This window comes from Tachyglossus aculeatus, chromosome 23 (genome assembly GCF_015852505.1).
Source record: "Tachyglossus aculeatus isolate mTacAcu1 chromosome 23, mTacAcu1.pri, whole genome shotgun sequence".
Lineage (NCBI taxonomy): Eukaryota > Metazoa > Chordata > Mammalia > Monotremata > Tachyglossidae > Tachyglossus > Tachyglossus aculeatus.
The window spans coordinates 12093077-12669792 of NC_052088.1; the positions used below are offsets into that span (position 1 = coordinate 12093077).

Sequence of the window (576716 nt, forward strand, 5' to 3'; positions counted from 1 at the left end):
ACTGATGTGTGTGTAAGTCATCATCAGATATCCTTTTGGAGTTTGCACCTGATGTCCAGGGACTACTACACTGTTGAATACTCTTTGAGATCTTTTACATTTCTCATGGGGTTGAACTTGTAACATCTGAAGGATTGACAAGTGTTCCTGCTCATAACTCATCCATTCATTCATTCATTCAATCGTATTTATTGAGTGCTTACTGTGTGCAGAGCACTGTACTAAGGGCTTGAAAAGTACAATTCTGTGTTTATCGTGGCCAAACTATGATGGTTGTCTGCCAGAGAGGCAATGTATAGCTATCCATGAAGAAGGAACAGAGGGAAGATAATGGAAAACTCAAAAAAATGAACCAGGCGCCTTTCCAGATTGAGGCTCAGAATGCAGAAAGGGAAATGTGTGGAACGTAGCAAGGGTCAGTCACACCAGGAGATCCAAATTAAGACGTGGGTTATCCAGCCCAACCTTCACTCGACTCTCTGGCTGTCAGCCCTGATTCAAGTACCAGGAAAACAAAATTCCATAGTACTGCTCCCCTGTTGTGTTGCCAGGTCATTCGGCGCCAGCTGATGATATTCAAACGTCACCTGATTGACATGTTTCCCACTAGAGACCAGCCGCAGGACCACGTTGTCACAGCCGATCTTCATTTGGACTGAATTGAGGAAAACAGTTTCAGAGGGTGGCAGAAAACAAAATGCCGCCTTCGCACCCCACCCTCTTCAGTGGGAATGAAAGGTTAGAGATGGTCTATCCCCTGCCCTAACAGACGCTTGGACCACTTCCTGAAATGTGCTTTAGTAGTAGTAGTAGTAGTAGTAACAGTAGTAGCACTAGTAGAAATAGCAGTAGTAGCCATAGTGGTCTTTATTGAGTGCTTACTATGTGCAGTGCGTTAGGTTTTGGTTTCCTGGGTTTTAAACTCAATTTGGATGAAGAAACTTTGAAGTCAATTCTCTCTTTTTAGCACAGGAGAAGGGCTACCTAGGCTGACAGTCAGCCTTGAGCAGTCAATTAATCCATCATCTCTACTCAGTGCCTGCTTCACTTTGCCACGTGGATCATTTTTCCTAAATGTCTTTCAGCATGTGTCTCTCTCTACTCAAAAATCCAAAATAGTTACGCATCCCTCTCTGCATGCAACGGGAATTCCACACCGTTGGCTCTAGAGAAGCAGTGTGGCCTATTGAGTGGAGAATGGTCCTGGGAGTCAAGGGACCTAGGTTCTAGTCTTTCCCCTCATACTGTGAGTCCCATGTGGGACAGGGACTGGGCCCAATATGATTATATTGAATCTCCCCCAGCACTTAGTAGAGTGCTTGGCACATAGTTAGAGGTTAAAAAATAACACAGCATATAACAATTAAAAAATGGCTTTATGGCAGTCCATTGGCACCACACCTCAGTTTGCACTTTTGGTTCCTCCAAGCTCCCCTTTTCACCTGTGCCTTGCCCTCTTCCTCGCCCACTGTTCCCCCAGGCTTTAATCCCCTTGCCCACCCCTCAGCTCTCCATCTTCAAGGCGCTTCCCAAGCCCCTCCTCCTTTAGGGGGTCTCCTCTAATTAATCTCCACCTTCCCAGATGAGTCTGGAGAATAGCGGCCCTCAGTGCTTCCATTCATCTACCCACCCACCTTGGCTATAACACCCTCCCTCAGCTCTGCCAGAACGTATGTTTTCACTGTGCACTTGGCCTTAAGCCTTGTCAGGGAATTAGAGAACATCCAAGAGCCAAATGTGTGTGGCACCTCAGGGTGTCCAAAGCAAACGCTTATATGCATGCAAGCTGTGCGGGACTATAGGGCAAGTTTTCCTTAACCCGGGGTTGTGCAAGAACTCGGCCCCCCACCATAGGGGAGCAGCCCCAGCCCCTGCCCTTACATGGACTCCTTGCCCTGGGCCTCAAGCTATGACCCTTCCTCTCCCAACCCCCTGCCCATTTCTCTGCAGGGAAACGTGTGTGGTGGGAGGGGGAGGAAAGAGGAGGCTTGCCTCAGAAGATCTCACCCTGTCTCCAACCCTCAGAGAATCGGGTGCATTAAGTATTCTATTAACTTGAGATGAGTCTGTGCACAGAATCCACCTGGGTGACTGCTTCCATCGCTGTCAGCCATTCCTTCCTTAGGCTCCAGAGGCCCGAGCCCAGCATTACCCCAGCAGGGCTGGAAGCAGCAGCGGCATGACTGACAGCAGCAGCTCTGGCTGCAACCTGACTTAGTTGAAGTTCCAGTCAGAACCAGGTGCTCCTCAATACAATGCTTATTTTGTTTTAGGGGTAAGGGTTGCCTCCCATTGAGCCAAAATAGTGTCAAGGAGGCCACTCCCAGACTCAGGGCAGGAGGCCTGGCATCACCAAGACTAAGACATCGAGTCACTTTAACGTGCTTCTAAAAGACGCACCAACACTGTCCTGACTGCTCTTTCTGATCTGCGGCTGTGGCGCATCAGCTCGACAGCAATGGAAACTATAATCATTTACCACAATGAATTACTACTAAACCATTTGCGTAATGATTTCCTCATTGGCGTAAATGAACTTGGCAAAATCATTTGGCTTCCATTAGAGAGACGCAGGGGTGTCTCTTCCCTGTGTCTCTCTCCCTCCCGCTTTCTGTCGCTTTAAAGGTTCTAAAATAATTTCATAAAGTCTAAATGCGTCACGAGGGCTTACAGTGAAACAAATCATATGCAATAATTTGCATGTGTGCTGCTGGGATCGTGTGATTCCCAGAGCCGTTTCCCTCCTGCTGTCCCCGCCGGACTCTAATCTGGCAATGTTTGGTACTCTCAGGCAGATTGGTGATGTTAGAGATGGATCCAGTCCGGGTGCCCTAGTTACAGAACTGGGCATTTCCTAGCATGCCAGTGCATGCTAGGCTGTGGGTACCCTGAGGACGGGTTCTACAGTACGCGCGGGCATCCCACTCACCCCAGGGAGAGGCACTTGGCCTCTCGCTCCTCCTTCCCATCTACCCTCTGGGTCAGAGATCATTTTAGCAAACACTGCGAAGAGTTGGTCTCACCTGGCCTTTGAAAGGGGTAGCACACGTCAGTTAAAAGCTTCATCTTTGAAGGGTCCAAGCTTGTCCCACCCAGCAGCTCCACGAAATCTCCAGCCCTCCCACATCCTGCTGAGGGTCCCTGAAAAGAGAGTGGAAGGGGAGAATAAGCATTTAACCAGCGACCAAACAGAGATTATGGGGCACCTTTCCTCCCCAGGCACCCACTGCGAGAAGGTTTTCAATCATGTGCACCCTCCCTCACTCCACCATTTTCTTACTCCCTCAAACTTGGCCCATCCAGTTGGTCATGTTAATAACTAGGTAGGATGAGGATAGGGGAAGGAATGGCTATGATCAATCCAAAAGTTGCAGCCACTTGCCCAGAACAGATTGGGGTGGAGCTCAGAAGGGCTCGCAAATCAATAGGGTGCTTTTCCCAGGCAGGGCAATTTTCTCCATTTCCTGCCCACAGGGCCAATCAATCCATCAATCAACCATATTTATTGAGCGCTTACTGTGTGCAGAGCACTGTACTAGGCGCTTGGGAAGTACAAGTTGGCAACATATAGAGACGGTCCCTACCCAATAGTGGGCTCACAGTCTAGGGCCACCAGGCAGCAGCATTAGCCATGGCATTCCCTGGGGTGATGGCCCCGCCTCTCCACCTCATGACCCCCGGCTCCACCACCTGTCTGCTGTGCGACCCTGGGAAAGTCACTTAACTTCTCTGTGCCTCATTTAGCTCATCTGTAAAATGAAGATTAAGACTGTGAACCCCATGTGGGAGAAGCACTGGGTTCAACCTAATTATCTTGTATCTACCCCAGTGCTTTGAACAATGCTTAGCACATAGTAAGCGCTTAAGAAATACCACAATTATTATTATTAGCCGGGGGATAAGCCAGGGAATTATAGGTCTAGGGAGCTGGGGTCGGGGGAAGGCCTCTGGCTGTAGTAGGTTTGGCAGAAGGAGGAGGGGGCAGTCTGTGCTGCAAGGAGAGCCAGGGTGGGCTCCCTTAATGAGCCCTGAGGGTGGTGGTCCCACCATTAAATCAGCCAGGAACTGCCTTTTCCCTCCTTCCAAGCTTGTCTGCTCTCAGCTGCCTGGGCTGCCCACAGTAGGGCCTCCTTCTCCCCGCTCCACGCCTGGCAGGAGGCACGAGAAGAGAGAGACTCAGCTCCTTCATGTGCCCCAGGGGCCTGATGGCCCTGCACAAGCAAGAAAAAACAACATGAACCCTGTCCTGAACAATCTTGGCCAGATGGCAGCACCACAGACAAATGCACAGGAGGGAAAAGGAGGAGAGGGTGAGACAGGGGGAAAAGGAGGGGAGAAGAGAGAAGAGGGGAGAGCACTAATTCAGTAAAGGGTGCAAAAAGTCAGAGCCAGGCTCGGGAATACATTTCTAGACAACTATTTTAATTATTTTCTCAGTCAGAGAAGTTCAGTGCTCCTGGATCTTATGGGGAGAAAGGAGGGGGCATCTGGTGGGAAAGGAGGGGAGAGAACAACAGTTGCATCTTGGCTGAGGAGAGGTGAAGAGCGAGAACCAGTAAGCCAGGCCATGTTAATACTGATGGAGAAGTGAATTATACCCAGCAGGCACTCCAACACTGTTGACAGGCACAAAGGGTGGGAGGTGTGGGAGGGGCTGGGGGACCCCTTGGCAAGGAGAGAAATCAAGGAGGGGGATTTTAAAAGGGAAGCAGCATGGGCTAGTGGAAAGAGCAAGGGCCCTTTAGTCAAGACTTGTATTCTAATACTGACTCTGCCACTTACTGTTCTTTGACTTTGGGCAAATCACTTAATTTCTCTGTACCTTAGTTCCCTCATCTGCAAAATGGAGATTAAATATCTGTCCTCCCTCCTACTTAGATTGTGAGCCCCATGTGGGACCTGATTTTCTTGTATCTACCACAGTGCTCAGTACAGGGTGTGGCATATAGTAAGTACTTAAATATTATTATAATTTTTTTTTAGATAGTGTCCATCTGCACCTCCATCAATGAGCCTTCCCATTCTGTCAGCCCCTGCAAGCCCGCTCAGGACCCCTCCCCATTCCTTGGGAAGCACTGCTGAAAACTTCCATAGATCATCTCCAACACAAGGTGCCTGACAGAGTTTGCCACCCACCTACTGATCTGGGTGGGAGTTTGCTTGTGTAGGGACAGTGCCTCTTGAAAGGTTTCATGACTGTCTATCCCAAGATCATCTGAGGTTTCTCAGTCCAGATTTCAATAAAGGTAGAAACTTGCTACCTTGAAACCAGAGCCCAGAGCTGCCTGGCAGCTTCTGAGATTGCTGGACTCTAGGCATGCTGGCTCAACACTTGTAGCTAAAATCCGTGTTTGCTAGAGGAGACCCAGAAAGTTCTGTGGGCTTTCATTTCTGGACTCGAAACACACTGAATGATTTAGCAGGGAAGATCCCGAGGGAGGGATTAAGTATGTCTTTGCATGCCTAGCCAATATCAAGTAGTAATGAGAAATTAAAGACAAGGCTAAGACCATTCCCCAAGCCACAAGCAGGACCAGAACTAGAATTCCGTTCTCCTAATCTTAGTTGTGCACCTGCCCTGAGGCTCAAAATTGGGTCTGAGACCCATCAGGACTTAGTAACTTGCTAAGCCCTCCCATTTCCTGTCCAGTTGGCTTCCTCCATAAGTGTGCCACAGACTAGATAGGGGCACGGACATGTGCAGCATTCAGGCACACACACATACACACACACACCCAGGAGGGGGCAAATTTTGTCTTGGGAGACCCCCTTGGGAGTTTCCACTGCCACAACCCCTCAGAACCTGGATCCTGGATCAAAGTCAGTAAAAGAGGGAGGCGGTGAGTAGTCCAGAGAGAAAAACAAGCACGGGAGTTCGGACGACCAGGATTCAACTCCCAGCTCTGCCACGGACCTGCTTTGTGACTTTGGGAATGACACTTAACCCAAGTCCTGTGCGGGGCAGGGCCTTTCTGACCTGATTAACTCACACCTACTCCAGAATTTAGAATAGTGCTTGGTATATAGGAAGCCCTCAACAAACTCCACATTATTGTTATCATTATTATTAACCTCTCCATGCTTCAGTTTCTGCATCTGTAAAATGGGGCTAATAATGGCTGCCTCCCAGAGATGTTGTGGGGATGAAATTAGATAGATATTTTAAAAACTCTTTGGAAAGACAAGAGAGAGTGCTCTAGAAACTCAAAGGGAATAAATACAATTGAATGAATGAATGAATTAGAACTTTAGCAAACAATCAGCCTGAAGCCAGGCACTCACCTTTAGCTGAAGGTGACTGAAACTGCCCAAGGTGAGATTGGTTATTTGCATAACCACAGGATAAATGATGGAGAAGCTGCAGTTTCGGTGCTGGTGAGGTATGACCATGGTGAACCCTCCACTGGGGGTTTGAGAGATGACATTGCAGGCTGTAAGAAAGGAGAAAGACATAACAACATCCCCATCAGTCACTTATGCTCTCCACAGCGGCAGATTTCCAAACCTGCCCCCACTACAGACATATCTGGGCCATGGGTTTTATCCCATTTTGTCCTACAGAGTTTTATGTCACTTGAAAAAAGTTTTCTTAACTTTTCAAGAGGTTCCAGTGATTCCCGTGCTCAGAGCTCTGCCTAAACACAATCAGGTGTACATGTTGGGGTCAATAGCACTGCTTCAACCCAGCAGGCTTTGTTGGCCGAAACTTAAGGAAACAGGGAATTATCAATAGTATTAACGATATTTATTGGTATCAATGGTATTTACTGAGCACTCACCAAGTGCTGAGCACTGTACTAAGCTCTTGGGAGAGTACAATGCGCTAGAGTTGGTAGACACATTCCCTGCCCATGAGGAGCCTACAGTCCTTGTGACATACATTAAATTACAGATATGTGCTTAAGTGTTATGGGGCTGAGGGTGGGGTGAATATCAACTGCTTAAAGGGTAAAGATCCAAGTTCATAGATGACACAGAAGGGAAAGGGAATAGGGAAAAGAACACTTAATCAGGGAACGTCTCTTGGAGAATGTGATTTTAATAAGGCTTTGCAGGTGGAGAGAGTGGTGGCCTGTTGGATTTGAAAGGGGAGGGAGTTTCAGACCAGAGGGAGGCTGTGGGCAAGGAATCAACAATGAGATGGACGAAATCAAGGTACAGTAAGTATGTTGGACTTAGAGGAGCAAAATGTGTGAACTGGGTGGTAGGAAATCAGGAAGGTAATGTAGGAGGAGGCAAGGTGATGGAGTGCTTTAAAGCTGATGGTAAGGAGTTTATTTGATGCCGGGGTGGATGGGCAACCACATGAGGGTCTTGAGGAGTGGGGAAACATTGACTGAACATTTTTTTTTGTGGGGGTTGGTTGTTAGAAAAATGATCCAGGCAGCAGAGTGAAATATAGACTGGAGTGGGGAGAGACAGGAGGCAGGGAGATCAGCAAGGAGGCTGATGAGGAAGTCATGGCAGAATATCATACTTAGATAAGTATGGTAGCAGTTTGGATAGAAAGGAAACAGGTGAATTTAGGAAGGTAGGAGCAACAGGATCTGATGACAGATTGAAAATGTGGGTTGAATGAGAGAGATGAGTTGAGGGTAATGCCAAAGTTATAGGATTATGAGATAGGGAGGATTGTGGTGGAGGATTGCAGTGAAGGGAAAGACAGGGGAGAGCAGGGTTTGGATGGGAAGATGAGGAGTTCTGTTTTGGACATGTTTAGTTTGAGGTGTTGGCAAGACATCCAAGTAGAGATGTCCTGAAGGCAAGGGAAAATATGAGGCTACAGAGAAGAATAGAGGTCAGGGCTGGAGATGTAGATTTGGGTATCATCTGCAAAGAATGGTAGTTGAAGCCATGGGAGTGAATGAGTTCTCCAAGGGAGTGGATGGAGATGGAGAATAAAAGGGGACCCAGAATTGAGCCCTGAGGGACTCCCACAGGTAGAGAGGCAGAGGTAGAACCTGCCAAAGATATAGAAGGATCAGTCAGAGCAATAGGAAGAAAACCAAAGGAGGACAGTGTCAGTGAAGCCCAAGTTGAATAATGTTTCAAGGAGAAGGGGGTGGTCCACAGTGTTGAAGCCAGCCGAGCGGTCGAGGATGACTAGGATGGAGTTGAGGCCCTTGGAATTGATAAGAGAAAGATCACTGATGACCTTAGAGAAGGCAGTTTCCTTGGACTGAAGGGGACAGAAGCCAGATCAGAGGGGTTTCAAGGAGAGAAAGTGGAGGCAGCAGGTACAGACAACCTTCTCAAGGAGTTTGGAAAAGAATGGTAGTAGGGAAATGGGTGATAACTGAAGGGAGCCATGAAGACAAGGGATTATTTTTTTAGGATAGAGGATGTATGAACATGGCTGAAAGTACCGAGGAAGAAACCATGGAAAAGTGAATTGTTGAAGACTGTGGTGAAGGAGAGAAGAAAATAGGGGAGAAGTGTTTTGATGGTGTGAAGGAACCAAGTCAGGAGCACAGTTGGAGGAGGTAGATTTTGAGAGGGGGTGGGAGTTCACCTCTTGAGATACTGCTGGGAAAAATGGGAGAGTCAAAGAGGGAACAGAAGGAAGGGAGGTAAATGTTGGAAATAACTGGCAAGGGCAATGGGCATGTGAGTCATTAAAGATGGACAAGTATTGCTGCAGGACAGATAACAGAGCAGAATTAAAGCAGGTAAGGATGAATTTGAGATGGATGAGGTCAGACTGGTGTCTAGAATTCCGCTAGCAACACCCTGCAGCTCAAGCATAGGAAGCGTGCTGTGGAAGTGATTCAGGGTTGTGGGTAAGTTCATTCATTCATTTATTCAATCGTATTTGATATGAGTGATATCATAAGTGATATGAGATCAGCAAAGAGGAGTGAGGGAATTGAGTTCAGTGGAGAGGGCAGTGTTGAGGATGTCGATTTGTATGTTAAGGGAATGTAGTTTGGGTATGGAGACAAAATGGGATAATGAAGACTTTGGAAAACTGGATGGGGTCAAAAGATTGGAGATCTCTGTTGGGGAACAGGATGGTTTAGCGGGAAGTAGGTGTGTGGGAGAGAAGGCAGGTGAAAAGGTTGAGGTTGGATAGAGGAATTTCAAAGTTGGTGAGGGTAGAGATTATACAGTGACTAGAGATAATGAGATTGAGCTAGAGTCTACACACACTAACACATCTGGCGATGGCAATGGACTTCTTGCTTCTGAGCGACCTCTGGAAGAGGAGGGGAGAGGACCAGGAATGGCCCGGGTTTTAGTAGTGACTCCAGGAAGGAGGAGCTCATGCCTGCAAAATCCCACCAATATGCTGGCACAAGGTTGCAAAAGCACTACGAAGGTAGCTAAGACAGTGGGGCTCAGACTCATTAGCTCCTAGGAACCTGTTTGGCCCACTCAGGCCCTGTCCCATTTGTTCCCTCTCTAAGTGTGGCACATGCAAGTTAGGGACGGGGACACACACATACACACACACTCAGTCCCTCACTCCAGAAGGAGCTCACCCATAAAACCCACAGCCAGACCTCTGGGACTGGTGCTGGGCCATCCTGAACTAACAATAATAATAGTTTTTGTTAACCCTTATTATGTGCCAAGCATTCTATCAAGGACTGGGGTAGATACAAGATAGGTCTGTCACAGTCTCTGTCCAACATGGGGCTTACAATCTAAAGTGGAGGGTTAAACAGGAATTTTCACCTCTCAGGGTTGCACCTAGAGAGTTTCCAGGACTCTACCAGTCTCGACTATGGGAGGGAGAGTCAAGCAGAGGCATATCCATTCCATTCCTAGCTTGGGCAGTAGCTAGCGAGGGGAAGGCAATCTGCTAGAAGTCAAAACTCACCTGTCCTTGGCAGCAGCAGCATGGGAGAGAGTCAAGGGTGGAAACTCAGGTTTACTGCTCAGAAGGAGGCCATGATAAACCACTTCTGCATTTTTACCAAGAAAACTCTATGGATACACTACCAGAACGATTGCAGATGGAGGTGGGGCATTCTGGGAGAGATGTGTCCATGGCGTTGCTATGGGTCGGACACAACTCGACAGCCTAAGTCAACAACAACAACAAACAGGAATTTAATCTCCATTTTACATGTGAGAAAGTTGAGACATAGAGAATTTAAGTGACTTCCCCGCAGTCACACAGACAAGTGGCAAAGCTAGGATTAAAACCCAGGTCCTCAAACCTGGGCTGTTTCCACTAGGCCTCACTACTTCTGAGCTAGGGTAATGCATGACCAGGATTGCCAGGCTCATCCTCAGAGGATGGAATGACCTAGAAACAATGGAGTCCGAGAGCTCCCAGTACACTCAGTTTTCCCAAAATGCATGTTTAGGGAAGCAGCATGGCCTAGTGAAAAGAACACAGGCTTGGGAGTCAGAGGACCTAGGTCCTAATCCCAGCTCCACCATTTGCCTGCTGTGTGACCATGAGCAAGTCACTTCACTTCTCTAGTCCTCAGTTCCCTCATCTGCAAAATAGGGATTCAGTAACTGCTCTTCCTCCTACTTTGACTGTGAGCCCCATGTAGGATCTTATTATCTTGTACTTACCCCGTGCTTAGTATAGTACTTGGCACATAGTAAGTATGCAACAAATACCTGTTTTATGATACGAGTTGTTTCTGACCTATAGCGATGCCATGGACCCAACTCTCCCAGAACGTTCCACCTCCAACTGCAATCATTTTGGTAGTGTATCCACAGTTTTCTTGGTAAAAATAAGCAAGTGGTTTACCATTGCCTCTTTCCACACAGTAAACTTTAGTCTCCACTCTCGACTCTTTCCCATACCGCTGATGCCCAGCACAGGTGAGTTTTGACTTGTAGCAGATTGCCTTCCAACAGTGTGCCTTTCAACAAATATTAATATTGTTATTATTATTATTTTCACTGAGGATTTAGCATACAATGCACTTGGTGATTTAAGGAACACTCTTCACACCACATGTGTCTGCCTGGCTAGAAAGTCAAGTGGTGGGGGAAGAAATAGTGGTTACACATACAGTTACCTCATCTGTAAAATGGGGATTAAGACTGTGAGCCCCAAATGGGACAATCCAATTACCTTGTACCTACCCTAGCGCTAAGAACAGTGCTTGGTACGTAGTAAGCGCTTAACAAATACCATCATCATCATCATGTAAATGGCATCAGCCAGGGCAAGTGCACACACACTACAATTAGAGAAGCAGTGTGGCTCAGTGGAAAGAGCACGGGCTTTGGAGTCAGAGGTCACGAGTTCAAATCCCGGCTCCGCCACTTGTCAGCTGTGTGACTTTGGGCAAGTCACTTCACTTCTCTGTGCCTCAGTTACCTCATCTGTAAAATGGGAATGAAGACTGTGAGCCCCACGCGGGACAACCTGATCACCTGTAACCTCTCCAACACTTAGAACAGTGCTTTACACATAGTAAGCACTTAATAAATGCCATTATTATTATTATTATTACAATTTGTGTTTTCCTTAATGCGGTTTCATCAGGAACATGAACCTCGTGCTCGAAGAGAACTGAGCATATTCATGCTAAGAATTAGACTCCTTAAAGAAGAGACACAAAGCCTGGACCTCAGTCATTGCCGTAGAAAATCATTTACACTTCTCTTAGGTCAGAAAGCCTTGTAGAAGCTCTCTGTGGGCAGGGAAGATGTCTGCCAATTTTGTTATATTGTACTCTCCCAAGTTCTTATTACAATGCGCTGTACACATTAGCAGTCAATGAATATGGCTGATTGATTGAAAACCATTCCAAGGATCAATAGGCATTTGTATTCATCAAAGTTGAGGTCCACATCTCCTCTGGAAAGCCCCACACCAACATCTTGTTCCAAGGAGATTCTGAAATAAACCCACAATCAACCATCAAGCAGGTTTCACAAGGGAGGCTCATATGAACAGGAAATGTGTCAGTTAATTCTCTTGTACTGTACTCTCCCAAGCACCTAGTACAGTGCTCTGCACATAGTAAGAGCTCAGTAAATATGACTAATTGATTGAATGAGGTGATTGACCCAATGTCTAAAGCCCCAGTCCTGGGAATTTCTGAGAGGGTGAATAGGTGGGGAGCCAACTTACGGAAGAGGCTCCAGATTTTCCTTATGGAGACAGTAAAGCCATTTCCTGGTTTGTGGATCCTGAAGAAAATCATCGCCACATTCTGGGAAGAGTTGATGCTCCTTCCTACGTTGTTTTCACAGAGATCAATGTAGCGCTCAGACATGGGGAGAGGGTGGTCCTCGGCACTAGGGAATTTCTCCCCTTTGAGAATCCAGCCATCAAACACCTTCAGGAAGTGAACGATCGGCACAGCAGTTATTATCCATTGCCATTCCAAGATATTATTAAGGAGGGCAAACATCAGAAGTTGGGCAGCCAGAAGAAAAAGCGGGAAGCGGAGCGGATCAGTATCCCCCTTACCTTTTCTGGTGCTGGATGGTCTACAGCACTAAAGTAATCACAAGTGTTTCAAAAAACCTCAGAGATGGCTGGATAATCATTATATTGGGTTTTTTTTCTCTCTCTCATGGGAGAAGAATTATGCCATTTAGCAGCAATCCATCACAGGCCCCTGGATTAATGAGCTCAGTTTTTGAGCTACATAATCAGGATCAGCCCGGCGTTAACCAGGAATTTCAGCAGCTTTTATTTTATTTGACACCCAACAAAGCATTTCCACAGTAATTGTTCCATGATTGGTTTAACTGGACAAAGGCAATGCTCAAGTACTTGGCATAGTTCTTGGCACTCAGCAATTGCTCAATAAATACCATGGATGGATAGCGGCATCCAAAAGCCACACTTAGCTCACCTTTCAGTATTCTGAGGACTACAATAAACTTTCATTTTTTAGTGACTCTTTGAGGCTCTTGGCCTTATGTTTGTTAAACTGAAGATTTATTATACTGAAGAAAGTCCAACTCATTTTAGCAGCAAATGTGCCTTTATAAAAAATGCTCTTTAAAATGAAGAGTTTTGCTATTTGTGAGTTTGTCCAAATGAGAGTTGATGAACTTCATTCAAGGACATTTGCTCTAGCTCCATAAGCATGTTGTGGGCAGGGAAAGAGTCTACCAACTCAGTTACACTGTACTCTCCCAAGTGCTTAGTGCAGTGCACTGCAAACAGTAAGTGCTTAATAAATACCATTGATTGATTGTCTGTCAATGGAACTTGTCCTTGAAATTACAGCTCTTGATTATACTTTAAGGCAGGGAGCTACTTTTTTTTTTTCTGGGGTTGCGGGGAGTGGGTGGTATTTGTTAAGTGCTTACTATGTGCCAGGCACTGTACTAAGTGCTGGTAGATACAAGCTAATTAGGTTGGACACAGTCCCTGTTCCCCCTGGGGCTCACAATCTGAGAAGCAGCGTGGTTCAGTGGAAAGAGCATGGCCTTTGGAGTCAGAGGTCATGGGTTCAAATTCCAGCTCCGCCACTTAGCTGTGTGACTTTGGGCAAGTCACTTAACTTCTCTGTGCCTCAGTTACCTCATCTGTAAAATGGGGATTAAGACTGTGAGTCCCACACGGGACAACCTTATCACCTTGTAACCTTCCCAGTGCTTAGAACAGTGCTTTGCACATAGTAAGCACTTAACAAATACCATTGTTATTAATCCCTATTTTACAGATAAGGGAACTGAGGCACAAAGAAGTTAAGTGACTTGTCCAAGGTCACACAGCAGGCAAGTGGTGGAGCCAGGATTAGAACCCAGGTTCTTTTTATTTCCAGGCCTATCCATTAGGCCAAGCTGCTACTGTGCCGAGGGCACCATAATAATAATAATAATAATAATGATAGCATTTATTAAGCACTTACTATGTGCAAAGCACTGTTCTAAGCGCTGGGGGGTTACAAGGTGATCAGGTTGTCCCACGGGGGGCTCACAGTCTTCATCCCCATTTTACAGATGAGGGAACTGAGGCCCAGAGAAGTGAAGTGACTTGCCCAAAGTCACACAGCTGACAGTTGGCGGAGCCGGGATTTGAACCCATGACCTCTGACTCCAAAGCCTGGGCTCTTTCCACTGAGTCACGCTGCTTCTCTGTGGAAGCCCCTTCTGAGGAGGCCCACAGCTCTACCAGGTGCACAGACCCAGTGGGGTTCATTGTTCAGTGTGACCCATTTCCTTGGGAAGGTGATGTTTCTGTGCCTCAAACACTTCTAAGCCATGTAATGCTTCCCGTAAGATGCCTAGGAGGCAGTTTTAGAACACAACACTTAGTTCTAGAACTAAATAGTCCAAAAATGCCTGAGGTGGAAGAACCGGTGGTGACAGTGGTAGCACAAGATCACATAACCTAAGAGAATATAAAATAAGAGAAGCAGTGTGGCTCAGAGGAAAGAGCACGGGCTTTGGAGTCAGAGGTCATGGGTTCAAATCCCAGCTCCACCAATTGTCAGTTGTGTGACTTTGGGCAAGTCACTTAACTTCTCTGTGCCTCAGTTCCCTCATCTGTAAAATGGGGATTAAGACTGTGAGCCCCCCGTAGGACAACCTGATCACCTTGTAACCTCCTCAGCGCTTAGAACAGTGCTTTGCAGATAGTAAGTGCTTTTTAAATGTCATTACCATCTTTGTACATATTTATTACTCTATTTATTTATTTATTTTACTTAAACATATCTATTCTATTTATTTTATTTTGTTAGTAAGTTTGGTTTTGTTCTCTGTCTCCCCCTTTTAGACTGTGAGCCCACTGTTGGGTAGGGACTGTCTCTATATATTGCCAACTTGTACTTCCCAAGCGCTTAGTACGGTGCTCTGCACACAGTAAGTGCTCAATAAATACGATATTATTATTATTATTATTATTATTATTATTATTATTATAACCTCAGCATGAAAGCTGGGTCCCAGAAGAGGCAGTGCCACGACAGAAAGGGAAGAAGATGGGGAGTGAATACTGGAGGCTTGGGAGCCAAGGCAGGCGCATTGTCCCAATGTGTTAAAAGACAGTTTTTAAGCAAGCATCCTGGGAAACAGCGTGGCCTAGTGAAAAGAGCACAGGCCTAGGAGTCAGAGGACATGGGTTCTAATCCCGGCTCTGTTCCCAGTCTGCAGTGTGACCTTGGGTGAATCATTTCATTTCTCTGTGCCTCACTTTCCTTATCCATAAAATGGGGATGAAGACTGTGAGCCCTGTGTGGGACCCGTCCAAGCTGGCTTGGGAGGAGCAGAACTCTTGTCCCTCTGTGGAGTGTGCTCCCAGCTGGAGAGGCGAAAGGAGGGAATCTGGGCCTAGCTCCACAGTAAGTATGGGTGAGGGCTGCACTAGCTTTCTAAGGGCTTTCACACCAGATGCCCAGGGTGTCTGAAAATAAATACAAGTGAAGGTTCTAGGGGACGGGATAGGGGAAGGGACTGAGAGGAGGAGGAGAAATTAGGGAAGGAAAGAGTTAGAATAAAGGGGGGTGGGGAAGAGGAGTAAGTAAAGAAGGAAAAGGGAAAAAAAAGGAGCAGGAGGAAGGGAGGGAGAGAGAAAGATTTAAAAAAGGAAGAGAATGGTGGGGAGGGGAAGGATGGAGGGGGCTGGGTGGGCCCCATGGCTCACCTTTAGGAAGTCCCCGGCCCGACAGTCGATGCTGACCAGGTCGAAGTGGATGGTGATGAGCTCTTGGGGCTCGGAGATGAAGAAGGCAGCGCAGTTCAGCTGGGGCTGCGCCGCGTTTAAGGTGAACCGGCCCTCGACGCTCAGCATGTCGATGCATCCTTGGGGGGTGGGGGGAAGGGGTCCTAGGTGGGGAGGGGGCTCTGAGGAGAGGGCGGCCCTTCCCACACCCGCCCAGCTAGGAAGAGGGGCCCATTCCCCCCAATTCCCTGCCTGGATTCTCCCCTCCTCTCCCACCCCACTCCCCACTGGCTTAATAGAGAAGCAGTGTGGCTTAATGGAAAGAGCATGGTCTTGGGAGTCAGAGGTCATGGGTTTTAATCCCAGCTCGGCCATTTATCAGCTGTGTGACTTTGGGCAGGTCACTTCACTTCTCTGGGCCTCAGTTACCTCATCCGTAAAATAGGGATTGAGACTGTGAACTCCACATGGGACAGGGGCTGTGTCTCACCTGATCTGTCTTTATCCACCCTAGTGCTTAGACCCGTGCCTGGCACATAGTAAACGCTTAAATACAATATTATGATTATTATTATTACACAGGCCTGTGCTCACACAAAGACTGTGAGCCCCACGTGGGACAACCTGATCACCTTGTATCTTCCCTAGTGCTTAGAACAGTGTTCAACACAGAGTAAGCATTTAACAAATACCATCATCATTATTATTATTAGTCTCCCCAACCTCTCACAGACATCCCTTCTCCCTCACGGGCCTCTCCCCTCCCCGCCCTCCAGGGACCCCCAAACCTCTCCCCAGAGTCTCCCTTCCTGTCCCTCTCAGTGACCCTCACCCTGACCCGTCCTCTCCCCTCCTCCCAGGCCCAGAGACCCCCCACTCTGTGCCAAGTCTCCCCTCTTGTCCCTCTCAGTGACCCTCACCCTGACCTGTCCTCTCCCCTCCTCCCCAGCCCAGGGACCCCACAGTCTCCCCTCCTGTCCCTCTCAGTGACCCTCACCATGATCCCTCCTCTCCCCTCCTCCCCAGCCCAGGGACCCCCAACCCTGTCCCCCAGAGTCTCCCCTCCTGTCCCTCTCAGTGACCCTCACCCTGATCCTTCCTTTCCCCTCCTCCCTTGCCCAGGGCCCCCCATCCTGTGCCCAGAGTCTCCCCTCCTGTCCCTCTCCCCCAGTGTCGGGTCCCTGGTGGGCAGTGCCAGCCTCGATGGGTCACTCACGCAGCGGGCGTTGGTAGGGCAGGCCCCCCGCCGACAGGTCCACGGCCGCATCCCGCAGCTGGAGGGGAGGAGCGGGGTTGTGTTGGGGGGTCCCCAGGGGTGCAGGTGCCTGCGGGACCCGCTCCACGACCGCCCCCAAAACCACCCCGCACAGACACGGGATGCCAGGCGTCGGTGGGGCATGGGGTGCAGGGCACAGTGTGCAGCGCAGATCCAGCGCTTAGAACAGTGCTTTGCACATAGTAAGCGCTAACAAATACCATCATTATTATTATTAGAAAGCGGGGCACTGGGTAGAGTGTGGGAAGCAGAAAGTGGGGCGCGGGGTGCAGGGCAGAGTGTGGAGTGCAGAACGCAGGGCGCGAGGTGCAGGGCAGAGTGTGGGGCGCAAGGTATGGGAAGCAGGGCGCAGGGTGCAGGGCAGAGCATGGGGCGCAGATCCCATGCTTAGAGCAGTGCTTTGCAAATAGTAAGCGCTTAACAAGCAGCGTGGCTCAGTGGAAAGAGCCCGGGCTTTGGAGTCAGAGATCGTGGGTTCAAATCCCAGCTCCGCCACTTGTCAGCTGTGTGACTTTGGGCAAGTCACTTCACTTCTCTGGGCCTCAGTTACCTCATCTGGAAAATGGGGATGAAGACTGTGAGCCCCACGTGGGACAACCTGATCACCTTGTAACCTCCCCAGCGCTTAGAACAGTGCTTTGCACAGAGTAAGCTCTTAATAAATGCGATCATTATTATTATTATTATTATCATCATTATTATTAGAACGCGAGGTGCAGAGTAGAGTGTGGGGCGCAGAACATAGGGTGCAGGGTAGAGTGTGGGGCGCAGATCCTAAACTTAGAACAGTACTTTGCACATAGTAAGCACTGAACAAATACCATCATTATTATTTGAAAGCGGGGCGCTGGTAATAATAGTAATGATGGCATTTATTAAGCGCTTACTATGTGCAAAGCACTGTTCTAAGCGCTGGGGAGGTTACAAGGTGATCAGGTTGTCCCACAGGGGGCTCACAGTCTTAATCCCCATTTTACAGATGAGGGAACTGAGGCACAGAGAAGTTAAGGGTGGAGTGTGGGGCGCAGAACGCAGGGCGTGGGGTGCAGGGCAGAGCGTGGGGCGCAAGGTGCGGGACGCGGGGCGCAGGGCAGAACGTGGGGCGCAGGGTGCAAGACACGGGGCGCAGGGTGCAGGGCAGAGCGTGGGGCACAAGGTGCGGGACGGGGCGCAGGGTGCGGGGCAGAGCGTGGGGAGCAGGGTGCAGGGCAGAGCGTGAGGTGCACGACGCGGGGCGCAGCGTGCAGGGCAGAGTGTGGGGCGCAGACCCGGCGCTTAGAGCAGTGCTTTGTACATAGTAGGCGCTTAACAAATACCATCATTATTATCAGAACGCGAGGCGCAGAGTAGAGTGCGGGGCGCAGGGTGCAGGGCGGAGTGTGGGGAGCAGATACAGCGCTTAGAGCAGTGCTTTGCACATAGTAGGCGCTTAACAAATATCATCATTATTAGAATGCGAGGCGCAGAGCAGAGTGTGGGGCAGAGTGTGGGGCGCAGATCCCGCGCTTAGAACAGTGCTTTGCACATAGTAAGCGCTTAACAAATATCATCATTATTATTAGAATGCGAGGCGCAGAGTAGAGTGTGGGGCAGAGTGTGGGGCGCAGATCCCGCGCTTAGAACAGTGCTTTGCACATAGTAAGCGCTTAACAAATACCATCATTATGATTAGAACGCGAGGCGCAGAGTAGAGTGTGGGGCAGAGTGTGGGGCGCAGATCCCGCGCTTAGAACAGTGCTTTGCACATAGTAGGCGCTTAACAAATACCATCATTATGATTAGAATGCGAGGCGCAGAGTAGAGTGTGGGGCAGAGTGTGGGGCGCAGATCCCGCGCTTAGAACAGTGCTTTGCACATAGTAAGCGCTTAACAAATACCATCATTATGATTAGAATGCGAGGCGCAGAGTAGAGTGTGGGGCAGAGTGTGGGGCGCAGATCCCGCGCTTAGAACAGTGCTTTGCACATAGTAAGCGCTTAACAAATACCATCATTATGATTAGAACGCGAGGCGCAGAGTAGAGTGTGGGGCAGAGTGTGGGGCGCAGATCCCGCGCTTAGAACAGTGCTTTGCACATAGTAGGCGCTTAACAAATACCATCATTATGATTAGAATGCGAGGCGCAGAGTAGAGTGTGGGGCAGAGTGTGGGGCGCAGATCCCGCGCTTAGAACAGTGCTTTGCACATAGTAAGCGCTTAACAAATACCATCATTATTATTAGAATGCGAGGCGCAGAGTAGAGTGTGGGGCAGAGTGTGGGGCGCAGATCCCGCGCTTAGAACAGTGCTTTGCACATAGTAAGCGCTTAACAAATACCATCATTATGATTAGAATGCGAGGCGCAGAGTAGAGTGTGGGGCAGAGTGTGGGGCGCAGATCCCGCGCTTAGAACAGTGCTTTGCACATAGTAGGCGCTTAACAAATATCATCATTAATATTAGAATGCGAGGCGCAGAGTAGAGTGTGGGGCAGAGTGTGGGGCGCAGATCCCGCGCTTAGAACAGTGCTTTGCACATAGTAGGCGCTTAACAAATACCATCATTATGATTAGAATGCGAGGCGCAGAGTAGAGTGCGGGGCAGAGTGTGGGGCGCAGATCCCGCGCTTAGAACAGTGCTTTGCACATAGTAGGCGCTTAACAAATATCATCATTATTATTAGAATGCGAGGCGCAGAGTAGAGTGTGGGGCAGAGTGTGGGGCGCAGATCCCGCGCTTAGAACAGTGCTTTGCACATAGTAGGCGCTTAACAAATATCATCATTATTATTAGAATGCGAGGCGCAGAGTAGAGTGCGGGGCAGAGTGTGGGGCGCAGATACAGCGCTTAGAACAGTGCTTTGCACATAGTAAGCGCTTAACAAATATCATTATGATTAGAATGCGAGGCGCAGAGTAGAGTGTGGGGCAGAGTGTGGGGCGCAGATCCCGCGCTTAGAACAGTGCTTTGCACATAGTAAGCGCTTAACAAATGCCATCATTATTATTAGAATGCGAGGCGCAGAGTAGAGTGTGGGGCAGAGTGTGGGGCGCAGATCCCGCGCTTAGAACAGTGCTTTGCACATAGTAAGCGCTTAACAAATACCATCATTATGATTAGAACGCGAGGCGCAGAGTAGAGTGTGGGGCAGAGTGTGGGGCGCAGATCCCGCGCTTAGAACAGTGCTTTGCACATAGTAAGCGCTTAACAAATACCATCATTATGATTAGAATGCGAGGCGCAGAGTAGAGTGTGGGGCAGAGTGTGGGGCGCAGATCCCGCGCTTAGAACAGTGCTTTGCACATAGTAAGCGCTTAACAAATACCATCATTATGATTAGAATGCGAGGCGCAGAGTAGAGTGTGGGGCAGAGTGTGGGGCGCAGATCCCGCGCTTAGAACAGTGCTTTGCACATAGTAGGCGCTTAACAAATATCATCATTATTATTAGAATGCGAGGCGCAGAGTAGAGTGTGGGGCAGAGTGTGGGGCGCAGATCCCGCGCTTAGAACAGTGCTTTGCACATAGTAGGCGCTTAACAAATATCATCATTATTATTAGAATGCGAGGCGCAGAGTAGAGTGCGGGGCAGAGTGTGGGGCGCAGATACAGCGCTTAGAACAGTGCTTTGCACATAGTAAGCGCTTAACAAATATCATTATTATTAGAATGCGAGGCGCAGAGTAGAGTGTGGGGCAGAGTGTGGGGCGCAGATCCCGCGCTTAGAACAGTGCTTTGCACATAGTAAGCGCTTAACAAATACCATCATTATTATTAGAATGCGAAGCGCAGAGTAGAGTGTGGGGCAGAGTGTGGGGCGCAGATCCCGCGCTTAGAACAGTGCTTTGCACATAGTAAGCGCTTAACAAATACCATCATTATGATTAGAATGCGAGGCGCAAAGTAGAGTGTGGGGCAGAGTGTGGGGCGCAGATCCCGCGCTTAGAACAGTGCTTTGCACATAGTAAGCGCTTAACAAATACCATCATTATGATTAGAATGCGAGGCGCAAAGTAGAGTGTGGGGCAGAGTGTGGGGCGCAGATCCCGCGCTTAGAACAGTGCTTTGCACATAGTAAGCGCTTAACAAATACCATCATTATGATTAGAAAGCGGGGCGCTGGGTAGAGTATGGGGCGCAGGATGTGGGGCACGGGGGGCAGGGCAGAGTGTGGGGCGCAAGGTGCGGGCCGCGGGGCGCAGGACGCGGGGCTGGTCTCACCTGCAGGGAGCGGCCCTCCCCGCTTAGCGCGGCCAGGAGCTGCAGCAGCAGCTGCAGCTGCAGCAGCAGGAAGGGGCATCCAAGTTGGCAAGGCGGCGGCATGCTGCCCAGCTGGCCCGGCTTGGCCCTGCCCTGGTTGGCCTCCTGCCCCCCGGGGGTGTGGGCTGGGCGGGCCGGGGGCCGTGTGCCCTCTTTTCTAGGGCAGGGGGCGGGGGCTGGGAGGGGCGGGGAGCGCACGATGCCAGGGTTACCCGCTCCCCCCCCCCCCCCCCACCCCGGGTGTTCGTTGGGCCCAGGGGCGACCCTTGACCCGCTGCCCGGGGGGCAGGGGGCGTACCTTGTTCTCACCTGTCCCCCTGGCCCGGAATGCCCTCCCTCCGCACATCCGCCAAGCTAGCTCTCTTCCTCCCTTCAAAGCCCTACTGAGAGCTCACCTCCTCCAGGAGGCCTTCCCACACTGAGCCCCCTCCTTCCTCTCCCCCTCCCCCCCTTCTCCATCCCCCCCGCCTTACCTCCTTCCCTTCCCCACAGCACCTGTATATATGCATATGTTTGTACGTATTATTACTCTATTTTACTTGTACATATTTATTCTATTTTATTGTGTTAATATGTTCTGTTTTGTTCTCTGTCTCCCCCTTCTAGACTGTGAGCCCACAGTTGGGTAGGGACCATCTCTATATGTTGCCAGTTTGTACTTCCAAAGCGCTTAGTACAGTGCTCTGCACACAGTAAACGCTCAATAAATGCGACTGAATGAATGAATGAATGAACAGACCACTGGGTCTGAACACTAGTTGGCCCCTCCCTGCCTGGTCTTTCCCTGTCATCTCCCTGCATTTCGGGTCCATTTACCCTTCTGAGTTGCAACTGCAATCCTTTACCTTCTCTTTTCTTTCTCCTTTTCCCTTCTTCATCCTTCATGCACATACAGTTCCTTCAACCATCATCTCTTCTCTTTTTCCTTCGCATATACTTCCTCTAGCCTTCATGACATTTCCTTCAACTGCAATTTCTCCACCCATCACACCCCCTTTATGGGGCATCTTCTTCACCTGAGCAAAGCACAAAAAGGGTTATGATAAACACTGACAATCTCCCTTGCGGGGCACACAGATCAAGGTAGGAGAAGGTTGGAAAAAGTCTAGGTGAGGTCCACTCGTCTGTATGGGTGTTCCATCATAAGCGCAGCAGCAGGATACTGTCACTGACCTCTGAGCCGACCGTGATGGCGGGTTTTACCTGGGAATGATGGACCCACGTCAACCGCTCGGCGACTTTTATGGCCGAGTGCGTGGCCAAAAACACTTGGTAAGGGCCTTCACAGTTTTGCTCCATAGGGCTGTGTTTTCCGGGCTCCGAATCCAGACAAAAGTTCCTGGGAGGTACGCGTGCAGGTAGCAATCAAGCGAAACTGGCTAGGTTTGGGCTGCAATCCCAACGAAGCTGAGGGAGCCAATTCTGGAGAGAGAGAATATACTGACACAGATTATCATCCCTCCCTAGCAGGGAGGTTCGTGTGGGGCACGGATCACTGCCCTGCACGGGGAGTTACCCGAACTGAGCGTCGTAAGAGGAAAAAGTGACATCCGTGCGTGGCCTGGTGCGAATCTGTAACGAGCCTAGAGATAAGCTGAGAAAAGAATGATCCTGCAGTTCCTTAACCCTCTCTCCTCGAGTACAACGATCTTGCCCATAGCCGACGCTTAAATACAACGCTGCTTCGAGGACTTCCCTATGGATACTGTAAGAAAGCAACCCTGTACCTCTGGGTCATGGGCTCTGGCAAATTCCTGGCCTTCCAGTGGCTGAGAAGGCAGTTCAGTGATGAGCACTTTGCTGGACCTGTCTGGAAGTCAGGCAATCCTAACCAGAGAATTGTGAGGCAGACAAGTACCAAGGAGCATCATATAGCCAGAGGCAATTGATAAAGATTGAAATAATAGCCTTTTCTAATAATATTTAAGAATTTATTCTTAATTCATTCTTAAAACTATTTATAACAATTTAACAATCTTTCCAATTTTTATCCTTCCATTGCTTTCCAAATCCTGGGGATATGATGACTAAGCCTTCCCAGTACCTTAAAGGAAAATCATAAAGACAAAGTAGACATCCCGATCTGTACATATGTATAATATCGAGTAACATACATCTGCCTTTAGCCCCCTTAGGTAGGCAGAGACATCACACAGAACTTGCATTGCATTGTTAACCCTTAAGATAATGGAAATTTATATTAAAGACCACTTGAGCCAACTTAACAAGCAAGGTTGAACAGATAAACCCCATTTAAATACATTCAATTTGTAATATTCAGCAATTAAGTCTGTATTTTGTGTGCAGTTGTCCCCTTATTAGACTCCTTAAGATCAATGGCTGACAAAGTTTCTCAGCCCAACTCTATTTCAGTTAACTTCTTAAAATCCATTTGAGTGGACAATTCCAGATTCAATTATCATTCCAAGTTTTTCCTTCCAATCTTTACTACCTTTACCCAACAATATCCTTTTATACCAAATTTTGATATTCCAGTTTATCAGAATTATACAAAGGACCACATTTCTTCTGTACATTTTCTTTTCACCACAAATTTGGTTAATTCCGTATAGAACATGTTGAGGCAAACTTCCTTGTTCAAATCATCACACTTATACCAGCCAGATATAGATGTATTCCAAATATATCAAGATGACCTTTCTGTATTTGATTTGCTTATATACCTCTTTTACCAATTTAGCAAACTATAATGCAGTAAAATTTCAGAAATAATGACAAAATCATTACTCCTACAGTTATTCTTGGGCTGGGAGAACAAGGGCAAATTCACTCCCAATTACTGCCATAGTAGTTTCTAGGGGGAGGTGCCTTAGGTTTAGGAGGGCAACTCTTTGCTAAAGGGAGGTGCCTTCTCTCAAAGGAATTTCCTTTGATCTTTCAAACTGATAGCTCTGGCCTTGAAGACAAATTGGTTGTTTCCTGCTCCCATGCCTTAACTGCAAATTCCTTGCAAACAACTGAGTGATTTAATGGATAGCTGAGAGAAGGGAGAAGAGTTAAAAGATCTCAGGCCAATAAGATGACTCTCAGTCTGTGGAGCTACCCAAATTCAGCTAGGAATTTCTCTGCAATGAACAATACACACTTTACAATACTGGCCAATTCATTCAATCAGAACTCGTCCTAAGCACACTTCACACCGACACAGGGGAAAAGCCAATTATCTGGGTGTTCACTTAGTTCAGGCTTTCCGGACAACGCTATGTTTTCATCTCCTAGTCATAACGTAGGTGGAGGATTTGTGGGGGGCCTGGACCAGCTCCTGTTCCTTTGAGAACAGTCCTTTCCAAGGACGGCCAGTGCTGTTCCGTGATGGACAGTCCCTCCGATTGCATCCATATTGTTGACACAAAAAGCACCTGACTGTAGTCAGATCTCTGTGCCTTCAGTTAGTCCTTTTTCTCAAGAGGACGGGGAAGAGTGCCTGGGCTCCCTTTTTCTTCCTTTGCTGGTCAAACACGACTCGCTATTGCCCGTAATTTGGTAATGGTCTTCTCAGGCTGTGTCTGACAAATGCAGCTGCAATTGCTTGCATGTCCCTCTCATTCTCTAGGTCTACCTGGGCAAACATTTGGGCCCCTTCAATCAAACGCAAATAAAACAAGTCCCGATCTTCATCGCTCTTCTGGGTGATTGAGTGGAATGTATACCAGTTTATCGGTTTCCTGCCCGTGATCTCCATAGCTCGGAATAATGTCTCTTGAGCCATTTCGAGTTTTCCTAAATCTTCCTCACTACTGTAATCCCACCCTGGGTCGGTAGCTGGCCATGCCAGTGCATTCGCAGCATTTTCTTCCTCTCACTTGGCCGTTTGGGTGATTACCACGGCCCTTTCCTCAGTGGTAAGGAGAGCTTCAAGCAGCTCCATAATGTCCTCCCAGGAAGGATTATGCATTCTCACAGTAGTTTGAAACTGCTTCTGCACTGTAAAAGGATACTCACGAAAACTCAGGGTTTGCTGCCATAATATAATGTCTCGGGGGGAGAAAGGTGTGTGGACTCAAATGGTACATAATTCTCCCCTGCCAGCCTGACCTCATGGCACATAACACAGCTGATCAGGCTAAATTTTTCCTAGAATTTCTTTTAAGCTTTGGAGAACTTGTGGATCAAAAGTTCCCCCTTCAGGCCAGAATGTTTGTTCTGAGGCATCCTTTAATTCTAACCTGGATTTATGACACCATTTAAGTTGTTTCTTTGACATACCCTTTTTGTAGGAAGGTGACCCTTATCCCAGGACTGAAAAACTTCAGACAAACAGGTGTCGTCCTTAGACTGGCACGACCCCCTGTTTTCCCTTGCCTAGTTCATAAGGCAAGATTTCCCCTTTCCTGTTCCCTGAAAGATCCCTTTCCTATTCCTGGAAAGACCCCCTAGTACGTCTCCTAAGGCCCCTCAGGACGTCTCCTGAAGTGATCCCCTTCTCTTTTACCCAGAGACGTTCCCTGGGCAGATAGCAAACTGCCCAGACCCACTAACCCAAATTCACCTCCGGGTGCTCCAAATGACCCAACAAGAGGGGAGGGAAAAGTGTGAGCCAGACCCTAAAGGCAGATCCAATTGACTTACGGTTCAGCGCACACACAAGGGTCAGCGTTTTCCATTCCTCTCAAGCAGTCTCGATTCAGTCCAGATCACAACGGTCCCTTCGTGGTTGCCAAAAACCGTTATGGGAAAAACTCACGTCCCACCAAGGGGAAGAGTTAGTTTTCTCTTTAGTTGAGGGTGTCGTACCCAAGGTGCAGGAATGAATGAGACTCACAAGAGAGAGGTCAGATGGAGCAGGAAAGGTAGGAAAGTGGCTGCCCACCTGTTCACCCCGGAGGGGTACGACATGAATAGCTGCAATCCCAGCCGCTTCTTCCTTTTTCATTGGGTTCCCCACCCGTGCTACACAAAGGATTCCAGCACGTGCGAAACCTTGGCATTCCTAGATCATGAGTTACCCCCCTTTGTCCATCATGGTCTGGTTAGTGTCAGAATCCCCGTTGTCAGGATGTTATCAAGAGATAACGGGCCACCCAGGTTGGAGATGTCCCAGACAGAGTGGAGCCTCTTTGATTAATGTAGGCCTTGCACACACTGGAGTGCTCTCGGTCTGCACAAAATGGAGGGTTACTGTTGGTATGCACAAGATGGAGTCAGTCCTGTCAAGTTCACTGACAGTCAACACCTGCAAACATTCCCAATTTCACAGGCTCTGCTATCTTGGGTACCGCTTGAATTTTATGATCGCCCTGCATGGAGACCTGAATTCACGAACCACACGTAGCAGGGCCAGGCTAGCAGGATTATGACACAACTCTTAGAAGTGAATTTAATACATCCATTCAGTTTGTATTAACACACTGCTGGTGCTCTCTGGGCATTTATCTATAAATGCTATTGAATAATTCTGTAGTGACAAAGAAGATATAATGAAAGATCATGAACCTGGCTTCTAATTCTGTCCCAGCCCACTTGTCTGCTGTGTGATCTTGGGTAAGTCATAATTTCTCTGGGCCCCAGTTAAATGGGGATATAATACCTATTCTCCCTCCTACTTAGACTGTGAGACCCTGGGACAGGATCTGCAGCTGACCTGATTATCTTATATCTACCCCAAGTGCTTAGTACAGTGCTTGGCACATAGTAAATGCATAATAAATACCACAATTATTATTATTATTATTATTTTAAGGGGCATAGAAGTGAGTTATTAGCTTAACAAATAACACAGAAACATTATTATTAATAATAGGAAGAAGAAGAAGGAGAAGAAGAAGAAGGAGAAGAAGAGGAAAAGTCTTTCTATATCGGATAGCAAGTAAGATAAATTGTTCCTCAACTACTTTTGCAATAATCCAACTCTACTTCCACTCTCCCTGCAAAATGAATAAGGCAAGGAAACTAGAAATTCTCAAAGTAAAAAGACCCTTCAATTGTTGTACTTGTGCCAGGTAGGAAAGACAGAATTGCTCCTTCTCCCCGTAAGGTTGCAATTAAAGATATCTTATCACAGACTCTTGCTTAAGGGAACAAACTCACTTTAAGTTTAGACAACTCTCTGGATGAATCTTACCTTTATTTAGTGTTCCCTCCTCCCTCCCCTCTGTCACCTTGTTCCCCCAGCTTGGAGCCCCCTCCCTCCCCAAATCCTACAGGCCACAGATTTCTCTCCTAATCAAAGCCCTCTTGAAAGTCCATCTCCTCTAATAAGTCTTCTCCAACTAATTGGATTTGCAATTATTTAAGCGCTTTATTCACCCCATCCTCAGCCCCACAGCACTTAGGTACATAGCCATAATTTATTTTAATATCTGTCTTCCCCTCTAGACTTTAAGCTCCTTGTGGGCAGGGAACGTGTCTACCAACTGTTACATTGTACTCTCCCAAACGCTAGTGCTGTGCTCTGCACATAGTAAGAGCTCAATAAATATCACTGACTGATTAACTTCACACAGAAAGATAACCTACCAATAGGCCATGAGCAAGCTCCTTCATTCCTACTTCCCTGCTCTAGAGTGGGAATGTTGTGAGGCTTCTGGGACAGAACCGTTTTGCCCAAATGAGTTTGATTTTGAGATGGGAGGGTGGGAAAGATGAAACAAAAGTGGCAACTCAGGAAGAAACCCCCACAGGTGAGCTCAGCAGGCAATGAAGCAGTGGGCACAGAGGGAACAAGTAAGAAAAGATAATCTTTGTCACCTCCCTAGATTCCATGCCTCTACTGGGTGCCCAGCAAGAAGTCATCTTCTTGTACTTCCCAAGAGCTTAGTACAGTGCTCTGCACACAGCAAGCGCTCAATAAATATGATTGAAAGAATGGTATGGTGACCAAATTCCCCTACCCACACATTATCTTCAATGGGTTAATCATTTTGATTAGTTGTAGGGCTCACAGTTTTAGTTTTCTGTTCAGATAGGCGTGAAGAGTGAGGAATCAAGGTGATTTTTTTGTTATTCAGAACTGCTTGGTTTAGGAAAAGGGGCCAAAATCAGAAGACAGTGTTGCTCTTGAGGAAGAAGAAAAATGTGAAATGAACACTCATAAATCCTAGACAGAGAGGAACACCTTCAAAGATAAAGACCCTTGAATAAGTAATGGATTAGCTGGATGAATGGAGTGATGACATTTGGAATTTGGAGAGCCCAACATTGCATAAAGAAATGTAAAAGAACTAGATGAAAATGGAGAATTTGAAGATTGGAAGTTAAATCAATCAACAGTGTTTACAGAGTGACTACTGAATGCAGAGCACTGTACTAAGCACTTAGGAGAATCTGATAGAAATAAGTAATAGAAACACAAGAAAATTAGGAATTGGTAATAATAAAGAAGAGGTTTTGCTTTTTTTAAAATGGTATTTAAGAGCTTACTATGTGCCAGGCAATGTACTAAGCACTGCGTAGATGCAAGATAATCAGGTTGGACACAGATCATGTTCCACGTGGGGCTCACAATCTTAATCCCCATTCTACAGATGAGGTAACTGAGGCACAGAGAAGTTAAGTGATTTGCACAAGATGACACGGTAAACAGGCAGTGGAGAGGAATTAGAACCCAGGTTCTCTGACTCCCAGGCTCTTGCTCTTTCTAATAGGCCACGTTGCTTCTCAAAATAAACCGTGATTATTGACAGATATGAGGGGAGGATTTTAACTCATGCAACTCTCACCTCTGCACTTCTGCACCAATTATGGCCTGATGTAGTCAAACCACTTCTGTACATATTGTCTTATATGTCCTATTACTTGAGTACTCACTCACCTATGGACCCATATATCCACATTTCCTCTTTCCTATTTGAAAATTATTTTAATGTCATCCTTCCTGCTTAGATCATAAGCTCCTTGATGGCAGATATAATAATAATAATGGTATTTGTTAGGTGCTTACTATGAGCCAGGCACCATCCAACTGCTCACAATAGCCCAAAGAACTGATTTGAGTCTCTGTTCTCCCTTCTCCTGCCCGTCCTCTGGTGAACGAGCCAAGGAGTAGCGAAATGCACCTCAAACCTGAGGGAGGAGAAAAGCAAAATCGTACGCGGAATGAAAAATTCATCTCTGGAGTCGGGGGGGCAAGACAGGGCACTTTGCCTTTTAGGAAAAAAATAAAGGTGGTGCTGCCTCTCTCTGTAGGATTTCTGAGTCCCCCACCAATCCAGAAAGGTCAAATGAATCTCAGTGACAAGTCCCATCCATAATCAGTTCTGTCTCCTCCTCCTTTTCCCCAAGTTTGATAAGCCATATGTTATAAATTAGTTTCGTGAATTATCTGAAATAAATTAAAACATCTGTTCCCCAAATCATCAGCTTTCAAGGTGAACGTTTTGAAGGTGAGAATCCAGGCGAGCTGCAAAATGCTTCAGGCACTGATTTATCAACATCCAGCTTCACCTTCTAGCCCAACTCCTCTCGCCCTATTCCCAGGGTTGCTATCAATGGGCAGAATTGTTTGATAAGTCAGTTTGTTGTTCATATATAATACGGGTTGACAAGCACCATAAAAAATGGGAATGAAAAATGTGGTAGGATAAAGATTTCTCTTTTCCTTTTCTTTGTTTGCTCTTAGCCAAATAGATGAGCCTGAAGCACGAGGGAGATGTGGAATCAGATAATCCTTCCTTCCTTCCACGCTGAACTTTATCAGAGGCATACCATCATTATCATTACTCCTGTTATCATAACTAATAATTAATTACTCAGTGCCTACAGTGTTCAAAGAAAAGGCTGAGGTAATTACCTGAGAATCAAATCAGAATCAAAGCAAATCAGCAAGCAGCATGGACTAGTGAAAAGGACATAGGCTTGAGAGTTAGAGGACCTGAGTTCGAATCCCAGATCTGCCACTAGCCTGCTGCATGAACTTCTCTGTGCCTCAGTTTCTTCATCTATAAAATGGATATTAAATACTGGTTCTCCCTTCTACTTAGGCTGTGAGCCCCAAGTAGGAGAGGGACTGTGACTGACCTGATGTTCTTAGAGCGTGACCTTGTGGGATGAGCACGGGACTGGGAGCCAGAAGGACCTGAGTTCTCATTCCAGCTCTGCCACTTGTCTGCTGTGTGACCTTGGTCAAGTCACTTAGCTTCACTGTGCCTCAGCTACCTCATCTTTAAAATGGTGATCAAGACCGTGTGCCCCATGTGGGACAGGAATTGTGTCCAACTTGATTTGCTTGTATCTATCTCAGCATTTAGTAGCATCTGGAACATAGATGTCACTTAACAAATACTATTATTGTTATTATTATTATCATCATCATCATCATCTTCCTGGGTGCTTAGTACAGTGCTTGACACATAGTAAACACTTAATAAATCCCACCGCTCATGAGTTTTATTCTTAGGCTATGGCCCACAGGGGCCCACAATCTAAGAGGAGAAGATAGCCAAATAAAATAATAAGAATCAAATCCAATTAACAAAGAGCATAAAGTAAGATGGGACAGTCAGGAATATCGAGAGTAAAATGGGTGAGTTAAATTGGCCAGGGAAGGGTAGAATGGTTTTAAGGCTTTTCACTCCTCTGAGCAAACAAACAAGCAAAGTCAGGGGGGCAAGGTGCACAGGTGTGTCTGCAGAGAGGACCCCACCCTCTCATCTACATGACTTCTAGTCTTTCTTCCATCAGAAAATTCTTCCAGGGTCTGTTTCTCCCATTAATAAAGAGCTCCTTGAGGGCAGGGATCATGTCTTCGAATTCTATGTGCTCTCCCAATTGCTTAATACAGTGCTCTGTCCAAAGTAGACATTCGTGATGATGATGAAAATGATCCTGTATCTATTTCAGTACTCAGCCAGTGCTTTACATGCTGAAAAAGAAACAATACCGTGACAAACTCTTTCCCTAACTCTATCGGGTTCATGTCTCCTCAGTCTCCTACCCACCAAATTTTCTACTCTATCCTGCTAAGACCCCAAGAGAGAAGGGCAGAGTTATTTTCTGAGCCAGGTGGGGCCCAGCAGTATTTCACAGAACAATCCTTGCTGTGGACTGGATTTATTATCTGGAGTGACACACTGCATGAGTAACTATGATGAAAACTTCTTTTCCATTGGTAATGATGCCCCGATCCTCTTGGGCTTTCTGCTCAAATGGCATTGAGAAGTGGAGGAGAAATTAAATTAGGTCGTTTTGGGACCGGAAGCAGGTGTCATGAATATGAAGTGGGATGTGGATGGACACAGATGGTTTGTGCTGCTAAAGGCCAATGAGGAGGGGGTGGCCGGGTGGGAGATGGGAGAGAAGGGGAAAGTGGGAGGGTCAGAGAAAAGAGTAGGTGGGAGGAAGGAGAGTGTGTGGAAGAAGGAGGGAAAACTCTCTCCTGCCATCATAGTCTGCAGATCTGTACTCTCAGAGACCTGGTGGAAAGAGCCCAGGCCTGAGAGGCAGACAATCTTAGTTCTAATCCTGGTTCCACTATTTGTCTGTTGTGTGACCTTGGTCAAGTCACTGAACTGCTCTGTGCCTCAGTTACCTCATCTAGAAAATGGGGATTAAATCCTCCCCCACATTTAGACTGTGAGCCCCATGTGGGACAGGGACTGTGTCCAACCTGATTATCTTGTATCTACTACCTCAGGGCTTACCAAGAACATGGGTTCTATTCCCGGCTCCACCACTTGTCTGACCACTTGATTGGGTCACTTATTTTCTCTGTGCCTAGTTACCTCATCTGCAAAATGGAGATTAGGACCGTGAACCCCATGTGGGATATGAACTGTGTCCAACTTAACTTGTTTGTCTCTACCCCAGTACTTAGTACAGTGCCTGACACATAGTAAGCACGTAAAAAGTACCATCTTTTTTTTAAAAAGTACTATTAAAAGAAAAAAAAAATCCTAGGGTGTAAAGGAGTGAGAGGGGAGGGTGAAATTCTGAAATCTTGCTTTTATTGAATGTTCCCAAGCTCCCAGGACAGGTTCTGCTTGCAGTAGGGGCTCTGTCAATGCTGAGGGTATGAATGTTGGAGGCTGGAAGTCAGAGCAGAGGAAAAGACAGAGCTAGAGACCTGGGGTAGAAGCAAGAGATAAGGCAGGAGCTTTTGCTACATAATATCAATCAATCAATGGTATTTATTGAGTTCTTATTGGGTGCAGAGCACTGTACTAAGCACTCAGAAGGGCACAATTCATAATAATAATAATAATAATAATGGCATTTATTAAGCGCTTACTATGCGCAAAGCACTGTTCTAAACACTGGGGAGGTTACCAGGTGATCAGATTGTCCCACGTGGGGCTCACAGTCTTAATCCCCATTTTACAGATGAGGTAACTGAGGCCCAGAGAAGTGAAGTGACTTGCCCAAAGTCACACAGCTGACAATCGGCAGAGCCGGGATTTGAACCCATGACCTCTGACTCGAAAGCCCGTGTTCTTTTCCACTGAGCCACGCTCAGAAGGGTAGACACAGGTGATCCCTGCTCCCAAGAAGCTGATAGACAAGTGAGGGCTTACTATGTGCCAAATACTCTACTAAGCACTGGGATAGATAGAAGAAAATTAGAACAGACACAGTCCCCGGCCCGCATGGGGCTCACAGTCTAAGGTGAAGGGAGAACAGGTATTGAATCCCCATTTTACAGATGAGGAAACTGAGGCCCAGAAAAGTCACGTGCTATGCCCAAGGTCACCCAGAAACCAGACTGTGGAGCCAAGAATAGAACACAGGTTCTCTGGCTCCCAGAACCATGCTCTTTCCACTAGGCCACGTGGCTTTTCCAAACACCTAGCATGCAGAACACCTTTCAGGGTTGCACCCGGGGAGTTTCCAGTACTCTGTCAATCTTGGCTATGGGAGGGAGAGTCAATCAGAGGCCTACCCATTCCATTCCAAGCTTGGGCAGTGGCTAGCGAATGGAAGACAATCTGCCTCAAGTCAAAACTCACCTGTCCTGGGCAGCAGCGGCATGGGAGGGAGTCAAGGGTGGAGACTCAAGTTGACTGCGCAGAAGGAGGCAATGGTAAACCATTTTGGTATTTTTACCAAGAAAACTCTATGGATCCACTACCAGAACAATTGCATATGGAGGTGGGGCATTCTGGGAGAGATGTGTCCATGGTGTCGCTATGGGTCGGTGATTACTTGACTGCATAAGACAAGACAAGCAAGGAGAAGTCTCCCCTGGGTTTGCCTTTGAATCTTAGACTCTATACAAGCACTGCCTTCTGGGCTGATTGCTAGCCTATTATTTTCCAGAAATGCCCTTCATTAAACTCTGGGACATCTCTCCCATATACTAAAAATAATAATAATAATAATAGTGTTTGTTAAGCATTTACTATGTGCCAAGCACTGTTCTAAGCACTGGGGTGGGAACAAGGTAAACAGATAGAACACAGTCCCTGTCCCATATGGGGCTTATAGTCTTAATCTCCACTTTAGATGAGGGAATTGAGGCATAGAGAAGTTAAGGGACTTGCCCAAGATGACACAGCAGACATGTGGTGGAGCCAGGGTTAGAACCCACATCCTCTGACTTACAGGCTTGTGCTCTTTCCACTAGGCCATGCTGCTTCTCCATCAAAAGAGATTTTAAAAGGCCAGCTCTGAGCCTGAAAATGGAAATAAATTAAGGAATGAGGAAAGAGAAAGGGGGAAAGTCAGGAAATCTCCCAGGCTTCAGTTTCCTCATCTGTAAAATGGGAGTAAGATACCTGTTCACCCTCCCTCTTAGATGATGAGCCCCATGTGGAGCAGGGACTGGTTATGATCTGATTATCTTGAATCTCCACCAGTGCTTATCATAGTGTTGGGCACAGAGTAAGTAATCTTACAGTGCAGACTCTACTGAATATGGGGTTTTATGAGAATGTCACCTGGAAGTCAGAAGGACCTGGGTTCTATTCCTGCCTCTGCCATTCGACTGCTGTGTGATCTTGGGCAAGTCACTTAACTTCTCTGCGACTCAGTCACCTCATCTGTAAAATAGGGATTAAGCCTGTGAGTCCCATGTGGGACATAGATTGTGTCTAACCTGGTTAGTCACTTAACTTCCCTGTGCCTCATCTGTAAAATGGGGATTAATCCTATTCCCTCCTCCATAGACTGTGAGTCCCACTCTCCTTCAAGCACACTGCCCTCCTGCTTTTGAGCCTGAACTCCATTCCTTGACCCTGCCAGGCTTACTTTTAGCCCCAAGACAGCCGTAGTGGCAGAGATAAGAGATGATGGGAAGGGACACAGTGTCCTCAGAATGACTGCAGTGGGGCCCCCCAGGGTAGTGGACCTACAGCAGAGGCCCCTTGGTGCCCATTTGATAAAGCATCCCTGGTTACAACACTCAGATTACAATTCAGGGTTTACACGTGGAGGGTTTCCCCCTTTTCTCCCTTCCCCTCCCCACAGCGGCTGATGAAGCGTTAGGGTATTTTGTTAAGCACTTACTATGTTCCAGGCACTGTACCATGCGCTGGGGAAGATATGAGCTAAACAAGTTGGACACAGTTCGTGTCCCACATGGGGCTCACAGTCTTAATCCCCATTTTTCAGATGAGGGAACTGAGGCATAGAGAAGTGACGAGAATTGCCCAAGGTCACACAGCAGACAATTGGCGGAGCTGGGATTAGAACCCAAATCCTTTAGACTCCCAGGCCACAAGGTCAGGGAGCAGTGGCAAGAGGGAAATGGAGGAAGAAGGCAATGCTTCCAGCACATAAGCAGCTGCTTTGAGGACTGATTGAATCCACTAGACTGTAAAGTACTTGACTGCAGAGATTGTGTCTACCAACTATATTGTATTGTACTCTCCCAAGCTCTTAGTACAGTGCTCTGCACACCAAAAGCACTCAATAAGTAACCCTGATTAATGGATCACTAAGAGGTTTATTTTTAAGAGACAAGAATCCAACAAAGAGAAATATAGGTAAGAGGTTTTTATTGTTGAGTTACAGAAATCTTATCCCCAATGGGCAGGTGAAATAGATCCAAATATCGTGTGTATCATTGGCAAAGTGGAAGAAAGATATTTCTTTGCTTCACTGCCTTATGATAACGTTTGTGAATTTGCTCCGTTTCTCAATTTCATAATAAATAAATCAAACACATTCCCAAACTTACACTGCTCTCCTAAAGCTTTCCACTCTCATTTCATTAAGCTGTTTTTCCTGACCCCAGGTACAAATACGGTCAAATTTGGCTGGCACACAAGGTGCATTCTCCCGGAAGATTAAGCCTTGCTTTCCACAGAAAATCTCTATCACAGCAAATACAATGGCTTGGAAAAGTGCTAGGGTCTAAAGCCCTTGAAACAAGTCCAATAGTGAAACAAAAAGAAAGCCCCTGTGGACATCCATCAGTCAATCTATGGTATTTATTGAGTACTTACTATCTGCAGAGTACTGTACTAAGCGCTGGGGGGGTACAATACAACAGAATAACAGACGCGTTACAGAGGATTGAGAGATAACTATTCAGGGTAAGGGTTCAATCAGTCAATCAACCCATAATATTTACTAACTGCCCACTGTAGGTAGAGCGCTGCACTAAAACGCGAGAGTACAATAGAATTAGACACAAGTTCCCTGCCATTAAAGAGCTTTCAATCTAATGAAGCAGGATTTGTACATAGCTGACTTTAAGATTCCAAACTTTATTAGTGGGGAAACACTAATAAATAATCATCATCATCATAATAATGATATTTATTAAGCCTTATAATGTGCCAAAATACCATATCAAGTGCTGGGGTAGTTACAAGAAAATCAGATCAGACCAAATCCGTTTCTCACAGGGCTCACAATCTATGAGAAAGGGACAGCAAGTATCTTATCCTCGTTTTATAGATGAGGAAACTGAGGCCAAGAGAGCCTTAAAGCACTCAATCACCTGGCCCCCTCCTACCTCACCTCTCTACTCTCCTACTACAACCCAACCCGCACACTTTGCTCCTCTAATACCAACCTATTCACTGTACCTCCATCCCATCTATCTCACCGCTGACCCCTCGCCCATATCCTTTCTCAGGCCTGGAATGCCCTCCCTTTCCATATCCAACAGACGAATACTGTCCCCACCTTCAAAGCCTTACTGAAGGCACATCTCCTCCAAGAGGTCTTCCCTGACTATGCCCTCATTTCCTCTTTTCCCACTCCCTTCTGCGTTGCCCTGACTTGCTTCCTTTATTCACCACCACTCCTTTCTGCCCCAGCCCCATAGCACTTATATATATATAAATATATATATATATATAATATATATATATATTTGTGTGTGTGTGTGTACATATATATACACATATATATGTAATTTATTTGCTTATGTTAATCTCTGTCTTCCCTCTAGAATGTAGGCTTGTTGTGAGCAGGGAATGTGTTCATTATATAGTTGTGTTGTACTCTGCCAAGCGCTTAGTACAGTGCCCTGCACACAGTAAGCACTTAATAAATATGATTGATTAATTGATGGATTGATTAAATGCCTTGTCCAAGTTCACACAGCATGCCAGTCACAGCAGGGACTGGAACCCAGGTCTCCTGACTCCCAAACCCAGGATCTCCCTAGAGAAACGCTAAGGGTTCTGGAGCACCTCGCCATACTCCCGCAAAGTGATGTTTCTGTCGCAGCCTCTAGACTGTAAGCTCATTGTGGGCAGGGAATGTGCTCTGCACACAATAAGTGCTCAATAAATACGATTTGAATGAATGAACGGCCACCATTTTGCAAAATACACTGATTTCTTTGTCCAGAAACCCTCTGGGCATATTACTCCCCTCGTCAAAAATCTCCAGTGGCTACCAATCAATCTGCGCATCAGGCAGAAACTCCTCACCCTGGGCTTCAAGGCTGTCCATCCCCTCGCCCCCTCCTACCTCATCTCCCTTCTCTCCTTCTCCAGCCCAGCCCGCACCCTCCGCTCCTCCGCTGCTAATCTCCTCACCGTACCTCGTTCTCACCTGTCCTGCCATCGACCCCCAGCCCACATCATCCCCCCGGCCTGGAATGCCCTCCCTCTGCCCATCCGCCAAGCTAGCTCTCTTCCTCCCTTCAAGGCCCTACTGAGAGCTCACCTCCTCCAGGAGGCCTTCCCAGACTGAGCCCCTTCCTTCCTCTCCCCCTCGTCCCCCTCTCCATCCCCCCATCTTACCTCCTTCCCTTCCCCACAGCACCTGTATATATGTATATATGTTTGTACATATTTATTACTCTATTTATTTATTTATTTATTTTACTTGTACATATCTATTCTATTTTATTTTGTTAGTATGTTTGGTTTTGTTCTCTGTCTCCCCCTTTTAGACTGTGAGCCCACTGTTGGGTAGGGACTGTCTCTATATGTTGCCAATTTGTACTTCCCAAGCGCTCAGTACAGTGCTCTGCACATAGGAAGCACTCAAAAATACGATTGATGATGATGATGATGATCTAGAATGGCATTTATTAATGGTAGTTATGGTGTTATGGTAGTCATCAAACACTTATGTGTCTTCTGTGCCAAGTAGAAGATACAAGATAATCAGCTAACACACAGTCCCTGTCCCACACTGGGCTCACCGTCTGACAGGGAGGAGGAGCAATTCTGATTCTCTCTCAGCTTCGCCAGATTTTACCCAGAGATGTGACATGGCACCCTCAAAATAACACCCCCCCCCGCCCCCCCCGCCAAACACCCCCAGCCCTTGAGAGACCCCTCTCACTAAGAGGCTTCTGTCAATCTACAGCCCCTCCCCTCCCCACCACAACCCCCCTCACACGTAATCACCAGTTGGTCATAATGATCAGAAATGAGTCAGCCCTGACAAATCAATGGAACTAAGCCACGGAGGACTATATGTTGTGATAATCCAAGATAAAGCTAAAGTGGCTGCTGACTAAACCTCCCTTTGACAATAGAATTCATCAGCTTAGGGTTAAGTGTTCTTTCTGGAACAGGTAAACTCCCTGTCCACACTCTCTGCCACCGGACTCTGGAGGAGAGGGGTTGACAAAATCACTTTTTCTCTGTGTGCAGAAATCTCCCTTCAGTCCCACACTATTGTCTGGGCTCACATTCTTTAATCAATCAATCAGTGGAATTTATTAAGTCATTAATGTGTGCAGAGCACTGTACTAGGCATTTGGGAGAGTACACTATGCAGAGTTGGAATCTGGGTAGATTAATTGTGGGTAAGATTTGTGGGGTTTTAATTTGTGTATTTGTGAACAAGAGATTTTGAGGGTGGAAATCTTATGTGAGGCTAGTAGAAAGAGGTATGGTGACTGGAGGTCAGGTCCTGATTGCTATGTGACCTTGATTAAGTCACTTAACTTCTCTGGGTTTCAGCTTCTCCACCTATACCAGTGTTAAGTTGGAATAACGTGATGCATTCTTTGATGTCCTTGGAAGAGAGGTACCATCTAAATACATCTAACTCTGCATGCGCCATGGTGTTGGTCAAGAGAAAAAATCTATAATTGAAGTCCACAGAGAATACCAAACCTTATTCTTTTCAGTAGTCTTCCCTAACACAAACATTTAAACAGAACTCCTAATAAGTAACCAATGGATTTGTTTTGTAAATTATTTTAGTCTTCATTCCCCTAAGAGTGCTCCTGAACAGGGAAATGAATAAAAAACAGAGAGAGCTATAAAGATAATGAGAAGAGAACCTAGGAAATCTTCTCTCTGGCTAAAATCAGGCCCTGAAAACTCCAGTTGACTGACTTCGGTATTATAGAGGAGAGTGAAAATACGATCCTGTCCCCTCAGCATCCTTGGCAGATGTGTTTCTCAGGAACGGAAAAAGTTGCACCCTTACTGAAGGCCTTCTCTTCACCACAAAGAGTAACTGAAAACAAGTCGCCCCAGGGGCAATTGACTCTGGCTTGGCATTGGAAATCCAGGGTTTTCTTGCAAGGCTGCAGATGTGAAAATGAACAGGAAGAGCTCTATTTGAGGGCAGGCAGGCCCACCCAATCTGGTGAGCAGCAGGGCACTCAGTGGGAGGCCAAATCCACCCCAGATCCAATAGTTTCTGGGAATTTGGTCCTGTTGGGGGAGGCTTAAGGGCAGAACAACTGAGAAGCAGCATGGCCTAGTAAGAAGGAGCATGGCCTAGTGGAGAGAGCACAGACCTGGGTTCTAGCCTTGGCTCTGCCACTTGTCTTCTGTGTAACCTGGGGCAAGTCACTTTATTTTCTAAGCCTCAGTTCCCTCATCTTTAGAATGTAGATTAAGACTTCTATGGCTTATATGGGACATGTACTGTGTACAACCTGATTAGCTTGTCCAACTATTATTACTAGCTGTGTCCAACCTGATCTACCTCGCTTCTTAGTACAGTACTTAGCACATAATAAGTGCTTAACAAATACCATAAAAAAACAACTGCACAGATGAGTTCATTTATAGCCATCCTCAGCACTTATTTGTACAGGTCTATTCAATTTTTCTAGTATTGATTTCCATTCTCCTACCTCTAAATATTTTCATGTCTCCTTCTTCATTGAAGTGTAAGGTCCTTGCGGGCAGGAAATGTTTCATTTTGTTATTTCATACTTCCTAAGTGCCTTAGTCCTCTCTCAGGGTCGCACCTGGAGAATTTCCAGTACTCCATCAGTCTCAACTACAGGAGGGAGAGTCAAGAAGAGGCCTGTCCATTCCATTCCTAGCTTGGCCAGTGGCTAGCGAATGGAAGGCAATCTGCTACAAGTCAAAACTCACTTGTGCTGGGCAGCAGTGGCATGGGGCAGAGTCGAGGGCGGAGACTCAAGTTGACAGCGCAGAAGGAGGTGATGGTAAACCACTTACAGATTTTTACCAAGAAAACTCTATGGATACACTACCAGGATGATTGCTGGTGGAGGTGGGGTGTTCTGGGTGAGATGTCTCCATAGTGTCGCTATGGATCGGAGGCGACTCGACGGCATAAGACAAGTGCCTTACTACAAGGCTCTGGGGGTGCTCAATGAAGACTATTACTATTACTATTTCCACTCTTTAACCAATACTCCCTTCCTCTTCCCTCCCCTCCCACTTCATTGACTGTCTTTTCCCCAACTCCCATTCTCCGCAGAGACAACCAGAAGTGACTCACAGGCATTTTAGCCCCAGTGCTCTCTATCCATGGGTGGTAACAATTAGCAGCCACCCCTCGGTCCTAGGTGATGTTCCCTAAGCATCCAATATATTCTTTGTACACATGCCAACTTCCTCCTTGCCCTCACTGTCCACTTCACCTTCAATGCTAACAATCCACTTCCCTCCTCCGAGATTATGGAGGCTCTGACTTCTTGTCCATGCCCTAGACGTGGCCACAAACAGTGGGATCCAGAGAGCTGGAGATGCTATCAGCATCTGAGTAGGTGGTTTGGTTTAGCCCAAGCAGGGAGTTGAAATTCCAACTTTTCTTTCTGAATCACCTCAGCAGCAGGAGACGCTCCTCAGTATTTTCTGGCTCCCTACCTGGCTGTATATTCCTTAAGCACTTCGATACTCACCCCAGCCCCTTGGCACTTATATGCATACATCCATACACCCTATTATTTCCCCTATCTGTCATTTATTTTAAGGTCTATCTTTCCCTGTAGATCGTAAGATCCTCATGGGCAGGGATCATGTCTACCAACTCTAATATATTGTACTTTCCCCAACACTTAGTACAGTGCTCTGCATACAGTCAGCCCTCAATAAATGCCACTGATTGACTGATTGATTAATTGATTAATTATTAAATGCACTGGGGGTCCCTGGTTCAGAAAGAGCTGGCAGTTTCTCTCTAGACTTCTTTTCCTATGTGGAAAGGTGTATCCATCTGATTTCCTCCAGCCCTTCATCAGTGACCCATCAGTCAATCAATCAATCATATTTATTGAGAGCTGTGTGTGTGTTTGTGTGTGTGTGTGTGTATGTGTGTGTGTGTGTGTGTGTGTAGAGCAATGTACTAAGTGCTTGGGAGAGTACAATAAAGCAGAGTTGAAAGATACATTCCCTGCTTACAACAAGTTTACAGTCTAGAGGGGAAAACAGACGTTAATATAAATAAATAAATTAGGGACATGTACATAAGTGCTGTTGGGCTGAGTGAGGAGTGAATAAAGGGTGCAAATCCAAGTGCAAGGGTGACACAGATGGGAGTGGGAGAAGAGGAGATGAGGACCTAGTTGAGAAGATTTATTAGAGGAGATGCGCCTTCAACAGTAGTCACTGAGTGTCTACTGTGTACAGAACCCTGTATTAAGCACTTGGAGGAATTCAAAAAAGGTAGAAGACATGATCCCTGCCCTCCTGTCAGTCAGTCAATCATAGTTATCGAGCGCTTACTGTGAGCAGAGCACTGTACTAGGCACTTGGGAGAATACAATGCAACAATAAACAGATGCACTCCCTGCCCACAACATCCTTACAGTCTAGAGGGGCAGACAATATAAATAAATAAATTACAGATATGTACTTAAGTGCTGTGGGGCTGAAGCTTACAATGTATTGGAGGAGACAAGCACCAACTCACTAAAATGCTCTTTTTATTTTCCTTTTTAATTGCCAATGAAGCAGCCTCTCCCTGGTGACCAAATGGCTTCCTGGGAACTGGGCCCTAGGCCCATTAAAGCTTCCATGGCTCAAGGGGACAGCTTAGAGCATTTCTGCTGAAATGGAGTGTCTAGGCTCAGCAGCATAGCTCAACAGAAAAAGCCCAGGCTTGGGAGTCAGAGGTCATGGGTTCTAATCCCAGCTCCACCACTTGTCAGCTGTGTGACTTGGGGCAAGTCACTTAACTTCTCTGTGCCTCAGTTCCTTCATCTGTAAAATGGGGATTAAGACTGTGAGCCCCCCATGGGACAACCTCATCACTTGTATCCGCCCACCCCCCCCCAGCGCTTGGCACAGTAAGCACTTAATAAATACCATCATTATTAAATAATCCTCTGATTGTCCACCCGAATTAGAGGACTGTGCTGGGAAGAGTGAGGAGGCTCTCCCCCTCTAGACTGTAACCTCACTGTGGGCAAGGAATTTGTCTGTTTATTGTTATATTGTACTCTCCCAAGTGCTTAGCACAGTGCTCTGCACACAGTAAGCGCTCAATAAATATGATTTACTGACTGACTCAGTGGGAAGAGCAGTTCACAGGGGAAATGGGTGGGCAAAGGTAAAGGGGTAGTGGGAGCAGTCACCTAGGGGGCTAGACGAGGGCTAAGGAATCGCCATGAAAACAGGATTGTGAGCAGGGCAACCCGGAAGACCCTGCTCTCCTGTTGTTTTCACAAAGGAAATTCCCTCCTGAGGGCTTGCTGGGTACATCATGAAGAAACAACAACTCTACCCTCGCGCTCTGCCTGTTTCCACTGGGATCTGCTCCTCGGCCTCTGATGGGCAGGCCACGGTCCTAAGTGACGTTCTGCATGCCACATCCCACCCCGATGGAGGGGCTGGCGTGGCGTTGGGCTCATTTAATAATAATAATAATAATAATAATAATGATAATAATAATAATAATGTATTTGATAAGTGCTTACTATATACCAGGCACTGTACTAAGTGCTGGGGGGCTATAAAGCAAATCAGGTTGGACAAAGTCATTGTCCCATGTTGGGCTCACAGTCTCAATCCCCATTTTGTAGATGAGGTAACTAAGGCACAGAGAAGTGAAGTAACTTGCCCAAGATCACATAGCAGGAGATAAGTACCATAGCTGGGATTAGAACCCATGATCTTCTGACTGTCAGGCCAATGCTCAATCCACCACACCATGCTGCTTCTCTAATTCGTTCATTCATTCAATCACATTTATTGAGCGCTTTGTGCAGAGCACGGTACTAAGTGCTTGGGAAGTACAAGTTGGCAACATATAGAGATGGTCCCTACCCAACAATGGGCTCAGAGTCCAAAAGGGGGAGACAGACAACAAAACAAAACAAAACATATGGTCAGGTGTCAGGTCATCAGAATAAATGGAAGTAAAGCTAGAAGCACATCATTGACAAAATAAATAGTAAATATTTACAATATGTATAATATGCCCAGCTGATAACCCCTCATCCCTTGTGCTCCACCACCTCCACACTTGTGTACTCATAACCTCCCATAGCACTTAATTTATATTATTAGATCGTTATATATTATAATGATATCATTATTAATTCTAATTGTGGTATTTGTAGTACAGTGCCAGGCACTGTACTAAGCGCTGGAGTAGATACAAGCAAATTGGATGGGCTGTGTCCACATAGGGCTCACAGTCTTAATCCCCGTTTTACGGATGAGGTAACAGTCACAGTTGACTTGCTCAAGGTCACACAGCAGACAAGTGGGGGAGCTGGGTTTAGAAACTGAGGGAATGGAATGGGGCGAGGGAGGGGAGTCCTTCGGCAGTCATGACTTCCACACAGCAAACACTCCCAGATCACATCGTGTCTCTCCCCACTTCAATCCATACTTCATGCCGCTGCCCGGATTGTCTTTGTCCAGAAACGCTCTGGGCATGTTACTCCCCTCCTCAGAAATCTCCAGTGGCTCCCAATCAATCTGCACATCAGGCAGAAACTCCTCACCCTGGGCTTCAAGGCTGTCCATCACCTCGCCCCCTCCTACCTCACCTCCCTTCTCTCCTTCTACAGCCCAGCCCACACCCTCCGCTCCTCTGCTGCTAATCTCCTCACCATACCTCGTTCTCGCCTGTCCCGCCATCGACCCCTGGCCCACGTCCTCCCCCGGGCCTGGAATGCCCTCCCTCTGCCCATCCGCCAAGCTAACTCTCTTCCTCCCTTCAAGGCCCTATTGAGAGCTCACCTCCTCCAGGAGGCCTTCCCAGACTGAGCCTCTTCCTTCCTCTCCCCCTCGCCCCCCTCTCCATCCCCCCATCTTACCTTCCCCCCTTCCCCCTTCCTCCCTTCCCCACAGCACCTGTATATATGTATATATGTTTGTACATATTTATTACTCTATTTATTTATTTATTTTACTTGTACATATCTATTCTATTTATTTTATTTTGTTAGTATGTTTGGTTTTGTCTCCCCCTTTTAGGCTGTGAGCCCACTGTTGAGTAGGGACTGTCTCTATATGTTGCCAATTTCTGCTTCCCCAGCGCTTAGTACAGTGCTCTGCACACAGTAAGCGCTCAATAAATACGATTGATGATGATGATGATGATCTCGGAGGGTCCAGGGGGTGGCAGACCTTGGTCAGTAATCCGTGGGAAACAGGAGAACTACCCTTACGCTTGGCCCCAGCCTCCTCTCAGGTCTCAGCCTTTGTTGAAAGGAACACTAAAGCTCTTCTGAAATAACAGTGGCCAAAAAAAGAACCGAGGCTTACTGGAGCCTGGCAATCTCAGGGTTGCATCATGTCCCCACCCACCTGACCTAAAAAAGCCTGCCTTTTGCCCCTATGGCTTGGAATGCCATTGGGTGACACGGATGCTGCTCATCATGGAGGAGCATGATGAGAAGTCCCCTGATGCCATTATGGCCCTGCAAATGGGAAGATTGTCTTCTGGGCATCACCCCCTCACCCCCAACACACACACACAGATCCACCCTGCTAAGGCTAGCGAAACAGGCAAGGCGAGAAGCGATGGGTCAAGGGGGAAAGGGAACACAACAGCTGATGTTGCCATTTTTCCCACAGGATGGGGATGGGTGGTCACAGATCTCCATTCCAAACAAGACCCAGGGCATTTTTTCCCCCTATGATATTTGTAAGCCCTTACTGTGTGTCAGGCACTGTACTAAGCACTGAGGTAGATGCAAGCTAATCAGGCTCACAGTCTTAATCCCCATTTTACAGATGATGTCACTGAGAAGTGAAGTGACTTGCCCAAGGTCACGCAGCAGACACGTGGTAGAGTCAGGATTGGAACTCAAGTCTGTCTGACTCCCAGGATTGTGCTTTATCCAGTAGGCCAAGGCCGCTTCTCTAGTCAGTAGGTCATTAGTAATGGCATCTATTAAGTGTGTTCTGTGTGCTGAGCGCTGGGGTATTTGCAAAGTAGGTAGATTAGTTACAGTCTCTGTTGTACTCAAAGCTGCTGCCCTGGTTCTTCAGGAGCTGTATCTGCTGGACAGCATTCTGCTCACCAGAGTGGCAGCATCCCCTTTTATTAAAAAGTGATATTTGTTCAGCACTTACTATGTGCCAGCCACTGTACCAAGCATTGGTGTAGATTCCAGGCAATCAGGTTGGACACAGTCCATGTCCCACGTAGGGTTCACCATCTTAATCCCCATTTTTCAGACAAGGAAACTGAGACACAGAGAAGTTAAGTAACTTGCCCAAAGTCACAGAGCAGACAAGAAGGGCAGAGTTGGGACTAGAACCCAAGTCGTTCTGACTCATAGGCCCATGCTCTATCCCCTAGGCCTCACTGCTTCTGGGCCAACCAAGTCAGGACTTAGAAGGACTGACATCTCTCCCTCCCCATTCCCCTTGGCCAGCCCTTCTCTCCTAGGGAACTGATTTCCATAGGAGGCCCCCCGACCCCAAACAACTACAGAATCTCCTTCCAGAAAAGAGCCACAAAATTGTGAAAGGAAAGAGAAAACCAATCTGATGAGGGAAAGTCAGGGTTGACCACTGGTCCTCCATGTCCACGGAGGACAAGCTAGAGAACAAAAGCTTAAAGGAAAGCAGGAGGGCACTCTGGTGAACACAAGGAATAATTTTGTGACTAACAGAAGGGTAAACACTGTATATACGTCCAAGGTACACTGTGTTATAAACCACTAAGGGACACCACTGACTCATGTATTTTCCATATAAGATGGTCCCTTACGTATTTTTTCCATTACAGTTTATACCCTACAAACATAGCCCACTGCTTCGCAGAGAGCTTGCAAGATGCAAAGAGGTGGGATTCCTCATATGATCGCGGAGACTCACAAGTGAGCCCACCTCAAGGGAGACGGAGTCACGTAAGGGAGAAAACTTTTTTGCCACTTTTAAACTGAGGGTCCGAAATATGATTTGTGCCTATGGGCAGCAATGATAAACCTGCCATTACTATAAAGGCTCTTGGGGCTGATAGTGCCACCTTGCTCTCTCTCATTGCGGCCCATCATAGTAATAAAAATAATTGTGGTATTTAAGCACTGGTCTAAGCACTGAGGTAAGCGCTTGTACTTCCCAAGCACTTAGTACAGTGCTCTGCACACAGTAAGCGCTCAATAAATACGGCTGATGATGATGATGATGATGATGATACAAATTTGTCAGGTTGGACACAGTTCCTGTTCCACATGGATTTCACAGTCTTAATCCCCATTTTACAGATGAGGCAACTGAGGCCCAGAGAAGTGAAGTGACTTATCCAAGGTCACACAGCAGGCAAGTGGCAGAGCCAGAATTAGAACCCAGGTCCTCTGACTCCCAGCTCTGTGCTCTGTTCACTAGGCCCACTGGGGCACAGACGCAGGGTGCAAAAGCAGCAGGGCCTAGTGGATGGGCCATGGGTCTGGGATTTAGAAGGAGCAGAGTTCTAATCCCAGCTCAGCCACTTGTCTGCTGTGTGACCTTGGATGAGTTTCTTCTTCTTCGTTTTTTAATGGTATTTGTTAAGTGCTTACCATGGGCCAGATGCTGAGACAGACAACAAGCTAATCAGGTTGGACACAGTTCATGTCTCATATGGGGCTCACAGTCTTAACCCCCATTTTACAGATGAGGTGACTGAGGCACAGAGAAGTAGAATGACTTGCTCAAGGTTACAGAGCCCAGGTCCTTCTGATTCCCAGGTCCATGGTCTATCCACTGGGCCACGCTTCTCTGGGCCTCAATTGCCTCTTCTGTAAAATGGAGATTAAGACTGTGAGCCCCATTTGGACATAGACGGTGTCCAACCTGATTAGCTTGTATGTACCCAGTATTTAGTACTGTGCCTGGCACATAGTAAGCGCCTAACAAGTACCATTACCAAGAGTGGGAGCAGGAGAGAATACGCTTGCATGACCCTAAAAACATTTTGAGTTTTCATTGAGGGGCAACTAAATCAAGGGGATACAAACAAGCACTAGGGCCGATTGAAAGGTACACAGTTTTAATAACTTTTCCAAGTGATAATACAAGTTGACATAAGATTTATAACCAAATGTTGTGACGATGCTAAGCAGGCTCGGTTTTGATCTGTGCCCTTTCTGAACTCATTTACCTCTACTTTTCACTTTTCCTTTGCTTCATCTGCTCTTCAAAGTAATCATTGCATGCCACCGTCAGTGCTGCAACCATAACCACAAATTCATTAAAATCCACTTCATTATCTCTGTTCGCATCAAGATCCTTCATAATCTTGTCAACCAGTTTGGGATCCTTCTGGCACTACAAGGTAAAGGAAAATTTGTTTTGAGTGCCCCGATTTTAAGAATTGAACGACAGACCTTTAAATCTGCTTTCCTCCCAGGACTGAATGCTCAGTATGACACTAAATAAGAACTTTTCAAAGGAGGGTTGAGTTGTGTTTCATTTTCCCCAAGAATTTCCCTAACCACATGCAACTATGAAATATTAATATTTGAAATTTGCATTCAACTCTTCAAAATTCAAGCAGCAAACTGAAGAAAAGACCTCATCTCTCCATTGTGAAAGCTGTTTGCTTCTATGGAGCCTTGGAGTTGAACTTTCCAAATGACTAGTCCTAAATGTCATGGGGCAGAGCCATCAGACAAAATACCGAAAGAATTATGAATTCCTTAAGTGCCATTAATCCTATAATAGGTCAAATGGAATCATTAAGCTTCTAAAGTCCACCTTAAGCCTTTAGCTGTAGAAAAGAGAAAAGGGAAATGTGTGTTTCAAGAACATCCATGTGAGCACAGCTTTCTGCCCTAAAACAGGCTCGTGGAAGAGAATGGCAGCTCAGCGGCCATCAATGACCCCAAGCACCTCTGCAAGCTGAGCCGAGGAATGAGCAGAACTCCTCTCCAGAGGGGCTTTGGGGCCTGCCACCAGAAGCAAGGTGCATGAATTTATTAAGCCCCATGCAGATTTGAGATGAGGGTCTGTTTTCTTCTCAACCAGAGTCTTGAAGGGAACAGCTAATTTGACGAATGTGGCCCAGAGGAGCGCCTCAAATCAGCTCGAGCTTGCCGCGTACTTCAAGACGTTTATATTTTAGACTGTGAGCCCACTGTTGGGTAGGGACTGTCTCTATATGTTGCCAACTTGTACTTCCCAAGCACTTAGTACAGTGCTCTGCACACAGTAAGCGCTCAATAAATACGATTGATTGATTATATGGCCTTTGGTCCTTCCCTGACTAGTAGTCAATATGCAAGCAGGCAGGAAGGCCTTAACCAGGCTGAACCTGATCCTAAATATTCCTGGGAATATTGGTTTGGTTCCCAAAGGCTGACCAGTCCTTGCCACCGTCCCTTCACACACACACACACACACACACACACACACACACACACACACAGCAGAAATGCACAAAAAAGGACTCTTGATGGTAAATCCCTGTACTTGGATCCTTAAATCCAAGACATATTTTGCTTTGCAGCTGACACCAGGGAAAACCAAGATGGGGGACAGTAGACAGCATCTCTGGCTCCGTGGCAGCAGCACAAATCGGCAGTGTGCATCATCATCCAGATGCTCCTTCCTGCCTCCCCCACAGTCCCCAATCCCCCGGTCCCTGCCCCAGCCCCCTCGGACTAAAAACGAGGGGCGGCCTCTCCTTACCGAGAGAAAGTCATGGAGTTCGCTGTTGAGGAGCTGTTTGAGTTCCCCTTTGTTCAGCTTGCACTTGTCCCCCTCCTTGCTGGAAAATTGGTGAAAGACTTTAATCAGGGTTTCCATGGCGGTTTCCAGCTTGGAAGGCATGTTGGACCGCAGCAGGGAAACTGAGGTGCTGATGGACAGAAAGAGGGCACGGATCAGGTCTCACAGACAGTGCTGTGCACACTGTAAGCACTCAATAAATACGACTGAATGAACCTCGAAGTTCAACAACAGAGAGCAGCCGCTTTTCTCAACAAGGGAAACCGAGTCCTGAATTAGCCCCAAGAGAGAACAAGCTTGATAAACAAACCTTATGATTCCTTTAAAACATCAGAATGCTTAACCTCATACCTGTCTTCCACCTCACTTCCCCAACGGCAATGGCAGGACCGGCTATGCCGTCCCCTTATATATGCTGGGGGTTCCACCCCGATCACCTGTCTGAGAGGATTTTCCTCTCCTTTCACAGAGGAAAATCACCAGAGGCAAGAGGAAGCTCTTCCTTGGCTGTTTGCTACCCCCACCCAGAATGAACAGGTGTGAGCCCCGGCCCCTGGAGGCCCACCTGATGGGCGGGCGGGGAAGCCTGGTGAGGAGGCAGAGGGAGGCGGAGGCGAGGAGAAGGTGGTGAGCCCTTCATTAGAGCACGAAGGGCGGAAATGCAATTAGTTGCTAGGAGGTGGGAGACTGGGAAGAGGCCTAAAGAGGTTTGGCGTGAACGTGGGCGGCCCAGCAGAGTCAAAAGAGAGTTCAAGGTTATGGGGGCCGGCGGAGAAATATCGCCCGCTGACCCAAGGAGAGACTGGTCTCAGGGTGCCCATCGTGGGAGGAGACTCGAAGAGGGAAACAGGACCTGGGTTCTAAATCCTGGCTCTGCCACTTGTCTGTTGTGTGACCTTGGGCAAGTCATTTAACATCTCTGAGCCTCAGTTACCTCATCTGTAAAATGAGAATTAAGATTGTGAGCCCCTTCATGAGACAGGGACCGTGTCCAACCTGATTATCTTGTGTCTACCCCAGTGCTTAATTAATGATGGCATTTATTAAGCGCTTACTATGTGCAAAGCACTGCTCTAAGCACTGGGGAGGTTGCAAGGTGATCAGGTTGTCCCACAGGGGGCTCACAGTCTTAATCCCCATTTTACAGATGAGGTAACTGAGGCCCAGAGAAGTTAAATGACTTGCCCAAGGTCACACAGCTGACAATTGGTGAAGCCGGAATTTGAGCCCATGACCTCTGACTCCAAAGCCCGTGCTCTTTCCACTGAGCCATGCTGCTTCTCATTTCTTTACCTCAACTCCACCAGCCCTGCATGCTTCCCCTCTAATTTTTCAGACCCAAGAAAATGCAATATATTGAGCTTCAGAAAAACAGAAACATTCCCGGCCCACAACGGGCTCACAGTCTAGAGGGACTGTCCTAAGTGCTGGGCTGGCTCCCCTCTAGCATGTAAGCTCTTTGTGGACAGGGATCGTGTCTACCAACTCTTCTGTAGTATAACTCCCAAGCAGATACAGTGCTCTGCACACAGTACATCTCAATAAATAAATAGGGAAGCAGCATGGCCTAGTGTAAAGTGCATGGCCCTGGGACCTGGTTTCTAACCCCAGCTCCACCACTTGCCTGCTGTGTGACCTTGGGGAAATCACTTAACTTCTCAGTGCCTCAATTACCTGATATGTAAAATGGGTATTAAGACTGTGAGCCCCACATGAAACATGGACTGTGTCCAAAATGATTATCTTTTATCTACCCCAGCACTTAGTACAGAAACTGATACATAATAAGCGCTTAACAAATGCCATTTTTTCAAAAATGCCATTGATTAATTGAACTGTGTTGGTGCCAGTGATCCCACGCTATATACATTGGTGTAAGTCTTGAAACAATTTGTTTACTTCCACCATCTTTTTTTATGGTATTTGGTAAGCATTTACTATGCACCAGGCACTGTACTAAGGGCTGGGTAGATATAAGGTTGGCAGTTTGGACATAGCCCCTGTCCCAAATGGGGCTCACAGTCATAATCCCCATTTTACAGACAGTGCAACTCAGGCACAGAGAAGTGAAGTGATTTACCCAAGGTCACACAGCAGACAAATGGTCCTGACTCCCAGGATCATGCTCTATCCATTAGGCCACACTGCTTCTCAGTTTTACACTTTACACTTTAAAGTGTTTATTATGATGTAAAGATCAGAAATGAACATCAGTGGTGTACCCACTAAATCACATATAAACTGTGAGCCCACTGTTGGGTAGGGACCATCTCTATATGTTGCCAACTTGTACTTCCCAAGCGCTTAGTACAGTGCTCTGCACACAGTAAGGGCTCAATAAATACGTTGAATGAATGAATATACTGACTTCCACAGCTTTACATTTCAGTCCTGTTCACGCTCAACTTAATAAATCCAGGCAAATTGTAATTATACCAGGGTAAATCTATATGTTCACTAATAATAGTTTTTCAGGCCTGGAGAATTTTTGAACCTCCCTGTACGGCATTCATCCTTTCCAATCATTTAAAATATGACAGTGCTCTGGGTCCTTCTCAATGCACAGAAAGGCCGTGTGGTCTAGTGGAAAGAGCATATGTTTCTTTCCTTCTATAGTCCAGCCCACAAACTTCACTCCTCTGCTGCTAACTTCCTCACTGTGCCTTGTTCTCATGTGTCCCACCATCAACCCCTGGTCCACGTCCTACCTCTAGCCTGAAATGCCCTTCCTCCTCACATCTGTATATATATATATGTGTTGTATATATGTGTATATATATATATGTTGTATATATGTATATATGTGTGTACATATTTATTACTCTATTTATTTACTTATTTTACTTGTACATATCTATTCTATTTATTTTATTTTGTTCGTATGTTTGGTTTTGTCTCCCCCTTTTAGACTGTGAGCCCACTGTTGGGTAGGGACTGTCTCAATATGTTGCCAATTTGTACTTCCCAAGCGCTTAGTACAGTGCTCTGCACACAGTAAGCGCTCAATAAATACAACTGATTGATTGATCTGCCAAACTAGCTCTCTTCCCCCCTTCAAAGCCCTACTGAAAACTCACCTCCTCCAGGAGGCCTTCCCAGACTGAGCCCCCCTTTTCTTCTGTTCCTCCCACCCCCCCCCCCCCGTCGCTCTGACTCCCTCCCTCTGCTCTACCGCCCCCCCGCCCCACAGCACTTATGGATACACATGCATATTTATTATTCTATTTATTTTATTAATGATGTGTATATATCTATAATTCTATTTATTTATATTGATGCTATTAATGCCTGCCTACCTGTTTCATTTTGTTTCCTGTCTCCCCCCTTCTAGACTGTAAGCCCATTGTTGGGTAGGTAGGGATTGTCGCTAATTGTTGCTGAATTCGATGCGTAGTAAGTGCTTACCAAATACCATAAAAAAAGATGGTGGAAGTACTTTCCAAGCACTTAATACAGTGCTTTGCCCACAGTAAGCACTCAATAAACACGACTGAATGAATGACAGGAGGAAGGAAGGAAGGAAGGAAGGTAGGAAGGAAGGAGACCTGGGTTCTAGTCCCAGTTCCACTTTTTGCCTGCTGTGCAACCTTGGACAAGTTACCTAAGGTCTCTGGGCCTCAGTTTGTTCATTTGTAAAATAGAGTTAAAATACCTTTTCTACCTCTCTTGATCTTTGAGCCCCATTTGGGACAGGAACAGTCTCCAATCTGATTGTTTTGTACCCATCCCATGGTTAGCACAGTCCTTGATACTTAATAAACACCATCACTGCAATCACACATTAAATTATCATCAATGATAGTTATTAATAATAATAATAATAATAATAATAATGGCATTTGTTAAGTGCTTACTATGTGTCAAGCACTGTTCTAAGCACTGGGGGAGGCACAAGGTAATCAGGTTGTCCCATGTGGGGCTCACATTCTTAATCCCCATTTTACAGATGAGGTAACTGAGGCACAAAGAAGTGAAATGACTTGCCCAAAGTCACACAGCTGACAAGTGCCGGAGCCACAATTAGAACCCATGATCTCTGACTCCCAAGTCTGTGCTCTTTCCACTGAGCCACACTGCTTCTCGACTCATTATGTGCAGAGCACTGGACTAAGTGCTTGGGAGAGTACAAGTTAGTTATGGTATTTATTAAGGACCACTACATCCCCGGGCTGGAGAAAAGACAAGATAAAGCAATCCCTGTTTGAAGTGAAGCTCATTATTTTTGTAGGGGAGAACAGACAAATTGAAGGTAAATAGGGACAGTGGGATTATTTAAAAATACAAGGGAAAAAATGTGAACTAAGATGAACAAGTCTAGAAGGGAACTTTACCGATGTGTCCCTGCTTTGGGAATATTTTCGAGCTCTGAGTATATATAAATCAAATCTCTCCACAGATATATGGAGATATATCTGTGGAGAGATTCATTCTGGTCATGGGCAGGGGACGTTTCTGCTAATTCTGTTGCATTGCACTCTTCCAAGCTTAGTACAGTGCTTCGCATATAGTAAGCGCTTAATAAATACCACTGATTGATGGTCTGATCACCCCTCGCATTTCCGAAGAACAAGACTACTTGAACTGAGGGTTTTCCAAGTGTTCTGCTTCACTGTCTTCTTTCCTTTGGTCTTTGTCTGCTCCCTACAGTCGGCCAGGGAAAACTGCTCATGGTGGTTTCCAAGGCCGCAAGGATTAAACTCACTGGACCAGTGGTTCTCAAAGACCATTTGGCCTAGGCATTCATTGTGGCCTCCAACACCCGCCAGCAGCTGCTGTGCTCGACTCCGTCCCAGGCCTGGCCGTTGGCACCACACAAACGCTGATCAAAACACACTTTTCCTGCTTTAGAAAATACTGGGTGGTGTGAGAGTGGCTGGCATGGGAGGAGTGTAGCCGTCTGTCCGGTTTTCAGCTAACCTGTCCCGTCTCCGGTACCACCAATGTGGCACCAGATGTTTTTCTGTCAGTTTTTAATTTCCCTCAGTGCCACGCCTTCCTCTGCTGCTACCCAGTTCCACAGCTCAGACTCGGAACCAGAGTTTGTATGGACCTGGGGGAAGAACTCAGAGGCTCTGGAGCAAGTGAGAGGGACGGAAGAGGAGCCGAGGTGGAGGGAGTTTTGGGTAGCTAAATCAATCAATCAATCATATTTATTGAGCGCTTACTGTGTGCAGAGCACTGTACTAAGTGCTTGGGAAGTACAAGTCGGCAACACATAGAGACAGTCCCTACCCAACAGCGGGCTCACAGTCTAGAAGGGGGAGACAGAGAACAAAACCAAACATACTAACTAAATAAAATAAATAGAATAGATATGTACAAGATAAATAAATAAATAAACAAATAGAGTAATAAATATGTACAAACATATATACATATATACAGGTGCTGTGGGGAAGGGAAGGAGGTAAGATGGGGGGATGGAGAGGGGGACGAGGGGGAGAGGAAGGAAGGGGCTCAGTGTGGGAAGGCCTCCTGGAGGAGGTGAGCTCTCAGTAGGGCCTTGAAGGGAGGAAGAGAGCTATCTCGGCGGATGGGCAGAAGGAGGCCATTCCAGGCCCGGGGGATGACGTGGGCCGGGGGTTGATGGCGGGACAGGTGAGAATGAGGCATGGTGAGGAGATTAGCGGTGGAGGAGCAGAGGGTGCGGGCTGGGCTGTAGAAGGAGAGAAGAGAGGTGAGGTAGGAGGGGGAGCTAAAAGAAAAACACCGGCTCTATAAAGGCATCCCCTGCTGAAGCCATCCTAGAAAAGGGACAGGTCCATTGAAGACCAAACTGCCCAGTATAAAACTGGACAACTAGCCAAGGGGTCCTTTGGGGTGAGAAGCCCAAGTATCAGTCAGTGATATTGTGGACAATTGAGGATCTCCTTGTTTCCCCACATACTTGGAAAAAAATACTAGAGGGACAAGAGGCAAGAACTGCACTGCCCTCGGCTGTCAGGATTCCCATAATGCCAACCCAGCAAGGACTAAAGGCCGGGCACAAAACCAACTATGGTTACCGGAGCTGGCTCTCTGTTCCCCCAGCCTCAATCAGAGACAATGATCCGGGTTCATTAAAAGTCCTTCCTCCTGAGACTAACAGGGTATCATTCACGGAGTTACAGCATAACCCCATCTGGCTTCTACCAGAAATATGGAGTCGGATTAGCATCACCCTCCCTTGGACTGTATATTCAACCATACCTTCAATTATCAACTTCTTTAAAATAAAATAAGGTAAATCTGCCAAGAGAACAGACTTTAAATACATCCAATGTGTATGAGAGAGCTCTGAACCGTCGGTGAAAAGATGCTATAAGAATTCTAAGTCTCAGTAGCAATGCATAATAATAATAATAATGGCATTTATTAAGCGCTTACTACGTGCAAAGCACTGTTCTAAGTGCTGGGGATGTTACAAAGTGATCCAGTTGTCCCACAGGGGGCTCACAGTCTTCATCCACATTTTACAGCTGAGGTAACTGAGGCCCAGAGAAGTGAAGTGACTTGTCCAAAGTCACGCAGCTGACAAGTGTCGGAGCTGGGATTTGCACCCATGACCTCTGACTCCAAAGCCCGGGCTCTTTCCACTGAGCCACGCTGTTTCACGCTGCTTCTGAATTCATAAATTCAGCCATTAGACTGGGTGGTGCTCAGGGGTGGGGGAGACCAGCACCCACCTGGAGACTCTGAAGGACGGTTCAAACTTGCACAGAGACCAACAGGATCTCACCCAAAGGTTGCAAGACTCCTGGGAAAACCTTCAAAATTGTCATCACTGTATTAGCTGTGGAACTTACTGAGCACTTATAATGTATGGTGCTCTGTGCTAAGGACTGGGGTATTGTTGACAAGATAATCAGATCACTCAGTCTTCACCCTCTGTCCCGGATGGGGCTTACCATCTAAGAAGTAGGGAGAGGCAGATATCTTAGCTCATCTTCCAGTTGGGAAAGTTGAGGAAGAGAGAAGTTAAATTTAAGATAAGAGGAGGCCAGGTGGCCTGGTAGAAAGATCATGGGACTAAGAATCAGGAGACCCAGGTTCTAGTTAGAGAAGCAGGTTAGAGAAGCAGCGTGGCTCAGTGGAAAGAGCACGGGCTATGGAGTCAGAGGTCATGGGTTCAAATCCCAGTTCCGCCACTTGTCAACTGTGTGACTTTGGGCAAGTCACTTCACTCCTCTGTGCCTCAGTTCCCTCATCTGCAAAATTGGGATTAAGACTGTGAGCCCCACGTGGGACAACCTGATCACCTTGTAACCTCCCCAGCACTTAGAACAGTGCTTTGCACATAGTAAGCGCTTAATAAATGCCATTATTATTATTATAATTAGTCCCAGCTCTGCCACTGGCCTGCTTGTGTGATCTTGGACAAATAACTTAACCTCTTTGGGCTTCTGTTTCTTCACCTGTAAACTGAGAATAAGATAGACTGTGAGCCCTGTATGGGACAGGGATTGCTTCTAATCTCTTAACCTTGTATCTACCAAAGTGCTTAGCACATGATAACATTATTGTTATTATTATTATATTAAATGACTCACCCAAGGTCACATAGTAGGCCAATGGAAGAACTTAAATTAAAACCCAGGCCTTTATTCCTTGGTGAAAGGTAGGGATCGTGTCTACCAACTCTATTGGATTGTTCACAGCCAAGCACTTAGTTCAGTGTTCTGTACTTAATAAGCACTCAATAAATATGATGATTGATTGATTATTTTATGCCTAAAACTACCTAGTTACTGGAGGGTTGATTGATTAATCCAGATGCACATACACCAGATCTATAACCAGATCCATGCAGCTATATCTGATATATTAACCTGATCAAAATTGTGTTTAAAAAGAATGCTTGAAAGGGAAATCTAGGCATTCCAGTACTAGTCAACCAAACAACATATTGAATTAGGAAGTGATGATGGAGAATGTGACAGGAACAGTGACAGGAGCATATGCTGTATGCTAGTCAGTGGGAATTAGGAGAGTGATATTTTGCTGGATTCTAGACTGTGAGCGTGTTATTGGGTAGGGACCGTCTCTATATGTTGCCAATTTCTACTTCCCAAGTGCTTAGTACAGTGCTCTGCACACAGTGAGCGCTCAATAAATACGATTGAATGAAAGAATGAATGCTTACTATGTATTAAGCACTGGGGTAGGTATAAAATAATCAGACTGGACACAGTCCACGTCTGACGTGGGGATCATAGTCTTAATCGCCATTTTATGGATGAGGTAACAGAGGCCCAGAGCAATGAAGTGACTTGCCCAAGGTCACACAGCAGGCATATATGTGGCAGAGCCATAATTAGAACCCAGGTTCTCTGACTCCCAAGACCATGTTCTTTCCATTAGGCCACACTGCTTCTCACAGTATAGTGCTTGGCCCTTAGTAGGCACTTATTAAATATCCTTAAAAAGAGACTTCTAAAATAGGAAGGTGTTTAAAATTAAGAGAGTGGGGAAGTCTGAAAGTTCATTGGGCATTTGAGCTCTGTGGGAATTAAACAAGACATCACGAGGGAGGTTGTGAAGAGGTGTGGAACTTAAAAGTGGTTCAGAGGGATGGGTGGGGAAGAAAACAGAACTATATCATGTATCTATTATGAATGCATTAGCTGGGCTCGTTCTTCTCTAGCAGTAGACACAATATAGGAATTTGTATTGAAAAATTTCCATCATTGGGTTACCTTTGAAACACCCACCTCTTAGCCCATTCATAATGGGCAGTTGTGCCCATTTCCTCCTACTCGGTCCTCAGCCTCCAGCTGATCACTCCCCACTTTGGAGTCCCTCCCTGTTCCCCTTCTCCTGCTACCCCCATCCACTGTCCACATCGCCTCTGGCTGGATTTTCCAAAGGGATTTTTGAAGTGGGCTCCTTTAACATTTCTTTTACAGTGTTTTGGCCCTCCGGTGACAAGGTATTTTTAGACATAAAATAAGTAATAATGCCTCAGCTTATTATGAGCAGGGAACTTGTCTGTTAATTGTTGCATTGTACTCTTCCTAGCACTTAGTACAATTTTCTGCACTCAACAAGCGGGATGCAGCATGACGTAGTGGATAGAGCACGGGCCTGGGAGTGAGAAGGCCATGGTTTCTAATCCCGGCCCTGCCACTTGTCTGCTGTGTGACCTTGGGCAAGTCACTTCACTTCTCTGTGCCTCGGTTACCTCTTCTGTAAAATGGGGAATAAGACTGTGAGCCTTATGTGGGACAGGGACTATGTTCAACCCGATTTGCTTGTATCTACCCCAGTGCTCAATACAGTGCTTGGCACATAGAAAGCGCTTAACGAATACCATCATTATTATAATTAAAAATAATAATAATGATGGTATTCATTAAGCGCTTACTATGTGTGAAGCACAGTTCTAAATGCTGGGGGGATACAAGGTGGTCAGGTTGTCCAACATGGGACTCACAGTCTTAATCTCCATTTTACAGATGAGGTAACGGAGGCACAGAGAAGTTAAATACAATGCTTTGCACATAGTAAGCGCCTAATAAATGCCATTAAATAAAAAGTGGCTTGTCCAAGGTCACACAGCTGACAAGTGGCAGAGCCGGGATTTCAAACCCATGGCCTCTGACTCCCCAGCCCGTGCTCTTTCCACTGAGCCATGCTGCTTCTCTAATAATGATGGTATTTGTTAAGTGCTTACTATGTGCCAAGCACTGTTGTAAGCACTTGGTGGGTTACAAGGCAATCAGGTTGTCCCACATGGGGCTCACAGTCTTCATACCCATTTTACAGATGAGATAACAGGCACAGAGAAGTGATGTGACTTGCCTAAAATCACACAGCTGACAAGTGGCAGAGCTGGGATTAGAACCCATGACCTCTGACTCCCAAGCCTGTGCTCTTTCCATTGAGCCACGTCCTTCCCTGACAGCCAATTACTAACAAGTACTACTGATTGACTGACGCTGTGAGCCGTTGTTGGGTAGGGATTGCCTCTGTCGCCGAACTGTACTTTCCAAGCGCTCAGTCCAGTGCTCTGCACACAGTAAGCGCTCAGTAAATACGATTGAATGAATTGAATGAATGAACGCTCTGGGCATGTTACTCCCCTCCTCAAAAATCTCCAGTGGCTACCAATCAACCTACGCATCAGGCAGAAACTCCTCACCCTGGGCCTCAAGGCTGTCCATCCCCTCGCCCCCTCCTACCTCACCTCCCTTCTCTCCTTCTCCAGCCCAGCCCGCACCCTCCGCTCCTCTGCCGCTGATCTCCTCACCGGGCCTCGTTCTCGCCTGTCCCGCCGTCGACCCCCGGCCCACGTCCTCCCCCGGGCCTGGAATGCCCTCCTTCCCTCTGCCCATCCACCAAGCTAGCTCTCCTCCTCCCTTCAAGGCCCTACTGAGAGCTCACCTCCTCCAGGAGGCCTTCCCAGACTGAGCCCCCTCCTTCCTCTCCATCCCCCCATCTTACCTCCTTCCCTTCCCCACAGCACCTGTCTATATGTATATATGTTTGTACATATTTATTACTCTATTTATTTTACTTGTACATATCTATTCTATTTATTTTATTTTGTTAATGTTTTCTTTTGTTCTCTGTCTCGCCCTTCTAGACTCGCCCACTGTTGGGTAGGGACCGTCTCTATATGTTGCCACCTTGGACTTCCCAAGCGCTTCGTACAGTGCTCTGCGCACAGTAAGCGCTCAATAAATGAGATTGATTGATTGATGGATTGACCCACCGCCGCTTCGGGCGCCTAAAGGCAACGGCGCCGGTCTTGCAATAATCGGTCTGAGCAGAAGAGGGCGCTCGATCCTCGGGCTCCAGGAGCCGCCGGCGGCTTGGCGTTCGTTCATTCATTCATTCAATCGTATTTATTGAGCGCTTACTGTGTGCACAGCACTGTACTAAGCGCTTGGGAGGTGCAAGATGGCAACATATAGAGACGGTCCCTACCCAACAGCGGGCGTTGAGCTCTAGGTTTTCGGGCCAAGGCCGCGGCGGCCTCCTAGGTGGTCGGGTAAATCTGGGCTGGGCCTTCGCAGCCCATCATATTTGCATTGTTTTCTTCCACAGGCCGTGGTATTATTCTATTTATTTTATTAATTGATGTGCATATATCTATAATTCCATTTATCTATTTCGATGGTATTGACACCTGTCTTCTTGTTTTGTTTTGTTGTCCGTCACCCCTTTCTAGGCTGTGAGCCCGTTGTTGGGTAGGGAATGTCTCTGTTGTCAAATTGTGCTTTCCAAGGGCTTTGTGCAATGCTCTGCACACAGTAAGTGCTCAATAAATACGACTGAATGAATATCATCATTATCAATCGTATTTATTGAGCGCCTACTGTGTGCAGAGCACTGTACTAAGCGCTTGGGAAGTACAAGTTGGTAACATATAGAGACAGTCCCTACCCAGCAGTGGGCTCACAGTCTAAAAGGGGGAGACAGAGAACAAAACCAAACATACTAACAAAATAAAATAGAATAGATATGTACAAGTAAAATAAATAGAGTAACAAATATGTCTCTGTTGTCGAATTGTACTTTCCAAGCGCTTTATACAGTGCTCTGCACCCAGTAAGCGCTCAATAAATACGACTGAATGAGTAAATGAATGAATGAATATGTTACCTGGGGTTTCCAGTCCTGTGAGAAACTTCTCTTTTGGTGTCCACGGGTTTTGGGGCTGGACACCCAGTCCTCCTCCATCCACTGGGCTGCAACAAGTCCCAAGAGCTTCTGAGCAGGGCTGAAAAGACCCTTCATCGGACGGTTCTGACCCATTAGCTCAGAGAAGCAGCGTGGCTCAGTGGAAAGAGCCTGGGCTTTGGAGTCAGAGGTCACGGGTTCAAATCTCGGCTCCGCCACTTGTCAGCTGTGTGACTTTGGGCGAGTCACTTCACTTCTCTGGGCCTCAGTTCCCTCATCTGGAAAATGGGGATGAAAACTGTGAGCCCCCCGTGGGACAACCTGATCACCTTGTATCCTCCCCAGCGCTTAGAACAGTGCTTTGCACATAGTAAGCGCTTAATAAATGCCATCATTATTATTAGCTCTTCTCAGTCCATCTGGGACCTTCCTTCCCAAGTCCTACCATAAACCACCCCCACAGACTAGGGAAGCAGCATGGCATAGTGGATGCAGCAGCATGGCACGGCATAGAATGGCACAGACTCGGGCCTGGGGGTCAGATGGCTGTGGGTTCTAATCCCAGCTCTGCCACTTGCCTGCTGTGTGACCTTGGGCAAGTTACTTCACTATGCCTCAGTTATCTCATCTGTAAAATGGGGATTGCGGCTGGGAGCCCCACATGAGACTGTGACTGTGTCTAATCTGATTTACCGGTATCCACCCCAGTAATCAGTACAGTGCTTGGCACTAAGTAAAGCACTTAAATACTACAATTATTACTATTATTATTCCCCCTCATCAACCCACCATGTTAAGTAGCTGGGGAGTTGGGGAGGTCCCTTCACTTGCTTCTTCTGATTCAGTTTCTCCATCCTGCTCAGAGAAGAAGCGTGACTTAGTAGAAAGAGCCCGGGCTTGGGAGTCAGGGGTCGCGGGTTCTAATCCCAGCTCCACCACTTGTCAGCTGTGTGACTTTGGGCAAATCACTTGGCTTCTCTGTGCCTCAGTTACCTCATCTGTAAAGTGGGCATTAAGACTGTGAGCCCCACATGGGACAACCTGATAACCTTGTATCTACCCCGGGGCTTAGAACAATGCATGGCACATAGTAAGCGCTTAATAAATGCCATCATCATTATTATTATTATTTAGGGGTCCTTAACCTCTTTTCCCTCACCCCTACTGGGTAAGGCATGGTGCCTCTGTCCCACAGGTGCCAGCATTGATACTACAGATTGGCTGCGACATCTTCCACTTTCCTTTTCTTTGCCTTCATTGCAGGCAACCAACAAATCAATCAATCAATTGTTTTTAGTGAGTGCTTACTATCTGGAGGGCACTGCACTAAGAGCTTGAGAGATACAACAGAGATGTTCCCTACCCACAAGGAGCTTACAGGCTAAAGGAGGAAACAGACATTAAAATAAATAGAATAAATTATGGATATATCATACTCTCCCAAGTGCTTAGTAAAGTGATCTTCACACAGTAAGAGCTCAATAAATATGACTGATCGTTTGATATGTACCTAAGAGCTGTGCAGCTGAGGGTGGGATGATCTTCCAGAGATCTGAAGGGTCAATTGATCTTTCCCACAGCTTTAAATTACAGCAATCAAGCAATTTCCATCTTTGGAAGGATTCCTAGGGTGAGAGAATCCCACCCCTATAGTAATCCTCAAGAGTCGGGAAGATTTTCCTTATCCTCACCCTCATCACCTGGAATGTGGCTCATTTCCTCCTCTGTTCTCTGCTACTAGCTAGGGCTAGCATTGTGATGGACCTCAGCCTCTTCTTTTGCCCATTTTTTTTCCTCTCTAAACTCAAACTTAACCTTCCCATCTCCCCAAATATTGGAATCCCTTACCACAAAGCAAATCACCACTTTAAGCACATTTAAGCCCTAATCATACAAACCAACCTTTTATTTTGAGGGTCACTGTGAAAAGGAGGCAGGGCTTGTACAGGAGGGGTGCAAGATGTTTTGGGGCTTCAAAAAATTTGGGATATTTTCAGTCCCATTTGAAGACTCTTAGCAATTCTCCTCAATCAATAATATTTATTGAATGCTTACTGTGTGCTCGATAAATGCCACTGATTGGGAGAGTGTAATACAACAGAGTCAGTAGACATGTTCCCTGCCCACAAGTATCTTACAGTATAGAGAGGGAGATGGACATTAAATGTAAATAAATAAATTATGGCTATGTACGTAAGTGCTGTGGGGCTGGGAGTGAGGTGAATATCAAGTGGGCAAAGAACACAGATCCAAGTGCATAGATGACAGTCTCTAGACTGTAAGCTAGTTGTGGGCAGAGAATATGTCTGTTTATTATTATATTGTATTCTCCCAAGCACTCAGTACAGTGCTTTGTACACAGTAAGTGCTCAATAAATACGACTGACTGACTAAGACAGATTAACTAAGCAGGGGATTGTTGAGGGCAGGGGAATCCTAGAAGCAGGCATGAGGCAGCCATCCTTTTGGGAGACAAACAGCCGGGATTTAGAAGGAGCCCAGGGAAAGACGGTATGATTTGATAGAGGGAGAGGTCCTGGTAATAAGCAGTCAGGTGAGGCGCGTGGGTGAGGAGACACATAACAGGTTCACCAGGGTCGTTTGTGCAAAGGCAAGGTAGAAGACACCCAGTAGATGGAAGCAGCTTGGGAAAGCTTATGTTAGGTGGTCCATGGGTACAGGAGGGCTGGCTTCAAGGTATTTGCTGCCGGAGGCAGAGATAAATTGCCACCCCCACCTACCCCATGTCATCACTTTACCCTGTGCCTGCCTGCAGCTGTCTGTGTGCAGTGCAACTTGACATCTTACACAAGCCAGACACCTAGGGTGTCTCCCCCAGGGCCACCTCTGATCTGCTCCGCCCCCGCCTCCCACGGCCCCAAAGTCCAACTTTCATTGAGTATTTCTAATTTCTAGCTGTGGCCACTGCCACCCACCCATTCTAATGCTGTCCTTGTGCAACTGTGCCTGCCATTAATCAATCAATGGTATTTACTGAGCAATTACTGTGTGCAGAGCACTGTACTAAGCACCTGGGAGACTACAATAAAAACAGAATTGGTAGATGTGTAATCTGCTCACAAGGAATTTACAGTCTAGAGAGGGGAGGAGGAGGAGGAAGAATAATGAAAGCTGCTTCCATTGAATAATGGTGCTAACACTGTGCTATCCACACCAACCTGCCACACTTCTATCTTTCCTCCTTTTGATCTTACCTTTCCCACCTTTGCACTTCCCCTGCCTCTCCGCCCTTTCATCTCCCAATTTCCTCTTCTAGAAGGTGTCTTAACAGGCATCAGACTCGCTAACTGACATCAAAGACCATTTGGTCTGCAAGTAAAGGTGAGGAGGCCATTGAAGGGGATTGCTGAATCGCTCTCCAGTAAAGTTGGAGCCTGGCAGAATTTAAGAGGCAAATGGAAAGAGACAAACTGGATCAGTTTCCTCCCAGGTAGTGCCTTTAGGGGATAAGACAGGCTGGAAAGTGGTACCAAGCACCAAACAGGGAGCTTATTTGAAAGGCAGGAGGAGGCCCTTTGATCCCCACTGCTTGACTGGACCTGTGGGCTAAAATATTCTCCTTTGTAAAAAGGGAGAGCAGATTTATTCACTTGGCCAGGATGGCACAAGACTCCAGATTGCAACAGGGATCGGCTCAGAGGTGGGGTGGGTGGCTGTGATTGTCCTGTCTCTATCCCCGTATTTAGCACAGTGCTTGGCAGAGTACATGCTTAGCAAATACCACAACTAATGCGGGTCAGAGGGCTGGACCCCTATGGACAGAGCAGCCTCTAAGGGCAGCCAGGAACAACGCAGAACACCCCAGATAGTAAAGGGTTACTTCAACCCTGCTCAGAGGAGGGAGAAGGAAGAAGCTCTTTATGGGGCTGAAGTGAAGCCATTTGCCCTCTGCCATCAGAAACTTGGAGGCAAGGCTGAAAGGGGCCTGAGGAGATGACTCCTGCAGAAGGTAGAGGTGGATCTTGGATCCTGGGAGTAACCCAGGACACCCCTGGGTTCCCCTCACCCACCAGCTCCCAGCCTCAGTTTCCCCTGGCTGTGCCTACTGGCACCAAGGGAAAAGATTTCTTCTCACAGAGGCGGCGGAGAAGAAAAGGAGAAACAAGAGAGGGGAGGAATGCTGAGTTACAGGAGAAAAGACAAAATGAAGGACCTCACCCTTTCCTTCCAAACCCCTCCACCTTTCCAGCAGTCCTCAAAGGGAGTAATAAAAATGTTATTATATTTATTGCGTGCTTATTGCGTGCAGAGCACTGTACTAAGCACAGGAAGTCCACGTGGAGTAATAAAAAGAAGTGGACTGAAGCAGATGGTCCGTATAGTATTTCAGTCAGGAAAACAATGAAGCGGGACAACTTATCCTCCAGGCACACACTTAATTCTTCAAAGGTAGTTTCAGATCAATCAATGGTATTTATTGAGTGCTTACTGTGTGCAGAGCACTGTATTAGGCATTTGGAAGAGTACGGTAATAATCAAGCTGGGAGCGTGATCTAGGAGAAAGCATATGGGGCTTGAAGTCAGGAGAATGGAAGTTTCTATTCCCACATCCACCCCTGCAGGGCTAGGTGGCCTCAGACGAGTCACTTAAACTTAGCCTCAGTTTCCTCATCTGTATAACGGGGATAGCAATACTTACCTCAAAGGGATGTTGGGAGATAAGCACAGAAGAATGATTCAAGGCAACCCAGAGGTCCCACCTCAATCACGGCTTAGACAGCAAGGAGGCTCAGACTGCAAAGAGAGTGGGAGGGCAGGCCAGCTCCTTCTTGGAGCAGTATTTACTGAGCACCTACTGAATACAATTCACTGTCCTAAGTACCTGAGAGGTACATCATCAGCAGAAGACCTGTTCCCTGCCCATAAAGAACTTACACTCTAATGGGAAAGACAGGACATGGAACTATTCAGAAGCATATGAGGGTGTGCTAACTATATATAATTGTTCATGAATCAATGATATTTAATGAGCACTTGATGTATGAGAGCAGTATAATCTGCACCTGGGAGAGTACCTATCCACACGGAGCTTACAGTCTAAAGGGGGAGACACATTAAAATACATTACAACTATGTACTTTAAGTGCTTAGGAGCTGAGGGTGGGGGGAATAAATACTTTAAAAGGTCCAAGTTCAGAAGGGAAAGGGAGTAGGAGAAATGACGGTTTAGTCGGGGAAGGCCTCTTAGAGGAGATGGGATTTTGGTAAGATTTTGAAAGTGGGGAGAGTGGTGGCCTGTCATATGATGGGGGAGGGACTTCTAGGCCAGAGGGCAAAGGGTCAGTGGAGAGACAGAAGAGACTGAGGTACAGTGAGTAGAGTTAGTCAATTAGAGGAGTGAATTGTGCAGGCTGGGAAATACTTGACTGCATCATTAATCGCGAAATTTGACTATGGGTGCGCGTGCAACTGAATAGGGCACAGAGAGACAAGTCTCAGCTGCACTGTGCACCACGAAAAGATGTTCCTTGTGTTGTCCTGTTTGCAGCATCTGGTACTGTGGTTTTGGATTTTGCCTCCAAGTCCCTTGATACTCACACAGATACTTGATATTCACACCTTCTACTCACACAGAGCTGTTCCTTTCTCAATATCAGTGGCCTGTCTGCAACCCAGTGGCAGTCAACTTCCCATTTTCAGCTAGGTGCACCACTGAGGCATTATTTTACTGTAACCTTAGAAAATTTTCTCTTATCTTCTTGTTTTCCACTTCAGAGCCCCATGAAGCAGTTACAGTATCCTGCCATCATTCATTTTCCTCATGTGTAGCTGTGTTGAGGTGAGCAAATCTTCAGTTCCCTGGAAATAGTGGAATCAGCAGTAAACAAAGGAATAAATAATAATAATAATAATAAAGGAAAGAAGTTGATGGCATAGGAATGGGTACATGCAAATTAGTCCTGGGAAGCATTTTCCCAGGATCAAAGGGAAAATCTGAGGTTGGAAGCAGGAAGAGTGAGGAGAGCAGAAAAAGCCTTGTAGGAACCTCAGTGCTGTGGGAATGAGGCCTGAAAGAACATTAATCCAGGAAGGAGAGCAAGCCAAGGGCATGGGGTTGCCACTGTCTTGGTCTCACCAAGGCTCTTTCCAGCCCTGAACAGTGTGGGAAAGAAAAAGGCACAAGGAGGAGAGGGAGGGATCAGGAGAAAAGATGAAGCCCCCTCGATCCATAACCACCTTCAGTGAAGGCCAAGGAACAGTAATAGCAAGATCTTGGATTCCTACCAGTTTTTCAATCCATCATATTTATTGCACTCAGATCGCTGTCCTAAGCGCTTGGGAGAGTACAATATATGGCAGACATGTTCCCTACCCACAAATTTACAATCTAGAGGGAGGAGCTTATAGTCTAAACTTCCAAACGTGCTACAAAAAGAGTAAAAATTCCTACTGATGGAGATGTGATCCCTGAGTTATGTTGGGTAAAATTACATTGGGTAAAACAAATTAGCTCCCAGAATCCCAAGGGATAGGTTTTCGGTATGAGTTAAGTCTGCTTACTAAGAAAGTGGTACATTCCAAACGTGTCCACAGACACCACCACAACCCAAATGTGGGCTCAGCATGCACGCTGAAAAGACTGAAACCCTTTCAACGTTGTATACTTTTCATCACAAAGAACTGTACTGGGTGGAGGTCTATTTGCCAGGGATCTTGTGAAAGGAAGTTATCCATTCTGCTGGGTGGCTGAGTTTCTCAATCAAAAGGTAAAACAAAAGCAGGATCTGTGATTCCCTCCCCTCCCCAACCCTGCAGAGAAAAAAAAATTCCAACTCAGAAACAAATTATAAAATGTCTGGCCTTATTTACAAGAGATCATGCTATAAAATATAGTTACAACCTTCCCCTCCAACCCCGCAAAACAGTCTCTGCAAAAAACAAACCAACAGAAAAGAAAAAAAAATCAGTCAGGGACCACATGCCAGCCCGCTGGTAGCTTCCCATCAGCAAACACCATAGTGCGGGTCACAACAGCTGGTCTTCCAGCTCCCCACACTCTAATCTCATCAGGCAATTCTAACTTCATTCCTGGCAAGAATGACCATTTGGTTAATAGCCAGTATAAAAATTAAATATTTTAATAGGGAGGCAAGTGGTAAATAGGATTCTTAATTATACAAAAACTAAAGACTAGGATTTTTGTCTCAAGAATTCATCATCATCATTGGAAGTGGGGCGCACAGTTCTGATGCCTCAAAAATGGTCATTTCCTCAGGTACTGGCCCCAGGGGCACAGTGAATTTCTTTCAATTATCAAAAAAAAATCGTTTAAATAATAAATACATTTAAGCGCGAGGTTCTGTGTCCAGTAATAGAAGGCACATAACTGTCACTTGGTTCCTCCAAACATCCTGTCGCCTCTGCTGAAGACAGAATCCTTTTCCCCCTGGATGGACCATGGTTCTGAGCCAACAATGTGCCACGCACGGTCCCCAGAACCGAAGCCATCCAGCCTGAACAAGCACATTCATCACTGGGCCACCCAGTGGGTCAGACACCATCTGAAATTCCAGATCCCTCTGTTCTGCTTTTTTCTGAACACCTCTGAAGTTGTCATTAGGTCAGTGGAGTCTATTAAGAATGGCACAAGACAGATGTTAATTATCCACTTGGTTGGGAGGGCCTCGCCTCCAATTCTCGTGGAATCTTCCAACCCCTCAGGAGCCAGGGCTTCTGGTACAGGTGACCACCATTCTGTAAATAGAGCAAAAGGAGAGGCAGAATGACAAATGATCAGCTGGGTCAAACACCAAGACGCTGCCTCCAAAGTCCAATGCCTCAGGAAGAGGCCTTAACGCTGGTTGAGCTGGAGGAGTAGGAGGAAGTGTAGGTGCTGGACTTCTTGGAGTACTTCTTTGACATGAGAGACACTTGAAGTCTCTTCACCGTCCTGACGCTCCGGCCTCGGAGGGTGTTCTTCACGTGATCCCGAAAATCTTGGGAGATGAAATAGTAGATGAAAGGATCGATGCAGCTGTTGAGAGTGGACAGGCACAAGGCTACGATGTACCCAGCGTAGATGTAGCTTTGGCCCTGGGTGCGAATTAAGAAGTAGTGCACCACGAGCAGGATGTTACTGGGGGTGAAGCAGATCAGGTGTGTGGTCATCACGGTGATGATGAGCTTGACAGCCCTTTTCAGCTTCTTCCCGCTGGTTTCATCCACGTGGGAAGAATTGAGAACCTTGATCATCAGCACATAGACGGAGGTGGTGAGGGAGACTGGGAGCAGGAAGGCCCCAATGGCCAGGGAGAGAAAATAGTTAAACATGTCCCCAGCCAGGACTGCCTTGGGTAAGACATCGTGGCACGTCGTGAGGTTGAGGGCCGGGATGTGGACGGTTTGATTCATGGCGTACAAGGGGATGGTGGCCAGCATGATCAGTAGCCATATGACAGAGGAAACCCCCAGGGCCACATTTGACTTCCTCCAGAAGTGGGCAATGGGGTTCACCACGGCCCAGTACCTCTGAACGCTGAGGCAAGTCATGAAGAGGATGGAGCAGTACATGTTGCCGTAGAAAAAGGCAATCATGATTCTGCACATGGCTTCGCCGTAAATCCAGTTGTTGCCATTGATGTGGTAGGCGATCTTTAGGGGGAACCAGATGACAGAGAGGAGGTCCGCCAAAGCCAGGTTGGCCATATAGATGACGGATGGATGCTGCTTTGGGGTCCGGAAGAGGAAGACCCATAGGGCCAGGCCATTGCTTGGGATGCCAATGACAAATACGATGGTGTAGACTATGGGAAGAAAGACCGTGGTCAGTCTGCTGTTGAGGACATGCTTAGAGAACTCATCCACACGGATTCCATTCTCAGTCTCGTGGCCGATCAGACTTCGCCCTTTGGTGTAATTGACTCCTAAACGGGGGAGAGGAATAGAGGCAGAGGTCAGGAAAAATCCAAAAGCAAGCTGAAATGTTTCGGCGGGTTTGAGAGGAAGAGGTTTCCCAGCCCAAAAAGACTATGTTAAACATTTTCCTTCAAAAGTGAGTCACTTAAACAGCATAAACATCCTGGAAGTATTCGAATTAGCCAACGAGCAGAACTGGTTCCCTCCCCTAGTCCCCTGGTCCATAGCCATGATGCTGTCCAACAGAGCGGCCCATCTCCGGGACGCTTTTCCCACCCAGTGCCCAGGAAGGAGTCCAACCTCCCTGGACAGGGATCTTCCCAGTGAGCCTCTTCTCTGTCTCTCCAATCTTCCCAGGGAAGTGATGGGTTGTGGCCCGGACCCACATTTCCACACATTGCAGGCTTCATCTGCCCCTGTTCTGGATTTGTTAAGATGAATAGCGTGGGAATAAAAGTACACAGAAAAATTGGCTTTGAGATCTTCAGTAAAAGTAATCACCACTTCAAACCAAGCCTTTTTCCTCTTCTCCACTGTTTTCCACCCAGCAGGACTTTCATCGCCCACAGACTAAGCTGTAACTTTTGGCCTTAGTGGTAGTAAAGGTATCCACTGAACTACTGCTGAACACAGTGGACTGTACTAATCAATCAATGGTTTTTATTCAGTGCTTACTGTGTGCAGAGCTCTGTACTAAGCGCTTGGGAGAGTAAGACAGAAGAGAGTTGGAAGACATGTACCCTGCTCACAATGAGCTGAGAGCCTAGACATTAATATAAATAATTGATATGTACGTTAAGTGCTGTGGGGTGAATATCAAGTGCTCAAAGTATATGGGTCCCAGTGCATAGATGACACAGAAGGGAGAGGGAGTCAGGGAAAAGAGGGCTTAAATCGGGAAGGCCACTTGGAGGAGATATGACCTTAGTAAGGCTCTGAAGGTGGGGAGAGTGGTAGTCTGGCATATGTGAAGGGAGAGAAAGTTCCAGGCTAGGGGGAGGATATGGGAAAGGAGTCAGAGGCAAGATGATGGGATCGGGGCACAGTGAGGAAGGTGGCTCTAGAGCAGGGAAGTGTAGGAACTAGACTGTAGTAGGAGACCAGTGAGGTAAGGTAGAAAGCAAGCTGATTATGTGCTTTAAAACCAGAGGTAAGGAGTTTCTGTTTTAAGTAGAGGTGGATGGGCAACCTCTTGAGGAATGGAGAAATATGGACTGAACTTTTTTTTAGAAAAATGAACCCGGCAGCAGAATGAAGCATGGACTGTAATGGGGAGAGACCAGGAGGCAAGGAGATCAGCAAGGAGGCAGATGCAGTAGTCAAGGCAGGATAGGATAAGTGTTTGGATCCATGTACTACCATTTTGGATGGAGAGGAAACGTTGGCTTTTAGAAATGTGAAGGTGAAAACCAAAAGATTTGGTGACAGACTGAATATATGTTTTGAAAGAGAGATAAGTTGAGAATAATGGAAAGGTTATGGGCTTGTGAGACAAGGAGGATGGTAATTCTGTCTACAGTGATGGGAGAGTCATGGTCAGAACAGGGTTTGGATGGGAAGATTAGGAGGGGTTTTTTTGGACGTTTTAAGTTTGAAGTGTCAGCAAGATATCCAAATAGAGATGTCCTGAAGGCAGGAGGAAATGTGCGGCTAAAGAGAAGAACAGAGGTCAGAGCTGGAGATGTAGATTTGGGGACCAAACACATAGAGATGGTAGTTGAAGCCATGGGAATGAATGAGTTCTCCAAGGGAGTGGGGATAGATGAAGAATAGAAGGGGACCCAGAACTGAGCCTGAGGGACTCCCATAGTTGGAGAGTGGGAAGGAGAGGAAGAGCCTGTGAAAGACTGAGAATGAGCAGCCAGAGAGATAGGAAAACCAGAAAGGGAAAGGGGTGAGCTTTCTGCACAAGGGGGCACTGCTGTGTGGTCTTCAGTAACAACATGCCTGCGTCAAACACTTCTAGAAATGCAGCTGAGTATTTGCAGTCCCACTAAGGTCATGGCACATTCTGGGGAAACAGCTCACAGGATGCATGACTTTCACATCTTCCCAAAACAAAAGTAATTTGAGACAGCCAATCTGCCTTGCACTGCTTAACTGCACTTGGTTTAACCATTACCCAAACCACCTTCTCTGTAAAGAACACCCCAGCCTCTTACTATTTCCCTTACCTTTTCCTGCTAGAGCTCAGAGCAAGCCCAATCAATCAATGGTGTTTACTGAACACCTACTGAACGGCACAGCTCCGGATTAAGCGCTTAGGAGAGTACAACAGAAACACAACTCACATTCCCTGCTCACAAAGAACTTACAATAGAATGGGGGAAGACAGGTAGCCAGCCTATTTGCAGACAGTGGGAGTTGGAAGAACAAGGACATAACAGGTAGTCGTATATTAGAGGTTGGAATAGCAGAAAAAGAAGTAATTGAGGGCATCGTGGGATATGCAGATGCACAGAAGTGCTGAGGATGGGTGAATCTTCCTAAGTGCTTAGGAGGACTGACAGAACTTGGGGTGCTGGGAATGAATCAGGCAGAGGAATGGAAGGCTGGGATAGAGTCGGGCCCTGCCTGGCCCCTCCAAGTCATTTTAGATAGAGTCGGGAGCAGTAGAGCAAGGACACTAAGACTTGGGCTCTTGGTGGGCAAAATGGTGCTGAGTTTTAGGTATAGCTGGGGAGCATGGGAAAGATGTTCTAGACCTTCAAACATGAAGGGTTACTACCTCAAAAATCTAGTCTATCTGTAATTTATTTTAATGTCTGTCTCCCCAACAAGACTATAAGCTCCTGGAGGACAGGAATTGTGTCTACCAACGCTTATATTGTTCTCTCCCAAATACTTAGAACAGTGCTCTGCATGTGGTGAACACAACTGATTGATTACCCCAGCACTCTATCCCCAAATGTGACAACAGGATGTTGAGAGAAACTATTTGATGGCAATTATCCTTGACATAGTAATCAGATCAGACACATTCTTAGTCCCACGAAGGGTTCCCAAACTGAGCAGTAGGGAGAGTAAATGTAATTAATTATGGAATTTGTTAAGCATTAACTTTGTGTCAGGCTCTGTAGTAAGCATGGGGTAGGTTCAATATAAGCACCCCGTCCCACACGGGGCTCACCATCTAAGATGGAGAATAGGTATCATCCCCATTTTTACAGATGCAGAAACAGAGGCATGGAGAAGTTATGACAATCCCAAGTTAACACGGCAGTCAAGTGGTAGAGCCAGGATGAACACCTGTGTTTTTTCCACTAGGCTCTGCTCCCTCCTCATTTTAGAGATGAGGAAACAGGTTCCCAACACGCTGAATGACTGGCTCAAGGTCACACAGCAGGCTAGAAGTAGAGCTGGGACTTGAATCCAAGTCTCCTTCCTCCCAGATGCATGCTCTTTCCACTAGCCACCCTGTCTCCTTATCCTATTTTTTAGGAGTGCACCATCCACCATTCCTAAGTTTTCACCACTTTATCCTTAGCTTTTCCTCCTAGTATATCTGTCCATGAATTCATTCCAAACCCTCTTGTACTTGCTGATATTTCCTGCCTGGACAACTTCTTGTGCAAACAAATTTCTCATGAATACCATCTTACAGTTGAAGAGTTACACTGTTATTTTTCTGAGAGGTTTGTTTTAAAACTGTAACATTAGTTGTATTTATTGGTGTCTGATACTTGAAGCATCCCTTGAAACAGCCCAAAGTAAACTAGATAAACCACGTTTGAAAATAGTCATAAGTATTAATCCACAGCTACCTTTGTCCTCTGCATACGAAGTGCAATGGTTTTTATTGAGTGCTTACTGTCAGTCAATCATATTTATTAAGTGCTTATTGTGTGCAGAGCACTGTACTAAGTGCCTTACAGAATATAATACAACATAATTGGTAGACACAAAGAGCTTAAAATGTCAAAGCTACAAATGAGTCAAACATGACATAAAAAAAGGGGGCAAATGTTTGACTAATAGGCTTTCTTTCCACGGAGAAGTTACTTTAATTGGTCTGTGGAACACCAGATCTTGGGCCGGGAGGTCCTCACAGAACCCCAGTTCAATCTATCAATCATATTTACTGAGCACTTACTATGTGCAGAACACTGTATTAAGCACTTGGAAGAGTACAGTATAGCAGAGTTGGTAGACATGTTTCCTACAAACAACGAGTTTGCAGATCTCTTCCTGAGAAAAGAATCAGAGCACAATCAAAACCTTAGCATTAAGGAGGTGGCAAAACTGCCTGACTGAAGAGGAATCTTGCTCCACAGACACATCTCTCCATCTGCATTTAGAGACTTAGAGAATGACGGAAGTGTATAAAATGTGAAGATAACAGGTGTTGGACCCAAAGAGATAGTCAGGGCAAACAATTCTTGGAAAGGAGGAAATCTGGTAGTTGTAACTCTTAATAAGACTATAAGGCAATGTGGAGAGCTTGTTTCCCCACTCCACAGTCAGAGATAGCCACACTTCAATCCTGGGTATTGGTGGATAGATGGATGGGGAGAGAGATTAGAGAGAGGGGGTGACATCCTTTGAGTAAAGACGCCAAACAGATAGCTCTCACTTCCTGCAAGGTACGTAAGGGTTTGGCCCTGAGAAGGTGGTCTTTCAAGCATTACCAGCTCTCAGCCCCCTGCCAGAGGTTTATCTGGTGCTAGGGCTGTGGAGTGGAGAAGGGAGTATATACACTCTCTCTAGTCCACAGGTTCCAAAGGAAGAAATAATTTCCTTTAAACTGCCAGAGCAAACAAACTGGAGTCACCTATTTTTGATGTGATTTCACTGCCGTTCGCTAACATTAGGAAGCATACCTTTCTGAAAAGGTTGTCTTTGTTTTTGTTTTTTTTTTTTAAAAGAAAGGGTGGAGCACACAGAGGTATTTATGATCCTTGAACAACTGCCAGTTTTGGGGAGGAAGGGTGGTGGAATCAAGGTCATCTTTAAGAGTTAGATAGTGTTCCCTCACCAGGACGTGCACTACCATAGATTTTCTTTTAACAAATGAAAAATGAGGCAATATTAAATAGCTTTAGTTAATTAGTAACTTGGTTCTTCTCAACTCATTTCACTTCATCTATAGGACACCTACTGGCCCATTCCATCAAAATCCCCAAAAGCTTTTAATACAGGAAAAAAATGAGCTGGGAAGCTTATAAATCAGCACTTTCTGATTTATCAAAATCATGGAAACTAAAACACTTAATCTTCAGAATTTGAAGTCAGATTACCTGTTTCTCACAATCTCCGAGCTCCAGCTAATTCAAAACTGCCCAGATATGCTAAATATGCCAAATGACAAAAAATATTTTTTCACCACCTCCAGAAATGTGCAGTTTGCAAAGCCCATGAGTTTCACTGTAGGAATGAAGCTACTGTCACAATGGGTTATTAATTTTGTACAGGTGGGCAAGTATTGAAGTTCTTGAATTATCAAATTACTTCAGGCTTCTAGAGATTTCATTTTTGACTCCTTTTTTGGTAGCAGTAGGGAAAGGGACGCTAGAAACTCATGCCTACTTTTCGGTTTGAAATTGCACACTGTGGTTACTGGGCTAATGCTGTTTCCTTTCGTTTACCCAGAACAATTGTGTATTCCCCTCCCACACTCTCCTCATCGGTTCTGGAAAAGGATATCAATCAATCGTACTTATTGAGCGCTTACTGGGAGCAGAGCACTGTACTAAGCGCTTGGGAGAGTACAATCCCCTTGGAAATCGACTGTTTCAGCCATATACACATTCCCACATTTCTTTCCTTATATGGAAATCTGTCCTTATCTCAAATCTGTCCTTCCTTATTGAAGATGATGCAGCTTCAAGGACGAAGGGTGTGTGGCTGAAACCCAGGCCGCTGCACTCCTAACTCTACTTCCCAACGGTTACTCAGAGATCATCCGTCGTGTGGGTTGTGGTTTGCGCCTGGTCTAGCCTTCCGTTTACTTTCCCTTCAAAGAACAGTTACTGGAAATGGCAGAGTGATGGCCTCATACTACATAGCAGTAATTTATTAAGCGCCTTTTAAATGCAGGGCACTTTATTAAGTGCTTGGGAAGCAAAAGAAGCAGACTTCTCCTGCCCACAAGTGTAAGCTCTAGCTGGGAGACAGAATTCTAGAAAGTTATGGACCCCGGCACCCACTAGGCCTGGACCTTTTTGGGGGACGGAGGGGGTCGATCGGGGTCCTGCCCCCAGTGACAAACAGCAGCTTGGACTGTAGACTGTAAGCACTAGACTATAAACTCATTGTGGGTAAGGAATGTGTCTGTTTATTGTTATATTGCATTTTCCCAAAGGCTTAGTATTGTGTTCTGCACACAGTAAGCGCTCAATAAATATGATTCACTGTCTTGGATTTCTGCCCAAACATGGGAAACCACCACTTAGCTTTTACCAACAAGACTTAAACCGGGGCTTGGACACAGAGGTGCCACCAAGGATTTCCATCCTCCAGATCTTTAGGCCCGGACTCCGGCCTTGTCCACCCAGGGCCTCCAAATCAATTCTTGCCGATTGAAGACTCTCCGCAATAATAATAATGCCGATGATGATATTTGTTAAATGCTTTCTATGTGGAGAATCAATCGTATTTATTGAGCGCTTACTGTGTGCAGAGCACTGTACTAAGTGCTTACTGGAGAAGCAGGGTGGCTTAGTGGAAAGAGCACGGGGCTTGGGAGTCAGAGGTCGTGGGTTCTTATCCTGGCTCTGCCACTTGTCAGCTGTGTGACTTTGGGCAAGTCACTTCAATTCTCTGTGCCTCAGTTACCTCATCTGTAAAATGGGGATTAAGACTGTGAGCCCCACGTGGGACAACCTGATTACCTTGTGTCTACCCCACTGCTTAGAACAGTGCTTGGCACATAGTAAGCACTTAACAAATACCATCATCATTATGTGCTTAGTACAGTGCTCTGTACACAGTAAGCACTCAATAAATACGATTGAATGAATGAATGAATGATTATTATGTGCTAAGCACTATTCTAAGTACAGGGCAGCTTGTCTCCTGCTCCTTCCAAACTTCTCTCCCCTCCAATAACCCCGGGCCCCTCAATCAATCAATCGTATTTATTGAGCATTTACTGTGTGCAGAGCACTGTACTAAGTGCTTGGGAAGTACAAGTTGGCAACATATACAGTCCCTACCCAACAGTGGGCTCACAGTCTAAAAGGGGGAGACAGAGAACAAAACAAAACATACCAACAAAATAAAATAGAATAGATATGTACAAGTAAAATAAATAGAGTAATAAATATGTACAAACATATATACATATATACAGGTGCTGTGGGGAAGGGAAGGAGGTAAGATGGGGGGATGGAGAGGGGGACGAGGGGAATGAATGATTATTATGTGCTAAGCACTGTTCTAAGTCCTGGGCAGCTTGTCTGCTGCTCCTTCCAAACTTCTCTCCCCTCCAATAACCCCGGGCCCCTCGACCCGGGAGCCCCTATTGGCTTCCCCAAAAAGGGGTCGATTTGCTGCAAACGCAGATGGGCTAATGTGGCTGGGGGGAGCGAAGAGTCTAAGGGCCCTGGGCTCGGGGTGGCCCTGTCTGGACTCCTGGGTCCTTTCTCTTCTAGACACTTCTCACCCTGCCCGGAGGCTGTAGAGAACAGAAGTCAGGTCCGGAAAGCCTCAGACGGGGAATTTGTTAAGTGCTGTCTATGTGCCAAGCACTGTTCTGAGCACTGGGGGGTTTACAAGGTAATCTGGCTGTCCCAAGTGGGGCTCACAGTCTTAATCCCCATTTTATGGATGAAGGAATTGAGGCACAGAGAAGTGAAGTGGCTTGCCCAAGGTCACACACACAGCTGACAGGTGGTGGGGCATACAGGATCATCCTAATTTTGGCACTGAGAAGGAGCATGGCCTAGTGGAAAGAGCCCGGGCCTGGGAGTCAAGGGTCCTGGGGTCTAATCCTGATTGCACCACTTGTCTGCTCTGTGACTTTGGGCAAGTCACTTCACTTCCCTGGGCCTCATTCATTCATTCAATGCCATCATTATTATTCAGTGCTTAGAACAGTGCTTTGCACATAGTAAACATAATAAATGCCATCATCATTATTATTATTATTTACTGCACACTTACTGTGTGCAGAACACTGGACTAAGCGCTTGGGAGAGTACCCTCCCTCCCCATATCCGCCAAGCTAGCTCTCTTCCTCCCTTCAAGGCCCTACTGAGAGCTCACCTCCTCCAGGAGGTCTTCCCAGACTGAGCCCCCTCCTTCCTCTCTCCCTCATTCCCCTCTCCATCCCCCCGCCTTACCTCCTTCCCTTCCCCACAGCACCTGTATATATGTATATATGTTTGTACATATTTATTACTCTATTTATTTTACTTGTACATATCTATTCTATTTATTTTATTTTGTTAATATGTTTGGTTTTGTTCTCTGCCTCCTCCTTCTAGACTGTGAGCCCACTGTTGGGTAGAGACCATCTCTATATGTTGCCAACTTGTACTTCCCAAGCGCTTAGAACAGTGCTCTGCACACAGTAAGCGCTCAATAAATACAATTGATTGATTGATTGATTGATTAGAACCCATGACCTCTGACTCCCAAGCCCGGGCTCTTTCCATGGGGCCACGCCTTAGCCGACACCCGAACCCTGAAAGGGGGAGAGGGAGAGCGGATGAGCGGGCTGGGAGCTTTGCGGGGAGAGGACCGGCCCTTGCTGACCAGGGCTCCAAGCCGTTCATCATTCATTCAATCGTATTTATTGGGCGCTTACTAAGCGCTTGGAAAGTACAATTCGGCAACAGACAGAGACAATCCCTACCCAACATACTTGTACATATTTATTACTTGATTTTACTTGTACGTACTTACTACTCGATGCGCATATGGCTATAATTCTATTTATTCTGACGGTTTTGACACCTGTCTCCATGTTTTGTTTTGTTGTCTGTCTCCCTCGTCTAGACTGTGAGCCCGTTGTTGGGTAGGGACCGTCTCTGTTGCCGACTTGTACTTCCCAAGCGCTTAGTTCAGTGCTCTGCACACAGTCAGCACGACTGAATGAATGGAGGGGGTGACAGACAACAAAACAAAACAATGGCATCAATACCAAAGTCGATAAATAGAACTATAGCTATATACACATCATTAATAAAACAGTAATAAATAGGTACAAATATACACAAGTGCTGTGGGGAGGGGAAGGGGGTAGAGCGGATGGTGTCAATTCCATCAAAATAAATAGAATTATAGCTATATACACACCATTAATAAAATGGAGTAATAAATACGTACAAATATACACAAGTGGTGTGGGGAGGGGGAGGGGGTAGAGCGGATGGTGTCAATTTCATCAAAATAGATAAATAGAATTATAGATATACACACATCATTAATAAAATACAGTAATAAATACGTCCAAACATACACAAGTGGTGTGGGAAGGGGAAGAGGGAAGGGCACAGGGTGGGGGCGATGAGGAGGGGAGGAGGAGCAGAGGAAACGGGGGGGGGGGGGGGGGGGGGGGGGGCTCAGCCCGGGAAGGCCTTCTGGAGGAGGCGAGCTCTCAGTAGGGCTTTGAAGGGGGGAAATCCCGGCTCTGCCAACTGTCAGCTGTGTGACTTTGGGCAAGTCACTTAACTTCTCTGTGCCTGTTACCTCATCTGTAAAATGGGAATTAAAACTGTGAGCCCCCCGTGGGACAACCTGATCACCTTGTAACCTCCCCAGTGCTTAGAACAGTGCTTGGCCCGCTGTTGATAGGGACCGTCTCTATATGTTGCCAACTTGTACTTCCCAAGTGCTTAGTACAGTGCTCTGCACACAGTAAGCGCTCAATAAATACGATTGAATGAATGATTAAATGCCATCATTATTATTATGGGAGGAGGGAGGGCACTTCAGGCCATTCACTCATTCAATTGTATTTATTGAGCGCTTATTGTGTGCAGAGCACTGTACTATTCATTCATTCATTCAATCGTATTTACTGAGCGCTTACTGTGTGCAGAGCACTGTACCAAGCGCTTGGGAAGTCCAAGTTGGCAACATATACGGACGGTCAATCAATCAATCAATCGTATTTATTGAGTGCTTACTGTGTGCACAGCACTGTACCAAGCGCTTGGGAAGTACAAGTTGGCAACATATACAGTCCCTACCCAACAGTGGGCTCACATTCTAAAAGGGGGAGACAGAGAACAAAACCAAACATACTAACAAAATAAAATAAATAGAATAGATATGTACAAGTAAAATGAATAAATAGAGTAATATGTACAAACATATATACAGGTGCTGTGGGGAAAAGAAGGAGGTAAGATGGGGGGATGGAGAGGGGGGCGAGGAGGAGAGGAAGGAAGGGGCTCAGTCTGGGAAGGCCTCCTGGAGGAGGTGAGCTCTCAGTAGGGCCTTGAAGGGAGGAAGAGAACTAGCTTGGCGGATGGGCAGAGGGAGGGCATTCCAGGCCCGGGGGTCGACGGCGGGACAGGTGAGAACGAGGCCCGGTGAGGAGATTAGCGGCAGAGGAGCGGAGGGTGCGGGCTGGGCTGGAGAAGGACAGAAGGGAGGTGAGGTAGGAGGGGGCGAGGGGATGGACAGCCTGGAAGCCCAGGGTGAGGAGTTTCTGCCTGATGCGCAGATTGATTGGTAGCCACTGGAGATTTCTGAGGAGGGGAGTAACATGCCCAGGGCGTTTCTGGACAAAGATAATCCGGGCAGCAGCATGAAGTATGGATTGAAGTGGGGAGAGACAAGAGACATAGAGACACATAGCGACAGTCATCATCATCATCATCAATCGTATTTATTGAGCGCTTACTGTGTGCAGAGCACTGTACTAAGCGCTTGGGAAGTCCAAATTGGCAACATATAGAGACAGTCCCTACCCAACAGCGGGCTCACAGTCTAGAAGCCGAGGTAGGGCTTTGAAGGGGACATCCCCGGGCCGGGGGAGGCCCGGTTCCGGGTTCGAATTGGGCCCAGAGGGAATTGTCCGGTCGGGAGGCGCGCCCCCGGCCCCACGTTCTCACCTGGGGATGAAGGCCAGTAGGAGGAGGAGGAGGCGGCGGCGACGGCCAGGAGGACGGTTGGGCCCAGCAGCCCTGCAGGGCCGCCGCCCCCGGCCCGCATGGGCTCTCAGCTCCGGCAGCCCACCAGCCGAGGACCCCCGTCTCCCCCAGCCCCCGCTCCCAATTCACCAGCCGCACCAACACGACGCCTACTGCTTGACCCCGCCCCCACCGTCCTATTTGAGCCGGGATGGCCCCGCCCCACCCCCCCCCAACAACCTTAGCCCGGGTGATCATGCTATTTGTTAAGCGCTCACTATGTGCCAAGCTCTGGTCGTTCATGATCATCATCATCAATCGTATTTATTGAGCGCTTACTGTGTGCAGAGCACTGGACTAAGCGCTTGGGAAGTACAAATTGGCAACACACAGAGACAGTCCCTACCCAACAGTGGGCTCACAGTCTAAAAGGGGGAGGCAGAGAACAAAACCAAACATACTAACAAAATAAAACAAATAGAATAGATATGTACAAATAAAATAAATAGAGTAATAAATATGTACAAACATATATACATATATACAGGTGCTGTGGGGAAGGGAAGGAGGTAAGATGGAGAGGGGGGCGAGGGGGAGAGGAAGGAAGGGGCTCAGTCTGGGAAGGCCTCCTGGAGGAGGTGAGCTCTCAGCAGGGCCTTGAAGGGAGGAAGAGAGCTAGCTTGGCGGATGGGCAGAGGGAGGGCATTCCAGGCCCGGGGGATGACGTGGGCCGGGGGTCGAGCTCGGGGGGTCGCGTAACTACCTTGTATCACCTTGTAAGCTCCCCAGTGCTTAGAACAGTGCTTTGCACATAATAAACGCTTAACAAATACCATCATCATCAATCATCAATCGTATCTATTGAGCGCTTACTGTGTGCAGAGCACTGGACTAAGCGCTTGAGAAGTACAAGTTGGCAACATATAGAGACAGTCCCTACCATCATTATCAGTGCTTAGAACAGAGTGCTTTGCACATAGTAAGGGCTTAACAAATACCATCATTATTATCAGCGCTTTGCACACAGTAAGCGCTCAATAAATTCGATTGAATGAATTTTAGTTTAGAGCCTTGGAACTAGCTGTAATTCTATTTATTCTGATGATTTTGACACCTGTCTACATGTTTTGTTGTCTGTCTCCCCCTCCTAGACTGTGAGCCCGTCGGTGGGTAGGGACCGTCTCTATGTGTTGCCGACTTGTACTTCCCAAGCGCTTAGTACAGTGCTCTGCACACAGTAAGCGCTCAATAAATTCGATTGAATGAATTGAATGAATGAATTTATTGAGCGCTTACTGTGTGCGGAGCACTGTGCTAAGCGCTTGGGAAGTACAGGTTGGCAACATACAGAGACGGTCCCTACCCAACAGTGGGCCCACAGTCTGGAAGGGGGAGACAGACAACAAAACAAAACATATTAACAAAATAAAATAAATAGAATATGTACAAGTAAAATAAATAAATGAGTCAATCAATCAATCAAGCATATTTATTGAGCGCTTACTGTGTGCAGAGCACTGTACTAAGCGCTTGGGAAGTACAAGTTGGCAACATATAGAGACAGTCCCTACCCAACAGCCTGAAGTGCCGCTGGGCTGTGACCACTTCGGGACGGGAGGATGAGGTCCTCCCTCAGTGTGGTTAAGTGGATAGAGCGGGGGTGTTCTAATCCCGACTTCACCAGACGTCTGCTGTGTGACCTTGGGCAAGCCATTTCACTTCTCCAGGCCTCTGTTGCCTCATCTGTAAAATGGGGATTGAGACTGGGAGCCTTATGTAGGACAGGGACTTTGTCCAACCAGATTAACTTGTATCTAGCCCAGTGCTTCGAACAGGGCTTGGCATGTAGTAAGTGCTTAACAAATATTATAATAATATTATTATGAGGTCCTCGGCCTGGGCAGCGAGTGCTGCCCAGACCTCCGAGCGTTTGCCCCTTCCCTGCAGCCGGTGAATAATAATAATAATAATAGCATTTGTTAAGCACTTACTATGTGCCAGGCACTGTTCTAAGCGCTGGGGTAGATACAAGGTAATCAGGTTGTCCTACGTGGGGCTCACAGGCTTCATCCCCATTTTACAGATGAGGGAACTGAGGCCCAGAGAAGTGACTTGCCCACAGTCACACAGCTGACAAGTGGCAGAGGCGGGATTAGAACCCACAACCCACAACCTCTGACTCCCAAGCCCATGCTCTTGCCACTAAGCCACACTGCTTCTCAGCCCCTGAGCCAGGAATCGCTCCCAATGAAGTGGGACTGTCCCCACCTGGTTTCTTTCCTCCCCTTTGGAGGACCCGCTCCAAAACCTGCAGCGGAAAGAGCAGCTTCTGTGGAGGCTCGCATGGGTGAGAGCTCCCCTTTCCAATCTGCTGGAGTATTTCCCCATCCCCATCCCAGCACCCGTTGTCAGCGGACACAGCAAAATCCAGAAGGGGAAACCAGGACAAGCAGCCGGATTTTAGTGGGTTAAAATGTACCCATTCTAAATTCTCTTCTTCCGCTGCTTCACCCCCCTCCCAGAAGTTCCTACTGCTTGGGTGCCGTGCAGCAGGTTGGGTGGAAGTTGCCATGGATGAGAGTCATTGACTCTGACGGCTCCATCATTGTTCGAACAACTATAAACAGTTTGAAGAAAGAGGAGGGAGTCCAGGTGTAGTGGCCCGGCACAGATTACAGATTCTTCCTGTTGTCCCCCTGCACCTCACATTGTGATTTCTCTCTAACCCCCGCAGTTAGCCCTATTTTCACCCAACACATATAATTGTGTCATTCACTTGAGAAACACTCAGCCCCCGGACTGGCTCTTTCCATATTCATTTTCCCCTCTAGCCTCTTTGACCCAAAGAAACCGGAAAGGCTCTGCAAACACACAATGCCCCCACATTAACTTGTAGTGGAAACAATACATTGTTGTGTGTATTGAAAACATTGAGGGTTTGGGTTTTTTTTGTGTGCAGTTATCGGTAGCAAACACATTTACTCAAGCCAGAAGACCATTCAAAGTCAGATTCAGTCAAATCAACGAGCAATTTGCTTATTTCCATAAGCAATCTCTGCTCTCTTAGGTGGCAAAATATGTGGTTAGCCTTGTGACATGAATACAATTCAACTGGCCAGAGCAGGTTAAAAGGTCCTTTCTGCCTTTTAAAATGTTTGTGTTATTTGACTGAAAATGAATTTTAAAATTTATTACTTCCTGTGTGCCAACTATTGTACTGTCTTGCCACTCCCTGTCTACCTGGGGCTCACCACATAAGAGGAAGGGAGAGTTAGTATCGTACCCCATTTTACTGATATGGAAACTGAAGCTCCACAAGATAAACAACTTGCCCAAGGCCACCCAGGAAGGCAGATCTGGGATTCTAAGCAGGGGGTCTTGTGCTATGGGTTTCCTGACTCCTCTTCCAACTCGTGCTCTTTGCATTAAGCATGTATGTGTGTAATTGGGTGGAGGGATGAGGCAGGCAGGAGAGAGATGCAGGGTCCAGGAAAAATTGTTGGAGCAGGGCAGCATCCCAAACCAAATAGTGGAAGGTTGGGGCTGGTTACGATGATGTATAAGCGGGGCCTTTCTTGGGTAAATCAGGGCCTGATCTTCAGATCTCTAGATCACGTCCAAAACTAAACTTATCTTTCCTTCCAAATACTCTTTCATTTTCATTTTCCCAACACAGTTGACAACACCACCATCCTTCCAGTCTCGACACCCTGGCATTATCTTTGTCTTCTCCTTCGCTTTCAGTCCCCATATTCAGTCTCACTAAATCTTATCCTCCAAACATCTCCAGAACCTCTGCAAACACCCTCCCTGCCTCCGCTCACTCCCTTCTACAGTCTTCACTCTAAGCAGGATCATTTTTCAAACACATCATTCTGTCCATGCCTATCCACTTCTCAAAAATCAATACCAGTTACCCATTCCTCTTCTAATCAGGAAGAAATTCCTAACCATTGGCTTCAAGTAACTCAGTGAGCTCTCTCCCCGGTACTTATTGTCATTCCTCTCCTACGACACCTCAACTCATACTATTTGCTCCTCTCAAGCCAACTGACTCATTCAATCAATTACTCATATTTATTGAGTGCTTACTGTGTCAGTCCATCAACTGTATTTATTGAACAGTTACTGTGTGCAGAGCACTGTACTAAGTGCTTAGGAGGATACAATATAATAACAGACACATTCCTTGCCCACATGAGCTTACAATCTAGACATTACTATAAATTACAGATGTATACATACATGCATTTTCTCACCACCCGCTTCTTGTTCACGCCCTTCCTTCAGGCTGGAATGCCCTCTTTCACCTCCAGCAGATCCCTGCTCTCCCAGTCTTCAAGACCCTTCAATCAATCAGTGGTATTTATTGAACACCTACTGTGTGCAGAGTAGTGTACTAAGCCCTTCTAAAATCCTTTCAGCAGGCTGCTGACTTTATTTTCTTATGGTATTTGCTAGGTGCTTACTCAATGCCAGGCATTGTACTAAGTGCTGGGGTCTACACAAACTCATCAGGTTGGACACAGTCCATGACCCACATGGGGCTCAGTTTTACAGATAAGGTAACTCAGGCACAGAGAAGTGAAGTGACTTGCTCAAGGTCATACAGCAGACAAGTGGCGGAGCCAGGAATAGACCCCAGGTCCTTCTGACTCACAGGCTCCTGCTGTATCCAACTAGGCCATGCTGCTTCTCAGCAGGACTGTGTTCCTAGAGGGTGAGGAAAGGGATCATAATTACTAATTCTATTGTACCTTCCCAACTGTAAGCAGCATGACCTAGCAGAGAGAGCACAGGCCTGGGCGTCAGAAGACCTGGGATCTAATCAAGTTGTCTGCTGTTTGACCTTAGGCAAGTCACTTCATTCATTCATTCATTCAATCGTATTTATTGAGCACTTACTGTTTGCAGAGCACTGTACTAAGCACTTGGGAAGTACAAGTTGGCAACATATAGAGGTGGTCCCTACCAACAACGGGCTAACAGTCTAGAAGGGGGAGACAGACAACAAAACAAAACATGTGGACAGGTGTCAAGTCATCAGAATAAATAGAAGTAAAGCTAGATGCACATCATTAACAAAATAAATAGAATAGTCAATATGTACAAGTAAAATAAATAGAGTAATAAATTTGTACAAACATATATACAGGTGCTGTGGGGAGGGGAAGGAGGTGGGGGGAGGAGGGGGAGAGGAAGGAGGGGGCTCAGTCTGGGAAGGCCTCCTGGGGGAGGTGAGCTCTCAGTAGGGCTTTGAAGGGAGGAAGAGAGCTAGCTTGGTGGATGTGCATCTGAATATTCCCAAACACCTAATTCACCCATCCATCACCTAATAGTGATAATAATAATCATCATCATCATCATCATAATACTTGTTAGGTGCTTACTATGTGCTAGCTTGGCGGATGAATATCTGAATATTCCCAAACACCTAATTCACCCATCCATCACCTAATAGTGATAATAATAATACTCGTCATCATCATCATAATAACAATACTTGTTAGGTGCTTACTATGTGCCAAGCACTGTTCTAAGCACTGGGATAGATACAAGTTAATCAGACTGGACACAGTCCCTGTCCCAATCGGGCAAAGTTTCCACCTGGGAGATGCCTGTTGCTTCCTTCAAAGTCGCTCCTCATTCTACACATCAGATGGCTTCCCCCAGTGCAGACCAAGCAGCTTCAGGAAGGGAGGGGCGACGGAAACCCCACTCTGTCTTTCTACAGCTGGGCTGTCTGCTTGTAAATCATGGGTCCACCGGGGGGGGGGGGGGGGGAAGAAGGGCTAGTCAGTTTGGGGTTAGTGGCCTCCCAGCTCCCAGAGAGAACAATGGCTCCTTTGTTGTCCATCCCGTCCCTAGGCTCCTCTAGGAATTCCAATATTCACTCCTACCACCTGGGGCTCGGGTTCTACTCTGTTGCCCCCGGAGTCCGGGGGGAAGGGAGGGGGCAGAGGGAGAGAAGGGGGAGTTTTTCATTAGCATCTGTGACTCGATCATTAGCATTAGAAGGATTGTCCTGCATAACACCCTAAGGGTTGTTAAATCAATCTGAGTGGGTGTTGGGGGAGGGTACTAATTCAATCTGGATTTTCCCCAGCTGGACTTCCTCAGCCCAGGCCTAGGAGCCAGTCTGATTCCCCAAACTAGTGCTGGCCAGCAGACAATCGGACTCCTGCCCTCCCCCTTCCGACCCCCAATTTAGGCCTAAGAGACAGTCTAACTTCCCCCAACCCAGAACAGGCCTGCAGACAATTTGATTCGCCCCGACCATGGCAGGCCTAGGAAACAGTCTGACATTCCCCCAATCAATCAATCAATTGTATTTATTGAGCGCTTACTGTGTGCAGGGCACTGTACTAAGCGCTTGGGAAGTACAAGTTGGCAACATATAGAGACATTCCCTACCCAGCAGTGGGCTCACAGTCTAAGCCAGCAGACAACCTGACTTCTTCAGAGGACAGGCAGGCCTTCAGCGCAAATCTAGTGGATAGTCTGACTCCCCCAACACAGAGTCTGACTCCCCAAAGTGTAGGTCTAGCAGACAGTCTGACTCCCTCCACCACAAGCCTGGTGGACAGTCTGACTTCCCCTCGGCACAGGCCGCCCCCAAGAAGCCCCCATTTCCAAAAGCAAACATCAGCTTCAGCATCATCCTGAGTTCCTGCCCTTTACCTGCTGTTCTATTCTAACTGTAATTGTGTCGTGTTATATTGTTAAGCCAGTCCACTTGCTTTGTTCTGTTTTGTCGTCTGTCTCCCCCTCCTAGACTGTGAGCCCGTTGGGTAGGGATTGTCTCTATCTGTTGCCGAATTGTACTTCCCAAGCGCTTAGTACAGTGCTCTGCACACAGTAAGCGCTCAATAAATACGATTGAATGAATGAATGAATCACTGCTGGTGAAATGAATTGTTGGTAGAGGCTACTAAGAATACAGCTTCTCCTGAGTCTGGCCCAATTTACAGACTCCTCTTCCTGGACACAAAAGAAGAAAACTGTGTGAACTTTCTCCTAGCCAACAGCCCAGCACCCTGATGCAAAGGTTAGGGCTGTGTCTAGTAATTCAGGAGAGGAGTGTCTACTCTTCGCCCCAACAGTTTCCTCTTGCATTTATGCATATATCCCCATCCTCGGCTCTTGTGAATATAAGCATATTTGATTGAATTACAGATGAGGTCACTGAGGCACAGAGAAGTGAAGTGACTTGCCCAAAGTCACACAGCTGACAATTGGTGGAGCTGGGATTTGAACCCATGATCTCTGACTCCAAAGCCCGGGCTCTTTTCACTGAGCCACAATGCTTCACTGCCTGTGTGCAGAGCAAAGGGAGCGAGTCGGGGTGGCACGGAGGGGAGGGGGAGCAGAGGAAAAGGAGGGTTTAGTCTGGGAAGGAGGTGTGCCTTCAGTAGGGCTTTGAAGGGGGGGACGTTTGATTGTTTGGGGGATTTGAAGTGGGAGGGCATTCCAGGCCAAAGGCAGGACGTGGGCCAGGGGTCGACGGCTGGACAGGAGAGAATGAGGCACAGCGAGGAGATTGGCACCCGAGGGGCAGAGTGTGTGGTAGATAAAAGATAATCAGGTTGGACAAAGTCCCTGTCCCACATAGGGCTCACAGTCTTAATCTCCATTTTACAGATGAGGTAATTGAGACAGAGAAGTTAAGCAATTTGACTAAGGTCACACAGTGGACAAGTGGTGGAGCTGGAATTAGAACACAGATGCCAGATGCCAGGCCCGTGCTCCTTCCACTAGGCCACACTGCTTTCCAAGAGCAGACAGAAGGCAGGTGAGGAAGGTTGGACTAGAACCTGACCCTGCTCTCTCTTACAAAGCTGTGCTGCTTCTTTGGAGATTAGAGAAGAGTTGGGATTTTTGGCAAATCGCCCATTAGCTCTGGAGAAGAGTCACACTTCTCTGAAGATTTTGAATGGAGTAGGTCTCATTATCATGGATAATGTTTTCATTATCATCCTCATCAGTGGAAATCACTTGTAGCATTCTCTATGGGGGGGGGCGGTGGAAAGGAAGCAGGGGGGTCAGTGTTTCCTCAGTGTTATCAATTAAACCCTGCATGGTGCCATTATATTTATATTAATGCCTGCTTCCCCTCAAGACTGTAAGCTCGGTGTGGGCAGGGAATGTGTCATTCATTCAGTCGTATTTCCTGAGAGCTTACTGTGTGCAGAGCACTGTACTAAGCGCTTGGGAAGTACAAGTCGGCAACATATAGGGACGGTCTTTACCCAATAATGGGCTCACAGACTAGTTTATTGTGTATATTACTATGTCATAGTGTACTCTCCCAAGTGCTTAGTACATAGTAAGTGGTCAATAAATATGATTGGCTGAAAATATAATTGACTGACTGCCATGGACAAGCCTGATGCCTATCAAACAGGATAGGGTTGGGGACTTGGAGGACTGGTTAATCCCAAACCCAAGGCAGAATGATGGGAAATTGGGGCAGATCACAGAGGTACGGTTCTGTCAATCTCTGCCCCTCTTTCATTGCTTCAGGGCTGCCCCCAGAAAGGAAGTGAATGAATACGGAGGTAGGAAGGAGAAAAATGGCTCATTCTTTATAGCTTCTGCCGCTGCTCCAGACCAAGGCTATGTCCACCACTGTCTCCCCACATCTTCCTGGGACTGGAGGTACACAGGGTTGGGGGAGAAAGTTTAATGTGCACACAAGCCACCTGTGACTCTTTCTATCCTGAGAAGCAGCATGGCCTAGTTGAAAGAGCATGGGTCTTGGAGTCAGGGGACCTGGGTTCTAATCCCTGCTCCGCCACCTGCCTGCTGGGTGACCATGGGCAAATCACTTAGCTACTCTGTGCCTCAGTTTCCTCAACTGTAAATTAGGAATGAAATACCTGTTCTCCCTCTTATTTGGACTGGGAGTCCCACATGGGACTCGGACGGTCTGATCTTGTATACTGCACCTAGTACGTGTCTGGCACAAATGCTTGAGAAATACCATATGATTATTATTATTCCTCCGTCTGAATGATATTGGTCCTGCCCTTGTCTCCCGATGGGTATCTGACACCCGGGGCCTGAAGGGGCCCATGCTGACACAAGGGACTCTGCAGAGTAGCCACCGTGCAGGTTAGTGGGCCTGGAGTCTTTTAGACTGTGAGCCCACTGTTGGGTAGGGACTGTCTCTATATGATGCCAATTTGTACTTCCCAAGCGCTTAGTACAGTGCTCTGCACACAGTAAGCGCTCAATAAATATGATTGATGATGGAGTGGGTAGGAGCGAGGGGGTTGCTGGGAACTATGGCAACTCAGCCTACTGCCAGGGCAGATACCCCACGATAAGGGTTGGCTCTTCCTTCACCCTGCCTGGTGGCCTATACTCCAAAAGGCCCCCCATTCCACAGATTCCTCCCCTCCCCTCCCCCACCAGCACATTCCATGGTGAACCCTGACTCTGCCATGCCTCAGTCGTCCCCACCAGATGCAATCTCCACCCTCACCCAGACAGCACTGGTTTTATTCATTCAATTGCATTCAATCATCTTTATTGAGTGCTTGCTGTGTGCAGAGCAACGTACTAATAAGCACTAGGGAGAGTACAATATAACAATAAGCAGACACATTCCCTGTCCACATTGAGCTTACGGTCTAGAGGCCTCTAGACTGTAAACTAGTTGTGGGCAGGGACCATATCTGCCAACTCTGTTGTTCTCTCCCAAGTGCTTAGTACAGAGCTCTGCAGAGAGTAAGCGCTCAGTAAATACCATTGAAGGCAATGATGATGAGGCCATGAGAGATTTGGTGGTAATGCAGAAAACAAAAGGCAGAGAAAGAGTAAGAGGCTACTGGTTCTGGGAAGGTAAGTGGGAGGGGCAGGTTTGATCAGTGAGGTTTTCTGAGTTTCGTCCTGATTCCTTGTTCAGAAAAAGGAAGCTGTCTAAGGCCACAGACCACTTCCCAATTCTGAGCAGACTTCAACCCCTCCTCCAGAACCCACTTCCATTTATCTTACTGCTTTTGAACAAGTAGATTTAGTCTTCCTGAGGCTGCTGCCTCTGAGACCCTCAGAGGATGGGAATGTAACTACCAACTCTATTTTACTGCACTCTCCCAAGCGCTTAGTACAGTGCCCCGTGTGTCCTAATGGATAAAGCATGGGCCTGGGAATCAGAAGGCCCTGGGTTCTAGTACCGACTCTGCCACTTGTATGCTGTGTGACCTTGGGCAAGCCACCTCACTTCTCTGTGCCTCAGTTACCTCACTTGTAAAATGAGATTTTAAGAATTTGAACCCCTTGTGGGAGATTGACTGTGTCCAACCTTGTATCTACCCCAGCGCTTAGTACAGTGCCTAGCACATAGTAAGTGCTTAATAAATGCCAAATAAAAAAAACATTAAGCACTCAATAAATACCTTTGATTGATTGACTCTTCTGGAGAGCTCAGAAGGCAGGCCGGCTACAATGGTGTGTGTTCCTCCAGCAAAAAGAACCCTCTCAGATTTTGCAGGAGCACAGAGGTCGTTTTCTTCAATGTCCGCATGAGAAGCATTGTAGCCTAATGGAAAGTGCATGGCCCTGTGAGTCAGAAGGACCTGGGTTCTAATTCCCACTCTGCCACTTGTCTGCAGTATGACTCTGAACAAGCCACTTCATTTCTCTGTACCTCAGTTTCTTCAGCTGTAAAATGGGGATTAAATTCCTGATTTCCCCCCTCCTACTTAGATTATGAGCCCCACATGGGACTGTGTCTGACATGATTATCTTTTATCTACCCCAGTGTTTAGGACAGTGCTTGTCAGAGAATAAATGCTTAAAAACATACCACATGATTATTATTTATTATAATTAGCACATCACCTAAAAATTATTTATTATTAAGACACTGGGAAGCAGCATGGCCTAGTGGAAAGAGCATGGGCCTGGGAATCAGAGGACCTGGGTTCTAATCCCAGCTCTGCCACTTGTACTTCCCAAGCGCTTAGTACAGTGCTCTGCACACAGTAAGCGCTCAATAAATACGATTGATTGATTGATGTGTGACCTTGGGCAAGTAACTTCACTTCTCTATGCCTCAGATCTGCAAAATGGTGATTCAGTACCTGTTCTCCCTCCTGATTAGACGGGTTCAAGTGGGACCTGATTATCTTGTATCTACCCCAGCACTTAGTACAGTGCTTGGCACATAGTAAGCACTTGACAATCACAATTAATACATTGCCATCAAAAAGCATCCAAAGCTCATTAACACATAACACTGGCCTGGGCAGTCCAAAAGCAAGCTGGCATTGATGAAGGCTAAATGGCCTAGTAGATCCCGGCTCTGCCACTTGTCTGCTGCATGACCTTGGGCAAGTCTCTTCACTTCTCTGGACCTCAGTTACCTCATCTGGAAAATGGGATTAAGACTGTGAACCCCTTGTGGGATAATGGGACTCTACTCTTTCTACTCAGCTCGACTCACTCGCTCCCCTTTCCCTTCGCCGCTCTCGTACCACTAACCCACAACCCTGGATCACTGCCACTGTCCGCCTCCTTCGCTCTTATGCTCGAGCTGCTGAACACTGCTGGTGAAAGTCTAAACACCAAGCCAACCTCGTTCACTTCAAGTTTATCCTTTCCTGCCGTAACTCTGCCCACTCCTCTGCCAGACAAAACTATTTCTCCTCCTTTATTGACACCCATGCCCATCATCCCCGTCAGCTCTTCCGTACATTTAACTCCCTTCTCAGGCTCCCTGTTCCTCCCCCCCCTCCTCCTTCCCTCACCCCCAACGATCTGGCCTCTTACTTCATTAATAAAATTAACTCCATCAGGTCTGAGCTCCCCAAAGTCACTCCTCCCCCTTCTCCAACTCCCCGGCTCTCAACCCTCTCCGCTACTCTCCCATCCTTCCCAGCAGTATCTTCAGATGAGATCTCCCCCCTCCTCTCAAGTGCTACTCCGGCCACCTTTGCTTCTGTCCCCATTCCCTCTCATCTTATGAAATCTCTTGCCCCGTCCCTCCTCCCCTCCTTAACTTCCATCTTCAATCGCTCACTCTCCACTGGTTCCTTCCCCTCTGCCTTCAAACATGCCCACGTCTTCCCCATCCTAAAAAAACCCTCTCTTGACCCCACCTCCCCTTCTAGCTATCACCCTATCTCACTCCTACTTTTCCTTTCCAAACTCCTTGAACGAGTTATCTACACCCACTGCCTCGAATTCCTCAACGCCAACTCTCTCCTCGACCCCCTCCAATCTGGATTCCGTCCCCTACATTTCACCGAAACTGCCCTCACAAAGGTCACCAATGACCTCCTGCTTGCCAAATCCAACGGCTCCTACTCTATCCTAATCGTTCTCGACCTCTCAGTTGCCTTCGACACTGTGGACCACCCCCTTCTCCTCAACACACTATCCAACCTTGGCTTCAGAGACTCTGTCCTCTCCTGGTTCTCCTCATCTCTCTGGCTGTTCATTCTCAGTCTCTTTTGCGTGCTCCTCCTCCCCGTCCCATCCCCTTACTGTAGGGGTTCCTCATGGGTCAGTTCTTGGTCCCCTTCTGTTCTCTATCTACACTCACTCCCTTGGAGAACTCATTCGCTCCCACGGCTTCAACTATCATCTCTACGCTGATGACCCCTAAATCTACATCTCTGCCCCTGCTCTCTCTCCCTCCCTTCAGGCTCGTGTCTACTCCTGCCTTCAAGACATCTCCATCTGGATATCTGCCCACCATCTAAAACTCAATATGTCCAAGACTGAACTCCTTATCTCCCCTCCCAAACCCTGCCCTCTCCCTGACTTTCCCATCACTGTTGACGGCACTACATCCTTCCCGTCTCACAAGCCCGCAACCTTGGTGTCATCCTCGACTCTGCTCTCTCATTCACCCCTCACATCCAATCTGTCACCAAAAACTGCCGGTCTCACCTCCGCAACATAGCCAAGATCCGCCCTTTCCTCTCCATCCAAACCACTACCCTCCTGGTTCAATCTCTCATCCTATCCCGATTGGATTACTGCATCAGCCTCCTCTCTGATCTCCCATCCTCCTGTCTCTCCCCACTTCAATCTATACTTCACACTGCTGCCTGGATCATCTCTGTGCAGAAACGCTCTGGGCATGTTACTCCCCTCATCAAAAATCTCCAGTGGCTACCAGTCAACCTACGCATCAGGCAAAAACTCCTCACTCTCAGCTTCAAGGCTGTCCATCACCTCATCCCCTCCTCCCTCACCTCCCTTCTTTCCTTCTCCAGCCCAGCCCGCACCCTCCGCTCCTCTGCCGCTAACCTCCTCACTGTGCCTCGTTCTCGCCTGTCCCTCCGTCTATCCCTGGCCCATGTCCTTCCCATGGCCTGGAATGCCCTCCCTCCTCACATCCGCCAAGCTAGCTCTCTTCCTCCCTTCAAAGCCCTACTGAGAGTTCACCTCCTCCAGGAGGCCTTCCCAGACTGAGCCCCCTCCTTCCTCTCTCCCTCCCCATCCCCCCGCCCTACCTCCTTCCCCTCCCCACAGCACCTGTATATATGTTTGTACAGATTTATTACTGTATTTTACTTGTTCATATTTACTATTCTATTTATTTTATTTTGTTAATATATTTTGTCTTGTTGTCTCCCCCTTCAAGATTGTGAGCCCGTTGTTGGGTAGGGACCGTCTCTATATGTTTCCAACTTGTACTTCCCAAGTGCTTAGTACAGTGCCCTGCACACAGTAAGCGCTCAATAAATACGATTGAATGAATGAACCTGACTACCCTGTACCTACCCCAGTGCTTAGAACGGTTCTTGGCACATAGAAAGCATTTAACAAATACCATAATTATTACTATTAAAGAGCATAGTATTGGGAATCAGGAGACCACGTTTTATTGTCACTGATCCACTATGTGACCTCGGGCCAGTCACTTAACCTCTCTGGGCCTCAACTGCCTAGGTGGCAGAGCTGGGATATCAATCAATCAATCAATCAATCGTATTGATATGATCGGATATGATCACTGCTCTCCCTCGCTCTTAGACCCAGAGCCTCCTGTGGGACAGGATCTGCTTACGAGCTGATTATCCTGATCGCACCCCTGAGGTGAACACAGTGCTTGGGACAGAGTAGCCACTTAATGGACACTAAAAAAAAACACAAGCACGGGAGAGAACTCCCAGCTGTTCCCAGCAGGATGTTTCAGTATCACTCCCTGTATCTCTGCTCAGTGCAGTGATGGCTCATCCTTAATTACCTCAGTTTGGGAGAGAATGTTCAGCATGGCCCATTGTGGCTGCAGGAAAAGTCCTTTTGTTCCAGTGTATTTACTCTCCCTCAATCTTGGCCCAGGGGAATGACTAATGGCCTCATCATCGCTATTTTCTTTCGGAAATAATTAGCTGAGTTGATAATCACAGTCTGAGTCACAAGGATTCCCAGCCAAACCCCAATCCTCATTGGAACCAAGGAGAAACCCAAGACTCAGCACCCCAGAAAACACCTTTCAATAGTCAATGTTTCAGGAGATTAAGCAGCTGGCTTGGGCTAGGTTTTTATTCTTTCTCTACTGCATTACTTGGCCAGACCTTATCACATAGCTCATTCTGGATCTGTTTACGAGGCACCAGTGGTTTTCCTGGTTATGGGATTATATTTTCACTACATGGGGTGTCTGGTTGCTCCCTTCATTCATTCCTTCCATCCCAGCCCCACAGCACTTATCTACGTATCTGTCATTTATTCGTTTATATGAATGATAAGAATAATAATAATGATATTTGTTAAGCGCTCACTATGTGCCAAGCACTGTTCTAAGCACTGGGGTAGATACAAAGGTAATCAAGTTGTACCATGTGGGGCTCACAGTCTTAATCCCCATTTTACAGATGAGGGAACTGAGGCACAGAGAAGTTAAGTGGCTTGCCCAAAGTCACACAGCAGACAAGTGGTGGAGCTGGGATTAGAACCCATGACTTCTGACTCCCAAACACGCGCTCTTTCCAGCATGCCACGTTGCTTCTCTATATTAATGTCTGTTTCCCCCTAGACCGTCAACTCGTTGTGGGCAGGGAATGTGTCTATTTATTGTTGAATTGTACTCTCCCAAGTGCTTAGTACAGTGCTCTGCACACAGTAAGCACTCAATAAATACAACTGAATGAATGAATGGTGGATTCTAATGCATTCTCTTCCCAGGCTGGGGCAGGTGTGTTGCTTCTGTACTATCGGTATTTTTCAGAGGGAGAAGGTTGAAGCAACCTTCAAGACCATGGGCCTGGGAGTTAGAAGGACCTGCGTTCTAATCCCAGCTCTGCCATTTGTCTGCTGTTTTCCATTTTCACAAGTGAAAATCTACCAACTCTATTATATTGAACTCTCCCAAACTTTGGGTAGAGTGCTCTGCACACAGTAAGCCCTCAATAAATACCATTGGTTGATTGATGTTTTTATGGCCATAAATTAAATTCAGCAGGGTGTCTTCTGCAGCTGCTGGTGTGGCCATGAATGGCTCCCAAGAATAAGTCCTTTCACAAATTTTCACAAATGCTGTGTGCCATTTTCACAATATAGTAAAATCTTCCCTTTCCATCCAAACTGCTACAGCGTATCTTATCCCACCTGGATTGCTGGGTCAGCTTCCTTGCTGGCCTCCCTGCCTCCTGTCTCTCTCCATTCCTGTCCATACTTCACTCTGCTGCCCGGATCATTTTTCTACAAAAACGTTCAAGCCATGTTTCCTCGCTCCTCAAGAACTCCCCGTGGTTACTCATCCACCTCCACATCTAACAGAAACTCCTCACCATTGGCCTTGGTGACCTTGGGTATGTCACTTCACTTCTCTGTGCTTCAGTTACCTCATCTGTAAAATGAGCATTAAGACTGTCAGCCCCATGCTGGACAAGGACTATGTCCAACCTGATTAGCTTGTATTTACCTGAACATTAGTACAGTGCTCAACTCATAGCAAACGTTTACAAATACCATTAAAAAAAAATATACGCCCCATGAGGGACATGCAGTGTGTCCAACCTGATTAGCTCGTATCTACCCCAGCGCTTAGCATATAGTGAGCACTCAACAAATGCTATTAAAAAACAAAAACACGAAACGAATGGTCATATCCTGAGGAGAAGGAGAGGGAGAAGGATGGGGAGAAGATCCAGAGTAGTAGTAATACTATTTTGTTAAGCATTTACTGTGCACAGAGCACTATACTAAGCACTGGGAAGGAGTACATAGGTGGGACTTATACACTGACCCTGTACCTTGAGAGACTTACAGTCTATGAAAGAAAGCAGCTTTTTCCCAAGTGCTTAGTACAGTGCTGTGCAAACAATAAGTACTCAGTAAATACAACTGAATGAATGAATGAGTGAATGGATTACAGTCTTCTCCCATCTGGCTGTTCCTTTGGGTGATACACTTGAAGGCTCAAATATAGATTGATCCAGCTGCCAGTCGGGAAAGGCTTATTAACTGATGTTATGTACATATCTGTAATTTATTTTATATGCCTGTCTCCCCATCCTGACTGTAAGCTTGTGTCGGCAGGGAATGTGTCTACCAACTCTAGTGTATTGAACTCTCCCAAACTTTTGGTAGAGTGCTCTGCACACAGTAAGCCCTCAATAAATACCATTGGTTGACTGATGTTTTTATGGCCATAAATTAAATTCAGCAGGGTGTCTTCTGCAGCTGCTGGTGTGGCCAAGAATGGCTCCCAAGAATAAGTCCGCTTCTGTTGACCTGTGTCCCCCGGCCCCTTCCCGATGCCAGAAATAATCTGTTTTTCAGCTGGTCTCTGCCCGGTCTGGTGCGGATGCAGGACCGGATGCCTTTATATCTGCTATTTTTATTTTTGTGCCCAACCTCTTTCCACCTTGACTGGGAAGCAGCGCCTGTGTTTACAGAACCTGAGAGGGGAAAGCAAGGGTGTTGGGACAAGTGTGGGGGCGGGTCAGGAATTCCCCCCAGGGGAAACGGACTTCACAACACACTGGGTTCTAATCCCAGCTCCACCACTTGTCTGCTTGTGTGACCCTGGGCAAGTCACTTCACTTCTCTGGGCTTCCGTTACCTCATCTGTATAATGGGGATGAAGACTGTGAGCCCCATGTGGGACAAAGACTGTCCAACCTGATTAGCTTGTATCTACTACGGCACTTAGTGCGTGACATATAATAAGCACTGTACAAATACCATTTAAAAAAAAAAAAAGCTCTGCTGCGTGCCTGTAACATGTCCCTGCAATCAGAGAGGGCTGTCAGTGTCCTTCCTTGCCTCAGACATGGACCAGCTGAAAGTCAGACCATCATCATCATCATCATCATCAATCGTATTTATTGAGCGCTTACTGTGTGCAGAGCACTGTACTAAGCGCTTGGGAAGTACAAATTGGCAACATATAGAGACAGTCCCTACCCAACAGTGGGCTCACAGTCTAAAAGACCAGGGGCTCCCATCTGCTGTTCGTACACTCCTAACCATGTTGGACCAGAAATGGCATGTCATGACTCTCCCAAGTGCTTAGTACTGTGCTCCTCACACAGTAAGCGCTCAATAAATACAACTGACTGACTTTGCTGTGGTGTAATGGTTAGCACTCTGGACTCTGAATCCAGCTGGCCAAGTTCAAATCTTGGGGGGACCTTAAAATAAACAGCAGCGTGGCCTGCTGAATAAAGCAAGGGCTTGAGGGTCAGAAGGGCCCGAGTCACTTACCTTCTCTGGGCCTCTTCTGTGAAGTGGGGATTATGACTGTGATTGCTTTGTATCTACCCCAGCGTTTAGAACAGTGCTTGAGACATAGTAAGCACGGAACAAACACCATTAAAAATGGTAGATGCTCAATAAATACCACTTATTAACTGATTGTTTGATTGACTGATGAGTGTGGGTCAATAACTGGCCAAGCAAGCCAGAAAACTGCTCCTTGGAAAGTTGTACCGAGCTCCTGGCCCCAGTCCTCCAGCCCAGACACCATCCCCCAGGCCGGCCCACCCACCGACACCCCACTCCTGGGCAGGTCCCCTGCCTGCCTTCAGGAGTCACGGGAGATGATGGGAAAAGCAGGGAAGAGGACTGAATGCTTTCCACAGCCTCTCTGCTGCATCAAGCTCAATACCTGGAAAAATACAGCCTCATGAAGGAAGCATTCACCATCCTCTCTCCAGGTGTGTAAGTACACAAACACACACACAAACACCCACACCCAAAATAACAGACAGGAAGCCTGCTGTTTTATTGACACGGCTTAGTCCTGATAGCATCTCCCTAGGAATTCTATTCCCAATTCTTCCCCCATCTGAGTGGGCCCCGCCCTAGGCCTCAGTTTCCCCTTCTCCCCAGTCTGCTCGGGAAGTCTGGCCAGGAGTCTATCTTACCAGAATAACAGCAAATTGCACAGTTTGATTAATGGTTAGTGGAGCTAGGGTCATGAAGTTGAACTGTCCTGACATCTTGGTTTTCTCACAAGCCCTTCTGATTCAGTGGCCCTGCCTATTTAAGCAAAGGGTGGGGAAAGAGTGTTTGGGTACAAGCAGCGCTTAAGTAGCATGGCCTAGTGGAAAGAGCACTGGTCTTGAAGTCAGAGGACCTCGGTTCTCATTCCAGCTCTGCCACTGGCTTGCTGTGCGATCTTCAGCAAGGCACTTAACCTCTCTGAGCTTCAGTTTCCTCATCTGCAAATTAGAGATCCAATACCTGTCCTCTCTCCCTCTTACACTCCTACCCTGATGTGGAATAGGGACAATGCCCAACCTGATTATCTTGTATCTACCCCAGTGTTCAGTACAGGGCTTGACACATAGTAAAAAAGTGCTTAACAAATGCCCCTATCATTATTATTTTTCTCCAACAACAAGCAGCTTGGCGTAGTGGATAGAGCACTGGCCTGGGCATCAGAATGTCGTGGGTTCTTGAACAATATCAATCGTATTCAATAAATATGATTGATGATGAAAAAATAAATAAATAAAATAAAATAAAATAATCCCAGCTCTGGCACTTGTCTGCTATGTGACCTTGTGCAGGTCACATCACTTCTCTGGGCCTCGGTTACCTCATCTGTAAAATGGGGATTGAGCCTGTGAGCTCCACATGGGACAGGGACTGTGTCCAACTCGATCTGCTTGTATCTATCCCAGTGCTTAGTAAAGTGCCTGGCACATAATAAGTCCTTAACAAACACCATTATTATTATCATTATTATTCTCTGTGCCTCAGTTCCCTCAACTGTAAAATGGGGATTGAGACTGTGAGCCCCACATGGGACAGGGACTGTGACCAACCCAATTTGCTTGCATCCACCCCAGTGTTTAGTACTATGCCTGGCACATTGTAAATGCTTAACAAAAATCATAATTATTATAGTTAGTACAGCATCACAACCAAGCTGCCCCTTCTCTGAGTGTCACACCCAGCCACCCTGTGTTCCACCCCTATTTCCACCAGTCAGTGACCGAGATCTCTAGGGCCTGGCCCCCTGGAGACTGGAAAATCCCTGGGGCCGAGGTGAGTCACATTGGCTTCATCCAGCTGAGTGCCTCAGGAAATCCCTTTACTCTTGCTGCCCTGTCTAACCGGCTGAGCCAGGTGGAAGGCCAGCAACTGGGAAGGAAAGGATCTGAGTGGCTGGCCCAGAAGGTCCCCGAAGAAGTCCTTGCTCTGGGACACCAACACCCCTAATCTGGCCTAGCTGCAGACACTGCTGAAAACCTGCCACCTCCTCCTTTCCCACTAATCCCCTGCAGCCTGCCCTGTCACTCCATGCATTAGAGCAACACATAATAATTATGGCATTTGTAAGCACTTAATATGAGCCAAATACTACACTAAGTACCGGGGTAGATATAATCAGGTCAGACACAGCCCCTATCCCTCACCTCACAGTCTTAGGAGGAGGGAGTAGGATTGAATTCCCATTATATAGATGAGAAAAATCAAGACACAGCAAAGTTAAGTGACTTGCCCACAGTCTCAGGGTAGGCTAGTGGCAGAGTCAGGATTAGAATTTGAATCCTCTGATTTCTAAGCCTGTGCTATCTCTACTAGGCCAGGCTGCTTCTCCAATGCACCCAGGCCCATCCCACCATTGATATCTATGCAGACTTGCAATATTTTGTGTTGCATAGGCATTTCACCCTCCCCACTTGGACGGTAAGCTCCCACAGGGCAGAGTCTGCATCTCACTTCTCTTCCAGTTCCCCTCCATGCAGGGCAAGGTGCATGGCACAAAAGAGGGCACTAAGTAAATAGGACAACTACTGCTCCACATAGGCCAATGCCATGGGCGAAGGGGGCAGTCGTCCCTACCTCACGGTGCTTTTTTTTTTTAATGGTATTTGTTAAGCACGTACTATGTGCCAGGCTCTGTAAAAAGTGCTGGGGAAGATACAAGCTAGTCAGTTTGGATAGTCCCTACCCTACATGGGGCTCTCAGTCTCAATCCCCATTTTACATATGAGGGAACTGAGCATGAGAAGTGAAGTGACTGGTCCAAGGTCATGCAGCAGATAAGTGGTGGGGCAGAATTAGAACCCAGGTTCTTCTGACTCTAAGGCCCATACTCCATCCACTAGGCCAGGCTGCTTCTTGTGGAAGCTTCACACTTCGAGCTGGACTTCTAGCCCAGCTCTCTACTGAGGCCTGAGAGTTTTTAATCAGGGCTGAAAGGACCCCCTCCTACCCTCACCCCCACTCCAGTGGTGGCTTTGAGGATTATGATGACATATGTCAAGCACTGTTTTAAGTACCTTAGGTGGCTCACCATTTAAGTAGGACGGAGAACAGGTACTGAATCCCCATTTTACAGATGAGGAAACCGAGGCCCAGAGAAGTGAGGCGACTTGACCAAGGTCACACAACAGCCAAGTTGCAGGGCTGGGATTAGAACCCAGGTCCTCTGACTCTCAGGCCCAAGATCTTTCTACTAGGCCATGCTGCTTTCTGGCCTGTGAATGATTTGAAGGCTGTCCTAGGCACCGCCTCCTTTCAAAGCCTGTCCGGCTATAATAATAATAATAATGATAATAATGATAATAATAATAATAATAATGATAATGGCATTTGTTAAGTACTTACTATGTGGCAGGCACTGTACTAAGCACTGGGGTAGATATAAGCAAATTGCATTGGACACAGTCCCTGTCCCACATGGGGCTCAAGTCTCAATCCCCATTTTACAGATGAGGAAACTGAGGCCCAGAGAAGTAAAGTGACTTGCCCAAGGTTATACAGCAGACAAGTGGCAGACAGATTAGAACCCATAACCTTCTGTCTCCCAGGCCTGTGCTCTATCCACTATGCCATACTGCATTCATTCATTCAATCATATTTATTGAGCGCTTACTGTGTGCAGAGCACTCTACCAAGCGCTTGGGAGGTACAAGTTGGCAACATATAGAGGCGGTCCCTACCCAACAACGGGCTCACAGTCTAGAAGGGGGAGACAGACAACAAAAAAAAACATGTGGTCAGGTGTCAAGTCATCAGAATAAATAGAAGTAAAGCTAGATGCACATCACTGACAAAATAAATAGAGTAGTAAATATGTACAAGTAAAATAAATAGAGTAATAAATCTGTATGCTACTGCAGCCTGTAACTCCCAATCACAGCTTGGCTCAGGGGAAAGAGCCCGGGCTTTGGAGTCAGAGGTCATGGGTTCAAATCCCGGCTCCGCCACTTGTCAGCTGTGTGACTTTGGGCAAGTCACTTCACTTCTCTGGGCCTCAGTTACCTCATCTGGAAAATGGGGATTAAGCTGTGAGCCCCACATGGGACAACCTGATCACCTTGTAAACTCCCCAGCGCTTAGAACAGTGCTTTGCACATAGTAAGCGCTTAATAAATGCCGTCATTATTATTATTATTACACTCCCTGGATCTGTTGTCTCTAACATCACTATGGGCTTCACGTTCAGAGTCCGAGGTAAAATTCTTCAGAGTTCTGCCTGAGCTTGGGCCTTGTTGCTCCTTTGTCCCTGTAACCCCAATTCCCCTTCCTGTCTCCCCTCATCTTCCACCATCTCCCCCTGAGGGCTCAGCACAGAGAGCCCTTTCTTGAACCCAGTACCGGAAGCCAGTAATTTTGTTTTCATCCAATAATCCATCTTTCTTTGCTCAGAAAAGGATTTGGGGTGGTGGCTGGGTTTTGTGGTGAACAGGAAGTCCACTCCTTTTATGGATTTCCCTGGGGCCAGGGCTGAGAAACTCCAAACATTCCACACGTATTTGCTCACACCAAAAAAAAAACGCTCCAGGGTGTTGGCAAGCATAGAGATGAAAGGTAATCAGCCTGGTCTATAGAGCTCAACTGAATTTCCAGAGCGATTCCCTGGTCCCTCTCCCCGGATTTGATTAAATTGGTAATTAATGGTGGTGGTGTGGTGGGGGAGAGACTTTGGTTACTGAAAAGACCAAAGACAGACCTTCGAGAACAGGCTGTGGGTTTAGCGCGTTTATTCTGTAGCAAGCAGCTGGTTTTTCTGGTTTGTCAAGAATCCTAACCTTTCCACGATATGGTGGAAGTAATACTAGAGGTGTTTGATTTTCTGACATTTTGGCTGTCTGAGAGGGAGAGTATGTGTCTGTGTCATTCCTAATTCCACTCTCTAATCCCCCACGGTGACCTAATCAGTTAACTGCTGGTATTATTTGAGTGCTATGTGCAGAACACTGTACTAGGACTTGGGGGAGTGCAATAAAGTAGATTCAGTTCTGGCCCTCAAGGAGCTCATAATCTAGTGGGACCCTGTCCCCGTCTCTATGTTACTAATTCTTTCTCTGTCCCAATCTCGCTGTCTTTGTCTCTGTTCACTTTTGTCTCTCTGTGTATGTGTCTGGGTCATAGCTGATCCCATTCTCCCATCCACCTTGACCAATCTTGTGTTTGGGTTACTCCTGCTGCCACTCTCCTGCACCCTTTGACCTTTGGCCACCCGAACCTATCATTAGTGGGAATGGAACCATGGACCAAGAAGACAAAATTCCCTTCAGGTCGCACCAGTCCTATCTCCAAACCTGCCCAGGAATCCCTGCTTGACAGGGGATGCTTCAGCCAAATCCATCCCCAAGCCTGACCCTTCTCCTTCTTGCTGCCTCAACGGGCTCTCAACAGATTCCAGAGTCCAACCAGATCAGCTTCAGGGATTCAGAAAGGATTCATTCATTCATTCAATCGTATTCATTGAGTGCTTACTGTGTGCCCCGCACTGTACTAAGTTTTAGGGAGACTATAATACAACAATAAACAGTCACATTCCCTGCCCACAACAAGCTTACCGTCCAGAGGTGGCAAGACAAACATCAATATAATAAAATAAAATTACAGATATGTACATAGGTTTTGTGGGGCTGGGTTGGGGGGCAGTGGGAGCTAAGGGAGCAAGTCAGGGTGACACAGAAGGGAGTGGGAGATGAGAAGAAGTGGGGCTTAGTCTGGGAAGTCCTCTTGGAGGAGAAGTGCCTTCACTAAGGCTTTGAAGGTGGGGGAGAGTAATTGTCTGTCGGATTTGCAGACTGCGGAGGGAGGGCATTCCAGGCCAGAGGCAGGACAGGGGAAAGGAGCCAGCAGTGAGACAGAAGAGATCAAGGCACAATGAGAAGGTTAGCCTAGAGGAGCAAAGTGTGTGGGCTGGGTTGTAGAAGGAGAAAAGCAAGGTGAGGTAGGAACCCAAGTCCCCTGACTCCCAATCCCATGTTCTTTCCAACAGTCCATGCTGCCTACTGTCTCCATTTTATCAAGTGCTTACTACAGTGCTCTGGGCATAGTCAGCACTCAATAAATACCACTGATTAACTGATGAGGAAACCGAGGCACAGAGAGGTTAAATAACTTGCCCAAGTTCATTGAGCAGAACACTGAGAAGCAGCGAGGCCTAGTGGGAAAAGCCTGGGTCTGGGGGGTCAAAGGACCTGGGTTCTAATCCCAGCTCTGCTGCCTGCTTGCTGTTTGACTTTGGGCAAGTCACTTAACTTCTCTGTGCCTCAGTTTCCTCAATTCTAAAATGGGGATACAGTCCCTCTTGCCCCTCTTACGTAGACCGTAAGCCCCATGTGGGACAGAGACCATGTCCAACTTGATTAACTTGTATCTACCTCAGGGCTTAGAACAGTGCTTGACATATAGTGAGCATTTAACAAAAACTATGAAAAAAAAGAGCTGGGGTTAAAACCCAGGCCACTGCTGCCTCCTCATCAATAGCATTCTACACTCTATTAAGAACTCATAGGATACAAAATAGAAGAAATGATCCCCGGTCATGCCTGGAATTCTCAGGGGACATAGAGAATTTCATAAATGATCAAAAAGGGGAGTAATAGGGAATATAAGCTATGTACATAATAATGAGAATAATAACAATAATGGCATTTGTTAAGTGCTTACTACGTGCAAAGCACTGTTCTAAGAGCTGGAGAAGATACATTCATTCATTCATTCATTCAATCGTATTTAGTGAGCGCTATCTGCACAGCACCGTACTAAGTGCTTGGGAAGTACAAGTTGGCAACATATAGAGATGGTCCCTACCCAACAATGGGCTCACAGTCTAGAAGGGGGAGACAGACAACAAAACAAAACACGTGGACAGGTGTCAAGTCATCAGAATAAATAGAAATAAAGCTAGATGCACATCATTAACAAAATAAATAGAATAGGATAGAATAGATAGGATAGATAGATATAGGATAGAATAGAATAGGATACAATCATATTTATTGAGCACTTACTGTGTGCAGAGCACTGTACTAAGCGTAGGATACATAGGATACATCTCCCATCCTCGTGTCTCTCCCCACTTCAATCCATACTTCATGCTGCTGCCCGGATTACCTTTGTCCAGAAACGCTCTGGGCATATTACTCCCCTCCTCAAAACTCTCCAGTGGCTCCCAATCAATCTGCGCATCAGGCAGAAACTCCTCACCCTGGGCTTCAAGGCTGTCCATCACCTTGCCTCCTCCTACCTCACCTCCCTTCTCTCCTTCTATAGCCCAGCCCGCACGCTCCGCTCCTCCGCCGCTAATCTCCTCACCGTACCTCGTTCTCGCCTGTCCCGCCATCGACCCCCGGCCCACGTCATCCCCCGGGCCTGGAATGCCCTCCCTCTGCCCATCCGCCAAGCTAGCTCTCTTCCCCCCTTCAAGGCCCTACTGAGAGCTCACCTCCTCCAGGAGGCCTTCCCAGACTGAGCCTCTTCCCTCCTCTCCCCCTTGTCCCCCTCTCCGTCCCCCATCTTACCTCCTTCCCTTCCCCACAGCACCTGTATATATGTATATATGTTTGTACATATTTATTACTCTATTTATTAATTTATTTATTTTACTTGTGCATATCTATTCTATTTATTTTATTTTGTTAGTATGTTTGGTTTTGTTCTCTGTCTCCCCCTTTTAGACTGTGAGCCCACTGTTGGGCAGGGACTGTCTCTATATGTTGCCAATTTGTACTTCCCAAGCGCTTAGTACAGTGCTCTGCACACAGTAAGTGCTCAATAAATATGATTGATGATGATGATACATGGTGATTAGGTTGTCACACGTGGGGCTCACAGTCAATCCCCATTTTGCAGATGAGAGAACTGAGGCACAAAGAAGTGAAGTGACTTGCCCAAAGTCACACAGCAGACAAGCGGTGGAGCCGGAATTAGAACCCACGACCTCTGACTTCCAAGCCCGGGCTCTCTCCACTGAGCTACACTGCTTTTCTAGCGCCATGGGGACTGAGGTAACAAGTGCTCAGGTGGTTCTGAAGGGCTGCTATGTGACCTTATGCAAGTCACTTAACTTCTCTGTACCTCAATTATCTCCCTTGTAAAATTTTACAGGTGATCAAGACTAAGAGCCCATGTGGGACAGGGACAGAGTCCAACCATTACCATGAATCTACCCCAGCGCTTAGTACTGTGAATGGCCCAGCTGCTGGGCTTCAGGGCTGACAGTGTGATTGCATGACCCTAGGGGGTTTGTGGGGGCCCCCCTCCGCCCCCCAAACCAAAGGGTGAACTGTGACAATCCTCGGCCCCCACCCTCCCAAGCAGGGGAGGGCAGGTCTACAGAGATGGAGACTGATTCCTGCCTCTCCCCTCGCTCTGCCGGGTTGCCCCGCTAACGCCAAAGGCCGAGTTGCACTGCTAAAGCCAACGTGGGTTTCCTCCAGACCTCACCCACTCTCCAGGATGGGGAACGAGCCACCCAGGCAACCATGGGTCAGTAGATCATTCCGCCTCATCACCAGGGATCACAGGACTCCCTCAGCTCATCCCTCCCTCCCTGGGGCTGGGAAGTGTAGACAGAAAAAGCTTGTAAGGTGTGACCAATTCCCTGGGAAAGGGCCATGTGTCATTACCTCGTGGTGGTGTTTTGGCAGCTGCTAAACCTCTTGAATGCAAACACTGCGGTGACTCCCGGGATTAGTGATCATTTCTAGTCTCACTTTGTGGGTTGGGACTGACTGCCTCTCTCAGAGATCTGTAGGCCTGGGGAAGGGGTGGGTGTGAGGAGTTCCTTCCTAGCCCTACAGCTATCTTTCCCACCACAGCCTTCTGTTCCTCCTCTTGCCAATTGTGATTTGTCTTGTCTTTCCCTGGAGTCTGTACTCAGGGTGACAAAAAACCCTGTATCTGGAGGAGACAGCTTTGCACTGTGAGTGTTCTATCAGTCACTTATTGAGCTTTCCTGGTGTGCTGAGCACTGTACTAAATGTTTGGGAGAGTATAATAGAGTTGGTAGAGATGATCTCTGCCATCACAGAGCTTAAAATCTAGTGGGGAAGATAGACATTAAAATAAATTACAGATAGAGGAAGCACTAGAGTATCAGGATATGTAAAGAAGTGCTAGGGGGTGGGAGTGGTATAAGTATCAAAGTGCTTAGAGGGTTTGGGGTCAAAGAGGAGCAGGGATTTTGGGAGGAATGGGGCAGGCTTCAAAGCCCTAGGGTCCAGAAGGACACCATTTGGGGTTTCTTCAACCCCAGTGGGAAACTCTTAGGTTCTGTCAGCAATCTGGGATGAGGGATGTTGCTGGGGGGCGGGGGGAGAAAGAGGTGGGGAGTGTCCAGCTCTAAAAGCTGTGGGGTGTTCAATGGGACCTTATTTCTGGTCCTCTGAGAAGGTCCCAGGTATTACCTCCGCTCCTTCCCTAACCCATCTCGATCAAAGCACATCTAATCAATCAATCAATCAATCATATTTATTGAGCGGTTACTGTGTGCAGAGCACTGTACTAAGCGCTTGGGAAGTACAAGTTGGCAACACACAGAGACAGTCCCTACCCAACAGTGGGCTCACAGTCTAAAAGGGGGAGATAGAGAACAAAACCAAACATACTAACAAAATAAAATAAATAGAATAGATATGTACAGATAAAATAGAGTAATAAATATGTACAAACATATATACATAGATACAGGTGCTGTGGGGAAGGGAAGGAGGTAAGATGGGGGGATGGAGAGGGGGACAAGGGGGAGAGGGGGAGAGGAAGGAAGGGGCTCAGTCTGGGAAGGCCTCCTGGAGGAGGTGAGCTCTCAGTAGGGCCTTGAAGGGAGGAAGAGAGCTAGCTTGGCGGATGGGCAGAGGGAGGGCATTCCAGGCCCGGGGGATGACATGGGCCGGGGGTCGATGGCGGGACAGGCGAGAATGAGGTATGGTGAGGAGATTAGCGGCAGAGGAGCGGAGGGTGTGGGGTGGGCTGGAGAAGGAGAGAAGGGAGGTGAGGTAGGAGGGGGCGAGGGGATGGACAGCCTTGAAGCCCAGGGTGAGGAGTTTCTGTCTGATGCGCAGATTGATTGGTAGCCACCGGAGATTTTTGAGGAGGGGAGTAACATGCCCAGATCGTTTCTGGACATCTAATGCCGAGACAAACTCAGGCAAACCCTTACAGCCCAACTGAGAGAGAGAAAAGAGCATACTCAGGAGTGGGCTCCGGCTGGCTGACCAGAGAGCCGGGAATGTCCGGCCAAGAACTCCCTGTTCCTAGACCTTCCGGGGTTCATCTCTGGGACTGTGAGCTGTGGCATGCTGTGTGGGGGGATGGGGCAGGATGTAGCAGCAGACCCACCCAGAGTGTACCCTGTGTAGGACTTTAGACAGCCACACTGATATCTACCTTTCACTCCCAGGCAGGCAGGCACGCAATCTGGCACACAGGGCAAAGGTTGCAGGAGCCCACAACAAGTGAAGCTGACTCACCTAGCAGCAGAAAAAATAATCTCTACAATAAAACGATAAACCGTGGCTGGGGGCAGACAATTCCTTCCCCAGGTAGGTCACATCTCCCCTTTGGGGATGCACCCAGCCTCATTTAATACCTCCCTGCTAAAGAGTCACACGGAACTACTCTAATCACACGGAACTACTCTAATTGGGACACCGGCTCATTCACTTGGGGGACTACATGGAGGCAGCACAGTGAAAGAAGCCCTGAAAACTTGGAATCAGAAGACCTGAGTTTTAATTCCAGCTCTGTCACTGGCCTGCTGTGTGGCTGAGGGCCATTCATTTTACCTTTATGGGTTTCAGTTTCCTCATCTGTCATATGGGAATGGTCCCTGTTCTCCCTGCCCCTTAAATTGTGGCAGGGGCTGTGTCTGATTGGATTATCTTGTTTCTACTCTACAGTTTACCACAGTGCATGGTACAGCCTAAATGCTTAATAAATACCAACAAAATTACAAACTCGTTGCTTAACGAAACTCCTCACGACAAGGCAGGAATTACCCTGGCCAGAGAGGTGATTTTGACCATCGGCTTGGTCTGGTTACCTTTAAGGCTAACCTAGCCTTCAGGAACCAATCAGGAAATAATTTAGATCTAGTCCATCTTGTTGATGTCAGTGCTTAGCATAGGGCCTAGTGCTCAGTACAGTGCTCAGTATAGTGCCTGGCACATAGTAAGGGCTTCACAAATACCACAATTATTATTATTATGCCGCAGCACCTGGGGAATTTGAGATGTTGTTTCCTTTGGTATTACCAGGAGAGCATTTCCAGCTTTATCTGGGTAAGCAGGGAAGGGGTATCAGGCATATCCCGGCTAAAGAATACCAAGGACGCTAGATAGCCACACCAGATACTTGCTAGGTACTGAAAAGAGCATATTGTGGGTCAATCTACTCACTACGCCTCAATCTCATGTCTCTCACCACCTCCTGCCCGCCTTAGTCACATAATAACAACAATAATGATGGCATTTGTTAAGCGCTTACTATGTGCAAAGCACTGTTCTAAGCGCTGGGGAGGTTACAAGGTGATGAGGTTGTCCCACAGGGGGCTCACAGTTTTAACCCCCATTTTACAGATGAGGTAACTGAGGCACAGAGAAGTTAAGTGACTTGCCCAAAGTCACACAGCTGACAGTTGGCAGAGCCGGGGTTTGAACCCATGACCTCTGACTCCAAAGCCCGGGCTCTTTCCAATGGGCCACGCTGTCATATCTCCCTATCCTGCCTAAAACTTCCTGCTCTCCCCCTCTTCAAGGCCCTATTGAAATCACACAGCCTCCTGGTGGCCTTCTGTGATTAATCAATTAATCACTCATCTCCCCAACAGGCTCCCTCCTACTATCACTTAAGCATTACCTAATGGCCAACTAAGCACTTGAGTACTCCCACACCCTGCTGTACTTAAGCACATATCTTTATAATCTATTGCTTCCCTCTCTGTGTAATTTATTTTACTGTTTGTCCCTAGCTACACTGTAAACTCCAAGAGGGCAGGGATCATTCATTCATTCATTCAGTCATATTTATTGAGCACTTACTGTGTGCAGGGCACTGTACTCAGTGCTTGGAAAGTACAATTCGGCAATCAAGAGAGAAAATCCCTGCCCACAACGGGCTTACAGTCTAGAAGGGGGAAACAGACATCAAAACAAGGAAACAGACATCAATATAAATAAATAGAACTGTAGATATGTGAGCCCGTTGTTGGGTAGGGGCTGTCTCTATATGTTACCAAATTGTACTTTCCAAGCGCACAGTACAGTGCTTTGCACACAGTAAGCGCTCAATAAATGCGACTGAATGAATGAATATGTACTTAAGTGCTGAGGGGAGAGGGGGAGGAGCAAAGGGAGCAAGTCGAGGTGATGTGGAAGGGAGGGGGAGCTGAGGTAAAGGGGGCTTAGTTTGGGAAGGCCCCTTGGAGGAGGTGTGTCTTTAGTAGGGCTTTGAAGGGGGGGAAGAGTGATTGTTTGGAGGATTTGAGGAGGGAGGGCATTACAGTCCAGAGGCAGGACATGGGCCAGGGATCAGAGGTGAGATAGGAAAGATCAAGGTACAGTGAGAAGGTGGGTAACAGAGGAGAGGAGTGTTCAGGCTTGGATGTAGAATGAGAGAAGGGAGGTGAAGTAGGAAGGGGCAAGGTGATGGAGAGCTTTGGAGCCATTAGTGAGGAGTTTTTGTTTGATACTGAGGTTGACAGGCAACCACTGGAGATTTTTGAGGAGGGGGGTTACATGCCCTGAATGTTTCTGTAGAAAAATAATCTGGGCAGCAGAGTGGAGTATGGACTGAAGTGGGGAGAGGCAGAAGGTTGGGAGATCAGAAAGGAGGCTGATGCAGTAATTTAGTAAGGATAGGATTAGTGATGGTACTAACGTGATAGCAGTTTGGATGGAGAGGAAAGGGTGGATCCTGGCGATGCTGTGAAGCTAAGACTGGAAGGATTTGCTGAGGGACCGGATATGTGGGGTGAATGAGAGCATGGAGTCAAGGATGACACCAAGGTTGTGGGCTTATGAGATGGGAAGGATGGTTGTGCCGTCCACAGTGAAGGGAAAGTTCGGGAGAGGACAGGGTTTGGGAGGGAAGATAAGGAGCTCTGTCTTGGACATGTTGAGTTTTAGGTGGTGGGCGGACATCCAAGTAGAGATGTCCTGAAGTCCGGAGGAGATGTGAGCCTGGAGGGAGGGAGACAGGGATGGAGATACAGATTTGGGTGTCATCCACATAGAGATGATAGTTGAAGCCTTGGGAGTGAATGAGTTCTCCAAGGGAGTGAGTGTAGATGGAGAATAGAAGGGGATCAAGAATTGAACCTTGAGGGACCCCAATAGTTAGGGGGTGGGAGCGGGAGGAGGAGCCCATAAAGAAGACTGAGAATGAATGGCCAGAGAGATGAGGAGAATCAGGAGAGGATGGATACAGTGAAGCCAACGTTGGAAAACGTATTGAGGAGAAGGGGATGGTCCGCAGTGTCAAAGGCAGCTGAGAGGTCGAGGAGGATTAGGATGGAGTAGGAGCTGCTGGATTTGGCAAGAAGGAGGTCACTGGTGACCTTTGAGAGGGTGGTTTCAGTGCAGTGAAGGGGGCAGAAGCCTGACTGGAGGGGGTCCAGGGGAGAGTTAGAGGAGAAGAATTTGAGGTAGCGAATGTAGATGACTCACTCAAAGAGTTTGGAGAGGAAGGGTAGGAGGGAGAGGGGCCGATAATTGGAGGGGGCTATGGGGTCAAGGGAGGGGTTTTTTTGGATGGGGGAGATATGGGCATGTTTGAAGGCAGTGGGGAAGAAGCCACTGGAGAGTGAGTGGTCTACTGAACGTTAACCGTTAGTGGATCATGTCTACTAACTCTATTGTACCTTCCCAAGTGCTTAGTACAGTGCTCTGCAGAGTAAGCACTCAATACACATGATTGATCCTGGTTTCTGTGCTCCTGTCTTCCACTTTCATCCCCTTACTCGTACAGCAAACCCAAGCCTGGAACTCCCTCTCCCCTCCAAACAATCATTGGTATTTACTGAGCACTTACTGTGTGCAGAGCACTGTATTAAGTGCTCCACCACTTGTCTGCTACGTGGCCTCGGGCAAGCCACTTCACTTCTCCGTGCCTCAGTTACCTCATCTATAAAATGGGGATGAAGACTGTGAGCCATGTGCGGAACAGGGACTGTTTCCAACCCAATTTGTTTGTATCCACCCCAGTGCTTAATACAGTGCCTAGCACAAAACAAGTACTTTACAAATACCATAACAGTAATAAGGGTTTGTTGATATGTTCCCAGACCATGAGATTACAGTCTAGAAATGAGCTTAAAGTCCAGAGAATCACAAGCTAGTTATTTCTACATTAGAAGCCCTCCAAAAAAAAAATCCCACCTCCTCCAGCAAGCCTTCCCCAACTAACTCCCAGTAACCCAAGCCATATCAACGCATTAGCCATCTCAAGCCCTTTTATGTGAGCTCACTGTGGGCAGGGAATGTGCATGTTTGTTGTTGTATTTTACTCTCCAAGCGCTTAGTACAGTGCACACAGTAGGTGCTCAAAAAATATGATATAAAAAATTTGGACAGGGACTGTGTCCAACCCAATTACTTTGTATCTACCCAAGTTACTACAGTGCCGAGCACATAGTATGGAGACAGACAAGGGGGAGACAGACAACAAAACAAAACATATAAACCAAATGGAATGAATGGAATAGATATGTACAGGTAAAATAAAGAGTAATAAATGTGTGCAAACATATATACATATCTACAGGTATCTACCTATCCTAGCCTACCTACCCCCTACAGCGCCTGGCATGTAGTAAATACCCCTCAAAATCATCATCATCAGATGATGATGATGGCATGTCATATTTATTGAGTGCCTACTGTGCGTAGAGCACTGTACTAAGCGCTTGGGAATAGGATAGTATATAGTATATTACACTACAGTGTAGTACAGTATAGAGAAGCAGTGTGGTTCAGTGGCAAGAGCCCGGGCATTTGAGTCAGACGTCAGGGGTTCGAATCGCCCTCCACCACTTGTCACCTGTGTGACCTTGAGCAAGTCACTTCACTTCTCTGGGCCCCAGTTACCTCCTCTGTAAAATGGGGATTAAGACCGTGAGCCCCACGTGGGACAACCAGATCACCTTGTAAATTCCCCAGCGCTTAGTACAGTGCTTTGCACATAGTAAGCGCTTAATAAATGCCATTATTATCATTATAGTATGAGCTTACCAAATACCACACCTTGCACTACCCAGCAAGTGCCCGGAGGGGGTTCCTGCTGAGTGGCCTCTGACCTGGTGGTGATTCTGCACACGAGCTATCCAACGGCAATAGCAGGTGGGCATTAGGGCTGTCTGGCTGGTGAACTGGCACTCACTTGCTATTTATTGGGCCACAGGATGGGGTGAGGCGCGTATGAGTCAAGTGCCACAAGCCATCACCCTTACCGACAGGACAACTGGGAATTTCATATTCTAGTGGGAGCTCCTCTTCTACACCATAAGCTCCGTGTGGGCAGCGAACAGGTGTACCAACTCTGTTGTATTGTGCTCTCCAAGGGCTGAATACAGTGCTCTGCACACAGTAAATACCCCTGATTGAACAATTCAGATGGCAGGCTGCAGCTGACCTCCGAAGCCTTTAGGAGGTGCCAGAACATAAGACCATAAATGATGCCAAGCCGGCTCAGACCAGTTTTCTTCAACAGTGTATTTGGTGGAATGGTGTTGCCCTCCTAGAAATCTGCATGACTAAAACACAATATTTAAATCCCTAACTTTTCCTCTCAATAATAATAATAATAATGGCATTTGTTAAGCGCTTACTATGTGCAAAGCACTGTTCTAAGCGCTGGAGAGGATACAAGGTGATTAAGTTGTCCCACGTGGGGCTCACAATCAATCCCCATTTTACAGATGAGGTAACTGAGGCTCAGAGAAGTTAAGTGACTTGCCCAAGGTCACACAGCAGACATTTGGCGGAGCCGGGATTCGAACCCCTGACCTCTGACTCCAAAGCCCGTGCTCTTTCCACTGAGCCACGCTGCTTCTCTATAATAATCCAGGCTGTGAACTCCCCTGAGAGCTTGCTGCCGGCAATGAACCATATCTACCAACTCCCCAAGCACTTAGTACAATGCTCTGCACACAATCAATTCGATTAATTATCATTGAGAACCTTTCCTCCAACCTCCACTTTAGTGCCGATGATGCCCTTTAGGCACTCACATTCACAAACACCCATCGACTTCCATACCCTATGTAAGCCCTCCCTCATGTACGTATTCTTGTTTCCTTCCTCCATCCTGTATATTATTTTAAGGTACATCTCCTTTAGACTGCTAGCTCCTTACTCTCCCATGTAGTTAGTTTAGTAATAATAATAATAATAATGGCATTTTATTAAGCGCTTACTATGTGCAAAGCACTTTTCTAAGCGCTGGGGAGGTTACAAGGTGATCAGGTTGTCCCACGGGGGGGCTCACAGTCTTAATCCCCATTTTACAGATGAGGGAACTGAGGCCCAGAGAAGTTAAGCGACTTGCCCAAAGTCACGCAGCTGACAATTGGCGGAGCCAGAATTTGAACCCATGACCTCTGACTCCAAAGCCCGCGCTCTTTCCACTGAGCCACGCTGCTTCCAAATAATATCAAATCAATAGGACTGCCAGACTCTATTTAGTCCCTTAAGCCTTCTAACATTTCCCAGCTAGAATTCACAACAGGCCTCAAGGTACAAGTAACAACATGCCACGACAGGCTGCTCTACAGGCTGCAATGAGAAACCAACTTTGAGAAGCAGTGGGGCCTGGTGGAAAGAGTACTTACTACTTAATACACTCCAAGAAGGAGCAACAATCTTGATCTCGCAGAACTCTGTTGTATTGTTCTCTCCCAAGCACTTAGTACAATGCTCTGCACACAATCAATTCGATTAATTATCATTGAGAACCTTTCCTCCAACTTCCACTTTAGTGCCAATGATGCTCTTTAGGCACTCCCATTCACAACCACCCATCGACTTCCATACCCTATGTAAGCCCTCCCTCCCATTTCCTTCCTCCATCCTGTATATTATTTTAAGGTACATCTCTTTTAGACTGCTAGCTCCTTACTCTCCCATGTAATTAGTTTAGTAGGCATTCAGTCAATAATATCAAATCAATAGGACTACCAGACTCTATTTGGTCCCTTAAGCCTTATAACATTTCCCATCTGGAATTCACAACAGGCCTCAAGGTACAAGTAACAACATGCCACGACAGGCTGCTCTACAGGCTGCAATGAGAAACCAACTTTGAGAAGCAGTGGGGCCTAGTGGAAAGAGTACTTACTACTTAATACACTCCAAGAAAGAGCAACAATCTTGATCTCGCAGAACTCTGTTGTATTGTTCTCTCCCAAGCACTTAGTACAATGCTCTGCACACAATCAATTTGATTAATTATCATTGAGAACCTTTCCTCCAACTTCCACTTTAGTGCCAATGATGCCCTTTAGGCACTCACATTCACAACCACCCATCGACTTCCATACCCTATGTAAGCCCTCCCTCCCGTTTCCTTCCTCCACCCTGTATATTATTTTAAGGTACATCTCTTTTAGACTGCTAGCTCCTTACTCTCCCATGTAATTAGTTTAGTAGGCATTCAGTCAATACTATCAAATCAATAGGACTGCCAGACTCTATTTAGTCCCTTAAGCCTTCTAACATTTCCCATCTAGAATTCACAACAGGCCTCAAGGTACAAGTAACAAAATGCCACGATAGGCTGCTCTTAAAGGCTGCAATGAGAAACCAACTTTGAGAAGCAGTGGGGCCTAGTGGAAAGAGTACTTACTACGTAATACACTCCAAGAAAGAGCAACAATCTTGATTTCGCAGAAGCCGCGGGACAGCATGCAGCCAGGAGCCCGTGTGACATTAAGATCGCCGGTCAGAATGGAGTAGGGAGGATCAAAGGCGGTCTTGCTTGAAACGGTGAAAAGCCTGAGACTCAGTCCACCTCCACCCCCCGCACCCAGCCATAATGCACTGCCCCTGACATTTTTGTCTCATTTTTTGGACTGACCCTCTTATTAATAACAATAATGATAATGGTACTTGTTAGGAACTTACTATAGGCCAAGCTCTGCACTAAGTACTGGAGTAGATACAAGTTAATCACATTGGACACAGTCCCTGTCCCTCACTCTTAATCCCCATTTTACAGATGAGGTAACTAAGGCCCAGAGAAGTGAAGTAACTTGCTCAAGGTCACACGGCAGACATGTGGCACAGCTGGGATTAGAACTCAAGGCCGTCTGACTCCCAGGCTGTGCTGTATCCATCTTTTTCCTTGGTGTCAGGTTCCCCCCCACCCCGGCCCCCTTGCTTCAGTGCTTAGAACAGTGCTTTGCACACAGTAAGTGCTTAATAAATGCCATCATTATTATTATTAAAGTGGGAGCCAGGGGCTGGATCTGAATCCATATTCTTGCATCTATTTCCAGGGTTCAGTACGGGGCCCAGAAGAAGCACTTGACCAATGTCACAGTGCTCCTCATTCTGCCTTCATTTTGGCTAATGATTGTTTAAATTGGAACAGGTGTGACCACGTCACCCTCCCCCCGGCCCCGATCTTGCCTTCGTGGCTCCTGATCTTTCAAGCTCCCCACGGGGGCCACGGCTTTTCACGTAGGCCTGTATTATCCGCGAAACTTGCACAGGGAGATGGGAAGCACCAAGGCCTAGTGGATAAAGCAGGGGACCAGGAATCAGAAGGTTATGGGTTCTAATCCCACTGTGCCACTTGCCTGCACTGACCATTCATTCATTCAATCATACTTATTGAGCGCTTACTAAGCGCTTGAGAAGTACAAGTTGGCAACATATAGAGACGGTCCCTACCCAACAACGGGCTCACAGTCTAGAAGGCACTTCACTTCTCTGTGCCTCAGTTACCAAATCTGAAAAATGGGGATTAAGACTGTGAGCTCCATATGAGCCCGTTGTTGGGTCGGAACCGTCTCTATATGTTACCGACTTGTACTTCCCAAGTGCTTAGTATAGGGCTCTGCACACAGTAAGCGCTCAATAAATACGATTGAATGAATGAATAAATGTGGGACATTTATTATGTGGGAATACATATCTATTCTATTTATTTTATTTTGTTAGTATGTTTGGTTTTGTTCTCTGTCTCCCCCTTTTAGACTGTGAGCCCACTATTGGGTGGGGACTGTCTCTATATGTTGCCAACTTGTACTTCCCAAGCGCTTAGTACAGTGCTCTGCACACAGTAAGCGCTCAATAAATACGATTGATGATTGATGATGACATGAACTGTGTCCAATTTGTTTAGCTTGTATCCGCCTCAGTGCTTAACAGTGTAAACGCTTAACAAATACTATTATTATAATTATCATTGTTATTATTATTATGTGGCCCACTAACCGTGAGGCAGTACCGTTTAGCGGAAAGAGCCCGGGCTTGGGAGTCAGAGGTCGTGAATTCTAATCCTGACTCCGCCACTTGTCGGCTGTGTGACTTTGGCAAGTCATTTCACTTCTCTGGGCCTCAGTTCCCTCAACTGTAAAATGGGGATGAAGACGGTGAGCCCCCCCGTGGGACAACCCGATCACCTTGTATCTATCCCGCTGTATCTTGTACACTGCTTGTATCTGAGAAGCAGCGTGGCTCAGCGGAAAGAGCCCGGGCTTTGGAGTCAGAGGTCACGGGTTCAAATCCTGTCCCCAACAACTGTCAACTGTGTGACTTTGGGCACGTTACTTCACTTCTCTGTGCTTCAGTTACCTCATCTGTACAATGGGGATTAAAGCTGTGAGCCCCCCGTGGGACAATCTGATCACCTTGTACCCTCCCCAGTGCTTAGAACAGTGCTTGGCACATAATAAGCACTTAATACCATCATTATTACCTCCTTCCCTTCCCCACAGCACCTGTATATATGTATATATGTTTGTACATATTTATTACTCTATTTATTTATTCATTTTACTTGTACATATCTATTCTATTTTATTCTGTTACTAGGTTTGGTTTTGTTCTCTGTCTCCCCCTTTTAGACTGTGAGCTCACTGTTGGGTAGGGACTGTCTCTATATGTTTCCAACTTGTACTTCCCAAGCGCTTAGTACAGTGCTCTGCACACGGTAAGTGCTCAATAAATACGATTGATTGATTGATTGATTACTTACCACATCTAGGTGGCCGCAAGGCACTGGCCGGGCCGTTGCCCCATTGAGGGCCCAGGGTGGGGAAGCACGAGGACGCGCACGAGGACGCGCACGAGGACGCGCACGAGGACGCGCGTTCCGCTGTCGGGAGCCGCGGGGGGGCGCACGGGAGCGACCCGACGTCGGGTCCGCGTTGGACGCCCGGGCTCCCGCCCGCCGCCAGGGGGCGTAGGCGGCTTCTACCTCAGCCCCACCCCCAGGGGGCGTCCCCGCCACTGCCTCGTCCCCGAGGGTGTCGCGGGGTCAAAGGGCGCTCATAATAATAACGATGGCATTTATTAAGCGCTTACTATGTGCAAAGCACTGTTCTAAGCGCTGGGGAGGTTACAAGGTGATCAGGTTGTCCCACGGGGGGCTCACAGACTTCATCCCCATTTTACAGCTGAGGGAACTGAGGCCCAGAGAAGTGAAGTGAAGTCTTTTAGACTGTGAGCCCACTGTTGGTTAGGGACTGTCTCTATATGTCGCCAACTTGTACTTCCCAAGCGCTTAGTACAGTGCTCTGCACACAGTAAGCGCTCAATAAATACGATTGATGATGATGATGATGAAGTGACTTGCCCAGAGTCACACAGCTGACAATTGGCAGAGCCGGGATTTGAACCCATGACCTCTGACTCGAAAGCCCGGGCTCTTTCCCACTGAGCCACGCTGCTTCTCAATCTCCTCACCGGGCCTCGTTCTCGCCTGTCCCGCCATCAACCCCCGGCCCACGTCCTCCCCCGGGCCTGGAATGCCCTCCCTCTGCCCATCCGCCAAGCTAGCTCTCTTCCTCCCTTCAAGGCCCTACTGAGAGCTCACCTCCTCCAGGAGGCCATCCCAGACTGAGCCCCTTCCTTCCTCTCCCCGTCGTCCCCCTCTCCATCCCCCCATCTCACCTCCTTCCCTTCCCCACAGCACCTGTATATATGTCTGTATGCTTGTACATATTTATTACTCTATTTATTTATTTATTTATTTTACTTGTACATAACTATTCTATTTATTTTATTTTCTTAGTATGTTTGGTTTTGTTCTCTGTCTCCCCCTTCTAGACTGTGAGCCCACTGCTGGGTAGGGACTGTCTCTATGTGTTGCCGACTTGTACTTCCCAAGCGCTTAGTCCAGTGCTCTGCACACAGTAAGCGCTCAATAAATACGATTGATGATGATGATGTCTATATGTTTGTACATATTTATTACTCTATTTATTTATATCTTACATGTACATATCTACTCTATTTATTTAATTTCGTTAGTATGTTTGGTTTTGTTCTCTGTCTCCCCCTTCTAGACTGTGAGCCCACTGTTGGGTAGGGACTGTCTCTATATGTTGCCAACTTGCACTTCCCAAGCGCTTAGTCCAGTGCTCTGCACACAGTAAGCGCTCAATAAATACGATTGATGATGTCTATATGTTTGTACATATTTATTACTCTATTTATTTATTTATCTTACATGTACCTATCTATTCTATTTATTTAATTTTGTTGGTATGTTTGGTTTTGTTCTCTGTCTCCCCCTTCAATAAATACGATTGATGATGTCTATATGTTTGTACATATTTATTACTCTATTTATTTATTTATTTATCTTACATGTACCTATCTATTCTATTTATTTAATTTTGTTGGTATGTTTGGTTTTGTTCTCTGTCTCCCCCTTCTAGACTGTGAGCCCACTGCTGGGTAGGGACCATCTCTATGTGTTGCCGACTTGTACTTCCCAAGCGCTTAGTCCAGTGCTCTGCACACAGTAAGTGCTCAATAAATGCGATTGATTGATTGATTGACCTAGCCCCGGGGGGGAGGGGTCCACGTGATCAAGGGGGGCGAGCCCCTCCCGCCACAACCTCGCCCCCCCTCCCCGGGGTGGGTCCACGTGATCAAGGGGCGCGAGCCAATCCCGCACGTGTCCCGGGGGCGCGAGCCGCTCCCGCCACAGCCCCGCCCCTGGGGCGCCCGCGTGGCCAATGAGCGCGGGCCGCTCCCGCCGCAGCCCCGCCCCTGGGCGCCCGCGTGGCCAATGAGCGCGAGCCCCTCCCGCCACACCCTCCCCCCCCCCGCGGGTCCACGTGACCACAGGGCGCGAGCCGCTCCCGCCTCAGCCTCGTGCCCGCACGTGGCCCGGGGGGGCGCGAGCCGCTCCCGCCACAGCCCCGCCCCTGGGGCATCCGCGTGGCCAATGAGCGCTAGCCATTCCCGCCGCAGCCCCGCCCCTGGGCCTCCGCGTGGCCAATGAGCGCGAGCCCCTCCTTGTCTCCCCCCCCCCGCGGGTCCACGTGACCAAAGGGCACGAGCCGCTCCCGCCTCAGCCTCCTCCACGTGGCCCAGGGGCTCGAGCTGCTCCCAATCAGTCAATCAATCAATCAATCCTATCAATCAATCTCAGTGCAGAGCACTGCACTAAGCGCCTGGAAAGTACAGTTCGGCAGCAGATGCAACAACGGGCTCACCTTCTAGAAGGGGAGAGGACAGTCAACCAAACAAGTAGGTGTCAGCACCATTAAAAGAGATAAATACAATTATAGATATATTGCAAGTCAATCAGGTTGGAAAGCCGACAGGATATATGTATATATGTTTGTACATATTTATTACTCTATTTATTTATCTTATACATATCTATTCTATTTATTTTATTTTGTCAGTAGGTTTGGTTTTGTTCCCTGTCTCCCCCTTCTAGACTGTGAGCCCGCTGTTGGGTAGGGACTGTATGTGTTGCCGACTTGTACTTCCCAAGAGCTTAGTACGGTGCTCTGCACACAGTAAGCGCTCAATAAATACGATTGATTGATTGATTGACAGGAGCGGAGAAACTGCCTGGGCTCCACCCCAGAGAGGAAGCCGTCTACACTGCTGCTGCCCCCCCGAACAAGACGGAATAAAATGACCCACATGGGGCCCCCAAACACAGGAGTTTCCTAAAATATAGTGAATGAACTTAAAGAGAAGAAAACTGACGTGCAAGAGGAGCAGCGTCTACAACACCATTGGCTTTTAAGTCCTCTCAGAGGAACACCACGAGGATCATCGTGTTGGGTGACAGAGTTGCGACAAAGCCTGCGGTCTACACTGCAGGAATCAAGAGCCTCAGCCAACAGCTGCTCAGGTATTCATTAATTCAATCATATTTAGTAAGCGCTTACTGTGTGCAGAGCACTGTACTAAGCGCTTGGAAAGTACAATTCGGTAACACATTGAGACGGTTTCTACCCAACAACGGGCTCACAGTCTGGAAGGGGGAGACAGACAACAAAACAGACAAGTGTCAATACCATCAAAATAGTTAAATAGAATTATAGCTATATGCACATCATTAATAAAATAGAGTAATAAATATGTACGAATATGCCCAAGTGCTGTGGGTAGGGCAGAGGGAGGGAGTGGGGCGATGGGAAGTGGAGGAGGAACAGAGGAAAATGGGTGGTCAGTCTGGGAAGGCCTCCTGGAGGTGGTGACCTCTCGGTAGGGCTTTGAAGGGAGGAAGAGAGCTAGTTTGGTGGATGTGTGATAAATTGTGTCGGCTTCAGATTTGGGCCCCAGCGGTGGTGTTTCCCGGGAGGGAGGGCTGGCTTCATTGTGAAACTGCAGTTCCGTGATTCCTCTAAGTCCCGCGGGGCCAATTAGTCAATTGTAGCCTTAAACCATAAGCGCAATTAATGGTTACCCGCTTTATTCCTCGGCCCAGGCCTGCACTCTCAGGGGAGTTTAAAAGGAAGCACGAGGGGGATCTGTGTCCTTCGGAGACATAAACATATCAGTGACTCACAGCTCAACAGAGAGCTGGGCCAGGGATGGTGGGGTGATTGCAGTGAAAAGAGCCAGCTGGGGATAGTCTGGGAATGTCTCCTCCTTCGTGGAGAACATGAGTGTGGAGTCTCGTTTGGAAGGAGGGAAGGGCTTAGTTGGTCAGAAGTGGACGAAGGCATTCTAGGATTTCTTTTTTTGGAGGGGGAGATGATGAATATAAGAGAGGGAGAGTGGGAAGATTGTGCATAAGATAATAGTAATGATGGTATTTGTTAAGTGTACACGGTAATAAGTGCTGGGGTGGGTACAAGCAAATCAGGTTGGACACAGCACCTGGCCCATGTGGGCTCACAGTCTCAATTCCCATTTTACAGATGAGGTAATTGAGGCACTGAGAAGTTAAGTGACTTGCCCAAGGTCACACAGCAGACAAGTGGCAGAGGCGGGGTTAGAACCCACGACCTCTGATTCCGAAGCCCGTGCTCTTGCCACTAGGCCATGCTGCTTCTCTAAACATTAGTAACATCAAAAACCCATCTAAAATATCTAAATACCATCTAAACCCCACCTAAAACATAAATAAATGCTATTGTAGAGTGCTTACTGTGTGCAGAGCACCATACTGAACACTTGGGAAAGTACAATCCAGATGAATTGGTAGGTGTGATTCCTGCCCACAAGGTGCTTGAAGTCTACAGTGGGAGACAGACAATAAAATAGATTACAGATAGGGGAAAAAAGTATTTGTCTCTAAAGGTTGTGGGGCTGAGGTGAGTATTACACAACCACGTGCACAGGCAGTGCAGAGGGGACGGTGGGTGCGAAATGAGAGCTTAGGCAGGGAAGGCCTCTAGGAGGTGTGATTTTTTTAGGAGGTTTTTGAAGGTGGGGAGAGTGGTAGATCAGTGGGAGGACGTGGGTGAAGAGTTGGCGGAGGGGTAGACGAAATGGAGATTCAGAGAGTAGAGAGTAGTTTGGCATTTGAGGAGTGAAGTGTGCAGGTTGGGTTGTAGTAGGAGATCAGCGAGGCGAGGTGGCTTATGACCTACCCCGCTAGAGCCATCCTGGGGAAGACAGCCCAGATGAGCTAGTCCACGTTACACCCAAGTGAAACGGCAAACAAGGAGCCGGACCATCCATCTGCCACAAGTGGTCCGGAAACGTGACAGCGGGTTGCAGGATGGAACAGAGCTCCTGTTATCTATCTGGTCTGAGCAGTGGTGGGAGCCCCAAACACCGAGTACCCATGCAGACACCTTAGGAATCACAACCATTCCGACAAGAGAAAACTGAGGCAAAAAAAGAGAGCCTGGAAAAGATACAGCACACAAGGAAAGCATTTGTGTGCAGTTGGAAGTTCTGAACTGGATGTTCCACTAGGTGTTGATGACAAATTTGGTCATTTGGTCACATGTTTACCCTTCAGACATTCTCAGAGGCCAGATGCCGCGTGTGATAGCACAGATGTCTTTTCAGATCTCCATTTCCTGAGGGAACATGAGAAATCCAGGGATGTCCCCAGCAAGGCTCAGTCTGGCTTGTCCATCAGTGGGGGATTTGTGCGGTCAGTCCCTTCCTCATACCAGCCCCCTTGATTGGCCTGACCCCTGTTTGACCTCCCAGGCTCCACTTTCCCCCCCCAACCCCCATTGCTGACCCCCCTCCTCCCCAGGAGCATCTCCCCTAGGGCTCTTCATCAGCCTTTGTGCTTGGCCACTGGAACCCTCTCTACCCTCACCCCCGGGTCCCCAGGACTGCTCTCCCCTAGGGCTCCTCGCCAGCCTACCTGCTTGCCTGTCAGAATTGCCCGTCAGAATTCAGAAGCAGTGTGGCTTAGTGGATAGAGCACTGCGCTGGGAGTCAGAAGGACTTGGGTTCTAATCCTGGCTCTGCCACTTGTTTGCTGTGTCACCTTGGGCAACTTCACTTCTCTGTGCCTCAGTTCTCTCATCTGTAAAATGGAGATGAAGACTTTGAGCCCTATGTGGGACAGGGACTGTGTCCAGCCTGATTAGCTTGTATCTACGCCAGGGCTTAGACCAGTGCCTGCCACATAGGAAGTGTTTAACAAATACCATAAAAAAAATCCCTTCCCTGACTACTGGGTTCCCAGGACCACGTTTCCCTAGGGCACCTTGCTAGCTTTTTTGGTCTGCTGGGACGTTTTCCAGCTCTGGGGTCCGGAAAGGGACACTTGCCTGTCTGTTAACAGCCCAGGCCAGGCAGCTCTCTGCCACACTCACTATCTACCCCAAAGTGTAAGCTGAGGGGATTGGTTACTCCAACTCTTGGCCTCTTGTGAAATGGTTTTATCTGAGGGATTAGGGATGGTTTCTGCTCTCTTCTGTCCTAGAAAACAAACCTGAAAGGAAAAAAGCAGTCCCAAGAAACACAGGGGAAATGCATTTACTTGTAAATCATGAAAAGGGGAGCTTGCTTGTTCTGGGACTAGGCTCTCCAAACAATCAAGGGTACTTAATTGAGTGCTTCACTTCGTGCAGAGCACTCTATTGAGGAAAGTACGATAGAGTTATTAGTCACGATCCCTGCCCTCAAGGAGCTTATAATCTAGGGCTGAGGGGAACAGACACCAAAATAAATTATAAATAGGAGGAAGCAATAAAGTGTAAATCTATATACAAAAGTTCCTATTTTATGCTATTTGTTAAATGCTTACTATATGCCAGGTACTGTTCTAAGCGCTGGGATAGATATAAGGTAATCAGGTTGGACACAGTCCCCGTCCCACGTGAGGCTCACAGTCTTTGTCCCCATTTTACAGATGAGGCAGCTGAGGCTCAGAGAAGTTAAGTAACTTGCCTAAGGTCACACAGGAGACAAGTGGCAGAGCCGGGAGTAGAACCCAGGTCCTTATGACTTCTGGGTCCGTGCTGTATCCTCTAAGCCATACCTTTGGTGAAAGGTGTCAGTACTCAATTGCTCAGGTGATGCTAAAATGACAATAGTGGCAGAAAGGGTGTGGAGATGAGCAGTTAATCATGGAAGGCTTCTAGGAGGAGATGTGATTTCAGAAGTGTCTTGAAGATAGAGCAGTGGTTTGCTAGATGTGAAAGAGAAGGGAGGGCCTGAGCAAGGGGTAGTCATAGAGAGGTACAAGAACAGTTCTCAGTGAATTAGTTGGCATTAGAAGACCAAAGCCACGGGCTGGGGTGTAGTTGGACAGAAGTGGAGATAGGTAGGAGGGGAAGCTGAATGCATCTCTTAAAGCCAAGTGTCTGCTTGATGTGGAGAGGAATGGGCAACCATTGGGGAATTTTGAGGAGCTGGGAGAAAATAGGCAGGGTGATGTTTTAGGAAAGTGATCCAGGCAGCGAGTGACGTATGGACAGGAGAGGGCAGAGAAGTCTGTGAAAAGGCTAATGCAATTATCGACTCTAGGTATGGCAGATGGCTGTCCAGTGTGGTGGCTGTTTGCCCACGGTTGCCTTGGCAAATCTGATTTTCCAGGAGGGAGTTGTGAGCAGGCTTCCTGAGCCCGAGGTCCCTGTTTTCCCCCGGCAGGATTCTGAGTCTCACCAGCCACTGTCAGGAGAGAGAGGTTGTGGGGGAGAGAGGAGGTGACAGTCCCACGCTCTAAAGCCAGAGCCTCCTCAGGAAGGGCCAGTCTTGCGCTTTGGAAGAGGTGGATGTTGTGGTTAAGATTAGAGACCTGGAGGGACAAGATGACCTCAGTCATACTTGTTGAATCCCTGCTGCGTGTAGAGCACTGTGCTAAGCACTACGGAGAGTGCCAGAGAATCAGTATCCATGATCCCCGGCTTTAAGTAGCTTACAGTGTAGCAGGAAAGACAGCACCGAAGTGATTCCTACTGCTGGTGCTGTAATGGACTCTGGGAACAGACCTTTCCCCCTAACCTCCGGTTCCCCAAGACTCAAAAGAAGGAAACCAAAATGGAAAATATCAAGTCTCCATTACACTGCAAGTTCCATATGGGGAAGAAGGGAAAAAATACGGTCAGCTTCCTCCTTCCTCCCCTCCTCCCTCCACCCCCATCCTGCTGCATTATCCAAAGTCTGTGCTCCCAGGGGGGCCTCTTCCTGTAGTGCTGCAAGGGGGGTGCAGGGTACTGTACTAAGCAGGCCTTTGGCCTGGAGGTCTGGATGTGCCCTGTGCCTGCAGGGTTGTGAGGGGCTCAGGTTACTGCAACCAGCAGCCTGTACACACATGAAAACAGTGGAAAAGCTGTGGGTGTGGCTGGACTCTGGATGATCGGGCCCGCAGCACTGGTCCTGGTGGACTCTGAGCTTTGTCTTTTATGTTGTTTTTGTGTTTCTCTTGTTTTTGTCCTTTCCTCATGTGTCTGCCGCCACACCCCTCCCCTTATTCTTAGGTTGGGGGTCCCCCAGTAGGCTAGGGACCTTGTCTAGGACCTTGTCTAATAGTCTCCAGGAGGTTTTTTTTCTCGAGTGCTTTGCACACAATAAACATACACACCGTTATTATTACCCTAAAATATAAATAGGAAAAGGGGGTATACATATGTTAGTGCTTAAGTAATAGGGTATTTAAGAGATGGGGGAAAAAGTGCTTCTGGGGATTGGGAGTGCTTAAGTGGTGCAGAAGTTATGAGGGCATATAGACAGGGGAAGATGTAAAGAGCAAATGAAATGCAGTAAGAGCAAGCATCCACCACCTCTATTTGAGTAACTGCAGATTTATTGTCTGTTCATCTGATGGTTCAGGAACGGATTAGATTCGAAGATACAGTTCCCTCTAATTTTAACTGCTCGTTTCTACTGGGTTTGTCTGCTGTGGGTCTGATAGAGCATCCTCTTTCTTATCCCAACCCCTGTGAGGTGCTGCTGTGGACAGATGCCAAGAGTGGTTTGAAACTCATTGTCTCAGGACAAGGGTGAAATCTGCCCTTGTGAAATTTCTCACTTTCACCAAGCTTCGCAGTATATGAAGCCTCTTGGATGCTTTTAAAACTGTAGCGAGCCATCATCAGAGACTGGGGTAGCTGAGACATTTGGGAGCTGTACTGACAGCTGTTGTAGCCAACCCTATCATCATCAATCGTATTTATTGAGCACTTACTGTGTGCAGAGCACTGTACTAAGCGCTTGGGAAGTACAAATTGGCAACATATAGAGACAGTCCCTACCCAACAGTGGGCTCACAGTCTAAAAGGGGGAGCCTGTTTCAGACAAAGGCCTGACAGCACTTAGGTTAGTAATAGTGGTTCTTATTAAGTACTTACTCTGTGCCCAGCACTATTCCAAGCACTGGGGTCAATACAAGGTAATCAGGTTGGGCACAGTCCCGGTCCCATGGGGGGCTCAGTCTTAATACCCATTTTACAGATAAGGTAACTGAGGCCCAGAGAAGTGAAGTGACTTGCCCAAGATCACACAGCAGACAAGTGACCGAGCCTGGATTAGAACCCAGGTCCTTCTGACTCTCAGGCCCATGCCCTTTCCACTAGGCCACAACATCCTCCTAGCCGAGTACCGCCCCGCACCGCCCCAGGGAGCAGGCAGCTGCATCCGTGCCTTCTGCCTAGTGGACCTGCCCTGTAAGTGGCTTGGTCCCGGCTTGGCTCAGGGGAGAGTCAAGCCTCGAGAGGAGCCTGCACAGACCCAGCAGACAGGGTGTAACTATGGGATCTCCTCAGTCTCTCCTCCCCAGGGCCATTGAAAATCTGTTGGGGGACAGTGGGGTGGTCTTGGAAGGGTGAAGAATGAGAGCAGAGCCCCACCTTCCAGCAGGGTTGTGTGGATTTCAAGTTGTAAAGCATCATCCAACGTCCCCTCTCCTTCACTGACATTCTAGCACACACAGGGACACCAGTGAATTTGTAATGAGACCATTAAAGCCCATGACCACCCCCCTTCAACCTTGTGAGCTTCTTTAGCAGCCTTTTTGCCCAGAGAGAAAAGTGGGGCGTAGGAATAGGGAAGACCTCCTCTGAACTCCCTTGGTTTTCCCTTTCACCCTTGGAACACTGCCCAATGCCTTTCTGCTGTCTAATACTGGATCTCACAAGAGATTAAGGCGGAATTCAAACTAGTGTCAGATGGTACAAGTAGCAAATATTGAAAAAATTTGTCTGGCACTTAAATCAGTTGTGCTGAAGGGTCTGGACTCCACTGAACATCAGATGAACATGTGCAAAACTTGTGAAGACGGCACTTATGTTTTACTTACGTTCTGTTACATACGCATGTTTTTACATCTAAGCATTCAAATTCATATTTCATTCTTGGTCCATATTTGCAATTTGATTATGTAAGTTGGAGTCAACTGTGCTCATTATGTTTGTATTCTTTCTAAAAATGATTTGGTCAATTTTTGGATCATGGGAAAATGTTGATGTGCTTTACAAGATTTTCTTCGGGAAACTATTATTTCTTTAGTGAAAGGGCACTTGTGGAGGAAGCCTTCTCATTTGGTGATATAAGAAAAGGGTAGGGGCCAACTGGGCAAGGCTGTGCCTGAAATAGAAGTTGCTAATAGGGTCTCCCCCTTTTAGAGTCTCTCCCCCTTTTAGACTGTGAGCCCACTGTTGGGTAGGGACTGTCTCTATATGTTGCCAATTTGTACTTCCCAAGCGCTTAGTACAGTGCTGTGCACATAGTAAGCGCTCAATAAATACGATTGATGATGATGATAATAGGGGAAAATTAAAAACAGCACCTTGCCCTCAGAGAGTATCCCGAGCACAGGACCAGATAAGAATGGGTGTGGCAATTATCAGTTGGGATGGAGATTATTCAAATAACTGATGTGCAATTGTAGAAACAAAAACACATGTACTTAGGTGGCTGTAAACAAGTGCCAGAGGTGGTTGGTTGGCTTGTATAATATGGGGTGTTGGGGTTAATCAGAGAAGGCTTGTGAAGGAGGTGGCGTTTCAGGAGGCTTTGAAATTGTGGTGGGCTGTTGCTTGACGGATTGGCAAGGGAAGGAGCTCCCAGCCAGGGGACCAGTGTGAGTGAAGGGGTGGAGACAGTAGTTCGGAGTGAGGATAGTTTGGAGAGAAAAAAAATGGAGCTGAGTAGTGAGGAAAGAGAGAGGACCAGACCTGTGAGCTTCCAGTCAGAGCTGCACAGAACCAAAATGGCAGCTTTATGACCTGTCCACACTTGGGAGCCTGCCTCTAATCTGTCCTCATCTCCACTCCCTCTAAAATTCCTGCCTCCATCCCAAACTCAAACTCAAAAGGCAGCATTGGCACTTTGACATGGGACTTTGAGAAGACATTCTGTATCTTTTCACCAGTATAGATTCCTACCCCCATTCGCTGTCATTGATTTCATTCTGTTCCTCACCATCCAGACTTGAGGTGTCCAAAGAAACGACATGGAAACCTGTGATTTGGGTTTCAGTATTTTCCAAATGGGTCCAAAGCAAGGTTTCCAAGTTTATTAGTTAAGGTAAATAGAGGCAGATTCAGTAATAGGTTACTTTTCAAGCATGTCATATACAGCTCTGATGCTGTCAATACAGAAATGCATTGTAACATTTAAGACTAATCAGTTGATTGCCACAAATACTTTCATATGCTTAGTCTATAACAGGATACAAAATTGTTGTTTCACAAAGTAGCTACATTTTCTACCGTGGGAGGAAAGCCTTCATTTGTGTATTTACAATGAATGGATAATTTGGAAAAACTCATCAGGATTGTAAAAGCCCCAAAATCCCATTTCCATTTCATACATCGATTTGTCCATTTCAAAGGTGACAAAGGTGACATACATTTCAGAATGTATGTTAGGCCAGTTACCTGAACAAAATATTCATGAATTAAATCTCTGATTGACACAGGCCAAAGGAGTTATTTTAGAAAGCTCACTTCCTGCACCCCATTTTAAGATCACAGGAAGCAGGCAGCTTCTCTCCCCTTCCAAGTATTCTATGGAAACATTCTGTTCTCAACCTGCCAAATCAGGGGTCTTTCAGTCAGTAATTACACTGAAGAAGAGTGCAACAGACTGCGCCAAATTTTGTCAAAATGAAGTGCTGGAAATTTTCTTCCTAAGGGCTCCTGCTGTATCATCTCCTTTTTATGCTTTCCCTCTAAAATCACTTGCATGCATGCTTGTAGGGATGGATGGAGCAGAGTCTTACAACCATCCCCATGAAATACCTCTCCTAGGGTGAACCCTAACCCATTCAACATGTTGCTGGAGGGTTACTCTCCCCAACTTCAAAGCCGTATTGAGGATGCTTCTCCCCAAAGAGGCCTTCCCATACTAAGCCCCTCCTTTCCTCTACTCCCACTCCCTTCTGCATCATCCTGACTTGCTCCCTTTGTTCTCCATCCCCCAGCTGTAATATCTGTCGTTATCTGTAATTTATTTACAGATTTTAATTACAGATAATTACATATCTGTAATTTATTTATTTCTATTGATGTCTCTCCTCCCCTTCCTCCCCCCACCATGACTGTAAGCTTGTTGTGGATGGGGAATGTGTCTGTTTATTGTTGTACTGTACTCTCCCAAATGCTTAATACAGTGCTCTGCACACAGTGTTCAATAAATATGATTAAATGAAAGTAGGGAGGAAGGAAAGCTGCTGGGCTTTCTTGTCTTTTGGGTTCACTGTCCAAAGGCCCAGAGAGCCCCCTTGCAGGCCTTGACTTCTCCACCCAATCATCTTGACCAGCTTCCTTCCTCTTCAGTCATCTGCTGCAGGGAGCTTTGTAGGTAACAAAGCTTTGCAAGTGGTCCCAGCCCGCAAATGGAGCGATCGGGTCAAAATAGATCAAGGATAAGGTCAAAGTTGGATGCACAGTAGCGCTCGTTACTATCCCACTCCCAAACTGTGATTGTAGTGGTGAACTACTGGCCTATCAGTGGGGGCTTGGTATGTTTTGATGCTAACTATTGTACTCTCCCAAGCACTTAAAATACTGCTCTGCACACAATAGATACTCAATAAATACTACTGATTGCCTCTGCGGTTTTCTTGCTGTACAGATCAGTTTTCAATTTGTTATCCATAGTCGGAAAACTTCCTTTAGCTCTGCAAAGCTATTCATCTGGTTGATGGATTTAGATTCATGCAGTAGTACACCCAATTCTGCCACAAAGTGTATTATCATAATGTATTTTGTCAAGAATGCCATTAGAACATTATGGAATGTCCATCCAACAACAGGCGTCCATCTGGGTGTGATGAGGTGGAATGTCAGAAGAAAGGATTTGTGCATGTGCACAGTGTTTGGACACTGTGCTTACTACAGCATGAGTTTCTCTCGGGTGGGTTTGGTGAGAATGGAACCACTCCACTATGGGAGGAGTCGATGCAATGGGTTGAGGGCAGATTTTAGGACTAGGCACAGTGCGGAAGTCATAAGGGAGAAAACATGTCACAGTCTTTGATCTCTAGTAGCTTAATGGCTGGGTGGGGAAATGGACTTCAACTTCTTATCACTGTAGAGTTTACATTCTGCCAGCAGATGGTTTCCAAAGTCCCCAATGCCTCCGAATCCCTTTCATTTGTGATACAATAACAATAATGGTATTAAGTGTTTCTCCGTGCCAGTATACTGGAACAGGTACAGGTTAATCATATTGGACACGGTCCCCCTCTCGCAAGAGCGTCACAGCCTAAGAGGTAGGGAAAGCATGTATCTTATCCCTATTTTCGCAGATAAGGAAATAGGCACTGAGAAGTGAAGTGACACACCCAAGGTCCCACAGCAGGCCAGTGGTAGAGCTGGGATGAGAGTTTCCCAGTTCTAGGCCTGCCTACCTCTCTAAGGCAGAGGTCTGAGACCCAAAGCCTTCCACAGATGAATTTTTACACATTTCGAGTTCCGGCTTCAAGACCCTCTAGGGTCAAGCAGATGGCTGTTTTTTAAATAACAGAAGCCCCGGGACAGTTCCTAACTTTAAACAAAAACTCATCAGGACTAACTTCTATTTTGCATTTTCAGTCAGAGAAGTTGTTTCTGTTTTAACTCAAAAACAGAAAACAGGGTTTGAAGTGCCCATTCCCTGAGCCGAATGTACCTGAAAACAGCATTCAACTTTTCAACGGCAGAGGCAAATGCTCTTCTCTCCAACAGCCTGGCCTTTCGTTCCTCTGCTCTGTATGCCCACTTTTCCAAAGTCCTATTAACAAACCCTGTGACTCGGGGGAAATTGCACACAAATCATGGACTGGTTGTCGCAGCTGTTGAAAGAGGTGTTTTGTCAGGGGCTAAAGGGAGTCTGAAGGCTGCAGGCTGAATCCTGATTCAAAACCCTTCTAAGTTAAGAGCTTTTTGTATATGCTGTTATTCACGCTACTGGAGCAAGTGTCCATTTTACTAGCCTTGGCCACCAACTGGCCACTGCTGCTGAAGCTGCCGGCCTCAGCACCGTCCTTGCAGTGCAGGAGTTGATAGAGATATCTCTGGTACTCTGAAGAGGCGTAATAATAAACCAGCGGGTCAATGCAACAACTCACACTGCTGACACAGACACAGAGGAGATAAGCAAAGTAGGCAGCCTCGGCTCTGGCGCTATTAAGAAATGACAAATAATGAGTTATCAGAAGGACGTTGGTGGGTCCGAAGCAAAGGATGAAGATACAGAAGACGGCCGCAGACAGGAACAGAGCCCGAGTCTTCTTGCTCTGGTTAGAGACCGAAGAAGCGCCGAGGCATCGAATGATAGACACGTAGCAGACTGAGGAGATGATTAAAGGCACGAAAAAGAAGACCAAAGAGAAAACGGGGAAGTAGTAAGCGTAGAAGTCGCGAAACTTTCCCGCCTCTAACACGTCGTGGCAGGTGGTTATGTTTAAGCCGGGGATGTCCACAGTCTGCTCCTTGAGCAGCAGCGGGGTGACGCCTGCTATTGCGACCAGCCAGATGACCAGGCAGGCAAAGGCGGCCCTGCCCAGGGTGCGCCAGGACAGAGACTGCATGGGGTAGACCACGGCCAGGAAACGGTCCACGCTGATGGCCGTCATGAGCAAGATGGAGCAGTACATGTTGCAGTAGAATGCGGCCGTGACAAAGCGGCACATCCCAGACCCGAAGGCCCAGTCGTTTCCCGAAAAATAGTTGACGATCTTAAAGGGAAGGACGCTGACGAACAAGACGTCGGCCGTGGCCAGGTGCAACATGTAGACCACGGCCGGTTTTTTGACCTTCATCTTCCAGAGGAACACCACGATGGCCATCGCGTTGAGCGGCAGGCTCACGACGAACACCACGGTGTAGAGCACGGGGACGAAGCGCGTCAGCCACCGGCTGGTCAGGTAGCTCGCGGCGTCCTCCGAGATGGGGCTCACTTGCTGTTTCCGGGAATCGAAGGTTTTATTGGAGAGGTTGGATGTGTGTTCCTCCTCAGCGCCGAGCTCAGGGATGGGATCATATTCGTTTCCGCCCTTGTTGAAGAGAAAGCCCCGGGGGCCCACTGTAGCCACATTCCCCGATCCTAAATCTGGAGCGGAAGGAGAGGAAGAAAGATGATGTGGTGAAACAATTCTGCTCGCTGAGATGGTCCCGGAGACAGCCCTATCATCCAGCAATTCAGGAGTAGCAGCAGTATGTACCAAGTGCCTACTGTTTGTGAAGCACCATACGAAGCATTTGTTAGAATACAACCAAAGCAAAACACACCTCGCCTGCCCACAAGGAGCTTACAGTCTAGTCAACAGAATTGTCATCAACATCATCACCAAGGGTATTTGTTGATTGCCTACTTAATGGGAAGCACTGAATTTGGCAAAGTACAAAAGAAATAAGAGCCACGTTTCCTGCCATTATGGGGAGTACAATCCTATGGGGTCAACAGGCAGACAGACCAAGATGATTTTCAAAGTGTGGGAGCAGGAAAACAAGGATCATTGGCTTTAAAGCACTCAATCACTTTCCCCCCTCCTACCTTACCTCTCTGATTTCCTACTACAACCTAGCCCCACATTTTCTTCCTCTAATGCCAACCTACTCACTGTTCTCCTATCTTATCTATCTCACTGCTGACCCCTTGCCCACGTCCTTCCCTGCTCCTTCATAACTGACAGATCTTTGCTCTCTCCACTTAAAAGCCTGATTAAAAGGCCATCTCCACAGGAGGCTTTGCCCCACTAAGCCCTTGTTTCCTCTTCTCCCACTCCTTTCTGCGTCACCCGTCTGCATTGGCTTTACAGTCTTCATTCACTCCCTCCTCATCCCCACAGCACTTGTGTAAATAATAATAATAATAATAATAATAATAATGGTATTTGTTAAGTGCTTACTATATGCAAAGCGCTGTTCTAAGTGCTGGGGGGATACAGGCTGATCAGGTTGTCCCCCGTGGGCCCCAGAGTTTTACAGGTGAGGTTACTAAGGCACAGAGAAGTGAAGTGACTTGCCCAAAGTCACACAGCTGACGAGTGGCAGAGCTGGGATTAGAACCCATGACTTCTGACTCCCAAGCCCGGGCTCTTTCCACTGAGCCACGCTGCTTCTCTATATTTGATTTATATTGATGTCTGTCTTCCATTCTAGACAGTAAGCTCCGAGGGGGCAGGAAACGTGTCTACCAACTCTGTTGTGTTGTATTTTCCCAAGCGCTTAATACAGTGCTCTTCACAGAGTAAGTGCTCAATAAATATGATTGATTGATTAGATAGGTAGAATAGTCTTAGTAGTAGCATGTATTGAGCACCCACCTGGGGCCGGGCCCTGTATTAGGTGTTTAGGAAGTACAGAATGAAGAAGTGACACCATCCCTTCCTATAAGGAGTTCACACTTTCATGGGGGAAACAATGTGAAAATATTTACAAATATTTATTTACAACTGTTTACAAAATAATATACAATTATTTACAAAATAATTTACAATTATTTACAAAATAAACTGAATACACCTTATAAATCAGTACTAAGGAGGGTGAAAGTTCATGACTGCTAGAGTTGACTGAAGAGAAGATACGGCTCAAGGTACTGGAAAACCAACTGGGGAAAGCTAGTGAAGAAGGTGAAATTTTAGGAGGGCCTTGAATCTGGGGCCCATCTGATACGGGGAGGGTGGGAGTTCCAAGTCAGGGGAACAGCGTGAAGCAAAGGGAAGGAGCAAATACATCCGAGTGAAATGGTTTCTTTGCAGAGAAGTAAAAATGGAAATAAAAATACAGTGGGTGGAGGGGGGACTCCAGTTGTGTGTCCTTTAGTGTGTCTAGTGGAGATGGAGCACAGTTAGGAGACCTGGGTTCTAGTACCACCTCTGCCACTAGCCCGCTGTGTGACCTTGGACAAGTCTCTTAACCTCTTTGGGCTTCGTTTTCCTCATCTCTAAGTTGTAAGCTCGTTGTGGACAGGGGGAACATATCTATCAACTCTGCTGTACTGTATTCTTCCAAACACTTAGTACAGTGCACTGCTTAATAAGTGTTTAATACCATTGATTGGTTGATCTGTAAAATGAAGATTTGACCCCAGTTCTCCCTCCCTCTTGGACTGTGAGCCCCAAGGGGAATGGGGGTTAAGTCTGATCTGATCACCCTGGCTCTAACCCAGCGCTTGGCACAGTGTAAGCATGAAATAAATAACTTACTTGTCGGTCTCAGAAAGGTGGCAGAGGGGTCAGTGTGATGACTCTTTGGATCAGGACTGGGACAGCATAGAAGTTCAGAGGAATGACAGAAGGGCAAAGGTCCTGGAAGGAACCCTCCTACTCCCTAGATTGTAGCCTCGGTACCCAAAGGGCAATCCTGGCCTGAGCCCAGGCAAATTAAAGCTCAAAGACTGGGTCTGGCTTCGGACACTCAGCGGGGTCTGGAGGGGTGGCGTTGAGGGTGCCACATGCCCAGACATATGGTGGATAAGCGAAGTGAGGGCAAGACCCGAAGGGGGAACTCTGAGGAGGTGAAAGTCAAAACCAGATCCCTTAGCTCAAGTGCTGGCAGGTGGTGAATGGGCTGATTGGAGTTTCATTTCCTGTCCCTGCTCCGGCCAGCCCTTGTGGGGTGGCTGATCCGGGCTGACTGGGAGCCAGAAACTTGGGAGCCTGAGAGGGGAGGGGCAGGGCTGCCAGCTGAGTCACCAAGAGCAGCGCAGTGAGCGGAAATTCAATCTATACCATAGGTGGGCTGGGGGTAAGAAGCAGTGGTTGGGAATGGAGGTGTACAGGGGAGGGTTATGGGGTCAATCAATCAATCAATCGTATTTATTGAGCGCTTACTGTGTGCAGAGCACTGTACTAAGCGCTTGGGAAGTACAAGTTGGCAACACATAGAGACAGTCCCTACCCAACAGTGGGCTCACAGTCTAGAAGGGGGAGACAGAGAACAAAACCAAACATATGAACAAAATAAAATAAATAGAATAGATATGGACAAGTAAAATAAACAGAGTAATAACTATGTACAAACATATATACAGGTGCTGTGGGGAAGGGAAGGAGGTAAGACGGGGGATGGAGAGGGAGACGAGGGGGAGAGGGAGATGAGGGGGAGAGGGAGACGAGGGGGAGAGGGAGACGAGGGGGAGAGGAAGGAGGGGGCTCAGTCTGGGAATTGTGATGCCAATTTGTACTTCCCAAGCGCTTAGTACAGTGCTCTGCACATAGTAAGCGCTCAATAAATACGATTGATTGATTGATTGATTGATTGGGAAGGCCTCCTGGAGGAGGTGAGCTCTCAGTAGGGTCATGGTGGGGGCGGGCAGTGGGGAGGGATGTCCTACGTCTCCCAGGAGAGACTCAAACTGGATCCAGAATGGGAACAGTAGAAGTCAACTAAGATTATTAGCTTCATTCAGAAGAACTTCTTGAGGACATTTGCTCTTTACATATAGTAATAATGATGGCATTTATTAAGCGCTTACTCTGTGCAAAGCAGTGTTCTAAGGCTGTGGAGATTACAGGGTGATCAGGTTGTCCCACAGGGGGCTCACAGTCTTAATCCCCATTTTACAGATGAGGTAACTGAGGCACAGAAGTTAAGTGACTTGCCGAAAGTCACACAGCTGACGTTTGGCCGAGCCGGGATTTGAACCCATGACCTCTGACTCCAGAGCCCGTGCTCTTTCCACTAAGCCACACTGCTTCTCTGCATATCTACTCTGGGAAGGCAGGAGGGATGCTGGGTTGGGGTGGGACATTCTGGTACACGCACCAGGAATCTCTGACCAGTTAAAATCCACCCTGCGGCTCCCTTTCTAGCTTCCTCATGAGTGGTCTCTCTCCACCTGCTCTAGCCATAGCTGTGCCTGCTTTCCCCTTAGCTCCCTCCCCAACCCTGCCACATAAGGCCTTCCCTGCACTGGGTGGGGCCCCCCAGCTAACTCCAATTAAACCTTCATGCTTATTAACATTCAGTCTGTGAACTTTGACCAGTATGAAACTTGTAAATTAGCTTTCAGCCAGCTAGGAGCAAAGTCAATGTCCGACTTTCTTGGAAATTGGGGATTTTTGCTTCACTGTGTCACTCAACGTGGTGGTGCCGTCTTTGCTCCCGTCCACAGTCTCATCAGAGCCTGGCACCCTGACCTGCCAGCTTGAGGCCAGGGGCGGGAGGTGGGGTAAGGGAGAACTCAGGCCTGGACTCGTTTATGTGGGAGCAAAGGAGCCACAGAGTGCACGAGGGTCTCTGATGATGTCATGAGAAAAGAACGCTCTTGAAGTGAACTCTAACGTGACACACAAAGCTCCCCTCCCCATCAAGGGCTGGGAGCCAAGCCAAGCTGAGGGATGAGGAGTGGTAGGAGGAGGCCTACTCTCGTTCCGCTCCCCACTTCCTTCACAGAAAATGGACTCACACAGTCATCAGCCTGCACACCCAGACTCCAAGACCCTCTGCATCAGAACAAGACCATCTGAAAAGAGCCACAACTCAGCCACTTTCATCAGAACTTGGAAAAAGTAAAAATGTGAATTTCTAAAGGAGTTTTCCTCAGGAAAACGTTTTCTATCCTGGACTGTTTGTAAGAAGACTACTGTACCATGGACAGGACCAGCTTAGTCTCTGAGCCATGCTCTAGTTTCCAGGAAGAGTGTACCTAATCCTTTGATTAAATATTGTTTCGAAAGGTGTCCCTTTCCACTCTCGGCTTCAAGGCTCTCCATCACCTCGCCCCCTCCTACCTCACTTCCCTTCTTTCCTTCTCCAGCCCAGCCCGCACCCTCCACTCCTCTGCCACTAACCTCCTCACCGGCCCTCGTTCTCGCCTGTCCCACTGTTGACCCCCGGCCCACGTCCTCCCCCTGGCCTGGAACGCCCTCCCTCCGCACATCCGCCAAGCTAGCTTTCTTCCTCCCTTCAAAGCCCTACTGAGAGCTCACCTCCTCCAGGAGGCCTTCCCAGACTGAGCCCCCTCCTTCCTCTCCCTCTCCCCCTCCCCCCCCCGCCCTACCTCTTTCCCCTCCCCACAGCACCTGTATATATGTTAGTACAGTTTTATTACTCTATTTTACTTGAACATATTTACTATTCTACTTATTTTGTTAATGATGTGCATCTAGCTTTACTTCTATTTATTCTGATGACTTGACACCAGTCCACATGTTTTGTTGTCTGTCTCCCCCTTCTAGACTGTGAGCCCGCTGTTGGGTAGGGACTGTCTCTATATGTTGCCAACTTTTACTTCCCAAGTGCTTATTTCAGTGCTCTGCACACAGCAAGCGCTCAATAAATACGATTGAATGAATGAATGAATGAATGTTTCCCCTGAGGTTGGCACCCGGGAGTGTGGAAGATAAATCAGCAGATGTGCTTTCAGAAGTAAATACTGGCTGCAGCATGGGTAGGGGGAGTCAGCACTTGGAACTTGCTCAAGGCCTTCTGTCTGAAAACTGGGTTTCATCTTGCTCTCCCTCAACTAATAATGAAGCTGTTGTAAATTAACTTAAAAGGTCAAATATGAGTAGTGTGCTATTAAGTTGCCAGACACTCTTGGATAACTCAGCTCATCTTGGTTAGGAGAAGTTCTGAGACAAAGCTTCCCTAGTTCCCAAAATTTTGGCTAATGCCCGGGGAGCAATAGGGTTCCGATTGGCTATCCGCCAGCTATCCCCTCCATCCGATCCTCTCTTCACCCACTTCTCCCCAACCCACGTCTTAACGGTACCTGGTGCCCTTTCCCCTATCTGGAACTCCCTCCCTTATCAAATCCACCAGCTCACATCTTTAAAGCCCTCCTGAAAACCCACCTCTTTCAGAAAGCCTTCCCCCATTCTAAGTCACGTCAGCACAAACAGCCACGTTGACCTTTAAGAATACATCATCATCCTCAGCTTTTCTGTATATACCTATGCATCAATCTATGTACATCCTCAGCTTTTCTGTATATATCTATGTATCAATCTATGTACACTATTAGCTCATGTATTCACCAGTTTCACCTTGCCATAATCTTGCTGTAACCAGGCAGAGCCTTCTTCTTCCTCTTGCTCCCATGATTTGTAAGTAATTGGTGCTTGCCCATTCCCTCCTTGTCCCATTGCAGTATAGGCTCCCTGAGGGTAGGGACCATGCCTTTTGTATCTGTTAGATTCTCCTCCGTGCTTAGTCCGGTGAATATTCAGCAGTATTACTCGAGGGCCCCTTGTGGGCAGAGCTCTGTATGAGGAATACAGTAAAACCCAAAGTCATGGATCCTGCCTTCAAGGAACTTGTTTAAAGCCTTTCCTTGAAATGGTGTGTTGGCATTATATGGTGTGCTTCTCTTCCTCCACTCCCACCCTCCTTGGTAATAAAGACAGGTCTGGCCTCCCTTTGCTGAACAAGTTATCCCCCCTTTTTGTTTTAATGGTATTTGTTAAAGCGCTTACTATGTGCCAAGCACATAGGTGCTAAGCGCTGGGGTAAATGCAGCTTGGCTCAGTGGAAAGAGCCCAGGCTTGGGAGTCAGAGGTCATGGGTTCTAATGTCGGCTCCGCCGCTTGTCAGATGTGGGAATTTGGGCAAGTCACTTCACTTCTCTGGGCCTCAGTTCCCTCATCTGATTAAGATTGTGAGCCCCAAGTGGGACAACCTGATCACCTTGTATCCTCCCCAGCGCCTTAAACAGTGCCTTGTGCATCGTAAGCGCTTAACAAATGCCACCATGATTATTATTATTATTACAGTTGAACAGAATCAGCAGCTATGGTCCCTGCCCATAAAGAGCTGGGTCAGACGGCCCAGGCAGGCAGCCTTCCCCATCCTCCGGCCGGTCCCAGCCTCCCTCCCTGGCACCTAGGTTGGCAAGCTCTCAGTTCTAGCAACGGAGCCTCGCACTCGTGACCTGGGCCACCCCCGACCCCGTGGACCCAAAAGAATAAAATTGTTTGCAGTTCGGTATATCACCTTCCTCTGTTTTAAAAGACAGCACTCAACATTTACTAACAGCTAACATAGTAAGTGCTTAATAAATGCCATTATTATTATTAATAATACCTAGGGGACTCCTATTCTAACACTATTTCTGACATTCACTTCTCACAAAGAAAGTGTGTAAACCCTCTTGATTGTCAGCTCATTGTAGGCAGGGAGTGGGCCTGCCAGCTCTGTTATATCATATGCTCCCAAGGACTTAGTACAGTGCCCTGCACATGGAAAGCACTCAATGAATATGATTGAATGAACCCTGGGAACCCAGGGTCATAAAACTGATCCAGGCTTTTCTTCTCTCGAGAGCATGAGGAGGAGTTGAGTTTAAAAGAGTTAAAATCCTTCTTCCTCCACCCCTGTCAGCTCAAACGAGGGACCCAAGGGCTGCAAGAGGGCAAAGGGTCCTCTACCCATCAGAGCCAAAAAGAATATGCCCTTATTTCTCCTTGTACCCCTTAAGCACTTTGTCAGCACAGCTGCACAGCACTAAAGTCCATATTCTTGTACTCTGCTTCCCACATAGAGAAGCAGCATGGCTCAGTGGAAAGAGCGCGGGCTTTGGAATCAGAGGTCATGGATTCAAATCCCGGCTCCACCAATTGTCAGCTGTGTGACTTTGGGCAAGTCACTTGACTTCTCTGGGTCTCAGTTACCTCATCTGTACAATGGGGATTAAGACTGTGAGCCCCCGTGGAACAACCTGATCACTTTGTAACCTCCCCCGCGCTTAGAACACTGCTTTGCACATAGTAAGCGCTTAATAAATGCCATTATTATTATTATTATTATACAAGCTAATCAGGTTGGGCACAGTCCATGTCCCACATAGGTCTCAAACTCTTAATCCCCATTTTACAGTTTAAGGAACTGAGGCACAGATAAATTAAGTAATTTCCCCGAGATCACACAGCAGATTAGAACTCAGGTCCTCCTGATTCCCAGGCCCATGCTCTATCCATGAAGCCACACTTTCCCATGTGAGAAGGCTAGCAACTATTTAAGCACATGAGTTATGGGTGATTCTGTGTATTTACACAACACATTTGGTTAGCTTGAATGCATCAGCAGAATTGGAGAATGTACTTTCTCCATCATGAGCCTAAACAGATATAGCTTGGCGTGGGGTCGGGAGGAACTATTTGTGCTCCTGCATGTGACGCCTGATGGGGACCTAGGCATGGGGGAATCTCTGTGCCTTGTTTCCTGGGCTCTGATGTGCTGAACTAAAGTAGATATTCATTCTATCGTATTTATTGAGCGCTTATTGGGTGCAGAGCACTGTACTAAGCGCCTGGAAAGTACAGTTCAGCAACAAAGGAGACAATCCCTGCCCACAATGGGCTCACAGTCTAGAAGGGGGGAGACAGACATCAAAACAAGTCAACAGGCATCAGTAGCATTAATATAAATAGACAGAATTAGAGATATATATTCACATCAGAACAAGTAAAACAGGTATTAATATAAATAAATAGAATTATAGATATGTACATATATACACAAGTGCTGTGGGGCTGGGAGGGGGTAGAGCAAAGGGAGCGAGTCAGGGCGATGGGAGGGCTGAGGAGAAAGGGAGCTCAGTCTGGGAAGGCATCCTGGAGGAGGTGAGCCTTCAGTAGGGCTTTGAAGGGGGGGAAGTGAGCTAGTTTGGCAGATTTGAGGAGGGAGGGTATTCCAGGCCAGAGGTAGGATGTGGGACAGGGGTCGATGGCGGGAGAGGCGAGAACGAGGCACAGTGACGAGGTTAGCGGCAGAGAAGCAGAGTGTCCGGGCTGGGCTGTAGAAGGAGAGAAGGGAGGTGAGGTAGGAGGGGGCAAGGTGAAGTGGCAGTGGTTATCACTTGAAGTGTTGTTGTGATCATTATCATTGTTATGATGATTATTGTGTATGTATCTGTAATTTTATTTATAATAATAATGATGATGATATTTGTTAAGTGCGTACTGTGTGCTAGGCGCTGTCCTAAACGCTAGGGTAGATTCAAACAAATCGAGTTGGACAAAGTCCCTGTCTCATGTGGGGCTCACAGTCTCAATCCCCATTTTACAGATGAGGTAACTGAGGCACAGAGAAGTACAGCGACTTGCCCAAGACCACACAGCATCCCTTTGCTCTTTCCCGGCTCCCAGCCCCAAAGCTGAAATTGTGTACATATCTGTAATTTTATTTACTTATATTGATGTCTGTCTCCCCAACTCTAGACTGTGAGCTCGTTGTGGGCAAGGAATGGCACTGTTCATTGTCGTACTCTACTTTCCCAAGCAGTTAGTACAGTGCTCTGCACACAGTAAGCACTCAATAAATATGAATGAATGAATGAGTGCATGCATGCTGTTGTTGCTGCTATTATTATGTTCTGCGCCGGTATGCCCCGCTCTCCTCTTCCTTCAGGAGCCCCTCCCTCGTCCCGCATCCCCCACCAAGCCTCCCTGTAAGGGGACCCTGCCTGCTCCCCGGGGGGGCGGGGTGGGTGGCGGAGGAGTGGGAAACGGGGGCCTGCGGACACATGTCTGTCCGGCTATCCAAGGACACGCAGAGTCCGTGCAGCCCATCACTGCCCAAGCTCAGATGGACGGTCAGGCTGATGGATGGAAAGACAGACAGATGGATGGACAGACGGACAGACTGGCAGATGCATGGGTGGACAGATAGACAGACGGGCAGTCTAAGCGCTGGGGTAGGTACGAGTTATTTAGGTCAGACACAATCCCTGTCCCACATGGGACTCTCAGTCTCTGCTGTTGTGTAACTACAGGAATATTCCTAAAAACAACTAATCAAGGCACTGGTCTGAACACTAAAAACCGAATCAAAGTATTACAAGCCCGCTCCATCTGCAACAGTAACTGTTGATACAGAAAACAAGTTTTCCGTGTTCTAAAGCCAGTGTGCCTGTGCTTTCCAGCCCTATTATTATCATGGCATTAGTTAAACACTTACTTTGTGTCAAGCATTGGGGTAGGGTCAGAGTTAATCAGGGCGGACACAGTCTTCCCTGAGCCCATGCGGGGTTCTACTGCAGGCCCTCCTGGAGCAGAATAAAATTTGAAAGAAGAGGTGGCAGGGACGATTACAGGCGTTAAGTCCTTGGGAGTGATGGGGCTTTCTGGCTTGGTAACCACAGCTGTTGTTTCACCCCCACTGCTTTTGGTTCTGGATTCTTAGCTTTCTGCTGCCTATCACCTCAGTAAACAGAATGCAGATAGACACAGATATTCACCCAAAGAGTAATGGGGTGACAAGAACAGAAAGGTGTATGTAGGGGGTGGAGGTTAACTGCTGATTGTATCTTGCAGGTAGGGACTTTTTAGGAAGACTCTAAATGTGGGCAGGGATGTGGCTTGTTGAATTCGAAGGGGAGGAATGTTCATATAGGGACGTGGGCAAGGACAGTGGGTCAGAGGAGAAGGTTTGCATAGGACAGCAGACAGAACAAGCTGGGGTGTAGCTAGAGAACAGAGGGAAGAGGGAGATAGCAGAGCGAGGTGGCTTGAAGTCAGTTTTTGTTTCATGCAAGATGAAATGGAGAGCCATGGGAAGCTCTGGGGAAATGGAGTGATGTGTTCCAAATGATTATCTCTGCAGCTGTATTCAGGAAAGGAGAAAAAGGGGAGAGTCAGGGAGGTGAGGAAGGAGACTGATGCAGTGATATAGCCCGGAGGTGACAAGGGCTTTCTTGTTTTGTCTTATGCCATCGAGTTGTGTCCGACCCATAGCAACACCATAGACACATCTCTCCCAGAACGCCCCACATCCATCTGCAATTTTATTCTGGTAGTGGAGCCATAGAGTTTTCTTGGTAAAAATATGGAAGTGGTTTACCACTGCCTCCTTCCATACAGTAAACTTGAGTATCTGCCTTCAACTCTCTCCCACGCCACTGCTGCTCAGCACAGGGGAGTTTTGACTTGTATCAGATTGCCTTCCACTCGCTAGCCACTGCCCAAGCTCAGAATGGAATGGGTAGGCCTCTGTTTGATTCTCCCTCCCATAGTCGAGACTGGTAGAGTACTGGAAACTCTCCAGGTGCGACGCTGAGAGGGGATACCTACTTTAGTTAGATATATCTACTTTGGTATCTGTCCATCCGTCCGTCTGTCTGTCTTCCCCTTTACACTGCTAGCTCGTTGTGGGCAGAGAATGTTTCTGTTTATTGTCATAGTGTCCTCTCCCACGCGCTTAATACAGTGCTCTGCACACAGTAAGCACTCAATAAATATGATTGATTGACTGAGACAGTAGACGTGTTTCTTGCCCACAGGGAATTCACATTTTAGAGGGAGGGATAGAAATTAATATCAATAAATAAATTATAGATATGAGCCTAAGCGCTGTGGGGCTGAGAGTGGGGTGAACAGCAAGAGCTTAGGTGATACAGAAGGGAGTAGGTGAAAAGATGGCTTAATCAGAGAAGGCCTCATGGAAGAGATGTGACTTTAATAAGGCTCTGAAGGTGGGGAGAGCATATATGGTGTTTCTGTTGTATTTGAAGGGGGAAGGAGTTCCAGGCCAAAGGGAGGACATGGGCAAGTGGTTAGTGACAAGATAGGTGAGATTGAGGTACGGTGAGTAAGTTGGCTTTAAGAGAAACGTAGTGTGCGGAGTAGGCTTAGTGGGAAGGCAGTGAGGTAAGGAAAGAGGGGGTAAGACGCTTGAGTGTTTTAGAGCCAATGATAAGGGGTTTCTGTTTGGTGCAGTGGTGGGCAGGCAACCACTGGAGGTTCTTGAAGAGTGGTGAAACATGGACTGAATGTTTTTTTAGGAAAATGATCCGAGAAGCAGAGTGAAGTACGGGCGGGAGAGGGGAGAGACAGGAAGTAAAGAGGTCAGAAAGGAGTTTGCAGTCGTCAAGATGGGATACAAGTGCTTGAATCAGCACGTATTGATCAACTGATTGATTGATTAGTAGCAGTTTGGTTAGAGAGGAAAGGGCAGATTTTAAAGCTGTTGTGAAGGTAGAACCTATAAGATTTGGTGACACTGAGAGTGCACATGCTAAGTCTTTAAATACCATGATGATAAAAATCATGTGAGATGCTCTCGGTGGTTCTTTGCTCAGAAACCTATGCCACTGGTGACAAAGCTCCACCAAGAGTCCCACCCGGCTCTGACCCTGCCACTTATGAACAAAGAACCCAGGGGCTGAAGGAAGTGTACTCTGAAAGATAAACCCCCCAGGAGAGGATAGAGGGGAAAAAAGAGGCCGGCTTAAAAGTCATCCGATCTGGAGCACAATCCATTTGATGGGGTTGAATCACTGCGAACTCCCCAAAATAGTGTTTGTGCTGTGAGCCCAGAAGGAGCCTCTGGCAACTTTGCTGAAACTTTCTATCCCCTCAAGTGCCCAAACTGCTTCTGGTGTAGGAGTCTGTGGTTACTAATCCCCAAAGCCTGAGGGGCCCCTGGAATCTGTAGTCTTTTAGTAGTGTTAGTATTCACTGAGCACCTATTGGGTGCAATGCACAATAATAACTGCTTGGGAAATACAAACCAGAGACACATTCTCTGTCCACAAAGAGCTTTCTCTGGAGTGTAGTGTAATCCTCCCCTCGTCCCGCCCTGCTGATGTTGGCTTGGGATGTTTTCCCCATTGAATTCTGCGGTCCAGCAGAACCGGACTGGGGAACATTTATTTCCCAGCCAGGAATGTTCTCCTTCCTCCCCTTGGCTGAACCACGTGTCTTAGTGTTAGCTTCTTTCGGGCAGGGAACACATCTTGTGCTTCTGTTGTATTTCCCCAAGGGCTTCATCCAGTGCATGGCACCCACTCAATAAATGCCATTTCCCAACCATCCCTTCTTTGAAATTCTGTCAAGACCTGCCTCTTCCATGACACCGTCACGGGTTAATGTACTTGACTTTGGGCTGAAGGTGTCACATCGTCTCTACTTTAGCAAATTATAAATACACACCCCTTCTCCACCGCCAGTGTCGGCATTTAAAAATTGCCCTGTTCTTTGCATCTGGCCCTGGTATTTTGTATCTATTGGTGTATTTTCTATTCAGGTGAATAGACTGCAAACTCTCTTTGGGCAGGAATTGTGTCTACCAACTCTGTTGTATTGTTCTCTTTCAAGTGCTGGACACAGTAAGCGCTCAATAAATACCATTGATTAATTGATTGAAGTGATAGATTTGAGGTGAATCATGCCTCCCCTATTTCACTGTAAAGTTTTCGGGCGGAGTTTTGTAATTCCCCACAGGATCCAGGGCAAAATTCTGTACACAGGGGACTTGTAGTAAAAAATCTGGTACACATTAGTGAATTAAGTAAGCTGTATTTCCTTAAAGTTCTCCTTCTCTGCTATGCCCAGGGAGGATGCATGCAAGATAACCAGTTCAGGCACAGTCCCTGTCCCACATAGGGCTCACAATCTAAGGGTGGGGGCATGGGGGCCAGGGCTTTCTCCTTGTTTCACAGATGGGGAAAAAGCTTCTCTGTGAGCCTTAAAGTACCCAGAGTTACATAGCTGGCAAGTGGTGGAGCTGGGATTCTTCTGCTTGTTGTGGGCAGAAAATGTGTCTTACCAACATGTTGTACTCACCCAAGCGCTTAGTACAGTGCTTTGCACACAGTGAGCACTCAATAAATACCATTGACTGATTGATTCTGGCTTCTGGTCCTATGCTCTTTCCACGAGGCTGGGCTAGTTACCAGTCTTGGGGGGTTTCTGAAAAACGACAAGAATGCGTTTTTATTGACCCGGTTTTTCCAGCACCCAGAATGGCACCAGGTTTAGGCAGCATTTGCTCACGCCATGCCACTGCAGCTAGGAGCTCCCAGAGGGGCTGTACAAATTGCCCCTAGTCTGAGCCGAGTGTTGGGCGGGATGGGTCATGAACAGCAGAGAAACCACCTACAGGATCCTTTGTGCCAAGAGCAGCAGTTGGTGGTATCCTCCCTAAACCAGTGGGGGCCTTCTGAAAAAAAGGGGAGGGCGATCGAGGAGCTGGCCTAAGCCCGTCCCTGCCTGCCCAGGATGCCACTTAGAGGGGAAGCTGCTTGTGGGCAGGGACTCTGCCTTGTGCTTCTGTTGTGTTTCCCAAATGCTCAGTATAAAACATGACATTAGGTAGGCACTCTGAAAAAACACGACCACCAATGGCCGAGAGTGAGTATACCTTTAAGAGGGACAGTTCCAATGACAGGACGTGGTCTGAGAGGTAGCAGCGGGGAGGTCTGAGGGAAGCCCACCTCTGTAACTTCCAGACAGACTAGCGGTTGCTAAGAAAGAAAATACCCAGGACCTGGAGTGATCGGATGTGAAGATACCCAACGTATCTGACCAGAGCTCGAGGTTACTCCAGCTCGGACACAAAGGGCGATCGAGATATGTGTTTAAAAAGGAGTGTTGTCCACAGTGGACAGTGTGGCTAGTTAGTGTAACTATTTTGGATATTCACACCAAAATAAAATTAGGTTGACCAAAAGTACCAATTTTTCACTTCCGTGCAAAGGTGAGGAAGCTCTCATTCCTCCCCTCAAACCTCATAATGATCAGTGTCTCACAAGGGCTCAGTTGGGATCTTCTGTGCTTCTCAATCAATCAGTTGTATTTTCTGAGTGTCTCCTGTGTACTAAATCCTTGGGAGGTGTACCTCAGAAGGAAAAGATCTGGTTTGCCTTTAGGGAGCTCATGGGTAGGGGAAGACAGACACAAAATACTCTTACAGAAAGGAGGAAGAAGAGAAAGAAGATCCTGTGTATAAGCAGGTGGTTACCAAGAGGCATATACATACCACTCTGGGTGGCTACGAGTGCTTAAGTGGGACTTAGGAGGAAGTAATCTTTTTGCTGTACACCTACTTATCTGTTAATGTAGTTTTGCTACCACTTTCTGGGCAGATGACGCCCAGACAGACTCTGACCTTTTACTAGCTCTGAGATCTCTTAATTCCCGCTTCTGCAGACACCTCCACCTGGATGACCCATCTTTAAATTCATATCACAACTGAACAAAAAGCAGAAACAACAACCAAGCCAGAAAGCCCCATCACTCCCAAGGACTTAACACCTGTAATCTTCCCTGCCACCTCTTCTTTCCAACTTTATTCTGCCCCAGCAGGGCTTGCAGTAGAACCCCGCATGGGCTCAGGGAAGACTGTGTCCACCCTGATTAACTCAGACCCTACCCCAATGCTTGACATAAAGTAAATGTTTAACAAATCCCGTAATAATAATAGTGCTGGAAAGCATAGGCACACTGACTTTAGAACAAGGAAAACTTGTTTTCTGTATCAACAGTTACTGTTGCAGATGGAGTGTCTTGTGATATTTTGATTCAGTTTTTAGCGTTCGGACCAGTGTCTTGTTGAGTTGTTTTTAGGAATTTTCCTGTAGTCACACAATAGCAGAGCCTTCCTATACTTAGACTGTGAGCCCCACGAGGGACAGGGACTGTGTCTGACTTAAATAACTCGTACCTACCCCAGTGCTTAGACCAGTGTTTGATGCATAGTAAGGATTTAACAAATACCATAAAAAACCTAGATTATGTAAACATTCCATGCGGTTATATGATTCAAATCACCAAACAGCCTCGCTGTTTAGATCCCATTTCTTCTGCAGCCTCTAGACCCTTCATCAGAATTTCTTGGGAAAACATAAATGATGGACGATGATTCTTGGTTTGTAAAGTGACCAGCCTACTGGTGATAGGAAAACTACAGAACCCAGTAAAACAGAAACGGGACTTGCTCCCACGCAGTATCTGGTGTCTCTCCTCTGGGAGACACCAATTTCGATGGCATCCATCCTATTTGGGTGGCTCCACAGTTAGTTATAAAACCAGGCATCATTCCTAGGTCAGGTCTTAATTTCCCGCCAACCAACCGAACTGTTCATGCCTCAGTTTCCTCATCCAGGAAATGGGCATCTAAAATTGCCAGCAGTCTACCAACGGCCACAGAAAGACTCATGCCTGGCCCCTCACGATGCAATGCAAAATGGATACTTCAGATAAAATTCTCTGCCCAGGTTAGATAATAATAATAATAATGGTAGTCTAGGGACTGGCTCTATATGTTGCCAACTTGTAGTTCCCAAGCGCTTAGTACAGTGCTCTGCACACAGTAAGCGCTCAATAAATATGATTGATTGGTATTAAGTGCTTACTATGTGCAAAGCACTGTTCTAAGCACTGTGGAGGTTACAAGATCATTAGGTTGTCCCACGGGGGGTTCACAGTCTTAATCCCCATTTTACAGATGAGGGAACTAAGGCCCAGAGAAGTTAAGTGACTTGCCCAAAGTCATACAGCTGACAATTGGTGGAACTTGGATGAAGCGATGAAGTGAAATCAAGGACTCTTCTCTTCCAGTCACCCCGTTCCCTCTGTCCTTCCGAATTTATGGTAGAGTCCTCTTCTTGTCAGCGGACTCCTCACCCTGGCTCTCCTCCTCTCTAGCCTGTCACTCTTCCCCCTCTTTTTGTCTCCCCCTCCCTGGTGTGGGCCTTTTCTCTCTTTCCTCCCTCTCCTCCTCATCTTCTCTCCTTTTTCTTTGACAATAATAATAATGGTGGCATTTGCTAAGCGCTTACTATGTGCAACGCACTGTTCTAAGCGCTGGGGGGGGGGATGCGAGGTGATCAGGTTGTCCCACGGTGGGGGCTCACAGTCTTCACCCCCATTTTCCAGATGAGGGAACCGAGGCCCAGAGAAGTGAAGCGACTTGCCCAAGGTCACCCAGCTGGCAACTGGCTGCCAACTGTGAGCCTGCAGCTGGGTAGGGACTGTCTCTATATAATCATAATGGCATTTATTAAGCGCTTACTATGTGCAGAGCACTGTTCTAAGCGCTGGGGAATTTACAAGGTGTGAGCCCACGTGGGGCTCACAGTCTTCATCCCCATTTTACAGATGAGGGAGCTGAGGCCCAGGGAAGTTAAGTGACTTGCCCAAAGTCACACAACGTTGCCAACCTGTACTTCCCAAGCGCGTAGTACAGTGCTCTGCACACAGTCAGCGCGCAATAAATACGATTGAATGAATGAACTGGCAGAGCCGGGATTTGAACCCATGACCTCTGGCTCCCAAGCTCAGGCTCTTTCCATTGAGCAACGCTGCTTCTCTGATCGCTCCTCTCTGTTTTCATTCCCCCCCCCCCCCCTTTCCTCTCATTTCTGTTTTTTTCCCCTTCTTCTTCTTTCTGCCCTCGCCCTCCGGCCCGGTCCCCCGGAGCCGGCAGGCCCAGTGGGCAGTGTGGAGGCCGCCCCCTCCCCATCCGGCAGACAGCCCGGCAGACAAAGGAAGGCGGGGGGCCCGGGCTGGGGCGACCCCCAAGCTCCCTGTCTCTCCCTTCCAGACTGGGAGCCCACTGTTGGGTAGGGACCGTTTCTATATGTTGCCAACTTGGACTTCCCAAGCGCTTAGTCCAGTGCTGTGCACACAGTAAGCGCTCAATAAATGCGATTGAATGAATGAATGGGCCGGGGGAGGGGAAAGGTTGGCTCCTACCTTGGTCGGTGGGAGAGGCCGGGGTGTGGAGCCCCGAGCCCAGGACGCTGAGGCCGGAGGAGACGAGCAGGAGGAGCCGCATGGTCCCGCCGGGCCGGGGGTCCTGCTCCTTGGCCGCCCCCCGGACGGGCCTTCTGGGCAGCTGTGCCCGGCTGGGCTTTGTGTGGATGTGTGTGTGAGCTGTGTGCGGTGTGGGTGTGTGTGTCTGCTGTGTGCGCGCAGGGAGGGCTGCAACGTGTGCAGGGGGGCGGGGGCGGCCTCCTCCTGCCGGCCTCCGGCGGGGGGGGGCTTCTTCTCCCGCCGGACCGAGCAGGGGGGCTAATCAATCAATCAATCAATCAATCAATCAATCGTATTTATTGAGCGCTTACTGTGTGCAGAGCACTGGACTAAGCGCTGGGACTAGGGACCCGGCCCCTCCCCAGCAGGCCCCAAGCACCCGGACAGAACGGCCAGAGCGGGGGAACGGGAGTCACAACATCATGGGGTTTGGAGTCAGTGGGCATCATCATCATCATCAATCGTATTTATTGAGCGCTTACTATGTGCAGAGCACTGTACTAAGCTCTTGGGAAGTACAAATTGGCAACATATAGAGACAGTCCCTACCCAACAGTGGGCTCACAGTCTAAAAGTCATGGGTTCAAATCCTGGCTCTACCAATTGTCAGCTGGGTGACTTTGGGCGAGGCACTTGGCTTCTCTGGGCCTCAGTTCCCTCATCTGTAAAATAGGGATGAAGACTGTGAGCCCCACGTGGGACAACTTGATTACCTTGTATCTACCCCAGCGCTTAGAACAGTGCTTTGCACATAGTAAGCTTTTAACAAATACCAACATCATTATTATTATTATTATTATTATTATTATTATTATTATTATTATTATTATTCTCTGGGCCTCATTTACCTCATCTGGAAAATGGGGATTGACTGTGGGACAACCTGATCACCGTGTAACCTCTCCAGCGCTCAGAACAGTGCTTTGCACATAGTAAATGCATAATAAATGTCATTATTATTATTATAATTAATCACCCCGCCTCCTGCTGGTCTGCTGTGTGACCTTGGGAAAGTCACTTCTGTGGGCTTCAGTCGCCTCATCCGTAAAGTGGAGATTGAGACTGTGAGCCCCATGACCGTGTCCAACCCGATTTGTTCATTTCCACCCCAGTGCTTAGTACAGTGCGCATGGTAATAATAATAATAACGGTGGTATTTGTTGAGCGCTTATTATGTGCCAAGCACTGTTCTAAGCGCTGGGGTAGCTACCAGGTAATCAGATTGTCCCACGTGGGGCTCACAGTCTCAATCCCCATTTTACAGATACTGAGGCACAGAGAAGTTAAGTGACTTGCCCAAAGTCACACAGCAGACAAGTTGCAAAAATGGGGTTAGAACCCACGACCTCTGGCTCCCAAGCCCGTGCTCTTGCCACTAGGCCGTACTGCTCCTCTTAACAACGACCATAATTATTTAATGGCCCCCTCGAAGGGAAGAGGAGGCTTTTGCAACCGTGCCCAGTCTGGGGTGGTCGAAGTGTTTTCAGTGTGGGGGCTGAAGTGGGGGGAGGGAGCTGATCAAAGCCCCAAAGCTGATGGTGAGGAGTTTCTGCTTGATGTGGAGGGCAACCGTTGGACATACTGGAAGAGGGGGAAGACAAGTACATAACTGTATTTTAGATAAATGTTTTAGTCAGCAGAGTGAAGTATGGGTTGGAGAGGATAGAGGCCGGGGACTGGGAGGTCAGTAAGGAGGCTGATGCTCTAGGTGAGGCAGGGTATGGCAAGTATTTGGATCAGTGTTGAGGCAGTTTTGATGGACAGAACAGGGCAGTTCCTGGAGATAATAAAAATGGCATTTATTAAGCCCTTACTATATGTCAAACACTGTTCTAAGTGCTGCAGTAGATGCCAGTTAATTAGGTTGGACACAGACCTTGTTCCACAAGGGCTCACAGTCTGAGTAGGAGGGAAAACAGATAATGAAACCTTGTGGGACAACCTGATTACCTTGTACCTACCCCAGCGCTTAGAACAGTGCTTTGCACATGGTAAGCGCTTAACAAATACCAACATTATTATTATTATTATTATTTTACAGATGAGGAAACTGAGGCACAGAGAAGTTAAGGTACTTACCTGAATTTGCACAGCAAGCAGCTGGCAGAGCCAGGATTAGACTCTAACTCCTGGGCCCGTGCTCTTTCCAGTAGACAACGCTGCTTTCTGTCCTAAAGATAGAACTGGTGGTATTTGGTGATTGACCGAATGTGTGGATTGAAAGAGAGAGATGTCAAGGACGATGGCAGGGTTGCAGGCTTGTGAGTGATGGGAAAATTGGAAGTAAGAGAGATTTGGGGAAGTTCAGTTGTGGATGTGTTGAATTTGAGGTGATAGGGGGGTGTCCAAGTAGAGATGTCCTGACGGCAGGAGGAAATGCAAGACTGTGTGAGAGGGAGCGAATAAGGCTGGAGAGGCAGTAGATATGGGAGGTGGTACTTGAAGCTGAGAGAGTGAATGAGTTCTCTAAGGGAGTGGGTGTAAATGGAGAATATAAGGGGGCGCAGTATTGAGCCTTGAGGGACCCTCCCCATTAGGGTGTGGCAGGTGAAAGAGGAGGCAATGAAAGACACCGAGAGGGAACGGACAGTGAGGGAAGAGGAGAACCGGGAGAGGACAGTGTCAGAGAAACCAAGGTTTGAATGTTTTGAGGAGAGTAGGTGGTCCATAGAAACGAAGGCTGCTGGGTGGAGGAGAGTTCGTTAGATTTGGCAAGGAGTCATTAGTGATGTGGAAGAAATCAATTTCAATACAGTGGAAGGGGCTGAAGCCAGATGTCTGGCATTTAGTAAGGTGTTAGAAGTGGAGGCCAGTGCAAGTAAACAACTTGTTCAAGGAATTTGGACTGGAATGGCCTGTAATTCAAGTCCCAAAGGTGGGAGATGGGGGCAATAACTGGGAGGGGGCAGGAGGGTCAACGGAGGATTTTGTTAGGATAGGAGATAGTTGGGCATGTTTGAAAATGGAAGGCCAGAATCCACTGGAGAATGAGTAAGGATGGCGGCCAAGAAGAGAAGAGGGAAGGGGTTAAGGGTTTTAATAAGTGCGCAGCAATGCGACCGGATGTGGAGGAGGTAGATTTAGAAAGGAGGTGGAAGGCGGGAGAAGCAGCATGGTTTAGTGGATAGAGAACAGGCCTGGGAGTCAGAAGGTCATGGGTTCTAATCCCAGCTCTGCTACCAGTCTGCTGTGGGACCTTGGGCAAGTCACTTCACTTCTCTGGGCCTCAGTTACCTTCTCTGTAAAATGGGGATTAACAGTGTGAGCCCTATGTGGGACAGGGAGTGTGTCCAACCTAACTGACTTGTAGCTACCCTAATGCTTAGAAGAGTGCTTGGCATATAGTGAACACTTAACAAGTACCATAATTATTATTACTATTATTATCTCTTGGGATTTGGAAAGGTTGGGAAGGATGAGAAAGGGGATGGGGAGGCTAGAGAGAGGTGAGGGAGATATTTTGGAGTGGTTAAGTCTGATGGAGATGGGAAAGGTAGAGGTATTGAGGATTTAAGTGGGAATTGGAAGTAAAAAATGATGTGAGTATCAGACGTGGGATTAAATAAAGGAGGAGAGACGATACTGCTGGGGAGAATTTTAGCAGATGAGGTTAAGTTTGAGACTGATTAGGTTAGTTTAATGTCTGCATTTTAATCAGCAGCACTCTGTGGCTTGAGCAAACGAGGAGAGGAAGTGGGTTGTGGAGGTGATCCAGGGCTGTAGGTTGGTGGTACAAGACTGACAAAGGGACAGGGGAGCAAAGAAATTGAGTTCAGTGGAGATGGCGGAGTTGAGAGTGTGGATTTTCAGTCAATCAATCGTATTTATTGAGTGCTTACTGTGTGCAGAGCAACATACTGAATGCTTGGGAGAGTACAATATAGCAATATATTCAATCGTATTTATTGAGCACTGTGCGCAGAGCCCTATATTAAGCTCTTCGGTGAATGCAATATAACAATATAACAGACACTTTCCATACCCACAACGAGCTTACAGTCTAGAGGGAGAGGCAGACATTAATATAAATAAAGAAATTACAGATGTGTACATAAGTGCTGTAGGGCTGCGAGGGGAGATGAGTAAAGGGAGAAAGGGTGATGCAAAAGGGTTTTGAAAAAAAGATAAAAGGGCTCAGTCAGGGAAGGCCTCTTGGAGGAAATGTGCCTTCAATAAGGCTTTGAAAGAGGGGAGAGTAATTTCCAAGCCAGAGGCAGGACATGGGTGAGAGGTCGATGATAAGATAGATGAGATGGAGGTACACTGAGAAGGTTAGCGTTAGTGGAACAAAGTTTGCGGGCTGGGTTGTAGTAGGAGAATAGTAAGTGCTTTAAAGCCAGTGGTGAGGAGTTTCTGTTTGATGCAGAGGTGAATGGGCAGCCATTGGAGGTTTTTGAGGAGTGGGGAAATGTGGACTGAACATTTTTTAGAAAAATGACCTGGGCAGCAAAGTATTGACTGGAGTGAGGAGAGAGACAGATGGCAAGGAAGTTGCAAGGTGGCTGATGCAGTAGTGAAGGCAGGATAAGATAAGTGTTTGGGTCAGTATAGTAGTACTTTGATTGGAGAGGAAAGGGCTGATTTTAGCGATGCTGTGAAGGTAAACTGACAGGATTTAGTGATGGATTGAATAAGTGGCTTGTGAGAGAGAGGCATCAAGAATAACACCAAGGTTATGGGATTGTGAGGCAGGAAGGATGGTGTTGCTGTCTACAGTGACAAGGAAATCAGGAGGAGGACAGGGTTTGAGTGACAAGATAAAGAGTTCTGAACTGGACATGTTAAGTTTGAGGTGATGGCAAGACGTCCAAGCAGTATGTCTTGAAGGCAGGAGGAAATGCGAGACTGTGGAGAGGGAGAGAGATCATCAGGGCTGGAGAGGTAGATATGGGGTGGTAGTTGAAGCCATGGGAGTGAATGAGTTCTCCAAGGGAGTGGGTGTAGATGGAGAATAGAAGTGGACCCAAAACTGAGCCTGGAGGGACATCCACAGTTGGAAGTGGGAGGCAGAGGGGGAGCCCAGGAAAGAGACTTAGAATGAGTTTCCAGAGAGATGAGGACAAACAGGAGAGGACAGTGTCATTGAAGCCGAGGTTGGATAATGTTTCCAGGAGAAGGGGATGGTTGACAGTGTTGAAGGCAGCTGAGAGGTTGAGGAGGATTAGGATGGAGTAGAGGCCTTTAGATTTGGCAAGAAGGAGATCACTTGTGACCTTGAGAGGGCAGTTTTTGTGGAGTGAAGGGGACGGAAGCCAGATTAGAGGAGTTCGAGGAGAGAATTGGAAGAATGGAACTTGAGAGAGTGGTGCAAAGTACTACTCATGGTGTTCAGAGAGGAATGGTTGGAGGAAGATTGGGTGATAACTGGAAGGAGCTGTGGGGTCAAGGGAGGGTTTTGAAGGATTTGTGGATTTTGAGGATTTATGCATCAAAAGAAGGTAGGTTGGATAGGGAGACCAGATGGGGTATGATAACCTGAGATTAGTTGTGGCGGGGGGTGTCAAGAGACCAGAGGTCTCTGTGTTGGGACAGGTTAGTTTTATGAGGATGGGGTATATGGGAGAGAAGGCAGGTGAGGAGGTTGTGGTTGGAGAGTGGATTTCAGTTGTGGTTAGAGAGTGGGATTTCAGAGTTGTTGAGGTTTGAGATTGTGTAGTGATTAGAGATGATGAGATCAAGTGTCTGTTCAAGTTGTTGCAGGGGTGAGGTGCAGTGGAGGAGGGAGAGAGAAGGGAAGCGTGTGGCTGGGAGGCCATCAAGAAGGCCCACATGAACGATGGATCAGTAGAGGGCGGATAAGGAGAGAGGAAATGTGAGAGAGGCCTCAAAATGGTTTGGAAAATTGGAGGTGAGCCCTGTGGGGGAGATGGGGGAGGGTAGATGATGGCAAGCAGTAACTGGAGAAGGTGGTTGAGACCAATGATATGGATTTCAAAGAAAGAGCAAGAAGGGGATGCAGGAGGAGGAATGGAGCTTAAGTAGCTTTGGGGAGGAAGAAGCAGGCAACTGCTCCAACTACAACCCAGCCATCACACTTCCCTTTGTAACCTATTCACTGCACCTTGTTCTCATCTCTCTTGCTGTCATTCATTCGATCGTATTTATTGAGCGCTTACTGTGTGCAGAGCACTGTACTAAGCACTTACGTCAACTCCTTGCTCACAACCTCCCTCCTACTAAAACTGTACTTCCTCCAGGAAGCCTTCCCTGACTGATCTCACATCTTCCCTCCATATTCTCCCTACTGCATCACCTATGTCCTTGGGTCTGTTCTTCCACGCTGAGAAGCAGCGTAACTTAGTGGAAAGAGCATGGGTTCGGGAGTCAGAGGTCGTGGGTTCTAATTCCGGCTCCACCGCTTGTCAGTTGTGTGACTTTAGGCAACTTCTCTGTGCCTCAGTTACCTTATCTGTAAAATGGGGATTAAGACTGTGAGCCCGACATGGGACAACCCGATTACCTTGTATCTACCCCACCGCTTAGAACAGTGCTTGGCACGTAGTAAATGCTTAACAAATGCCATAATTATTATTCTTCCAAATCACTTAGGTACTTTCTCCCTCCCTCCCCCACCAACCTCCAACACAGAACTTCTGTACATATCCTTATACTGTTACCTTCCATATCTGTAATTTATTTTAATGTGTCTCTCTCCCCCACTAGATTGTAAGCTCCTTAAGGGGAAGGCTTGTGTCTACTTACTCTATTATACTCACCCAAATATTTAGGACAGTGTTCTGCAAAGAGTAAGCACTCAATAGAAACCATCGATTGGAGAGAATTGCGGGGAGAATTGGGCTGGTCAATTCTTGTGGCAGAATGAGCACAGAGGGAGGAAGGTGAATATGTGCACCCTCCATTTAAAAGATAAAATTCCTTCTCATTTTGTTCCCCACCTCTCTTTTCCCTTTTCCCATTATTATTCAGTGATCTAGCCACCACTGTCCCTCTAGACTGTAAGCTCATTGTGGGCAGGGAACTTGTCTGTTATATTGTTATAGTTTACTCTCCTAAGCACTTAGTACAGTGCTCTGCACACAGTAAGCACACAATATGATTGACTGACTGATTCTGCCATTTTCCCTATCTGCAGATTGTAAGCCCTATATGGGCAGGAATCGTTCTTTTTTAATGGTGTTTGTTAAACACTTACCATGTGCCAGGGATAGAAGCTAATCAGGTTGTATACATTCCACATCCCACATGGGGTCCCCAGTTACTTCAGTTACAGATGAAATAACTGAGGAACAGAGAAGTGAAGTGACTTGCCCAAGATCCCACCCCAGACAAGTGGCAGACCACAAACTCTATTGTGTTGTACTTCCCCAAGTGCTCAGTAAAGTGTTATGCACACAGTAAATGCTTAATGCCATTAAATGAATGAGTCAAGGAATGAACGTAGAGACGTGTTGAGGGTTCATATAACTTCGGATGCTGGGAATTAGGAAGGCCTCCTGCCAGAGGTAGGCTGTTAGGATTTCAAATATGTGCAGAGCTGTGTGAGGCGTGGCAGATCTGGGGAGGGAGGAAGTTCCAAGTTGGAGGAAAAAATTGGGAAAGGGAACAGAGGTGGGAGACTTGAGAGAAAGATATAATTACAAAGTTAACTTGGGAAGAATGAAGATAGCAAGTTGGGGAGGACCAGGTGAAGAGAGCCAATATGTAAGGTAAAGTGAGTTGGTGGAGCCCACTTTAAGGAATTTTTGCTTAAGGTGGAGGGACCAAGGGAACCAGTGGAAGTTTTTATGGAGTGGAGAGTCGGTGGCCAAGCGTTGCTTCAGGAAGATGATCTGGGTAGCAACCTTTTTGGCTGTCAAGCCAGCCACCTTGGCATTATCCTTCAATTCCTCTGTCTCTGTTTCAGTCCACAAATTCTGTCAGTCACAAAGTCCTGTTCGTCTTCACAACACCTCCAGAATTTGCCTCTTCCTCTCCATGCAAACTGCCCTGTTGCTCACTGGCCCAGACACTTATCATGTTCCGAGTTAATTACTGTATCAGGTTTTTCACAAACCTCCCTTCTTTCAGGTTCTCCCCTCTCTAGTCTATAATTTACTCAGCTGCCCAGATCATTTACCTAAAGCATTGTGCTGCACCTTTCTCCCGACTTCTCAAAATCCTCCAACAGCTGCCCGTTGCTTTCTGCATCAAGCTGAAGCCCCTGATCATTGGTTAAGACATTCAGTCAGTTCTTTCCCTCCTACTTTTTTTAAATAGTATTTGTTAAGCACTTACTGTGTGTCATGGGGTAAATGCAGACTAATCAGGTTGGACATAGTCCATGTCAGTCCCACATGGGACAGGGACTGTGCCCAGCCTGATTTGCTTGTATCCACCTCAGCGCTTAGTACAATGCCCGTCACATAGTAAGCCCTTAACAAATACCACAATTATTATTATGAGGGAATTGAAGCACAGTGAAGTGACTGAGTGCTGTGTGCAGAGCACTGTACTAAGCACTTGGGAGAGTACTGTATAACAATAAACAGACACATTCCCTGCTCACAGTGAGCTTACAGTCTAGAGATGGGGAGACAGACATTAGTAGAAATAAAGAAATAAATTGCAGATATGGACATAAGTGCTGTGGGGCTGGGAGGAGGGATGAATAAAGAGAGCAAGTCAGGGCAATGCAGAAGGGAGTGGGAGAAGAGGAAAAGAGGACTTAGGGAAGGCCTCTTGGAGAAGACATGACTTCAATAAGTCAGGGTGAAATGTGAAGACAAGCATTTTTATATCAAGGGAGGAGGTAGGTGGGCACTCAGTCCAGAAGAGCTGCAATGGAACAGGTCCAGAGCATGGAGGTTGCAGAAGGAGGTAAGAATCAAAGTTCTCTGGGGAGAGGGCAAGGGCGAGGGGACGGTTAGAAAGTTGAGATCAGATAGTGGTGACTTGGAGTTGGTGAGGGTAGAGAAGGTGCCGCACTATTATATTAGAAAGACAGATCTAATGAGTGTTCTATGGATGAAGGATATCCTCTACTAGATGATCCTTTTCTAGGAAAAAAAAGTTCTGAGATTCCCAGCCTCCTACTTGCAATCTATCAATGGTATTTGCAGCACACCTACTATGTGCAGAGCACTGTACTAAACACACATAGGAAGAACACCAGAAGTAGTAGACATGGGCCCTTCCTTAGAAGGGCTTACAGTGTAAATGGGGAAACTAAGAGGACAAACTCTTAGAGGGAGCAGGAGGAAAAAGAACGAACAAGATAATAGTAATAATAGTGGTATTTGTTAAGCATTTACTCTGTGCCAGGCCCCGTACTAAGCACTGGGGTAGAGACAAGACAATCGGGTTGGACACAATCCCTGTCCCACAGTGGGGCTCACAGTCTTAATCCCCATTTTACAGATGGGGAATTGAGGCAACACAAATAATAATAATTATGGTACTTTTTAAGCCCTTACTTTTAAGCCCTTTAAGCCAAGCAATATTCTCCTCATTTCACAGATGAGGTAACTGAGAAATGACTTGCCCAAGGTCACACAGCAGACATGTGGTGGAGCCAGAATTATAACCCAGGTCCTCTGACTCCTAGGCTCAGGCTCTTTCCCCTATGCTGCTTCTCTAGAAGTGACTATGGCTCTTGTGAGTCAGTTGAGGAAGGCTTCCTGGAGGAGGTGAGTGTTTTTTGTGGGTTTTTTTTTACAAGGGATGTGACGATGTGGAGAGCTGGCATTCATTCAGTCGTACTTGAGAGCTTACTGTGTGCAGAACACTGTACTAAGCGCTTGGAAGTGTAAAGTATAACAACAGACACAATTCCTGCCCACAACAAGCTTACAGTATAGAGGTATCTGGCAGAATTAGGCATTCGATCCCCGCGGAAACAGAATGGTCTTCCGTGTCACCCTAGCTCACCTGCATAGCCCCCTTAGGGGCCCACCGTCCACACAGAGTTGGGGCTGGACCAGGATGGCATAAGCAGCGTTGTCGCTGGTGCCTGTGTGTGGCAGTCAGGCACCCCGTGGTTCCCGGGACTGAGGGAGGAGGGTCCTGCTTCGCTCTCGGATTTATTCAGGATTGGGGGGGGCTCATGGAGCTTCCCAGATGGAATGCAAACTGCGATACGCCACCCAAGTCCTTAGGGAAATAAAATTCCAAGTGAGAAGCTCCAAGTCACTCCTCTCCCTGCCCCTCCCCCAGGTGGCATGCGGGAAGGGGCCTGGCTGGCTGCCCAAGGATTTGGTGACGTGAAAGAAGGATCTTCCCAGGACCAGAAGTTTAACTGCTGTTATCTGGCTTGGAGCTATCGGCCCATCTGCTATTTAGCCAGCCCAGCTCCTTCACAGACTCCTACCGCTACTGCTTCACAGACATGGATTGGGTTTCCAAAGGAGAGCTGGGCGACAGTCTCTTTGAAGCAGACTTTGGGTTAATGACAGTTTATATAGCACTTGGTTAGTGTGTCACTTGAGACCTGCGGTGCGAGAAACAAGTTGCATTTTAACGGTTTTCAGATAAAGCCATTTCTCCTTCAAGCGTCACCTGTCCTAACCTTTCCTGATGGTCAGAAGGTTTTTTTTTTTTTCTTCTTTTTTTAACGGTATTGGTTAAGTGCCGGATATGCGTCAGGCACTGTTCTAAGTGCTGACATAGATCCAAAGTCATTGGAGACAGTCCATGTTCCGCATGGGGCTCAGAGTCTTAAACCCCATTTTAGAGATGAGGGAACTGAGGCACGGGGAAGTTAAGAAGGTTATCAAAATGATTCAGCAGTCCAATTAGTGTAATTAAGTCATATTTATTTTACATAGAACAATCTCCAAAGAATACATTTAAAAAACATCTAGATACTGATTTTATTGCATTACCAAAAAGATGGGGCCATTGGAGAGAGGCACAATTAAGTGTTCAAAGAACTCAGCGGAGAAACTACTGACCCCCTGTCCATATTACTCCTGGGACCCTGAAGGGCTGAGGAGTCTCTCCTGACCGTGAGGCAGTAGTGCATTTATTTAGTAGGAATAAATCACATAAAATATATATTTTTGTACACTGAATGTTATCATGTTGCCACAATTAAAAATTACCTATAAAAACTTCATTCTGAATTGCACTAGAGTTCACTTTACAATTGAACATCTCCCAGGAGATGGACTTCAGACCTAAATATCTGTCTAAATGCTCCCTTACAAATAATTAGCCTTTAATTCTTACACAGAATTTTTAAGGGGGTGGGGGGAGAATCTATGAAGAGCTAACTATATTATGCAAGTGGGCCATTTTAAAAAAATCTTGTAGGAAAATAGGTTTACACATTTGTGCTATTCGACTAAATTTATTCTCTTCTGCTTACCTTAAAAATAAGACACAGAGTCGTTGAGACTGTCACTTAATGGTATCATTTCGAATCAAAGTACCTAACCCCAGTACATCCTGGAAGTGATTAAAGGAATCTATCTCCTAGCCTCCTGACTGCAGTATCGAATGATGGCAAAGGCACGTGGGTACATTCCTCTGAGCAGTTTGGGTCTTTTAAAGATTGAGCCTTTCAGGTCGGTCTGGGTGCGGTGGCTTCAACGGTGTTTGGAAACAGGTTCTCAACAGATGCCTCTCTCATTCCCTTTGCTGAAGAGGCAGCAGGCACCCGACTGTCTATTTCCCGTAGAACTTCTTGTTTAGCAGGAAGATGAGCAGATTCACATTCACTTTTGCCTTATCGAACATCTTCATCACAGCGACGCCTTCATACTGCATCTGAAGGAGGTCCTGCAGTTGCGAGAGAAACCATTAGACCCCAGAGGTGATTTTCGGAGAGGCTGGAGGAAAAGCGATCTAGCCCTCAGCCCATCAGCAAGGCCACTGGGCTCCTTTATCAGTCACTCTGTGCTTTCAGTGGAAACCTGGAAACAAAGGGTCTTTGTCTTCAGAAAGGACTTCACTTGAGGGGTACGTCCCCCCACTCCCCTCACAACCCCCCCACCAACTCCACTCTCCGTGAGAACAGGTTTCTCTTTTCCTAGCCGATGTCTCTGATTACCTTGAACTTGTAGAGTGCGTCCATTTTACATCTTAATTAACTTTTTTTAGTGGTATTTGCAGCATGACAGTGGATAGAGCCTGGACCTGGGATTCAGGACGGCCAGGGTTCTAATCCCAGCTCTGCCATGTATCTGCTGTGTGACCTTGGTTAAGTCACTTCACTGGGCCTCAGTTACCTCATCTGTAAAATGGGGATAACAATGTGAGCCCCATTTGGACCAGGGACTGTGTCCAACCTGATTAACTGTACCTACCCCAGCTCTTCGAACAGGGCTTGGCGCATAGTAAGCACTTAACAAGTACCATTATTATTATTAAGTGCATACTATGTGCCAAACACTGTACAAAACACTGGGGTAGATACAAACTAATCAGGTTGGACACAGTCCATGTCCCACATGGGGCTCATAGTCTTAGTCCCCATTTTACAGATGAGGGAACTGAGGCACAGAGAAGTGTAGTGACTTGTCCATGGTTACACAGCAGACAAGGGGCAGAGCCACGATTAGAACCCAGGTCATTTTTACTTACAGGCCCATGCTCCATACAGAAAGCCATGCTGCTTGCTGCTTCTGTAGCCTGCTTACCTGAGTTTTGTCTTCACCACATCCCTGTGAGGGAGTTAGGGAACAGGTTTTACTGTGCCCCTTTTACAGACCAAGAAATGGAGGCATAGACAAATCAAGTGGTAACACAGCAGGCCAGTGGCAGAGTAGGGGGCAGAACCCGGATCCTCTGACTCCCAGACTTACAATAGATTCTGCTCCTTCCCCAGGCCGAGCATTCCAGCACTGACCCACCAACTTTTAGAAATACCCTTATAAAGCAGGCAGGAGGATTCAAGCCTTAGCATCTTACAATTATATTAAGTCTTTAATAATAACAATAATAATGGTATTAAGTGCTAATTATGTGCCAAGCACTGTATTAGGTTCTGAAGAAGAGAAAAGATAATCAGGTTGGACACAGTTCCTATCCCATATGGGGCTCACAGTCTAAGTGGGAGGGAGAACAAGTATTGAGTCCCCATTTTACAGTTGAGGAAACTGAGGCACCAAGATATTGTGAGTTACCCAGTTCACGCAGTAGGCAAGTGGCAGATCTGGGACTAGATTAGCCAGGCACTGTACTAAGCACTGGGGTAGATATTCATTCAGTCGTATTTATTGAGCGCTTACTGTGTGCAGAGCACTGTACTAAGCGCTTGGGAAGTGCAGGTTGGCAACATATAGAGACGGTCCCTACCCAACAGTGGGCTCACAGTCTAGAAGTGAGCTAACCAGGTTGGACACAGTCCATGTCCCACATAGGGCTCATAGTCTTAATCCCTATGTTACAGATGAGCTAATTGAGGCATAGAGAAGTTAAGTGACGTACCCAAGGTGTCACAGCAGACAAGTGGCAGAGCCAAGATTAGAAGCTAGTTCCTTCCGAATCCCAGGCCTGTACTCTATTCACTAAGTCCCACTGCTTCTCTTAGTCTTATGGCCTTGGGTAAGCTGTCCAAGACGCTGTTTTTAGCTAATGAAAAACTCTAGGCTTCTCTCTGATTCCTCTCTTCCCTTCCCCATCAACATCTTGCTGTTTGACACAAGTGACCTTAAGTGCCTGCCTCTTGCTGTCTGCCATCATCCTGCTCCCTGCCTGGGCCATGAGTTCTAAGCAGCTCTCTTTCATTTCCAGGAACAGACTTCTGAGAGTCCTGCCTTTGTAGTCTCCTTCCTTCTCTCAGTGGCTCGAAGGAAACAGTGGGCTGAATTCCCTCCTTTCCAGGCCTTAGCCTGGGAGCCAAGGTAAGTAGAATCCTGGGGAAAGGAGTTAAACCCATATGGCTTGGGGGCTGAAGGGGAAATGGAAACTGACATTCAGGATTTGGACTGAATGTCCCCCGTTGGCCTTGCACTGACGTTCTTGGATAACTTGCACTGGAAACCAACAGCTATACCCCATAAAAAGTTAAGGCTATTCAAATATTCACATTAGATGAATTATACATGATAATTGCTCTTGCATGTAAGTTAATTCAACATAATTTCCATCCTTAAATTAAATATGAGGGTTGCAGCCCAGAGAGTGCAGTGGGTCCTAGGCTTGATTCCTCATTACCCCCCCTATTTCTTGCTCTTTCCTTTTCTGAATTTGTCCCCTGATGGTTTGTTGTTGTTGTTTTTTTAAGATGCAGTCTGGCAAGAAAGGAAAGGCACAAAAGAACTTCTCTGCATTTACAAACTTCCCTGCTGTTATGACAGTCTCTCACAGTCACCTCTGCTAGTCAAATGGCAGCTTCTGGAGATGGGTGAGAGGTAAAGGTGGGCACCTCTATCTTAAAAGTTACAGATCCACCTGACCGTCAGGTTTGAGGGAGATGCCATCGACTGAGCCGTTAATCAGGGAGTGTGAGAGTTGATCAGTGAGCCTGGTGAGAGACAGACAGTTCCTCTCAGGTGAATCTCACAAAAATTTGTGAAATCCACGCACATCTCAATCAATGGTAATAGTTGAGCGCTTACTGTGGGCCAAACATTGTACTAAGCCCTTGGGAGAGTACAGTACAACGGAGTTGGTAGACACATTGCCTGCCCACAACATATGTACTAAGAATTCAGAAGCTATGCATTCAAGTCCTCTGTTGTTACCACTATGAGAAGCAGCGTGGCGTAGTGGATAGAACGTAGGCCTGAGAGTCACAAGGTCATGGGTCCTAATCACAGCTCCACCATTTGTCTGCTGTGTGACCTTGGGCAAGCCACTTCACTTTTCTGTGCCTCAGTTACCTCATTTGTAAAATGGGGACCAAGACTGTGAACCCCATGTGGGAAAGGGACTGTGTCCAGCCCATTTTGCTTGTATCCACCCCAGCACTTAGTACAGTGCCTGGCACATAGTAAGCACTTAACAAATACCATGATAATAATAATAATAATAATAACAACAAGGAATATGGCCAATTTGATTATTTTGTAACTGCCCCAATGCTTAGCACAGGGCTTGCCAAATGGTTTGTGCACTGGCAATTTGGACAAACTCTGGCAGGTAGAAAATCAAATTTTTTTTTTTTTAACCAAGACTACATGAGGGTCTTCCCAGGAAAGCCCAGCTAGGCCGCCCCCCCCCCCCCCCCCCCCCACCCAGGGCAGAGGTAGCAGACCTCCAAACGACTCCCCGATGGCTATTCCAGTGCACTGGAGGGACCAGACAGAGCCCAAGCCGGGGGGGGGGGGGGGGGAACCCATGACCCTCTCACCCCGACCCTGCGCATTCTCCCCCTGGTCCCTGCCACGCTCCACACTGCACACCCTCTTAGATTCCCAGCTTACCTGGAAGTTGAGCTGCACCTTTTCCATCTCTACACCCAGGAATTTGGCTTTGACTTCAAAGTCCCCCACTTCTTCACCAGGTGTAATGTCGAACATCACGTTTTTGAACCTGGGCCAGGGGGAGGAGGGAAGAGAGAAGCAGAGCCGCTCACGTGTTTGGCAGTAGGTCCCAGCCCCATGTACCCCAGCATCTGGGAACGGGTTCCAAGAAACCCCCCAAGGAGCTTGCAGGGTTTCTCAAGGGCACAAGCTTTTACCACCAATTTGTCTTTTATAGGGCCTAAGACCACAAGGCAGGGCCAAGCCAGGCCAGCCAGGGCGTGGTATTCATTCATTCACTCAATCGGATTTATTGAGCGCTTACTGTGTGCAGAGAGTGTACTAAGCATTTGGGAAGTACAAGTTGGCAACATATAGAGACGGTCCCTACCCAACAGCGGGCTCACAGTCTAGAAAGGGGAGACAGACAACAAAACAAAACATATTAACAAAATAAAATAAATAAATATGTACAAGTAAAATAAATAGAGTAATAAATATGTACATACATATATACAGGTGCTGTGGGGAGGGGAAGGAGGTAAGGTGGGGGGATGGGAAGGGGGAGGAAGGGGAGAGGAAGGATGGGGCTCAGTCTGGGAAGGCCTCCTGGAGGAGGTGAGCTCTCAGTAGGGCTTTGAAGGGAATGGCACGAAGAGAGTGGTGACGACACCTGATTTGAGCTGACAGGGCTGGATCTAATGCTTTGCTGGAAAGGTACCCTTGCCCTGCCCCTCCTCCCACAATTGCCGCATCCCTCTCTTCGCCTTCCCAGGATTGTCCTAACTTCTCCTTCTAACCTTGCGGGCTTGTGTCTCCCAAGTCTGGACTAGCCCCCAACTAGGAGGTGTTGGAATTTTGGACTAGATCTCGTGGGGGGCTCCTGGACAGATGCATATACTGTCAGTTTTCCCCGCTTCCCGGGAATGCAGCATTGACTGGCAGTACTCCCAGTGGCCCCTTCCTGCCCCACCGGTTGCCTCAGAGTGGGCGAGACATCTGAGGGTAGCCAACCAAGGGTTTTGTTTTGTCTCTTTTCGCCCCACGACCTTACAGTGGTGGCAGCAAGACGGGTGCAGGGACTTTTGGGGGCAGTGAGTAATAAGAAATGTGCAAGGCTTTAGAACCCAGCAGAGGCTCAGGAGGCTTTTTCAGGAGGGATTTAGGGCTGAAAACTCCCAGTAATGACATCCTGGGCAGAGTAAGGTCTCAATCATCCGACCACTAGTTTGAGCACCCACTGTGTACAGACACTGTACTAAGTGCTTGGGAGAGTAGGAGAGAGGTAAGAGGCAGAATTCCTGCCCTCAAGGAGTTAGTTTCGTTTCATTTCTTTTTTTTTTAATATGGTATTCTTTAAGCACTTATTATGGGTCAGGCACTTTACTAAGCACTGGGGTAGCTACCCCCTCTCAGCAAATACGAAGCACTTCCAGCAGTAAAAAGAGGAATGCATTTCTGCCAGGAATCAAGTGTCAGGAGAGGGAGAGAAAGGCTAATATGCACCCACTTGAAAGGTAATTAAAACACTGTAAGTCATTTAGTTGAGCCCCAAGTTAATAAGTGCCTATGTTCTTTCCACTAGTATGGGAAGAGTGGGCTATGTTTTTGAAACCTGCGGCAGCCTTTAAATAGCAAACCCAAAGCCCCATTAGTTTTATTGCGGTAACCCCAAAATGGAAAGGCCAGCAACAGTGGAGCTGTTTTGATGTTTGGAGCGGGTGCCCACCCCTCCCGCCGTCCCCCGGGACTCTCAGGAAGCCACACATACTGATTGGTTTGAAGGTCTTCAATTTCCAGGAGGACGCCCTTCTCGTGCAACCTTGCGGCCGTGTACTTTAGGGACGTCGGCTTCACTTTCCTGTTGCCTTTGTCTTCTTTGCCGTCTACCTTTATTGATCTCCGTGAATTTCTGAATTAAAAACCAAACGGGGACATTTGTCAGCAAGGTACAGATAAGCTGTCATTGTGGCGGTGGCTGCTAGGGTGTGGTTTGGAATGACAATGATGGACGAATGTTGGGGACACAGAGCCCGGACCCAACGGGGACTGGGTCTTAAAGCACTTGGGCTCTGCCAGGAATGCTCGGATTTGAAACAGCATCTGTGGCTGTGCGGTAATCTATCCTTCATTAGCTTTGGAAAAGGAACAAATTGCAATTATTTTAAACCACCATTTCCTAGAAATCAACTTTAAGCAGTTAAAATTGGTCCCCAGGAGGTGCTAATGGCCACCATTAACAGTAGCCCACTTCATGTTTTCCTTTCTGCTGCCTTCTTAAATTTCACCCAGTGAGATGGATGTCCTGGGGCTATTTCAGTTGTTTCAGCCAGCTACCCTCTAACCCCTTTATTTCCTATGGAAATGACTGTGGACAACACTATTTTTCACAACTCAGGTTTGCAGGAACTGACAATCCAACTGTAGGGGAATGCCTGTATTGGGCAAACCCAAACTTCACGTGCAATGTAATTCACAAGCCACCTGCTTTTATGTCAAAACTATTAATGTAGTTCCTCTGGATTTTTTTTTTCCTTAATGGTTTTTGTTAAGTGCTTACGATGTGTCAGGCACTGTACTAGGGCAGCGGGGTTGGGGGAGGTGTTGATTCAAGCTAATCAGGATGGATACAGTCTTGATTCCCATTTTACAGATGAGGTAACTGAAACTTCGAAGTTAAGTGACTTGCCCAGGGTCACAAAGCAGACAAGTGGCAGAGACGGGACTCTTCTAGGTCCTTTGGCTCCCGGGCCCATACTCTTTCCACCAGGCCACGCTGCTTCCCACTGACTGAAGTGGTTATCCTTAGTCAGCGAAAGAAATGGTGCCCATCACTTTTCCAGAACTTGCCCTTCAGGCCATTCTTTCTCTCTGGTCTAGGGAGAGGCAGCGTGGCCTAGTGGATAGAGCACGGGCCTGGGTGTCAGAAGGTCATGGGTTCTAATCCCAGCTCTGCCACTTGTTTTCTGAATGACTTTGGGCAACTCACCTCACTTCTCTGTGCCTCAGTTACCTGATCTGTGAAATAGAGATTGAGACTGACCCCCATATGGGACAGGGAGTGTGTCCAACTCACTTTGCTTACATTCTCTCGTATGAATCTGTGACTTATCATTGTAGGAGATTTTGAGTAGGCTGATCAAGCTTAGAGCTAGCTACCCATAATGGAAAAGTCTAAGCCAAAGCATCAAAGTCAGTTCACCTGTGCTGGGCAACAGCAGCATGGGAAAGGGTCAAAGGCGGATGACCAAGTGATCAAAACATTGATCAAAGACAGTGGCAGAGACTCAAGTTTTAACTGTGCAGAAGGCGGCAGTGGTAAATCACTTCCACATCTTTACCAGAAAACTCTATGGACACACATACCAGAATGACTCTGTGACAGAAGATGGGATGTTCTGAAGAGGATGTGTCCATGGAATTACTATGGGTTGGAAACGACTCGATGGCATTTGAAGAAGACCCCTGCACTTTAGTACAGTGCCTGGCACATGGTAAGTGCTTAATAAATACCATCATTATTATCAGTATTGTTGTTATTAGAGAAATTCCCATTCTAGTTTGGTAAGAATTCTAGGTTAATTCATTTCCCGCTGCCAAAAAGGCTAAATGACAGCTGCTTGCATCCTAAAATAATACCCAGTTTCCCACCAAATTGCTGGTGTCTACCAGAGTTACTCCATCTAGAACAGAAACTGTGGGGAGTACTGTATTCAAATCAATGAGTGGTATTTATTGAGTGGTTACTGTGTGCAGAGCACTGAACTAAGCGCTTGGGAGAGTACAATTCAACAGCTAAAAAAAGGGTGAAAATCACATACTCAGGTTTTAACTCACTTTCTTGTTAGGTTGTCCAAGCAAGCTTTTATGTAAGTGTCATAATAGTTAATCTGATCTTCGTAAAATGCCGTCTTGGAGTTCAGTGCATTCAGTGTCTGCTGGAGTTTCAGCAGTTCAGCTTTCCGAAGCTGTCGGTACCGTCTTTGATTGCGGATATCCTAGAGGGAAATATCAAGCTCCATGAGACTTATGCTGGGGATACTTATTTGGAACAGTTAACTCCAAATGAATGAAATGGTGATTGTTTTTCTGTCTTTATGGCTTTTTCAGTGTTAAATACTAGTGTTATTTACTATCACTTTTGCAAACCCAAGTGTTTAATATGTGTGCCATGCATTCTACAGAGCATCGGGGTAGATACTAACTAATCAGGTTGGACAGAGTCCCTGTTACACGTGAGGCTCACAGTCTAAGTAGGAGGGAGAACAGAAATTTTATCCCCACTTAACAGATGAAACTGAGGCTTAGCAGTTAAGTGACTTGCCCAAGGCTACAAAGCGGACAAGTGACAGAGCTGGGACTGGAACCCGGGTCCTCTACCTCCCATGCCTTTGCTCTTTCCTTGAGGCCACACTGCTTCCCTGCTAAACAATTAGTGGCTGTTGACACAACAGTCACAACTAATCGTTCTCTCTTCACCAGGAGAAGAAAATGTCCCCATAAGGGACTTGCTGAAGTCCATTATCATGCTGCCAGAGAGGCCCATGGAAAGCATTTAGGATAATTATATAAATTTGCCACTAAAGTAATGCATTCGAATGCAGTGGCTGAGAAGAGGCTTTGGCAGGCTGTGCTGCATAGTCTAGTGACTGCAGAGAGTTTTATTTTCTCCTTCAGCTTTCATTGCTTAACAAAACTACGGGCAGAAACATGCAGAGAATCTGTTGGGAACCTCGGCCTTGACCGGCTAACTTGCCCCCTCGCCCCATCTCAGCCAAGGCAGCAGTTTTGAGTCTTCCACGACTCTTGGGGGGCCCAGGGTCCCTCTGCTGCTTGGCCCCCACAAAAGACTTTGCTGTTCCTCCCTTGGCTCTCCTTGCAGGCCACTGGACCCAGCATGGGCAAAATGGGCCGGACCCAAGTTTACTAATGCTGATGGATGCCACTGGCAGGCAAGACAGGGGAGATGGAGAGGAGGAGACAGAGACACAGAGTGACACTGATACAGAGAAAGCCCGAGGGAGACAAGGAGAGAGATAGTGACAGAGAGAGAGGCAGTGAGAGCAGGAGCCAGACAGACACAGAGAGAGTGATAGAGATGGATAGGGAGACCATGCGAGAGACAAAGACATCATAGACACAGAAACGGTGACAGAATGTCACAAAAAGACAGACACACAGAGAGAGAGACCCAAAAAGACAGAGACAGCCAGTGAAAGAGCCCCAGAGAGTGAGAAACAGCAAGTGAAGGAGAAAGTGAGTGAGACCTAGAGACAGACCCACAGAGATAGGAGGGGTGAGACAGAAACAGGATAGGGACAGTGACAGCAAGAGATGAGAGCTAGAGAGACAAAAAGACAGTCCGAGACAGACACAAAGAGAGGCGGATGGATAGAGACAAAGAGCAAGAGATGGAAGAGAGCAAGAGAATCAGAGAGATGGACAAAGTGATGGAGATGGAACAGAGACAGAGAGATGCAGAGTGAGACAATGTGCAAGACACACAGAGATAGAGAGGCAGAAAGAGACCAATTCAGGTGGAAGGAGCCTGCCTCAATGTTTCCATGAACCTGGGGCCACTCCAGCCTATCTTACCCAAACCCCCACCCAGCCAATCCTTCCAGCCAATGGTAACCGGGTAGATGCAGGACTTGATCGTAAACCTAGAAGGGGAAAGATAAATTGGGCACGCTTGGGGCACCCTTCTGCTGTTCCGGCTCTAAAAACAGGGTGTGGTTAAAGGAGGAAGCAGCCTTGGGCTCCCTTATCGCTGACATACAGAAGAACACCCAGCCATTTCCTGCTTTCCCCTTCACTGCTGCACGTAACCAGAGAACTCCGCAAGGAAACAGGATGTGAGTAGCCAGCAGCATTGGTCCAAGGAGAATTGGAATTACAATTTAAAAAAAAAACCCAAAGATGACAACAAACGCATTTAACTCCTTTGCCATGGCCACCTAAAAGGATAAGAATGATAACCGTAAGAGTAATAAATGAAAAACTCTGTATAAGACTCTGAGATGAAGATCATCCAATTCCCCCTCAGCAGATTGCTTTGTGTCACTTGCTTACGTTCAGGTAATACAGGTGATGACTTTTCATTGTCACTGCAGAGAAAGAAAAGGGTTGTGCAGGGTTTGAGAGCCCACAGGCTGGCTTCAGAATGCTAACAGGCCAGAAGACTACCATTTTGGAGTCTTTCAGCCTTCCTGCTCTGCCACTTGGATGCTGTAAAATGGTGATTAAATGCCTGTTCTCTTGGCTTCTTAGATTGGGGGGCCAGTTGTGGAACAGGGACTACGTCTGACCCGATTAACGTGTATCTCTTCCAGCACTTAGTTCAGTGTTTGGCACAAATTAAGTGCTTAGTAAATACTAGCATATGCCAGAAGCAACGTGACCTAGTGGATAGAGCACGAGCCTGAGAGTCAAAAGGAACTGGGTTTTAATCCCAACTCTGCCACTTGTCTGCTGTGTGAACTTGGGCAAGTCACTTTACTTCTCTGTGCCTTAGTTCACTCATCTGTGAAATGAGGATTAAGATTGTGAGCCCTATGTGGGACATGGGCTGTGTCCAACCTGATTAACTTGTATTTACCCCAGGGCTTAGTATAGTGCCTGGCACTTAGTAAGTGCTTAACAAATACCATAAAAACAAAACAAACTTATTATTATTTATGTTCAGGTCTTATTAGAGAGCTGGGATGATTGCCCTGGTTGCCCTTTTGAAGCTGGTACTTTGCACCCATTAAGTGCTCAATAAATACGATTGAATGAATGGTATTCGATACAGTGCTCCGCATATACAGTAGGCCTTCAAAAAATATTGCTGATTACCTAAAACCCTAGGTATCAGTCAGTGACTTTCCTCACAGCTGGAGCTTTCTGGTTAATTTCTGACCCCTTTAATTGATGCTCTGTTACCAAAACATTTAATTCTCCTAAGAGGTGGAATAAGTGCTCTCTAAATCTAGTATTGAGAAGGAACAGAACAGCCCCAAACCTTGGCTATCTCCGTTAGGATTTCTTGGTACTTGTTTTCTGCCGTTACAAGTCCACCCTGTTCCAGTGTCCGAAGATTTCTCTGGATTTTCCTCTTCTTCTGTTCAAGGGGAAGCTGTCCATCTTCGAGCATAGACTGACTGCGCTTCATTTCCTCAGGAGTTTTGGAATCTAAGATGGCCCGGTTTTCCATGGCTTTGGAGTGCTCAGATTCCTGAAAACAACAACAATGTACATACACACTATTATCCCAAATCCTAAAGATGGAAAATAGCCCAGGGGACAGTTGAAGAGGACTGGCGGCTGCTTCCCTTTCAAAAAAGTGTCCTATTCTGTCCCTAAGAGACCAAGTGGGCAACAAGAAATGATAGGAGAAAACCAGTTCAGTCTCTCAGTTAGTGGGTCTGGCACATTGAACCCCAAACCAGAGAGTTTCTCGGGGAGGTGTGTCTGAATTCCAGTTTACGGGCAAAGCCGGCAAGTGGGCTAGTGTTGCAGCTGCCCTCTCCACCAAAGACCCCTAAATCCCTTGGAAACTGGGAGCCTGAAAAGCCAAAGGGGACTGATAGGAAAAGTAGGGTGCAGACTTTCCTGGAAATCCAGCAGCAGAACAGAGCACCAGAGCCTGAGTTTGGTTTATGTGTGTTTAGTTGGAGATTCAGAGGTTGAGAGGAAACAGAAATCCAGGGCCAATATTGTGAGGAGGTAAGGTTGGATAAGGCCATGAAGGGCCTCCAGAGACCATCAGAAGCCTGGGAGATGCCATGCCCACAGTCTAGGAAAGATGGAGGAGGTCTGTAAATCCAAGAATGAAGGTGAACCTATTCTCTCTGGTTTGGACAGGCTTTCAAAAATTAGCCATCAGGAAGAAACAATCCAGTCCTGTGCAGGCTTTCAAAAATTAGCTATCAGGAAGAAACAATCCAGTCCTGTGCTCTTTCTGTGGCCTGATACCCCCTACCCCCACCAAATGTGCGTGCACGCACACACACACACACCCATCCCCGGAACAGGGACAGCCCCCAACCCAACTCAGGATAAAACAGAGGCATTGATTACAAGGTCACTTCCCCTCAAAAGGAAACTCTCAACTCTGACCATCAAACAGCCTACCCTTCAACGAAAGGGGCTCCCTTTTTCCCCACTTTGAGCAAAATTTTTATAGGTAATTTCACTTAGGCATTTTTTAGAGTAAAATGAGATTCCCAGTGTTTTTTTGTTTTGTTTTTTACAAAGTATAAAACTAAATAACATTTTTAAAAGTTGCTATTTGCAAGCTGGAGTGAAGTGGAACACATTTGAGACATACAACCACTCAGGCCATCTTCCTCTGTGCATCTTCATTTTTTTTTTAACCATATTGATTCTAACAATGTGCACACTGTCCTGGAAATATCATGTTTGTTTGTTTTTTTTTTTAAAAAAACCACCTAATTTTTTGAAACAAATATTTAACCCAGTGAATGTGGTTTACAAGATATTGTGGGAAAGATTCGGTAATGTTTTGTATAATGAACCCATCAGATTGTGATCGATAGTTTGGGGCTGCAGGGGGAGGTACAGCGGGGCTAAACTTTGTGAGGAATTATTTTCTCTTCCCAAAGGCTCTGTTCTAAAATGAACTCTCTTACCCAGAAGGCAAGGGAGCAACCTGAATCCTGTCCTTATAATAGTTGCTTAAATGCCCCCTCCAACACTCTGATTTTAAAAATCATTTCCTCAAAAAGCGTGTGAAATATCTGAGTCAATATGGTAATGGGTGGACCTTCTCAGGCTAAATTGGCCTGTGAGACTTTGTACACACAGGATGTGGTTCATTTTCCAAAATTTCCAGAAACAAACAGCAGGGCTTCAAAACAGGGGTTTCTGTTTCTCAGAAGGCTTGGCCCAGTATTTCACTTTGAAGAATGTCCAAGGAAAATTGAGTTTAGCAGTGAACATAGCACCACCTACACAAATCTATTCTATCCCATTTTAACTGTTTCACTGGGAAGACTGCAGCATTTTCTATGGAAGAAATGCCTGTATGATCAAACTGATGACCCAAATGGTGAATTTCTGAATGAAAGCACTGTGACTAAAAAGTGAAAACATTGACATCATGGCCTTTAGTCTTTGATGAATAGCTACAAAACAGAGCTGAACTAGAGGGTAAATCCCTCAGGGCAGGGATTGTGTCTACCGAGTCTACTCTCCCAAGCACTTACTTTACAGCTCCCTGCATGCACTAAGCACTTGGTAAAAACCACTGATTAAAATGAAGCCACACTCATGCAGGACAAATAATTTGGACTCACTGATCCTGAAGAATCTCATATCCCTCAGGTTTTTTTTTCCTCCTTCCAAGGTTCCAAATACATAATTTGAAGTTTAAAATATTTTAGGGAGCCAGACAGGTCTTAGGCTTTTGTTGATGATGGGTATTTAAGTGCTTACTATGTGCCAAGCACTGTTCTAAGCACTGGGGGTTGTGGGGGAGAACAAGGTAATCAGGTTATCCCACGAGGGGCTCACAGTCGTCATCCCCATTTTATACATGAGGGAACTGAGGCACAGAGAAGTTGTGACTTGCCCAGAGTCACACAGCTCACAAGCTGTGACCTCTGACTCTGAAGCCCGAGCTCTTTCCACTCAGCCACACTGCTTCTCTAGCCTCGCTGTATTCCCCCACGTACCTACCACAGTGCACTGCAATCAATGGTATTGAACGTTTACTGTGCAAAACACTGTACCAGGTGCTTGGGATCGTACAGCAGAGTTGGTAGACTCGTTCCCTGCCCACAACAAGCTCGCGGTCTAAGTCATTGGTTTTAATCCCAGCTCCGGCATTCACCTGCTGTGTGACCTTGAGCAAGTCTCTTTACTTTTCTGCGCATCAGTTCCCTCATCTGTAAAATGGGGATTGAGACTGTGAACCCCAGATGGGACAGGGACTGTGTCCAACCCTATTTGCTTGTATTCACCATAGCACTTGGTACAGTGCCTGGCACACAGATAGCACTTAAGTACTATTATTATTATTATTAGCTGGGGAGACAGTAATTTAAATAAATGCATAAATAAGCCTAAATGGGTGGGGTGAATATCAAGTGCTTAAAAGGTACAGATGCAAGGGCATTGACGATGCAGAAGGGATAGCCCGCTGTTGGGTACAAACCGTCTCTATATGTTGCCAACTTGTACTTCCTAAGCGCTTAGTACAGTGCTCTGCACACAGTAAGCGCTCAATAAATACGATTGAATGAATGAGAGAGTTGCAGAAAAGAGGGCTTAATCTGGGAAGGTTTATTGGGGATGATGTGGCTTTACCTACACTCAGTGAATGCTCAGGAAATACCTTTACTCCTACCACCATCACCTCCATTTCCCTATCTGGTCAATAACCAGCTCATAGCCTTTGGGATTTGAAACCATTTACCTGCAGGGCAGTTGCAGGTGTCTCCAAGATTTCTCCCAGGGTGTCCCCAGACTGGGCTCGGATCACATCGATGATCAGCTTTTTTGTCCTTGGTACAGGAGAAGAAGAGATTTCAGTGTTAGACATTTAGCTAGAAAATCATTCAGCTGCACAGAGTGTTTCATTTGTGGCATTCTCTTAAAACACCCCAAAACAAGACGTCAAGGGTAATCTTCTGTGGAAGCTGACTTTCTACTTGCTGATTTCCTATTTTGAGGCTCCCTTGAGGGTGAGTCAATAATAACAATAATAGAAATAACAATAATAATAATGTATTTACTAAGTGCTTACTATGTGTCAAGCGCCTTATTAAGTGTCGGGGTAGAAGCTCAGTCATATTGGACAGTGTCCCTGTCCCACATGGGGCTCAGAGGCTAAGGTTGGGTGGGAGGGCTGGGGGGAGAACGAAAGAGAACAGGTTTTTAATCCCCATTTTGCAGGTGAGGAAGCGGAGGCACAGTGAATCTAAGTGACTTGTCTGAGGTCACCCAGCAGGCTAGTGAGAGACCTGGGATTAGAACTCAGGTTCTCTAAAGCCTGGGTTCTTTCCACTAGGTCACACTGCTTCCCAGGTAGTCTTTTAATGACAGAAGGTGTCAGAGCTGACAAGGGGGTCCCATTATCGCGGAGGAGGAGAGTTAAGGAGATCTAAGGTTTTGCTGGGATTAGGGGGTGCTAGGTTGGGGTGGGATATCCGGCCTTTGGCACTCGCCCAGTGGTCCATCTTACCTCCTTCCCTTCCCCACAGCACCTGTATATATGTATATATGTTTGTACATATTTATTACTCTATTTATTTTACTTGTACATATCTATTCTATTTATTTTATTCTGTTAATATGTTTGGTTTTGTTCTCTGTCTCCCCCTTCTAGACTGTGAGCCCACTGTTGGGTAGGGACTGTCTCTATATGTTGCCAACTTGTACTTCCCAAGCGCTTAGTACAGTGCTCTGCACACAGTAAGCGCTCAATAAATACGATTGATTGACTGATTGGTCCGGCCACCACATTCATTCGTTCATTCATTCAATCGTATTTACTGAGCGCTTACTGTGTGCAGAGCACTGTACTAAGTGCTTGGAAAGTACAGTTGAGTAACAAATAGACAATCCCTGCCCAACAACAGGCTCACAGTCTAGAGGTGCTTGGGCACAAGGGAAGAAGAGCAGGGCAAGAGCTAGGGTCCGCCTTCACAGAGTTTACAGTCCAAAGTGGAGGCGGAACGGAAGCCCCACCATCTGCCTGCCTGAGGTCTGTAAGGGACCTCGATTTACATCCCATGAAGACTGGGAAATGCTTTTAACAGAAATGTTAAGATTTTAGCCTAAATAAAGCCCCAGCAGCTGGGTAGGAAATCCACCTATTGTCCGGGGTCCGTCTTTAAAAGATGTGGGAAACTCGCCCACTGAAAGCCACTTGCCGTAAAAATACAAACACGAATCAAGGAAATGGAAATTTCCTTCTATCTCAGCCAGTTAGGCACTCACAGCAACCTATAGCTGGGAAATTCGCCCACTGAAAGCCACTTCCCTTAAATATCCCAAATATAAATATCCTAACACAAATCAAGGAAATGGAAGTTTCCTTCTATCTCAACCAGTTAGTAATAATTATAATAATTATGGTATTTGTTAAGCGCTTACTATGCTGTAGCTGTTATGCACATGTCTATTTGGTCACTCTACTGTTTAAACAGTTATTTACCTATCATTCTTTTTCCTCATCTCAATAATTTTACATCTTTCTCTCCCATTAGATTATAAATGCATTGAGGGCAGGCCTTCTGTGGTATTCTCCCAAGCATTTAGTACAATGCTCTGTACTCAGTAGGTGTTCAATAAATGCTATTGATTGCAAACAACTTTGAGCAGTGCTTAAAACACTCCATTACCCACTAGAAATATATGTGATGCCAGAAAAAGTCCAAACAAGTTCCGATGAAAGTTCTTTCCAGACAGCCTGCCACGTGCTCCCACTCCCTCCAACCTGGAATATGTTTTAAGTGTCAATCGAAATCCCCAAAGTAACAAACATTGCCAAACTACTATATTTTGAGAGAGTTTCCTGGCAGTTGTTTTTCAGATTAAAAGGGTATATTTGAGCACTTACTGTGTGCAGAGGATCAATCAGTCAGACTTATTGAGCAGTTACTGTGGGCAGAACATTGTACTAAGCCCTTGGGGAAATATAGTACAACAGAATTTGTTCACATGTTCCTGGCCCACAACAAGCTTACCGTCTAGAGGGTTGTTCTTAGAGCTTGGGAGAGTACACTAGAAGCAAAGAGAGATTCCTGCCCTTAGGGGATTTACAATCCAATGGGAGAAACAGGCAGATATATATTCTATGCAAATAGAAGAAATAGGCATAATAGTAGTCCTCCTACCACCCAGCACTCTCATTTCACTCTTCTAGCATCAACCTACTGTGTGTTCCTCAGTCTTGTCTACCTGACCACTGACCCTTTGACCACATCCTGCCTCTGGCCTTGAACTCCCCCCACACCACCACCACACTTACATCCAACAGACCATCACTCTCCCCACCTTCAAAGCCTTATTAAGATTACATCTCCTCCAAGAGGCCTTGCCCGATTCAAGCCCCATCATTTCCCCTAATCATTTTCCTTTCTGCATCACAAGGGCGACACAGAATTTGTACAGTTGGATCTGTACCCTTTATTCACCCCACCCCCCAGCACTTATGTACATATCTATACAAATCTATGCCCTCTCCCTGACTTTCCCCATCACTGTAGACGGTACTACCATCCTTCCCGTCTCCAAGGCCTGCAACCTTGGTGTCATCCTCGACTCTGCTCTCTCATTCACCCCTCACATCCAATCCATCACCAAAAACTGCGGGTCTCACCTCCGCAACATCGCCAAGATCCGCCCTTTCTTCTCCATCCAAACCGCTACCCTCCTGGCTCAGTCTCTCATCCTATCCCGATTGGATTACTGCATCAGCCTCCTCTCTGATCTCCCATCCTCCTGTCTTTCCCCACTTCAATCTATACTTCAGGCTGCTGCCCGGATCATCTTTGTGCAGAAACGTTCTGGGCATGTTACTCCCCTCCTCAAAAATCTCCAGTGGCTGCCAGTCAACCTATGCGTCAAGCAAAAGCTCCTCACTCTCAGCTTCAAGGCTCTCCATCACCTCGCCCCCTCCTACCTCACCTCCCTTCTCTCTTTCTACAGCCCAGCCCACACCCTCTGCTCCTCTGCCTCTAACCTCCTCACCATGCCTCATTTTTGCCTGTCCCACCTTCAACCCCCCTCCCACGTCCTCTCCCTGGCCTGGAATGCCCTCCCTCCGCCCATCCGCCAAGCTAGCTCTCTTCCTCCCTTCAAAGCCCTACTGAGAGCTCACCTCCTCCAGGAGGCCTTCCCTGACTGAGCCCCCTTTTTCCTTGCCTCCTCCCCATCCCCCCTGCCCTACCTCCTTCCCCTCCCCACAGCACCTGTATATATGTTTGTACAGTTTTATTACTCTATTTTACTTGTACATATTTACTATTCTATTTATTTTGCTAACGATGTGCATCTAGCTTTACTTCTATTTATTCTGATGACGACACCTGTCCACATGTTTTGTTTTGTTGTCTGTCTCCCCCTTCTAGACTGTGAGCCCGTTGTTGGGTAGGGACCATCTCTATGTGTTGCCAACTTGTTCTTCCCAAGCGCTCAGTACAGTGCTGTGCACACAGTAAGCGCTCAATATAACTGAATGAGTGAATGAATCTATAATTTATTTTAATGCCTGTCTCCCCCATCTAGACTGTAAGCTTCTTCTGGACAGGGACTACATCTACCAGTGTTTTATTGTACTCTTCCACACACTTAATACAGTGCTGTGAACACAGTATGTGCTCAAGAAATCTGACTGATCGGTAATTATGGTATTTGTTAAGCGCTCACTATGTATCAACCTTTATTCTAAGTGCTGGGCTAGATACTTGTTAATCAGATTGAACACAGTCCCTGTCCCACATGGGTTTCAGTTTAAATAGGAGGGAGACTGGGTATTTAATCCTCATTTTACAGATGAGGAAACTGAGTGAGGCCCAGAGAAGTTAAGTGACTTGCCCAAGGTCACAGCAAGAAATCAGCAGAGCCGAGATTAGCACCCTGGTCCTCTAACTCCTAGGCCCGTGCTCTTTCCATCAGGCTACATTGTTTCTAGCTATAGGGACACAGTGAGAAGCAGCATGGCTCACTGGAAAGAGCACGGGCTTTGGAGTCAGAGGTCATGGGTTCAAATCCCGGCTCCACCAATTGTCAGCTCTGTGACTTTGGGCAAGTCACTTAACTTCTCTGTGCCTCAGTTACCTCATCTGTAAAATGGGGATTAAGACTGTGAGCCCCCCGTGGGACACCCTGATTACCTTGTAACCTCCCCAGCGCTGAGAACAGTGCTTTGCACATAGTAAGCGCTTAATAAATGCCATTTAAAAAAAATAGGTAGAAGCAAAAGTGTCAGGATGGAAAGAATAAGTGATGGGCTGTACAACTGATATACAAACATAGGTAAGGGCCAAGGATGGGTGTAAGTTTATAAACACTAAGGGAGGCCATTGGGTGGACCAACTATCTCTGCTTTGCAATTGTAGCAAAGTAGTAGTTGGGTTCTTTAGATACTTGCGCATTCTAAAGATCTCATGAGAGTCAGCCCACAGTCATGCAACCAGAGGAAGACCAGTCCACGATGCAACTCCGTGTCAGTGGGCCCCAAGCTATCAGCCTCCACTCAGGAAACAGACCTTGGAGACACTGTCGGCTGTTTCCTCAAATAATTAGCGACAGCCAGAAGTATGGCCCGATGCTGAGCACAAGCTCTGAGGAAGGGCAGAGAAGACAAAAATTGCTTTGTCCCCACCGGGGATGGATAGTGTAAGGACAAAATGAGATCCATAAATGTGAAAGCACTTGGAGAAAATGAAAGGACTCTATTCAGATCATCCCAGGATTTAGGGCACTTGGTGCATTTCTGGTTGGCACTCCTTAAGAAGGACAGAGTAGAAAACCCCAGGACAGCCAAAGCCTCAGGGAGGGCTGCAGAGTCAGTTGTCACACAGACAGACGGAGAGACGGCATGGGACTGAGCAATCAAGAAAGAGGAGGATCGGCTCTTCTCAAGCAGAAGCTTCATGAGGATCCACAGACACAGAGGCAAAAGTGAAAAAGCCTGGTCATGTGTTACAAACAGCAAACGTGACGGCAGACCAACAAAGGATTGCCTCTCTGTGCACACCGTTTGGCTGGGACCGTGGGTCCTGCACTGGCCTTTTCAGCCACATATGTGCCCATGGGTGGATTTCCCCATCACTAGTGTCACTGGCACGCACGCAGGACAATGGACACTATACAGCACTTTCCATAGCAGGGTAGCCCAAAACGGCAGGACTCTTCAGTTTCCAGTGAGGGTGGTTCAGAGCAGGGAATGGTGTCAGTTTACAAACTGTGAAGGGTGTGGACAAGGCAAGCATTGAATTGCTCCTCACCATTCCCACCAGGATGAGGGGGCAGCCATTGAAGCTTGAAAGGGGAAGGTCCAAAATCAATCAATCAATCGTGTTTACTGAGCACTAATATGTGCCGAGCATTGTACTTCACACTTGGGAGAGGACAATATACAGAGGTGGCAGACAAGTTCCCTGCTTACAAAGAACATACTGTCTAGGGGGGAGACAATCGGAAAAGCTTCTAAACACAATGGAGTCGTTACCACCATATGTTGTGGAGGCAAAAAAACATGTGTTAAGAAGGGATTAGTGGAATTCTTGGAAGAGCTGGGTTTTGATGACCAAGCAGACAGGCAGAGAGGGGAGGGACTGAGATATGGGGGAGTCCTTGGGGATGATCGTGCAGGACTCCAGAGATGACCCAGTGCCCCAGAGGAGGGCTTTGGGCAGGGGGTGATGCTCTGGACTAGTAGCAACGTCACTGGTTGCTTTACATTCATTTTCCTCCCCTGCTCTGAATTTTCCACCCTCTGCTCCCAATTGGGTTACCCGGTTGCACCCATCATTGCAGCAGGCACCCACTCGACAACCAGATCTGGGGTACTTGATAATCTGCATGGTTAACCACACCCTTTATTTGGCCGGAAACACAACTTTGAAAAAACTCACAAGGTAGTCTCTGCCACACCAGAAGTACAGAATTCTAGTTCCTTCTGGTCTCCGAGGAGCAATGAGGACTTCCGACCTCGGAGCGCTTGTTCAACTGGAAGCAGAGCTGCCCCAAAACTTCATTTCCTGCCTACCAAAATTGCTTCCACAGTGTTAAGCCTTGCCAGCACCGGGAATCCAATCAAACAGTAGTATCTAGAACACTTACTGTGTGCAAAGCACTGGACTAAACTCTTGGGAGGGTACAGTACAACAGAGTTGGTAGACATGTCCCCTGCCCACAACGAGCTTACCGTCTTGTGGGGATAGAATGCTAGTGATTTTTGTCCTGCACAGAGGCAAATGGAAATCGATCAGTGATGGAGGAGGCTTGATCATTTGACACAAGAAAATCAGAGAATTCAGACCTCACAGAGGGATTTTCTTTCATCCAAATGACCCAATCTGGCCACCAGCACTGATCAAGTCAACTGGATCATGAATCATCATTTACTCACTGATCCTCTCCTCTTACTAAGAGCTGAGAAATTAGAGAACTGATATACAGTCACGGTCCTGCTGAGGAAAAGAGAAAAATGGAAAAACAGAAGTGTGGAGGAGTTGACGGTCAGTAACTTAAGGAGGAGAACCTATGCCAAGGTGCCTGGTACCCTGATCCCCTGCCCCTCTCCCTCTCATTGAGTTTTTGACTTCTTTAGGCTCATCTAACCCAGCCATTTTTCAATACAGGGGCAACAGAGGAGATTTATTTCCTTGGGCTCCAACAGAGAGAGCAGTGGAGAGACCAAAAGGATTTTTGTTTCATCAATGAGCAGTATCTGGACCTTTTAGGGAATGCTTGTCTTTGATGCCAGATCTTAAAAATTACAAAGAGATGAAGTTCATTGTACAGTACCCAGGAGTTATTTAACATCTGGAAAACATCAATTCAATGCAAGATGACCCCTGGCAGAAACTAGCTTTCTTTCAGAGGCATGTCAACGACAAGGTGGAGAGATCATTCTACACATAAGGACAGTGATCCCCGACAGAAGATGGAGAACTTTGAAGCAGGGTGAAACAGAAGGAAAAACAGGCTACAGTCAAGAGCGAGGAGCTGATAAGCTCAGGAAGGGTCATGGTTGCCAGTGTGGAAAGTTTTGAACAAACATTCCAAGCCTCCCCTTTGCCTCTTCCAATGATAATTCATTGTGAATTTAATCATGTCCTCTTCCTATTCAGTTTATTTTTTTTCCCCCACTTTGAAGCTGAAGTCATTTGTTTCAATATTGAATTTTCTCTTAGTCGCTTGAGGGGAGGAGGCGGGAGCAGAAATCTGCCTAATGGCTCCCCTGCTCTGGCTGGTCTGACAGAAAATGAGTTACCAGAGAGGAAAAACCATGTGAGAGGAAGCTGGCACTATTATCATCAGACTAAAACATTCAGTCCTCTAGGATCTGCAGTGTTTCTGTGGGACCCTGGTGCACAAATAAAGAAGTTACAGTCAGCGTGGGTGGGTTTTCAAAAAGTAATCTGACATTCAACCACCACTTAGAATTGCTTCTTCAATTAGAAGCACATGTGTGAGGAAAAACATAGACCTGCAGAGCAAAACTTACTTTATCATGAGGCCTTTCACGTCTGCGTCTTCCCCTTCCCGTAGATCGTACTTGCTGTTCAGGGAAAGTGAGATTTCGGTCTTGGCGAGCTGATTCAGGGTATTCTCCTTGTTTGGGTCACTGGGATCGACAGCTCCTTCCCCTATAGGAAACAATTGAGATTAACTTTGCTCATTCACGGACTTGTGAGCAGTGCTGGGTCTGAAGATACATACTAATTCATATACATAAATCCCCTTTTCCTTCTTTTTCCTGTCCATAATTTATTTCAGTGTCTGTCTCCCCACCTAGATTGCAAGCTTCTTGAGGATAGGATTCTTGTCTACTGACTCTAGTGTACTCTCTCAAGCGCTTAGTACAGTACTCTGCACACAGTAGGAACTCAATAAATACCACTGATCGGAAAAGTGTTCATCAAGATGCAGGAAAAAGACCTCTCCTGTCTAGTTCCTAAGTATTTGCAGGGGCAAACTGTTCCCCAGTATTTGAAAATTGCTTTCAATCTAATTCTTTATCCTGCTTTCTGAATTCTAAGTGATTAGAATTAGATTAAAGTAGAGAGGACAATTCCTGTGAAGTATCAACTTTTCACCAAATATGATTTTGCTTTGATGATGTTCTCATTTTTCCGAGGGAAGGCCAAATAAAAACACGGTGTAAAGTTCATTGCTTCCATTTCCATATAGCTCAAACTGCATAATTAAAAAAGAAAATAATGGTAGGAGGGTTTATTGTATCCCCAAATACAGGATGAGATAGTGGGGTGATGGAGGGGAGGGAGTAAGGGAGTTGGAGGTCACCGGTATGATGGTGAACAACCTGCTCCCATGCCGAGTAGAGCAAAGCCAGGAAGATCACCTTACCAAGGAACGTTTCCACGTCCGGGACACTCCCCAGTCCCTCCAGCAATTCATTCAACAGGTCACTGTTTTCTGGAGAAATTGCATCCTGATGTTCCAAGAGCAGCTGTGAACAACACAAAATAATAATAATAATAATAATGATAGCATTTATTAAGCACTTACTATGTGCAAAGCACTGTTCTAAGTGCTGGGGAGGTTACAAGGTGATCAGGTTGTCCCACGGCGGGCTCACAGTCTTAATCCCCATTTTACAGATGAGGTAACTGAGGCCCAGAGAAGTTAAGTGACTTGCCCAAAGTCACACAGCTGGCTATTGGCAGAGCCGGGATTTGAACCCACGATCTCTGACTCCAAAGCCCGGGCTTTTGCCACTGAGCCACGCTGCCCCTGCACCGATGTTACATACGGACCAAGCGTAGAAAGCTTCCAGGATGGAAGAATCTTTTCTGAGTTTGAGGGTTCCCAATCGCCCCTACACAGGCGAATCAGAATGATTCGGGGAGGGCAGGGAGGGGAAGAGGGGAGAGGTAGCCGCTTTTCAGCCTAAGACTCACACTGCCACAGCCCTCCTCCTAATTTGTATTTTTAATAAGGGCCATGATACTGTGCTAAGCACTAGGGTAGACACAAGACAGTCAGACCACAGTCCCTGAAGCACACAGAGTAAACCCCTAAGGGTGTGAAGATGGGTTGGGGGCGGGGAGGGGGGCAGAGCAAGGGATTTATCCCCATTTTACAGATGAGGAAACTGGCAAGAGAAGTTAAGTGACTTGCCCAAAGTCACACAGCAGGGCAGAGCCAGCTGAATTGGGGCTAGAACCTGGGTGCCCTGACTGCCAAGCCTGTGTTCTTTCACTCCTGGGTCACGCTGCTTCCACGCTGATGAGAGCCCTAGCAGCATTGACTGACCACTTACTGGGAGCTGAATGTCGGTTTCGGTGCTTGGGGACATAAAACAGAAGTATGAGACATCATCCTGGCCCTGGAGGTGCTTTCAATCAAATAAAATCCCCATCTCCACACCCCCCAACACTGTATCCCCACCTAGTTGAATAGCACTCACGAAAAAAAAAACAACTAAAAATAGAGGAATTAATTGGTAGACCTTCCACTCTTCAAGACATTTCCCATTATCTCCCAGAGGGGCCCCATAGGGTAGTGACTATTACACAGGAAAGGAGAGTGGAAGGTTCAGAGACATCAGGGCGCCCCTGCAGTTCTCAGTAGATGGGATCTGGCAAAATCCCCTTACAACCCAGTAGTTCTGGTCCCACAGATCCCCATGTTACCCCAAACTGCGATGCATCAGCAATTGTTTCAATGAAAACTAAGGGGTTGGGAAGGGTGGCTCAAAAACAATTGAGAAGCATATGGCTTTGGTCACCTTGGGTGACGGCCACGTCCATAATATAGACACACACTATAACAGAAACGATTGCACGGGACTGTATTCTAACATTGCTACCCTGTCCTTTTGGATCCAGTTGCAATGGGTATGGGCACACAGTAAGTACTCAGCAAATACCATTGATTTGTTGATTGATGGTGGATCTGTGCATTGTTTTTTCCAATCAATAGTATTGATTGAGCACCTACTGTACTAAGCACTATGGAGAGCACAGCTGACTTATTAAATGTGATTCCAGCCCTCAAAAACCTTTCAGTCTAGTGGAGGAGACAGGCAAAATGGAGGAAATAACAGAGTATAAAAATAACTACCTAATGGCCACTGTTGGGGGGGATGGGAGAGGGGAGAGTGTCATGAGTATGACAGAACTGCCAAAGTGGCGGTTGGAGGTATACGGTAGGTGGACTAAAAATCAAATTGGGGAAGAACTTGGAGGTGATGTGATTTCATAAGGTCTTGGAAATGAGGAGAGCAAAGATCTGTTAGCAATGAACTGGGGGGAATCCAGGTAGTGGGGAGGCTATGAGAAGAGGTCGACAGTTGGAGAGACGAGAATGAGGCACAGTGAATAGGTTAGCTTGAGGGGAGCAAAAAATGTGAGCTGGTGAGTAGTGGGAGAAGAAAGTGGATAAGTAGGAGGTAGAGAACACAGGTAGAGAGCCTTAACGTCAGGAATTTCTGCTTAATGCAGAGAAATAAGCAACAATTAGGTTTTTGATGACGGGAGGCATGTGTGCAGAACAACATATTAGAAAAACTATTTGGGCAAAATACTTAAGTATGGATCGAAGGAATAATAATAATGATGATGATGTTGGTATTGGTATTTGTTAAGCACTTACTACGTGTCAAGAACTGTTCCAAGTGCTGGGGTAACTACAAGATATTCAGGTTGTCCCACGTGGGAATCTCAGTCTTAATCCCCATTTTATAGGTGAGGTAACTGAGGCACAGAGAAGTTAAGTGACTTGCCCAAAGTCACACAGCTGATAAATGGCAGAGGCTGGATTAGAATCCACAACTCCCAAGCTTGTGCTCTTTCCACTAGGCCACACTGCTTCTCAGTTCGAGAGAAGCAGGAAAGGGGTGATACTTGAGGCTGGGAGATAGGTGAGGAGCTTGATGCAGTAGTCAAGCCCAAATGTGACAAGTGACTGGAACAGCATGGGAGCTGTTCGATGGAGAGGAAGGGACAGACTCTGGAAACATGGAGGAAGAGTGATAGGATTTGGTTGCAGACTGAATCTGGGGGTTGAAAGAGAGGGAGAAGTCAAGATTAATGTTGCCAAGGTATGGGCTTGAGAGAGGGGAAGGGTGGTAAGTGTCGTCAACTGGGAAAGTTGGGTGGAGGAAATGATCTGGGAGGGAAAGTGAGTGTAGTTTTGGACATACTGAGCTTAAAGCGGCAGCAGGACGCCCAGGTTGAGCTGTCCTGGAGGCAGGAGGAGATGTGAGTTTGCACTGGAGAAAGGTCGGGGTTAATGATGTAGATTTGGGAATCATCTGAATAAAAGCAGTAATTGAAACTGGGATGAGCTCAGCAAGCATATGAGTGTAAGTTGAGAACAAGAGTGGACCCAGAACGGAGCCTTAAGGGACACCCACAGCTAGGGAGTGGGAGGCAGAAGGAGAACCAAGAGAAGACCGCATCAAAGAAACAAGGTTAGGTGTGGTTTCCAGGAGCAGAGGGTAGTGCACGGTGTTGGAGGCAGCTGAGATATCTAGAAGCATAAGCAGAGACTAGAGTCCATTAGAATGGATGAGAAATGTCAGTGGTGACCTCGAAGAGAGCAGGCTCAGTGGAGGAAGGGGGGCAGGGGACCTCCGGACCTGTAGACAGTCAAGGAGGGAGCTGGAGGAGAGGAAGGGGCGGCAGTATGTGTACACAGCCCATTTGAGGAATTTGGACAGGAACAGGAGGGGGCAGGTGAGGTCAGAGGAGGCTAGGAAAGATGTGGATGTGTTTGAAGGCAGAGGGAAAGAGAAAAAATCAGAGGGAAAAAGAGTAGTTATTTTTGGAAGATGAAAAGAGAGGGGGCTGGGAGATTTCTGGCTGAGGGAACAGACGTTGGGGGGGGTGAAGGAGAGACCCTGGGGATCTCCCACACTTCCTTGAGCAGGAAAAGATTCTGAGGGCTCAAGGAAGAGATGTTCCATGGATAGTGTAGTGCTGGAGAAGGATGGTCCTTTGAGCAGCTGCTTGGATATTGCTGCAAATCATCAACATTGGCAACGTTGTTCATCGTCTCAGCCAGAAACTACGGTTGAGGGGAATTTCTTGTTGTTTCCTGGTGGGCCAGGCAGAGTCAGAGGAAGGGAGGGGAGTCTGGTGCTGTGGGGTGACTGACACCGTGACCACAGTGAGATCAGATGCTGAGAAAAGCAAATGCCCAAGGAGGACGACTGCTGCGGTCCTCGACTCTGATAAAGTGGTGTGGTGGAGGTGGATGGGAGGAGATATATAGAGCTAGCTCGTCAGCTGCAACAGAGCACACAGGCACCATCTTCAAACACACAGCTCAGGTACCACCCCCACTTCCTTCCTTTCTCTCACACTCTGACCTGGGAATTCCAGTTTCGACCAGTCTAGTACCTTTACCACTCATGAGCTCACAACTGCTGCAGTTTTTGCGGGGAGGCAGTATGACACAGTGGAAAGATTATAGGGCTGGGAGCCAGTAGACCCAGGTTCTAGCCCCAGCTCTGCCCCTGGCCAGCTCTATAGGCAAGTCTCAATTCCCTGGACCTTAGTTTCTTTATACAATGGGGTCAAGCTTCTTGCTCTCTCTGCTTCTTTGATTGTGTGAGCGCCCGGGGAGGGAAAGGGATGGTGTCTGATCAGGGTACCCACAGCCTCTAGAAAACTGATGGCCAGTGAGTGGTCCCAGCAGCAGGGTTCCCTTGACACCTAATCGTCATCATTATCATCATCACCACCGTATTCACAACAAAGTTCTCATCACTAAAACCCACCCTTTCCTCTCCATTCAAACTGCTGCCACACTGATCCAAGCACTTAACATATCCTGATTTAACTACTACATCTACCTCCTTACTGACCTCCCTGCCTCCGATCCCTCCCCACCCCAGTCTATTCTAGGCTGTGAGCCTCTGGGAAAGGGATTGTCTCTATTTGTTGCCGAATTGTACTTTCCAAGCACTTAGGCCAGTGCTCTGCACACGGTAAGCGCTCAAAAATACGACAATGAATTGAATGAATGAATATCATGGATCATTTTTCTACAGAACTGTTCTGTTCATGTTTTTCTTCACCTCAAGAACCTCCAGTAGTTGCCCATCCACCTCCACATCAAACAGGAACTCCTTACCATCAGCTTTGAAGCACTCAATCAGCTCACCCCTATCTTACCTTACTGATTTCATTCTGCAACCCAGTCTGCATACTTCACTTTCCCAAGCACTTAGTTCAGTGCTTTGCACACAGGAAGTGCTCAATACCATTGATTAAGTACTTCCTATGTGCCAAGCACTGTGCTAAGTAGCCATTTAGGAGTTGGATGGCCGAGTAAAGGGAAATGTCAAACAGATGCGCGTGGGCCTGGTGAATCACCAGAGGAGGGTCCTGTCTGCATTCTTCCGCCTCCTCACGTAAGACAGATGGTCTCCAGGCGCGCTCTCCCTGAAAACCCTGCTTCCTAACCCATCTCGTGGCAGGGGTCTCTGGCACAATCCACAGAGGAATTCACATCAGACACAGAGTGAGCGGTACAGGGTCGCTTGCTGTGGGCATGTCACGCAAATGGAGAAATGTGAAATAGCAAAGGGGGAACAGCATCCCAAAGATGGACACGTCCACCACCCCTTGAGGCACTCCCCACCTCCTTCCCCTGGCCCAGCATGATGCTTCTGGAAGAACTGGTCCCCAGGGCAGAGCCCCTGGCTTTGGGTCCCATCCTGCTTCCTTGGCCAGGGAGGGGTGGTGTGAGCAGACCTCTCCTCCTGCCTGCTGCCCCCTCCACAGTGACCGAACCATGAACGGACATTGCATCAGCAAAGGAGACTCGGGGAGGGACTGCTATGCTTCCATGAGCTCCTCAGTGGCTGTGCATCACCTTGGCGGCTGAGGTGTGTGGGGAGGGCAGTCACCTGCCGTGGGCTGGGTCCTGGGTCCCTAAATACCTCGGACTCCATGGCAGGCAGCTAAATGCACCAGCAAGGATGGGCATGAAAGAGAGAAATCACATATCTCAGGGAGTGGGGAAAGCAGAAAAGATGGATACTGCCACTGCCATGACCCTCATGCTAGTCTGTAGGGGAATTGGGGAGGGGTTCCCCCACTATCCGCTGAGATTTCAAGCTCTGTCCCAGCACCAAACTCCTCAAGGAAGCGCTCCCAACGCTTCTTAGATGAAGCTTTAAGAGCCATTTCCGAAAACAGATGACAGAGTCCCCACCCCAAGACTCCAAATCCGATGGCCCGACCTCCTTCTCCGCACTCACCGAGTGGGTGTTGATGATCTCTTCTATGGAGATGTAGATAACCGGCTTGCTGAGGGTCACTATATCGGTGTATTCATCAATGTTGAATTTCTCTTCCGGCTCAAGGACGTCACAGGCTGTCTGGAAAAAGTTCCTAGAGAACGGAGAGAGAGAGAGAGAGAGAAAGTGGAAAAAAGGCAAGTGAAATAGTTTCCCAAGTCAGGGTGCAGACCCTGCCCAGCATCCATCCCTTGGTGACTGTGGGAAAATTGGGGGCTTCAAGCCCTGCTGCCACTCCTGCTGCAGCCAGCACCCACTCCAGCCGGGATTCCAGTAGAAAGATACCTGGGATCCTTGGGGAGCCAAATTCTCTTTAAGCGGCTGCCTCGTTAGTGCTAGAAACACATCTTGCCAATGGTCAGCAGAGCCTCTCTGCCAGTGATGAGGGCCATCACTGGAGCAACGGACTGCAGCCAGGACACACAAGGTCACATTTGCTTAGCAACTCTTAGACTGGGGCAGCATCTGGCTATGATTAATTCCCGCCCTGCCTCGGGTTTTTCCTGGGGCAGAGCGGGAGGGGGACTCTCCCAGGAAATGTGGTTTGGAGCCTGGTGGCAGCCTTGTAAAACAAGGCCACACGGCAGAGAGGAGAGCTCTCCTCCAGCCTGGCAGTGAACCCATGGCAGGCGAACCGACAGCACAGAGCGGATAGTGATCCAGACTGCCCACGTCCATTCTGAGGCCCACCAACGGTATGGGAAAGAGGCTGAAGTTGGGGAAGGGGACAAGCACAAATGGCATTCATCTCCTGGTGGCTTTTCAGGAAATATTTGGGGTTACCAACCCTCTAAGGAAGAGTTCTCTAAGAGATGTTAAAAAAACCTTCTAATCATGGCTCATCAGGGCCCCTCTAGGCACATCACCATGCTTGAGGGTCCCTGGAAGAAAACAAATCATGTTGGAAGGACCAGAGGTTTCAGTTTCGGGCTGTGGGGGGGCGGGAGGGGGGCAGAATAAAGGAAAAGCGGCTACCCTCAGACTGCTCCCACTAGACCACAGGACCAGGCTCCAGGGACATAATTCCTACTACCTTCCCCATTACAGGAGGAGCTCTTTGTAGGCAGGTAACATGTCACTTCTTTGTTCTGCTCTTCCTGAGTGCTTTGTACAGTGGATTGTGCCCAGTGGGTATTCAGTAAATGTGATTACTCCACTACAAGTGATTCCTGCCCCATTCCCAGCTCCTAACAGTGACTTTCCCTAACCCCAGAGAAGACACACCACAGTGGCTCTGAGCAAAGCCTCAGTCTGGTCCCAGTTTTGGAGGTAATAATAATAATGATGGCATTTATTAAGCGCTTACTATCCAAGCACTGTTCTAAGCACTGGGGAGGTTACAAGGTGATCAGGTTGTCCCATGGGGGGGCTCAGTCTTCATCCCCATTTTACAGATGAGGGAACTGAGGCCCAGAGAAGTTAAGTGACTTGCCCAAAGTCACACAGCTGACAAATGGCGGAGCCGGAATTTGAACCCATGACCTCTGACTCCAAAGCCCGGGCTCTTTCCACTGAGCCACGCCAGGTAGTCTGGCGGGAGATGGGGGAGGAGAAATAAAAATCAGGAGACTATTTCCCTCCCCATCTCCAATTTTTGGGAAGCAATTAACATGTGATTAATAAACTGGCTTCCTTGAAATTGAAACCCAGGTGGCCAACACCATCAGAATCCTTTTCCAAGAGCATCTGAGAAGTGGTCGGGGTGTCGCCCGGGAGGAAATCCAGAGCTGGGGGCTTCACCTTCTACAGCCCGACCCGTAGCATCCTGGGGGAAGCACGACAGGACTGCCCGTCAATGCCTATAACTGGGTTTTCCCCATCTTTCAACAGAAAGACAGTAAAGTTTCCTCCAATTGTTCCCTCCTGAAGAGACAATGTTTTTTTTGTTTTTTTTTTCCTGGCGTTTTCTTTCCCAAGCCCATTTACCAGACAGGTTCATTCACTTAACGGGTCAAAAGTCAGCTGCTGGGGATACCCGTGTGAGCCAACCTCACTTGTGGTTTTTCTGGGATTGTTAGTGTAGGAGTAATGCTAGCACTTTCCTGCACAGACAAGTCATGTAAATGTTATAAAGTCCTCAAATGGGGGTCCTGTGGGTTGGAGTGTCAGGGAGAGGGACAAACTGCAGAAGGGATGATGATGATGACAAGGACAATGGTATTTGATAAGCTCTTGCAATGCACCAAGCACTATACTAACTGTTTGGGTGGACACAAGATAATCAGGTCCGACACAGTCCCTGTCCCACATGGAGCTCTCTGTCTAAAGGGGAGGGTTGAACTCCCTAATGAGGTACAGAGAAGTTAAGTTACTTCCTCTAGGTCACACAGCAGGCAAGTGGCAGAGTTTGGATTAGAACCCAGGTCCTCTGACTCCCAAACCTGGGCTCTTTTCCCTAAGCCACACTGCTTCTAGAGTGTGGGGACGGGGAGCAAGACGACTCAGACTCCCATCGCCACACTTCCGTGGCTTGGTTTGCCACTGGCTATGCTAGGACGTGGCCTAGCGACCGACCTGTCATTGTGAGTGTGGGGGTAGCAAAAGGGGCCAGGAATTTTAGGGCAGGAGGCGACAGGGAGGAGTCAGGCTTCAAAGATTTAATGGCCCAGAGAGCCACCATTGTTGTTTTTTGCAGCCCAGCCTGAAAACACTTAGGTCTCATCAGAAGCCGGGGATGAGCAAGCCCGGAACCCAGTTCAAAAGGCTGCGGGGCGACAGCCCCTCCGGCCTTAATGAGTGGGTGCTGGTGTGAGGAGGGAGAATTAAGCCTCAGGCTCTGGAAGAAGACCACCAAATCCTGCCTGAGGCCCCAAACAAGGCACACAGAGCATCCACCCGTACGGGCACCAGGGGTAAGTGTGTCAGCACCACAGTGTGACCATCACTCAGAGGACTCAGAGAAGCAGCGTGGCTCAGTGGAAAGGGCACAGGCTTTGGAGTCAGAGGTCATGGGTTCAAATCCCAGCTCTGCCAAATTGTCAGCTGTGTGACTTTGGGCAAGTCACTTAACTTCTCTGGGCCTCAGTTACCTCATCTGTAATATGAGGATTAAGACTATGAGCCCCCCGTGGGACAACCTGATCACCTTGTACCCTCCCCATAACTTAGAACAGTGCTTTGCGCATAGGAAGTGCTTAATAAATGCCATCATCATTATTATAATCCTAAAAACTCACAGGCGTGTCCTGCCCCTACTCAGCCCGCTATTGTCAACACTCGCCCTGTCTGAGCACCGTGGGGTCTCCCACCTGAACTTCTCGTAGGTCTCCGATAAGTAGGCGTTCATTGAGGAGAGATGTGCATTTTCTCCTTCGAACAACTTGTTGGAGGCAGCATGCTGCAGGACTTTGGCCACCGAGCCCAAATTCCTCCTTTGGTCAGAGTGGATCTGACCACCCGCCGTCATGTCTATGATGTCAAAGCCATCAGGGGCCACAATGGCCGGGTTCATGTACCGGTAGTATAAGAGGTTCCCGACGATCTGCGATGGTGGAAGGAGGGAATGGGAAGAACAGGCTGATGTTTATTCAGGGGACAACCCAGGATGCCTTTCTCTTCATTTTCCAAGATGGCAGAATCCCCAGCAAATGTCACCTGGTCCTTGCATGCTACTATGTCCCAATATAGGCTATACTTCCAGCTTTACAACGGCTCAAAGGCAATCTCAGATTAATTCCCAGGATGTTACCACAAATATAAAAAGCATCTTTTTTTTTAAAAAAAAAAGGGGTCAATAAATTCACACTAGTCCTGAAGTTTGGGTGGGAAGGTCCTGCCTTGATGAGTTGAAGGTGGTTTGGCCTCCAGCCCAAGTCAAATACTTGCAGGGGAGTAAATTGGTGCTTTTACCACTTTACCTTCCAATTTCCTCTCCTAACAGATTCAGCCCAGTTAAGCTGCTTTTGTTTAAACAAATTCTCCCATTTAACCTCAGCATTCAAATTCCCAGAGATTAAACATCTCAAAAAAGAAAAATCAATAAAGGGAAAAATTGAGGCAATTCACAGAAAGATGCATTTAGAATGTTTTTTTAAATGAAACTACTATTACTTTTGATTTTGTCTTTGCCCCCGCCCCTTCAAAAGCCAGGGCTATATTGAGGTGATCCTTTAAAAACCCTCCCCAAACCTACCTTTAATAGCTCATCTTCTGTGGCATCAGGGAATTTCTCGTGGATTGTATTCTTCAGAACTTTGGCTATATACCTCATCCCATAACTACAAAGAAAATATTATAATGGAAAATATGATCATGGATAAAGACTAGGTTATGACCCAGACAATAACCATTCCATCAAATAGCAATAAATCAGCTTCCTAAAATTTAAACTGAAACCCCAAATGAGGTGGCAATGAAACAAGGGACTCGTAGTGACCCAAATTTCTACTGGCCTGAGGCACCGAAAAATTGTTCCCTGTAGTGGGGCACAGCAGAGCTCAAAAGGAGGAAGACGACAGGCCTTGATGTAGAATACCAGATGGGTCAGGTACAAATCAGCTCTCACTCTGGGGATTGCAGAAATCCCCGTACGAAAGCAACGTCAAATGAAAGCGATCGGGTGAATGATTTGGCACTTACGGCATCATGTTGAGAGAGGAAAAAATGGAGACCAAGACCTTGTCGGTCACTACTCGCAGACTCTGGATGGAGGACTCCAGTTTATTCCGCACTTCTGCATGTGTTAAAGCTTGTTCGGTTGTTACGTCGTATGGCAGCTTGCTGCAGACAGAAAAGAGAGAGAGAGGTTTCAAAATAGACTGCAATCTTAATGGCTTGCTCAAAATGAAATCAAGTACTCAGCTTGCAGAAATGGACCAACTAGGCTAAAACCTGCCTATGAAAGGCATCACGTCCCTAAGATGATGGCAATTCACAACTCTTGGAAATTATGAAACAATTATGGCATGTGAGTGCTTACTACGTGCTAAATACTGCGCTTGATAGTTTGAGGAAATCTGATCTGATGGCTCTTGTACGGCATGGTGCTCATGATCTAAGAAATGGGAAGAGCAGGTGTCATTTGAGGCATAGAGCAGTTGAGCGATTTGCCCCAGGTCAGTGGCAGGGCTGGGATTTACTTCCAACCTACATTCCTGACTTCCACACCATGCTCTAACCACTAAGGCTATGTTGCCTTTCATTTTAAGGTTTAAAGCACTAAATGAGTGAGAAAACTTTCCCTTTGCAGTAATAAGAAATTTTATTAAGCTGTGAAAAATGAAATCAGCTATTTTGAAACAGTGAGCTAATCAGTCAACAGGTAATTATTGAGCACCGGCAGGATTCACAGCTTGTACTAGAGTCTTAGGGAACATGACAAAACATGAAATAGCCCCTGTCCTAAGAATGGGTTTCTAGAGGGTAAGGAACCACATTCCATTGGATTGTTTCAGAAATGGAACAGAGATGCAGACAAAAAAGTGTTCACTAAAGACTGAATATAAGTAGGGCATCAGCCCACCCCCTGTTTGAGGTGCCTGCCAATGACTGGACACCTATTGGAATAACACCAGGGTGTAGCATGGCCTAGTGGATAGAGCAGTAGGTCACGGGTTCTAATCCCGGCTCTGCCACTTGTCTGTTGGGTGACCTTGGGCAAGTCACTTCACTTCTCTGTGCCTCAGTTACCTCACCTATAAAATGGGATTCAGATTGTGCGCCCAATGTGGGACAACCTGATTTGCTTGTATTCCCTCCAGCACTTAGTACAGTGGCTGGCACATAGTTAGCACTTAAATACCATCATTATTATTATTATTAGTAGTAGTAGTAGTAGTAGTATGTGTTTTCATGGAGTGAAGAGTTTGCTATGGATCAACAGGGCTGCACAAGATAGAATTTTTCAACAAGTCTGAAGCAAAGGCACAATTCAATGGGGACAACAGGGAACAGTCACATGGCTAATTGTGGTGCTTTCTGGTCTGTAGCTCCCAAAGCCTGTCTCCCCCCGAAATCCCTGCCCACCTCTGAGCCCCATCCTCCCAATGATGAGTTTGGCACCTCATGATCTTAAATCTCTTCAATATGTGTCAAGAGAGGGGACATTTGAGTAGGATTGGGCCCTTCTGTGAAATAAAAAGATCGATTTAATAGCTTCAATAAATACAACTGTGTGCAAATTTTTGTTCACACAAATATGTGGCATGCACGGTTGTGGACAAGACACAGCCATGTCAGTCCCTGGGCAGGATTCTGAGTACTTGTTTGGCCTCATTACCTGGCCTCCCCTGTCTGCATTTCCAACTGGTTCACCCAAGCCTTGTAGACTTCTACTGGACTGGTGTTGATGATGAGAGATTTATCATCAATGATCTCCTTCACCACTGGGGCCAGAAGCTGGCGTAGAGTGTTCTGTCCCCGTGCCCCTCGGTTAAAGCTGACAACCATCTTAATAACAGTGGGGTTCCCAGTAACGATGTCTTGAATCTGGTCCACTTTGGAACTGGGAAAGAAAAGAAAAAAAAAATATTTACTACATGCCCGCTGAGTGTAAAACTCTGTATCAAGAGCTTAGGCAGCAGTGCAACATGTATTTTCTCCTAGCACTTGGTACAGTGCTCTATACACAGTAAGGTAATTACAATTACTACCCATTCCCCCTCCTCAAGGAGCTAAACACCTAATGAGGAAGACAGCCAAAAATCACTTAAAAACAGTGGGAAGAATCAATCAATGGTATTTACTGAGCGCTCACTGTATGCAGAGCACTGTACTAAGTGCTTGGGAGAGTATAAAGCAACAGAGTTGATAAGACACATTCCCTGCCACCAGGAGCTTACAGTCAAGTGGAGAACCAGGTTATTACAATTATGTTGGGGTGATACAGCTGAGTATGCTGCTCTCTAGACTGTAAGCTCCCTCTGGGCAAGGAATGTCTCTACCAACTCTGTTGTATTTTGCTCTCTCAAGAGCCTAGTACAAAGCTCTGTATGCAGTAAGAACTCCGTAAATACCACTGATTGATCAAACCTGAAACTAGGTGCCACTGATGCAAATAAAGTATATAGGTGCTAAGGGTGGTTGTTGAGTTGATGAGATCATGAGTACTGTAAAAGAAATGGGGAACTGTGAGATTTAAGGCATTTGAAGAGCCAGGAGGAGGAGTAGGGGTGCCAGACTGGGAGATCAGTGTGAGCTAGAGGTTGGAGGCAGGAGAGTAGCGTGTGAGTTCCAGTTAGAGGGTGAGCTTGAGAGAAGCTGGTGAAGGCAACCAAAATGTAGGATGAAGAAAGTCTACAGAGCTTTGAAGCCAATGGTAAGGAGTTCCTGCTTGAAAGACAGTACAGTGTGCTTGAATTTGTTTTAAAAGCCATAAAAACCATTTGCGTCCTAGCGATTGTTGCCTCTCGGTTGGGCCTGGGCATTTCTACCATTGTTTTCTGGGGAGAAATGCAGCCTGGTTTATGCTGAAGGGGCCGGGTTCACAGGCTGTTACTTGGCTGGAGACCCCTTGTCCAGTTTGGGAAGGGTACACTCTCCCGGCTCCGGGAGCCCGCCCCCCGGATGATTGAGCGCCTCTTCCGAGGTTGCTCCAACTCAGTCAGTCAACTGTATTTACTGAGCACATACTGAGTGCAGAGCACTGTACTAAGCACTTGGGAGAGTACAATACAGCAATATAACAGACACATTTCCTGCCCACAGTGAGCTTACAGTCTAGTCAAAGCAGGATCTTTCCTCATTAATCCTCAAGGAACTCTGAGCACAGGACTCTGGGGCTTCAACAACTAGTGCAGATTCAGCAGCCTGGGGGTGTGGAAACAGGATCCTTGCCCAGATAAGACAGAAAAGATGACTTTACAACAAGATGGAGTTATAAAACGCTGCAGCAAATGGTAGCCCCATTTTGCAGACCTTATCTTTTACCGTCTATCTCTTTGGGCCTCTGGAGATCACTTAAACTTAAGTCTGGTAAAAAAAAAAAAATTTTAGTGGGTCTCAATGGTAGGATAATTAGCTAACTAAATATCATTAGTTCTCCTTCCCCAAAAGTCAACAATCTCAAGATTCCAAATTTAGAACTATCAAATTTAGAAACACTCTTAATGGCCAGAAGAGAATCACACCTTTACAATTAGAGTTCCTTCTGCAGAATAGCCATTTTCCAAGACATTGAGAATGAAATCTAACCAAAAAATTTATCTGCAAAAATCTGTGAGGCAAAAGGATTGCATAATTCTTTGTGATACCCAAGCAGCTTCTACTGACACATGAGCTGTGTCCAATCTGGAATTCTTGGATATTTATACATACTTTACTTCCTCCTCCAGAGCAGTCTTAAAGAGCTTAAGGAGCAGATATTCTTCTCGCTGGTTGGAAGCATAGTTGTACAGAGTGAAAATGACGGTGTCCATGAACTTGGTTGACTTGTTCTGAGGCATCTGGAAAATCAGCTTAGCCAGATAGGTAGGATTAGTCTGAAAAGGAGGGAGGAAACAGAAAGACAAAAAAAATAAAAATAAAAGTGAGGGGAGACTAAAGTTAATGTTAAATCAGTAGCAGCTTCTATCATCTTGCTGTAAGGTGGTGCTGCTACCAAGTAAGAGTAACAAAAATAATGTGCAAATGAATGCAGAATAACAACAACAATTAGGGTACTTGTTAAGCACTTACTATGTGCCAAGCACTATTCTAAGCACTGAGGTAGATACAAGTTAATCAGGTTGGACACAGTCCTGGTCCTACACGGGGTTCACGCTCTTAATCCCCATTTTACAGATGAGGTAACTGAGGCCCAGGAGTTAAGTGACTTGCCCACGGTCACACAACAGACATGTGGCAAAGCTGGGATTAGAACCCAGGTCTTCCTGACTCGCAAGCCCATGCTCTATCAACTAAGCCATGCTGCTGACTTCCACTTTCTTCGTGTCTTTCCTACGGAGAGGTTACTCATTTTCTTATATGTGGAAGAGTAGCCACCCACCTATCGGGGCCTGAAGAAAAAACAAACTTACTCTAAGCTGCACACAGATATTGTGATCGGTCTAGAGGTTGTGTCGTAGGGAACTAAAAGGAAAGTAAATGGATGTTTCCTTTAGCATCATGGGGCTTTTTTTAATGGCATTTGTTAAGCACTTACTATGTGCCAGGCACTGTACTACGCACTGAGGTCAATACAAGCTAATCAGTTAGACACAGACCATGTCCCACATGGGGCTCAGTCTTAAGCCCCAGTTTACAGATGAGGTAACTAAGGCCCAGAAAAGTTAAGTGACTTGCCCAAGGTCACATAGCAGAATAGAGGCGGAACTGGGATTAGAACCCAGGTCCTTCTGACCCTCCAGGCCTCTGCTTTACCCACTAGGCACCATCCAGGCCTCTGCTTTACCCACTAGGCCAGGCTGCTTCCCTTCCAGCTGAGAGCCAGAGATTTTACAATCCCTGTTCACTGAAATTCTGCAAAGAAAATAAAGCCTGGGAGTCTGGTTCCCCCTTCAGAGTAAGTGTTCCCTAGTGTTTATTTTTCCACAGAAAGCATGATAGAAGTCACAGGAAAGGAAGGCAGACTACCCAAGACATACTAGGCGGGAAGGGTCAGAGAGGAGGGGAAGACAGGCTCTTGGCCTCTTCCTTCCTGAACACACAGTTAAAAATCTGATGGCCAGCTTGGAGAGAGGAAAGACAAGCCGAAACCCTCGGCTTTCCTAAATAAGCAATACATAATTTCTGCTCATTTCTGCTGACACCTCTATCTCTCTTTCTTTCTCTCTCTCTATCCCTCCAGTACAGGGGAACAAAAAGAGAAATCTTATTAGCAACCTATGTTAGTAATCACTGGACACAGGCCCCAGTAAAGAAGAGGAGGCAGCACCAAAAAGGAGGCTACTGCAATACATGTGGTTTTGGAGAAAAGTTGCAAAGTCTCCCAGCAGAGACTAGATTGTAAATGTTGGACCAGTCAGGCAAAACAACCCAAACCATAACCTAAAAGAAATTTGGCTGAGTCTAACTGAACATAGGCTTCAGCCAATTGACAATTTCAGAAGAAACTGAAAATATGATCCTTTGTACTGTGGACTTGGAAGATCATGTGTGCTCTTTGTGGGCCCTTTTGTTGCTTGAATGCAGCACAAATAGGATTTTTCTCACCCCTACGATTCCATTCATACTTCACCCCATCACTAACACTAGGTGAAGAATGCTGGCATGAAACATGAGTTTGTTTCAGGTGGGGAAATGAAATGCTTAAAATGTCAATGTTTTTTCCCTTTGCAGAGAAGCACCTGTGGCCTAGTGGAAAGAGCAGGGTTCTGGGAGTCAGAGGACCTGGGTTCTAAATCCCGACTCTGCCACTTCCCTCTTGTGTGACCTTGGGGAAGTGATTTGACTTCTCTGTGCCTCAGTTTCTTAAATGGTGAGGCTCACATGTGTCTGGGCCTTGTGTTCAACCTGATGATCATGCATCTACCTTAGTACAGTGCTTGGCACATAGTAAATAATAATAATAGTAAGGGATAATAGTGGTATTCATTTTACAAAGAATTGTTGGTAAAAATCCCAGAAGCACAGCACCAAACTTTGAACGGTTTGAAAGGGGACAAAGGAGAAGAAATCGAATTAGTTCCCTGCTAAGTCGGCTTCCTTAGGCTAAAATACAAGCGCTTAGTACAGTGCTCTGCACATAGTAAGCGCTCAATAAATACGATTGAATGAATGAATGAATAAAGGGGTTTCTTACACCGCAGAGCTGCACGTTCCTCCAGGACCAAGAGCTCCCCCACAAGGCTGCCACCTGGTGGCCATTACGGGGAGCTGCACCACTGGGCACAACGAGCCAGGCAGAGATTTTGATTGGAATAATAATGATGCTATTTGTTAAGCGCTCACTATGGGCCAAGCACTGTTCCAAGCGCTGGGGGAGATACAAGGTCATCAGGTTGTCCCACGTGGGGCTCACAGTCTTCATCCCCATTTTACAGATGGGGGAACTGCGGCACAGAGAAGTTAAGTAACGCCCAAAGTCACACAGCTGATACATGGCAGAGCTGGGATTAGAACCCATGACCCCTGACTCCCAAGCCCGTGATCTTTCCACTGACTGAGCCACGCTGCTTCTCTAATGGAATGGAAGCATCCTCGGCTCTTCCCACTGGGCCACAGTGAAGGTGGGAAAACTGAGATTCAGGACAGTCATAGTAATAATAATAATAATAATAATGGAATTTATTAAGCACTTACTATGTGCAAAGCACTGTTCTAAGCACTGGGGAGGCTACAAGGTGATCAGGTTGTCCCACGTGGGGCTCACAGTTTCAATCCCCTTTTTACAGATGAGGAAACTGAGGCCCAGAGAAGTTAAGTGACTTGCCCAAAGTCACACAGCTGACAATCGGCGGAGCCGGGGTTTGAACCCATGACCTCTGACTCCAAAGCCCGTGCTCTTCTCCACTGAGCCACGCTGCTTCTCTTAGGCGCCCAAGCAGCCTCAGGAGGCCATCAGCGGCACAAGGCCCTGGTTGATGCCCTTCACCACTGGACCGGACCCCTGCAGTCCAGGTCCCTCCCCCTCGGCCCCTGCTCCAGCCCAAAAAGCGTGAAGGCAGCAGCAGCGAACACCACCTCAGCCTTTAGGACATTGGGAGGGCTGTGGATGGGACTGTTGTGGATGTCAGACTGCCAGGAGCTGGAAACTCAGCCCCTTGAGCCACAGTGCTCTATTGCTCTTATTGTAATTATCACTGTCTTCGTTTTTGATGGTATTTGCATATTTTTATTGTTTCATCTCTCCTTATGTGTCTGCTGCCAGTTTCCTCTCATTCTTTATTCTTTGGTTATGAGGCTCTTGGAGGCCACTGACATTGTCTAATTTGTATCCATGTGTTGTTTCCTAGTGTTTAGGAGAGTGCTTTTCACACAGTAGGTACATAAATCAATGCTATTGTTGTGACTTTTTATGGGATTTGTTAAGTGCCTACAATAATAATAAGATTATTACAGAGAATTAGCGTGGCTCTGTGTAAAGAGCACGGGCTCTGGAGTCAGAGGTCATGGGTTCAAATCCCGGTTCCGCCACTTGTCAGCTGTGTGACTTTGGGCAAGTCACTTCACTTCTCTGTGTCTCAGTTACCTCATCTGTAAAATGGGGATTAAGACTGTGAGCCCCACGTGGGACAACCTGATCACCTTGTAACCTCCCCAGCGCTTAGAACACTGCTTTGCACATAGTAAGCGCTTAATAAATGCCATCATTATTATTAGTATGGTACTAGTTAAGTGTTCATTATGTGTCAAACACTGTTCTAAGTGCTGGGGTAGATACAAGTTCCTCAGGTTGGACACAGTTCATGTTCCACAGGGGACTCACACTCAATCCCCATTTTACAGATGAGGTAACAGGCACAGAGAAGTTGTGACCTACCAAGGTCACACAACAGACAAGTGATGGAGCAAGAATTAGAGAACCCTGCCGTGTGACCTTGGGTAGGTCACCTTCTGAATTCCAGGCCCGTGCTGTATCCACTAGGCCCTGCTGCTTCTCAAAGGTGACTTGTTCAAGACCTTGCTCTGCCACCAGAGCTGCTAGAAGACCCTTGATTTTCAGCAAATGCTGCTCCTGGCCCGTGTGAACATCAAGAAAATGTTAACCAGTATAGCCCATTATGCTGCATCACCCTACTAATTCCCACCACTTTTCTAAATGAGAAGAAAACCAGAGCAATTAGCCACGATTTGGGAATTCATAAAACAAAACATGAACCCTCACCCCATTGCCTCCGGACCCATCTGGCGTTCTCCCCAGCAGAGGTGGGAAGCCCAGCAGGGCATCTAGAGGGCACATAGGGTGATTATTCCTGGTCCAGATGGCCAGGCACCTTCACTTTGATATGATGGGAAGGCCAACTGGTTGAGGAATTAGCTCAATCATTCACTGGCCACAGAATCCTCCTCCTCCGCCATCCTAGGTAACAGATGGCAAGTGGCCAGAAGGCTGGCTTTTATCCATCCACATAGCCTTACCTGCAGAAGATAAAACAGATGCTGGTAGGCTTCCAGTTTTTTCCTCTTCTCCCTGCTCAAACTTTTGATTCCCTGCTTATCCCCACCGGTCAGCATCTCATTTACTTGACTTTTGCTTTTCTTGTTCAACTTCGTGCTGTGTGAAACGACATCCTGCAAAGAAAGTGAGGAGCAATAAGAACTGTGGCATCTATTAAGCACTGTGCTATACTCCACCAGTTTAACGGACCAGGTACCCGGTAAGTCACCTCCTCATTTCCCAGTAGTCCTACTTATATTCTGCTTTGCAGCTGCTGTTTCTGTCCTCACACCCCCTGGTTGCTGTGTTCCCAGATGGCTTCCATGCCTCTCCTGCTGAGCTTGACCCTCTTCCCTTCCCCAATAGACACTGGCAAGTCAGGAAGACCGACTGCTCCAAGACCAAGTGAAAAGTCACTTGGGAGCACAGTGGGCTTGTAGGGAAAGGGGGCAGGGGAGGGGAAGGTTGTCACAAACTCAGCTGAACCCTCCTGGGGTTGTTTGGATTATTCAGTGCCAGGGATAATAGGGTCAGCATGTAAAGAAACCAAAATTTATAAGTTAGAGGTGTGCTACTGAAATTTAGACCATTACAAAACCTTTGTGTTTTGTTCGAAAACCTCTCTAGGGCAGGAATGTGACTTTTACCTCATTGTACTTTCCCAACTGCTTAGTAGGGTGCTCTGCCCAATGTAGGCACTCAATAAATCAAGCATTTGAAGTTTATTAGAAAGATCTCAAATGTATATTCCCCCAAATTTGGCCAACTACCAAAGGCTGGATGGCCAGAGTTGCTAAAGCATTTCAACTATTTGCAGTTTTGCAACAGAGCATTTTTAAAATAGAGAGTCAACCCTTTCCTGTTTACATGTTTAGAAAAGCCCAATAAATCCTTGTTGTTAAAGCTCTGAAAGGTTCTTCCCAAATACCCCATTTCTTAATGTTATAAATCTCATAGTTAAAGAGACCAGTTTAGGCTGATCTCTAAATTGTTATTTAAGAGGCAGTTTAAAAGAAAAATTGAAACCTTACTGAACCAATTAAAATTGTGGAAAAACTAAGGAAAATGGGATGAACACTCTTCTTTTTCATTATTTATTTGGTGGGGTGAGGGAAAGAAGGAAAAAAAAAAATCACTAGTTTGTGGACTATCCACTCTTTTTTATCTCTTCCTATCCCTGGCCATTTCCCAGGTAATCAGCAACTCTGCTGTTAAGAAGGAGTTGGACCTCTGACTTCTAGGAAGATTTTTTTTTCTTCCCCAAAGCATTTTTGCGCAGCTTCTAAATTTATTCTCCCAACATGCTCTTGAGGTACGGAGAAGGAGGTGTTGTCATCCCCAGTGGTATTTACTGGGGAAATGGAAACCCAGAGAAGTTAAATGACTTTCCCGAGTTCTCACAGCAGGCCGATGACAGAGCTGGGAATAGACTCAAGTCTCCTGGCTCCTGGGCAATCACTCCTTCCACTAGGCCATGCTGCCTCCCCAGTGGTGAAATTCCAAAGTCAATATTGCTGCTTAACACTGGGCACATGCGGATGAAGGTTGAAGGCAGGGGCTGATGCCTGGGAATCCTGTCCCTAGTCCATGCTGAGCCTCTGTTGGTGCAAATCCCCAACAGGGGAATGGACACCCACTCTGCATTCACACCTCAATCTCCATTTTCAGAGAAAACTCAAGGTAACTGGCCTATGGCTTTGACATCTGGTTAGGGAAACCATAAATTCTAGTACCTCATGATCTAAACTCAGAAATACCAGTGAAATGGATCAATGTGGTCAGTAACAGTATATACTGAACACCCGCAGGCGGAGAATAGAAGTGGCACCCTGGGTGAGGTGGTCTGAGGAGAAAAGAGAAACAGTGTTCTCCCTTACTGGTTTTTCTCCTTTGATTCTGCAGTCCCTTCACCTGGAAGCCCCTCTGAATATTTCTGGATCTAAAAGGCATCACCTCTGCAACTTGAGTGTAGAGTTCTAGACCAGTCAAGATAACAAGCAACTTAATGCTGGAATAGATGGAAACTTCCTTTTATAAAGCTTTTCAAGAGGTGACTTTTTTCAGAACTGTTGGGGAGTTATTTACATCAGAGGAAAATAGTTGGAGAATTATTTATTTTGGAAACCAATACACACTGGCCCTTTGTGGGGCAGGGACAGTGTCCGATATTAGCACAGTGCCTGGCACACAGTAAGCACTTACGAAATGCCTTAATACACTAAGCAACGCCCTGGATTCAACAGAGTGTAACTAGACAAAGTCCACTTTGCTCTACTAAAAGAACTCCCGCCAAAACAGGGTTTCACTGACCTGCAGAGTGATCCTGTTTTTCACCAGCAGGCCAATCTTAATGTCCATCAAGTTCAGATCTTTCTCCAGCTGTTGGTTAGACCGGATTTTGGTGACCACTTCCTCCCGCAATCTGGTTACATCTAGTTCCTCCTGGAAATCTCGATCATTTTGGTCCAGCAGGTAAGCAAATTTGCGCAGAACAGGCAGAGGTGGATTTTCATCCCCAACTACAGGGAAGGGAGAGGATGGGAGACAATTCAGATTCTGTTTGTTTGAACTTCTGTGGCCAGGGAAGGGGAACCAGCTTTTCAAGTGAGGCTCAGAAATATGTACCCATCACAGAATTTGGCCAGCTGTTAAAAATATCTGGCCTTGGGCGATCTAAATTGGAATTCTATCTTACCATACAAAACAGAAAACCCACCTTATACTCGAATAATGTTTGCTGCTGGGGACAACCCATCCTCACAACAAGCGTGAGAAACATCTGAGATGGCTGTGAAATTGCCTGCCCCTGGCAAAATGAGGGACTTAAAGTCAAAGTGGGGAGAAATTTGCCTTGTGGGAGAGTCAGAAATAAAGCACTAGTCTCAGACCTTTTCCTTTGCACTCCAGTGGGCCTGCTGGACACCCTAAAGCACTAACTTGATCAGAAATAGCTGGAATGGTTTTGGCACAGCAAATGGTGTGACATTAGGTTTTGGTAGAATCCAGTGCCCCCAAGGCAGAACTACTCTTTCCCAGTGCTTAGTATAGAGTTCTGCATACAGTAAGTGCTTAATAAATACTACTACCACTACTACTGTTCCCTTTCCCTCACACCACAGAGAACAATCCTTCCTCTTTATGAGGTGTTTCCACTTGGCTGAAGGGCTTGGAACAGACCGGATGCATCTCACATAACTGGGAATTTGTCACATGTCACCCTATCCACAATTGCCTTGGGCTAACCCTAAGTTTCTCACACCCATCCCAGCCAGAAAGCTGAAAAGATACTGATGGGCAGAGACAGATCAACTAACTCCCAGTGGCTGAAAATTTGAGGGCACAGAACATATCTTGCGTCTATTTGGTTTCCATAAGTGCGGTGCAGTGGTTGGCACTCAGGAGAACCACTAATGGATCCTTCAATCTACAGTCGAGATTAAAGATGAAAGGGCCCCCACAGACCCATCCATCTCTCCACAGATTGAAAGAAGAATAAATTATTGCTCTGTCTTTGGCCACTTAGATTTTGGCTTACAGTCAACAACCCTATGTCATACACACACATGTTTCTTTGTATGTCAGAGTCAGAATCACAGCTCAGTTCTGGGAAGAGCGTGGATGCCAACCTGCTAAAGGGATCGGAAAGTTCTCAGAAATAAAAGTTCCTCAAACACACTCAACTGTGACGGTTAGCAACTTGCCCATGCCTGCGTCCGAAGGAATCTGTGCTTAGTCTGGGACTAATTCTACTTACCCAGAGTCTTGTAGTCGCCCCTAGCTTTGTTTGCTCGAAGAAAAGCTTGTATCTTCACAATGTCTTCATTCTGTGGGAGACGAGGAAAGAAGCTGACACTTTGTATGTATGTATATATGTGAGACTGTAAGCTTCTTGAGGGCAGGGACCTTGCCTTCTGTACACACCCGAGCATTAAGAATAGTGAAGTACAGTGCTCAGCACACAACAGATGCTCATTAATACAACTGATTGATAATAAGCAGAAAAAGTGAAAGAATACATGGAAGTCTGTTGTTTAAAACAGGGATCAGCAGTTTTTCCTTCCTTCTTTGAAAATCTGCAGTTAGGCTCAGCATCCAAACCTTTCTATGGAAACTTATTCAGCATCAATTCAGCATAATTTCTTTTGTCTGAAGGGGAAAAAACAAAAGAGGTGCTTCTTACGTGATCCTTGAAATACTGTAATCGTGATTTATAAGACTTCCGAGCTGAATTCATTCTGACCCAGGACTGAATCTAAAAACAGAATCAACAGAAGAGTGAAGCAGGTGAGTTGGAGGCACAGAAACCTCTCCATCTCTCCCTCCCCGCACCAGCTGTATGAGAAGTCACATTAGCGTGTCATGGGAGACCAGGAAAATTTGGTTTTGCGATTAGGATGCATCATCCACACTCTTTTCTCTGCCTCCCACTGGTGTTCAGGTGGGTGGGTTGGCATCAGGAGCCTATGCTCCTAGGCTTTGGAGAGGGAGTATGGGCAGGGGATGGTTCTTGAGTTTCAGGGATTCTTTCCCGAGTACTTAGTATAATGCATTGCACTCAGTGGATGCTCAGTAAGACCCACCACTGCTGACTCAAAAGGAAACAAAAGGTCTCCTGGCTTTGTTCAGTGCTCGTGTTCTTTCAGACTGGATAGCAGATGACCAGTCATCAACCAAATACCCCCCACACCTGCCCCCGCCCTTTCCAGGAAGAAAAGAGTCAAAACCATAAGATCCCTCCCTTATGGAGGGAGCCTGAAGCTCCCTCTTCCTTTATATCCAGCTGACCACTTCTCTCCCCATCTTCTAAGCCCTTTTGAAGTTACATTTCTTGCAAGAGACCTTCCTCGATTAATCTCTCACCTCCCCCCAGCGCCACTACTGGACTTCCACATCACCTAAGCAGTTGGGCATAATAATGATGGCATTTATTAAGTGCTTACTATGTGCAAAGCACTGTTCTAAGTGCTGGGGCGGTTACAAGGTGATCAGGTTGTCCCATGTGGGGCTTACAGTCTTAATCCCCATTTTACAGATGAGGTAACTGAAGCACATAGAAATTAAGTGACTTGCCCAAAGTCACACAGCTGACAAGTGGTGGAGCCAGGATTTGAACCCATGACCTCTGACTCCAAAGCCCCTGCTCTTTCCACGGAGCGACGCTGGCATGCACATCCCCCACCACAGTGCTCATGCTCTTTACACTCTGTTGCTTCCTCCTATATGTAATTTACTTTAGTACTGCCTACCCCACTAGATAGTAAGAACCTCGAGGCAGGGATCATGCCTGACTAACAAGTAGGTATTCAATAAATACCACTGATTTTTTATTCTTCTAATGTTATTTGTTAAGTACTTACTATGGGTCAAACACTGTTCTAAGTGCTGTGGTAGACAGAGGATAATGAAGTTGGACACAGTCCCTGTCCCACATGGGATTCACAGATTAAGTACAAGAAGAACAGGAGAAGTGAGGTTCAGAGAAGTTAAATAAGCAAGTAATTGGCAGGGCTGGGATTAGAACATAGGTCCTCTGAATCCCATGCTGCTCCCCTCTGATGTCAAAATCAAACTAAGCTTACCCTCAATTCTGCCAGAGCTTGGGTTTTCGCTACCCATTTTGGCTAGAATGGAGTGGCAGAATAAGAACACGTTCTTCCAACAACATGAGCCTGTCTGGATACAGCATGACGTGATGTACGAGGGAGCAGCTGTGCACTGCTATGCTGTCACCTTGGCAAAACCAACCAGCTCCATTGTTGTGGCCATGGATCTCAGCCTGCGAAATTTTAGGCTGGTTCCAAGAGCATAACCATGACTGTGGCTCCTGTGCTTCAACCCCCCACCTTTGGGGGGTTTAGAGAAGCAGTGTGGCTCAGTGGAAAGAGCACGCTCTTGGGAGCCAGAGGTCATAGGTTCTAATCCCTACTCTGCCACTTGTCAGCTGAGTGACTTTGGGCAAGTCACTTAACTTCTCTGTACCTCAGTTACCTCATCTGTAAAATGGGGATTAAGACTGTGGGACAACCTGATCACCTTGTATCCCCTCCAGCGCTTAGAACAGTGCTTCGCACATAGTAAGCACTTAACAAATGCCATCATCATCATCACCACTTGCATGAGGTGGGTGACCCAGCAGGTACTACAACCTGAGTTTTTCTGAGCTTGTGTTTCTATGACTAGTTTTATTTTCCTGGGCGAGTACAGTCACTCAACTGAATCTAAGGTGACATGGACCTCAGGACCATTCTGAGGAAAACATTTTTCTGTTGTCAGATTACAAGATGGTAGGCAAAGAGTCAATTGGAAAGCTTGCAGGCCTCCCATAACCCCATTTAACTGAGTGCCTACTTCCCCAGGAGCAAGAACTGGATTTGAGAAAAATCAATACTGAGCTTGAAAGAAAAGGACACTCACTTTCACAATGGATGGAAGATTATCTCGAAACATTTGCTGCCGGCCTGTGTAAATTTTCCGTTGTTTGTGGCCTCGCCAAGCCGCCTGGGTAAAGAGAAACAGTAAACAAGGAGTGTTAAAATTTATAATGGCTTTATGACAGTTCTCTACATTGTAAGCTTGTTGTGAGCAGGGAATGTGTCTACCAACTCTGTTGTATTGTACCAAGCACTTAGTACAGTGTGTTGCACATAGGAAATGCTCAATAAATATTGTTGATTGTTTGATCAGTTTTTACAGGGCCTCTCTGAAATTAAGACGACTAAAAAGCTTGGGCAACACTAGAGCTGGTGCCCCAAGGGCCTCTCCGCCAGCAGGCTGGGCAGATTATCAGGGCCAGCAGCCTTGGGCAGTGGGGAGGTTCAAGAGCTTCACGGGGCTGTTTCAGTTCGAGAAGTCAGTACAAAGCTCAGCATCTGTCAATCAATCAATATTTATGGTTGCAACTCTGTCCTCACTGAAAACCACAGGCTAGTTAGCCCAAGGCCCTGTTGAGGTTCAAGGAACAAAGGACTTTACTCCATTCCTTCTGTTAGGATGGTATCAGAGTGCTTACTGTGTGCAGAGCTTGGGAAAGTACAGGACAACACAATTGGTATACATGTTCCCTGTCCATGAGGAATTTATAGCCTAGAGGAGGAGACAGACATTAAAGAAACTAGGGATATGTACATGAATGCTGTGGGGCTGAGGGTGGGGTGAATGAAGGGGACAGATCCAAGTGCATACGTGACGCATAAGGGAGAGGGAGATGGGGAAGTGAGGGTTTGGTTGGAGAAGGCTTCTTGGAGGAGATGGGATTTTAATAAGACTTTGAAGGTGGGAAGAGTGGTGGTTTGTCACATATGAAGGAGGAGGGGGTTCCAGGCCAGGAGGAGGATATGGCCTAGGGGTCAATGAAGAGATAAACAAGTCTGAAGTACAAAGAGTAGCTCTGCATTAGGAATGGAGTGGGTTGGGGTCTTCACCCAGGTAACTGTGTGAGCCAGATGTCAGTGGGGCTCAATGATAAACTGATGTCCCAAAGGAGCTGTCATTAGGCAAATTTACAATCACAGGGTTGGTGAGTTCTCCCTAGTCCCCACACCCAATCTGAGCCCAATAAATAATCCTCAGCAGTAGAAGAGGCTGCCCTCATTAATTAGCAGTGGGCTTCCATTCTATATTCCCCACAAACCTCTGTACAAATGATAATGCTGGAAGCACATTTGGGATGGGAGTCACAGGCAGAGTTGAGAAATGGAGTCAGAGATTACACGGGGCTGCCAAGGGCCCGATATATATATATATATATATATATATATATATATATATATATATTCTTAAATATAAAAATCAGCTGATTCTTTAGGTCTGTTTGATCAGCAGGGAGCACAGCTTCCAAATCATATATCAAAACTCGCTAAGATGGAGGCAAAAGTTTCCCAAAGTGGAATTCCCAGTCCAATCATTGTTTTTGAGCAAAGGGGATGAGTGGAAGAATTGAGGAGCTCCAGAAGAGGAAATGAATCAGATAAGGCAAGTGCCTTTCAAATGAATCAGGTAAGGCAAGAAGGAAAGAGGGAGAGAGAGAGGGAGCAGGCTGGGGGAGATCACCCTACCTATATACACCCACACCCACCGCCTTCTCTCCTTCTCTGTTCCTAGAACCCTACACTGAGGGCCCCAGTGATCTTTTTGGGCAAGAGTATAGAGGGAGGATCCATTGGGGCCACTCCTTTCTCACTAATGAAGTCCATCACTTTTCTGAGCACCACTACATGACCATAAGAATAAGAGTCCATTCTCTGTAGTACATTCAACCCATTTGTCAAGACAGCCTAGCTGAAGGGGAAATAGTTTCAACTAGTTTCAATCCCAGCTCTCTGGGGCAAGAGTAACTGCAGAATATACAGTCTCTGGCACAATAATTCAAAGGAAGTAGGGAAAGCAACCAGAGGGTATTAGAATTATGGTATTAAGCACTTACTATTATCTGCCAAGCATTGGGGTAGATACACAACAGATTGGAAACAGTCCCCATTCCCCATGGCATGTACAACCTACGAGGGAGAGTCGGTCTTCACCCCATTTTACAGATGAGGATGCTGAGGCCCAGTGACTTGCCCAGAGCAATGGCAGGTCAGTGGCAAAGCCAGACTAGAACTCGGGTGTCCTGTCTCCAAGTTTCACACTCTATCCACTAAGCCATATGCTTTGGGAGCAACAGAGAAACACTTCAAGCTTACTATGGAGACAGTGAAAGGAACTCCAACGTGACAATAGCCCACTGGGAATATGCCCCCTCCAGAGTTCAAGGAAATCTCCCAAACAGTTTCAGGTTCCATTTGCCACAGTGACCGACACAGTGTCACTGCTCTCATTTCATCAGCTCTAGGCAAGAAAAGGTTGGTTTTTCCAGAGGGGAGTCTTCAAGATTCTCTTCTGATATGTTCCCTCTGAACTTAAAGCCAAGACTTTCCTAATCTCCATCCTTAAGAGCAAGAGAAGGCACCACCCTGCAGCACTTAGCACCCCTAAGGGGCCACATGGCATGCTCTGCCACTATCCTGCTGGGTGGCCTTGGGCTTCAGTTTACTGATCGGTAGGAAAGGGAGAAAATACTTGGTCTCCCTACCACTTAGAAGATGAGCCCCGTGTGGGACAGGGACTGTTCCACGGCTGATCATTTTGTATATTTTTTTTGGTGCACAGCAAGCACTTGATAGCATAACTAACAACAGAACACCCAGCAACAATTGGGCAGAAAGTAGGGGCGCTATATAAGCCCCCAGCAGTCTTCCTTGTCTACACTATGACGAAGACCGGATAGAGCACAGGCCTGGGAGTCAATAGGACCTGGGTTCTAATCCTGGCTCCCCAACTTGTCTGCTCTCACACTTTCCTCTACTGTAAGCCCCATGAAGGCCAGGGACTGTGTCTGATCTGATTGTATTGCGTTTACCCCAGTGCTTAGTGTAGTGCTTGGCACATAGTATTAACAAATATCATGATTATCATTATTATTATTATTATTGTGTGTCCTTATGTGTCCCCGCCTTACCTCCTTCCCCTCCCCACAGCACCTGTATATATATATTTATTTATTTTACTATTTATTTATTTTACTCGTACATATCTATTCTATTTATTTTATTTTGTTAATATGTTTTGTTTTGTTCTCTGTCTCCCCCTTTTAGACTGTGAGCCCACTGTTGGGTAGGGACCGTCTCTATATGTTGACAACTTGGACTTCCCAAGCGCTTAGTACAGTGCTCTGCACACAGTAAGCGCTCAATAAATATGATTGATTGATTGATTGCTGTGTGTGACCGTGGGCAAGTCATTTAACTTCTCTGGGCCTCAGTTACCTCATCTGTAAAATGGGGATCAAGACTGTGAGCCCCATGTAGGACATGGACTTTGTCCAACCTGATTAGCTTGTATCTCCCTCAGCGTTTAGTACAGTGCCTGGCACATAGTAAGTGCTTAACAGTTACCATGAATAAAACAACCAAAAAGAGACTGTGCACTAGTTCCCTAGTGGAAGCGCTCAGCTCCTCTACTGTTCACAGGGTGCGGTGCTGTCTCTGCTGTCAGCCCCAGCCCCCGGCCAGGTGAGTCAGCCCTGAGCAGGGCAGGTGAACTGACTACATTTCCACCTCTGGCATGGCCAACAGCCACAAGACCTCTTCTGTCGGTCTTTGCCTGTGGCAGGTTTCCAGTGAGGTGCGGTTCACCCCACAGATCCGCTGGCCAGAAAGGCTCTTGACACTGCCTCTGGGTTCCCAGATCTCCCACTGGCATCGTATGGGCGAGTGCCAAACCTCTGGACTACGGAGGACCTCGTCCCCTCCTGGGCAGGACACATGACACCGGGGTGGATCCAAACACAGGGGGGTGGGGTGGGGTGGGGGGGTCCAGACCCCACCCTGCTGCCCGGGAGATCTTTGGGATCTGGGTCAGATCTTCCAGGAGTTTGCTTCCCTCCTCATCCAGACCTGAACCACCAGGGTTGCTCTGGGTCCTCCTACTAGACTGCAAGCTCCTTGAGGACTGGGATCACATCTGTTACTTGGGTATGTTCCCCAAGGTTCTGGGCCAACCAAGTACAGGGCTCTGCACCAAGAGGTGCCCAGTCTCTACTGTTACAGATAAAAGAGGAATACAGAGCCAGCATAGCAACTGGGCAGGGGGAAGGGGAGGCTCAAGGTCCTTTTGGCAATAAAGTGACTGCTGGCTGGGGAGTGGGGATGGTTGCCCTCTCACGCCAGCACTCTCCAGGGTAGACGCAAAGGGCTTAATGATAATAATTATAACAATAATAGCGGTATTTGCTCAGTGCTCACATGAGGCTCCCAGGCCTTAATGCCCATTTAACAGATGAGGGAACAGAGATCCAGTGAAGTGACTTGCCCAAGGTCACACAGCAGACAAGTGGCGGAGCTGGGATTAGAACCCGAGTCCTTTGATGTCCAGTGTTGTATGCTACCCACTGGACCACACTGCTTAGCTGCCGGGCTTGCTGACTGGGGGTTTCCCTGTGACTAGGGCCAACAAAACCCATCTATCGCAGCTCTCCATCAATGGCTTCTCTGCTCCACTCCATAAGGTCTACAAACAAGTGACAGAGAAAGAAATTTCCCTCTTTTGCTGAAGAATGGAGAACACAAGGATCACACTGATGTCCTTGTTTGCCAAGGGAGTTGACATTTCAGTAACTACATCTCCAGATGAATCTCCTTCCCGGCACACTCCTGAAGAAGCTAGGAAACCCCCGGAGGAGTTTGTGAGATGACAGTCCTCATTAGGGACATTTCTCTCTTCCACCCAAAAAATGTAATCATTTGAATTTCCAATAGCCACAGCCATCCTTTAGGCCATAAGCTTCTTGCGGGCAGAGAACACGTCCACCAACTCTGTTGCATTGTGCTCTGCCAAGTGCTCAGTACAGTGATCTGCACATAGTAGGTGCTCAATAAATACTACTGAGTGTGTCTTTCCTTGAAATGGTTCCTGTCTACATGCAACAGATCACTGCCAGCATTCAAAGCAAAGGTTGGTTGCATCCTCAGCCCACCTACCTGGAGTTTGACAGCAGATGGCTCATGGCCCTGTAAGTACGCTTTCCTGTCCTCAAATCTTTGCCGGATGGGGTAACCTTGCCCTCTGGCTTCAAGCTTGAGCCTTGTCTCTTGGTTAGCAAACCACATCTGGTCAAGGAGGTAATCTGTTGTAATCTTCTCAATGATAGCCTGGAAGGAAAGAGAGAAAGAAAGAATGAAAGGCTTTATCTGGATAGTGAATAGAGAAATTAGACACAGATCTCAACAGATTCCTAGTTCTTTCCCAACATGCTCATCTACTACCGTGATATGCAGTCTTTCCTTCTGATTATTTTCTTTAAAGGTTTAAAGACAGGCCAAAGACAGGGGAATAGTCTATATGACCTCTGGCAGTCCCTGTCATACTGGATTTTATTCTTTCCTGCCGCCCGCTAGTTCTCAAGATCCCTGGAATTTCTCTCTCTCTCTTCCCACTTCTCTTATCCATCCAATGTCATTTCATCAGTCCATCTCTTGGCCCCTGTCCTGCCAAGGATAGCCGAGTGAACAGCTTTTAAGTTTTCCACCATCCATCTTGCATAGATGCAGAGGAATGAGAAAGGGATACAAGGAGGAGGTCATCTAGTTTTTACAGCTGACTGAAAGGGTGAGGCCAGGCCAGTGGGGAGGTCAGTCATTGGCTGGGGCTCTGTGAAGAGGGGAGCAGATGTGCATGGTGCAGGGAGCAACTCTGGCCACAGAATCCTGCTCCTGTCATGTTTTGCCCTCAGGGTCCCTGAACCCCCAGGAAGTATCATTGCTCAGAATCTCCTTTTCAGGAACTTGACCATCAGTGCAAATAGCCTGGAGTGTTGGGTGCGGAATGGCAATGGAAGAGGAGGTCCTCTGACTCCCAGTCTCATGCTCTTTCCACTAGGCCACACTACTTCCTTTCCACACTGAGAAAGCAGCAGAAACAGAAGAGAAGCAGTGAGGCTTAGTGGAAAGAGCACATGCTTGGGAATCAGAGGTTGTGGGTTCCGCCATTTGTCAGCTGTGTGCCTTTGGGCAAGTCACCTCACTTCTCTGTGCCTCAGAGCCCCAGGTGGGATGATCTGATTACCTTGTATGTACCCCAGGGCTTAGAACTGTGCTCGGCACATAGTAAGCGCTTAACAAATACCATCATCATCATACTGCTACGTTTTCATGGTGGCTTTAAAATAAAACCAGAGGCACTGTGACCCAGTGGAAATCGTAGGTTATCGATGGATTATACGGAACTCCCTAACTCTGGGATAATAAAGGTCTGAATCATCCTGGTTCACAAACTCAGAAACCCCCAAGAGCTGACATTTCTGCTTATACTTGATTAGGCTGTGGTCTCCTTGGGAAGTTCAAGAGGGGACGTCAGCAGGGCCCTGGAAATAAATCTCTCTGAGATCAGAAGGCCTGATTATCTAATTGAAACTGAGCCCATTATGAAAAGCATTTTCGAAGGATGGTGAACCATAGCCACAACACTCTGTGGCCTTCATTGAGGGGAGGAAAAAATGTTTTTCCAAAATACAAAAACCAAAAAACAACAACCTTACCCGATGTGGAAAGTCTTAATCCAAATCCCCAATAAAGCTTCCTTCCCATAAAAAGAAACAAAACCCAGCTCATTTACTCCTCCAAAGGTCATGCCTTCAAACCAAGAGCAGGTGGCAGCACTCTACCTCAATTTCCTGTCCCAGAAGCCAAGACTCTTTGAACACACATCCTTCAGGCCGGACCCAGGTGTCTTCTCTGGTTTCCACGTTGTAATAGTAATCATAGTTGTCCTGCAGCGTGAGCTTGATCCATGGGCCTTCGTTAGAAACTGCGGGAGGAAGGACACAGCTAACCCAGTGCAGGGGAGCCTCAAGCTAAATTTCAGATTGCCAATTTGACAGAAAAATCAAGGCTAGGAAGTTACAGAGCGCAGCAAATATTCCAATACCAACGGAGTAAAATAGGTGACCTGGAACGTAGACCAGCCAATGGATTTTTTCCTGGACCAGGCTCACCTCCATATCATCTGGTGGCCTGTGGGTTGGCTAAGGAAGGGAAGGCAACAGCAGTAGCTACTGGTCATGCTCCACTTCTGTCCTTCGATCCCATCACTGTTTTCTCTTACTGATCCCCTGCCACCATCAGGGACGGCATACAGGATGTCGCCCTGTCCTGGAGATTTGGGTCCTGGAAGTATGGGAATCTGCTTGCCTAATGAGTGGAGGTCAACGGGACCAATCTCCAGAATTCCTTGTTCTGGGAAGAGGGGAGCAGAGGGAAGAGGGAGGCAGTAGGATGGGCTGGGAGATTGGGGGAGAAAAAACTTGGCACACTGGGCTCTTCTCCTGGTGTACTTTTGGCCCCTTGAGGTGGAGGAAGGATAGGGAAGTTTAGAAGCCACATACCTGTCACTCTGCCACACTCTCAGGCAGGTGATTATTTTAAACCCTAAAACTACCAAGGTTTCAACCTTGGCAAAACAAGAAAGAAAAAAAAAAAATAGAGTGCCACTGGCTTCTCCATTTGGTCTGGGAAGACTGATGGCTCTCACCCTTTAGCATCTCTTCAGGAGAACCTACTCATCACCAACTCTCCAGTTTCACACCAGAACCTGCAGTCTTACCTCCTTTGGACTTTTGCTCTTTGGCTTCAGAGAGGGCCTTGGCATATTTCTCAGCCCTCTCAGGAAGCACTATGCTGGACCTGAAGAGGGGAGACTGTAGCACTGCCAGGATTCGATGTGTTTCGTCTTTTTCCAAGCACTGGTTAACCTCAGTTGTCTTCGCAGCCCCTAAGGGACGAAGAAACGATTGTTATTGCAAGAACTTCCCGTAGTGTACAAAGGCATCTGCTTCAGGGACACAACAGAATCCTTAAGTGGTGGACTTGGAGGAGTTGGCGACTAGATCACCATCTCCCAGGCGAAGCCCAAGGAATAAGGAAGTCATTTTCCAATTTGGGGGCATGTCTGACAACGTTAGATGTCAGCCACTCTGACACCGAGTTTGTGTGAACCACCGTTTCTGGAACCCTTTGACACTGCTCTGCTACCATTACCCCAGATCCCCCAGAACCCCCAGTGTCTCAGTTCACGACCCGCTCTTGGGGAAGCCGGAGACTGTGGCTCCCCTTTCCTGGGCTCACAAACTCTCTCTCAAGTAGGACTTGCACAAGAGCAAGCATAGTGATTATCTGACAGTTCTTCTATCCATTTTTTCTACAAAGAACACTTTTTTTCTTTATTAAACAAGAACTAAATTCCTTGCAGTTGAAAAACCAAAAAGATCCTAATCTGCAGTGGCAGGATAGGGACATGGATCTTTTCAAGTTCCACAACATTTCTCTTTTGTTACACTGAGAAACTGAGTTCAGGAAAGGCATTTAAAATAAACAAAAAGGACAAAAACACCAAGCTTTTTTGTAGGGAGGAAGGAGGGAGGGAGAAGTTCCTGCCATTCTGAGGGCCAGGTTAATCAACAATGGTATTTATTGAGCGCTTACTGTGTGCAGAATACTGTACTAAGAGCATGTTACCTGCTGAAGATGGATAAAGGAAAATATAAAAAAGAGCAGAGACATCCCAGAGTGCAACACTGTTATCCACATATCTTATCTATAAACACCATTAATTGTTCTGATCGGAAGATATTATCTGACACATTACCGATTAAGTACACAAATAGCCACATTTCTCCCCCAGAATCTTCTTTTGTAAAGTAATTCTTCATTTCTTAAGCACTTAGTACAGTGCTCTGCACATAGTAAGCGCTCAATAAATACGATTGATGATGATTTCTGATGGTTTCATGTTCCTGTCTCATTGGTTTCGCCCCTGAACTCTCCCCATCTTTCCCAACTGCTAGAGAGACATTAGAATTCTCCACAGTGGAAAAGTTCAGGTTGGAGAAATATACACATTTGTTCCAATCTAAGGCAATAAAAACCAGATGTATCTCAGAAGTGCTTGATATTTTGAAATTGGTTCCAAAATCTAAAGACACATTGGGGGAAGTAAGATGGGCCCTCTTAATTTTGTATTATGATTGCATTATTATATAGAGAAGCAGCATGGTTTAGTGGAGAAAGCGTGGGCCCAGGAGTCAGAAGGACCTGTGTTCTAATCATGGCTCTGCCAATGTCAGCTGTGTGACCTAGGGCAAGTGACTTAACTTCTCTGGGCCTCCATTACTTCATCTGCAAAATGGGGATTAAGACTGGGAGCCCCAGGTGGGATAGGGACTGTGCCCTACCTGACTGCAGTGCTTGGCACATAAGTACTTAACAAGAACTATAATAATTAGTATTATTTGGAACAATATCTTCTCAGTTTTTCGCAGGTGCCTCCTCTGTCGCCTGTTCTCAAACCATTGGAGTCCCTCAAGGCTCAGTGCTGGGTCCCTTTCTCTTCTCCATCTACACCCATTCCCTTGGAGAACTTAATACGGATAATTCCCAAACGCCAAATCCCAAATCCACTTCTCCAGCCCAGAACCCTCACCTTCCCTGCAGTTTCACATTTCCTTCTGCCTACTTAGATGTCCCACTTACACCCCAAACTTAACATAGTCTTCAAGAGGCCTTCCCCAACTAAGGTCTTAGATTTATTCCCTTTAAGCATTTGCTATTCACCCCACTCTCAGCCCCACAGCACTTGTATACATATCCATAATTTATTTTAATGTCTGTCTCCTCCTCTAGACTGTAAGTGCCTTGCGGGCAGGGAACAAGTCTACCAGTTCTGTTTTCTTGCACTCTCCCAGGAGATAAGTACAATGCTCTGCATACAGTAAACACTCAATAAATACAGTTGACATATTAATTGGGTTGTTGATGCTGATGATATTTGAATATACTTTTCTTGTATTCAAGAACATGAGATTATCAAAAGTTATTTCACAACAACCGGAGATTACTACACTACTTAGACTCAGGACAGGGGACCAAGCAAAGGAAGTCATACTAAACAGTGTTAAACAACTCAGAAAATCCTCTGCATTATGTATTGCGGTAAAACTATCTCCATAAATCCTCGACAGTAAAAACAGAAAGCATTTGCCATAGTTTGCCACGCTGGCATGACTCAAGCAGGCTTAGAATGATTGAAAAAAAAAGGCTCAAAAATTGAAAACATAGTAATCTTTTGCTGGAGAACACAAAATCATAATTCATTTAAAATATTTTGGTCATGTAGCAAAATTAATATCTGCAGTCCAGCGTGGAATTGAGACAAAATGAAGAGTACCCATCACGCCTTCCACAGCAAGTGATGGCAGTCGGAAAGTCACAAGCCCCCCAAACCAAAGAGGTGAAAGCTTACATCTGGAAGCATTCTCCACATTCTTGTTGGCATCACTGACTGCTTCCTGGATCTCATCCAGCCATAGAACTGCAGACTGATCATCAGTATCCTGCACAGAGGATTAGCAGAAAGAGAGAGAGGAAAAAAAAGCGAATGATTCACAGAACTGAATCAACCCATCTCTCAAGGGTCTGAGTTGCCGCACTTATAGCTCATATCATCAAGCACAAACCTTTGTTCAGTGTTAGTTATGGGATTTTCATCTTCAAAGTGAAGTGGATGGGTATTTAATCGATACAAGAAACAATCCTCTTCCCTGTCTCCCCAACTGCCCGCACTGCCATCTGTATTTACCATGGAACCTTTGCTACTGGACCAACAATTCTGAACTCATTGGAATTCCTGGAACCCAGAGAGGAAGATGGGGAGGGAACATCTCATTTTCTGGTGATGTGGCACTACATCTGGTTGAGTGCTAACCACACCCTTAACTACAAAGCAAATCATGGTAAATATAAGGGTGATACTTTGTGCCTCTTCTTCAACTTCTAATACTGTCCTTTAGCACGGAAGGAGCAAGGATCCAGGAGCCAGAGGATCTGGGTTCTAATCCCAGCTCTTCCAGGAGACTGCTGTATGACCTTGGGCAAATCACTTACCTTCTCTGTGCCTCAGTTCCCTAATCTATAAGATGGGGATTCAGTACCTGTTCTCCGTCCTATTTAGATTGTGAGTCCCATGGGGAAAAGGGACTGTGCCTAACCTGATCATCCTGCATCTTCCCCAGAGCTTGAAACAGGGCTTGACACACAGTAAGGGCTTAACAAATTCCACACAATCATTATTATTAGAACCCCAAATTCACAGGCAGGTTGAACACTGTGGGTGTACAGTTTGCAGAATCCTGTCCTGCTCCTTTAAAATTGTCTTTACTGAAGAGAGATGGGAAAGGATATGACGACTCAGCAGAAAACAGAGCCCCTTGAACTTACTCGGGTTGAACAGGGAGACGCAAAGAGGCTTTAAGGACAGAGGTACTGGTTTAATGAGTTGCCTGGGAGGAGATGGTTTGGGGGAAAATAAAATCTGGTACTGTTTGCAAAGCTGATCAATTTCATCATCATATGAGGCATAGTAACTAGCAGGTAAAGAGTTACCCTAGGTTCAACTGTCAACAAAACCCAATCATCAAGCTTTAAAAAAATCAAAACACCCACTGATGGATTCACAACTTAAATTCCAGAGGTTGTGCAACAATTGGACTACACTGATTGAGCATGTATTCCCCAAGTGTTTGGGAAAGTCGCACAGGACAGGTTTGCAGCCCATAACATTGTGTGTACACACAAATGCGTGCACACACATGGTCAACAGGAGGGGAAAAATAAGTACATTTGTTCATTCCATTAAATTTATTGAGCACATACTGTGTGCAAAGCACTGTACTATGCACATGAGTGTACAATGTAACAATAGACACATTCCCTGCCCACCAAGAGCTTACAATCTAGAGGACATTAGTGTTACAGGAAGCTGTCAGGTTGATAGGACTCAGCCGAGCTAAACATCAGATGGAGTTAATGCTACTACATATAGCAAAGTGCCAACAGCAGTTCCCTCATCTGTAAAATGGGGATTAAGACTGTGAGCCCCATGTGAGACAGGGACTGTGACCAACCTGATTTGCTTCTATCTACCCCAGTGTTTAGTACAGTGTCTGGCATGTAATATGCACTAAAATACCACAATTATTATTATTATTATTATAATTGGCTCTCGAACATCAGGTCAAATGAAGGGCAAAACTAGAAGTCGCAAAGAGACTACGGATGAGGAATTCACATCTCTCTGGATAGGGAATCTGTTTTGTATGGGCACCTTTCGTCCCAATATAAGACCCAGGTTTTAGCAGGTTTAGCATATGAGAAGGGGCATAGCTTAGTGGATACAGCATGAGCCTCGGAGTCAGAAAGATCTGGGTTCTAATCTTGGCTCCACAATATGTCCGCTGTGTGACCTTGGGAAAGTCACATCTTCTCTGGACCTCAGTTACCTCATCTGTAAAATGGGGATTAGTAATAATAATGGTATTTGTTAAGTGCTTACTATGTGCCAAGCACCATTCTAAGCACTGGGAAAGGTAAAAAGTAATCAGGTTGTCCCACGTGGGGCTCACAGTCTTAATCCCCATTTTACAGGTGAGATAACTCAGGCACAGAGAAGTTAAGTGGCTTGCCGAAAGTCACACAGCTGACAATTGGCGGAGCCAGGATTTGAACCCATGACTTCTGACTTCAAAGCCCGGGCTCTTTCCACTAAGCCATGCTGCTTCTCTTAAGAGAAGAGTGAGAGTCCCATGTGGGACAGGACTATATACAACCTGATTAACTTGTATCTATCCCAGGGATTCGGAAGATGGCAATGGTAAACCACTTCTGTATTTTTACCAAGAAAACTCTATGGATACACTACCAGAATGATGGCAGATGGAGGTGGGGCATTCTGAGAAAAATGTTTCCATGGAGTCACTATGAGTGGGAAACGATTCAACAGTATAAGACAAGACAAGCCATCCCAGCACTTAGAATGGGTGCTTGGCACATAGTGAGTGCTTAACAAGTACATTATTATTGTTACCATCATTATTATTATTTAGCCTGAGAAGCGGAGTAGTTCAGGAGCAGATTCATGTACAAGACTTGAGTTTTTGGTGACGAGTTTTGAATACTGAATCTTTTGAATGCAAAGACATTTGTGTTTGGGAATTTCACAGTTAATGCTCTTATCATTTGTCTGTGACAGTGAAACTGCTGGGATCTGGCGAATATTTCGTCACATAAAGGGAAATCTCAGTAGCGATTTCTCAATGCACTGGAAATCCTCAAAGAATCTGTGGATCTGTGTTTTCTAACTTCTTTAAATATTAAGCTTAGGTCAACCTGAATTGAAATCTTATTGCTGCTTATCAAGTCCATCATTGCCTTGTTTCCTCTCTTCCCTTCCTCAATTCATCATCATTATTATCAATGGTATTTGAACGCTACGTGCAGAGCACTCTATTTACTAAGTGTTTGGGAGAGTGCAATGCAACAGAGTTGGCAGACACATTCCCTGCCCACAATGAGCTTACAGTCTAGGGGGAGAGATTCACATCTATTTAGAGTTTACAAGGGATCTTGATACTTTTGAAGGCAGCATGAAAGAATGTTTACAATTAATTCAACCACAGCAGAAATAAAATTCCAACTAAAGAAACTTGCAGTCCCCCTAAGACAAATGAATCGGTTCTTAAAGATCTTCAAACCACTCAACTTTACATCTTAAAAATGGTCACTTTGAAAACTGAGAATTAAAAAGCACAAACAGAACTGGGCAGGTTGGAGGTGAAGGGTGGAGAGGGAGAAAGAAAGAAAAGTAACCACAATCCAACACAATGTGTTCCATTGTAGGGCTGAACCTAAACAATTTTGGAATCAGGAAGTGAACTTAGGGTGAATTTACAAGAACTTCAGGAGTAACGGGTGAATCTGGATTCAGCACTGCAGGTAAAAGTGAAACAGGCCAAATGAAAGACAAGCTGAAGTAAGCTAATCCAGCTAGTTATGGTATTTATTAAGCACTCACTATGTGCCAAGCACACTGCTAAACACTGGGGTAGATACAAGGTAATCAGATTAGATACACTTTAAGTAGCTGTCACTGCCAGTGCTTTCCTCTACTTCTTTTTGGTATTTTCATTTCAGCTCACTAAATAATAAAAAAGGGCTTATTCCCCAACCTTCCTCATGGTCAAAGAGAGTGAAGAGTTAAAACTATTTTTTTTTTCCAGAAAGCAACTTAATCTCTTCCTTGTTAGCCAGCAGCTAAAACTGAGTCATGCATATTTACAGATTCAGATGTGTCACACCCCACTGCCCTACAAGACAAAGAACTAGCCTTCAATCCAGAATGCACAGGCACACAGAACACACTTTAGATAATCAAAGCAGCCCTGGGACTTCTGCAAAAATGTGAGGTCAAAGACAGCTTGCCACATTCACAGAGAGGCAGAAGTCACTTCGAAGCTGGACTGGAGTCATCACAATGAAGACTCTAGTATTGGCAACAACTGGACTGTTTTTACTGTCCTCTGGCCTTGGTCAAAGAGGTACGTTGCTCCTTGAATTGCGATAACAGAAGAGAGGGAAAGGGGCTAGTTTAGACAAACTAGAACAGACATTTGAGTCGGGTATAAAGAAATCCTCTCTGGGCTGTTTCACTGAATTGCAAAGTCTTGGGACAGAGAAATAGTTCAGTCTGCCGTAAACTGTTAAGAGGAAAAAAAAAAAACCCCGAAAAAAGTTTTTTAGCCTGTTTCCTCAGATCCAAAAGCAATGGAAAAGTACATATGGTAAAGGGTTTAGGGGGGCAAAATGTACTGCATTGGAAGTAACTAAACCTAGACTGGAACTTACTAAGGGCATTTTCAGGTTTTAAAGACTTATCATTGTATTAATAATGTTTTTGTTTCTTGATTGTTAACATCTTGAGATTCCAGCACCGGCTTTTAAAATAAGGACTTTCCTATTCTGATTGTTCACCCTGAACATAAAATAGTGAAATCTGCCAGGATGCATTTTGGCTAGACTATTCAACAACATGCATCAGTCAGCACATGGCACAATGCGGTGAAGGGACAACAGGTTGGGTGTGTGCAAGGAGTGTGAAGCACAGTGTGAGGAAATACAGAGTTCCACCTTAGCGTGAGGGTCTTTGACAACGCAACTTCAGCATTAGAGGAGAACAAACCAAATGTACTTTATACTGACTTATGCCTTTCTTTTTTCCTTTTTTTTTTTTGATGGGTTGGGAAGGGCATGAAGGGAGGGAGAGAGGAAAGAAGACTTTTTAGGAAGACCCACAAATTTGCCTAGCCCGTTCTATCCTCATGATATAGCCTGTGTTTTCAGGAGAGAGCAAGCAAAATGTTGTGATCTTCCAAGACGGACAGCCGCCTTGATTACCTATCTTGTTTCAAAATATGGCAGCATCAGTGTCTTTGTATCATTTTAAACAAAACTCCCAGGGGTCCCTTGACTCCACTTCCAACTAGTAAGAACTAGAATTTCATGTTTTGCTCCAAATCTGACCCTAAGGGAGCACAATAGCTCCAAGCCCTTTCAAACAGTCCCATCCCACACAAGCACATCATTTTGAGTGAACCCACAAATGAGGGGGACTTTTTTTTTTTTTTTTTAACAGAGTAGCCAGTTGGTCTCCCTCCTTTTGCACTTGAGGAACTTCCCCCAAGTGACCCCCAAATGTCATTAAACTTTAAACTCTAGCCTTACCATTACATGTAGCAAGCACTCAAAATGGGCCCTTGAAAGAAAAATCAGATACCCTTGTTGCCCATTTTGAAAAGGGAAAAAAAAATCACCGCTATTGGAATTAATCTAAATGGAATGACTGTAATAATAGTTAAGCCACCTTTTAATGAGTGCAATTACTATAAATTCATAAAGGTTTAGTAATCATCATCATGACTAACCATAGGAATGTGACCCAGATTAACTCTTGTGCGAACCGAGCACCTCGGTGAGATCAAGGCTCAACAGGTCACTTGATTACAAATACAAAGGTCTCCTAAACTGAGCCTTGAATAACATTTTCACCACCAAAAGTTGGAACTTAATTAAGGTCCAAAGTGAAAAAACTAGGCAGTTGCTTTTCCAATCTTCAAAAGCGTTAAGTTTTAGAAAGCCCAGTTGAAAACGATCATTCCCCATGTCACGGTGAAAATGAATGCAGAAACCATGACATATAAGAGAAGGTTGGTGTTAAGGTCACATACTAGAGTTAGGTGCTAGAGTTAGTTTGGTGGTGCCCATCTCTAGTCATTACAACCACAACATCAATGGGGGCATTCCAATTCCACTTCATTTTGCATTTTCATTTTTTTATATGGCACTTAAGCAGTTATTCAGCCAAGCACCGTGTGAAGCACTGGAGTATACACAAGAGGATCAGATCAGACTCCACCCCTAACCTCATTTTAGCAAGACTTATGGCCTAATGGAAATCATCTGGGAATTAGGAGACCTGTGTTCTAACAGCAGCTCGGCCTCCATCTGCTGTGTGACCTTAGGCAAGTCACAACCTCTCTGTTTTTCAGTTTCTTCACCTGTAAAATGAAGATAAAAATCCCTTCTTTCTGCTCTCTTCTTAGATTGTGAGCTCTGTATAGGACACAGACTGATCTTATTACCTTATATCTATACCTATGTTTAGCCCAGTGCTGACATAAGTGCCTAATGAATACCTTACTATCAACCATGATTCTAGGTAGTGACAATCTTATTCCCATTTTACAGAAGGGAAAACTGAGGCCCAGAGAGTTTAAGTGATTTCCCCAGGTCACCCGGCAGGCTGCTTGGGAATTTTGTCCAGGAGGGTGAGTTTCTGGCCTGCCTCCAGGGTTCTTTACTACACTTCAGTGCCACTCATTCAGAAAAGGGCTGCGGTGAATCACTCCACCCTGCTCAGGTTAGGCAACCCCTGCAGTTCTGCAACCTTGTTGCCCCAGTTCACAGCTCCCCAGTCACGGCCCTAGAGAGACCAGGTCAGCACAGCCCTGCCAGAGAATCTGCTGGGGGTCTGGACCGGCTCCTGGCCTGGGGGGTTCCATCTGAGCCTCCCGAGGACTGTGATGCTCAAGTTGTGGGCAGGTGGGGGGAGCTTGGAACTTTTTAGGAGCCCCTGAAACCTCCCACCTCAGCTAACTGGCATCCCCAATGTAGGCACAGACCTCTGGAGAACAACAGGTGAACCCCACTCCTTAGAATTCAGAACGCAGGTGCTTCCCGGAGCAGCTGATGATGATCCCTACCCATCACATTTCCGCTGGGGCATCCAGTGTAACAAGAGAGCGGCAGGGGCAGGGGTGAACTGCCCTGCAGAACGCCAGCAGTAGCCCTCTACCAGCAGGACCCACTTTCAGCCAGATTGACGGCATCCCAGTGTCGGTGCTGTAAGCTGACTGGTGGGCCCCACTGGCAGGGGTGAGGATGAGACCTGTGCAGGCCATGGGCTGAGCCCTGTGGTCCCAAGGCTCAGGGTGGGGTGGGGAAAGCCGAGTCCATCAGCCAGCCAGCCAGCCCAGCCTCTGACCAAAACCATCTTCTGGCACCGCTCTCCCAACTTGGTTTATGTCATCTGGACTGTGAGAGAGGTTGCTGTAATCATGGGGAAAAGAAGCATTACTCACCTCCAAACTATAGCCAAGGGCGATCTGAAGAATTTTGGTTCCCTGACCACCAACTTGGGAGATCCCCCACCCCAAACTTTTCTTTTTCAAATGGGTGGGTTTCTCCTTTCTTCCCCGAGGCAAGCATGCTTTCAAACACACCTATTATTTCTTAAGGTAATTCGAAAGCCCAAGAAATCTACGTTCATCTTTGAATGTAGTAAAGATGAACTTGAGTAAACTGAGAAGCAGTATGGCCTAATGGACGGAACATAATCCTGAGAGCCAGAAGAAGGACATGGGTTCTAATCATGGTTCTGCCACTTATCTGTTGGGTGACCCTGGGAGTCATAAATTATCTGTGCCTCAAGTCACCCCATTTGACTTGAGCACACAGTAGGTGCTCAATAAATACGATCGATTAAGACTGTGACCCCCATGTGGGACATGGACTCTATCCTGATTAGTTTTTATCTCCAGTACTTAATACAGTGCCTGGCACATAGTAAGCACTTAAATACCATGAAAAAAGGCAAACGAAACTGAATTTCAACAGGCTGGTCACCCTGACACCCCCTGGATTTGTGTGCGATTCTGTCCATTCACAATCCCGGAGACGAGAACTCCCCGAGCGGTACATACTACCTCCGTACCAGGAACCAACAGCAGCATCCGCAGATGCTGGCCAGGCAGTGACTCACCAGGCTTTCTTTTGTGGACCAGAGGACAGAGACTTTGTTCTTATACTGACAAAGGTGAAAGAACTTTCATTTCCAAACTTGTTACAACTGAGTCATTCTCAGACTACTTTCAAACCATGACTACTCTCTCCTTCATTCAGCATGGCAATTCACCGTGCCTCAATAATAGAGTTGTCTTTCAGTTCCAAAATGGTGCGATTGTATCCATGGGTGGAAGGGCCACACCAAAAATATCTTGCCCGCTGTACCCACAGAAATAAGTACATAGTACAGTGTTCTGCACACAGTAAACACTCAATAAATATGACTGAATTGAATGAATGAAAAAATACATTTTTTCTGGCTCCCTGCCATTCGGGCGATCATTGGTCAGCCACCACTGGTTAAGAGGGAACAGGTATGACCTACCATCATCAGGAGCCATGCTTGAATTATTTTTACTGCAGTGGTGAGGTTTCGCTCAGAGCCATCCACACTCTCTGGCCTAGTCTCTCTGTGCCCAGAGGCACACACTGCAAGGCGGTAGGTGGGAGTACGGGTGCAGTCAGTGGTCACAGGACAGAGTAGCTGAGACCTCAATAGCACCCAGCATCACTGTGTCCTCAAGAGTAATGTATAATTATGAAATGCTTTTCACTTCTGCTTTTGAGGAAATACAGAAATCCCAAACGACGCATCACAGCCAAATTCCTGGTGCCCTATTTCAGAATAGACACACTCGGAAGCAACGTGGTCTAGTGGATAAAGCACAGGCCTCGGAGTCAGAAGGACCTGGTTCTAATCTTGCCTCTGCCACTTGTCCACTGTGTGAATGTGGGCAAATCACTTAACTTTTCTTTGCCTCAGTTACCTCAGCAGTAAAATGGGGATTAAGGCTGTGAGCCCTGTGTGGGACAGGGACTGTGTCCAACTCAAGTACCCCGTATATACCCCAGGACTTAGTATGGTGCCTGGCACATAGTAAGCACTTAACAAATACTACAATTATTATTACCATCCCCCTTAAACAAGAGACCGTCTTTGTACAGATGCATCACCGTCAGGACTGTCTCACTGTCTCTCTCCCCTCCCCCCCCCCCACCGCCACAGCAACACACAAGTTAATTTAATCATTGGGAGCATCTTTGAGTATGAAGGACAGGTGTATATATAATTCTGAAGGAGGGAGCTGAGAGGCAAGAGACAATAAACCTTGATTTCTGCCCTTTCACTTAATTGCTGGGTACAGCAGGGAGGGGCAAGAAAAATGAAACAAAGTCTATTGTGCACCCATCCCCAGAGCTCTGCATGCAATCAGAAGCACTATGGATGAGGAGAGCCATGAGAGCGCTCAAGGTGACCCAGAAAAAGGTACCTGAAATAAGCAGGGAGCTGGAGCTTTGTTTATGGACAGGCTGAAAAGATCCAGACTCTTGAGTGCAGAAAGATGAAGGCCCAAGGGGGTAGAGACACCTGTCTACTTGTTTTGTTGTCTGTCACCCCCCTTCTAGATGGTGATCCCGTTGTTGGGTAGGGACCATCTCTATATGTTGCCGAATTGTACTTTCCAAGCGCTTAGTACAGTGCTCTGCACACAAACATGATCGAATGAATGAATGGAGCTTGGACCATCAGTCCGAATGGCCTTTTCCCATCTATACCTAGCGCTTAACACTGTGCTTGGCACATAGTAAGTGCTTAACAAGTATCTGCCTTATTACCAGTCTACCTGGAGTGGTTGTATCCCACATCTCCCATGAAGAGGACAAGAAGAGCCAAACTGTGTTTTGCAGGTGGTGGATTCAAAACAAATGCAAGGATGTAGTTTGGGCACAGAGGGTAGGCGGTACCACATCTGCTACCACAGGAATGACTGTGCAGTCAGAAAGGGTCCATCAGTTCCAAAAAAGGCTTGGATAAATTCATAGATAACCGATCTATAATGAGTTATTAGAAGAGAGGGGTGATTGTGGGGTGTTTGGTCCATCCCCAAACCTGCTGGTGTCTTTAAAAAGGGCACCCGCTTCGCTTTTCCTTCAAGCAACCTCGGTTGCCCCTCCTGGAGACACAGATCTGGGCCAGGCGAGCCCTCAGTCCGAGCAAGCCGGGCAGCCTCTGGGCTTGGAGGTGCACCTGCGTCTGAGAGAATTTGCCAGTTTAACACATGTATCCTCTTTAAATCGTAGGGGCGGAATGGGACCCTGCTAACCCCGCCAATCCTACTCCCTTCCTCAAGACCTTCCGAGGGGCCCCTCAAGATGTCTATGAGGACTTCCCCCTGTCGGTAATAGAGGGCTGGACGAGTGCCACGCTTACTAAAAGGTGCTCCGGGGAGACGGCGGGCGGGGCGTCTCTCCGAGTGAACAACGCCACCCTGGGATACCTCACCGGCTCTTTAAGCACCAAACTGATCCCCACCGTCTACATAATGGTCTTCACCCTGGGGGTGCCAGCCAACGCTGTGACCCTGTGGATGCTGTTCTTCCAAAGCGGATCCATCAGCATGACCATCTTCTACACCAACCTGGCCGTCGCCGACTTCCTCTTCTGCCTCACCCTGCCCTTCAAGATCTCCTACCACCTCAACGGGAACAACTGGCTCTTCGGAGAGGCCATGTGCCGGGCCACGACCGTCATCTTCTATGGCAACATGTACTGCTCCATCCTGCTCCTGGCCTGCATCAGCGTCAGCCGGTACCTGGCGGTGGTTCACCCCTTCCTCTACCGCAGGCTCCCCAGGCGCCACTACGCCATCCTAGCCTGTGGCCTGGTGTGGCTCACGGTCTTCCTGTACATGCTGCCGTTCTTCATCCTGAAGCAAGAGTACCACCTGGAGCAGCTGGGGGTCTTCACCTGCCATGACGTGCACAACACCTGCGAGACCATCTCCCCCTTCCAGTTCTACTACTTCATCTCTCTGGCGGTGTTTGGGTTCCTCGTGCCCCTCAGCGTCATCATCTTCTGTTACGTCACCATCGTACGGTCGCTCAAAGCCTATGACCAAAAGTGGTTCTGGTACGTGAAAGTTAGTCTCCTGATCCTCTCGATATTTGCCATCTGCTTCACTCCAAGCAACGTGATCCTGATCGCTCACCACGCCAACTACTACTACAACAACACGGATGACTTGTACGTCTTCTATCTGGTGGCCTTGTGCCTGGGCAGTCTGAACAGCTGCCTCGACCCCTTCCTCTACTTTCTCATGTCGAAGATCACAGACCATTCAAATTCTTACCTCACGACGGTCAAGACAGCCAGAGAACAGTGAGGAACAGGCACCCACCTGAATGCCTGAAGAGGTGAAGAAAACAAGTCTCCTAAGCTCAGAGTCTTAGGATCTACTCGGAACAGGTCTGCAACTGGGAGGCCAAGTGTAAGACTGACATTTTGCTAGGCAAATGCTTTAGGGTACTTAACTTTAAGTAGTGTTATTGCCACTGGGCCCCCTGAAGGAATGATTTCTCACCTTGTTTCAGATTCCCTGCGAAGCATACACCACACTAAGAGTTCTGAAGAAGGACAACTCAACGGGCGGTGGACAGCCTGGCCGTTAGAAGGGAGCATTCCCATGGCCCTTGAGGAAGTGGGTGACCCACAGATGGCTGTCGGACGCTATCCCACCCAAAACAGTCTGCTCCGCCCACCCTGCTTCTTCTTTTGGCCAAAGGGCTCATTACACATTTTTTCCATGGTAACCCAGAACTAAGTTCTTCCACCCACAGTTCTTAGTAAGCAGCTTAACTTGGGAGGGAGATGAGAGATTTGGAGGAACAGAAAAAATACACCCTAACCCCTGCAATCCGGGATCAAAAAAAAAAGTCAGAATGGGCTGATGGGAAATGGGTGACAGGCTAGTGTGAAGGTTAATTACAGCATCCTTTGGTTTGATGACTTTTTTTTAATGTGGTATTTGTTAAGCACTTACTGTATGACAAACACTGTTGAAAGTGCTGGGGGAGTTACAAGTGAATTAGATTGCACACAGTACCTGTCCTGCATGGGTCTCACAGTCTACGTAGGAGGGAGAAGAGGAGAACTCAGGCACAGAGAAGTGAAGTGATTGCCAAAGGTCACATAGCGAGCAATTGGCAGAGCGGGGATTAGAACCCAGGTCTTCTGACGCCCAGGACCTTGCTCCTTCCACTAGGCCATACTGAATCGAGATTTGTTGGGGAGAGACCTGGCATGGTTCACTGCAGGTGATTGTGGTGTGCCAGTCACCTGACAGAAGGAACAGGAGGGCAGAGTCTGGCTAGAATCTGGGGGTTGAAGGTGGGATAAAGAAATTGCAAATTTAAGCAGTCAAACACAACATTACAGGCCTAAGAGCTTTAAAGCCTTCATAAAGTGGCAGTGGTGTACCTACAACTTCTATGCATTATGTATCAATGATTAAAGATTAGCCATTCATTTTCCACCACCTTGTTTGTTGTTTGCATGTTAACGAAAATGTTATTGTTAAGGCATTTTGCATGTTAATGAAGTCTGGGAATAGAATCCATTTATTTCACCTGATTAGAGAGTAATGGTGTTCAGTTCAATAGGTCTGTATGCAGGTAGACTTTGGCACCACAAAGGAAAATTTCATTATAGAAGACAAAGACAACTATATACAAACCTACACCCACACATGACAATTTGTGAATAGAAGATGAGCAAATAAGATTACGATAATTCTTGTGGGAGCAAAGAAGTTATTTAAATAAAATTAAGAGTTATTATTGGTGAGTGATTTTGGAATAGATGCTCTGTAAAGGGGCACAATAATCGGAACTTGCCAGAACTCCTTATCTTTAAACCCAAACTATGCCCTTCCTATGACTTTCTCATCACTGTAGACAGCACTATCACCCTCCCTTTCTCACAAGGCCATAACCTTGGTGCTATCCTTGACTCATCTCTCTCGTTCAACCCACATATTCAATCTGTCACCCAATCCTGTCGGTTCAACCTTTAAAACATCACTAATATCCACCCTTTCCTCTCCATCCAAACTGCTACCACGTTAATCCAAGCACTTATCCTATCTCACCTTGATTACCACATCAGCCTCCTTACTGACCTCCCTGCCTCCTGTCACTCCAGTTCATACTTTACTACCCAGATCATTTTTCCACAGAAATGTTCAGTTCACATTTCCCCACTCAAGAACCTCCAGTGGTTGTGAATCCACCTCCACATCAAACTCCTTACCATTATCAGCTTTAAAGCACTCAGTCATCTTGCTCTTTCTCCTTCATTTCCTAGTACAACTCAACCCGTGCATTTCACTTCACTCCTCTAATGCCCATCTACTCACTGTATCTCAATCTCATCTACTTTGCTGCCAACCTCTCACTCACATCCTGCCCCTGGCCTGAAATGCCCTCCCTCTTCATAATCGATATACTTGCACTCTCCCTACCTTCAAAGCCTTATTTGAAGGCACGCCTCCCCTAAGAGGGCTTCCCTGACTAGGCCCTTATTTCATCTTCTCCCACACTCTCCTAAATCGCCCTTGTGCTTGAATTTGCATCCTTTTTTCACCTCTCCCTCAGCCCTGTAGCACTTATGTAAAGATTTGTAATTTACTTATATTAATGTCTGTTTCCCCTTCTAGACTGTAAGCACACTGTGAGCAGGGAACATGTCTACCAGCTCTATTCTATTGTACTTTCCCAAGTGCTTAGTACAGTGTTCTGCACACAGTAAGTGCTTAATATATATGACTGATTGATCTGGGAAGCACCTTACTTCATTCATTCAATCAACCGTATTTATTGAGCGCTTACTGTGTGCACAGCACTGTATTAAACGCTTGGGAAGTACAAGTTGGCAACATATAGAGACGGTCCCTACCCAACAACGGGCTTTAAGGAATGCAATCATGCTTTAAGGAATGCAATCATGCTTGACTGGCTCAGTAACCATTGTTCTGCATATTCTTTTGAACTAAAAATAAAAGAATAAAACAACCCACCTATGCTCAATGAAGCTGGTGTATTCACTAAGGAAATACAAAGTTTTCTGCGCTAGAGATGCAGAGATTAATTGTTTTACCAGTTGTTACTGCAATGCCTAATTTTAAATATTTGGACAATGGAAACTGTTTCTCCAATAGCATACTTGCATTTTGCAATTGTGTACACAGTGGTAAACACATATTACACACACACACCACACCACACACACACCCCCACCCATTGCTGAGGTTTCAGATCTCCTGACTCCCAGACTTGTGCTTTTTTCCACTAGGCCACCCTGGGCCTCAGGGGATTACCAAAGACCCACACCCCCTCCCCTCCAGAATCTCCAGGGGGATAGACAAAAATTACCTATAAATAACCGGAGCAGACAGATTGGGGAAAAAACGACACTGACATTGTCTGTTAACTCCCATCAAGAGTTTGGAAAAATGAGACCAAATAATTATGGTTCCAGACACTATAAAGGCAGCTACTGCAGTTTGACCCTTTCAGAGAAAATACTATTCAAGCATCAACAGACTTTTACTGTCATTGCTCTGACATTAGCAATCCCCCCGCCTCCCCAATCCCACCTCAGACACTTGCAGACTTCACTGGCACAGCCTAAACATGAACAGAAATAAAAACCACCATAAAACAGCAAAAAGATGATTTGACTTCCGAAGAGGGGCAATGTGTGAAAAACAGGCAGTCAGCAGGAATTCCTGACTCTTTCCTACCTTGATTTTCTGAGCTTTGGAATATTGCAGGATATCCTGGTAATGTCTGGCATTGGTAGAAATTACACTTTGCAGCTTGGCTGAGGGTAACAGCAGCGCATCTACAGTTTTCCCAGGATCCCCATTGTCAATGGCTTCATTAATGTGCCCAATGGCCACAAATCCTGTGGAAGAGAGAGCAAGAGTGGAGTTCCCTGACTGAGAATTCAAGACCAATCACCACCTGTTATGAATCAGAGAGGATGATCTTGGACAAAGACCTAGTAATCACATGCCATGTGTAGGATTATGTCTCAAAACTACTATCCTCTCCCATAACCCAAAGAACACCACAAAACTGATGAGACTTAAAAGGTAAAGGAGTCATTTTCCCATTTCATCCAAAGGTTATTTCTTTCCAAAAGGTTGTTACAGTCCCTAACAAATGTAACAGGGCACCTTTCCCGAAGAATGAAATCAGAATATTTCTGCATATAACTGTGACACGAAAGCACTAAATCATCTTAGTCTCCTAAAAGAAGCCTGCAAAGCTGCATCCCACTCAACATTTAAGGAATTTGATCTTCTGCCCTTCCCTAGATTGACTGACTTCTAGCTAATTAAAGAGCAAAAAAATCTTGCATATATGTCACAGAATGAAGCTCATTCTCTCCTTTGATAGGCATTACATTATTTCAGTCACAGCTGTTATCATGGCATCTAACCAAACTCATAGTTCAGAGGCCAAGGAACAATTTATCTCATTCTCCCAATACCGACTCTGGGGCATTGATCAGAGTCCCTTTGTACCAGCCAAGCCAAGGGCCAGTTCTTAAAGAATAAAGCACATTCTGAATTGCTGTAATCACCTGGGACAGAGCGCATTCCAACCAGCTGCCGACTGAGATAACGTGGTCGCTGGTTTGGTTTTTTTGTTGGTGCGTTTCTCAAAGCCTGAACTTGTGAGGTCATAGTAACGTGACCTCATAGGGCCGGTCAGAGGTACCCAGGAGGCCCCTGCTTAGCTCCACATCAGGCCTCCAATTGTGTCTATTTGAAATGGTGCCTAGAATACAGTGGCCAAGTACTCTCTAAATAGGCATCTTTTGTTTTGAAAGTAGCCTCTGCCAAGTGGCTAGAAGTCTTCTCTTCAAAGACTCTAATGGGGAAAGGTATCTTTCCTGAGAGAGATAAACTGGCACCCACAACAGAATTCTTTATAATTGGTTTTCCAAAGGTCTTCTCCTTTGAGACCAAACATTTACCACTAGAGGCTTGCCTTGTTTACAGAAATGAAATCTCCTGTTAGCATGGGGTCATCAATGACTTTTCAAATCCTTCATTCAGTCGTATTTACTGAGCGCTTACTGTGTGCAGAGCACTGCACTAAGCACTTGGGAAGTACAAGTTGAAAAAATACAGACTTCTTTCATGTGAGAAACTATAAAGTCTTTTGATAATAATTCATAATAATAGTTATAATACTTGTTAAGTGCTTACTATCTCCCAAGCACTCACAGTATTAAGCACTGGGGTAGATACAAGATAATGAAGTCAGACCCAGCCACTGACCCACACGGGGCTAATAGTCCAAAAAGAAGGGAGTAGGATTTAATCTCCATTTTACAGATGAAGGAACTGAGGCACAGAGAAGTGAAGTGACTGCCCAAGGTAACAGAGCAGACAAGTGATGGAGCCGGGATTAGGACCCAGGTCCTCTGACTCTTTCCACGAATCCATACTGCATCTCATCATTATAAATCCCAATCCATCACAAATTACCAGGGCTGGGTGCATAGCTACCTGCAGGTCTGGGCCTCTTTGGGCTAATCCGTTTTAATGGATATGAGTGAAAAGTGAAACTCCCACCTCCCCACATGAATGAACGTACTTACTTTCCTTTTCTTCTTGCACCTGCCCATTAACCATATCGATACAGTTCTGAATTTCATTCCAGCTCAAGTAGTCTTGTCCTTGAGATGAGGTCTCTGCTTTAGTGGACTGTAGTGTGCTAGCATAGCTGAGAGAGATAGGAGGAAATGAATTGAGTTTGCCATCCGTTGGCCTGACCGCTTCCCCATTTACATTCCTTTATGAACTTAACCTTCAGCTCCACGTGTGGACCGATACTCTGCGGCCAGGCCTTGAAGTGCTAGGCTAGACTGACAACAGGACACTGAACAAAAGGAACTAAATGTCCTTCTCTAGGAAATGGTCTCCTCACTATCCTGTTTGACTTGGAGAGTGTACAAAGCTGCAATTTATTTGTTTATAAAAATATCTGTCTTACCCTGTAGACCGTAAATTTGATGTGGACATGGAACGTATCCACCAATTCTGTTGTACTGGACTCTCCCAAGTGCTTAGTATGGTGTTCTGCACACAGTAAGCACTCAATAAATCCTATGGATTGATGGATTCCAGCGCATATCACCGATGAACCTCAACTTCACTTCTGTATTTTCCACTGGAAGCAGGACTATCCTTGTGTGTCAGAGAATTATTTTGTGCAGAGGCAGCCTGGGTGACTGCCTCAACAACCTCATCTCCCTCCCTCTTCTTCTCACCACACATCAAAAATTGTTTCTGACAGGCTCAGAATGTGCTTGGGGCAATGGAATGGTGGTGGATAAGCCTGTGGGGCAATCAGATATGGGCCCTACTCTGGTCTGTAGTTTGGCTAGATATGTCCTTGCATTGAGGGCTATAAGACCAAGCTGTAGAGTTTCAAATCAGCAGCATAAGGTAGGAGGAGTTAGAAACCTCCCACTTGTTTCCTCACAGAGGTATACCTCTGCAGGGTTATAATAGTTCTTTCTCCTCCCCTATGTGTGGGGAAAGCAATGGCAAGACTTGGACACACTTTGAACTTTAGGGAATTTTTTTTTAATTCATCTACTGGTCATGACCCCCCAGTTCCTCTTCAATTGGTTCATTTTACAGTTTCCTTCATGTAAGGTCTGGATTTCCAGTTTTTGTCCAGGTTAGTGTTCTCTGTTTAAACAGAAGGTTCTTGAAGGCAGGACTGGGACTTGGCCTCACCTGTACAGTGCCAGATGCAGCCCTAGGGGTAGCTGCATGTGAGTATTCAATAAATGCTATTTTTAAAAATGGTATTTGTTAAGCATTTTCTATCTTCGAGCACTGATCTAAGCATTGAGGTAGAAACAAGTTAATCATTTCAGACAGCCCCGGTCCCACATGGGCTCACAGTCTAAGTAGGAGGGAAAACAGGTTTTGAATTCCCATTTTACAATTGGGAAAACAGGCACAGAGAAGGGAAGTGACTTGCCTAAGGCCACACAACAGACAACTGCTCTTCCAACTGTTGTTGGAAGATAGGACGCAGGGTGGCTTAGTGGATAGAAAGCGGCCCTGGGAGTCAGAAGGACCTGGATTCTAATCCCAGCTCCACAGTTTGTCTGTTCTGTGACCTTGGTCAAGTCACTTTCTTTTCCGTGCTTCAGTTACCTCATCTGTAAAATGGGGATTAAGAATGTGAGCTCCATGTGGGACAGGGACTCTGTCCAACCTGGTTAACTTATATCTACCCCAGTGTTTGGCATACAGTAAGAACTTAAGTACCATAAGTATTATTAATTATTAACTGGCAAAGCAGAACTTAGGTCTTCTGACTTCCAGGCCCGTATTTTTAATAGCAATATTTGTTAACGATTTCTGGGCATTGGTACTATATGCCAAGAACTGTACTAAATGCTCAGGTAAATACAAAATAAACAGGTTCCACATGGGGCTCACAGTCTAAGTAGGAGGTAGAACAAGAATTGAATCAGAGTAAGTATTGAATCCCCATGTTACAGATGAGGGAACTGAGGCAAATAGAAGTTAAGTGACTTGTCCAAGGTCACCCAGCAGACCAATGGTGGAGCCAGGATGAGAACCCAAGTCCTTGGACTATCAGATCCTTGCTCTTTGCACTAGGCCATGCTGCTTCTCAGCTATTTCATGTTGATCAGCGTTTCTGAATGCCCACCTAATATTTAAAAATCTCACCTGGCTACTTTTTGGGGAAGAAGTAAAAGCACAAGGTTTTCTCTGGGGAAGAGAGGGTTAAACACGGGACGCAACATAAACTCCCAGTCCACAACTTAAGGCAGTCATTTTCCCAGTTCACCTTGCTGCTTCCACAATGATCCAACCCTGCCTCCTCCCGCAAAACAGCCCCCACTAAAAGTAATCAATGGTCAGCTGGGGAAGACTCCCTCCTACATGAAAAGGTCACAAGTTTGACATAGCATCTACGCTTGGGTGCTCTCATGACATGGTGGAGGTGCATAGTTTTCTTGGAAATCAACTTGGTTTTGTTTAGTTAGTGGGATGATGCGGCCTGGAGATGTGGTCAGTAGGCAGCTGCCCTACCCTCTAACAAGATGCTACTTCAAATTAATTCCATACATTCTTGGCCCTCTAGTTCCTTTATGGTTTCCCAAGGAGGGCAGAGTCAGGGGAAATCACTTATCTGGGGTTCTGGGGGAAAGAATACCTGAGAGGTTTTGGCAAGGTTTGGCTCTGAGAGAGGCAGAGTGCAGGGGTGTGGGGGAACTGGGGTGTGTGAACTTAGTTATAGTAGTAAGCCCTTACTAAGTGTCAAGCATCGTGCTAAGTGCTGGGGTAGATTCATCTTAGACTGGGTACACTCCCTGTCGCACCTGGGGCTCAAAATCTGAGCTACCTTCTTCATCTTCCTGGAATCCTGGAGAATTGCTCAAAATTAAACTGAGTTTCTCTTCCTTAGAGACGCTTACTTTTATCCCAAATTTGACCATTCAGCCTCCTGCTCTCCATTCCTTATCCTCCCACCCATACCCTGTTCACCCTGTGACTTTCCCATCATTGTAATAATAATAATAATAATAATGTTGGTATTTGCTAAGCGCTTACTATGTGCCAAGCACTATTCTCAGCGCTGGGATAGATACAAGTTTATCAGGTTGCCCCAAGTGGGACTCACAGTCTAAATCCCCATTTTACAGATGAGGTAACTGAGGCCCAGAGAAGTCAAATGACTTGCGCAATGTCACACAGCAAACAAGTGGAAGAGTCGGGATTAGAACCCACGACCTCTGACTCCCAAGCCCGGGCTCTTTCCACTAAGCCACACTGCTTCTCTGTAGGCAGCACCAAAAAAAAAAAGGTATTTAATACCACCGCCATCCTCCCTGTCTAACAAGCCTGTAATCTTGACGTTATCCTTGACCCATCTTTCTCATTCAACCCACATTTTTAACATTTAACATATTTAAATGTTAAATGTTTAAATGTTTAAATTTAAATGTTTAACACATTTAACATTTAGAGGAGCAGCGTGGCTCAGTGGAAAGAGCACAGGCTTTGGAATCAGAGGTCATGGGTTCAAACCCCGGCTCAGCCACTTGTCTGCTGTGTGACCTTGGGCAAGTCACTTCACTTCTCTGGGCCTCAGTTTCCTCATCTGTAAAATGGAGATTAAGACTGTGAGCCCCATGTGGGACAACCTGATTACTTTGTATCTACCCCAGCGCTTAGAACAGTGCTTGGCACATAGTAAGCGCTTAACAAATACGACCCTTATTATTATTATTATGTCACCACATCCTGTCGGTTCAACCTACACAACATTGCTAAAATCTGCCTTTACTCTCCATCCAAACTGCTACCACATTAATCCAAACACTTATCCTGCCCCACCTTAATTACTGTATCAGCCTCCTGTCTCTCCTCACTCCAGTCCATACTTCACTTTGCTGCCCAGATCATTTTTCTACAAAACCTTTAACTCCATATTTCTCCACTCCTCAAGAACCTCCAACTCGGTTATATTGTATTCTCCCAAGCACTTATTGCACTGCAGAGAGCCCAGTAAGCGCTCAGTAAGGAGATTTGTGTTCATTATGCTCCTTGAATAATATTTCCCAGTCAGGCCTTGGAAACCAGACTAGTGTGCCCCCTCTTATCTCTCTCTTCCCTCCTCAACCCCAAAACATTAAGACAGCAGAATTCTCAAAAACCAAACACTTCAATGTTACCTGTGAGAGTTTTGCAACTGACAAAGGCTACCGAAAGTCTTCAAAAAACTAAAGTGTGTGCTTTCAGCTTCTCTGACCTAAGGGTCTCCAGTACTGGGAGACAACAGTAATGATAATAAAATAATATTTGTTTAGCAGTTACTACGTGCCAAGCACTGTACTAAGCAGTCGGGTAAATACAGGTTGGGCACATTCCCTGACCTAGATGAGGTGCACAGTCTAAGTAGGAGGGAGAACAGGAATTTAACCTCCATTTTACAGATGAGGAAACTGAGGAAACAAAGAAGTGACTTGACCAAGGTCATACAGCAGAGCTGGGAATAAAACCGAGGTTCCTTGACTCCCAGGCTCATACTTTTTTTCACTGGCCAAGCTGCTTCCCGTATCTGGGTTTTTAACCCCATTTTACAGATGAGAAAACTGAGGCACAGATTTGACTTGCCCAAGGTCACACAGCAGGCAAGAGGTAGAGCCAGGATTAGAACCTAACTTAAGCACTTAGTACTGTACTCTGCACACAGTAGGTGCTCAATAAAATAAATAAAATTCCTCTCCTCCAATTCTCTCTTGGATCCCCTCCAATTTGGCTTTCCTTCTCCTTCACTCCACTGAAACCGCCCTTCAAAGGTCACCAATGATCTCCTTTTTGCCAAATCCTATAGCTTCTATTCCATCCTAATCCTCCTCGACCTCTTAGCTGCCTTTGACACTGCAGACCACCCCCTTCTCCCGGAAACGTTATCCAACCTTGGCTTCACTGATTCTGTCCTCTCTTTGTTCTCCTCTTGTGTCTCTGGCTGTTCATTCTCAGTCTCCTTCGAGGGCTCCTCCTCTGCCTCCCACCCCCTAACTGTTGGGGTCTCTCAAGGTTCAGTTCTTGGTCCCCTTCTATTCTCCATCTACACTCATTCCCTTAGAGAACTCGAGAAGCAGCATGGCTCAGTGGAAAGAGTCCAGGCTTGGGAGTCAGAGGTCATGGGTTTGAATCCCAGCTCTGCTACATGTCTGCTGTGTGGCCTTGGGCAAGTCACTTAACGTCTCTGAGCCCGTTACCTCATCTGTAAAATGGGAATTAAGACTGTGAGCCCCAAGTGGGACAACCTGATCACCTTGTACCCCCCTCAGCACTTAAAACAGTGCTTTGCACATTGTAAGCGCTTAACAAATGCCATTATTATTATTATTATTATTATTATTATTATTCACTCCTAAGGCTTCAAGTATCATCTCTATGCAAATGCTACCCAAATCTCCATCTCCTCCCCTGACCCCACCCCCCCCCACCCCCAGCTTGCATCTCCTCCTGCCTTCAGGATCTCTCACCTTGGATGTCCTCCCATCACCTCAAACTTAACATGTCCAAAACAGAGCTCCTTATCTTCCCCCCAAAATCCTGTCCTCTCCGAGACTTTCCTATCGACTGTAGATGGCACCACCATCCTTCCCACTGCACAGGCCCTTAACCTTGACGTTATTTTTGACTCCTCTCTCTCTCATTCAACCCATCACCAAATCCTGTTGGTCCCACCTTCACGACATTGCTAAAATCTGCCCTTTCCTCTCCAAGTAAACTGCTGCCACTTTAATACTCATCCTATCCCACCTAGATGACTGCATCAGCCTCCTTGTTGACTTCCCAACCTCCTGTCTCTCCCCACTCCAGTCCATACTTCACTCTGCTAACTGGATCATCTTTCTACAGAAACATTCAGGATATGTCACCCCCGTCCTCAAAAATCTCCAGTGGTTGCCTATCCATCCCCATATCAAACAGAAACTCCAAAAACTCCTCACCATTGGTTTTAAAGCCATCACCTTGCCCCCTTTTCTACCTCACCTGGCTTCTCTTCTTCTAAAACCCAGGCCACATATTTCGCCCCCCTGGTGCTAACCTCACTGTGCCTTGATCTCGCCTGTCTTGCCACCGACCCCTGACCGATGTCCTACCTCTGGCCTGGAGCACCCTCCCTCCTCAAATCCACCAATTACTCTCTCCCGCTTCAAAGCCTTACTGAAGGCACATCTCCTCCAAGAGGCCTCCCCAGACTAATCCCCACTTTTCCTCATCTCCCACTCCCTTCTGCATCACTGTGACTTGCTCCCTTTGTTCTTCCCCACTCTCCCAGCCCAGCACTTGTGCATATATTTGTAACTTTATTTATTTATATTGATGTCTGTCTATTTGTATTGATGTCTGTCTCCCCCACCTCTAGACTGTGAGCTTGTTGTGGGCAGGGACTGTCACTCTTTATTGTTGTATTGTACTTTCCCAAGCCTTTAGTACAGTGCTTTGCACACAGTAAGCACATAAATACGACAATGAATGAAAGATTTATAGATTGATTGAACCCAGGTCCTCTGGCTCCCAGACTGGTGCCCTTTCTACTGGACCACATTGATTGGTGCTTCTTGGGCTCTGGATTAAACAGAAAAGTCTTTCTGAGAGTCACATACAGTTTCATGTGAACAAAGGGAAGCCAACAAAAAACTTAGTAAAGAAAAATTTCAGGAGACACTTCTGAGGCAACTAAAAGTAATCTCTAATAAAGAAGAGCTGTGCCAACATCTCCACCTAGTGGCATCCAAAACACTTAAACTTTATCACCAGCTTTGAATTAAGGACTCCAGGAGCCTCTTAAAACACTAATCCTATTTTAAGATGATTGCAGTGCCTTGGTTGGCAGTACTGAGAGATGAACAGTTTCCAATGGCTACCAATCTCCCTCAACATCAAGCCCAAACTCCTCATAGTCAGCTTCAAAGTTTTCGCTAACTTTCCCCACCTTACCTATCGACACTTCACCCAGCTCACTCTTCACTCCTCCCAAACTCCCCTTCTAAATCAATCAATCGTATTTATTGAGCGCTTACTGTGTGCAGAGCACTGTACTAAGCGCTTGGGAAGTACAAGTTGGCAACATATAGAGACAGTCCCTACCCAACAGTGGGCTTCTAAACAAACCTTGCTTTAGACTCACTTGCCTTCAACTTCTTGTTTCTGCTGCTCCTCCTGCCTGAAACTCCCTTCTCCGTCCCCGCCTCAAAGTCTGCAAATCACAACTCTCCTTATTTTCAAAGCCCCCTAAAATGCCACCTTCTCCCCAAATAATTTACAATGCTTCTAGTTGTATCAACCTAAAAGACATTAACACGTATGTGTTTTATTTCTATCCTCAACAGGTATGCAATACAGAGGTCTATTTTTATTTGTATAACCAATTATTTATTTACCTACTTCATACTGATAGTTCATGGTTTAATTAAATCTTCCCACATCCTCATTCTTCCTCCCGATTCCACTACTTGTAAATTATTTTTGACTATAGTTTCTTGAGGGCAGGAACATTTAATCTTGCTTCTTTTGTGCTCTTTCAAGTGTTTAATATGGCGCTTTGCTCTCACTAGGTGCTCAATGAGCATGCTTCATTTACCAAATGAATAGCGACTCAAAGTTATGGCAGTCTTGTGTGCCAGGTGTTCAGCTGGAGAACTGACACCTTGACAGCTTCCCAGAACATCACTGAGGGGACTCTATATGAGAATAATTTAGAAAAAGTTCTCAAAAATTAGCTGAGAGGTGACCACATCTTTTTGCAAAAGGTGGTATTTGTTGTGTGAAGACTTCCCTGGTGGCAGCAACATTTTGCCATCCATATTGAGCCCAATTCTCCCCTCTCTGGAGGGGCAGGTAACTTTGAGAATGCATGGACTAGAGAGGTTGTTGATAACAATCACAATAGTTGTGGTTTTTGTTAAGCACTTTCTATGGGCCAAGCACCACACTAGGGCAGGTACAAGAAAATCAGCTCAAGCACAGTCCCATGGCCCACATGGGACTCAGAAATCTAAGGAGAAGGGAGTCTACTGAATCACTATTTTACAGATGAGGAAACCAATGCACAGAAAAAGTTAAGGGACCTGTCCAAAGTCACACAGTAGGCAAAGGGCAGAGCTGGGATTAGAACCCCCATCCTGATTCCCAGGCCTCTGCTCTTTCCACTATGCCAACCTGCTTCTCCAGACAAATCCCCAACTATTCCCTAGTCGGGTCGCTTCTACCCCACAACCTCTATGTACCTACCCTTTCTAGCCTTTCCAAATGTGGCTGAATCAAGCTCACCATTTCCAGCATTTGAATGACTATGCTTTCTGGACAAAGAAAATTTACAGGAAGCAGTTGTTGGTTCAGTGGAAGAAAACTTTTTCAAGAATTACGGCTCCACAGTGGTACCAACATGGGCCAATCATGAAGCTGACCATATTTACCGTTTGATCGTTGAATCATTAGAGAAGTAGCAATAGCAACAATGGAGTTTAATGAGTTCCCACTGGGAGCAATACCCTTTACTAAGCACTTGGGTAAGTTAAACAGAAGAACAAGATGGGCTTATACTCAATGGGAAAGGCAGACATAAAAATGTTTACAAATAGACTAGTCAGAAGAGCTCTGCTCAAGTGAAGTCATAAAGCACTCTCCTGGGTCTTCAAAAGGTATTAGACCCAGAATTCGCCAGTGAGAGTTAATGCCACAGGAGGCCAGGGACTACCAGACTTGCACGAAAATGAGAAGCAGTGTGACTTAGTGGATAGAACATGGGCCTGGGAGTAAGAAGGACCTGGGTTCTAATCCCAGCTCTGCCACTTGTCTGCTGTGTGACCTCAGGGAAGTCACTTCATTTCTCTGGGCCTCAGTTCCCTCATCTGTAAAATGGGGATTAAGACTGTGAGCCCCATGTGGGTCAGGGACTGATTAACTTATATCTACCCCAGCATTTAGAACAGGGATTAGCACATAGTAAGTGCTTAACAAGTACCATTATTATTATTATTATTATTATTATTATTATTAACTCTTCACTGAAGTAGCAACAATATGGAAATCCCAGGCCCTTCCCTTACCGCTCCAAGTTCTCTTCCTCCAGGTTATTGAAGCCAATAGATGGACTTCGGAGATGAGTCTGCACAGACAGGAGGTCCTTGTTCTCCAAAGCCTGGTTTAGCAAGGCAACAGCAGACAGCATTTCCACGGCAATAGACAATTCCTCATGGGCCAGGTAGTTCTGTTGGAAAATGAGGGCCAATCATGGTCAATGTCAACAATAGGCTTTACCCCCAATAGTGACAGCTAAGTGCCATATTGCATGGGGCAGTCGGTTAGAGCAGCAGGGTCTCTGCCATTCCGTAAAGGTGAAGGGTCCAGCCGAGACAAAATGCTTATTCACTAGCGGCGAGGGCAGGGGGGTCTTCAGAGGAACATGCCATTGTCCTCTCGGCCTGCTCCTAATGGCCGTGATTCAGATGCCGGGAAGAGGAAGAGTGCAGGATCCAGAATCATCCAGTACCTCAGCTCTGGGCTAACAAAGGCCTGCTTTCTCAGCTCCCATTGATGAATTCACTCCCAGTCCCAAATGGGCCTGCCGAATGCCTTAACAGATAACTAACCAAGGGGTGGCATCATCATCAATAGTATTTACTGAGCACTACTGTTTGCAGAGCACATGCTAAGTGCTTGGGAGAATACAATACAACTGAGTTGGCAGAGATGCTCCCTGCCTACAATGAGCTTAGTCTAGTGTTGGGAGACAGAGACATTAATATGAATAAATAATTTATAATACATGATTTAAAGATTATGTACATTAGTGCTGTGGGATTGAGGCTACGGCAAATATCAAATGGCCAAAGGTCACTGATACAAGTGCATAGAAGCAGGTCTTCTTCTTTAAGTCTTTTTCCACACTCCCCCTGCCCCTTTGTTGCCTGATCTAATTTAGTCCAGATGCCAGGATGGGCGAGGAAGTCAAATTCAGGGAACTCAAATGAGAGGCCAGAAGGAGACAAAACAAGTTTAAGGCCCGAATCTCTCCAAGTGGATTCCCACCTACATGTGCACTGTGCTCTGGCCCCTTTCTCCAACGTTCTCACCCAGTTTGTTCTGTCCCGTCTGGGTGGAGAGGACAGGAGAGAACCCTGTAAGAAATCACAACTCATTGTTCTCCTCTCCTAACTATGGAGGTCTTCCCTAATTAAGGCCTCTTTTCCCCACCTCGTTCTCCCTTCTGCGTCATCTATGCATTTAGATTTGCATTTGATATTTACCTCCCCCAACCCCGCAATGCTCATGTACAAATCTTTTAAATTATACATAATAAATTATATATTTATATTAATATCTCTCTCCCCGTCTAGACTATAAACTCATTCTGGGCAAAGAATATGTCTACCAACTCTCTTATATTGTTCTCTCTCAAGGGCTTAGTACAGCACTCTGTGCATAGTAAGTACTCAAATTCTATTGATTGATTTTGTCTGAGTTCTTTGAGAGCGCTAAGAAATTCTATTTCTAAAGTGATGACCCTTTTTAGTCAGTGGCCGAATTTAATAAGAGCTTAATACATGCTAAACTCTGTTCTAAGCACTGAGGCAAATACAGGGTCAGTCTGTGCCACATGGGACTCACAGTCTACATGATTTAGGGCCCACAGGAGGTAGGTCATCCATTTGCCACCATTCCCCATCATTCCCTGTGCTTCAATGGACTGACCTCGAGGTGAGGGGGAATGGCTAATCCATGACTGCTCAAGCTCCTGGCGGGCAGATGTGGACTTGGGAAACCTACAGATCCCACCACCAGTGCCACACTGTCATGGCCATGTGTTAGCTGGAGTCTTCAGGGGCCAACTCACCACAGCACTCTGTTTCTGAAGGTTGAAGAGCTCGGTCTGGTACATGTCGGTGGCAAATGCGTGAACGGCAGGCATCTGGGCTTCTGGCTTCATTAGGGCAGCCAGTGTCTTGCTGGCATCACCCTCTCGAATGACTTCGTTGATTCTATCCACTGCTATTAGCCCTGAAGAGAGAAGGTACAATTCCATTAGAATTTCAACATTCACTCTGGGTATCGATTTTGACCCTGGGTGCCTACACAAACTGTAAGTCAAGCAACAGTGCTGTTGGACGACACTGCTCCCAATGCCTTAAATGCTATCATGCACTGAAGTTCCCCAGGACGGTCTCTGAATTTCCACAGACCCACGCAGGCCTCAGGAAATCTTGTGGCATCAGGTTGAATTCTAAGGTCTTGCTGCATCTCCTGGGATCAGTCTGAGGAACTGCTTTTCCTCATGGAATCTTCTTATTGGAAATAATTCTTCCAGTTGGGTTTAGTGGCTGTGTGGGGATGACACTCTGTTCCAAAAAGCATCTAACACCCTTCATGTTACGTGGCTTGGTCGGTATCAAATTTTCTAAGAGTCTCAGAATCCCAAGCAGCTTGCAAGGTGGTCACCTGAAGGTGCTTAGAGACCAAGGCACCCCTTGAGTGTGATCACATCACCCCAGTTTTAAAATGGTAAAAGGATAGGAAACCCTTCCGGTTCCGTAGTGGAACTTGAGGCTGGCAGTCACCACTGATCCAGTGACACAAAATTGAGCCTTCGAATCCAAAGGTGGTTCAGTAAGGTGATGACGGAGCTTTGCTGATCAGGTGGAAGCCGTACTGCCAGGGTGGGGCATCGTTAGCTGGGCCAAAGGCACACAGCACAAAAGGCTCCCCCTCCTCTAAATGAGCACCAGGCTTTGCCAAAACATCCCAGGAGGAAATGCTTCAGGAGCTGCTGCTGCTCTGCGCTTCACCTGACAAAAGAACTGTAGCCTTAAAAGTGCTGTCGGTGGCTCCCTCTAAAAGATGGTAGGTATGACTAGAGTGAGCACTTGGAGTGCCAGCCCTGAAATGGACATTTTGAAAGACAAACACGAGAAGGCCCATGCCTTCTAAAACTATAAAAGAGCACAGACCTAGGAGTCAGAGGACCTTAGGTCTCCTCCTGACTCTGCCATTTGTCTGCTGTCTGACCTTGGGCAAGTCACTTAGCTTCTCTGTGCCTCAGTTGCCTCACCTGTAAAATGTGGATTAAGACTATTAAGACTATTTTCCTATACCTACTCCAGCATTTACATTGTGTCTGGCATAACAGAGGACTTAAATACAAAAAAATAAAAAAATAAAATGACCACCTTACAAGTGAGGTGGAAAAGGATTTAAAGACATGCATTTGGTCTGAGGGGCAAGGAATTTGTAGGAAAAAAAAAAAAAAAGAAGCCCACAGAGGGAGAATAGGATCTTTAGCTGAACTGACGTCAACCCCATCTAGCACTGCCACCAACCTGATGCTGCTGATGCAACAGCTTTGTGCCCAAGAGGGCACCTTCCTGAGGTGTCTCTCTGGTCTGGGTCAAGGGAGCATAAAATTGATTAAAAACTAGGTTGAATTCAAACAAAAAGACTAAGCTTGAGGCAAACAAGTTTACTGGGAGAAAAATGTGGTTTATCAGAAGCCCAATCAGGCCTGAGAGCAATACCTGCAAACACTGAAAATTATCCTTAAAGTGACCAAATCACTTTTCTCATTTTTGTCTTAGGAAATGGACAAAAGAGGTTGGTTGGTGTGTGTAAAATGGCCACCCCTATTCTTCTGGGAGTATTCAGAAAGACTTCACTGGGTCAGTTATCCCTAGACAGAAAGGTGGAGCCCCAGAACTAAATACCCATGATGTTCGACTAAGGATACCCCAGCACAGCGTAGTGGGAAGAGTACAGGACTAGGAATCAGGAGACTAGTCTCAGTTCTGCTATGGGCTTTGTGACCTTGGCCAAGTCACTTAAACTCTCTGGACCTCAGTTTCCTGGACTGTAAAAATGGGGAGATGTTGAGCCCACTGTGGGACAGTGCCTATATCTGAGTTGATAATCTTCCATACCACACTTGTTTCAAAGGCATTCTAGTGTCGCTATGCTGCAGCCTGTGGCTGAATGCACTGTGCCTTCTAATCCATGATGTACTGCTCCAAAGAGCTATTTTTCAAAGACACAATCTCCAGGAAGACAGCGTTCAATAAGCATTGAGAATCAAGAGAATACATACCTCTGAAGATCACAGTCAAGGCAAAGTTGCTCCCCCTTCCCCTTGTGGCACTAGTCAGGCAATCGCTAGCTCAGCAGAACATGCTAGATGAGTGAGAATAGTTTTACAAAAAAACCCCAAGTCCCTAGCTGATTAGCTGGGATTACCAGAGAAGCTTGTCAGGAGACATACAGCATGCAATGCACCCATTGAAAGTCCCTTGAAAAAATGATGCCGAGGGGTGGAAGCACGTGAACATTTAAGAGTGATTTGGTGATGCCACTCCTAGAGTGGCTACATTTTAAAGTGAGGTAGGTCCACTGTCCTACACCATACTCAGAGTGCAAGATTTGATTTAACTATTAACTCCCTTTCCCCACAAGCCCTCAGGAGAGGCATCTATTTCCAAAAGTGGGGCCATCCCAAGCCTTTAAGACAAACACCATCAAGTATGTTAAAGCCACAAAATTACACATGGGTCTTTGTCAACAACCTCTGGTTAAAAAAAAAAATCATTAGGCACAGAAATCACCTGAGTGAGTACTGTCAATGGGGCCCCAACTGATGATCAGAACGTTTGGACATGAACATTACATATCATGCTCCAAGTTTCTAATTTCAGAGCTACTAGATTTGTGTAAACGACATCATGGCTTTAACATCAGGAAGTGTAAAAGCAAAAGGCTATTGGTAAACCGTTTACTCACTATGCTTAAAAGCCTCAGATTCCTCATTGGCAATATTAATTTCTTCCTGGATCTCATTTCGATAAAGCAGAACAGAAAGCCCCACTTTCTAACAGATCAGAAAGAGAAATTTCAAAATGATGCTTTTTCACAGATATGTTAAACATCAACTATGACTTCAGGACTATGATTTAAAAAAAAAAATGTCCCATCCACTTTCAAGAGTTAGGTATTGATTTTTTTTTCCTCTTTTTATAAATGAAACTAATGGGATACTTTTCCAGAAGCTCTCAGAGGTCTTTCTATATTGTCTTTAAGTACCATAGTAATGGGGATTTGTTACTCAGAAACATTTTAGAATAGGCCTATATAGAGGCCATTATCTTCTCTTTAATTATTGCCTGAGCCCTTTAAAGTGGCATTTAATCTTGGTTAAACTATCAAACATGCACCAAATCTTGGGCTGGGAAACAATGGTGACTACACAACAAGGCTGAAGCAAAAACTCATGCCAAGATAGTGCATGGACTATCTCAATAACTTCCCCAAATCTGAGAACGAAGACATCATATGTTGACGATCTGAAGCAAGTGTTCCCATGCTTTACCAAAAGGAGATGCCACTTTGGGCAAACATGAGGAATTTGGAATCAGTTGAGTTAAACAGTGATTAAAAATGTACAAATAAAGTGTCTTGGGGTGGGGGTAATGCAAATGAATGCAGCCAAACTAATGTATGCTTTTTTCAATTACCTGAGTTTTCTGTTCTTTAGAGTCACACAACTGCACTAAGTACCATGAGGAATTTAGCTGCAGGACTCCAGAGAGGCTCAGGGCTGCATGAGTCAAACCTGCCATCATTGCGCCTTCATCTTGCCTGTCAACAGCCTCATTCACTTGGACTAAAGCTACATAGGCTGAAAGAAAGCAATGCTCACAAACTGTAAAACCTGACATGGAAATGGGGAACAGGAAAAATGGAGTGGGAAAAAGGGCACTAAAAGTAATATTTACATTTTCAGAAAGAACACCATCACCTAAGGGTAAGGAACTAAAGGACTACTTCCATGTTTTCCCAATGACCATAATTTAAATCTATATTTCAATAAAAGAGGAGAAAGTTATGGGATAGTCAAAATGTCCTACATGCTACAGTTTTTAGAAGTGGTGAGGGTAGTAGTAATAGTAATGGTATTTACTAAGCACCCGCCAGTTGTGATGCACTGACCAAAAGGTCAACTGGGATGAAATAGGGGCTATTAAGAGACTGGCTTTGGCTTAAGTACCATATTTTAAAATGACAAAAAGGCTAAGTGGACATATAGTAGCCAGACCTCCCACTCTCCAGCATCAACAGCAATGCTGACATTTTCCAACAAATATTTTTTGTAGCAAGGCAGCTTTGCAAAGAAAGTGTAAATCTTCAAAACATCGTGAGATTGGAGGCTAAAACAATCTGACTTTCGGGGTATATTCCCTAACTCCTTTCCTGAGAGATCACATGACTTACTGTTGACTTTGTTGATATTGTCTTGTATTTCTGCTTGGGTCAGCAGTTCTTCATACACATCTCTTTCCTCTTCCGAAATAGAGCTATTCTGAAAAACAAAGTCTTTACTAAGAAACTAGAAGGGTTGAAACAGCAGACACAGCTCCTCTGGGAAATACATTTTTAAAAGGTCTCTGGTTTTCCTTCTGAATAGGAAAGGTTAATAACTACCAGAAGAGCAAGTCAGGACTGGTTTTCAAATGCCCCCATGTTTAGATCATTGTTTTAACATTTTACACATTAGCAGAGGGGACTCAGAGAACCTAATGGAATCCTTGCAATTCATTACCCACTGAGACAATTTTGTCATAATGACAGCTCTGCTAAAACACACAAAAAGGGAGGCAATAAATGTTGCTACCACTGAATAACATTAAGTCCACTTGCTAAACCTAGTTTCCCAGGGAAAAATTTAAAGGCAGCATGGCCTAGTGGAAAAAGCACAGACCTGGAAATCAGAGGCCCTGTTCTACTCCCAGCTCTGACACTTGCCTACTGTGTGACCTTAGGCTACTCACTTAACTTTTCTGCCCCTCAGTTTCTAGAATCTGTAGACTGGGGATTCAGAAACCGTTCAGCCTCCACTGGGAAAAGTACTGTATATTACTTGATTATCTCGTACCTACCCTAGCGCTGAGTACAGTGTTTGGCATACAGTACGTGCTTAGAAGGTACAATAATAATTATTATTAGAAAAAAATGATGTCATGGAATATGGCATCAGATCCAACCACCAACCTCCAAGCAGGAGAATAACTGAGGAAGGAACAGAAGATTAACTGAGGAAAGAACAAACCACCTATTTTTGGACAACTGAAAGACCTCTAGATACGGTGTCTTCACAACCTCCCTTAGGACCCTGTTTCCTGGTAGGTTCAGAGTATTTTGCCCAAAGTCTCCTCAGTTCAATTTTTAAGCAACATGGCAGAGAACAGGCCAGCCTCCTTCCCTTAGAAAACTTGACTATTTTTCAGGTCCCACATTGACTTTTTCTTCTCAGGGCAAATACAACCCATTTCCTTTAACCTTTCATCATCATCATCTTCACTGATGATAATTTTATTGAGCACCTACTCCTTGTAGAGCACTTAAAGTGCTTAGGAGAGGACCCCATGACAAGAGTCATGGTCCTGGCCCCCTAGAGGGCTTCCAATCTCTTAGGACCTGCTTTATTCACTTGTGGCACTCTTCTCTAGTTCTGCTCCAGTTTCAGTTCATCCTCTGTAAGCCCAGCGGGCCTAACACAATATTCTAATAGAGGTTTAAACAGAGCAGAGAACAATTACTGGCAAACTCTGGCAGACCACTCTCTTGGAACATGCCCCAGTTCCACACGGGATTTCTCTATAGGAATTACAATACTGAATCATGTTCAGCTTGTGGTTAGCTAGGATTATCTGTGCAAACCAACTCCAGTACCGCAAAAGCAACTCAAGCTCACATCCTGCTAGTGGTGGGGCACACCTTCCTCCTCTTAACCACCGGTGACTGAACACTGCTCACTGAAAATGGCCAGGGGCCAGAAAATGCACAACCATTTTCATGGACACAGTGTGTAAGGAACTCTCAGAAGGACACTCATCTCCATGGGTGCAATGACAATGCTCTATTGTACTCTCCCATGTACTTACTACATTGTAAGCATTCAATAGATAATGTTGATTGATTGATTGTTAACCAGGTCAAGAAAACATGTGATTAGTTGGCCAAAGATGACTTTATCCATTTTTACTTCCTAGCTCAGAGGATGACAATAGACTCCACTAATGAGGTCACCCTTATTCTTGTCACCTTTACTTCAACTCACACTCTCTCCACCACCTTCTGTTTTTTGAAACTTTGAGCATATGTAAGGATCCTTGATGTGCATGCCAATATCAATGGTTTTCTTCCCTACCCATCTTTCAAGGTCCATTATGGTTTTGGTTATGGTGGGAATGGTATTTTTGAGCACCTGCCAGGCATTCAATAAACTGCACTATACTAAGCAGTTAGTAAAATACAATACAGGTACAAGACACATTCCCTGCCCACAAGGGACTCCCACTCTAATGGGGGCTGGGGTGGGGGGGTGGAGGAGGGAGAGGTGGAGAAGAGACATAGAAATGTTTACAAATAGAATAATCAAATAATTATATGCATAATCAATTGTACAAGCAAACAAGGAATGAAGCTGATAAATATGAAAATCCCAGAGGTTGATATGTATTAGGGTGTTAGGAATCAGTTGAGGGGAGGCTTGTGGGAGAAGGTAGGATTTTAGGAAGGCTTTGAACATGGGAATAATTTTGGTCTTTTGATTTGGGAGGGGGGTAGGGGCTATGTTTGAACAAGTTACCACTTTTTGGAGTTTTGATGATGTCCTACTTGCATCCTGACAGACCTTAAAATAGATTCTAAATTTCTTCATGCTCTATTATGGCCTGTACACTGCCTTCTCCCCAAAGATATGCTGTCAGATCAGCTAGCCTCTGACTTGTCTATCTGACTGGATATTTGCTTGGCAATGCTTTATTAAGGGTTTTTTTTAAAAAAAAAAAACAAAACAAACTACTTTAAACTGTCAACACTTTTGTGAATTCTGACAGATGCACATGTTAGCAACTACGCTGTGTGTCTGCAGGGTGGAACTACCTTCAATCTTGCATTTTCCTCTTTTCCTTTTTTGGCTCCCCAGAGTTCCTCCTGGTAGCCCTTGGCGAGGCTGTCATCCACACTGGTTAACATTGCATTTGGGTTTCTCAGAGTTACAACGGTTTGCTCGGCCACTCTCTTCTCGACAGCTTCATTAATTGCAATGACTGCAGCATGCACTGAAAAGGAAAGGAAGAAGAGGATTTTTGCAGTGGAAAAGTCACATGAAAAAACTCTGGAGCAGCTTTAGCAAAAGCTTTCACTTTGGAATTTAAAAGTAAAAGGATTAGGATGCCTTATGTTCCATTTGTATTCTTCCCTCTCCCTCCATAACAAACAGTTGGTATTTACTGAGCACTTATTAGGTGCAGAGCACTGTACTAAGTGCTTGGGAGAGGACAATTAGCAGACATGTTCCCTGTCCATAATGAACTTACAGTCCAGAATCTGTCTATATACAACAGACCACCACTCTCCCCACCTTCAAAGGCTTAATAAAATCCCATCTCCCCTAAGAGGTCTTCCCTGACTAAGTCCTCATTTCCCCTACTCCCTCTCCCTTCTGCAGCCCCTAGGCACTTGATGAATCTGTATAATAATAATGATGGTATTTGTTAAGCACTTTCTATGTGTCAAGCACTGTTCTAAGCGCTAGGGTAGACACAAGGTCTTTTAAGCACTTGATATTCATCCCACTCTCAGCCCCACAATACTTATGTACAGAATTTATTTTAATGTGTCTCCCCATCTAGACTGTAAGCTCCTGGTGGAACATGTCCACCAACTCTTGTATTGTACTTGCCCAAGTGCTTAGTATAGTGCTCTGCACACAGTATGTGCTCAATAAATATCATTGACTGATTTCTGGTTACGTTTTGGGTGGGAGAGTTGGAGAACATATATGACATAAATGCGATATTCGCTAAGCGCCTGCTATGTGACAAGCGCTGTTCTGTTCCCTGTTGTAGATAAGTTGATCAGTGGGACACAGTCTCTGTCCCACAAGCAGCTCACAGCCTAATTCGGAGGGAGAACAGCTATTGAATCCCAATTTTACAGGGAAGAAAACTCTCCCCCTGGCCCTACCTCCTTCCCCTCCCAACAGTACTTGTATATATTTGTACAGATTTATTACTCTATTTATTTTACTTGTACCTATTTACTATTCTTTTTACTTTGTTAACGATGTGCATTATAGCTATAATTCTATTTGTTCTGATGGTTTTGACACCTGTCTACCCGTTTTGTATTGTTGTCTGTCTCCCCCTTCTAGACTGTGAGCCCGTTATTGGGTAGGGACCATCTCTATATTTATTCAATCGTATTTATTGAACACTTACTGTGTGCAGAGCACTGTACTAAGCCCTTGGGAAGTACAAGTTGGCAACATATAGAGACAGTCCCTACCCAACAACGGGCTCACAGTCTAGAAGGCGGAGACAGACAACAATACAAAACAAATAGAACAAATAGAATACAGAACAAATAGAATTATAGCTATAATGCACATCATTAACAAAATAGAAAGAATAGTAAATAGGTACAAGTAAAATATGTTGCCAACTTGTACTTCCCAAGCACTTAGTACAGTGCTCTGCACACAGTAAGTGCTCAATAAATATGACTGAATGAATGAAGAATGCCATAAAGGCTTAACCACTAGGAGAACTGGCTCTTCATAGTCTTCATTTGCATATTAATATACACAGAGTGGCAATTCAATCAATCAGTGGCATTTATTTAGAGCTTACTTTGTGCAGAGCACTGTACTAAATGCTTAAGGGAGTACAATTCAGTTGGCCCTGATCCTGCCTTGAAGGAGTTTACAGCCTAGCAAAAGATCCTTAATGGGCTTAAAAGGGTGAGCTTGCCTCTTAAAACATCAACTAAAGCCCAGAGGGTAACCTGCCCTCTGGGGAAATCTGGCTGACCTGGTGTAAAGTGCCTTTCCAGGGTGGGCACTGTTTAGAATACTGATGAACCCCAAGCTCCTTGGCCTGCACCACATTCAACGTGTCGGCTTAACTGGAGGGGACCCAGGATTCATTAATTCATTCATTCTGATGGTTTTTGACACCTGTCTACATGTTTTGTATTGTTGTCTGTCTCCCCCTTCTAGACTGTGAGCCCGTTGTTGGGTAGGGACCGTCTCTATATGTTGCCAACTTGTACTTCCCAAGCACTTAGTACAGTGCTCTGCACACAGTAAGTGCTCAATAAATATGATTGAATGAATATAGAGATGGTCCCTACCCAACAATGGGCTCACAGTCTAGAGCTCTTACTGTGTGCAGACCACTGTACTAAGCACTTGGGAAGTACAAGTCGATAACTTATAGAGACAGTCCCTACCCAACAACGGGATCACAGTCTAGAAGGGGGGGACAGACAATAAAGCAAAACATGTAGCAGTGTTACTTTCTCCCAGTGAAGACCTAACCACCATGGGTTCTTACCAAGAGCAGGTGTGCCCCAGTGATATAACTGCTCAACCGCTCTTAAGAAACTTTCTAGTACATTTCTTGGAAGGTGAGGGAAGGGCAAGAAGGCAGCATGTTCTAGTGGAAAGAGCTCATGGCTGGGAGTTAGGAGTCCCGAGTTCTAGTCCTAGCTTTGTTGCTACTCTGTGGCAAATCCCTGCGGCTCTGCAAATCCCTGTGGCTCTGCAAATCCCTGAGCAGCTCTGTGCCTCAGTTTCCTAATCTGTTAACTGGAGATCATAACATCTATTTGTCTTTATTGCATATCTCATCTGTGGGGATCAGCTGAGATAACTAATGTGAGAGTGCTTTGGAAATATAAAGAGTACGCTATAAATGCCAGATATGCTTTTGACAGAAGGCAAGTTGAGGCTTCCAGGGAGTTAGAAAGATTGGCTAAACATTAACTTTGCTCTTCTTTGCAGAAACCAGGTCTGAGATGACAGCACAACGACAAGGGAGGGTTTGTAACATTATCAAAATACTATTTTGACTAACTCCCACCAAGAACATCCCTGGGAGAATGTTGGGGCCCCGGAAATGTGATGCACAGGCACCACGGGAAACTCTGCTATTTCTTTTTCTATTTGCATTTATTAACTGTTTACTTCACGGAGATCACCCACTGAGCACTGAGGGGTTTCACATCAATTATTTCATTTTTCCCCTAACAGCATTCCTTGAGTTTGCTTCAGTCTTTATTACATGCTTACTATTTGTCAAGCACCATGCTAAGCCCTGGGGCAGATGCAAGGAGATAAGATTCAGTTCCACCTGGGGCTTGCAGCTTAAGAATGAGGAAACTGGAGCACTAAGAGGTTAAGTAACTCATCCAAGGTCATACGGCAGGTAAAAGGCAGAGCTGGGCCTAGGACAAGCCACCTAACTCTCAAACCAATCCTTGCTCTTTCCACTACACCACACTACTTCCCTCTCTCAAGTTTTATGAACTGGCCTCGAGCAACAGCCGCCAACGCCCCCAGACTGGACTGCTGAAGTAGAATGAAGAGAGAAGAGGCTGGAGGCAGGGATATCAGGAAGAAGGCTATCCTATATACCCAGCTGTCTGTTCTATCTTTCAGAATCACCCATCACAGCACAATAATCCCCTCCCCAAATGTCTACACTGACTCTCATACAAAACTTCTAATCAGCAGTTTAAAACCTTTCTATCAGCGGGCTCCTTCTTACTTAAATGGTTTGTGGCCTTCACTATCAATTGATGGCATCTTCTAGGGGCGAAGCACTGTACTCCCAAGCAAACCAACTAATTTTCCTCCATTTTTGACTCTCCTGAACTCCATCACAATGCTCACACTTTTCCTGTTTTCTGGCGTGCCATCCTCCCTCAGTTTTACCATGCCACATCCCAACCCTCCTTTAAAGCTCCACTAACAAAAAAAACCTCCTCCAGGAGGCCTTCCCTGATTAATTCCCCCACTTTCTCAGTCACTTCTCCCATGGGCCACTTTGGCATGCACATATTTGTATTTTTATAATCTGTTCTCTTCAGTCACATTTATTGAGTGATACTCTGTGCATAACACTTGGGAGAGTAGAACAGATATGATTCCTGCCCTCAAGAAGCTTGATTTTTGCATTTTGAAAAATCACCAATTTATGCCTGCTGCCTTGCCACCTTGAGGACAGCAATCTTGTCTGTCTTTAGTTGTTTCACAAGTACCGATGGTACTCTCTGCACACCATACGTGTTCTGTCCATTTTGTATTCATAGTGGGCAAAAAAACCTCAGGACAAGAAGTACAGAAATGTATAACTTATGGTTGATGGTCTACTCTCATTACTATGGCATGGGTAGACCAGTGCTTCGCACATAGTAAGCGCTTAACAGATGCCATCATTATTATTATTATTATGGGTAGTTAATGAATATTAAAGAGGTCCATCACACACCCCTAATCATAAATTCTTGGTTAGGGGGAAATATCTCCCTTACATGGCTAAGATAGCCTCTTTAAAGCTAATCACTATGACTAATTCAGAGATTAATTCTAAAAGTCCATGGAATATGTGCTTGAATTGTCATTCAATAAAAAGCAAGAGAGGGCCAAGTTTGCTAGGTTTGAAACAAATGGAAAACAAAGCAACTCAGGCAGGCTCACAGGCAGCTTCGTCCACTGACAATTCGTTGGCCAGAATACCGCCTATTTTGCTGAAAGACGGCATCTGTATTCCATACTTCTCGAGCTCCTTTCGCATGTTGCTGATTTCCTCCTCTGAAAAACAAAAATGCAGAGTGGCACAGTGAGATTTTCAGGGTATTAACCATAAATCGGCAGCTCTGGGGGATTCAACACATGAGAAAGTTCTTTTATGAGGAAACTGTAAAGTTTGGAGGCCCCCTACAAAGGGAACTGGGTTCCTCTGTTCCTTAGCCAAATGGGGTCAGGGGGAATCAAACAGGCAAGAGACACAAAACTAAAAAGAGAAATCAGTGGGTGGGGTTTGATCCTTCTACCTTTAGCCCTACTTTTACCCAGAGAAAGCACTAGTGGGAAAAGTTTAAGAGGCCTCATTAATACAATCAGGCGGATTTGTTAGCTTTCTGAACAGTAGCTTACATGAGATTCAGATATTTAGGTTAGTACCTGTGAAGTCGACTTTTCCAAGTAAGTCCTGGATCTGTGGGGCTAGTCCCAGTTTGTAGAGATATAAGCTGAAAGGAAAAAGAAAAAAAAATCCACACAAAAAATTTGTGGTTTTGCAGTTGATCTTACAACCAGGAATGCATTGATCCCGCCATAATTTAAATCACATGGTTTTGCCCTCAGTTTAACCTACTATCATCATCAATCGTATTTATTGAGCGCTTACTGTGTGCAGAGCACTGTACTAAGCGCTTGATAGTAATGGCATTTATTAAGCGCTTACTACATGCAAAGCACTGTTCTAAGCGCTGGGGAGTTTACAAGGTGATCAGGTTGTCCCACGGGGGGGCTCACAGTCTTAATCTCCATTTTACAGATGAGGTAACTGAGGCACAGAGAAGTTAAGTGACTTGCACAGTCACACAGCTGACAATTGGCGGAGCCAGGATTTGAACCCATGACCTCTGACTCCAAAGCCCGTGCTCTTTCCACTGAGCCACGCTGCTTCTCTGCCACCTCTGCTTCGCTGCCACCTACTATGTGGTTCTCATTGTGTCAGTGAAGGAAAGGACTTCTAGTGAAAGGAAATGAAAGGACTGGTCCTTGAGCGGGTCCAGCCCCAGACCTCCGGACATGAAGCAGCATTGCTTAGAGGATACAGCATGGGCCTGGGCATCATAGGTTCTAATCCTGCCTCCACCACTTGTCTGCTGTGTGACCTTGGGCAAGTTGCTTAATTTCTCTGGGCCTCAGTTCCCTCATCTGTGAAAGGGGGGATTAAGACTGTGAGCCTTATGTGGGACAGGTCTGTCCTGTCCTGCCATCGACCCCCGGCCCACGTCATCACCCAGGCCTGGAATGCCCTCCCTCTGCCCATCCGCCAAGCTAGCTCTCTTCCTGCCTTCAAGGCCCTGCGGAGAGCTCACCTCCTCCAGGAGGCCTTCCCAGACTGAGCCCCTTCCTTCCTCTCCCCCTCATCCCCCTCTCCATCCCCCCATCTTACCTCCTTCCCTTCCCCACAGCACCTGTATATATGTATATATGTTTGTACATATTTATTACTCTATTTATTTATTTATTTTATTTGTACATATCTATTCTATTTATTTTATTTTGTTAGCATGTTTGGTTTTGTTCTCTGTCTCCCCCTTTTAGACTGTGAGCCCACTGTTGGGTAGGGACTGTCTCTATATGTTGCCAATTTGTACTTCCCAAGCGCTTAGTACAGTGCTCTGCACATAGTAAGCTCTCAATAAATATGATTGATGATGATGATGACAGGGACTGTTTCCAACCCGATTATCTTGTATTTACCCCAGCACTTAGAACAGTGCCATTATTATTATCATTATTATTATCATCTCCATATTCCCCTGTCTGGGCTCAGTCCTTGAGTCTTGCTTGCATTTCATTGTGGAACACTACCTTTACTTTTGGGGAATTCAATTTCTAGCCCAAAACGTTCTTGAAAGTTTATGGCTGCTGACATGAGCAGCCTACCAGGAAAGGGCAAATGATACCCAATGACATAGAGGGGAAAGGAAGTAAGCGATCACTTTGATGACTTGCAAATATTTTCTGACAATTATTTTCAGATGTGAGGAGATGGGACCAAAACAGGCTGACTTGTACGGTATGAAATATTCTAGCTTGAACAGCACCCAAATATGAATCCTACATGAGATTTTAAAAATCATTTTTATTCAGTCAATGACAGATGCTACTTTTTTATGATGTTTGCTAAGCACTTACTCCGTGCTAGGCACTGTTCTAAGCACTGGGGTAGATACAAGGTATTCAGGTTCGACAGTATCCCTGTCCCATATGGGGCTCACGGTCCTAATCCCCATTTTACAGATGAGGTAACTGAGGCACAGAGAAGTTAAGTGACTTGCTCAAGGTCACACAGCAGACAAGTGGCCGAACCAGAACTAGAATTCAGGTCCTTCTGACTCCCAGGCCCAAGCTCTATCCACTAGGCCATGCACTTCTCCATGCTACGCTGTTTTGTTTTTTATTACACATTTATAAAGTGTAATAAAAAAAAGGCCGAATTTTAATGGGAGTTTTTATATAATCCATTTACTGGGGTGCTTTACTGCAATTTGAGTTGCTCAAGAGTACACATGTTTGTTAAAGGGGAGGAAGAAAGAGAAAGTCTCTTCAATTTGAATTTCTAGTAGATGTTTTTGGTATTCAAACCAGATTCACACCATCATAGGAAAACATAAAACCCATGGTGGCTGACATATACAGTCAGTTCTCTGGTAACCCTGGGATCACATCCCTGATTAACATTGCACTTAGCTGGAGTAAAGGTGGCAATGGCTAAAACTGGATGTTGTTCTGCCAGCCTGGAAGTAACAGATGCATTCTATGTTTTGTGTGCTACACCACTGATGCAATGTAATGTTGTCATACAGAACTTTGGGCTCAGGACCGCAGAACCTAGAGTGGATTGCTAGAAAGGCCCCCGTCTCCCCCTGCTCCCACCCTCCCCACCTTCGCCCTTGCCCCAGAGCTGTTGTATTCCCTTCCCAGGTCTCTGGTCACTTGACAGCCACTTCCAAGCAAAGCTTGGCCCTTAAAATAAAAAAAAGGTCAGGACATAATGATATCTGGTCCACTATTGTCCCAATGAGGAGTCAGCCCAGCCAAAACTGACTAGTTGTACTCAAACCCTAACTGGTGCTACAGTTAGGACCAAGTCTTTCAACACAGCAATCGTGTTCTATCCAGATTGAAGCACATAGATAGAAGAACCTTTCCTAGTTCTCCAGCAACGTCCTATCCACCCTGCTCAGTGAAAACAAATTATGGGAGAGCCCACTGTATGCTTTGTGTGAAATAACAGTTTGAATTTATGGTTCAAATTCAGTGGTTCACTTTTGCCCTCTTCTGGAAACTAAATCCATGCCTTTTTCTAGCTTCAAAGGCAAGAAGCAAGTGTCCTACCTTCATAACTCTGAATGTTTCTGTCAGTTGGTGAACATCAACAATCCACTGTATTTACTGAGTGCTCACTTGGGCAGAGCACTGTACAAAGAGTTTGGGAGATTATAATACAACAGAGTTGGTAGACACATGCCCTACCCACAACAAGCTTACAGTCTAGAGGGGTGCTGTGAACAGGGGACACCTAGGCACTGGACATGGGGCTTAGACTCAGCAGCTTAATGTGTTTTACCCCCATCTGCAATTCTGTATTCCCCTGAGGAAATGCCAGTCAGTGGTTCTGTTCTCAAGTAGAAAAGACAAAGTTAGCATCGCCACTGACCCTTTTCCATCACTTGATCAACAACTGAATTAAAATAGAGGGGGTTAGTTGTTACATTTGAGTCTAATCAATCCCCCCAGAGATGTGCCCTGGGGCACACAGAGAACAAAACTTCTGTCACTTAGAATTCCCAGCAGCCAATTAAAATAACTACAGTAGCAGCATATTGTACAACGACTAATGAATTCGATAGAAAGCTTTACCTCTTAATAGTTCACTTTCCAACCCTTCCCCCCACTTAAACCCTTATTATTATTCTTCAGTTTGGTTAGCAAACCCAAGGAAAATGCTTGTGTGTGAGAGGAGATTTGGAAGGCTTTCCCATTTAGGGATTAGAAGGAAATGGTTTAAGATATTTATAGTAGTTTTAGTAGTAGTAATATTTATTGAGTATCCACTTGGTGCAGTTCAGTGTTCTAGACCCATGGGAAGTTCAGAAACAAGTAAAATGTTTTCTGCCTCCAAAGAGCTTACACACATGAAACAAACATAAAAGACAAACATAGGAGACAAGCATAAAAATGTTTTCAATTAGAGTGGACAAAATAACTAATTAAGTACACAAATGCACTTATTTACACCCTCTTTAGTGCTCATGTTTATAAGTGCTAGAGTTGGCTGATTGGATAATATGACTCAAGGGGAAGTAAATTAGTTGGGGAAAGCTTGTTGGAGAAGGTAGGATTTTAAGAGGATTTTGAATGTGGAGGGGTCTGTGATGTGGCAATGGAGGGAGTTCTCATGTGTGAAGGGATGGAGGTGCATGGGACAAGAGGGAGCTTAAGGCTAGCTGAAGTCAAAAATCAAAATCTGCACAATGAAAAGTTAATCATCAACACTTCGTACTCCAGCAGGGAACCTACAGCATCCTTTTTTCTCAATGGTCCTATTTTGGCCAGTTCTTTTTAGCAGGCAAGGTAAAAAAATAAATACAAAATTTTTAAAAATGGATTCTGTCTGGTAAGTCATTACATCACCTGATGAGGTTTTTAATCTATTCCTTTCAAGCCTTTTCCACTTACTAAAGAATACTCCACTCAAACTTCTACCCACTGAATTGCAGTACAAGGCAAATTACTGCCCGGCTTATTATATTAAAACTAAAATCACCACAAGGTGGTGCTGAGAAACTCCTTACAGGTTTGGTCTTGGGTAATGTTGGGTTTTTCAACTGCATTAGATGAAGAGCTCCCTTGGAAAACAACATTCCCCTGTAATGCGAGTAATCTGGTTATCTATTTGTGTACTTCTCTCCCACAAAGCTGAAGCTTAAACTCTCGGCTTTTAAAAGAGGAGCTGACATCCTGCGGACGTTTTGCACTCCTGACGTGGGAGTTGCTTCCTTCTGGCAAATTACTGAAAAAGGGCAAGTGTTTCCTGGGTAAGTCGTATTTATCAAATACTCTGAAGTAGCACAATTCTGCCCCCTCTCCGCATTTCAATTCAAAAGGGCCCATTCATTACCTGAAGCGTCAAGAAAATCCTGACAGGCTCTTAAAAAAGGCCGGTGTCAGGCAAGATACTAAATTTGTTGAGCCTTTCAAGGGTGAATTTATCAAGCACCTTTGAGTGAGTGCAGTGTGCACAACGGATGGGGCTGAGTGCATTTTCAGAGGAACAGGAAAATAAACAATATCATTATTTCCCAGTGACAAGACAGACCTTTGTTAAAAGCCACCAGCCCCTAAGTGGACTACTCTGAATCCCAACTTATAAAGAGTTGGCAAGAAAACCACATCCACTCAGGTTACGCTCAACTGCTGTCAATGGCAGGAAAAACCCAATGGAATTCTACCATAAGGACTATATTTACTCTTCCAAGTGCTTAGTACAGTGCACACAGTAAGCACTCAATAAATATGACAATGAATGATTGAGTAAATATGATTGAGTGAATGAATGTCTTTCCACTAGGCCAGTGTGTGGCATATCAGAATCCAACGAACAGTCTAATCACCGGATTCTTTGCAGCATCCAGAACATCACTGCGCTCATCAAGCCACCACATCGTATTTTATAATAATAATAATAATGATGATGATGGTATTTGTTGAGCGCTTACTATGTGCCAAGCATTGTTCTAAGCGCTGGGGTAGATACAAGGTAATCAGGTTATCCCACGTGGGGCTCACAGTCTTAATCCCCATTTTACAGGTGAGGTAACTGAGGCACAGAGAAGTTAAATGACTTGCCCAAAGTCACAAAGCTGGCAAGTGGTGGAGTCAGAATTAGAACCCACAACCTCTGACACCCAAGCCTGTGCTCTTTCCACTAAGCCACGCTGCTTCACCATTAAGCATCTCTACTAAGGGTTTGGGATAATTCTTTAGAATTAGTAGTCAAGGAGCTTACAGTCTAGTGGGGAAAACAAATACTAAAATCACTTACAGAATGGGGAAGGAAGCAAAAGTGGAAATTCAACTGATTTAGTGGATATTCCCAAGGGCATCATCTGGAAAGAGAACTTAAAAGATGTAGGGATTACTACAGCTATGCAAAGGGATAGTTGATGGACCACTTCTAGATTGTGAGCCCACTGTTGGGTAGGGACTGTCTCTACATGTTGCCAACTTGTACTTCCCAAGCGCTTAGTACAGTGCTCTGCACACAGTAAGCACTCAATAAAAACGATTGATTGATTGATTGATAAACTTTAGACTCACATTGGCCATTCAACCAGTGAACCAAAAAACATCAACAGGCCACCCACCATACACCTGATCCCCTGATATCAGCTCCAGGACAATATCATAGACCAGCCAAATGAGGTAGCTGGGGTCATTGGGAAGGGGATAGAAAAAAAAAACAAACAACCAAAGGCAGAGTTTTGTAACTCTAGAAAGCCATGATACCTCCACACTTGAACACTGTCTATATCCCAGTATACTAGAATGGTGATAGCAGGATGGAGGAGTTTAGAAGCCAAGATGATCAGGTGTATGGAGAAGTTCCCATTTAGAGGAAAAAATTAAAGAGATTGGGATTCTTTAACATAGAAAAATGAAAGCTGAGACAGAACATGATTGAAGTGCACAAAAACCACGATGCTTGTGCACAGGGGAAAACAAGTGAACTCCTAGCAGGAATGGTAAGGATGGAGGAGAAAGAGGGAGAACAAGTAAGGTGCTTCATTTTTAGGATGGATACCAGGAGGGCAACCATCACACAGTTCCTCCAAGTGGCCTGTTGATATTGTTGGAGGAAAAATACTGGGCTGGGTGGACCACTGGTTTGACTAACTAATGGTATTGTTTGTTCTACGGGCCAGAACAGGGTTCCATATCCCTTGGACTTTCTCATTAACACATGGTCCCTTCTGATGCTTGGCTGAAGAGCAGAATGGTTAAGTTCATCATCACCCTATATCTGACCACGCGGCAAGAATCCATTTTACCTACAATGACCAAGCAGAAGCAGTTCAAACCATGATTAAATCATTCATGGAGCTGTGTCAAATAGGACCACTGGAAAACCCCAGTCAGGGTCTTCAGAACATCTGAAGAAAGGTGGTGACATCACCAAAATGGAACTTAGCACGCTATTGCTTTTTAAGCTGTTTAACATTAAGGGCCCCATGTGTCCACTTCAGGAAACCACTTCAAGTTCAAGTGTGACATTCACTGATGGAAAAAAGACCAGGCTACCCTTTCGGAGTTTAGTGCTTTGATGCATTTATAAGATAACATCATAAACTAAGGAGTTGTTGACTTAACAGTTCGCAAACCCTGTGCAAATGGCAATGTCTTTTGGATGATAATTCTGCATGATATATGATAAAAGAGGTATTAAACTTTTTCCAAACAAAACATTTAGGAACCAAAAATGTTTTAGTTTGATCTTGGGCAAAGAGTCCCCTTCCCATATAAGAAGGTAGACCTAATAAGGGTTCTTTGATTTGTTCTGACTTCTTGGACATCAAAAGATAACTGTTTTAATAATTACAGCCGTGGTAGATGCTTGCCTAGAACATTCACAACTACTTCAGAAACAAACATAACTATTATGGGGTAGCTGCCAAAATAAAGCCAGTTTTCTTGTTCCCTCCTCATCTCAGAGATCTGACTGCCCTTAAGGTTTGATGAGGCCATTACTGGTGGTGAAATTTCAATCAAGGTTTATGGATGTGGCTAGGAAAACCAAAGCATGGCTGACAATCCATTTCTCATTATCAGCACTGAAAAGTGCCAGAATGTTGCAGTTGCTATCCACAGTACCCAGTGATATTTCCATTTGTTCCTTTGTTGTGATCTTCTCAAAGCTTCATCCTAAGAGTCACCCCATTTCTAATGTCTGCATGCCAGCTGGTCTGTCTTCTAGCATTTCTCTCCACTGTCCATATCATTTGAGGCTTTGCTTCAGTGTCTCCTTCCATCACCTCAAATTCACCTTTACAGACTGTCACCCTAATGAATTATGGAAGGAAACAAGCCAGCAGAGCCAGAAAGAAGCTTACTATAAACCTCTAAGAAGCAAGATTCTGACATCAAATAATAATAATAATAATAATAATAATAATGGCATTTAATAAGCACTTACTATTCAAGTTACAGGAGAACCAAGGCAGATTCCTAACTTTTGATTTAAAGTTTCGATTCAATGTTAAACACTGAAATTATTACAGGGCACAAGCAGTGGATGAGAATGGGTAATAAGTGCTTCCAGAGGTCAGTCTAAAATCCCAATCCTTCTCAAACCATCAGTTCAATCAGGAAAACACTGAGTATCTAATGAAGGTAAGAAAAAGTCTGCTTAATAACTGGCCTTTTTTGTCCTGCTACTTTCCACTAAATGAAAGTCAAATTATGTTGTTCGAATGTCTACATTATTTTTTCCTTGATCCCAAGGGCACAACTTCTTCCTGGTAAACAAGATGTCCAACAAAAGCAACTTTTTGGTCTTCAGTTCCTTCAATACATTATTATTTTCCCTAAACACCAAAATTTCAGGGGCAGCCAATCCAATCTTAAAAAAGAAAGGGAGCTTCAAGATGACAATGCTTAAATAGGTCTATTTGGGTTTGGAAAAGAGTTAAAGCCCTTAGAAAACAAGTTCTGAACTACATGAGTTTAGGAGGCCCCAATTTTCTCTCATATTCCAGTCTCAAATGGCCACCTAACTGCACACTCAAGATTTCAACTAAAAACAAATCAAATCCATTTCAAGCATTTCCACTCTCTCATCGATACAAAATTCTTTTAGCACATACTTCAACATTACATAAAACAATGCCCATTTTATTCCTATCCTGAGCCATTATGCTTATGGTTTCTTAAAATTAAAATCCTGCACATTAAAGTTTAAACATTTACTCAAAAGCAATCCACCATCAATAGCAAATTCTTTATAACAATGTTTCCTACCTTAGTGCATGAATGCAATATATCATTCTTGGAATGTTTTTCCGATCATAGACATCTGTGGTCTCTGGATAAAAGATCTGGAAAATTTTTTTTAAAAAAAGGTTGTTGCTTTTTTTTTGTCTTCTAGAGTGTTCAAATAAACCAAAATATCAAGACAAATTCTACCTTAAACTGCTCTTGAAGTTAGGAATGAAAGAGGGAGTTTTAAGAATTATACAGGCACTCAATTTGGCTCGAACAATAATCAGAATGAATAGCCGTATTATACTCTTCAACTCTATTTTATTAGTCTCAACAACGAAAATGAAGGGCAGCATGGTAGGGAAGACTGATAGGGAAGGATGATAGAATAGTGATTCTTCTTTGCAAACAATAAAGGGTGAAGTGCTGGATTTGAGCAGTCCCAACAAACTATCTTTCCATTAAATTTGTCATAACAAGGATACTTGATCCAAGCTAAAGTTCACAGTCCCAGCTCCTCAGCTACCCCTGCTCCTGACCATGTTCTACACTGTGATTGCTCCAACATTTTGAATGTATTAACTTTAGACAGGAGAGAGAAAAATAGGTCCAAATTCCTGCTTCTCGGTCCATTTACATTCTAGCTCATATTGCTTGAAGGAATGGTTTAGCAAGCTCCTTGTGCTGAAACACATTTGGCTGAATCAGAAACTACTGCTTGTGATGATACTTCCTACTTCAAGGGCTGTTGAAAGAGTAAAAAAACCTCAGACAAACATGGTGTGAAAGCACTTTGGAAAAATACAGACAAAATTCAAAAGGAAAGATTGTTGTTTGTGATTTAAACTAACAAGGGGAATGATGTCTGATTAAAGGGAAGAGCCAAAGAAGCTGTAGTGAACTAAAAAAACATTTACTGTAAAATAAAATGTGTTCTACACTTTAGTCAAAGAAAGCATTTCGAGAAGTGAGGAGGAAGGAGGAAATAAGGCTTTCCTTCAGGATGTTTGGAGTCTTAGGAGGTAGGACTAACCTGACCCAACAATGATCAGAGAAGAAGGAGCCCCATCTCCATGTCCTAAGGAAACACCACTCCTGGATCATAACCAGTGGTGGACAGGCCTAGCAGGAATCCTGAAAATGCTGGCTAACCTGAGTGCTGGCTACCCTGTCACCCCAGCCTATATAAGTCCTGCATGTATAAAACCTGCATGCACGCACTTCACAATGTCCTGCATGTCTGTCTGCCTTCTCGTTCCCTTCCCTCCCTGCTCCAGCGGGAATGTGTCAGGAAGGTGCCAACACCATCCCCAATTCCTTCCTGCATGTGCTCATTCCCCAAGTCTTTGTGCTTGAACGGAGGCTCCCATCAGTGACATCTAGGAGCCTGTTTTCAGGATGCCATACTTTTACTTAAACAGATACTGGAATTCAAACAGGAATGCCTGGGGAATCTGGGGTATTAGGAATCAAGGAGCTGCAGAGGCCTCTGCGGGGCTGGGGGCACTGTTCCCAGGCACAGTGCTGTCGGAGAGGGCCAGGGAAAGAGGGGGTGAGGCAGGGAGGATGGAGGCTTACCTTGGGAAGGCCGATAGCTTCCATGGCCCGCAGCCACTGCACCGTGTTGTCCGTGTGCCGAAAGTGAAGACCCGATTTCTAGTTTGGGGCGACAATGATAGAGAAAAGGAGAGAAAACAGATTGAAATAATTTCCCAGAATTATTTCCTTCGATGAATACATTACTCGTATAATTCATCTCCCGATTTCAGTCTTGAAGTATTTCTTATGCTAGCTTTGTTGAACAAGGCTGGTCTCTTCCAGGACTTCCCCTGGTTTTACCCAGTGCCCAAGCAAAGATACAGATAACTTTTGTCCTAGAGAGGATCCTGACCATGATCAGGTTTGCTTCCAAATATTCGTGTTCCCAAGTGACCATCTCTTTCCATGGAGAAACAACTCTCTCACTGACCAATGACAATGTGCATACAGACACACACAACAAATGAGAACACCACTTTTCCTCCCAACAGTTTGTTCCAAGAAGACTTTCAAAGACTAACTCTCTGTCCCTTTTTTGACAAATTTGTCAACTTAAAAAAATCCGCCCCCCTCCCTCCAACCCCTGAACAAGGATGTAGGAGCTCAGGCAGAGAAGCTCCACCCCACACACTCCTTCCTGCAGAATCAGAGCAGATTGGGTTTGCAGGGGGACAAAATCTTGTCAGGGTTTCCCAGGAGCCAGAGTGCATTCCTCTCCCTATAATCCTCTTAGAAAAAGAGGAAAAAAAAAAATCACACCATCATTTTTACTGCCAATTTTAATCTGACACTCCCAATTAAGTGTCACCATTACTTAGGCTGCCTCAGGGTTATGGAGACAAAATGTGCCACTTTTGCAAGATTCTCTTATTTTACTTGAGCATGGGTCACTTTTGCCTTCCCTTCCCCCCACAACAAAAATACTATTTGAACCACAGGTATATCCCTTTTATGCATTTTGCAAAGGTATAAATATAGTTCTCCAACAGTTAGCTATACCCCTGGGGAGAGAAGCAGGGGAGAGTGCTTGTGTGTATTTGGACTAGGTTTGCTGAGTGGGGGGAAGGAGTACTGAAGCTGTACCTGGAAGATGGAGTATGAAAATAAGCAGATGCTAGAGGGGGGTTGAACTTCCCTCTGGGGAATCACACCTAGAGAGCTTCCAGTATACTATCAGTCTTGGCTACGGAAGGGAGACTCAAGCAGAGGCATACCCAGTCCATTCCTAGCTTGGCCAGTGGCTAGTGAATGGAAGGCAATGTGCTACAAGTCAAAGCTCACCTGCGCTGGGCAGAGAGACGGTGGAGACTAAATTCTACTGTGCGGAAGAAGGCAATGGTAAACTACTCCATATTTTTACCAAGAACACTCTATGGATACACTACCAGCACGATTGCAGATGGAGAGTGGGACGTTCTGGGAGGGATGTGTCCATGGAGTGACTACGGGTCAGGGATGACTCGACAGCATAACCCAAGACAAGACGGGTGTTGAATTCAAGAGGACTACAAACACTTCTAGTTGAGCCTTGCACCACGATCCAGACTGGTTTAACATGGTCTGGTGGTGCTACTGGAATGCTTTTTACCCTTCCGGAGGACAGTAAACACATTGTGGGACGGGAATGTGTTTACCAACTCGGTTGAATTTACCCCCTGCTCCTGAAGCATTTAGTACAGTGTTCTGCACAAAGTAAATGCTCAATAAATACTATTGATGATGAAGGGCCCCTGATCTCCTGCCTGCCCAATGAGATGCAAGTTGGTTTGTCTCCTTTGCAGTACCAATATGATGCTTTTATGTCCAATTTTTAAATTACTTTTTGCACCCAGCCAATCTCCACTGCAGCCTCTGCTGCCTAGTTCTATGGCTTGGAAGCCGTGCCCATACTTGAGGGGTCCTGGGAATGCAACAACGAGTGAGAAAGAGAAAGAGAGAAAGGGGGGAGAGGGAAGAAGAGAGAGAAAGTAGGGGTGGGGAAGACGCTCACTATAGGTAGGAAACGTCTACCACCTCTTATGTTCTACCCTACCGAACACTTAGTACAGTGCTTTTGTTAGTATGTTTGGTTTTGTTCTCTGTCTCCCCCTTTTAGACTGTGAGCCCACTGTTGGGTAGGGACTGTCTCTATATGTTGCCAATTTGTACTTTCCAAGCGCTTAGTACAGTGCTCTGCACATAGTAAGCGCTCAATGAATACGATTTATGATGCTCTGCACACAGTAAGTGCTCAATAAATTCAACTGCTTGACGGGAACGAAGATCTGGGGACTGCACAAAAGTCTGTAGGACTGCAAAAAATTGGTATTCTTGTACAAAATGGTGTCACATTATGTGACATTGCATGCTTGGACTACCACGTGACACTGCATGTGTCTCCTTCTCACACCGTACTAACTGCTTGGGAGACTACAATATAACAATAAATCAACACATTCCCTGCCCAAAATGAGCTCTGTTGTACTATATTCTTCCTAAGTGCCTAGTAGAATATTCTGCACATAGTGCTCAATAAATGCCATTGATGATGATGGAAATATTGGATCTAGTCTAAGATGGATGGTAGGCTCCCTTTCCTTCTTTGGTGAAGTTTCGCATAATGTTGCTAATAGAGGGTGTTGGAGTAGTGATGGTACTACTGAAAACAATCAATGCTCTGTGCTAAGTGCTTGCTAAGTACAACAGATTCCTCCAAAATCTCCCTTTACAACTAATTAATGGGTCTAAAGGAGTGCTTCAGAGGGAATTAAAATATCTTACACTTCAGATGCAATTAGTCTGATAGATTTTTAGATACTAACCTATCAAAAGCATGTACTGAGTGCTCACTGTATGCGGGGCACAGTATTAAAAGTTTGGGAGAGTACAAGAGGCTTCGAAGATGGGATTCCTGCCTTCAAGGAGCTTCCAGTTTAGAGGGGAGACGGACAAAACAATTTACAAACTGGAGGAAAAAGAGAAGGAAAAGATGAATGTGTGGAGGAGTAAGAACTGAAATAATACAGAAGTGCTTCAGGCTGTTGTAAACAGATGTCAAAAGCAATGTCTCCCAGTGGAAAGATCCGTACGGGGAGTTGGAGGACTTGGGTTCTAATACCAGCTCTGTTACTTGCCTGCTATGTGACCTTTGGCAGGTCACTACTTCTCAGTGCCTAAATTCCCTCATCTGCAAATGGGGATACAGTATCTGTTCTTCCTTTCATTAATTCATTCATTCAATCCTATTTACTGAGCACTTACTGTGTGCAGAGCACTGTACTAAGCACTTGGGAAGTACAAGTCGGCATTATATAGAGACAGTCCCTACCCAATAACGGGCTCACAGTCTAGAACGGGGAGACCTCTAATTAGACTGTGAGCCCATGTGGGACATTATTATCTTGTATCTTCCCAGTGCTTAGTACAGTCCTTGGCACATAGTAAGTGCTTAATAAATACCACAATATTATCCCACACCAGGATCTACCTCTCACAGCCCAAAATTGGCTTAAGTCGCTAACCTCCTTAAATCTGAGACTTTTAGGGTTAGCAGTGTGTGGAAACTCACTGAGGGCAGGTCTGCATCTTACTTCTATCATACGTTCCCAAGTGCTTAAAATAGGCGCCCAATTAATATAGATGTTGACGATGTGGATCGACTGGACAGTTTCATTTATGAGATAATGGGTGTTTTGGAGCAAAGGGCGAAATAACTAACTCCCTGCAAACTGCCTCTAAGTCCTAGCTTTCTGGGTTCATTTGACTCAGTTCATTATTTCCAGATGGCAGATCAGTGAAGGTTGGACTTCAGTTTAGAGGGAAGTTCCCATATGTTTCAAAATCTTAGCCACAGTCCCGTGATTTAATGCTACTTGGAAAGAACCCTGTGAAGTGCTTTAGTCTCGGAGATCATCTGAACAGGAAGCTAAAGCCTTCTGCATACTGTCACCTCTACAGTGCTCTACAGTGTTGCCAGTACAGTGCTCTGCATATAGTAAGTGCTCAATGAATATGATCGACTGACTCACTTGAGTACAGTCAAGAACAGAAAAAAAATCAATTTAATAAATCCCAAATCTCTTTAAAGTATACACAATAAAGAGATGTAAAATTCGCTTTGAGTCCAAGAAAAAACAAATACAAAGCAACTTTCCAAAAGTAAATGTCAGGCTTTTTTTTTTTCCTGCTTTTGTTGTTTTTTCCTTCAACTAGTTTCTCCTCCTCTCTTTCTGTCAGGGGCATTAATTCTGCCTAGTGGGAAAAGTCCTACCTAAAATTCATCCCCCATCAGATCCTTTTCTACTGTTCTTTCCTTTTCTCTTCCCCTGCCACCTTCTCCCATCACCTCAACACCCCAGTCACCTCAACCTAAAAAAGGCCCTTAGTCCTTTTGTATTTTATCCCCATCCTTAGCATGTACGGACAATTACGTATTCAGCCATTTCATCTGGCTATATATATATATGTATATAGGTATATATATAGATATATATATATCTCCTAATTCTTCCTCCTGTTCCCAACATTTGTGAATAATTGTTGTTGGGCTCCCTCAGAGTGAAAGCTCCATGAGTCTTCCATCTGCTGTACCTTCCCTAGTGCTTAGAACTTACTGTGTACTTAGTAGGTGCCACTGATTGAATAATCACTCTTTCCAGTCATCCCCCAACCTTCTCTCACACTGGCACAGCAACAAGCCCAACTGTTTGATCCTCTCTGGTTCAAACTGCCATTTTCTGGGGCCCCTGGGGAGGGATGGGGGTGGGCAGTGTTTATTGTTCCAAGCTTTCAGTAAGGCACTGACCACATTAACCTTCACTGCAGGGCAGTGGCTATTTTAAGTCTCAACATCAAGATTCTGGGCTCCCCAGGCAGGGCAGCCCCCAAAGCCAAAAAGGTGAACAGGATACAAGAAAACGTGCCTTTGCTCAAGTGTCATAGGAAGCTGACTGCTGTAAGGGAAGAAACAGACCTGGGACTTGGGAGGTACCAAGAAGTAGTAGTAATCATGGTGAGTTAGTCAGCCAATCATATTTATTGAGCACTTACTGTGTGCAGAGCACTGTATTAAACGCTTGAGAGAATACAATAAAACAATAAACAGACACATTCCCTGCCAATGGTATTTGATAGATCCTGACTAGTTGCCAATGCCAAGCACTCAGATCAGACAATCTCGAAGAGGGGAAAAAATAGATGTGACATTGCATGCTTGGTCTAACAAGTGATATTACATGCACCTCCTTGTCAGGAACCCTCTAGACTGCAAATTCACTGAAAAATATATTGAGTCTTTCTGAAACCCCATCTCCTCCAAGAGGCTTTCCCTGAATAATTTTTCTTCCCCTCACATCTTGTCTTCCCTGTTTTCACCTCAGTACTTATACACTCCCAACCGCCAGTCGTGCTTTGGTACAAATCAATTTACATCCTGTATTATTAGGGCACATCTTCCTCTTATTTGAAAATCATTCATGTCTGTGTCCCTTTGCTAGATTATAAGCTCCTTGAGGCCACAGATCCTGTCTACTCTCCCAAACTCCACACAATAGGCATTCAATAAAAATTACTGAATCACTGATAGTGTGCAAGCACACATCCACTTGCCCTTTCAGTATTTTTTCTTGATACCCAAATTAACTTTGAGACTGTTTTCCATACACTGCACTCTCAGAATTTGTCGGTCTGTCACCCAGCCAGAACAAAATCCTGGCTCCCTTTTAAGGTAACATGAAACCAAAATAGAGCAAAATTTCTGCATTTCTCCGTAATCAAATGTGAACATATTCAGCTTTCTCTGCCCTGATGACAAAGGTGACTGTCTGTCAAAAATACCCTGGGACATGGGGTATGGTTTGAGGACTAAACTTGTATAAGTCAGCCCCAAAATTAGCATGGAATCATAAGCAAGAGGAAACAGTGGACACTTTGCAATGACCATCCACTTCTCACCAAGGAAGTCATTCAATTTCTGGGGAGCGCATTTCCACCATCTGTGAAGTGGGGGTACTAGGCTCCTTCCTGATAATAATTGGATGAGCAGCATGACCTAGTGGAAAGAGCATGGGCTTGGGAGTCAGAAAACCTGGGCTCTAATCCCTGCTCCACCCTTGCCTGCTGTGTGTGACCTTGGACAAGTCACTTAACTTCTTTGGTCCTCATCTGCAAAAAGTGTTCTCATTGGAATGGTTTTTCCCCTTCCTGAGGAAAGGCCCCTGCCACTATAAATGTGTTATTTGTGGGAACTTTGCAGAGGCTACACCACTGCCAGCCTACTTGTGTGACACACTTCAGCTCTAACATAAGACTGAGAAAGTGGTCAGAGCCTAACCTCTTGCACAAGTAGTACTGCATTTATCAAGCACTGAAGTATAAAGTGTACTAGGCATAGGGAAAGAGTATACGGGTGGGAATTAGACACAGACCTTGTCCCTAGAGGGGCTCATGATCTATGAGACCTGTCTGTCTAGTATCCCAATTGCATAGTTTCCAGGCCCAACAGTAGGACCAAGACCCATCCATCTTTCGATGGGAGACTCCATCATTATTCCATGTCTCTGAAACTATGGCTTCCCTTTTATTCCTAGGGGGCTGGAGGAGACTATTTTGTGATGTCCCACGGTTATGAAAGGCAAAAAATTTTTGAAGCTCAGTGCCCCTAGGAGATTTCATTTTAGAGCCCCAAATGAAGAGGAAAGGCAATTGGACTGCTTCAGACAATATTTCCACTTCCCCTGTTTCACTGACCCTCATCCTTCAGGGCCACAAGTTCAAGTCCCAGCTGGGGACTCAAATCCTTGATGGGAGTGTGGGGAGTTATAAATTGTGTCAGTAGAGGAGGGAAGCCCACCAGCAATTCTCTTTACTGATACCAATAAAGAGGCGCCCATTACCTCAGCAACTATGAAAAAGAAAGCAGGAGACACGGCAATGAACTGGAGCGGGGAGAGCAGGATGGAGGGACAAAGGGGGAAAGACTCCAATCACCAGAAAATATGAATATTGCTTGGGGCCCTGAATATACTCCCATCTCTGAAATGGCTATTTACAGGCTCCAAAGAACAAGAACTTTTGTCTTCTTTTTCCTTCCTCCAAATCCCAGCCGGACTGAAAGAGGGCAGTGCCCATGAAACCCTGGACTTTAGTTTTTAGCTGGAAGCCAGAGGCAATTACATCTCACCCAGTTACCTTGTAGCGGGTTTGTTCCACATCGTAGATCTTTTTCTCCGAAACCATTTTAGGGGCAAAGAACTTGGCCAGCTTCGCCAGGTAGACACCATTTCTCAAGCCTTCTTCCAACTCGGTCGTTGGTGGCAGTTCTTCAACCAGGCACACTTCCATCCACCTACAGACCGATACAAGAGACCCAAAGTTACCACTGGCATGTAGTTGTACTGCCCAGCACAGACCTAACATTTTAGGCGGGGGTGGGGTCGAGATAGGGGGGAGACTTTCGGTGATGGGATCCAGGCTGAAAGCCTGTTCTGGTGTGTCAGGGTGGGACTAGAAGACATCTAATATTACTACTATTAATACTAATAATTGTGGTATTTTTTACATGCTTACTGTGTGCCAGGCATTGTACTAAGCGCTGGGGGCGGAAACAAGCAAATTGGGTTGGACACAGTCCCTGTCCCACACTGGGCTCACAGTCTCAATCCCCATTTAACAGATGAGGTAACAGGCACAGAAGAAAAGTGACTTGCCCAAGGTCACACAGCAGACAAGTGGTAGAGCTGGGATTAGAACTGGGGCCCCAGTTCCAAGGATGAAGTGGATGGGAAGGGCCATAAAAAAGAGACATATAAAACCGACCAAGGAGAAGTGAAAGCCACAGTTCATGTCATCTCACCTTAACCTCATTGTTAGGTGACTTCCTACCTCGGTCCTTCAGGAAGGACAGTACAAAAGTAGGGCAGGAGTCACCTAGCAAACAGCCCAAGGTGAAAAGGGAGATTATTATTATTTACTGAGCACCTGCAGTGCACCAAGAGCTGTCCAATAGGTGCAGAACACATACTTCTTACCCACAAGGGGCTTACAATCTCTCCAGGAATACCACAGTTCACGAACCCAACACACAGCCTTGCCTCCAGACGTGGGGTAGGAAAGCCCCCTAGAGAGGTAGAGAAAAAATTGTCCAGGGCAACTGAGCCCCTCCAAACATCACTAACTTCTTAGAAGCAATTCCTTGTGCTTATGAGGTACTAATTGCTAAAAACGCTAAGAAATCTACAAAGTGAAAGGAAAAAAAAGTGAAACTGCATAGGTTAGTGGTTCCCCCAGCTTCAAAGGGGCTAGGAGACGTGCCTATGGTCAAACCACGACAGTCAAAAGTGTGATAAAAAAAGTCCCCAGCATCTGAGTGGTCCCCCTACTCACTCCTCCTGCTGCCCAATCCAAAAAAGAATCATACGTGTCCATACAAGCTTTGTTTTGGAACAAGGAGCAGGTGAGACTCTCCCTCCAGGCTCATTAACGGGCTAGACCATAATTCTATGACGAGAAAGGGAGCACAGTGGGGAGAATTCATTTTATGGCATTAATAACCCAAGGGGGCACAGTTCAAGGAGCCTTCTAGATTTCTGAAGCACTCCTCATTTGATGGTCGAAGTACTTCAAAGGAACTGCTAAGTGCAGTGAACCTCTGTTCAAATCATGGCATCATTTTAAGTAGATGAGACGGCTCAAAGGACTTCAGAGAAGGTTATAACCTTACGTCCTAATTAAAGGCTTATTTTCTAGTCTTCAAGTGAAGAAGTGAAGGAAAACAAAAAAAATGGATTGTGATTCTCTCGAGACAATTAAATCTGTGAAAATTAAAGATGCTTAAAAGGTAGAGGGATTGGGCAGATCACCTAAATTCAAGCTTTTACTGGTGTCGAGTCGTTCTCTAGAAAAAAAATGGTGTTTCTTAATCAATCGAATTTATTGCACGCTTACTTGTGTGCAGAGCACTGTACTAAGTGCTTGGGAAGTACAAGTTGGCAACATACAGAGACAGTCCCTACCCAACAGTGGGCTCACAGTCTAGAAGGGGGAGACAGAGAACAAAACCAAACATATTAACAAAATAAAATAAATAGAATAGATATGTACAGGTAAAGTAAATAAATAGAGTAACAAATATGTACAAACATATATACATATATACAGGTGCTGTGGGGAAGGGAGCATTTCTTATGTTCCAAGCACTGTGCTAAGTGCTAGGATAGATACAATCAAAACAGACACAGTCCCTGTCCCACACAGGGTTTATAATCTCAGATCATAGACCCTCATTTATCACCTCAAGTTTTGCTTTTTACAGGGCACTTTCACACCTAAGTGCATTTCCAATAATGTTCCATTATGGTCAGAGTGGAAGTCGATGTAGCCATTAAGACGGAAAAGGAAAAAAAAGATATTGGGGAATCAAACTTGGTCCTTGTTTCCACTTTTGCAGCGCTTTGAATGACAGTGTGGAGCATTCAGAGTTTCAGTATAAATACAGTGCAGATAACATGCACCCCCAATAAGCTTTAGCAGAGGAAGTGTTTAAACTTTTACTTTAAATTTTTCACAAAGAATGTTAAAAAAACAGCATATATATATGCAAATATTGTATATATATTCAGCTATTACCTGTCCTCTGAGCACATAAGGTGAAAATACTCCCTTTATTTCCCTTAATGAATAGTTGAACCCCAGTTTCAACATTTAAATATTTCTAGCTCAGGAAAACAGTGACTATCCCCAGCCCTGGAAGCAGCGTGGCTCAGTGGAAAGAGCCCGAGCTTGGGAGTCAGAAGTCATGGGTTCTAATCCTGAATCCGCTACTTGTCAGCTGTGTGACTTTGGGCAAGTCACTTAACTTCTCTGTGCCTCAATTCCTTCATCTGTAAAATGGGGATTATGACTGTGAGCCACAAGTGAGACAATCTTGATCACCTTGTATCTACCCCAGTGCTTAGAACAGTTCTTTGCATATAGTAAGCACTTAAATACCATTATTATTATCACCTCAGCAGTACATTTCCTCCATTTACATGTTTCTCTCTCAAACCCTCTCCTCCACCTAGCTTCTGTATCACTATTAACAACACTACCAACCTTATTGTCTCTCAAGGCTACAGCTTTGGCATTGATGATAATTGTGGTATTTGTTCAGTCCTTACTCTGCCAAGCACTGAATCAAGAGCTCAGATAGCTACAAGACAATTGAGATAAGCACTCTTTATCCCACATGGGACTCAGTTTAAGGAGAACAAGTATTTCATCCCAATTTTACAGTTGAGGAAGCTGAGGCACAGATAAGTGACTTGCCGATGGTCCCTGACTTCTCTTCCTCTTCCTTTCTCTCTCTCTCCCTCTCCCAACTCTAAGTTCACTGTGGATAGGGAATGTGTCCGTATAATATATATACATGTGACAGTACTGAACTTTCCCAAGCACTTAGTTCAGTGCTCTGCACATAGCAAGAGTTCAATATGACAGATTGATTGATTGATTTCAGCTTCATATTCAGCTTGTCAACAAATAATTTCAGCTCTTACTTAACATCTCCAGAAATACTCTCCATCCAAACTGCCACCATACTGGGCCAAGAACTTTTCACAACCTAACTCAATTATTGCATCAGCTTCCTTGCAAGCCTCCCTACCTCCTGCCGCCCCACTGACCAATTCATCCTTCATTCTGCTTTCTGGATTATTTTCTGAAAATATCATTCTGTACACATTTCCTTGCTCCTCAAAAATCCTCCAATGGTTGACTGAATCAAGCAGAAACTTCTGACCATTGTCTTTAAGGCACTCAAACACCTCTTTCCCCCTACTTACCCTTGTTCCTCTTCCACTACACCACTTGCACACTTCTCTTCCCTAATACCAACCAATGCCACGCTACCTCGCTCTTGTCTCTCTCGCCAAACTTTTGCTCCCTCCCTGCCTCCCACAACTCCCTCCACTTTCACATCCAGCTCTACCCATCTTCAAAGCCCTTCTAAAAATCCCATCTCCAGGGGTAGCGAACATAATAATAATAATAGCATTTGTTAAGCGCTTACTATGTGCGAAGCACCATTCTAAGCACTGGGATAGATACAAGGAGATCGGGTTGTCCCACGTGGGGCTCATAGTCTTAATCCCCATTTTACAAATGAGATAACTGAGGCACAGAGAAGTGAAGGCCCAAAGTCACACAGCTAACAAGTGGCGGAGCTGGGATTAGAACCCATGACCTCTGACTCCCAAGCCCATGCTCTTTCCACTAAGTCACGCTGCTTCAAGTCTACATGTCTACCAACTCTGTTACACTGTACTCTTCCAAGCACTTAGTACAGTACTCTGACCACAGAAAGTGCTCAATAAGTGACTGATTGAGGTTTTCCTCATAAATCTTATCTCTCCACCCCATTTCCCTTCACTGGCACTTTATCATTCTTTATCTATAGTCTTGGGTCCCCACCGCTTAGATACCCCATTCTCTCCCTACAACAGCATTTAGACACATCTCTTTAAAACTGATTGCTCACCTCTTACCTGTAATTTCTTTTAATGACTGTCCCTTCATTAGATTGCAAGCTCTTGTAGGGCAGGGATTGTGATAGTCAACTTTAGTGTACTCTACACCCAGCACTTAGGGCAGCACTCTGCACACAGTTAGTGCTCTATAAATATTATTGCTTGGTCATTCATTCAATCGTATTGAGTGCTTACTGTGTGCAGAGCACTGTACTAAGGGGAAGCAGCATGGCTCAGTGGAAAGAGCCCAGGCTTTGGAGTCAGAGGTCATCGGTTCAAATCCCAGCTCCGCCACTTGTCAGCTGTGTGACTTTGGGCAAGTCACTTCACTTCTCTGGGCCTCAGTTCCCATCTGTAAAATGGGGATTAAGACTGTGAGCCCCCCGTGGGACAACCTGATCACCTTGTAAACTCCCCAGCGCTTAGAACAGTGTTTTGCACATAGTAAGTGCTTAATAAATGCCATCATTATTATTATTATTATTATTACTACTAAGCATTTGGGAAGTACAGGTTGGCAACATATAGAGGGGGTCCCTACCCAACAATGGGCTCACAGTCTAGAAGGGGGAGACATATCCCAGCTCTGCCAGACCTGCTTTCTAACAACCTTTCTGTGCTTCAGTTTTCTCATCTATAAAATGGGGAGAAAAATACCTGCTTTCCCAACTCTCACACTGGGAGTCTCTCAGGGTTCAGGGACAATCTGATTGTGTCTACCCCAGAGCTTAGCACAGGGATCAACACACAGTAAGTGCTTAATACAATATAAGCAATATTACGGGTGTAAAAGTAAGTATTACGGGTGTAAAAGAATGGAATTCTCAGTTTCCTGTCCTGATCTCCACCTAGCAATAAGGGTCCCTGGAGCATTAGAATCCAGTCCTGGATTTTACCGCCTGGGGCTTGTGCTCAGAAAAGTCAAAGGCTAGAGTTGGAGAGGAGGGAAAGATAGGGAGGGGGAGGCAGGACACAGAAAGGCAGGGTTGGTGGAGGGGTGGGGGTGGGAGGGATATTTGCCAGTTAGTTGCTCAAAATGGTCCCCCAAAATGTAATATGTCTTTTTGTCTCATAGAAAAGAAAAAAGCCTCCTGGGAAATGACCTGTTTTATTCCGTTTTTGAAATCATTCCGGGACATGTGAAAGTTGTTTCACTGCGGTACATACGCGGTCCAAATTACCCTTCAGGAAATCACAAGCAGTAAATCTTGGGCTCTCCCAGGGAAAGCCGACCAGAACAAATGCTACAGCAGGCCAACTGGTGCCTCGAAGGCAAAAACTGTAATCCTTGTCTGGTGGAAGCAGTTGTTTTCAAGGTATGAGTTGCTCTTTACTTAGCAGAAGAACCAGCAGAGCTCTTTCAGTCAATCAGTACTATCAATCAATCGTATTTGAGCGCTTACTGTGTGCAGAGCACTGTACTAAGCGCTTGGGAAGTACAAGTTGGCAACATATAGAGACTGTCCCTACCCAACAGTGGGCTCACAGTCTAGTATTGGTTGTCCGATTACAGACCTGGCATCCTCTACTCAGGCCTTCAGAAGAGACACATCTAACAGGTCAGGCCAGAGCAAACTGTCCCTTTTGGTGCCCCACTGTTCAAGTGTAAGCTCCTTGTGGGCAGGGCCCGTGTCTCATGCTTCAGCTGGGCTTTCTCTAATGCTTAGTACAGTGCATGGCACCATGGTACCACCGCTGCAGCTCTGCTTACTATTTGCTTACTGCTTTCTCTCCCAACACCAAATGGAAGGGAAAATCTATAGCCCGTAGGTATGGAGTTAAGCTTTTTTTATAAAGTATTTGCTCGCCTTGGGAAGCCTGGGCAATGGGTGCAAATACAGGGTTTAACCAGCAGCGTGAGGAAGCAGTGTGGACTAGTGTCAAGAGCACGTGCCTGAGAGTCAGTGGACCTGGGTTCTAATTATGCTCTGCCAATTGCTAGGTGTGTGACCTGGGGCTAGTCACTTTTCTGTGCCTCAGTTTCCTCAACTGTAAAATGGGGATGAAGACTGTGAGCCCCATGTGGGACAACCTGATCACCTTGTATCCCCCCAGCACCTAGAACAGTGCTTTGCACATAGTAAGCGCTTAACAAATGCCATTATTATTATTATTACTCTTAAAAGCACTTAGTACAAAGTAAGCACTAAATAAATAGGATTGATTGTGCTAAATGCTGGGACAGATTCATGACACTCAGATAAAAACAATCCCTGCCCTACTCAAAGCTCTCAGTCTAAGAGGAAGGGAAAGAGGGCAAGTATGTTATCCCCATTTTACAAATGAGGAAACAAGCACAGAGAGGTTAAGTGACATCCCCAAGGCCACCCAGCTGGCAAGTGGCAGATCCAGGACTAGAAGCAGTGTGGACTTGTGGATAGAGCCCGGGTCCGGGAGTCAGAAGAATCTGGGTTCTAATTATAGCTCCATCACCTGTCTGCTGTGTGACCTTGGGCAAGTCACTTCGCTGTGCTTCAGTTACCTCATCAGTAAAATGGGGATCAAGACTGGGACCCCGTGTGAGATAGGGATTGTGTCCAACCTCACTAGCTTGTATCTACCCCAGCGTTTAGTACAGGGCTGGGCACATACTAAGCACTCAAACACCATCAATTAAAAATTTAAAAGTCTCATGAAGCAGCGTGGCTCAATGAAGCAGCATGGCTCAATGGAAAGAGCACAGGCTTTGGAGTCAGAGGTGACGGGTTCAGATCCCGGCTCCGCCAATTGTCAGCTGTTTGACTTTGGGCAAGTCACTTAACTTCTCTGGGCCTCAGTTCCCTCATCTGTAAAATGGGGATTAAGACTATGAGCCCCCTGTGGGACAACCTGATCAACTCGTAAGCTCCCCAGTGCTTAGAACAGTGCTTTGCACATAGTAAGCACTTAATAAATGCCATTATTATTATTATTAGTATTATTATGTCTCCTGACTCCTAGCTACAGGTCCTTTCCACTAGGTGACGTTGGCTCTGGGAATCATATTTAATATATTATCTTTTTCCTTTTTTTGTGGCAGCAGGGGGGTTGGGGGAGGGTTGGTTTTGGGCTCTTATTTGACTGTTATAGTTGATGCTGTTTAGCTTTTACCTTTTCAGTCTTTATGTACCCACCTCTGCCCTCCCACCTCTCCCCACCATTCCTTTTGGAGCTAGTATGGGGGTGTTTGGTGGTGGGGGGGGGGGGGGTGTTAGGAGGGAGGGCCTTGTCCAGGACCACATCAAATAGATCCTCTATGTTATTCTTCCCCAGCACTTAGAACGGTGTCTTGCACTCAGTACAATTGAATGACAGAACGGGAAAGAACTGAACGTTTCCTCTGCAGCCTGAGTGTCGAGTCCTTAGCCTGGAGAGACGATGAACCAGGAGTAGTAAGAGCAGAGAACATTGGTAAGTGAACACATTAGTTTCTACTTCATCCAACAGTTCATTTTTCCTAAAACCCCATAATATTTTAAATCCTGACTTTGACAGGGTCTCAAGAACAGATTTCAGTTTTGGAGATTACCTACGAGCACAAAACCTGGCATTTTGATGGTCTTAATGGGTTAGCCCAGTCGGAGCAATGTTCATAATTGGGGGAGATGAGTGAAAGATGGAGGGGAAAAAAGCTAAGAAAACAGTAGGGTGGGTTAAGGGATTAATGATGGTTAATCTTAAAAAGCCAAACAAGAGAACCTCGAGAAAACCATTACTTGATTTGTGCTGGCTGCAAGAAGGGACCTCCCCTGCTTCCAAAACTAATCCAGACATCCCTCTTTTCTTAGCTACAGATGGCTTTCCAGTCCCAACACGCTAGGCACACGGAGACCGGGGTTACCTGGCGCAAGCCCTCTCCATCCCTCCAACTCACCCTGCTCCTCCTTTGGATACCGGCTTGTCTCTGAGTCTGAACCACAGGGCCCTCACTCCACGTCAGCTGCCACCCACCTCAAGGGTTCTCAGCCTGAACTCTTCTCTCTTCAGTGTGCTTCGTGCCCCTGCCTGTAAACCCTGTAGCCCAACTCGGGATTACCAACACCAGCCACACTGATGCCGCTGCTCTCGGCTGCTAAATATTCCTAAGAGAAATCCAATAGCCTTGTTGACCTGCCCCATCTATACACCTGTCTAAGTGTGGGTTGGTGGTTTTCTTTGCTTTGGGAATTTTTTTCCCCCTCATTCTATCTTTTCTTAAGGAACTGAAAAAGGACCCATCCCTCAGACTTTACTAAGTCAGTGAGAATCAGACTCCTCTAAAACTTTACACTTTCATCATATCTGATCATCCTTTACACCCAATACCTAATGTAAGAAGCTGGATTGGATGAAGACCAAGGGGGGGTAAAGATTGGAGGAAGGAATACAAACAACCTTTGTTATGCTGATGACACAACCCTACTAGCAGAAAGTGAAGAAGATTTGAAGGGCTTACTATTAAAAGTTAAGGAACAGAACAAAAAGATGGGCCTATATTTAAATGCCGAGAAAACAAAAATCATGACAACTGGAAGTTTTAACACATTTGTAGTGGACAGAGAGAAGACTGAAATAGTTGAAAATTTTTCTCTCCTGGGATTGATTATCAATAATAAAGGAACTAGTAGCCAAGAAATATGCCGAAGATTAATGTTAGGAAGACTTCCTATGAAGAGCCTGGAAAAAGTCATTAAGTGTGCTGATGCAACAATTGCCACAAAAATACAAATTGCCAACTCTATGTTGTTTCCAGTGTCAATGTATGGAACCAAAAGCTGGACAGTGAAAAAAACAGGATAGAAAGAACATTGATTCTTTTGAAATGTGGTGTTGGAGAAGGTTTTTGCGAATGCCATGGACTGCCTGAAAGACAAACAAATGGATTTTGAAGCAAATTAAACCAAAGTGGTCTTTGGAAAGCCAAATGACTTGGATTAGCATATTTAGGACACATAATCAGGAGGACTAATACTCTGGAGAAGACCCTAATGTTATAAGTCTAGGGAAAATGTGGGAGAGGTAAACCAGCAGTTAGATGGATAGAAATCATAACAATGATAATGGAAGAACCATTAGAAAGGTTGTGGATTATGGCAGAGGACAGGACGTTCTGGAGAAAGTATATCTAGGGAGTCACTATGAGTCGGAAATGACGACAGCACAATAATAATAATAATAATAACAATAATGGATAATAATAATAATGATAATCTGCCTTGACAGCAGCCAGAAATTGCTCCTACTCCTCCCTACCTGTTCCAGATTGTCAAATCAATCAATCAATGGTATTTAGTAAGAATTTACTGTGCGCAGATTTTTGTACTAAGCACTTGGGAGAGTACAGAATTAGTAAACACATTCCCAGCACACAACCAGCACACAGTCTAGAGGGGAAGCAGACATTAGTATATAAATTATTCATAATTTATAAATATTTACATAAGTGCTGTGGGGCTGAGGATGGGGTGAATACCAAATTCCCAAAGGGCACAGATCCATGTGCATAGATGACACAGAAGGGAAAGGGAATTGGGGAAAAGAGGACTTAATTAGGAAAGGCCTGTTGGAGGAGATGTGACCTTAAGGCTTTGAAGTGGGAGAGAGTGGTGGTCTGGTTTACATGGAAGGGGGTGGGCATTCCAGGCCAGAGGGAGGATGTGGGAAAGGGGTCAGCAGGGAAACAGATGAGATTGGGGCACAGTAAGCAAGTGATGCTAGAAGAGTAAAGTACATGGGCTGGGCTGGAGTAGGAAGATCCCCTTACCCTCATCTCTCCCCACCCTAGATATTCACGAGAAATCAACAATTTTAACTGAGTGCTGTTATGTGCAGAGCACTATACTCGGCACTTGGGGAGCACACAAACCAAGTAAAAAAGATGTGGTCTCTGCCCTTGGGTGACAAACAGGGACAGAAGCAATTGCAGCATGCCCTTGGCTCCCCCTCCTCCCAGCACCAGGTAGCCACTCTGCTTCCACTGGAGCCCTCCCCGGCTCTCCACTAGCATCATCTCCACATCATCCTGATGTCTCCATCCTAAGCTGCCTCAAATGCCCTTGGCAGGAAGGACAGAAGCAACCACAGCCTGAGACCCCCTACAAAGCATAAAAAAATTATTATTGTTATTATTTGTATTGATATTTGATAAGCACTTACTATGTGCTGAGCATTGTTCTAAGAACTGGGGTAGATACAAGATAATCAGGTTAGAACCTTGGAAGGTTGTGGCGGCAGCTACTGCAGCTGTCACCATGGATTGCGTTTGTGACCATTCAATCAATCAATCAATCAATCGTATTTATTGAGCGCTTACTATGTGCAGAGCACTGTACTAAGCACTTGGGAAGTACAAATTGGCAACACATAGAGACAGTCCCTACCCAACAGTGGGCTCACAGTCAGAGTCCATTGGCCTCTGAGCCACGAGGAGCTTGACTTTCCACTCTTCTAGGGAACTGCTTTTTGTTATTTTATTTGATCTTGTCTTTTCTGCTGTTTTAGGACTTTATGGTATCAAATTTCCTTATGCCTGCCGCCACTCTCCACATAGTCTTAGACTGTGAGCCTCTGTTTTGGGGGCAGGGGCGGTATTTGTTAAGCACTTACTCTGTGCCAGGCACTGTGCTAAGTGGGATAAATACAAGGTTGTCAGGTTGGACACAGTCCCTGTACCGCACTGGACTAGAGTCTTAATTCTCATTTCACAGTGACTTGCCCAAGGTCATACAACAGACAAGGGGTGAAGCTGGAATTAGAACCCAGGTCCTTCTGATTTCCAAGCTTGTGCTCTATCCACTAAGCCACACTGCTTCTCTTGGGGGCTAGGAACTATGCATTCTTTCCCAATCCTTAGTACTGTGCTCTGCATCCAGGGAATTCTTAACACTACTACTGCTACTATTCACAATCGAATGTGGAAGACAAGTAGGCCCAAATTTACCAGATATATGAAAGGCCAGAGAGTATGTGTTCAGATTAATAAAGCCATAAACAAGCAAACAACTGAAAAGGTAAAATGCAGACAGATATGTCATGAGGTACAACAAGGCTAGGGGATCAATTAGGGAAAGCTTTCTGGAGGAGGTAGCATTTTAGGCACACTCGGAAGGTGAAAGAGGTTTCAGGCATGGAGAGATATGTGAGCCATGGGTTTGGTGGGGTGGAGAGTTGGGCTGGGGGCACAGTTTGGTTTGCTTAGAAGAAGAAAGGAGTGTGCCGGCAAGGACAAAGCCAGGCAAGGGAGAAGAGAGGTAAGAGGGAGGTGAGTGGCTGTGGTTACTTTTTGTTTAATATGAATTAATGTTAAATTGGAGAGATAGTGTGATCTATTGTGGATCCTCTCCTCCTCTCCCCATCGCCCCCACTCCTTCCCTCTGTCCTACCCTCTCCCCACTGCACTTGTGTATATTTGTACATATTTATTACTCTATTTTATTAATGATGTGCATATAGCTATAATTGTATTTATTCTGAAGGTATTGACACCTGCCTACTTGTCAGGTTTTGTTGTCTTTCTCCCCCTTCTATCAATCAATCATATTTGAGTGCTTACTGTGTGCAGAGCACTGTACTAAGCACTTGGGAAGTACAAGTTGGCAACACATAGAGACGGTCCCTACTCTAGACTGTGAGCCCACTGTTGGGTAGGGACCATCTCTAAATGTTGCTGATTTGTACTTCCCAAGCACTTCCCAAGCACTTAATACAGTACTCTGCACACAGTAAGCGCTCAATAAATACGACCATGAATGAATGAATATTGTCAAGGGCATGGGATACAGAGTCAGGTTTTAGTCCCAGCTTTGCTACTTGACTACGACTCAAACCTTGGGGAAGTGACATGACTTCACTGTGCCTGAGTTTCCTCACCTGTAAAATGGGGATAAATATTTGCTTTTTTTCTCTCTCAGACTGTGAGCCCCAGGCACAATAGGAACTGTGTCCAATCTGGCCATCTGGCATCTACCCCAGCACTTAGCAAGTCGTTGGCATGTAGTAAGTGCTTGATAAACATCATCGTGATTATAATTAAGGAGCGGCAAAGTTAAGAAAAGGCGATATAATTTTGTTGTATTAAAGCATTTTCTACACTACAAGCACTACAATCAATCAAAAATATCTATGGAGCGCTTATTATGTGCAGAGCCTGTACTAAGCACTTGGGAGAGTACAATACCACAGAGTTAGTGGACACATTCCTTGCCCACAAGGAACTTAAAAGTCCAGAGGGAAGAAGCTTTTTCTGGCAAAAGCTTCCAAGGCTCTTGAAACAAGGAGTTGAAACTGAGAATAGCAACAGGTGTTGCAAATAGCAAATATGTCAATACAAGGGACAGTTTGTGTGTGTGCATAATGCAATCAGGATTTTGGGTCCAACATAAGCATTTCCAGCCACGGGCAAACTGCACCATCAACAGCATCTCTTGGGAGCATGAAGGAACACTACAGAAACATAGAAATCAACACATTTTTATATCTCCAAACCAAAAGCACTACATAAACCTTTTCAGATTATCTAGGTCTGAAACAAACCTACCATTTTAGCCCCAAAACTTCTATCTGCATCAGGAGTCCCACATCACAGAGTACAGTGAGCCTGCAGCGATTTCCCCACACCTGGATTGAGGTATCACAGTTTTGGAAAGATTTCCCCGGCTTCCGTTAAGACAGGGGCATGGTGAGTGAAGCAGAGGAGAACTCTGGAAACGGCTGGAGGGCCCTGACCAGTCAGGGGCAGCTAGCTATCAGGAGAGGGGTTGCTCACCTGAACAAAGAAATTGCGAAGATCAAGGTATCGAGAGGCAGGTCAGAAAGTGGAGACCAGTCCTGTATGGGGCGAACCCACCCACTCAGCAAGGAGCTGGCCTTACTTGTAGACAAGACAGGAAGAGGGAGTGTCATCTTCACATTCATCTTTTCTGCTACACTCACATGTCAGGTTAGGACCAAATCACCAAAAGCTCATCTTTGTACAGAGATCACCCTCTCATATATCTGATATGTATGTACATGCACAAATATATCCCCAGATATATGGGTGTCTATATATACACATAGACACACACACACAATATATATATATATATATATATATATATATATATATGTAATATATATATATACATGCACAAATATATACCCAGATATATGGGTGTCTATATATACATATTGACACACACAAAATATATATACATGCACAAATATATACCCAGATATATGGGTGTCTATATATACATATTGACACACACACACACACACACACACACACACATATATTTCTAGACTGTGAGCCTGTTGTTGGATAGGGACCGTCCCTATATGTTGCCCATTTGTACTTTACAAGTGCTTAGTACAGTGCTCTGCACACAGTATGCCCTCAATAAATACAATCGAATGAGTGAATATATACTGAATATGCAAACACACAAAAATTCCTAACATGACAATAACCACAAGCAGCAGCCCCCACAACCTGGCCTAAACAATAGCAATTTAGCCCATAGGGAAATAGACTCACACTAAAGGTCTTGCTTCCATCTATATATCTGATATTTAAATGATAATTCAACAGGAAAGTACTGAACTTAGCTATTTTACCACTTTCTAATTCGTCTCCCCTGCCACCAGCACTTCCTCAAAGCCCACAATAATAAATTATGAAATAATGGAAAAGTCTGACTCTTAACAGTCTAGATCCAAGAAGTTTGTAAAGTGTTTCCAGAGATGCAATTTTCAAAAGGGCCTCTAACCTAAAAATGATGGGTCCCCAGCTAATATCAAAAGAAAAGTTTAACTTACGTGGTTTCTGCATTAAGGAGAATTGACCACCCTTATTGCTTGCCTAAAATCAGCATAAAACTCTAAAAGGAAGAAAAAATGCCCTCCACCCTGAAACCTGACAATTAAATCTTACAGCAGGGGGGAATAGTAATATCTTTTTTAAAAATATATAAATCAGGGCAATCCCCTCCCCCAGTAATGCAATAGCACAGCAAGGGGTTTACGCAAACCTTTTCTGAAAAATGCTTTATGAAATGGATTTTAATAACAATGACGGGAACCTCTGGGGACCTTTGCTCTATTCACCCCACATCATGCCCCCTTAGCACTTCCTTAGCCAGTTATTACAGCTTTATTCTGCTCTCCACTGCTGGCTGTATAGCCAAGCGCCAAGCTGGGCCTGACAGAGTGACATCCATCACCACTGGCACTCCAGGGAAAATGAGAAGAATTCAGCATATGTTCTCGCACCCGCCCCATCCTGCCCTTTCTTTCCCCCGCCTCCTCTCCCTTCCCTCCTCCCCCTCACACTCAATTCGGAGCTGGCAGCTCATTTTATTTGAAATCCTTCCTGCTGGAAAGGGGTGACAAGCAGATGGAGGCAGCAGTCACATCCCCACAAGTGTTTCGGTTCCACTATTTACAGTTCACTTGCACTCTGAGCTGGACAGGAGTTTGCTCTGCCCCGACAGGGCCATTTGCAATCTGGACAACGGAAAGTCAGAGCTCTCTCAATTAAACAAATGCCATGCTATGCCATGCGGAGAGGTCCAGATGGCCTTCTCTTTGGCACCACAGGCTAGGGGTTTGACTACCACCCAGTTCGCTATTCCTATGGCCCCAGGGAGATCTGTTGTCCTGGGCAAAGCGTGTCTGTTGTCTTACAAGACTGTAAGGTCCTTGAGGGTTGGAACTGGACTTTATTTCTACTGTATGCTCTGAAGAGCCTAAGCTCTACAAACAGTAGGCGCTCAATACATAGGGATGATGAGGACTTGGTTCACATGGCATCTCTCATCTCTACGTACTGAAAAGTCAATTGATAGTATGAGTGTGCAGAAAAATAATAATAATGCTCTATCCACTAGGCAACACTGTTTCTCCAGCGGTACTGAGAGCACTTGGGAGAGTATAACTGAGCCAGAGACATGGTTCCTGGCCTCAAGAAGCTTACACTCCAAAGGGGGAGACCGACAAAAAAGCAATACGCAATCACTGCAGGATGATGCACGCTGTTAGCACAAGTCTGGAAGGTTAAACAGATTTAAAAGTATAAGTTAGTCCAAGTCGAGAGTATGTACAAATGCTAATGATAGCTATATAAACCCTGAGTGCATGGGATCAGAGAAAGCCTCTTGGAAAAGGTAGGATTTCAAGAGGTCTTGAAAATGGAGAGTGCTGTGATCTGGCAGATATGAAGAGGAATGGCGTTCCAGAGTGGTGGAAGGGAGGGAGCAAGTGGTCAGAGCAGAGAGTTGAGAACACGACAGTGAGATAGCTTGGATAGGGACAATTGGGAAGGGGAAAAAAATTGAAGAGTTGTACATAGGATGCAGTGGGAGAAGAGAATGTTTAAGAGGGAGAACCTTGAAGTCAGGAGCTTCTGCTTGATGAGGAGAGGAATCATAACCAGTAAAGGCTTTTGAGGAGTGGGGAGAATGAAGTTTTAGAAAACTGATCCAGGCAGCAGAGTGAAGTATGGTCTGGGCAAGAGAGGCACTAGTAAGGAGGCTGAGGCAGTAGTCTAGAAAATAAAGTCATCTTAATTAATCAGTGGTATTTACTAAACACTTACTGTGTGCAGAGCACTTAGGCACTTAGCCCATAGGCATGGGTGCTTCATGGGAACGAGCAGCAGAGGGAAGCAGCCAAGCTTGTTTCCGGCATTGCACAGACCGGCTCTCCGGGGCCGAGTGAAATCTGGTATCCCCAGGGTGAAGCAGAAGGGGTAGCAACCACTGTGGGTTTCCTGTCCATAGCAGATATGCCACATTAACGTTCACCAGCAGGGAACCCCCTTCGGCTCCCCAAACTCCAAAACGATAGGGACTCTGCAAAAGGTTTCCTGTTCTTCCAATTGAGTTGACACCTCCCATTTCTCATCCTTTCCTACTTCAAACAGCAGGTCTCCACATCCGTATACAGGGCACTGACAATGCTGCCTACTCTGGAGTTCCATTAGCCAAAAGTTACTCTGGGAGTTTATCAGTGAGGGCCAACCTTTGGGGATATTTTGAGATCTTCCCAAACTTGCACCTTTCCCTGACACTTCGGCACCTTTAAGATCAGATTCGCAGGAGGGCAGAAGGGAGTCATTAGGCCCGGTAAATCTGTTGGGTTTCCCAATGAGACAGTAAGTGACTAAAGTCAGTGGGTGTAAGTAACCCTGTCCCACAGAGCCTCTTCCTGGATCTAAGAAGGGTAGCAGTTGCTCCCTTGGTCAAATCTGATTCACCCTCTTACTCAGGACTTCGACAGGTACCCTCATTCACTCCCATGGCTTCAACTACTATCTTTATGCAGATGCTACCCAAATGTACATCTCCCTTGCTCTCTCCCTCTCCCCAGGCTCGCATCTCCTCCAGCCTTGAAGACATCTCTACTTGGATGTCCTCGCATCACCTCAAACTTAACATTTCCAAAACAAAGCTCCATATCTTTCCACCCAAATCTTGTCCTCTCTCAACTTGACCCTCACTGTAGACAGCACCACCATCCTTCCCATCTCACAAGCCCATAACTCTTTGCTCTTCCTCCCTCCCACAGCACTTACGTATATATCTGTAATTTTATTTGTACTGATGTCTGTTTATTGATATTGATGTCTGTCTCTCCCCCCCCCCCCCCCCCCCCCCCCCCCGCCCTCAGACTGTGAGATTGCTGTGGGCAGGGATTGTCACTCTTCATTGTTGTACTGTACTTTCCCAAGCACTTAGTACAGTGCTCTGTGCACAGTAAGTGCTTAATAAATGCAATTGAATGAATGAATACAGGTATAAAGGGCCCCCAGGGCAACCCCTAGATGTGTCCTTACAACTCCTAGACCTGGAAATGGCCCCCTTCCATAAAGTTGGAGTGTGATGAGAAGGGCAGACAGTTTCTTTTCCCATCATCATCAATAGCACTTACTGAGTGCCAAGGACTACACTAAGCACTTGAAAGAGGGAAAGAGGTATAAATCACAATCCCTACTTTCAAGGAGCTTACAGTCTGACAGGTGAGATAGTAATATAAATAAGTTATGGATAGGGGGAGAAATTTATGTACATCACACCTTTGGGGGTTGTGGTAATTTAAGAAGACTGTAAACTCCTTGTGCACAGGGATCATACCTACCAACTCTACTGTACTTTTCCAACAGCTTAGTGCAATGCTCTGCACATAATAAGCATTCAGAAACTACCACTGATTGAGTGATTAAGTGCTTAGGTGGGGCCAAAGGACTTAGATGGCATCTGATGGACACACACAAGGTGTGGAGGTGATAGATTATTGAGGAAAGGCCTCATGGAAGAAAAGGACTTTGAAGATGGACAGAGCTATGGTTCTGTCAGAAATGAAGGGGGAGAGAGATCTAGGTGGTGGCAGAAGATGTGAATGAGAGGCTGGCGGTGGGAGAAACAAGAACGAGGGAGAGAGTAGGTCTGTTTGAGAGGAACAAAGAATGTGAGCTGTGTTGGAAAAGCAGAGTGGTATCTTGTGGGCAGGGAGAACATCTTCCAATTCTACTGTATTGTACTTCCCCCAAGCGCTCAGTACAGAGCTCTGCATACAGTAAGTACTCAATAAATAACAACTGGCCAATTGGATCTATAGGAGAAAGAGCTGACAGTGCTATAAAGCTAACCAGCAGGAGTTTCTGCTCACACTGAGTGGTGTGGTCTGGTGGAAAGTGCATAGACCTGGGAGTGAGGGGACCAAAGTTCTAATCCCAGCTCTCACACTTACCTGCTGTGTGACCTTGGACAAGTCATTTAACTTTTCTGTGCTTCAGTTTCCTCACCTGCAAAATGAGGATTCAATACCTGTTCTCCCTCCTACTTAGACTGGGAGCCCCATGTGGGAACTGAATATCTTGTATTGACTTCAGTGCTTAGTACAATGCTTGGCACATAGCAAACACTTAAATACCAAAATTATTATTATTAGAGGTGGGTGAGTTCATTCAGGGATTTGCTCGCAAATGCTAATAATAAACCTCTCCTGGGCCAAACAAACAGCTTGGCTCAAGGACAGAATAAATGACCCACAACAGGCCTGATCTGTGTAGAAGGCCCATAGCTGTTTACAGTTACAGTGAGGAGTTATTACAAGAAGAGAAGTGAAAGGAAGGAAGGAAGTGAAAGTGAAGGAAGTGAAAGATTCAGGAAGTTGAATTTAATTAGAAAACAGCTGGGAACTGGGTGGCAAAGATCTTAAAAAGGCAACTGAGGAGCTAAGAAAGTCATATCGGCTTAACGGGAAGAGCATGGAAAAGTGTCAGAACAGCTGGGTTCTAAAATCAACCTGCTACTGGCCTGCTGTGTGACCTTAGGCATGTGATCTTGCTGCTGTGAGCTGCATTTCCTCATCTGTTCAACAGAGATGACACCTGCCTTTCACCTTCACAGTTTATGGGCTCTTTGAGGATCTGATCTAATGATCTTGTATCTACCCAGTGCTTAGAAGAGTGGAGTTTTGCTGGAGACTGTGCTCAAGAATGACCAACGGTATTTACTGAGCACTCACTGTGTACAGAGTACTGTACTAAGTGCTTGAGAGACTTCACTACAACAGAGTTTGGTAGGCACGTTCCCTGCCCACAACAAGCTTACATTCTAGAGGAGGACGAGCGAGCTTAGGTCACGTGAACAAGGGAAGGGAATTAATTATAACGCTAGTGGCTAGCATGGTCTGGCTCAAGCTCTTGGCCCAGCTAGTCATATTTCCACAGAGACACAGAATATGATGAATATGTGGGCAGGGGTGCCGCACATTAGACCACGCCAAAGTGTTTCACATGCAAGACACAGAGACAGCTGAAGTGACCAGAGCAAGGTGCTATAACCTGGCAGGCGGTGGCTGCCTAGGTAGTTGTGGTCTTTGCTGCTCACGTTAGCTATTTTTCAGGATTCTTGTTGAACCTGTCCACTGTGTGTAAAGCCCTCAGTAGTCCTTGGTGAGAAAATTTCACCACTAGTCAAAGAGTGTCACAGTGAGTGTTTAATAAAGACCATGACTAATGACAAGAAGTGAAAGGAAGTGGCAGGAAATGGGGAGAAACGGCCCCATTTGAAAAGCCATACTCCAGAAGTAGCATCAGCAAATTCTCCTTCAACCACTTCCCCTTTGCCCAACCCAAGCCCCTCCCATGCCACCCCGCTCCTCCCTCCTCTCCAACAGCCCCAGCTGTGGCCACCTCAACATTTTCTTCCAAAGCACAGGGAGGGTCAAGGACTGCTCCTCTAATGGGTAGTTCCTGTGATTTGAATGAATATACTGGTATCGCTTACTATATGCTAAGCATAGTGTTGAGTATTGGGCAGATACCAGATCATCCAATTGGACACCGTCCCTGTCCCTCACAATCTAGGAGGTAAGGAGAACAGTGAATTTATCCCCATTTTCCAGATGGAGAAATAGAGGCAGAGAGGTTAAGGTCACACAGCAGGCCAATGGAAAAACTGGGATTAGAATTCTGATCTCCTGACTCCCAATCCTGTGCTCTTTCCAATAGGCCAGGAGACTATTTGGAGGCATCCTGGAGGGCCACTCAGCAGGCTACTGGCAAACGAGGAAGAAAGGAACAAGCCTCCTGATGCCAAGCTTTGAGACTGGTTTCCAGCAGCTCCAACTAACACCAGTTGCTCAGGCTGAAGCGGCTCCAGCTGGTTAAGGCTACAGCTCTGGAGCTGTGGAGCCACCCCACAGCCCAGCTTCAAGGAGGTGAAGAGCATGGGGGGTGGAGAATGTGAGTGGAGGGGAATTTCAGACCCCAGCAAAGGGAGCTGGTCACTGAGCTCTCCAATCAAACTTTTGAGGATAAGTAGGGGTGGAGGGGGAGAGGCAAAAGGAGGACTGGGGTGCAAGAAGAAGCAGGGAGCAGAGGGGCCTATTAAAAATGCTCTCTGGTAGAGAAATAAAGATGTCAAATTTCCCCTGACTTAGGACTATTTCAAAGAGAGGGAGGATTCACTTTCTTTGCCCAGTTTCAAGGTCACTGGTCTCTGTTCTCACATGGACAAAGGTATTTGACTTCTTATCCCATCTTGCTGGATATAACCCAGCTAGACCACTGGCCAGGACACCAGCAGGCCCAAGCAATGCCGCCACATGACAGTGATTTTTGCTTAGTGCTTTGGGAGGCCAGAGAAATACAACTTGGGCACCCTCAACACAAACACAGCTTTACCACAGCAGAGAAAACACAATGGTATTTACTGAGGATCCTTAAGACAGTTCAGCTGAAGTAAGAGACCAAGTCCCAGTCTTACAGGAGTGGCTAGACAGCTTGCCCCCAGTCCTTAAAGACATGTACAGCATTGACTGCTTTCTTTGGGACAATTGCCACCAATAAAGTTCTCGCGGCTCTGGTCACCATGCCACTGGGCAGTTTGATGTAAAGATCAAATTGTAGGGTTTGTGTTGTGTAAAGAACATAGGTTTGTGTTCTGATGGTGGGTAAAGCAAAACAAGTAGAAGGTTCGTGATCAGTTTCTCTGTGTTCAGCAAATATCAGCTGAGAAGCAGCATGGCCTAATGGAAAGAGCACAGTCCAGGGAGTCTGAGGACCTGGGTTTTAATCCCTGCTCTGCCACTTGTTTGCTGTGTGACCTTGGGCAAGTCATTTAACTTCTCTGTGCCTCAGTTACCTCATCTGTAAATGGTGATTAATACAGTGCTCACAGTAAGCACTCAATAAATTGATTGAATGAATGAATGATTAAATCCTATTCCCCCCTACTCAAACTATGAGCCCCATGAAGGATAGGGACTGTAACCAACCTGATTAATTTGTACCTTCCCCAGTGCTTAGAAAAGTGTTGGGCAAATAGTAAGCACTTAAGCACTATTAATTATTATTATTATTTCCCAAAATAAAATCACCCTCCAGGGCCAAGGCAGCAGAAGGGGGTGTTTTAAAAACTAATCCTTCTCCCTCCTTCCAATCACATAAAGGACCAAAATCCCCAAATGAAAGCAGAGAGCTACCATGATACTTCAACACACAAAAGCCCCTCAGAAAAAGCAAACTTGCTCACCTACTACATAGAACAGGCCAAAACACGGAGTTTTAAATCATCTCCCGCATGGGAATCAACAAAATCCAGCCTTGTAAGAGATGAAAATCAACTTAAAAAACAAAGCTGATTCACGGTCACACACCCCCTCCCCCAGTAATGTGCAGAAGGAACACACCATTACCAGCCACTCTGATCTGACCTTTTGTTGTTAGACAAAAGCACTATTGAAATAGTGGGAGGGGAAAAAAAAAAACCCAGTTCTAAACAGAATGCAGCAGGACTTTGGAATTTCACAGTGTTTAATGTCACTCTGCGGGCCAGGCCCCATCTCTCTCACCGAGGTAAGGCCCCTGGGGCCCTCGGCTCCCAGAGGCTCCTTGGGCAAAGCTGTCAGCTACTCGGGTTCATCATTCCATCATCTGCTGTCAAATCAGCCCTCGCATCCACTGGTATTCTGACTTCAGGAAACAAATGACTGATTTCACCTCGATTAGATCTCAGGAGTATCCAAACCCATCATGGGATGAATCACCCCACATGTAGCAGGACATCAGACGGATGCAGAAAGTTTTATGGTTTGGGAGTTAGAGTCTCCTTTCCTGCAAATACTAACAGTGACTTAAAATATGTTCAAATTTACGCCCTCAGAACCTGGTTGATACCCAAAGCATGACCTAAATGAATGGGCCATCAAAAAGAAGTCGGCCTGTTTGGATGTGAGTTCCTTTTGGGAAGGGAATTGCCTGTGTTGTATTTTTCCCAAGAACCTAGTATAATGCATAGAGTCCAATGGGCCTCAATAAATCCCTTTACTAACTAATATCTAATGAGAATCCACCGACTCTCCCTCCTGAGCCCTAGCACTGTGCTTCTTCCCACTAGTGGAAAATGACACTATAACAAAATGCCATTTCAGATCAGGTGTAGGCTCAGCTTCCATGCCACTGTTCCCTAGAGAAGGATTTCAGAAAATGAGTGATGGTGTGTCAATGTGGACATTTACTAAGAGAGTAGCATAACCTAGAGGAAAGAGTAAGGGACAGGGAGCCAGGACATCTGGGTTCAAATCCCAGCTTTGCCAATGACATCCTGGGTATGGATATCCTTGGGCAGGTCCCTGAAGCTCTCTGGTTCCATTACTCATCTGTAAAAATGAGACTAAGATAACTGCCTCTCTCCACCTCTAAGATGGTGAGTCCCATATGGGACAGAGACTATGTCTGATCTGATATTTTGTACCTACCCCAGGGCGCAGCAGAGACTTTGGCCCAGACTAAGTGATTAATAGTCACTATAATTACTTTGCAAATAGGAACCTATTGTCCTGAATTGGAACCTTCTCCTGGCTTTCAAAGCTAGATGCTTTGGAGGCCAGTTTAATTAGTTTTGGTTTAGCCTGGAAAGATATTTTTTTTAAATACCCTTCTGGTTCAATCTTCCTGTCTCCTCTTCCCCCTCACTTAAAAATGAACATGTATTATTATTACCTTGCATGGCTACGTGTAAATGACAAACCATCTTCTCCTGGTGTCCCCCTCCCTTTCAGGTTTCTCATCTTGTGTCTCACACTGTCCCTCGGGCTCACCTGATTCCTCCAAGGATGGCTCAATCTGGATTCTGAGCTGACAGGCATTTACAATGGCCTGTGTCCTCCCAGTTTCTCAACCCCATTATTCCTCGCCACAATTAATCTGATGCAGAGGGTCCCTGGGCCATTCCACTGGGGGCTGTGAGATGACAGAAAGCAGGACAAAGCCCTCCAATCAATCAATAAGTGGATCTTAATGATCATCTACAATTGTAGGGCACTGTATTAAGTGCTTGGAAGATGGCCCCAGAAGCCACAGCACAATCCAGACCCTCAAGGGGTTTATGATCTTAGCGGGGAGATAGGCAGTTATGTATTATTTATAAATAATGAGAGCAGGAGGAAGAACTAGGATAGGAAAGATAGAGATGTGTGCATGTGTCAGGATTATGCACGGAATAAATAATTGAATGTCCAATATACAGGAATGGTGGAGATATATGTAAAAACACTAATGTAAAGATGAATTGTCGGATTGATGCAACGAGGGGTGTTGGCGAAATTAATTGGGGAAGACTGCTTGGAGGAGGTGGGATTTTACTGGTTTGTTGGGTGCCACAGGCCTTTTGGAGGTGGGCTTGAGGTTTTAATCCTGTTTCAGTATTATTGGATTCTCCCATGAATTATACAAGGCCCAGGAATGTGTCTTGCTTATGTTCTTCTCTCCCAAGCATTTAGTAGATGGCTTAGCATTCAGCAGGTATTTGATAAATACTACTGATTGGTCAATTTTAAAGAACCCTTTTCTGTCAAAGAGCAAGTCAAATTGAACATCTCTAAATACCCTATTTCCATAAATCTGCAGTCAGGGTTGTCCCTACATTCCTCTCATCAAGGCCCTGGCCCTATGCTCTACGTCCCTTGCTCCCTCTGCCTCTGCCCTGGTGTGAGGGGCACAGTCGCATGAAGGGGAGTGGGGGGGCCCAGTGGTGTCCTGATTCTGGGGGGGAGGATAAGGGAGAAGTGGAACTGATAATACCAACAGAAAGTGCCACTCTTTTAGTTCACAGCAGCCCACACTGCAAGACTGAACCTACAACAAACAGCCCTACTCCTGCTCTCTGACCAGACCCCACAGTGGTGGCCATTCTGTAATCTAGGCATAACAACTTACCAGAAGGGTTCCAATCAAGTTGAAGCACCTTAAAAACAAGTAAACTCCAAAACTAGACTACAATACTTAATCAATCAATAGTATTTACTGAGTCCCACACTTGGGAAAATCCAAGAGGCAGAAGACACCATTCCGGCCCACAGGGACCTTACACTCTACTGGAGAAGACAGACAAAATAATGTACAGATAGGCAGAAGTTGTACTTGAATCCAAGAAGCAAATCGATACCTAAAACAGTGCTACCAGGCACCAAAAAGTCAAAGCAGAACTCTGTAAGAGAAGAGCACAAGCCAGGGGTCTTCCGCAGAAATCGCTGCTGAGCATGTGAGAATTTGAGGGGTCAGGGAGGGAGAAAAACAAAAACCCAACTACGCAGCCATATCCCGTGAGTGCTTAAAGGAACTCCGGCATCTGCTGTTAGATTCAAGTCGATAAAAGTCAGAGATTAAGTATCTGTTTCCTGCACAAGAGGAAACAAGAGGGTTGATGGCGACTGGACAGCTTCCCTTCTACAAACAGGCAAAGACGTTAATAACCCCAGAACGATAATCCTGTAGCTGCACACGCCAACCATTTCATTCTCACTCCGCTGCAAGGCAAGCAGCAACTGGGGCTGGGACGCCAGAGGACAATTCCTCTTGGGCCTCACCAGCAGAAAGGGGTCACCAGGAGCTAGTAGGTAAAGAGGTCTCTCCCACTGCTACCCCGCTACTCCTGGCCTCAAGTCTTGAGTAGATTCAGGTGGCATGGGCACTCTCCTCCATTTCAGGCCAGAAAACTGTTCTGTGTCGGTGGTGTAAGCTTGCAAGCATGCGGTGGTGTTCCTGGGCTGCTAAGACTACAACTCCCAAGGGGCCACAAGAGGAGAGCAAGAAGAAAGGGAGAGAAGAGGGAGAAGAAAGAGGAAAGGGTCCCGACATATATATGAACTCCCCAAACAAGCTCAGAAGGGAGGTCAGATGTCAATCTCGGGACTCCTTTCAGGCAGATCAATGACTTTTACCTTCTGAAAGGCTCCAACAAGAAAGGCAAGACCTCTCCAGTCTTCATCCTACCCCCCCAGATCCATCGATAGGGGCCAGTAATGCAGATAGGCACTCTATGGCCAGTCAGATATTTCCCCTACCCCTAACTTTAAGTTAAATTAGAAACTGGCAGGAAGGCTCAGAGGTTAGAACAGGCAGTCCCTCAGCCCATATTATAAATTATTTATTAATTCAATCGTATTTATTGAGTGCTTACTGTGTGCAGAGCACTGTACTAAGCGCTTGGGAAGTACAAGTTGGCAACATATAGAGATGGTCCCTACCCAACAACGGGCTCACAGTCTTACATTAATGTCCATCTCCCCCTTCAGACTGTGGACTTCAGACTTAATTCCCATGTTACAGATGAGGTAACTGAGGCTCAGAGAAGTGAAGTTACTTGCCCAAAGTCACACAGCAGACACGTGGCAGAGTCAGAATTAGAACCCATGGATCTATCCATTAGTTAACGCTGGTTCTCCTAAAAACCTAGGCGCTGCTGCCAGTAAAAATGCCCCTGATTAAGAGAGCTGATGCACCATGATGCTGTGCTGGAACCATTAGCTGTCTGAGGTCAGAAAGCAGCCCTGAGCAAAGCCAGCTCACACCTCTGCTAAGTTGTTTAGACACCGTCTCCATCTGTTCCTCCAGAACTGTTTCCTTCTGCCAATAAGACTCACTTCCATCTTATCTGGCTAGAATTCCCACCAGTTTGTTTTCTCAAAGATCTCTATCTTGGCCAGACACTGGGAAATCAATGAGACTGCGGAATCTGAGCAAAAGGAAAAAGAGATACTTGCCATGAGGGGTGGCTACAATTCAAGGGGCAGAGAAGGTCGGGACCTCCCTGCTTCCTCAAAAACTTTGCCTGCCCATCAAATAGGAAGGATAAAACCCCACTGTGCCCTGTACTTTGAAGGACCTTAGAGAGTATGGGAGATTCCCCAGGCTCTCTCCATCCCCAGAAGGCTCTTGGCCTGGCTTCTGCTGTCCAGAGCACTTTTGACTAGATTTCTGTACCAGAACAACATGGGGGTATTTCTGGTGTGAGGGTTGCTAAGTCCTCACACTTGAGAGCAGGCCTATAAGTACAAGTAAGGACTCAGTCATTTTAGGCACTGGCTTCCCCATTTTCATTTCTGAGCTGGATTTCGATAGGATAATGGATTAGCTTTCTTTCGCAGAGACATACATTGGCAGATGTGGCCCAGGGAGCAAGGCAAGGATCAATTGAAAAGCAGAGACAGTGTTTCCCCTTTGGTACTGCAGATATGATATGTTTGGTGAGAAATGGTTCAACCCATGAGGAGGGAGCAGGCATGGGGAATTTTGATCTCTAGTTTCAGCACTTGACCGTGCAACCATAGTTAAATCCCTTTCAATCTATGGTATTTACTGAGTGCAAACCACTGTACTAAGTGTCTGGGAAAATACAATTCAACAGGGTTGTTGAATTGTAAAGTCCCACAAGGACTTTACAATCTACAGGGGGAGACAGGCATTAAAATAAATTACAGATAGGGGAAAAGTCACCTGCCTCCCATATAAGGTATTCGGGGGAAGATGATCAGGGCAATGGCCTTGAATGCCGACTGGGTGCAAGGCACTGTACAAAGCACTTGGGAATATAGAACAGAAGCCAGAGACACATCCTCTGTCCCACAAGGAGCTCAGCTCTAAACCAGAAAACAGCATAAAATTATTTAAAAATAGAGAAAACAGAGTGTAATTGAGGGTACAGTCGATTATACATCCAGTATCTCTATAAGTGCCAAGGATGGGTGGGAGGAGGTAGGGGAGAGAAGTGGGCCAGGGTCTTGCTAGTCTTCCTGCGTCTAACTTGACCAAGTTAATAGTTATCAACACCTAGCATAAGCTCCTAGCAACCAGCATAAGCTCCTTGTAGGCAGGGAACAGCTCTAGTGTCTGTCATATTTCTGTCACGTTCCCTATGGGTGCTCAGATATAGTTATCACCACCACCAAGGAAGTAGTCTGAGGCAGGTACGGAGTTTCTTTGGCGCATTCACTTTGTTCCCGCATCATTATCATCATCCCAAACCCTCTTTTTCAATCAATCAATAGCATTTATTTCACAAAACTTCTTTATCATATGCTCCCACCGAAGACTCCAGAGAATTTTAATCTAGAGCCAGCCTGTCCTGGAAACTGAACGTCAGGTGGCCTGGCCTGGTTCATGGCCTCCATGAACCCCCAAAAAGGCAGTTTTAATTTTGTGGGGGTGGTCCATAAAGCTCACTCAGGTGTGTCTTTCTGCTCAGTATCCTCCCCCCCCCCCCACACCCCCTGCACCCTGGAGGACCCAAGAACTCCCCTCCTGAAAGACTTTACCCAGAGTGTAGGTCAACAGCTGCCAGCACAGAGCGACTTACCTGAGCAAACAATGGTGTCATGGGAAGAAACAAACCTGAACTTGCAAAAAGACAATGGGGAGGTCGTCTGAAGGGTGGGCGACACATCATCATCATCAATTGTATTTATTGAGTGCTTACTATGTGCAGAGCACACATGTTTACTATGTGTGCAGAGCACACATGTTTTTAGTCAAGATTCTGCAAGAAGCAGGTAACATCCTCCTCTTCTAGCCCAAAATACAAAGACGGAAAATTTAGTCCTAACCCAGATTTTAGCTTCCTTGGGTGCCCCCCGGGACCAACCACACTCCCCCGAGGTGAGCACAGCAGAGTCACATGCATAATGCACAGAGGCATTATGACTTCCCTCCATGGAAATTATCAAAACAAAGAGCTAGCTCTCTGACAAACCCTCTGACCAACCAGCATTTACAACAATATACTAACAGGTCTCCACAAAGTATCATGGCTTCAATCACACACATTTCATCCTTCACAAACAATGGCAGCCAGAATTCTCACTGTGCACAAAAGAAAAAGATGATACAAAGACAATGTTTTCAAAGCTATTTTCACCTACAAGATTCCCTTAAAACTCTGGAACCAAGTTGGCTCTTGAAATGGAATTCTATACTTTAGAGCCAACAGCCGCCCCACAAGCACTCCCACCGAAAAGATGGAAATTATGCTTCAAAATCAAAAAAGGAAAAAATTAATACATTGCATCTTAAAGGTTTCTTGGTTTGTTTAGGACATGATTTCATTCCCCCCAGCCCCGCCACTCCATTCTCCTCTGTCAACCCTGATCTTTTCTAGTTTCTCACAAAGGAATCCTTTGTAGTTCTAGGTTGTGACAAAAAGCTTGACTATCTGACCTTCTATGACTCCCGAACCAGGGTTTAGCAGTAACACTGGCTGCAGTTCTCTGCTTTTCAGAGTGGACTGCTCAACCAAGACTGGAAGATATTGGCAGGAACACTGTCACGGAGGCAATTTCATGCTGTGTCTTGGTTTGCATGCTTTTCAAAAGGCATCAAGTTCTCACACAGATCTAAATCTGTACAATGGGAATTGCTCTCATCCTATCCCGTCTGGACTACTGCACTAGCCTTCTCTCTGATCTCCCATCCTCGTGTCTCTCTCCACTTCAATCCATACTTCATGCTGCTGCCCGGATTATCTTTGTCCAGAAACGCTCTGGGCATATTACTCCCCTCCTCAAAAACCTCCAATGGCTACCGATCAATCTGCGCATCAGGCAGAAACTCCTCACCCTGGGCTTCAAGGCTCTCCATCACCTCGCCCCCTCCTACCTCACCTCCCTTCTCTCCTTCTACTGCCCAGCCCGCACCCTCCGCTCCTCCACCACTAATCTCCTCACTGTACCTCGCTCTCGCCTGTCCCGCCGTCGACCCCCGGCCCACGTCATCCCCCGGGCCTGGAATGCCCTCCCTCTGCCCATCCGCCAAGCTAGCTCTCTTCCTCCCTTCAAGGCCCTGCTGAGAGCTCACCTCCTCCAGGAGGCCTTCCCAGACTGAGCCCCTTCTTTCCTCTCCCCCTCGTCCCCCTCTCCATCCCCCCGTCTTACCTCCTTCCCTTCCCCACAGCACCTGTATATATGTATATATGGTTGTACATATTTATTACTCTATTTATTTATTTTACTTGTACATTTCTATCCTACTTATTTTATTTTGTTGGTATGTTTGGTTCTGTTCTCTGTCTCCCCCTTTTAGACTGTGAGCCCACTGTTGGGTAGGGACTGTATCTATGTGATGCCAATTTGTACTTCCCAAGCGCTTAGTACAGTGCTCTGCACATAGTAAGCGCTCAATAAATACGATTGATTGATTGATTGATCTGTAAAATGGGGATTCAATGCCTGTTCTCCTTCCTACTTAGACTGTGAGCCATGTGGGAGAGGGACTGTGACCAACTTGATTATCAAGTACCTACCCCAGTGCTTAGAACAGTGTTTGATACACAGTAAGCATTTAACAAATGCCATTATGGTAATAATAATGATAAAAAACATGATGAAGGTGGGCAAATACATATACCAAATATCCAAGAAGTACTGATTCATTAAGCCTCAAATTTAGTTTTGGCTGGTTTAAAAGACTACAAATGGGCAGAACATCAGTTAACCACATTGCTCCAATGAATTGTATAGCCATATCTTTGAGCCTTTCTGTTGGTCCAGGGGAAAGAGAAGGTAACAAGAGCTTTAGATTTTAAACTTGGCTCTGCATTTAGGGGATATTTGTGTGTGTGTGTGTGTGTGTGTGTGTGTGTGTGTGTGTGTGTGGTGGGGGGGTTGAAGGGTGAGCCAAAAAAGGGGGAAGGTAGATCAATCAATCAATCAATGGTATTGATTGGGAGAGTACAATATAACAGAATTAGCAGCCACATTCTCTGTCCATAAGAAGCTTACAGTCTAGAGAGTCAAAGAACCACTTAGAGTATTGTGAGAAGTAGACAGACCCAGAAAGAATCCTGAAAAACTGCTGGCTAATGTAGGTGGAGAAGACCACAATGGTTACCAAGGCAGCACTTGCTGAGTCACAGTGCTATGGCACAGCATCTGCACCAAGCTGCAAACCCTTCACCAATAATGGGTCCTGCACATAAAAGAAAAAGAGAAAAAAGAAAAAAACCCTTTGTCATGTGTTGTGCCCCTGCCCACCTACTTATTCAAGGCACTCCGTGTCCCAGCGGGAATACGACTGGCAGGGTTAAAAGAGTGCGAATGCTGTCATAATCATTGATTCTATAATCAATTCCTTCATACAGGCTCTAGGTCTTGTGGTCTGACGCCCAAGGTTCTTCAGTCATTCCTGATGGGAGAATCCATCACTTCCAAACCAGTGTGGAATACTGGGCTATTCCAGGGTAAAACTCAGGGCCTAGGAGAAGGAAGCCATTAAGCTACGGATCTGGGAGGCCTGGAGGTTGGAAAGGAAGGTGAGGGGCAGAGGGAGGAAGACGGAAGAAAAACAACCACATTCCAGCAATGGCAGCACTGTTCAAATGTCTCCTCTGGCCAAGGGCTGCAGTACAGAGACTCTAATACACTATTCTGCTCTAAAAACACAAGTGAAAGACTCTTTAAAGAGCTCTCCACAGGTGTCTACAAGCACACTCCGCTGCTTGGGTGGCAGGTCTGAATCCTAAATTCCTTAGGATTGTTCCAGGATTGCCCCACCTATGCCTCACTACCAATCTTGGGGAGCTTGTCCTCTCCTGGGAAGCAATGGGGAGCCCTTAGGCAGAACCCAGCAGAGCACTGTGTGCAGAGCACTATAGTAAGCGCTTGGGAAGTACAAGTTGGCACCATATAGAGACGATCCCTACCCAACAACGGGCTCACAGTCTAGAAGGGAGAGACAGACAACAAAACAAAACATGTAGACAGGTGTCAAAATTGTCAGAACAAATAGAATTAAAGCCATATGCACATCATTAACAAAATAAATAGAATAGTAAATATGTACAAGTAAAATACAGTAATAAATCTGTACAAAGATATACAAGCGCTGTGGGGAGGGGATGCAAGGGTTGGAAAAGGATCTGTATATTTTGGCATTTCATGCAAATAAGATGCGAATCATGGGCCCCACATCAGGTCTGTTGGCTGAGATCGCATGCTCAGCCTGCTGAAATCAGACCCTTGGATAAGTAAGGAACATACTCTGTCAAAACCCAATCAATGGCTCTTTCCTCAATCAGTTATATTTACTGTGCGCTTACTATGTGCAGAACACTGTACTGAGCACTTGGGAGAGTACAGCAGAATTAGGAGTCACACTCCTCATGATGACTCTCTTCTGTAACAAAGAAGGACCAAAAATGAATCTCTCAGTCACCCCACCATTTAGTGTATTTTCCTTCAGCAGTTCAACCAATCAGTGGTATTTACTGATCACTTACTGAGTGCAGAGCATGTTACTTAGCACTTGTGAGAGAACACTACAATACAGTTGGTAGACACGTTCCCTGCCCACAACGCCACTGCTAATCCCTTCAAGAGTTTTGTCAATCACCGCACTTTCGATCCCTGCGAATATTCCAATCAACTCACCACTTAAATAAAAATGATATTACTGGCTCCCTTTGATGACTAAATATACAAAGAGTTGAGGTATTCCTGTGCTTGCTATCTGTTGTAGGTATCCCTGCTGATTTGGTCCATAAAATATTATCTAATCATCAATCTCTTACTCAGCTCTCAACCCAACATTTGTTGAAAGAATGAGTTTTGCATCACACCTTGCATGCCAGTGTAGAGAAAAGGGAGTACTAATTCAGGGCAGCGATTACATCTTGCATGTTTGGGTTACAGTGCCCCGTCCTTTTCAGCATAACTAGATCGGCACTAAAAGCTCTTCGCACCTTCAACATCAGAAGTGCAATTCAGTTTATAGAAGTTATGCAATGTAAAAGCTACACATGCAGAAGGAGAGAACACTTTTTACATCTCTGACATGCCGAAGCACCTGCATCTCACCTTTGAAGTGAACAAGCTGTTTCATTTCGAGGAAAAATCTGGGTGACACTAAGTGGGGCAGGAAGCAGGGTGACAGAGCTTTCCCAGAGCTCTATCATTACTGCAGTGCAGTGAGAGTCTCTCTAAACCTGGGAGTTCACCCTTTGGCTCAGAAATGTCAGGGTGCCCATTCTTGATAGCCACTATGGGATGACAGTGCTCCTCCAAACTCAAGGAAAGTCTTTATGCACCCAAAATTTGGAACATGCTCTAGTTTTCTCTGTCCAACTTGATTTGCTTGTACCCACCCCGGCACTTAGTACGGTGCCCGGAATATAGTAGGCACTTTAATACCACAATTTATTACTATTACTTTGCATTCATCCAAGCTTGTCAAAGTGAACATTCCAAGATGGAAGAGTTATTTGTGATAGATCACACCCAAACTTCACCTCCCTCCCTCCCTCATATGCCCTCTCCTTTCTCTAGTTCCTAACAGTTACTGTTAAGTGTGTTCTAAACCATGAACATCATGCTTATCCAAGTTAGATCATTTTCTGGCAACTAGAAATGGCAGCCCCAGCCGGAATGAGTCATTTTCCAAAACTATGGAGAGTTTTATGAAGATAGAATTTATGACTCAGAGCTTTCTATTGTTAAGTGGACAACTAGGGCCTCTACTACAAAATTGGATTTTCAGTCTGCTTTTCTCCAAAGAGATGGCATTCCAACTTAATTGTGGCTGGAACTGCAGTCTGAAACAAAGAGGCAGATGATCACTTTATGAGAGGAGTTGGGAAAAACTGGGAGAAAGCAGTGGTTAAAACGAAGTACAATTAAGAGAAGGTCAACCCTGGCTGCATTTACCCAATGTCAAGCAGGAGTTTGATCAGTGGAGTCCCAAATTTCTATAGAAACTTCACTCACTTGCCCAGAAGACCCTGGGACACCAATGCTCTCTGGGCTCTTGTTCTGATTTGGTAAACTGGCGAGTGACGAATGGGAGATAAGGAGTTCTAAGACCCTGAAGGAGTTTGGTTGGTATGGCTGCTCTTTCACAAGATGTACTACAATCTAAAAATCTCTCCCATTTATGCTACTTGAAGACAAGATTAAAACCCAGCTTGGCATAATACATCAACAAGAGCCTCATTTTCTAGTTTGAGAGGAGAGTGATGACAAGCAAACTCTCACTAGAGAGCATCTCCTGCAACAGCATTATCTTTTCCAAGATCCTTTATGAGGTTGCCTTTGAAACAGTCCAGCCAAATGATAGTGCCTTTGGCATGCAGCCTTTTTCAAAAGAGGTGTTTATGTTGAATGCCTCTGGACTCTTAATATATCGCTTACTTTCCACACACACAAGCATGAACCCCACTCAAGAAATAATGGTTTGCATCGTGGTTCTGGAGGGAACTCTAAAATAGTGTCTCACGGCCACCTCCAGAAGGCAGCAGCCTTTACAGCCTTACTCATCCAGGCATACCTGAAGGGTGGCACAAAAGGAATGCCTCATTTTATTTTTCATTGCCAATCCACTGAAAATGGAAGTCACATGGCATATGAATTCACTCATGTTTCTGTCTTCTTTCCTGGGCCCTTCATAGCAGATCTGAACCAGGGACTGTATCCTAGGCATTAACAGAACATTTTATCACAAGAACTACAAATAAATGGTTTTGATGGAGCATAAGGCAACCCTCATCCCCCAACTCTGCCAGATCAACATCTTATTCAAAGATAGTGAACAGCACAAATTTTCCTGAGGAAAAAATGGGAGATGAGAATTTTCAGACTGCTTAAGTATGCTTGGGATGAATCCCTTGCCAACATTTCCCCATGTGGGATCACGTTGATCACGTTCTCAGTCTAGAAGTTCATCTATCATGTTGCAGCAACAAAGATCATTCTTTTTCCAAAACCACAATCCAATACTGACCCTGGGAGAGGCAGCCAACTTTAAAATGTCTCCTCTGTCCCCCCACCACCAAAAAGCGTAAACTTCTACAGTTTGACTTGATGGGCTTTATTTGTCGGAGAAGTGTAGAACCCACCCAGAATGTCACAAATCCTATAATTGGGATTAAGGCTCTCTTCTCACCCTCTCCTATGAGAACGTTTACATCTTCATATCCCCTCTTACTTGCCTGCTGCTGTATTCATCTGACCTTTACTTTTTAAAAAGACAAAACAAAAACCACTCACTCTTCTAACATCAGGACACTTAGGAGGACATGTAGCATTTTGGATTTCAGCCACACAGCATCTGGACTTCACCCAAGCTGAAACAACTCGGGAGGAAGAAGCTTAAACAATTCTGACTGAAAATAACTTCCAAAAATTTTCTTATGCAGAAGCAGTTCATTATATTTTTCCCCATAAACCCCCTCCCCATAATCAGCCATAACTTTTTCCAAGATGTTCCCTCTGGAGTAAAAACTCTTGTAAAATTCAAGGTTTAAACTACAGGAGTGGCATGCCACACTTCACGTGTTAACTGATCACACAGTCCAGGTTACTGGACAGAGAGAGCAAAGGAGAATGTTTCTCTTGGGAGAAGAGATCATGTTGGGCAACAACTGTGGGCCAAGGATAAGGCTCAAAACAAAAGTTTGGAAGAAGAAAAAGTACGTCAAACAAGTCAAAAAATTCCTCCACCTTGTGGCCTAAAGGATAGAGCTCAGGCCTGGCAGTCAAAGGACCTGGGTTCTAATCCCAGCTCTGCCCCTTGTCTGGTATGTGACCTTGGGCAACTTCCCTGTGCCCCAGTTTCCTCATCTGTAAAAATAGGGATTCAATACCTGTTCTTCTACCTAAACTGTGAGTCCTGAGTGGGAAAGGGACTGTGTCTGATCTGTGTAGACTGTATCTACCCCAGGGTTTAGTACAGTGCTTGGCCCATACTAAGTGCTTAACAAATAAACCCAACTGTTATTATTATTATTAATAATAACACAAAAAGCTTAACAGATTACTCACTTTCTCCCTTCCAACAGACTCTCAAGAGGGAGTTTCTAAACACAGTGACCATTTTTGATTAATATAGTGCCTCTGGAAGGTGAGTTGGAGAGAGAGGAGTGCAAAGAAATGGCAAAGAATGGATTGCCTGTGAACTCTTTGGGCTGGTCCCAAGACAGCCATTCAGATGAGGGAAACAAAAATGCCAGGGTTCAAACAGAGTACTGAGATACTAACCTTAGCCCTAGGGCATTGTTGATTCCAATCATTTTGACACCTGTGAAATGGCCTACACTCAATTCATTCATTTGTTCAATCGTATTTATTGAGCGCTTACTGTTTGCAGAGCACTGTACTAAGCGCTTGGAAAGTACAATTTGGCAACAGATAGAGACATTCCCTACCCAACAACGGGCTCACAGTCTAGAAGGGGAAGACAGACAACAAAGCAAAGCAAGGAGACAGGCATCGATATGTACAAACATACACAAGTGCTGTGGGGCGGGGAAGAGGGTAGGGCGGAGGGAGTAGGGGAGAAGGGGAGGGGAAGTGGAAAGGGGGGCTCAGTCTGGGAAGGCCTCCTGGAGGAGGTGAGCTCTCAGTAAGGCTTTGAAGGGAGGAAGAGCTAGTTTGGCGGATGTGAGGAAGGAAGGTGTTCCAGGCCAGAGGTAGGACATGAGCCAGGAGTCGAGGGCGGGACACTCCAGGAACATACTTCAGCAATACTTTGCCCATAAAAAAATGGGAAGTCCCACCTACAGGAACTTTCTAGCTTTTCAATAGCTCAGTTGATCTTAGAGTCCACCTTCAGCCAGCCAGTCTTTTAAAAGGAAAAAGGCAGCATGGCCTACTAGAAAGAGTTGGGGCCTGGGAGTCAGAGGACCTGGGCTCTAATCCGGGCTCTGCCACATATCTGCTGTGTGACTTTGGACATGTCACTTAACTTCTCTGTGCCTCAATTACCTCCCCACATATCCAATCCGTCACCAAAACCGGCCAGTCTCACCTCCACAACATCGCCAAGATCCGCCCTTTCCTCTCCATCCAAACCGCTACCTTGCTGGTTCAATCTCTCATCCTAACCCGACTGCATTACTGCATCAGCCTCCTCTCTGATCTCCCATCCTCCTGTCTCTCCTTGCTTCAGTCTGTACTTTACTCTGCTGCCCGGATCATCTTTGTAAAGAAATGCTCTGGGCATGTCACTCCCCTCCTCAAAAATCTCCAGTGGTTGCCTGTTAGCTTATGAATCAAGCAAAAAACTCCTCACTCTCAGCTTCAAGGCTGTCCATCACCTCGCCCCTCCTATCTCACCTCCCTTCTCTCCTTCTCCAGCCCAGCCCGCACCCTCTGTTCCTCTGCCGCTAACCTCCTCACTGTACCTCATTCTCGCCTGTCCCTCTGTCAACCCCTGGCCCATGTCCCGCCGTCAACCCCCGGCCCATGTCCTTCCCCTGGCCTGGAATGCCCTCCCTCCACACATCCACCAAGCTAGCTTCCTCCCTTCAAAGCCCTACTGAGAGCTCACCTCCTCCAGGTCTTCCCAGACTGGGCCCCCTTTTCCCTCTCCTTCTCCCCATCACCCCCACCTTACCTCCTTCCCCTCCCCCCAGCACTTGTATATATTTGTACAGATTTATTACACTATTTTACTTGTACATATTTACTATTCTATTTATTTTGTTAATGATGTGCATATAGCTATAATTCTATTTGTTTTGACAATTTTGACACCTGTCTACATGTTTTGTTTTGTTGTCTGTCTCCCCCTTCTAGACTGTGAGCCCATTATAATAATAATAATGATGGCATTTATTAAGAGCTTACTATATGCAAACCACTGTTCTAAGCACTGGGGAGGTTACAAGGTGATCAGGTTGTCCCACAGGGGGCTCAGTGTTCATCCCCATTTTCCAGATGAGGTAGCTGAGGCCCAGAGAAGTTAAGTGACTTGCCCAAAGTCACACAGCTGACAAGTGGCAGAGTCGGGATTAGAACCCATGACCTCTAACTCCCAATCCCGGGCTCTTCCCATTGAGTCTCACTGCTTCTCATTGTTGGGTAGGGACCATCTCTATATGTTGCTGACTTGTACTTCCCAAGCGCTTAGTACAGTGCTCTGCACACAGTAAATGCTAAATAAATACAATTGAATGAATGAATGAATGAATATGGGGATAAGAGTGTGAGCCCCATGTGGGACAGGGACTATGTCCAACCTACCCCAGTGCTTAGAATAGTGCTTGGCACATAGTAAGTGCTTAACAAGTACTATTATTATTATTATTATTATTTAGGGAAGATCTCTTGGAGGAGATATGAGTGGGCAAGGTGATGGAGTACTTTAAAACCAATGGTAAGGAGTTTCTGTTTGATGCAGTGGTGGATGGGCAACCACTGGAGATTCTTGACTGAATATATATGTAGAAAAACGATCCAAAAAGCAGAATGAAGTATGGACTGGAGTTGGGAGAGACAGGAGGCAGGGAGATTGGCAAGGAGGCTGATATGGTAATCGAGGCAAGATTGGATAAGTGCTTGTATTAACGTGGTTCTCCCTCCTACTTGGACTGTGAGCCCCATGTGGGACAGGGACAGTGTCTCACCTGACTGACTCCTATCTAGCCCAAGGTTTAGAACGGTGCTTGACTCATATAAGTACTTAAATACCATAAAACAAAACTATAAAAAACAAATCTGCCATTCTCCATCCCACCAGCTTCCTCTAGTTCTAGCAAGGGAAACAAGCCAGCAAGTTTAAAAACAAATACAGATATTCCTTTCTGGATGATGTGGAATTCAAAACACGGAAAGCACAGGATTTAAGAAAAAAAAATCCAGATAATCTGATTTTTATCGGATAGACATGCCTACAAGATAAGCACTGAGAAAATGAGGTTACCCTGCTTAACTCCTCAGTTCAAATTTCAGGACTCGAATTTTAATTGCTGACGGCTCTCACGACTATCTAAGGTGGCAGCTGAATTAACAGGACCAACTGCATCCCAACATGCAGTCTATGTAGCTAACTGATGGGCAGAATCCCGAACTGGTTAGACCAATGGCTTATTTCATTGTGGTTATTCCTCTTGGAATTCCATGAAGTCGAAAAGCTATTAGGGCCCAACACACCCTACTCATTTGTGGCTAGATAGCATTTGAGAGGCAAGACCTTGTGTCTCACAGTAACACTAATTAGCTTGTTGCCTTCCTAATTCAGTAGATTGCATTTCTCTGCAGCGTTTGGTTTCTGAACTCTGCAGACAGGCATCAGCGAGGCCCAGATAGCTCTGAAAGGTCACAAGTACAGTAAGCAGTTAGAGGTTTTTAATTTCACAGAGCCAGAACTTTGCTGAACAGGAGCGGTTAGCATTCTTTAGCCTCCGAGCCCCGGTATCTGAGCACAGTATACTGAACTAAGTGCTTGGGAAAGTATAACAGAAACACAAGAATTTTCCCTGTCCACAAGAAGCTTACATTCTAAAGGGGGAGACAGATATAAAATTATTCACAATAATAGTATCAGAATTCCCAGGGAAGATATTCTTTAACATTTTAACACCCAATGACTACTGTGATGAATTTAACCTTGAGTCTACCCCAATGGCACATACGTCAGCACTTAGAACAGTGCTTGGCACATAGTAAGCTTTTAAATGCCACCATCATTATGAAGTGTTTAATAAATTCAATAATGATAATATTAATCGATTTTATTATTATTACTTTATGAAATCACCAAGTTCATGAGAGTTCTTCCTCCCCTGGGCCCAGAATGGGCTAGGCATTTCATGGGGATCCATTAGAAAAACTGATTTCTCAAGGATTCTAAAAATTGGAGTAAAAAAACCTGGAACATTCCTGAAGATCTGACAGATATCCTGAGTCTACTTGCCCTGCCACGCCCTCTCCCCTCCCCCCAGAAAATTGTCCAACAACCACTGGTTACAGAGTCACCAATTTTCAGCCTCATAAAAACAGGGCAATTCTACTTTGTTTCCTCTTTCCATCAGTTGAATTATGCAAGGGTGGATTACACAGCTTGTGGCTAACCAGGAGCTGACAGTTTGGATCAAGCTGAATTTGATACATCAGGAAGTTCATCAATTTCAGAGCAACAGAATTATCCCTCCCTTCATTTCCCTGACAATGACTGGGAACGGGACCAATTTAAGTGCTAATTCAATCATCAGTATTTATTAAGCACTAATTATGTGCAGAGCACTGTACTAAGCACCCGGGAGAGTACAACAGAGCTGGCAGTCACATTTCTTGCCCACAGTGAGTTCAGGGTATTAAAGCCATGCCTTCAATTTTCTTCCTAGAGCTGTTGTTTCATGAATCCCTAAAACTATCAATAATATTTATTGAGCACTTGCACTATATAATATATATATATGTATGTACACACACACACACACACACACACATTTGTATGTATTATTCACTGATCCCAAAGCACTGTACTAAGCTTTTGGGAAGACTACAGTCTTTGCCGTCGAGGAGTTTATAATCTAGTGTAGGAGATAGACATTAAAATAATTTACAGTTAGGAAAGTGGATATTTACATGAGAGTGCATCAGTAATAATAGATACATGAGACGCAACGGAGTCAGAAGGACCTGGGTTCTTGTCTGCTGTGTGACCTTGGGCAAGTCACTTCACTTCTCTGTGCCTCAGTTACCTCATCTATAAAATGGGGATTAAGACTAGGAGGTGAGACAAGAAATGTGTACAACCTGATTAAGTTTTATCTACCCCAGGGCTTTGGCACACAGTAAGCACTTAACAAATTCCATTAAAAAAATAAAAAATAAGTGCTAAAGTTGATGCCAAGCAAGGGGTTAGAAATTAATCAGAGAAGGCCACCTGGAAGTGGGATTTCAGAATAACTTTGGGGATGTTCCAATACTGGTGGTCCTCCACCTGGTTATGGCTGATGGGAGCCAGGGAGGAGGACCCCCCGGAGTTCTGGGGATTGGGGGGCTATGGAAGGCTTACGCAAAGGAAGCCCAGAGCCAACTTGTACTTCCCAAGCGCTTAGTACAGTGCTCTGCACACAGTAAGCGCTCAAGAAATACGATTGACATTGATTGATTCTACTGAGAACCTCTGTCCAGAGCCCTCAGTTTGCACCTCCCAGAGGTTGGGGGGCCAGGGAGTCGGAGAGAAGGGGAGGGAGTGTGAAGAGCAGTGAAGAGAGGGGCTTGCCTTCAAAGCTGGGTGGGAGTCAGAAGGACCTGGGTTCTAATTCTAGCTCTGGCACTTGTCTGCTGTTTGACCATGGGCAAATCACTTTCCTTCCTTGTACTTTAGTTACCTCATCTGTAAAATGGGAATTGAGACTGGGAGCCCTATTTGGGACAGGGACTGTGTCCAACCTATTGGCTTCTATCTACCTTGGTGCTTAGAACAGTGCATTAATACCATTATTATTATTATTATTATTATTCAAAGCCCACAGCCCATTGGAAAGTGCAAGGAAAATTCCTGAATTTTGCTCCAGAACAGCCAACAGAAGGGAGTCAGGCAGGAACCACAAGTGGCAGGCAGGAGCAGATGTGGTAACGACTGCAGTCACAAGCCAATGTTAATCATAAGAAGTGCCTGTCAGTGCAAAATCCAGTTCTGCGTGTTAAGTTATTGTTGGCCGTGTCAAGCGGTCCTGAGGGCCAGTGGACGAAGCAAGACAAGAGACCTGGGAGGGCAAGGGGGACCTGGGGTAGGAGAGGACTGCTTGTCATCTGCCAAGAGCCAAACACGGGAAGAATCTAGCAAGCTGATTTTTCAAGTGAGGGGGAGGGGAAGGAGGCGAGATGAAGACTAAACCAGGAGGGGATTACAAAAAATATATATATATATATTTATTTATATATATATATATATCTTCCCAGGCTAAACCAGAGCCAATCAAGCTTGTCTGCAGAGAATATACACTTTGTAAACCAGTATAAGCTTCCAATTTAAGACAAAATAGGTTCCTATTTGCATATTAGTCTTGGCATTTAAAAGTATGGACTAAGCACCGTGCTAACCATTGAAATAGGTACCAAACAGAAGTGGCGTGGAGTCAGAGGGCCTGGGTTCTAATTCCAACTCCACCACTTGTCTACTGTGTGACCTTGGGTGAGTCACAATTTCTCTGTGCCTCAGTTACCTCATTTGTAAAATGCAGGTTAAGAAGACTGTGAGCCCTACGTGGGACGTGGACTATATCAACCGCTTAGTACTGTGCTCTGCACACAGTAAGCGCTCAATAAATACAGTTGAACCTGATTAGCTTGAACCTACCACAGCACTTTGTACAGTGCCTGGCACATAGTAAAGAGCTTAACAAAAACCATAAAAAATGGAGGAAAAAGATCAGACAGTCCCTCATTGGGCTCACAATCTAAGAGAGAGAAAGAGTAGGTATCTTATCCCCATTTTACAGATGGGAAAATTGAGGTCCAGAGAGATTAAGTGAGTTGACTAAAATCACCCAGCAGGTCAGGGACTGAGTTAGGATTAGAACCCTGCTCTCTTGAGCAGACCTCTGTTCTTTTCCTCAAGCCATTCTACCTCCCTAAAGAGGCAAGGGATGGGGGGAAGGGGGTGTCAAACAAAGCAAAAAAATTATAATAATAATAAAGAGCCCCGTCTCAGAGAGCTGGTGCCAATGCAGCAGTTTTAAAATAACTGAGATGGGTTAGGAGAAGAGGGTGGCAGGGAGACAGGCAGTCAGCCTGGTAGACAAGAAGTGCCAGGGAGGACCCCCATGCCTGGTGTTTATTATCCTTCCTTTGGGAGCATCCTAAAAGGGGCAGGTTGCAGAGGTCTTGGCAAAGATCTATATATGTCACACAGTCTTTCAAAGTGACAATCAGGGGGCTCATTCTCTAAGGACTCTGGCAAGAGGGGAATGTAGACCTTTTGGAGTCATCCCTATCTGATTACTGGAGGCTTTGTTACCTCAGGAAGACTTCATACAAAACATAGATCACTTGGGCCTTCCCCAGACGCTCCCTCCTCTGGCAATTTCTAGCTCCACAGTTCTTGACAGCAAGAAGTGGACAAAGAGGGCCTGATGGCCAATGCTCCGCTCCCCCTTCCTGAGCTCAGTGGGGCTGCTTTGAACCTAGAATCTTGGGAATGAGGAGGATCAGTGTTTCAGAGGGCAAGGTGTTTCAAAGGAAGCCCTCCTGGCCTGCTATATCACCCCGGGTCTGGCTGATCCCCCCGCCCCCAAACCTCCTGGACTATTTTTGGGTGTGAGTTTCAGGAATGGTTTTGGACAATGCCTAGGGTAAGGTTCTAGGTTTTATCTTCAAGGATAGGATTGCAGTGAAGTCTTCTCACATCACTCAAGTTTTGAGCCCATGTGGGGCGGTAACTGTGTCTGATCGGATTATCTTGTGTCTACCCCAGCACTTAACACCATGATTATTGCTATTATTTTACTGAACTTGCTCATCTTCAAGGGGGGGACGGTCATGACTCACTTCAAGGTAGTTTAAGAGGTATTATGAGAAGAAACTCTTAAGATGCTGTCAACTAAAGCACTAAAGACTATCAAATTAAGTGCTTATTTTAAAGGCAGCTGATTCAGTTTCTTTTTACTTTCAGTAACATGACATCACCGGTGAGGGCCAGGAGACAAGACCAGTTCGAATGGTCGGTACCCCCATTTCAGCTCACTGCAAAAGTCGACAAGCGTAGCCGTAGATGCCGGCAAGAAGAGCTGGAAAATAAATGCACTGGGAAAGAGTTCTGAAGGCTCATTAGTGCCTCTGCTCAGAGACTAGTAACGGGCTATTTCTGGACTGCCAGCCCCTCCTGAAGAGCTCTGTGGTCTCCAAGTGATAGCCCTCCTTTCCATATTGGCTTTGACTGTCTGGGTAGTCAGTCAGTCCCTGTCAACTGGTACTTAAAATGGGAAGGAACACAGACCGATCAGAGACCCCGAGGGACCAGGAGCAACAACCCCGTTTGGGGCTCAAAGGCAGCCATTGTGCTGGTGTCTGACCGGGTGGGCTGCAGATTGATGAGGGCCCAACATCTGGCGGTCAAGCTAACCCTGATGGGGTCACAGCTGAACATTTAACTGAAATGATGGGACCACCGACCCGGGAGAGGAAGCTCCTGACCGACAGCAACCAGCGACAATGCCAACGCCATTACTCCCCTCAAGCAGGGCCGGTTTCAGACATTTGCCCCCACAATCCCCTGGTGATAAAAAAAAATGTACTGCCCCTACCCAACCCATAGGATGACAGCTCATTACGCTGTGTCTTACTTGGGGCATGCAGTGTAACTTAATGGCATCATATAGACGTCTGCTCGAACCGAGAGGGTGTGTCTGTTATATTGTACTCTCCCAAGCGCTTATTACAGAGCTCTGTGCACAGTATGCACTCAATAAATACGAATGAATGAATTTTGGGGATATTACCAATATCCCCCTTCCCCTCATCCCAACCTTGCTCCAGAGCCTTTTTGTTGCCCTCTAGGTCCCTGCAAACACAGTGCCGCTTCTGATCTGAGGGGAGGAAAGCTGAGGGCTTTCAAATTTTCCACAGACACAGCTGCCTGCCTTGACAGCGTGCCCTGAGGCAGCTGCCTTTCCCTCTTCCCTCCTGAAGCAGGCCCTGCCCACCATGGACCAAAAGCCTTGCTCTGGAGAAAGGACCACCCTCAAGATTGTTTCCTAAGTTTCTAAAATAGGAAGGGGTTTGGCAAAGGAATTTTCCTTGGGCCACCAGGCACAATAGACAAAGGACAGGTCATGGTGTCAGGAGTCCCACTGTTCAACTGCAGTTCAAAGACACCCCAAAAAAGCTTCACTTTTTTTTTTTTTTTTCAAAAAAGAGGATAGATTCATCTCCATTTTTGATAATTATGCCTTATTAGATGTAAGAACAGAGAGGCAGGGAGAGAGGAAGAAGAGAAAAGGGAAAACACAAAACAGGGCATTTACACTAAACTAAAAAAAAGAAACCTTATGCATTGTAAACTGGCCTCAGATTAAGTGTTTTCCTGAAACAAATGCCAACCACAAGATAAGTAAAACAATCTTCCTTTGTCCTCTCCTAAAAACATGCTGTCAGCAAGGGATAGTGGCTGTCTTGTCTCCAGTGCCCATAGGAGAAACCACGAGTGAAAAACTAAACACAGTAGAAGTTAAATCCAATAGCATCGCTATCCTCAATCAGGGGAATCCACGGGCTGGGGTGAACACTTTTTAAACCCATTTGGGTGAATCGAACCCAATGGGCTGGGAGTGTAATAAAAATAGGAAGCTTGAGTTGAGTTAGAAAAATAAAAGGGGGGAAACTGCCTTGGCTTCTAGTGATCCTGCTATTCCATTTAACTATTTACCTTCATCCAACATGACCACTCGTTCCCATGCCTTCCAGGTAGGCACATTCTTAATTTGCTTGATGTTACTTTTTTCATCAGTACCGACCTGGTGACATGAACCTGCTCGGTAGGACAGAATGAATAACTGTCTTAGTGCCAATTTGGGTCTTCTCTTTTTCTGGGACAGAGCAATGCCAGTTTTCAGTCAATGTTGAACTTAGCACTGCAGTACGGTGGCAACTTTTTAACTCAACCAGATCTTTGGGCAAATTTTCAGTGGGGCAATCTAAGAGGGGAGAGCCTCCTTCCTGGGTAAGAGCATAATTACCGTTGCATGACTTAGGTAAAAAAAAGCAGGAAGACTATTACGGATTTTTTTTTTTAAAAAAAGAAGCAGCTCAGACATTATCCCTGAGCCATCACATATACGAGTGGGAACCTCCCTGCTTGATTAAAAATAGCTCAATCACCTAGAGTCCTTTCCATGCCCACACAGGATGCTGTTGGCCTATCTATCAGCGTGCTCTTTGCTGATGTTTACAGCCACTTGCATCTATTGCTCTGACAGGCAATTAGAAAAACAAGAAAGTCACCTTCTGCTTCCCATTAGCCTGGCCAGTTGAGTGGGCCTGAGGTGATACTTAGGCCCCACTCTTCAGGTTCCTCCCCTCCGCTTAGGGCTTGATCACTGTATTTAAGAGTTATTGTTGGTTCACCAATGCAGCAGCCTGCTGCTAACAAACCATTCCAAGTCTGGGAAGCTGTGGGCTGTGGCCACTTAAGGAAAAGGAAACAATCCACCATGATGGTGCTAGGAAATAATCGGGGGGGGGGGGGGGGGGGGGGGGGGGCTGACTGGAAAACACCAGAGAAGCAATTTTAAAGGACACCTGCCCCTACTCCTAGGGGCGGAGTGGGAAGTTCACAAGTCCTTCCTTCCTGTCTCTCCTCTGCCCCTCCTTGAAATGGGAATAGTCCAGGATAAAGGAGCAAAGCACCACTCTGAATATGCACAAATACACCATGTAGGTGCAGTGTCACTGTCACAATACTGCTTTCCCCACCTTCTTCAGACATCCCTTGTCAGCCACAGTGCTCACCCACCCACCCCGCACTTGCTGCATTTGCACATACAATTCTCCTACAAATCTGTGGCTAAGGAAAATGTGTGCTCTAGGACTCATTGCATCCACCACCAAGTGCATGCTCACAAACTGTTTTTTCTGACATCACAGTGGCATCCTGAATCCAAATGGGATTGCAATCCTGAATGAGAATTCTCCAATTCCCCAACAACACAACAGTCAAAACACGCAGTGAGGATTCGTACCTGAAGTCCTAGCTTCTGTCTACATGCCAAATGCCCCAAACATGCATGACCCACAATTAAGCTTAGACCAGGTCAAGCTGGCAGCGTTATAGAAAAAGGTTTTGGCCCCATCTGGCCATCGGAATAGTAATTAACAACTATGGTATTTGTTAAGCGATTACTATGTGCCAGATATTATACTAAGTGCTGGGGTGGAAAAAAGCAAATCAGGTTGGGCACAGTCCATGTCCCACTTGGAGTTCCCAGTCTCAATCCCCATTTTACAGATCAGGCAGCAGAGTGAATATGAATTAGAGTGGGGAGTATAAAACCAATGAGAGGGAGGGAAAAGCCTAACAATATGGGAATAATTTAAGTTTAACAGTTTTGAAAGAAGGGGAAAGGCAGGGCAGCAGGGTGTCACCAACTGCAAATACATTCTCTTTTACCTTGCCCCACCCTACCCCACAACCATTCTGTTCAGTTGAGATAGAAGAGGCATATATCCTCCTGCTACTGATAACCATTATACAGATACTCATTTACAGAATGAATCTACAACAATGACCTGAGAGCTTACCAAGCATTTAGAAGTCACAGGGAAGTCTAAAAATTAGAGAGCTCAAAAATTCAGAGTAATACCAGCTTAAGACAACAAAAACATATAACTTGATCAAGAACTATCATGGTCTTTTAAGTTTGAGAAGTCTGAGTTTCCAGAAATCTTATACCCAGATTTCTGAATAGGGAGGGATTGGGAGAGAACAAATCCAGTGCTCAATGAAGCCTAAAAGCCAACTGTTACTCCACTAAATGCTCCCTAAATTGCTCTTCCCTCACTCCATGGAAATAGAGTCGATGGGATAAGTTGTATAGCTCCACCCTAGGAAGCCAGCCCTCTCTCCGGGCACAGGCCCTGGTAAAGGGTAATGGAAATGGGACCCACATCACCAAGTGGGAGACCCCTCTCCTTGTTATCACTCCTGATGCTTTGCCCCCTCTCCTGGCTGTGAAGATCAGCAAGGAGTACTAGTGTGTCAGAGTCTGAGCCTGGAGACAAGACTTGCCATAACCTGCCAGCCACCACAGGTCCACTTTGATAGGCTTTTTAGGAGAGCACGACACAAGTCATTCATTTCCCTTGGCTCTCTCAGGCTACCAAGCAGTCTCCGATGCCACAGATCATAATTGAGACAATGGGATTTTGCTTTTGGGCAAACTCCAGTTAGCCCCCAAATCCATCACACCACAGCTCTCCCATTTGTTCATTCAATTCAATTATTGAGCGCTTACTGAGTGCAGAGCCCTATACTAAGCTCAAGGGCGAGGACAATACATCTTCAGAGACTTTCTAGAATTCCAACTCCTCCAAGAAACCTACCCAGATTAGTTCATGCTACTGGGTTCTTGTGATTTAAATTCATTCATTCAATCGTATTTATTGAGTGCTTACTGTGTGCACAGGACTATACTAAGTGCTTGGGAAGTACAAGTTGGCAACATATAGAGACGGTCCCTTCCCAACAACAGGCTCACAGTCTAGAAGGGGGAGACAGACAACAAAACAAAACATATTAACAAAGTAAAATAAATAGAATAGTAAATATGTACAAGTAAAATAGAGTAATAAATCTGTACAAACATATATACAGGTGCTGTGGGGAGGGGAAGGAGGTAGGGTGAGAGGGATCTCAGGCCCCCTGTTCCTCCCCCTCCTCCCTTCCTCACCCTCAACGATCTGGCCTCCTACTTCATTAATAAAATTAACTCCATCAGGTCTGAGCTCCCCAAAGTCACTTCCCCTACTTCTCCAACCCTCCGGCTCTCAACCCTCTCCGCTACTCTCCCATCCTTCCCAGCAGTATCCTCAGTTGAGATCTCCTCCCTCCTCTCAAGTGCTACTCCAGCCACCTGTGCTTCTAACACCATTCCCTCTCATCTTATGAAATCTCTCGCTCTGTCCCTTCTCCCCTCAACTTCCATCTTCAACCGCTCATTCTCCACTGGTTCCTTCCCCTCTGCCTTTTAGACTTTAGACTGCCTTTAGTCTTTTAGACTGTGAGCCCACTGTTGGGTAGGGACTGTCTCTATATGTTGCCATTTTGTACTTCCCAAGCGCTCAGTACAGTGCCCTGCACACAGTAAGTGCTCAATAAATACGATTGATTGACTGCCTTCAAACATGCCCACGTCTCTCCCATCCTAAAAAAACCCTCTCTTGACCCCACCCCACCTTCTAGTTATAGCCCTATCTCCCTCTTACCATTCCTTTCCAAACTCCTTGAACGAGTCGGCTACACATGCTGCCTCGAATTCCTCAATGACAACTCTCTCCTCGATCCCCTCCAATCTGGCTTCCGTCCCCTACATTCCACTGAAACTGCCCTCTCAAAGGTCACCAATGACCTCCTGCTTGCCAAATCCAATGGCTCCTACTCTATCCTAATCCTCCTTGACCTCTTAGCTGCCTTTGACACTGTGGACCACCCCCTTCTCCTCAACACGCTATCCAACCTTGGCTTCACAGACTCTGTCCTCTCCTGGTTCTCCTCTTACCTCTCCGGCCATTTAATCAGTCTCTTTTGTGGGCTCCTCCTCCTCGTCCCATCCCCTTACTGTAGGGGTTCCTCAAGGGTCAGTTCTAGGTCACCTTCTGTTGTCCATCTACACTCACTCCCTTGGTGAACTCATTTGCTCCCACGGCTTCGTCATCTCTACGCTGATGATACCCAAATCTACATCTCTGCCCCTGCTCTCTCTCTCTAGGCTGGTATCTCCTCCTGCCTTCAGGACATCTCCATCTGGATGTCTGCCCGCCATATAAAACTCAACATGTCCAAGACTGAACTTCTTATCTTCCCTCCCAAACCCTGCCCTCTCCCTGACTTTCCCATCACTCTTGACGGCACTACCATCCTTCCCGTCTCATAAGCCCGCAACCTTCGTGTCATTCTCGACTCCGCTCTCTCGTTCACCCCTCACATCCAATCTGTCACCAAATCCTGCCAGTCTTACCTCCGCAACATAGCCAAGATCCGCCCTTTCCTCTCCATCCAAACCACTACCCTACTCATTCAATCTCTCATCCTATCCCGACTGGATTACTGCATCAGCCTCTTCTCCGATCTCCCATCCTCCTGTCTCTCCCCACTTCAATCCATACTTCACACTGCTGCCCGGATTGTCTTTGTGCAGAAATGCTCTGGGCATGTGACTCCCCTCCTCAAAAATCTCCAGTGGCTACCAATCAACCTACGCATCAGGCAAAAACTCCTCACCCTCGGCTTCAAGGCTCTCCATCACCTCGCCCCCTCCTACCTCACCTCCCTTCTACCTCACCTCCCTTCTCTCCTTCTACAGCCCAGCCCGCACCCTCCACTCCTCTGCTGCTAATCTCCTCACTGTGCCTCATTCTTGCCTGTCCCGCCATCGACCCCGGCCCACGTCCTCCCCCTGGCCTGGAATGCCCTCCCTCCGCACAGCCGCCAAGCTAGCTCTCTTCCCTTCAAGGCCCTACTGAGAGCTCACCTCCTCCAGGAGGCCTTCCCAGACTGAGCCCCCTCCTTCCTTTTGCCCTACTCCCCCTCCTCATCACCCCACCTTACCTCCTTCCCCTCCCCACAGCATCTGTATATATGTATAAATGTTTGTACATATTTATTACTCTATTTTACTTGCACATATTTATTCTATTTATTTTATTTGTTTATATGTTTTGTTTTGTTGTCTGTCTCCCCCTTCTAGACTGTGAGCCCGCTGTCGGGTAGGGACCATCTCTATATGTTGCAAACTTGTACTTCCCAAGTGCTTCTTACAGTGCTCTGCACACAGTAAGCGCTCAGTAAATATGACTGAATGAATGAATGAATGGGGAGGGGGTGAGGAAGGAGGGGGCTCAGTCTGGGAAGGCCTCCTGGAGGAGGTGAGCTCTCAGTAGGGCTTTGAAGGGAGGAAGAGAGCTAGCTTGGCGGATGTGCAGAGGGAGGGCATTCCAGGCCAAGGGGAGGACATGAGCCGGGGTTCAACGGGGGAGACAGGCGAGAACGAGGCACTCTGAGGAGGTTAGCGGCAGAGGGCAGAGGGTGAGGGCTGGGCTGTAGAAGGAAAGAAGGGAGGTGAGGTAGGAGGGGTTGAGGTGATGGACAGCCTTGAAGCTGAGAGTAAGGAGTTTTTGCCTGATGCATAGGTTGACTGGTAGCCACTGGAGATTTTTGAGGAGGGGAGTAACATGCCCAGAGCGTTTCTGCACAGAGATGATCCGGGCAGCAGCGTGAAGCATAGACTGAAGTGGGGAGAGACAGGAGGATGGGAGATCAGAGAGGAGGCTGATGCAGTAATCCACTCGGGGTAGGATGAGAGATTGAACCAGCAAGGTAGCGGTTTGGATGGAGAGGAAAAGGCAGATTGACCCACTTAACATTGATTTATTTTATTCCTATCTTCAGCATTTGTGTACACTTTACTTATATACAAGTTTATTCAGTTATTTCATCATGATATATTTGAATTTCCATACAGTTGAATCCTTACCCCCTAGAGAAGCAGCGTGGCTTAGTGGAAAGAGCATGGGCTTAGGAGTCAGAGGACATAGGTTCTAATCCCACCTCTGCCACTTGTTTGCTGTGTGACCTTGGGCAAGCCACTTAACTTCTCTGTGCCTCAGTTACCTCACCTGTAAAATGGGGATTAAAAGTATGAGCCCCATGTGGGACAGCCTGACTACCCTGTATCTAAGCCAGTGCTTAGAACAGTGCTTAGCACATAGTAAATGCTTAATACCATAATTATTATTATTAGACTCTTGGAATAGGCACCTTACCTTCCACCCCACAGAACACAGGTTCATATCTTTCTACTCAACTGCTTTCCTTACCTGTAATATGTCTCTCTTGTAAGCTCCGAAAGGCAAGACATCAGTTATACTTGCTCTACTGTATTCTCACAAGTGATTAGTACAGTGCTCTGTCCAGAGTAGTGCTCAAACAATACTATTGACTGAACATATCCTTGTTTTGTGTTTGTTTTGGGTTTAATAGTATTTGCTAAGTGCTTACTATATGCCAGGCACTGTACTAAGCAACTGGGGGGTAGATAGGAGGTAAATCAGATTGGACACAGTCCAGGTCCCAGATTCATTCAACCGTATTTGAATTACAGCCCTAATCCCCATTTTACAGATGAGGTAGCTCAGGTACAGAGATGTTAAGTGACTTGCTGAAGGTCACACAGCAGACGAGCGGAGGAACCAGGATTAGAACCCAGGTCCTTCTGACTCCCAGGCCCCAGCTCTTTCCACTAGGCCATGCTGCTTCTCATTATTCTTCTCACTTGTTCCTACTCCTGCTCTCACTATATGACAATCATTTCTGACTGACTCCAACCTCCAACTACTTGAGGGCAGGAAATGTGGGCCTTACTTCTATGGAACCTGGTACTGGGCTGTGAAATCACTTGATGCCAGATAAGCACCACTGCTGGAGTGATTGCATCAGAGTGGAGTGGAAGTGTTTTTAGACAGGCACACCTTGTAGGGCATGGTTATAGTCCCAGAGATCCAGAGAGGGAGCTTTGTAGCCACCAAAAGCATCACCTCCAGAGGATTCAGTGAACAAAGCTGCCCTTGACTTCCTACATTCTGGAGGAGGACAGTCAGCTGGGGTCAGAACCAATCCGGTCAGAGATTTCAGTGGCTTTCAAGTTGCAACACGATGATTGCAAACCTCAAAATAAACTTTCATAGCTATGGTCTGAACTGGATGCCCCAATCGATTGACCTATGCCCAGGGTCTCTGGCACAGACCAATTTCAGATAGAGTGTGGGCCTGGGGGTCAGAAGGATCTAGATTCTAATCCCAGCTCCACCACTTGTCTACTGGGTGAATTTGGGAAAGTCACTTTACTTTTCTGTGCCTCAGTTACCTCATCCTTAATGGAGATTAAGACTGTGAGCCCATGTGGGACAGGTAGTCTGTCCAACCTGATTATCTTGTATCTGCCCAGAGCTTAGTATAGTGCACAAATACCACAAAAATATGCAGCTGGGTGAATACCTACCCAGTGCCCTGCATGCAGGCTCTTGTAATTCAGCAGCAGAACTTGAAATCTAGAGCAATGTAGAAACGGGAAGAAGTTTGGAACACTTGGAGAAGCAGGAGTACTGTCTAGTTGGTCAGAATACACTTTCCTCTAGTTTCTACAGCCCAACGGACAAGTGGGGCAGGATAGAACCCATCAGGTCCCTAGCAAACCTCTTCCCTGGAATCTATGGAGTCTTGGACATCTCAGCTCAAGAATCAGAAGGTCAAAAGCAGGCAGTGTTACAGAGCTTCAGGTCTGCACTGTTAGGGCAGAATTACAGTCCCTGGAGCTGAAGGCTGGGAATTGGGCTAAGGGGCATGGAGAAGCTAAGGGAGAGGAAAAGCTGATGATTCTGTTTGAGTTTTTGCTGTGTGTCAGCCAACCTTCAAAAATAATAAGAGTTAGAGTTTTTGCAAATGGGGCAGATACCAGAGGGAAATGGGGTGGAGTGGCCAAAGGACAAGAATATGGTAGAAAGGATATCAAACAACAATATTTATCAAGTGTATTTAGTGCCTGGAAAGGTACAAAGGTAAAAGACACAATCCCTGCCATTGATTATTTTAAGGGGGAAGACCAACACAAAATAATTTCCAGGGGAGAAAAAAGAAAATGGAATGACAGATAAATAATTCCTTAAACAGTAAAGTACATATACCGATATGTACAAAAGTGCTCTGGGTGCCTTATGAATGAAAAACTACTGAGGCAGTAGAGGTAAACTATGACCCAGAGGACAGAACATTCATTCTGGAAGGATTCCAGAAGGAAGTGGCATTTCATTTAGGCTTTGAAGATGGGGAGAGCTGTGATCTGGTGGATTTGAAGTTGGGGATATTCAGCAATGAGGCTGGGCATGAGCAAGGAAACCAAAGGACAATGCAATAAACTACTGCATGTAGCTGGCAGTTCCTCATTCTAGGACTCTATTTTAAAACATGGGTCATATAACCTCTCTTTGTATCTGCTCCCCTGAAGGTGAAAACTGGGTGAGTCACAGAAACATGTTCTAATGCTTTGCCCAATTAACCTCATAGTAAGCTGTTAACCCATCGTTCAATTTCTCTAACCTGCTAGAAGTTTGTGTGACCTTGGGCATGTCACAACTTCTCTGTGCCTCAGTTATCTCATCTGTAAAATGGGGATAAAGTCTGGGAGCCCCTTGTGGGATGACATGAACTGTCTCCAACCTGATTAGGTTGCACCTACCCCACTGCTTAATCCTGTGCCTGGCATATAGTAAGTGCTTAAAAAATTCTAAGGAATAGGGAACATGGAGATCTTGAAACTTTAGAAGAAAAGCATTATCATTAATATTAATGAAAATTTATTTAATAAGCATACCATGTGTCTTAGCCCTGTGCTAAATCCTGGGGTAGACAGAAAAATCAGCTAGGACACAGTCACTATCCTTTCTTGGGGTCACTATTCTTTCTAAGAGGTACGTAGAGTACACGACATTCCCATTTTACAGATGGGAAAAGGGATTTGCCTGAAGCCATTCAGCATGTCAGTGGTAGAGCTGGAATTGTACCCACGGTTCCTGAAAGCTCACTTGACCTTACGGACAGCGATCCTCCTGCTTGGCAAATCGCCAGTGGCTTACTGCTTTAGAGGAGTTTTTATAAATTAGGCCCTTTCTCAAGTGTACTAAGCCTTGATTTTGGCATTGCTAGTGAAGGGGGAGGAGTTAAAATATCTGTTCTCCCTATAACTAGGACTCTGAGCCCCATGTGGGCAGGCACTGTGTCCAACATGACTAACTTGTAACTGCCCCAAGAGAGATTCACAGGGAAAAAAAAAAAAGATTCACAGGGAAGAACAGCCTACTTTTCGCTTCCCCTACCACTTGTTTGCAGTTTATGATGACTTCAAAAGGGTAGAAACTCTGCCAAGGTTGTAAAGATAGAAAAACCTTCTCTCCCTTTCACCTCAAACTCCAGCAATCACCGCCACCTTCTCTCCCTTTCACCTCAAACTCCAGCAATCACCGCCTAGTAGGCAGGAGACCCTGGAAACAGAGTGCCCCCTGCCATGAAAAACAAGATACTTCTAAATATGTGGTCTCTCCACTAGGCTCTGTGTCATTTAGAAGGTTTCTGCAACACAGACTCAGGAGAATTATTTCACTTACGAGGAGGCAAGGAGAAAAAACAACAACATGCAAATGTATAGGAATCGATGTACACAATGGTGTGGACAAGGTCTAGGAAGGCGTCCAGCAGAATCAGAGTGCTCAGCTAGGGCAGTTAGGAACTTACAGCCTGCATTGTTTAGGACCCGGAACAGTTAATTCTTCCTCTAGGGAAGGCTCTTTACAAGGAGTTCTAGGTCTGCAGCATTTCAAACAAGGAATACAGAACTGGAAAGCTCAACGAACCCTAGCAGGAGGCTCCAGAGTGCAATTTGAAATTGTACATTCTTCTCAAGTGACAACTTCTGGAAGCAGCGTGGCCTAGTGGACAGAGCTAGGGCCTGAGAGTCAAAAATACCTGGGTTCTAGTCCTAGCTTCACCACTTGTCTGCTGTGTGACCTTGGGTAAGTCACTTCATTTCTCTGTGCCTCAGTTACCTCGTATGTAAAATGGAGATTAAGAGTGTGAGCCCAATGTGGGGCATGGACTGTGTCCATCCCGATTACCTTGCATCTACCCCAGCACTTAGAACAGTGCCTGGAATGCAAGTAATCACTTAAAAACACCATATAAAATCCTAAAAATATTGTAAGAAACCCTAAATTCTGAGGATAGTGCAAGCTGTCAAGTCCAGGATTGGTTGATGGTTCACATATGTGCAAACCTACATATTTTACACATGAGTGAACCTTAGACTCTGTTCTACCACGGCACGTCTTTTCACCCCACATTTTGGCTAGGACAATGTTGAGGCATTAGGGACCGTTCTTTCGACAACATGAGCCTGTTGGGGCTCGGCCTGTCACGGTTATGAGGGAAATGCCTGGGTGTGGGCATGCAACGAGAATGGGGATACTTGAGCAGGTTCTCCTTATCACAAGGTTTTACAAAAATGCCTCTCCTGTATTCTGGGGGCACTGGGTGAATTGGAGGAACGGGTTTTCTAAATTTGAAAAATTATCTTTCATTCAGTCATATTTATTGAGCTCTTACTGTGTGCAGAGTACTGTACTAAGCGCTCGGGAGAGTACAGCAGTGTGGCTTAGCGGCAAGGGCATGGGCTTGGGAGTCAAAGGTCGTGGGTTCTAATCCCAGTTCCACCACTTGTCAGTTGTGTGACTCTGGGCAAGTCACAACTTCTCTGTGCCTGTTACCTCATCTGTAAAATGGGGATTAAGATTGTGAGCCCCACGTGGGACAACCTGATTAGCTTGTATCTACCTCAGTGCTTAGAACAGTGCTGGGCACATTGTAAACATTTATATTCCATCATCATCATTATTATTAATAATATAACTATAAGCAGATGCCAGATTTCCTGCCCACAATGAGTTTTAATAGCAGACATCGGGTGGACCATTCTTAGTTATCCATTCTTTAAGAAAGCACCCATTCAGTTAAATTTCACTCCCCCTCTTGTAGATTTGTTAAGTGTTGACACCTTCAGAAACTCCCTGCTCAGAGATATAAAGCATTCCTCCCTGCTAACACGAAGTGGGATTGGTCCATGGGAGAGCTGAACTACCTTTAGGAAAAGGGAACACTTGATAGCTCACCCATAATCATTGTTTACAATCTAGAAAATAAACATGAAGTTTAAAGCTTAACATTCTGGCAGAAAGAACCAAGGCCCTGGTTATCTTTCCTGAAATGAACATTCATTGTTAAGATTACAGGACTAGTAAAGAAAGAAGCATGTTAGGAAAGTGAAGTGTGAGCATTTAACACCGTAGCACCCCACCCTCCCTCCCCCTGGATTTTAAATATGTCAAAAAGTGCCAGACCTTTAGAAGTTAAGTCATAGAGGTTGGCTAATAGAGCAAGCGTAAGGCAATAATTCACATTTTGAAAATTCTTCTTCAAAGGTGTCTACCTTTACTCCCTATGTATTGAGAAGCAGCATGGCATAGTGTATAGAGCACAGGCCTGGAAGTCAGAAGGTCAAGGGTTCTAATCCCAGCTCCACCACTTGTCTGCTGTGTGACCTTGGGCAAGTCACTTAACCTCTCTATACCTCAGTTTCCTCATCTGTAAATTGGGGACTGAGACCGTGAGCCCCACGTGGGACAGAGAAACTGTCCAACTTCATTTGTTTGTACCCATCCCAGCACTTAGTACAGTGCCTTGCACATAGTAAGCGCTTAAATACCATAATTATTATTTTTTGTTATTAACAACTGTAAGACTTTGATTCCGGTCACCCTATACCTGGGCTTTACCATGTTAACTTATAAGTAAATGGAAGGGTCCTATAGATTCTTAAAGGATTAACACCGAGTGACCACAAAGCTGTAGAAAAGCTCTCTCCCCACCCCAAATGCACTAAGTGCTAAAGTAGATGACATCGATGCCCACTCTACAGGGGCGATCACCCCCACACGTCAGGGTTGGACTTCCTCCTTCATTCCCCAAGTTTCTGACAAGACCTAAGAGTCACTGGTCAAGGCTGAGGCCCAGAGAAGTGAAGTGACTTGCCCAAAGTGACACAGCAGACAAATGGCAGAGCCAGAATTAGAAGCCAATTCCTTCTGACTCCCAGCCCTGTGCTCTAACCACTAGGCCACATGGCTGAACAAAACCAACCTAGTCTTGGGATTTTAGGATGCCGCAGCTGTGTCTGTGCTTGGATGGGTTTACAAATACCATCGGCTGGGGCTTCACCAATGAGCAGCCTCTCTCATTGCAAACAAGGGAACTAGAGAAATCACATTAATAGCAATCCTGTCCTTGTACTCCCAAAGATTTGTGTAGAGGTTTGGTGTGGGGTCGCAAGGTGGGGAATGGAATAGGAGTGGGGAAGAGGAGTTTGAAGGAAGAATCGATGTAGGAGTATAGAGTTTACAGAACCAGATAACAGTACTTAGAGACTAGTCAAGTTTTCATTATCCATAAATTCAGCTTAGACCCAACAATTCTCACCCTCAAAGAGAGGCCTCCCAGAATAAATCACAAGTTGCAAGTTCGCCCCCAGTGAAATACTCCTTTAGAATCACAAGGACTAGAAAAAGGCTTAGTGGACAAAATCCCACTTGAAAAACTGTTCACTGAATGAGGGTAATAAAGAATAATCTGACATTTCTATATAAACTTGCCAGGAATACAGCAAAGTCAACAGAAGTATCAACACACATATTAACCAACAGGTGTTTTTCAAGTGACTCAACTGCATAGACATTTGCCATTTCTGTGCAAAGAGTCTTAAGCAGAACCACAATAGGACACTTCTAATGCACATATTCACTAGAGAGACCAATGTCTCTAAATGAGGGGTGGGGGAAGGGAAAAGGGGAAGTAGTCATGAATACTAAGTATTTTCCACTAGAACGTTTAAGGAAAATGCAAGAGGGCTCCCCCAAGGCACAGAACCTCCCTAGGGTCATCCTCCCATTTTGAAAACATTCACCATGGCCACTTGAAAAGGATTTTGGTAAATGGTTAAGTTTAAACTTCAGAACAGGAAGAAGGAAGCGTTGCCTAGAATACTCTTGTGGTGGTTTATGATTTCTAGAGTACTTTTACAGGCAGTTCTAACACCACACTGGCTCCACTGAACACGCAATCTCTGCTTTCGGCATTTTAGTAGTCTTCAGCAATGGATTACCTTGATCTCGTCTATCTCATCATCGACCTCTTGCTCATGTCCTGCCTCTGGCCTAGAAAGCCCTCCCTCCTCATATCCAACAATTACTTTCCCCTCTTTCAAAGTCTTATTGAAGGCACATCTCCAAGAGGCCTTTCCTTACTAAGCCCACTTCTCCTTTTCTTCACCTCCTCTCTGAGTCACCATAACTTGCTCTCTTCATTCACTCCCCTTCCCAGCCCCACAGCACTTATGTACATGTCTGGAATTTATGTTAATGAATATCTCTCCCTCTAGGCTATAAGCTTGTGGGCAGGGAATGGGTCTGTTATATTGTACTCTCCCAAGTGCTTAGTAAGTGCTCAAAAAATACAATTGACTGACTGGCTACAGGCCACACTTGTTGGGACATACCACTCTGAAGAACCTAACATCCGTGCAGAGGTATTTGAGATGCCTTGTTTCTGTTCCCACTCTGAAGGGAGAAAAGGCCCTGATCCTTTCAGAGGGGCACCAGAACCTGGAATGAGAGCATAGTTTTGTACAGATTGGTGCCCAGGAAAGTCAGAGGGGAGGGGAAGTGGTTTCGGGGTAAAAGAATGACAGCAGCAACAAGGACATCAGCTCCTTAAAGACACCTCCCCACCACTCGACCTCCAGCTGGAAGCTAAAACCAAAAACAGCAGCCACAGGGCAGGATTGATAAATTATCCCAAACCTTTTCTGGAAAATTTAAGTCCCAGGATGGTACCAGCTGTTTAGATTGGAATACTTTTAACATGCAAGATCTAGTAGACCTTAAGGCCAAGGAACATGTCACTTTTCCATTTTGTACTTCCCATTGCTTAGTACAGGCCACCCAGTGGGCCCTCAAATATTACTACTGCAATTAGTGGGGAAACGCAGGCACTTCAACGGAGTGCCATGTATGGGGAGAAAGCCCTGGGGCGGAGAGACTAAGGACAGTTCTGCCTGGACCTAATTGAAAAACCAAGGCATCTCACTTGAAGACAAACCTCAGGGATACACTTCTGAATGGTCCCAAACCCACACTAAGTAATTTGAGGTATCAAACTGAAAAATAATAATGATGATACTAAATGTCAAAAACTGTGCTAAACACTGGGATAGGTACAAGATAATCCAGTCAGATAAAGTCCCCTGACCCTTATGAGGCTCAACAAGTGAGAGAGGGGGCAGCTATCTTATCCCCATTTTACAGATGGCTAAACAGAGACGGTGAGAGGTTAAGAGACTTGCCCAAGCTAACACAGCAAAGTGGAGCCAGGACTAATACAGAGGTGCCCTGACTCAGCCTCACACAAAGGACTTGAAAATTGTCACCATCTTCAAGATGAAGGTCCACATAAACAGTAAATCCTAGAGGTAGCACAATATCTCCATTGGATGGGAAGGGGTAGCTGTTGGGCCCACTTCAATAGGCAGAGAAGCAGCATGGCTTAGTGGAAAGAGCACAGGCCTGGTACTCAGAGGACCTGGGTTCTAATCCCACCTCTGTCAACTGCTTGCTGGGTGATCTTGGGCCAGTCACTTAACTTCTCTGTGCCTCAGTTACTTCATCTATAAAATGAGGATTGAATCCTTCTACTTCTAACAGACTGTGAGCCCCATGTGGTGCTGGGACTGTCCCCAACCCAATTATCTTGTATCTGCACGAGTGCTTGACACATAGTAAGTGCTTAACAAATACCATTTGAAAAGAGAGAGAAAGAAGGGAAGGCTCTGAGAGATTATTTTTAGAAGTCGAGTTGATACTAGGACTCACGTCTAGACTGGCCAACGATGGTATTAAAGAGTTCCAGATGCCTCTCTGCTATTCCCCATCTGTGTGTGAGCACCAGATACATTTTATGAAACATATGTAATGTAAAGGCATCAAAAGGTTCATGGTAGAAGTTGACAGAACCTACCCAGCTGCTGAGCATGTTGCTGAGGGGAATCCCTGACTATTCCCTCTCTAGCTCCACAGCACTTGTGTTTCCCTCTGTGGGCTTTATGAAAACAAATAACCCTTCTTAGCCACAGAACCCAGTGGTAGAAACCATGGCAGAGGGAAGCCGGGAGCTTAAAATTTAAAAAAAATAATCACACAGAAGCATCTGGCCCTGTATCTGTACCGGACAAGGGACAGTCCAGCTGAAAACCAGCCTACCTAGTATGAAATCTAGCAACTGCCCCCCCCCCCCCCGCCCCCCCAGGTCCTAACCCCACCCAGGACTCTTTCCATTAGGAGGACTCCACGGATACCAAACAAGTCATGTTAGTATGAGCTGAAAACACAATTTCAGCAATCCAGATCAGGGTCATGAGACAAGTTCCCCCTTGCTCATCAGTTATACTTTCACAGGAATGTTCAACGCCATCTCTGAGCAAGACACGAACAAGGCATCAGTGTCTGGCCTAAGAACTTTGCCCATCTCTTCTTAATGACTGACACCTCCGGCTGCCTGTAAGGGGAGCCCACTTACAATCTGCGGCTTTGTTATTAACAATTATCTAATCACTCACATGTGACTGGCACTAGAGCGTGCACCTAGCCAACCATTAATAATGAACAGTCACATAGTAATTAGATTACAAGAGATTTTGCCCATGGATGAAGTCCTAAAGAAGCTTTTAACTCTCGCTTAGCAACAAAGGTGCTTGCTACGTGGCACAAGGAGAGAGACTTGACAGCTCAAATCTTATGGGAATATTTAATCTCTCTCTCCCTTTTCAGACTGTAAGCTCACTGTGGGAACAGAATGTCTACCAACTGTTGTACTGTACTAGCTCAAGCACTTAGTTCACTGCTCTGCACCCTGTAAGTGCTCAATACCACTGATTGATGTAAAACACTGGTGATTTTTTAAACCAGCATAGTTCTGGAGGTTTCTGATACCAGAAACACTCCATTGGAATCTAGAGCTCCTTGAAGAAAGGTAATTTGTCATGTAATTATTCTGTTCTTCCCAATCACCTAATACAGTGCACTACACCAAGTGAGTGCTCAATAAAATACTACCAGATGAGGGCATAGTTCAATTTAAGTTGTCCTTTCAATGCACAAAAAGGAGCAACTCATTATCAACTCCTCTCAAAGTTGCAGAGCACTCTTTAGCCCCTAGGAAATGCATACCTCCCAGGATGTTCAAACACACTTCTGTTCTTTCTTGGGAGGAAAGTGACTCCCCAGAACTATTAACAAGCTACTTGCTGTTGGCTCCTCATCCAGAACGTTGAAGCCACTCTCCACTGTTAAAACTGAGTCAGAAACCCACTTCTCACATTCACCTGTACTATGGTGAGGAAAGGACTTGAACTTGAGAAGGGTACCCTACTGGACAGAGCAAATGTCTGGGAGTCAGAAGGACCTGGATTCTAATCCTGGCTCTGCCACTTGTTTGCCATGTGACCTTGGGTAAGTCACTTCACTTCTCTGTGCCTCAGTTACCTCATCTGAAAAATGGGGATTAAGATGTAAGCCCCAAGTGGGACATGGACAGTATCCAACCTGATTAGCTCGTCTCTACCCTGAGCCTAGTACAGTGCCTGACACACAGTAAGCACTTAAATACCATTAAAAAACCAACACAACAACAACAAAAAACTTCCCAGAGTAAGACCCTTACTGATCAATCAATCAATCATATTTATTGAGCGCTTAGTGTGTGCAGAGCACTGTAGTAAGCACTTGGGAAGTACAAGTTGGCAACATATAGAGACAGTCCCTACCCAACAGTGGGCTCACAGTCTAGAAGGGGGAGACAGAGAACAAAACCAAACATACTAACAAAATAAAATAAAGAGAATAGATATGTGCAAGTAAAATAAACAAATAAATAAATAGAGTAATAAATATGTACAAACATATATACATACACAGGTGCTGTGGGGAAGGGAAGGAGGTAAGATGGGGGGGATGGAGAGGGGGACGAGGGGATCCTTCTACAAAGAAGTCAAAACCAGTTTTCAGTAAGAGGCAACATTTTCACCTCACTCAGTTGTTGAGAGAACAATGGTAAAATGCTACCATATTGGAAGTTAATCTCTGAATAGATGAGGGGGACTATCCTTCTTCACATTCTGAAAGAACAAAGAGAGATTGGTCCACTCTCCCCCATCTCACTCTGTCCAGCGCATTATCCACAACATATATTCCACAAATTGGCCAGTATATTAACGGGACCCAAAACACCAAATTGGGTGAGTGGAGTCAGAGCACTAACTTTAAGGAGTCTTGCAAATAGACTTTAAATCCGCTCATCATTTCCCCTTCTCAGGAGAGGCAGAGAAACCACCTATTCTAGTTAACTACCCAACTACTGAGCCAGGTGCACTGTCCTTCTCATTAAAGATGGTGCTGCCAATAGTGAGACTTCACCTATCGCTGTATATCTGAGAGAGAGAGAGAGAAAGAAAACAGACTTAGCAAACCTTAGTCAAAGCATTACATTTATTAAATGTACACTATCTTGAAGTCATCTACATATGCCCACTTTCCCTTGAAAACCTTTTCCTAGTCTCTTTGAAACTGGCAGGCCAGAGGTCGACCCTGAGTTGTATCTTGCCCAGTCTTGATCTAGATGACTGAACGGATTTGATGAATTGCTCTGGCTGAGAGAGAACAAGCTGTTTTAGCTGTTCCTGGTGGATATTTAAGGGCATGACAGAGGAGAGTGGAGAAAACCTTGTGTACTCCCTGGCTCCTTACTGTCCTACCCCTCTCTACATCGCTTCTGGATGGAACCTCTGATCTGACACTCAGCCCTCTCTTCTGCCAGACAAAACTATTTCTCCTCCCTTATTGACACCCATGCCCATCACCCCCGCCAGCTCTTCCGTACATTCAACTCCCTTCTCAGGCCCCCGGTTCCTCCCCCTCCTCCTTCCCTCACCCCCAACGATCTGGCCTCCTACTTCATTAACAAAATTAAATCCATCAGGTCCGACCTCCCCAAAGTCTCTTCCTCCCTTTCTCCAACCCCCCGGCTCTCAACATTCTCTGCTACTCTCCCATCCTTCCCAGTGGTATCCTCAGAGGAACTCTCCTCCCTCCTCTCAAGTGCTACTCCGGCCACCTGTGCTTCTGACCCCATTCCCTCTCATCTTATGAAATCTCTCGCTCCATCCCTTCTCCCCTCCTTAACTTCCATCTTCAACCGCTCACTCTCCACTGGTTCCTTCCCCTCTGCCTTCAAACATGCCCATGTCTCTCCCATCCTAAAAAAAACCCTCTCTTGACCCCACCTCACCTTCTAGTTATCGTCCCATATCCCTCCTACCATTCCTTTCCAAACTCCTTGAACGAGTTGTCTACACGCGCTGCCTAGAATTCCTCAACAACAACTCTCTCCTCGACCCCCTCCAGTCTGGCTTCCGTCCCCTTCATTCCACGGAAACTGCGCTCTCAAAGGTCACCAATGACCTCCTGCTTGCCAAATCCAACGGCTCATACTCTGTCCTAATCCTCCTCGACCTCTCAGCTGCCTTTGACACTGTGGACCACCCCCTTCTCCTCAACACGTTATCTGACCTTGGCTTCACAGACTCCGTCCTCTCCTGGTTCTCCTCTTATCTCTCCGGTCGTTCTTTCTCAGTCTCTTTTGCAGGCTCCTCCTCCCCCTCCCATCCTCTTACTGTGGGAGTTCCCCAAGGTTCAGTGCTTGGTCCCCTTCTGTTCTCAATCTACACTCACTCCCTTGGTGACCTCATTCGCTCCCACGGCTTCAACTATCACCTCTACGCTGATGACACCCAGATCTACATCTCTGCCCCTGCTCTCTCCCCCTCCCTCCAGGCTCGCATCTCCTCCTGCCTTCAGGACATCTCCATCTGGATGTCCGCCCGCCACCTAAAGCTCAACATGTCGAAGACTGAGCTCCTTGTCTTCCCTCCCAAACCTTGTCCTCTCCCTGACTTTCCCATCTCTGTTGACGGCACTACCATCCTTCCCGTCTCACAAGCCCGCAACCTTGGTGTCATCCTCGACTCCGCTCTCTCATTCACCCCTCACATCCAAGCCGTCACCAAAACCTGCCGGTCTCAGCTCCGCAACATTGCCAAGATCCGCCCTTTCCTCTCCATCCAAACCGCTACCCTGCTAATTCAAGCTCTCATCCTATCCCGTCTGGACTACTCCACTAGCCTTCTCTCTGATCTCCCATCCTCGTGTCTCTCTCCACTTCAATCCATACTTCATGCTGCTGCCCGGATTATCTTTGTCCAGAAACGCTCTGGACATATCACTCCCCTCCTCAAAAACCTCCAATGGCTACCGATCAATCTGCGCATCAGGCAGAAACTCCTCACCCTGGGCTTCAAGGCTCTCCATCACCTCGCCCCCTCCTACCTCACCTCCCTTCTCTCCTTCTACTGCCCAGCCCGCACCCTCCGCTCCTCCACCACTAATCTCCTCACTGTACCTCGCTCTCGCCTGTCCCGCCATCGACCCCCGGCCCACGTCATCCCCCGGGCCTGGAATGCCCTCCCTCTGCCCATCCGCCAAGCTAGCTCTCTTCCTCCCTTCAAGGCCCTGCTGAGAGCTCACCTCCTCCAGGAGGCCTTCCCAGACTGAGCCCCTTCTTTCCTCTCCCCCTCGTCCCCCTCTCCATCCCCGTCTTACCTCCTTCCCTTCCCCACAGCACCTGTATATATGTATATATGGTTGTACATATTTATTACTCTGTTTATTTATTTATTTATTTATTTTACTTGTACATTTCTATCCTACTTATTTTATTTTGTTGGTATGTTTGGTTCTGTTCTCTGTCTCCCCCTTTTAGACTGTGAGCCCACTATCGGGTAGGGACTGTCTCTATGTGATGCCAATTTGTACTTCCCAAGCGCTTAGTACAGTGCTCTGCACATAGTAAGCGCTCAATAAATACGATTGATTGATTGATTGATTGACACAGTAATGATATTTCTCATATGCCATTTCCCTACATTTCCTCAATGAGGCTTATGGAGTCTCCTGAGGAGAAGTGTGGCTTAGTGGAGTCAGAGGACCTGGGCTCTAATTCCAGCTTGCCAGTGGTCTGCTGTGTAACCTTCGACTTCTCTGTGCCTCAGTTTCTTCATCTGTAAAATGGGGGTTCAAAGGCCATTCTCCCTCCTCCTTAAGACTTTGTGCCCTATGTGGGACAGGGATTGGGTTTGACCTGAATAAAATGTAGCTAACCCAAAGCATAGAACTATGCTTGATATGCAGTAAGAGCTTAAGATAATAATGATAACAACAACAACAACATAGGGGAACCAGGAGGTGGGGGAAGGTGTGGACAGCTGCCGCTCAGTACAAACATTGGAGGGGGAGGGGCATGATAGCATTTGTGTCCTTGCAGACTTTGGTCATGAACTGGGCTTGATGAGGTGTCCAAACATCAGTGACCTTGAACTTCAACCGTGACAATAATCTGTTTAAGTGCTACCAACAATGGCGTAAACCGAGACCAGCTACAATGATCAGTACGTCAAACAGATCTTACTTTTCATTTTGGATTTATAACTTCGTTGCTAAGGTGCAGGGGCCCTGTGTTAAAAAACACAGCTGAACCACAAGTTCTGCCCATTTCCTTCTTCCCACTCATTGTCCACCCACTCCCACTTTTCATAAGCGCACATACACATTTCTTTTCAAGTAGAGAACTGGGAAGTGTAACCAAAATCTCAATTTTTAAAAAGCTATAAATTATTTTCCCAGTTAGAAATGCAAGCATTTAAATATCAAATCATGAAGAGTCTCACTTTCTCCTTCCAATAACTGATGATGACAAGGGCCCGGGGTTAACACAAATCCAGAGGCCTAAGGATCAAGATAGATTGAGCCATGTGGGGAAATGCAGAAGGGAATTGGTTATTTCCACTGAAACAGAAAAAAAAATTCCACTGTTTCTCAGTGTCCATAAAAGCTTCCTAATGCAGATCTATAGTTTTGCTTCCTTAAAATCATGCTTATTTTTCCACTTACTGGGATTTTTTTTTTTACTGCACAGTATGTAAACTTGTAAAAAAAAACCTGATTCATCCACCAAACATTAACTGCTTAATGTTTGCTTAACCAACTTCTACTTGGTCATACAAAGCCATCTTTTGCATTAGCTTATTCTGGGTTTCATCTATGCTATTACATAAGGCTGAGGAGCTTTCAACGTGAATTAAGTGGGGCACTGGGAGAAGGGAGAGGAGTCCAGAGAAGTCCCAACCATTGAGGACCTAATGCACTAGGCTCTCCAACCTGGCCCAGAAATGTTTCAGGAATAGTTACAAGCCTTAGACATCAAAAAGAGGGACCTGATTAAAAGTAAACATTAGGACTATAAGCTTCTTGTGGACAGGGAATGAGTCAACCAATTCTGTTGCTGTATACTCTCCCAAGCTCTTAGTGCAGTGCTTTGCACACAGAGAGTGCTCAATAAATACCACTGATTGATTAGAACAAAAGGCCAAATTGCAATAGGAAAGGTCAACCAACTGCATTCCCCTTAAGGTCCACAAGATCTTCAATGCAGGCCGGAATTTAGCCTAAGAAAACAAGGTTAGGTTGCCAGAAGGGCAAGTAGAATCATCAGAGACAGCAAACCTCTGTCCGTGGCTCAGAGTCTGTCATCCACCCTCAGGGCTCATGCGACCCAGTCTACCGAGAGCTCCTAATCGGGTTTGAGGAGACAAAAAAACTTCTTGTGGCACTTAGTTGCATTCCAAAACATGTTTGGACAATTCAACCAATGGTATTTCAGTGGAAAGCACTGTACAAAAAGCTTGGGAAAGTATAGCAGAAGACCCATATTTCCTGTCTTCAAGAAGCTTACAATCTAAAAGGGAACTCAGCCAAAAGCTATTTACAATAGTGTGCATGGGAGGAAACAGCAGGATTTAGTTCAACCATTTCAAGATGAAATAGAATAAGCAGCTGAATATACAAATGCAAATCCTACAAAAATATACCCATATCTAAGTGATATTTAATGCGCACTCTCAAAACACCAAACATTGGGCCCCTGCCCCTCCCATCCAAGGTACAATGGACAGAGAAAACTCTTGTGCTATTTGGACGTGAAATATTCCCAATTCCATTCTGGTCTCCCAGAGGAAGGGAACAGGTTTTTAGGGGTGATTCTAGCAGCTTTAAAAAAAAAAAAAAAATAGATGAGCCAAGGGCAGATTTCCTCATAACTTCTCTCTCTTTCTTCTGACCCTCCAAAATGTATTAACTTAAAACACATGCAATGGGAATTATACTCAAAATACCTAAACTTTTTAAAAACTGTACAAACTGCAGTCAACCAGATTAACTAGTCTCTAACCCAGTGCTCAGAACAGTGCTTGACGCATAGTAGGTGCTTAATACTATCATTATTATTATTACACCTATTAGAGGCGAATGATTGAAAACAACAGGTATGAAGTCTTTGGCCTGGTTCTTGCCAATAAAACTCTTCATTTAAGAATGGGATATGCTGGGCACAATTTTTGGCCCAGAAAGGTCCTCAGAATGGAGCACCAGGAGGTGTTATGAGGCCGCCCCTATCCTCAGTCCCTATCTCCAGGTTCTCCTGTCTAGCCTTGCATATATGGGTGAAGCAATCAAAAGTATTTATTGAGCACTTGCCTGTAGAGCACTTACTAAACTTTTTTTTAATGGTATTTATGTATTTACTATGAGCCAGGCACTATACTAAGTGCTGGAAACTCTTAGGAGAGTACGGTAAGTAAACCTGAAGAGTTTCATTTTATTAGACCGTACCACAGCCCTCTTACCTTGGCTGATATTTTGCCTTAGGGTGGTACGTGTATGGTACAGTAACAGCTGAGGATTGTGGATGTTTACAGTTTGTCCAGGGTATTTAAAAAGCCGTTTCCGAATCCATTCATCACAGAAAAAGGGAGGCACTGTGCCTTATCCAGAAAATCATGTTTACCTAAGCGAAACACCCAAGATTGTTCTTCCAGATTCCATTCAGATACTTCACCATATTTCCCCGGACCTGTCACCCGCACCCAGATTTTGTACCATGGGGAATAAGTGTACAAAGCTTATTGATAAAAAGGTGCTGAAGGCACACATTCTTCAACTTTTTAATTAACTAAGGCAGTCTAAATGACCAGCTGCTACTGCTAAGAACAATATTTTTGTTATAAGCAAGGCAGAAAAAACTATCTGGCACTTAATCTAAGCAGAGAGCACATTCATTACTGATGTTCATACGTAGTCATCTATTTACCCCCTCCATCTAGGTTATTGGATTTCCTCTTGGAGGTCTCCATGAATGTGATCTTCCTTCCCTCCCATGAGTCTGGGCTGGTAGATGCCCCCAGCCTTAGCCTCCAATCCAGGGCAGAGGAAAGCACTGCCAATGTTAATTCGATTTACTCAATGCCATGCTGCTTAATGGTCTTTCCTCATTTTCTATTGTTTTAGCAGCTGTACATGAAAAGTAACAGAACACCAGCATTCCTGGACATGAGTTTTGTTTAAAACAAACAGACTGCTTAGGTAGAATTACAGTACATCTTTTTGGCTTCTGCCACAGTAGAATCTTTATTTTTTTTGCAGGTAGTACATATGGACACAGATTGCTTCCTTCTGGTTTGTGTTTGTTTTGTGACTAATATTTTCCTTAGAGCTCATTTAAGTGGCTGACAAGACAGAGAGACCATAATTACAGAGCCACCATTTGTTCTGGGTGCAGAAAAATAATGACTTTCCAAATAAAATAAAAAAAGGGGCAAGTGAATAGTAGGCCTGGGGCCCAGAATACAACCCAGCTTTCAATCAGTGGTATTTATTGAGTGCTTACAGTGTGCACATCACTGAACTAAGTTTTTGGGAGAGTTCAATAAAGTAGATCCGATCCCTGCTTTCAAGGAGCTTACAAATCGACAAGGATTAAACTACTGGTCGAAGAATCCCATCATTAAGAAGTAGAAGAAAAATAAATCATATCTCATTCATCACTGCCTCACAGCTACCTCTTCGTAACTCTCCATTCTGATCACAGAAATGGGTCAGAACTGGTACGTGACTTGGTCAGATAAACAAACCAACGAGCAGAACACAACCCCTTTCCCTCCATCTGCCACTCAAGAGGCAGCATGGTGTGTAAGTGCAACAAGCATGACAGCAACACCACGCCTCCTCCAGTACCTGTAATGAAGGCAAAAGGGTCAGGTGGGCAGGGAGGAATCAATCAGTCATATTTTAATTAATCATATTTATAGAGCACCTACTGTGTGTAGATCACTGTACTGAGATCTTGGGAGAGTACAACTCTGTTATAACAATATAACAGGGTTGGCAGACACACACTCTGCCCAATCAATCGTATTTGAGCACCTACTATGTGCAGAGCACTGTACTAAAGGCTTTGGAGAGTACAACACAATATAACAGTCACATTCCCAGTCCACAGTGAGCTTGCAGTCTAGACAGACATTAATATAAATAAGTTACTGTTACCTATATAAGTGCTGTGGGGCTGGGTGAATAAAGGGAGTAAGTCAAGGTGACACAGAAGGAAGTACGAGAAGAGGAAAGGAGAGCTTAGTCAGGGAAGGCCTCTTGGAGGAGATGTGCCTTCAACAAGGCTTTGAAGGTGGGGAGAGTGTCGGATATGAAAGTTCCAGGCTAGGTGCATGACAAGGGAGAGAGGACAGCAGCTTTTTACAGATGAGGTAACAGACCCAGAGAAGTGACTTGCCCAAGGATACACAGCAGACAAGTGACAGAGTTGGGATTAGAACCCAGGAAATCCTGACTCTGTGTCTCCTCTTTCTACGAGGCCACACTGCTTCTAATGCTTCCCCATTGCATACTTACGCACATCTTTACACCCTACTGTTTCCTCCTACCTGTGATTTTAATGTCTGGTTCCCCTTCTACATTGTAAGCTCCTTTAGTTCAGAGATCATATCTATTAATTCAGTAGTATTTTCCCAAGCACTTAATACAGTGCTCTGCACACAGTAACTATCTAATAAACATTACTGAAGGTCTGAAACCAGGGAAACCAGTCTAGCCAGAAATGAACTGAATGATTGTGCGGGAGTTCCCAAGTCACAAGGTCCACGAGTGATTTCCCTCCTGAGGAGTTTGTGCTTGACCAGAGATCAGTTGCTGCAGGGACACTCATGGCAGACTCTGTGCTGGGCAAGTGCTAAAGACCCAATTCAACCAATCCATCAATATTATTTATTGAGCACTTACTGGGTAGAGAGCACTGTACTAAGTGCTTGGGAGGAGACAATATAACAAAGTTGGTAGACACGTTTCTTGCTCACAACAAGCTCAGTTCGACCCCGGTCCTCACAGCCTGAATTGGATTGGGCACTGAATCTTTGAAACTCTAAACTCCTCTAGCATCAGCCACTGTGCTGGTTCAATCTCTCATCCTATCCCGACTGGATTACTGCATCAGCCTCCTCTCCGATCTCCCATTCGCCTGTCTCTCCCCACTTCAATCCATACTTCACGCTGCTGCCCGGATCGTCTTTGTGCAGAAACGATCTGGGCATGTTACTCCCCTCCTCAAAAATCTCCAGTGGCTACCAATCAACCTATGCATCAGGCAAAAACTCCTCACCCTCGGCTTCAAGGCTCTCCATCACCTCACCTCCCTTCTCTCCTTCTCCAGCCCAGCCCGCACCCTCTGCTCCTCTGCCGCTAATCTCCTCACTGTGCTTCGTTCTTGCCTGTCCTGCCGTCGACCCCCGGCCCATGTCCTCCCCCTGGCCTGGAATGCCCTCCCTCCGCACATCTGCCAAGCTAACTCTCTTCCTCCCTTCAAAGCCCTACTGAGAGCTCACCTCCTCCAGGAGGCCTTCCCAGACTGAGCCCCCTCCTTCCTCTACCCCTCCCCTCCCCATCTTCCCCGCCTTACCTCCTTCCCCTCCCCACAGCACCTGTATATATGTATATATGTTTGTATGTATTTATTACTCTATTTTATTTGTACATATTTATTCTATTTATTTTATTTTGTTAATATGTTTTGTTTTGTTGTCTGTCTCCCCCTTCTAGGCTGTGAGCCCACTGTTGGGTAGGGACCGTCTCTATATGTTGTCAACTTGTACTTTCCTAGCACTTAGTACAGTGCTCTGCACACAGTAAGCGCTCAATAAATACAATTGAATGAATGAATGAACTGTGCCCAATCTCATCTATCTCGCCATCGACCCCTTTTCCACATCCTCCCCCTAGCCTGGAATTCCCTCCCCCTCCATATACATCAGACTATTACTCTCTCCACCTTCAAAGAGCTAAGGTCATGTCTCTGAGAGGGCTTCCCCGATTATGCCCTCTTTTCCCTGCCTCACTCTCCCTTCCGTGTCTTCTATGCACTTGGATCTGTGACGTCTGAGCATTTGATATTCGCCCCACCCCCTCAGACCCCACAGTGCTTATCTTTAAATTATATATTATAAATTACTTATTCATATCAGTATCTTTCTTCTCATCTAGACTGCAAGCTCATTATGGGCAGGAAATATGGTTGCTAATTGTTGTACTGTGCTCTCCCAAGCACTTAGTGTAGTGCTCAGCACACAAGTGGTCAATAAATATGACTAACAATGAATTTTTTTGTTGACCTTGAAGAGATGATGTTTAAGAGACACAAAACACACACTCTCTCTCTCTTTCTCTCTCTCTCAGACTTTTCTGCTCAGCTTGATCCAGGGCGTGGACTCTGCTTTGGCTTCATCTCTCACTGAGCTTGTTTAATGAGTGTACATGTAGATCCTTTCTGGGAACCGACTACTGCTGTGGGATACAGGCAGCAGGTGGTGCTTGTCTGGACTCAGCCCAACCTGTCCAGGCTCCGCTCCAGCTCCATACCGGCCTGATCCAGCTACAGACAGGTAGGACCAGCTTGCTGGCCAGTGCCAAGCTCTAACATACAGGTGCTTGGCTGTGCTTCGGCAGAGAACAGACAACACACTGAACACAAGGATATGACACCATGAGTTCTCAACTCTCAATACAGGAGTGTAAGAGAGTTAGGAGGATGAGATCTGTTAAAGGCCCAGGTTCATTTAAGTTCAGACACACGGAGAGGTAAACTTTGTACATCTAAGGTCCAAAAACTTTCCACTCAGATCTCCTGGTAGCCAAGTTTCCACAGTACCAACCCCACAATACCTGCACCCCAATGCATGTTTCCATCTTCTACTCACCACCAAAAGCATTTGAGGGTCTGAAGGGAAGCACCAGTTTCACACTTGGGAGAATACAACAAAAGCAAGACATGGTCACTGCTCTCCAGACTTAGCTCCTTGCGGCCAGGGAACGAGTCTACCAACTGTTATATTGCACTCTCCCCAGTGCTTAGTATAGAGCTCTGTATATAGCAAACGCTCTGTAAATTCTACTGAGGGATTGATTGTTCTCCAGGAGCCTACCATCTTTTGGCGAGCCTAGCAGAAAGCCCAATTTTCTTTTGCTAGAGGGGGGAAAACACTGGGTTGAATTTGAGATCCAGCTGTGATTTCCACTCCAAAACAGATTTGAGCCAAGAGAAGTTGACTGAAAAGGGTGTGAGAACGACCAGAGTTGTGGAATAATAGAATTCTTTTTCTATTGCCTAACAATTTGGGCACTGAGGGGCTGGCTTTCAGAGACTTAAGTCTTGTTTTTACAGAAATCATAAGTTTCAGGTTTCCAGATAAAGTCAAGGCTCAGCTGTGATCAAGCTTAAATAGTTCCTCATTCTGTCAAAACATCTACATATGAGCTTTGTTTTGGATGTGCGTGAATCCAGATGAGATGTTTACTCACAATTTTTCTATAGATTGAATTCTGGCATGGTTTACTGGGAAGAATTCTATCCCCACTCTGCCGTTTGCTGGCTGTGAGGAGCCCTTCACCTCGCTGTTCCTCAGTTCTCTCATTTGTAAAATTTGGATAATACCATCTGCTTCTCCCAACCTCCCATCAATAGTGAACGGCAAAGTGCAGGAGAGGAGATAAGACAGACACAAACTGCCTAATAGGTTTTTTTAAAAAAGTGAGAAAGAATAAGTACCAATGATACAAGCGAATAAACTGATGCAACAGGGATGAAGAGATGACAGGATCAAGTAGGTGGGCGATAGTTCAGGAAAGGAAAGCAGCATGGCCTAATAGAACAAGCACAGGCCTGGGAGATAGAGGACTTGGGTTCTAATCTCAGCTCCCCCACTGACCTGCTGTGTGACTGGGCAATCACTTAACTTCCTCATTTGTAAAATGCCTCAGTTTCCTCATTTGTAAAATGGGGATTCAATACTCATTCTTCCTCCTAGATTGTGAGGCCCATGTGGGACAGAGACCGTGTCTGACCTCATTACCTTGTATCCACCCCCAACACTAACAGTGCTTGACACATAGGAAGAGCGTAACCAATACCATAATTTTTATTATTATTTTTATATTCTGGGGCTCTTCTCTCTATCCACATTGTGAAGCTGGCACCCCTCTGCCCACTCTTCTAAGGGTGCAATGTGGGCCAAAAGGAGAGGTAACACAGGCAGGAAGGTAATTTAGGGATACAATTAACAGAAAGATGCTGAAGCAATGATTTCTTCAGGCTACTTTGCAATAGAGGAACCAGAGTAGCATCTAAAAGTGAAATGCTGATAAAACAAGGTGGAGAGATTTTTTTTAAGGTAGATCAAATGGCAGGAGTTTGTTTTGTAAAAGAATCAAGCTTCTCCCAACTATCATCTTGGAAGAGCAAGTTAAAATGGGTTTATGTACATTCTTGTTTTCCCAAAGTATATTCTCATCAAATATCTCATTTGTCTCACATATTTGAGAAATATATTTGTCACAAATATCTCACATCCCTGTGAGGTAGGGAGATAGGAGAAAACTGAAGCACTGAGCAGTTAGGGATTTGCCTGAGGTCCCACAGAAGACCAGTGGCAGAGCTGGGACTAAAATCCAGGGCTGACCACTCCCAGATTTACGACCTTTCCACGAGCCCACACTGTTTCCCTTTAAATTTGCTTATCAGTTACACAACCTTGTCATTTCTTGGCGATGGCCTGGAGCCAAAGGGAACAGGAATTTCTGGAAGCAGGCCTGTGAGAAGTTGTGCTTGCATCAACTAGCCTGTTCACCTGCTTAACCCTGGAATCCTTGTGCATCAGGAGTCAGAGGCAGTAAACTCTGCATTTCGCATTGTCAAAGTCTCTCAATTGTGCAACCCCTTCCCCAAGTCCTGGCAATAGGGACCACAATCTTCCCAGCCACCAATTCAGACTTTCACACAGGTCTTCGCCCACTTCCCTTCTCTCTCCCTACGTGTGATCCTTTCTGACACCTCCCAGGCCTTTCTGCTTCCCAGCCCATTGCCAGATTCCACTGTGCTTTCACTCACAAACATCCACCATGGCTAAATCCCTGGTCATCTTCCAGCTGGACTCCTGTAGCCTCCTCCTCTCTATGCTCCCTACCGAAATACTTTTCCCTGGCAGTCAATCTTCCCTCCTCTTTGCACAGTTTATTTTCAAGCCACATTGCCCACTGACCTCACCCTTCTTCTTAAAAATCTACGGAGGGCTCTGCATCATAAGCAGTGGGGTGCTCCAAGCATGTTTAAAGGGTAGAAATCATTTTTGGGGTCTTGCCTTGGTCTGGATACATTTGCCCAGTCCATGCCCATGGAAGTCTTATTGAAATACCTCCCCAAACTTTACCACTTTAAGTGAGAGATTCTCAAGTCATGAGTCGAAGAGCTACATTCTCAGTCTCTTTCAAAGGCTCCTCCTCTGCTTCCCACCCCCTAACTCTGGGAGTCCTCAAGGCTTAGTTCCCAGTCCCCTTTGAGTCACCTTCTATTCTCCATCAACACTCACCCACACTTGGAGAACTAATTCACTCCTATGGCTTCAACTACCACCTCTATGTGGCTGACTCAGAAATCTACATCTCCAGCCCTGATGTCTCTCCTTGTCAACAGTCTTGCATTTCCTCCTGCCTTCAGGATATCTTTACTTGGCTGTCCCACCAGTGCCTCAGAACTTAGTGTCCAAAAGAGAACTCCTCATCTACCCACACAAGCCCTGTACTCCCCATGATTTGCCCATCACTGAAGATAGCACCAACATCCTCCCCATCTCAAAAGCCCATATCTTTGGCATTATCTTCAACTCATCTCTCTCAAGCAACCCACATATTCAGTCTGTCATCAAATCCTGTCAGTTCAAACTTCACATCACTAAAAATCTTTCCTTGCTCCTCCATCCGAACTTCTTCTAAGTTAATCCATGCACTTATCCAATCCCACCTTAATTACTGTATCAGTCTCCTCACTGACCTCCCTGCCTCCTGCCTCTCCCAAATCCAGTCCATACTTCACTCTGCTGCTCGGATCATTTTTCGATAGAACCATTCAATTGTTGTTTCTCCATTCTTCGAGGATCTCCAGTGGCTGATCCCCCAAACAGAAACTCCTTACCATAGGCTTTAAAGCACTCAATCACTTCACCCCTCCTACATATCCTCCTTGATTTCATACTTAGAACAGTGCTTTGCACATAGTAAGCACTTAATAAATGCCATTATTGTTATACTACAACCCTGCCCATATACTTCACTCTAACGCTAACCTACTTACTCTACCTTGATCTCATCTATCTAGACGCTGACCTCTTGCCCACGTCCTGCCTCTGGCCTGGAACACCCTCCCTCTTTGTACCTGACAGATGATCACTCTCCCCACTTTCAAAGCGTTATTAAAACCACATCTCCTAAATGAGGTCTCCCCCCGACTATGCTCTCATTTCCTCTTCACACACTCCCTTCTGTCACCTCTGCACTTTAATTTGCACCCTTTATTCACCCCTCCCTCAACCCCACAGCACCTATGTAGATAACCATAATTTATCGATTTATATTAATGTCTCTATGCCCCTCCAGACTGTAAGCTCATTGTGGATGGGAAACGTGTCTAACAACACTGTTAGTACTGTAGTCTCCTAAGTGTTTATTGTACAGGGCTCTGTACACAGTAAGCACTCAAAAAATACGATTGATTACACGAAGCACCTCAAGTTAACTAACATGCTACAAAAGGTGTGTGGCCTAGTGGAAAGTGCATAGGCCTGGAGTCAGGGGACCTGGGTTCTAATCCTGGTTCTGCCACTTGTCTCCTCCTGTGTGACCGTGGGCAAGTCACTACACTTCTCTGTGCCTCAGTGAGCCCGTGTGGGACATGATTACCTTGTATCTCCTCTAGTCTTTAAGCTGTGGGGAGGGAATGTGTCAAACGAGTCTATTATACTGTACTCTCCCAAGAGCTTAGTATAGTGCTCTGAACACAGTAAGTGCCCAATAAATACAACTGAATGATCTACCCCAGTGCTTAGTACAGGGCTTAACATATAGTAAGCACTTAAATACCACAATTATTTTACTTAACATCATTTAATGTTGAAAGCCACTTCCTACGCTGAAACCCAGCTCTCTCACTTTCACCTAAACCAGGGATTTGTGGACAGATGGAGACCTGCCATTTTAGGGCTGAGGAAACGGTCACAAAAGGGTAGACCCACCAGGCTGTGATGCTGGTATGGGCATCATGCCAACACCATGAACTACTTGACTCTCAGAAAAGGGACCATGGGATACCTGGTTTCTACACAGCCTTTGCATGGGTTCACAAGACTGACCCTCCACATAGGCACAGCCCACTGAGGACAGTTGTGCCAAGGGTGGGGGGAATGAGAAAGAGCAGGGATTTCAGAGATTATATATGCTGGTTTACTTTTTTCCTTCAAGTGAATGAAGTCTATTGCCTCATGAACACTGTCCCACAGCTCCACTGGAGATGCCACCTAAGCACTTGCTTTACCACAACGTGCAAAATCCTTTTCCACTCCATGCCAAGATTCCCCCTAAGGTCAATGTGATTTAATTGTTTCCAGGAGACAATTCTATTTTAACTTCTAACTCCAATCCTGGAGAATGGAACAATACTTGCAATACTGTCATGAAAGCTCATCACAGAGACAACTCTGGCTAATAAAAACAATCCCGTCTACTCTCTTTTTGGGGAAAGAATTAGCTAGACTATAAGCTTGTTGTGGGCAGGGAACACGTCTACCAACTCTGTTGTATTATACTCTTCCAAGAGCTTAATACAGTGCTCTGCACACATTAAGGGCTCAATAAATACCATTAATAATGATTGATAACTTGCTCCACTTGGAATATTAGGGGCTTTTTCTAATAAGAACCCTACCAAAGCACACAAAGAATACTGCCTTGAATTTATAGCGCAGCTTTTCCTTCAAAGCCCTTTCACATAAATTATTATTTGTCCACTTAATAACCCTGTGAGGTTGGGAAGTCAAGTAGTATCCTCATTTTACAGATGAAGAAACTGAGGTATGGAGAATACAGATTTGCCCAAGATCACAAAGCAGGCCAGTGGCAGAGCTGGGATTAAAATTTGAACCTCCTGACCCTCAATTCTATGATCTTTCTACTATTCCATCCTGCCTCTAGATGAGAAGTGAGAACTAGAAGAGGGAAGAGCAAAGAAAAGGCCCTTCTTGCCACCTCAGCTCCAGAAGGTGGGGCCTTCCTGGAGGCCAAATAGAAAAATCAACCTCACACTCCATAGGCAGAGTTTCCATTGGCAGATCTTTAATCTTGGGCAGAAGGGGTTATGTTTATAAGTCCTATTAAACAAATGTCACATATACTCCTCCTCTGAGTACTATAGGAAGAATTTATATCTTATTAAAATTAAGTGCAGGACCAGAACTGGGGGAAAAAAAAAAAGCCATTCCTGTCCTAGATGGCCTCCATCCATGTGAGCCTTCTCTTTGATGCCTTTTCAAGCAAGCACAGAAACAATTTTGAAGGAGAGGGTATAGAGTAGAGGAGAAAGGAAAACACCTCTCTTCATTCTCATACACCTTTTTATAGAAACGCAAAGTAAACGCTCGTTCCATTCCTTTAAATCTCTCACACAGAAACAAAGAACTGAGTGTAGAGCATATTTTGAATGTCTTAGATAGCAGGACTATGAAGTTGCCTGATCTTGTCTAATTGTAGGTTTCTCAGAAGTGTTAAAATTACCTTGAAAGCATGTAATTAGAGCGTCAAGAAAGCTTTTGTTAGATTAAAAAAAGGGGCAAAGCATTTATTAACAAATTCAACCCAGAGGAAAGCATTTTTTCCCTTACTAGACAGCTTTGAGGCCTACATGACACTTATAAAAGTGTCTACATCTACTGATAAAGCCCTAATAATCCAGCCTTGCAGATAGTCACTGGCCCATATGACATGGGGCAGGACCAGCTCATGGAGACTCATGAACCATAAAGCGTTTATCTAGCCATTTTTACTTACCTGGCAAATTTACTGCCTGGCACTGAGGTGGGTACATTTCTTGCCTCCACAGTAGGGCAGTATGAGTCACACTGCCTCATTAACAATAATGCCCAAATCAAACTGGATGGTGTTAATTACCGCAGCAGAAATACATTCCTGGGGAAAGGTCAAGTTCCCTGACCAACTCTGATAAAAGGTGATAAGCACACAGTCCTGTTGTCCCTACATAGATTAGAAAAGTGCACTTCAGACACCAAGCCCCTCAAAATCTTAGAACTGGAAGCAGTCTTGAGGATGAGCTAGTCCAGAAAGAACCAGCCTCTGGGGCAGATCAAGCCACACCATCCCTAGGGAGGGAGTCCTCTTCCCCATCACTCAACTTCTTGTCACGACAGCTCCCAACCCACCTCTTAGGGCCATTTTTTGAACACAACTGGGAGTTGGTGGACTTGGATGATAATGATAATAATAATAACAATAATAATAATAATAATGGCATTTGTTAAGCACTTACTATGTGCAAAGCACTGTTCTAAGCGCTGGAGCACTGTTTCGAATAGGGACACTAGAAGCATCTCAGCAGGGAGAAGGTTGGGGAAGAAAAAGGAAGCCAAAGAGACAGGATTGGATCACAATAGCCTAGACCGGCCTCTCGCCTCCAGGAAGAATTACATATCCCACAACTCGATTCATGGAAAACAAAGTTAGTTTTCCTCAAATGTGACATAACGTCTCAAAATAAAACAAAAGGTGACCAAGGATTTACCTTTTAGCTTCCTCTAGGTGGCATAAATATTCATAAGCGATGTTTTGACGCCTCCTCTCATCCATTTCCTCTGCAGAAAGCCTTTCATCATCCACAATAGCTATAAATAGAGAAGAGCTTGTTATATATAAGGTAAAACAGACTTTAATACCTACTCTATTTCCAACCACAAACATTCAAAGCCATAGAAAAACATTTTAATCTGAAATCTCACAAACCGAGAGGCTGGTGGGTTCAAAATGTTCGAAGTTTGATTTCATCCAAAAACTTAATAGGATTTCACTTAAAGCTGCACTGTTCCTAATCTGATTACTTAGTTTTTATCTCAGCATTTAGCACATGCTAAATGCTCAATAAAAACCATTTCTAAAGTACTGCCATGGACTGATTTATTTACCCATCCTCCTCCCCCTCCTTGCTTCCCCATTATTCCCTCCCCCACATCATTACACAAAAGGACCTTGGACCTGTGGTCTGGATTTGCTAAACAACAGGTATGGTTATAGCCACTTGTTAAGGACACCTAAGTTCCAAGGACTAAAGTCTCTTTTCCTTGGCCTTTTGGTTTCCCACTTTGGTGCGGGAAGGGGATTAAACTAAGCAACTATAGCTCCCAAGTCATCTTCTTTCTCCATACCCATACATTCAATCATATTTATTAGTGCTTACTGTGTGCAGAGCACTGTACTAAGCGCTTGGGAAGTACAAGTTGGCAACATATAGAGACGGTCCCTACCCAACAACGGGCTCACAGTCTAGAAGATCATCAGCAGTATTAACTGAACACGGACTATGTGCCAAACACTGTACTAGGTGCTTGGGTAAGTACAACACAGAGATGGCAGGGCCAGGCATGCTGGCCACTCAATCATATTTATTGAGCCCTATGTGAAGAGCCCTGTACTAAGCACTAGGGAGAGAGCAATACAACAGAATTAGCAGACATTCACTATCTAGAGGAGATGGCCTATTAGTTAATATGAATAATTCATGATATATAATTTAAAGATATGTATGTAAGTTCTGTGGGGTTGGGGTGAATATCAAAGGTCCTAAGATCACAGATCCAAGTGCATAGATGATGCAGAAGGGAGAAAAAGCCAGGGAATAGAGGGCTTAATTGGGGAAGGCCTCTTTGAGATAATAATAATGATGGTATTTGTTATGCACTTATTATGTGCCAGGCACTGCTCTAAGCTCTGAAGGTGGAGAGAGTGGTGTTCTGGCGTAATTGGACGGGGAGGGAATTCCAGGCCAGGGGGAGAATGTGGGAAAGGGGTCAGTGGTGGGATAGATTGTGACTTCTAGACTGTGAGTCAGTTGTTGGGTAGGGACTGTCTCTATCTGTTGCCAAATTGTACTTTCCAAGCACTTAGTACAGTGCTCTGCACACAGAAAGCAGTCAATAAATACCAATGGATGAATGAATGAATAGATGAGATTGGGGCACAGTGAGTAAGCTGGCCCTGGAGAAGCAGAGTGTGGGGCTGGGCTGTAGTAGAACTACTAGGGTCGTAGGATATAGAAGGATCAACTCTACATCTAGATCAGAAAGTGTCAGGGGAGACAGAAGTAGTTGAGGGGGCATGTGACTTGCATTTTGTTTGTCTCACGGAGGCAGCCCTGGATCACCTGCATCATCCTCCCCCTTGGCTCAAGCCTCAGAGCACTCCTGGGGGAAATCTATGTATCAGGCCAAGTTTGTCCACTTTGGTGTTATCTTTGCATGCTTTAACTCTGCCCTCGCCTCTGCCCGGCAAACTATTTCTCTACCCTATTGACAGCCATGTCCATCGCCTTTGCCAATTGTTCCAAACATTTAACTCCCTCGTCAGGCCCCCTGCCCTCCCCGCCTCCCCCATCCCTTGCCCCAAGTGAGCTGGCCACCTACTTTATTAAGAAGATTCACATCATCAGACGTGAGCTCACTAAAATCACCCCTGTCCCTCCTCAGTCCCTCCCTCTTTTGGGCCCCCTCCTAAATTCTCCCATCCTTCCCAGCAGTTTCTCTAGAGGAGCTGTACTGCCTTCTCTCAAAAGCCCCTCCCTCCACATGTGCATCATTCCTTCACACCTTATCAAAATTCTCACCCCCTCTTCTTCCCTCCCTTACAGTCATCTACAATCGTTCACTCTCCAATCGGTTCTTCCCCACTGCTTTCAAACATGCCCATGTCTCCTCTATCCAAAAAACCCCCTCCATTGACCCCTCCCCTACCATTCCTCTCCAAAATCCCTCCCTCCTCAAATCACTCTCACCTGCTTCAAAGCCTTATTGAAGGCACATCTCCTCCAAGAAGCCTTCCGAAACTAAGCCCCACTTTTCCTCATCTCCCACTCCCTTCCTCATCACCCTAACTTGCTCACTTTGCTCATAGCCTGCCCCTCCCAGCCCCACAGCAATTATGTATATATCTGTAATTTTATTTATTTGTATTGACGTCTGTCTCCCCCTCTCTAGACTGTAAGCTCATTTTGGGCAGGGAATGTCAGTGTTTATTGTTGTATTGTACTTTCCCAAGTGCTTAATACAGTGCTCTGCACACAGTAAGTGCTCAATAAATACAACTGAATGAATGCATAAATGAAAAACAATTCTGAAGCCAGAAACCCACACACACATTTTAACCTTTGTGAAAACCACTCTTTTCTTCGAAGGCCTCCTACAAGCCAGATTCTGACCACAGTGATAGGGGTGCAAAGGGTTCTGGGACCAGTCTGCTAACACCAAGGTAAAGACAGCCCCTGATCTGTTTGTTCACTTCCATTGGTGGGTATTTCTTTCCTTGTTCCAGATGTTTAACTCCCTCCTCAAACCCTCTGCCCCTCATGACCTAACCACCCACTTTATCGAGAAAATTGACACGACCAGGCATGATCTGCCTAAAATCTTCCCTGCCCCTTCAACTCTCCCATCTTTTCCAGCTATATCTCCAACTATGCATCGACCCCATTCCTCTGCACCTTATCGAAACACTTGCCCTGTCCCTTCTCCCCTCCCTGCCATCTTCAACTGTTCACTCTCCAATGACTTCTTCCTCACTGCTTTCAAACATGCCCATGTCTTCCTATCCTAAAAAAACCCTCCCTTGACCCCACAAGTTCCCTCCAATTATCACCCCATCTCCCTCCTACCATTTCTCTCTAAATTCCTTGAGCAAGCTGTCTACAACCTGCTGTCTCAAATTCCTCTCCTCCAATCCTCTCCTGGACCCCTTCCAATCTGGCTTCGGTCCCCTTTACTCCACAGAAACTGCCCTCGAAGGTTAACAATGAGCTCCTTCCTGCCAAATCCAAAGGCCTCTACTCCATCCTAATCCTGCTTGAGTGCTCAGCTGCCTCGACCCTGCTGACTACCCCCTTCTCCTGGAAACATTATCCAACCTTGGCTTCACTGACACTGTCCTATTCTGGTTCTCCTCCTATCTCTCTGGTCACTCATTTAGTCTCTTTTGTGGACTCCTCCTCGGCAACCCCCCGAACCACGGGGGTCCCTCAGGGTTCAGTTCTATTCTCCATCTATACCCACTCACTTGGAGAACTCATTTGCTCCCATAGCTTCAACTCTCACTTCCCAATTCTACAACTCCAGCCCTGATCTCCCTCCCTCTCTGCAGTCTCACATTTCCTCCAGCCTTCAAGACATCTCCACCTGGATGTACTCATGTCATCTCTAACTTAACATGTCTAAATCAGAACTCCTTATCTTCCGGTTCCCAGCCCCACCATTTGTCAGCTGTGTGACTTTGGGCAACTCACTTAACTTCTCTGCCTCAGTTACCTCATCTGTAAAATGGGGGTTAAGACTGTGAGCCCCACGTGGGGACAACCTAATTACCTTATATCTACCCAAGCACTTAGAACAATGATTGGCACATAGTAAGTGCTTAACAAATACCATCATTATTATTATTATTATTCCCACCCAAACCCTGTCCTCTCAATGATTGTCCTATCATTGTAGATGGCACCACCATCCCTCTTGTCTCACAAGCTTGTAATCTTGGTGTTATCCTCGACTCTTCTCATTCAACCCACATATTCAATCCATTACTAAATCCTATCAGTTGAACCTTCACATCACTAAAAACTGCCCTTTCCTCTCCAATCAAAATATTACTATGTTAATTCAATCACCTATCCTAACCCACCTTGACTACAGTGTCAGCCTTCTTCCTGACCTCCCAGGCTCCTGTCTCTCCCCACTCCAATCCATACTTCCCTTTACTTCCTGGATCATTTTTCTACAAAAATGTTCAAGCCATTCACTCCTCAAGAATCTCCAGTGACTGCCCATCCACCTCCACATCAAAGAGAAACTCCTCACCACTGACTTTAAAGCAGTCACCTTGCCCACTCCTACCACACTACTCTCCTACTACTACCCAGCCTGCACACCTGACTCCTCTGTCAACCTTCTCTGCGTACCTCAATCTCATCTATCTCACTGCTGATCTTTCGCATGCCCATGCCCTTGCCAAATTCTGAATCTGGCCTGGAAAGCCATCCCTCCTCATAGCTGACAATTACTTTCGCCCCCTTCAAAGCCTTATTGAAGGCACATCTCCTCCAAGAGGTCTTCTCTGATTAAGCCCTATTCTCCTTTCTTCCACTCCCTTCTGCTTTGCCCTGACTTGCTCCCTATATTCATCCCCCTTTCTCAGCCCGACAGCACTTATGTACATATCTGTAATTTATTTATTTATATTAATGGCTGTCTCCCTCTCTAGACTGTAAGCTTTCTGTGGAAATGTGTGTTACATCGTACTCTCCCAAATGCTTAGTACAGTGCACTGTAACAATAAGTGCTTAGTATAGTGGTCTGCACACAGTAAGCACTCAATAAATATAATTGAATGAATAAGTGCTCAGTAAATACGATTAACTGACTTCACACCTCCAGTACCACTGAAACCACATACACATAGCATCGGCCAATTTAATCACCCTCTTTCACTAACCTAGGATTCATACCGCACAAGACAACCAACTCTCAGTGTGTTGAAGATGGAAACCATCCACAGCAGAAGTTGGGCCTACTAGAAGCAAGCAAATTTTCAACAAAGCCAGCCAGTGTCCAGGGGCTGAACCAAACTGATTTAGGCCTCAATGTCCCTGGGAGGTACCCACAAAGCATTTCACAGAAATCCACAAGAGGGTCCACAAAAGCCCAAGTGTGAGAGTTAGCCTTCAGTTATAGAGAGCCATCTAGATAGTCAGTGGGCTTCAAGAGGAGCTGTTTTCAGGTGAAGCCTACAATATTATTTCTTCATCCTTCTTGATTCCCATGCCCACTGCCCTCGCCAGCTGTTTAAGATGTTTAACTCCCTCCTGAAACCCCATCTCTCCACACTCTCATCTCCTTCCCCTAATGACCTGACCACATGCTTTACTGATAAAATTGAAACCATCAGGTGTGATCTCCCTAAAACCTCTCCAGGCTCTTCCTCAATTCTCCCATCTTTACCAGCAGTATTGCAAGAGATCTCCCACCTCCTCTCAAATTCCCTCGAGGCCTTAAGCTTGCTGTGGGCAAGGAATGTGTCTTTATTCTTGTATTGTACTTTCCCAAGCACTTAGTACAATGCTCTGCACACAGTAAGTGCTCAATAAATACAATTGAATAAATAAAAATTCACCCCCTGCACATCTTATCAAAACATTGCCCCCTCCCTTTTTCTCCCCCGACTACCATCTTCAACTGTTCACTTTCCAATGGCTTCTTCCCAAATGCTTTCAAACAAGCTCATGTCTCCCCTAACCTAAAAAACCCTCCCTTGACTCCAAAGTTCCCTCCAATTATTGCCCCATCTCCCTCATACTATTCCTCTCCAAACTCCTCAAGTGCATTGTTCACATCTGCTGCCTCCACTTCCTCTCTTCCAGTTCTCTCTGACCCCCTCCAATCTGCCTTCAGCCCCATCCACTCCATGGAAGGTGCCCTCTCAAAGGTCACCAGTGACCTTCTTGCCAAACCCAATGGCCTCTACTCCATCCTCATCCTTCTCGACTGATCAGCTGCCTTCAACATTGTGGATGAGTCCCTCCTCCTAGAAACATTACCGAAGTGTGGCTCCTCCTGGTTCTCCTCCTATTTCTCTGATTGCTCATTCTCAGTCCCTGCCACAGGCTCCAACTTTGCACTGTGAGACTGCCTCAGTTAGTTCTGGGTCCCCTTCTATTCTCCATCTACACCCACTCCCTAGGAGAACTCATTCATTCCCATGGCTTCAACTACAATCTCTATGGGGATGATTTCCAAATCTACATCTCCAGCTTTGACTTCTCTCCTTCTCTGCAGTCTCACATTTCCTCTTGCCTTCTGAACATCTCTAATTGGATCAATCAATTGTATTTATGTTTCCCCCTCTAGACTGTAAGCTAGTTATGGGCAGGGAATGTGCTTGCTAATTCTGTAATATTGTATTCTCCCAAGCGCTTAGTACAATATTCTGCATACAGTAAGTGCTCAAATGCCATCAATTGATTGAGCGCTTACTGGGTGCAGAGCACTGTACTAAGTGCTTGGGAGAGTACAATATAACTGAGCTGGTAGACAGGTTCGTGTCCACATTGATAGGGTGCGAAGGGTTCTGGGACCAGTCTGCTAACATCAAGGCAAAGGGAGCCCCATATCTAGTATAGAGGGGGGCACAGACATTAATATTAGTATAAATGGCAGATATATACACAAGTGTTGTGGGACTGAGGGAGGGGATGAGTAAAGGGTGCAAATCCAAGTGCAAGGGTGACAAAGAACGGAGTGGGAGAAGAGGAAATGAGGGTTTAGTTGGAGAAGTCCTCTTGGAGATGTTCTTTTAATAAGACTTGGAAGGTGGAGAGAGTGATAGTCTGTCAGATATGAATGGGCAGGGAATGTCACTGTTTATTGTTGTACTGTACTTTCCCAAGTGCTTAGTACAGCGCTCTGCACACTGTAAGTGCTAACAAATGATTTAATGAATGAATATGAAGACAGAGGACATTCCAGGCCAGAGGCAGGATATGGGTGAAGGGTCAGCGGTGAGATAGACAAGATCAAGGTACAGTGAGTAGTTTGTCATTAGAGGAGCAAAGTGTGTGGGCTGGGTTGTAGTAGAAAAATCAGAGAGGTAAGGTAGGAGCGGGCAAGATGATTGAGTGCTTCAAAACCTATGGTAAGGAGTTTCTCTTTGGTGTCCTGCCAATACCTCAAACTTAACATGTCCAAAATAAAACTCCTCATCTTTCCACTCAAATCCTGCACTCCACCTTCCTGATTTCTCCATCACTGTAGATACCATCACCACACTCCCTGACTCACAAGGCTCACCTTGACAATATCCTTGACTCATCTCTCTCATTCAATTAATGTTTTTTATTGAGTGATTATTATGTGCACAGCACTGTCTTAAGTACTTGGTAAAGTACAAGGCAACAGAGTTGGTAGACACTTTCCCTGCCCACAATGATTACTCAGATATTCAGTCTGTCACCAAATCCTGCCACTTCTACCTTCCATAACATTGCTAAAATCTGCCCTTTCCTTTCCATCCATATGGTACTACACTGAATCAAGCAATTATCATCTCATGCCTTAACTACTCCATCACCCTACTTTGCTGATCTCCCTGCCTACAGTTTCTCCCCACTCCAGTCCATACTTCATTCTGCTGCTGGATCATTTATCTTAAAAAAATAATCATAATAATTCAGTCCATATCTCCCCACTCCTCAAGAATATCCAGTGGTTGCTCATCCACTTCCCCAAACAGAAACTCCTTACCATTGGCTTTAAAAAGCCCTCAAATCAGCTCACCTCCTACTACTACAACCCAGCCTGCAAACTTCACTCCTCTGATGCCAAGTTACTCACTATTACCTCTATATCATCTATCCTGTTGCTTACCCTTGCTATTAAGAGCTTACTATGTGTCAAGCACTGTTGTAAATGCTGGGGTAGACACAAGTTAAATCAGGTTGGTCCTCCCTTCATATACGACAGACCACCACTCTCCCCACCATCAAAGCCTTATTTAAAAAAAAAAAAATCACATGTCCTTCAAGAAACCTTCCCCAGCTACGCCCTCATTTCTTCTATTCCCTCTCCTTTCTGCAAGACACTTCCATGGCCTAGTGGATATAGCATGGGACTGGGAGTCAGAAGGTCATGGGTTCTAATCCAAGGTCTGCCACGTGTCTGCTGTGTGACCTTGGGCAAGTCACTTCACTTCTCTGGGCCTCAGTTACCTCATCTGGAAATGGGCACTGAGTCTGTGAGCCCCACACGGGACAGGGACCATGTCCAACTCAATTTGCTTGTACCTACCCCAGTGCTTAGTACAGTGCCTAGCACATAGTAAGTGCTTATTATTTAAGCACTTGATATTCACCTCACCTTCAGTCCCACAGAGCATATGCACATGTCCATAATTTAATGTCCGTCTCCCCCTCCAGCCTGTAAACTCCTTGTGGGGAGGGTACATGTCTACCAATTCTGTTATACGGTACTCTCCCAAGCCCTTAGTACAGTGCCTTACACGCAGAAAGCTCTCAAGCACTTAGAACAGTGCTTTGCATGTAGTAAGCACTTACTAAATGCCATTATTATTATTATTATTATTATTAAATACCACTGATTGACTGGATTTTTCAGCATTGTTTTGGATGAAACAATGAAACACCTATCTGCCAACTTCCTATGAGCCATGCCTTTTATTTTTCTGCTGCCTCTGGATTAAAATGTGTCATTTGTAACTCTGCAGGAGTGCAGAGAGAAAGCTGCACAGGAGCAAATTAGAGTCTCAAAGCAGAACCAGACCACACAGGAAGCCAGGATCACAGTTTAACCGCCCAGAAACCTCAAACAGTTCTTTCATACAGCACATCGTAAGGCTTCAAGATCAGTTAATCAGCGGCACCTACTGGGTGCTGAGCACTGAACTAAGCACTTGGGAAAGTACAAAAGCATCAGCAAACCTGATATTTGGGTTCAAGGAGCTTTCAATCTAGCAGGAAAGGCAGATATTTAAAATAAGTTACTGATAGGAGGATGGAATAAAACATACAAGATCTGTACAAGTACCGTTGGGGGTTGTAAGTTCGAACTCTGTTGTGACTTTGCTTGGCGTGCTGCCAGAAAGCAAGCCGAAGACAACTGAGTGGGAGTGCAGTGTAAGGGCAAAGGGGTTGGGCATGGAATCCTTTAAGTTAAAAGCTCTCTTGGCTCCTGTGGACATCTCTCCAAAGCGGGACACTCCACTCCTCAGATAGGCTTGGGGCCACCCCAGAATTGCATTCCCTCCTAAGGATTGGCTCTTCCTAACAGCTCACAGAAACTGTCCCTGCCCATTGTTCCATGGATTTAAAAACAACCCACACCATCGATTTCTTTTAAAAAAGAAACCTGCCACCTTATTTGCATGAGCGATTACCATTGTACTGTACTGCCATCTAACAAATGATCATTTCTTGCAAACCACTTCTAGTCACTTGCTTTCAGCCTCTGATTCCCTAGTCTCCCTATGCAGGACTCAAGCCAGAGACACATACTCCACTTAAGCAGCAAACTCGAAGAAGGGACATGAAACAAGGTGTAGAACCACCATACCTTTCAAGCTGATAATGTATCAGAATGCCCAGAGTAATACCAGTTTCCTGCAACACTTTACAGCTATTAAAGCAATAGATTTGCCACATGATCAACCTCTAAACTGATTTGCCTTTGGTGAAGTGGCTAGACAGCTTCAACAGTGAGCATCCCACAAAAATGAAAAAGTTATTGTCAAATACTGAACAACTGGGGATGGTTGATTTTTTTGTTTTGTCTAGACCCCCTTGAAATACATGCTCCCAAAAGGGATTGAGGCTAAGAATCAGACAGTTTGCAAGGTGGAACTTGCGTCCAGTTTGGGAGCATATCCAGGTTAGAGACAGAACCAACGTTATCCTACCAAAGGGAGAGGCCTCTGAGTCCAGAACATGGATCAACCTGGGATTTTTCTTTAAATAGGGTGGCTTTCCCCTCCCCGCACTTGTCATTTATTAGTTTCAAGTTACCTGGATGTTTCATCTAACATTTGAACAATTTTAAAGTCCACAGAAATTATAGCTCTTTAAATATAAAACCATTTAAAATAACTGATATGAAGACCCCACCCCACCCCCACAAAAAATCAAAGGTTGAGACAACATGCTGAAAACAGTGAAGGTGAAAGTGCTTGAGCTCCTGTCAATTGACATGGGTCAATGTTTTGAGGAAAAAAAAATTGAAGACAAAAAATGCTACCTATCCCTCCCCAGAAAGGTCCACAATCTTCTGGTGCTTCTTTATATTGTTACTACAGTTTGGGATGTCTCAAGGACAACCAACAATTACCAAGCACCTAGAACAGTGCTCTGCACACAGAAAGTGCTCAATAAATGCCACTAAGACATCAAGAAGGGATAATCCCAAACAATTTTCTTTGCGTCTGCAAAACTGAGTTCCCCTCTTCTTCTCTCCACATCCTCGCCACCCTCCATCTCACTCTTTCTCCACTCTTACCCTCAAGTAACTACCACTGCAACACTTCTCTGCCATCTATGCACGGGGCACTCACAACCGACCAAAGCACTACAGCCACATCTTCCAGATCCGTTTTCTTAAGCAGTAACTCATTCATTATTCCCTTTTTCTTCCTCCTATCTACATTTGAAGGTGTGCCTCCCCTGGTAGACTGTAGACTACTCCAGGGCAAGGATTACCTCTACTAACTCTAGTGTACTCTCCCAAGCAGTCAGTACACAAGAAAGACACTTAAATACACACAGACTAATTTTCCCCTTTAGGCCCCCGTTTTAATTCTTCAGCAACACCACCACATTTCCAGCTGGAAATGTAAACTGCAGTACTGTTGCTTACAATCAATCATTGGTATTTATTGAGCACTTGCTATGTGTGGAGCACTGTACTAAGCAATTGGGAGAGTACAATGCAGCAGAATTAGCAGACATGTTCTCTGCCCATAACGATCTTACAGTCTAGTAAGTGTAAACTTACACTTGGTGTTTACAGCTACTATGAACTTTAGTGCTGTAGTAGCTCTTTCAGATACCACCCCTTCTGCAAATGTAGTAGTAGTAGTAACAGTATTTACTGAGCACCCACCTCGTGCAATGCATTGTACTGTTTGGGAAGTACAGAACAAGTGACATGTTCTTTGACCACAAGAGATTTACATTCTACTATTGGGAGAGAGGCTATAAAAATACAGATGTGCTCTCCCTCTCACCCCCACCCCAATCTTATTTGGGAGTCGGGTCCTCCTCCACTGGCAAGAGTTTCAATAAAGATACTAAAGCATCTGCTAATAGTTGGCAGATGATAGTACAGGAAATAAGCCCAACCATGAGGAGGATTAAATGCAAATATTTCTGGAGGGGCTAAACTTTAAGGGATACAGGTCAGATTTTAAAAGATGGGGAGGGGTTATGTGATCAGAGAAACTCACACAGACTTTAATTTAGCTTGTGGGAAATTGATCCCCAATAATATCCAAATTCAATACAGGGATTACCAAACCATCTCACCATCTCAGTTTAAAGGGAGAATGGTAGAAAAATTGCCTAGGAGTAAACTAAAAGGAATTAGGATTGATAATAAGTAAATAAATCAAAGACTGATTGAATGTCTCAAAATCCAACCCCATTTCCTTTGGATTATCAAGTCATTTTCATCTTCCAATTATTTGGGCATTTACCATAGCCAGCCAGACATTGAATGGAACATCAAAAAAACACAAGTAACTCCAGTACCTCACAGGCCATGACCTCTACAAACTCACAACACATTACAAGTGTTTCATTTGGAAGTTAGGAAAAGAAGTTACTGCACAATCTGATAATAATAACGGTACCACCTGGAACCTGTGGGGCAAGCATCTCAGTCTCTCCTCACAACATCCCTATATGGGAGAATGGATGGGTTTTATCTACCTGCATCAAGATAAGCTTCCTAGAGGTGGGCTTTCTGGAGGTAGGAGGTTAAGAATCAAGTGGGAAGTGGGAGGGGAGGAAGGGGAGGGATCTAGGCAGGCCCGGGAGGAGAGAAGAGAGGAGATTAGATTGGCTGGAATGATCTGGGCAGGTTTATATAGCGAGGAGCTGGAACTTGAAGTGATGAGTGGTAAAGCCATATTAGTGGCCAGAAATATTGATTAACAAATGCACTGAATGGATGTGGGATGGAGAGCAAATAGTGCTAGATAAACGGTGGGAGATGTAGATCATTTTATACTAGCATCCAAAATGCATCATGCTGAAGCTACGGAAAAACAGCAGCATTAGCATTTGGCAACCAACGGAATCTGAGAAACCCAGAGAGAAGTCAGATGATGTGTTCCAAGATGTTCCCTGTGGTGTTTAAATCAGCTGGCCTTTCCTTAGATGACCCCTGTCGTTTTAATCCCAATCCCAACCCTACCACTTCGCTAGTCAAACCGTTAGCCGGACACCAGGGTGGCTTGTCTATTGTACTGTTCCCCAGCCTGAATCATGGTCCTCTGCCCACACACAAGGTGCTCCAGCGTGGCTCAGTGGAAAGAGCATGGGCTCTGGTGTCAGAGGTCATGGGTTCAAATTCTGGTTCTGCCAGTTGTCAGCTGTGTGACTTTGTTACAAGTCACAGCTTCTCTGGGCCTCAGTTTGCTCATCTGGAAAATAGGGATGAAGACTGTGAGCCTCCCATGGGACAACCTGATCACCTTGTAACCTCCCCAGTGCTTAGAACAGTGCTTTGCACGTAATAAGCACTTAATAAATGCCATTATTATTATTATTATCACCAAATGAATGATGGAAGGAAAGGTGGAGGGCCATTCGTACCCAACTGGCATGTGGCAGAAGTTGGTGAGATTAAATAATAATAATAATAATGATGGTATTTGTTAAGCGCTTACTATGTGCAAAGCACTGTTCTAAGCCCTGGGGGGATACAAGGTGATTAGGTTGTCCCACGTGGGGCTCACAATCTTAATCCCCACTTTACAGATGAGGTAACAGGCACAGAAGTGACTTGCCCAAAGTCAGTCACACAGGTGACAAGCGGCAGCGACGGCATTAGAACCCATGACCTCTGACTCCCAAGCCCGTGCTCTTTCCACTGAGCCATGCTAAATCAAATCATGACAGTGGAAAAAAAAAAAAAGAAAGTTAGTCAAATTATTCCCAAATCACTCAAACAACAAACTGAGTTGGGAAGTGATGATGGAGAACGTGACAGGAGCATATGCTGTATGCTAGTTAGTGAGTGGGATTATCTTTTGAAAATTCAATTCCATTCAATGCCATACAAAAACCTTACACAAAGCCTTAGAATGGATTGCTTTATTGAAAAATTAATTTGCAGCTTTTTTAATAGACAAGGAAACACGACAAAAAAATTACCCTATTTTTGAAACCACACACACACACACACACACACACACACACACACACACACAATCAGCAGCAATGGTTGGGTCCTGTGATGGTTATACATGTTAAATAATTTGGGAGGTGCCTGAACAAAGTCTCTAATTCAGATACAAAAATTTTCTTCAAAAGTTTTCTTCACTGCCTTTTTCTGTGGAAACCCAGGTTTGCGCAAACTCTTCTGAGTTTGTCCTAGGCCAATGTCTGGATTCCTTTAACCTAGTAATATGAGGGGCAGGAGGTAGGGGGAGAGGGAGAGGGAGCTATTACACAATTAGCAGGCCAAAAATAATTTCTGCATATAGAGATTGCTGAAGATTACTTGGATAGCTGCTTCAACGTACTATAGCAGGACTAGATGTCCTGTGGGGGAGAAGGGGGCAGTCTGACATTTTGTGGGTCCTACAACTTGAGTGGCAGCTGCCCACAAGCAGAAAGGAAGCAGAGGTTCGGAGGCCACAGTTCTCTCTGGGACAGCAGCTGTCATTCCAGTTTGTGGTGGCTGCAGCAGTGGCAGTGACGTAGCCACTGGAAATACTTTCTGCTTATGGTAAGTGGCCCAGCAGGAGCAATGCTGGCCCGAATAAGCACAGCCTGGGAGCTGAGCTGTACTCACCAAGTCCCATTCCCCAGAATGCGGCCGAGGGACTCCATCCAACTGGCCCATCCCAGGTAGCAGCAAGTCCCTCGTCCCTCCTTGCCATACGTGCTAATCCCACCCCATCCCTTTTAATGGTATTTGGTACGCACATACTATGTACCAGGCACTGTACTAAGATAATCATAATGGACACAGTCCATGTCCCATAGGGGCTCACAATCTCAATCTCCATTTTACAGATGCGGTAACAGGCACAGTGAAGTGAAGTGACTCATGGTCACACAGAAGACAAGTGGCAGAGCCGGGATTAGAACCTAGGTCCTCACTTCTAATCAATCAATCAATCAATCGTATTTATTGAGCGCTTACTGTGTGCAGAGCACTGTACTAAACACTTGGGAAGTACAAGTTGGCAACATATAGAGACAGTCCCTACCCAACAGTGGGCTCACAGTCTAAAAGGGGGAGACAGAGAACAAAACCAAACATACTAACAAAATAAAATAAATAGAATAGATATGTACAAGTAAAATAAATAAATAGAGTAATAAATATGTACAGACATATATACATATATACAAGTGCTGTGGGGAAGGGAAGGAGGTAAGATGGGGGGGGATGGAGGGGGGGACGAGGGGGAGAGCAAGGAAGGGGCTCAGTCTGGGAAGGCCTCCTGGAGGAGGTGAGCTCTCAGTAGGGCCTTGAAGGGAGGAAGAGAGCTAGCTTGGCGGATGGGCAGAGGGAGGGCATTCCAGGCCCGGGGGATGACGTGGGCCGGGGGTCGATGGTGGGACAGGCGAGAACGAGGCACGGTGAGGAGATTAGCGGCAGAGGAGCCGAGGGTGCAGGGTGGGCTGTAGAAGGAGAGAAGTGAGGTGAGGTAGGAGGGGGCGAGGTGATGGACAGCCTTGAAGCCCACGGTGAGGAGTTTCTGCCTGATGTGCAGATTGATTGGTAGCCATTGGAGATTTTTGAGGAGGGGAGTAACATGCCCAGAGCGTTTCTGGACAAAGACAATACGGGCAGCAGCATGAAGTATGGATTGAAGTGGGGAGAGCCACGAGGATGGGAGATCAGAGAGAAGGCTGCTGCAGTAGTCCAGACGGGATAGGATGAGAGCTTGAACGAGCAGGGTAGTGGTATGGATAGAGAGGAAAGGGCGGATCTTGGCAATGTTGCGGAGCTGAGACCGGCAGGTTTTGGTGACAGCTTGGATGTGAGGGGTGAATGAGAGAGCGGAGTCGAGGATGACACCAAGGTTCTAGACCTATGCTCTATCCACCGGACCATACTGCTCCTCATGAACACCTCTTCCTTTCATCCCCACTCTGCTTTAGGTAAGCACCACAAATTCTGGAAACACTCTCCTGAGCCTGTATTATCTAGTACCTCAAAATTTCCATTTAGGCAAAAGCTCATATCCAGATCACCTTTGATTAAAGCAGTTGATTCTTGTGTGGTTTGGACTTCAAATTTAAATATTTGCTCTCCTTTAGGAATTTTCTTCTCTCCACATTCTTGGGTATTCACAAGACTTTAGAAGTGCATAGCTCTACTGTTTGCCCAGAGAAAGCCTCTTGTTTCCCAGCTTGTATCTGCCACAAACTCTTCAGGGGATTCCCATGCAGCTAGGACACTACTTTTCCCAGACAGAAATTAGGGCAAATGCCAAATATTTCTGCTGCAGGAGTGACTGTTGCCCATGAAGCCAGAGGTCAACAGAATTGTGGCTTGTTCGGGGTTTTTTTGTCATTGTTAGTTTTTTTTAATAGTGTGCTAAGAGTAAAATATTGGCAGGAGATTTCAGGAATACTGAAGAGGCCAGTAAGTTGTCTTGAGGGCCTTACAATTACAAGCAATAAATGTAACCATGTAAACATTTCAAAATAGATTCAACATGCAGCATTCATGTTAAGAGCTGGCTTTTACTCCCCCCTTTGAGAAAGGTCTACTAAAACCACATACAGCAACCACAAAGCATCTCTTGTCCATAGGTGAAAAAAGAACACTACATTTTTGCTAAAATATCTATGCAACACATATTAAAAGAGACATTGAAGTCAGTGATACTGACAGGACTGTTTCTAAGAAGAGTGCCCTGATGATCGATCCTTTGCAGGTGATATCATTGTGCAAGTTATTTTGATTTCCAATCCTGCTTTCCAAATATTGGTTTAATCAATGATATTTATTGTTCACTTACTCTGTGCAGAGCACTGTATTAAGAGCTTGAGAGAGTACAATACAACCAAGTAGGTAGACATGTTCCCTGCCCACAGTGAGCTTACGGTCTAAAGGGAAAGACAGATATTAATATATACAATTTATTAATAAACCCTGAACAAATTGGAGAAGAGATCCTGTGAAAGCTGTATGACATTCAGCAGGGGTATGTGTAAGTGGTATAGAGAAGCAGCATGGCTCAGTGGTAGGAGCCCGGGCTTGGGAGTCAGAGGTCATGGATTCTAATCCCAGCTCTACCACTTGTCAGCTGTGTGACTTTGGGCAAGTCACTTAACTTCTCTGTGCCTCAGTTCCCTCTTCTGTAAAAATTGGGATTAAGACTGTCAGCCTGACATGGGACAATCTTGATTACCTTGTATTCCCCCTCAGCACTTAGAACAGTGCTTGGCACATAGTAAGCACTTAACAAATACCAACATTATTATTATTACTTAGGGATAACACACACACTACTTGACTGGGCGAAACAGGTTTTTAAAAAGACTGCAGGTCATAGTGGACCACAAGTTGAATGGGACTCTGTCAAATAGAAATAATAACAACAATGGCATTTGTTAAGCCCTTTTGTGCCAACCACCGTTCTAAGCACTGCAGTAGATACGAGGTTATCAGGTTGGATGCATACCCTGTCCCACGTGGGACTCAGTCAATACCCATTTTACAGATGAGGTAATGTGGCACAGAGAAGTGAAGTGATTTGTCCAAGTTCACAGAGCAGACAAGTGGCCGAGATGGGATTAGAACCCAGGTCCTTCTGGCTCTGAAGTCCGTGCTCTATTAACTATGGCACGCTGCTTCTCTTTATTTGAAAGCTCCAACTTTGTTCTAGATTGTAGCAATCTAGGGAATTAGGACGTAGCTTTCGCTATACATATCTCACCAGACAGGCCCCAATGATAATACTGTGTCCAAGTTGTCTACATTCTTTTGGAAAGGTGGTGACTAAAACTAGGCAGAGTTCAGATGAAAGGGGGAAAAATGATTAAGGGGTGGTAATGGAGACCCTAAAGGGAAAGATGAACTGATTTGGAGTTCTCACATTAAAGAAGGGAAGGGTAAGGAGGGGTAGGAGGGATTTAGAAGGCTTCTCTACCCTGGAGGCTTTTGAAGGTTCCTGATCACTGTTCTCCAGGTTCACTGGGGGCTTGAATTTAGAGCAAGGTAGAGGCTGGCTGGCTAGAAAGGAGGACAATTGGGGTGATAAAATGCTGTGGAGTCTCCCTCCATATAAATCTCAAAGAAAAGATTAGCACACCCTCTCCCCCTCAGTTTAGCACGAGTAGATACATATCACAATAATCAAAACAATAATCTCGAGGGCTCTTTACCAGGGAGGACGTCTAACAACAACAAAAGTAAGGTTTAGGGAGCGGCGGAAGGAAGAGTGATTAAGTAGAGATGGGATGAAGAGTACTTTATGATTTATTGCAAAAACCCGCTGATGATGATGATATTTAAACTGCTAATTCTGCACTTAAACCCGTTTATACCACATACACCACAAAAATATGCAGGGAAGTCAAGGTGGAACAAGTCTCTTTACGTACTTAACATGATTTAGCAAATTCTCTCATAGCACATGGGTTGGAGGTTAGACAAATGAACCAAAGAGAGGAGACCTTTACCTTTCAGGTGCTCAAATGAATTAAATAAGATGACCTTTAAGTGAGTCACCTTGGAGTGAATGGCTTGGAGGGATGGCTGAGAGATTCCCCTCTCTCCCCATTTTTGATGAGTACTCCCAGCCACTTGGAAGGATTTTTTTCTAAGCATTACAAGACCTCTGGAGTCAGGAGGTATAGCCAGTTGCTGAACTGAAGAACTCTTCAGAATTCTTCAAGACATTCAGGAGCTACAGGCTTGGACTCTCATGCTGTTACAATGAGCAAAATAAATGTTCAGGGCTTTGGTTTCTTAGTGGGATGCTCCAGAAAGACAGTTCTAACTTCCTGTACAGGGTTTTGTTTTGTTTTTTTTAATCAGAAATAAGGTATAGGAAGGCAGGTAAACAACTGTCAGATGGGTTATTTTCTTAACACCAAAAGGTCCAATGAGCAGATGACATCTAAAAAAACAAAAAGCAAAAAACAAAACCAACCACCTCCTTGCCTTCAAAGTGAAATCCAACAGAAGAAATGCTCAAGCCACTCACCCTATTCTAAATCTATCAATTTAAAAAGATGACAGTAGGGGAAGATCTAAACCTAGAAAAGGAATATAATTATAATCATCACATAACTGATGTAGCTGATAACTATAATGATTGTGTATCTAGGCCAGGCCTAATTATAGTTACTTAGGATTTCTACTGGACTTAATGTCACAGGTGTTGCTATTTGTCCTCCACTTAAGGCCCTTGGATGATTAAATCAAAGAAGCATTCTTGTAACAGTGTGCTTCTGCCTTGAGAATGCCTGCCTCCTTCAGATGCACTGTTGTAGGCTGCTTTAGCCAAGCATACACTGCAAAGACAACCGAAGCAATGGTAAGCCCTGAACTGACTAGATGCCAAATCAATAACCTTAGTGCTGACAGAGAGTAGTGTCAAGACGATACAAGCAATACCATCTCTAGATCAGACCAATGGTTCATTCAGGCTGGTCCTTGAGCTCCAGAAGTGGCCCCAAACAATACTTGGAGAAACAGTGGAATGACTACCATCCTCATGGTTCTGGATATGCCATTTAATAGCCCAAATTCCCCCTCTACTAGCCCACAGAAGCATTCTCAGCCATAAATTTATCCCAGCTTTCCTTAAAACCAGTTCCACTACTACAAATGCAAATTTAGCATTTGCTAAATGGGACCTGGATTCAGAAGACTTGGGTTCTAACCCCGGCTCCGCCACCTGTCTGCCATGTGACCTTAGGCAAGTCATTTCACTTCTCTGTGCCAACTGCTTGTTTTGTGACCTTGGACAAATCACTTAACTTCTCTGTCCATCAGTTCTCTCTCCTCCTTAGTCTGTGAGCCCCGTGCGGGACAGGGACTGTTTCCAACCTAATTAACTTTTATGTACCCCAGCGCTTAGAACAGTGTTTGACACATAGTCAATGCTTATCAAATGCCATTTTTAAAAAGTGGCAGAGCCAGGATTAGAACCCAGGTCATGACTCCCAGGTTCATCCTCTTTCCACTAAGCCACACTGCTTCTTGCTGTCAGAAACTCCCTGCCTCACATCCGTAAAACACCCTTCAAAATTAGTCCAGCATTTTACAAAAACCCTCAACTAAAAATAAAAACCTTCTCAGTATCCTACAAATATCACAGAATTTGGATATCAATTCAAACCATTGCTATAGTATTTTATGACTTTCTGTACTACTTTGTGTCTCAGGCCTGAATTTCATTCACTTTTCACACAGGTGCCTTTACTGGAGGCTCAAGATGGTCTGAGAGACTATCTTCTTCTATATGTTCTTCTATATATGTATATGTTCTCCTATATGTTGCCAACTTGTACTTCCCAAGCACTTAGTACAGTGCTCTGCACACAGTAAGCGCTCAATAAATACAATTGATTGATTGATTGATTCTAGTTTGGATTTTGAAAGGGATAAATAAGATTTTTTTTGTAATGGCTCCCCTCAGAAACTTTTTCCACAGAGACCTTACCTAGTTACCAGGAGTGTTTCACATCGACATTTGCTTTGAGATCACGCACACTGCCACTTATTCCGAATTCTTTGTCTCCTGCTTCTTCGAAATCGAGCCAAAGTACTCAACCTTACCAGGAAAGCAAGTTTCCTTTAATGACTTAGAGAGCCCACATTCTTCCCCACCCCCAACACAGGCGTCCCCACCCTTCCCCCTAACTGGCAGTATGTCATAATGCAAAACTATCAGTTGACTTGAAAGTGTCTAAGACTATAAACAAAACTGAAAAAGAGGGTTCTGTAGTCCAGCTGTACCATGATTAGTGTTTCTTTTCCCTAAACAGAAAAATCCTTATGAGAGAGTGGATTTAGTGAGACTCCCATCCCAGGATACACCATAGAACAAGGTTTTGGCTTTAAAATCGGTCAGTCACCCAGAAAAAAAGAAAAAGAAAAGAACCCCATTCTGAAAAAGGGATAAATAAGGGTAGATCCACAGGAGACCCATTTGGGGGCAAGGTAAGCTTGAAGAGCTGAGTCAGATAGAATCCCCAAGCTAAGAAAGAGCTACTCTAATCTAGCTTTTGATATGGATTGTATTTAATGGCGAAAAATGAGTGAGTTCCTTTCACTCTGCCCTCCAAAATAAAAGCATGAATAGGCACTCTTCCCCATACCATCAATACACCAAAGTAAAAACAAAAAAAAATTCAACTGGAATTAGAGGTAGGAAACCTTTAATTGCTACATTGATGGAACACTACTTTCAAAGTAATATTGGCATTTATCAAGCACCTACTTATTGTTAGATGGTGAAACTCCAGAGGAACAGCAATCATGTCTAATTTCTATGTGTTCTCTCCCAGTACTTAGTACCGTGCTCTGCACTCAATAAATGCTAAATAAAGACTACTACTACTACCTACCAAGGGCAACGCACTGTCTTAAGCACTTGGGAACATTCAATGGTAGTAACAGGAGACCTGTCGATGGGCCTTGAGGAAAGACTTAAGACTGTGGAAGCAGAGAAAGCAAGAAAAGAAGAGCTTTCCTACGTCTGGACTTAGGGATCCACACTAGTGGATCCACACTCCATCCGCCAGCCATCTGCCGGTCCTGGAGTAAATACCAGCCTCACTGGAGAAGGCAGGCAGAAACTTGCCATCCCTTCAGGTACAGCATTGAGAAACACCTCTGAGATTGGTTCTACTTGCAGGGGATGGGACCCGAGGACCAGATCAATCCGAATAGCATTAATAAAATGCTTACTGTATACTCACTAATAAATGGTTGCACCTTGTAAATCTGATTGAATTTCCCCTGTGTGTCTGTCACATGATTCTCCCCCGCCCCCAGCCCCCCCACCCACCACCACCACCACTCTCTCTCTCTCTCCAGATTAGCAGCCTACTGGGGTGTCAGGGACTGTGTCTGCACCACTATCTTTGGGCATCTGATTCTCCCCTATCATGAAGGTTGCAATCCCTGCATTGTAGTTCGCACCAACACCCAACACTATGGGCACAAACCATTTCTTCCATATTGTGGTGGGCTGTTTCCAGTGTCAACTTGTTAGACAAATGCTTCCAAATTTCTATGGTGACCTAATCCAAGATGCAGTGAAAATACGCATTAGGGACGAACTCAGTACTCTACACATTGTAGGGCTTAAAAGGCAATAAAAAATCACGAGGATGTTTCAAAAAGAGTGCCTTCATCCTGCTTCAAAATTATAATAAAAGAATATCGGTCATAGACCAGGTATATTAATAACTAAACTAAGATCAGACTACCTTTATGACATTGCATGGTTAACCAGGAGAAAAAAAAAGAAAGTAAAAACTCCATAATTACCAGGGCACTGAAACTAAAAACACATTATAGGCTTAGAAAAGGAATCATTAAATTCTGCAGAATTTCACTGGGGCTGGGGAGAGGTGGGCTGGTGGAAAGGGGAGAGAGGGAGGACACTAACTTTCGACTTAGTTAAGACAAATGGGTGTCCTACTAGGAACCTGTATTCAGTCATCGCCATTTCAAGGAAGGTAGTTTCATATCTATACTTGACATAAACAATTTGGGTTTGAAGCTTTATTTTTAGAGGAAGGGGAAAATAGGTCACCCATAACAGCTTTTAGGTCTTCCCTGCCCCAATCAATGAAATCTAATCAAGCACCATGACCTCTTTGGGCAGAGTCGGGTAGATAGTAGGCAAAGGGGCAGTGGTAATCCCTTGGGACCCACTTCGTATTGGCAAAACTTGACCCTGTCCATTTTGACAGCAAGGGAAGTGTTATACTTGATCACACATACTTATCAGGGGAGAGCAGAGAGCTCTTGATGGGTTTCCACTTAACCTCGGTAAGAGAAACACCATTAATCCTCATCGGCTCTCTAGTGCCGACCTAGGACAGGACAGTGTGGGCTTACAATACTGCATATGGAGGCCGGCTGTTAAAAAGGCTTAGGAAGGGGAATGCTGGTCTTTTTGCCCCAGTATCCCGTCAAAGGAGCCGAGGAGGATCAAGCTAAATGTCCCACTTTGAGTACGGAGCAGGAGTGTACAGTTTCTAAATATTTCATTAAGGGAAAATAATTTGGCATTTTTTATTTCCAAATGAAAGCACTTAATTTTTTCAACATTACTTAAGTGATAATAGTACAGTATTGGGAAGCAGTGTAGCCCTAGTGCATGGGACTGGGAGTCAGAGAACCTGGGGTCTAATGCCACCTCTGCCACTTGTCTCCTTTATGACCTTGGGCAACTCACAGTTTCTGTACAGTTTTCTCAACTTTAAAAGAGGGATTCAACACTCGGAGCCCCATGTGGGACAGGGGCTGTGTCCAATCTAACTTGTACCTTCCACAGCACTTAGAACAAGTGCTTGGCACAGAGAAGACCATAATTATTTTTAGCAGTAGCAGTATTTGGGTGCCTAATGGAAACAATGCACAGTACTTTCCTAAGCATTTAGTTTAACACAACACTGCAGTAGACTCACCTTTGACTTCTAGGCATTGGAAAGATATTTCCTGAAAAGATCACTGCATGTAACTTTACGCACTTTAGAAACTCTGCTGCATCAGAGGGAGATTACCAAAACCAGTAAAATTCAAAAAATAAGACTGGTTTTCAGAAGTTTCTATGGCAACTGCAGGCCTATGCTGCCCACAAACTAGTTGTTGAAGTGCGGTACTAAACCTCAAAACCCAGCGTCCACTGAGGGTCTGGCTCTGCTGAAATGTAAGGAAACTGTGGGTATAAGAGTCTACTTGGTAGAACGGGGAAGCAACATTTCCTTTCTATCTGACCATCTCTTGTTGCTTTCTTTCCAGTTTAGCACATTGAATCCACTGTGAGACACTTAATAAATGCTTACTAAAAGCCAGGGGAATCTCTGGAGCCTTTCTTCTTGAAGGAATACTCTTCTAACAGACCCATATAGATTAACATCCACTGCCTTGGCTCAGAACCCACGGGTAGTGACACAGTACTACGCCTTTCTTGGGAATCTACTGACTTTATCCTACAGGAAAAAAAAAAAATTTTCCCTATTGGTGATTAAGGCCCCAGGTCTTAATCAACCAGTCTCCCAATTTGTCTCCCAACCAGTACCTTAGCACTTCTGTACCAGTTTCTCACCCAGGGCATTCCCTTATATAGCGACATGCAGCCTATTTAAGCTCTAATTAGCCTACATTTCAAACAATGGTATTTATGGAGCACTTATTGTGTATAGACCACTGTACTAAGTGCTTGGGAGAGTACAATTCAACAAAGTTGGTAGAGTCCCTGCTCAAAACGAGTCTACATAGCCACCTTTCCATTCTCTTCTATCTGTAAATTATTTTGTATCGTGTCTTCTCACTGTATTGTACTTTCCCAAGTGCTTAGTTCAATGCTCTGCACAGAGAAGGTGCTCAATAAGTACAACTGGTTGTTTGAGCATGAACTAGCCCTGCTGTGTGCCCTTGAACTAGTCACCTAATCCCCCTGGCCCTCAATTTCCCCATCTGTAAAATGGAGATCAGTTACCTGCTTTCCCTACTAGACTGTGAGCCCCATAGAGGAGAGGAACTGTGTCTGCTGATTCCCTTCTATCTACACCACCATTTAGTTCAAGGTAAGCACTCAATACCATTATTATTACTATTTATGATTATCCATGGTCCTGCCTCAATTTTCTTTGGCATCATTGCTTAATTCCTATGGTCTACTGCCCATTACAAACCTCTGTCTCCCACTCCCAACTATTTCTGCTTCCATTAAAAGAGAAGTCTTATATATACTGATTTATATACTCAAGTATTTGTTTTTCCACAACATTGCTTTCCAGTCTCCACAAACTATTTTGTGTCTGTTACCCCTCCTTAGATTGTAAACTCCATAAGGGCAGGGATCACGTCTACCCCTCTTGTACTTTCTATAGTTCTTAGTATGCTCTCCACACAGTAGGAACTCAAATACCATTGATAGACTTACTGATTGAAGTTTTTCCCCCACTGCTTTTCCTCGGGGCTATCCTTCACTTGAAAATCAAACCCTAGAGCTTGGGAAGTGAGGCCCTTTCATGTTACAGGACCATCAATACAAGTTAATAAACAGATCACCTGAGTGAGATTGTGCTGCTGCCCATGTCTACAGCAGCCAGGAAAAGGAGATGTGGGTTTTCATTCAGCTAGAGCAGAAAAAGTTTTGAATGGTCTTTGCGGTCAGCAGGGTAAGAGCTGGAAAAGAACTGCCAAAGGGGACGGGGGTGTCTCCATCTTGAGATTAAAACCAGCACCCCATCTGCTCTGGGATGTTCAGACAGTCACTCCACCAACTTGTAGGTGAGGGCTGGGGCAGTTGTTCCCTCAAGGATCCTTCCAGTTTTACAAGATAGAAAGCAACCTGACTGGTGTGTGTTTGTGTGTGTGGGGAGAACGTGGAAGGGGAGGGGAGATGACATTCGACCATTCTTATTAAGCCCTTTTACCCACACCCCAATCATCATCAATATTTTCACATTTCGACTACTTTCTCCTCAGTGTTTACTTGGCCCAGGCTGTAAACTGTTTACTTGCAGTTCCACAATTTGAAATGCTGTCCCAGAACAAATTCAGCCTCTGAGATGGTTTTCTCTCTAAACCTGGTTGTCGGGCACGGATAAAACACGCTCCTCATTACTGACCTCCTCCCTCACCCTCCTGGCCCTGCTCCTGCGGTGGTCAGGGTGTGGTAGTGGTGTTTCGGGTGGGGGGTGGATTCGGGACCTGGCCACTCCCTTTCAAAGCCCTACTGAAGGCTCACCTCCTCCAAGAGGCCTTCCCAAACTAAACCCCCCTTTTCCTCAACTCTCCCTCTCCTCCCCATCTCCCCGACTTGCTCCCTTTGCTCTATTTCCCTCTCCGCCGCACTTGTGTATATGTACATGTCTATAATTCTATTTATTTATATTAATGCCTGTTTACTTGTTTTGATGTGTATATATCTATAACTGTTATAACTGTTATATATCTTTAACTATATCTATCTGTTAAGCGCTTACTATGTGCCAGACACTGCACAAGACGGTGGGATGGATATAAACGTGGCTCAGTGAAAAGAGCCCAGGCTTGGGAGTCAGAGGTCATGGGTTCAAATCCCGGCTCCGCCAGTGGTCAGCTGTGTGACTTTGGGTGAGTCACTTCACTTCTCTGGGCCTCATCTGTAAAATGGGGATGAAGACTGTGAGCCCCACGCGGGACAACCTGATCATCTTGTATCCTCCCCAGTGCTTAGAGCAGTGCTTTGCACATAGTAAGCCCTTAAATGCCATTATTATTATTATTATTCTCTGGGCCGCATCTGTAAAATGAGGATTAAGACTGTGAGCCCCACGCGGGACAACCTGATCACCTTGTATTCTCCCCAGTGCTTAGAACAGTGCTTTGCACACAGTAAGCACTTAAATGCCATTATTATTATTATTATTATTAACTATTTATATTGATGCCTGTTAACTTGTTTTGATGTCTGTCTCCCCCCTTCTAGACTGTAAGCCCGCTGTGGGCAGGAATTGTCTCTCAGTTGCTGAATTGTACTTTTCAAGCACTTAGTACAGTGCTCTGCACACAGTGAGCGCTCAATAAAAATGACTGAGTGAATATTGATAGTGAAATCCTGGGGCAATCCAATTTAACACGTTGCGACTACCATGAAGCACAGTGATTACTGCCACTCTCCCTCTACACTCCCACCCGACACACTTGAGGAAGCTGGGAACTCCCTTGGTGTGAAAAACAAGTCTCTATGTGCCCCTCTTCAGAAGGGGGCAGCTTCAATCCCAAATCTGAACCCCTTTCTTCAATGTGGTTAACTACTCCTGCAAACAAAGAGGCAGGGCCACAGGACGCTCTGTTTCCTGCTCAGATTCAGAGCGACAGGGGCACCAGGAAGCTAAGGCTATGCACAGCACAGGAAACACACGTTCAAATACCCAAAGCACACAAATAGTTACTCGTTTTAGAGGCTTTTCTTGAATCAAAATATTGAACTTAAAAAACATTTAGAAAGGTTGAGAACCTAACTCCTAATACACCTGGACCCCTAAAAGTGATTTCCACGAGCTCAGCTAAAACATTTGAAAGGTTTTTCTGCACAATCCAAGCCTGGTCTAAAGGATTGGGGGTGGGTGGGGGTGGATTTTGCTCCCCTCTCTGGATAGCAGAGCCCTCTATTTCAGGGCCAAAGCCAGCTGCTCTTGATTAGAACAGGGAAGCCACACAGGCGGGGACTGAGCTAAAGGCAGAAAGGGAAGAAGGGAGGAAAGAAAGGACAGTTAGAAGAGAAGCCAAGGAAAGGGACAGAGAAATAGGACAAGGAGAATTAAGACAAGTGAATTGGTCAGAACACAGTAAGGGTCAGGCAGGCTGAATGATAATAATAATTTGTGGTATTCGTTAAGCATCAACTATGTATCAAGCACTGTACTAAGCACTGTGGTAGACACAAGCTTGTTTTGAGCAGCGAATGTGCCTGTTTTATTGTTGTGTTGTACTCTCCCATGTGCTTACTACAGTGCCCTGCATACAGTAAGTGCTTGATAAATACGATTGAGTGGTACAAGATAATCAGATCAGACACAGTCCCTGTCCTTCATGGAGGTCACAGCCTAAGAGGGAGAAGAGATATTGAATCCTCAGTGTAGAAATGAGGAAAATGAGGCACAGAGAAACAAGTGACTTGCCCTAGGTCACACAGTAAGCAAGTGGCAGTGTCAGGTGATCTGTAACTGCTGTGTGACCTTGGGCAAGTCACTTAACTTCTCCGTGCCTGTTACCTCATCTGTAAAATGGAGATTAAAACTGTAAGCCCCGTGTAGAACCCCGGTGCCCCAGCTCCCAGGCCCATGTTCTTTCTTCAGGGCCACACTGCTTCTCTAGTTAAATTTCCATGAACTCTTCCTGGGCAGTATGGGGAGGTCATGGACTGTAAGCTCATCCTCTAGACTCTAAGCTCGTTATGGTCAGGGAATGTCTCTACTAATTGTTATAGTGAACTCTCGCAAGCACTTAGTACAGTGCTCTGCACATAGTAAGCACTCAATAAATATCACTGATTGATCTGTCAAGATCGATTTCCTGGGAAGCACACTCAATACGGTTTTCAAGGAAACAAACGTACACTTCTCAACCGACACTGCTTACAAAAACACCAAGTGCTGTATGGTACAGTTCAGAAAGTCTGTGGAAGAGACTTGGAAGCAAGGCAGAATTACATACACACAACTTTCTTGAATCTCTGATCTTTGGGCATTTGCTATTCACCCCACCCTCAAACCCACAGCAGCTATGTACAAATCTGTAAATTACATATTATAAACTATGAATTCATATTAATATGCCTGCCTCCCCCTCTAGAGTAGAAGCTCACTGTGGGGCAGAGAATGTTTCTAATTTAGTTGTACTTTTCTAAGCACTTTGTACAGTGTTCTGCACATAGTAAGTGCTCAATAAATAATTGATTGGGACACCCAAACTGTTCATGCCAGTTGGTGGATCATGCTACATGTTGTGGGAACAATCACTGGTATTTATTATGCATTTTCTGTGTGCTGAGCACTGTACAATATAACAGAAATGGTAGAGGTGATCCCTGTCCACAAGGAGCTCACAGTCTTCAGGGAAGAACGTTCCTTAATTCTTCCATGAAAACATGTACTTGTAGCAGACTAATCGTTTAGTGATAGGAGAACTGTGGAGGATGATTGCCCAAAACTGAGAAGGCTGCAGTAAGGTGGTTCCCCCCCACCCCCAATTATTTCTTATGGTTTCTAGTGGGGTCTATGGTAGTCATTTTAAAACAAGAGTTTCTCATCTGTGGTTGAAGAGAATTCCAGGCAACATCAATGATATTTGTTGAGGGCTTACAGTGTGTAAAACACACCTGCTGTATGACCCTGGGCAAGTCACTTAATTCTTTGTGCCTCAGTTCCCCAAATGAGCCCTATGTGGGACAAGAACTGTGTCCAACCTCATTATCATGTATCTATCCCAGTGCTTAGAACAGTGCCTAGCACATAGTAAGCACTTAACAAATACCACAATTATTATTATTACTACTAAGCACTTGGGAGAGTACATTAGAATTAGAGACACAATCCCTGACCTTAAGGAGCTGACCGTCTACTGGAAAGCCATTTATATAGAAATGTATATTTAGAAATAAAAGGTAGTAAACAAAATGGGAGAAAGAGAAAGCTACACAGAAAAGAGAAAGCTACAATAGGGATGATAAAAACAGAATGGGCATGCCCAGCCTTTGTTTCAAAGGAAGGGCAGATAGGGTGGATTAAGTGAGATTTAAAACTAAACTCATCGAATCAACTAATTACCTTTGAAATCATGGCAAAGGCAAAATATGATTGCGGTGGAGAAAATTACTTTCCTGAGGAATCTGACCAATAGTTTCATAAAGTTCCAGGCCTTGGATTTTAGCATTCTATTCTTGTGTTTACTGTGTTAATCTAAGACTCACCAGCAGCACAAGTTTAATCATGATCAAATAGATCACCAAAAGCTACTAGCAGGACCTTGGCCCCAAGATTTCCCAACATCCCCAATCACAAAAGTCAATCTTACTCCTGGCACGAATCAGATGGGAACTGGTGCATGAGTGTGGAGAAAGTTTGTCAGAATTCTGCCCCCCAATGCTAAGCGTGATGGGTGTTTTCTCCCTGGAGGTACCTCATCTTTCCACAATCGCCCACCTGCCTTCCAGAGGGGTGAGTCAGGGCCTCCTGGCTCTTCATTCCTTCTCCACTCCCCAAAACTCCACACCACAGCCTGGGAGAACCACCACATCACTCATCCATCCATGGCTCTTCCTCAACTCCCCAATGTGCTGACCATTTCAAAGTAATATTTAACCCAGAGATTAACTTACGTCTTCAATATTTAACAATCTGACTAGAAGAGATGTGCTCAATGAAGCGAGCAAGACAGGTTATGCCAAGGACATGTGCGGCCCAGGAAGAAAATACCTGAGTTACTAGAGGCTATCGCTCAACAAAGTTTCTCATCCTCTTCCTTCCTCGGGCTGTCCAGAGCTGGATCAGAAGCAGTATTTACTGAGCACCCGCCAGTTTGGAAAGACAAGCTACGAGACAGAGCATCCTAAAGGAGACTTCAGAAGGCAAGGTGGCCTACAGCCGTGTCCAGCACGTCTAGAAGGGTGTGTATGCAGAGTGTCCACACGTACTGTTGACTGGCGGAGAGCGAAGGAACAAAGTGCCAAGCTAGAGGGCATTTGCACACTACATCAAGGATACTTGAATCCACTCTTTGCTCCTACTCTTTCTTCCAGTCACTCATATTAAAATAAAGTATACCCAAAGTAAAACTTGTCATTCCCCAAACTTGTCATAGTAATAACTATACTTTATTCTTCCCACCTTGGTCACACAAATAGATCTGAGTGTCTAATATGGGCAGAGCACTGAACCAAGTGCTTGGAAGGGTACAATCAAGCAAGACTAGCCAGCCTCTGTCCTCAATGGGCTAATTGTGGGGAGGAGAGGGGTCAAGCCATGCTACCTAGAACCCCCCTTCTTCCCTGTCTGCCTTTAGCTCAGTTCCCTCCTGTGTGGATTCCCTGTTCTAGTCAAGGGCAGCTGGCTTTGGCCCTGAAATAGAGGTTTCTGGTGTCCCGAGTGGGGAGCAAAATCAACTCCCCACCCTCAGTAATTTTGACCAGGCTTGGACTGTTTCAGACTAACATTTGCCTCTCTATTCTCATTCCCTCCCAAACAAATTAGTTACTTCAATAATAATAATGGTATTTGTTAAATACTATATTAAGGGCCGGGGTAGATACAAGCTAATCAGGTTGGACACAGTCCCAGTTCTACCTGGGGTTCACAATTTTAATTCCCATTTTACAGATGAGGTAACAGGCATGGGGAAGTTAAGTGACTTGCCCAAGGTCACACAGCAGACAAGCTGCAGAGCCAGGATTAGAACCTAAGTCCTCCTGATTCCTAGGCCTGCACTCTAGCCACTTGGCCATACTGCTTCCCAATAGTCAGTGACCCACATGTTCTGGGCCCAATTCTTGATTTTCTTTTGCCCACTGAATCAATCTTCTGGAATAATCAAAGAGATTCAGACTTTCATAGATGAGAGAGGAAGACAGGCACCTTCTTCACCATAGGTTCCTCCCCAGTTAAGACGGACAAGCACCTAGCGTGCTAGACAACTTCAGCATGCCCTAGTGCAAAGAGCACGGGCCTGGGTATCAGAAGACCTGGGTTCTAATCCTGACCCTGCCACTTTGCTGTGTGTATGTAGGCAAGTCGCATCATCGATCAACGGTATCTGCTGACTGCTTACTGTGTGCAGAGCAGTGAACTTAAGTACTTGGGAGAGCACAATAGAGTTGGTAAACATGACCCCTGCCCCAAAAGAGCTTATAATCTACAGGAACTTAATTTCTCTGTGCTTCAGTTTCCTTACCTGGAAAATGGGGATTCAATACCTGTTCTTCGTCCTAACTTACACTGTGAGCTGACTGACCTATCTTGTATCTACCCCGTTGCTTGGCACGTAGAGAGTACTTAAATTCCACCATGACTATGTCGAATGGGAAGCGCTGAAAAGGGCTAACAAAAGTTGAATACAACTGGTGATTCTGGGGCAAAATAGAGGTTCGGTCAACAGCGCGAGCGACAACTTCTCCCAGCTTTACGCTCCTAACCGCTCTCTAAAATGAGAATATATTAGAATAGAAACAAATGAAAATATGGACCACTACAAGTTTTTGCTCTCCTAATCCTAAAGAAACCAAAACAACTTTGATCAGTGTCTTCCAAGCTGATAAATTTAAAACAACGCTAACACTCACCTAACCCTTTGGGTTGAGGAATAAACACAAAGCTGGTGGGAATGAGGGAAGAGGGACAGTGGGAGACATTTCTACATAGCAAGAACAGATTTCTTAGAAGTTTTCAATTGACACAGGACCTCTAAAAATAATTGTGGCATTTGTTAAGCGCTTACTACGTGCCAGGCACTGCACTAAGTGCTGGGTTGGATACAGTCCTTGTCCCAAGTGGGGCTCACAAGTCTCAATCCCCATTTTACAGATGAGGGAACTGAGGCCCAGAAGTAAAGTGACTTACCCAAGGTCACACAGCAGACAAGTGGTGGAGGCGGGATTAGAACTCAGGACCTTCTGACTCTCAGGACAATCCTCTACCTCTATGCCATGCTGCTTCTCTAGACTGTAGGCTCCTTGTGAGCGCAGAGCATACCTACCGACTCTCATGTCTACCAACTCTGTTATACGGTACTCTCCCAAATACTTACTAATAAAAAGGATGGTATTTTTTTAAGTGCTTACTATGTGTCACGAACTGTTCTAAGCACTGAGGGAGATACAAGCTAATCAGGTTGGACACAGTCCATGTCCCACGTGAGGCTCATAGCATTAATCCCCATTTTACAGGTGAGGTAACTGAGGCATAAAGAAGTGAATTGCCCAAGGTCACACAGCTGACCAGTGGCTAGTACAGTGTTCTATACACAGTGCAGACTGTGTGCTGAGTAAATGCTTAGTAAATATGACTGACTGACATATCAGATTCTAATAAAGCAGTGCAACAGAGATGAATGGGAAAAAAAGTCTTTCATTAACAGGGAAAAAAAAAAAGAGAATTGAATAATTTTCAATATTCAAACCAAATAACTAAGGCCCTCACTCAAGGTGCCAAAAACTGAAGAGTGACTCATCTCCAGTAAGTGCAATTTGGAAAGCTGATATTAATCCTTTTTTATAGTATTTGCTAAGCGCTTACTTTGTGCTAAGCAATGAACTAAGTGATGGGGTAAATACAAGCTAATCAGGTTGGATACAGTCCCTGACCCACATGGAGCTCACATTCTTAATCCCCATTTTATAGATGAGGGAACTGCGGCGCGTAGAAGCGAAGTGACTTGCCCAAGTTCACACAGCAAACAAACAGCAGAGCTGGGATTAGAACGCAGGTCCTTTTAATCTACTAGGCCATGCTGCTTAATGTAAATCTCAAATGAAGTCTCAAAGAGACTTGTAGTTTGTGCCCTTTCATGCCTGAGGGCCTAAAGGTAGAAAAATAAGAAATGAAAGGCTGAATTTTGAGGTGAAATTGCAAACCACAAGGCTTGCAGTCCTTCTGAAAAATGTGCTGACTGTCTACTTTTCAGCTCTACGTCAGTTCCTCTAGAACATACATTTTCACTACTTTCTGGATGGTATATAATGTTAGAGAATTAGGGGGTACACCTTTCTGGATAGAATGTGATGCAATGACCCAGCTTGCAAACCCCCAGTGCAAATTTTCCTTAGTGGTGGGGTCCCTTAAGGACATTACACCCATGTTATCAGAGAACTGACTATTCGAAAAGTTTGGCTGGAAAAGAAAAAAAGAGGGGGGTGAGGGGGAAAGGAACTTTTCCCTTGCAAATTCCCAGTTGTCAGCATGCTATACAGAGGTCATCAGGTGATTACTGGAAAAAAAAAAATCACGTGCCAGAGGAGTTCATCTGCACAAGTTCACCCCATGTGCAGTTTAAACCAAAAAATGAACACTGGGGCAACTTGCCTGATGTATCGTTAACTGAATTTTAGCTACAGATAACGTACACACAGTTTTTCCACAGTGCACGTTTTCACTGTGGATTTTGGGATAGAATGCTGCTAGGAAATAAGGGAACATCCTTCCCACAACACTCCATGATATAGATAGAACCCAATGAGCTGTGAAGCAGCCTAGCCTAGTGGAACGAACACAGGCTTGGGATTCAGAGGACCTGGGTTCTAATTCCAGCTCTGCCACTTGTCTGTTGTGTGACCTTTAAGGCAAGTCACTTAACTTCTCCTTGCCTTAGTTACCTCATCTGTAAAATGGGGATTAAATCCTCCTCCCTCCGATTTAGACTGTGAGCCCCATGTGGGACAGAGACTGTGTCCAACTTGATTATCTGGTATCTACCCCAGTTCTTGGCTGTGCAAATGTGCCTAGTGCCAGTCAAATCACACATATTCCAGCCCGAGTTTTCTTTAATGGTGGCTTCACTGGGAACATACCCCTATGTTATCAGAGGGTGGGCTGAATGGACTTTATAAAGAAGCATTCACCTGGATTAAGGGAAGATTCTCAGAATTATGATGATGATTATGGCATTTGTTAAGTGCTTACTATGTGCAAAGCACTGTTCTAAGCGCTGGAGGATTACAAGGTGATCAGGTTGTCCCACAAGAGGCTCACAGTCAATCCCATTTTACAGCTGAGGTAACTGAGGCACAGAGAAGTTAAGTGACTTGCCCAAGGCCCCATAACTGACAAGTGGCAGAGGCAGGATTCGAACCCATGACCTCTGACTCCAAAGCCAGTGCTCTTTCCACTGAGCCATGCTGCTTCAACCTCACCATAAAAGGGGTGAAAGCTACATTCTCATAAGAATAAATTCAGCTATTTGCAAGAGTAAAAGAGGGAACAGGGAGGGAGTGCAAGAAGGGGAAGAGAAAAGCGATTGAATTTTAAGTCCTGTGCTTGCTGAGAGCACTATCTCAACTTATTTCTCCCCATGAAAGCCAAAACACGCCAGCTGACTGGGGAGACAACACTGAACCAGGAGCCCAGAGACCAGGTTTGGGTCTCTGCTCTGTCCTCCGCCTTGTGAACTTGAGCAAGTCACTTAACCACTTGGGGGTCTCCGTTTCTTCATCTGTAAAATGGGGATTTAAAAACTACCTGCTTGCCCTCCCTCCTACATTGTGAGCCCTGTGTGGGCCGGGGTTGGTGTCTGATTATCTTGTTCCTACTCCAGTGCTTGACACATAGTAAGAATGTAATACACCCATAACTAATTAATGCTAGATTTGAGATGGTATAAAAATTGCATTAAACTAGCAAACTGTATTTGTCCATTTAAAAGTATGAAAAACTAGTTGAGCTACATAAAGAGGATTGTAAATTGAACCTTTCTGTAATGTATTCATTTGTTCTGAATTACTCATCAGGGTCTGCAGGAATTATCAAGTCTGGAATTATACATTGGAAAGGCCTTTCACCCTTTGCACTGGAAAAACTGCTGTTTACCTTTCTGCCTATAAAAATCTCTGTGGCATTATGGATTCTGAAAACATACTATAATCCTAGCCAACTGGCAGAAATGCTTAAATCTTGCTAAAAGTGGATAAAAATGTTAGTTCCACCTTTTTTTTAAATAACGTCTGTAAAAATAGAGTTGTAAATGAAATGGGCAATAACTGAGCTGAAAACATTACAGCTCAAAACCACACCTCCAAAAAAAAAAGAAACTACAACCCAGAATATTGCTCATTTGAAGGCAATAGTTCTTCCATGCAACCGGAGAACTCAAATTACTTCCAAGAGAAATTTTTTCCTTAAAGATTTGAGGGGACAGAATTCCCCAGGTCTTCAGAATAAGCAAGAAAGAAAATGTCTTTGATGGCCAAAGATGAATTCGATCCATCACCCATGACAGCCAAAGACTGGGAAATTCATTGGTCTCCAATTAGTTTTGAAAAAAAACAAAAACAAAAAACCAACCAAAAACACCCACAGAAAAAGTGTAGCAGCTTCCTAATTTGGACAGATACTGTAGACAACAAGGGAAGGGTATTTAGAGACACAGGTGTGACATTAATGCAATGCCAATTCAAAAAAAAAAAGTGCTCCAGCTACTGAAAGTTAGCACCAAAACATTGCTAGCCTGGATTCAAAGGTTTGGAGCAATTTAAATGATTTCTTACTCCCTGAAATAAACAAAGAAAAACAATAAAAAGAAAGAAATGAAATTAAGCAAAGGCCACAAATACAAAAACAGAAAAAAAAAACATTTAAAGGGACACAGATTTAGAAATAGAACAAGTCTGGGAAGAAAGTGAGAGACCTAAAGCAAACCAGAAGGTAAGAGGCCGATTGGAACTCGGAGAGTGGTCTCTGAATGCCTGCTAGCCAAGTTAGAGGAAGAATAGTAGAAGGGGGCGAAACAGATAGGGGTTTGAAATTTTGGATTGAGGCAATCTCCTCCACAGAGGGAAATGAAAAAGGAAAAGAAAGTTACAAAGTAACTAATGTTGCAAACACATTAAGCTTTACCCTCCTAAGCTCTGGGGAGCCGTGATGGGTTAAGATGTGGTAATTATGCAAATTGCCCCTATGAGCTAGTCTTAGAAACAATGCTACCCAAATTCCTGAATTTGAATTTGCAAATACTTCAAGCGTGGGAAACCTAAGTGTAGTAGTTTAAGTAACAAATTTGTAGTAACAGAAGACTTCCAGCCAAAAAAAAAAATGTATTTGGAAAAGAGACAGGTGGGAAAATAAACACTTATCTCTGTTTACTATACCCATTTATGTTGGGTGACCTCCCCATTAGATTTCAAGGTCCCTGAAGCCAGGAATTAAACTGTACAAAACTTCCATACCCTATAATAATAATAATAATGGCATTTGTTAAGTGCTGACCATGTGCAAAGCACTGTTCTAAGTGCTGGGGAGGATACAAGGTGATCAGGTTGTCCGACGTGGGGCTCACAGTTTTAATCCCCAATTTACAGATGAGGTAACCGAGGCACAGAGAAGTTAAGTGACTTGCCCAAAGTCACACAGCTGACAAGCGGCGGAGCTGGGATTAGAACCCTAGTATAGTGACCTCCACAGAAGGGCCTTACAACTGTACACTGTACCCTGAGGGTACTAAATATAAAACTACTGCTAATGGGTCCTAAATTCCGGTGGTGAACATGAATTCCACATCACTTTCAGTACGTGAATTTCTATTTTAAAAAACAGGACAAATATAAATTTGCTGGAAACACTTTTCTACATCAAGACTGCAGAAAGCACACTCCAGGAGAGTTTCAGCCACCCATTTATGAATTCATTCAATCTTATTTATTGAGCACTTACTGTGTGCAGAGCACTGTACCAAGCACTTGGGAGAGTACAATATAACAATAAACAGATACATTCCCTGCCCGGAACGAGTTTACAATCTCATCTATATTTTTAGCTCTTAGCTACACAATGTAACTCAGAGTCTTGCTTCGATTTCTGTGCTAACTGGCCACTCTTTTTTTTATAATCGTTGTTAAGTGCTTACTATGTGCCAGACACTGTTCTAAACGCTGGCAAGGATACAAAGTAATCAGGTTGGACACAGTCCATGCCCCACACGGGGCTCAGAGTCTTAATCCTTATTTTACAGATGAGGTAACTGAGGCCCAGAGAAGTGACTTGTCCCAGGTCACGTAGGAGACAAGTGGCAGAGCGGGGACTAGAACCCAGGCTCACGCTCTCTCCACTAGGTTGCTTCCCTTCGCTCCAAATATGAACTGTTACTCCTGAGCCAAAATCTCCAGCTCACCTGCACTTTTGACTGTTGCCTATCAGTGGGATGGGACAGTGCTTCGAACATAGTAAACGCTTAATAAATGCCATCATTATTATTATACCACCACCTTCTACTCTCCCTTAGAGGAAGAAACAAGTACAGTTGGTAGCCAGACTCCTCACTGTGGGTCCTGAGCAATCTGTCCAGGGCCCAGTCCCTCCCTCCTCCAATCAATCATATTTATTGAGCGCTTACTGTGTACAGAGCACTGTACTAAGCGCTTGGTAAGTACAAGTTGGCAACATATAGAGACAGTCCCTACCCAACAGTGGGCTCACAGTCTATAAGTCTCCTTCCCCTAGCAGGGCCACTTGTGCAGAAAGATGACCTCCCAGTGTGCAGGTCCAAGCTGATCACAGGGAAGCAGGAGGGAGCAGGGGACCAGGTCAGTACCAAAAAGCCAGGTTCCGCCCAGCAAGTGGGAGGAAGGAGAGAAAGTAGGAGCTGACTTGTCCTGGATCCTCCCCACCCCTAGGAATTCCCCTACCTCTAGCTAGACCACAAAGTCCTGTGAAAAATCGAGCAAAAACAATGGTAATGGAAAGATGCAGTGATAAGAGAAAGGATAAAAGGTGATGCTTCAAGAAGGAAAGAGGAGGCACAAAGTCAAATAAGGAGGAAAGAAAACTAGCAGTGGAAGAGCTGACCCCATCTCAACTAACTTCATTGGGTTCTGTACGCTCACCCAAGTCCAGGAAGCCCTACCTCCTTGCATGACCAAAAAGACATTATAGGGAAAGAGACAGAAGCAGCATGGCCCAGTGGACAGAGAACAGGCCTAGGAGTCAGAAGGACCTGGGTTCTAATCCTGACTCCGCCACTTGTATGCTGTGTGATCTTGGGCTAATCATTTCACTTCTCTGTACCAAGCACTTAGTACAGTGTTTTGCACACAGTAAGTGCTCAATAAATACGACTGTATGAATGAACGTACTCCAGTAGTTACCTCAACAGTAAAATGGGGATTAAGACTGCAAGCCCCATGTGGGACAAGGGAACGTGTTCAAACTGGTTACGGTATATCTACCCGAGCACTTAGTTCAGTGCCTGGCACACAGTAAGCACTTAAATGCCATTTTTTAAAAAATAAGATAGTATTATAAAAAAAATCACTTCACTGTTTTGTTGTCTGTCTCCCCTTTCTAGACTGTAAGCCTGTTGTTGGGTAGGGACCATCCCTATATGTTGCCGACTTGTACTTCCCAAGCGCTTAGTACAGTGCTCTGCACACAGTAAGCATTTAATAAATACGATTGAAGGAATGAATGAATACTGTAATACTGTTGCGGCATGCAGGCATTTTCCTGAAAGTATATGTCACCTTCCTTTAGGAAGACTCCAGCCTTCCTGGAGCCTAAAGAAATTGCTCCCTCACTAAGATATCACCGATTTTGACTACTCTACCATTCTTGTCATCTTAGAGGTACTGAAATTCACCACTGGAAAAATACAAGTACACCACTGATTACTGTTAGTAGCAACATGGCCTAGTGGAAACAGCATGGGTCTGGGTGTCAGGTGACCTGGCTTCTAATCCTAGCTCTGCCACTTGTCTGCTGTGTGGCTTTAAGCAAGCTATTTCTCTGGGCCTCAATTCCCTCATCTGCAAAATGGGGATTCAATACATGTAAGCCCCATGAGGGACCTGATTAGCTTGTCTACCCTAGGACTTAGTACAGTGCTTGGCACATAGTAAGTGGTTAAGCACCACAATTATCAGTGTAAGCTCCCTGTGGCAGGGAAGGGACTTCATGCTTCTCTAGTACTTTCCCCAAGGCCTCAGTACGGTGTTCAATAAATACCATCCTGACTACTACTATATACTGATTGAATCATGAGCTTGTTCAGATGGCAAGTGATACCCACAGTAAATAATGATGGCATTTGTTAAGTGCTTACTATGTGCAAAGCACTCTTCTAAGCGCTGGCACTGTTCATTTAGAGAGTCAAAACTAGAAGGTAGGCCATGTTTTTGAATCCCCAATAGTTCATGAAAGAAACCAATTATTATTATTATTGTAAGACTTAACAAGGGCTCCGGCTTAAGACCTCATACTGTTATAAACCTGAACTGCAAGTCCCCATTAACTTCGATTTTCACTGATGATTAAGATAACATGGTATTCAATGAGGCCATGTTTTTAGTTACCATGAAGGTTTTGGAAACACCAACTCTTTGTATATGTTGGCCCATAGGCGAGTCAAATGATTAAGTTTAGAGAAATCGATCTTTCCCCTAAAAAAAAAAAGTTAGCTAACCTATAATCACCCAGAGAAGCAGAACAAAGGTCTAAAATTCTAGATGCAGTTCAGTGCAGAAGTTGCCGATTATTTTTGAAGTTCTTTTCTTTCTCTTGAGAAAGTCCACACCAAAATAATCAAGTGCAGTTTTAGGATTCAACATGGCGTTTTTGTAATGCTTATAAACATTAACCTCTCTATTTTCAGAAGCATTTTCCTGTAAGTATATGACTTTCCACATTAGGAATACTCCAGCCTGTAGTGGTCAAGAATCAGCAGAATCAGCATAATCAGACTAATGGAAAGACTAATGGAAAGAGCATGGCCCTGAGTTTTAATCCTGGCTCTGCGCCTTGCCTGCTGTGTGACTTTGGGCAAATCACGGAACTTCTCTGTTCCTCAGTTTCCTCATCTATAAAATAGGGATTCAATACCTGTTCTCCCTCCTACTTAGACTGCAAGCCCCACATGGGACAGGGTCTGTGTTCAACCTGATAAACTTTTACCTACCCCAATGCTTAGAACGGTGCTTGACACATTGTAAGTGCTTAACAAATACCCTTTAAAAAAAAAGCTGCCCTTCCACTAAGATTAGCCGATTTTAAGTAATCTACTATTACTGTAATTTTAGAACTACTGAAATTCACCATTGAAAAACCTACATGAACACCACTGAATATCTTCAGTTAAGAGTATAAAGTCCTTATGGGCAGGGAACATTTCCTACCAACTCTGTTGTATTGTACCCTCCCAAGTGTTTAGTACAATGATCTGCACACAGTAAGCACTCAATAATATCACTGATTTAAACCAATCAATGAAGGCGACCAACCATGTTTCTATTTTTACAAGCAGGAGGCAGCTTGTTTTGTCATGTTCATGAGATCCTTTTTTAGCGATTCCCCCATTTGAGGTCAATTACACTGAAAAATCAACGTGCCCTTCAACCAAGAGGGGACAAGAATAAAAATCTGAATCTGGTGCTAACTTCAGATCTAATCTCTTCAGAATTAGAGATAACTCCTGCCCCACCTTTCACAGCTGAGATGTTCCTTTCCCTTTGGGTTTAGGCAAGCTACTAAGACCTTGTTAGAGTTGAGCTCCCCTTTGGTTCCTAGTACTAGATGCTTCAATGTTAGTCCAAAAATATGTATCTAGATCTGTTAGAGTACTCCTTAAATAAGCATTTTAGGTGTTCAAACAGCATTCTGAAGGTTAAAGTTTCCCCTTAGCCAATGTGATCTGAGTTAAGGTCAAAACACTCCAAAAAGGTTGATAAAGAGCAGATAATATCCCCAGCTTTGCTGATTGTGGGGGCGGGGGTGGGGGATAGATGCAGGTGGAGGGACTTGACACAAACAGTAACAGAGTCAGGTCTAGAAACTTAATTACTTCATCCTACTCACAAATCCACCCCCCTGTACTTTTTACTAATTAATCAATGGCATTTACTGAGCACTTACTTTATGCAGAACACTGTACACTAAGCATTTGGGAGAGTACAACAGAATTAAGACACATTCCCTGCTCACAACAAGCTTACAGTCTAAAGGGGGAAACAGACACCAATATGAATAATTTATAATATATAATTTAAAGATGTGTACAAAAGTGCTGTGGGAGCTGGAGGAGGGGCAGTGGGACCAGCAGCAGATCATATCATTTCAGTAGTATATCCTTCCAATGTTAAATTGAAAGCCAAAACCAATCTAAATGGTACTAATGGTACTACCTCAGTCTGCCACCCAAAGATTTTTACAGTCTAAATGAAGAGTTTCTACAACAGAGATGTGTTTAATAGACCTGGCATAAGTCTGTTCAAATGTTTCCAACTTTTTGACCCCCACCACACACTTGGACTGCATTACTGGTTTAAAAGACTACACTCTTGGTCCAGTGCGTGGGGAGAAAAAAAAATTAGATAGAGAAAAACAAGGAAGAACTTTTCAGAATTCACCAAAATCTCTGACCAGGGTGGATGGAATGCTGGGGGAGTTTGTCTAAAATTAGGCGGTAAAGTGATCATCTCCCTTGCTAGAATGTAAACTCTTTGGGGGCAGGGGTCCTGCCTTCTAATGCTTGTACTCTCCCAAGAACTTGGTACAGCACTTTGCACATAGTAGGTGCTCAGATGATATTGACTGGTTGAACCCACCAATTTTCTTATGTCAAACCCTTAGAGGGAACCTTTGCAGATGAATTTAAGAGAAAACCTTCGTGATTGGTTTGCTGTGGGGTAGGACTGTAGTACTTCTACAACACCAACATATTTAAGTGAAAATGCCCAAGGATCACGCAGACATCACACATGTCTACTAAAAGGCTCACAGTCTTAATCCCCATTTTACAGATGAGGTAACTGAGGCCCAGAGAAGTCAAGTGACTTGCCCAAAGTCACACAGCTAATTGGAGGAGCTGGGATTTGAACCCATGACCTCTGGTTCCAAAGCCCGTGCTCTTTCCACTGAGCCATCCTGCTTCTCTATGCGGGAAGTAGAGTACAAGACCATGTACTTTAGTGCTGTGGAGCTGCGCTGACAAAGTGTTCAAGGGGTATAAGGAGAAATGAGGGCATATTCTTTTTGGCTCAGATGGGTGGAGGACCCTTTGCCTCCCTGCAGCCCCTGGGTCCCTCGTCTAAGCTGACAGGGGTAGAGGAAGAAGGATTTTAACTCTTTTAAACTCATCTCCTCCTCGTGCTCTCAAGAGAAGAAAAGCCTGGATCAGTTTTATGACCCTTGGTTGGAGCCCAGAGTTAATTCAATCATATTCATTGAATGCTTTCCGTGTGCAGGGCACTGTACTAAGTCCTTGGGAGCATACGATATAACAGAGCTGGCAGGCCCACTCCCTGCCTACAACGAGCTGACAATCAAGAGGGTTTACACACTTTCTTTGTGAGAAGTGAATGTCAGAAATAGTGTTAGATTAGGAATCCCTTAGGTATTCCTTTCCAGCGTACTGTGGAGCTCCAGGTCTTGCTCTTAAAAAAAAAAAGGAAAATGTTCTGAAGACTGCCTATTGTACTCTAAAGTGAAGTTTTAAGGATGAGTTTTATGAATTTTACCTCGAACGACAAAAGTGCAGAACCAGCATTGCCGGAGCAGGCTGTAATATAATAGCATAAGAAGAACTTGATGGTTTAACCAATCAGGGGGTGCCACACCACACCAAAACACTCAAGTCAGTGGTAAATGTCAGCAGAGTGCTGTCTTTTAAAACAGAGGAAGGTGATATACGGGACTGCAAACAATTGTATTCTTTTGGGTCCACGGGGTGGGGGGCGGCCCAGGCCACGAGTGCGGGGCTCCATTGCTAGAACTGAGAGGTTGCCAACCTAGGTGCCAGGGAGGGAGGCTGGGACCAGCCGGGGGATGGGGAAGGCTGCCTGCCTGGGCCGTCCGATCCAGCTCCTTATGAGCAGGGACCATAGCTACTGCTTCTGTTCGACTGTAATAAAAACAATAATGATGGTATTTGCTAAGCGCTTACTACGCACAAAGCACTGTTCTAAGGCACTGGGGAGGATATAAGGTGATCAGGTTGTCCCACGTGGGGCTTACATTCTTAATCCCCATTTTACAGGTGAGGGAACTGAGGCCCAGAGAAGTGAAGTGACTTCCCCAAATTCCCACAGCTGACAAGCAGCGGAGCCGAGATTAGAACCCACTCCGACTCCCAAACCCGGGCTCTTTCCACTGAGCCAAACTGTGTCTATTCTCCCAAGCGCTTAGTACAGTGCTCGGCACATAGTAGGCACTCAACCAATACCATTATTGTTATTAATAATAATAATTACGATTGTTTGATGGCCTGATTCCAGGTCATCACCCCCCTCTTCCCCACCCCCACCCCCGGCTGGAGCCACGTGGTTCCCCTTAGCCACCGACCCCAGGCCACACCCAGGCCACCTGTTGCAGCCGCCGCCCGGCCCGGCCCGTCAGCCCTTAATAATAATAGTATTTGTTAAGCGCTTACTATGTGCCAAGCACTGTTCTAAACGCTGGGGAGTATACAAGACAATCAGAAGGCTGATTGATTGATTCATTAGAAGAATGGGAGCCCCACGTGGGACAACCACTGGGGCTAACCCGCCCCATTCGCTTCTGTCCAGCCCAGGGCTTAGGACAGTGCCCACGACATAGTGAGCACTTAATAAATACAATCGCCTGTCTCCTTGTTTTGTTGTTTGTCTCCCCCCTCATTCTAGAAGGTGCCGATTTGCACTTCCCAAGCGCTTAGTCCAGTGCTCTGCGCACAGTCAGTGCTCAATAAATACGATTGAATGAATGAATAAATAAATACCATCATCAGCATTAGGAGGAGTCTTCTCCCCGCGGTCTGGAGCGGCCCTCAGCCTCTGAGCACTCCGTGAGGGCCGGGCCACGGGGGAGTGGAGATATCCCCACGTGGTTTAGTGGAAAGAGCCCGGGTTTGGGAGCCAGAGGTCGTGGGTTCTAATGCCAACTTCGCCATTTGTCAGCTGTGTGACTTTGGGCAAGTCACTTCACCTCTGGGCCTCAGTTCCCTCATCTGGAAAATGGGGGTTAAGACTGTGAGCCCCCCGTGGGCCAACCTGATACCCTTGTATCTATCCCAGGGCTTAGAACAGTGCCTGGCACATAGTAGGCGCTTAACAAATACCATCATTAATAGAGAAGCAGCGTGGCTCAGTGGAAATCAATCAATCGGATTTATTGAGTGCTTACTGTGTGCAAAGCACTGTATTAAGCGCTTGGGAAGTACAAGTTGGCAACATATAGAGACGGTCCCTACCCAACAGTGGGCTCACAGTCTATTAGAGGGAGACAGAGCCCGGGCTTGGGAGTCGGAGGTCGAGGGTTCTAATGCCGATTCCACCACACATCTGCTGTGTGGCCTTGGGCAAGTCACTTAACTTTTAGAGAAGCAGAGTGGCTCAGTGGAAAGAGCCCGGGCTTTGGAGTCAGAGGTCATGGGTTCAAGCCCCAGCTCCACCAACTGTCAGCTGTGTGACTTTGGGCAAGTCACTTAACTTTCCAGCGCTTAGAACAGTGCTTTGCCCATAGTAAGCGCTTAACACATACCATCATTATTATTATTATTATTCTCTGAGCCTCAGTTCCCTCATCTGGAAAATGGGGATGAAGACTGAGTCCCATGTGGGACAACCTGATCACCTGTAGCCCCCCCGCCCAGCGCTCAGAGCAGTGCTTTGCACATAGTAAGCGCTTAACAAATACCATCATTATTATTATTATTCTCTGAGCCTCAATTCCCTCATCAGGAAAATGGTGATGAAGACTGTGAGTCCCACGTGGGACAACCTGATCACCTGTAGCCCCCCCCCAGCGCTCAGAGCAGTGCTTTGCACATAGTAAGCGCTTAACAAATACCATCATTATTATTATTATTCTCAGCCTCAATTCCCTCATCTGGAAAATGGGGATGAAGACTGTGAGTCCCACGTGGGACAACCTGATCACCTGTAGCCCCTCCAGTGCTCAGAGCAGTGCTTTGCACATAGTAAGCGCTTAACAAATACCATCATTATTATTATTATTCTCAGCCTCAATTCCCTCATCTGGAAAATGGGGATGAAGACTGTGAGTCCCACGTGGGACAACCTGATCACCTGTAGCCCCTCCAGTGCTCAGAGCAGTGCTTTGCACATAGTAAGTGCTTAACAAATACCATCATTATTATTATTATTATTATTATTATTATTATTGTTCTCTGAGCCTCAGTTCCCTCATCTGGAAAATGGGGATGAAGACTGTGAGTCCCACGTGGGACAACCTGATCACCTGTAGCCCCCCCCCCCAGTGCTCAGAGCAGTGCTTTGCCCATAGTAAGCGCTTAACAAATACCACCATTATTATTATTATTCTCTGAGCCTCAGTTCCCTCATCTGGAAAGTGGGGATGAAGACTGTGAGTCCCACGTGGGACAACCTGATCACCTGTAGCCCCCCGCCCCGCCCAGCGCTCAGAGCAGTGCTTTGCCCATAGTAAGCGCTTAACAAATACCACCATTATTATTATTATTCTCTGAGCCTCAGCTCCCTCATCTGGAAAATGAGGATCAATCAATCAATCGTATTTATTGAGCGCTTACTATGTGCAGAGCACTGTACTAAGCGCTTGGGAAGTACAAATTGTCAACACATAGTGACAGTCCCTACCCAACAGTGGGCTCACAGTCTAAAAGGGGGAGACAGAGAACAGAACCAAACATACCAACAAAATAAAATAAATAGGATAGAAATGTACAAGTAAAATAAATAGAGTAATAAAAATAAAGACTGTGAGTCCCACGTGGGACAACCTGATCACCTGTAGCCCCCCCAGCGCTCAGAGCAGTGCTCTGCACATAGTAAGCGCTTAATAAGTGCCATTATTATTATTACCTGGGGGGGGGGGGGGCGGGACCCCAGCCCGTCCCTTCCCCCTCCCCTGCTCGTCCGGCCCGGGGGCGCCCACTTTCTCCTAAACGCTGGGCAGGGGGAGGAGGGAGAGGCCGCCCCGAAGCGTTGCGGCGTTTCCTCGGGCGGGAGGAAAGCCCGGGGCCGGAGACCACCTGCGCACCAGTTTACTTTCCGGGAGAGACACAGGGAGAGTGCATGTGTGTGGGATTGTTCTGTGTGATTGTGTGTGTGTGCAGCCGGGAGGCGTCCTCCAATCAATCAATCGTATTTATTGAGCGCTTACGGTGTGCAGAGCACTGTACTAAGCGCTTGGGAAGTACAAGTTGGCAACATATACAGTCCCTATCCAACAGTGGGCTCACAGTCTAGAAGAGTGGGCTCCACAAGCCTTCCATGGGGCTCGGAGGCCCCCTTCGAGCGGCCTCCCCCGTTGGCCCGGGTGGGGGAAAGAGGAAATGGGGGAAGGAAGGAGGACGGGGCTGGCGGCAGCTCCTTTGTACATATTTATTTTATTTACTTTATTTTGTTAATATGTTTTGTTTTGTTGTCTGTCTCCCCCTTCTAGACTGTGAGTCCACTGTTGGGACCGTCTCTCTATGTTGCCGACTTGTCCTTCCCAAGCGCTTAGTCCAGTGCTCCGCACACAGTAAGCGCTCGATTAGTACGACTGAATCAATCGTATTTATTGAGCGCTTACTGTGTGCGGAGCACTGGACTAAGCGCTTGGGAAGTACAAGTTGGCAACATATACAGTGAAAGCTTACTGTGTGCAGAGCACTGTACTAAGCGCTTGGGAAGTACAAAGTGGCAACATATAGACAGTGAGCGCTTACTGTGTGCGGAGCACTGTACTAAGCGCTTGGGAAGTCCAAGTTGGCAACATATGGAGACAGTGAGCGCTTACTGTGTGCAGAGCACTGTACTAAGCGCTTGGGAAGTATAAATAGGCAACATATGGAGACAGTGAGCGCTTACTGTGTGCGGAGCACTGTACTAAGCGCTTGGGAAGTACAAATTGGCAACATATAGACCCAGTGAGCGTTTACTGTGTGCGGAGCACTGTACTAAGCGCTTGGGAAGTACAAATAGGCAACATATAGAGACAGTGAGCGCTTACTGTGTGCGGAGCACTGTACTAAGCGCTTGGGAAGTCCAAGCTGGCAACATATGGAGGCAGTGAGCGCTTACTGTGTGCGGAGCACTGTACTAAGCGCTTGGGAAGTCCAAGCTGGCAACATATGGAGGCAGTGAGCGCTTACTGTGTGCGGAGCACTGTACTAAGCGCTTGGGAAGTCCAAGTTGGCAACATACGGAGACGGTCCCTACCCAGGGGTGGGCTCCCAGTCCGCATGAAGGACCGACTCCGAAAGCCGCGCACTGGTTTCCCCTCCCCCTCCCCGCCCTCTGGGTCTTTCTCTCGGCCCCGTGGTCCCCCGGTGGTGGGGGCGGCGCACTCACAGCCATAGCGGGGCCGCTGCAAGGGCGACCCGTCCTCAGGATGCATCCTGCGCCCCGCCGCTCCGGGCGCGGTGACACACGGGGACTCGGCCGGACGGCGGGAGGGTGGGCGGGCGGGAGCTGCCCCGAGCTCTGCTCCGCTCTGGGCGCTGACAGACACTGGACGGTAAAGAGTAGTCAACTTTGCTCCTCCTCCCTCCCTCCGTCCGTCCGTCCGTCCCCCGTGGCGCTTCCTTTGCAAACCCGGCCCCGTTATTCACACCCCGGGCCGGGCCGGGCCGGGGGAGGGGGATGGGGCTGAGCCCGCCGCCAGCGCCCCCTTCCGGCCTGGGCCGGCGCGGGGCGGGGGAGGGCGGGGAGCCCGTTGCCGGGTAGGGACCGTCCCTCTAGGTTGCCGACTTGTCCTTCCCGAGCGCTTAGTACAGTGCTCTGCACGCAGGAAGCGCTCAATAAATACGACTGAATGAATGAGAGGGGGAGGGGGAAGAGGGGGGGAGGAGAGGGGGGGAAGAGGGGGGGAGGAGGGGGGGAGGAGGCGGAGGGGGAAAAGGGAGGAGGATGGGGAGGGGAAAAGGGGGAGGAAGAAAGGAGGAGGACGGGGGAAAGGAGGGAGGAAGGGAGGAGGAGGGAGGAAGGGAGGAGGAGGAGGAGGGGGAAGGGGGAGGACGGGGGAAAGGGAGGAGGAGGACGGGGAAAGGGGGAGGAAGGAGGGGAAAGGGGGGAGGAAGGGAGGGAAAGGGAGGAGGACGGGGAGGGGAAAGGGAAGAGGAGGAGGGGGAAGGGAGGAGGAGGAGGGGGAAGGGGGGAGGACGGGGAAAGGGGGAGGAAGGAGGGGAAAGGGGGGAGGAGGGGAGGGAAAGGGAGGAGGATGGGGAGGGGAAAGGGAAGAGAAGGAGGGAGGAAGGGAGGGGAGGACGAGGAGGAGGGATAGGGAGGAGGACGAGGAAAGGGGGGGAAGAGAGGAGGATGGAGAGGGGGAAGAGGCGGGATGGAGAGGGAGAAGGGAGGGGGAAGGGGAGGACGAGGAGGGGGAGGACGAGGGAGAGGGAGGGGAGGACGACGGAGAGGGAGGGGAGGAGGGGTGGACGACGGAGGGGGGGAAAGGGAGGAGGATGGGGAGGAGGACGAGGAGAAGGAGGAGGAGCGTCCCGGGCCTTGGGGAAGGGGTTGCCCAGCTACCGGGACCCAAACGTGGTGCCGTCCCCGGGGTCCCCCCGGGTCCCCCCGGGCCCGCTCAGCCCTCCCTTTGTGGGCGCGGCGGGCGGAGGCGGGAGGGCCGGGCCCGGGGACACCCCTCCAGCCTGCCTCACTGGAAAGAGCCCGGGCTGGGGGAGACACACGCCGTGGCTTCTAATCCCGGCTCCGACACCTGTCACTTCACTGGGCCTCAGTTCCCTCATCGGTTTGTTTTGTTTTGTTGTCTGTCTCCCCCTTCCACACTGTGAGCCCGTGGTTGGGTAGGGACCGCCTCTATATTCATTCATTCTTTCAATCGTATTTATTGAACGCTTACTGTGTGCAGAGCACTGTACTAGGCGCTTGGGAAGTACAAGCTGGCAACGTGTAGAGACGGTCCCTACCCAACAGCGGGCTCACGGTCTCTATATGTTGTCGACTTGTAATAATAATGATGGCATTTATTAAGCACTTACTATGTGCAAAGCACTGTTCTAAGCGCTGGGGTGGATACAAGGTGATCAGGTTGTCCCACGGGGGGCTCACAGTCTTCATCCCCATTTCACAGATGAGGGAACTGAGGCTCTGAGAAGTTAAGTGACTTGTCCAAAGTCACACAGCTGACAAGTGGTGGAGCCGGGATTAGAACCCAGGTCCTTATGACTCCCAAGCCCGGGCTCTTTCTACTGAGCCACACTGCTTCTCTTGTACTTCCCAAGTGCTTTACTACAGTGCTCGGCCCACAGTAAGAGCTCAGTAAATACGATTGAATGAATGAAAATGGGGATTAAGACTGTGAGCCCCACGTGGGACAACCTGATTACCTTGTATCTTCCCCAGCGCTTGGCTCCTAGTAAACGCTTGGAAAGAGCCCGGGCTTGGGAGGCAGAGGTCTTGGGTTCTAATCCCGACCCCGCCGCTTGTTAGCTGTGTGACTTTGGGCAAGTCACTTCACTTCTCTAGGCTTTAATTCCCTCACCTGGAAATTGGGGATGAAGACTGTGAGCCCCACCTGGGACAACCTGATCACCTTGTACCTCCCCCAGCGCTTAGAACAGTGCTTTGCACATAGTAAGTGCTTAACAAATACCATTATTATTATTATTATTATTCCCTCCTACCTGATTGGTTGGGTGCGCCCCACCCCACACCCACCCAGGGGAGAAGCTGGGCGGCTCCCTCAGGGGAGCTGGGTCCTGTCAGGAGATACAAGTTTGGCGTCGGGCTTGTTTACTTATTTTCCTGTCTGTCTCCCCCCTTCTAGATTGGGAGCCCGCTGTGGGCAGGGATTGTCTCTGTTGCCGAATTGTACTTCCCAAGCGCTTAGTACACTGCTCTGCTCGCAGTAAGCACTCAATAAATACAATTGAATGACTGAATGAGACACAAGTTGGGCCTCGGGGTCGTGTCAGGAGACACAAGTTGGGCCTTGAAAATGGCCCTGAGAAGCCACCTGGATAGGTCGAGTCCGGCCCAACTCCCGCCGAATCTCCAGAAGGTGCGTTTCTTTCTTAGGTCATTTGGTCCATAAAGAAAGAAAGGGAAGATTGGGAATTCGGAGGTGCAGGTTCAATTCAGGGACACACACCCCGCTGTTTCACCTTGGCACCGCAGGTTGTTCAGGGATGCTCATCTTCTTTCATGATGAGGATGACTAAACAAATGGAAAAATGAGTCATGAGGAAAACTCTAGGAACGAAGTGTTCCTTGGGGAGATCGGGAGGTGAGGGGCAACTTCATGGAGGGCATTAGGTGGGGAATGGGTCATTACAGAACATGACCAGCTGTTTTCAACTCCCTTTCCCCAAATCTTCCCAACATCCCAAGGCGTGTAAAACCCATCAGCCCCTCCTGCCATTTATGTATTCATTTACACCCAACCTCCGCAGTTTTGTATAGCTGTTACTCGACTGTTCATTTAATTACTTGTTTTGATCACTCTATAAATACTTTGTCTCATTAGAATAAACTCCTTGTGGACAGTGAAAAATATCTGTTCTGTACTCACCCCAACACTTAGCACAGAACTCAATGCTATTATTATTACTAGTAAGGGCACTCCAAGAGTTTAGTACAGTGCTCTGCCCACAGTAAGTGCTCAATAAATACCAATGTATGAATGAATGAATCAATCTTCAATTTGTCTCCTGTAGACTGTAACCTCCTTATGGGCAGAAATCACGTTTACCAACTCTGTTGTATTGAACTTTCCCAAGCCCTCAATACAGTGTTCTGCACATAGTAAGTGCTCAAAAATGTCATTGATTGAAGTGCTATTGTTATTATTATTCCTTAAGTACTGTTACTAAGGCAAAGTATTGGTGCTGCTGCTACTACTATTACTACTTCGTTAGGAAACGGGCTCAAAGCTATAAACAATCAATGATATTTATTGAGCACTTACTGTGTGCACAGCACTGTACTAAGAGCTTGGAAGAGTATAATACAACCGAGTTGGTAGACATGTTTTTGCCCGCAACGAGTTTACAGCCCAAGAGATTGAAGCTGGATGAAGGAAACCGCTTCACAGCAGCCAAGGCTGTTTTAACTGTGAGGTAACAGCATAGAAAACGATCTATCTGAAATAGTCAGGTCTTGGAGGAACAGGTGAGTCTGGGGAGAATTTAACCCCTGGAAGGAAACAAAAACTAGTTCCTGGGCACCAAAATTAGTCTGTGGCATTGTGCCATGGGTTTACTATCACACCATTTGAAATTTCGGTTTACTTCATGACAGAGTAGAGACTTGAAGCCAAAGTACTACTACTTTTTGTAGGCATTTTTGACAGTGGAAAACAACCACAAATAATGCTTGGTGGCATGCCAAGCTTAATTTTCACCATCTGACGGTGCCTGCAAGAGTATTAAAACAAACAGCAAAGCCGTCTAGTGAGAAACGTTTTTTTAATGAGGCATGGAAAGGTTTTTAAAAGCTAGAAGAAAAGAGGACATTGGGAAAGTACCACATGCTCAGGGAAATTTTGAAGAAGCAATGCCATTTTAAACCTGGATTATTTGCTAAAGCTCTCTTCCCGCTTTTACCAGCTGAAATAAGTGTGATGTTGTTTGGGAAGATGATATTTAGCTTTTACAGGAACAAATAGTTTGATCTAAGGACACACAAAATTTTTTTTCTGATTATCCTACATCTATCCTAAAGTTTAGCACCATGCTTGGCACTCAATAAACACCATGCCTAGCTACGGGTATTCAAACACACGTGGTCAACAAACTCAGTGTTTCATTTTGCCTTTTGTTTTCCTACAACATCGTCAGAGACAAACCTGCAGAACAGCTTAAGGAAATTGTTGTGGGAGACAAGTTATGAAATTCCATTCATAAAAGTAAAGAAAACCAAATGTATTATCTGCTCCGAATATGACAAACATCATGGAGCTTTGGATTACGTTACAATTTTTTAATTGAATTTAGATCACCAAAAATGGGGCGAGCTGTCAGGGGGAATCTAATGTTCCTTTTTACAGGCGATGGGTTTTGCATCAAAAGGGAAGTTAATTTTGTTTCCGTACAGAGTCAGTTTTATTTTGGAGAGATGAAGTAAACAATATTTCAGTCCTTAGAAAACCAGGAAAGGAAACAACTACATGTTTAGAAAAAAGACCAATAATCGCGCTTTTCACTTACCACCTTTCACAGTGGATGACTGAAAATTGTTTAGTAAATACTAATTAGGTGAGACACCCAGAACCCATTCAGTGTTTCTATTATGCCTTTAAGGTCATTGTATCAAAGGTCTTTGAAAAAAAATCAGGATTTGCAACAAATATAATAATAATGATGGTATTTGTTAAGCGCTTACTATGTGCAAAGCACTGTTCTAAGTGCTGACAAATATCAAAGATATCTCTGAATAAAAAGAAAAATACCTAACAGTAGGTCTTCCCACCTGCCAGCTAGAATAATGAATAAGCTGAGAGTTTAAATGATTTTTTAAGATAATTCCAAACACTCATGGGGGAAGTGGGGACCAGATTTCTTAGACTGAAAGCTTCAAATGCTGCACAATCACTTCTGCTCTAATGGAGGGGTTGCATTCTAGAAGTACCTAGTATTTTAGGAAAATTGTGCTATAATAACGGCTGGTTCAATGAGAATTAATGGGCGGGAGGTAGATGATTTGACTTTACTGCCATGACATAAATTTTTCTCTACAAATTTTCTATTATGTCCACCACAAACAGAACACTTTACCCCCTTGCTGCTCATTGCTATTTTTGATTTATTAAATACTGTAAATTTGCAAAGAACTTGTCTACTTGTTTTGTTTTGTTGTTTGTCTCTCCCATCTAGACTGTGAGCCCATTGTTGGGTAGGAACTGTCTCTTGCCAAACTGTACTTTCCAAGTGCTTAGTACAGTGCACTGCACACAGTAAGCGCTCAATAAATATGATTGAATGAAACAAAATATTTTAAGATACAGTACTTTGCACACAGTAAGCACTCCATAAATACAATTGAATGATGAGGCTGAGGCAGAGGCATCACACCTTGACTTTCACCTGGTAATGACCGAAACCCTTTCTTCTTACACTGAATCTACTTGCACCGATGTGACATTCATGTTATTCCACAACAGACTCAGAAAAAACAGTCCTTATTCTTCCAATGTGTTCTATGCAACCACGTAATGAATTCTAGCAGAACTGACATATTGTGAATGGCATTAAAAAGTATGAAACAGCTGCCTGTACTAGTTTCTAGGGCAGATCCCTTTTACTGAGAGAACTACTTTCAGAGACTGCTTTTTATTCAAAGTGCCACTAAAGCCCTCTCTTAGACATCATGAGGACAAAACGCCTATTAGGGATTGTCATCATTATCATCATATGGTACATGTTGAGCGCGCTTACTATGTGCCAAACACTATACTAAGCACTGGGGTAGATAAAGTACAGTCAGGTTGGACACAGTCCCCGTCCCACATGGGGCTCACGGGAGGGAGTCGGATTTAATCCCCATTTTACAGATGGGGTAATTGAGGCATAGAAAAGTTAAGTGATTTGCCCAAGGTCACACAGCAGACAAGTGGCAGAGCTGGGATTAGAACTCAGGTCCTCTGACCCCCAAGCTCCTGCTCTTTCCACTAGGCCATACTGCTTTTCAGGGATGTGAGAAACACAAATTCCTTAATCTAACTTTCTCTGCCTGCCACCCTTCTTTCCTCTTGAAATCAACTGGGGCAGTGGATGATGGGGGTGGGAAGGACTCTCTTACGGGACATGAGGAGTAGCAGTTTTCCAGGGGTAAGAATCGAGTTACTGGCAATTTCTCCCTGACCACCTCTCTTTCCATAGCTGAAAGGGGCATTAATACTTACTTCATCTCATTTTGTCAAGCCCCAGCAGTGCTTGGAGTATCGCTAAAAGCACTGAACCAAACCATGCTTCCTGCTACCATTATAACTGTCCTTTCATTCAGGCATTCATGTAATCACTGAGTACCTACTGAGTGCTTGGAAGAATATAACAGAAGCAAGGTACGTATACCCTGCCCCAAAGAAACCTATCATCTAATGGGGAGGTGGATGCTTCACAAGGTGAAGTTTATTCATTGATGCTATTTATTGAATGCTTTCTGTGTGCAGTGCACTGTACTATGCGCGAGGGAGAGTACAATACAACAGAGTACAATACAATAGAGGTAAAAACCACAATCCCTGCCCTCCAGCAGTGGCACTCTAACGGGGTAGACAGACAGGCAAAAAGTATTTATAAATAGGGGCAGGAGGAGAACAAGAACCTAATTCAGGAAGTGGTGCAAATGTGGTAGGATGAAATATCTGGATAAATAATTGACATAAAAATTAAAAATGCATAGGCACATGAATACTGAAAATGGGACATTGTCACTTTGCAACCACACCCTTGGAGAAATGGGGAAGGGGTTTGAAATCCCTCATGTTTCTGGAACTTATAATGTCAGAATCACTTCCCCATTTCCTCTTAGCTTGCTTAGGGACTCAATCCGATTTCTGAAGATGTCATTGCTGCTGAATTGCTGCTTAATTGCATTTTTCCCTCTCCCTGTGCTTCTGGTGCCACTATCCCTCACACTCACTGTACTTCTCCCTCTTCCGAACCCCCCAGAAGTGCGCGTACACACACACACTCACTCAGACTGTGAGCCTCACTTTATCTGACTTAACAGTCTTTATATCTTTCCTCTGGGGTTTAGTGAAACGTTTTGCACCAAGTAAGCTTTTAATAGGTGTAATAATCATAATCAGTAACCATGATAAGAATGTATGGAGGGCAGGCACGATTTAATTTTTCAGGTTGGAGAATTCTACTCTCACACATAGTTCTTTCCTCTCAAGTTTGCTCAGCAGCTTGGAGTCACTCGGGTCACGAGGGAAGTCAAATTAGAAGGCTCTTTTCCCTCTGCCACACTCACATCGACCAAACTAGTGAATTGACTACAGTGTTCTGCATGGTGCTTCATGCATCATAAAAGCTTAATAAATACCATAACTAACTCACTCGATAGGATAATATCCAGGAAGTAAGTCCTTCCTAGGCTTTCCCGGAGGGGAGATGATGGTAAGCTCATCTTGAGCAGGGAATGTATCTTTCAAGCGCTTAGTACAGTGCTTTGCACACAGTAAGCACTCAGTAAATACAAATGAATAAATTAATGAATGATACTGCAGCGATGAAGAGATGCTGGAAGGCAGGCAGAGAAAAGAGGGAGTAGTGTGAACTTGGGAGGGAATAATATTTAAAAATAATCATTTTGGCATTTATTAAGCACTTAAGATATGCCAAGCACTGTGCTAAAACTGGGGTCAATTCAAGATAATCAGGTGGGACACAGTCCCTGTCCCACATGGGGCTCACAGTCTAAGTAGGAGGAAGTAGGACTTGAGGAAACAGAGGCCCAGAGAAGTTAAGTGACTTGACCACGGTCGCACAGCAGACAAATGACAGAGCTGGGATTAAATCAGAAATCCTCCGACTCCTAGCTCAGGCCTTTTCTGCTAAGCTATGTGAGGTAATAAAGTGAGAAATGGGTTAGAAGGCAGCTGTTAGGGGAGGATAAGAGGGGTAGATCCAATCAATCAGTGAGCGTTAGGCACTGTACTAGGCGTTTAAGGAGAGCACAACCATAGCGAGACACATTTCACGTGCCCTCAAAGAACTTAAAATTTAACATACCAACAGACAAAAAATGTGCAGAGCTAGTAAAAGACAGAGGAAGAACAAGCATAAAGCTGGAAATAATACAAACACATCAGGATGAAACAGATGGATAATGGAATGTACAGAAGACTATATAAAACCAATAATATACGCATGGACAAGAGACAGAGAAGGGAAAGAAAGGGTGAAAAGGAAGGAGATTAGGGGTGTGGAGTCGAGAGGAGGAGGTGAGGGGATGTTAGGGAGGGGGCATGGGTTAGGGACTTGAGTCCGGGGAGAGAAGGAAGTAGGAAATGGGAGGGGTGTGTATTAGGGACTTGGTGTCGGGGAGAGGAGGAAGTAGGGAGATGGGAGGGGCACGGGGTAGGGATGTGGAGTCAGGGGAGTGGAGGGGGTGAGGGGATGATGGTAGGGAGAGGCATGGGGCATGGACTTGGGGGAGAGGAGGTGGTGGGAGCTGATGGTAAGGAGGGGAAGAGGTTAGGGACATGAAGTCAGGGGAGAGGAGGAGATGGTGGCATGGGTTAGGGATGTGAAATCAGGGCAGAAATGGAGGTGGATGGGGCTGGTAGGGAGGGGTAGGAGAGACGGCAACAGCCCTGAAGGTGAGGGGAGACTATTACAGTAACAGGAAAGGGCAGGGAAGAGGCTCAGCCCGAGGGAGGCAGGAGAGTGGGAGAGAAAGCCAGCAGGAAAGACAAAAATTCCACAATTTGTTTCCAGACCTCCGACAGGACTCTCCACTTTAGCTACAAGTGGAAAAGACTTCACATTACTCTGGGAAGCACAATGTGCCTCATCCCTTGCAAGTTTTCAGCCTGAATGTCAGGGAGAACCAAGACACCCCAGGCTTTTGGCTTCTAAGCTTGACAACTGAGCTTTCTCTCTGGGTACTAGCAGGCTCAGCTGAGGACCTTCAACCTGAACCATCTCTCCTACCGTCCACATTCTGAGGCCTCGGGCTCTTCCCTGAGACCACTTTCTTCTCTCTCCCTCCCTCATTCTTCCCCTTGCTGCAACCCCGCCTGTTAGAATCAGACCTTCCGTTTAACTCAGAATGTTCCGAATCCGAGGATCGGCTCCGCTTGGGAACAGAGCGGGGCTGCCAATGCAGGAATGCACTTTGATGGATGAGCCCCACACAAAGAATAATTGACATAATAAAATCTACACAGCATGCCAAATCTCCCATCCAGGAAAGAACACACAGGTTCTAATCAGCAGCTCTACAACACCACACAAAATATTCAATCGTATTTATTGAGTGCTTACTTAATATGTAACTGGGAGAGAGTCTGGAAAGGATTCCCTCCAAAAGAGAAAAGATTTATGTGGGTCCGGGGAAATCTAGTTAGAAGTCAATCTGTTCACTGCCCCGGCTCTCAGGGCAAGGCTATCATTCATTCATTCAATCGTATTTATTGAGTGCTTACTGTGTACAGAGCACTGTACTAAGCGTTTGGAAAGTACAATTCGGCAACATATAGAGACAGTCCCTACCCAACAACGGGCTCACATGTGCCAGCAGGCTCTTTATCACATGCTCCTGGGTCTAGAAGTCAAAGGACCTGGGTCCTAATCCTGGCTCTGCCACATGTCTGCTGTGTGACCATGGGCAAGACACTTGAGTTCTCTGTGCCTCAGTTACCTCACCAGTAAAACAGGGGTTAAATCCTCCTCCCTCCAATTTGGCCTGTGAGCCTACGTGAGACAGGGAATATGACCATCCCAATATCTACCCCAGTGCTTAGAACAGTGCTTGACACATACAGAGTAATAGTAGTAATAGTAATAACAATAATAATTGTGGTATTTGTTAAGTGCTTACTGTGTGACAGGCACTGTACTAAGTGCTGGGGTAGATATAATCAAATCAGGGAGATTCATTCAATCATATTTATTGAGCGGTTACTGTGTGCAGAGCACTGTACTAGGTGCTTGATACAAGGAGGGTTGGACACAGTCCCTATCCCACACTGAACTCACAGTCTTAATCCCCCTTTTACAGATGAGGAAACTGAGGAACAGAGAACTTAAGTGACTTGTCCAAACTCACAGAGCAGACAAGTGGCAAAGTAAGCATTCAAATACCATTTAAAAAAAAAAAAGAGCCAGAAACCAGAAAACGAAACAAACCCAAACTGTGGCTCAGACTTCATCGGGAACTGTCCATTAAGGAGGATGCTGGGCTCTTTTATTTATTTTTTTAATGGCATTTGTTAAGTGCTTACTATGTGCCAGCTACTGTACTAAGCCCTGGATAGATACAAGACCATCAGGTTGGACACAGTCCATCAATCAATCAATCAATCATATTTATTGAGCGCTTACTGTGTGCAGAACACTGTACTAAGTGCTTGGGAAGTACAAGTTGGCAACATATAGAGACAGTCCCTACCCAACAGTGGGCTCACAGTCTAGAAGGGGGAGACAGAGAACAAAACCAAACATATTAACAAAATAAAATAAATAGAATAGATATGTACAAGTAAAATAAATAAATAAATAAATAGAGTAATAAATATGTACAAACATATATACATATATACAGGTGATATACATATATACAGGTATATATATATGTGTATATATATACACATATATATATGAACAATGGGGCTTACAGTCTTGGATGAGGGAACTGAGGCCCGGAAAAGAGGAGAGACTTGTCCAAGGTCATGCAGTAGACAAGTGGAAGAGCTGGAATGAGAACCCAGGCCCTCTGACTCCTGGGCCTGTGATCTTTCCACTAGGCCACACTGCTTCTAGGTTGCAGGAATGAATCCGGGAGACACATTCATTAATTCAATCATATTTACTGAACGCTTTTACTGTGTGCAGACACATGGCCAGGGTGGGTTTGGTATTAAGAGCTGCGGCAGCTCTGCCTTTGGTAAACCTCACAGGGAGAGATAGCAGGGTCAACATCTCATAACCGAGCTGCACTGGCCACAGAAAGGGCCCTGGCAGGAACAGGAGAGAAAAAAAAAGAGAGGCTGCATAAATACACTCTAGACTCTGAGCTCATTATGGGCTGGGAACGTGTCTGCTAATGCTGTTGTATTGTACTCTCCCAAGCATTTAGAACAGTGCTGTGCACATAGTAAATGCTCAACAAGCGCTTAGTACAATGCTCTGCATACAGTAAGTGCTCAATAAATACGATTGAATGAATGAATGAATAAATACCTTTGATTGATTGATTGGAATGCCCTCCCTCTGCCCATCCACCAAGCTAACTCTCTTCCTCCCTTCAAGGCCCTACTGAGAGCTCGCCTCCTCCAGGAGGCCTTCCCAGACTGAGCCTCTTCCTTCCTCTCCCCCTCGTCCCCCTCTCCATCCCCCCATCTTACCTCCTTCCCTTCCCCACAGCACCTGTATATATGTGTATATGTTTGTACATATTTATTACTCTATTTTACTTGTACATATCTATTCTACTTATTTTATTTTGTTAATATGTTTGGTTTTGTTCTCTGTCTCCCCCTTTTAGACTGTGAGCCCACTGTTGGGTAGGGACTGTCTCTATATGTTGCCAACTTGTACTTCCCAAGCACTTAGTACAGTGCTCTGCACACAGTAAGTGCTCAATAAATACGATTGATTGGTAAAATATATGAGGTTGGGAAAGAGTGGTGAGGCTTAGATGGAGCAGGAGCGGGAGTTGGTGATAGATCTTTGGATCTATCCCACTTCAAGCTTCCATCCTATTCTTCCCCAGCACATTTGGAATCTCCCCAGGACTTCCTTGGGTGGGGCTGGGCTGGAGGGAGGCAAGTCAGCAGGGTCTAGTGGAAAGCGCAAGAGACTGGGAGTCAGGAGATCGGGGTTCCAGGCCCAGCTCTGCCACCACCCTGCTGTGTGACCATGAGCAAGTCAATTAACCTCCCCAGGCCTCAGTTTCTTCATCTGTAAAATGGGGATAAACTACTTCCCTCTTAAATTGTGTACCCCATGTAGGACGCCACCACCGCCACTTGTCTGCTGTGTGATCCTAGGCAAGTCATTTAACTTCTCTGTGTCTCAGTTACCTCATCTGTAAAATGGGGTTTAAGACTTGTGGGACTTGGACTGTGTCCAACCTAATAATAAGAAGAATTATTATTATGGTATTTAAGTATTTGTTATAGTATTTGTTATGTGCCAGGCACTGTACTTAGCGCTGAGGTGGATACAAATAAATAGGGTTGGACACGGTCCCTGTCCCACATGGAGCTCACAACCTGATTACTTCGTATCTATCCCAGCGCTTAGAACAGTGCCTGGCACATAATAATGATAACAATAACAATAATAATAATAATAACATCTGTTATTCATTCAATCATATTTATTGAGCACTTACTGTGTGTAGAGCACTGTACTAAGCGCTTATGTGCTTATGTTATGTGCTTACTATGTGCCAGGCACTGAACTAAGCGCTGGGATAGATACAAAGTAATCAGGTTGGACACAGTCCCTATCCCACATGGGGCTCACAGTCTTCATTCCCATTTTACAGATGAGTTAACTGAGGCACAGAGAACTAAAATGACTTGTCCATGGTCACACAGCAGACAAGTGGCAGAGCCGGGTTGGGAATCCAAGTCCTTCTGACTCCCAGATCCATGCTTTATCCACCAGAACATGCTGCTTCTCTAAAATTTGTTAAGTAATAATAATAATAATGATGGTATTTGTTAAGCGCTTACTATGTGCAAAGCACTGTTCTAAGTGCTGGGGAGGTTACAAGGTGATCAGGTTGTCCCACGGGGGGCTCACAGTTTTAATCCCCATTTTACAGATGAGGTAACTGAGGCACAGAGAAGTGAAGTGACTTGCCCAAAGTCACTCAGCCACTGACAACTGGCGGAGCAGGGATTTGAACCCATGACTTCAAAGCCCGTGCTCTTTCCACTGAGCCACGCTGCTTTTCAAGCACTGCGCTAACCACTGGGAAAGATACAAAATAATCCAGTCAGACATAGTCCCTGCCCAACACAGGGCTCACAATCTAATATGTTTGTACATATTTGTTACTCTATTTATTCATTTATTTTACTTGTACATATCTATTCTATTTATTTTATTTTGTTAGTATGTTTGGTTTTGTTCTCTGTCTCCCCCTTTTAGACTGTGAGCCCACTGTTGGGTAGGGACTGTCTCTATATGTTGCCAACTTGTACTTCCCAAGCGCTTAGTACAGTGCTCTGCACACAGTAAGCGCTCAATAAATACGATTGATGATGATGATGATGAAATAGGAGGGAGTGGATGAAGCAGAGAGAAGTCAAGTGACTTTCCCAAGTCACACAGCAGGCACTGGTGGAGCGGGGTTTAGAACTCAGGTTCTTTGACTCCCGGGCCCAACAAATACTATTAAAAAAAAGCTACTGGCTCTGATCTAATCATCTTGTATCTTCCAGGCCCTTCGCACCTAGTTAAGTGCTTAATAAACATCATAAATATCTTGGTCTTATCAGTTCTCTGGTGGTGGCCCAGTTCCTGGGCATCAAGACACATCCCTCGGGGGCAACTCTGGTCCCGCCCAGAGTGGGAGGGGGTTGAGGCGGGGTTCAGCCAGATGCCTCGTGCCAGGTGCCAAGCTTGGTGAGGGCTCTTGGCTCCAGAATTCTGGCCTGGGCGGGGGCTCTGGCGTGTATACTACCGGCACATTAAAAAGCACACACCAGATGCTTCCCAAATTGGGTTTACTGAAGGCTACGCAAAATTGCAAGGCAATATAAAAGGTGCTTTGAAAATGTTCTAAGTAGTCATAAAGTTGAAATTGTTTTGGGAACAGGAAGATAGATTTCTCATTGTTCCAAAGTTGCCTGGCCAGTTTTGCTGCTTTTAAAGCCTACAAAATATCCCCCTCTCAAGCAACTTAACAGAGATTTTCTTCTACACAGAGTAAATGCAGCAGCTTCCATGGTGGGGGGACCCAATAGCTCCCAGTACATCAGACACTGCCTTGCAAAAACTTTAACACTCCCTTTGTGTTCCCGGATTCATTTTGGGGGATTCCCCGGGAGGGTATAAACCCCTAGAGTATAAGGCCCGTGGCTCAGCGGAAAGAGCACGGGCTTTGGAGTCAGAGGTCATGGGTTCAAATCCCGGCTCTCACAACTGTCAGCTGTGCGACTTTGGGCAAGTCACTTCACTTCTTTGTGCCTCAGTTCCCTCATCTGTAAAATGGGGATTAAAACTGTGACCCCCCCCGGGAGGGCAACCTGATCACCATGTCACCTCCCCAGCACTTAAAACAGTGCTTTGCATATAGTAAGCGCTTAATAAATACCATTATTATTAAGGCCCTAAATCTCTAGACTGCAAGCTCATAATGGGCAGGGAACATGGCTGTTAATTTTGTTGTACTCTCCCAAGCTGTTAGTACAGTGCTCTGCATATAGTAAGTGCTCAAAAAATACCATTGATTGATTGACATAGGGCTGGGACCTAATCTTTGACTTCTGGGGTTATCTTCTGAGAGCTCAGTACAATGCTCTGCCCCAAGTAGGTACCCAGTTTAATGCCCTACACTCAGGAGGCACCCTGTATATTACTTAACACACAGTACGTGCCCCGCTCAGTGTTCTGCACACAGTAAATGTTTTTTACCCTGCTGTGCAGAGTAGGAGCTTAATAAATACTATTGATTAATTAATCCTCTTGAGCATTTACCCTTAAAATCTGAAATCCTTGGATTTAGAGGAAGTTCGTTCCTTCCCCTTGAGTTTTATCTATCAATCTGTCTCTTTAACATAAGTCTTAATGTTTGCACATGGCCCTGTAAGAGTGAAATACTCGAAGGTGAGCAGCTGTTTGCCTGTTTAATTAAGAGATTAGACACAGGATATTCTCTCAAGCGCATCATCACTCTGTCTCTTTAAATCAAGCCAACGTTTTTTCAACAAATCGAATTCAAAGAAGTTGGTTGTTATCAGAAATTCCTCTGCAGGAGCCAGGGGTTTCTATCCAGCCCCCCTCCCGGAGAAGGAGGCATCACGGAAGAGCAGGAAGGATCTGGAGCAACTCGTCTCTATGGCTCCAAAGGGAAGGGGACTTTCCTTGGATGGCTCTTTTCTGAGCAATCCGGTGGAGAAGCAGGGTGGCCTAGAGAAAGAGGTTAGGCCATGGTGTCAGAGAACCTGGGTTTTAATCCTGGCTCTGCCACTTGCCCTTTGGGTAACCTCAGGCAAGTTATTTATCTCCTCTGTACCTCAGTTTCCTCATCTGAAAAAAATGGGAATTCAATAGCTCTTCTCCCTCCTATTTAGATTGTGGGACAGGGATTGTGGGACAGGATCAGATTACCTTGTATCTATTAATGCACTTAATATGGTGCTTGGCATTTAGCTGGTATTAACAAAATACCTCAATTATTATTATTGTTATTATTTCAGCTGCAGGGATTGCCCACCCAGGGGTGCTGACATCATTCAGGGCAACAAAAAATGGCCAAATTAAACTCAGTGAAGATGACCTCTTCAAAACCAGGTCGGAATTACCATTGTTAATAATTATATTGTTATTTAATAATAATCAAAATAATAATGGTACTTGTTAAATATTTATTACATGCCAAGCGCTGTACTGAGCACTGGTGTGGAAACAAGATAATCAGGTCAGACATGGTTCCTGTCCCACATAGGGCTCACAGTCAAACAGGTATTGGATCCCCATTTTACAGATGGAGAACTGTGGCACAGAGAAGTTAAGTGACTTGCCCAAGGTCACTCATGCAGGCAGGTTGTGGAGTCAGAATCAAAACCCAGTTCCACTGATGCTCAGCCCCATGCTCATTCTGCCAGGCCATATTGTTTCCCAGGTAGTAATAATAATAATAATACTAATGTACTCATTACTAATAATTGTTGTATTTAATAATAATAATAATAATGATGGCATTTGTTAAGCGCTTACTATGTGCAAAGCACTGTTCTAAGCACTGGGGGGATACAAACTGATCAGGTTGTCCCGCGTGGGGCTCACAGTCATCACCCCCATTTTACAGATGAGGTAACTGAGGCTCCAAGAAGTTGACTTGCCCAAGGTCACACAGCAGACATGTGGCAGAGGTGGGATTCGAACCCATGACCTCTGACTCCAAAGCCCATGCTCTTTCCACTGAGCCACGCTGAAGTAGTTATTATGTGTCAGGCACTGTACTAGGCACCGGGGTGGCTACAAGCAAATACGGTTGGACACAATCCCTGTTCTACGTGGAGCTCAGTCTTAATCCCCATTTTACAAATGAAGTAACTGAGGCAAAGAGAAGTTAAGTGACTTGCCCAAGGTCGCACAGTGGACAAGTGGAGGTGCCAGGATTAGAACCTCGGTCCTTCTGGCTCTAAGGCCCATGCTTTGTCCACTGGGCCATGCTGCTTCTCTTGGGGGTGGACTGGTTAGAAACCCCTGATCCCTGGGGAGGAATTTCTGATATCAACCAACCTCTTTGAAGGTTCCCCCATTTCTGAAGACACCTTTCCTGCCCTCCAGGGGCTTCCAGTGAAAAGATGAGTGTGTACCTTGGTGCAAAGCCTGCTGGAGAAGTGGAGTCCACAGTCCCTTATTCAGGGCCTGCTGGTTGGCGTCTGTACTGCCTGGAAGCTGGCTAATCCATCTCCCTTTCATTAGTCCCTTTCCCTTTATTTCTGCACAGGCCGAAGGTCAGAGTGCGACCCATGTTACCAAGCACAGTCAGCAAATAGAACCTCTTGTTTGCTGTTCCTATGCTTCTATGGAGCGACTCCACGGAGCCATTCGGAGGGAGGAACGTGTTCAAAGTTGCCTCTGCTTTAGAGACTGAGTCATTTCCCAGCTAGTCACCTGAAAAAAGCCAATGGTACTGATTGGTCTCCAGGAGATTGGGCAGAGATCAACTAGCTCACTGCTCCCTGGTTGGGTTTTGCCAACTATGGCTCCTACAACTGCTGTTATTGATGCAATTGCTCCGTCAGTGGTATTAATTGAATACTCATTGTTGTGCACTGGACTAAGCGCTTGGGAGGGTACAATGCAAGGGTTGGTAGACATGTTACCTGCCCACAATGAGTTTACAGACTAGAGGGGGAAGGCAGACATTAATATAAATAAATATGTATTATGTAGTTTATTGCAGAGGGGGTAGCATGTGAGGTAACTGCTGCTACTGCTGCTGGTTTAAGATATTTTCCCATCATGCCAATGCACCTGGGTGGCAGCATGGCCAAGGAAAGAGCCCAGGACTGGTAGTCAGCAGGCTTGAGTTTGAGTGACAGTTCTGCTCCTGGCCTGCTGTGTGACCTTGGGATAGTCGCTTAACCCTTCTGGGCCTCAATTTCTTCATCTGTAAAATGAAAATGAGATACCTGCCCTCCCTATCTCACAGGGAATCTGTGACAATAAAATGAGATAAGCGACATGAGAGCATTATGGAAAACAAAAGCGTTACCAAGAGACCAAGTACTATGGGTATGTCTTCATGTCTTATTATGTCTTCAATAATTTCTTAAGTGCCTACTATGTGTCAAGCATTGTTCTAAGCACTGGGGTAGATCTAAGCCAATCAGGTTGGACAACAGTCCCTGTCCCACAACGGACTCAATCTCAATCCCCATTTTACAGATGAGATAACTGAGACCCAGAGAAGTTAAGTGACTTGCCCAAGGTCTCACAGCAGACAAGAGGCAGAGCCGGGATTGGAATCCAGGTCCTTCTGACTCAGACCTGTGCTCCATCCACTAGACCAGGCTGCTTCTCTACTAGGCCATGCAGAGTAGTGCTGCATTAAATACATTCAGTTTTGCCCTGAGGAAAAGCACTGCACCAGGTGCTTTGAAGGGAGGACCCTCTTCAATCCATCAATCAATGGTATTTATTGAGCACCTCCCAGGGGCAGGACACTGACCTAAGCACTTGGGAAAGTACAATAGAATTAGTAGACACGATTCCTATCTTCAAATAAGTCAGGGGCGGGGGTTTCATTAAGTATGAAGCAAGCAAGAAGGACCACTCATGAGAAAGGACAATCCTGTCTGGAAAAGAACATGGCGGTTGTCTGGATGGCACAATCTTGGCAGCTTTTGCTTAGCAAGAGAGCAAAAGCCTCCATGAATTCCACCAGATTTTGTCCTGCACATGCTGTAGATAGGGGCCTGTATCATTGTTCTCATTTAGAGGAGATACCGAATGCATTGGCTCTTGGAATTTGTGCTTCGTGCTTTCATGTGATTCCTGTTTCTCCTGGCTCCAGGATCATTTTTAACACTCAAACCTCTATGTGGGTTAACCACTGATGCTGTACAGAGGATGGAAAAATATTCCCTGTGCCATTCTGAGCCTGGTTCCATGACATTTTTTTATTCTGAATACTACTTCTTCAAAGACATCCAAAACAGCCCAAAGGACATATTCTAGGCCAAGAATCTTTAAGCCCCGAAAGGGTCTGTATGCAGTATTAGATCTTTTGGAAACATTCACATGCTAAACTGTGTGATTTATTCCTGATATTTCATTCTGCGACAGCTGGGGTTTAAATATGAGTAACGGGAAGAGCAGAAGCGGATAACAGAAACTGGAAAGTGTGCTGACTGAGAAAACGTGGGCTCCATTCCTTAGGTCAGCACCCAGCTAGCTGGCACTCTGAGGGCCCCCACTCCCTTTGATCTGCTTTGAACCCTGCCTAGCTGGGGGAGGGAGGAGGAGAGAGGGGAGGAAGAGGGGAGTCTCCAGTGGAAACCTGTTGGCGAAATTCAGCCAGGAGAGCGGCTTCGATAAAATATATTCCTTTCAGACCGAATCATCCCGTGAGCTAAAATACTCCGGATTCAGCTGCAACCTGAGCCGAATGAATGCACCAGGGACAATGCTCCAAAATTCTACTTTTCCACCCCACGATGCAGTCACCCGCACTAGAATTTCACAATTACGGGACAGCTGGTTTGTGCATAATAGAAAAAAAATGTTTAGATTTAGCCACTCCACACATCGGAAACCAAAGAGTGGCTTTGTCAAAGTTATAAATCTTTTAACTCTTTTGGTGCCATCCGCACTTTCCCCCACGCTTTCTCCACTCGCATGGCCAACCCTCCAGTCTTCCTCCTGGTTTTAACATGGGTCCCATCTTTGGCTGTTTTTAACTCAGGCATCTGGGGACAAGGATGTTATTGGGGTGCCTGGGGCCTGTGAAAAATTGGTGGGTGCGTGTTCCTCCCCAGCCTGATGGCCCAGGTCCAGGAGAGGGGAGGCCAGATTTTAGAAGAGAAGCACAGAGAAGCATCATGGCCTAGTGGAAAGAGTACGGGCCTGGTTTCTACTCCCGGATCTACCAATTGCCTGTTGTGTGACCTTGGGCAAGTCACTTCATTCTCTGTGCCTCAGTTCCCTCAACTGTAAAATGGGGACTAAATACCTGCTTCTCCCTCCTACTTGGACTGTGAGCCTCATGTGGGACAGTCACTGTGTCTGACCTAATTAACTTGTACCTACCCCAGCCCTTAGAACAGTGCTTAACGAACACCATTAAAAAAAAGGAGTGGAACTACTTTTCACTGCTGTAGTCTGGCTCCTTAATCTTCTGCTCCCTTCCCAGACTGAGCCTGTAAACTTTTGTTTTCAGGGAGCAATCTGATCTGTTGCTCATTCTAGGGAGGGCAGCAGCCCTTCCTGAAGCTTGAGCTCATCACCCCTTCCAGTTGATTAAGATTGTCCATCTCTTCCTTTTTCTTTCTAATAAATCAATCAATGGTATTTATTGAGTGCCTACTGGGTGCAGAGCACTGTACTAAGTGCTTGGGAGAGTAAAATATGATAGAAGTGGTAGACGTGATCCCTGTCCACAAGGACCTTACATATGTAAAGGGGGAGACAGACATTAAAATAAAGTACAGATGACTACGTAGGTGAAAATCCCAGAAGTCACTTGGGGGTTCACATGTGCTCAGGGAACAAAAAAGATGAGCTCATGGCAGTGGGAAGGAAACAGGCATAGCAACAGTGTTCTCTTCATCTGCCAAACAGCCCATTGTGTCATTGCTGCATTTCCAAACCTTAGTTGGAGTCATTAAAGGTGTATTTTTTTTCAATAAACACACTAAAAGCACAGGTTTTGGCCACGGTAAGCTCGCTATGGGTAGAGGATGAGCCTGCTAATTCTGTTGTATTGTACTCTCCCAAGTGCTTAGTACAGTGCTCTGCACCAGTAAGTGCTCACTAAATACCACTGATTGACGGCAGTGTGAAGGAAACAGGAATAGCAACAGTTGTCTATTCATCTTCCATGCAGCTCTTATAGCCCATCGTGTCAACGCTGCATTTCCAAACCTTAGTTTTTAGAGTCATTTTAAGGTGCATTTTTTCAATAAACAGTACTAAAAGCACACATTTTGGCTATAAAATCCAAAAAAAATGTATTTCAAAAAGACACATGCCTTTCACTTACTTGATCTACAAGAGGACTCTCCCTCCAAATCCACAAGCTTCATGAGGCCAGAAAAGAAAGGGGCCATTGGAAATGCTATGAATGTTAGCTATCATTACCAGACCCACATCCATTGCTATGGGCTGCAGCCCCCAGGACCCTGAGGTGGGCCTGCTGCTTTTCAAATCAGCAGCAAGTTGGATTCACTTCTTACAGTGTTGAGGGGATGGAAACTCAGGAAGAGAAGTATGTTAAGTGAGAGGCATTGTTTGGAATGTGAAATCATTCTGAATTGTAACATTGCATCCTCTACAAATTAGGGTCATTTGTAGCAACTCAAAATGTGTGTTGAATGCAGTAAACACCCCTTAGATTGTAAGTGCTTTGTTGGCAAGGACCGTGTCTATCGGGCTCTCCCAAATGCTTAAAATAGTGCTCTCCACACAGTAAGTGCTCAATAAATAATAATAATAATAATAATAATAATAATAATGGCATTTGTTAAGCGCTTACTAGGTGCAGAGCACTGTTCTAAGCGCAGGGGGGGTATACAAGGTGATCAAGTTGTCCCACGTGGGGCTCACAGTCTTAATCCCCATTTTACAGATGAGATAACTGAGGCTCAGAGAAGTTAAGTGACTTGCCCAAGGTCACACAGCAGACATGTGGCGGAGCCGGGATTCAAACCCATGACCTCTGCCTCCAAAGCCCGGGCTCTTTCCACTGAGCCACGCTGCTTCTCTAAATATAAATAAATATATGTATGTCTAAATAAATATCATTGATTGATTGATTTGTTAAGAAGAATGCTTCTCAGTCCCAAAGAGGTCTCACTGGAGACCGTAGCAAGGCAGCATGGCCTAGTGAAATGAGTATGGAACTGGCAATTGGGAGATCTGGGTTTTAATCTCAGCTTTGCCTATGATTTTGAACAAATTGCTTAATAATAATGATGATGGAATTTGCTTAGTGCTTACTATGTGCCAAGCACTATTCCAAGCCTTGGGGTAGATATAAGGGAAACAGGTTGTCCCGTGTGGGGTTCACAGTCTTAATTCCCATTTTTCAGTTGAGGTAACTGAGGCATAGAGAAGTTAAGTGACTTGCCCAAGGTCACACAGCAAACAAGTGGCAGAGCCAGGATTAGAACCCACGACCTGTCTCCCAAGCCCATGCTCTTTCTACTAAGCCACTCTGCTTCTCTCTGGAATTCCTAGATCACAGTTCTTTCCATCTTCAAAGCCCTCCTGAAATCACATCTCCTCCAGGAGGCCTTCCCAGATTAATTTCAGTTCTCCCTAACAGCTACATTTTTTTGTTTTTAATGGGATATTTTAAGCCCTTACTATGTGTCAAACTATTCTAAGTGCTGGGGTAGGCACAGGTTAATTAGGTCGGACAGAGTCCCTGGCCCACATGGGGCTCCCCTGAGCACTGGTGAACTCACCTCCCAGGGCACTTATGAACTTACCTGTTGTAACATTAAACATTCGCTCACATATATATCCCCTTTTATCTTTCTTCCTCTCTGAAAATTATGTAAATGTTGATCTCTCCTGCGAGAATGTAATCTCTTTAAGGGCAGGGATCACTTCTATAAACTTCTGGATTCTTCCAAGCAGAGTAACAATAATTAATAACAAATGAGGTATTTGTTAAGTGCTTACTATGTGCCAAGCATTATACTAAGCATTGGGGTAGATACAGGATAATGAGGTCCCACACGGTACTCACAATCTATGTAGGAGGGAGAACAGGTATTGAATCCCCATTTTTACAGATGAAGGACCTGAGGCACCATGAACTGCAATGACTTACCCACGGTCACACAGCAGGCAAGTGGTGGAATTGGGCTTAGGATCCAGGTTCTCTGATTCCTAGGCCCATTTCATTCCACTATGCAACACTATGTGCATAGTGTGCAGAGCACACAGTTGGTGCTCAATAATTACTATTGATTGATTAGATTCTGAGTCCCATGTGGGATGGAGACTGTTTCTGATCTGATTATCTTGATTATCTCCGTGCTCAGCACAGTATATCAACTCAGCACAACACATCTCCACTAACTAAGCTCGAGATGGAAATAAATTCCCAACTGACAAGGGACCCATTACATTTTGGACCTGTTACATTTTGGATCACTCCCCTGAGGAGACAGAAAAGACTGAGACTGCTATTTGCAATACCATTTTACAGCACGAGAAGGTGAAGCCTCCTGGCTCCTATCAATCAATCAATCAATCAATCAATCGTATTTATTGAGCGCTTACTATGTGCAGAGCACTGTACTAAGCGCTTGGGAAGTACAAATTGGCATCACATAGAGACAGTCCCTACCCAACAGTGGGCTCACAGTCTAAAAGGGGGAGACAGAGAACAGAACCAAACATAACAACAAAATAAAATAAGTAGGATAGAAATGTACAAGTAAAATAAATAAATAAACAAATAAATAGAGTAATAAATATGTACAACCATATATACATATATACAGGTGCTGTGGGGAAGGGAAGGAGGTAAGACGGGGGGATGGAGAGGGGGAAGAGGGGGAGAGGAAATAAGGGGCTCAGTCTGGGAAGGCCTCCTGGAGGAGGTGAGCTCTCAGCAGGGCCTTGAAGGGAGGAAGAGAGCTAGCTTGGCGGATGGGCAGAGGGAGGGCATTCCAGGCCCGGGGAATGACGTGGGCCGGGGGTCGATGGCGGGACAGGCGAGAGCGAGGTACAGTGAGGAGATTAGTGGTGGAGGAGCGGAGGGTGCGGGCTGGGCAGTAGAAGGAGAGAAGGGAGGTGAGGTAGGAGGGGGCGAGGTGATGGACAGCCTTGAAGCCCAGGGTGAGGAGTTTCTGCCTGATGCGCAGATTGATCGGTAGCCATTGGAGGTTTTTGAGGAGGGGAGTAATATGTCCAGAGCGTTTCTGGACAAAGATAATCCGGGCAGCAGCATGAAGTATGGATTGAAGTGGAGAGAGACACGAGGATGGGAGATCAGAGAGAAGGCTAGTGCAGTAGTCCAGACGGGATAGGATGAGAGCTTGAATGAGCAGGGTAGCGGTTTGGATGGAGAGGAAAGGGCGGATCTTGGCAATGTTGCGGAGCTGAGACCGGCAGGTTTTGGTGACGGCTTGGATGTGAGGGGTGAATGAGAGAGCAGAGTCGAGGATGACACCAAGGTTGCGGGCTTGTGAGACGGGAAGGATGGTAGTGCCGTCAACAGAGATGGGAAAGTCAGGGAGAGGACAAGGTTTGGGAGGGAAGACAAGGAGCTCAGTCTTCGACATGTTGAGCTTTAAGTGGCGGGCGGACATCCAGATGGAGATGTCCTGAAGGCAGGAGGAGATGCGAGCCTGGAGGGAGGGGGAGAGAGCAGGGGCAGAGATGTAGATCTGGGTGTCATCAGCGTAGAGATGATAGTTGAAGCCGTGGGAGCGAATGAGGTCACCAAGGGAGTGAGTGTAGATTGAGAACAGAAGGGGACCAAGCACTGAACCTTGGGGAACCCCCACCATAAGAGGATGGGAGGGGGAGGAGGAGCCTGCAAAAGAGACTGAGAAAGAACGACCGGAGAGATAAGAGGAGAACCAGGAGAGGACGGAGTCTGTGAAGCCAAGGTCAGATAACGTGTGGAGGAGAAGGGGGTGGTCCACAGTGTCAAAGGCAGCTGAGAGGTCGAGGAGGATTAGGACAGAGTATGAGCCGTTGGATTTGGCAAGCAGGAGGTCATTGGTGACCTTTGAGAGCGCAGTTTCCGTGGAATGAAGGGGACGGAAGCCAGACTGGAGGGGGTCGAGGAGAGAGTTGTTGTTGAGGAATTCTAGGCAGCGCGTGTAGACAACTCGTTCAAGGAGTTTGGAAAGGAATGGTAGGAGGGATATGGGACGATAACTAGAAGGTGAGGTGGGGTCAAGAGAGGGTTTTTTTAGGATGGGAGAGACATGGGCATGTTTGAAGGCAGAGGGGAAGGAACCAGTGGAGAGTGAGCGGTTGAAGATGGAAGTTAAGGAGGGGAGAAGGGATGGAGCGAGAGATTTCATAAGATGAGAGGGAATGGGGTCAGAAGCACAGGTGGCCAGAGTAGCACTTGAGAGGAGGGAGGAGAGTTCCTCTGAGGATACCGCTGGGAAGGATGGGAGAGTAGCAGAGAGTGTTGAGAGCCGGGGGGTTGGAGAAAGGGGGGAAGAGACTTTGGGGAGGTCGGACCTGATGGATTTAATTTTGTTAATGAAGTAGGAGGCCAGATCGTTGGGGGTGAGGGAAGGAGGAGGGGGAGGAACCGGGGGCCTGAGAAGGGAGTTGAATGTACGGAAGAGCTGGCGGGGGTGATGGGCATGGGTGTCAATAAGGGAGGAGAAATAGTTTTGTCTGGCAGAAGAGAGGGCTGAGTTAAGGCAGGAAAGGATAAACTTGAAGTGAACGAGGTTGGCATGGTGTTTAGACTTTCGCCAGCAGCGTTCGGCAGCTCGAGCATAAGAGCGAAGGAGGCGGACAGTGGCAGTGATCCAGGGCTGTGGGTTAGTGGTGCAAGAGCGGCGAAGGGAAAGGGGAGCGAGCGAGTCTAGCTGAGTAGAAAGGGTAGAGTTGAGAGCAGTAATCTGATCATCAAGACTGGGTAGAGAGGAGAGGGCGGCGAGGTGGGGTGTGAGGCGCTCCGAAAGATGGGTGGGGTCCAGAGAGCGGAGATCTCTGTGAGGGAGTAATACGGATTTACGGGGGAAAGGTGTGTGAGTGAGGAGGCAGGTGAGAAGATTATGATCAGAGAGAGGGATCACAGAGTTGGTGAGGGTGGACACAGTGCAGCGGTAGGAGATGATGAGGTCGAGGGTATGACCAAGTTGGTGAGTGGGCGAGGTGGGGTGGAGGAAGAGGTTGGCAGCGTCAAGGAGAGATAGAAGGCGGGCGGCAGAGGAGTCGTTAGGGATATCCATGTGGATATTGAAGTCTCCGAGGATCAGAGTGGGCATGGAGAAGGAGAGAAGGAATGTGAGGAAGGGGTCAAAGTCGTTTGACTTTGTCAAAGTCAAAACGGAGTCCCGGGCGTCTATGGCGGCGCTCTGTCACTGGTTATCAAAACCACACCTTGAGTTATGATGACTTGAGCTGTGGAAGTACTATGGCAAATGCCACTGTACAACTGGTTTTCTTAGAACACTTGTTTCTGTTACATGATTTGTATAAAACATAATGGAAGAATTAGGGAATGTTCTCCCGACAACCCGGGTCCATTCTGATTATAACACGATCCATAAACTGGAGTAAGTTGAGTAGGCACCATATGCTGTTGTCTAATGTGTGACTGTGTTGGGCTTCCCAGTCTTTGCCTCAGCCTTTCTGCGTTGTTACATTCAGCTCTTTGTGTTCTGGCCACTTTACAGTACTCTGTACAGTAAAATGATAATGAGCTGCAAGGGAGTTAAGATCCGCTAGTCAACCAATCAAACAATGGTGTCGAGTGCTTACTATGTGCAGGGTACTGTACTAAGCACTTGGGAGAGTAGAACACAATAGTACTAGTAGACATGATCCATGCCCACATAGATCTTATGGTCTAGAGGGGAAGACAGGCATTAAACTAAATTACAGAGCGGGGAAATGGGAGGGTGTGAGAATATGTACGTAAGTGCTGTGGGGCTGAGGGAGGGCTGAATATCAAGTAAGCTAGTGGCGAATATAACAATAATGAAGTAATTTATATTGAAAAATATCAGGCATAGTGGTCCCTTTAAATCATCGACCCACTAACCCATTCACTCCTATTAAACCAAAGGTTTCTGTAACCTGATTTTCTCATAATACAAGGCTCTTCAAGAACCCAACCCCTTAATTATGGAGATTTTCCTGTGGAAAATTACTATCGCCTACATTATGTACATGTGCTAAACACTGTCCACTAAATCCACATACTGCGAGCAACTATTCACAGGTGTAGAAATAAGGCTAGACCTTTTGGGGAAGTTTGCATTGTTATAGATGGGTGGTATGTGTGTGTGCATGTGCGATGGCTTGATATTCATACCATAAAGCAACAGATTATGAAACCTGGCTATAGGTAGGGAGTACCATGACGAAATGGAAGAATTCCAGAAACTCTTTGGTGAACCGCCCCTTGCAAGTCGTATTTAAATAAATTAATGATGATTTTTAGAAATATCCAAAATAAAAAACCAGTGGGTATTTACCTTGAGAGATTGACTAGGGTTTACATGTCACGAATGAGCACTTCTTCCACCTAAGCAGCATGGCCTAATGGAAAGAGCACAGACCTGGGAGTTATAGGACGTGGGTTCTAATCCCGGCTCTACCACGTCTGCTGCATGACCTTGGCCAAGTCACTTAACTTCTCTGTGCCTCAGTTACCTCATCTGTAAAATGGGGATCAAGACTATGGGACAGGGACTGTGTCCACTCCGATTACCTTGTCTCTACCCCAGTGCTTAGGACAGTGCTTGGCACATAGTAAGCACTTAACACGTTATTATTATTACTATTATCATCATTATTACTCCCCTGCTAGATTGCAATGTCCAGGTGGGCAGGGATCGTGTCTTCATCTTCTTCCTCTACTGAGCTCTCTTGCGGACTTAGTTACAGCGCTGTGCTCACAGAAAGCCAAAAAAAGTACCACCGATTGATCAGTGATGTTCACTGGTATTTGCTTTGAAACCCGTGAGATGAAACCACGTTTGTGTTCATCATGGCACAAGCAACAGACAACCTGTAACTGCTCTGTCCACGCAGGCCCCCAAAGGACGCACCCCTAAGGGTTCACTGAGGGAATCGGCCAAACCTGAACTCCCCCGGTTCCTCCGGAGGGGCAGATATTGGGCAGGATGGTGCTCCCTGCCTGTTCGGCCTTAGGGGTCTTCAGGCTCTGTGACCTTTGCCCTTTAATCAGCCCCGTGAAGTGCAAGAGTCAGAGCCAAGAGCAGAACCAAAGGCAGGCTTAGGGCCCCCAGCCTGCTCTGCCTCTTGGACCACCGCTCCAAGCGGTTTTGGGAAGCTCTGTCCATCCTCTTGAGACAGGTCTCTGCTCCTCTGGAGCATTTCCCTGCGTCCTCTGGTGCCTGGACTGGGTACCACACAGGATTTTTGTTCCTGGTTTTGTTATTCGTCCCTCAATCAGTGGTATTTATTGAGACCTTACAGTGTGCAGAGAGCACTGTATTGAGTTTCTTTTCCTGCATTTTTTCTGGCCTCTCCCTGCCCAATCGTCCCTGACTGGATCGGTGCAAACCATCACCATATATATGGTATTTAGTGAGTGCTTAATGTGTGCAGAGCACTGCACTAAGCGATTGGAAGAGACTCATTCCCTTCCCACAATATATGGCTGCCTTCATAATCCAAAAACACAGCACTGATGGTGAAATTCACCTAGGACTGTGTATGTGGCTGAAAAGGCCAAAGCTGGTCCCACTGTACTGGGCACACAATAGTCGTACCTTGTTGCATTGTGTTGAACGTTTGCAATGTCTGGCACTGTAACAGGCACCTCAAATGAAGATCTTGCTGGCGGTACGTCAGACCCTTCCCCTCCCAACCATAAGTGTCTCAGTCAAGCTAACCTGAATGGCAAGTGGCCAGAAAACGCGCAAGACGATTTTCATGGGCACAGTGGGCAGGTATACAAAGGGTGCAAGCACAGATGCAGTCGCACAGTTGGCGGCTTCACCTTAGAGCCGAAGGGCAACTCTACCCCATTGCAGATGATCCCGCGTCCCTGACCAGGCCTGTTTGGGAAAGCAGGCGTCCGGTAGGACACTGAGCAGCGGGGACCCGGACCTGCCCCGTCCTCAAACAGCTGCCCTTCTCTTGACTGCTGGAGGAATGGCCAGATCTTGGGCAAGGGGCATCCCCAGGAGAAGCTGGCCCGCTGATGCAAGGAAGTGGGCAGTGCCAGCATCCAGAGCCCAGACCCAAGGGAGCTGATGCCCAGGCTGAAGAATCCCCCACGCGATGGAGCTGGGAAGTAAAATGAGGAGGGACTGGTTTTAGCCGGTGTACACTCCGCTCCGCAGTGGTTCACACTGCCCCAGGGGGACAGGCTGGTGTTTGACTAGTGGCCTGTTTTTTTATCTTTTTTCAGGGGACCAGCCTCTCACCCGCTTCCTACCAACCCCAGGCAAGAGAAGCCCTCCAGATGGGTCACCCCTAGAAGTCTCACTTCCCAGGGTGGAAGTGGCCAGATTTAAGGGAGTGAGTTCAGAGTGGGATGGTAGGCCAGGCGAGACAGAGAAAGAGGGAAAGCAGGAGAAGAAAAACAAGGGAGAGAGAGGAGTCAGAGGAGGGAACAGAGAGAGGCGGGCATAAAGAGAGAGGGATGGGAAGGAAGAAAGAGACAGGTGGTCAGAAGGAAGACGTGGATGGGGAATGAGGAGGAAGTGGAGCAAGGGCAAAGATGGTTCGCCCACACCTACACCCACGCAAATCAAGTACTCACTTGCGGCGGCTGCTGCTGCCATTGTATCTTTCCAGAGGGGCTTACTGCCGCCCCAAGCTGAGACTGGCTATCACTGGCAAGATCTCTCACCAGCATGGCCTGGGCAGCAGTGGGGTTTCTGGCATGGCCCGATGATATGTTTGATGACGTTTCCGGTTGTACTGGAAACTCCCACCACTGGCCAGTCCAGCCATGGGCGTGTGTCAGCTGCTGTTGTCGCTGCAGGAGAAGAGGATAGATTGCTACTGGGACTATCATGGCTGCTCTCTTTCTCCCTTGGCCCCCTTCTTCTTCTATTGTAAACAGACACTACCTTAGGCCTAATGGATGGTGGATGGAACTGACTGAGGCATGGTTGTCCTTCCTCAACGGGACATCTGGTCATGTCCAAAACTTTCACCTCAAGAAGTTCCACGGAGTGAAATGGGCCCTGGGACTCTGCAGTGAAACGCGTCCCCATCCTCCCCAGTTGAGGTGCATGAATCATTGAGCCCTCCCAACTCCCACTCCTTCAAGCAGTCTGCAGATGTTCCTGGCTGAAACGTCTAAAAGGAATCCTGGTTTTCTCTGTGGGAGGCTTGGATCTCTAACCGAGGGTGTAGGTAAGGGACTGGAAGGAATCCCAATACAGTCAGGTCTCCTAGAACTTCTGTTTTCAATGATGTGTTTTGGCAGAAATGCCATTGGGGAATTAGGGAACGTCCTTCCCATGGCACACGGTCATTCGGAGTCAGAAGAAACAGTCGTGCACTTGCCTGTGGTGTCGGATGTGGCTTGTGTACTACAACTTGAGTTTTCAGTAACGGGAGGTTCTGTGAGATGCAACTGCTATGTCCTAGGAGAGCAGACAGCATGCTGTCCCTCAGCTATGATGCCATTGTACTGAAACAGAATAGGAGTCAGATAACAATACCTGAGTTAACACTACCTTTGACTGATTGATCGACTGAGTTGGCCAAAGATTTAGAAAAGTCTATGGACACAATAAAGGAGGTACCATTCGGGTCCCCGGAGCCAATGTGTGTTCGCCGCTGAAAACAACCCTTTTTCTGAATATAATGGAGCAAAAATACTCCTTTATTAATCTGCTGTTCATTAAGTAGCTTTGCATTTGTTACATGAATGCTAGGTATCTGGCAGATAAGTTTACACACACTTCCACGTTTGATAGATTTGTACTGTACAGACAGTCATCCTACACAAAGCATGCCCTTTCACAATACAGACCGCTTCCCCTTGGGACTCGGTAAAAACACACTTGGGTCAAACGTTTTGGCAATCGGCAATCTGACACGGAGGAGCATACTGGAGAGATGCGTTCACGACTGCGCCAGCTCGACGAGGAATGAAGAACCCGGAGATCTGAAAGTGAGAACTGATCGGTGCACACACATGCAGGCACATATATACAGTGGAGGAGGCTGGAGCCCAAAGACCAGAAAACCAAACACAGGAGCAGAAGAGACAGAAACCAAATTCAAGCCCAGGACCATTGCCGAGATCTCATGGCCAAAGAGGGGGTGTGACAGTGACCATGGGTTTCCCAAGGAAATCGAATGGAAAAGTCATCGTTCTTTTTTATGTACACTATATACACGTCGACAAATAACACCAGACCACCTCGGAATGATTCTGGGATGGGGGAGGATGCCCACCTATATTCTGGATGCTGAGAATTTCTACAACAAGGAAAAATAATTTCTTTGCCCTCTAACTCCCTGACTTGGGGCACGGATATGTTCCCGGGAATCGAGACCAGCAGAGGGGAAAGGAATGAAAACAACTTATCTGGCCACAGTCAGGCACGTGGGGGAACTTCAGAGGTCACTGATCGGGGCCTTCTACCTGGGTTGGGCTTGGTTGAGCCTGAGGACAAACTGGAAAGGAAAATCTACCTATCCCATCTGCCTTGCTGCAGGCTACGGCCACCGGATGTGGCCCTAAAGAGGAAGTGCAAGTTTCCCTGCTTTGGCGACAGTACAAGGGGAATAAAGAATAATTACAATTTTAGAACCCAAGCTTGAGGGTAAATGCTCAATCTTGTTCTGTTTCGTGCCACTCTTGTGAGGATTGGAATTGTAGTGCAGTTGGAAGTGGGTGTGTGTCGGGGGGGGAGTCGGGGGTGGCTTTCTTTTCTTGGAGAATGTTGGGAAAAGGGGAAAGACTGACCTGAGAGATAAGGCTCTGACCCTCCCCATCATTACGAAGACCGTACAGCCCTCCTCTGCCTCTACGTAGAGCGCAAGCTTCTCGGGAGCAGGGACATGTCACTTTTTCACTTTGTACTTGCCAAAGATTTAGTACAGTGCACTGTTACCCAGTGAGCACTGAAGAAATACCAATGCTACTACCTCTCTCTGGCCAGCAGTGGCTTATAACCCCTCAATTCCCATTTGCTGTGGGTCCAGCACTCAGATTAGTTACACTAGCTCCCATCCACCCAACGTTCTCAAGAATAATCAGTAACCCTGGACATAATCTAGCTCCATTCCAGTGTTCTTTCTCTAGAAAAGAGCAGGATTTCCTTAGTGCACGCTAAATGAATCCTGGCCTGGTACACTCCCTAGCCGAGCGCTGGAGAATGGTTCTCTGCTGGACAGTGTCTACTCGGAAGAGAGAGGTCCCCTGCTCTAGAGGATCTAGTGAAGTTTTCCTGAGTCTCAGAACAGGGAAGGAAAAATCTCCCAGTGGTCAAGTCAGGAGAAATAGCCGAAACAGCACTACCCTGACCAACTGCTCACCAACATCGAGAGTCCTGACTGACTGCTTGTTGCGTGCTAAACACTAAACCAAGTGCTCAGGAATATTCAGCAGAAATAGAAAACACAGACTCTGCCCTTGAGGAGTTGACACTGGGGGAAGACAGATTCTCTCCAACACATTTCTTTAATTATAGGCCTCGGAAATGATCTTGAAACTGTTGAGAAGATGTTTCTTTCATATGGCTTCACACAATTAGCTTTTGAAGGTACTAAAGGCTTTAGCTTTTGGCACCATTTTTCCAGGCTGACATTTCAAGAAGCATCAGACATGTATTTTTCATTTTTTTTTGAATTGCTGGTCTAGGAGTCTCAAGAAGAGATCCCAAGCCTAGATCTACTGATGGAATTTTAACACTTTTCCCCACTGCCTCACACAACTTCCCTCCCTAACCACACACACCTGACTGGATATGGATTGTTGCCAAGCTGATGCTCACCTGTCGTGTGTCATTGCTTAATCAGCTTCGGTCCAGTTTGTCCAATCAAGAATCAGACAAAGGGAGATTGAACACATCTGTGCAGACTGGAGAAACTGGTCCCTATGGTTACTGGTTTCTATACCCTGGTCTTCCCATCGTTCTCTTCCAAGTTTCAAAGTGACTCTGAGAAAGAGCCAGTCATTTACCCAGGCAGGAGCTGCCTGGGGAATGTCTGGGATCTTTTGTGCCCAGGCCCCCATCCTGGAGCTGAGCCGGCTGCTAGGGTTTCCCAGGTTGGATTCTTTTGAACGACAATGTGTCACTGATGATCTGGTGGGGACTCGGGAACGTTAAAGGTTAACTGAAGGAAATCCTGGCAATGGCTCTGCCATAAGTTCATCCGAGATGACTGACAAGAACAATGGTAAACATAGACAAAGACGAGAACGTTACGAGGACAACTGGAGATCCATATACAGAAACAGCGAGCTGACAGACGAGTCACGTAGCAGACACGGATGCTTTTCTTCCCCAAACCATACCGAAACCAACATGCCATTCTACATTTGGGTCGCTTTACGCACATATACACTTGGCTTTGAAGAAATAACCCCGGAAAATTGGTCCTGGGTGTGTGAGTACCCTGAAGTGAACTTTTGCAGCATTTCCCACCCTAGCTGCGACACGACTGCCTGGGGGCTGAACTGAGTTTGCCCGGCCCAGGATAGACAGAGAAGAGAAGATGAAATTTGGTTGGATGGCCAAACCGACCCTCAAAAACTAAATCTTGTCCAAAGCAGGGGCATGCCAGGTGGAGAATTTGCTTGGGCTTCACTGCCCTGTAGGCATGAACAAGTTAACTGCTAAATGCCATCTTGTGGCTAAAGGGAAAAGTGTGGAAAACAGCCAATTCTATTATTCCAGGCCTGCAGGAAAGACAACTGTACCGCAACCCCAAACCAAACTCCAGGTGCCCAGCTCCATAAGCGCACCATCACACAAGTTTCCACTATGGGATAGAGATGGGAGAGGGTGGTGTGTGTGGTTTTAAGGGTGGAACTACTGCCCCGATGAGATGTGGGGAAGGGAGCCGTGCCCAGTGAGGTTCACCATGGATGGTCTACGGCTAGGTATGGTGGGGGCCAGCCAAGGAGAGTCAATGGCCAGTCTACCCACTGTCCTGCTCATGCACTTGGGAAGAGCCACCGAGTTGGGTGGGGGAGTAAGGTGCTAACCAAATTAACAGGGAGTCAGAATTGTAGCTTAACCCCTGGCATCCTCCCGAGTGAGCTCTTGAAATGCCTTACTGCTCTTCCATGATTGTCCCATTTCTGGACCTGGCTGGTGCCAGAGTTTGGGAAATCAGCCAGCCCAGCTCCCGTGTGAGGTGGGCAGGTGGAACGATGGATATTTCTCTGCATACACCTAGGCCAGATGGAATGGGGTCAGAGCATTCACCAAAACGCCAGTGGGCAAGACCACAGGATTCAGAGACTGTTCCAACTTAGGGGGGCAGAGGGGGCAGAATCCCGGGTTCCCAGAGAGATCCAGGCCTTAGATTTTGGGATAACTGTTCTGTGCCCATGATGCGCTTCTGTGTGGAGAGTCCTGGTCTAATCCTTACAGGACTCAGGAGGAAGGGCTTCTGGCTGTGAGTGGCTGGGCCTGTCTTGTTCTCCCTTGGGTTCTGGCCTTTGGATCAAGTGAACGCCTCTGGCTCCGCATGTGCCTGGACCCTCTTGCAGGGAGGGACTCCATGGCTCGTGGGGAATCTCGGGTCATAGTTAATCTCCAGCCTGGGATCTGGCTGGACAGGCTGGGCCACATACCGCAAAAATCACCTGACTCCTGCCCAAGAGGCCTGGGAAACAGAAAGGCAGTTGTGAGGGAGGTGGCTTCAACGTCAAGGGAACCCCCGATTAAGGGAAAAATGATTCCACCAGATTAGGTTAGAGTCGTGTCCCCAAACGACATCACCACAGAGATCAGGGGAGACGAGATGGGTGAAGAAATCGGGAAGCAGTGGGGCCTAATGGAAAGACAATAAGGCTGGGAGTCAGGAGACCCAAGTTCCATTACTGGCTCTACCTCTGGCCTGCTGCGGGACCTTCGGCGAGACACTTAATCAGTCGCTGTAAAATGGGGATATATCTACACTTCCTACTCCTAGGACTCTGAGCCCTTTAGGGGCAGGGGGCAAGATGGTGCCTGATCCCATTTGTACCTGCCTCAGGACTTGGTAAAGTATTTGGTACCTAGTAAATGCATAGTAAGTACCATAATTAAACTAAGAGACTATTTCAGCGTCAGAGCAGAGGGAAGTGGGATCCAGGTGTTTTCTGGGCTGGTCTGCTGCCCTAGGGCCCTGCTGGGGATCACAGAAATAGACCAGCACAGTGAAGCTAGGAGCTTTACTGGCTAGACTTTGTGGCCATCCACAAAACTTCGAAACCCTTCAAAACCCATGTGCAGTGTATCTGCACATGCTCAGCACAGGTACTGTGATCCAAATGTTTAAGGTTCATCCAGCACCTGCATGAAGTAGGGCGGGAGGCCAGCCTAAGGATTCAGAAAAGGGGGTGTGAATTTCTACTACCTGGGTCCATTCAGGGTCTCCCCTTTGTATCTGGAGTTACAACAATCTCCCCACAACATTCCTTGCTTTTCACTTCCATGACTCTCATTCCTGAAAGAGGCACTCACCCACACCCGACTTGGACACCCAGATATTCCTTCTTCAGAACGAAGAGAGTTGTGGAGAGGAGTGGGAATTGGGGGAATGAGTGAATGACAAGCAACAGGCAGCGGGTCTCTCTTGGCTACCTCACCAATGGGTCTAGTCTGTAAGTTCCTTGTGAGCAAGAAATGTATCTGTTCATTGTTGAGGTGTACTCTTCCGAGAGCTTAGTACAGTGCTCTGCACAGTAAACCCTGAATAAGTACAACTGAATGAATGGGTCACATGGCTTAGCCCTGGAAGGCTGGTGGGAGGGGAAAATCATGACAGCTTCCATTTTTTGTCTTTGCTTCTCCCATAGCTTCTATTCCATCCAACTTTTCTTGATTCTTGTATCCTAACACCTGTCCTTTCCTCACCTAAAGTTCCTCAAAGTCCTGGACCTTTCTCTTCCCTGGGAGCTGACCGCTAACCAGTCCTTCCAGTCTTGGGGGCTCCAGGGTTTGACTAATGCCCTCAGGGCAGTTGGTGTGTTGGGGCTGCACTTCTACCAGAAGCCAAACTTGGATGGGCTTTGGATTCAGCATCGTCTAGAGCAACAGAGGGATAACTGGGTGAAGGTCTCAGGGCTGTTCCTGGAAAGGCTGAAGCATCTCTGCCTGTGAGGACTTTGGGAGATGGGGCGGGGAGGATCTTGAGCTACAACCAGTATGTGGCTGGACCTTGCTCGTGATGGGCCTGGGGTCCGGGCCCCAGGAAATGGGTGTGTCTAGAAAAGAACAACACTTTACAGTGTAGCTCTCAACTGGCTGCGGGGGCGTGGTACAGATGGCTGGATTTCCTGCTGGCTGCTAATCATCACACTAAGTTTGCTCGGAGACCGCAGATTTCAGAGAAAACTGGGTACGATTTCCAGGCAAGGCCAGGGTGAGATGCCCAGGGGCGGAGGGGGCCTTCTGACTGGGTCAGTCTCGAAAGGTCCGACCCCACACAGAGCCAAGATATTGAGCTTCTTGAGGGAAGGGATCCACTTACTAATTCTTTTGCACTTTCAACTGCTCTCCACGGACTGTGGACTGACTGACTGCTCGAAGTCTGGGGATCATCTCTGGCTGCCGGGCCCTGGACCAAGGTGTTCTCTCTATCCTGATTTGGGGCAAATTTCCTCCCTCGTGGTAAACGGGCAAGTTTACCCAAGGTATGGACATGGGCAGGGGCGGGGAGGGGCAGGGCTGCTGAGGCACCCATGGCACGGTTGAAGTCCACGGCAGCCTCACTTGAAGGTGCGGAGGGTGGGAATGGATGAGGTGGGTTTGCATTCTCCTGCCACACTGATGCATGTTTGCATGAGCAAACTGATTGTCTGAGGTGATTGCTGAATGGACGGAGACTAAAGGAACAGCTCAGTGGGAGGAGCAGGTGGCTCCGGAGATGTTGTTTCCCTTCGAACTCATCCTGTGCAGCCTGGGGCAACTGCACTTAGAGTAAATCTAGACAGCATGTTCCCCTGCAAACTTACAACCGTTGAGAAATTAGCAACTTCAACCTGGCCACGTAATAACTTCCACCAATTCTTCAGGGTTATAAATACATTTTCTCCTATTAGTTCATCCCTGCTTACCCGCTGCCCCGGTGTATTAGGAGAGGGACCCTTGAGCTGTCCTGATGGGATGTGCTGCCCTCTTTCTGCCCCACATTCTTTGGTTCACCTCCGCTTTCCTTTAAAGGGCAAAGCAGCCAGCAGCCCTTTTCTCAGAAAACAGGAAGCATCCCTCGGTTTGAAAAGCAGAATTTCTTCTCTCTACCCTGAGATAGCAGTCCGCCAACCTCCATTTCCTGTTGAATGTGAAATGTGTCAATGGGATACCCTCACAGCTTGTCCCTGCCCCCCTCCGCCCCTGCCCAGCTCTGTCTGCCTTCACTTGGCACCCCAACTGGGGCCTTTTGGGGGTGGGGGCTCAATTCTTCGAAGGCTCTAGGAGGTAGGTAGCTTCACGATTCAGAAAGACATAACGGATGAGATAGACGTGTGAAACATAGTTTAGAATGGAAAGAAGGGACCATACATTGGAGAGCTGCTATCTGACCTCTTTTCTAGGTGTGGAGAATCGGAAGCCTTTGCACAGTCAGTCCAGAGAACTTTGACACTTAAAAGGAGGAACGGGGCGGGTCAAATGGCTTTCTCCAGTTACATCAGAACCTGGGTTCTCGTATCAGGCAGCCGAAGTCCTACCAGTCCTCCGCAGACAAGTACCGTAGAGGCTAGCAGGATGGGGATGGCTTTGGTGATCCCAACGAGAGAACCAAATATTAAGTTTCCCAGTACCGCCGCTGCCTTGCATAGCGAATTCAAAAAGCCAAAGCCCGTTGCCCTGAAATAGGAAACAAACACACAGTGAACTCCAAGATTCCCCGCAAATCCAGGGCAAGCACATGCAGCGGCCACCGACCCGTTATCGGAACCAACCAGTTTAACCAAACAGAGCCCGCCTTAGATTGTAAACGAATCCATACACTCAATGAATCGATAACACAGGGGTTGTGTCCTCACCAAGTTCTGCGTTACGAAAAATTCACACTGGGAGTGCGTGCGCCTCGACCAATCCCGTGTGGGTGTTATTTCCTCTGACATCACAATCGCATTCAACCCAGACAGGTGCTGTCAGGAGAATGTTCCCCAGTTCCCCAAAACTCGTAGGAGAAACACACATTGTGTGAGAAACAAGAGTAATATAAAGAAGCTGTAGCTTAGATCATCAAACTAGATGCCTACCTTAATAACCAGACAGTTGATTCCCTGACTGGTCCCAGCTATGATGAGTTTGTGGCAATCCAACAGCCACCCTCAGCACTTAGGTTTATATCGATGTAGATTCCTTATGCATTTTTTCCACCTATCTCTTCATCCCTTTCTCCTGCTACAACCAAGAGTAGCTTAAATTTCTCTCTTGCTCCCACAATTTGAAGATAATTTGTGTCAGCTTGTCGTTCTTGTGGGCAAGAACAACTCTCCCTGGAGCTTAGCACTTCGAACAGTCTCTAGTGTGTAAGCTCGTTGTGGGAGCGGAATGTGTCTATTGACTCTGTTGTAATATACTCTCCCAAGCACTTAGTACAGTGCTGTGCATATAGTAAATAATAAATATGATTGATTGACCGTAGGACCTCAACGGCTACCAGTGATTATTGAGTTTGGGCAATCAGCTTTCTATTACCCCCAAAATGTATGCACCGAGAAACAAATAAATAATTAGTTTTAAATCATTTAATCAGTTTGATAAGCTAAAAAGATCCTGCTGTGTCCAGGGCAAATGAAGATCCAAGAAAAATACAGCAGATGAAGACAAAGACATCATGGGAATCAGAGGTGTTCTGACTTAAAACTTAACTTGTTTGTCACTGAGCGTTGTGGATTGGGGAGCATTTTTTCAAAAAGTCATATCTGTCTGGATAAAATGTGATGCGGGGTCAGAGGAAATGGATCTGCTTTGTGATATAGCCAGGAGGAGTTTGTCAGGAGCGGAACCTCTTGAAGGCATATGGCCTCCTGTGGCCATCCTGTGGTTCACATCCAAACTCATCCTCCCCGGGAGCCTCCTTCAATGCAGGAAACAGCCAGCAGCCAGAATGATGCCCCGTCATCACGGCTGGTGATGAGGCCCTGGGACACTCCTGTCCCACCTCAGTCCTGCTGGCTGGATGGGGTCCAGTTGCTAGGAATGCATACAACCTGCCACTCTAATCTGGTTTATGAGCCCTCTGCTCCACAAAAACCCCACACCCCCGGACTTCCATGCAGCTTCTCCTCTATCAAGGCACTGGCAAGAGTTAATGAATAAACCCTACCTTGCAGGGGCAAGGGTGATACCAGTGAGAACTTCCTGCAGTCATTTGACAGCTCCACCCAGTGACAGTTTCTCAGGGGTTGGGAGGGGACTAGTGACCAAGCTAGACCCCAAAATGTCTCAAATGAAACCAGGAGAAATGGAATATGAACAGCCTTTACACATTGTAGCCCTAACACGGAGCAGATGATAATAATAATAATAATAATAATAACAATAATAATAATAATAATAGCATTTATTAAGTGCCTACTATGTGCAAAGCACTTTTCTAAGCACTGGGGGAGATATAAGGTGATCAGGTTGTCCCACGGGGGGCTCACAGTCTTCATCCCCATTTTCCAGATGAGGGAACTGAGGTACAGAGAAGTGAAGTGACTTGCCCAAAGTCACACAGCTGACAAGTGGCGGAGCCGGGATTTGAACCCACGACCTCTGACTCCAAAGCCCATGCTCTTTCCATTGACTCAGTCTCTCTCTCTCTCTCCCCTCACTCCTCTCTCTTTCTCATAATGGGAATTTTTGAAGTAAGAATAGGGAAGTTGAATACACAAATGCAGTAACAGGTACTGGAATATGCCACTATATTAAACCCCATTTGTGCTGCCTGTCTCCCCCACAGATAGTTACATTTGTGGTAATTGTTAAGTACTTACTATGTTCCAGGCACCATACTATGCATAGGAGTAAATACAAGTTTATCAGGTTGGGCACCATCCTTGTCCCACACGGGGCTCACAATCTCAATCCCCATTTTTTCGGATGAGGCAACTGAGGCCCAGAGAAGTGAAGTGTCTTGCCCAAGGTCACACAGCAGACAAGTGGCAGAACCAGAATTAGAACCCATGACCTTTTGACTCCCAGGCACGTGCCCTATCTACTATGCCATGCTGCTCCAGTTAACTTCTTCAAGGCTAAGGACCACAGATTTCCTTTTTGTTCTAATCCCAGCTCCGTCACTTGTCTGCTGTGTGACCTTGGGCAAGTCACTTAACTTCACTGTGCCTCAGTTACCTCATCTGCAAAATGGGGATTAAAAGTGGGAGCTTCAGGTGGGACAACCTGCTTACCTTGTATCTACCCCAGCGCTTAGAACAGTGCTTGGCACATAGCAAGCGCTTAACAAATACCATAATAATCATTATTATTATATTCTCCCAGGCACTTAGTAGTGTACTCTGCACACAGTAGGCGCTCAAAAACTACCATGGACTGACTGATTAGTATGCTTATAAAGGCAGGCTTATTATTATTATGGCATTTATTAAGCGCTTATTAAGTCTTAAGCACTGGGGGAGATACAAGGCAGTCCCTGCCCCCCATGGGACTCACAGTCTAAGTAGGCGGGAGATCAGGTATTGCATCCCCATTTTACGGTTGAGGAAACTGAGGAACAGAGAAGTTAAGTGTCTTACCCAAAGTCACACAGCAAGCAATTGGCAGGGCTGGGATTAGAACCCAGGTCCTTTGGCTGTGAACAAAGTTAATTTACTCAGCCAAATTTTTTAATTACCCAGTACAAGTAGACAATTAGGACCTTCTATCCCATGTTTCCTCAAATGTGTACCTCAAAGAATAAGGCCATGGCTTCACCTCAACAAAGCCTTCCAGATACAGTCTGCTTAAACATAGCAGCCTATGAAAAGAAATATTTTAAGGAAATTTTTCAGGTGACCCACAGAATTAGAGGTTTAAGGATTTCTTTCCAAAATATCAAGTCAGCAGCACGAAGTAAGTACTTAACACATTCTACTCCTTCTACTACTACAAAGCATGTGGGGTTACAGCTTCACCTCAAAGCCAATGACAGGGCTTGTTTCTGGTGCCCTAAGGTAAGATTAATAACACAAAATCAATGATAAAAAGGGATGAAGAGAGTTCATACAGAAAGGAATTAGAAAATGAAATCATGCAGACTCCACATTTGGGGCACCAGGAATGATTAAAGGAAAACAACTACACTCATCTTCAGAAGCTGGTCTAAGTTGGGAGTTTCACCCAGAGGGCTCTTCTCAGGACCCCCATATTGGGGCCCTTTTACAGCAAAATCCGGAATGAGTTTCTAACCTAGATCTATGAACCTTGAATATGTTTCATCAGTCACGGTCCCGGCATGTAAAACATTGCCTGGCAGTGAAAACACGGTCCTTCTTTATATTCTGGAGAAGCGAGGGGGGAAAGTTTTCTCTGGTTAAATCTCTAATGGGAAGAATGCCTTCCAAGCCTGGCCAAGTTAACTGAGCTGCCCATCAGTGGCAGGACCTAGTCAGGGGGCCGGGCATGAAAACCCATGGAATGGCCATGACAGGGAATCTGTGACTGCTTTACCACTGTGCCACGCCATTCTATGCCTGGGTGAGAGGGTCTCAGAGAAAGCATCTTGCACAAGTGCACACTATGCCCATAGAAATACAGTCATGTACGTTCCCTGGCCATTGTCTATATAGAGGGAGTGTTGCCCAGACACTAATGGTGAAGAGCAGAAAGCTTTAAGTTGTGCCTTGAGCACTGTACAGAGCACTTGAGGGAATACAATTAATAGATCAGGTCCCTGCCCTCGAGGAGTTTGCAACCTAATAAGCTGCTATTACAGTAGTAGTGGTTTGCACTGAACCATCCCCACTCTCAGCTGGTTTCCCTGTGGCAAGCACTGTGAGACAACTGGTAGGGAGAGAGGGGAATAGTCTGTGGTCACTGAACAGCAAGGGCCTCTGACAGCAGCAGACACCTGCCTCACCTGGGGAATCACTGTTAGGTATGATATCAGAGTGGCCTACTCTGGCTTCACCAGTAGAGAAAGCGGCTGTTGTAAGAGTGACAGACTGGTTTGGAGATATTGTACCTCTCCTTAGGTCAGTTTAGCACGTTCCCGACTTCCTGATTAGTTGGAAACTCTAGTTGGATTGGCTGAGTCCAGAGACCCACCCATGCCATGTTCGGGAGGGCTTTTGGGGTCACCCTGGAAAGGTGACCAAACCTCTAAATCTCTGGCATCTTATTTTTATCCACAAGGCAAGGTCTGCAGAAGGACTTTCTACAGGGTGTTTAAAGCTTCAGAGGGCCATATCATATGCACAACTTCTAGAACTTACAGCCTCTTCCCCTTACTTAAAGGGAAGATATATTTTCTTAAGGTGCACAGTTACCTTCTGGGTCTTTGGGATGTAACAGGGTCATAAAAAGAGAAGCAGGATGGCTTACTGCAAAGAGCACGGGTTTGGGAGTCAGAGGTCATGAGTTCTAATCCCGGCTCTGCCACTTGTCAGCTGTGTGACTTTGGACAAGTCACTTAACTTCTCTGTGCCTCATTTACTTCGTCTATAAAATGGGGATTATGACTGTGAGCCTCACGTGGGACAACCTGATTACCCTGTATCTACCTCAGCGTTTAGAACAGTGCTTGACACATAGTAAGCTCTTAACAAACAGCATCATTATTATAAACAAAGAGATAGCATGGCCTAGTGGAAAGAGTTCAGGTCTGGGAATCAAGAGACCTGGGTTCTAATTCCAGTCCCACCACTGGCTTACTGGGTGATCGTGGATAAATCACTAAAAATCTCTGGGCCTCTATATCCACATCAGTAGAAAGGGGAAGATAATAATATTTGCTTTTCTCACCCTCTCAGGGCTGTGATGAGAATACAGACAACCGAGGAGAAAATGCTTTGGAAAATTATGGCTTTATGCAAGTTCTAAGTAATATTAAAAAGTCATTCCCCCAGGAAGAGTGATTGGAGGGGCATCAGATGTGTACCACCTAGGGATCAATTTAGGGTCTTGCACTTAGAAGATTGGGCTTTCCTGCCCTATACCCCTTGACCGGTCTGTTGTCCCAGCCTGAACCCTCCAGTCATACCACTGCAAATTTTCCAGACCACAGCAATACCTCAAGCCCACAGCAGGCCTCAAGGCATTCTAAGCCTTCCACAATTATTAAAAACACCCCAACTGCATCATGCCCACATACCTCCTTTAGCATTTACATATACTTTAATTTATTGGAATATTTACCTATACATTTATTTGTCCATTCAATTATTTATTCAGTGACTTTACCTAGCCAGATGATTTCTCCAGCTTTGACTTGTTTAGTCCAGTGCCTAGCTGTCTGTCATAAATTAAATATCCGATTTGACACCTGAGATGAAGTAGTGTTTGCTATTGTAACCTGGCAGTCTGCCCACTGGTGTCCTCTACACTGTAAGCTCGTTGTGGGCAGGGACCATATCTACTAATTCTGCTATAATGGATTCTCCCAAGTGCTTAATACAGTGCTCTGCACACTATAAACATTCAGTACAACTGATTGATTGATTTATCCTGATCTGCTTGTGAATGGTATTCATTGAGCACCTACTGTGTGCAGAGCACTGTACTAAGCGCTTGGGAGAGTACCCTACAACAGAGTTGGTAGACACATTCCCTGCCCATAACAAGCTTACAATCTTGAGGGGCCCACGATCTGTGATTTTTTTTCATCTGTGTCCCATCATGCTGTAAGTTCTTTGAGACCGGGGAACCTGTGTCTTACTTATGTTATATTCCTCCAAGTGATAAGCACTCAGTAGGTGCTTAATAAATACCTTATCAATTGACTAACTGATGTGTGTTCTTTTCTGCATGACAGCTAGGGAGCGAATCAATAAAATAATAAATAATAATAATGATGGCATTTGTTAAGCGCTTACTATGTGCAAAGCACTGTTCTAAGCGCTGGGGAGGATACAAGGTGATCAGGTTGTCCCACATGGGGCTCACTGTCTTAATCCCCATTTTACAGACGAGGTAACTGAGGCACAGAGAAGCTAAGTGACTTGCCCAAGGTCACACAGCTGACAATTGGCAGAGCTGGGATTTGAACCCATGGCCTCTGACTCCCAAGCCCGTGCTCTTTCCACTGAGCCATGCTGCTTCCCTATCAACATAATGATAACAATAATAATGATGGCATTTGTTAAGAGCTTACTATGTGCCAAGCACTGTTCTAAGAGCTGGAGCACTGTTCTAATCCCACACACCCCAACTTGGTGGCTCCTGCATGACTTTACAACACAGTGACTTTCCACTGTTTCTCCAGTTAATAAATCAGCCCAAAATTAAAACAACAAAAAAGCACTGAGACTCTTCTTTCTATTGAACCTGTCTGCTAAGCAGCCTCCTTATGTTTGGCCGTAATCGGTTTGCTTTAAGCAGAAAAGCCCATTCTGTGGCTTGGAGGAACCCACTTTCCCATTAGAATCACTGGCTCTATTTCCCACCTCATTAACTCCCTGTGTCTGCACAGTGGCAATGCTTGCTGGTGTACTGAGAGAGGCTGCGGCAGCCCTCGGTCACAGTGCACAGGCTACTGAGAGAGCCCCGGCCTTCCCTGCCGCAGCGCTCCATCACTCTGCCGCAGGCGACTGTGTCGTGGGGTGTCGGCCCCTCTGATTCTGTGGCCTGTGAGGCTGCAGGAAGGGAAACCAGGGGAAAAAACGGACTTGGTGGTCCCTACGTTGGCCGCCGTCCATGCTGGCCAGCTGATTTTCAGGGTTCCTTTAAGGCCTGTTCAACTCAAGGATAAAGAATCAGCAGCAAACTAAACCCGGGGTCCGAACTGTGGAAAGGATCTATTGTCCAAATGATGGACGGATGGATTGATGGCTTTTGCTAGACGGATTCTGTCGGTTGGCACTGCTACCTCTCTTTCCAGAAGGGATCAGCCCGGAGCTGTCTCTGCTTCCTAGGTCTTTAATTTAAGATTGGAAAGAGGACAAGACAAGTCAGTAGGACATGCATTTGAATTGCCTTTTTTTTTGGAACAGTGGGGATGTCTGGCACTGAGCCATCCACATTCTCTCTCAGTGGCACACACTGTGTGATGGTGTTGGGACAGTGGGGGCCATCAATGGTTATGGAACACCATAGCTTTGAAACCTCAACAGCAGCAGACACCTCTGTGACAGGGAACTATGACAGTGAACATGTGTGTCAACAACCAATTTGAACCTCATCCAAAGAAAGGTTAAAAAGTGATTGAGCTGGATGCGACAGGGACCAGCAAAGGGAACAGTGAAGCCCATGTCAAGGGGGCCTAAATTCCCTCGTCCCTGGTTTTGCGGGGAGGGAGGGAGGAAAAAGGTGAGGACCACATCGCCTAAAACACTGGGGGGTGGGGGGGGACGGACAGGGAGGGGGAATGAGGGGTAGACTGCAAAGGGTTAACTCTCCACAGGTGCTCAATGCTGTAATGTGGGGAATATTTCCCAGCTGGATATGTCTGACCGCAGCTGTGGCCAGGGCTGGCTGGCTGGCGAGGCATATGTGGCCGATCAGCGTGGCTCCACTCAAATCCTCTCTGAGATCATGTCTCAACCTGAGCAGACGCTTATACAGAAAGGACTGCAGGGAGGGAGAGAGAAGTCGGGTGGGTGAGCAGAGAAAAACACGAATGCTAGCTTGGGGGCCAACTCGAGGTCAGGCTGAAGAGAGGGAAAGGTGATTCTAAGGAATCTGTGCCTCCCAGGACAAGGGCCGGGATTCCATCTGCAAAGGATGCACTCCCATAGGTGTGAACTCCCAGCCAGAAGAGGAGCGAGGCCCCACCGGTTGTATTTCTGGGGTTAGTTTAACCCTGGGGCAACAAACCACCATGAGACCAGAGCTTGGACTCTCTGGGACCACAAGGTGGCGGCAAGAAATCACAATCTGAAAAAGGAAGATTAAGGCTGCCAAACCAAGGTGAGTAGGAAAAGCTACATCCCTGCACTTCTGACAGCAGCTACGTTCATAAATGATTTGGCTGAACGATGATAATAGTAATAATAATAGTGTTTGTTCTGCACTTGCTTTGCGCCAAACGCTAGTGCTCTTCACACAATAGGCACTTAAATTCTCTTACTACTACAGCAGGCTCAGTCCCTGCCCTACTAGCAAGTCTGGGCCCCTGAGCATTTATGTGTCACAGCTGCAAACCTCTTAGTGGTTGCACTTAGCTGTGACAGTTTCATTTCCTATGGCTTCGATGAGATTTTGGATTAAATAAAGACTTTTTCCATGGCCTTTGTGTTACAATGTTTGAACATTTCAGGCCCCTGGCGGGGATTAAACACGACACCTCCTGGCTTAGCATGCCAGTGACGGGGGAACCTCCAGCAGGGATGATGGCCAGGCCTCAGTCCTGAAACCTCAGGACCCAGAACCTATATGAAGGAACTGACTTTAGTGCTGGTAGTTTGTGCAGCCCCAGCTGCACTCCAGCAGTGTCCAGTGGGCAGCGTGTGATTACACAGGTGGGGATCCAGCACCTTGCAAAGTACCACGGTAGTAGCTGCACCCCGACTCCTGATTCAGTGCCTATCAAGTTGTGAATACAAATTTGGCAGTGATGCGGGAGGCTAAAAAGATACAGCTCGGTCAGGACTTGATAGGCACTGAGTATGTTAAATATGCACATATACACATCCACGCACACACACAAGCCTATACAGCAGATCTGAAGGCCCCACAGGGTTGAATGACGGAAATTGGCTTTCTTGTGGCCTTTAATAATGTGCACTGAGGGAGGCAGTGTGGCTTGGTGGAAAGATCATGGGGCTGGGAGTCAAAGGACCCAAATTCCAATTCGAGCTTTGAACCTAACCTTCTGCGTGACCTTGGTCAAGTTGCATAACCTCTTTGAGCCTCCATTTCCTCATCTGTAAAAGGGGGATAAGACACCAGCTTTTCCTACCTTTTAAAATTGTAAGCCTTTTGTGGGACAGGGGTAGAGTTTGATCTGATTACGTTGTATCTACCTCGGGGCTGGGCATAGTGTTTTTGAATGCAGTAAGTGTTTAAGAACTACAATAATTATTAATAGCAGAGCAGACAGGGATAGAGGTGAAGGGCCGGTAAAGTGGCAGCATCTGGATCCAAGCTCCCTGATCTTCTGCCCTGCGAAGGTGGCAGGCACAATGCTCCATAGCCTTATTTCCCACCAAGGTGGTTAAGGCTGATTCCATTTGAGGCTGTCAGAATGGTTGAAGAGCCATTCACACCCCAAGGGAAGAAAAGAAACCTCTGGTCTTGGCCCAAGTCCCCTGTTTGAGACAAAGAGAGCCAGAGTTTCTGCTTCTTCAGTGGAGCCATTCAGCAGCTTGGAGGACATGACCCAACCAGAGGCCCCCCATCTTTGGAGCCCCCCTCATCCAGGAGGCTGGGGATGTTGATACCTCCAACTCGGTGTCAGAGAAACAACCATTTCTAATTGCAAGCCACTAGACTGTAAGCTCCTGAGGACTTTGTATAGTGCTTAGTACAAGGCTCTACACAGTATGTGCTCAGTCAACACTTGATTGATCCTTATAATAATAATAATAATACTGGTATTTATTAGTGCTTACTATGTGTCAAGCACTGTTCCAAGCACTGGGATAGATACAAGTCAATCAGATGGGCACAGTCCCTGTCCCACATGGGGCTCACAGTCTAAGTAAGAGGGGGAAACAGGCGTGGAATCCCCGTTTTACAGATGAGGCAACTGAGGGACAGATAAGTTAAGTTACTTGCCCAAGGTCACCTAAAAAGCAATTGGCAGAGCCAGGATTAGCATCCATGTCTTCTGACTACCTGTCCCTCGCTCTTTCCAGTAGCCGAAGCTGCTTCTCTCTGATGATCCTGCCATCACTATCACCTTCAAAGGTACTTATTGAATATAACGTGCTACACTAAGCACTTGGGAGAGTGCGACAAAAGCCAGAGCCAGAAATGTGTTCCCTACCCTCCACAAACTTGCTAAAGGGTGAGGCATACAGACAAAAAGTATGTGCAAACAAGAGGAGCAGGAAGAACAAGACGATAACAGGACAGTTCAACAGTGCTGCCCTGGTCTTTCCTCCAAGAATGAAGGAAGATCAGGAAGATTATTTTCGAGTCACCTGCCAAATGGTTTACTGATCCTCTTGGGATTAGTTCACTGCCCAAACATGTGCCCTGTACCTTAAGTCTTTCCCAAAAGATGCAATTGACTTTTAGGGGCTGCTGCCTTAAAATGGACTCCACAAATCAGCAAATAGACTAACTCTTTCACTCAATGACCTTCCCCAGCTAGTCTCTAGCCCTGGCTTACTTTTTTTTAATGCTATCTGTTATCTATATTAAGTGCTAGGGTAGATACAAGCTAATCAAGTTGGATACAGTCCCTGTCCCACATGGGCTCACAGTATTAATCTTCATTTTACAGATGAGGTAACTGAGGCACAGAGAAGTGAAGTGACTTGCCCAAGGTCACACAGCAGACAAGAGGCAGAGTGAAGATTAGAACCCAGGTCCTTCTGACTTCCAGGCCTGTGCTCTATCCTCTAGGACATGCTGCTTCTTACTGAGCCACCAGCTCCTCAACTCCTCTTCCTAAGGTCTGAAGGCCCAAAAGTTAAGAGGCCAGACCTTTCTGTTCCCTTATTTAAGTGGGGAAAGTGGCAGCCTGAGAGTAGTAATAACAATGTTAATTGTGGTATTTGTAAGCGCTTACTATGTGCCAGGCACAGTACTAAGCATAGGGGTAGATATGAGCAAATCAGGTTGGACACAGTCCCTGTCCCACATGGGGCTCACAGTCTGAATCCCCATTTTACAGATGCGGTAACTGATGCGCCCCGATCCCCGCCCTCCCTGGAGGAGGTTCCCCATACCTTCGGTCTGTGGGGTAGAGTTCCACGGTGACCACGTCGAGAGAGTTCCACGCTGAAATGGTCAGCCCATTGTACAGACACAACATGCCGATCATCATGGACTCGCTGGTGCCAAACCACAGGAAGAAACAGCTAATCCCAGAGAGCACCATGGACCCACCTAAGCAGGAACCCAAGAAAGAGGTAACATTATCCGGCATCTCACCAGTGGTAAGATTCACAGAGCATGGGGTTCACAGAGCATGTACTCATAAGTGGTTAAAATGGACATTATAAACCAAACCAGTGCCAGAGGGAGGCCAGCTCTGGTCTCTATCTGGTCTACCACCTTGCTGACTAATAAGAAACACTGTCCTGCCTTCCCAGCTAAAGTTCTAACCCTGAAATGAACACAATAAACAATGCCTTTAATTTTCAAGGACAAAGACGGATTAGGCACCTGTCACTGGTTTCTCAATCTGATAATGAATGCATGGAATGAGACACTATTTTCACTAGAATTAAGGAGCCATGAAAGGTGTGGGAGAAGGATTGCTTCTCTCCTCAGAGGCTGCAAATCCCCAAAGAGAAAATACAGAGTTATCGGGATCGGGAGAACAGTTCTTTCATTTCTACAAAATAAAGGGCGAGGCATACCTAGCATTGTCAAGCGCCCTATCCTGTCCATCAGAAGCGCAGACACAATGTTCCCTGGCAACACGGCCAACGTCCCCAGGAAATTAACAAAATAAATCCAATAGGCACTGTAGTCATCATCGAAGGTAATCTGACATCCAGTTCTGTTGTGCATGAATACGCAGTCTTTGAACTCGCTGTCCACGAATTTGTATGGCTCAAAATCTATGGAGACAGGGGAGAAGGTGGCTATGATAATATTCACAATAGGGGAGACACCATTTTATAAAAACACACCAGGGACTAAGAAGAACGACGACGGTTCCCTCATTTATTACAGCTAGTCGCTGCTTGTCTGAGTCATTTTTCTTCTCCCTTTTGCAATTCCCTCCATTTACCTTATCTAGGCAGCAAGCATTACAGAAGCACTTCTAAGACTGAGTGGACGGGAGAGTCGGCATTATCTCCGTTTTACAGGAACTGGGAGTGCCGGGAAGATGATCTTCCCGATCACCCCCGCACAGAACTGGGGCCGTTTAGCTTCCCTCTGCGGGGAGCCCAGAGCCCATCTCATCAAGGGACAATAATCAGAGCTACGACAATCCTCCGGGAGACACTAGTAGTCTCGGCTGAGCCCTGCCCATTGGCACCTAGGACCACAGGCCTCGGATCTGTGTGAAGAGGTGACTCGCTGATCTGCGTCTTCACACGGATGAACTAGTCATTTATATTAATGTCGTCTCCCCCTCTAGATTGTAAGCTTGTTGTGGGCAGGGAATGTGTCTGTTTACTGTTATATTGTACTCTCTCAAGCCCTTAGTATAGTGGTCTGCACACAGTAAGGGCTCAATAAACACTACTGACCGACTAACTCGATTAGGATGGGCCTGCCTGGGTCTGTTTCCTCCCTTATCCCCGCCCGAGGGGCGTAATCCGATGCAGGTGACGGGTGAGTGCTAACATTCCCGCCAGGGTGGCCTGCTCTCTAAGTCCTCTCCTGGGCCAGTCCTCTGCAGTGGTGGCAGGACGGTTTGGCCGGAGGATGCCGGCTACATAGAAGAGGAATTAGTACCGCCATTAGATGATGATGAAACAACATCTCCGCCCCACATTCGGCTGCAGGTTTTCGTGGTTGGAAATGGCCCCACATTTCTCCACCTCTTCAGACAACCGCCTGTTCTCACTAAGACAACACAGTTTCTCTCTCCTGCTCTCTTGAGGGCAAACTTGGGTTCGTAAGCCTCACCCCACCTCTCCACCAGAGTATAAGCCCTTCGAAGGCAGGGACTATATCCTCATCTTCTGGTGTTGAGTACAGTGCGCTCAGTTCAGCGCTCTGCACCCCGGTGTTCAGACAATTCCCCTGGAGGGCTCTCCGCAGAGACGTACCTGTGTTGTCGAAAAGGGTTTCTATAAAGGTGCAGTTCCTGAAATAGGTGTTCAAAGACGTCACATCCTCAAAGGAGCAGTTCTTAAAAATGGAATCTTTAAACGTGACTGACTTGAACTTCATCCCCACGAATCTGCCCAACACAAAATGGATTTGATCAACAATGTGAAGACATGGGGAATCAGGTCAGGCTTAAGACCCTTGCCAAAAAATCACACCTCTTCCAGGAGGCCTTCCTTGATTAGTCGCTCTTCACCCCAGGTCATACCCCCAATTTACCTACCACCTCAGCCTCCTGCACCAATTATGCCCATAGGCACCTGCCAAATGCCCCCTTATTTAATAACTGTGGTATTTAAATGTTTCCTATGTGCCAAGCACTACTGGGAGAAACAGGCAAATAAGGTTGGACAAAGTTCCTATCCCATTTGGGGCTCACAGTCTTAATCCCCATTTCACAGATGAGGTAACTGAGGCACAGAAAAGTGAAGTGACCTGCCCAAGGTCACACAGCAGACAAGTGGCAGAACCAGGATTAGAACCCAGATACTGTTGTCTCCCAGGCTCACCCTCTATCACAAGGCTACGTTGCTTCTAAGCACTTGTTTAAGCATTTATCTATTTACGGATCCATTTTTCCTTTCCTTTCTCTCTGAAAATTATTTTGTGCCAGTTTCCCCTGGTAGACTGTAAATCCCTGGAGGGTAGGGATTGTGTCTCTCACTTCCATGGTACTATCCCATGGGCTTCCTACAGTGTTCTCTACACAGAAGGTGCTCAAAAAGTCCTACTGATTGACTGATCAAGGGAAAGAGGAGGGTCTAGAAGGCAGCAAGGACTGGGAGAGATGACGGGCTCAACCCTGGGCTGCTCGGAGGCAGATTATTTGGTCTGGGGGTTTTCCAGGCCCCTTACTCCTCCTCTTCTTCCTTCTCACTGCTTTTTAGTGCTTCCTTCAGAGGGGAGTAAGGGAAGGAGGAAGTGGAAATGAAAACAAACCAGGCCATTTTACTTTACTCACTGGCTAAGCACACTCAGTTCTCCTACAACCCAGGATGGCATTTTGGCAAAACCCCATATTTACAAAAATTCAGTGATAATATTTAGTTCTCACAGTGTCTGATGCCGTGCACATGCTCAGGTGCACACATGCACCACCATTTCTACTGACATTGGGCCTCACTGTCTCCAAGCAGGCTGGCATGGCAGGAAGAACACTCCCTAATTCCCATGCAGTCCTCTAGCCAAGGGGAAGCCAAGAGCTAGGAAATCTGGGTTCTAATCCCAGCTCTGCCCCTGGCCTGCTTTGTAATCTCAGGCAAGTCACTTAATTTCTCTGTTCCTGTTTCCTCATCTTATAAAATGGGGATAAAATACCTTTCTTTCTCCCTATTAGACTGTGAGCCCTGGGTGGGAGACTGCATTTGATCTGATTACCTTGTATCTGCTCCAATGCTTAGCACAGAGTAAGCACTTAAGAACAATAACTAGTGGGTAGTGAAAACACACACTGCCCACCAATCAATGATAGTTATTGAGTGCTTACTGTGTGCACATTACTGTATTAAGCACTTGGGAGAGTATAATACAGTCACCTTATAGTCTAGAGGGGGAGGCAGACATTAACATAAATAATTCATACATATGCACATAAGTGCTGTGAGGTGTGCCCAAAGGTTACAGATCCAAGTACACAGATGACGCAGAAGGGAGAAAGAGGGCTTCATCTGGGAAGGTCTCTTAGGGCAGAACATTAGGGGAGAACTGAGTGTAGGTTTGAATGGGAGAAGGTAGTGGCTAAAGTTAAGGGTCTGGAGAATCTGGGGAACTGTCAGCTCCCTTTGGATCATCTCTTCTACTGCAGATAAGTGAGAGTTGTCTATTGCTTTGTTTATGGCCAAACACCATCCACAGGTTACTTAACACAGATTTAATATATTTGTACATATTTATTACTTTATTTTACTTGTACATATTTATTCTATTTATTTTATTATGTTAATATGTTTTGTTTTGTTGTCTGTCTCCCCCTTCTAGACTGTGAGCCCGCTGTTGGGTAGGGACCATCTCTATATGCTGCCAACTTGTACTTCCCAAGCGCTTAGTACAGTGCTCTGCACACAGTAAGCGCTCAATACGATTGAATGAATGAATGAATAAGTGGTTCGGCTCTCTTTGGGACAGTCAGGATTGAGCCCAGGGCAAACTATTGGGCGTTGCTTTGCCTTCTGTCCCCCTCTACCTCTCTGGCTTCGGAGCCCTCTTTAAAATGTCTTTGACTTTAACACACAACAGATGGAGAACAGAGTCTGTGTAATTAGTACCTATGAACTTATTTACACCATCATCATCAATAATAATGATGGCATTTTATTAAGCACTTACTATGTGCAAAGCGCTGTTCTAAGCTTTGGGGAGGTTACAAGGTGATCAGGTTGTCCCACGGGGGGCTCACACTTTTCATCCCCATTTTACAGATGAGGTAACTGAGGCACAGAGAAATGACTTGCCCAAAGTCACACAGTTGACAAGTGGCAGAGCCAGGATTAGAACCCATGACCTCTGACTCCCAAGCCCAGGCTCTTTCCACTGAGCCATGCTGCTTCTCTAAGTACTGTAAGCTACTGTACTGTACTGTAAGTACTAAGCTTCTCTAAGTACTGTACTAAGTAGTTGGGAGAGTACAATACAACAGAGTCGGAAGGCATGTTCCCTGCTTGCAACGAGCTTACTGTTTAGAGGGGGAGACAGACATTAATATAAATTTTTTCTAATACCTCCTTAGTTCTCAAGTATACATGCCTGCTTTTTGCTTATGTTCCCCATCAGACTATAACTTCTTGTGATCAGGGAATGTGCCATTTGGCTTTGTGTACTTCCCAAGTGCCTGATACAGTCTACCACATCAAGTGGGCATTCAGTACATGCTGCTGCTACTGCTGATGCTAGTACTACTACACTCATCAATCGTATTTACTGAGCGCTTACTATGTGCAGGGCGCTGTACTAAGCACTCGTTTTTGGCAGGAAATGTGTCTGTTTATTGTTATACTATACTCTCCCAAGCGCACAGTACATTGCTCTGCAGAGAGTAAGCACTCAATAAATACGACAATGAATTGAACAAATGAATGAATAGTACCAATACTATTAATAGGGGGTCTTATGACTTTTTTTAGTAATTCTCATTTGGAAAGTATCAGTCTGAGCTCAAAATGGAGGGGGCAGCAAAAGACCTCAAGTACAATAAGCAGCCACACAATTTTAGGAGAGCACCATTATCCTGGGTGGGAATTGGATTTGGAACGAGGAGTTATTTTAGACACCAAGCAGGGCTAATCATAATTTTAAATTGCTCTGCACGGCACAAATTCATAATCATTTCTAAATTCCAAAGTGTATGTTGAAGAAAAATAATTCTCGTATTAACGGCATCACTCATGCAATTATAACTTCCTGGAGCTGCCACACTTTCAGCTTTGAATCTTAATAAATTCTACTCAAATGTGAAGATTCACAGGGATAGAAACTGGGCACTTCCCAAGCTCCATGTAAGAATGTAATAAAGCAACACTGTTACTCAAGTAGAACTCTACAAGCACACCTTATCTTGCTTGGGCCACTTGAAATCCAGGCATGTAAGAATAACAATAATGATTGTGGTATCTATTAAGTGCTTACTATGTGCCAAGCACTATACTAAGCACTGGGACAAATCTGGTGCAATTAGATCACAGTCGCTGTCCCACATGGGGATATAGTCACCTAAAACCAAGGATTGCGCCAGAAGGGGACAGAATCATCATGACCAGATGTGAGGCCCGCGTGGGTCAGGTACTGTGACCAACCTGTTTGACTTGTATCTAGCCCAGTGCTTAGAACAATGCTTGACAAAGAGTAAGCACTTAAATACCAAAGTAACAATGACTACTCCTCCAAGGTCTGTGCCTATACCTGTCTCTTCCCCTTGCTCTAGATTCTTGTGTCTACCTTCCTAGAACTTATTTCCCTTTTCTTCCCCTCCCCTTCCCCCCTGCCCTAAAATTGTGAGCCCCTTGAAGGACAGTGACCCGTCTGTACTCATGAGTTTTGTATTTGGTCTGGGGCTGAGTAAAGTGCTCAGCACAAACAGAATACTCAGTGGTTACCACTACTATAACTTCCTGCCTACGCAAGACCTAAGGGGCAGGCAGAACAACTCCGGGTATATTGCTAGCTCACACAATTACTACCTGTTCTGAAAGTGCCTTTTGATCATTTGAATGCTGATCTTCAGAAAGAATGTGTTGAGAAGCAGCTATTCTGGCCAGGGCATGGGATGGACACTGCCCTTAATTTCTCCACGGCCCAACTTTGCCATCTGTAAAATGGGGCAGATTAAACCTGTGTTCTCTCTCCTCTTGAGAAAGCAGAGGCACTAATGAGATCAGGTTGGGAAGGTGCTACGACCTTCTAGGAGAAAACTCCCCACCAACGCATATGCCACTCACGACCGTCCACAACCAGCACATACGTAGCCTCGAGAGACTTTCCTGCTTCCAGGATGTATGGAACCTCTCCTGAAAAGCTTTCCCACCCTGTTTTCACCTCCAGGAAGGTGTTCTGCAACTTCCTGTGGATACGGTTTTCAGTCTCCCCAACCCTAAACATCTGGAAGTTTCTTTTGTTGGAAAATCCGAATACCTTCTGCTGCAATTCAATCCCATTTCCTCTTTGTTATTGATAGGAACAAATGTCCAAAGGAGAACTGAGGAAATGACTAAAGGTAGGAGAAATAGGCCCTGTGAGAAAAAGCTAAGGGATTAGTTTGTGATTCAGAAGAGAAAATGGAAATGTGGTTTAGTAAGTCTTCAGAAGATTATTATCCAGAGAATGGAGTCAGTTTTTTTATCCTTCTCACAAAGAGCAACACTTCTTTGAATGAGTGAAGAAGAAACTACCCAGTTTTGTTCGCTTAAGAACATCTGGAAGTCATGAAACCAGACATAAAAAGTGTTAACATTTACACAGGGAAGAATACCAGGATTTTGGAATCGTATATCTGGGGGTTAACTACAACCAGCCTTTCTGGAGCATGAGGGAATATTTAACTTAGATGTGTCTAGACCTGCCGTGGCTGTATTCTACATTGGCATGGATCTGATTTTCCAGAGTGAAGTTGATGCTGAAGTTTGAAATTCTCTCTCCATCAAAATATTTGACTCGAGCTGCATATTCATCTGACTGGAGGTGTTTGATGACATCGGGGAACCAAACGGACAAGCCATAGTAACTGTAAAAAGAAGAGAAGAACCACTTACAAAGAATTCCAGAAGTTTGGAGGACTGCAAGCTCCTCGAGAGCAGGGAACACGTCTACCAGCTCGATTACATTGTCTCTCCCAAGCATTTAGTCCAGTGCTTTGCACACAGCAAGTGCTCAAAAATGCGGCTTACTGATTAATTGAAAGTGGACTGACCCACACTCTACCGCAAAAGACAGGACTTATGCAAATATCTCTAATTATAGCTAGGTTGGTCTGGCATCCACTTTTCAGCTGGACTGTCCCCTGTCCACTCCAAATTATGGCCCCAGACACTTCTGTCTGGTACTCTTATCTTCAGTAACATGGCACCTGCACGCAGGCCCGTGGTGTAGCTACAGCGTCTGAGTTGGCACGGACTTGTGAGAGAACACAACGGCCCTGGAACCGGTGGAGGGGCAGGCAAGGTTCTCCAGAAAAACGCCAGAGGCTTGGGCAAATCCAGCCAGCATCGGGCAGACTGCCACAAAAATGGTGCCCACGTGACATCATCCTGATACATGGTGTGCCAAAGACTTTTAAAATATGGGGCCACACTTGGGGTCCCAAGATTGATGGGGAAACATCGGTGCAGGTTCGTGGGCCCCAGTGCCCTCCCCAGGCAGATTAGGTAGGGTTACTTAATTTCATATTCACTTTCAGGCACAGACTAGGGGACAGATACGAACAGATGATGCTTGGATCCTTTCCCGTATTTCTTGGAACACACGTAACAGTTCCCACTCCCACGTTCACCACCTACCAGCTCTGCTCTCCCAGGATCAAATAAAGGCAATGATTAAAACAGACACAAAGCTGAAAAGTCAACCGCCGGTCAAATGCCACCAGAAAGAAATATTACAACACTTCCATGAGAAAGCGGTGACCAATTATGCAGTGAAAGCAAGGAAGCCTCCAATCAGATGGCACCATGTTGAACACTCAAAAGTGTCCAAGGAATACAAGTTGTTCTTACCCAAAGGACAGCGTGAACCATACTGCTGTGAGCTTCAGAGTATTTTCCTTAACTGGATAGTTAAAACATCTCATAAATGTCAGCCAGATCTGCAAAATATTAGGCAATTAGTTTCTCTGCCATACACAATATCTGGGACAATATTTGCTGCCTTTTGGCAAGAGACAGGCTTTAATAATAATAATTACATTATTTTTACTATTATTATTATTTTGGTACTTGTTAAGCGCTTACTGTGTGCCAAGCACTGCTTAAGTGCTGGGCTGGCTACAAGTTAATCTGGTCGGACACAGTTCGTGTCCCACATGGGGCTCACAGTCCAAGTAGGGATGAATACGATATAATCCCCATTTTGCAGATGAGGTAACTGAGGCACAGAGAACTGAAGTGACTTGCCCAAAGTCATACAGCAGACACACAGCAGAGCCAAGATTAGAATTTAGGTCCTCTGATTCTCAGGCCTGTGCTCTTTCCACTCGGACGCTCTTCTTCTAATCAGAGAAGAGACTTACAGGTCAGAGACTGAACTGTCCTTAGTCTCATTTAGCTGGGAATTAAAGATTAAAGTGTAAAAAAAATATACTGGCCAAGACACAAGACATGAGGGTTTTTGCTACCTTGGCTAAATATTCCCCAATGTCTCCTTCCAGGGCACCATTCCCAGAGGAAGGGTTCTTTGCAGTGCCTCTGCTAGTTTATAAACTATTTGAGGGCAGGAATCATGTCTAACTACTCTACTGTGCTCTCCCAAGCTCTCAGTACAGTGCTCTGCACAGAGAAAAAAACACTCAATAAATACCACTGATTGATTACCAAAGATGAATCCAGTATTTTCATCTCTCCTGGACTCAGGACTGGGAATCTGCTGCCTGACGTAGGAATGGGAGATTAATCCATGGACCAAAATCTGCTCTCTCCCCACCTTCCTGGAGCAATTGCTCCTCCTTCTGCTCATTCGCACTCCTCCCTGCTGTCACTTTGAGCCCAGCAACAGCCGCGGCAGCAGTGACAGCATGGAAGGAGAAGGAAGAGGAAGACAGGAGGTGGTCTTGAGGCGACAGTGATGAGCCCAAATGGAGCTCTCTAAGGGAAGAACAAAGCAGCTGCCCCTTTCATGACAATTTAAAGGGCCCAGGCCTCAGGATTCAGATTTGAGAAGAAGTGAGGTCTAATGGTGAGAACACAGACCTGGGAGATCTGGGTTCTAATGCTGGTTCTGCCACTTGCCTGCTCTGTGATCATGGACAAGCACCTACCTTCTCTGTACCTCTTCAAAATGGGGAAAAAATACCTGCTTTTTCTCCCCGTTACGCTGTGACCACCATGAGGGAGAGGGACTGTGTCCAACCTGATTATTCTGTATGAGAAGCAATGTGATCTAGTGGAAAGAGCCCAGTCTTGGGAATCAGAGGATCTGGGTTCTAATTCTGCCTCTGCCACTTGCCTGCTGTGTGACCTTGGGCAAGTCACTTCACTTCTCTTTGCTTCAGTTCCCTCACTGCAAAATGGGGATTCAATTCCATTTGTCCCTCCTACTTAGACTGCGAGCTCCCTGTGGATCCTGATTAGCTACCCCAGCACTTAGTACAGTGTCTGGCAGATAGTAAGCGCTTAAATACCATAATTATTATTACTCTATGTTCTGTCACCCTGACTTGCTCCCTTTATTCATTCTTACCCCGCCTCCAGCCCCTCAACACATGCGCATATATCTGTAATTTATTTATTTCTATTAATGTCTGTTTCCCCCCTCTAGACTGTAAGATCATTGTGGGCAAGGGAATGTGTCTATTGTTGAACTGCACTCTTCCAAGCGCTTAATATAGTGCTCTGTAGACAATAAGCACTCAATAAACATGATTGAGAAAAGGGCTTGGCACATAATGAACGAATGCTTAACAAATACTACAATTGTTGTTATTTTTACTACTATTTATCGCCTTCTCCCTTGGGATTCTCTGCCATATTCATTCATTCATTTGTATTTATTGAGCGCCGCTTACTGTGTGCAGAGCACTGTACTAAGCGCTTGGGAAGTACAAGTCGGCAACATGCATTGAAGCCTCAGAAAAATCTTGTTACTTACACCATATAACTCGGTGCGGATCCTCACAAAACACCTCTTGTACCAAGTACCCGTGTCACTCTCAATCTCGATGAGTTCATCTATCTGCTTTGGAGTTTTGATTCTGTTCACCTACAAGGAGCAGAGAGAATGGAAAGCACTGTTGTTTCCTCCCCTGTCTCTGTTGGTCCAGGGATAGAGCGGGGTTAAAAATGAAAGGGAGAGCGAAGTTGGTCTGCAGCAATCAACCGTTTACATTCTCAGAATATCTGGAAACTCTGCTAAGTAAAGGCACAAATCAACCCTGCTCTTCAGAGTAGAGAATGGGAGAGAAAAGGAGGGAGAGACAGAAGGGGAGAGACAGAGAGAGAATAAGAGAGAGAGTCAACAGGAAAGGGACAGAAAGCGGGATGGAGGGAGGGAGCAAAAATCAGGCTCTGCAGTTGAGAAGTCTGGTTGACTCATCTCTTTTTAGGCAGGGAATAGGCCCTGGCTGGGGAGACCAAAGAATCACAGATCAAAGAGCTGGAAGGTATCTCCAGATAGCTGCCTAGTGTTTCCTTAATGATCTCCTCCATAGCCCCCACAAGCCCCCATTCCAGTTTTCCCATCTGAGAGAGAAAACTGTTCCTTTCTGCTTTCATAAAACCTCTTCTGCTTTCATTTCAACTAATTTCCTCTAGCTTGGTCCTCAGCAGGCCTGGAAATCACCTGGGTGACATGTTCACTCTAGAAATCCTTCATGTAAGCGAAGACACCTATTAACCCTCTTCTTCTTAGCCTTCTCTCCTAAAAGCTGAACACACCTCATGCCTTTAGCTACACCTTGAAGACTTGTTTTCCACCTCTTCAGCCATTTTTGTTGCTTTTCCCTGAACTCTATCCTGTTCCACTGTACCCTAATGGAAATGAGACGCCCCAAACCAACAAGAGTCCCAGCAGTGACCAGTATGGCAGAAACTGCAGTACGGAAGGACTCTTATCCATTGGATATCTGACTTGTTTTGCGGGAGTGGGCAGAAGCTGCCAAACAACAGTCAGGACATTGGGATGGTTGGCATTTTTGAATCTCCATCTGTTGTGGGAACAGGGGGTGTGGGGTGGGGGGGTGGTTGAGGACTATTCCCTCCCAGTTGGGGTTGCTGCGTGGCTTCTCTTCTCTTCTCATTCATTCATTCAACTGTATTTAGTGCAGCACTATACTGACTGCCTGGGAGAGTACAATATAACAATAAACAATCACATTCCCTGCCCATCATGATTATTTTTGCTGAATTTGTGTCCATTCTTCCCCTCATTTAACACTGTAAGCCCTTTGTGGTTCAGGGATCTAGTTCCAATCAATAGCCCTGTAGTGTGCTTAACAAATATCAGAAATAACTAATGAACACATCACCTGGGTTTCTATAGTGAACATGTCACCCGGGTGATTTCCATGCCCGCTGAGGACCAAGCGAGAGGAAATTAGTTGAAATGAAAGCAGAAGAGGTTTTTATGGGACATAAGGACATAAGGAACAGTTTTCCCTCTCAGGATGGGAAAACTGGAATGGGGGCTTGTGGGGGCTATGGAGGAGATCATTAAGGAAAGACAAGGCAGCTAACTGGAGATCCCTTCCAGCTCTTTGATCTGTGATTCTTTGGGCTTCTTAAATAACCCTCTCACATTGCTGACAGGATTATAAGACACAGAGGCCAAAATGAAAACGGCACTAGGCACAAGCCCTTTGTTGGGTAGGGATTGTCTCTGTCTGTTGCCGAATTGTACTTTCCAAGCGCTTAGTACAGTGCTCTGCACATAGTGAGTGCTCAATACATATGATTGAATGAACATACCATAGGCACAATAGCACAACAAAGGACAGTCTTGTGAGGGTATGGTGCAGTTGGGATTCTACCTGGCACCTTTTTGGAACTGAAGCAGAATCTGCCCAAACGTGGTTATTCATTGCACCTTTTGGCTAGAATGTCGTTTGGGAGTTAGGGAACTTATGCGCGGCAACACACATCTATTTTGATGTGATGCAATGAGGTGTCGGCAGAAACAGTTATGCGCATGTGTACGCGTGTGGCATGTGATATGGCTAGTTCTACAGCATGAATTTTCCCCAATGTCAGGCTCTGCTAGCGTGCATCCCTGCCTCTTGGCAGAATTTTGGGGATCAATCAATCAATCAATCAATCGTATTTATTGAGTGCTTACTATGTGCAGAGCACTGTACTAAGCGCTTGGGAAGTACAAATTGGCATCACATAGAGACAGTCCCTACCCAACAGTGGGCTCACAGTCTAAAAGGGGGAGACAGAGAACAGAACCAAACATACCAACAAAATAAAATAAGTAGGATAGAAATGTACAAGTAAAATAAATAAATAAATAAATAAATAGAGTAATAAATATGTACAACCATATATACATATATACAGGTGCTGTGGGGAAGGGAAGGAGGTAAGACGGGGGGATGGAGAGGGGGAGAGGAAAGAAGGGGCTCAGTCTGGGAAGGCCTCCTGGAGGAGGTGAGCTCTCAGCAGGGCCTTGAAGGGAGGAAGAGAGCTAGCTTGGCGGATGGGCAGAGGGAGGGCATTCCAGGCCCGGGGGATGACGTGGGCCGGGGGTCGATGGCGGGACAGGCGAGAGCGAGGTACAGTGAGGAGATTAGTGGTGGAGGAGCGGAGGGTGCGGGCTGGGCAGTAGAAGGAAAGAAGGGAGGTGAGGTAGGAGGGGGCGAGGTGATGGACAGCCTTGAAGCCCAGGGTGAGGAGTTTCTGCCTGATGCGCAGATTGATCGGTAGCCATTGGAGGTTTTTGAGGAGATGTGCTTTCCTTGGGGAAATACAGGCTTGACTTCCTCTGGGGAGAAATTCCATTTTTTTCTCTCTCACCTTCTGTCTAAATTTTGGGTAATCTAGGGAAGTGGGTATTAAATTACATCACTGGCAGTAAAAGGACTTTTCTATGAGAATGTGCAATTACATGTGGTTGGAATGATTTGCTCTATGCAGCTCTTCAGTTGATGGTGTGTAGGAAATGGGTTTCTGAAAGATGAAACAAAAAATGAGGCAGACAAAAGAAGAAAGGCAATTCCATCCCATCACAAGGGTCTCGTATTATATAGTGCTTCAAATCAGACAAAGAAAGTCCCACTGGACAGAAAAGTGACCAAAAAAGCAGTTACAAAGGATTGAAAGAAATCGTTTCTACTGTTCTTGCTTGTAGACTGAGATTGGAATTATCCTGCTATACATCACGAATAATAACCAAAATTCTAGACTATAAGGTCATTATGAGCAGAGAACATGCCTACTAACTCTGTTGTATTATAATTTTCCAAGTGCTTAGTACGGTGTTCTGCACATAGTAAGTGCTCAATAAATACCATTGATTGATTGATAGATCCGGACTTTACTCACTTAGGGCACAGCACTACATGGCCCTCTAATGTCTGAAAGAATTCATACTCCTCCCGACTTGTTTTTTTTTTCCCCAGAGAGTGAATTCAGGCACTGAAAAGAAGAGAACTCCAGAGTGCTTTGCTTCTCCCTTTCTCTGGGGTCACTACAAATAAGATCAGTTCTCTCGTCTTGTGATGCTTTAGTGTGAAGTCATTCTAATGGGCTCGATGACTTCTTAAAGCTCCTTCTAGCATTAAGATTTAGGTCCTTCACTCATTCATTCATTCAATCGTATTTATTGAGCGCTTACTGTGTGCAGAGCACTGTACTAAGCACTTGGGAAGTACAAATCGGCAACATATAGAGACGGTCCCAGCCCAACAATGGGCTCACAGTCTAGAAGACGGGTTTCACAGTCTAATCCAACATTTCATCAGAGCGGGTGGGGTAAGCTAGTGATAAGAGCAGAGGGATGGGAGTCAGGAGTCCCAGATCTGCCACTGGTCTGCTGTGAGACTTTGGGAAAGTCAATTTACCTCTCTGGGCCTCAGTTTCCTTTCCTGAATAATGGGATTAGATAGCTGCTCTTTTGACCTCTTAGACTGTGAACCTTATATGGGATAGGGACTGTGGCTGATCTGATGGTCTTGTATGTAATTCAGCACTTGGCACAGTGCTTAACACATATAGTAGGTGCCTACTGTATATTATTAAAAAAGAATGGTAGAGTGGGGATTCCTTTAAAAGCATGAAGACAGGTAGGAATTTTTGCCCATTCTCCCACCCCTCCTCCACAGTGTACATTTCCAAATTGGTTTCCATAGTTCTCAACTTGGGTGTATGGAAGGGCTTTCCCAGTTGCCTTGACCTCAGGTTCTGGAGTAGTGGCAGTCACCCTGGCCTTCCCCATCCCATTTGCAGTGTGCCTTCCTGAAAGAATACTGGCAGAGGACGTAAACGATGGGACTAGTAGGCAAGAGGCAAAAGGATCTGTCAAACCTGCAGGCTTTCCTGTCTTCACCTGAACTCTGGAACTACTGAGCCCCTAAGAAGGCTGGGACTGGGTTGAGGGAACTGCTGGAATGGGTAGGAGGAAGAAAGGAGGGACAAGGGGTGGGGGAAAGCAAGGAGAAACAGGGGGATACTCACTGTGAAGACTTTCTCAGGTTGTCCCCTTGCTCGCATGTTTGTGTCGTGAATTTGCTTCAGAATCATCCATGCTTCATCGTGTTTCCCCACCTGGAAGAGTGGAGCATCTGCTGAAGTGCCCAGATAGCAGATATCCCAGTATCCCTCTGCCCTGTTGGGACAATCCGACCAGGGAGCAGATCCCCTCGAGGATACTGGGGACCCGCTCTCTCTGTCTGCCTGTCTCTCTCTTCAAGTCCAAGGAAACTATTTTGTCAATTCCCTATTCAGGACACTGAGGACCTTAAATACTGAATCTCCCCCTTCACCCCAAGGGCCCGAGTTGGGATGGGAGGAGCTTGATGATAGTGGGACTTTAAAAATGGCCTAATGGACCCCTGGCAATTCTGGATTTTTCTGGATTGGTCAGAAGGGTCAAAATCTTACCTCCAAGAGGAACCTTGGACTCTCGGGCATGAAGGTGAGTGCCACCACAGACGAGACACAGGGAAGGGCACAGACGATCACAAACACCCGCCAGCTGTGGAATTGATAGGCAGACCCCATGCTGAAGCTCCAGCCTGCGGAGGGCAGAGGAGGAGGAGGATATGGGTGAGGGCAGAGTGGATAGGATAGGAATGATCAGGGTTGAAGAAGGAGGGCTGTGCACCTTTGGGCATTTGATATTTGCCCCACCTTCAGCCCCACAGTACTTATGTATATATCTACAAATTATGTATTATAAATTATTTATGGGTATTAATGACTGTCTCCCCCTAAAGACTGTAAGCTTATTGTGGGCAGGGAATGTGTCTACCTACTCTGCTGTATTGTATACTCCCAAGTGCTTAGTACAGTGCTCTGCACACTGTAAGTGCTCAATAAATACCACTGCTTGATTGACTGCACCCATGACTGCTTCAGGAAAGATGGGGTCACCCATTCCCTATTATCCCCTGCCCATCCCCACCCATACACAACAGCCTTAGTTTGATTCTCTCTCAGATCAATTAGCCTTGTTCCCCAATGGAATCCCAAGTATTTTCTACAACCTAGAGATAAAACAGTTGGACTACAACACTTCTCTTTTAATGCTCTTCTTTAGATAATTTTAATGTGAATTTCCTATAGCCTCTCTCACTCTGAGATAACAACGCACTGTTTACCTTGGCTTTAACTTCCCTACCCCTCCCTTTGAAGTATTTTAATTAACTTGATAGAGAGATTAAGGTCCATTTTATGCATTTTACTCCTTCTCTGCAGTCCCGCACTTTTTCCTGCCTTTGGGATATCTCTTCTTGGATGTCCCTCCCTCAACCTAAACAAGTTCATAATAGAACTCCTTATCTTCCCACCCTAACACAACACTGTCCTCCTCAGTCTCTCCCATCACTGTAGATAATACTACTACCCACCCTATCTCACCAGTCTGCAACACTGGCATCATCCTCAACTCATCTCTCTCATACAGCCAATATATCCGTTCGGTTACCAAATTCTGTTGGTTCTACCTTCACATCTCTAGTATCCACCCTTTCCTTGTCATCCAAAATATTTCTCCACTGATCCAAGCACCTACTCTGTCCCACTTTGACTACTGCATCTGACCTCCCTGCCTCTGGTCTCTCTCCACTCCAGTCCAGACTTCACCCTGCTGCCTGGATCATTTTTTAAAAATGCTGTTCAGTCCATGTCTCCCTACTCTTCAAGAACTTCAGCGGTTGCCCATTCCCGTGCATCAAACAGAAGTTCCTTACTGTAGGCTATAAACACTCAATTAACTTGTCCCCTCCTGCCTTACTTCACTGGTTTCCTACTACAGCCCAGCCTCCACACTTCGCTCCTCTAAGGCCAGCTTGCTGCTCGCTGCGCCCCAATCTCGTCTGTTTGCCACAGAGCCCTTTCTCAACATCCTCCCTCTGGCCTGGAACTCCCTCTCCCTTATATATGACAGAACACCACTCTCCCCACCATAAAAGCCTTACTAAAGTCACATCTCCTCCAAGAGGCCTTCCACAATTAAGCCCTCTTTTCCCTCACTTCCTCTCTCTTTTGTGTTTTCTAGGAACTTGGATCTGTACCCTTTATGCACTTGATATTCACCCAAACCTCAGCACTTATGTATATATTCATAATTTATTTTACTGTGTCTCCTCCTCTAGACCAAAGGTCCTCTTGGGCAGGGAACATGTCTACCAACTCTCCTGTATTGTACTCTCCCAAGTGTTTAGTAAGAGAAGCAGTGTGACCTAGTGGAAAGAGCACACACCGGGAAATCAGAGGACGTGGGTTCTAATCTTGCCTCTGCCATTTGTCTGCTGTGTGACCTTGGGCAGTTCACTTAGCTTTTCTCTGAGAGCCCCATGCAAGACGGGGGACTATGTTCAACATGGATAATCTTATATTCATTCATTCAATCGTATTTATTGAGTGCTTACTGTGTGCAGAGCACTGTACTAAGTGCTTGGGAAGTACAAGTTTGCAACATATAGAGACGGTCCCTACCCAACAGCGGGCTCACAGTCTAGAAGACTGTGCTTAGAAAAGTGCTTGGCACACAGTAAGCACTTAATTATTATTATTAGAGTACTCCATACATAGTAAGCACTCCATAAATGCCATTGATTAATTTCAATTTAACACTGGACAATGACATGCTTTGCATAAATAAAGGCAGATCTGCTAGCACAACAGGATGTGAAAGACAGCACTTAAAAAATTGGGATATATCTACATAGGTACGCAAAAAACTCATTCAAAATCTTTCATTATGGTATGTATTTCCATTGCTATCTGGCCATATAACTATTTCAACTGCAGTTTTTAATCACTGTCTAAAAATATTTATGGTATTTATTCAGTTCTTTTTAGACGCCAAACACTGCACTATACTCGGGGACCACACATGATAGGTAGGCCACAGCCCCTGTCCCCATTTTACAGATGAAACAGAGGCCCAGATAGGTTAAGTGCCTTGCTCGAGGTCACACAGCAGGTCAGTGGCAGAGCTGGAACTACAATCCAAATCTCTGGATTCCCAATCCCATGCTCTTTCTGTTAGGGCACTTGGCTTGGTTTAAACAACCTATATTGTTTCATTTAATGTTTTAAAGCACTTTATATTGTTTCCTATGCACAACTACCCTTTGTTGAATACTCTTGCCCTTAACCTCTTATTTTAATGGAAACCATTAGAAGCACAACCTCAGGCAGAGCAATACTAGGGCCACACAAACTGGAATCCATTGAAGAGCTGAAGAGACCCTTGGTTGAGTGAAATATCTGAGCCACTGGTTCCCGGCAATCGTGAAATGGAGTTTGGAAGGGAAGAAAAGAGAAACACTAAATCTAACTGAAAGCTCAGGGAGATTTAAGGAGATGGAGTTGGAATGCAAGAGTGGATATTGCAACACTCTGCATTCCTACGGCATTTAAAAGACATAGCCAGAAGAACTGTATTTCCAACCCGGGCAGTCTATATAATTATCTCTTGTTTATACAGGAGACACAGGAATAACTCAGGTATGACCTAACTCACTTGAGTTCACCTAATGGTGATTTTATAAATTGGATTTTTCCCAAGTGCTTAATATAGTGCACTGCACTCAGGAAGTGCTCAGTAAATACCACTGCGACTATTACTAATCCCCTACATACCTGAAAACTCAGTTTCCAAAATGTCAATGGTATGCACCATGCCCAAGAGCTGATATTCTAATTTTACAGATTTTGGTGGAGATCAGAGACCCTGAATTGAAGACTGACTTGGGTGGACTTAAACCTTAAAATTCAGGAACGGGCAACTCCTGTGATTCTCTTGTAACGCCAGAAAGTCAATCCTCTCAAACATCCGAGGATCAAAAGTGAATCATAACACGGACCTCTGAGAGATTACCTTGCTCATGTCACGTGTAATCCCAGAGTGCCGCTCAAAGATCTACGAAATAAAATTCTCCTGAAGCCTCTGACTCTCCTCTCTCGCCTCACAGCCCTGGGAGCCCGAGAGGATGGCACTCCAAACTGGGGAGGCGGGCAGAGGGGGCTCGATATTTTATTCTTCCCCTCAACTGTCCGCGGCCTTGCTCTAAGAGGGAAGCAGCATGGTATAGTGGCTAGAACACAGGCCTGGGAGTCAGAAGGTCATGCGTTCTAATCCTAGCTCTGCCTCTTGTCTGCTGTGTGACCCTGGGCAAGTCACTTCACTTCTCTGAGCCTCAGTCACCTCATCTGTAAAATGGGGATTAAGACTGTGAGCCCTATGTGGACAGGGATTGTGTCCAACCTGATTTGCTTGTATCCACTCCAATGCTTAGTACAGTGCCTGGAACAGAGTAAGTATTTAACAAATATTATTATTGTTATTATTATTATTATTAATAAGAGCTCAACCTTTGCTCTGGGCCATGACCAAAAGGCAAGCAGTTGCCTCAAGGCAGAACAATTTACTCTTTGCAAACCATATAGAGGTAGCATGGCCTAGTGGAAAGTACGTGGGATGAAATCAGGAGATCTGGTACCACTGGCCTGCTGAGTGCCCTTGGACAGGTTGCTTAACCTCTTTGGGCCTTAGCTTTCTCATCTGCAAAATGGGGATATAACTGTGCTCTCCATTCCTCTTAATTATGAATCCTGTAGACTGTGCCCAATCTAATAGTCATGAATCGATTCTAGTGTTTACACAGTGCTTGGCACATAGTGGGCATTTAATAAATACCATATTTCTATGCCACATGACACTGTTGCCAGGATTCTCTCAGAAAACAAGGTGGCCAGAACAGCTTGGCCACATAGTTAAATAACGTCAAATTCCCATCTCTCCCCAGCCCTTCAACATGCATGTTTCCTTGGAAGAAGAGCACCCCGAGCTCCAATATCAAGAACCAACTCCATTCACGTGGCCTTTTGGTTGAAGTTTTACATCTTTTACACACTGACAATGAATACTGTGCATGGCTCTTCCTTTTTTCCCAATGCAGAAACCCACTCTAAAGTTACCAAGCAGAGGGAAGGACTACCCAAGGGCAGCCAAGGAGTAGGTCTTCCAAACCCACTTCTTACCGACTGTCTGATGATAAACCTTCGGCGCCAAAGCCAGACATTACGCTGGCACGGCCCCAACCGGCTGCGGCTCAGTCTTGATTTATGGCAGGGCAGGACAGATAGAAATGCCATTTCTCTTCCCCTTCCCCTCCCTGCAGGTCATGCAGCTTCCCAGAGTTAAACCTCACCTTTGCTCCCAGCCAGCGTCTAGCCGAGTCATTAATCTCGGGACCAGAAACAAGCCCCAGGCTGCAGCAGCAGACTACTGAAAAAGGCCCTGCTGCATGCTGGAAAGGGGTTTCGGTGCCCCCGAAAATATGGCTCCACAAAAATTATCCAGTGGACGGTGACTGAGTTTGCAGTTCCTGCCACAGCTTCTCATTCAATATCACCTTCTCAGTCTGCTGATTACCAGAAATGACCAAATGAATCAAAAGGCCCACGGGAACAGGATCTCAACTCCTGCGGGACAGGAGATCCAGCCCCGACAGTGATGGGGATCCAATACTGTAGGGAAGGGCAGAACTCTGGAAAGAAGTATCCAGGGGCCAATTACTGGGAGCCCCTCACAGGCAGAACCTCATTTTAGCAGAAATCATCACTTCATGCACCAATGCAGTTCAGGCACTGGGTGAAATCCTCGTGTGAAAATACAGGAAACATCTGCAAGTCCACAATAGATGGAGCCAGCTTTGTCAAGTGGAAAGAGCCAAGATATCCAAGTTCTAGCTCCAACTCTGCCCCTGGCCTGCTGGGGGACCATGGGCAAGTCACTTAATCTCTCTGGGCCTTTACTTCCTCATCTGTAAAATGGGGAGAATGATACCTGCCTCTCCCTTGTAGTAACAGTAGGTACAGATCGTCACCCGCCACACCATTAAACTCAACTCTCCTGCTCCCCTGGATCCCAAGTGGGATAAGGACTTTCTCTTGCTCCACTGTCCCATCATAGATATCATATCACTAGCCCACAGCCCTGGAGCAACTCCACGGTACACTTCCTGTGCTCCTGTGCATGATCCGCAGAGTGCTGTTGGCAGAAATCCAAATGTCAGGCTGACTTCGTCCGCCTAAAATTCACCCTTGCCTGCTTTTACTCTGCCCGGCAACATTATTTCTCCATCAACATTACTGACTCCAATGCCCATTGCCCAGACCAGCTGTTTCAGACCCGCTTTCTCCTCATCTCTCATTCCTGAAGACCAGGTTACATACTTTATTGATGAAATTGAAACCGCCATCAGGCACCATCTCCTTAAAATCTCCCCTGCTCCTCTCCAGTCCCTCTCTCCTCCTGACCCCACTGACTCTCCCATCTTTCCCAGCAGCATCTCAAGAGAGCTCCCACCTCCTCTCAAAATGTACCCCCTCCACCTATGCCTCTGACCACATCCCTTTGCATCTTATCACAACACTTTTCCCCTCTCTTTTTCCCTCCCTGACCACCATCTTCAACCATTCACTTTCTAATGATTCCTCCACTGCTTTCAAAACTTCTCAGGCCTCCCCAATCCAAAAGAAACAAAACCTCCCATAACCCCACAGCTCAATCCAGTTATTGCCCCATCTCCCTCTTACCATTCCTCTTCAAATTCCTCCAGCATTTCCTCCTACCATTCTTCTAACTGTCTCCACTTCCTCTCTTCCAAATCTTTACATGACCACCTCCAGTACGGCTTCTGCTCCCTTCACTCCACAGAAACTGCTCTCTCTAATGGTCACCAATGATCTCCCTCATTCAAAATCCAATGGCCTCTAGCCTATTAGAATAATTCTCCTAGACTCCCCCCCACCACCACCCCAGCTGATTTTGACACTGTGAACCACACTCTTCTCCTGGAAACATTACCTAACCTTGGCTTCACTGACACAGTCCTCTCATGGTTCTCCTCCTATTTCTCTGGCCGATCCTTCTCATTCTCTTTCGCAGGCTCCTCCTCTGCCTCCCACCCTCTAACTGTGGAAGGCCTTCAAGGCTCAGTTCTGGGGCCCCCTTTCTATTCTCCATCTACACCCACTTCCCAAGAGAACTCATTCACTCCCTCATCTTCAACTACTATCTCTAAGAGGGTGATTCCCAATCTACCTCTCCAGTCTTGCATTTCCTCCTGCCTTCAGGACACCTACTTGGATATGCCACTGGAAATTCAAATTTGCCAAGTTCAAAACAGAACTCCTCAACTTCCCATCCAAACCCTGTCCCCTGCCTGACTTTCCCATCATTGTAGACAGTACCACCATCCTGTCTCACAAAACAATAACCTTGACGTTGCCTTCGACATCTCTCATTCAACCCGTATATTCAATCTGTCACCAAATCCTGATGGTTCAGCCTTCACATCACTAAAATCTGTCCTTTCCTCTCCATCTAAACTGTTACTACACTGATCCAAGCACTTATCGTATCCCCCTTGACTACTGCATCAGTCTCCTCGTTGACCTCCCAGCCTCCTGTCTTTCCCCACCGTAGTCCTGACTTCACTTTGCTGCTTGGATCATTTTTCTAAAAAAATCGTTTAGTTCACATCATCCCACTCCACAAAAACCTTCAATAGTGGGCCATCCACTTGCATATCAAACAGAAACTCCAGAGGCACAAGGGATGCCTCGGTACCATAAAAAAGTATAAATATGCTTGTTCCCATAGTTTTGTGCCAGCAGAAGACTCCTAGCCAAATGCTTTCTGATGACACCTGAAGCTGGCAAATAGCTCTCACCCTAAAAGACTCTGTACCAGAAGCTGTGCTAATATATTTTAAAGTGGAATACTTAGTCCATCTGATCCTCAAGAAATTTTGACAGCAGAGGTAAGCATTTAGCTCCTCCGAAGTTGTACATTTGTGGGGAACTGGCTTAGACAACACCTTGAGAAATTTTGCCCATAGCCTGGTCAGAACAAAGGTCCCTGGGGGTGAAAGGTCACAGGTCCGTCCAGAACCCAATGTAACGTCCCTTAGTGCAACTTTTGATATGATCGCTTGCCCAAAGGCAGTAGCTGCTGGTTCAGGGGAGGAGGAAAATACTGAGTTGTGTTCATTTTATTGCCCGATTCTCTTTCACGGAAAGGTTGGCTACTGGGGATTTTGGCATGGTCCCTCCAACTGCCCCTTCAGCACTTCTGCACCATCTAAATACTAAAATACTCACATACGCCCACAGCACTTAGGCACATGTCTTATATACTCTATTACTTCCTACATGTAATTTATTTTAGTGTCTGTCTCCCTGCCAGCTTGTACGCTCCTTGAGGGCAGGGATCATGTCTACTAACTCTGTTGCCCCCTCCAAAGAGCATGGCACAATGCTCTGCACACAGTGGGCACTCAGTAAATTCTACTGCTTGGTTGGGTGGAACGGGTCACATGGACATGGCTTCAGAAAGATGTCCAGTCACACATACAGCGGTGCCAGTACTGGTGAGATCCCCATCTGTAGGTGTGAAAGTCACCAAGAAACCATCTCTTTTCAGGCTCCTAGATTATTTGGAATGAGCTCTACACTTAAACAGGGCTGCAGGGCAGAAAAGCCCCACTGTACTTGATATTCGCCCCACCCAAAACCCCATAGCTCTTAGGTACATATCTTTAAATTATATATTACAAATTACTTATTTATTCATATTAATATGTCTCCCCCTCTAGACTGAGCTGTAAACTTGTTATGCTCATTAGGGGAAGGGAACGTCTGCCAATTCTGTTGTACTGTACTCTCCCATGCGAGTAGTACAGTGCTCTGCACATTGTAAGCGCTCAATAAATACCACTGATTGAGTGATTGATTCTCCTCTATCGACAAGAGGCTTGGAGGGACTGCCTTGATTCCCATAGGGTTTCAAGGCAGGGGGAGGGGACATATACAGGATCTGTTCTCACAGCAATGGATTAATGCACTTGTCGGACAATGTTTTAGGGAAGACTGTCCTCGGAAGAGGAAGAACTGCCAGAGCAGTTCGTGGAGGGTTAACGGTTAGCTGAGACCGTTGGGAAAAAAATCTCATTACAGAGACTGCGGCACATAACCGAGCTGGCTGTAGGGCTGACTGCGTCAGAGGCAGTAGAGATTTATAGACCCGTCCACTCGCCCGGTTCTGCCGAGTCCTTGATTGAGTCAGGCTCCGTGCCACACTGCTCCGTTATGGCTCTTTATGTGATGCCCGGAGAACATGCCAGGTGAGTCAGCATTAGAGACACTAGTGATAACTTCGATCACTGTGGAGGAATGCAGTGATATCCTCTGATTTGGCAGACTTCTCTCCATGAAGGGAAAAAAAGAACAAAAGGCCTCTCCTGATGAAACAGCTCTAGGGGTGGCTTTTGTGAACCGAACCTCGCCGGTTTTAAGGTGCCATTAGTTCGATTAGCTGAGGAAGAGAGCCAAGGGGAGTTAATGCAGTAGGATTGGCGGCTTCCCAGTCAAATCTCATTAAAGCCTTCTTTACATTTATTTTAAAATCACAGCATTTTCACATTTCCTTTTTAGTAAGGGGACTCCGCTAGGCAACTTCCTAATTTACTGCCTACAGCTCTCATCCATTTTTGTTGAATTTTGGGAAACCAAATATGGATAAATGTCTTAGGCACAGAATTCAGGTTGTTTGCACAATGCTAACAATGAAAATCAAATAAATACTTCTTGAGGAAGGAAAAGCAAATGAGTTCAGCAAGCAGCAGTGTGGCCTAATGGATAACCTGGGAACCACAAAGATCTGGGTTCCAGTGTTGGCTCTGCCATTTGTCTGCTGTATGAGCTTGGGCAAATCACTTCCCTTCTTTGTGCCTCATTTATCTCATCTGTAAAAGGGGATCGACTCCCCAGTGCTTAATACAGTGATCGGCACATAATAAATGCTTAACAAATTATCATTAAAAAGGAGTATGTAAATACATTCAGTGGTTAATGAACCCCTTAATTAACTAAATAATTGGGAGTTACCACTCATGTGAACCTCAAAGGATAGCCAGGCTAGATTGGCCGCAAATCTTTGCAGAAGCGGCTCCAGTCTCTCTCGTTCACAGATTCAGGTCAGTAAATCCCGGTCCCAAGTAGAACTCTTCTTTGGGCACAGATTTGTGGCAAGAAGGGAGAAGGTGGTGGGGAAGACTCAAATTTTTTTCTGCTTTTCATGCAAAGAAATCCCAAATTCAGCTCACATTGAGAAAGTCAGCTTCTCTGGGTCTCTCTTTCCATCTCCCTTCCTCCTTCTCTCAAGGAACTTATTGCACCAACTTGGCTCACTGAGGTGGGGTTTCTCCCTGGCTCAGTAGTGGTAGTAGTAGTAGTAATGGCATTTATTGAGTACTTACTGAATGCAATGCTCTGCATGTATTAAGTGCATGGAAAGTACAAAAGAAACACAAAACAAGTTCTCTGCCCTCAAGGAGGCTCCACTCTAATGGTGAAACTGTCAGAAAAGGTCACAACATCTTTGGGCACCAGCTGCCTCTATTCTAAAACCACAATACTAGCACCTTCCCCTCTTCTATCGCTCCCACCTGGAATGAGCAAAGTGGAAGCTGGGGGACTCCCAGAATGCAGATCTTGGAGACCTGAGGCTCCCATGGTCGGAGAAAAACAAAGTGCTCCCCAAATTAATGGGGAGGGGAACAAATGCCCAAAAGTTTTCACCCCAGTGATCCTGCTGACCCCACAGACCTTTCGTCAAGCCTTCCATTTCTTACTAAATACCAGCTCCTTTGGCCATTCCTAACAGTCTCACAGATCTTAACAGTCCTGGAAGTGTGAATGAGAGAGAGCTTTGTCCTGGAGTGAAGCAAGAGAGGCACCTGTTATTGAGAATAATTCCTTAAAACTGGACTGCTCGGGGTCAATACACACAACCCTGGAGCACACAACATACACACACCCTATCCCTAATACTAGTAAGTATATAGCTGTAGTGACCTTCATGGTCAAAGCTGATGCTACTGACGGTAACAGTAATAAAGTCAGACAGACTCTAGGCAAACTGTTCCTACTTTCACCCCCTAATGGCCCTTAGAAAGTGAAGGCACAACCCTCTTGGGTCTTGGTTCTTGTCTCATCAATAATTACTGAGTGAGAATCTTCACCAAATGCAGTGTGGACTAGTGGAAACAGCATGGGCTTGGGAGTCAGAAGGGCCTGGGTTCTAATCCCGACTCCATCTCTTGCCTGCTGGGTGACCTTGGGCAAATCACTTCACTTCTCTGGGCCTCAGTTACCTCATCTGTAAAATGGTGATTAAGACTACCTATGAGCCTTAAGTGGGACATGGACTGTGATCAACCTGATTAGCCTACATCTACCCCACAGCTTAGTACAGTGCCTGGCACATAGTAAGCATGTAACAATGCCATTTAAAAAAAAACAACCAACCAGAGCCACCATTTTGTTTCTGCACAAATACCAGCAAATCTTCCAGTCTCATTCTTTTCTCTCAGTCACAGTAATTTCAGGCAAGGGTACAATAGACCACAGAAGGAGACGACAGTAAATAGACACTCAGTGAAATACAAAGAACAAATCTCACACAGTGGTTTTAAGAGGGTGCTAAGCAATTACTTTTCCCACGAGCTACTTCACAACCACCTAGAAACTGGAATAATACAAACGCCTACAGCGAGAGAGCTACAGCACTCCCGACTCTACAGTGCAAGCAATACATTTAAGGATAAATGTATTTTGCACAGAGTCGCCCTGCTTAAAAAAAAAATCCTCACTGCATTGAAGATGTAAGCCTTCACTTGGTGTGAGTGCCTCTTCTGGAACAAAGAGATGCAAGTGGATGAAACTGAATTTGATTTCTTCCTGCTCACTGCAGTGTTTCAGTATTTAATTTAATGATTGTCCTGGCTGATTAATCACTTCTCTCCTTTTGGGCTGCAACGGTTCCATCCTTTAAGAGCCTCTGCTCAGCTGGCCATTCATCACTCCAGTCCCAGGCTCCGCACTGAGTCGTTGCCCATTTCTATTAGCATACAGATGAAACAGATGCCCAGGGAGATCTGCAGCAACCAGACCCACCTGGGTCACACCTGACCCCAAACTCCCTTCTGAGATGTTGTCCTTAAAATACATTCGTTGCCAAAGCATTTGAAAATGTAGTTTGAAAACCAAGGTGCAAGCCTGTGCCCACACCCACACAATTTGTGATTTGATTACTGTGTGGCTTGTGCAATGCAACTGGATTTGTGTCTTCGAGCACCCCTTCTAGACTGCAAGCTCATTGTGGGCAGGGAACATGGCTACCAACTCTGTTTTAATAATAATGGTTTTTGTTAAGCACTTACTACATGCCAGGCACTGTCCTTTCCCAAGCGCTTAGTACAGTGCTATGCACGTGCACCCAATAAATACAACTGATTGATAGATAAAACACTGCAGAATACATTTGCCCTGAACAACAGGAAGCAATTGCCTAATTGACTGTGGTCACCCCTGTGGGCATTCAATGAACGTCTAATGATGATGGCAAAAATGATGATTCAAGAGAGTGTACCTATTCAGTCAGCTGGGGGAGGAGAAAAATAATGTGGATTTCACTTACAACCAGCTTTCAAATATTGGAATGGGGAAGGCAGGGAGAGGGAAGGGCAAGGTCAGTATGGAAACTGAAATCCACACACTTCATTTTAGTCATTACTTTCAGCCGCCTCCTAACAAAAGCTGCTAATAAACAGCCATACTGCTTAGTTTTAATTTCAAATTCTTGCTCTACCCACTCTGATGGAGAGGTCAGGCCAAATGGCTAAAGGCAAGCATTGGCAGGGAGGAGGAGAAGTGCCTGAGTAATGCAAAATCTAGAAGTACAGTCCTAGATAATCAGCTGGTGAAATGTTCTTGTGGGCTGGCAATTACTTATTTACAAGGGCCCCCTAAGGTATACCAGACATTGTGACTGAGTGATTCCTCTTTCCTGTCACTTTTTTTAAAAAATGGTATTTGTTATGAGCTTACCATGTGCCAGGCACTGTACTAAGCCCTGGGGTACATAAGAGCTGATCAGGTTGGACAAAGTCCATGTCCCATGTGGCTCTCACAGATTTAATCCCCATTTTACAGATGAAGTAACTGTGGCCCAGAGAAGCTAAGTGACTTGTCCAAAGTCACACAGCAGACATGTGGCAGAACCAGGATTAGACTTTGGTTTTGTCACCAAAATCACAAAACCTCTTACTCTTCTTGTGCTAAGGTCAAATGCTTCTATCTGCTTTGGCTGTTAATTTAACTTTCCCAAAGGCTTTTATCGAACAGTCGGCTCTCCTATAACACAAGCATAGTAAGCCTGCAATACCCTGTCTTAAGAAAACCACTGTGCAGTATACACTCGTTCCAATGAACACACATGTGTGCACAGCAATTTCTTCTGCCACCATGGCCCACTGCATGTATCCAGGCTGGCACTGTGGGATGAACGTTCCTCGACTACGTGATAATGTTTGAGGTAAAATGTCTAGACCGCAGTGCCATCTCTAGCTATTCAGTCAATCTCGTGTTTCGGAGATGAGGCTGCTGACAGTGACACTGTATCGCTGGGGGTCAACTGTCACTGTGAGAAAAATCTCTTGTACATGCTACCTGAGGAAATCCAATTGGGCACCTTTCTTGGGGTCACTTGGGGTGCTACTGTATGAAATTATGGTCTCTCCTTCAACAAGAACCCACAAACCAGCGTTTCCTAGGACTTTAATTTGGGGTTGGGAAAAGAGGGGCAAAGTATGCCTGCTACCAGTAGGACTTGTGCTTGAGTTGTTTTTCCTCTTAGTGGTGATGATGTACATCATGTCATCCACACTCTCTCCCTCAGCCCACCTCTCACCCTCATCCAATGGCACACACTGCAAGGTGGCTGGTAGGGAGAATGGACGCGGATTTTGAAAACCGAACAGAACACGTCTGGGACTCCAAAAGCACCACACCCCACTGAGCTACGGAATATTACACACATTACTACACAGACTACATTCACAGACACTTAGTCTTTCTGCACCTAAGAAAGTAGAGCCTCTCTTTTTCAGATTGGGGCAACGTTATCTATCCCATCCCTTGATCCTTAGGGATGTGGGCAGGATGAACGCTGTTGCGGCAGTATTTCAAGCTGGAGCTCAGACCTTTAGGAGGAAAGGGTTAAGGAAATCATAATTTTACTGCCTATCCCTCAACCCCTATATTAATGCAGACACATCAGCACCGTGATTTTCCATATCAAGGAGGGAGAAAACGCCACTCTACAAATGGAGAGGAGGATAACATGACCTTTAGAGAGTTTTGGAACACGTCAAGGCCTCATCTTTCAATAACAAAAAATCCCTATTCAATAGATTTTTCCAGGCAACCAACAGGGAAAGGTCAAAATGTTCCAGTCAAATGCATTACCCAAATGGGCCATACTTTGTGGGCGTGAACTGGACCCAGATCTGAGCAAATTGCTGGGATTGTTTTTGAAGGCACTTTGGTCACCGCTGGGTTGGGCCATTTCGAAGCCTTTGTGTCACAGAAGACTTACTGCTAATGGTAGACTAGACTGTGAGTCCCATGTGGGACTTGATGATCTTATAACTACCCCAGTGTTTAGTTCAGTGCTTGGCACATAGTAAGCGCTTACCAAATACCACAATTGTTATTAGTAGTAGAAGGCGTAGTAATGGTATTGAGTGTCCACTGGGTGCACTGCATTTCAGTGTCCTTGGGAAAACACAACAGTACAAGACACATTCCTAGTAGATAGAGCACGGGCCTGGGTGTCAAAAGGACCTGGATTCTAATCTCACCTCCACTGCATCTCTGCTGTGTGACCTTGGCCAAGTCACTTAACTTCTCTGTGCCTTAGTTACCTCATCTGTAAAGTGGGAATTAAGACTGGGAGTCCCATGTGGGACAGGGACAGTGCATAACCCAATTATCTTGTATCTACCCCAGAGCTTAGCATAGTGCCTGGCACAGAGCAAATACTTAAATACTACAATTGTTAGTTATTATTATTATTATATACCTAAGGACACAAAACCCACGGGTAGTTCAACATGCTATGGGAAGAGTCACTTAATAAGGTAACTGTATTTCCAAACCTCATTTCCCAACTAAACTCTAGTCCTAGCTTGGGGGTAATGGGCCACATAACCTACTCACCGCACCTCCAACTGTCTATCTCACCACTGATCCCTTGCCCATGTCCTCCCTCTGGCCTGGATCTCCCTCCCTCCCCTTTCATGTACTCTACTGTACTGTAACTCTGTTGTACTCTCCCAAGAGCTCAGTACAGTGCTCTGCACTAAGTGCTCAATAAATACTCCTGACTGATATATGACAGACCACCACTCTCCCTACTTTCAAAGACTTATTAAAACCACATCTCCTTCAAGATGTCTGTACCAACTCAGCTCTCATTTCCCCTATTCCCTCTCCCTTCTGGGTCACCTGAACTATATCCCTTTAACACTTGATATTCACCCCATAGATCTGTAATTTGTTTTAATGTCAGTCTCTCCCACTAGACAGTAAGCCCCTTGTGGGCAGGGAATGAGTCTATCAACACTGGTGTATTGTACTCCCCCAAGTGCTTAGTACAGTGCTCTGCCCACAGTGAGCACTCAAAAACTACCAGTGATTGACTGATACAGAAGAGAACTGGGAGGGTTCAACACATCCATTTTACTTCCCACAAAATAAGTCAGCTACCCTACTGTGGAACCTCTCTGACTCAATAAAAAGGCACTGATATAGCTATAATTACTCATTTATAAATAATTTGAGAACCCAATTCCTGATAATTTTGGTATCTAAACTTGGTTCAGGAACCAAGCCCCCCAAATATTTCCACTGTTCCTATGATAAAGTTCATTTTATTATTTCTAGGTAAGACAGTTTTCAGGACTAGATTGTCTTTTAAGTCTGAAGAATGCCTGCATACACAAAATTCTAGCTACATATTTCCTTTTCTAGCTACACACAAGCAACTCTAACTAAGAACAAAAGAGAGTTGACCATATCCCAAGGGACAACAATTATCTGCCATGTTCTTTCAGGAAACAGAGCCAAATATTACTTCTGCTTTTGCAATCAAAAAAATTAATAAATGACATTTATTGATCACTTACTGAGAGAAGAGCACTGTACTAAGTGCTTGGGAAAATACAGTAGAAGCAAGAAAGAAGCAGTATTGCTTGGTGGAAAGAGGCCTAGGAGTCAGAGGACCTGGGTTCTAACCATGGCTCTGCCACTTGTCTGCTGCGTGACCTTGGGCAAGTCACTTAACTGCTCTGTGTCAATTTCCTCATCTGCAAAATGAGGAAAAAATAAATACCTGTTGTTCCTTCCTGTACATATTGTATTCCAAAGTGCTTGGTACACTGAAAGCACTTAACACATTTACTATTATTATTATTTCCTGTCCTCAATAATCTAATGGGGATGACAGCAGGTAAAATTAATTTCAAATAGTGGGTTCAAGAAGATGTAACAAAAAGTAATTCAACTATTATTGTGGTGAAAAGGCAGAATAAAGTAATTGAATAAACAAATCCAAATAAATCCAAATATAATTAAACAGAAACCAAGTGCTGAGGACAGGAATGAAACACTGAACATAAATGCTAAGGGACTCTTTCCTTTCAGCTTGGAAACATTACAATCAGACAGAAACAGCAACAGACTTCTCAGGAATCACGCATATTGGGTAAACCTGGCTTTCTGTGCCACCATCCAGAAGCATGCTTTCTGTGCCAGCATCCAGAAGGTAGCCCCTGTTTGGTGCAGCTGAGAACTCTGTAGTTACTCATTGTATTTTTTGCCATTCCCCCCACCAGGGCCTGAAGAACTCTGGGCACAGAACCCAATGGGAACTGGTGGAGAGGCATTTTCCCGGTTTTTATTTAATTACTACCTGCTGCTGGGGTTGGCATCCTCATCACATCCTGCCATGCGGGCAAAGACGCAATCTCTTTTCCCAAACTGACTACAAGCAAAAGCTACTGGAAACCATTAAAGAAGACAGGGGGACTTCGGGGGTGAGAAGTGACGAAGCTGGTCCTTTCAAAAGGTCACATCTATAATAACGGTGATTATCATTTATTTATTGAGCACTCACTACGGGCCCAAAGTGTTGGTAAGTGCTGTTAGGGCTCACAATTGAAGAGGGAGGGAGAGGAAGGTAGGATGTATCTTATCCCCAATTTCCAGATGAGACGCTGGGGCAGCGATAGGTTAAGTGACCTGCCCGGGGACAGACACAGACACACACGGACACACACACACAGTAGGCCAGCAGGGATTAGAGCCCAGGCTTTCTGACTCTCAGTCCCATGCTCATGCTGCCATGCTGCCTCCCTCAGTAGTAAAAGCTGTGGGCAGGCCTGCCACCTGGCTTGCCAGGATCTGGGTGGGGCAGGAGACAGAAGGGCAGGAAGGAGAGCTTGAAAATGAGGACCACAGGGGAAGGAAGAGTTGTTCTCCTGATTTCAACCCCCCCCCACGCACAAGACTTCTTCCAAAGTCTGAGTGAAATGGCAGGGAGAGCATAGGCTACTAAGGAAGAGATAAGTAGTTATCTCCTTTTAGAGTCTGTGACCCAGGCAGTAGGATCAATCAATGAATGGTACTTACTGAGCACTTTCTGTGTGCAGAGCACTGTACTAAGCACTTGGGAGAGTACAATGCAATGGAGTTGGATGATGACAGTCTCTTCCCACAAGGAGTTTACAGTTGGGAGGGGAAGACTGACATGAAAACAAATTACAGACGAGGGAAATGGCAGAATATACGGATCTGTACCTAAGTGCCTTGGGGCTCTCCCAGCACTCTAGCCAGTGTGTGATCACATGATTCTCTAGTACTACAAACATCATCATCATCATCAATCGTATTTATTGAGCGCTTACTATGTGCAGAGCACTGTACTAAGCGCTTGGGAAGTACAAATTGGCAACATATAGAGACAGTCCCTACCCAACAGTGGGCTCACAGTCTAAAAGGGGGAGACAAAGAACAAAACCAAACATACTAACAAAATAAAATAGAATAGATATGTACAAATAAATTAAATAAATAAATAAATAGAGTACAAAAATATGTACAAACATATATACATATATACAGGTGCTGTGGGGAAGGGAGGGAGGTAAGATGGGGGGATGGAGAGGGGGACGAGGGGGAGAGGAAGGAAGGGGCTCAGTCTGGGAAGGCCTCCTGGAGGAGGTGAGCTCTCAGCAGGGCCTTGAAGGGAGGAAGAGAGCTAGCTTGGCGGATGGGCAGAGGGAGGGCATTCCAGGCCCGGGGGATGACGTGGGCCGGGGGTCGATGGCGGGACAGGCGAGAGCGAGGTACGGTGAGGAGATCAGCGGTGGAGGAGCGGAGGGTGCGGCCTGGGCTGTAGAAGGAGAGAAGGGAGGTGAGGTAGGAGGGGGCGAGGTGATGGAGAGCCTTGAAGCCCAGGGTGAGGAGTTTCTGCCTGATGCGCAGATTGATTGGTAGCCACTGGAGATTTTTGAGGAGGGGAGTGATATGCCCAGAGCGTTTCTGGACAAAGATAATCCGGGCAGCAGCATGAAGTATGGATTGAAGTGGAGAGAGACACGAGGATGGGAGATCAGAGAGAAGGCAGATACAGTAGTCCAGACGGGATAGGATGAACACATTCCTGTCCACTCAAACTGTTACCACCTTGGTACAGGCGCTGGTCTCCCTGAACTCGGCTAGACTATTACATTAGCCTCCTCATTGATCTCTCAACTTTGAGCTTCTCTCCCCCTCCTATCTACACTTTATGCTATTGCATACACCCTATTCCTGACACATCGCTTGGCCCACATCTCTACTCTCCTCAAAACTTTCCACCGGCTTCCTAGGGCTTTTCACATCAAACAAAAACCCCTCACGATTGGCTTCAAGGATCTCTACTACCTTACCCCACTGTACCCATCTGCTCTCCACAACTGCTATTCCCCAACTTGCTGTCCTTTTTTGCTCCCAAGCCAACCACCTCATGGTACCTCACTCTTGATTCTCCCCTCTCCGTCTTCTCACTCACACTCTTCCCCAAGCTTGAAACACCTTTCCTTCATCAGAAAGTCCACAGCACGCCTCATCTTCAAATCCCTCCTACAATCCCACTTCCTTCAATAAGTTTTCCCCAGTTAATTTCTGACCACCTTAAGCCATATCATCCATTGTTAAACCTACCACTTACAAGCATAATTTACACCCTGTTTAGCACTCCAGCATGTGTAATTTATTTTGACCTCTAGTTTAAATTATTTTTCCATTGATCTCCCTCAGAGAATAAGCTCCTTGAGGGAAAGGAATGTATCACTTGGTAATTCTGCACTGTACAAACATCTAGTGCAGTGGATTGCACCAAGCAGGTGCTCAATAAATGCTGCTGCTACTACTACTAATACTACTACTACTATTAGTCTGGGTGCTTTGACCTACTAGATTTTAATTCCCTTATCCAGTTCCACCTCCGAGGACATATCCCAAAACTCACTAATGAAGCTGCTTTCACCTTTGTTTATTAAGCAAATTCATTAAAGGCTAAAAAGGACTTGAGGCCCTGGTGAATGCAATACTTTCCATGTAATGCTAATGAAAGAAAAACTCATATTAGCTTCCACTAGCCAGAGAGCTCACTCTCAGGACTGCATTTGTGTCCCTCTCTGCTATCTCTCCCCTAAAATGGCTGCTGGCCACATGCTGTTTCGGAGATGAAGATCACCTTCTTTCTTAAATGCACACACTGTCCAATTTTACTGGGTTTCTCCAAATGAAAAGCTTCCTACCCACTTTTTTTTTTACAGTATTTGTGAAATACATACTATACTATTTGTTCATTCATTCACTCGTATTTATTGAGCACTTGCTGTGTGCAGAGCACTGTACTAAGCGCTTGGGAAGTACAAGTCGGCAACATATAGAGACAGTCCCTACCCAACAATGGGCTATGTCCCAGGCACTCTATTGAGGCACAGGGGTAGGTACAAGTTGATTAGATTGGACTCAGTCCCTATCCCATATGGGGGGCTCACAGTCTTAATCCCCATTTAAAAAATGAGGAAACTGAGGCCCAGAGAAGTGAAGTGACTTGCCCAAGGTCACCCAGCAGACAAGTGGCAGAGCTGGAATTAGAACTCAGGTTCTTCTGACTCCCAGCCCATGCTCTTTCCACTAGCCATACTGCTTCTCTCGGATCAACTCGGATGGCAAAGGAGGCATATAAGCCCACAGGAGTCAGAATTAATGGAAATGTACTGTATGCGTCTGTCAGCAAAGAAACAGGAATGCATACACTTCATGAACAACATGTCCCTTAGTAAAACCAAAACACATCAACAGATACATCATCCCACGGTGACTGACTTCCAATTTTATATTTCTCATTCTTTTGGAAGGAGGCAAGCCCTGGGCACCAATTAGGTATTTTGAGTTAAACTGGCATGATAGAGAAAAACAGCATGTACACATTTCAAGTATAATTCCCTAAAACATTTCTGCCTGTCAACATACCAAATTTTTGCATAACTCAATCTCATTTAACTTGAACTATTCGCTTTACTGTAGTCAGTGCTCAATAATCTGGGTTTGTATTATCACTAATTAGAGAAGAAGCATGGCTTAGTGGAAAGAGCATGGGCTTGGGAGTCAGGTTGTGGGTTCTAATCCCAGCTCCACCGCTTATCAGCTGTGTGACTTTGGGCAAGTCACTTAACTTCTCTGTGCCTCAGTTACCTCATCTGTAAAATGGGGATTAAGACAATGAGCCCCATGTGGGACAATCTGATTACCTTGTATGTACCCCAGTGCTTAGAACAGTGCTTGGCACATAGTAAGCGCTTAACAAATAACCATCATTATTATTAATAAATATTATGTATTGAGTAAGCAACTGGGAAAGGATAACAGAAATCCCCTGCCTTCCCGGAGTTTCTACTGAGGATTCCGACAGACAAAAGTGCTTACTAATAGTGAGAGCCTGATGAAAAACAAGGATATAATATAAAACAGAACAAATGCAACAGGATAGAATAAGTAACTAAAAATACAAATAAAATTAATCACAGGTGCACAAATTCTGTGGATAGGCTTTTGTCCTTTTTTCTTGTACAGATGGATATTCTTGGCCATCGTAATGTGCTTTTTTTTCCATTTCTCAGTTCCACTTCTATGTTTCCTAATTTAAAAGTTTCCCTGTTGGTGTCAGGACTGGCAAATTCTTCTTCAAACACCATCCATCATGCCTAAAGTAATCTAAAGTGTCAAGTAAGAGAAAAGGATTTACTAATCCACCAAAGTGCTTACTGGCACCTATGTATTTCGCCTGTTTTGGTATGCTTTTGTCACAGTGATTTTTCAAGGAATAATCTGCAGCTCGGTCTTCTTTTCTTGAACTTTACTAAAAATATTTCCTTTAATTCTTTCCTTTAACAACTGTTTTTGTCAATAATGCTAAAAATCAAACTTGGTTTGGGCTTGCCCCAGAAGGCCAGACGATGCCCCCAACTTAATTCTGATCCCTGCTAGCCTTGAGAAACAACATATAAGAGCTCGCCACCAGTCATTCCTCTCTTTCTGGTTAGTTTCTCTACCTCCCAGCTGGAATATAATAATAATAATAATGACGGTATTTGTTAAGAGCTTACTATGTGTCAAGCACAGTTCTAACCACTGGGGTAGATACAAGCTAACCAGGTTGGACACAGTCCCTGTCCCACATGGGGCTCACAGTCTTAATCCTCATTTTACAGATGAAGTAACCCAGGCCCAGACAAGTGAAATGAATTGCCCAAGGTCACAGGGCAGACAAGTGGCAGAGTGGGGATTAGAATCCAGGTCTAATCCAGGTCCTTCTAACTCCCAGGCCCATGCTCTATCCACTAGGCCACACTGCTTCTTGCAGTCATTAACAGTACATATGCAGTAGTACATGGCTCCTGTACCCTGGCCAGTTTGCTCAGTCTTGTTTATGGGCCCTGTGTTGCTAGCCTGGTGCATTCATTCATGCCCGCCTCCTCTGACAGAACAGTTTGGGCGTCAGTCCAAGCTTTCGGATCGGTTGAACACACCACACTGCGGGAGGAAAAGCTCAAAACCCTTGCTAGGGATGAGAACAGTGGGTAAAGGCCAAAAGAAGCTAATCAATACTCTTTTCTTTGCGATGAAGCTGAAACTTCTAATGCATTTACAGAGTGCATTTACGGGAAGCTCACTTTTCAGGCACGGCGGCTGCATAGCTGAGAGGTGCTGATGGAAACGGAAGTGTGAAACCAAGCTGCTTCTCTGACGTCTTTCATGTCCAGATGAAAACTGTAAGCTACTACTGAATCAGTTCCAAAGGTAGTGGGAACTGAGAATGAGGATAATTATATATTTATTAAGCATTTACCATGTATCAAGTGTTGGGGTTGACATGCGGTAATCAAGTTGGACAGTTCCTCTACCCCATATGGGGCTCACAATCTAAGTAAGAGAAAGAACAGGTGTTGAATCTCTATTTTGTAATTGAGGAAACTGAGGCACAGAAAAGTTAAGTGACTTGCCCAGGGTCACACAGCAGGCCCATGGCAGAGTCAGGATTAGAACCCAAGTCCTATTACTCCCAGGCCTGTGTTCTTTCCACTTGGCCACATGGCTCCTAATCCTAGTAACAGTATCAATATTATTATTAACAGTAGCATAATTATTGAGGAGGGAGCAGATTGAGTGCCTTAAGGCCAATGGTCAGGAGTTCCTACTTGATGCCAAGAGGAATGAGCAATCACTGAAGGTTTCTGAAGAGTGAAGAGACATGTGCACACTGACATTTAAGAAAAATGATCTGAGCAGCAGATCGGAGGGGGGAGAGTTTGGAAGCAGGAACACCAGTAAGGAGGCTGATGTAGTGTATTACGACTTTACTGCTGCTACTGAAAACAGCCCCCCACCCCCGGCTTGCTTTCGCATTAGCCACCAATGCCTTTTGCTCCTCCGGCCTTTCAGTGGGGCTCAGATAAATGGCCATAGATATGGGGGATTCCCTTTGATCAGATAAATCCATTCTACTCCACGGTGGACCAAGTGGCCACAGAGTACATCAACATCGAGAGTTTGAGAATAAAAATAATAATAATTATTATGGTGGTATTTGTTAAGCGTTTACTATGTGCCAAGCACTGTTCTAAGCACTGGGGTAGATACAAGGTAATCAGGTTGTCCCACATGGGGCTCACAGTCTTAATCCCCATTTTACAGATGAGGTAACCGAGGCACAGAGAAGTTAAGTGACTTGCCCAAAGTCACTCAGCAGACATGTGGCAGAGGCAGAATTAGAACCCACGACCTCTGACTCCCAAGCCCGTGCTCTTTCCACTGAGCCACACTGCTTCTCTGAACTAATCAGAATCTGAAAGGGAAGACATTTTCCCATGTTCCATGACTGGTTAAGGGCCGTCTATATCCCTCTTTGGAATGCTTTCCCCATGACTTTGAAGTAGACCCTTCACAGGCAATAAGATCCTGATTCTGTGCTAATTATAAACTTTGGCTCAAAAGTGCCAACAGTTTCTCAAACTTAACGATAGAATGGGGCAGTTGAGGGGACCCTTACAAATGACTATGCAAATTATACTTAAGAAATGGTAAGAGAAGAACACACTATATGACTCAGTGCTCTTACCATATCCATCACTTCCAGCTGTCTAGAACCTATCCCTGGAAAACATGGCCAATCTGAAATCAGCATGATGTAGTGGGGGGGAAACATGGATTGGGATTGAAGAGATCCAGATCCTAATCTAATCTAATTTCTGTAATTTGTCTGCTAGGGAAACACAGACCACACTTACTTAACCTCTCTGGGCTCAGTTCTCTTGTCTCTAAAGTTGGGATAAGGTCTCCTCTTTCTCTCCTTTTTAGGTTGTGAACTCCAGGTAGGATAAGGACTGTGTCCAACCTGATTACCTTGTATCTACCACAGGGCTTCTCACTCAGCAAGCACTCAATCAAAACTAATATTATGAAACAACATCCTGGGAAATTGATGCACTAATGGCTTGCTACTTACCATAATGAGGAATGATGGCCCAGGCCATGGCTGAGGCGTAGATTCCTCCGATCATCCAGAACATGCAGAGCCAGCTCAGATGTTCCCCTCGCTTCTCCCGGGCAAGCACTTCCGCAAAATAGGAAAACACAGTGGGCACAGACCCTCCGATCCTACCGAGAGACACAAGGTGCATTAGAAGTGCAAGGTGCCAGGGCCACACGTGCTTTAAAGCTGGAATGAATAATAATGATGGCATTTATTAAGTACTTACTATGTGCAAATCACTGTTCTAAGCACTGGGGAGGTTACAAGGCGATCAGGTTGTCCCACGGGGGGCTCACAGTCTTAATCCTCATTTTACAGATGAGGCAACTGAGGCAGAGAGAAGTTAAGTGACTTGCCCGAAGTCACACGGCTGACAACTGTCAGAGCCGGAATTAGAACCCATGACCTCTGACTCCAAAGCCCATGCTCTTTCCACTGAGCCAGGCTGCCTCTGTGAATCAGCACTGGGGATCATCTGGGTGAGGAAAGAAAATCCTCATAACATTTTGGCCTGGTGTCATATTCCACCAGCTCCAGTGAATTTTATTACCCCCATTAGGGGAGCTTCATGGACTAATGTAAAGAACATGTGACTGGGAGTCAGAAAATGTGGGGTTTTTCTTCTTATGGTATTTGTTAAGCACTTACTATGTGCCAGGCACCATCCTAAGTGCTGGGATAGATTCAAGTTTATTAGGTTGGACACACTCCCTGTCCCACATGGGGCTCATAGTCCTAATCCCCATTTTACAGATGAGGGAACTGAGGCACAAAGAAGCACAGGGAAGTTAAGTGACATGCCAAGGTCACACAGCAGATAAGTGGAAGAGCCGGGATTCAAACCCAGGTCCTTCTGAATCCCAGGCCCAACAGGCCACACTGATTCCCAGTTCTGTCACTGGGGCAACCCAGGGAAAGCTACTCTAAGCCTGTTTCCTCATATGTAAAATGGGGATATACTGCCTGCTCTCTCTGCCTCTTAAGACTAAATCCCATGGGGTCAGGGACAGTACCCAATCTAATTATAGTACCCTAGTGCATGGAGCTTAGTACGTGTTTACTTGATTAGCCAAACAATGAAATATACCGACCCAAAGAGACTAAGGTATAGGCAACAAAAAATCCTCTTTGGATGTTTTGCAAGGGACTAGTTACTGAAACTTAAAAGACAGAAATGCTTTGAAGAAGAAAATGGAACATTACAAACATGGGGAGAGGACCTAAATATCTGAATTTTAAAAGTAGCAACTACTCAGTTTGCTATCAAGGGGCTTATTATTATTATAGTACTTGTTAAGTGCTAACTCTGTGCCAATCTCTGGGATAGGCACAAGATAATCAAATTGGAACCAGTCCCTGTCCCACAGGGGGCTTACAGCCTAAATAACAATTTAGTTTCCTATCATATTTTAAGGTTCTTGAGGGCAGGGAATGTGTTTTGCTTCTGGTGTACACTCCCAAGCTTGGTACAATGCTCTATATTCAAAAAATACCACTGATTAATTGATGGCTTGGCAAGCAGCAAAGGAAGAGAGTAGGCTTTATTTTTCCATAACCCCGCCAAGCACTTGGGTACTCACTCCACCCACAAAGTGCTTCCATATATATCTTTATACTGTCTATAATTTATTTTAATGTCTTGTCTCCCTCACTAGATTGAAGGATCCTTGAGGATGCAGGTGGGTCAACTTACTCTGTTGTACTCTCCCAAGTACAGAGCTCTATATTCAGTAAGCCCTCAATAAATATCATTGATTGATTGATTTAGAGGTGCTGGCCTCAGAAGAAAGACTGGCTCCCCGTCCTAGCCTGTCACACCCCTCCCTTCCTCCTGTGATAGACCTCCTCCCTGGCAGGGTTAATATTTGGCTGGAAGGGAGAATTGCCAGGCACCTGAGAACCACCACCTGTCTCTGGTTAGTTGTAGGGTTGCTGAGCCAGAGGGGATAAAAACCATACTCACTTTGAGGAGAGCTTACCCAGCCATACAGGACACTTTCATTATACTCCTAGCTTCTCTCAGAGTGTTGCTTGCATCATGTGATACAAAGAAATATGATGGGGAGTTAGGTGAGCTGAACCCTGGCCTGTAACCTGTACCCCTGGGTAGACTAAAGCCTCCAGGGCCCCAGAAAATCTTGGGGGTGGAAACTGCTGGTCCCCCTAGCTCTCCATGGTCCAAGATGGTTCCTTCTTGGAGGAAACACTGGGGAAGAGACCGAGGAGGAGTTATTCTGATCAGCTCAAGGGAGAGTCCCAGAAAGCACTTGGGCCCTTTAAAGATACCACTTCAGTGTGAGGCTGCAAAATATCAGTGCTTCCTATTTTCATTTTACCCGCCCCCTAAAAACAAACAAACAAAACAGTGACCTAGTATTATCAAGATCCAGCCCCCCCAAACTACGGATTCCGTTTTTCCAGGGACCAAAACTGCTAATGATTCTGGGAACTGAGGTCACATCCCAATTACACCTTCATCGCCATTAGCCAAGACCCAGCAGAACATCAAGCTATATCATGCCCTATGGAACACAGATGAATATACTCCGGGGAGGGGGCAGGAAGAAAGAACACCCATTTCCATCCGGCTGTCAACAAAATTGCTCCGGAGGGGAACAGTTACACTAAATCCTTTGGCTTAGAGCACAGTTTGCTTCCAAAGGACAATTTGCATTTCTCAAGATGGGTATTTTTGCACGGCTTCTTTGAAAAACAACCATTTGGAAAGCAACTGTAGAGACTCTAAAATCCAGAAGTAATTCCCTTTCCAGTGCTGGAATAGTCAGATCCGTAAGCCCATGAAAGAACCCCAGGATGAGGTATTAATTTAGCAATCTGCCTCTGAAATGCTTTACTACTGATCCTGAAGATGTTTATTAAGGACACTGGACAAATGATAACACCTTGGAGAGATCCTAACATTCAAAACCAGTTCCTCACACCTTAACAAGAGAACCTTTTGCCATCAGGAGAGACAGCCACCACAGCATCACCCCTCTTTCAATTCTTGCCACAGAAACACTTTTTTTTTGTTCCTGAAAGGGATTTTTCCCCACACAGTCGGCTTCCCTAGAACGTGCGCTTTCGTTATGTGTTTTGGATTGTTACTGTTAGTAAATTTGGGAATGTTCTCCCTATTGGTTTGTTCATTCAATCATATTTGTTGAGCATCTACTCTGTGTAGAGAACTGTACTAAGCACTTGGGAGAATACAATATAATAATAAACAGACACATTACCTGCCCACAACGAGCTAACAGTCTACTACTTCTCATTGTAAACCTACACTGTGACCTTGGGCACGTCACAACTTTTCTGTGCCTCAGTTTTCTCTTCAGTAAAATGGCGATTCAATACCTGTTCTCCCTCCTACTTAGACTGCGATCCCCATGTGGGCTCTGATTATCTTATACCTACCCCAGCACTTAGTACAGTGCTTGCCTTGGCACATAATTTTATCACAATTTAGCACAGTTTTTTTTATCACCCCTTTGTGTCTGTATCTTAATTATCATCCCCAAAAGGAGAAAGGTAAAGCAATTTTTCTTCCCTGTTTGATTTAACTCTGCCAACATTTCATGGCACTCAAAAATGCACTGCCACCACTACTGAAAAAAGTTAAAATGCTGGTTCTAGGGTTCCCGTTATTTAAATAGGGGAAATATTTTATCATGTGTCACAAGTTCCAATATCTAAAGTACAGAAACTTTGGCTGCTTTTGATGTGGACATGAAATACATAACAAAAGGAGCTGCTTCTCTCATCAACTGGAGTTGATGGGAAAGAGCTCGATGGGAGGGCTGTGAAGCCTAGTTGAAAGAGCACAGACTGAGCATTAGAAGATCCTGGTTCTAATTCAAGTTCTGTCACTGGCCTGCTGTGTGATCCTGTGTGAGTCACTTCAATCAACCAGTCAAACTTATAGCAGAGCGCTATACTAAATTATTGGGAGACTACAATGTAGCAGAGTTGGTAGACACGTTTCCTGCCCTCACGAGCTTACACTTCACCTCTCTAAGCCTCAGTTTCCTCATCTGTAAAAAGGGGATCAGATATCTAGATTTCCCTCTCTCAGACTGCAGTGGCTTGGGCAGCCTGAGTGAATTGCAGTCTCCTCCCTATCAGTTGCAGTTCTGCTGGGGCAAGGAAATGCAATGAGCAAACAGGCAGCCAGAAGTAAGGGACAATGCATGATGGGTTCTCAAAGGTTTCTTTTAAATGTGGCCACTTAAATATGTGTAAATGTTAATTTTTGAAAGTACTAACAATTTTGCACTTTAAATTTTTTTTTTAATTAATGAACTTAACATTGGCAATTGGCAATAAGCTTTGGGTGGCAAAATGAAATCCATGCCCATGCTGAGAGAGCAGGGATTCAGTCAGTGCACAACAAGAAAATGTGTTAACTCTCCCAAGGAGGGGGGATTTAAGTATTGGATTGGATCTTTGCTTAGTAGCAGCTAATAAAGCAAGAGGGAAATTTAATCGCCAGCCAGATTTCATGGCAATTTTCAGGACCAGCTGTTTGCAGTCTAACTTTAACGTAGGATGAAGGAATCAAGATGTTTCAATAAGAAGTGGTACTTCGTAAGAACTGTGTTCCTCCGGGAGGGAGGGAGAGAGGGAGAGGGAGAGGGAGAGGGAGAGGGAGAGAGAGAGAGAGGAGAGAGGGAGAGGGAGAGGGAGAGAGAGGGAGAGGGAGAGGGAGAGGGAGAGGGAGAGGGAGAGGGAGAGAGAGAGAGAGAGAGAGAGAGAGAGAGAGAGAGAGAGAGAGAGCATTTGGAGGCCACAATAGATCGAAGCAGGTCTGACAGTAATCTGAAATGCTGCAATGGCTTGGGAAAGAATCCTACAATTATCCAGCTCCACTATTAAACACTGAGTGGCTGCCAAAAGGTTGATTCGCCCTACATCAATCTAAAAACTGTTCTCACTGGATCGAATGGAGTGATCATTTATAGGTAGGAATTAGTGCTAGGTTGACAGCATGCTTGATTGGAATCTGCACTACCTGGAGACTTTTCAATGAGAAATTTCTGCCTCCTCTAGCCCAACTGCTCAGCGAAGGGCCTTGCAGATACAGAAAAAAATGTTTCCTCTGTCAGCTTGCTTCCCCCAATGTGTCTCTTCATACTAACATTGTTTTCATGTTGCTTTGACAAAAAACAGCTTTTGGATCAAAAACATCCACTAGCCTCCTACTACTATTTTTCATTAAAAAACGAACAAAAAAACAAGATCCCAAAAGGGAACTGTGGTAATTTATAAGCTTACATCGTTACTGTTATTATTATTATTTCTAAGGCTGATTGAGAAGACTAAGAAAATGTTCCTCCCTCTGGGGTTGGGCAATTCCAACCGAAGATGTGACATATTCTGTCCTGTAACCAACAGCAAATACCAATTCATTCATTCAATCATATTTATTGAGTGCTTACTATGTGCAGAGCACTTACTAAGCGCCTGGAAAGTACAATTCAGTAACAAAGAGGGACATTACCTGCCCACACCAGGGAACGGCTTTACTCCCGGACAGCTGCTATTACATATATATTTTTTTAATCCTCTGACCTCCATTCTTTGTTCCAGCTCTCCCGTACGAATCCCTTGTGTCTGACCCGTATCAGCATTAAAGCATATTATCATGGCAGCAATTAACCATGACTGGAAACCAATAATTTAATTCTGGGGCACATGAGAATGAACACATGGGGGCAACTCCATTTCCCATCCTCCTAATTTTCTCTAACAAAGAAGGGATGGGAGTGCCCATTACTCAATGTAAAATTCACTTAGGAGGGTATGAAACAGGTGATTGGATTGAGCAACTGTGAAGCCTGGTGGATGGCAAACAGAATATGTTTTGAAGTAAATTCATATTTAAATGTCTGGCAACTGGACCTTTATATGTTTTGATCATCCTGGCTCCTTTGGGTTAGTAGAGGGAAAAGATAACCCATCAGCTCCACCTGGGAGCAGAGCGGACTGCAAATCACAAAGCAAGGTTGATCTTTTGGTCTGAAACACAGAGTAAAATCAGTCTTCCCTCACTTTCAGAGGAAAGAATCCATATACAGTCCTAATCAGTCCTTAAGGCAAATATAGGTTTGGGCAAAGGCTCATATGGTGACTGCAGTGACATTAATCAAAAAACTGGACATCTAGAATCCCAGCTTTAGAGAACTGCCTTCATGGGGGCCCAGATTTATTAGCTAAGGAGGTAGGAAAGAAAAATACTCCCAGCATGAAAATGCAGAAGGCTAGGACACATTCAACTGAGCATTTTAGCTTTTCTTCATTTTCAAACTATGACACACATAGGCAGAGGGCAAAGACTGCATAAGCAGACATGTTAAATATTCAGCTAGTTTCGTATGCTCCGATCTGACCCATCAACTCTTCATCTGCTACTCCCTAGCTCACACTCCTGGCTCCTCCCACGCTCACCTTCTAACTGTTCCCTGCTTTCAACTCTCCCACTTCTGGGCTTGCTCACCTCAGGTCTCTGAAAAGATCTGAGAGTTTCCAATTAAGACTGAAAAAATCCTACTTATCCTTGCTCCTCTCCCACTCCACCTCGCACACTTTGTTCCTTTCAAGTGTACTTACTCACTGTACTTCGTTCTTATCTCTCTCACAGCCAGCTCTTTGCTCATGCCCTCCCTTCTGCCTGGAACACTTTCTGCTTCATATCCAGCCCACAACTGTTTTCCCCACCTTTAAGACCCTTTCAAAAACAGTCAGTCAACCATATTTATTGAGTGCTTGCTCTGTGCACAGCGCTGTACTGAGCGCTTGGGCGAGTATAATACATCAATAAACAGACACACTGCCTTCCCACAACAAGCTTACAGTCTAGAAATCACATCTCCAGGAGTTCTTCCTTCCTTGATTAATTTCTTATCTAACTCACATAGATCCCTAGTATTTCAGCACTTTCATGTCACATAAACACTTGAGAACTCACCCCTCTCCTGACCCACCATTTGTCCTTATGAATATACAGAATGCTTAGTACAGTCCTCTGCGCACGGTAAGCTCTGAATTGATACCATTAGTAGATTACTATCTTTAAACTCTATTGCTTCCTCCTACCTGTAATCTATTTTCGTGTCAGTCTTTCCCCACTAAATTATAAGGAGCTGGAAAGAAGGGATTGTGTCTGTTAACTCTATTGTAATAGTTATGGTACTTGTTAAGCGCTTACTATGTGTCAAGTACTGTTCTAAGTGCTGGGATAGACAAAAGTTAATCAGTTGGGACATAGTCCCTGTCCTATATGGGGGTCACAGTCTAAGTGCGAGGGAGGAAGATTTAGTCCCCATTTTACAGATGAAGTAACTGAGGCACAGAGAAGTTAAGTCACTTGCCCAAGGTCACACAGCAGACACGTGGCAGAGGCAGGATTAGAATCCAGGTCCTATGACTCCTGGGCTTGTGCTCTTTTCATTAGGCCACGCTGCTTTTCACATGTACTCTCATTTGTCCTGTACTCTTCTTAGTGCTCAGTACAATGCTCGGCACAGAGTAAGTGCTCAATAAATACCACTGATCGATACTGGCTCTTTGAAACTCGCCCCTGCCCATTGATCCCCTGGAAAGTCCCTGCCCCTTTTACACTCCTGACTTCAAAGTGATGTCGGGACCCTAGTTCAAAGTAGAATTATGAAAGTTAAACAAAAAAGGAGATTTGCATAACTGGAAGACATTCGAACAACAACAACAAAAAAAAATCACAAAAATATCAAAAAGGGGAAGTGGTTTCCATATGTATTACAATCAGGATAAACTTACCTGGGATATAGCCTGCTTCATGTTGCAATAGAAAACTTAGTACAGTTTCACTCAAGAGACAATAAAAAACATTATTTCTAAATAAGTTTGCCTATATCTCTCGGAAAAACTTACATAAAATGTCCTTTGATTTAAGACACTTTCTAAAAAAGAATCAGTTGGGAAACGCTGTTCCAGTCACACTTTGCACACTTTGCTCTCGCAATTCCCTGCGTGGAACATTTGTTAAAAACAATTCCAGGACCTCATAATCTTTCTGTATGTGATGAACATACCTAGAGTATATTCCTTACGGTGAATTCAATGCTGCTATATAATTATACCTGAAGTAAACACACAATTTCACTCTGTCTCTCACACATGATCTATCAAAGGAAATGAGATTGCGTGAAATCTTAATTTTTCTTCTTTTTAAAATCCAAAAACATCACTCAGGATCATGCCTTTGTTTTTATAGCCACATCCACTTCCCTGAGCTTTGAAATTAATATTGTCAGGAGATGACAGATGGATGGCTATCTTTCCTTTACCTATTTTGCCAGGGGGAAAAAACTACAATATCTTCACTTGCTGCCCAATTGGAATGGGCTACTGAATCCAGATCCAGCCATGACAAAGTCTTCTAGGGAAGAAAAGCTGTTGCTATTTCTCTGATATTTAAACCAGGCAGTGAAGATTTGCTATTACAAACCCCTGATTTATGTCTATGTACCTGTAGGAAACTGTCATCGGAGCTGAGTGATTTAGAGCCCTGCCCAGGTTGAGGTCCGCCTTTAGCCTCCAACCCACAGGGCTGGTTGGGACCCCAGTACCCAACCTAGCCAGGTCTCAGTCACGGCCCCTTGATGTGCCCCCCACCGCACTTTTAGGGCTGGGGAGTGGGGAGAGAGAGAGAACCGGGCAGTGGTACTGGCAGGGCTGTTTGTTACTGCCTGAGGATTTTAAAAAGACAAACCCTATGATAATGGAAGATAAACAAGACATTGAAAATCTCACAGGCGGCGGGGAGGGGAAATCTTACCCGAATCCAGAAAACAAGCGACAGAAGAGAAAGAAGCCATAACCTTGGACGAATGATGAAAGAAAGGCAAAGAATCCATTGAGAGACATACAGATCAGGAGAGACTGCCTCCTTCCCACTTTGTCTGCCAATCCTCCCCAGAAGAAGGATCCCACCATCATCCCGAGGTACACTATGCTGCCTGCAACACACAGAAAACAAAGAAACACAACATGGATTGCAGATCAAACTTTGCCACAGGAAACCGCAACAGATAAAATAAATATATGCATGAAACATTCCTTCCTGAGGTGTAAATACTGTCACGGTTAAGATCGTCACCTGGGGGATCCGTTACCCCACCATGGTGGGGTTACGCTGAAAAGCCATCGAGTCCCAACTGCTAGCAAATCTGAGCAATCGAACTTATGGTTTTAGAAATGGCCCGAACGGTAGGCGGTTCAGCAGTACTTTTATTCATCCATTCACACCTAAGTTTGGGACCAAGTTCCTTCTTTGCTCCGAACTAGCATTTTGGGTTAGTCCTACTTTTCTGGAATGAAGCTGTCTCTTTATCACTCTGTTATGAAGAGCAAGGAAGGATGAGGAGGGTGGATACCATAGTGAGGAGATCAGCAGCAAGGACTAATATTCATTCAATTGATGGATATAGCCCCTGGCTCAGCCCCACGCACACCACTTGTGAAGTTGTTAACGCCAGTGGTGATCACCAGGACCATAATCCCAGTGATGGTGATCGTGATGATCTTGGGCTGTGGGACTTCACAGTCATCTCCCTCTGGACGCTAAGTTCCGTGTGGGCAGGGAACATGTCTACAAACTCCATTATATTGTATTCTCCCAAGTGCTTAGTACAATGCTCCACACACAGTAAGTACTCAATATAGATGATTGATTGATATCCCCTCACATATGTCAGTTGTTTGCCACTGATTGCTCAAAAGAGAGAGAAGAACAGAACTGACTGTAGTTTTATCTGAGCACTCAAGAATGTGTCTGAAAGGAAAAAGAAGGGAATTCTGGTACTAAAGAAAATGCAGTCAGGCAAATTGCTTTTCCCTACCATTCCCGGGCCCAGTCTGATTCTCTCCCACACCAGAGGTGAGGGCTTAGACCAGAACAGGCCTAGGCCAAGGTCATCGTGGCTCAGTGGAAAGAGCCTGGGCTTTGGAGTCAGAGGTCCTGGCTTCAAATCCCAGCTCTGCCACTTGTCAGCTGTGTGACTTTGGGCAAGTCATTTAACTTCTCTGTGCCTCAGTTCCCTCATTTGTAAAATGGGGGTGAAGACTGTGAGCCCCACGTGGGACAACCTGATCACCTTGTAACCTCCCCAGCGCTTAGAAAAGTGCTTTGCACATAGTAAATGCTTAATAAATGCCATTATTATTATTATTATTATTACTATTAGAAGGGAAATTGGGTAAGCCCTGTACTCTAGCTGGTCTCTCATGAGCCCAGTGTCCTGAAAATGACCCCTGGCAGAACCACTATGGTCAAGATCCAACAGCCCTAAGTCCTCCCTACTCTGGTTCCAGAGAAGGGAAGTAATAATAATAATAATGATACTGGTAATGATGGTATATGTTAAACACTTATTATGTGCCAGGCACTGTACTAAACGCTGGAGTGGACACAAGCAAATCGAGTTGGACACTGTCGCTGTCCCATGTGGGGCTCACAGTCTCAATCTCCATTTTACAGTTAGTAACTGAGGCCCAGAGAAGTTAAGTGATTTGCCCAAGGCCACAGAGCAGACAAGTGGTGGAGCCAGGACTAGAATCCATGACCTTCAGACTCCTAGGCCCGTGCTCTAATGATTACTTAATGCTGCTTCTTCATGCCATGCTTGAATCCACGTATGCGAGGGCAACTGAAAAGACGTGTGCATGACCAACACACTCTGCTGCACTTTGGGCAAAGATGATTTCCTTTAACCAACCAATCCGTGGTATTTACTGAGGGCAAACTGTGTGCAGAGCACTCTACCAAGAACTCAGGAAAGTACAATACAATGGAGTTGGCAGACGCTATCCCTGACCACCATTAATGCAAGGGGCTATCCTTGTAAGAACAAAAATACTAAAAGCCAGGAATTTCTCTGCCTTAGCTTTCATAACAAATTGAGCTTTATCTTCATTTCACCTTGGTTTCAAATATTCTTAGGATTTTAAGGTGACACTCTATTTGTGATTATGTTTAATTATTTCTAGTAATGAGACTATTTGATTGGCTGTGCTATGGAAAGAATTAAAGCCCACACCACTGCTTGTTTGGAACAGAGTGCACTGCCAATTAGATTGTTCATAATGGGAGAAAATTAGAGCTAACGCTTTGAATGTTGACAAAGGAATAATATGACTAAGACTATAATTACTCTGGAGCTACCAAAGCAAGAACAAATTTTGTTGACTTTTGATTTCCTGCTGGGCCAGTAGGACATTAGCAGGTAGCAAAGGCATATCCTCAGAAGAATGAACTGTAGAAACTCTGGGGAAATGGCTCTTGTCTCTTCCTTTAGAGTTTAAGCTCCTTGTGGGCAGAGAAAAAAGATTTTGGTTTTATTTATTTATTTTTTGATATTTGTTAAGCACTTACTATGTGTTACGCAATGTACTAAGCACTGGGGCAGACAGAAGGTTGGACACAGCCCAAGTCTTATGTGGAGCTCACGGTCTTAATCCCTGTTTTATAGGTGAGGTAACTAAAGGCAGAGAGAAGTGAAGTGACTTGCCCAAGGTCACACAGCAAACAAATGGAGGAACCAGGATTAAAACTCAGGTCCTCCTGACTCCGAGGCCCGTGCTCTATCCACTAGGCCACGCTGCTTCTTTGTGTTGCATTTTCCAAGTGCTTTGTATAGTGAATTGCAAGCAGTGGGCATTCAAATACCATTAGTGCTACTCAAATTCATTCACTCATTCAACTGCATTTATTGAGCACTTACTGTGTGCAGAGCACTGTACTAAGCACTTGGAAAGTACAGTTCGGTAACTGATAGAGACAATCCCTACCCAACAATGGGCTCACAGTCTAGAACTGTTTTGCAGTGTTAGCTCTTTGGCAATGAAATGTTCATTAGTTTCTTCTGCTTGCTAAAAGACAGCAAGATATTGAGTTAACTGCTCAAATAAGTAAAATACTTGGTAGGTTCCATGTGTGAAACACTGCATTGGGGGAAATCTAATTTCATTCATAAAAATAAGATTTGCTTTAAAAAGAGATGTCAAATTAAAAAAAGAGCCCAGAGCAAAAGAAAATGATCTTGGTGAACAATAACAACTGCTTGGAGAACAACAATTCAGTTCATCAACAGTCAGTGGTATTTACTAAGCACCTATTGAGGGCATAGAAAGAGCTCAATAGAATGATTAGTCGGCATCATCTCTGCCCTCCAGGAATTTGCAATCTATCTTGGGGGGATGGAGGGGGAGAGAGGAGGGGCAGACAAATGGACATCACTCTCAGATAAAGATAAAAACTTTCCCAGACACCATGAGGGTCTTCATTATCAGCTGTATTTATCAAACTCTTACTGTGTGTGGGCAGAGCATTTATTTATTCATTCAGTCGTATTTACTGAGGGCTTACAGTGAGCAAAGCACAGTACTAAGAGCTTGGGAAAGTACAAAACAACAGAGTTGGTAGACACCTTCCCTGACTACAATAAATTTACAGTCTAGAGGTCTTCCAAAACAGTAGGTGTGAAAAGTGATTTTTCACCCAATACAACTGATTAAAAGCCGAATGGAATTCTCCACCTTCTGAGCAAAGTCCTTTCTTGGGCACTGAGAAAGAGGTGAAGTCAGGACAAATTTATCTGCACACAGTGCCCATTTTCTCCCCTGTGCTGGTTCTGCTTTATAGCTATTAATGTCTTGGGTTTTTGACTTGATTAAGGGATCAGCAACTGCAGGTAACCTGTCCATAAATGGAGTTAATTAACGACAAAGGAAAGGACCTTTAATTGAATTCTGATCCTCTCTTCTCTCCCTAATAACTCCTTCTCTTCTTCCCCATTAATTCCATTATTGTGACCAATCCTGAAGGCATAAGATTACTAAGGAACAACTGGATGGGCTCATATCTCCATTTTGATCCTGTAATCTCTGAATTCACGGTGCCCTCTCATTGTTTTAAAAACATGTTGTGGAAGCAGCCTGGCCTAGGGGAAATAACATGGGCCTGGGAGTTAGGGGACCTGGGTTCCAATCCTGACTCTATCACTTGCCTGCTGTGTGACCTTGGGCACATTACTTAACTTTTCTGTGCTTCAATTTCTTCATCTATAAAATGGGGATTAAATACCTACATTATTATTATTAGTACTACTAATAATGGTATTTGTTAAGTGCTTACTATGTGCCAAGGACTATCTATCAGGGTAGATACAAGAAATTCAGGTCCCACAGGGGGCTCACAGTTTAAGTATGAGGGAGTACAGGTGCCCCATTTTGCAGATGAGGAAACTGAGACAGAGAAGTGACTTGCCCAAGGTCACAAGCAGGTAAATGGTGGAGCTAGGATCAGAACACAGATCCTCTGACTCCCAGGCTCAAGGTCTTACCATTAGTCCACATTAGCATCTGTTCTCCCTCCCCTTAGAGTGTGAACTCCAGGTGGGACAGGGTCTATACCATCCCAGTGCTTAGTATAAATCTTGGCACAGAGAAAATGCTCAATAAATACTCTCATTATTATTATTATTACTATTATTATAAAATGTTTTTGGCCAGTATTTCAGTGTTCCAACACTTCCTAGGAGAGAAGGGCCTGATGGATAGAGCAGGGAACTAGGAGTCAGAAAATCCGGGTCCTAATCCTGGCTCTACATTAGTCTGTGTGTGACCTTGGTTAAGTCACTTAATCTCTCTGAACTTCAGTTTCTCATTCATAAAATGGGGTTAAGACATTTGCCCTCCTTCCCTTTAAGATTATGAACGCCGTATGATGAGGCAGGGACTGTGTCTGATCTGCTTATCTTGCATCATTCCTAATACTTAGCAGAGTGCTTGGCACATAGCAAGCACTTAATAAATATCAAAACCAATTAATTTCAATTACGGTATTAACTTGGCAGCTTGGATATGCAGAAATGAATTGTTTTACTGCATTATAAGCAAGATAATTAAAGAAAGCCATAGAGACCAATTCTTCCCACCTCTTAGGCTCAGCGGAAAGAGCATGGGCTTCGGAGTCAGAGGTCATGGGTTCAAATCCTGGCTCTGCCAATTGTCAGCTGTGTGACTTGGGCAAGTCACTTAACCTCTATGCCTCAGTTACCTCATCTGTAAAATGGGGATTAAGTCTGTGAGCCCCACGTGGGACAACCTAATCACCTTGTATCCCCCTAGCGCTTAGAACAGTGCTTTGCACATAGTAAGTGCTTAATAAATGCCATTATTATTCATTATCTAACCTAATTCTTTTAGAAGTCAGTGGTCCCCAACCTTGAGCTCTTGTGAGGCCTAGACCTTCCAGGGTGGAAGACAGATCTGAAATTCACTCTGTGCATTCGTTCAATCAATAGTTAATCCTCCAAACACTCCCTCTATATGCCTACATCAATCCTCACCTCCAAAGGAAAAACAAAACTCCTACAGTCTATCTCTTTGGGCATCACAATTGACCTTGAAATCAAGATACTGGGAAAGAGCTGGGTGTGCAGTCTAGGAGATGGAAGGACATCTTAACCTGCTGCTTAGTTCAGAGAACAAGGGCTGAACTGCTCACAATACAATTACCTCTACCAGAGCATGATTTTTCAGTAGGCGATCTGGATGAAACCAGATGGGAAGAGAAGGAATATAATGCCATACTGTAACCATGAATTAGCCAAAACATGAAGGTACTGGGCCAGAATGCCTCAAGCAGAATCGAATTGTGCTTTTGGAACAGAATTACTAATATCGTATTTGTTAAGCATTTACTATCTGACAAGTACTGTCCTAAATCCTGGGGTAGACACAAGCTAATCAGGTTGGATACAGTCCCTTCCCACACAGGGCTCACAGTCTAAGTTGGAAAGAGGAGGATTTAATCCCCATTTTAGAGTTGAGGAAACTGAGGAACAAAGAAGTTACGTGACCTGCTCAAAGACACAGAGCAAGCAATGGGCAGAGCCAGAATTAGAACCAAGGTCCTTTGACTGCCCAGGCCTGTGCTCTTTCCACTAGAGGGAATTGGCTTTCAAGCACTCAGTCACTTTGCCTCTTCCTACCTCACCTCTCTACTGCTCTGTTACTACAACCCAGTTCACATACTTCATTCCTCTAATGCTAACCGTCTCACTCAGCCTTGATCTCATCTATCTTGCTGCCGACTTCTCGCCCACTTCCTGCCTCTGGCCTGGAATGCCCTCCCTCCTTATACCTGATAGACAATTACTCTCCCTCTATGCAAAGCTTTACTGAAGGCTCATCTCCTCCAAGAGGGCTTCCTTAACTAAGCCCTCCTTTCCTCTTCTCCCACTCCCTTCTGCGTCACCTTGACTTGCTCCCTTTATTCATCCCCCCTCCCAGCCCCCCTGCACTTATACACATATCTGTAATTTATTTATATTAATGTCTGTCCCCTCTAGATTGTAGGCAAGGAATATGTTCGTTTATTGATACTGTACTCTCCCAAGTGCTTAGTACAGTGCTTTCCACACAGCAAGCACTCAATAAATACAACTGAGTGAATGAACGAATGAAAAGTACTGCTACTGCCAACCAACTCTGGGCACTCTTTCCAATGTTTCTGAACTATCTTCCCTCAACCCTTTTTTTCCATGGAATTGACACAACACTTTTTGGGGGAACAGGAGGAAGGGGATTCAACAAATGCAGCTACAGGAGTTTTGCAGGATGATTATATAGAATAATATTAATAATGATTGTGATATTTGTTAAGGGCTTATTATGTACCATGCACTGTACTTAGTGCTGGGCTAGATACAAGATAATCAAGTACCACATGGGGCTCACATTCTAAGCAGAAAGAAAAACAGGTATTAAATACCCCTTCTGCAGTTGAGGGAACTGAGATACAGAGAAGTTAAGTGACTTGCCCAGGGTTACACAGCAGATTCATTCATTCATTCATTCAGTTGTATTTATTGAGTGCTTACTGTGTGCAGAGCACTGTACTAAGCGCTTGAAAAGTAGAAGTTGGCAACATATAGAGATGGTCCCTACCCAACAGCGGGCTCACAGTCTAGAGAAGCAGTGTGGCAGAGAGGATAGAGCACAACCTGGGCGTCAGAAGGTCATGGGTTCTAATGCCGCCACCTGTATGCTGTGTGACCTTGGGCAAGCCACTTCACTTCTCTTGGCCTGTTACCTCATCTGTAAAATGAGGATTAAGACTGTGAGCCCTACTTGGGACAGGGACCGTGTCCAACTCCATTTGCTTGTATCTACTCCAGTGTTTAGTACAGTGCCTTGCACATAGTAAGCACTTAACAAATACCAACAATGTTATTATTATTATTGGGCCCAGGTCCTCTAACTCCCAGGCCTGTGTTCTTTCCACTAGGCCATGCTGGTGAGGATTTTTCTCAGCACTAAAACAGTATTAAGGGAGGTGCTCGTTTCAAAAGGAAAATGCAGGAGAAGAGAAAAGCCAGACTTTTTTCTTCTCCATGTTTCCTGGGAAAATGTCCTACATCTCCAGGTAGCTTTACCACTTACCTATGAAGTACTACACGTGTCTAGCCAGGCCTCCTGTCCTCTCTCTATATGCATACATATTTACTCTCTCATATTCCCTCTCTCTCTTCCTCTCTCCCTCCTCACCTAAATGGCAAGGAGCCCGATTGGGTGAACAATCATATTTTCAAGGACACAGTGTGCAAATAATAATAATAATAATGATGGCATTTATTAAGCACTTACTATGTGCAAAGCACTGTTCTAAGCGCTGGGGAGGTTACAAGGTGATCAGGTTGTCCCACAAGGGGCTCACAGTCTTAATCCCCATTTTACAGATGAGGTAACTGAGGCACAGAGAAGTTAAGTGACTTGCCCAAAGTCACACAGCTGACAACTGGCAGAGCCAGGATTTGAACCCATGATCTCTGACTCCAAAGCCCGTGCTTTTCCCACTGAGCCACGTTGCTTTTGCAAATGTGCAAAAGATTCTCAGTGTAACACTTTCCATTCCTGCATATGAGTCAGAAAAAATGACAATGACATTATTGTTATTTCCATGGTTGATTAAAGAGGAGCAGAACAGTCCAATTGGCATAATTATGAACAACAGTCTGGAAGAAAAGTACTGTTTTGATTCTTGTGACCAGGAAAGAGACAAAGGAATTTGCTAATCCTCTCAATACTAAAGAGACCTTTAGCTGAGACACAAAAGCAAGAAAACAAACTGTGGTTCCAGTCACACCACATCTTGAGGCATGGAAAAGGAACAGAAACATTTGCAAAAATGTCAGAGAGCAGATTCAGAGTAAATCATTGTAGTCTCAGCCCAAACTGATAACCCTAATAACTGATGGAGGAGCTCAACTTTGAAAGACAGGGATATAAACTCAAAAATGAGCCACAGAGAAAGTGCCACTATTATGGATGTGGGAAGGAACTAAAGGCCACAAAAGATTTCCATGTGAAAATCCTGCCCAAGCCTTTAAGAACCCCAGTGGCACAGACCATAATAAGACCCAACCTAGATAAAGTGGAGGCAGGTAAGAGTCGATGAGATGATTTAATAGCTTCGTGCTCAGCCTCAAATATGAGTGTTCCTTACCAGAAAAAAAGCATATCCCATATTTGGCCAATAAGACCAGGAGACAGAATAAATTTTAGGCTCTCAGACTAATCTACAATGGCTAGAGAAGATCACATTAATTCAATCCAACAGTTTTTGTCCTTTGACACAATCTGTCATTAGACTGACCCCAAGTAAAGGATTCCTGTCTCCTAAGCTGTCTAGGGGAAATGCAATCAATCAATGGTATTTACTGAGTGTTTATTATGTGTTTATTAGCAGAGCACTGTACTAAGGGCTTGGGAGAGTATAATAGCAGAATTAGTGGACCCATTCCCCGTCCACTACGACCTTACAGCCTAGAGAGGGAGAAGAAATACTGGAGAAGGTGCTCTAAAATTTAAGAGATATCCTTTAGTGCTGAGGAGGATTTTGTTGTCAATATATTATTTTGAATTATTATTAATAATCCTGAATTGGGAGTGTGACTGGCCTGTCACCTGCCCTCTTCCCTGGATGGTATCTGCCACCAGTCACAACCCCAAGAGACAAGACCACGTCGAATGCCATCCTCCCAGCTCGGCTGATTCTGTTACCACTAATCGACTTGGCTAATGGGAAACTTGTCTCGCTTGGAAACTACTACCAAAGGGCCCACACATCAGAACCAGGATCCACAGTAGGTCCTCTTAATTAAAGCATCCCACTAGCCCCACATGTTGGGGCACATCATCCTGGCACAGTCCCCTTTTAGACTGTAAGCTCCCTGTAGGCAGAGAACATGTCTACCCACACTATTGCATTGTACTCTCCCAAGTGCTTAGTACAGTCCTCTGCACCCAGCAAGTTCTCTCAATAAATTCCACTGACTGATAATCCACTGATTGATGGTCACATTTGCAGTGAAGGCCTGTCCTTTTATATCCTAAAGAACCCCCCCTTTGCAAACAAACCTCCCACTCTGCTCATTTTAGTTCCCAGTTTATCTGAGAGACCTGCATGACAAGCAGGTTCCCCCTTTTTTTTTTTTTTGAGGATGGCATGCATGAACCCTTGAGGGAAAGTTTTTCCCTTCTGGAGATGCAGATAGTCCTGGTTCCTTCTGCTTTTGATGATGGTATGTGGGAACCCATGAAAAGAAATTTCTCCCTTGGCGGGGTTCAAAGAGTCAGTTTCTGAAGGTTCTTTCTGGGCACGTGCAGTTCCAAAGGTGATCAATGCAGGCTTAGTGTACAGTCTTGCTGCAATTTCTTATTCTGCAGCTGGCACACCATGAGCTCACTGCACCACTGGTAACATGGCCAAGTGGAAAGAGCATGGGGCTAGACGTCAGGAGATTCAGGTTCTAGTCCCAGCTCAGCGACTGGCCTGCTGTGTGGTCCTTTGCCAAGTACGTCAGTCAGTCATTCATACTTATTGAGTGCTTACTGTGTGCAGAGCACTGTACTAAGCTCTTGGGAGAGTACAATATAACAAAATAAAATACACATTCCCTGCCCACAGCAAGCTTACAGTCTAGAGGGGGAGAAAGACATCAATATAAATAAATTACAGTCACCTCTCATCTATAAGATCCCTGTTCTTTCAGCCTCTTAGATTGTAAGCCCCACAGGGGCAGGGACTGTGACTGATCTGATTGTATTTCATTGCCCCCAGCATTTAGCAAAGTTCTGGCACACTGTAAACACTTAATACCTCAACTGGATCAAAGCTGTACGGTCCCAATTTCCATTGGTTTAGAGAGACTGAGAAGGATCAACTTTTCTAGAGTAGCTCCACATACCACTGGTTCAGTGCTGGCTGCTGCCCATTGAAACTGTTTTTTGAGTGGGTTAGGGCTTTGGGGTGCATCAGTTCTCTCATTTGCACTTTAAGATCATTGTCACTGCTAAGAGATTGACCCAGCCCAAGTGGTGGAGATTACTAAGAGAATCGTATTCTTTAACGGCCATCCCCAAACACTTCTGTTATTTATCATCCATCAAACTCCAAGTTTACAGCTTCATTATTTATGTGGTTTCCTGCCTGCCTCTCAGCTGTTCTCCCGTTCTTGTCCCAACCCCCTGACCACTGCCCAGTTTCCCCAGATCTGCCATGCCAACTAACAATCAATCAGTGGAGCAGATTGACTAGAACCTACGTCTTTCTGACTTCCAGGCTTGTGCTCTATCCACTAGGCCGTGCTGCATCTCAAGCACATGAGTACTTTTCAGACCCTCATGGGACAATTTAGCGTATTCATTCACTCAACTGTATTTACTGAGCACTTACTGTGCGCAGAGCACTGTACTAAGCGCTTGGGAGAGTATAATACAACAATAAACAGACACATTCCCTGCCCACAATGAGCTTACAGTCTAGAGGGGGGAATATTGCCACACCACTGGGGCAGTGATGCACAAAGTTTTTCCTAATGGTCCGAAAGGGTTAAAGTTTCTCCTAAACAGCCTTACTGACTCCCAGAGAATAATTTTCATCCCTGGGAGACTGGGAGTCTTGATGATTAGTCATGTCGATGTAACTGGTTCCTAGGTAGATGTAGTTTTTTTATGGTATTTGTTCAGTGCTTGATAAGGGTAGATACAAGGTCCTATGTCCCACATGGGTCTCACAGTCTAAATCTCCATTTTACAGATGAGGCAACTGAGGCACAAAAAAGTGAAGTGACTTGTCAAAAGTCACACAGTAGACAAATGGCGGAGCCGGGATTAGAACCTCGGTCCTACTCACTCCCAGATCTTTTCCCTCTTGTATTCAGCCTGAGGCTTATCTTAACTGAACTAAACCAGGGGAAGAGCTTGAAACAGTTGACCACTTCTGTACCTATCCATAATTTAGTTATATTAATGTCTGTCTTCCCTCTCTAGACTGTAAGCTCCTTGTGGGCAGGGTACGTGTCTATCAATGCTGTTATAATGTACTCTTCCAAGCGCTTAGTACAGTGCTCTGCACAAAGTAAGCCCACAATAAATACAATTCATTAATTGACTTACTGATTGACTGGTTCCCCCGGTACTTCTACAGAGTATATCACTCTTTGCAATATCTCCTTCAATGCAGAGGTTCCCAGACATAAGAAAGAAAATCCTAACTGATAAGTATGAGAGAAGGTGCATCTAGTTTTGCCTTTATAATACCCCTAAATTCCTAGCTTCTCTTCTCAGTGTAACTAGAGGTCTCTTTGGGAACTCAGTGTTCAGTGCACCAGTGAGGAGCCAGAAGGAGCTGGGAGAAGCCGCGCCTGCTAACAAATCAGTGGGATTTCGCATTCTGAGAGGCCCTGCTTTGGGATACTGGGCATCAGAATGATTTTAAGTGGTTTAGGGGATTGAACACCACAGAGCATTAACCTTCAAAGTCCCAGGACTCATTCAGGCTGGGTCCACTCTTGCAAACATCTCCCCACAAACCTCTCAACTGACTACGCTGTTGCTGACACTCCTCTTTATTCCTCCCAATGGTTAGTCACGTTTCTACCATTTAAAAATTTTTTGCCTTTGATCACCCACTGGCTCTGTTGCTAGTTCTGTTTGGAGGTTACAGGTGGAATATTTTAGAGGCTGTCTCTAAAACACAGGGGAAATGCTCCTAAGGTGTTTACTGCTGCTGTAACAGGACCAAATGAACTCATCCCAATTAACACTGATCTACCACAGGGATTCGTTAAAAATGGGTCTATGATGCAGGCCTGTATTATGGAAAGCTATGGGTAATTTTCCCAAATGACTTTCCAGTGGGTGGGTGGCAGGAGGGAGCATTTCACTTCATGACAATGGACACACACAACATTTTGCCCACATTTTGTCCTTAGGGTCCAGGTGTTTGGCTCTGTTGAGCTGTTTCTCCTCACACTGCTCCATCCACCTACCCCTTAGTCCCCTTTGTAAAATAGTATCTTATATTTTTATAGCACTTTTACTTTCCCAAGGCTTTTCAATCAACAGTATTTAATGAATACCCTACTATGTGCATAGCACTGTACTAAGCGTTTTGGAGAGTACAACAGACTTGGTAGATTGACTTTCACATCAGTTACCTCATTTTATTCTCACAGCATCTCTCTGAAGTAGGGAGAGGCACGTATTAATAAGCTCCTTGTGGGCAGAAAACATGTCTACAAACTCTATTATACTGTACTCTCCCAAGTGCTTAGTGCAGTGCTTGTCACACAGTGAGAGCTCACTAAGCATGAGTGATTGATTGGAGAGGTTACATGTTTTGCTGAAGGTCACATGCTCGTGGGCAGGGAATGTGTCTGTTTTTTGTTAGAGTGTACTCTTCCAAGTGCTTAGTACAGTGCTTTGCACACAGTGAATATGATTGAATGAATGAATGAGCATAGCATCTGAGTGGCAGAGTTGGACTCTGGCCTCCTGATTCCCAGCTCCACGCTTTTTTCCACTAGGCATGTTGTTTCGTAAACACAAAAGAGGGGAAGATATGAAGAATGGGAGTGGGAAATAGGGGAGAGGATCCTGAGCCTGGAACTTCGCTATTGTCTTAAAACCCATCTGGGTGACAGGTGATGAATCACTTTGACATAAGGGTGACCCCTACGGGGTCTGCAGGTGTGGTTTGTTACACTGCAAGCATTTCGTTACACTGCCAGAGACAGAATCTTGGACTGGACATTGGTTCAATCATCTAATGGCTTTGCACATGGTCTTCCTGTTTACCATGAATTTGAACCTATTTCTCCCCAAAGGTGGATGTCACTGTATCTCCGAGTTTCTGGAAAGAAATATTAAAGTGTTCTGAGAAAATTTATTTTCATTTTGGCTAAGTAATTGAGAAGGTATTGAGAAGCAGCATGGCATAGTGGCTAGAGCCCGGGCCTGGGATTCAGAAGGTCATGGGTTCTGACCCCAGCTCCACCACTTGTTTGTTGTGTGACTGCGGGCAAATCACTTCACTTCTCTGGGCCTCAGTTATCTAATCAGGAAAATGGGGATTGAGACCGCGAGACCCACATGGGACGGAGACTAAGTCCAACTCTATTTGCTTGTATCCGCCCCAGAGTCTAGTACAGTGCCTGGAACAAAGTAAGCACTTAAATACCATTATTTTTATTATTATTATTATTGTTAAGGAAAAGAACCAAGAGGGTTCACAAATTATACTTTTGTGTCCAAGGCCCTGGCACCAAAGAGACCATTCCCAAAATGGAGAATGGCACTGGGCTTGTTGTGGGCAAGGAATGTGTCTGTTTATTGTTATACTATACTCTCCCAAGTGCTTAGTACAGTGTTTTGTACACAGTAAGCACTCAATAAATATGACTGAATAAGTGAATGGGCCATCTGCATCTAGAATCAGGTTTTAGCACTATAACTGTGAACACAGGTACCAGCTGGGATGGTATGCACTGTGCCATGGAAGAGCTGGCAGGAATCATGGAACCCTAGCCCCCAAAGGGAAAGAAATATGTAAAAGGGGGTAAGTGAGAGAGAAAGAGAAATAGAGAGACAAAGACAGAGAAGTGGAGGGGGGAGAAGGCCTGTGACCAGCTGTTAATTTACCTTGTGATAAAATAATGTCTTGTGAACTAGAAATGCATTCACTATATGATTATCAACGATAAGAACAAAATGCTGTTAATTAATTTAAAATGAAATGGTATCTCCTTTAAGAAAACTTTAAAAATTCTACCATCAGATTAGTCAATTAACCTTCAAGATACTCTGATATTTGTGGATAGCATTAACATTTCTAGAGTGAAAAGGACAGCTGGGCACCAGAAAGAAGAAAACAAATTTATTCTGGCTTCGGAGACTAGTTGTGGCTGCCTGCTGCCAAAGCAATTTTGAACTTCTAAATGATGTGAGACGCACAGGGTCAGTTGCCCATTGTAAAATGCCAGATGAGCCTCGCTCCAGTCATGGAGGCGTCAATCAATCAGTAGAATTGATTGAGCACTTACTGGATGCAGAGCATCATCATCACCATCACATCAACAATGGTTTTTATTAAGCGCTTACTATGGGCAGAGCACCGTACTAAGCGCTTGGGACAGTACAATACAATAGAGTTGGTAGAATGTTCCTTGCTAATAACGAACCTTTGGAACTGAGAGCTTAGTAGAGGAATCCATGACCATGCTAGGGGTTTGTGCAGTTCCACTTGCATTCTTTTGTCCCTTCCTATTGTGTTTCTGCTGGGGCAGTGAGTGCAACCAGACCAGCAGGAGGTTGTCAGGGTCGTCATCTTGGTAACCACTGTGATCCTCACCACCCACAAAAGTGAAATGTTTTCAGGATTCTTGTGGAGAGTGTCCACTATGAGAGAACCTCTATGTGGTCTCAAACAGAGAAACTCCTTAGCATTGGCTTTAAGGGATTTCAATCAGCTCTCCCACTCCTAACTAACCCCACTCCTCTCCCAGGATAACCCAGTCCTCACACTTTGCTCCTGTGACAGCAACCTACTTACTGTCCCTCAATCTCATCTCTCTCGCCACCAATCCTGCTCTCGCACCCTCTCTTGGGCCTGGAACTCCTTTGTCCTTCACACCCGACAAATCGCCGCTCTCCCTGAATTCAAATCCCAATCAAAATCATACTTCCTCCAAGAAGCCTTTCCTGACTAACCTCTCATCTCCTCACCTTTATTCTCCCTCCCTTCTGTGTCACCTATGCACTGGTCTGTACCGTTTTAAGCACTCAAACTCAAAATTATGGTATTTGTTAAGTGTTTACTATGTGCCAGGCACTATTACATGCACAGCAGTGGGTGGGGGTGAAGGATATCCATTCAATTGCATTTATTGAGCGCTTACTGTATGCAGAGCACCGTACAAAGAGCTTGGAAAGTACAATTCAGCAACAAAGAGAGACAACAAGCAGATTGGGTTGGACACAGTCCCTGTCCCACCTGAGGGTCACAGTCTTAATCCCCATTTTGCAGAAAAGGTAACTGAGGCTCAATGAAGTTAAGTGACTTGCAAAAGAGACTGAGAATAAACGGCCAGAGAGATAAGAGGAGAACCAGGAGAGGACAGAGTCTGTGAAGCCAAGGTTGGATAGTGTGTTGAGGAGAAGGGGGTGGTCCACAGTGTCGAAGGCAGCTGAGAGGTCGAGGAGGATTAGGATAAAGTAGGAGCCGTTGGATTTGGCAAGCAGGAGGTCATTGGTGACCTGTGAGAGGGCAGTTTCCATGGAATGTAGGGGACGGAAGCCAGATTGGAGGGGGTCGAGAAGAGAGTTGGCGTTGAGGAATTCGAGGCAGCGGTGTAGATGACTCGTTCAAGGAGTTTGGAAAGGAATGGTAGGAGGGAGATAGGGCAATAACTACAAGGGGAGGTGGGGTCAAGAGAGGGTTTTTTTAGGATGGGGGAGACGTGGGCATGTTTGAAGGCAGAGGGGAAGGAACCAGTGGAGAATGAGCGGTTGAAGATGGAAGTTAAGGAGGGGAGAAGGGATGGAGCGAGAGATTTCATAAGGTGAGAGGGAATGGGGTCAGAAGCACAGGTGGCCGGAGTAGCACTTGAGAGGAGGGAGGAGATCTCATCTGAGGCTACTGCTGGGAAGGATGGGAGAGTAGCGGAGAGGGTTGAGAGCCGGGGGGTTGGAGAAGGGGGAGGGGTGACTTCGGGGAGCTTAGACCTGATGGAGTTAATTTTACTAGTGAAGTAGGAGGCCAGATCGTTGGGGGTGAGGGAAGAAGGAGGGGGAGGAACGGGGGCCTGAGAAGGGAGTTAAATGTACGGAAGAGCTGACGAGGATGATGGGCATGGGTGTCAATAAGAGAGGAGAAATGGTTTTGTCTGGCAGAGGAGAGGGCAGAGTTAAGGCAGGAAAAGATGAACTTGAAGTGAACGAGATTGGCTTGGTGTTTAGACTTTCGCCAGCAGCATTCAGCAAGTTGAGCATAAGAGCGAAGGAGGCGGACAGTGGCAGTGATCCAGGGCTGTGGGTTAGTGGTACGAGAGTGGTGATGGGAAAGGGGAGCTAGGGAGTCGAGCTGAGTAGAGAGGGTAGAGTTGAGAGCAGTAATCTAATCATCAAGATTGGGTAGAGAGGAAAGGGAGGTGAGGTGGGGTGTGAGGCGCTCAGAAAGATGGGTGGGGTCGAGAGAGCAGAGGTCTCTGTGAGGTAGTAATATAGATTTACAGGGGAGAGGAGTGTGAGTGAGGAGGCAGGTGAGAAGGTTATGATCAGAGAGAGGGATATCAGAGTTGGTGAGGGTGGAGATAGTGCAGCAGTAGGAGACGATGAGGTCGAGGGTGTGACCAAGTTGGTGAGTGGGCGAGGTGGGGTGGAGCAGGAGGTTGGCAGCATCAAGGAGAGATAGAAGGCGGGTGGCAGAGGAGTCACCAGGGATATCCATGTGGATGTTGAAGTCTCCAACGTTGGCGGAGCCGGGATTTGAACCCATGACCTCTGATTCCAAAGTCCGGGCTCTTTCCGCCGAGCCACGCTGCTTCTGGTTGTTTCACTCCCAACCAGCTTGGGGGTGGGACTTTGGAAGGATGGGGTGAAGTGTGTAACACCTCCCCTTAGAATCAACCAACTAATCCATCAATTGTGTTTACTGAGTGCTTACTGTGTGCAGGGAACTGTATTAAGCACGTGGGAGAGTACAATATACTGGAGTTGGTAGACACAATTGTCACCCTCAAGGATCTTACACTCTAGTAAGGGAGACAGAAATTAAAATAAATTCCAGATAGGGGCCAAATTACAGAGCAGAGGAGCTATTTATTACTACTAGTTACTTCCCAGGAACATGAGCTGGGTGATTTTTTTTCCAGCGCCATGGAATTCAGTTAGGTGTCTGTCAAGCAGGGAAAGTACTTCTCCCCAGTTGTAAACCAAGAGAATTCCTTGCAGTTACCAGGTCACAGGGCATCATCTACCTGGCCATTTGAGTTAAAAAAAATGGAATTAAGAAGGAAAAGTAAAGATCTTTTCCTTTTTCAATCCTTCCTTTTAGTTAGGGAGATAGCTTTTTCCCAGGATAGTTAAGCCCCCAAATTTAACTAATTTTCTTTCTTCAGAAGGGCTAAAAAATGGCCCGAGGTAAGGACTTCTTGGAAACTAAAAAGCCACAGGTGCCAAGAACTAGAATTGGGAGCCACATTATCCTGCTATTACTGCTACTGTAGCAGAAAACCCTTAGAGGGGGCATATGGCACCCAACTTGGGCAGCCACTGATGTGGCCTTTAAGGATACTGGTCACTTGGGGGCAGAGGGAGGAGAGGGAGAGGGCAGAGAGTGAAATGAACCTGGGCACATAACAATGTAAAGAAAGATGTCTACATCACATTTTCCAGGGGTCCACCCAATTCCATCTCTAGGGGGATCTCCTATATTCCTCCACATTTGGTCCGGAGTCTTTGTGCGCCTTTGTGTTCCCCTCCTCTAAGGTCAGGAGTGCCACTTCCAAGTCACATGACCAATCTACAGAAACCAAGGCAAGGGAATCTCGGAGCTTAAAATAACAATACCAGATATAAAGGTGCCCAGTGCTGAGTCTGTATCAGATGAGGGGCTGACCAGCTGGAACCGGAACGAGTTGACCGCTTATACTCTACATGCTCTGCTGTGGCTCAGCAAGTCTGATAACCAATTAGAGGTTTATGCAAATCACTCACAATGAATATATATTTCCTGATAATGCTATTCATTCATTCATTCAATCGTATTTATTGAGTGCTTACTGTGTGCAGAGCACTGTATTAAGGGCTTGGGAAGTACAAGTTGGCAACATATAGAGATGGTCCCTACCCAACAGTGGGCTCACAGTCTAGAAGGGGGAGACAGAAAACAAAACAAAACATATTAACAAAATAAAATAAGTAGAATAAATATGTACAAGTAAAATAAATAGAGTATTAAATACATACAAACATATATACATATATACAGGTGCTGTGGGGAAGGGAAGGAGGTAAGGCGGGGGGGGGATTTAGAGGGGGAGGACGGGAAGAGGAAGGAGGGGGCGTCCCACAAAGTTCTCTCTCTTGCCTTCTCTCTTTCCAAAACTACACTGACCTTAATATAAAGATTTAAGACCGATGGAAAAGTAATTTATTTGGCATTATGGTCTTTAGTAATTTACTCACGGCAGAGAAATTTCAGAATTGTCGCTGGAGTTGCTCTAAATATTACACCAAGTTCAAGACTTTTAGGCTTAAAGACCTGATTAAGGCTCCACTGTTCATCTTTCAAAAGTTAGGAAATGCGCTGCTGTCAACTTAAATTTCCTCCTGGTTCAAAAGGCAGTCTCTGATGATGTGCTCGCCACTAGAGACTTTCCTAATGGCAACAGGGTGTTGTGGAAAGAGCCCAGGTTGGAGACTTGGAAACTTGGGTTCTACTCCCAGCTCTGCCACTGCCCTACTGTATGACCTTGGACAAGTCACTTAACCTCTGTATGCCTCAGTGCTGATTTTCCGTGTCTCTGTAAAGAGGAGATGTTGTGAGGACCAAAGTGAGATAAATGATGTGAAAGTGCTTTGGGAATAAAAGTGTTATATGAAAAAGAAAACAAAACACCAAGGTAGGATTATCTGTTAGACTGTAAATTCCCTGAGGGTTGTGCGCACTTGGAGAAGCAGAGTGGCTCAGTGGAAAGAGCACAGACTTTAGAGTCAGAGGTCAGGGGTTCAAATCCTGGCTCCACCAATTTTCAGCTGTAGGACTTTGGGCAAGTCACTTAACTTCTCTGTGTCTCAGTTACCTCATCTGTAAAATGGGGATTAAGACTGTGAGCCCCCTGTGGGACAACCTGATCACCTTGTAACCTCCCCAGTGCTTAGAACAGTGTTTTGCACATAGTAAGCACTTAATAAATGCTATCATTATTATTATTATTATTAATTCTATTGTACGCTCCCAAGTTCTTAGTATAGTTCTCTGAAATAAGCAGGCACCTAATACTAATGATTGACAAGTTGATATTACTGTTCATATCCAATCCGTCATAAAAGACTGCCGGTCTCACCTTCACAACATCTCCAAGATCTGCCCTTTCTTCTCCATCCAAACCGCTACTATGTTAGTACAATCACTCATCCTATCCCAACTGGATTACTGCATCAGCATCCTTTATGACCTCCCAACTTCCTGTCTCTCCCCACTTCAGTCTACACTTCACTCTGCTGCCCAGATTATCATTCTACAGAAACATTCTGGGCATGTCACCCCCCTCCTCAAAAATCTCCAGTGGTTGTCTATCAATCCCCTCAAGGCCCTACTGAGAGCTCATCTCCTCCAGGAGGCCTTCCCAGACTGAGCCCCTTCCTTCCTCTCCCCCTCGTCCCCGTCTCCATCCCCCCCATCTTACCTCCTTCCCTTCCCCACAGCACCTGTATATATGTATATATGTTTGTACATATTTATTACTCTATTTATTTATTTATTTTACTTGTACCTATCTATTCTATTTATTTTATTTTGTTAGTATGTTTGGTTTTGTTCTCTGTCTCCCCCTTCTAGACTGTGAGCCCACTGTTGGGTAGGGACTGTCTCTATATGTTGCCAGCTTGTACTTCCCAAGCACTTAGTACACTGCTCTGCACACAGTAAGCGCTCAATATGATTGATTGATTGATATGAAGCAAAAACTCCTCACTATTGGCTTCAAAGCTCCTCATCACCTTGCCCCCACCTACCTCACCTCCCTCCTTCTACATCCCATCCTGCACACTCTGCTCCTCTGGTGCTAACCTTCTCACTGTGCCTCGTGGTCGACCCCAGGATCACATTCTACCTCTGGCCGGGAACACCCTCCCTCCTCAAATCCGCCAATCACACTTCCCCACCTTCAAAGACCAACTGAAGGCCCACCTCCTCCAGGAGGCCTTCCTAAGCCCCCCTTTTCCTCAGCTCCCCCTCCCCTTCCCATCGCCCTGACTCGCTCCTTTTACTCTACCCCCCCTCCCCGCCCCACAACACTTGGGGGGTAGAGTATTCTATTTATTTATACTAATGCCGGTTTACTTGTTTTGATGTGTATATATCTCTAATTCTGTTTATTTATATTGATGCCTGTTTACGTATTTAGATGTCTGTCTCCCCCCTTCTAGACTGTAAGCTCATTGTGGGCAGGGATTGTCTCTATTGCTGCATTGTACTTTCCACGCGTTTAGTACAGTGCTCTGCACACCGTAAGCGCTCAATAAATATGACTGAATGAAAGAATGAATGATCAAACAGGGCAGAGAGCTGCTCACATTAGCTCTTTGGTGTGTAGGTGGAGACAATGGAGTGAGGGTCAAGGACATCAAGGTTCTAAGAGTTCCAGAGCTTAGTACAGTGCACAGTAAGCTCTTAATATATATGATTGATTCCAGGGAAGCGCCACCTCCCTCAGCGAGAAGCAGCGTGGCTCAGTGGAAAGAGCATGGGCTTGGGAGTCAGAGGTCATGGGTTCTAATCCCAGCTCTGCGGCTTGCCAGCTGTGTGACTTTGGGCAAGTCACTCAACTTCTCTGTGCCTCAGTTACCTCATCTGTAGAAAATGGGGATTGACGGTAAGTCCAACGTGGGTCAACCTGATCACCTTTTATCCCCCCCCCCGTGCTTAGAACAGTGCTTTGCACCTATTAAGCGCTTAACAAATGCCATTATTCTTATTATTATTATTACTAACCTTCCCCCATTTGCTAGCCTGGCTCCAGCTCCAAGACTAGCTACTCCAAGTACATTTTCCCCTTCTTTTTCCTCTTTGCTGGGGAGACTGTCATACTGGGTGAAGGCCTGGCAGTGGGTTGCACTGGTAACTTAGGGCCAGGGCCACCTGGTGGATCCCCAATTCCTTGACCAACCTCTCCCTGGAAGCTCCTGGGGAAAACACTTGCAGTATGGCTGGAATGCCATTCAATCAGTGGTGTTTATTGAGTGCTTACTGTGTGCGGAGCACTGTAGTAAATGCTTGGGCGAGTACAATACAGCAGAATTAGCAGACAAGTTCCCTGCCCATATTGAGCTTACAGTCTAGCGTGGGAGACAGCTAACGTCCCCTACCTGTGGCTCAGGGGCAGGTAAAAACTTCTCATTTTTGAGTCTGGGGGCAAAAGAGGTGGTGGGATCCCCCAAGGGTGGGATACTCTAAGGCACCAGGAGAGGTACGGCTCCCACCCCCGCGATTAGAAGGCCCCGTTTGTGGCGACAGAATAGATACTTCCCCTCCTTCTCCTGTCCCATTGTGAGATTGCCTTCTACAGCAAAGGCCCCGGCCGGGGTCCAAAGTAATGAACCAAAGGCTCTCCCTCCTGGATCTGGCTTTATGTCTGTAGCAAGGAGGCAGGCCACGCCTGGCAGACCAGAGCCTGGCAAAGAAAGCTGTGATCCAGAGGAAAGACCATGGTGTAGGGACTCAGGAGATGTGAGTTCTAGACTAACTCTGCCACCTGCCTGCTTGGGCACATCACTTTAACCATTCTGGGCCTCTTAGTCCTTATCTATACATTGGAGATAGTAGCACCTGCCTCTCCCTACCTCACAGGAATGTCATGAGGACAAAACAACGAAAGTGCCTTGGGAAAAAAAAAAAAGGAACCATCTTCAGTACAAGATACTCTGACTAAAGAACAACATAGAGGAATACCACCACATAACAATGGGGTAAGTATTCTGAATATCTGCTCCTTCAAAACTGCCAATGAACACATATGCCCTGGCATCTCCACTTTCCTACCATTTCACTCCCACTGCTCTGACTTAGTGTGGTAATTTTATTACCGGGTCATTATACTATGAAATTAAAATGGCAAAACAATTTAAATGCCTGTCTCAAAAAGACTCAGTTAGGAGGCAATTACTAGTGAAATTACAAGGGCAAAAAAAGTGAAATGCCAGTCTGCCAGGCTCAGTTAGGATGCCATTAAAATGCCTCTATTGCAGCCTCTCCCAGCAAAGCATGACGTTACATATTCCCGGGAATGCAGATTTGTTTAATCAAAGCCAGCTACATTTATGGATGGACGGAAATAATGTGTGCCCCAATTGTTGCACAGCTTTATTTACACTTGTGGAATATCACTGGGGCATGTAATATCATTAGGTTTTGCGGGATCCACTGACAATACGGCCCCAGAGGCTCTGATGCTTTGATATGACTTGCAGAAGACAAGAACGTAGTACTGGGTCACCTCAGATTTTTCTCGGGGTGGGTAAGACTCTTTTATTACCCAATTTTGAATTTAACACTATTTCAACAGAGATGAAGGCTGTTTACATGGAGAGAAAAATCAGAGGTATTCATTTTACTCTTCAAGCCGGGGTATGAGATTGCTGGATAAGTGTTTAAGGACTCTTCGTTCCCCACTCTTATGATGCTCTGCCAAAACATTTGTATTTACATAATTAGGACAAATATTTTCCCAAATTGCTGTGCGATGGGAAACTCACTTCATGAGGAAGAAAATATACTTCCATATAGGAATTTGCAATGCAATTTTCTCTTAGAAAAAATAACAAAAGCTTTATGGGGAGGATAATGATACAGGTATGCCCAAATGGTCATAGTTTGAGGCTCAGGACTGAATAATAATTATAATGATAATACTGACGGTACTTTTAAGCTCTTACTACTTACTAGCACTGTTCTAAGGACTAGGGTAGATACAAGTTAATCAGGTTGGACAGGTGGACATGAGCCCACATGGGGCTCACACTCTTAATCCCCATTTTACAGATGAGGTAACTGAGGCACAGAGAAGCGAAGGTCAAACAGCAGACAAGTGGCGAAGCTGGGATCAGAACCCAGGTCCTTCCAACTCCCAGGCCTGTGCTTCGTTCACTAAGCCATGCTGCTTCTCCTGTTCTCCAGGCACCTCCTGGATGGGTGCTGAAGGGAGGCCAGCATTTCTGCAAACACAGAAATTCCACATCTGCCCCCCACAATCCATTTTCCTCACAGCTTCAATCTTTTTTCCCTTTCCTTAACTAGAATAACAATTAGGGAAAACAGAAAGTGATCCAATACAAATATATGCACGCGTTTTTCTTTCAATCCCTTGCTCAGCCCATATATTGGCTGTCTTTTCTTAAAGGATCCAGTCATTCGATTTAATTATACACACACAAGGGATACCTCCATACACAGAAGGGCGCCCAATAGTGACTTGATTTCTTGTTATTGACTGAAACCTTTCTTAACCCTGTTGCTATTTCTACAAGTCGCTTCAGTTAATAACCCATATCTGAAATATAGTTTTGTGGGTACCTAGATCTCACATGTAAACATCAAATGCAGAAACATTTTCCGTAGTCATAAAGAAAACCTAAATCATTTTAAGACAAGACTCATTTAATGGGTGGTTTTTTTTTGGTTGGCAGATATAAACTTCAACAGTGACATGAATTCTCCCTGTGCCTTGATCTCATCTATCTCAACACTGACCCCTCGCCCAAGTCCTGCCTCTGGCCCAAAACACCCTCCCTCCTCCAATCTGACAATTACTCTCCCCCACTTCAAGGCCATAAAGCCTTACTGAAGGCACATCCCCTACAACAGGCCTTCCCTGACTAAGCCCCCCTTTCCTCTTTTCCCACTCCTTTCTGCATCACCCTGACTTGCTCCCAACCCCACAGCACTTATGCCCATATCTGCAATTGATCTATTTACATTAATGTCTGTCTCCCTACCTCTGGACTGTAGGCTCATTATGGGCAGGGAATGTGTCTGCTTATTGTTGTATTGTACTCTCCCAAGCACTTAATACAGTGCTCTGCACACAGTAAGCAATCAATAAATAAGTTTGAATGAATGAATTCATATGTAGTGTTGCACTGTACTTTAAGTGAGGCAAAGATTTACTTCATTTAGATCTTTTTATAATTATTATGGTATTTGTTAAGTGCTCACTGTATGTCATGCACTGCTCTGAGTGCTGGGGTAGATATAAGCTAATCAGGTCAGAAACAGTTCCTGTCCCATATGGGCTCATATGTTAAGTTCTTTCACTAGACTAAAAATCATTAACTGTGTTTAAAGCCCAGAGCTCTCTCCTGGCAGGAGATTCTGAAGGTGTTTCTCAGGAGACTACTTAAAAAACCCCAGAAATAATTAAAACTTTCTTTAAAATGGAACTATCAAATACTCCCATTATAGTTATGAATCCAAGATCCTATTCAATTTTTTAATTAAATGAAGAAAATGATTGTGGTACTTGTTAAGTTCTTACTATGGTCCAAGTCCTGTAGTAAATGCTGGGGTAGATACAATATATGAAGGTTGGATACAGTCCCTGTACCACACAGGGATCATAGGAGAACAGGGAGAATGGGTACTGAATATCCATTTTGCAGATGAGGGAATGGAGACACGGAGGAATAATGTTACACAGCAGGTAAGCGGCAGTGCTGAGATTAAGACCCAGGTCCTCTGACTCCTGGACCTGTGCTTTCTCTACTAAGCCATGCCGCTCCTCTACTTTCTACTTATTTCTATTCAATCTCCATGAATTCATGGGTCTCCCTGAACATTTCCAGACCTCCCACCCAATACTGAAATAAAGTCAGAACTCACCTAGCCATCCGGAGCCAGAATTTGGAATGCACATGTCCGTCTCGGCACTTGGCAACACAAAGCCAACAACAAACACCTCCACCCCGTCCGCCATGAGAGCCATCCCGAGGACAAAGAACAAGGCCCACTGGAAGCGACCATGGCCACATTCTTGGATGATCAACTCGTACTGCTGGGCTAATTCTTCCTCATCCGCTTTTCTTTCTGTCTCCAGGTCCTGCCGGTCCTTGAACTCATCTCGCCCGGGCTGTCCTATGGCCATGAGGCCATCCTTCCCCTGGTTCACGTTGGGAATACCTTGATACTCCCCCTCGTAGATCTCATCGTCTTCATCGTGCCCCTCGGTGGCTTCACTCGAGCCCTCGTCATCATTGGCGTCTCGACTGTAGGCTTCTCCTTGGACGTAGTAGTCGTCGTCGTCGTCTTCGTCCTGGAAGCGGTTGTAGGACCTCTGGGTGTACCCATCCTGGGCTCGGTCTACTGCTTTGTTCACCTTTTTGACCGCCTGCCTCTTGACTTCCTTGGCGATGTCTTTAGCTCCTTTCACTAATGAAGTCCTGTCTTTGTAAGGATCTTCCATCTTGGACTAACGCTTGGTGGCTGGTCAAATGTCAGTTGGCGTCTGGGTCTGGGTGGAAGGTGATCTGACTCGGGCTCGAGGTTACTTATAGGATCTTCAGTACATAGTCCACCTTCAAGTCAGAGAGGGGACTGCGAGAAAAAGAAAGCAAGCCAACATATTATTTAATTTAGTACAGAAATTCTCTGTTTTATCGCTCTTCTTCAAATTTTCTTTTATGATGAGACTATTGAATTGTCATCTACAAGCTCTCTCCCTTCAAGGTAACCAGCATACTTTTCCTTAGCCTAAGCACTTCTGACTCCGAGACTGATGAACAGAATGAATAATTTCAATTTAAGTTTAAATAAGGACTACCTGTTTAGTATAGATAATGGCATCACCAGGGTGTCAGTGCAAAGCATGTTTTCTGCCGAATAGGATGTGAAAGATAACATTTTGAAAATTACTTGATCCTACTTTTACATCTATTATCAACACATATTTACAATGTTCTTTGATCATGCAATTATTTGTTTTCAGCTTTGTAATAGAGTTATAAAGCTTTGGTCAAAATTTGTGGATCTTGGGAATGCCTTAATGTGCTTTACACTATGTCTACACTACACCTTCATTTAACCCTCCTTCACTGACCATCCTAATCTCTAGTATCCAATTAAAAAAATTCATTGGAGTCCCTGTAGTAACCCCTGAGTATTAGAGGGATAATGTGAATGGAGAGGGAATGTTGTGTTGTTGCTGTTTAAATCTCTTATGCAGATTAAATAACCTGCAGAAGGGACTGAAATGTGCTAGGAAATTCAAGAAAAACACAGTTTGAAGCAAACAAAGGGACTGGAATTTTTATTTTAATAACCGAAAAGACAAAGCATGAAGTGCTGGGAGGCTCTGAGGGCCAAGTCCGGAGCGGCTGTAGAGTCTGAGCAGCTGGTTTCAGAAGTGCCAGGCTGAATCCTGGCCTAAGGTACCACACATGAAACCCTGGATATGATGCCCAGAGCCAACTATTCTAAACTTGCGTGTGTCATCTGGGGAAGAAATCTCAGTATCCATAACCAAATCCCTGAGCCAACTACTTCTGGCAGTGATCAAAACAGTAAACTGAAAAATACCATAGTTACTTCCTACTTTTTCCAGTTCACACCCAACGCAAAACGTTCTCTTTAAATTAGTCCCCAAATCCACAAAGTAAATCAGGATGATGCAAATGATTTTTTTTAAAATGTTGATAAAAATCACGTTTTCCTATATTTACATGGACAAATGAGATGATCCATTATTATTATTGTTGACTATCTACTGGGCATCCACAGTGTGTACAATATAAAGCAATATAATCCTCTTCCTGAAGGATTTACAGTAGACTCTGTGAGAAGACCCGGGTCCTCTCTTTAAATAACTGGAACTAAAGTGCACGCATTTATGCAAAATATGCCAAGTGCAAGCTTTAAAATATAATTTATAATGCAATTTAGGCACTGGTCACATCCTGAGACAAAAAGCGCACCATAAAAATCATTACGAAAGAAACAAAGGGAAATGATTGTAAAAACAAAAATTAAATAAACCACAGTATTTCATTTTTAACAGGAAAGGCAATATGCTTTTAGGCACTAAAAGCTTTTTTCTCTGGATTTTCCTAATAAATCTTAAAAACATTCACTGCATTTAGCTTCTTTTCCCCTCCAACCACAAATCATCTTGTGTAGGATTAAACACTGAGAAAGGGCTTCGCTGCTGGTCTCATAATTCTTACCCACAAAGACTGATGGGATATGTGAGGAAAATGGATAAGTTTGATACCCAAACAACTGCTTGTATGAGAAACATAAGGAAAGCCACACTGAACCCTAGTAGGTGGGAAGAATGATTTACAAATGTAGTGAAGTTAGTTTCAAACCCAATAAACTAGTGATAGACTGTCTTCAGGCCTCCAGGCCTGGTGGGACAAATTGGAGAGAGCGGCTATCCTTGAGTAAAGACTTTATGAGATTTAAGCTACCACAAGGCAGGCTTGAAAAAAGCCACGTGTGGGACTAATCCATTAGAACAGCAAAGAACTAGATTTACTTGAAAGGTTCCATTGTAGATTGGAGCATTTTGTGACATGACACATTAATCAGGTGAAATTCTTCAAGACAGTCCAATAAATGAGTTGTTTATATCGACTCCTAATTGATCGCCCTTTACGATACTGGCTAAGTGCTTACTGTGCGCCAGGCACTGCACTAAGTGCTGGGGTAGATAGTAATAGTAGTATTTGTTGAGCACTTACTATGTGCCAAGCGCCGTTCTAGGCACTAGGGTAGATACAAGGTAGTCAGATTGCCCCATGTGGGGCTCACGGTCTTGGTCCCCATTTTACAGATGAGGTAACTGAGGCACAATGGAAGTTAAGTGATTTGCCCAAAGTCACTCAGCTGATAAGTGGCAGAATTGGGATTAGAACCCCCTACCTCTGACACCCAAGCCTGTGTTCTTTCCACTAAGCAATGCTGCTTCTCATGTTAAGACAAGACAAACATAAGCCAACGGGAAAAGTGTAAAAATTACATCCACCATTTCTAAAGCAGGTCCCTTGAGAATGTTTGAGAACTATAAAACAACTGAAAATGTTCCCCTGAACTTGTTAAAACAACAAAGTCAAAGCATTAGCTAACAATTTCCTTTTAGTTTTACCTGTAAGTAGCATACTAAAACTTGACATGCTATTGCAACTCTGAAAATTAGCATGAGTTTACAAGGCCTGAAAGAAAAATCACCATGACTGCAAGCATTTCAACCTTTATCTGGAATCACTGCATCAAATACTACACAATTTAAGGTTACTGGATCTGATGCCGGTGAGGAAACTATAAAAAATACTGTTTGGTGTAATGATTTATATTTCCTTTTAGGATGCATCATCAACAGAAGTGTAGTGAGAGTTAATGCATACACCTGATTTATATATTTATAAGCTCGACTGCAGCAGAAGGCTAGTGGGCTGATCCAAGGTAACCGAATTGGACACAGTCCCTGTCCCACATAGGGCTCACAGTGTTAATATCCATTTTACAGGTGAGGTAACTGAGGCACAGAGAAGCTGTGACTTGCCTAGGGTCATACAACAGACAACAGGAGTCGGAACTGGAACCCAGGGCCTCTGACTGCTAGGCCTGTGCTCTTTCCACTAGACCACTTTTGAAGTTGCCCTATTTTGTGACCAGGGGGTGGGGCTAGAAAAGTAGGAGATGGGACTTTCCTCTGGGGCTGATTCTTTTATGGGCCACCACAGCTTCCCCGACAGAGGAGGAGTGGGACGAAAGCCCCAAGCTGCAGCCATCCTGGCTCCTCGGGGCGTGGGGCTACAGAGGGTGGGTGAAGAGGTCACTGCCAGAGGGTGGGAGCAGGGGGTCTCCCAGCAGGGCACAGAGAGCTGCCGCCGCTGCCTCACTCATGTCATAACCTCCCCCCCATACTCAGAATGCCGAAAAAACAGAGCAGCCACGTCCAAATAATAATAATGGTATTTGTCAAGCGTTTACTCTGTGTCAAGTACTGTTCTAAGTGCTGGGGTAGATACAAGGTAATCAGGTTGGACACAGTTCCTGCCCCACAAGGGGTTCACCATTTAAACTTCCATTTTACCGATGAGGGAACTGAGGCTCAGAGAGGAAAAGCGACTTGCCCAAGGTCGCACAGCAGACAGGTGGCAGAGCAGGGATTAGAACCAGGTCCTTTTGATTCCCAGGACCGTGCTCTACCCGTTAGGCCATGCTTCTGTGTCCTCGCTTCTTCGGTGGGGGGGGGGGGATCATGACCACCTGGGACATTTCCCTCCATATCCGCCGGACTCCAGGGGACAGAGAGGGGGTTGAGGGGGGATCCTGGAGGGATGGGTCGGGGTGGGGGTGGGGGGGGCGACAGGTGTGGTTCCCCTGGAGCAGGTTTGGGGGCCATTCCAGGCTGGGGTCTGAATGAATCATGTGAGGGGCGGATGGCAACCTTAGAGCACACGGTGCCATGTTGGGTCGTCATTCCAGCGCTTAGAACAATCCTCCAGCTCTTGGAACAGTGCTTTGCACATAGTAAGCACTTAACAAATACCATCATTATTATTATTCAACCCCTTCTACTAGTAATAATAATAATAATGATGGCATTTATAAGTGCTTACTATGTGCGAAGCACTGGTTCAAAGCGCTGGGGGGGATACAAGGTGCTCAGGTTGTCCCACGGGGGGCTCACACTCTTAATCCCCATTTTACAGATGAGGGAACTGAGGCTCAGAGAAGTTAAGTGACTTACCCAAGGTCACACAGCAGACATGTGGAGGAGCCGGCATTAGAACCCATGACCTCTCACGCCCAAGCCCGTGCTCTTTCCACTGAGCCACGCTGATTAGTAGATTTGAAAGGAGGCCTGGATGCACATTCCAAACAAATGGCACTTTTCCAATTCCCCCACCCCCGTCTCGAGCCCCTTGTAAATAATGCAAGATGAAGGCTCTATTTAAGCCCACAGGCACATGTGGAAAGGACCTCACCATCAGTACTTTGAAAAATTTTATTTCAAAAACAGGGTAAGCCCCATTTAAGCCCACCTTGGACATTTTCACTAACTTTTAATAAAGAACTTAATTTTAGAAAAGAGAAGCACTTAATGCATTACAATAAAACCAGTTCTTCAAAGAGGAAAGTTGATCAGAGGGCATCAAGGAGAAAGGAGGGACAAAAGATGGGGTAAACGCTTAGTACAGTGCTCTGCACACAGTAAGCGCTCAATAAATACGATTGAATGAATGAACGGAGTGCTACAGCCTGGGAAATACAATAGAAGGGGGTTTTTCTAATTTATTGACTAGTTGATCTGGAACAAAGGCTTAGAGGTCATTTGGTCGATCCTCCTACCTCTGTTGAAAGCAATCCTGTCCTGTCTCAGAAAGATGGCATTTTAAAAAAAGGGTCTAGGCCTGGAGGAGAATTCTAGAGGTGGGGATGCAATCCCTAAATAAGACCGTGATTTCTGTTTATGCATCATCCATCCTTCAGTAGTGATCCTTTACTATAATCTGGCTTGGTAAATCACTGTAGCACATTCTGCTATGGATATCTTAGCCAAAAAAAGCAAACCTTTATTTTAATTGATTTTTACTGGTTGACTATGCAGTTATAGAAGATCACTGTATTTCAAAGAAATTTACCCATAGGATTACACTGTTTATTAGCTAGGATAATTTGTTGTATATTGGAACTTAATTCTTCTAAAATATCAATTCTTATTTAGACTTTTACGGCCTCTAAGAATAATTAACTTGTAAAAGTGTCATCCTATACTTTTCTATTCACAGCATTCTGTTCCTTAATTTTGAAGTACTTGAATCCCCCAAATACTTGCGATGAAAAGGTATTTCACTGTCTGAGGTTTCAGATATAAAGTAAGCTCTAATTAAGCCCACTTGGGACATTTTTACTAACTTTCAATAAAGAATTTAATTTTAGAAAATACAAGTGCTTAAGCCTGGGACAATGAAATATATATTATATATACATACACCTGCACATATGCACACCCTCATATACACATCCACATATGCATATCTACACATGCACATCTACAGATGCACACCCACTCATGCACACCCACATATACACATACGTAAATATACATATATTCATGCACACATGCATATGCACAGATACACATGCACAGATATAGTCACACACGCACATGCATATATGCACACATACACATATATACATATAAAGGTGCACATATACAGGTGCACATCTACACATGCATACCCATATGCACAGGTACACATGCACACACATGCACACACGCATGTGCTCATATATATCCACTAATATCCATACACGTATACACGTCCACATATGCACGTTGACAATATACACACCCACATACACGTATACGCATGCACATATACACACCTACATACATGCACATACACGTCCACAAGTAGAAGTCCACATATACAAATATACACACACGTCCACATATGCATATCCACACGTACATGTCCACATGTGCATGTGTATACATTCACATGTACATGTCCACATCCACACATCCACATGTACATGGCCACACGTACACATGCACATATAAACATCCATATATGCACAGACACATATACAAGTCCACATACTCACGACCACGTGTACACGTCCACATATACAAGGCCACGTATGGCTGATGGTTTCAATTTTATCAATGAAGCATGTGGCCATGTTACTGGGGGAAGAGATGTGGAGGCTGGGGGAATGGGGCTTTGAAGAAGAAATTAAGTGTCTGAAACACCTGGCACAGGGTATGGGAGTTAAGGATGGAGAAACAGTGTTGTTGTGTGAAAGAGAGGGGCAGAGTTAAAGCTGGTGAGGATGAATGTAAGATGGGCCAAGGGGGCTGGATATCTGAATTTCTGTCAGCAGCGCTTTGCAGCTTGTGCCCAGGAGCAGAGGAAGGGGACTGTGGGTTAGTGGTACTATATTGGTGGAGGGGCAGGAGCAAGGGAGTTGGATTCAGTGGAGAGGGTGGTGTTGAGGGAATCAATTTGTACATCAACATAAGGTGGTTTGACTAGGGAGAGGAAGTAGGGATTTGAGAAAATTGGAGGGGGTCAAAAGATCAGAGGTCTCTGAGGGGGAACAGGACAGATTTTCAAGGAGGGAATGTGCAAGGGAGAAAGCAGGTGAAGAGGCAGTGGTCAGACAGAGAAGGTATAATTAAGGTGGCCTAATGGAAAGAGCACAGGCCTGGAGTCAGAGGGCCTGGGTTCCAATCCAGTTTCTGCCACTTGCCTGCTGTGTGACCTTGGCAAGTTACATAACTTCTCTGTGGCTTTTTCCTCATCTGTAAGAGTGAAATACCTGTTCTCCTACTTAGATTGCGAGTCTCATGTATAATAGAGAGTGTATCCATATGATTTTTTTCAAATCCAGCACTTAGTACAGTGCTTGGCATACAGGAAGTGCTTAACAGATCCCTCCTCTGCCTCCTCATTACTACTGTCAGTTTGTCAGTAGAACTGAGCATTAATCATTACAACCCAGAGTTGTTTGGAAGAATGACTGAAATGTAAAGGGAAGAGGAAATACTACCCGCTGCAGACATTTTGCCATTTTTAGGTCTATTATTATCTTTGCTGAAGACAGGTCAGCTTGATAGGCAGCAATCAGAAGTGGGGTAATTGTCTTGAGGCAGAAGCTTAGGTATAAATCATGATCCTAAAAGGAAGACAGGAAAATAGCACCAGGCACTAAGGGTAATAATGCAACGTGGCAATAGGGGACAATTACGGGTGCACAATGCAGAAGCGAGTGCCAAGCAGGCAATGATCTCATTAGTTACACCTGTATGCGCTGACAGCAGCACCACCTTCAAACACAAACATATTCCTCTCTCTCCAGACACACACGTACACACATAGTTTCCTATGCAGTAGAGACATTCCTTATTGATTTTTTTTTAGTGGTATTTGTTAAGCACTGGGGAAGATACAAGTTAATGTGTCCATTTATTGTTGTATTATACTCTCCCAAGTGCTTAGTACAATGCTCTGCACACAGTAGGTGCTCAATAAATATGACTGAACAAATGAATGACACAGTCTGTGCCCCATGTGGGGCTCACAGTCTTAATCCCCATTTTACAGATGAGGTAACAAAGGGGCAGAGAAGTGAAATGACTTGCCCAAGGTCACATAGTAGACATATGGCAGAGCTGAGATTGGAACCTAGGTCCTTCTGACTCGCTAGGCCCTAGGCCCTGCTGCTTCTCCAAATCAGCTCGCCTTCTTTTGACACACATGGAGAGGAATGCCAACCAACTACTTAAATAGCCATTCTACTTTCCATCTACACCCACTCCCTTGGAGAACTCATTTGCTCCCATGGCTTCAATTACCATCTCTATGAGAATGATTCTTAACCCTACATCTCTAGCCCTGATCTTTTTCCTTCTCTGCAGTCCCATATTTCCTCCTGCCTTCAGAACAACTCTATGCGGAGGTCCCTCTGACACCTCAAACTTAACATCTTTGAATCAGAATTAGTGATTTCCCCATCACTGTAGATAGCACCCCCATCCTCTCTGTCTCCCAAGCTGTAATCTTGGCATTATCCTCCCCTCATCTCTCTTATTCAATCCTCATATTCTGTGTCACCAAATCCTGCTGGTTCTTCCTTCACAACATTGCTAAAAGTTGCCCTTTCCTTTCCATCCAAACTGCTGGAAGCAGTGTGGCTCAGTGGAAAGAGCACAGACTTGGGAGTCAGAGGTCATGGGTTCTAAACCCGGCTCCACCACCTGTCTGCTGTGACCTTGGGCAAGTCACTTAACTTCTCTGAGCCTTAATTACTTCATCTGTAAAATGGGGATTAAGACTGAGCCCCTCGGGAGAAAACCTGATCACCTTGTAACCCCCCCCCACCAGCGCTTAAAACTGTGCTTTGCACATAGTAAGTGCTTAACAAATGCCATCATTATTAGTTTAATATAATAATATTTTATGCCCATAAAATCAGTTTTTAACTCCAGAAATCAATTCCTCACTACATTTAGACAAATAAATCAATCAGTGGTACATTCTGAGGGTTTATTGTTTGCAGAGCACTGTACTAAGTGCTTGGGAGAGTACAACAGAGTCAGTAGACACATTCCCACATCTATTGGTGGTGCAGATTCTAACTACTGGAGAAGCAGAGTGGCCTAGCGGAAAGAACATGGGCCCGGGAGTCTGATGACCTGGTTTCTAATCGGCTCTGCCAATCGCTTGCTGTGTGACCTTGGGCAAGTCACTTAACTTCCCTGTGCCTCAGTTTCCTCAACTGTAAAATGGGGATTAAATATCTGTTCTCCCTCAGACTGTGAGACACATATGGGTCAGGGACTCTGAACTAACATATCCACTCAGAACAGTGTTCAACACATAGTAAGCACTTAATAAATAACAGAAAAGAAGCCTATTGGCAATTCAATTTTAAAATCCCAGTATTATATGATGGAGTAATGATCACGATGGTATATATTCCCTTATGGAAAAAAACAATTTATCCAGGACTGGTCTTTTTCCTAGACCGGGGAAGAACTCAAAATTATTTTGAAGAAGCTAGAGAAGAGTGGGAGAGAGGGTGTGAGGGCAGTATATCAGTAGATTTTTCAAGGGCAGTAAATCTATCACCCAAGAGGTTTAAAATAGACTGTAAGCTCCTAGAAGGAAGGGAACAAGCCTTTTGTTGCTGGTATATTTTCCCAAGCACTTATTCCGGGGACTTATGAACCAGAAATCAGTCCCTGGGAGCTTATGTTCTAAAAGAGCTCTAATAAAAATACTTCAAAAGAAGCCAAGATGCTATCTCTTTTCCAAACTGAACCCTGAACATGCCTTCCTTTACCCCAGTAACCATGCTCATGAAGCTCTAACCTCATTATACTCTGTAATTGGCCTAGGGAAATGGAAAAGATGCACTAATAGTTGGGGTCCGTTTCCATGCCAGTACAACATTTCTTCCTCGATGCCCTGAGTGTTTTTTTTTTTTCCAGACAGGTTTAAATTTAGATTACACACCACATATCAGCACATTACAATTAGGTCTCGATGCAGTTTCACAGATCCTAGTAATCTGCCTATAATTATGAGACATCAAAAGACTTATTAACTCATTACATAAGGATAAAGCTTCAGTAATTACATAAAAAATAATAATTACAAACAAAAAAGTAGAGACCATTCATTCATTCATTCATTCAATCGTATTGAGCGGTTACTGTGTGCAGAGCACTGTACTAAGCGCTTGGGAAGTACAAGTTGGAAACATATAGAGACGGTCCCTACCCAACAGCAGGCTCACAGTCTAGATGGGGGAGAGTGTGGCTGCTAACTGCACTGGGACATTGCATGGAGACCTGACTAGAATGTGTGATTATGCTGAATTATTCAAGTTTTTTACAAGAATGTGGAGGGGGAATTTTACCGTGGCATTTTACAGGGCAGGGAGAAGGCAAATATTTAGACTTTCTCCTCCCGCATCTCGGGGGAGTGGAATTAAATGTGCATTTTTGTTTTTGTAAAAGCTCTGAAGAACATGGTTTCTTTGCAAAGTAATGCTAGAGAAGTTATATTGGAATGTGGCATTTACTGAGCACCTGAGTGCAAAGCACTACACTAAGCAGACTTAGGAGAGTACAACGGAAACAAAATTATAAGCTCCTTGAGGTCAGAGACCATGCCTACTAACTCTAAGGTTCTTTCCCAAGTGCTTAGTGCAGGGCTCTGCACACCAGAGGTGCTCAGTAAATATTATCAAAGACACATGGACCTTCCCTCAGAAAGTTCACAATCTAAAGGACGAGTCAGTCAGCCAAAAATGATTTACAATACAGTTTGTAGGACAGGACATAAAATAGCATACTAGGTTGAAATCTCAAAAAAATTATTGTATATGCATATGAAAATTGAATATGACTTGTTCTATAGTTAAATTCTACTCCAAGGGGGAAAGGGGGAGTAGTAATTGCCCAATTGTCCTGCCTCTGTCTTGCCACTGGTTATGCTTGCTCCTGTAGTTTTGACGAGGGCGTTTTGACGCAAAACGGACCGTGGCAGTGGAAAGTCCACTCAAAATAAAGGTTTTCATACAAGTTGGGATAAATTGCAATGCATTGTCTGAAGTACTTGTCCTGGCCTGCTGAGCTTTGTGGGGACTGTGGCTGAAAGATGTTAAAATGTAGTCAATAACTGAAGAAATTAGTTCCGCAGTTTACATGCTCTAGGAAGCTGAAGTAATAGCTGATGCTCTTGTTCCACAAAGGCTTAGTCATTACTGTATGGAACTGATTCTCAAATCGTGTATTTTATGATGTTTATGTAGTAAAGCAGTGTGGCCAAGTGAAAGGGCACGGCCCTAGGAGTCAGAAGATGTGGGTTCTAATCCCAGCTCTGCCACATGTCTGCTGTATGACCAGTGGTCACTGAGGCACAATCGGAAAAGTGAGCAGATCTTAAAGAGTATCCCATCAACAGACAGTCTTGACAGGATAATTGAACAGTTACAGAGACAAGACTCAAGCCTATAACTGCCTTCCCCAGTTTGGGTTTCCTGCATGTGAGTAGCCTCTTGTAGTCTTCATCAGCAGGAATCAGGACCCCTGTACTTGAAAAGTTTTTGTTTTGTTTTGTTTTTCAATGGCATTTGTTAAGTGCTTACTGTGCACCAGGCACTGTACTAAGCATTGGGGTAGATATAAGATCACCAGGTTGGACCCAGTCCCCCTCCCATGTGGGGTTCTCAGTCTTCACCCTCATTTTACAGATGAGGTAACAGGTACAGAGAAGTGAAGTGACTTGCCTAAGGTCACACAGCAGATAAGTGGCTGAGCCGGAACCAGACCCCAAGTCCTACTGACTCCCAAGCCTTTGTGCTATCCACTGGGCCATGGCTCTTCAAAACCTGAAAATGGAAGAATCACTCTCAACACATTTTTGAACCCTCCTCCCTTGGCAAACATTTCATTTTCAAGGATTTCCAGCAGGGAAAGCTGTGAAAACGGCTGCCTTTGTTGACTTCAGCACACTGACTGCTGCACACATGCTACTCCCTCAGCCCTGGTAGCCTAGCAAATGCTCCCCAATCATTATTTCTTTTTTCAGTTTGGACCTGGGGCTTGCTGCCCTGGGCTGTGGCAACCCAGACACTTCAGCAAACATATCAAAGGGGCTGAGAGTCTGACCTAGAGGCCTAGGTGTTCTATATCTTCAAAAAATACATTGTTCTGGATATAATTATAAAGCTAAAATTACAGTGTTAATGTTCTCCCCATGCTGTATTACCTTATGACACAAACATCCCAAAGAGCACAATGTAATTTCCACAGACCACCACTCTTTCTACCTTCAAAGCCCTACTATAATCATACCTCTTTCAAGAGGCCTTCCCTGACTAAGTCCTCTCTTCCCCACCTAAGCCTCTCCCTCACTGTACCTCGATTTCCTCTATCTCAAGGCTCAAACCTTGCCCACCTCTTCCTCAAGCCTGCAACTCCCTCCCACTCCGTATCGGACAACCCACGCTCTTCCCTTCTCCAAAGCCCTACTAAAATCAACAAGAGGCCTTCCCTGACTAAGCCTCTTCATTTCCCCTTTGCACCCTCCCTTTTCCATCAGCTATGCATTTGGGCCTGTACCTCTTACGCACTTTGATAGTCACCTCTCCCCCAGCGCCACAGCACATATGTACAAACCAACCTGTAATTTCTTTTAATGTCTGTCTCCCCTTCTAGACTGTATGGTCCATGTGGGCAGTGAACGTTTCTACCACCTCTGCTACACTGTATTCTCTCAAGTGTTTAGTACAGTGCTCTGCACACAGTAAACATTCAATAAATACCATTGATTGATCCACTGAACTTGAATGAATCTCTCTCACAAGGCAAACAGATGCTTAGAGGAGAGGGCCTGCCCTTTAGGGAGTCTTCAGATGAATCCCTGAAACCATGAGAATAATTTCTAAAACAAACTGAAACATCTACACCTACCCTCCCCGCCATTCCTCTCTAACCTCCAAAACAAAACCCCTCAAACACCTCCACTGCAACAACAGCTGTTGCTAGGGATTACACTTAGAGAAACAGCACGGGCCTGAGAGTCAGAATGACCTGGGTTCTAATCCGGACTCTGCCACTTGTCTGCTGGGTGTCCTTGGGCAAGTCATTTCACTTCTCTGTGCCTCCATTACCTCACCTGTAGAATGGGGATTAAGACTGTGAACCCCATGTGGGAAATGGACTGCGTCCAACCCGATAGCCTTTTATTCATTCATTCAATCGTATTTATTGAGCGCTTACCGTGTGCAGAGCACTGTACTAAGTGCTCATCTAGCCCAGCTTTTAGTACAGTGCCTGGCACATAAGCGCTTAAGTACTACAATTATTATTCTTATACATTATAAGAAGAAAATATGGTGCCTGCCCTCTTGAACACTAAAATCCAATGGAAGTTCCTTACAATTTCACATCTGATACTGTATCTCTGCTATTTCCAGCACTTAATTACAGTGCTTAGCACATAGTAAGCCCTTAAATTCCACAATTATTATTAACTTGAAGCTGAGTAAAGGATAGGAGAGAATCCAAATTTTAGCACCCCATCTTTTTGGAGTCTTTAATCTGTCTTACGGCACTGTGTAAATTTGGGGTGCAGTGTTTTACACCTTGTAATTCAGCTTTGTACATAAAATTTTTGTGTGCACTACACTAGTGTGCTGAACATGGGTTACCTAGTAAGCATTCAAAGGCAACAATTATTCTTATGAAACATTCAGCCCATACCTTTGCATTCCTCAAAATCCTACAATGGCTTCCAATTTCTCTCTGAATCAAAGCAGAAATGCTTAAAAATGGCTTTACGACTCTTTGCCAACTACTCCCCAGCTCATCCTTTTTGCTCCTCACACATTAATCTTCCTACCTCGCTCCCAACCATTCTGCCCTTTTCTTTGTTCACCCTGTTCCCTCCCAAAGATCACGACACCACAGCTCTCCTAATATTCAAAGCCCTTCTAAAATCCCACCTCCCCTGAAATGCCTTTCCTGTTTCCCCCAACCCCAAGCTTTGCAAACTCATCAGTTATTTCTATCCTTTATCCACTTATTTATTCATTCTCCTCCTCTGCACTTGTATATATGCATTAATTTTGACATTTAATTATTCATTTCTGTTAGTTTAGGTGCAAATATTTATATATCTCCTCCATTATGGTGTAAACTTGTGGGCAGGGAACCCCATCACTTCTTTCTGTAGTACTTTTCTAAGTGCTTAATACAATGCATTTCACCCAGTATGTAGTCAATGAGTACTATTACTACCACATAAATGAGGTAGCATTTTGTTTGGAAAAGGGCTGAATTTCTTCCCTCACCTCTCTTTAAGCTAAGTACGCTCCTCTGTAATCACACAAGATTTCCTCAAGTGCTACCAGAAAGAGATGCTCTCAACCAAGGTCAGGAGGTGATCTTCTACGGGGAATTGACGTGTGAGATGTGAAATACAGTGGAGAGGTGAAATATGGTGGAGAGGGGCTGAGAAGGCAAACAGTGGCACTTGCTCTTTTCTCCTGGAACATTCAATCAACCAATCAGTTGTATTTATTGAGTGCTTACTGTGTGCAAAGCACTGTACTAAGCACTCGGGAGAGTACACTATAAAGGAGTTGGTAGACGTGTTCCCTGCCCACAAGGAGCTTACAGTCTGGATGGAGGTGAAATTTCCAGGTTGCGCCAATAAAGCTCACCACAACTGACTGATGCAGGAGGAGAACACCCTCACTCACACATTGAACGACAGGCTGGGGCAGTGGCAAGTGTACATCCCAAAGGGCATAACAAGCTCATATGTCGATCCAAGACTGACCCCGGGGCAGAGTGGCATTTCCCTCTGTTCCTGCCTGGAGTGAGGTGTTCCATCTTCTCTAAATGACTGCCTGTGCCAATTCTCTCTGACTTCAGAACCCAGGCCACTGATTCCTTAATGAGTCCTTTTCCCTTAACAGCACCGAAATATTTTCATCCTAGATCTCCTTCAGAGAGCCGGCTGTCAACCGCATAATTTCTTCCAGACATGCTGCTGCTATCTACCTCGCTGAATCAAACGTGTTTGCCCCTTTCTTTTGAGGCTGATCCTCAGTGGATGGGGTTGTCAGAAACAGGACGCACTGTGGAGGGGAGAGGCGGGTCTCGAGATTGGAATGCTGGATGATGGGGCTGAGGAGGAGGGTAAAACATAGGTCTCATCCTTCCCAACCGAGAAAAACGAAATCCTTTTATTGTATATTGTTCCCGGGAGCAGTTTAGTTCCCCGCATCAAGGGCAGATTCTGTTTGAGATGCTGTCAAAGATGATGCACAAGTCTGCGCCCTCAACTCCACCACCCCACCAAAAGCAACTCCTTCACACCTCTCTCCCTCTGTCCTGGATCAACTCTACAGTAGCCTTCTTCTGCTCACATGCTCATGAGGTGGAGTGCGTAATTTTGTGTGGAAATTCAGACACCAGGCTGATCTCATCCATCTCAAATTCACTCTTACCCACTATAACCCTTCCCTCTCTTCTGCCCAGCAACACTGCCCTGATTGACTTTTAACTCTCTCCTTAAAACCATAGTGTCCTCCTCTCCCTGCTCTCTCACCTTGATGATTCTGCCAACTACCTGTTGACAAAACTAAAACCATAAGGCATGAACTCCCCCAAGTTTCCCATCACCTCCCCAGCTCACTCCTACCTCTCCAGTCATTCTCTCATCTTTCCCAGCCAAATCTCAAGGGACTTCCCATCCACTTTTGAAATCTACCCCGCTTCAGTCCCCTTCACTTCACATATTATGAAAACACTTGTGCCCCCTTTTCTTTCCTCCTAGACTGCCATCTTCACTCTCTGATGGCTCCTTCTCCTCTGCTTTCAAACACTCCCACATGGTCCCTATCTTTAAAAAAAACCCCTCTCTACCCCACTGCACCATCCAGTTATCATTCCATCTCCCTCCTACAAGTCCTGTCCAAGCTCTCCAAAAGGATTGCTTACATACAATGGCTTCATTTCCTCTCCTCAAACTCTCTCCTTGAGCTTATACAAGGCATCTTCCACCCCCTGCACTCAACTGAAACTGCTCTCTCCAAAGTCACTAATGACCTCCTTTCACTATATCTAATGGACTCTGTCCTATTCCTTCCTGATCTCTCAGCTGCCTTTGTCACTGTGGATCATGCCCTTTTCCTTGAAATACCAACTAACCTTGTCACTGTGGATCATGCCCTTTTCCTTGAAATACCATCTAACCTAACACTATCTCTGAAAGTCCTCTTCTGAGTCTCCTCCCATCACTAGTGGACTCTTTAGCCAGCTCGTCCTCTGCCTCTCTCTCCCTTACTCCGGGTATCCCTCAAGGCTCTTTTCTGGGTTCCCTTCTTTTCTCAATCTACACTCATTCCTTTGAGGAGCTCATCTTCTCAGGGCTTCAGCTACATGCATGCATGACTTCTCTACCTCACTAGCTCCAACTTCTCTCCTCTGTAATCCCACATGGATAACCCACCAGACCCTCAAGCTCATCCTATCCAAACATCAACCCCTCAGTTCCCTCACAAATCCTCTCCTCTCCCTACTTTACCCACTGCGCACAGTAAGTGCTCGATAAATACGATTGAATGAATGACAGCACCACCAGCCCAGCCCTACTCCCCAACAATCTCTCAAGCTCACAACTTTTGCATTATCCTTGACTCCTGTCTCCCTTCTTCAACCCCCGTTTTAAGGTCTGTCACCAAATCCTTTCGGTGTTTTCTTCACGACACCTTCAGAATCCATCCCTTCCTCTCCATCCAAATCACCACCATGCTGGTCCAAGCACCTGTCATATCCCAACTCTTCTACTAAAAACCCTCCTCAAAGATCTCCCTATTTACAGTCTTTCCTGTTTCCAGTCCATATTTCATTCTGCTGTCCATGCCATTCTTCTCAAACAAAATGTTCTGTGCATCTCCCCAATCATCAAAAACCTCCAATGGTTGCAATTCCTGTCCACATCAAGGAGAAATTTCTGAACACTGGCTTTATAATTATTAATAATAATAATAATAATAATAATAATTAATACTTATGGAACTTGTTAAGTGCTTACTATGTGCCAAGCACTGTTCTAAGCCCTGGAGTAGATATAAGTTAATCAGGGTGGACACAGTCCCTGATTCATTAATTCATTTATTTGTTTGTATTTATTGAGTGCTTACTGTGTGCAGAGCACTGTACTAGGTGCTTGGAAAGTCCAGATGGGGCTCACAATCTTATCCTCATTTTACAGATGAGGGAACTAAGGCACAGAGAAGTGAAGTGACTCGCTCAAGGTCACACAGCAGATACGTGGCAGAGCCGGGATTAAAACCTAGGTCCTTCTGATTCCCAGGCCCACACTCTATCCACTAAGCCAAGCTGCTTCTCAATCAGCTCTCTACCCCCACACTCTGCTCCTCTTAAGACAACCTACTCACAGTGCCTTGTTCTCATCTCTCTCACCCCTGACCTTTAGCTCAGACCCTCCCTTCTAGCTGGAATTCCCTTCCCCTCTACATCCACTTCTCCCCATCCGCAAAGATCTACAGGAATCACATCTCCTCCAGGAAACTTTTCCGGATTAATCTCTCATCTCTCCACCACTTCAATTTCGGCACTTCCACATTCATTCATTCAGTCATTCGTATTTATTGAGCGCTTATTGTGTGCAGAGCACTGTACTAAGCGCTTGGGAAGTACAAGTTGGCAACATATAGAGACGGTCCCTATCCAGCAGCGGGCTCACAGTCTAGAAGGGGGAGACAGACAACAAAACAAAACATATTAACAAAATAAAATAAATAGATAAATATGTACAAACAAAATAAATAAATAAATAAAGAGTAATAAATACGTACAAACACATATACATATATACAGGTGCTGTGGGGAGGGGAAGGAGGTAAGGTGGGGGGCTCAGTCTGGGAAGGCCTCCTGGAGGAGGTGAGCTCTCAGGAGGGCTTTGAAGGGAGGAAGAGAGCTAGCCTGGTGGATGTGCAGAGGGAGGGTATTCCAGGCCAGAGGGATGACGTGGGCCTAAGCACGTTGTACATCCCCTCTCACCCACTTATCTTTCATTTCTGTTGATTCCCCCTGCCTGTAATTTAGTGTCTGCCTCCCTCTCTGCTTTGTAAACTCTTTGAGAGCAGGGATGGTAACTAAAAACTCTATTTATACTCTAATATAGCGTTCTGTACAGAGTAAGCATTCATTAAGTGCTACCAATCGATCGATTGCATTCCAATACTAAATGCATCCGTCTTGGGTGCCCTCTGGGACAGAGCCACCGTTTCAGCACTCCGGCCAGCTACCATGTCAGCTGAACCCTAGCAGCTTGGTAAACTATAATTTCATCAACTTCACACACCAAAACCGGCGATGAGGGAGGGTGCCTGCAAGATATAGAGGAGATCCTTCTAGGAGCTTCCATTCTTAATGTTTCCCCGTTGGACTGTAAAACTCTTTGAGGTCAGGAACTGGGTCTTTTACTTCTATGGCACTCTCCCTAGCATTTAGTACAGTGCTTGGCACACAGAAGGAGCTCATAAATACTACTGGTTGGGTAACTGAAGGCAGGCGACTCAGTGTAAGGAGCTGTTTCGTTTTCTCACTTTAAAGGGATGAGCTGAAGGGGATGAGAAGGGCAAAGGAGTAAGTAGGCACGTGGGGCACTGAATGGAATCTAAAAATTTGACGACTGTTGAAGACTATTTGCAAGGCTGTTAAAAATCTAATTTCAAAAACGTGCTAACATTTTGAGTGCAAAGAACTAAGGCAAAAAATAAAAGTAAACAACAGGACCTGTATATATGTATATATATATGTATATATATATATGTATATATATATATGTATGTATATGTATGTATATATATATTATATATCTGTATACATGTATATATGGTTGTACATATTTATTACTCTATTTATTTATTTATTTTACTTGTACATATCTATCCTATTTATTTTATTTTGTTAGTATGTTTGGTTTTGTTCTCTGTCTCCCCCTTTTAGACTGTGAGCCCACTGTTGGGTAGGGACTGTCTCTATACGTTGCCAATTTGTACTTCCCAAGAGCTTAGTACAGTGCTCTGCACATAGTAAGCACTCAATAAATACGATTGATGATGATGACCTGACCAGGAAGCATGGTTTTGCTCTGTATCTGAGCTGGTGATTTGATATATTAAAGGGAAACATACTGTGATTGGAAAATTTCTTTTGGTAGTTTAAATTGATTTCGGCTTTCACAAAAATGAGAAAATACTGAACTCAACTGACCCTTCAAAACAAGTTTAAAAAGCAGGAAAGTTCCATATCTATGATAAAGCTAGGCACTTGCATCAAGTATGATCAATTTTCTAGAACATGGGAGCTGTCTCTTCTACATCTCTGGGCTAAGGAAAATGCCTGTTGTAGCTCTCATGTCATATCTGATGCCACCTGACTGCCTCTGCAGTCAAAATATCACACGGTATATCAAGCAGACGTGTTGTCGGAAGACTGCTCCCCTAATTCTAACAGTAAGTCCTAGCCAAAGTACATAGTGTAGATGCATTCTGGGGGAATGGATTCAAAGAGTAGGAAAAAAAAGTCTGCCATAATTCCACAGTGGAAGTTACTGCCTAGAAAGCCCTCTGCCAGGCTTTGTTTCCAGAGATTAACCAGAGAATTCTGGGCACGGGTGTTTGAAGCAGGTAAAAGAGAAGTAAAAAGAGGTTAGTGTACGTTGCATATGTCTAAAAGATAAAACAGCACACTAAAATGGAAGAATGGGCTCTAATGAATCAATGCAAGACAGGTCATTAATCTAATTTAACACAGCAAAAAACTTCAGGGTGCTGACTTATTTTGTACTAAGTCCTCTGTATCCAGCAACAAATTACCCACTTACAGAGATGAAAGCAAAACCTAATGGGGTTTTCTTTACTGTGATAAAGGTGAGAGGAGCATGAAATAAAACTCTAACATAATGTCTAGAACTCTTGATTTTTACAGTAGTCTGGGTTAAAAGTTGATACCCAAAGAACAAAATCTGAAAATGAGACAACAACAATTATATTGGGTGGTCGGATGTTACCTTTTGAATCTGTTTTTCTCTAGTTTGCTTTTTAAAAGGTCACCGGCTTAATTAGGAACACACCTGCCAACCTCTACTGTAAGATTTACACCATAAGTTTCATGGGCTGGAGAGCTTCCCATCCTGGCATAAATATTAGCAGCCAAACTTTATTAAAAATACTAGTACTTGTTAAGAGCTTATTATGTGCCAAGCACTGTAATAATAGTGATAATTATGGTACTTTTTCAGCGCTTACTATGTGTAAAGCACTGTTCTAAGAGCTGGGGTAGATACAAGTTAATCAGATTGGACACAGTCCCTGTCCCACATGGGGCTTACACACTTAATCCCCATTTTACAGATGAGGGAATTGAGACCCAGAGAAGTTAAGTGACTTGCCCAAGGTCGCACAGCAAACATGTGGCAGAGCCAGGATCAGAATCCAGGTCCTTCTGAGTCCCAGGCTCATGTTTTATCCACAAAGCCACGCTGCTTCTCTGTACAAAGCAATGGGGTAGATACAAGAGAATCAGGTGCTACATGGGGTTCACAGTTTAAGTAAGAGGGAAAACAGGTACTGAATCCCCATGAGAAGGCTGAGAGGCACAGAGAAGTTAAGCTTTTTGCCCAAGGTCACACAGAAGGTAAGTAACAGAGATGGAATTAGAATCCAGGTCCTTTGACTCTCAAGCCTGTGCTCTTTCCACTAGGCCATGCTGCTTCCCCATAAAAACATAATTACTTTCTCTTCCAAGGTTACAGTATCAGCTTTTTTCTTTCTCGTTCCAAAGTTTAGCTCTATCAAAGAAGAAAATTTCCAATTATCTGCGCTGCAGAGATGATCAATAATAATAATAATAGTACTTTTATGAGCTTACTATGTGCCAAGGCACTGTACTAAGCTCTGGGGTAGATACTGGGTTGGACGTATTCTTGTCCCACATGGGGCTCGCCATCTTGTCCCCATTTTATAGATGGAGTAACTGAGGCACAGCAAAGTTAAGTGACGTGCCCAAGAGCACACAGCAGACACATGGCGGAGCCGGGATCAGAACCCAGATCCTTCGGACTCTCAGACTCATGATCTCTCCACTAGGCCTTGCTGCTTCTCAATTATTAGACGGTTCACCCATAACCACAAGGACAGATGTCAGAGAGAGAAAACAGCACATTTCTGCCAAGCCTCCTCTGGCAGCAATCAAGTATCCCGGAGTCTCCAAACTGACACCTGGAAATCCTATTCTAAAACACCCAGTTTCCAAAGTGACTATGCCTTTAAACTTATAGGAAATATATCACGGCTTATTCAGTCTAACAACCAGTGGTATATTCGGAGCTCCTACTGTGAACAGAGCATTGCACTAAACTACTGGGATAGCAGCACAGACTTAATACAAATGAACCCTGTCCTTAAGGAGCTTCAGTCTAGTGGGGGGGAGAAAGTCGCAATACTCAGAACTGACAGATTTGAAAATCCAACTCTTGAAATCCTGAAAGAGTTCAAAAGATGGAGCAAGGAAGAGGTGTTAGACATGATACTGCAGCTCCAGCATTTCATCCTGATTTCATTATACAAATATTCTAATTTCCTAGGCACTTAGATTTAAGATTGGGGATTTAGGGAGAGAAGCAGCGTGGCTCAGTGGAAAAAGCACGGGCTTGGCAGTCAGAGGTCATGGGTTCAAATCCCGGTTCCACCACATCAGCTGTGTGACTTTGGGCAAGTCACTTAACTTCTCTGTGCCTCAGTTACCTCATCTGTAAAAGGGGGACTAAGACTGTGAGCCCCACGTGGGACAACCTGATCACCTTGTATCCTCCCCAGCATTTAGAACAGTGCTTTGCACATAGTAAGCGCTTAACAAATGCCATCATTATTATTACTGCTATTATTTTTAACGAGTTCTAACCACTGGTAATGAGAAGCTTCATTCTCTAAAATATTTTTAGGAAATCTTTTCTCCCCATTGCAAAAATGCTACTTACTGAAGCCATATTCAATTATGAACTGGGTTAAATGTAACTGCACAATGAGGAGCTCACACAGTAACCTCACTCATTTTTCATTTTAGCAGCTAGGTGGCACAGGAACCCACATGAAATATGTTAAATAATAAATCAAGCAGATGCTCAGTGTCCATTAAACCACATACTGAATATTTTAACAGTTTAAATTATGCATCTTTGCAGTATTTTAAATTTCACCCACCAACATTTCATGGAGTTTGGAAGATGGCTGCCATCTTTGTACTTGATGTCAGATTACCAGCAGATAATTAACGAGCACCCATAGGACCTTAGCATTGTACTAAGAGACCTGTACACTGGGTGGAGTTGAGCTAGTACACACAGTGTTGTTACAATAGGCAACGTATAAGTTCTGAATTGAATATCTATGAGCTGGGCTATTAAAAACAAATTCCAAACACCTGCTGGCTGTATGTTTGGCTTCTAAACCTCGACTGTCCTCAACTATTGACAATTACTGAACAAGAAAATTAAAAGTCTAAAAGGGGTCTATCCACATATACATATTTCTGCTTTTGCTTGAAAAGTTGTATTTTCATAGTTCTGAGTGTTGTGACTTTCTCCTCCACTAGACTGAAGCTCCTTGAGGGCAGGGTTCAGGTCTATTATGTCTGTGTTACTGTCCCAACTGCTCAGGGCAGTGCTCTTGTCACAGCAGGTGCTCAGTATGTATTGGTGGTTGTTAGATCGAACGTGGCAGACACATTTCCTTTACGACAGAAGGCATAGTTACTTTGCAAGCTGGATGATTTAAAATATTTTAAATGAGCATTCTGCTTGTGGTCAGGGAACTTATCCTGTGTTTCTCTTGACTTTTTCAAGTGCTTATTACAGTGCACTGCGCTCAGTAGGTGTACAATCAATACCATCATTATGACTACCACAATCTCTCCAGGCAGGATTATACTTAGCCTAATTCCCAGCTGATTAGTTCTCTCTCCTACTCTTAAAGATCTCGGCAGGACACAAAAAACCACTCTCAATAACCTGTTTCACCTTTAACAATCCTTAAACCTTTCTTAGGGTGAGATGAATTCCTCCTGCAATAATTTAAGTGTAAGGGGGGTAAGAATAGCTCATAACAATCTTGTCTGTGACTGAACTTTATATACCTGAAGATTGTTTAATTACCCACCAGCCTCCTCTCCACCAGGCTAAATAATTGAATTCCTCTAACTTTTCCTTAATCAGTGAATCGATGGTATTTACTGAGGGCTCACTGTTTGCAGAGCACTGTACTAAGTATTTGAGAGAACACAAGAGAGTTGGTAAACCCATTCCCTAACTGGAATGAGCATATGGTCTAGAGGGGGAGATGGACATTAAAATAAATTAATTATGGACATGTACATTATATGTATATGTACATAGCTGAAGGGCTATGAATGGGATGAATATCAAGTACAATCATAACTGTACTTGAACATACATTCACCCAAAATGATGTGTCCTGTCAGGAAGCAAGTCTCAGATGCCTAAATACTTCAGGACAGTCAAATTTCCTCGGCATTTTCCAGAGCCCAGATCTCCTAGTGGTGCTGAATACGTTGATAAGAGCTAAGAAAACGTGATGGAGATCTTGGAACTGCCCACTGAGCTTCTCCTGTATCTGGGGTGCAATGCGGATAACAAAGCCTGCACTACCCTGTGCTCAAAAGCCGCCACACTGTTATTCTGGGAGAAACACAATAACAACATTAAAGTTCTTGAGGGTTTTTTTTTTTTTAACAAGGTTCATTCAATCATTTGAAAACTTCCCCCCAAAATATATCCAGGAGGTTCAGTTTGATAGATGGACAAAACAGAGTCTGAATTTTGCTATAAATATATTTGTCTTTTGTACTTGAAGATGTTGCCAGTGATAGAGAAAGCCAATTGTACCCAAAAATACAATTTCCATGAGACAATCTCTAGACTGTAAGCTCCTTGTGGGCTGGAAATGTGTCTGTCAACTGTTACATTGTACTCTCCCAAGTGCTTAGTACAGTGCTCTGCACAAAATAAATGCTCAATAAATACGATTAGCTGACACCAAATGTCCTTAACTAGGTCCGATCCCAACTGAAGGAAGCCACTTTGATTTAACTTAGCACATCTGCTATCTTCCAAGCCCAGAAAATCCCAACTTGAACTGTGTCAGTTGTGAATGCAGACAACATACGCCCATCCAATCCCACTCTGAAAATACTTACAGCAGCAGCAGGTGTTTGAGGCTCCTTTTGTTCCAGATTCTCCAGAACCTGCAACCTCCAACACACTGTTCAGGATTATTAACTCTATTTGACAGCCAGGGAAAACTAGAACACCAAAGGCTTTTAATGAGTGTCTAAGTTTCAATTCTGTCCTGGCCACTTTATCATGCTTCTTTCTCTAAGGCACAATGAGAAATCTGTCAGATTAATGAAGAGGATGTAAAAGCACCCCCTTTCCCTCTCAACCCAAGCAGGAATTTTTGGTAGTGCTGCTGGGTCAAAACATACAAAAAGCCCAAGATGGGTGGCCTTGTATTCCTGGAACGAGTTTGGAAGGGAAGTGGTAATAGTAATGGCATTTACACATTATGATAATTATAATTATGGTATTTGTTAAGCACTTACTATGTGTCAGGCACTGAACTATACGTTAGGGTGGATTCAAGCAAACTGGGTTGGATATGATCCCTGTCCCATGTGGGGCTCACAGTCTCAATCACCATTTTACAGATGAGGTAATTGAGGCCCAGAGAAGTTAAGGGATTTGCCCACTGCCTCACAGCAGGCAAGTGGCAGAACCAGGATTACAGCCCATGACCTTCTGAATCCCAGGCCCGTGCTCTACCCACTATACCAAGCTGCCTCCCCAAGTGATGCACAGTATGCCATGCACAAACTAACACATAGTAATGTGTTTCCTGTCTATAGGGAGCAATGTACTTTAAATGGGAAATAAGCCAAGCAAAATAATAAAGGCATGTTAATGTGGAATTTTACTTGAATCTGCTGCAGCAAGGCCCCTCGAAGCTGAGTTTCTCTGGCTGCTGACTGAGCCATGAGTGAAAAGTTCTTCTAAAAGCAAGTTCTGATCTACCATGAAGTCAGGCAGAGGAAAGTGAGATGTGCTGTCCTGCTGGGGGAAATGTAGGAAGTTCTCAGAGTGGAATTGCCTAAGGGAACTGGGACATGTAGAATAATTGTTAATACTGTACTGGTTTCCAAGAGAAGATGCTATTGTCCATCAATCTCCAAGGTACGAAGTGAAGGCTGAGAAGCAGTGTGGCTTAGTGGATAGAGCACAGGCTTGGGAGTCAGAAGGACCTGGGTTCTAATCCCAGCTTCGCAGCTCACCTGCTGGGTGAGCTTGGCAAGTCACTCAACTTCTCTTTGCCTCTGTTTCCTCATCTGTAAAATGGGGATTAAGACCATGAGCTCCATGTGAGACATGGGCTGTGTCCAACTTGAGTAGCCTGTATCTAACCCCAGTACCTAGCACTGTGCCTGGCCCATAGTAAGCACTTAAATACCATAAAAAAGGTGTAAGCCTAGAAGTTACCAAAAATCAAGGGGTAGTGGTAGTAATAATACCATTAAGCACACACCACGTGCAATGCACTGTACTAAGCGCTTCAGATATAACGAAGCAAGCAACACACTCCTGCCCACAAGGAGCTAATATTCTAATGGCGAAGATTACACTTTAAAGGAGTAGACTGAGTTGCACTATGCAGAGACAAGGCAACTCAAAGCCTTGAGAGATGAATTAGCTCATCTTATTGCTTTTTTTTCCATTGGAGACATAAGGTGCATCAGTATTCGATATTTGATGGTTTCCTTAAAAACACCACCACTTGTATCGGTGCTCTTCCAACCTTGAGTTTTAATTCTATTTGGTAAATCAAAAAACTTTAAACTAGCAGATAGGACAGAGAATGTTTAATTACTCATGGTATTTCCGGGCTTTATTCGATGTAACGCGTTCATTACCCTGACTGTCTAATGTGGTATTCGTCAAAGCAAAGATGCAGGGAATGTGTCCACTCGCTCTAATGTACGGTACTTTGCCCAGTTACATCTAAGAAATCCCCCACCACGAGCACATACACACACACACACACACACACACACAAAGAATCAGTTTCATTGTTTCTGGAAATTTAAATTCAAACTTGGCTCAGTTCCCGGCCAATCTACATTTCAGGGGAGGACTCAGATGACCCTTAAACCTTTCACTAACCATATGTTTGATCACTGCCGGCTCAGTGAAAACAGCAACAGGGGACCCCGACTGAGGTTCCGGTTAGAAGATGGCCTATTTGGGAAATCGTGTACGGTTTTCATTGATTAGCTCTTTCCCTCTGCCTGCATGGGGGACTTTCTATTAATCGCAAGCCTGGTGACTTTGCCTGGTATTGTCCTTGAGCAAAATCAATCCTACTTGTTTCCATGCACTTGAATCCTACGAGGTGGCCACGGCCACTGGATATTCAGGTGCCCCATGATAGATGTTTTAGAAAACAATTAGCTGTGCGTGTAACTTCAGACATTGCGATTATCAGTAAATCAGGGAAGCACAGCCACATCAATAATTTCCCCTGCAAGTCACAGATAAAGTGTGCAGTGTCCTTATCGACACATTAATTACAGAGACAGAGCACACACAAAAATTTGTTGTCATCTTAGCTTATTCCCCAAATATCCTCTCCCACTGTATTCTTTCTAGCCTAAACTCACTCCTGCTGACAACAGTCATGCCTCAAAGTTTCAAAAGGCACCTGCACTTTCCCGATCCCTTCTTGGTGTAATATGAGAAGCTGGGAGCTACATAGCAGTCCAGCACTTGGACTGGAATGCAGTTCCACAGGAAAGGACTGATCAATCAATGGCATTTATTACGCGCTTACTGTGTGCAGAGCAATGAACTAAGCGCTTAGGAGAGTAGAGTATAACAGAGCTAATGAATGCATTTCCTGCATGAGGGGCTTACACTCTAGAGGGATAACTGAGGGCTCTCTTACTTGCTTCTGTCACTTGGTCTCTGCTGCTGCTCTTCATGTCCGTGTGTTGGTGAGTCAAGGAAAGGGAGGAATGAGGCGCCTGGGAGCGAGCTAGACTGTAAACTCCTCCTTTAGACTGTGAGTCCCTTGTGAGCAGGGACTGTGCCCACTCACTCTAATGTACTGTACTTTCCCAAGTGCTTAGTACAGTGGTCTGAACAATCTGAGTGCTCCAATAAGTACCACTGATTGATTTTTTTTTTAAATTGTATTTATTAAACGCTTACTATATGCTAGGCAGTGTACTAAGCACTGGGGTAGATGCAAGCTAATCAGGTTGGACACAGTCCATGTCCCACATAGGGCTCTTTAAAATTAAGAAATAGTAGCTTACGTTTTCCACCCTCCTCCCTTCCCTTCCTCCTCCCCAACTTAAAAAAAAAAAAACAAACACAAATCGCTCTGGTGCCATAAATAGTACCTATTCTGTGGTGGGTCTTCTGCCATACTGCTTCCCAGTCATGGTTGGGGAAAAAGCCACTTAAAGTCAACCAAAGACGATTCTCCCAGCAACAACAAATAACCTATAAAACTGATATATTTCCTATTCCCTCTTAGTACAGGAGGTTCTCCATGGTGGAATTCCAGAGGAAATCTTCTCCACCCCCTCAGGCAGCAGAGCCAGGAAATATCGTTACTAAAATCAATGACATTTACTGAGAGCATACTTGTGCAGAACACTGTGCTAAGCGCTTGGGGGAGTACAACATAACAGAATTGGTAGACACGTTCCCTTTGGCATTCATTTAAGGTAGAGCCCTACAGAAGTCTGAGAGGCAGGGAGCTGGACCCAGATGGAAAAGTTCTTTGGTGGAGTTCAACCCCATTCATTTTCCCCAAATCAATAGTAAAGATTATTGGCAAGGAACATATTTACCAATACTGTAATAATAATAATATTTATGGTACTTGCGAAGTGCTTACTATATGCCAAAACAGTTAGTAGACATGTTCCATCCCAACAATGAGCAAGCCTAGTACATTAACTTCCACCCACTTGTTATTCTTCTTAAGTATATTGTACTCTCCCAATTGTTTAGTACAGTGCTCTGCAAACAATAAGCACTCAATAAATACCACTTACTGATTGACTGGATTTCACGGGGTATGAAGGAGATGCAAACCCTGCCTCCAAACATCAGGGCCAAAGGACACAAAACTAATGAAAACAACCATGGCAAACGGCATTTTAAAAATGTGTCAACGCAACTCCACATCCAGTTGGACAGGACACCCGGCAGCTTTCCCTGGGGGCCAGGGAAATGGGACCAACATAGCGGAAACACCAGCTTCACACAAAGCGGTAGAGAGAAGGAACACCAAGAATGGAATAGTGCATCCTGAAATGGGGTAACTCTTCTTTTGGACAAAGGCATCAGACACACAATGGGTCTGGGAGCCAGTGAAGTCACCTCCTCTCCAGACCAAGGACAGACTTTTCATGCATGTGGAACATAAGAAGCAGCTGGCCACGCCTGCTGCCAACAACTCTGTCCCCATTTATTCTTACCCTGTGAGCCCTCAGGGGACTAGGGATTGTGGCTAATTCAATCAATCAATGGTATTTATTGAGTGTTTATTGGGTACAGAGCACTGTCCTAAGCACTTGAAAAACTACAATAGTTAGAAGAGATGTCCCTGTCCAGAAGGAGCTTACAGGCTACAGTATATTTTTGTATAGCACTTACCATAGTTCTCTGTACACAGAAGGTGCTTAATAAATACTATTGCTAATACAACCATTACCCTTCAGCTCCCCTGAATATCCTAAACAAGTAATGACATTTTCCAACTAAGGATGTGCAACCATACACATAGGTGAGAGTGTTTGTAATATGCTATACACATCACATATAAGATGTGAGAATGAACATTTGAGCAAAAATAATTCTGAAACTGCTGTGTCACCAACTGAAAATTTCATAAGTTAATCAATGGTATTTATTGAGTGCTTACTATATGCAGAGCACTGTATAGTAAGCACTTGGGAGAGTACACTACAACAGAGTTGGTAGACATATTCCCTGCCCACAATGAGTTTACAGTCTAGCAGGAGCTTATAGACTTGATGGGCTACAGTCTACAGTAAATGCACCAATCAGGGCTGGAAATGGGAAACCTTGGCCTTGACAAGCCAATCTCAAGAGATTATCTCATTCTTTTCAGGGGAATTATTTTATTTTCATGCTTCCTAAACTGTACTCTTACTACTCACTGTACTAAGAATTAGGAAGAGTACAATAGAATCGGTAGCTATAATTGCTGCCCTCAAGGATCATAAAGAAATGAAAATAAACTATAGATGGCAGTAAGTTATAGAGTGTAAAGATATGTATGTGTTATAGGTAGAGAGAGGAGGGAAGGGGAGTAACCTGGTGTTTAGGTGACAGACATACCACAACTACTGTAAGGAATCATCCTTGACTTTTCCAAACTAAGTAGATGTTATTAATAGATATCACTTTTTTTTTATCTTTCTAGACTGCAAATTCCTTGTGGGCTGGGAACATCTCTACCAACTCTGTTATACTGTACTCCCTCAAGAGCTCAATAAACACCACTGATTGATTTGATTCTGAAGAGTCAGAATCAGAGGGCTGATCTTCATCTTTAAATTTCTAGCTTTGATTAATGAGTTGAGAACCCTAACCTAGCTGTACATTTGCTGTTGACGACAGTCCATTCTCTCTATAGAAGAAGATGTTAGCACATAATATCTGGTCAGCAGAGATATAAAATTGTTATGATATTATAGCCTCAAAATCAAAGGTTTCTTTTTTCTATCATTCACTTGACCATTTTGGCTATGATGATGCAGTTGCTTCATGAAGCTGAACTTGAGAGAGAACAGAGTTTTTTTTTTTCTTTACAATAAGCTTTTCATCCAGGGCACGAATGGCAGAGTCAGAAATTTAATAGTGGGCTTTTGCCAACCCAGGCATTTTATTTTTAGGTCTGGGCATTAAACAACTCAAGATAAAACAAAGCAGACTCATCCAAACCAGACTCTTCATTTCCTGAGACATAAGCCCTCAACATATACACATCACTGACCTGTACAAAATTACACTACCCTCCAGGTTGCTATTTTTCTTACCGCTCCATTGAGAAAATACATTACAATGTGAAAACACCATAGATGATTTTCTAATTTGTATCTTCAAATTAAAACCACAAACTGGTTATGGGCAGGGAATGTGCTTAATTCTGTTGTATTGCATTCTCCTAAGCGCTTAGTACAGTGCTCTGCACATAGTAAATGCTCAATAAGTACAATTGATTGATTGCTCAGAGACTGTGCAACCTGCAGGCCTTCTAGTATTTCACATTCCTGCCCCACGATTTGAAATATCAGGCACATTTCCAATAAAAATCAGGATGAAAAAGATCACCCCTTCCAGATGTTTGCAGCTGTCCAATTAAAGAAACAAGCTCCAAATTAAATCAATTGCAATATATTTTACCCTAAGCATCTTTGAGATAAAGACACTGTCTCTGATACCATACCCCAAACGCAACCATCACAGCTGTGCTTTCTCCCGCCTAGGTTTGCAAACAGATTTAATCTAATTGATGAGTTTTTGTTTAAACAAGCATTGGTATGCACGGTGTGATCCGTGTGGCCACAGTTTAGTCCCTGCAACATTCTGACAAATTGCTGGCTTCAGGGTTGAAAATCTGTGCTACAAAGCTACACTGGTGAATTGTAGGGCTTTTCCCTGACGCAGCTGCAGGGAATCGGAAGAGGACTTCTCTTAAAAGACATTCACAGTAACAGTAAAATGTTTAAGAGCATACTGGATTCTGACAAAAAGGGCTTCTACTCTTTTGGAAATTAAACCTATTCATGAAATACATTTCCGAACATCAAATTTTCAGAGAACAGGCGAGCTGGGATATCCAATTCTAGAAAAAGATGAACGAATATGAATCTTGTCATGTGATCCGCAGCGCATAATGACGCTGTTTACCCCTATCTTTTTGAGGGCAAACCAGGGAACGATTGTATCTTCTATTTTATATACAGCACTTCCCACAGTGAGGGGGCTTAATAAAGTAAATGCTTCCCCTCTTCCCCTGCTTCTGGTATTTTTTTTAGCTTAAAAGATTCTAGGCTACTAAATCGCCTAGATCAAAGCACAGCAAAATGTGGTTTGGTCATGAAAAATACATTACAGTGCCATGATGCACAAAAGTACTCAGATGTGACGCAAACATATTTCCTTAAGGCAAACGCCAGCTAATGGTTTTGATATGTTGTAATATCAGAAAATAAACTCGAATTCTCTACTATTGAAGAGCAAATTTTATTACAGTACGCGGTCGGAACGGCCTCCAGCTTCTAAAGAGATATTAAATTACTATTTTCTTGATGTCGAAGGGATGTTATTTAATCTTTTCAGGCTACAGAGCACTTTTACATCAAACCTCTTTGACAAATACCAACCTGTTTTATCCACACGCATTTTCTACTTGTTAATGGGGTGAAAGGTGGGGAACATCCAAATCCCTGTGAGGTGGGGAGGGGCCCAGTGGCTGGTCCCCATTTTTCCAGAGAAGGACCCTGAAGCCCAGAGAGGGTGCTACTTCCCAAGGTCACCCAGTCAGTCCATGCAGGGGGGAGGACCGTGTCTTCTTCCCCCCTTCCACTAAAGGGCACTTTGGGTCTGGTCACTTGGGGCAAAAGGAGGAACTGTCTTTGTCACTGAATCACCTGCTTTCCTGTGAACCCCTTTCACGAGATCGTGCTTCTCGGCATCAGGCGTGTTTTTCTTAGGACGAAAGTAGCCACTGAGAGGGAATGAGGCATGCATCTGTCGACAGCCCCCCACCACACACACGCACACACACACACTGTTTTTCCCCTAGGGATCCTGTGGCCGTCCAGCGCAATTGGTGAAGTGGCACCTCTCACGAATCCCCTGTCCGTAACTCCCAAACACTAAAACTTTCCAGTTCCAACTTGGAGTGGGGCAGTGTGGGAGGCCAGGGAAGGGGATGAGGGAGAGTAGTTGGGACTGGGCCCTCAAAGATCTAGATTGGGAGACCTTTGTTGGGTAGGGATTGTCTCTGTTGCCGTACTGTGTTTTCCAAGCGCTTAGTTCAGTGCTCTGCACACAGTAACCTCAGTATAGGGTTCTGTACACAGTAAGTGCTCAATAAATATAACTGAATGAGTAAGCACTCAAAAACGATTGAATAAATCACCCCACAGATGAGACTCTGCCTTATTCTCTTTTCACTTTCCAGGCTCATCTCGCACCCAGAACAACTTTTTTTTTTAATTTTATGATTACTACTGGCCAGCTCCCTTTTGGAATTCGGCTTTGCGCTCCCCTTTCCTCCAAGAAAGCGGGGAAACCGCCCGGAGGCCATGAGGGTGGGGTGGGCGCCTAGGCCGCCCGGCACTGCAGCGCACTGTACTAAGCACTTGGGAGAGTACAATAAGGTGATTATACACGATTCATTTATTCATTCGTATTTATTGGGTGCTTACTGAGCAAAAAGCACTGTACTAAGCGCTTGGGAAGTACAAGTCGGCAACATATAGAGACGGTCTCCACCCAACAACGGCTCCTCGAGGAGCTTTCAATCTATGGAGGGAGACAGCCACTAAAATCAGTTACGATCGGGGAAAGGAACAGAATTAAAAGCTATGTAGGTAATTGCTCCAGTGGGTGGGTGGAGGAGGAGGACCCAAGTGCTTAAGTGGGGCCCAAGTGCTATATTCATTCATTCATTCAGTCGTATTTATTGAGCGCTTACTGTGTGCAGAGCATTGTAGTAAGCGCTGGGAAGTACAAATCGGCAACATATAGAGACGGTCCCTACCCAACAACGGGCTCACAGTCTAGAAGGGGGAGACAGACAACAAAACATGGAGACGGGTGTCAAAATCGTCAGAATAAATAGAATTAAAGCTACATGCATATCATTAACAAAATAAATAGAATAGTAATCATGTACAAGTAAAATAGAGCAATAAATCTATGCAAATATGTATACAAGTGCTGTGGGGAGGGGAAGGAGGTAGGGCCGGGGGGATAGGAAGGAGATGAGGAAAAAGGGGGCTCAGTCTGGGAGGGCCTCCTGGAGGAGGTGAGTTCTCAGTAGGACTTTGAAGGGAGGAAGAGAGCTAGTTTGGCAGATGTGTGGAGGGAGGGCATTCCAGGCGGGAATTGGGGACAGGCGAGAATTAGGTACAGTGAAGAGGTTAGTGGCAGCGGAGCGGAGGGTGTGGACTGGGCTGGAGAGGGAGATTAGGGAGGTGAGGTAGGAGGGGGCGAGGGGATGGAGAGCTTTGATGCCGAGAGTGAGAGGTTTTTGCTTGATTGCTGTAGTGGCTGTCAGGGTGGAAAATTGGGTGGGGAGGTGAGACTAATCAGGAGGGGCTTGCCGGAGGGGATGGGACTTCAGAAGGGCCTCAAGGATGGAGAGAGCGGTGGTCTGCTGGATGGGACGGGGGAGGGAGTTGCTGGTCGAAGGGAGGGCGTGAGCAAGAGGCCAGCGGCGACAAGATTGGGAGCCCGCTGTTGGGTAGGGATGGTCTCTCTTTGCTGCTGAATTGTACTTTCGAAGCGGTTAGTACAGTGCTCTGCACACAGTAAATGCTCACTAAATACGGTTGAATGGTTGCAGCGCAATGCGGCGCGGGGCCTCGCCTACCGCCCCTCCTTGGCCACCTGTGGCCCCCTGTTCCTGTCCATTTCCTCCCCCCGTTGGCCCGCTCCCCGGACGGCCCGGCTCGCCCCCAAGGGCCAGCAGCCCCGTCCCACCCCCCTGCATCCCGCGGGGGACCCCCAACCCCGTTCCCACCGGCGCCACGCAAACCCACCGGCCGCCCGCTCTGCTCTAGGCGCGTCCCCCAAAGTTGCGCCTCCCGGACGCCGCCGCTTTGCAGAACTGGAAAAAGTTGTGGGAATTTGGGAGCGTGGAGGAGGGCCGGGCTGGGAACGAGGGAACGGCCAGGGACGCCCCTGTTGCTCACTCACCGGCTGGGAGGCGGAGGGCCCTGCCCTGCACACTGCCGTCGCTGCTGCTGATTGCAACCGGTGCACAACCGGTCCTGGAGCGAGCAACACCTGCACGAAGCTGGGCTGGGCTCCACTTTCCCCTCCTGTCTCTCCCTTTCTGTCTGCAGCTGCGGGGTGAATCCTCCCCGTGGAGCAGGACAGTGGGTCACAGGCGAAAGGAGGGGAGGGGGAGAGGCCTGGGGCTTTCACGATGCAGGCCTCCCCTTCTGTCCTCCTCCTCCTTTTCCCTGTCCTCCTCCTCTTCCCTGTCCTCCTCCTCCTCCTCCCTCTGCTGCAGTGCTGGTGGGGGGCGGGCAATCCCCGGGAAGGCGGGAGCAGGCGGGCTCCTCCCGCACAGCAGCTCCTTGCCTTGCCAACACTTTGAGAAGGGCCCGTGTCCGCCGGACGGGTACCGTCTGCTTTCCCCCGCCGGCTGGTGAAAGACACCCCAACGGGAATGCGATTTGCCCGGGGCCGGCCACTTGGCTAGCAGCGTTCGTTCGTTCATTCAATCGGATTTATTGGGCCCTTACTGTGTGCAGAGCACTGGACTAAGCGCTTGGGAAGGACAAGTTGGCAACATAGAGGAACGGTCCCTACCCAACAGCGGGCGCACAGTCTAGAAGGGGGAGACAGACAACAAAACATATTAACAAAATAGAATAAATATGTACAAATAGAGTAATAAATACGTACAAACATATTCATTCAATCGTATTTTTTGAACGCTTACTGTGTGCATAGCACTGTACTAAGCACTTGGGACGGACAAATTGGAAACATATAGAGACGGTCCCTACCCAATAGCGGGCTCACAGTCTAGAAAGGGGAGACAGACAACAAAAAACATATTAACAAAATAAATAGAATAAATATGTACAAATAGAGTAATAAATACGTACAAACATATTCATTCAATCGTATTTTTTGAGCGTTTACTGTGTGCAGAGCACTGGACTAAGCGCTTGGGAAGGACAAGTTGGCAACATAGAGAGACGGTCCCTACCCAACAGCGGGCTCACAGTCTAGAAGGGGGAGACAGACAACAAAACAAAACATATTAACAAAATAAATAGAATAAATATGTACAAATAAATACAGTAATATATACGTACAAACATATTCATTCAATCGTATTTTTTGAGTGCTTACTGTGTGCAGAGCACTGTACTAAGCGCTTGGGAGGGACAAGTTGGCAACATATAGAGACGGTCCCTACCCAGCAGCGGGCTCACAGTCTAGAAGGGGGAGACAGACAACAAAACAAAACATATTAACAAAATAAATAGAATAAATATGTACAAATAGAGTAATAAATACGTACAGACATATTCATTCAATCGTATTTTTTGAGCACTTACTGTGTGCAGAGCACTGTACTAAGCGCTTGAGAAGGGCAAGTTGGCAACATATAGAGACGGTCCCTACCCAACAGCAGGCTCACAGTCTAGAAGGGGGAGACAGACAACAAAACAAAACATATTAACAAAATAAATAGAATAAATATGTACAAATAGAGTAATAAATACGTACAGACATATTCATTCAATCGTATTTTTTGAGCACTTACTGTGTGCAGAGCACTGTACTAAGCACTTGGGAAGAACAAGTTGGCAACATGTAGAGATGGTCCCTACCCAACAGCGGGCTCACAGTCTAGAAGGGGTAGACAGACAACATAACATATTAACAAAATAAAATAAACAGAATAAATATGTACAAATAAAATAGAGTAATAAATACATACAAACATATATACATATATACAGGTGCTGTGGGGAGGGGAAGGAGGTAAGGCGGGGGGGAGGGGGAGGAGGGGGACAACAGGGCAGTCCGGCTCCCCGGCCTCTTGCCTCCTTTACCCAGCAGGCACCATAGGAGCCCCTCACCCTGGGCTTCAAGGCTGTCCATCACCTCGCCCCCTCCTACCTCACCTCCCTTCTCTCCTTCTCCAGCCCAGCCCGCACCCTCCGCTCCTCTGCCGCTAATCTCCTCACCGTGCCTCGTTCTCACCTGTCCCGCCATCGACCCCCGGCCCACGTCAACCCCCGGGCCTGGAATGCCCTCCCTCTGCCCATCCGCCAAACTAGCTCTCTTCCTCCCTTCAAGGCCCTACTGAGAGCTCACCTCCTCCAGGAGGCCTTCCCAGACTGAGCCCCTTCTTTCCTCTCCCCCTCGTCCCCCTCTCCATCCCCCCATCTTACCTCCTTCCCTTCCCCACAGCACCTGTATATATGTATATATGTTTGTACATATTTATTACTCCATTTATTTTAGTTGTACATATCTATTCTATTTATTTTATTTTGCTAGTATGTTTGGTTTTGTTCTCTGTCTCGTGAGTCCACTGTTGGGTAGGGACTGTCTCTATATGTTGCCAACTTGTACTTCCCAAGCGCTTAGTACAGTGCTCTGCACACAGTAAGCACGCAATAAATACAATTGATTGATTGATTGATTGAGGGGAGGGTTGGGGGCGCAGTCAAGAAATGGGGATCCTGCCCTTTTCTTTTGGAGGGGAGACACATAAAGGTGCCAATAAAGATTGAGCTCATTTTTGCAGGCCCTGGGAGGGGAAGGAATTAAAAAACAAAACCTTAAACCCTTGTTTCTTGTGGGATGTTGGGAGATTTGGGAAATAGTGTGGGGATATGGAGGAAAACCAAAACTGCTGCAAGACCAAAGACTCTTTTCTTTTGCATCCCTCCCCCAGAGGCGAGCAGGGCTCCGGGCAGGATGCAGCTAGAGGCGACTCAGACAACCCCGTTTGTGCCTCAGCTAGCCTCTTCTCCCCCAGATCTCCACAGGCGCAAATCTCGCAGGGATCCGGGTTTCCCTGCGCCGGGGCTAGGACTGTGGAGTGGCTTGACCGTAGGCTATGAGTCGGTGGGCCAGTCAATCGTATTTCTTGAGCGCTTGCGCTTACTGTGTACAGAGCACTGTACCAATTGTTAGTGGGGTCATTGCCCCAAGACGGAGCACATCTGGTGGCTGGTTGAACCGTGCAGCTGTGGCCCAGTACCTCTGCTCAGAAACTCTGGGCTAGCAACCTAACAACAGGGCAGTCCAGCTCCCCTGAACTCTTTCCTACTTTACCCAGCGGGCATCACAGGCAAAGAAGAAACAGTAGAAAGGATGGCAAGGCCCACAACCCACTCACCCAGGACTCTGCTTGGCTTATGCCACCCCCCTCCTTCTGCCCTATCCTCTTCCCCTTCCCACAGCACTTGTGTATACTTGTACATATGTATTACTCTATTTATTTTATTAATGATGTGTATGTAGCTATAATTCTATTTATTTTGATGGTACTGACACCTGCCTACTTGTTTTGTTTTGTCCGTCTCCCCCTTCTAGACTGTGAGCCCATTATTGGGTAGGGACCATCTCTATACGTTGCCAATTTGTACTTCCCAAGTGCTTAGTACAGTGCTGCGCACACAGTAAGCGCTCAATAAATACGATTGAATGAATCTAGTTGTGACTACCTCGACGTAGCCGGTGTCATCATCATGGTTCAACCCATCCCCTATTAACCCCTGATGGGGCAGATCTGTAGGACCAAATTACTGGGCTGTTGACAATAATCCAGGGATACTTTAATCCCTATCAGAAATAAATGCCATTATAAATACATTAGGAGATAAAAGCACTGAACATGCTGGTTCTTTGTATTTCACTGTTGGGAGAAATAGCTTTTATATTGAACACATATTGAAATTGTGGTTGCTATTGTTACCATTGAAAAACTTGTACTCAACTAGTGCTGAGCGGCATTATTTGGCATCTGTTGCCTAGTGGATAGAGCATGGGCCTAGGAGTCAGAAGGACCTGTGTTCTAATCCTGTCTCCACTACTTGTCTGAAGAAACCCATATGGGATATGGACCGTGTCCAATGCCATTTGCTTATATCTACCCCAGTGCTTAAGAACTTAACAAATACCATAAAAAAATAAAGAATAGGAGGGAGAGCCTGAATGCTGAGTACTCAATCATACCCAACAGACAAACACCCCTCCAAACACTAATGTAGGCCTTGGGCACCTTGGGATGGTAAACCTTGCAAAGAGAGATGCCCATGTCTTCCTCCATGGGTTAGACCACCTGTAGGAATTGCAATTTAGGGCTCCTTACTGGACACTCCCCCACAAGCAGCCATGTTCTTCCAGGTAATACTAATGAGCTTCAGCTTGCACCTCCAAAACAGACTTGTCTTTCTCATCATTTCCCTCTGCCTTTTGTTGGAAATTTCCCAATCCATCTTTTCCAACAAAGAGTTTCAACTTTTCCAATCAATCAGTGGTATTTACTGAGCACTTACTGTGTGCACAGCACTGTACTAAGCACTCGGGAGAGTACAGTATAACAGAGTTGGTAGACAGTTCCCTGTCCACAACAAGGCCCTGCACTTTCCATTCAGCCTTGGCTTACAATAACAATCTTGGTTTTCCTTTCAGGTATTTTTTTTTATAGTTCAGGCTAGTTTTCTGTATTTTTCTTCTCTCATCCCATTAACATGTCCAGAGCAGTTTATTTTGCTTCTGGAAAGTGAATCAATAACGACAGTTTGAATAGACCATGAGGTACTAAATAGGATGCAGAAGGTGGAGAGGAGTGTCAATTATCCCTCCGGGTTTCAGGAAAATGCGTGGCCTTGGCACATTTTGGACTATACCACCTGTCAACTCTTTACTTGCCCAGGAACTTGGCCGAGTTGGGGAGACAGCACCCCAGCTCATCCTCCCTGAACTTAAACTTTTGGGAGGGAGGAAGGAGGCATGGGGTGGGCTTGAAAAGGAGAGTGAAAGGGCTTGGCTAAGAGGGGCTTCCATCCAGTGCAGAACCCATAGTACTTGACTTTGTTTTCCCCACTCCACTCCTTGGCACTTCTCCAGCGGACTTGGGCTGGCTCCCAGTCCTCAGAGAGTGTTTCCTGGTGGCTTCTCTAGCAGATGGCTCCCAGTTAAAACTGCTGTCTTCTCCCATTTTGCCCCAGCTCGTGCCCAAAATCGAGCCACTTATCACTCTTAGGTCTCCCACCTCTACCCCATTACTCAAACTTTCCCCCTACCTGGAATGCCATCTTCCTTCAGTTTCACCAAACCACATCCATCGTCTTTCAAGTCCCTTCTCAACGTCATCTCCTCCAGGAGGCCAGCCCCAATTAACATTTCTAACTTTAGAGTCATGCCATCCTACCAGCTACCCCGGTGTTCAAGTATTTGTTCATTTATTCACTGGTGTCTGTTATTTATATCTATCCTCTCACTCTTACCTGTATCAGATATGTCAATTTATGTCTGCAGTCACCCCTCATTAGAGGGTAAGCTTCTCATGGGCAGGACTAATGCCCATGAGCAGTAGCACGATCTGCATAACATTTTTTCCAAGCACCTAGTTTAGTGTACCAAGCTCGGTTGAAGCTCGTTCAAGAATTAGCGTATGCATATTAACATAAGACACCCGAATGATTGTAAACCATATCACTGAATCAGCCAGACATTACACGTTGTTGTATTGATGATAAATCTAAAGAAAACAAAGATCATGTATCAGCCTGCACCATACATGGAGGCAAAAAAAATCTACGTTGGCAATGCAGAACAAGAACCTGTCATAGAATTCTGTTACCTGGGCAGCACACTGACCAAATTGCACTGAGAAACAAGACAGTAGGAGGCTGAATCAAGAAGACCGGACCATCCTTCGGGCAACTGTGAAATGTGGTGTGGCAGCAACGTGATATCACACTCCAAACCAAATTAAAGGTATACAGAGTTGTAGTTTTTAATTTGCTCTATGGTGGTGAGAGCTGGACCCTAAATGGATGCTATATCTGGCTCCTTGAGCCATGCCAACACCGTCATTTCTAGATCATACTCTTTATCAAATGGCAAGGCAACATTGCAAACAATGAATTGGGATTTAGTCCCAGTTAGTCAATCGTGTTTATTGAGCGCTTACTGTGTGCAGAGCAGTGTACTAAGCGCTTGGGAGAATGTGATAACAGTATCACTATACTGACGACTTGTGTGACTTTGAGCAAACTTAAACCTCTCTGGGCCTCATTTTCCTCATCTGTCAAGTGGCGATATAATGCAGCAGACCAAAAGCATCCAATGCATCTGCTGTTTAGTTATTCTCCCAGGTCCTAGGTTTGGCCCCATTATTCATTCATTCAATCGTACTTATTGAGCGCTTACTGTGTGCAGAGCACTGGACTAAGAGCTTGGGAAGTACAAGTTGGCAACATATAGAGACGGTCCCTACCCAACAGCGGGCTCACAGTCTAGATTATCAAGATCATCATTATCAAGATTAGGGAGAATCTCAGGTGATAGCCAATCATCTGCAATGGAAAAAGATGCAAGAAAAAGAAAAATTATTCCAGGGGAGGAAAAAAGAGAAAAATAAAAATTGAAAAATGAATCCCATTTGCGGATCCTGGGTTGGTTTCTGGGCTTCTCTGGGCCTCGGGACGATGGTGAGCTCCCTGTGCCAACTTCCCATCCCTTTCAGCCCTTTGCTGATCAAATATTTTGAATTTGTTTTATTTTGGGAAAAAATAAATCACTGAAAGTTGAAAAATAAGTGGTTTTCACTCCCAGAGGCTATAGGATCAGAGTTGTGTGTACTAGGTACACAATTTGGAGCATTATGCTGATTCCGTTTCTGAAAAATATCGCAGTAAAAATATAGCTGCCTTTTGAATTCAAAGATGAGGCGCTGAGAATGAAGTTTGCCTCTGGGTGTGAGTGTGGCTAGAAAGGGTGAGGCGAAACTGTCAGTCCTGACTCCACCCAAGTGCACCCCAAGGTTGTCCCCTGGAAGGCCTCAGTTGAAGTATCTGGAAGTGCTTTTACTTTTTACTTTGACTCATTGAGCACCTTGAAGATTCTACTCAACAAGAGCAGTTCTGAGCAGTTCTGCCCGGTGGTCTTTCCAGGGGTGTTCCAATCAATCATATTTATTGAGCACTTACTGTGGGCAAAGCACTGTACTAAGCGCTTGGAAGAGTACAATACAACACAGCTGGTAGACACGTTCCCTGCCCACAAAGAGCTAATGCAATTGTCTTCCATTCTCAGCTGTGATCCTACTACCTGAAGCTAAGTGTTTCCTTTGGCCTGCCGACTTTCATTTGCTCCATTTCAGCTCACCTTATTACAGCTATTTGGGTATTGTATTGTCATCCATTTCCCTCATGGGTCCTGCCGTATAAATTGTTGAGGTTAGGCTGGTTTCGATTCTAGGATCCGGGCTTCATTCGAGGACTTTTTTGTGATCCTGCCTTGCTGTTTGATGTTAAATATGGCCCATATGTGATGGTAATGGAACTCCCCTGGGAGTCCAAGTTTCACAACAACTCCGTAGGCCTTCAGTCTGTTCTGAAGCCTGATGCTTTGTTGTCACCCCACTCTGACAATCTCCCCTAAAATATGTTGGCTTTATTGATTTGACTGAAAAGTAACTTATTTAAAAACCCAAATGATAAGCATAAGGAACTTTCCTCAAAAAATTTCCTGCGGGGTTTCTAGCCAGATGATCTTTATAAATCAGTGGTGTCTCTCTAGACTCTAAGCTAGTTGTGAGCAGGGAATGTGTTTACCAACTCTGTTATATTGTACTCTCCCAAGTACTCGGTGCAGTGTTCTGCACACAGTAAGTGCTTAATAAGTACCACTGATTGATATAAGAGATATTGGTATAAGAGATGGGGGAAAGGACCCTGTCCAGGCAACCAGCTCCCCTGTTGCTCACCTCCCACTTACTCCAAAGACTATCGGTCCATCCCCCCAGCAGCAAGTCTCGTCCTGCCGGCCGCCTGACAGGGCTGAGGCCAGGCTCTCAATGTTGGGGTGTGGTCTTCCATTCTGGTGGAATGCCTACTAGGTAAGATGACATGACAAAATGGTGGCCTGGGCTACTCCTCTCCAAAGTGGGAATCCCAAAGAAAGGTATACCATTTGATAGTGAGCTCAGAGGGACCAACCAGAGGGGCAGTTGGAGCCCCAGCCCCCGTGCCCTGCCCAGGCCCACAGAAAAGCAAGGTAGGGGCAGGCAGTGCTAGAGCCCCACTTCTCATCCACACAAACATTCTTCCGGCTTCACCGGAGAGTGTCTTCAGTCCCAGCCTGCCCCACACTCCGTTCTTCCCTCAGGAATCCATCTCCTGAATCTGCCCATTCAATACAACCAACATTGGTCCAAGGACTTGTCTTAACCCTTGCTGACCTCCCTGCATCTCCCCTCTCCAAACCATCATTCACTCTGTTGCCCGGATCACTTTTCTCACACACTGTTCTGTGCATTGTTCTCCCCACTCCTTGGAAACCTCCAATGGTTGCCCATCCATCTCTGCATCAAGCAGAAATTCCTGATCATTAGGTTTTCGGTACTCAGTCGGTTCTCTCTCACCTTACTTATCCTTGCTCCTCTCACACTATAAACTAGCCCGCACACTTCATTCCTCTAATACCAATCTACTCACTATTCCTCCCCCTTGCTGCCACCCCTTGCTTACGCCATCCTTCCTGCCTGAAATGCCCTCCCCCTATCTTCAAAGTCCACCTAAAGTCACAATTCCTCCCAGTAGTTTTCCCAGACTAATCTCTCACTTCCCCACCCCGAATCCCTCCCCACTGCATCACCTATGCACTTGGGTCCTTAATCCCTAAACACGTAGCTACTCACCTAAGTCTCCAGCCCTAAAGCACTTATATATCTTCATACATGTTTGTTTCTCCCACCTGTAATTCATTTTACTGGCTGTCTTCCCTCACTAAAGCTCCTTGAGTACAGGGATTGCATCTACTGACTCTTTCGTACTCTCCCAAGCACTTAATACAGTACTCTGCACAGAGTGAGGACTCAATAAATGCTACTGATTGACTGAGCAGGAACACGGGCATTCGACACTAGCAGAGCCACTTCAGGTCTTTCCAAATTGCTTTACTCACCCTCATTCCTGGAAATTTAAGATCAGTCAATAGTATTTATTGAAAGACTCCTGGGTGCAAAGTGATCTATTAAGCACTCATTTTTCTATGTTCTAGAACACAAGCCTGAAAGTCTCTCTGTGGCCAAACACTTTGCGGATCCAAATCCCACTGTAGTCTTCTGCAGCATCATTAGCCAGGCCAGCATTTGTAGGGCACTATCAGAGATTTTGTTAATCCCTTGAATTTGTTTCATTGCTCAGGAGATGATCATTCTTTCCATGTATTTATCTTGAATAATCTCCACACTTTGTTCTCAGTCCAAATTAGCATTCTTTCCGTGAGCCTTTCTTTCGTTTGTTAATGATACTAAACACTAATTTCCCTGAATACAGTGTAGAGAAATGCATGTAGCAGACTCACAAGGAGGTAAATTGATTTTTGCTTTCAATATTTTATAAATAACCTTTGAAACTGAAACTGACCACCTGTAATGGTACTGTTAGGCTGCAAAATGTTGTCGTCACCTCTTCTATCCGTATTCTTCCTCCTTCCCCTACTATTTGTAAATAATCTTTTTCTGCCTCCTCCAATAGCTTATAAACTCCCTGAGGGCCGGATGTGCGTGTGTGGTTTTTGTTGTTCTCTCCCAAATGCTTGGAATAGTGCTTTGAACTCAGTAGTGCAAATCTAACTCAGTAGGCTCAATGTATTATCTTTCATCTCCTGCCTTCAGGGCATCGGCAGACAGACTGGTTGGTGACCGCTCTGTGGCCGAAATCCACAACCTACCCCTATCTGGGCCCCTGAAAGAGAACTCACAAAAGCCACAGTGGCTTCTTCCCCAGTACAGTTACCACCAGAAAAATAAAACAACATGCAAAGGGGCCCAAAGCAATGTGGTTTACTGATACGGGTAGACATTGTTGTTCATCATCATCAATCGTATTTATTGAGCGCTTACTATGTGCAGAGCACTGTACTAAGCACTTGGGAAGTACAAATTGGCAACATATAGAGACAGTCCCTACCCAACAGTGGGCTCACAGTCTAAAAGGGGGAGACAGAGAACAAAACCAAACATACTAACAAAATAAAATAAATAGAATAGATATGTACAAATAAATTAAATAAATGAATAAATAGAGTAAAAAAAAATATGTACAAACATATATACATATATACAGGTGCTGTGGGGAAGGGAGGGAGGTAAGATGGGGGGATGGAGAGGGGGATGGGGGGATGGGGGGGGGGTTGTTGTTGGCATTTGTTAAGTGCTCACTATGTGCCAGGGACTGTACTACGTGCTGGGGTAGATATAAGCTAATCTGGTTGGACAGAGTCCATGTCCTACATGGGGCTCACAGTCTTAATCTCCGTTTTACAACTGAGGTAACTGAAGGCAGGAGAAGTGAAATGATCTGCCCAAGGTCACTCAGCAAACCAAGTGGCAGAGTCAGGATTAGAACCCAGGTCCTTCTGACCCCCACGTCCGTGCTCGATTCACTAGGCCATGCTGTGTCTCAAGTACAACGTGGCAACTCCACACCAGGACACCAACTGGTGAGCCTCGACTGAGCAATGTGATCTGCCCCAAAAGGCCTCCCTAGATTAGGCCTTCTTTTCCCTGTCTCACTCTCCCTTCTGTATGTCTATGCACTTAGATCTGTGACCTTTGGGCATTTGATATTCGCCCCACCCTTAGCCCCACAGCACTTATGTGCATATCTTTAAATTATATATTACAAATTATTTGTTTATATTAATGTCTGTCTCCCCTTCTAGGCTGTAAACTCGTTATGGGCAGGGAATGTGTCTGCTAATTGTGTTGTACTGTACTCTTCCAAGTGCTTAGTACAGTGCCCAGCACATAGTAAGTACTCAATAAATACCATATATTGACTGATTGATTGCCCCTTTACCCCCTCCAATGTGTCATGCTGCTCCCTGGTTCCATCCCCAAGGAAGGCTTCCTCGCTCCTCCCACTTTACTGTGAAGGTGCTGGGCATTCTGGCCCCCTGCCATTACCAAGGTGGTGTGGTCACTTTCTTCTCCTCTCTGCAAGTTACTGTCCTGGGAGTTGTCCTTTTGTTGGTTAGTGATAATTTCCTGCTACCAGTGTGACTCCTTTCCTGTGGCTCACAATTTACACCCTTCATATCGCAAGTGTTGTTCTAATGCTGCACCCACGCATCATGTCTCAAGCACCCCCACCCCTCAACAACCTCAAGCTCAATTTTACAAAACAGAACCCTTGCAGGCCAGAGATCGGGTCTGATTCCCACTTCTGTATTCTTTTTCAGAGCTTGGTACACTGCTGTGCACCAAGAGGTGCTTAATAATTACTATTAGTGCTACAGGATCTGCCCCTCTCTCTTAATCCAAATGGCCACTATGTTGCTCCAGGCATTTAGAATATCCCAGCCTGACTACTGCCTCAGCCTCTTCATTGGTCTTCCTGACTCTAGCCTCTCCCCTTCCCAATCTCAACTTAATTCTGCTGCCCGGATCCCCATTTTCCTAAGACATCATTCTGTACATCACCTCACTCCTGAAAAATAATCTCCAGTGGTTGCCCTTTCCTCTCCACATCAAGCAGAAACTTCTAGCCGTTGGTCTGAAAGTACTCAGTCAGCTCTCTCCTTCCTATGCATCCACTCTACGCTCTCACCATACCACAACTCGCACCCTTTGTTCCTCTTGAGGTCACCTATGTGCTGTGCCTTATTCTCACCTCTCCCATTGCTGACCGCCTAGAATTCCCTCTCCATCCATATCCGAAAGACCACTGCTGTTTTCATCTTCAAGGCCCTTCTGTAACCACATGTCCTTCAGGAGGCCTTCTCAGATTCATAGATAATCTCCATACCTTATACTACCCCTTCAACTGCCACTTCAGGCCCTCGTAACACCCATGGCACTTATGAACATGTCTTAAAATATTCTACTACTTGCCCTCATTTACTTTAATCTCTGTCTCCGCTGTTAGTAAGCTCCTCGAGGGTGCACACAGTAGAAGTGCTATCGATTGATCGATCAGTAGGTGCCCAATCCACTGATTGACTAGTGGACAGATTGAGGGATACTAATTCCGGAGTCGGACAGTCATTGGCACGATTGGAAAAGGTGTAAAGCATTCTGCTAGAGATGGATATCACAACAATAGAAGAATCTGTATTGAAAAATGGCAGCCATGGTGACTCCCCATGGATTACCTCTCTACTTGTTTTGTTTTATTGTCTGTCTCCCCTTTCTAGACTGTGAGCCCATTGTTGGGTAGGGACCGTCTCTATCTGTTGCCAATTTGTACTTCCCAAGTGCTTAGTACAGTGTTCTGCACACCAATCAAATGAATGAATTAAGCCCTCTTTTCCCTGGCTCCCTCTCCCTCCTGCACTGTCTATCAACTTGGATCTGTGACTCTGAGCACTTGATAGTCACCACCCTCATCCCCACAACACTTATGTAAATAATCTATACATTATATAAATTATTTATATCAGTGTCTGTCTCCTCCTCTGTTCTGTGAGCTCACTGTAGGCAGGGAATATGTCTACCAACTCGGCTGTGTTGTACTCTCCCAAATGCTTAGTATGGTACTTTGCACACAGTAAGCACTCAGTAAAAACTACTGACATTGATAACACTAGGTTCTTCAAAAACATAGCTACATTGGACTAGCAGAGATAACTGCACTTAACTCAGGTTTATTATTTTACATTTGGAGCATGAGGAAGAGCACAGTTTTATAAATCTAAGAAATAAAAAGTAAAAAGTAGATCTGTACCCGCACTTGGATCTGTACCTTTTGGGCATTTAGTATTCACCCCACCTTCAGACCCACAACACTTAGGGACATACCTATAAATTCTTTACTCATATTCAAGTCTGTCTCCACCTCTAGATGGTAAATGTGTCTATCAACTCTGTTGTATTGCTCTCTCTCAAGTGCTTAGCACAGTGCCCTGCACACAGAAAGTGCTCAATAAATGCCACTGAGTGATAAAACTTCCCATCTTGTCTGAAATGTTGGTGATTCCATTCAGTCCCATTCCTTGCCCACAACAAACTTACAGTCTCCAGTTTGAAAGCGGAGTCCGTCACTAACAGTACTGACCGAATGCCTATGGTATGCAGAGAACTACTGGGTGCTTGGGGAGACCCCCAGAAGAATAATCAATCAATGACATTTATTGAGTGCTTACTCAGTGCAGAGCACTGTACTAAGCAGTTGGGGGGGGGGTATAATCAAAATGATATTTATTAAACCCTTACCATGTGCCGGGCACTGTGCTAAGTGCTGGAATAGACAAAAGATAATCAGATTAAACAGACTGAACCCCTCAGGAGGCTCACAGTCTTTTATCCTTATTTTACAAATAAGGAAATTGAGGCAAGAGAATAATAATAATTACGGTTTTTGTTAAGTGTTCACTATGTGTTAAGCACCTATCTAAGATAATCATGTTAGACATAATCCCTGTCCCACATGGGCTCACAATCTACGTTGGGAGGAGAACCAGTATTTAATCCCCAATTCACAGATGAGGAAACCGCAAGTTAAATGGTTTGCTCAAAGTCAGCCAGCAGACAGATGGTGGAGCGTGAACTTGAACCCAGATCTTCCGAATCCCAACCTAATGCTCTTGCCATGAGGTCACTGCAAAGTCTTTCCTTGTCGCTCCAAAGTCTTTCCTTCATGGTGTTGATAGTGCAAGCAGAACTGCCGATAGGGCAGCATAGATTAGACAATTTAGCCCCATTTGGCACAGGGACCGTGTCCAACCCGATTAATTTGTATCTACCCCAGTGCTTAGTACAGTGTTTGGCACAAAGTAAGTGCTTAACAAATACCACAAATATTATTATTATTATTAAATTGACTTTATACATAAAATCCTCACCTGCACTTTGCAATGCATGACACCTCTGCACACGTGGTCGTTCACTGTACCTACTACTCCGGCAGAAACTCGACAGGCCGGCCCAGAGTGTGAATGGTGCTGTGCCAACTGCTACCACTAAAAACCATTTCTTCCCACAGTTTCTCAGTCTTGAAGTCTAGGCTCAGCTGACATTTAGGATAGAAGACTAGATTGTCATGCTCCTCAGGCATTAAGTACAATGCTCTGCTCCAAGTAAGCCCTCAATCAAAACTGTTGGTCCTGATCTAGATCTGTGGGAGCAAAATATACAGCCAGAATCTCATTCCTCTCAGCATGTGGGAGAGTTTTCTTCTACTCAGAGGCATCACTGTGAAACAAAATTTCTTAAAGGGAAGGAATTTGGATAGTTGAAGCAAGATTTTTGAGTAGTTCACCTACAGAAATGGCTCCAGATCCCTTATTATTTGGATGGTATCAAGTGCCTCAAACTCTCAAATTCAGAGGATTGAATGGGCTTACAGACCTTAGGAAATAATTTAAAATGCTCACACTGAGACCGTTCACAGTTCAACAAGTACACCAGGATTGCAGCAAAATATTCTCCAGTATAATCAACCTTTTACATTTGGCTTCAGGTAAAATCATGAATTCATTTGAAGGCTGTGTTATTGATATTTTTCCACTGGAACGGACTTGCTCCATCATACCAATCTGACCTGTCTGTTTATAGTCACAACAACCTAACATTCCGAATCCATTCCAAATTCATTCCTCTGTGAATTTCTTTCCTCATGGTATGAAAATTTTCTACACGTTGACCTTGTACATTACTTTCGGTATTTACAAGTGCTTAACTGGGTGCTAAGTACTAAACACTGGGGTAGATGCAGGGAAATCAAATGATACACAGTCCCTGTCACACACAGCTCACACTCGAAGAGGGAGGAAAAACAGGTCTCATATCCCATTATACAATCGAGGAAACTGAGGCCCCAAGAGATTGTAACATGCCCATAGTGAAACAGCAGGTTGGTGGCCACGTTCTTGGAATATTCTCCATTTGCTGCTAAGATGTGAAAGTGGGAAGAGCTGTAGTCTGTCTGATGCAGCGATGGAAAGAGTTCCAAACCAGGGGAACACAGCATGAACTAGGGGATGGAGGTGGGACAGTTGAAAGCGAGGTATAGCTAGAAAGTTGATTTGGGAGAGGTGACAATCGAGAGTTGGGAAATGGCGAGTGAAGAAAGCAGGATAGATAAGGTAGGGCCACACGGTGGAGAGACTGTTAGCTCACTGTGGCCAGGGAATGTCACTATTTATTGTTGTACTGTTCTTTCCCAAGCGCTCAGTACAGTGCTCTGCACACAGTAAATGCTTAATAAATATGACTGAATGAAATTTCACAATTATTATAGTAATTTGGGTGTAGAGGAATAGATCTGGCAGGTGTTGTACAGGGAAACTTGGTAAGATTTGGCAACTGAATGTGCATATTCAGCAATGGCAAAGAATTGAGGATGACCCCAGTGTTGAGGGAATCTGGGTCAGGGAGGGTGTGCTGTTGATGACAGACATGGGCAAATTATGGGGAGGAGTATGTTCAGAGGAAAAGATACAGAGTTCTGTTTTAAAACTCTTTAGAAATCTTTAAATTACGTACATATATTTATATTATATATTATAAATTGCTTATTCATTTATATGAATGACTGTCTCCCCCTCTAGACTGTAAACTCGGTATGGGCAGGAAATGTGTCAGCTAATTCGATTGTATTGTACTCTCCCAAGTGCTTGGTATAGTGTTCTGCACATCCTGCACTCAATAAATACCCCTGATTGACTGGTTAATTAGAAATGTTGAGTTTGAGGGACCAGCAGGATATCCAAGTGGCGATGACCCAGAGGCGAGAAGATATATTGGAGCACAGGGCAGATGACAGGTCAGGAGAGAGAGAGAGATTTGGTAGTCATCTGCACAGAGGTGGTAGTTGAAGAGGTAAAAGAGGTTAAAGACACAGTTCCTGGCCTCAAGGAGCTATCGAATGAATGGTGGAGACAGGGAAGATGATTAGTACCTAGGAGGAAAAGGAGATGGATAGATGGGTAAATAAATTAGTAGCAGTAGTATTTATTGAGCATCCAGTTGCTTTAGTACACTGTACGATGCGCTTGCATAAATGTGTGCTTAAACAGCACAAAACATAAATCGACATGCTGAAAAGTGCTACTGGTGGCTGTGAGGGCATAAGTGCTGCTGTTAGTTGGAGGTCCCGATCTGGGGAGGAGAAAATTAATTAAGGAATGGAGCCCTCCTAAAATCACATCTCCTCCAAGAAGGCTTTCTTGACTAAGCCCTCATTTCCCCTCTTCACCCGCCCTCTTGCATCACCTATGTCCTTCGACTTGTACCCCTTAGAGCACTTGATATCCATTCAGCCACCCTCAGCTCCACGGCACTCTGCCATTTCCCCTATCTCTAATTCATTTTAATGTCTGTTTCCCCTGCTGGTCTGCAAACTCTTCGTGGGCCAGGATCATGTCTACCTACTCTATTGTATTGTACTCTTTAAACACTTAGTACAGAGATCTGCCCACAGTAAACGCTCAAAAAATATCACTGATTGACTGATCTGCAGCTCTGGGGCTGGGCGAGAGCTCACTTGGCTGCAGGGGACAAAGGGCAAGCATGAGGAGAGAGGGAGCAGGGCAAGGAAAAGTTTCAACCCATACTGATCTCCCTGAGGGATTCCCCCTCACATCATCTACACGGAATTTGACTGGGGCCCCAAAAGTTTGTCCTGACTCTGTCTACCCAGACCCTGTGAGATGGGGAGCTGGGCCAATTATCCATGTAATTTAATGGGGCAATAATTTGCTACAAAGGAAAAGGACCTGGCTTCTAATCCTGGCTCTGCCACTTGTCTGCTGTATGACTTTGGGCAAGTCACTTCACTTCTCTGTGCCTCAGTTACCTCATCTGTAAAATGAGGATTAAGACTATGTCCAACCTGATTAGCTTTATCTACCCCGGCACTTAGTACAGTGCCTGGCACATAGTAAGTGCTTAACAAACACCATAAAAGAGGAAAAAAAAGGAATTCCACTTGTTTGTGAAAGATGTAGCCATCGAAGAGTGATGCCCTATAAAAGAGTTTAAAGAGTCTCATGGCCAGCCTCTAGTTAGTCTTCCTCATGTTGGAACTATTCAACCTCGGAGGCTCCCTGGCTCCAATAATTCGTTTTCCACCAGCATCCAACTTGAGAGCTGGCTAATACAAAAGGATCTGCCATTTCTGCTGACTGCAGGTCCAGTCATAAGTAAAAATAACCATCTTTCCTTTCAATTTCAGTGACTCATTGCCACTGAGTCACAGCCCCTGTGTCATTCAGTGAGGTAGGTTGAATGATGGTGTGGAAGTTTCAAACTTGAGGCGGTAAGCTCTAAAAGACGCAAAACAGGTAAACAGGCGAGCGGTCAGCTTTTCCTTGGCAGTGAGTGCCTTGGAGTTCATTATAGGACAGGAAATGGCTGATCTAAATCTCTTGGGTAGTTTAAGCTCCCTCTTCAAGCAGGACCACGTTAACAAAGGTCCCGGAAATCTTGCAGACTACCCTTTTCAACAACAGCCAAACAGTCCTGATGGAGCACTGGCATCACTTGGTGACCTTATTTTAAAAAGGAGAAGACACGGCCTTCCTGAGGTCAGACTCCCTTTTCCCTAGACACTCTACTCGCCTTCCCTCTCTGCTTCCTGGCAGTGGCGCAAACCATTAGCACTGGAACACTATGACTGTTCCTCCATGAAATCAGTCAGTCAGTCAATGGTGTTTATTGAGAGCTTACTGTGTACAGAGCACTGTACTAAGTGCTTGGGAGAATACAACAATAGACAGACATATCCCCTGACCACAGCAAGCTTCCAGTCTAGAGGGGGAGACTGAGGCTCCTCTGGCAAACTCGACTGGAGGCTCCATAATAATAATAATGATTATGATGACGATGATGAAGATAATCACTGTGGTATGTGTTAAGTGTTTACTATGTGCAAGGCACTGTACTAAGCGCTGGGGTGGACACAACCAAATCAGGTTGGACACAGTCCCTGTCCCACACGGGGCCCACAGTCTTAATCCCCATTTTACAGATGAGGTAACTGAGGCACAGAGTTGTGAAGTGACTTGCCCAGGGTCACACAACAGACAAGTGGCTGGGCCAGTATTAGAATCAGAGCACCATCAGGGTAGTTATGCCCAGTTGCCCTATAATATAAGGATGGCATTCTTGCAAACCTCAGCATTAAATGAAATGTGCACTGGGATGCCACGCCTGCTCCTATGCTGCATCCATGCACCCAAATTTTCTTAGAGAAGCAGCATGGCTCAGTGGAAAGAGCACGGGCTTTGGAGTCA

At 45.6% G+C, this 576716-nt stretch overlaps 7 protein-coding genes and 2 non-coding genes across 10 annotated transcripts in view; 2 read left to right on the top strand and 7 right to left on the bottom strand.

Moving 5' to 3' along the window:
- The window catches only part of LOC119944565 (corticotropin releasing hormone binding protein), a 22208-nt gene extending 266 nt beyond the window's left edge, over positions 1–21942 (bottom strand). Inside the window, exons 1-8 of the mRNA XM_038765560.1 lie at positions 21881–21942; positions 21026–21221; positions 16767–16875; positions 15533–15690; positions 12056–12263; positions 6283–6431; positions 3024–3141; positions 1–655 (exon numbers count right to left, since the gene is read on the bottom strand). The exon at positions 1–655 is cut by the window's left edge and continues 266 nt beyond it. Coding sequence (XP_038621488.1) covers positions 498–655; positions 3024–3141; positions 6283–6431; positions 12056–12263; positions 15533–15690; positions 16767–16875; positions 21026–21221; positions 21881–21942 — 1158 coding nt within the window. The 3' untranslated portion in view covers positions 1–497. The remainder of the gene's footprint in view (positions 656–3023; positions 3142–6282; positions 6432–12055; positions 12264–15532; positions 15691–16766; positions 16876–21025; positions 21222–21880) is intronic.
- LOC119945001 lies at positions 9676–9813 on the top strand. The gene has a single exon (XR_005456137.1). It is a non-coding gene; the product is annotated as a small nucleolar RNA SNORA7 (small nucleolar RNA).
- Positions 21943–47009: 25067 nt separating the features above from the next.
- Positions 47010–49135, bottom strand: S100Z (S100 calcium binding protein Z). Its single transcript, XM_038765841.1, has 3 exons — positions 49057–49135; positions 48667–48835; positions 47010–47304 (listed from the first exon to the last, which is right to left on the bottom strand). Exons 2-3 carry the CDS (start codon positions 48805–48807, stop codon positions 47140–47142), a joined length of 306 nt encoding a protein of 101 aa, XP_038621769.1. The 5' UTR covers positions 48808–48835; positions 49057–49135; the 3' UTR covers positions 47010–47139.
- Positions 49136–66695: 17560 nt separating this feature from the next.
- F2RL1 (F2R like trypsin receptor 1) lies at positions 66696–80302 on the bottom strand. The gene is made up of 2 exons (XM_038765722.1): positions 80193–80302; positions 66696–69194 (listed from the first exon to the last, which is right to left on the bottom strand). Exons 1-2 carry the CDS (start codon positions 80290–80292, stop codon positions 68110–68112), a joined length of 1185 nt encoding a protein of 394 aa, XP_038621650.1. The 5' UTR covers positions 80293–80302; the 3' UTR covers positions 66696–68109.
- Positions 80303–130298: 49996 nt separating this feature from the next.
- On the bottom strand, positions 130299–150736 carry F2R (coagulation factor II thrombin receptor). The gene is made up of 2 exons (XM_038765939.1): positions 150573–150736; positions 130299–133258 (listed from the first exon to the last, which is right to left on the bottom strand). The coding sequence occupies exons 1-2, from the start codon at positions 150652–150654 to the stop codon at positions 132075–132077; spliced, it is 1266 nt and encodes a 421-aa protein (XP_038621867.1). The 5' UTR covers positions 150655–150736; the 3' UTR covers positions 130299–132074.
- LOC119944853 lies at positions 144022–144159 on the bottom strand. The gene has a single exon (XR_005455999.1). It is a non-coding gene; the product is annotated as a small nucleolar RNA SNORA7 (small nucleolar RNA).
- Positions 150737–161366: 10630 nt separating the features above from the next.
- Positions 161367–402838, bottom strand: IQGAP2 (IQ motif containing GTPase activating protein 2). 2 transcript variants are annotated; one of them, XM_038765979.1, is made up of 38 exons: positions 402749–402838; positions 355845–355944; positions 277488–277644; positions 270360–270437; positions 268821–268897; positions 260184–260251; positions 259698–259811; positions 255095–255273; positions 252422–252509; positions 251665–251828; positions 250934–251021; positions 248010–248173; positions 246223–246383; positions 237193–237317; positions 235319–235482; positions 220747–220837; positions 218053–218220; positions 217115–217257; positions 215433–215603; positions 210331–210414; positions 208097–208168; positions 207671–207740; positions 206227–206435; positions 203898–204050; positions 199194–199357; positions 197158–197382; positions 195519–195659; positions 195073–195157; positions 194189–194421; positions 190902–191034; positions 185033–185135; positions 184170–184311; positions 176400–176487; positions 172983–173195; positions 169817–169977; positions 167751–167891; positions 165941–166049; positions 161367–162350 (listed from the first exon to the last, which is right to left on the bottom strand). In XM_038765979.1, the coding sequence occupies exons 1-38, from the start codon at positions 402792–402794 to the stop codon at positions 162237–162239; spliced, it is 4986 nt and encodes a 1661-aa protein (XP_038621907.1). In that variant the 5' UTR covers positions 402795–402838; the 3' UTR covers positions 161367–162236. The 2 variants fall into 2 exon arrangements, with proteins under 2 accessions (XP_038621907.1, XP_038621906.1); XM_038765978.1 differs by lacking the exons at positions 250934–251021; positions 251665–251828.
- Positions 224702–232128, top strand: F2RL2 (coagulation factor II thrombin receptor like 2). The gene is made up of 2 exons (XM_038765981.1): positions 224702–224875; positions 230820–232128. Exons 1-2 carry the CDS (start codon positions 224812–224814, stop codon positions 231899–231901), a joined length of 1146 nt encoding a protein of 381 aa, XP_038621909.1. The 5' UTR covers positions 224702–224811; the 3' UTR covers positions 231902–232128.
- Positions 402839–432964: 30126 nt separating the features above from the next.
- SV2C (synaptic vesicle glycoprotein 2C) lies at positions 432965–558696 on the bottom strand. Its single transcript, XM_038765697.1, has 14 exons — positions 558459–558696; positions 524167–524877; positions 498997–499177; positions 490155–490306; positions 466553–466686; positions 466127–466216; positions 461607–461717; positions 459521–459609; positions 458371–458535; positions 453263–453396; positions 451895–452098; positions 451259–451418; positions 439994–440132; positions 432965–439596 (listed from the first exon to the last, which is right to left on the bottom strand). Exons 2-14 carry the CDS (start codon positions 524744–524746, stop codon positions 439513–439515), a joined length of 2223 nt encoding a protein of 740 aa, XP_038621625.1. The 5' UTR covers positions 524747–524877; positions 558459–558696; the 3' UTR covers positions 432965–439512.
- Positions 558697–576716: the final 18020 nt, after the last annotated feature.

What these genes read in the sequence shown, in the direction of transcription:
- S100Z (XM_038765841.1), bottom strand. Translation starts at nt 48,807, where the DNA reads ATGCCTTCCAAGCTGGAAACCGCCATGGAAACCCTGATTAAAGTCTTT. An exon ending in AACTCCATGACTTTCTCTCG is followed by an intron (nt 47,305 to 48,666) that starts GTAAGGAGAGGC and finishes TTTACCTTGTAG; the next exon opens with TGCCAGAAGGATCCCAAACT.
- F2RL1 (XM_038765722.1), bottom strand. Translation starts at nt 80,292, where the DNA reads ATGCGGGCCGGGGGCGGCGGCCCTGCAGGGCTGCTGGGCCCAACCGTC. An exon ending in CTACTGGCCTTCATCCCCAG is followed by an intron (nt 69,195 to 80,192) that starts GTGAGAACGTGG and finishes TCCCCCGTTTAG; the next exon opens with GAGTCAATTACACCAAAGGG.
- F2R (XM_038765939.1), bottom strand. Translation starts at nt 150,654, where the DNA reads ATGCGGCTCCTCCTGCTCGTCTCCTCCGGCCTCAGCGTCCTGGGCTCG. An exon ending in GGCCTCTCCCACCGACCAAG is followed by an intron (nt 133,259 to 150,572) that starts GTAGGAGCCAAC and finishes CTTCCGCTCCAG; the next exon opens with ATTTAGGATCGGGGAATGTG.
- F2RL2 (XM_038765981.1), top strand. Translation starts at nt 224,812, where the DNA reads ATGAAGACTCTAGTATTGGCAACAACTGGACTGTTTTTACTGTCCTCT. An exon ending in CTCTGGCCTTGGTCAAAGAG is followed by an intron (nt 224,876 to 230,819) that starts GTACGTTGCTCC and finishes TTTAAATCGTAG; the next exon opens with GGGCGGAATGGGACCCTGCT.
- IQGAP2 (XM_038765979.1), bottom strand. Translation starts at nt 402,794, where the DNA reads ATGCATCCTGAGGACGGGTCGCCCTTGCAGCGGCCCCGCTATGGCT. An exon ending in GGGCGACTACAAGACTCTGG is followed by an intron (nt 206,436 to 207,670) that starts GTAAGTAGAATT and finishes CCTTCCCTGTAG; the next exon opens with TTGGGGATGAAAATCCACCT. An exon ending in GTGAAAGGCCTCATGATAAA is followed by an intron (nt 176,488 to 184,169) that starts GTAAGTTTTGCT and finishes TCCTGTACCAAG; the next exon opens with GACAAAAAAGCTGATCATCG.
- SV2C (XM_038765697.1), bottom strand. Translation starts at nt 524,746, where the DNA reads ATGGAAGATCCTTACAAAGACAGGACTTCATTAGTGAAAGGAGCTAAA. An exon ending in TCCGCACCGAGTTATATGGT is followed by an intron (nt 459,610 to 461,606) that starts GTAAGTAACAAG and finishes AATATTTTGCAG; the next exon opens with ATCTGGCTGACATTTATGAG. An exon ending in AGGGCGCTTGACAATGCTAG is followed by an intron (nt 451,419 to 451,894) that starts GTATGCCTCGCC and finishes GTTCCTGCTTAG; the next exon opens with GTGGGTCCATGGTGCTCTCT.